This window comes from Mastigoproctus giganteus, chromosome 2, assembly GCF_048544385.1.
Source record: "Mastigoproctus giganteus isolate SK-2022 chromosome 2, ASM4854438v1, whole genome shotgun sequence".
NCBI lineage: Eukaryota > Metazoa > Arthropoda > Arachnida > Uropygi > Thelyphonidae > Mastigoproctus > Mastigoproctus giganteus.
Window position 1 is genome coordinate 81271667 of NC_143576.1, and position 455742 is coordinate 81727408.

Genomic DNA, 455742 nt, shown 5'->3' on the forward strand with positions numbered 1-455742 from the left:
GTACGTCCTTGGTTTTCTTCCGTTCTAGTTCTATCTAGGGTCCTCGGCTGTTTTCTCTTACTTCACTGCTCCATACGTTGTCCTAGAACTCCTCGATCATCTTCTGCTTCGGCGGTCTGTTTTCGTCTTTCCCGTGTTGTCCGATACTCCTGGGATAGGCTCTTCGGTTTTCATCGAAGATTCGGTTGTTTATTTTCCTTTGGGAGCTCTCTTTGTATCGGTGTAGACTCTTGCTGAGTGTGAGGAGGTTCTGCTTTAGCGTGCCTACATATTCTCCTATTATCTGATTTTTGTTCTCGTGTTTGCTATGGATGTTGTCTCTCTTGAGGATGCTCTTCACTTTTCCAAGAAATTTCTTACTCCTGTTACCCCTTTGGTACTGGGTTAATTAGCCTATCTTGACTCTTAATTCGTCTATCTTCTGCTGAAGTCTTCTTTCTCAAGCTGGGGGTTCCTTGTTTTTTTTTTTCGGTTTTTCTGCTGTTGTTTTCTCTTCCATTAATCCAGCGTTGCACAATTGTTGTCGAGGTAATGTATTATTTGCCGATTGAGGTAGTTTGTGACTGTCCATAGGACTCTATTGAGCTTCTGCTTCGGTATCACATTAGGTCTTTGTGGGGTCCATTAGGGCCATCTTCCACTCTTCTTATTATTATTATTAGTAGAGAGAGAGAGAGAGAGAGAGAGAGAGAGAGAGAGAGAGAGAGAGAGAGAGAGAGAGAGAGAGAGATTAGGAGAAAAAATTAAGTTTATAAATCGTAAAACTCTAAACAATAGCACTTAGTCCATTTTTAACATCAAATTCAATTTCAGCCCAAATATGGCAAAGAGGGTTCAGACGACAAATAAAGAAGGCCTAAAAATAAGCAAGCAGCTTCCGGCACCTTTAAATTGAAACACCCTGTATATAAACAAAGAAAGAAATATAAAATAAAAATAATCTATTTCACGAACGAATGAAATAATTTCAAACATTCTGCTAGTTAGCTTATTCTAAGCTTGAGAATTAGCAAAACCAGCAAACATTATCATTATTTTGCTGGGTTCTCATGCTTATAATAAGCTAAATTGTTGAGTCCAGGCATGATACTTTATGTTATGCTGATGATATGAAACTCCTCACAGTGATTTATCCACATGATGATTTTCTTGTGATAACAGCATCAATTAACAATTTGCAAATTTTCCTGGAATTATCAAATTATCTCAACCAGTTCGGATTAAAAATAAATCCAGAAAAAAGTCTGAATTTATGATATTCTCATTAAAGAAAACGCCTTCTTATATTTAGCCGACAATGTTTAATTCTCCTGTTCCCATCGTCAGTAAGCATACTGATCTCGGGGTTGTTTTTAATCCTAAGCTCTGCTTTGGTAACCACATGGAAAAGTTGCTCACCCAGGCAGCTCCACTCCGATGGATGGCCAAACAGAATTTACATTATATTAATGATGTCACAACTATCAGAAGATATATAAATGCCACAGTATGGGAATCTGCTGCCCCTAGCCTAGCACAATTCGACCACTTTTTTCTACTGAATTTTGTCTCTTAAAATGGGCTATAAACAAACACAAACTTCCCCCACAGCTAAGGACAACTGAAATGGCCAGTTTGATAAAAATTCACAGGCTCGCCACACTGATTAGGGTGAAACGCCTTACTACGCAGTGTAAAAATGATCACTGGCAAGATTTCAACACCATTATTCTGGGATCTGTGCTCTTGGAGAATCCCTCAGCCTTCTCGCAGAGCGACTCCAACTCTGTGCCCACATCTGAGCCGTCTCCATTTATACGACAGGTTTCTGCCTTTTCAGCTACTCTCATGTGCCCAGTCTTTGGATGCTGACCTTAATAAGTTTGCTTGTGACAGGAAATACAGACGCTGCATCCTTAAATTGTATTTCCCTGACCCTGATCCTTCTCCTTGAACCTCGCCCTAATGCCAGAAGCTAACACTACCATATGACGTGAAGATGGCTTACTAACTCTTCAGTTTTCCATCTAAATATTCTTTGTATATTGTGGTGTATATAAATGTATTATACCTTGAGTTTTGAGCTGTATTCCTTTTTATTCGTCTACATATGTATTTTCATATGTTTAATTTATCAATGTTCTTTCTCTTACATACTGTTACCCCTGGCCTTCTGGCCGTGAAGGGCAATATTGCAATATATCAAATTGTATTATTATTATTATTATTATTATTATTATTATTATTATTATTATTATTATTATTATTATTGCAATAAAGATCTCTAAATAATGGCTACTTACTCTCCGCGTGAAAAGTCTTTTATTTTCTTTCTTTTTTTTATTAGTTATAATTAGGCCTGATCTTGTTTTTAAATTAAAACGCATTCCTATATATACAAAAAGAATTTTTTTTCCTGTCAAAATCTAATGTTGAAGTTTGTAATTATATCCATTTCTTGAATTGGAAAATATTAATTGAAACGCTAATATCTGGCAATAAAGACAATATTAATATAATATTGTTTTCATTATAATAAATAATAAAATAATATAATATCTAAAAGAATCTTGGTGCTCAGTGGTTGCGAAATTCCTACGCCGTATTATCAAACACCTCGTACTCTAATCGCAAATGACTATTTAACAACCTACCTTAAATTTAACAGCTTGATTTTAGAAAGCAAATTTATTAATTGTGATGGTGGATCCCATCAAATGATAGTTTGGATATTAATTGCATAGCGTATTTAAAATTGTTTATAACACTGAAAACTACAAAATATAGTTAATTTAACATTAAAACAAAATATCACTTACTGAATTCCAGTGCACATATGAATGCAGATTATACTGAAATCTGAGCATTGCATTATCCAATTGCAGGCATTAATATGACGTAGAATTCTGAACTTGCTGGTTCTATAACATTGCATAATGTGTTCAGAATTGTGTACGGAAGTCTGCTTTATATTCCTTCGCTACTCTGTTAGCCAAGCACTTAACATTAACCTTTCATTTCTGCTACATCATGGTTTCTTTGTCATTTATCAGTCACCTTGCGTCGTACATATTTCTCTGTACTTCTACACTCGGTAGTTTAGTTGCTTAATAATTGTAGGCTTAAACAGTTCACATGACCGAGCACAGAAGTGTCCCTTTGAATGTACTTTCATTGTCACTTTTTTATATCGTGTTCTCTCAACCAAGACTTCACACCTAACGGAAAAAGTCTTGCAGTAGTTTCATTTGCAAAGTTTTTCCACCACTGTTGCATTACTCTTGGCGGTTAGCTGAGTATTTGGTCATATTGTGGCATTTCGTTAACTTAATCATGGCCATCTTGGATAATTATTCCAGAAGGCTGTGCAAAGAAACAATAAATAAATAAAATACAAAAGAGTTCGCGTGTTAGTTGTAGTCATTAAATAGTTCTGCGGAACCTTCTTATAATGACACAGTTAACCTTCTCCAACCCGACTTGCGGACTGAGACTGTTTTTCGGGGGTGGACAGTACAATGTTGATGAATTTCTCTGCCCTTATATGGCCGCCCCGGAGTATAAGCAGAAAATGTGTTTTTATTTAAATAAAAATTGCTGTAGGGAGCAATTCCCCTTCCTGGATCTGCCATGCCCCCAGCGCGATGATGTAACCTTTATTCATATCAACCGAGGTTCTAGCAGATATACCAGTTGGTTTTCACTGTGGACATAACTAACTTTGTTACTACGATGGCAGTCCAATTAAAGCACGCTCGATGCTTCACTGTTTTCAGCATGGTGGCAAAAACATACTCTAGTATACTGAAACCAACACGTCGACATGCTAGTGATAAAAAAGATCTGCTTCAGACCAAAAAGTCTCTTGAAGTTGGGAATAAAATAAATGCATAACGTTCTTGCACACGCCCACCAAACGGTTTATACACTGTACTGTATATGATAAAACAACTAATGTGGTGAGACTTGCAAAAGCTGAGTTTGAAAATCACTGGTGAAGAGGATTAAAAAGAGGGGAATAAGGAGTTATACTCATATATGAATTCAAATACCCAGAGAGTAAATTCAGTAAGTCCCTTGCAAGATCAAAGGAGTAGTACAGTCAACAACCCAGTCGAAATTTTGTAACGATCTTTATTATTGAAACCACATTGATACCATGGAAGAATATTGGAATCGAGTTGAACTGTTGTAAAATAAGTGATAAAATGATACCAGAGAAGCTCCTATCTAAAATATATTGAAGCTGAGAGAGAATAAAGTCCCGGGAGCAAATAGTGTGCATCCAGTTATACTGAAAAGGGCGGCAAGTGATCGATCCAACCATTAGTAATGTTAATGAAATCCTCAGTAGATCCAGGAATTATTCCTTTGGGCCGGAGAGATGTGAGCCTTTTCCTAGGCCATAGGGAGGAGCTAAAGGAGTGGATAATTATAGATGACTTTGACGTCTGTAGTTAGTAACATTATGGAACCTATGCAGGATCTGGAAAGAATGGTAACCTAAATGGGGCTCAGTGTACTTTCAGGAAGGGTAGATCTTGCTTGACAAATCTGGAAAATTACTATGATGAGATTAAAGCAGTTGAATGCAAGAAACAAACAACTCTGACATTATATATCTGGATTTTAGTGAAGTTTTTGATTCTATTTTGTACAATAACTTCTTATTATAATGGGAGCTTATTGTATAAATTAGAATCAAATAAGTTATAAATTAGAGCAGATCGAGATAATAAAATATACATTAGTGGATTTAGGGGTTGGTTGAAGGATAGGAGGCAGAAAATGGTCATAAATGTATTTTCGTCGAGTGGACTCGGGTAGCAGATGGGGTTCCTCAGGAATTGGTGCCCGAACGTCTCGTGTTTCTTATCTTCCTAAATTATGAGAGAATATAGGGGACGCTGTCAAAGTTTGTTGACGACTTACAGGTTGGGAGGGTAGCTTGCAATCGGAACCAGTTTTTTCTATTTCAAAAGGATTTGGATCTGTTCAAGTGTGGTCTGAAAAATGACAGCTAAAGCCTGACGCTATCAATGCAATGTACCTATGGAACAGAAACCCATGAGTAGCTTAGTAGGTTAGTAGCTTAGGAGAGAAATTAAAAGATGAGAAATATTTGGAGAGAACTGGACTATAAGATATGAAATTCAACGTCAAGTGTAAACTGGCAACAAGACGGGCACGTGATATTCTATTGTGATTTATGGGAATTTTACAAATATGTAGGAAGAATGAGGTCATTGTAACTATTTATAAGAGACCACACTTAGAATATTGTATCCAAGTCTGGAGGGCGCATCTAAAGGAAGATACAGAGTCATAGAGAAGTTGCAAAGAATGGCGACAAGGTTGCTGAAGAGCGCTAAGTATCATGCCTATGAGGAACGGCTCAGAAGATATGGTTTGAGAGCTCAGCAATTAGATAACGTAGGGCGAGATTTGATTGTAGTAATTGATATCTGGCTCCGGGTGAGGGGAGAAGATTAGGGAAGATTAAAATGAATGAGAGATGAATATTCTCACTGGTGAGTAAGACATAAACCAGAGGGCACAATTATAAAATCTTAGATAGATGCAGTAGACTTGATCTTTTGAAGTTTACATTCGGATAGCGTGTTGTGGAAAGTTGAAATAAATTGCCTGCAAGGGTGGCCGAGACGATGAGTTTGACAAAATTCAAGGAGGAACTGGATGGGTACTTTTTGTCGAGAGAGAGAATAGTTCAGGTACTAGCTGCATAACTATTTTGTCATATAGAGATAAACCGTTCATTAACTGAATTGAAATAATCATGAAACATTTCTACGGTCAACTTGAAACCCATGAAAATTTAGTATTCCGTGTAAGAGCTGTAAGAATTTATGTTATGCAAACAAAAGGACAGACATTCGAAGTTTAATAAATAACGAAATGTCTGAAACCGAAAGAAAAAAAATAATACCGAAATTAAATGATGTATTATTCGACAATTTATTGATATTTGTTTATTAGCGGCATTACTTATGAGTGAAGCAGCAGAATAAACCAACGTGCAAATCATGTTAATGCCTTACAATTCGCCTTCTTACAAAATATAAAAAAAAATACGGCCAAATATAAAAAAAAACTCATTTTACTGCGGTAAAATGTAGCCAAGTTTGGAACTTTAAAGTGCAGAAACTAAACAAAATGGCAGAATGGTAAATATCTCGTGTTCAAATTCAACTTAATATTGCTAGCGAAATCCATAAAGCAAGAACGTTTATTATTGAAGTAGATTCAACACAGTGCTTTGCGAGAGAGGTGTCGTCTAGCTGTGCGAGCATATAGTGAACAGAATTAGTGCTGTTTAGTAAAAACGGTAAAAAAAACTAGTATTTTTAATCTGTCTTTCATCGTGTTCGAAAAAAAAAAAAAAAAGACACTGTTAAGCGGAAAGTTGCTAGAACTTTATCAATTGAATTGAAGGTTAGCGAAATGTTTTCCCCAACGTTATAAGCGTTTTCTGGCCATTAGGCCTAGCTTTTATAGTTAGCTTAACAATAAAAAATTGATGAACGACTGGCCCAGACTAAGAGAATGAAAGCGAGTTCCTGGAGAGAACGTCTGTACCAACTTTTCTAGTGATGCCACACGACCACAGATTGAGCTGTCGAGGAAACTATCCCGTTCATATATATATATATATGTATGTGAAAGGCTGGAAACTATTGTTGGTTCGCGAAAATTTTAAAATGATGGTAAAATAACTCAAAACAACAATCCGAGAAATTACTGAAACTCGCCAAATATGCAAGGCTAACTGTTACAATGTACCTACACAATACTCTTCACTCGTCAAAAGGAGTAACATTAATATTAATAGTATTATTGAAGATGAGATAACAAAATAATTAAGTGATCAACTAGTTGTATAGGCAGAGATAATTGTTACAAAGAAAGATGAGGTTTTCTGCCTCTATCATTCCAACCTTCAAATACACCGGTCTTATCCCAGTGTGTCAAAACAGAATATTTAAATTGTTAAGCTCGCCCTTTTGTTCCAAACCCGATGAGATGTTATAAATGCCAACGTTTCGGCCATTGTCAAAAAAATACTTGAAGAGGAAATTCTGTCTGTCCTCAAAGTGGCTCAAAAAATATGATCAAACAAACTGCACTACAGAAGAAGACTGCCACCTTAATTGAAAAGGAAGACATCAAGCTTATTCATAAAACTGCGAAGTTTCTCTACTTTCCATTCATAAAAATGGAAAGAAGAGAGACAAATACAAAAATATAAAGTGGAAAACAAGGTAACCTATAGAAGTTCATAAAAACTGGCTACTAATACCTCACACACATGACTCGATGGTTAGGAAACAGCATTTTGTGTCGTCTTAAAGACAAGTTTCTACTTAGACTGATATCTCAGTTATGCCAAATAAGTCAATCTCTGACTAGGTAAAATTGATCCATTGCTCCTTTGCAGCAAAAAGATAGACGGATAAAGCCCAGACCAAAAATACTTTGCACACAATTAAATAATCGTATTCTCCTGCATTTTCAGGCCTGACGTAGCCGAGTGATCAAGAGCGAGAGTGTAGTAGTAGCAAGCACCCTTTGAATGGACCGGGGTTCAAGCCCGTGACTGAAAAATACGATTAATGCTTGTATTGATAATTTATTGTAAACTCCACTGATCTGGCGGTCGTGCCGGAGTATAAGCAAGAACATTTGATACATACAAAATTAAGAGATCCAGAAACTGTCATGAAGGAGCATACATACGCAGGTAATATGGACATCGATGAAAAATGACCCAGGATGAACCAATGCTAGAGATTCACGAGTAAGGTGATATGGATACAGAGCGGCCAGTATTTCTTAAAAAAGGATAACACCAAAATTAACCGTAACAAGTCAGGAAACCTGAAAAACAAGGTCCGAATCATCATATCCAACCAAATCGAAATAATGCATAATATTATACAATGAAATCACAGAGGCTTTCGCTTAAATCTTGATGATATTAGGGAATTATGTAACGACTGGAACCCTGCAGGTAGGTCTATGTTTACAGGAGACTTACTTAACCTCACAAGTTTCTCTTTCGATAAAAAAAACCAAAAAAACTGCGCACTTCTGAAGACACATGGAAACACAGAAAATGCTGCCCATGGTGTGTACTATCTTAGTAAATTGTTGAAACTGTTTTAAAAATTCCATCACAGCACATCTCTCTTCAGTCTCATATTGCAGCCATAACTGAACACCTAAATACGTGTATTAACCTCACATTTACTCTCGTGCCCTTATATCTCCCATCAAATTGTCGCTCTCGTGCGTAGCACAGTTGGTATAATCACCGTCCTCCTCCTCACAATGGATGGAAAAGACCTGAGTCTGAAGCCTGCCTTCTGAGGACTTACATAACAAGTACATGGCAATGTTTAGAAAACTTCACGAGTTTTCTCTCGGAGCACAATGGAGAGCACAATGTATATAGAAAGGATATAGTGTTACCTGGCATTGGCACCTGTGATCTTCCCCAATTCTGCATAGTATACTCTGTGTCGCTATACAAAACTTTGTAAAGGCCAGAGGAACGACAGACCACCGTGTTGGTCTATCGTTCCTCTGACCACTTAGCGGCGAGGCTCTGGAGAAGCTAAGGTCCCCCGTTTCCCGTCCTTCACCATGAGGAGGTAGGCCAGGTGTACGTAAAATCTCTGGAGCCCTAGCATCGCTGGAGCTTGCCAGGGAGAGCCCTAAAAATTTTTTTTGGAAGTTTTTATTGGAAAGGAGCTTGAGGTGATAGTTGAAGTTGGGACAAAGGTGAAGGGAGTGGATGGTAGGGCGACATCCACCAGGAAGCAGGACGTTAAGGAAACGGGCACCCCTGTAAGGGAAGATCGACCTCTGTAGAGAGAGCTGTTAAGAACACGGAATGGTTTAGGGTGATAGGGCCCACCAAGCAAAAAGTAGGGGTGGGGATGGACGGGAGTAGGTTTAGGAGGAAATAAAGTCAGTGTTAGGATGCCTTATGTGGAGGTGGGGAGATTGCCACGTAAGGCACCCTAAAAGAATACGCATCACTGCATTTGTTGTTGTTGTTATTTGGTTTTTAGAAGCATTAGCAACTAAGGCCATATTGCTCCGGGATATGCGACGATCATTCCCTGACCTTTCCGCATCCTCCGTATTTGGTGGTGTCGGGCTTGAACCCCGGTCTAATCAAGAAGCGTGGGCAACGCACTGCTGCTCCTTCCCACCTGGCTACGGAGGCGCCTCACTGCATTTAGGATTCTATTAGATAGCGTAGTATTTAAAATTAATTAATTAAATTTATTGATCTTATTAATTTTAAATATCATGCCCCAGACTAGAGCAGCAAAGCAACTGGCACAAAGTGGCAGGAGTGCTGTGACTCGGGGGAGAACTGAGGGGCGGAGATTCTCCAACGCGTCACAGCCTAAAAAAATGTGCAACTTGTGAATTGTTTGCCGAACTCTCTGGAGCAGAACATGATCTAGCCAAGGAGGATGTCTTTGTGTGTGCCAGGTGCAGAGAGTGTCTAGAAATTAGGCATCAACTCAGAGTTCTACTGGGCGTCTATGAGAACTTGAGGTGTAGGGTAGATGCCCTCGAAGAAATTAATATGAGGGGCCGTCAAGCTCTCAGCTGCCCACTCTTGGGCATCAGGCAACACAGCGGCAATCTCCAAGGCAGAATGCGCTGGTTCCAAAGGAACTAGTTATTGTTGGTGACTCTATTGTCAGGGAGACGGGGAATATATTTTGCAAAAAGGATAGGTGGATAGGACTGGGATATGTCTACCAGGGGCAAAAGGTGATGCCATTTTTAAGCAGATATCATCTTTTAAGGGCACAAAGGGTGATATTGTTGTACACGTTGGTACTAACAGCATAAAGAGTAAGAAATCTATGGACTCACTTCACAACTATAGGTCAATGTTGAAAAAAAAAGTCGTGAGTTAGAGTTAAATTTGAAAGTGTCTGCAATTCTGCCTAGACACGTTAGAAGGGAGTACATGATGAGTGCCTTGTCAATCAACTCGGCCCCTGGAGGGAATGTGCAAGGCTCAAGGGGTAGAATTTTTTTCAGCATGGAATATGTTTGTTAACAGGAGAGACTGCTTCTACAGGGATGGGATACACTTAAATAGAAAGGGTGCAAGAATATTTGCTGAGGCTATCGAGGCAGTGTTAGGTGGGTCGGAAAATTTCTAGCTTGGGGGGGGGCTTCACAGAATAAAAGGTTAAAAGTAGCCGCAGGCAGAGGTGAAGGTGATTCTTGCACAACTTCTATTAGAATAAGTAGCGACCTGGAGCGAGGGGTGCTGGAGGTTTCAGGGACTAATGGCAGTCGTCGTTAGTCCCTGAAACCTCCAGGGACTAATGGCAGTCGTCGTGAAACAGGTGGGTTATGGGATGTGTCAGGGTAATTAAGAATAACAAATGCATGTATACCAATGCTAGAAGTATAGTAAATAAATTTGATGAATTTGAAGTGTTGGTCAAGATATCAAAGGCGGATATCGTTGGGATATCAGAGACGTGGTGTCACACTGATATCACCAATGCAGAATTGGAATTTGGGGAGTATAATGTGTACAGAAAGGATAGACAGGATAGGAAGAGAGGAGGTGTCATGCTGTTAATTAAGAAAAACATAAAATCAAAAGAAGTGCATCCGGTTCATATAGATGAACAGTGCACTGTTGAGTCAGTTTGGTGTGACATAAGCACTGCGAAAGCAAAAATAAGAGTAGGAGTGTGTTATAGGCCTAATGATTCGAATGAGTACAATGAACAATTGTACAGAGAAATAGAGTGGGCTAGAAAATCAGAATGTCTGATAATGGGGGATTTTAACTTCCCAGATATTGACTGGAACTTGTGGTTGGTCACTCATACACTAGTAAGACTTTTGTAAATTTATTGGATAATTGTTTTCTGCAGCAGCATGTTCGACAGGCAACCAGAGAGGGTAATAATCTTGATCTGGTTATTAGCAGTGATCATTCGTATATTAAGAATTTGTAGATAAAGGAACCACTATGTGGCAGTGATCACAGTGTACTAATGTGGATTTAACTTAAAGATATAATTACCATCAAGGGTAAAGGGAAGGGTTTTTGCTTCCGTAAAGGTGAATACAGTGGTCTCAGACAGTTTTTAAATTCTGTAGAGTGGGATCAACTGACGATGTTACGAACAGTAAATTCTAAGTGGTATGCATTCAAGGAATTAATCGTGGATGCTACTAAAAGTTTCATACCTATTAAGAAATATTGTTCAAAGTTTATGCCTAAATGGTTATCAAATGAACTGATGAGACTCGTGACACAGAAGAAAAATGCGTGGGATGCATATAAATTATCAATCGACTCAGAAGCGTATGGCAGATATATGCTAGTCTGTAATCAGGTCACAAAAGAGGTTAGGCAGGGGAAGGCAGATCGCGAGAAATCTTTGGCAAAGGATGCTAAGAAAAACAGAAAGGATTTCTTTACTTATATAAACTCTAAAAGGAAGGGGATGAATCTGATTGGTCCACTTGATATCGATGGTTCGACTGTTGATTATCCTGCTCAGATTGCAAAAGGAACTGAATGAGTATTTTGCATCTACATTCACACATGAGGAGTTATTAAGGTTTGAAAATGGCAGAAGGTTATGAAATTGTAGCAGGGTGCTTAATGATTTTGTAATAACTGAGAGCAAAGTGAAGGAGAAATTTTTGAAGTTAAACGTAAGAAAGGCAACTGGGGTGGATGGGATCTATCCAGTTATATTAAAGGAGGCGGCAAAGCAACTAAACAAACCCTTAGCTATAATTATGAGACCATCCTTGGACTCAGAGAAGGTGCCCAGGGACTGGAGATGTGCAAATGTATCCCTAATTCACAAAGGGGAATCGAAGAATAGCACGAGTAATTACAGACCAGTTAGTTTAACTTCTGTTCCGGGTAAAACAATGGAGTCACTGGTTAAAGATGCATTGCAGGATCATCTACACAAGACTGCAGCAATAATTCAGACACAGCATGAGTTTGTTAGGGGAAAGTCTTGTCTGACAAATTCGATAGGATATTATGATGTCGTTACAAAGAAACTGGATGCAAAAAATAATTTTGATATCATATATTTGGATTTCAGGAAAGCTTTTGACACTGTTGCGCATGGAAGACTATTGTACAAATTGGAGCAGAATGGTATTAAGGGTAAGTTGCTACAATGGATAAAAGGGATGGTTGAGTGGAAGAAGACAAACGGTGGTAATCAATGGTTGCTGCTTTCCGTGGACTAATGTTATTAGTAGAGTCCCACAGGGTTCGGTTTTGGGTCCACTTTTGTTTTGTATATTTATCAATGATATTGATGAAGGTGTATCAGGCTTAGTGTCGAAGTTTGCAGATGATACAAAGGTTGGCAGGGTTGTTAATGACAGTAATGGCAGTGTGCTACTGCAACAGGATCTAGAAAATTTGGAAAGATGGGCTAAGAAGTGGCAACTGAAGTTTAAACTTGACAAATGCAAAGTACTGCATATGGGTAGAAGTAACCCCAGAGAAACGTACAAACTGTTTGGTACTACACTTAAGGTAGTAGAAAATGAAAAAGACCTAGGAATAATTGTGCAGTCAGATATGAAGTTTTCTGAGCAATGCAGACAGGCTGCCATGGCAGGTCATAGGGTTTTGTCAATGATATATAGGAATTTTGCTAGCAGCGAAAAGGAGGTGATTGTCCCTCTGTATAAGGCAGTGGTGAGGCCACTCCTTGAGTACTGCGTACAGGTCTGGAGGCCTCATTTTAGGAAGGATGTAGATTTTCTTGAGCGTGTACCGAGAAGGGCAACAAGATTTGTGAGGGGAATGAAGGGATCCTCTTACCGAGAGAGGCTTAAGTTCTGAAAATTGCAGTGGCTGGAAACTAGGCACCTGCGCGGTGATCTGATTGAGGTTTATAAGGCCTTGAATGGGTTGAGCACGCTGAATTCTGATGGGATCCTTCCACTTGTTCAGATTACGAACCTAAGGGGGCATAAATTCAAATTAAGAAAAGACAGATGTAGAATAGATGTGCGGAAATTTGCCTTCAGCCAGCAGGTATTTAATTGCTGGAACAAACTTCCATCTGTCGTCGGGGAAGTTGATAGGTTAAATAAATTTAAGGAGGAACTGGACAGGCATTTGGAGGGAATGTTGTGATTTTTTTTTTTTTTTTGGCTGATGCTGCATAAGCTCATTCACTTGCTTTCTTGCATCACATGCCACTACTACTACAATTACAGCATTTCAAATTCAACTAATTTGTTTATTATACTCCTAGCATTGGTGTACATGCAAGTATTCATGCACCTGGTCTTACTCTTAGTTACCTTAACACAACGCATATATTTACTTGCTTCATGATCCCCAGGAGTTCCTGAAATCCCCAGCTTTCTGGGATGCCTCTCATTCAGAAGAAGCGGTACAAGAATCATTTCCACTGCCTGCGACTACTGTTAACCTATTAGTCTGTGAATCCCCACGAGCTAGCAGTTTTCCGACCCACCTAACACACATAGCATCAGCAAATATTCTTGCATCCTTTCTATTTAAGTGTGTCACATCCCTGTTAACAGGAGAGATTGTTAACAGCAATCTCTCCTGTTAACAAACACAAACCACGCTCAGAAAAATTCTAACACATGAGCCCTGCACAGTGCCTCCAGGGATGAATTGATTGACAAGGCTCCCATCATATACTCCCTCATATCGTGTCTGGGCAGAATTGCAGACACTTTCAAATTTTAGCCTAACTCGCAACTTTTTTGAGCATTGACCTGTACTTGCTTAGTAAATTTGCAGATCTACACTTAATGCATTAGTGCCAACGTGTACACGATATCACCTTCTGTGTCCTTAAAAGATGATATCTGCTCTACAACGTCATCAAATTTTGCCACTGGCAGGCATACTCTGGTCCTATTCCCACCTATCCTTTTTGCACAATATATTTCCCATTTCCCTGACAATTAGCCACCAACAATAACTAGCTCCTGTGGGACCAGCGCATTCTGCCCTGAAGGTTGCCGCTGTTTTGCTTGGTGCATAAGAGTGTGCTCTGGCGTTGAGTTGGGCAGCTGAGGACTTGATGCCCCCCTCACCAAGTTTAATTCCTTCGAGGGCACCCACCTGACTCTTCAAGCTCTCATAGATACCCATCAGTACGCTGAGTTGGCACCTAATTTCTTCACATTCTCTGCACCTAGCATACAGAAAGACATCCTCCAAAGCTAAATCATGTCCGGTTCGTGAGAGTCCGCAAACATGTCTGACAAATACTGAAATACGTGCCGCCTGTGTGAATAGGATTTGTACGAAAATCGAAACTCGAAAATTTATCTTATTTGAAAAGTGCCAACAAGGAACCTATCACTTGCTTGCATGTATACCAATGCTAGAAGTATAGTAAATAAATTTGATGAATTTGAAGTGTTGGTCAAAACATCAAAGGCGGATATTGTTGGGATAGCAGAGACGTGGTGTCACAAAGATATAAGGAATGCAGAACTGGAATTTGGGGAGTACAATGTGTACAGAAAGGATAGACAGGACAGAAAGGGAGGGGGTGTTATGCTGTTAATTAAGAAAAACATAAAATCAATGGAAGTGCACCCAGTTAATATAGATGAACAGTGCTCTGTTGAGTCAGTTTGGTGTGAGATAAGCACTGCGAAAGCAAAAATAAGAGTAGGAGTGTGTTATAGGCCTAATGACTTCAATGAGTACAGTGAACAATTGTACAGAGAAATAGAGTGGGCCAGTAAATCAGAATGTCTTATAATGGGGGATTTTAACTTCCCAGATATTGACTGGAACTTGTGGGTTGGTCACTCACACACTAGTCAGACTTTTGTGGATTTATTGGATGATTGTTTTCTGCAGCAGCATGTTCTAGAGGCAACCAGAGAAAGTAACACTCTTGATCTGGTTATCAGCAGTGATCATTCGTGTATTAAGAATTTGCAGATAAAAGAACCACTAGGTGGCAGTGATCACAGTGTGCTGAAGTGGGATTTACTCAAAGAGGTAACTACCGTCAGGGGTAAAGGAAAGGGTTTTTGCTTCCGTAAAGGGGAGTACAGTGGTCTCAGACAGTTTTTATATTCTGTACAGTGGGATCAACTGACACAAATAGTAAATTCTAAGTGGGAAGCATTCAAGGAATTAATCATGGAAGCTACTAGACTCTTCATACCGATTAAGAAATATTGTTCAAATTTTAGGCCTAAATGGTTATCAAATGAACTAATGAGACTCGTGACAGAGAAGAAAAATGCATGGGATGCATATAAATTATCAGGCGACGCAGAAGCCTGTGGCAGATATAAGCTAGTCTGTAATCAGGGCACAAAGGAGGTTCGGCAGGCGAAGGCGGATTATGAGAAATCTTTGGCAAAAGATGCTAAGAAAAACAGCAAGGATTTCTTTACTTATATAAACTCTAAAAGGAAGGGGTGAATATGATTGGTCCACTTGACATCGATGGTTCGACTGTTGATGATCCTGCTCAGATAGCAAACAAACTGAATGAGTATTTTGCATCTACATTCACACGTGAGGAATTATTACAGTTTGAAAATGGAAGCAGGGTATCAAATTGTAGCAGTGTGCTTAATGATTTTGTAATAACTGAGAGCAAAGTGGAGGAGAAATTGTTGAAGTTAAACATAAGAAAGGCACCTGGGGTGGATGGGATCTATCCAGTTATTTTAAAGGAGGCGGCAAAGCAACTAAGCAAACCCTTAGCCATAATTATGAGAGCATCCTTGGACTCAGGGGAGGTTCCCACGGACTGGAGATGTGCAAATGTATCCCCAATTCACAAAGGTGGATCGAAGGGTGACACGAGTAATTACAGACCAGTTAGTTTAACTTCTGTTCCGGGTAATATAATGGAGTCACTGGTTAAAGATGCATTGCATTATCATCTAGACAAGACTGCAGCAATAATTCAGACACAGCATGGGTTTGTTAAGGGAAAGTCTTGTCTGACAAATTTGATTGGTTATTATGATGTGGTCACAAAGGAACTGGATGCAAAAAATAATTTTGATATCATATACTTGGATTTCAGGAAAGCTTTTGACACTGTTGCGCATGGAAGACTACTGTACAAATTGGAGCAGAATGGTATTAAGGGTAAGTTGCTACAATGGATAAAAGGATGGTTAAGTGGGAGAAGACAGAGGGTGGTAATCAATGGGTGCTGCTCTTCGTGGACTAATGTTATTAGTGGAGTCCCACAGGGTTCGGTGTTGGGTCCACTGTTGTTTTGTGTATTTATCAATGATATTGATGAAGGTATATCAGGCTTAATGTCGAAGTTTGCAGATGACACAAAGGTTGGCAGGGTTGTTAATGACAGTAATGGTAGTGTGCTACTGCAACAGGATCTAGATAATTTGGGCAGATGGGCTTCTTCTTCTTCTTCTTTGGTCCTTAGCTGGCAGCTGGGGGAGGCGGTTGGCCACGCAACCAGTATGCTGCTGTAGGTGCCGCAGGGTTTCGGACTTGCTCTGTGATGTTCTTCCATACCTTACGATCCATGGCTTCAGTCCTGGCCTGGTTAAGGTCGAGACGTCGGCTCTTCAAGTCATCTTCCACTTGCTTGGCCCACGTTTTCCAAGGCGCGGTCCGTTGGATGCTCCATTGGGTGGGTCGTTGTCTCCAAAGGAGTGTGGATGGTATTCTGTTCGTGCCCATTCTACATACGTGGCCAAACCATCTGAGCCTTCGCTTCTGGATTTGGTCGGCAATGGTTGGTTGCTGTTGGCATCTGGCGCGGATGGTATCATTAGTGATGCGGTGGCGAAGAGAGATGCCCAAGATCTGCCGCAGGCATCGCATTTGGAATACCTCAAGTTTGTTCAAATCTAACTTGAGACAAATCCATGTTTCCGATCCGTAAAGAAGAATGGGCAGGATCAAAGTCCGGAAGAGTCGGATTTTAGTCTTTGTGGAAATGTTGGTCCTCTTCCACAGACACCATTTGAGCGAGGCGAACGCAGTGGCCGCCTGTCCAATTCTGCTGTGAATTTCCATGGTGGATGCAACTTTCTTCTCCTGGACCAGCGACCCAAGGTATTTAAAGTTTGGAGGAGTGTGATGACTTTTCGAGGTACATGTTCAACCTCTAGTAGTTTCCATAAGGCAGGCCGGTGGACACAGTCGAAAGCAGACTTAAAGTCAATGAAAACAATGACGGTTCGCTGTCCACACCGGATCCTCTCCTCCATCAGCTGACGAATGGCAAAGATTTGATCACAGCATCCTCGCCCGGGTCTAAATCCTGCCTGTTCTTCTCGACTGGTTTGCTCGCGATGTTTTTGCAGTCTTGACTGGATAATCTTCATAAAGACCTTTCCAATGATGGAAAGGAGGCTGATGCCACGGTAGTTCTTGCAGTCCCGGTTATCACCTTTCTTGTGGATTTCTTGCAGATGGGCTAAGAAGTGGCAACAGAAGTTTAACCTTGACAAATGCAAAGTACTGCATATGGGTAGAAGTAACCCCAGAGAAACGTACCAACTGTGTGGTACTACACTTAAGGTGGTAGAAAATGAAAAAGATCTGGGAGTAATTGTGCAGTCAGATATGAAGTTTTCTGAGCAATGCAGACAGCTGCTGCTAGGGCAGGTCATGGGGTTTTGTTAAATGATATATAGGAATTTTGCTAGCAGGGAAAAGGAGGTGATTGTCCCTCTGTATAAGGCAATGGTCAGGCCACGCCTTGAGTACTGCGTACAGGTCTGGATGCCTCATTTTAGGAAGGATGTAGATTTGCTTGAGCGTGTACAGAGAAGAGCAACATAATTGGTGAGGGGAATGAAGGGATCCTCTTAACAAGAGAGGCTTAAGTTCTGCAAATTGCAGTGGCTGGAGACTAGGCACCTGCGCGGTGATCTGATTGAGGTCTATAAGGCCTTGAATGGGTTGAGCACGATGAATTCTGATGGGATCCTTCCACTTGTTCAGATTACGAACCTGCGGGGACATAAGTTCAAATTAAGAAAGGACAGATGTAGAATAGATGTGCGGAAATTTGCCTTTAGCCAGCGGGTGGTTAATTGCTGGAACAAACTTCCATCTGTCGTTGTGGAAGTTGATATGTTAAATAAATTTAAGGAGGAACTGGACAGGCATTTGGAGGGAATGGTGTGATTTTTTTTTTTTTTTTTTTTGGCTGATGCTGCATAAGCTCATACACTTGCTTTCTTGCATCACGTGCCACTACTACTACTACTACCACTACTACTTAAAAGTCACAAACCGCGCTGAGTATATTTTCTCCAAAGACTCCTGGAACACATGAGCATAGTAATTTTCCGGTTTATATGTAAGCACAATTTCTATGAATATTTTTTTAGGCGGTCTGTATAAAGGACGCAAGGCCTAAGTGGGTTAATGGAGCTATGGCTTATCAGTAAGAATGTGGTTTCCAGGTTTGGAGTAAAATAGGCCAGGGTGTGTTTGGTTACGAAGCTGACATTGGGTATGAATTTTTTGTGGCTTCGCCTTTGCTTCCGGCGGAACAGCAGGACTACCATAAGTTGGTAATTTTGGACCACAAGCACTTCTTATCCATGGTATAGTTGTCTTCAGCGTGAGTGGAAATTCCCAGGTAGTTGGTTGGTACATTGGTCCTGGCTCCATAGAGGAAGTCATAAAAGATCCAGAGGGAGGTTCCCAGAGATTACTTGGAGATCTGGAATGGAGGTGGTTCTGTAAACCGTGGTTATTCGAAGTAATAAAGTGGAAAGTTATCCTTTCCACCCTGCGGAACCAGACAGCTGCACCATAAGAAGTTATTGGAAGGAATACACCTGCATACATGAAGGTGAGGGTTCGACCTTTATCCCCCCCCACAAATCTGTCTTGGTCACCCGTGCAAGCATAGCTATGCATTTTTTGACTTTTCCTTTGTTTTAGTCCAGGTTTGGCATAAAAGTCCGTTTTTTTGTCGAATAGGGTTCCTATGGTGCTGATTTTCAGGGACTTACCCTGGATGCGGATGACAGGAGGTCTTCAGATGTCTAGATTACCCTTAATTAGGAGCGTTTTAGTTTTGTTAAAGGAGGCAGTCAGCTTGTGCGTTTCGGTCCAATTTGAGGGTGCAGTCAGGACATGATTAGCCTGCAACTCAAGGGCGGCTGAGGAGGATCCCTCAAGAAGAAAGATGAGTTCATCGGCATAATTCGCATTTGCAAATTACATCTATCGACGATGTAGAAATTTTTTGTGTGTTTAAATGTTACGTACATACTGGTTTCTAATGGGCACCCTATTACCATTCCCTGCTGGAAGTCCGTTAACTGCGTGTCCGGCAGCATCTTGCATTCACAATCGTTCTACTGTCTCCTCGAAGGTTTACGAGCATATTTTCAATAGGTGGTGCTTTGATAGGACGTGGCCAACTATCAACGGAAGGGTATTAATGGTAGGGTTGTGTATACAGCTATTGGTAGTGCATATTGTAGTAGTAGTAGTAGTAGTAGTAGTAGTAGTAGTAGTAGTAGTGGCATGTGATGAAAGAAAGCAAGTGTATGAGCTTATGCAGCATCAGCCAAAAAAAAAAAAAAAAATCACACCATTGCCTCCAAATGCCTGTCCAGTTCCTCCTTAAATTTATTCAACCTATCAACTTCCATAACGACAGATGGAAGTTTGTTCCAGCAATTAACCACCCGCTGGCTAAAGGCAAATTTCCGCACATGTATTCTACATCTGTCTTTTCTTAATTTGAATTTATGCTCCCTTAGGTTCGTAATCTGAACAAGTGGAAGGATCCCATCAGAATTCAGCGTGCTCAACCCATTCAAGGCCTTATAAACCTCAATCAGATCACCGCGCAGGTGTCTAGTCTCCAGCCACTGCAATTTGCAGAACTTAAGCCTCTCTTGGTATGAGGATCCCTTCATTCCCCTCACCAATCTTGTTGACCTTCTTCTCTGTACACGCTCAAGTAAATCTACATCCTTCCTAAAATGAGGCCTCCAGACCTGTACGCAGTACTCAAGGCGTGGCCTGACCATTGCCTTATACAGGCAATGGTCAGGAAATGTGCTAACGAGGAAATGATTTTATATTTACAAAAGTGGGTCACCTCGTTATCACGCCATGTTCCGCTTTGGTCACCAGAATCTGATTACACCATCCTGAAAGACCGTGTATGCAACTGACCAATCACGCTTCCTTGGACTACATAGATTGGCACTTCAGCGAGTATATGTTTAAGTAACTCTTACTGGTCAGTGGTTCCAAAAAATCAGAAAAACTTAACCATAAACTGCAGTAGTGTCAATATGTGTAGTGGGCGTGATTGGTCAGTTACACTTACAATACGCATAGCTTCAGACCTGGGCACGTATTTGTAACTTACAAAGGCCTTGGTTCACGACACACAAACCTGTGCCCTTACTTGGGGGTGAGCTTGGTTTCTTTCTCTTTCCCCCAAAAAAGAGATACGATCAAAACTAGAAAACAAAACAGTAATTTTCTCTAGGTAAAAGCAGCGATTCTGATCCAAACCCTTCCTCCGCACTGAAAAATCCTAGCAGTTCTACTAACCTTACCACAACGGTCGTGTCTGATTTAAGTGCGAGCCGTGGTTTGTGGCTCGCTGTTTCCTTTTTTGAGGATAAAAAGCTAAAAACTCCGATAAAATGGTTTCAGACATGTCTCTTTGTGTCTGCACAAGGGCGAGGTCTTTTTTCACACTCAGAGTAGTAAGATGTTACCACTTTGAGCGTGATATTGTCAGCGCACGATAAACATTACGATCTGATGATGATGATAATAATAATGGACCAGATCATAACAGATTGTACTAACGGATCATTATGTTCTCCCTCGTGCGCCCTCTGAGGGACTTTATGTGTATTAACTTGTCCACGTTGGAATAATTCGTCTGGGAGCGAAGTGTGTTGTTTTACTTTGCATAAAAAGGTGAGATACAATGTAAATAAATTTGTGCGTAACATTATGTGATATGATATTTTAAGGAAATTGGAAAGCATTCTGATGTTTTGCTAGATAACAGCTGCTGTTACTGAATGCACAAATAATTTTTAAGCATAAACACCGGTCTGGCAGACTTGCACATAAATATTTAAATATTTTTGTACCTTGGCAACCCCGAATCTCAATGCTTACGTGGTATTATACATGCATATAAAATTTTATAAACATGTACAACACCTGGGTATACAATTTTATATGCATGTTGTTTTTAGTATTAATTTTTTAATAAATAAGTAGTACAAAGAAGCCAGTCTTATTCAGCGCAACGGCGAATGGCAATTTACATAATCAAATTATCCCATGTGTACATCTAACATTACAACCTGTTTTGACTAGCATTACAACCTGTTTTGACTAGCATTACAACCTCTTTCAACAATATTTTTAAATGCGAACCCCTAAGCCTATATTCTCTGAAATCGTATAATATTTCTGAATTTTTATTATAAAATATTTCCACTACTACATTTTTATAAGCGACATTGCGTAATAAAAATTATTTTTAAGTATTCTTTATACTTTGTAAAGCAGTTATTAATCAGACCAAACTAGATTTCGAACAGGCGAAGAGTAGAAAACTTGCATCTTGTCCAAATGGTAGCTAAGCATTCGGGTCTTTTGCCAAAGCTATCGGCTGATTTTTGCCCATCTCTGTCAAAACCAGATGATTCTGTTGCAACATCAGCCAAAGATAAAGTCGACCTGCTAACATCCTATTTTTCTTACAACTCATGTATTGATGATCTTTGTAAATCACCTCAGGCCATTCCCAGTACACCCCATTCAATGCTTCCTGTGGTCTTCCATCAAAAGGATGTCAGAAAGATTTTGATGAATCTGATTCTATGAAAGTTCCAGGTCCTCATGGTATTTCTCCACTTGTTCTCAAAACCTGTGCCCCAGGACTTATTCCCATTTTGTGTCATCTTTTTTCACTTTCTTATTCCAAAGGTGTTTTTCCTTCTGCTTGGAAATTTGCTCATATCCAGCCAGTCATCCCATTGTGATTACTTCTCTTTCCAAAGTAATGGAGAAATCAATTAACTGCTAACTCTTAAGCTCTCTGGAAATCTTTCATCAGATCAACGATTGCCAGTATGGATTCCGTCAGTGTCGTTCAACTGGTGATATTCTGGCTTATTAGCATTAGTAGAGGCATACAATGCAAGAAAGCAAGCTTATGCACCATGAGCCAAAAAAAAAAAAAACACCCTCCCGTTTCACCCCTCCGTTTGTTCAATATGCCTGTCCAGCTCAGCCTTAAATTTATTTAGGCTATCAGCTTCCACAACAAAAGATGGAAGTGTGTTCCACCAATCAACCATCTGCTGGCTAAAGACAAATTTCCACACATCTATTCTACAACCCCAGGGGCTCACATCTAGTGAGTTTGGGCTTGGCACACCAAGGGTACTGAGCTGGATATCATCATTCTTCTCTTTCTTGGTGATTCCCTTCAATTTTTGACTCACTCTCACTGGGTAACTCAGGCATTTTTTTTTTTTTTTTTTTGGCTGGTATAGCATACGCCTCAGGCTTCCTTGCACCACATAGCTAATAATAATAAAAATAACTTCTTTCCTCAATTTGATTCTATGCCCCCTCAGGTTCTTAATCTGAGCAAGAGGAAGAATCCCATCAGCATTCAGTTTGCTCAACCCTTATTCACCTCCTAGGTGCCTACTCTCCAGGTGCTGCAATTTGCAGAACTTAAGCCTTTCTTGGTAAGAGTACCCCTTTGTTCCCCCTCACCAACCTTGTCCTTTGTACTCGTTCTAGCAACTCTGCATCCTTCCTAAAATGAGGCCGACAGACCTGTACACGGTAGTCTTAGGTGTGGCCCGACCATTGCCTTGTATAATGGGATTATGACCTCCCTGTTCCGGTTAGCAAAATTCCTATATATTACTGACAAGATGCCATGATCTGCCCTGCCTGGCAGCCCGTCTGCACTGCTCAGCAAACTTCATATTTGACTGGACAATTACCCCCAGGTCTTTTTCACTTTCCATTTCCCCCGAGTGTAGTGCCACACAGTTGGTACATTTCTTTTATTATTATTATTATTAGCCATGTGGTGCAAGGAAGCCTGAGGCTTATGCTGCACCAGCAAAAAAAAAATTTGAGTTACCCTGTGTGTGTGTGTGTGTGTGAGAGAGAGAGAGAGAGAGAGAGAGAGAGAGAGAGAGAGGTAGAAGGAAATCACCAAGAAAGGGAAGAATGATGATATCCAGCTGAGGACCCTGGGTGTGCCAAGCCCATACTCACCAGATGTGAGCCCCTGGGGTTAATGTATGGACAAATTCAGTGGAAAAGTTTGGTGAAACTCAAGCCATTGCTCTTGACATTTTAAAGGCTTTTGATCATGTTTGGTATAAAGGTCTTCTAAATAAGATTCCATTCTATGGTTTTCCAGCTGTTTTTTGTAATGGGGCATCCAGTTTTCTCTTTGACCCCTCACTGCAGGTAAGTGGTCAGAGAGAAGTTAGAAGACAGAGAGGTAGACGGCTCTCTGGCTTCTAATTTCTCCACTAATACTGGTGTTCCCCAAGGTTCAGTTCTTTCTCCCACTCTTTTCCTCTTGTATATTAATGAAAAATATAGGTTCTAAAAAAAAAAAGTACCTATTGCATAACAATAGTCCTTGAGAATGAAAAAAAATTTAGTATAGAAAACATTAATTTAACATGATATACTATAAGACAGTAAACTAATTATAAGGAACTGTCGGAGATGTGGTTTCTTTCTTTCCCAGTTCTTTACTTTTTATTTAATTTTATTTTTATTTTATTGTTTATTATTAGTTATATTTTGTAGTGTACAATAATATACCTATGTAAATTTAAGCAGACACCATTACAGAATTTTTAGTGCAGACCCCCTGGAACACTTTTGCAAACCCCTGCAAATCACCGGTTGGGAACTGCTGACTTAGAGCAATGCCTGGAGGTTGGATTGTATGCATATACAGTATAGTACACATGGGAGTACTAATATGTCTGCCACATATTTATAGTTTATTTTGTTTGCAGTGTAATAAAATGTTATAATATAAAATTTTAAAAGAAAGAGGAGAAATAATGAACTAAAAAGTACACAGTGGTTCTTAACCCTTTACTGTTGGTACTCCACATTGTAACAGATGTTGAAGGGGAACTGATAATTGCCAACTTTATTTTTAATTCTTGGAAAAAGTTTTGGGTTTTTTTAATTCTGCTTGGAGTATTCCATTATGCCATCCTAAAATAATGGATTACAATATTTTTGCATGAAATTTTTTTAATAAAAAAATTAAATATTTAAAAAATGCAGTTTTTTGTAACTTTTATAAAAACAAACATTAATACTGTTGAAAATTAAAAAAAAAAAAATGTCATAGGCATAAAATATACAGATGAAACTGTTAATCTTTCTATTTTCTAGTTTAACCCTCTACTAGTAGCATTATTTTGTGTTTTGTTACTGGTAGTGTGGAGTAATTTTTATTCCCATGGTAAAAATCCTATGAAAATCATAGTTTTATTTACAGGTTTTGGTTTAAAATTGGTCAGCAATATAGAGAACCTCAATTTTTTAATAACAAAATTAAATTAACTTAAAACTTAAATGATTAAAATATTTTACACAGTTTTTTTTTTTTTTTTTTTGCAATATGATCACTTTATAAAGTATTATTTCAAAAAAAGTACTCACTTTGCCAACATCTGCTGCAAATTTTCTTTTGGCGTTCCCCACAAAGCCGTTTTTTTGTTGTAATGAATGGAAAATGTGGTAGTGTGGCATCTTTTAGAGTAGTGGCAATACACACAATACTTTTTTTTTTTCTGGTTTTTCTCTGGTTTATTTGGTTGTTCTATCCGGAGTTTGTTCCATTCCAAGAGCAAGGGACTTACCCTGTTGACTCTTTACAAACAGTTGACCAAGAAATGGCAAGAACATTGGCTGCTGCCAATTCCAAGTTATAAGTAGAAAGGGACTTACCCTGTTTCTACTTATACTTGGAATTGACAGTCAATGTTCTTGCCATTTCTTGGTCAACTGTTTGTGAAGAGTCAACGTGAACTGGTGTCTGGATAAATGTTGCATTTGTTGATTTTTGTTATCCATGAAAAAATTATGAACATAAATAATGTATGTATTTATGGGAGTAATGTTCAGCATGTTGTAAAAAAAAAAAGCATAGTGGCCATCTTTGAGTCTTTCATTTGCACTCATTGTGTCACACATTTGGTCAAATGTGTCAACTCCATCTTTAGTTGCATTGTAAGTGGTAATTATTTCTGTTTTTTTGCATGAATTGATAGCGTAGTCAATCTTGCCTAGATGAAGCCAGAAGCACAAGTTTGTTGTTGTTGGTTTATGACATTGCTGACATTTTCTTCTATTTTCAAATTTTATCAAAATTGTTACAATGGCCAACTTAGCCAATATTCATTGTTAATATTGATATAATCATATGGGTTCTGTAAGCCTGGACAGCTCATGGGACTTTTCAGAGAACTTCATGTTGGACTGTACAGTTATGCTGTTTTTATTCCCCACTACTTTGAGTTTAGATAGTGGAGAATAAAATAACGTAACATCCAAATGGTATGTTATTCTGAGATTACTGCTACCTAAATACAGTACTTTCATTTTAGTATTATTAGTATTAATAGTGGCAGTATGATGCAAAGAAACAAAGCTTATATGGCACCACCAAAAAAAAAAAAAAAAAAATCATTTGTTCATTCAATTTGGTTAAATTATTTTTAAATTTATTCACACTACCCACTTCCACAACACTAGTTGTATTTTTTTCCCAACAATTGTGATTACCCTTTGGTTAAATGCAAATTCCCACGCAGCTATTTTGCAACCATCATTTTCCAGTTTAAATTTATTTTTCCTTGTTTGTGTCATTTGAAAAAGAGTATATTCCATCAACATTTAGTTTAATTACTCCTCTAAATCTTACACACTTCAGTTAAGTTACTACACATATGAATTCAATTAAGTTAAGTTAATTAGTTAAGTTACTAACAGGTAAAAGACCCACCCAGTGGGTCTTTTACCTGCAGATTCTTAATGTACGAAAAATCACTGTTGATAACCAGATCACGAGTATTGCTTCCTCTTGTTGCCTCTCTAACATGCTTCTGTAGAAAACATTCATCCAAACAAATCCACAAAAAGTCTTGCAAGTGTGTATGACCAACCCACAAATTCTAGTCAACATCGGGAAAGTTAAAAACCCCTATTATGAGACATTCTGATTTGTTGGCCCACTTTTTTTTTTGGTAGTTGTTGGCGCATCGGCTTGTGTGGCCATAATGCACCTCCCAAGTTTTTTTGCAGTGCTTTGATCCAAGCCCGAGGCGGGATTCAAACCCGCGACCTTTGGGTTGCCAGGCAGGCACTTTACCCACCCGGCTGGCCCACTAATCGGTATAGCTGTTTGGTATTCTCAACACAGTCATTAGGTCTATAACCACTCCTACTCTCAATTTTGTTTTTCAGTGCCTGTATCACACCAAACTGACTCAACATTGCACTCGTCACCCAAGTCAACTGAATGCACTGCTTTCTGAATCACTTTCACCTCTGCCTGTGGCCCTAGTTAAACTATGTCTGTGTATATTCCCCCCACGCTAGCAGTCTTCTGACCCACCTATCACTGCCCTGATAACATCAGCAAATATTCTTGCACCCCTTCTATTCAAGTGTATCCCATTTCTGTAAAAACAGTCCCTCCCTTTTGTTAACATGCTGAGAAAAATTCTACCCCACGAGCTTTGCACATTCTCTTCAAGGCCAAATTGATTGACAAGGCTCTCAACATATACTTCCTCCTATTGTGTCTGGGTAGAATTGCAGACACAATAGAACTGCACTTTCAAATTCAATCCTACTCACGACTTTTTGCCAACATTGCCTTGTACTTGTTAAGTAAGTCCTCAGAGATCTTACTCTTAATATCATTAGTGCCAGTGTGTACAACAGTGTCACCTTTTGTGCCCTTAAAAGATGATATCTGCTCTACAATATCATCTACTTCTTCCCCTGGCAGAAATAACCTGGTCATATTCCACTTATCCTTCTGGCACAACATATTTCCCATTTCTCTGACAATAGAATCAATAACTAGCTCCTGTAGGACCAGCACATTCTGCCTTGAAGATTGCCACTGTGCTGTCCGATGCACAAGACTACCTGTTTTGACATTCATCACATGTTGTCTGTGTATTTGTTTCTACTTTGTCTCTAACCTCTGGGCTCACATCTGCTAAGTATGGGCTTGGCACACCCATGATCCTGAGTCGGATATCATCATTCTTCTCTTTCTCGGTGATTCCTTTCTACTTCTCTCTCTTTCTCTCTCAGAACTTGGAAACTTGGAAAAATTTTTTGGCTGGTGCAGCATAAGCCTCAAGCTTCCTTGCACAATATGGCTAATAATAATTTTGTAATTGTGATTGGCAAGGAAGGTAGCCTTTACTAATGTATTTTATTTTATTTTTTTATGGTTAACCCAACAATTATTGCAGATTATTCTCATGCTATCATGGATTATTCTCGTTTATCATGGCTGTTTGTTATAGAAAATATGAAGGAATTCAAAGAATTTTTGGGAAGTTCTGATTTTAATGCAGTTTTACAATTTTAGTATAACAATAAAAAGACTGAGAAACTTTATGGTGCCAACTATATCATGATTGTTTGACAGAGGACTCAAATCAAGTCAAAAAGATAAGACTCTGTCATAAACCTGGAGAGTGGGCAGCTAGGTACACATATTACCATGCAACTGGAATGTGAGACATTGCATTTTGGACGCTGCTAAAATTGAGAATAGCCCTGAAATGCTGACATGTCTGGGAATTGTCAGTTTATTACATTTCGTTGAACAAGATGAAAATCACAACTGTTTTTAAATATTTTTCTTTTAGAGGTTTATTCAGTTTCTGTGTTTTGTGATTTAAGTAACGTTTATTAAGACATTTAAGACATAAATATAGTTTATTTTTTTAGCTTTAGCATATACTACATATGTTCTTTGCAGCTTTGAAATGCCTTGTATGTGTGTGCGCGCGTGCACGCACACACACACACACACACACACATACACACACACAGTATATGTATATTTATTTGTTTATTTGCTATTTTCTGCACTTTTTCCATTCTGCCTATCTTTTATTTTACTTAATAAACGTTGCGTGTGTACTTTTTGTTTAGAATTAATGATTATAGCATTTTTTTTTAAATAGATGTATCCACTATGTGCATTTTTCTTTCTGCTTTTTTGTGTAACTGCACAAGGAGAAGAAGAAAGTCAGGCTAGATTACTTATACACAAGCAAATTCTCAACAGATTCTTTGTAGAAGGTCGAGATTTGGTAGTTGATTATAATATTTACAATGTTGGTGGGAGGTAAGTAATTTATAGTTTGTCCTTTTAGCAACACAATTTATATAATCTTAAGGTTATTTATGTAATATGTCTACTATGACATTGTTTAGAGCGAGCCTGGCCAACCTATGTGTCACATGTGGCCCGCCACATTATTTTTTGTGGGAAATCATTCACTAGCATGATAAATATAATACTAGACCAGCTGTAATTCCCCAAATCCCCACCACTCCTTCCCTTCTTCAAACCGGAAACTTTTCAGATGGAAGGAATTGATTTACAGGGCAACAATGAATTAAAAGACATTCACGCCACAACATCAAAAATCAACTTTTACAACACATATGTGACAGCGGAAAAGTATCTCAAATTAAGATTTTTTTGCACAAGACATTGTGAGCACCTTCGGATCCACATACGTTTGTGAAACTTTCTTTTCAAAAATCAAATTTATTAAAAGTAAATCTCGAGCTTCAATAAACAGATGAAAATCTGGAAAATCAATTAAGATGTGCAACTACCAATATTTGAAGTAGATTTTAAAAAATTGAGTGATCACAAAGAAAAGCAAATATCTCATTGATGTAGATATATAATAAAAATGAATGAATAAAGTAAATTTTTATGGCATTTGATTTTTTATTTTTTAAAAGACGGTTTTATTTTATGTGTGGCTTGTGGAAATTCTAGTTTGTCAAGGTGGCCCGCAGGACAATTTGGGTTGGGCGGGCCTGGTTTAGAGCAATGCATAACTTATAACATATCTTATATTGTGAAATATTTTGAGTAGCCTTCTTCTTAAACTTGCAAAAGATTTCACAATATGAGATATCATAATAATGATGCCTAACATACAAAGTAATGATGCAATTGTTCTAAACATTTCATAGTTTTAATTCTACATAGTTTGAGACTTCTGCCCAAAAATTTTGTTAGTAATATGCCTGCATAATTCTCACTCTGTTTCTTCGTTTCAGATGTTTCCACTTATCCATGCTCTTTGTTAGGTGACTCACTATGGCCATAGTTGCCAATGTGCCTAATAAATCCCTAAACAAACAGCTCTTTGTTAGGTATAAAATACTGCATAGCCTGAGGCCAGTTAGGAAAATAGTTTTTAAGAAATTGGATCTTGTAATGATTGCATTAGCAGTGTTAGCAAAAAGCCATGGTAAATCACATGGAATTTTTATCTAATTAACTTTTCCCAGTTCCAAAACTACTACAGTTATAGTCAATTTAAGCTTTTGGGAAATTTGCTGTTGGTATTTTCCCTATTGTATTCATGTTCATTTTTCTTTAGTACTATATATTATAGTAAACATTTTTTTGTTGCAATATTTTGTCATGTGGGGATCAACTAGACCAGGGGTTCTTAATCTCTAATCTCTTGGGCTATAGGTTAAGGATGGGTGGGCAGGCTTCAGTGAGGCTGTAAACCAGGTACAAAAGAATGATTTTTTCCCTTAAATTTCCTTCCTATTATTTTGAGAATTGCCTTTGTGAAAAAAATCTTTTTTATATCAGATTTTTACCTATACTTGTTTTGATCCAAACAAGTATAGGGTGGTAAGGGATGCTGTTGTATGTGGTCAAGTAGTGTACATCTATATTGTTGTCATGTTTACAATAGTTACCCATTGAGAGGAATTAAAGAAAATGTACCGTGCCATTGTGATTATTGGCATCTGGCTTTGCTTACATCAGGTCATGGTGAGGTGAATTTTAAGATTTAAAATTAGGTTTTATTAAGTAAAATAAAAGAGAGGGAGAATGGAAGGTTTTGTATACACCTCTGGGCTACACTTATTAACTTCATTTTTCAGTATAAATCACATCATGGTGTATGTGTGCTTTTGTTGAAAAATGTCAAAGAAAAGAAAATACGAGAAGCTTATATATCCTTTGTTTTACTTTCATTGCTGAATGTGATGGAACAAAAGCTGGAGTGTTTCTTGTATGGAAAAATTCTTGCTGTGGAAGCATAAAGCCAACACAGCTAAAAGTACACCTTATGTCTGTCCATTCTGATAATACACTGGACATTGGAACCTTTTCATGAAAGGCTCGATTTGAAAAGGCTGAAATTTATCAAAATTTTGATTTGCCACAACAGTAAAGCCTTGTCTTGAAGCATTCGTCAAGGTTGCTTATCATATTGCAAAACAAAAGAAGCCACAGACCACTGGAAAAATGTTGGTGAGCCCAAGTGCCCTGGTTATTGTCAAACCTCTTGAAAAGGCATTTACAACCATAGCTGTGATGAATTGATAACTTTCATGGCAGTAGACAACACTTCTTTCATGATTGTTGGTCGAGCTGGTTTTGTGGCTTGAAGCAGAGGAAGAAAATTGAAACAGTGCTTCTGCCAAATGCCGTGATCACTGACATTTTTAATTATTTTGAAGCAAGTCATGGTGGAATTGACAGCTGTGCCATTTCCCTTAGCATGAAACTGGATAAAACTACCACTGTCTCTCTGTGCTGCTAGCTCCTGATTTTTGTCCATTATGTGCATGCAGAGATCAACAGGGAAGAATTCCTATTTTGTGAGCCCTTCCTGAAAATTACAAAGGTTGTCAACATCTTTGAAAATTACCCATTTATGGACTGATTCAGTGGAAAAGTTTGGTGAAACACAAGCAGTTGCTCTTGACATCTCAAAGGCTTTCGATCGTGTTTGGCATAAAGGTCTTCTAAACAAGCTTCCATCTTATGGTTTGCCAACTGTTTTTTGTAATTGGTTATGCTGACCGGGCTAGCTGGGTGGGTAAAGTGCCTGCCTAGCAACCCAAAGGTCGCGGGTTTGAATCCTGCCTCGGGCTTGGATCAAAGTACTGCAAAAACCTTGGGAGGTGCATTATGGCAACAGAAGCCAATACGCCAACAACTACCAAAAAAAAAAAAAAAAAGTAATTGGTTATCCAGTTTTCTCTCTGATCGCTCACTGAGGGTGATGGTAGATGGCTCTGTCTTCTAACTTCTCCACTAATGCTGGTGTCCCCCAAAGTTCGGTTATTTTCCCCACTCTTTTCCTCTTGTATATTAATGACCTTCCATTGACTGGAAATCCTATCCATAGTTTTGCCAATGATAGCACATTGCATTCCATTTTCCATTTTGAGAAACCTTGTCCTGCTCAATCAGCTTCAACTTCTCGAAAATCTGCTACCAGTTCCTTAAATGCCGACCTCCAGTGGGGAAAAGACAACTTAGTTGATTTCAGTCCTTCTAAAACTCAGTCTTGTCTTATCTCGCAAAATGGATTCTTCTGCTCCTATGCTTATCTTTAGTGACACTCCAATTTCTAGGCAAAATGATATATCTCTTTTGGGGATTACCCTGACTTCTAATCTCTCTTGGCACAAGCACATTACAAATATTGCTTCCTCTGCATCTAAAAAACTTGGTTTTCTCTTTCGCTCTCGACGTTGCTTTTCTTCCAAACAGCTGTTCACTCTTTACAAATCGCAAATCTGCCCTACCATGGAATATTGTTCCCACATCTGGGGCGGTGCCCCCAAAACCTTTCTCAGGCTTCTTGATTCCGTTCAGAAGAGGGCAGTTAGGTTAATCAATGACTCATCTCTAACAGAGTCTCTTCACTCTCTGTTTCATAGGCATACTGTTTCTGCTGTATGCCTTTTCTACAGATACTTCCACTGGCGCTGTTCTTCTGAATTGGCTTCTATAATTCTCACTCTCTTTCAAAACAGTCCGAACACATGCAGCTACCAGCCAACATCCATTTACTGTCCAACTTCAAACTCACAGAACCAACTTTTCATCTTCCTTGTTTATTCATTCAACTGCCGTTTTCTGGAACAACCTTCTTTCCTTCGTGTGTATTTCCTGAAAATTACAGTCTACAGAAGTTCAAGTCCAATGTCAACAAATATCTTCTTTCGTCTTCTCAACCTCCAACCCAAGCACGGTACTAAGTACTGTAGGTTCTAATACCTCTCGTGTTTGGGGTTTACATAAAAAAAAAAAAAAAAAAAAAAAAAAATGGTAAAAAGTTTCTTGTCAAAAAAAGAAACTTTTGCTGCTTTGATAAGGATAAAGCGCTGTGCATCATCATTTCTCTCTTGGCATGCATTGGTGTCAACTCTTCCAACAATCATGAAAGAAGTCTTGTCTACTGCTATGAAAGTCATCAGTTCATCACAGCCATGGTCTTAAATGCCTTTTTCAAGAGGTTTGACAAGAAATGGGAGCATGATATGATGTTCTTCGAAACTGCGCAGAAGTTCTCTGATTTTCGAGAGGATGGCTTGAAGATTGAACTTCAGGCAAAAGGATATTTTCGGCTACATGAATGAGGTAAAGATTTCTTTTTCAATTATTCTATTTAATAGTATTCTGCATTTGTGGTTTCATATTTAGTTTGACCTTAAAGTGAAAACAGGATCAGTGTGTTATACATGTGCTTACATAATTTTTGTTATTTTTTTATTTCAAGAATAATAATTTGGGAGTATGGCAGTTATATGCATTCATGCAAATGCAACATTTCACCAGATTCCGGTTGCAGCTAGGTGCAGAAATAAAAAAAAAAAATAATAAAAAAAATTACCACAATAAGTAGTAGTGGTAGGCATAACCAAATGATTAATCATTCTGTTATGCCCACCGAATGACCAATGAAATGATTAATCATCAGTTATTTCAGTAATTGAAGTAATTGATTATATGCAAGCAAATTAATTGATTTTGAAATCTACAACAGCTGATTATGACATTTTCATAATTTATTATATGTAAATTAGTTTATTACAAAATTAACAACAATAGTGCCCAAATGGTGATAACATATATTACTATATTATATATATTTATTTATAGTGCATGCAACTTATTGTGATCACAGATAATATTATCACTTTTATGAAGTCCCAATCAAAAAATACATTGAAAAAAACTGCTCATTATATTGTGATCAGCCTTTGATTTATGTCATTGCTTTTTTGCCTTACTGCAGTTTACCTGCATGCAGTGGAAGTGATTACATAACATCCTGATGTGTTCTTGAACTCTGGGATGTTGTACATCTGGCTACTGTTGTTGCTTCATACAGTTCATATGGTTGTTGGTGTCGTTATAACATGAAAGAAAGTACTGTATCTTTATCCTTAAGAATCTGACTGTTTTGCAGTAGTGCATTCACCCATTTCTAATTCCTTATTTTAATATTTCTTTTATTTGTTTTTAATGAATTGTATATATTTCTAGAAACATTTTTATCGATGAATTTCTTAAAAGAACAGTGAAGAGCCAAATTGAAGTATATATTGCTGTTCACTTCCACTATTTTATGTACACATTTCCTCTCTGCATCAGTAAATGCCTCCATAGCCATGTGGGCAGGAGTAGCAGTGCGTAGCACATGCTTCTTGATTAGACCGAGGTTCGAGCCTGTGACCACCAAATACGGAGGATGCTGAAAGGTCAGGGAATGACCACTGCAAAACCCCCGAGCAATATGGCCTTAGTTGTTAATGCTCCTAAAAACCAAAAAAACAAACAAAACATCTGCATCAGTAAACAGTGCTGCATTCTTGTTTCTTCAGTATTGTTATCAGTTAAGCTGTGTCCAAGGTAATTACAATAAGCTGCATCCACTGTGTGTGTGTGTAATAAAAGAATAATAGTATTAAGAAGGTAAGTAATCATAGATGGTGGAGAGTAACAGTACGAAAAGGAAGATAACATTGATTATGGATCAGGGACACTGATCCATAATCAATGTCATTAGCAAAACGTACCCTACAGCCATAGTGTGTGTGTGTGTTGAAAGTGTGAAGATTTTTTTTTAATCCTATTGAATCAACGGTATACACCAGGAGTGAATTTGACAAAATGGATAAGGAATATAGCGATATATGGTAGGATGAGGTGACCATGTAAGATATGAAAAAGAGTGAGACAGATAGTTGGCAAGATATTAAAATAAGAAATGAAAAAGCAACCAAAATAAGACTACATTGCAGTGTTTTTCACAATTTCAGTGTCTTAATCAGAGGCCATCCACCAAAATTGTGAGAAAGACTGCAATGTTCTTACTTCTGTTTCCAACATGTTCTGTATGCATGGTATGGTGCACGTGTTAAGAACGAAATTTGAAAATTTGAGGCAAGAATAAGGTCTAATAAATTGTGCCAATAAATGTAATTATATTATGTAGGGCATACAGATCATGGATGACCTTACAGAAGCAAGTAAAAAGAATTGAAAAAAACTGAAGTAATGATATCGGAATGTAGGAATAGACAAGATGAAAGGAACTTAACGTTACCTTGTAAGACTGAAAATAACCAAATGACCAAGATGGCAGCGTGCCAGTATATTTATGTATAGGTACGCTAGCGATTCCTAGTGTTAGAAAATGGTGTGAAAAAAAAATTTGCATGGTATGGTATCTGTGGGCTAGTTGGATGTATAAATTGAAATGCAATACGTGGTGATGAACGCAGTTAAATACATGGTGCCCAAAGTGCCCAGCATAGTTGAGAGATATAATAGCTTACAAAGTAGCAGTGAAAAGCAGCTAAACTTTGTTAAGGTGAAAAATAGATTGAGTAAAGTAAGAATGTAGTATCCCGCATATTGCGTTCGAAAAACTAATGGCTCACAGGACATAAGAAGTAGGGACAAGTAAAGCAGAAAGATGAATGAAGTAGAGGTGAGTAGTTGGACTCGGGTAGTTTGGGGTTGCAAAACCCCGGTTGTGGTGTCTTACAGCTTAGAAAACCTGTACCCACCAATTGGCCTAACACAGTGTATTAACCATGTATATAATTTACTTTTTAATTTTCATTTCATTATCTATCTATGATATTTTTCTTACTCACACAACTGACCTTAAATACATGATGTACTCGCTCCCAGACCTTCATTCAGGGTTCTAACTATAGGAACGGGTTTTGCAACCCCGAACTACCCGAGCCCAACTACAACCAGCGAAAATTAAAAATAGAACAGATACGAGCACTCCAATGCAAAGCCGCACCACTGACGAAAAGTAATCTTAACCAGTTTACATAGATGAATAATGAACTATGGGTGGCAGCACAGGCACAGCATTAGAAAATCTGCCCACTACTGTCATCATCATCATCAGCCATTTTTCAATCCACTGCAGGATGAGGGCCTCCAGCAACTTTCCAGTTCCTTCTGTTTTGAGCACTGGCCATCCATTTACTACCCACAAACTCATGAATTTCATCTATCCATCTCCGCATTTGTCTTCCAGGTCTTCTTCTAGCTCCTCTTGGGTACCATTCTGTTATTTTCTTAGTCCATCTGCCATCATGTCTTCGAGCTATGTGTCCTGCCTAAGACCATTTTAGTACTTTAGTTTTGATAAGAATGTCCTTTACTTGATTTTGCTGCCTAATCCATGTGTTTCTCTTCTTATCTGATTCCCAATATAATTCGTTCCATTCTTTGCTGTGTAGTTCTCAGCTTCTCTTCCATTCTTTTGGTGAGTGCCCAAGTTTCACTTTCATAAGTCATGGTGGAGAGTATACATGGTTCATTATTTTACGTTTCAGATAAACTGGGATATTGCTCTTCAGTATGTGACTATATTTCCTGAATGTTATCCATCCAAAATTTATTCTTCTCTTGACTTCCAGCCATTTATCATTATTACAGCTAATAACTTGTCCCAGATAAGTATATGACTCCACCTTTTCAATTACTGCTCCTTCAATCATTATTTCCCTTTCTGTGGCATACTTGTTCATCATTACTTTTGCTTTAGCCATATTCATCTTTAGTCCAAAATCCTTACTAACTGTGCGTAACTGATTAAGATTTTCTCTAATTCTTTGGGATCATGGCTTATGACCACAATGTCATCTGCAAATCGTAAATGGTTTAGGTACTCTCCATTCATTCACATCGACTCCTTTCTGTGACTAGTCTAATCTTCTGAAAGCTTCCTCAAGGGCAGCAGTAAACAGCTTCGGAGATATCGTGTCTCCTTATCGAACTCCTTTCTCGATTTTAAATTTCCTACTGTCTTTGTCTAGTCTAATAAAGGAGGTAGCATTCTCATATATTTTCTTCAAAATCATAATATGTGGGGTATCTATGCCTTGTCTTTCCAGTGCCCGAAACATTGCCTTATGCTGTATGGAGTCAAATGCCTTTTCATAATCCACAAATGCCAGGCATAATGGCGTTTTATATTCATTTGCTTTCTCCATTAGCTGTGATATTACTTGAAGGTGATCCATAGTTGAGAATCCTGTCCTAAAGCCAGCTTGCTCTTTCGGTTGATTCTCATCAAGTATTCTTTCTAATCTGTTAGTAATGACCCTTGTGAACAACTTGTAGATGTGGGATAACAAGCTAATTGGTCTATAATTTCCAATTTCTGATTTATCTCCTTTCTTATGCAGCAAAATTATGATTGCATTATTCCACTGCATAGGCGTCACACCTTTTCTAATGCACTTTGTGAAGAGCCTTGCCAGTTTTTGTGTTATATCTCTTCCTCCCAATTTTAACAACTCTACAGTAACTTCATCTTTCCCCGGGGCTTTCTGATTCTTCATTTTCTTCAATGCATGTTCTACCTCATCAGGAAGAATATTGGGTATGTCGTATGTGTTGCTAATTTGCAATCCATCTTCCCCACTGCTGGCATCATTCCCTCGCTCCTTGTATAATTCTCTGTAGTAGTCTTCTGCTATTTGAATTATGCCTTCTCTGCTGTTCATAAGTACACCATCTCTATTCTTCAGTTTCAGTATCATTTGTTTTTCTGTATTACTGCTGATTTAAATCCTTTGTTTTCCCTTATTGCTTTTTCTACTTTTCTTGTTAAATTTTCTTATGTCCTCTCTGAGTCTCTTTCTAATGGCTTTGCATAACTCAGTATACTTAATTTTCTTGCTCTTCATTTGTCGTCTATGGTTCATCATGACAAGTGTTTCTTGACTGATTTTCTTCTTTGGATTTCTTTTTACCTATATGTTTCTTGGGCTTTATCACTTTCAGAAAGTTGTAATATTCCTTGTCGATATCTTGGTCCTGAACAGTCTGCAGAAGCTCAAACTTGTTCTTAAGTTCCAGTACATACTGCCTTTTCTCCTCTTCTGTTATCTCAAAGACCTTTGTATTATTTACTCGAGTCAGTTTTTTTCCTTTCCTACATCTATATCAAGTGTACATCTTACCATTCTGTGATCACTTCCAACATTTACCTTATTCAGGATGGTAACATCATTCACACCACTACTGTCATGTGATATAATTATACATATATTTGAATAATGTTTGAAATAGTTGGAAACTGAATCTTTCATAATAAAAATAAAATAAGGTAAAGCAAACATTTTTAATTTTTGCTGCATCAGGACCACCGCTATTCAAGTTCTCTGTGTTGGTGGTTCGATCTGGGGATCAGGTGGCAGACTGATCTTTCGATCAACTCACTTTCGCGGCAATTTGTCTAGCGATCGAAATGCAGCGGTTCCCTGACCATTATTGGCCTTGTGGTCCTCTGTTGAGATGGGGCATAATGGTCAGTTTATTTTTGTTTTATTTTATTGTATTGGTTTACATCTCTGTTGGTGATATTTCACATAAATTTGGACCTGGTGTCCGTCAGAGGGGGTGCCGCTAAATTTCTATTTAATTGGCATTCGAAATTTAATGGATTATTATTTTATTATTTTTACATTTAGATGTCCTAAATTATCTTAGAGAGTTTCTGCTGCAATATTTTTACTCTTGTTACCCCTCTCTTCCCTCCCTGTTGGTTTGATCGTTGTTTAATTTTGACTATTTTCGCTCTTCTGTCTTGCCATGCTGCTGGCATTATTTATTATTATTATTTTTTTAATTCTTATTCTAATTTATTGTTTTGTGTGTGTGTGTGTGTGTGTGTGTGTGTGTGTGTGTGTGTGTGTGTGTGTGTGTGTGTGTGTGTGTGTGTGTGTGTGTGTGTGTTAATTAGTGCTGTTGAGCAATTAAAGATTTTAATTAATCCTTTGATTAAAAAAGTTAATCTAGAGTTAATCTTATTCAAGTCACAGATAATCCTGATGCACAATGAAAACCAAGCATTAAAAACTACTAACAGACAGAAATACACTTTATGAATTATTGCCAAAATGAAACAATCTTTATTTAAAATAAAACTAAAAATTAAATGTTTATTAGGAACTTTAGTCCTGAGAATGAAATGGAGAAAATGAAATATTATTCATTTTTTCCGTTTAGTCAGTTATTGAGACAATTTGATTTAAGTTGGTAGCACTGAGCAAAGTCTGCTTTTTATCAAGTACATATGCAGCAAAGTAAAAAAAGTCTCTAGCATGGTACAACAGTTGTGGGTGATGCCAGATATTTCAATGCAGGCTGCACAGCAACTACAGTAATCCATCACTGTAGTTGAGAATTCTGCTCAATGTCAGGATCAGATATATAAAGTTTGATTACAATGTGCATGTCAGATTCTGCCTTTTCAGTCTCTTCATCATCTGTATCGGATGAAAAATCAAATAGCAACTTGACTTTCTTTGCTGGAATTTCATTATGTAAAACATCACTTACTGAAACTTGAGCAGCTTTAAGGTCCTTAAGTTTGCTTTCAATAATTGACCATACACTTTCTCTCTTGTTTCTGCAACCACTTAACTTTTTAAATCTAGGATCTAAAGCTAAAGCAGTCTTCAGCCATTTTTGATTGTAACCTTCCAGACATTTCTCCATATCATCACAGAAAGTAATTTTAAATCTTAAGACATAAGCAGGACCATCCTCTGGTATTCCATGTTTTTTAACAAAAGCATGAAGCATAGAACTGAATACGATACATACTTGTCTTTGCCCAATATCACTGTAGCTGTTTTGCAAAGTTCTAGCAGAGATTTCAAAACACAAAGCTTTTCCCATTCACCTTCATTAGGTAATGACAAGTTCTGTTTTTGAGTACATAGTACAGCCACCATTGCATTTTTTTGCTTCAAGGACTGCTCTAGCATATTAAATGTTGAGTTCCATCAGTAGCAATTCTTGACAAAATATAAATAGAAAAAAATGTGATAACGGGGATGATCACTTTATTTATACAGTATGTTTTTACTGATAGATGATGGTGATAGAGGATCTACTGATCCTCTATCAGTAAAAGCATGCACAATAGTGCCTGTGGGAACGATTGACCCAAAGCTGTGGATATGTAAGGTTCTAACAACTCATGGTGAAGGCTATTTTGATGCCTGAAGCAGAAGGTTTTGGTACTGTTATATGCAATAACAATAGTGGAAACGAAATTTTTATGGTTGAGTAAATTGAAAAATTCAACTAAAAGATCATGAAACTGAAGTACAGTACTTTATACTGTTGTGTGGATGAATTATTTAAAGATTATTTATTGTGTATATGCTTTCTGATTAAAATACATGACCAGAAATGGAAATGGTAGTGCCTCTAAATAGAACATTTATTGGTAATCTTTATTTGCTCCAATATAATGTTTAATTTAGCAGGCATTATTGCTTTGAATATAAAAATATCAAAACCAAGATTAATCAGAGTGAAATTAACTCTTCTGCTGTTGCTTATGATTTCCACTTTTCAGAAAAAAGCATTTGATGATTCTCTGCTACATTTCAGCCCCAGATGCACCTAATGTTAGATTAATTTTAATCTTATGATTAAAAATTTTAATCATTGTTAAAACGAATGCTGTAATTACATTAGTTAAAGTGATTAATCAACAATTCTAATATAAGTATATATATTTTTTTCTCTTCTTGTCAATTTCATAATTACATTTCTCCCACCTTTTCTTTACTACTGATTATATTGTGAATTAACTAACGCACATAATTGATTATGAAATGTCATAATCAATTGATGTCGCCTATCACTAATAATTAGAACAGAGCTTTGGATGGACTGTTGACATGCATTATACTGTTCCCTGTGCTAAAATGATAGATCACTCTTGTGAAGTTCTAGGTTTATGATTTCTGTTGTTTAAGTTGCTTTTCAGCTACAAAATTTTAATTTTTTTTTGTATAATTTTTGTAATTTTTATCTATAACAAACTTATTTAATTTGATTTGAAGTTTTAAATTTTTGATAACATATAAAATAGTTTAAATTAGTTAAATTGTAATGTTTAGAGAAGATTCTCGATTTTTATAATTAATGAGAAGAAAAGCTACAGTCAAATTGAACCATAGTACACAACACATGAAACAAACACTGAACTATTGTACCACTGCAGCTACAAAATAAAAGTATCTTATAAAATGCCACTACATTTCATGTTAATCCAGTACAATTCATGCTAATTATTTAACCATTTTGTGAGTTAGTAGTATGTGCTAAAATGCTATTATGCATATGTAGTTCATGCTTAGACTAAGGCACAGAAATTAGAAGCAGAATCGGTATGGGCAAAGAGGTATTTAAGAATCTTAAGAACTTCTTCTGCGAATTTTCCAGAAAAGATATCGAATGGCCAAATGCTACACATGGAGCATCCTCCTATATGGATGTGAGAACTTGGTCATGCAGAAATCAAGAAACTGGAAGCCTTTGAGATGTGGACGCTCAGAAGAATGTTCAAAATTCCATGGATAGATCGGGTCACCAGTGAGCAGGTCCTTAAGAGGGCAAGTACAACAAGAACACTACTAACTATTGCAATGAGGAAGACTGCCTACCTAAGGCATATTATAAGAGGCCCTCATAATTAATGAGAAGAAAAGCATGCAGAAACTAACCCTGCAAGGGAAGATTAAGGGCAAAAGAGCAAAAGGAAGACAAAGAAAAAAGTGGCTTGATAACATCAAAGAATGGACAGGGTCTTTCAACACAGGAGCTATTTTGCAAAGCAAGGGATAGAGTTGATTGGAAAACATTAGTCTCTAACATTCAAATTGAGCACAGAGCCTGAAGAAGAAGAAAGAAGTTCATGCTTGTGATTTTTGTTATCTTCATTTTTTTTTTTTTTATTAACTTTTTTTGAGAAAATCGATGATAAATTGCTTTTAATGATTAAAAGGACACCTCTCTTTATTAACTAAATTGGTTTATTTTGGAAAAAACTTAGTATTAGAGATGAATCATTTCTGTATGACAATAGAAAAGTTTGGATAAATATGAAAGTTCTTGTATACATCCATTCTGAAAGCTGGTGAAAGGGCTAGCCGAGTGGGTAAAGTACCTGCCCGGCAACCCAAGGTCGCGGGTTCGATTCCCGCCTCGGGCTTGGATCAAAGTACTGCAAAAACCTTGGGAGGTGCAATATGGCCATAGAAGCCGATGCGCCAACAACTACCAAATCAAAAAAAAAAAAAAAAAAAAAAAAAAGCTGGTGAAATCCAAAGTTTGAATTTTGGGAATGTAAGAACTTTCCAGTTTATTGTAGATTCTTTGGAGTTCCAGATCCCTATATAAGTAGGACTTTAACAGCAATACAGGTATTGTTCTTGCAAAATTTTCTGTTTTTATTCACGGATAAAGGTATGCAGAGTCACAGTGAAACGACTTAAATTAATTCACCTTTAATGTTAAGTTTCAGTTAATTTCTTTCCAAAATAAACCAGTTTAACTGATGCAGAGAAGTGTCCTTTTTATTATCACTTATTATCTGTGTTCAAACCTGCCTGTCTATGGCTACATTAGAAAAATTGCCTTTAATTTAAAATATTATACATCACAGAAATTTAAAAAATTTAAAATCTCGTGACAAGAGTTAAATGAGTTAATACATTGAAATGTACAGTTAATATTCGTTATAATGAAGGGGGGAAAAAGTTTAAAATACAGTTTTTTGGATTAATAGAAATTTCCTATAAATAGAAAAATAATAGTGAGTTAACATCAGCGGGTGTAAAGTACCCATGTCTGAATGCAGTTAGTATAAAATATGATTAAGTATTTTATTTGACTTTGTTTCGAAGCTAAACATAAAGAGGGTGCCTGGTGTGGATAGGATCTATCCAGTTATTTAAGGGAGGCAGCAAAGGAGGTAACAGACCCCTTGGCTATAATTATGAGAGCATCCTTGGAGTCAGGGAATATCCCTATGGACTGGAGATGTGTGAATGTAGCCCCTTTTTAAAAAAAGGAGGATCAAAAGGTGATAATGATGAAGAATTTACTTGTTATTGTACTTAGAGTACTGACTTAAGCAGCTAATTTATCTAGTGTGCAGCATTTATCAGTCTTAAAGACAAGTACATAGTATCAAGATGGTAAGGCTTCGCATAACTGAGGTATCCGTTATATATCAAGTTAGCAGACAAACTTGCAATAAGACAAGTGTCAATAAATCCATATAGCATGCCAAATTTGTAATTTCCAAAGTATGACACAGTTTTTTTGACATGCTATACAATATAAGACTCAATTACTTAAATTGTACTGTCAAGATTATAAACAAAAAAAAAAAGTAAAAACTTAAGAATACATTGGCAGAAATTGACACACTAGCATCACTACGCTTTTTTAACTTGTGTGTGTGTGTGTGTCAGTCCACGTGAGAGAGAGAACCATGAATGAAAATAGTGGTGCATGAATTCAATATTTTGCACACCCGGTGTGTGTGTTTTTGAATAAGTAGATTTGTGTTGGTTTGGTTTGAGTTCCACTCAGTGGTCAGTTACAATAGGGTAATCACTCATATAGAAATAAATATTGAACTCAATGCATATACTTGTAGTACAGACATGATACATTCATATGTATTATGTCTGTTACATCTAATACCATGTGAGCTGAGCTGACACTGTAACCAAAGTAGTTGGATGTGTCAAAGAATTTCTCAAAGCCAACCAACTTATTGAATTGTGTAACTGCCATTAAAATACTTGTTGCCAGTATTTTATGTAGTTTTTCATCCCTTTGAATAAAAAGAGAGAATGGAACATATTGTACAGGGTTTCTCAAGCAAGAAAAGGTTAGAGACAACTGTTGTAGGAAATACTCAGATTAGAAATGAAATCATGAAACTCTCAGATTGGAAATAACCCACTGGAACGCTTCTGCAAAATTATATATAAACTACTGAAATATAAATCTTAAGGAATTACTGCAATTCTGCTTTTTAGTCCAAACTGGGATGCCACACTGGATTGTGAATTGATGAAAAAAGGTTGTACAGCATTTGCTTAAGTATTTATTTGATAGGTGGTCCATATTCTCTGTGGTCACATTCCTCATTTAGACTTTTTTAAAAAATCGCTTTGAACATTTCCTATTTAAAAAAAAAAAAAGTATGTATGGATAATTATTTATTTAATGTAGTGCTGCTCTGAATGTTCACTTAATAGAGGCTGGATTCCCTGACGATGATTTTGAAGTTATCAATGGCATGTTGAAAATGAGAATAGAACGCCTGGGACCGTATCCTTTTTTTTATGCTTTGTGTTTTACTTGTTTCATTATTGTATTTAAAAAATACTTGCTTTCCAGGAAACAGCTCCTGCCCTAAATCAAATCAAATGAAAAATATGATAATAATTATGTTACACAATAGCCCAAACTTGTTGTTGTGTTTTTTTTTTTTTTTTGTATGAGATCACTTCCGCCACAAAGGGTACATGGTGAGTAAATGAGAAAGTGTACTATATAATCTGTCCTTATGTCCTGTCTTCTTACAAAACCGCCGACTGGAAGAAGGAATTAGGTATGGCAGTTCCTATAGGTGAATTGTTTGTGTAAATGCAAAAGTAGTAGTAGTAGTGGCATATGATGCAAGAAAGCAAGTGTATGAGCTTATGCATCATCAGCCAAAAAAAAAAAAATCACACCGTTCCCTCCAAATGCCTGTCCAGTTCCTCCTTAAATTTATTCATCCTATCAACTTCCACGACAGATGGAAGTTTGTTCCAGCAATTAACCACCCACTGGCTAAAGGCAAATTTCTGCACATCTATTCTACATCTGTCTTTTCTTAATTTGAATTTATGTCCCCTTAGGTTCATAATCTGAACAAGCGGAAGGATCCCATCAGAATTCAGCGTGCTCAACCCATTCAAGGCCTTATACACCTCAATCAGATCATCGCGCAGGTGTCTAGTCTCCAGCCACTACAATTTTCAGAACTTTAGCCTCTCTTGGTAAGAGGATCCCTTCATTCCCCTCACCAATCTTCTTGCCCTTCTCTGTACATGCTCAAGCAAATCTACATCCTTCCTAATATGAAGCCTCCAGACCTGTACGCAGTACCCAAGGCGTGGCTTGACCATTGCCTTATACAGAGGGACAATCACCTCCTTTTCCCTGCTAGCAAAATTCCTATATATCATTGACTGCCCTGGCAACCTGTCTGCATTGCTCAGAAAACTTCATATCTGACTGCACAATTATTCCTAGGTCTTTTTCATTTTCTACCACCTTAAGTGTAGTACCACAGAGTTGGTACTTTTCTCTGGGGTTACTTCTACCCATATGCAGTACTTTGCATTTGTCATGGTTAAATTTCAGTTGCCACTTCTTAGCCCATCTCCCCAAATTATCTAGATCCTGTTGCAGTAGCACACTGCCATTACTGTCATTAACAATCCTGCCAACCTTTGTATCATCAGCAAACTTCGACACTAAGCCTGATATACCTTCATCAATATCATTGATAAATATACAAAACAACAGTGGACCCAACACCAAACTCTGCGGGACTCCACTAATAACATTAGTCCACGAAGAGCAGCACCCATTGATTACCACCCTCTGTCTTCTCCCACTTAACCATCCTTTTATCCATTGTAGCAACTTACCATTAATACCATTCTGCTCCAATTTGTACAATAGTCTTCCATGCGCAACAGTGTCAAAAGCTTTCCTGAAATCCAAGTATATGATATCAAAATTATTTTATGCATCCAGTTCCTTTGTAACCACATCATAATAACCAGTCAAATTGGTCAGACAAGACTTTCCCTTAACAAACCCATGCTGTGTCTGAATTATTGCTGCAGTCTTGTCTAGATGATCCTGCAATGCATCTTTCAATCAAAGTTTCAGCAGGTAAACCATATTTTTTTTTTTTTTTTTTTTTTTTTATGAAAACCTCAAACACAAGAGGTATCAGAACCTATAGTACTTAGTACCGTGCATGGATTGGAGGTTGAGAAGACGAAAGAAGATATTTGTTGACATTAGACTTGAACTTCTGTAGACTGCAATTTTCGGGAAATACGTATGGTAGGTTGTTGAATGAATAAACAAGGAAGATGAAAAGTTGGTTCTGTGAGTTTGAAGTTAGACAATAAATGGATGTTGACTGGTGGCAGCACGTGTTTGGACTGTTTTGAAAGAGACAGGGGAATTATAGAAGCCAATTCAGAAGAACAGTGCCCTTGGAAGTATCTGTAGAAAAGGAATGCAGCAGAAACAGTATGTCTATGAGACAGAGTGGAGAGACTCTATTAGAGATTAGTCATTAATTAACCTAACTTCCCTCTTCTGAATGGAATCTAGAAGCCTAAGAGAGGTTTTGCGGGCACCGCTTTGGCTGTAGGAACAATATTCCGTGGTAGGGCAGATTTGTGATTTGTACAGAGTGAACAACTGTTTGGAAGAAAAGTAACGCCGAGAGCGAAAGAGAAACCAAGTTTTTTAAATGCAGGGGAAGCAATATTTGTAATGTGCTTGTGCCAAGAGAGATTAGCAGTCAGAGTAATCCCCCAAAAGAGAGATATCACCTTGCCTAGTGTCATCAAAGAAAAGCATAGGAGCAGAAGAATCCTTTTTGCTAGATATAAGACAGGACTGCATTTTAGAAGGATTGAAATCAACTAAGTTGTCTTTTGCCCCCCTGGAGAATTACCTGGAGAGTGGCATGTAAGGAATTGGTAGCGGATATTCGAGAAATCGAAGCTGATTGAGCAGGGCAAGGTTTTTCAAACTAGAAAGTGGAATGCAATGTGCTATCATCGACAAAACTATGGATACGATTTGTAGTCAATGGAAGAAGGCCATTAATATACAAGAGGAAAAGAGTGTGGGGAAAGAACTGAGCCTTGGTGGACACCAGCATTAGTGGAAAAGTAATAAGACAGAGAGCCATCTACCATCACCCAAAGTGAGCAGTCAGAGAGAGAGAGAGAGCACTGGATAACCAATTACAAAAAATAATTGGCAAACCATAACATGGAAGCTTGTTTAGAAGACCTTTATGCCAAACACAATTGAAAGCCTTTGAGATGTCAAGAGCAACTGCTTGTGTTTCACTGAACTTTTCCATTGAATTTGTCAATAAATGTAACATAAGCCAGAATGTCACCAGTTGATCAACGCTGATGGAATCCATACTGGCAGTCATTGATCAGATGGAAGGTTTCTAGGTAGTTTAAGAGTTAGCAGTTAATTGATTTCTCCATTACTTTAGAAAGAGTAGAAGTAATTGCAATGGGACGATAATTGGATGGGAGGAATTTGTTGCCCTTTTTAAGAACTGGCTGGATATGAGCAAATTTCCAAGCAGAAGGAAAAACACCTTTCGTGAAAGAAAGTGAAAAAAATGGCAAAGAACAGGAGTAAGCTCAGGAGCACAGGTTTTGAGAACAAATGGAGGAATACAGTCAGGACCTGGAGAATTCTTAGCATCAAGATCCGTCAAAATCCTTTTGACGGAAGACTACAGGAGGCATTGAATGGTGGGAGGTGTTTTACCAAGATCATTAATACATGAGTTGGAAGAAAAATGGGATGCTAGTAGATCAGCTTTATCCTTGGCTGAAGTGACAATAGAACCATCTGGTTTTGACAGAGGTGGGAGCAGAGATGGGCAGAAGTTGCGGCCAATTGCTTTAGGAAGAGACCAGAATACTCGGCTACCATTAGGGCAAGAAGCAAGTTTTCTACTCTTAGCCTGTTCAGAATCTAGTTTGCACTGGTTAATAACTACTTTACAATTGTTGCGAGCTTTGGTGTAGGCAGAAAATGAAACTGAAGAATTGGAAACAAGCCAATTACGATATGCAACATTCTTCTCTTGTGGACAGCCTTAGCACATTTATTGGAAAACCAAGGTTTAGATAAAGGACGAGATTTTAAAGTGGAGTGTGGAATAAAGGATTCCACACTCCACTTTAAAATTCCTACAAGAATAATTTCACTGACACGATCTGAGCAAATGTTGACATCAGAAGTTTTGAAACAGTAATCCGACCAAGGAAAATAAGAAAAGAAATCTCGCAGGTCATCCCATTTTGCATTCTTGTATTGCCAAACAACACAAGGTTGGGAATAGCCATGAGATAAAGGCTCCGTTGGAGAAGAGACAATCAACAAGTTGTGATCTGAGGTGCCTCACTTCGACCGAGTACTTAGAAGGCTTGTTTGTGAGAAAAAGATCAAGCGTGTTGGCTGTATAGTTAGATTTGTCCAGTATTCTAGTAAGTAAATGAACAATCTGTGTGAGGTCATTAGTAATTGCAAAAGGCTCAGCATCTTGACCAGCTGGGTCTGTGTGACCAGAAAGTGGAAGCCAGCTGGAGTTGTGAACATTAAAATCACCAAGGAAAATTACCTCACTGTTAGGAAAGTTAGTCTGGAGAAAGTCAAGTTTCAAAAAGAGGAAGTCAAAGAGTTCCAAGTGATTAGTGGAGTTGGAAGAACGATAGAGACAACAGATGAATTTGACATAATGAGGTAGAGAGATTTTAAGCCAGGGAACATCAAAAAGAGGAGATTCCAAATTACCAAGTCTGACAGGGAATATCAGAATGGACATATGCACAAGTATCACCTTTGAGGCAAAAGGAATCATACAGTGAATAATTTGATGAGCAGTGGTTGAATATTTGAGGATCAATTGATCATGGGTGTATGGTTTTCATATGAAGTCCACAAAAATCAGTGATGACAACTAGTAATGAATTTGACATATTGTAGCCAACAGCATGGACAATCCTATGAATATTATTACAAATTAGGCTCTAAGTTTTAGTTACTACAGAGACTACTATTACAGAAGAAAAGATGCAATGTTCACACATTTTGTTTTGATCTCTTAGACTAGATTTTGAAAGGTAAATAATTCTATAAAATTTTGCATTTAGTGATAAGCCTAAAATTCCTTGCAAAATTTTTTTCACTAATTATAATTAATAAACAATAATATTCACATGCTTTTGTTTATGAGACTGCACAAAACATGTTAACTTTGGTAATGTAAGAGCAGGATGCCAGAACCAGATGGATTCTGTAGATAAATGGCATCACTGCTCCTGCCCCACTGCAATTCCTCTTTTCCATTACTTTTGTCATGATGTTTGAGCCTAGAACTGCTGAACTCACTTCTTCCCAGTGCTCCTCAGTAAGAGTTGAAGTTCATGCAGGAAATGAAATAAAGTGAGAACACTTTCTTTGAATATGGGTTGACTTAAGATTTAAAACTAGTAATTTATATTTAAATAGAAATAAGAAGGGTTGATGTTTCCTCTCTACCTGCCACTGGAATTACTCAGGGCATATCTGTAATGGCCCTTCTGTTTCATGCTATTATAGATTATCATAACCAGAGGAATTCTAGCAGCAGATCTCAGAGGAAACATTGGTTGTCCTTAATCCATTCAAAGCAAGGAAGTTATTTTAACCTATTTCAATATAATTTTCGAGCCATATTCTAACTCATTCTGTATGGAGAGAGAGTTTGCCTACTTTATTTTAATTTTCTACATGATGAACTTAATATTACTGAAGTAAACGTTTTCAATTTTCACAGATAAAGGCATGTGACCCAATACTACTTCTGCAGGACTGTAACCAAATTTACTGAATGAAAAGCTTCATAAATGTATTGTCTGTGGAGTTTCAAAATAGTATCGGTCCTTCCCTCCCCATTTATTTTATCTGAAGCCAGTGGACTTTTTTCCCAGAGTTTATTAAAGATCACATGTATTTCTCTCTCTGCCTGCCAATCCAGATCTTAAAATTTTATTCACCAAGCTCTAGCATCTTTTGCCTGAGATACCTTATGGAAAATGTGGATGGTATTAGCACTTAGGACTGATAGAATTTGGCAATAATTATGAGGGTATTCTTCGATTCATGGGAAGTACCTAGAGATTGTAGATGTAAATATCTCTTGTTTTACAAAGGGGAATCAAAGGGTGAAGAGAATACAGACATATAAGCTTGACTACTGTTCCAGGGAAAATAATGGAGTCAGTGGTTAAAGAAGTAATGTAGGATAATCTTGAGAGGAATGCAGTTAAATGGAAATCACATGTTATTGTTTGTTTTTTAGGAGCATTAGCAACTAAGGCCATATTGCTCCGGGAAATGCGGTGGTCATTCCCTGACCTTTCCACATCCTCCGTATTTGGTGGTGACGGGCTCGAACCCCGGTCTAATCAAGAAGCGTGTGCTACGCACTGTTGCTCCTTCCCACCTGGCTACGGAGGCTCCTGGAAATCACATGTAACTGCATTTCTATAGAGTGGATTTGCTATGAGGAAATCTTATGTGAACAATCTGATTAACTGCTATGATACAGTAACAAAGCAACTGGTTACAAAAAAAAATAATTTCGATGTCATATATTATTAAATTTCAGTAAAGAATGTGACACTGTTCCACATGAAAAACTGCTGTACAAATTGGAATAGTGTGGCATTCGGGACAAGTTACTACTATTATGGATAAAGAGATGGTTGAGTAGCAGGAGACAGTTGTTATCAGTGGGCACTACTCTTCTTGAGCAAATGTTATTAGTGGAGTATCCCAGGGTTTAGTGCTGGGCCCCTTACTGTTTTCAATATTTATTATGACGGCACATCAAAGTTAGCAGATACAAAGGTTGGCAGGATGGTTAATGACAGAAATCAAGTCGTAATACTGCAACAAGATGTAAGGAAAATTAGTCAGATGGGCTGAGAAGCAGCAGCTGATGTTTAACACTGATAAATGCAAGGTGCTGCATACAGGCAGCAGTAATCACGGAATAAAATATCAAGGTGGGGTGTGTTATTCTGGTGGAGAATGAAAGAGACTTAGGGTTGTTAATTGTGCACAATCCAACATGATGTTCTCTTAGCAGTGGAGATATTCGGTCTATGATATTGACAGAAGGGACAAGAAGGTGATTATACCATTGCATAAGGCAATGGTTAGGCCACATTTTGAGTACTGCATGTGGCTCTGGAAGCCCTATTTTTAGAAGGATGAGGATCTCTTGGAACAGGTGCAGAGAAGAGCAACCACATTAGTCAAGTATACAAAAGTGTACTCTTACCATAATAGACTAGTTCTGCAAATTTTAGCACTTAGAAACTAGGAATGTATGACCTCATTGAAGTATTTAAGGTAATTGATTGTTGGAATAAACTTTCATCTGGCTGTTGTGAAGGTGGATAGTTTGAATAAATTTAAGGAACACATTACAAATTATTAGAGGGGCTGGACAGATGAGTTTGGTTTTTTTTTTTTTTTTTTTTTTTTTGCCGATGCTGTACAAGCTTGCTTCCTTGCATTGTTTATCATTGCTAATACTAATTTTAGTTTGGTTATGTGGAATTAACTTGAGCTGAGTTTAGAGTTAAGTTGAGTCTGTTTATGCAAGAGATTAACCATAGAAGTAGATACACAGGAACTTCTTGTTTTGAATACTATTCTTTTAAGTTAAAGTAAATACTACTTTGCTAAGGACCTAAGTTGAAAGGTAAATTTTATTACATACCTCCACATTCAAATTGTAAAATTATAACATTCTTCAAATCATTGTTTTTTTTATGCTTTATTTTAGTTGTGTGTAATATATTCCTTTGAAGCAGCATTCTCTTCCATAAATAGCGATTTATTTTTTGGGGGAAAAAAAAGATGTTGGTTTCCCATAACTATAATCAAACATATTTCTTTTGCAACCAGTCTAAAGTGATGTCACCCTGGTTACTAGCTTGTGTGAAGGCTGTTTGACCGGCTTACAAGGGGCATTTGTAAAGTATGTGACCTGATTATGAAGAGTTTATTCTGGTAATATGTTACTTTTCAACATAGTCCCCTCCCCCTTTGGAGTCAATACACTTTTTTGCTGCTGCTGCAATGTGTTGGTTATAGTTGTGAAGTTTGGATGCCCAAGTTTTCTCTTGAGCATCCATTGCAACAATGATGTCACTATCAGCAGGTAAGAATTGACTTTCCATCAGAAGGAATTGACTTGCCCTTCTTTGAAGGGACAGAAGAGGTATATTTCCACTGTTTGGACTACTCCTTTGTCTCTGGCTGAAAGTGATGGACCCATTGTCAGAAACCTAGCAAGGAATTTTGCTGGATCTGCTTTAAAATGAAGTAAATGTTCATTTTACTTGAAAACTTGTGCACTTGCCGTCAACAATGTTGGGACCCACTGTGCTGAGATCTTTTTCATAATGAGATGCTCAGGATATTGGCAATGTCGATCACTCATCACCAGATCATGCATACTACCAACTTTTCAAGTGATGGGCGTTGCAGGCCATCCACTGTGTGTGTGTGTTATCTTCCAGACACTCCTCTCATTAAAGTTTTGCTGTCCACTTCGTAACCATAAAATAGCATTAGTAGAGGCATATGATGCAAGGAAGCAAGCTTATACAGCATCAGCCAAAAAAAAAAAAAAAAAAAAACATTCCCATTTCACCCATCCATTCACTTCAAATGTTTGTCTAGTTCTGCCTTGAATTTATTTAAGCTGTCAACTTTTACAATGACAGATGGAAGTTTGTTCCAGCAATCAACCACCTGCTGGCTAAAGGCAAATTTCTACACATCTATTCTACAACTGTCCTTCCTCAATTTGAGTTTGTTCCCTAAGGCAATTAATCTGGCAATTAATGCTCTTCATAAGAGCAACCCTTTGTTCCATTCACTAATCTTGTTGCCCTTCTCTGTACTCGTTCCAGCAGCTCTACATCCTTACTAAAATGAGATCTCCAGACCTGTATACAGTACTCAAGGTGTGGCCTGACCATGGCCTTATACAAGGGGATAATCACCTCCTTATCCCTACTAGAAAAATTCCCGTATATCATTGACAAGACACCATCTGCACTGCTCAGAAAACTTCATATCTGACTGCAAAATTACCCCCAGGTCCCTTTCATTCTCTACCACCCTGAGTGTACTTGATCCTCAGTTTATACGTTACTCTGGGGTTACTGCTACCCGTATGCAGTACTTTACATTTGTCAACGTTAAACTTCAGTTGCCACCTCTCAGCTCATCTATTCAACTTTTCTAGATCCTGTTGCAGTAGCACACTGTCATTAACAACCCTGCCAACCTTTGTATCATCTGCAAACTTCGACATTAAGCCTGATATACCTTCATCAATATCATTGATAAATATACAAAAGAACAGTGGGCCCAAAACCGAACCCTGGGGAACTGCACTAATAACATTTGTCCACGAAGAGCAGTATTCATTGATTACCACTCTGTCTTCTCCCACTCAACCATCCCTTTAAATCATAGCAGCAACTAAGGAAGTGGCATGCTCCCCAGTGGTGTAACCATATCATCGTGAATTGCCTTTGGTGTTAGTCCCTTTTTTCCGAAATATTGGATGACTGATTTTGTTCATCTTTCCTCATTGATACAACTTTGTTGACTTGAGGACCTGTAATTAAAAAAAAAAAAAAAAAAAACCATTATTGAAACTGCATGACACTTGGTGGTTGTTGTTATTTGGATTTTAGTTATTTGGTTAGCATTAGCAACTAAGGCCATATTGCTCCGGGGATATGCGGTGGTCATCCCTGACCTTTCCGTATCCTTCGTATTTGGTGGTCACGGGCTCGAACCCCGGTCTAATCAAGAAGCGTGTGCTATGCACTGCTGCTCCTTCCCACCTGGCTATGGAGGCGCCTACACTTGGTGGATTACTCTGTGAAGTGTGAGATACATTAAGTACACTTCTCTTTCATAACAGACTTTTCAAATGCCCCTTGTACATAGCTGTAAATTGCAAGAGCACCCCTTGCTAAGTTATAAAGTTCACTGAATCAGTGACAGTAGCAAAAAAAAAAAAAAAAAAAAAAAGAATACTCTCTCTGCAGGTATGTGCAATTATACATAATAAATAACATTGGGCTGTGTGATTAGCAATGACCAACAACAACAACTGAAAGATTCTTCAAATTTTAAATGAGAATTGTGAAAATTCTGTATATAGTGTATAGTATGTTCATGTGTAACGGCACCAGGGGTTTTCCCCATCATCTCTGTGTTGCTTTCATTGTGAGTGTAACAGTTCACTGTAAAGGCCAGAGATTTAAAATGTATGGATATTGTATGAATGTAGTGTTGTGTATTGTTGGAAACTTTTGTATAGTGCTAATATGACTAAAAATTTCTCTTTAATACCGATGATACTTTTTAATACTTTGAATTAATTTATTAGCCACACAATGCTGCAGCCAGTAAACACAGTACAACAATGTTCTGTTGTGGAATTAGTTTTCAGCTGCATTTATGTGCGCTTCGAAGTTATTATTCATTAACAAACTGAACAATTAACAAATGCACTTCAACTGCTGTCTGCATTTTCTGTCACATGCTGCTGTGTTTGAATGGAATTTTAAGTGATGATTTGAATATGTTTGGTTGCTCAGCAAGCAGTGCTTATCGGCAATTAATTCAATATGTTGATGGCAATTTCCTGCAACTTATAAATGATAATGAATTATTTCTGAAGTCCATCATTGCCAGGAACAAGACTTGGTATTTTCTCTGCAACCTACAAACAAAGCCCGAATCATTTACAGGCTGGCTTCGTTTTACCGTGATTAATTCGTCCCCTAAGTGCATTGTGCAGGATGGAGACGCATTAATCAAATGTAATAATCAATAGAAAAAATTATAATTGGTCTGTGACCTTCAGGAATGGCCACGACTTTTTAACTGCATGCCATGTAAAAGATAATGAAAATAATTATAAAATTAAATGTTTATTGCATAAAATACACAATGAAGAAACTATTTGTTACGGAAATATTTGAACAGTGTTGGCTTTTTTTCATCAGTCAATTTCTGGCAGTCGACAACAATTTTCTCTAAGCCCTGCAAAATAAATATCGCAGAACCTTAAACCTTTTGTTTGAGGTTCTCTGCGATTTGCAAGATTTCATCTAGTTCTTTTACCGTTATCGCCTTTGCAGTAAAATTTTCATCTGGATCATTTAAAAATTAAAAATTTTTTTTTTTTTTGCATTTAAAAATTAGAATTTTTAAATGCAAGTGCCCATGACTTTATTAGCGGAGACAAACAAATAACTCTCGTCTGCTTCCAATGGTTGTTGGAATACACTGAGCAAATGCTTGTTTATTGCCCTTCCAATGCGCGATTCAAATCTTTTTCAACTATCACATAAAAAAAAAAAAAGATCGCATTAACTGGAAATTTGCATTGTGAAAAGTGGTATAATTTGTTTCAAATAGCGGTAACTGATAAACGCATTAATCGAACTCGCGTCATGTGAGGCCTGGCTGTATTTGAAATTGCCTTGTGCTGCAACTGAAAAAAATTTCTGCAAAAGGGAATGTAATGTTAGAAGCTTCTTTTGGCCATCATGTTATTGTGCAGTAAGGATTCATTTCTCAAGATTTAAGTTCTGACAAGGCTGCATGAAAAATTCAAAGGAAGAGACCTGAATTGTGGTAGGATGGTTGGACGCTCCATCAAACAATGTTCCAGCACATAACTGCTCTGTTTGCCAGTTTCTGGCCAAAAAACAAATCCCTGTGAGTGAACATGCACCCAGTACTCACCAGACCTAGTCCCTTTTGACTTTTTTCTCTTCCTTAAACTGAAAAGTGTACTCTAAGGAAACCCATTTTCACTCCATTGACGACAGAAAAAAATGACTGAACTGTTAAAAGGGCTTAGACTTCCAGAAATGTTTCTGTATTTGGAATAAATGTATTGAACAGTGTGTGAGCCCAAGGCTCACTCACACTGTTCCATACATTTCTTACAATTCTATACATTTTGAAGGGGATAACTTTTAAGGTATAAAATATTTAATTATATTATTTTATTGCAACAGTCTTGTTATTTAATACCCACATCCTTTCCTACTCACCTGACTTTTCGCCATTTTTTTCCCTCTTTGTGTAGCAGGTCATTGCTTCTGCTCCGAACAACAGGTTATTAATGTAATAACTCAAAGTGCTGTTATTAATGTAACAATTCAAGGTGCTAGCTGTATTATCCAGCCAGAATATTTGCAGAACTGACACCAGTGATTGTACTAATGTGGCAGACGTGCATTATTGCTCAAGGAGAGCACTTTTGATAGTGGCTATATCTAGGTGTAGTTAAGTTAAATTCCAGATAATTTCTTCACTTTTGGTTAATGTAAGCCCACATCATCCCAAATCATTTTGAAAGGTTGTATGGTCCTGTTCTAATTGGAAATTATTGTTAAGTATCAAAGCATCTACTCTTAATTCTAAACACAGTTAAATAGATGATGGCACATTCCTGTAGAATTTCAAGGACAGTCTGTATATATATACAGTAAGGCGCCTCCGTAGCCAGGTGGGAAGGAGCAGCAGTGCGTAGCACACGCTTCTTGATTAGACCGGGGTTCGAGCCCGTCACCACCAACTTTTTATAATATGACCGGTATTTGGCGCATTATAGCCTCAGTTGCTGATGCGCCAATAAAACCCAAACCAACCAACCAACCAGCCCGTCACCACCAAATATGGAGAATGCGGAAAGGTCAGGGAATGACCATTGCATATCCGGGAGCAATATGGCCTTAGTTGCTAATGCTCCTAAAAACCAAATAACAAACAAACATATATACAGTAAGTGCCAGTTATAGTGATTACATTTGCTAATTGAATTTTGATTCTAATAAATGGCAATTCTAATAAGCGAAAATCAACAGATATCCGGACGGTAATAATAAAGTGCACAAATTTGCACTTTATTACCGGTTTTAAATGATGCATTAAAATTGGAAGAATATTATCTACAGGTTAGCAAAATAAAAATAAATTTATACTTACGTGCTAGCAAAGTGACATATTAAGCATAACACTTTGTAATATGATTATAAGCCGACCAGGTTGGCCGGGTGGGTAAAGTGCCTGCCTGGCAACCCAAAGGTCGCGGGTTCAAATCTTGCCTCGGGCTTGGATCAAAGTACTGCAAAAAAAAACCCTTGGGAGGTGCATTATGGCCACAGAAGCCGATGCGCCAACAACTACCCAAAAAAAAAAAAAAAAAAAAAGAAGAAGAAAAAGTAATATGATTATAATTTAAAATAGTCAGTTATTTTAGATTACTTTGAATTATCACCACAAAGTCTATTTATAGATCTTTCAATATTGTATAGCAGTCTATATTCACAATCGCTTTCACCAGTTTCTTCCAACGCTCTCCTCAGGATGGCTATAGCTTCACGAGTTTGCCGTTTTGTAACTGGAATTCGTTCGGGGTTCATCTTTATTTTCCTCCTCCTCCTCTGCAGAATTATCAGTAACAGATTAGGCAATTTCTTCATTTGTTAAAGCTGTTATTTGTTTTCTTTTTTTTTTTTAGGAGCATTAGCAACTAAGGCCATATTGCTCCGGGGCTATGCAGTGGTCATTCTCTGACCTTTCCGCATCCTCCGTATTTGGTGGTCACGGGCTTGAACCCCGTTCTAATCAAGAAGCTTGTGCTACGCACTGCTGCTCCTGCCCACCTGGCTATGGTGGCACCTGTTAAAGCTGTAGTAACTTGTAGATCACCTTTTATGTCCACCCAATCATTAAACTCCTGTTAACTTCAGGCTTTTCAACATGATCAGTATTGTGACTTAGTTGCCCATTATGAATAATTAATCCACAATTTTTGAAACAGTTGCTAATGCATGTTTTTGAAACTTCATTCCAGGCACTCATTGTCATATGAAGTGCATCTAGAACAGTTACTGCTTTGCGATATCAGATGATGTTCCCAAACCTTCATCTATAGACTGGACGATTCTTTGCCTCATATCCGATCTATAAAAGGTATTAAAGGTTTTTATTATTCTCTGGTCGAGAGGTTGAATTAGTGCTGTGGTATTCGAAGATAGAAAAACTAATTCAGCGTTTCTGAAAGTCAACTTTGTCCAAAACCAATGCAATTTTTTTGTTTTTCTTATCCAATTGCAAATCCCATTTATGAAGATAATCTTCCAATAAAGAAGCTGTCATCCAAGCATTATTGGCATATTCAGCAGGCAGCTGTTTTACTCCTTTAAAACATCCAGGCAGTTTACTCTACCCTTGCCTATAACTAACGGCTTCATCTTGATTGTTCCTGTCATGTTGCATGTTAAAAGAACTGTAATTCTGTCCTTGATCTTTCCTGCAGACGCAGAGGAATTTTTAAAAATCATGCAGTGGTAGCCCTGTAGTACAACTCTGTTTCATCTGCATTAAAAATGTCTTCAGGATTATAAGTGCTTAACAGTTTGCCAAGAGGTTTTCAACCAGGTATCAGGCTGCAGAACCATCGGAATCCTGTTTTTCTCCGTGAAGTTTTTTGTAAACAATATCATGCCTCTCCTTCCATCTTGTCAGCTGTCCATCCGTTTCCTTAAACTCTTCATGTAGTTTTTCAGCAAAATCATTAGCTTTTTGAAGAAGAATGCTACGATTGATTGGTGCATTAAATGAGCTGGCCTGTTTGAACTAAACGAACAGAGCTTCATCTACTGTTTGGCATTTCCCTTCATGCTTCCTTTTTCTGGTTTCACTAATCATATTAGTGTTTAATGTGTGACAGGATTTTAATAATTTTGATGAAAATGACTGAGGCACTCCTAATTTTACTGCCTCTTCCCTTTGAGGCACATTGCCTGAGTTTAATTTATTGTACATTTCTATAATTTGTAACTTGTCTTTTACATTCGAATTCACTCTTTCTGTTCACTGACGTTTTTTTTTTTGGTAGTAAAATTTAAAACACAGTAAAAAAGATGTGTCAATCAATAAAGCATACGACACATGCAAGTGAGACGAAGTTTAGATATAGAAATGAAGAGCAGATTTCAGTGAAGGGGAAACACATTTCACCATTATAACGTGAAAACACAGAATTCCAACTATTGATATTATCGCAAATTCAACAAGATTGAGTTTACTACCCGTTTATTGCACTAACAGAACTGCATTAGTGGAAAAACCCATTAAAACAGAAACTGCAAATGTTTTTAATGTTTTATGGTTTTGACCTTCAGAATTGTACTTTAGAAAAATATCAGAGGTGTTCACAATTGATTCTTATAACAGATGTGATTCTAATAAACAGTTCAAGTATAGTGCATTTTATTGATTTGAATCGGTTCTTTGAAATTTGATTCTATAAAGCAGCTGATTCTAAATAACCGGCACTTACTCTACAGGCATAATTTTGATACCGCATTGAAACAACCTTCATGTTCATACTCCTTTAGGTTCACACTTGGAAAAACATATATACATGCATACAAAAGGATTAAATGCATTTTTGTTTTTAAGTGTGTGCTTTGACATTTTGAGAGTAAGAAGTGTATTGACATCAGAACCTGCTTGTGTGACAAAAAAATTCAGTAAAGTATCTGTTATAGTAGATACTGTCACTATTGTAATCTTGTGATAGAAAAAATATCTGGTTAGAGAACAACCAGATATATATTTTTTTATCATAGGTTACAGTTGACAAGATGAATAAATCTAATTTGATATTGTTAATGGTTAAGGCTATGCTTAAACTAAACCAGACTAATAATAGGTAAGAATCACAGGCAGTCACATATAATGCAGATATTTCCAGTATTACACTTTTTTTTTTTTTTTTTTTATAAATTAATTCCCCATATTTATAATTCTTCAGGACTAGAATTAATACTGAAAATCATAGAAGTGGTTCATAACACTTTTTTCCAGCTATTTAATGTATATCTCATACCATATAATATTTCAGTCTTCTGTTTTACCGCAGATATGAAATTGTTCTTGTGTTGTAATCATAGTGTTATAATGTTATTTTACTACACACACCAACATAGCTGTTCACCATGTTTTATCCACCATAGCTGTACCTTCTCTGTATGTACAACTGTAACTTACTCATAAATTCTAATTAGGTTTTATTGTTATAGGCTTTCTTAAAACTACCAAGAATTTAAATAAATATTACTGATTGTAATGTTAAATGTTCTGTATCCATTTGCTTAGTGACCTCTTTATTAAATATATGTATTTAGTAGTGAATAAGTCTCCCTTTATGCCCTCAGAACAGTCTGGATTCAGCAAAGTGTAGAAAGTGTGGATCTCTACTGCAAAGAGATAGTTCCTCATCCTACAGGTGCTCAGATGGATTGAGATCTGGTGACTGTGCACTGTAGTAGGCTGAATTCACTCATGTTCCTGGAACCGGTTCTGTACAATTGTGGTCTTATGACATGCTGCATTATCCTGTTGGAAGAAGAATCCATATGTAGATGGATGTACACTGCAACAGGTTATCTGGAAATAAATTCCAGCTAACCTGTTGCATCCAGATGTTTCACTGATATTAAGGACACAATGTGCACAAAAAAAAAAACCACTCCTTGCACTATTATGCTGTCACTACCAGCCTGTATTGTGGATACCTCGTAGAATAGGTCCATGGATTCACGATGTGCCATATTCTAGTCCTCCCCTCACAGTGAAACAGCAGTAAGCAGGATTTTTGATTTGTCAGGCCAGACAACACTTCAAATTCTCCATGCGCACTGGTGTTCTTGAGCTTACTGTAACTGTACCTTTTTTTCCTTTTTTGCTGACAGAACTTGGTTTCATCATCAGCTGAGATGCATTCTTGACAAGGTACAATGAGTTGTGCATTCTGCAAGTTTTTTGGTTACCACAGTTTTACACCTCTGGTAACCAAAAAAATATTCTTGTTGTCCTTTGTTGGTATCCCACATAAACCAGTTGTTTTCAACTTCAGGACCATCATTGGTCGAATGTTATTTGGTTTATTGGATCGGTCTTAATACTCCCAAGAGACACTCGCATGTGAAAACCCTAGCAAGGTTGCAGTTTCTGAGAAACTCATACCGGAGAGTCTGGCTCTGACTACCATGCCATGTTCATAGTCACTTAAATCTTGCTAATTATGTCACTGAATTGCACACATACAGTATTCCTACATATCTGCCCACCTGCCACATGATCGTTTTATCAGTGCTCCATTTCATGAGACAGGTAGATGTATCTGTTAAAGTGGTCAGTCAGTCATACATTTCAGTGTTGTCTTCTAGTCATGTCCTTTTGTGAATGTAAAACCCCTTAGCAACCTAGCCAAGAAAGATAAATTATTTATACTTGAACTTCTTTATTTTCAAATAGTACAGAATGCTGTGTGGACAAATATGTCTTCAGTATGGGGAAAAGACAAAAATGTTTAACTTTGTTATTTAATTTATTGATACTGTCATTGGAATGGTGGTGAAATACATAAATGTTTGCTTCTGAGTACCGAGATGTTATCCTTGATTTATTATCCATTTCACAGTGGAAGTAATATTACGCATACTGTTGTTGTGAGACCAAGAAAAGCAGGCTACTATAACTTTACAGCAGCAGAAGTCACTTATTTACCATCAGAAGATGCCCAAGAAGTACAGGTATGATTCATTGTAAACTTTTATAGTGACATTTAATTTTTTGATGTCGATAACATTTTGGTTTCAAAAAATAAACAAGAATAAATGTTCCTGCTTTCTTTAAGTTATTTATTCTTTCTAAATGTCTATACTTATTATTATCCTGAATATTATACGTAGTAAATGTACACTGAGTGATCACTGAATTATGACCACCTACCTAATACTTTGTAGGTCCTCCTTTTGCCCTCAGTATAGCAGCTATTCAACGTGGCATTGATTCAACAAGATGTCGGAAGCGTTCAGAGGTATGGCCAACCAAGCTGTGTGTGTAATGCGGTATGGAGGTGATTGGTGTATCCAGGTGCCTGATATGCCTTTCCATAGTGTCCCACAAGTGCTTTATGGCATTGACATCCTGGGAGTTCGCAGGCCAGTCGATATGCTGGAAGTCAGAACTGTGTTCCACAAACCATTCCTGCACAACAAGTGCCCGATGACTCGGTGCATTGTCATCTTGGAAGACACCATCGCCATTCGGGGGAAAAGTGTAACATAGCGGGTGTACACAGTCAGCAAGCAGTTGACGATAGCGGAGACCACTGATACGTTGTTCCACATGCACCAGGGGGTCCAAGTTCCTGCTAGTGAAACATGCTCCACACCATACAATCACTTCCACCGGCCTGCACTTTTGATACCATACATGATGGATGAAGAGCCTCATGTTGTTGATGCCAAATCCATACACGACCATCCATGGTGTGGAGTAAATAATGACTCATCCGACTAGCACACCTTCTTCCAGTCTTCTAACATCCAACTTGCATGCTCTTTGCACCAGGTGAGTCTTTTACACCAGTGAACCTTGGTTAGGAGAGGATGCCGTAGAGGTTGTCTGCTGGTATAGCCCATACGTGCGACGCATGGTCATGCCAGATATTGTTCTGGGTTGGCCCATGTTGTGTTGGGTAGTCAACTCTTCAATAGTGCAGTGCTGCGCCTGTTTGCGTCGTCAGACCCAGCGCTCACCTCTAGGGTGCCTCCGTAGCCAGGTGGGCAGGAGCAGCAGTGTGTAGCACACGCTTCTTGATTAGACCAGGGTTCGAGCCTGTGCCCACCAAATATGGGAGGTTGCAGAAAGGTCAGGGAATGACCACCGCATATCCCCGGAGCAATATGGCCTTAGTTGCTAATGCTCCTAAAAACCAAATAACAAACAACAACAAGCTCACCTCTAACATCAACCTTTCACTGACCTTTGCCGTTTTGCCATCGTGTCGTTGTTTGGCCATTTTGACGCCAGTCCTGGTACACTTTAACTACGTTGGCTCTCGAACACCCCACCAGTTCAGCCAGTTGGGAAATCGAGGCACAGCTCATTGAGCACCCACAATCTGTCCTTTATCAAAATCTGATAAATCCTTTCTTTTACCCATCACGCTCGGAATTTTACTACCTACTGAACCACTGCCACCTTATCTATGCTATGTAGGTTGACTAACTCCGCACTCACGTGATCAACAGGTCGCATTCAGTTTTCATAGGGGTAGTCATAATTCAGCGATCACTCAGTGTATATGTCACTATGGTTTTGCAAATCAGTTTTGGGCTATCAACCTTTTATTCAGTTTTCCTCTGTGTTTTCCTGTTTCTTAGATCTTTAGCCCTACTCAGAATAAGCCCTCAGTTCCCCACAGCATTCAGCCACCTTCTCTTGGCCTATTATCATTCATTTTTGCTTCAGATATCCTTTTAGCTATTTCTCTTCTCTCATCCTATTTGTTATTCTGTTTTTTTTCTTTTTTCCCTTCACATTTCCTTATTTGTAATACAGTCTTACCCTGTAAAGGCTGCGGGTGGGGAACCTGCAGCCTTCTGTCTGTTTCTCTCAAATGCAAAATCTGCCTTTTATTTCATGACAACACTAAACTCAAAATATTTTTATTTTTTTATATATCATTATTCTCCTTATATAATTTAGTTTACAGTTATGCTGTACATTATATACTTGGAAGAAGAGGTAAGCCATTTAGTGATGTGGAAATCATAAAAGAATGCACTGTTGAAGTTGTGGGATGTTTAGATTCAGCTAAGGTTAATAAGTAGAAACAACTACCTCTTTCAAGGAGGACCATAACTGCTCAGCAACATGAATTAGCCCGTAATATAACAGAACAGCTTCATGAAATATGCCAAATCAAAGACATTATTCAATCACCTTGGTTGAATCCACTGGCCATTACTCAGCACGGGTGTTATTTTTTATTCGTGTTATAACTGTGGATTTTCATTGTCACAAGGAATTACTGGCTTTAAGTGCCCTTACTGCCAGGACATGAGGATTTGATATCTCACCATCTTCGAAGAAAAATGCTGTAAAGCAAAACTGAATTTATGTAATTTAGTAAGTATATGCACAGATAGTGCACTTGCAACGAGAGGGAAACATGAAGGATTGCTTGCGTTACTACAGAAAGAATTGCCAGATCCAGATACTTTGATTTCCTTTCACTGTATTCTTCATCAGCAGAATCTGTGTGCCAAATCTATTGTTTTAAGTGACACATTAAATAGTTATAGGTATTGTAAACTACGTTTGAGCAAATATACCATGACATCGCCAGTTTCGCAACATGTTTCAAGCTTGATGATGGAACATTCAGCATGGATCTGCTAAATCATTCTAAAGTGCACTAGTTGCACTTAAGACAAATACCTGTGCCAACCGGGCTAGCCGAGTGGGTAAAGTACCTGCCTGGCAACCCAAAGGTCGCGGGTTCGATTCCCGCCTCGGGCTTGGATCAAAGTACTGCAAAAACCTTGGGAGGTGCAATATGGCCACAGAAGCCGATGCGCCAACAACTACCAAATCAAAAAAAAAAAAAAAACAAATACCTGTCTAAAGTGCATAGACACTTTAGACAAATACTTGTCAAACTTTTATCTTTGCAAAAACAAATCACACTCTTTTTTGAGGAACTGAATGAATAGTGTGAATTGTCAAAAGTGGAATTCTGCAGAGATATTGCATTTTTGTGTGATATAATGTCAAAGCAAGATGATCTGAATATTTTTTTGCAAGGTAAAACCAAATCTATATATGATATGTGGCTTGAGGTCTCAGATGACAGATATTCACTTGGAGGACCAGTTAAAACAACGCTCAACTATGTTGGAACCAAATATCAGACTACTATCTGGCATTAAGCAGTCGCAAAAAAAAGTCATTAAATGGTTTGTTGTCTAAGTTCGTCCATTTTTACTTTTATCATCTTTGCTAAACAAATGTCTTCACTAATTTTTTTGTTTAAATTCCTCATTACAGCCTGTTATTGTATGAACAATAACAGGCTGTAATTAAAATTGTAAAAATATTTTAATATAAACAAAAATATAATTTTTTGTTTACATTAAATTCTCAGCATGCAGCCTAATAATTTTATATATAAATAAAATATGACCTTCAATGTAAAAAGGTTCCCCACCCCTGCTTTTACCACTGCCTCCATCTGTTAATTCCGTTTATTTATTTAAAATTCTTAATGCTGAAGATTCTAATATCTTGTCAGTTCCTTTGTTTCTTACCAGGCTTCAAGTTCAGCAGGTTAAAATGGGCTTCAAAACTGTTATAAAACTAGTTTAACACACTTTTTAAACAGATAAATTTGTCTTTTGAATAATTTCTCTTTTGCTTCAAATGAAGTGGTTTCCAGCACTTGCTTTGTTTATTTCCATGTCTAATATCCTCCTTTCCTTCACATGATTTTGTCTGTGAATTGGTGCAATAACCACTGCTGATGCATTTATGTTTAGCTTGTTTTGTTTTCAATTTGGTTTTTGGTGCAGACATTGTACACTTTAGTGAAAAAGTTTCAGCGCCGTGCTGAAAAAAGAAAACTGATTATCACCATTTTTAGATAAAATTAAAGCCATTCAGGCTGTAGAAACAGGTGACAAGAAATGTAGGTATACCTCGCTTAATGACATGGTTAGGTTCCTCGCTTAATGAATTAAGTAGACTTGCCTATTTTGCATAAATGACACAACTGCCTAGCTACATAATAGCATAATAATAAGAAAACTTTGTGCATTGTTAGTTTATCATGGCACCATCCCTATTAAGCCTATGAAAGAAAGAAACCGTAGAATAAAAAAACAATTTTTCCTCCCATCTTAGTTGGTTACAAACAATAAAGCTGGGCGCCTCTGTAGCCAGGAGCAGCAGTGTGTAGCATACGCTTCTTGATTAGACCAGGGTTCAAGGCTGTGACCACCAAATACGGAGGATACAGAATGGTCAGGGAATGATAACCGCATATCCCCGGAGCAATATGGCCTTAGTTGGTAATGCTCCTAAAAACCAAATAACAAACAAACAATAAAGCTGCTTCTGTTTTAAATGAATAAGGTTGTTTAAAATGTGTCTTTGGACATTTACATACTGTTCTTGTCTCACAGTAGCTGGTAACATTTGTATGCTTTTTATATTCCTGTTAATTCTGCTGCTCCTTTGCATGCTATCACCTTTCACAGCTGTTATATTTTGTTATTTTTGGTTTTTAGGAGCATTAGCAACTAAGGCCATATTGCTCTGGGGATATGCGGTGGTCATTCCCTGACCTTTCCGCATCCTCCGTATTTGGTGGGCATGGGCTCGAACCCCAGTCTAATCAAGAAGCGTGTGCTACGCCCTGGTGCTCCTGCCCACCTGGCTACGGAGGCGCCCCTTTCACAGCAAAGATGGCCACTGCAGTTTCTAAATAGGTAAAAGCTTCTGACATAGCCTTGGTTTTATTAATTTTCTGGGCCACAGTTTTAGCATTTTTTCATGCTTGCCTTTTATTCTTTTGTCTCTGAGTTCAAGGAGTTCTTTGGTAGTCAGATCTTTGCTGTGTCATTTGAGTATATTTGCAACATAAGCCTCCTCAATATTATTATTATCCAAGCCAGTTTTATTTATTTATTTTTTCCCCCTTCCTTTTTCCAGTCTATACTATGTTTCTTTGTGTATCACTGGGTAGCTCTCCCGGTCTAAGGTAATTTTGGATATAATAAGGCCATAGTTTTCTGTTCACATTTGATTTCTTAACTTCTCTAAGCATTCTGGGTCCTTTTTTTAAATGAAAGTGTTGTTATAATTGATGGGAAAAGTGTTGCTTACTGAATATTGTAGATAATTTTGAACTCTCATTACAATGAAATGTTAAAGCGAGGTATACCTGTAGTCTGTAAACTACTGCAGAATTTGGGAATTCTCTAATATGCTTTCAATGTATCTAACAAATAAGGATGCTATTTTTGAAAGCAGATAGAACATGTTCAAACCCTTAGCAGTAAGAAACAAATGAAGAATACAGGCTGTCCAGATATCAAGGGTTTAGTGTCAAACAACATTAACTACAAAACTGCATTTTTTTCCTTTGAGATGACTTTAGTTTTACTTTATACCAATAACAGTGCATATCATGTCATAGAACTGCATCTCTCTAGCACTTTAAAGTAAGCTTGGGCTGTAAGTGCATTTCTAGTAAAGAAAATGTCAAATGACTTTTTCTTGGCTAATTACAAAAAAGTTCAGTACAAAATGATTTTGTAGTTAACATTTTTTGACATTAAACCCTTGATATGTGCTGTGTATTTAAGCGAGTTTCTTGTTGTTGAGTAAAAAACAATCCTTCAAGCAGGACACTTATTTGTGAAAAGGCTGAACAATTTTATATATATTGTAATCATGTAGGATTTAAGACAAATAGCAGATATCCAATAAATTTGCAAAAAAAAAAAAAAAAAATTTTTTTTTTTTGGTGTAATTGAAGTAGTTTCCTTTGATTATTTTGTTGGCAGTATTGAAATTAATGGATTGTGTTTAACTAATGCAAAGCCAATTTTCCAGTTATAAACACAAGAACAAGAGGAGTAAAATGGAATATTATGATGTTGAAGAAGGAACTAATGTGCTTACCTGCCAAGGAGGGCAGTAAGTGTAGTGCAGTTCTTTGAGCTACAGATTAAGAAAATTTCTCTGTGATAAGTCACATTGAGGATGTTGTTGAACAGAAGTTGCGGGAAGAAATGCACCAGAACCTTCTCACTGAATATTTTAAATAAACAATGTGTATAAGTTTAAAAAGTTTATAAAACTCTCCCTCCCCATATTTTAGTGGTAAAACAGTATGGTAAAAATGGAAAACAACAGTAAGGCTCACTATATTTTTGCAGCTATGTTTATAGAGTAACTTATTTAAAGTATTTATAATTATTAGATTGGCTACACTACAGAACCAGGAGAAGCAGGAATTGTTCCAGTTAAGGACTTTGATAGGCGGTTTTCACCCCATGTCGTGAGTATTTTCTTTTAGTTTGTTTGTATAAGATACATTCTTTAACTGTGCATGGCATTAAGTAAAAAAAAAAAAAATTCTTAGAATTTGATTAGAAATCTGATGCCAAATCATATTCTTGTAAATATCTGATTCCATTTATGCAAATTACAAGATGGTGTTGAAGGGGAAGGGTGGGAGGCAATAAAATTGCTTTAATGTGAAGACTGCTCACTTACATGGACTTGCAACTGTTTTGGGCAGGGCTCCATACACAAATTAGTAATGTGTCCTTTACTAATTTGTGTATGGAGTTTAAAAGTGACAATTTTTTTTTGCAAATTGCAATTGTACTTTGTTTTTAATAGACTGATACTTTGTACTTTATTTAATAGACTGATAGTCCTATTTATATATTTCTAGTATGACTGTCCAATAATCCATGTAAAACTGTGGCTATTTCTGATTTGTAAGTTTTGTAGTATGTATCTCAAGAGGCTGCATAAATCAACTAGATTCATTTTGCTACATTTCATTCATATTTGCTTTGTTGTAAATATGTGCATTTGTTAGAGGCATGTATTTTAGGATAAAACCTTGGTGAACGAGACAAATCATGGGTTCCATATAAAGTTTATCTCATTTTGTTGAATAGCCGAGGCAGTGGAGTCAAGATAGGAAATATGCCTATGTGGGAAAATTAGATAACCCAGCTGATGTTGCTGATGAAGTGAATAGATACTTTGCATTGTTCTTTACTGATGAGAAGCCGTACAAGTGAGGCTGCAACACGAAATTAGAAATTTCAGAATTACACATGATAGTTTATTAGAACTTTTGAGCCCAAAGCAAGAAAGGCTCCTAGGGTTTGATGGCATATATCCATTAATTTTGAGGGAGACAGGCAGAAAATGCATTGAACCATTGAGATTAATTATAAACGTATCATTGGGCTCCATAGAGAGATTCCTATGGATTAGAGAAATGCTAGCGTATTGCCAATACATAAAAGTGGTTCTAAGAGCAATATAAGTAACTATAGACAGGTCAGTCTGATTTTACTGGTGATAAAATCTTGGAAGCAGTGATTAAGAGGGCAATCCAGGGACATTTAGATATAAATAGCATGCTGAAGGACATGACGTGGTTTTGTTAAGGGAAAATCATCTTTAACTAACCTCTTATCTATTTTGATACAGTTACTCAAGAGCTGGATGTAGGAAATAATTTCAACATAGTTTATTTGGATTTTATCAAGGCATTTGACTCAGATGGGCTGCAAGGTGGCTGTGAGGCAGAGGGTTGTGATTAATGGATATTCTTCAAATTGATATTACATCAGATGTGGAATTACGTCAGATTCTTTGACCCCAGTTGTTTCTGATTTTCATAAACGACATTGCCAAGAGGATAGAGAAAGCATGATGTCAAATTGCAGGTGATGTAAAGATTGAGTCATTGATGATCAATGCCAAGCAGCATTCCTTCGGGATGATTTTGGGCAGGCTTCAAGGATGGTCAGAAAAGTGGCAGCTATATTTTAATGCAGCAAAATATAAAGTCTTGCGCTTGGGAAATAACAACCCCAAAATAATTTATACACTTGGTGGAGTGGAGTTAAAAACAGTAAAGGAAGAAATCTGGAAGTTATAATACTGGCAGATATGAAGTTCTCTGAGTAGTGTAAACAGGTGGCCAGGCAAGCCCATGGTGTTCCTGTCATTGATTCATCGAACAATATCAATAGCCTGTAGAAACAGGGAGGCCACAATCCCCACTGTATAAGGCAGCATTTCCCACACTTTTGATCTTGCAATATATTTACTGAACACTTACGAAACACAAGTTTATGGAAGCCAAAGAACTATTTGCTAATATTTTATTACGTACGACACACTGTGCATCAGGAGCATCTTTATTTCCAACACGTGTAAAGCTGAAATTCAAATAACTTTCATTTTGGTCTTTTATTAGTTGGTTCCTGTTTTTTCACATTGGATTTTTGGGAACAAAAGGCTGCGATTGTTCATCCTCACTTTGAATTGTGAAAATATTGTGTTCATTTTCATTGAGCACAGTTGCAATAGTAGAAGTACTTGCTTATCATTTTAAAGTTCCTATTTTCAACTACAAATCCATGGTCATTTATTTTAATAATAATATTTCGAGATACTGATAATTACCAAAAAAAATTTATACAAGGAAGTGAGTTTAGTTATGATATCGGTTTGCTTCCCCCTCTCCTTCAACCTGTTGTTGTTGGTGGTATGAAAGTTTCAGGACACAAGGGCAACTGTGGCCAATATGTGTTTGTCAGTGTCATTATGTTCATTTTAATGATTTAGGATGGATATATCAGAGTGTATTTATTATTCCTAGATGTTTAAAGAGTTCACTTAGGTTTGCTTTGTCACCGAGTACATGAGAGAGAGTTAGAGGAGCTTGCAAGTTTGCTAATGATTGGAAGGATGTGGTTCGAATGGCTGAATAGGATGGACAGTCAATCAGGATGTGCCTTACTGTAAGTTGTATCTGACAGACAGACAGACAGAGCAGAGCAGGGGAATTCTCTTAGAAGTAAATGTTTGTGAGTGAGGAAGGTATGCGCAGTCTTGTTAATATAACTTCCTCCTGTCTATTTGTACGTGAGCTAGAACGCCACGAACATAGATATTTTTTTTATTCTGCGAAGTTTATTGCACGGTTGGTCCCTCCAAAGTTGTTTCCAAATGGAAGTATATTTGGACGAAATACATCCCTATAATCTGTAAATGGTACAAACTGAAAGTTATCTTGTATATTAAGATCTGGATTTTTTGCGGCTTGGTCTGCATGATTATTTCCTGGGATTCCAACATGACTGGGAATCCAACAGATAGATACTTGTTTTCTTTCTTTATGCAAAACTCCGAGTTGTTTTTTGATATGCTGAATCAAGAAATTTGAGGAATATTTGCTGTTCTGTAAAGCTGCTACTGTACTGAGGGAGTCAGTATAGATTAGAGCAGGTAGAAGTTGATGCTTGGTAATATCATCCAGTGCTAGTTTAATAACATATAATTCTGCTGTGAAAATACTGCAAACATGAGGCAAGGAGACAGATATAATATATTCCGGTAAAACTACTGCAGCACCCATTGAGTTGTTCGATTTTGAACCATCCGTGTAAATCTGATGACTTTATTTTCAAAACTGTGCAGTGCATGGAGCTTCTGTATAACGATTGGAGAGATCTTTTTTATTCCCGTTTGTAAGATGTGATATGGACAAAGGCACAGTTGGAATCCAAGGAGGTTCTGAGTTTATATCTACTGCAGAAATGTATTTCCCAAACTTGAGCTAAGTGTGTGAGACGCAGTCCTACTGGTTTATTTTCATTTGGCTGTGTACTCCAGGCTAAATTGCATACGAATGGCATATTAGACCATTATATTGCACTTTTTCGTAGATGACATTACCTCTACACATACTTTTTTATGCAAAGCATACTAAAATAAAGTGTTCCATGGTCTGTTTGATTATTAGTCTATCCCAGTATATTAATAAACAAAAAAATAAATAAATAAAGTAAAGTAATGTTAAAAATTATAATGATACAAACATGGTGTACGCTACAAATATGCAAAATTAATTTTTTTAATTATTAGTTACGAATATTTGCGGAACACTTGTTCGCATCTCACGGAACACAGTTTGGGAAACACTGGTATAAGGCATGCGTCCAAGTGCAGAGGCCTTGTGTTAAAAAGGGGGGGGGGAACCCACAGCTTCTCGAACAGGCCCAGAGATGGGCAACCCACATGGCGAAATCTGTAAAAGTGCAAACATGTGACTTTATTTGGGCTACAGAGCAACCAAGCACAGATTTTTCACTGTTATTAAGGATTTCAAAACTAGGGATTGCAATTGTGGGGGGAGGGGGAAAGATTTATACTGGATTAGAGGAAGTTGTCTTTTAACCAGCTGTTGATTACTGGAACAAGTTATCTTTGTAGGGAGTTGAGGCTGAAAAATTCAAAGGTCAACCGGATAGTTACCTAATGAGGAAGAAAGCACATAATTAGCCTATTTTTTATGTTTATATATATCTTTTATTTTTTTAAATATGAGTTAAAAATATAAATATTTTATTAAAATAAATTTAAACTCAATTCAGAGAGTATTGTATATTCAGAATGTGGAGTCTAGATAATAATCTTTTGGCAAATAAGGCAGGTGTCAATTTATCCAGCAACATGAGACATGCCACTTTTCAATTTTCTGAACAATATACATAACTGTACTGTATTGTTAGCCAATTGTACCATCGAACATCGGATGAAAATGGAAATCATGAAATTCTCTGTGTAGCTGTGTTCAGATAGCTTTAATACAGCATGCCTGTTTCACATACTAAAACATTAAACAGCTATGCAGTACATAATTAGAAAAGCAAGAGTATCACAGACAGTCATAATAAACACCTAGGTAAAGCTTGTCATGAATCATCTCAAGAAAATTTTGTTATGCAGATTTTTTATTTTCAGAGAAACCAAAATGATATGATGAGAATGTGAGGTGGAATCAACAAATGATAATCCTCACTATAGAAAGCAGTAAATATTTAAGTAATGAAATATATCAAATAAATACATGAAATAGCATTATAACTTGAGTTGCCTCAGAACAAACTTTAGTTGAAACCTCCAACATTTGAAGTTTCAAAGTCTGACATTTCAATCAAAACACTGCCCGCCCTTGTTAACAATTTAGTGAAGCTACCGGCTGTCAACAACAATTAAAGATGAGTATAGAGATATCATAAATGTTATATCAGTTAGTAAATGACAAACTGATCAAAGCACAATATTTCATGGCAGTTTTACATACAGCCATGTTTTTGTGATTTTGAAATAAATTTGGTAAATTGTGGACTTCGTTTGGTGGCTCGCAGACTTTGTATCATGCGTAATAAGACTACGGTGTGTTTGATTATGGCAATTGAAAGTGCTGGTTGCCAAAGAATAAATACATAGATATAAAACCAAAGTTGAGTATTGTTTAACTTCACTTTAATATATCAGGTTCAGAGAACCTTTTGCATCCAGTTGAAATGTCTTGGTTTGGCTTCAAGGACACACCTTAAGCAGCTTTTGGAAAACAAAATTTAATGAATCATATAAGATAACTGCCCTGGTGAACTTAAAAGCTACATAATTTTAAAATTTAGAGAGACAGGGCTGTACAGCCAAATTAGAGCCAAACCATGTTGGCCATATGTTGTGATCCACTTTTTGTAATCTGCCACTTGTGTCTGGGTTTGATTCCCATTGATAAAGGAATTTCTGTAAGCCTCTGTCTTACAGAAATGCTTTAGATAATCTCAGGTATAGGAAGTAAGTGTGAGCTATTCTAGATTTTTCAGCATGTGAACACACTTCTACATATGAATATAAGTGACTGGTGCTATTACATAACTTGAATTTTTGTGTATTGGTACATATCCTGGTTCTACTCTTCATGGGCTAAAGAAGGCAAATGGCTGTTCTTTGCTCTAGAAACTAAAAGTTGAAAATTGCTGCCAATGCCACAAAGTTGAGATGTATGCTGTTTGGTTTCAAGAGGCACCTCAGGTTAAAGGGTATCCCCTCCTCAAGCTTGTTGGCACAATTTAACAGGTGCCTTAGATTTTTGGTTTTGCATTGTTGTCACTGGGCTGTTGTATAGAGATGGCAAACTGATAGCTTAATGCATTTTTGAATAAGATGAGTTGGAGTCTTCAATTTATGCTGGAGCCTGAGTTGGCTCCAGGCCGAGGGTTCTAAAATCTCTCTCCTATGATGCTTTCTGGTTAGGATACAGGGCTGTTTGGTTTCAAATGAAATGCCCTTCATTGATACTGTGGAAAGCAACATTGCTATCGCCCACATTTCTGACTCATTATCACTGATTTAGCATCCTCAGCTTATGACAGCTGCTTGATGTAATAGTCTGGCAGTTTATGGGTTGTGGGTGTGGTTTTTTTATAGTGTACATGATTTAGTCTATGAAATTGCAGTCTCCAGGCTGCAAAGCCTGAAGACTACTTACACAGGGCAACCAACCCAGGACCTCTTCCTTACACTGCTCTTGATTTTGAAATGGTAATTTAATATGGTTTTCCAGTAGTAGCCATGGCAATAAAGAATGACAAGGAATGGGTGGGAGTTTGCTCCCCTCTCTCCATTCAAGGGGGTGAAACTTATATTGAAGAATGTTAACATAAGAATGGAAGTATCTAGTTTCCTTGCTGTGGTTTCAGATTAAGAAAATATCTGGCCAGAGCTTCTGATTAGATGTCAATAAAAACCTCAGATCTCCATGTGCAGCTCCTTCTAGTGTAGGTAAAGCTCCTTGAACTGGAAATAGGTAGGTCTATCTGGCAATTAGATCTAGGATATCTTTTTTAGAAAAAGGTGGATATGTTTTTAGTTGGAGCTTCTTTCAAGGCTAGCTTTAGCATCTGCAAAGAGAATATTGGTGAACACTGACTATCAAAGCAGCTCCATAACATGTAAAAGTGTTGTGCAGAAATATGCTTTAGCCTGCTCTTCATTCACATGCTTTGTTTTCATTGTAACAAAAAACGATTTTTTTTTTTTTTTTTTTTGTAATGCCTAATAGAAGCAGACTCTGGATATGCACAGTATATAAAGTAATTGGTCAGTGTAAGACTTATCAAAATTCTCAAATATGACCCTGACTATTTCCAAACATTTTCTATAGGTCATACAATTGCAAACAAGCATCTTCAGTCTTTCTGCAAGTCAAAGTTGTCTTAACTCCTGCTTAAGGGGAAAAGTCCATTTAATGTGTGTAAAGTCTATTAGTTCAAGGAGGGTGGGACCCAAAATGTCAGGTGAAAAGGATGCAAGATAGTTAATAATAGAATGGCTTGAAAGGTATTCAGAAGTTTTTGTATAGCAAATAGGAGCATTATTAATAGGATAAAGTGCTGTTTTTCCATATCCACATACCAGGTCTGGTCCTCCAGATTGTGTCTCTCTCAAGTATTTCTAAATACTTGGTCTTATCAGTATGACCTCCTGGCATTAAACTCATAATGAATTATGCCTTTATATTAAAATAATTCTAGTATAGCTTTAAATCTTTTTTCTCATGGCCAACATGGAGGCTTTCATTCTGAGAATTGATGTTTTGTGTGAGGGTCAGGAAGATCACCTGTCATAAATACCAGCTAAAATAAAATGCTAAGCTAGGAAAGGCCAGATAGAATTTTTAGATACCCAATGATACATTTGGTATCTAAATCCAGTTATTTCAAGATTCTGTAGCAGTAAGCTACAGAATCTTGAAATAACTGGGAGTAAAGTGGAGGAGAAACTGTTGAAGATAAACACAAGAAAGGCACCCGGGGTGGATGGGATCTATCCAGTTATATTAAAGGAGGCAGCAAAGGAAGTAAGCAAACCCTTAGCCATAGTTATGAGAGCTTCCTTGGACTCAGGGGAGGTACCCATGGACTGGAAATGTGCAAATGTGACCCCAATTCACAAAGGAGGATCAAAGGCTGAAACAAGTAATTATAGACCTGTGAGCTTAACTTCTGTTCCAGGAAAATTAATGGAGGCACTGGTTAAAGAGGCACTGCAGGATCATTTAGACAAGACTTCAGTTATAGCTCAGACACAGCATGGTTTTGTTAAGGGGAAGTCTTGCCTGACCAACTTGATTGGATACTATGATGCAGTCACAAAAGAGCTGGATGCAGGGAATAACTTTGATATTATATACTTGGATCTTAGAAAGGCTTTTGATACTGTTGCACATGGAAGACTGCTACACAAATTGGAGCAGTGTGACATTGGAGGCAAATTGCTGCTATGGATAAAGGGGTGGTTGAGGGGGAGAAGACAGAGAGTGGTAATCAATGGACACTGCTCATCGTGGACTGATGTTATTAGTGGAGTCCCTCAGGGCTCAGTGTTGGGTCCATTGTTGTTTTCTGTATTTATAAATGATATTGATGATGGTATATCAAGCTTAATGTCCAAGTTTGCAGATGATACAAAGGTTGGCAGGGTTGTCAAGGACACTACTGACACTATGCTGCTGCAACAGGATCTGGAAAGGTTGAGCAGATGGGCTGAGAGGTGGCAAATGAAGTTTAACATTGACAAATGTAAAGTACTACACATGGGAAACAGCAACCCCAGAGCAACGTATCAACTCTGTGGTACTACACTGACAGTGGTAGAGAATGAAAGGGACTTGGGGGTGATTGTGCAGGCAGATATGAAGTTCTCTGAGCAGTGCAGATGGGCTGCAAGAGTAGCTCATGGAGTATTGTCAATGATATACAGGAATTTTTCCAGCAGGGATAAGGAGGTGATTATTCCATTGTATAAGGCAATGGTCAGGCCACACCTAGAGTACTGTATACAGGTCTGGAGGCCTCATTTCAAGAAGGATGTAGAGCTGCTGGAACGAGTACAGAGAAGGGCAACAAGATTAGTGAATGGAACAAAGGGGTGCTCTTACGAAGAAAGGCTTAAGTTTTGCAAATTACAGTGTCTGGAGACTAGGCACCAGCGAGGTGATCTGATAGAGGTGTATAAAGCCTTGAATGGTTTAAGCATGCTCAATGCTGATGGGATTCTTCCTCTAGCTCAGAAAAATCACCTGAGAGGGCATAAATTCAAATTGAGGAAAGACAGATGTAGGATAGACGTGCGGAAATTTGCCTTTAGCCAGCGGGTGGTTGGTTGGTGGAACAGACTGCCATCCCTTGTGGTGGAGGTTGATAGCCTAAATAAGTTTAAGGCTCAGCTGGACAGGTATTTTGAACGAACAGAGGGGTGAAGTGGAAGTGGTTTTTTTTTTTTTTTTTGGCTGATGCTGCATAAGCTTGCTTTCTTGCATCAAATGCCTCTACTAATGCTAATTTGGTAGAAGGAACAGATGTTAAAATCTGTTCAGAAAAAATAATCAGAATTGTCACATTAAAATGTATTCTCTGAATTGCTGTTGCATTTTTCTAATTCTTTTAATATACTCTATAATTCAAACGTTAATATATTTACTTTAGCTTTTAATGATTGTTTATTCATAAACTCTTTCAGCTGGATTGGATAGCCTTTGCTGTGATGACGTTACCTTCACTAGGAATTCCTTTCTTGTTGTGGTTTAGTAGCAAGTCTAAATATGAAGCAATTTTAAAACAATCTAAGAAGCATTAACATACAAAATTTAGAATATTTAATTTCATCAGATTTGAGTGAATAAAATGTTTATTATTTTTTTCTTTTTGTGTTGAATTTATTTAATATTATTTTTTAATGTTTCTTGCAAAAAAAAAAAAAACTTTTGAAACTCTGTTCTATTTCCAACCATTAACAAATAAGGTTATATTCTTGCATCATATTTACTCAGAAATAAGATGAATAATGCAATCCAGGATATATTGTTTAGAAAGAGGTGAGGAGTAGGCAGAATACATTTTCAAGGCTTGAGGCATCTTCCAAGGCACTATGGAAAGGGGAGGATTGCTGAGCAATAGTGATGTGGGTACTTCAAGATAAGTTAAAATTTTATTGTACTATTTAAGTTGGCATGTGGAAAAAATGAGTATAATGAAATGTGTTATTTTAGTACCATTAGAAACAATATTATAATAAAGAAAATTAAATTACATGTACAAAACATTGAAATTAGTTACAAAGATGTCTCCTCCATCTGATAATCACCTGTTTCAAGGTGCAAGTTTGTAAAATGCCTTATACTACAAGAACTATCCTCTCCTCGTACAAATTCATAGTAGCTGCTAGGGTACCAAAGCATATCTGGTAATATTAGCTGGTCCTCGAATCTCTTTGATACGACCGTTATGTCTGAGAATCACAAGAATTGATCTGATTTTGCTACCCAGCTTCACATTTGCAAAAAACTGGAGATCATCCATAACACAGAAAAATGTGCCTGAAAGAATATCAAAATTAAAATTTACAGTTGACTGGAAGAAAATATTTCTACAAATAACATATTCAATATGCTCTAAATTTTTTTTCTTATATTTTAATGTACAGAAGTCTAGCTGCAAAAGCATCCAGGTCTGAAAGTAAGTGCCCTTTGGTCCTGAACACACATGAACCTTGAGTCTTTAATTAGAAAAGAGGAATTTATGAGGTCAGCTATGCATTAGTAGAACATAATGGCTAATACTTGTTTGTTGGTATGGTACAAGAATTGATCTCATTGATACTGAAACTATAAGAAAGAACCAATCTAGCATCTTTCTAGTTATATATTGCAAATCCTCTTTTATAAATGAAATGATTTATAAAGACAAAAAGGGATATTTTCTTAGGCATTGAGATAAAAATCTCCATTTTTTTTATAGGTAATTATTTGTACACTTCAATTAAAGTTTTACAAATCACTAATTCTATATTGGAATAATTAAAACACTTTCAGGAAAATATATTTGTGCTTGTTCCTTGTCTAACACCTCTTATGCCGGGAGCTAGTACTGATGTGATGTTAATGTCTGTTACTACTTGCTTAGAATAACTATAGTTGCTCACATTGCAAAAGAAAGTAAAGTTCTTACAAGTGACATGTAATAGCCAGTAGCAAGAGAGAATACTGCAGCAGTGGTGCACTTACAGATTCTTCAGCAAAGTATCTATTGCACATTAATCACTAGTTCAAGATCAGTGACTAACTGGATCTATCCCCCTCACTTATATATACAGATTTATGACTGGCAATGAAAGTGACACGTTTACTAGGAAATTGACAGATGCTGCACTACCTCTTTAGTTAATTTTTATCTCCAGCTTTGTCTAAAGTACAGATCTCATTGTATTGTCAACACTATTGTTATGGAAAGTCAGTTTATGTACATAAAATAAAATAGTTGTCTATTTATTTTACAAAACATATTACAGTATGTAAGCATTCAGGGTAATGCAGTAAGTTAGATATATATAGTAAACTCCTGTTGACACTCGCTTTTAATGCACTTTTCTTCTCTCTCCACAGCCCATCCTGTGACATGCCATATGTCTGTAGCACTGCTGTTTAATTTTTTTTTTTTTTTTTTTTTTAATATTGGGAACAGAAATCAATTAAACCTAATTCACATTTCATACGGCAAAAATTTATATATATATATATAATATGCATAGATGGAGGTGAAAATTACACAAAGTGCCAGTGACTAGGAGGGTAAGGATAGTAGTTTGTAAAAGGTGAAAGTTATTATGGGTTGAATTACAAAGCCAATAGGAGGTGAGTGAACTGTAGTGTAAAATTATTAATAATAAGGTAAAATATAATACAAATAAAATAAGAAAATAAAAAGTGGTAAAGCTTGGAATTATTTCATGTTCTTTCATCATTGGATTTAAACTAGTTCTGTATCCTTGGACTTATTTACTATTCTTTCAACATTGGGTTCTTACTACACCCTTTTACCTTTGGATTTAAGCCATTCTTTCAATTATGAAATTATTCATTTTCACAGAAAAGATCTGACATTACTTCAATATTGGTTCACTCCATTTTGGACTACATATTATAATTATTAATCTAACTTCTCTCTATCACAGAATATTAAGTGATTCTTCCTGTGCTTAGATATGTAAGCAATTACTCCCTAATTGGTAATTTTTTGATTTATATGGGATTATACAATTCTACAAGCTCTATTAAGTCCATTATGCTGCTGTAAATTGGTTCATCATGGAGCTATGTTACTAATGTGGTTGTTTTACATGCATTCATCTACTCTACTAAATATGTGTGCTATATTTCCCTGCCTTTTTCCTTCATCCTTTCCTTTTTCCTACGTATTATTTTCCCTCCAGCTTACTTCTGCTACGCAATACTTGAAAACTGCAGATATCGTTCACTTTCTTATTATATTTTTGGTTTTGTTTTCAGTTTGTTTCTTGGCATGTTTCGACTTATATTTTTTCGTCTGCTTTTTCCTTACAATACAAGCATTTGGTATTATCTCCCTTTTATACTAATGCTTACAAAGCCCTTACTATAAGGTTTTGCTTCACAACCCCAGCTAGCTCAGTGTGATTTAATAACTTTTTTTTTTTTTTGCTTTTTATCTTTCTATTTCTACCCATTCGTAAAACTATTAGTGTAGACAAGGTTGATACAAACATTCCTATTATACTCCTATCGCTATTTCCGTCTTTATCTACTTAACTTTCTAATTTCCTCTAATGCTGCTTTGCACTTTCACCTTTTACATATCCACTATACTTATTTTTCTACTATCCTTACCCCTCTAGTTACTGGCACTTTAATTTTAACCTCCATCTATGCATACTTTATCTAATATACCTATCCTCAATTTAATACCTCACCCTATACCGTGTACTTGTTCTAAATTATGTAATTCTTCTAATTTCCACTAAACTACTACATAAAACTACACCTTTTCCCTCTCTGAAAACACTTAACTATATTTTATTCTAGCGTGATCCTTATTTTTACCTTAATTGACACTGCATTGGGACTACCTTGTTCATGCTGTATAAGAATGTGCTAATTTCAATTTTTTTTTTTTTTTTTTTGCTCTTTGGCCTACTACTATAGACAAGTATAGAAATGCAGATACATGGTCAGGTGTAGTCCTCTGATGAAATACCTGACATTAATATTTACTTCAGCTGACATCAGATTCTGCATACTGTATTCTACTTTTATCTAAATATGCCCACCCATATCTGATGACAGCTTTACCACTTTTTATTCTATCTTATTTGTATTATATTTTTATCTTATTATTAATAATTTTACTTTACAGTTTACTCACCTCCTATTTGCTTTGTAATTCAGCCCATAATTTTTTAAATTCATCCTAACTTTTAGGATATTAACATTCTTTCACCTTTTACATATCCACTATACTTATTTTTCTACTATCCTTACCCCTCTGGTTACTGGCACTTTAATTTTAACCTCCATCTATGCATACTTTATTTAATATATCTATTCATACATACTTATATATACTTTTGCATCCTTTAATGCTGCTTTGCACTTTTAGGTGCATCTGTCATACCCGACTTGTTAATTTTTCATGAACTGAAACATTTATTTTAAAATTACATTTGATATATACAGTTGTGCCCCCATATCTGCTAATTCAGTTACCCGCGGAAAACAATGGGGGAAAAAATGAAAAAAAAAAAAAAAAAAAAAAAAAACGACACGTACTACTTGCATGTCCGACGCCATGACACCAACATTATAATGGTTCTTTAGAGATTTAACGGCTGCACCATTTTCAAACTTTTGAATAATTTCAAGTTTTTGTTTAATTTGAAAGCATGATTTCTAAACAAAAAAAAAATTTGTCCATTTTCCATGCAACGGAACAACAATCAATGCGAAGCACTAAATCAAACTAAACATTTGGTCTGTTTTTTTTTCTTTTGACCGGTAGGTGTGAAGACGTTGAAGAGTGGGGATTGCAAAAGAATAGGTACACTAATCTCCCAATGACAACTTATAACGCTGGTTCGTGTCGCTTATTTACGACTTGCAAAATATCTATTCTATTATTATACCTATTCTAGTTATTACTTGAATTTATGATTTCTAGTTGTTTTTTATTTTATTATTATTATTTTTTTTTTTGGAGCGTGGAAGTGGCCTGGTTAATCCAGTCGAGAGTCTGCTGTGCTTTATTATTACCATATTTAATATTGGTAATCTCTTGCTGTTGGTTTAATTGATAAATTAAACTTTATTCTATGTATGTACAAGAAAATCGCATTATATATGGGGTCAGCAGGTGTTCACTTACATCCATGGTAGGTCTTGGAATGTATCCCCCTTGGATACGGGGATCTTACTGTATGTATATATATATATACACACACACAGTAGAACCCAGATAACAAATTCCCGCATAAGACACTTTCCCCCTGTGGTTTGGTTTCTTAATTCCCAATTTCAACTCTATATATTGTAATGTATTATTTTCCCAAGCAAGAAGTTTCGCAGGTAAAAAGCTTTCCAGCATAGAGAGTACATGTAAAGAATACACAGTGTATTATTATAATGACATTTCCCTACTTAATACATTTTTTAAATATAGAAATTCTTTATTTTTTTTATTAAACAATATAAACATTTTTATATAATGGAGGTTTTATACAACCAAACACTGACAACAACTCTTGGCAAATTGCAGCAGACTTGCCTAATATGCTATCTAGATTGGATTAGCTTTGAAATAGTAGCTAATTGGAAAGCCTTTTATTTGGCAATTTCAGTTTTCTGGTGTTATTTCCACTGTTGGAATCATGCTGCAGATATTCTGATTACATCTGTTAACATTGAAAAATCTTTCCCTACTGTCAGCCTAATTCTCTATGACAAAAACGCATATCTTCACCTTTGATAATTTAAAATCTTATTTTGACTTGATTGCCAGAAATTAAAAAAATAATAATAAAATAAAAACTTGTGGTCATTTCTAATACACTATTATCTGATATATATATAATTTAATTTCAATTTCTAGATCTGAATTCAAGAGAATTATCTTTTTTCAACTCCAAATCAACAGGTATGATCTCCTACTGCCATCTATTAAAACTGTGTAATGTTAATTAGAAATACAAATAAAATATGGTGGTATATACTGGAAGATTTCAAAATAATATTATATTAGTTGAATTGTTTATGAAAAGAACACCTTGGAAAAATGTAAATTTGTATGATCCAGAACCATTATATGCAAAATGTAAATTTATCCAGAAAGGAGTAATTAGCATTGTAGGAAGGTAAAAAGAATTTTTCCATAGACAGCCCGATTCACAAAACAGTAAATTGTATGTTAAACTTTGTGACTAATCTAAGATTAAAGACATTTACAGGCAAAAGATCCAGTAATACATATTACATATAAAGCAATATAAAAAAAAGTGTTTCCTAATTTCTTTTTTACCTTGACTTTCCCTTGACTCTTGAGTCTTCATTTGTTGATATCTTCTGTAAGCATCCTGTCTGAGCTGGTTACGTGGAGTTTCAAGGAATGTGTATTTAGAATCTATAGTTTTATTAAAAGCATCTATGAAACTATTTACTGCATCAAGTGTTAATCTTCCTTTCATATATCTGAAAGAAGTCGAGAAAAACTAGTACAGCAAAAGTGAAAGCTAATGCACAATTTTGAACAATAATTTTTCAATAATATAATTTATTCCTATATTTCAGTTAACCCTATATATGTGGGACTATGGTGCAATCTGTGTTACCAGCCCATATCTCCAGTCAAACTATTGGCTGTTGTTGAGATACTGACTATACAGAGTTTCAAAATTGCATGGGAAAAATATAGTAGCATATTCTACAGCTAAAAACTTCCCATGAACATATATTTAAAAAAAAAAACTATTTTCAATCAAAATATTAATCATAAATTACAAAACATGGAAAGAAACTAGAAAAGAAAAAGCAGCTGTTCAAAGTGACCTCCATTTTGTTGGATCATTTCACCATAATGAATCACTGATTTCCCCTGGCATGTCTTATTTTGGGATTATTTTCAATGGTTTTTCAGAAGCTTTCATTGTGTGATAATATAGGTGGAATAAACCATGGATTGACCCTACGCAATATATAATTTAAGAGTGTGACAGCAAGTGATTGTAGTGCTCATTCTATGGGGCTGTTCCAACAAACAAGTCAATTGATTATACTCTGTATTTAAAAAGTCAGAATCACAGGAAAAGTGGGCTGGTGCAGTTTTGCACATAAACTGCATTCTCCACCAATTTTCAAGTGATATTCCAGTAGTTCCCATAAATCATTCCTAAAAGCATTGCTGGTAAAAAAAAAAAAAAAAAAAAAAATGAAGACCAAGAACACCATATAAAACACTAAAGTATATGTAGGCTTTATTTGGTCTAGCCAAAAGTGTTTTGAAAAGTGAGAATTCTATTTGTTGTAAAACATGAATCATCTGTAACTAGAAGATGGTTGAGAAATTGATAATCATGTATAAATTGCAATATTAGCCATGGACAATTGCTGTTCATGTAATTTCCATACACAGGCAACCTAACAAGCTTCTGGTATGAGATACTTACACAGCTAAGTATTTGTTCTTCACCATTTGCAGTTTGTCTACCTCCTAGTAGTTTCAGCATATCTTTTAAATCATGATTTAGTGCTTGTTGAGTTGCAAATTTTTTGGTATATCTGGAAACAATAGCTACAGAAGTTTTATGAACTTTACCATAAATTAAAATCTCTTAACTCAGCAAAAGTAAAGATTTGTAGCTCCCATAATATCAATTAACAAATGCTATACTGTAAACAATAGGACAATCATCAGCACACAAAACAAGTAAAAGGCAACAGACACCACTAGTAGTTTTTTAATTTATGATTAATTTTTAATATCTTGGAAATAAAGACATGAGACATGTTAACAGGATTTACCCCCCCCCCCTTATTTTCAGCTATAGAATGGTTCCTACACTTGTTATCATAAACCTGTGCAATTTTGAAATACCCTGTATATACCTGCCAAGTTCCAGAAATATGAATATGGTATTTTTAACAATAATCCATTTTTCAGTGTGAATACAGCAGAAGCATTCTGAAATGTCTCTTCCAAAATAAAAATAGCTAATTAAAAAAAGAATATAATTATCACAGAGTTAGTACATAGCTATAATGAAAGCAAACAAAGGAACAAAAGCTTGGATAAAATGTCAACACTTTACATCTCATATTGTAAATCCCTTCGTGAGTTGTCCTACATAGCAATGTAGAACTATTCTGGGAAAATGCTATTTATTTAACGTGTATGAGTAGATAACTTGTGAAGGGAATTACAGTATGAGATGTATAAATGAAGCTATTTTAAGTAAACTGTTTGATTTCTATTATAGTTACGTACTTTTTCATTTGCTCTAAACCTGCTTGGTAGTTAGTGAATGTCATAATGTAAAGGAAAAATTATGCATAACATTATGGAATGTGATAAACCATATTTTAAAGTTCTAATACAACTTTCAAACAACACAAGAACAGAAACTTAAGTCCAGATGTATATATTTGACCTAGAAATATTGATACTTAAAGGCAAAAGGGAAAAAAAATGATCATAATGTATCTCTTTTAAGCAAAAGTTGATGGTGATAGTCTGGCAGCAGAGGAAGATAGATTAGAGCAAGCATTAGAAGAAAGAGGAATTACTGTGGCTATAGCTAACCTAACAGAAAATGGATAGTATGAAGGAATTTGTACTGTAAAAGTTCTGTACATTCATTGTATGAGTATACACAGGTCACTTTAATGGCACAAATCTGGATACAGCAGATTTAGAGGAATGATAATTCTTTAAAATATATATATCCTAACATCTTTCATGATGGGGAGGCCTCCCTAAATATTAGTGCTGTGTTTTAAAAATAACCTAAAGCACAGTATCCTATTGTAAAAGTGATAATTAAAGATATGTGTGTAACATAATATAAAATAAAAAGGGAAAATTATAACATGATGTTTGAACAGCATGTTGCACAAGTTAAGCTTCTCTAAATACTTGAACACTTCACCTGTGAGTAATTGTGTTAACAAACAATTTTATTTATACATAATTGTATAAATAAAATTTATATATATTTATACTAAATAACCCAAATACTTGAAATAAAAGCACCTGTATAAAGTTTAGAATCTAAAAATCACAGTTCATGGATTTTTATCTTGTCTTCAAGTGACTGCAAGATTAAATATAATTTTACAGCCACTGAAGATGCAAATGAGAAAGCATCCATAAAATAAGATTTGTAGACTGTATTAGTAATAAATAGATTCTAAACATTACACTTATTTACATACACAATAGAAATAACTGGTTTTACCTAAGTATTATTATTATTTTTTTTATATATATTAACTTAGAGGCAAACTCAGCCCATAAAGGGAAGGGAAGAAACTAAAAATATATTTCATGTGACTAATATCAAAATACAGTAAAGTAAAATTAAAGAGAAACAAATGAAACTACAGTAATATTACTGATAAGTCCTTAAATGAAAAGAAAGTGGTGCAGTTAAAATCAAACTAAGTATATTAAACAACAATTGTTAGAAACACTGACACATTCTTGTATTTTAACCTGTCTTAAAATGCTTATAATGTAGACAGCACTAGATATTTCTTCATTGATCTTGAAGTGTTCAGAAGATTTTGTAAAATGGAAAACAAATATCAAGAAGGAAGAAAAATGTAGTAGTGGCATGTGATGCAAGAAAGCAAGTGTATGAGCTTAAACAGCATCAGCCAAAAAAAAAAAAAAAAAAAAACACCATTCCCTCCAAATGCCTGTCCAGTTCCTCCTTAAATTTATTTAACCTATCAACTTCCACGACAGAGGGAAGTTTGTTCCAGCAATTAACCACCCGCTGGCTAAAGGCTAATTTCCGCACATCTATTCTACATCTGTCTTTTCTTAATTTGAATTTATGCCCCCTTAGGTTCGTAATCTGAACAAGTGGAAGGATCCCATCAGAATTCAGCGTGCTCAACCCATTCAAGGCCTTATACACCTCAATCAGATCACCGCGCAGGTGCCTAGTCTCCAGCCACTGCAATTTGCAGAACTTAAGCCTCTCTTGGTAAGAGGATCCCTTCATTCCCCTCACCAATCTTGTTGCCCTTCTCTGTACACACTCAAGCAAATCTACATCCTTCCTAAAATGAGGCCTCCAGACCTGTACACAGTACTCAAGGCGTGGCCTGACCATTGCCTTATACAGAGGGACAATCACCTCCTTTTCCCTGCTAGCAAAATTCCTATATATCATTGACAAAACCCCATGACCTGCCCTGGCAGCATTGCTCAGAAAACTTCATATCTGACTGCACAATTACTCCCAGGTCTGTTTCATTTTCTACCACCTTAAGTGCAGTACCACACAGTTGGTACGTTTCTCTGGGTTACTTCTACTCATATGCAGTACTTTGCATTTGTTTAAACTTTGCATAAACTTCAGTTGCCACTTCTCAGCCCATCTGCCCAAATTATGTAGATCATGTTGCAGTAGCACATTGTCATTAACAACCTTGCCAATTAGTTAATCTTAGAAGAAAAGAATGATACTGGAAATTGAGTACTATCATAATTAGTGAGATAGAAAATGTAATAGAAAATATACAGGTGTAGATAAAATAAGATCTGAAATGCTGAAAGCCACAAGGAAATCAGTGTTACTGTATGTTTTCTGAAGGACCAGCTGGACCAAAATATGGCACCAAGATATGAAAAGTAAAATGAAATGTGAAAATGAAAGAAGAATTCACTGTTTAGTGGACCAGGTACAAGTTATGCAGGTATCTTAGAAAAGAGGGTTAGACACATAGTTGAATGCAACAGAGCTAAGACAAATTAGGAAAATGTCATGGGAACATAATCAGCACCTGTATTTTGATTTGGTTATCTTGAAAGTAAAATATCTAGAAATTTACTATTTCAAATTTTAAAATATGGTATGAAGAATAATCTTTAAAGGAGAATAAAAAGTTTGTATAAAAATAGCAAATCTACAGTGAATATTGAAGGAAGCAACAGAAAATGGAGTGAGGTAAGAGTGCACTCTTATTGCCCATTATAATTTTTGTGGACCATTTAACAAAAGAATTAAATTATAGAGTTTAGTGTGGAAGATATAAAATTGGATTTTTATCATATGAAGATGATATTGCATTTTTAAATAGTAGCCCACAAGATCCTCAAGCACAGCTTAATAAAATAGGTTGCAGAGATTTGGTTATGAAAATCAGCAACATCAAAACAAAGAGATGAAAGATGAGAGAGAAGAAAAATTTACATTGCAGACTAAATAACGAAAAACTGGAATGAGTGAAATTTTGTATATCTAGGAATGTTCTTTCAGGAAGATAGAAAATGAAACATAAAAAAAAAAAAAAAAGTTATTTTTAATTTATCTGCCTATAAGTTTTTCTATTTTAATCTATGGAGCTGAGATCTGGGTAAGAAATAATGGGATTGATTGATAAAAAATAAATCTTGAGAAATGAGTTTTAACAGATGAAAGCGATGGCAAGATCACATTACAAATATTAAAAAAAAAAAAAAAAAGACAGAACAAATGTCCTATCAAAGGTAATTAAAGTAAGCTGAAGCATGGGTATGTAGAAAGGTCAGGAGAAGTGATAAGCTAAACAGATACTTGAAGCTAAAATGAATAATAATAGGCCCAGAGACAGACCAAAAGGAAATGGTATCAAGTAAGAATTAGAATGATGAGGGGTTTCTTTCTCTGGCTACAGTTAAAAAATCTAACAAGAAATTGGAGAGCACAGAAGGCCAACAGTTTAGAAAATTGGGATAGTAACGTGAAATCCTAAAGTACGTGGGTTTGCACATTCTGGTACTGATGCTGGTATTTGTCTGACAATCTCCATCTTTTGTAAAGCTAGAGTTTTGTATATTTTATCAAAAAATGTGGTAAGAAAGCAGATGATTTTTTTCCAAGTCAGCCTCTGTACTTGAAATTCAATTTCACTGATATGCAGCACTCGAAACTGAAAAATCACATTGATGTACAGCATATAAAGCAAATGCTTCATGGTACTGTACATAGATGGAAAATCGTGTGAATGTTTCCTTAAATACTACTGATATATTTCTTTGGTATTTTTCTGAAACTGAAGGCACTGTTAAATCTAATTCAGCATTTACCTACATATAAAAAGGGGGGGAAAAAAAGCTGTTTAACATTGCCTTATCCAATGTAAACTAAAACTTATGTGATATGCAACTTTTCTGTAAGCTTTTTGAAAGCTCCATCATTTTTAAATATATTGGTATAGTTCAGAAAGTTGGAGGAAAACAAATTTTTCTGAAAAAGCAGGAGGCATTTTCAAGTCCATATTGCAGTATAAATTACATTTCATTGACAATATACACACATTTTATATTAGATTACATCCACAGGATTTTTACCCACAGTGTATTTTCAAGTTGATGTCTTGAAATGATGCCTGCTAGACATCAACTTATTATGATTGTTACAAAAAAAGGTATTACCGGAGACTTGGCCCTCTTCAGAAATACTGAGTTGAGGTTTTGATAAAAGCAATGGCTGTCAAGAGCATTTCCAAAGCTGTACTAGAAAGAGAAGATCACAGTTCAGCATGTTCTTCACCTGGTTGAAATTCTCTGAAATTCAGCACTGTTATGAGGAATTACTGAAATACTAAGAATGACTTAGGATAGTTTGTTACTTTCAATGGTGCACTTTCAGTTCCGCAGCCAAAGATTACTGTACATCAATTCTTTCATTATTATGAAGTAAGAACTGATAATGCAAAATATCTATTTTGTTAATGCCGTTGAAAATACTGGAAATTTTTTTCTTTTGCAAAATTGATTCATTTCAATTTAGTTATAAAAATTTGTTCACTGAATATCAGAGGATGAATTTGTTCTCCAAATATGATAATGGTTAAGATAAATAATATTTAACTTACACTTACAAAGGCAGTTGGCAACTTGCTATCTATGAATTCTGTTTTGCAATAACAGACTTTACTGCTGCAAGGAAACACTCTGGTGCCTGGAATTCATGACAAAGCCTGCTAGCTACCAAACAAAGTCCAAAATTTACCAAATTTATTCATAAAGTCATACGGCTTCTACTATGTGTGGATTAAATACTTGAAGTTGTAACACTTTATTGGATCATATCAGCACAGCCTTGATGTTGGTAAAACTGCACTAATACTTTTTTACTATATGTATAAAATACAGTAAAGTTTTCTGTGAATGTTGTGGCATACTACTGATCAGTTTCTCATCCAGCAACATGTCCTGGTGTTTAAAGTAAATCTTCCAATCTCTTAGGAATGTTCATACAAGAATATAATAAACCCTCTTGTGTGAATTGCCTGGCTGTTAATCATCCTTCGTGGCATTCTGTTAGAAGCATATTGTTTCTTTCATTTCAGAACATGCTGCAGTTGGTGAGGAGCAGGACAGAGACTTAATGAGAGCAGGGGTCACGGGATATTTGGACTTGCTGATTTTTGTGGATTTTATGATCTGTACTGCATTTATTTTCCTTTTCTGTCCTTTCCTCTCTATCTTTTCTCTTTCCTGTCCTTGCTTTCCTCTGCTTGTCCTTTTCTTCATTGTTGTTCTACATTTCTTTACACTTCTAGTGTTATGAAGATTAGTACATTCATCTGTTGGTATGAGAAATACCTGTGCTAGACAGATCTCTGGTCTGGCTCCATGTGCCAGAGATGCTAACTAGACAGAGGTGGCAGCTTGTTGCCTGCCATCTAGGTTAAGTGGCCAGTCACACAACACAAACAACATAACCCCATACTACATCACTATACTGATTGGCCTATCTGTATGGTATCTACAAAATTTACACTGCAGTGCTGCCATAGTTTGCTTAGGACTGTCACACACACACAATAAATAAAAAATATAAACTTTATTAATTTCTAAATTATCCATGAGCCATAATATACGATTTGCAATGAAAATGCTGTAGAATAAATTTTAACTTTTTTAAATGACTAACTGAACAATTATTGGAACTATTCTAGATAATATTATGGCAGAATTCATTAAAAAAAATTCACAGAATTTTTTTTTTTTTTTTTTTTAAATTCTGATTCTAATTTAGTTTCACTGTTTTGCAAAGGAGAAAAACTGTTATTGCAAAAGGATGAAACTCTTATGTTGCAATGGTGAGATGGAGAAGGGATTAAACCAAGTCAAAAATATGGATTCTCCACTGTAAACTCATTGACAGCTATGTGCATGATATAATCACTAGTTCATTTTTGCATATGATGTTGTAGATTAACAACTTCAGCAGCATAAGTCATTCTAAGGTTTGTTGCATAAATTATTCTCAGTGAAACATTTGTGAAGAAATAAAATTTTTAAATCATATTTACCCTTTTTTTTTGTTGTTCCAAATCCAGATCAGGAATCTGGATTTGGAACAACAAAATTAGTAACAAAACATTGTACTTTTTGAATTAAACTTTTTGAAACACTTTGAATTAAACTTGGCTAAAAAATTTTAAACTTTAAATTTTTGGTTAAATATAATACATACTTAGGTGTCTTCTCAAATTCCAAAGTAGAGAGTTTTTCAATCTTCCAGTATGTTTTTTTCTTTGTTTCTGATGGTGTCTCAGTTTTCTGCAGTTCTTTTTCAGATGTTTGGTCTGATTGCGATTGTGATTTTTCACACCTTGTAGAAAATGGAATTTAATTAAAATGAAAAACAGAATATTAAAGCAAAGTTCAAACACATTTAAAAATCACCGATTAAATACACACCCATCTTTGAACTATGATGGTAATATATGAGACAGGAAAAATATATAATGTATACTAAATAACCAAATTAGTAATATTGTGTATCTAATGTCTTTTATGCTTCGGTTTCTTTAAAAAATTCAACTATGTAGTAATGATGCAAATGCACTAATATCATAATTTGAGGCTTTTTTTTTGCCCTAAAATATTATTAGTCCTCAGCATGAATTGTTGAGGAGGCTTCCATCCTGCAGTGGGTTGATAATGGCTGCACTTTACTTTTATTATTAGTCTAAGAAGCACACCTTTTGGCATTTCATATTGCGTAAATAAGTCACAACTGGGTTATCACCCCTTATACCTTTGGGTACTTATCCGCTCACGTGTGAGAAATCAAACAGCTTTTAAACAGTGCTGTCTGAGTGGTGGTACCTAACGTACAAACTTCGGTTTGGTTAAAATCTTCTACTGAGTAGTAACGATACAAATACACTAACTAGTCATAACATCTACTTGACTATACCAGTTCTACAAAAAACCAAATGCCTAACAGTGACATTCAGTAGAATTCATGCTTGGCCAGCATTTTATGGTGGAAAGTGTAGAAACCATAAATACACATTATTTTAACAGATTTTAGAAGGAATTTTTAAAAGAGATTGTGAACATGGGTAGGAGGACAGGTGCCACTAGCAATGTAACTGTGGCTGTTCTACTAAAGTTACTCTACAAGGTAAGAAAAGAATGAAATGCGAATCTTTCCATCAAAGATGGACAATCCTCTCCTATCCACTGGCTAGTTGATATAAGAGACCACACCCCAACATCATGGGAAAAATTCCCTCGAATGGTTCCAGGAACTGCAACTAGTCTATTGATGATTAACAAGAGGATTTGCTGATATGATAAATCACACTGCTTTTTGCAGTATGCTAATAATAGGGTACATGTATAGCAGAAGCATCCTGAATCAGTGGATCCATGGTGCACAATGGAAACAATCCCAAACTCTGTACTATTGGTCGTATGTTTTTGGGAGTTATTTGTTATTTGGTTTTTAGGAGCATTAGCAACTAAGGCCATATTGCTCCGGGATATGCGGTGGTCATTCCCTGACCTTTCCGCATCCTCCATATTTGGTGGTGACGGGCTCGAACCCCGGTTTAATCAAGAAGCGTGTGCTACGCACTGCTGCTCCTTCCCACCTGGCTACGGAGGCGCGCGGTGTTTTTGGGAGGATCCCTGGAACACCTGATAGGTCTGTATCAAGCATATCCATTAATGGATACACCATTAATGGAAATATCATCAGCAATGGTGAATAACAAATGTTATTCACCATTGCTGATGATATTTCCACCAGAACAGTATCAAAGGGCATAAATGTGGGTTATTAGAAAGTGTTTCTAACTCATAACAAGTTCATACTATGGATTAAAACAAGCGCTTGCTGTGCATTAAACAACTAGTTATTTATTGCACTGGACATAAGGTTTATGTCCAGTGTAATAAATTTACTAATTCAGTTTACTAACTGTATTAGTAAACTGAATAATTACTAATTACACTAATAAAACATATTTGAAAGTACCAGATGTATATATCTGTTAGTCTTATTGTTAACTTTCCTCAGTGAACTACAAACCAAATAATTCGTTGTTAGTACAAGAAGGTAGGAAAAGAATTGCAAAAAAATCAATCTGTGGCTCACAAGGCATCACATGGTTTTCTTTCTTGCAGACCTGCAAGGAAGAGAAATTTCTAATTGGAATTGAAACCAATTCCACTTATATTCTTAAATTCCATTTATCAAATCAGTGATGCTGGGGAGTAGTGCCACCATTGCAGCATAGATGTTTGCCTGTTTCACTTGTGACAGGTGAGATGAGGGTCAAATTCCAGGGAGTTTGAGTTGCCAGACCTGTGAATTGGGTTTCTAGTTTGTGATGAGGAGATAAAATCTCCTCATCACAAACAAAATCTGCCCAGCACAAGGTGAGAAGATAAAATCTCCTCACCTTGTGCTGGCTGATATCTCAGAGGTTCATGGATGAAAGCAGAGCCTGTTGATGTCCTTGTTGAACAAGGAAATTCACTCCAGTTTTATGAAAAATGCTTCTGTGTACAACTTTTGGGAACTGAATGAATCAGTGAAAACAATTGAATGCCAGCAAGATTGAAGGTGTACTTTTTGGCAGTGCAGTGCTCCATTGTAACCCAATATTTTGAGAATGCTCTTGTATACATTTTCTGAAAAGCAAAATTACCAGACCAACATAGACAACACATATTAGAAGTTAATCTTTTTTTTAAATTTATTAATTTCAATAGCTATGTTATGTTATTTGGTTTTTAGGAGCATTAGCAACTAAGGCCATATTGCTCTGGGAATATGCGGTGGCCATTCTCTGACCTTTCTGCATCCTTCGTATTTGGTGGTGACGGGCTCGAACCCCGGTCTAATCAAGAAGCGTGTGCTACGCAGTGCTGCTCCTGCCCACCTGGCTACAGAGGCGCCAATTTCAATAGCATTAAGTTTTTAACATCTCTCATATCTCACTGCAATCACTGAATTAACTAGTTTTATTCAATGCAAAGCAAGTGCTTATTCTTATAAACACATAAGTTATCTTTAGAATACACTTCACTGTGTAAAAATGGGTTTTGTTGTAAAAACCATATTTCAATCCAGCTTAACTTTTATAAATTAGAATCCAGAAAATTTAAAACAGATCCATCTTCCAGTTCCAACTGGAACAGCATTCAGGAATGTTTTGTCTAATTAATGAATAGTTAATGTGCACCACATGACACAATGGGAAAATTATATGCCATTATGACATAGTTTAACACCACATAATCACATTAGATATTAAGAACATATATACAAAAGTTTTTTGAGGACTGCATTCAGATACTAAGATGCACATCATGTTACTCAAGAATTTTTTTTTGCAGTCAGCTCCACTGATAGTACAAAGGCAGTACAGCAAATTGTGATGAATGGCAACAACAGTTTCATAAATACATTGTCACCTTTTAATAGCAAATTAAAATTTTATTAACTTATTTCCATTTTCCTAACCTAATATATCAGATGCAACAGCTTCTTTAAGGTAAGGGAGGTTATGGAAAGTAAGAAACAAGGGCAAGACGTATCAAAGAAGCTATCCCTTTTATGCTAAAATCTCTACCATAGATCAGGCTTGATTAGTGTGTTATGTAGCTGATTTTAGTTTTCATTGACTTTTACTAATCATGATTGGCAGCTGTGCATCTCCCATTCCAGATCTTACCAAGAATACTACTATGAAAAGCTTTGCTGTAAGATCCCACATGATATGTTAGTCATTGTTGGTTTTCATTTATACAACTGGATATCTCCTGTTTTAGCAAATTTGAAGTCAATACTCTTCCTAAAAATTGTTTGGGGAAGGGGGGGCTTAGAATTCATTGAGTAGTACTCCTAAATCAAAAAGACATAAGATTTTGAACTCCTGCAATGAATTTGGAGGGTGGGTGGGGGAGTCCACTCACTGGCATTTAGAACACTTAGGGAATGTAAGCAGTGTGTGAAAAGTTCAATCTAAGAAATAAGAATTAAGTTCACATTCAAGTTATGAGGCATAATTGAGTTCTCCCACAGAACAGTGCCAGTGAACAAACCATCAAATATCTCCATCAAATATACTAGTTCTTATAACAGCTCACAGACTACTCTCAAAAATCCATAATCAATACCACACAATGAGGGACTACACAAAAGTGATGAGGACTTCAACCATACAAGCTACTTTCAACAATGTAAGCAGCAGCTGCAACAAAGTTGACATGGTGGAGAACCTCCAGCTGCCAGCATCTATGGATGTCCTGTGTGTGGTCAAAACACAACTGAATAAGGAGCAAGTATCCTTAGATTGTCTCACCATCACATTTAAAATAGCATGCTCATCTTGTGCAGATTAGTGGGGATGATGGGGGAGGGGAAGTAGTTTTTTTTTTTTTTTTTTTTAACACCACAAAGCACACATGGTGGCAGATTGGTCGCCTTCAATCGAAGCATGTCCAGACCCCTGAGGCATAACTCAGGGGTCCACTCTGAAATTTTGAATAAATCACAAAATCATCGGCTAGTCAATCACCTCTACACATCTCTGCAAAGCAACTTATTAATGGATATTAACTTTCTAACTGCCCTTGATCATATAAAAAGAAAACTAATCAGTAGGATATAGAATTCAACCAACTGGATTATTCTGCATGCTTCAACTGATCTGCTTGGCTGTTTTCTAAATGTTCAATAAATATATGCCGACCGGGCTAGCCGGGTGGGTAAAGTGCCTACCTAGCAACCCAAAGGTCGCGGGTTCGATTCCCGCCTCGGGCTTGGATCAAAGTACTGCAAAAACCGTGGGAGGTGCATTATGGCCACAGAAGCCTATGCGCCAACAACTACCAAAAAAAAAAAATAAATAAATAAATATATATGTATATCCAGTTCCATCACCTTATTCTTAATTGCTTTTCTTATTGTATTGTCAACCTTATCATCATTGCTATGTTGTATAAATAGAAAATGAAATTTACTGTCCCCCCCATATATTTATTGACATAATTAGTGTTTTTCTCTTAACATCCTATTTTCTATAGAACCTTAGTCTTACCGACCAGTTTTGCCAAATGTAGTACTGTTCAGGAACGTATCCTTTGTAGTTGTTGAGGGATTCAGTGGATAGGTCTTAGACCTTATCTGTGGATAGGGTCTAAGTTTTTATAATGTCTGAGTTTCTAGTTCAAAATTATCAGGTGGTTAATATAACATAACATAATGCAAAAAAAAAAAAAAAAAAAAAAAACCTATTTTGAATAACAACTACTAAGCCTCATCTTAGAAGAATCAGGTCTTGATCTTACATGTCCACCGATCTTAATAAGATGAGTTAGCACCCCTGCCACCAAGTGGACTTCTACTATCAGCAATAATTACAGAAAGCCTTCTAAAGACTGCACTTACATATTTATTAAAATAAGTGAAAAGCCTCCTTTCCATGAACATAATCCAAAGTCTCTCTTTCTCCAGAATACCAACAAACAACTCCAAGTTAAACTTAAATCAGTATATAAGTTGCATTTCAGCTGTTTCGATCCCTCAGTCCAAATTGATATAATCTATAAGACAAGCCATGGCCACTGATCAGGAAGGTAGCATATAGCCCAAACTGTAACTATGGCTTTTTACGAGTATCTATAATCTCCACATTTGGAAAAAACATGTTAAGTTTCCCTACCTTTCTCTGATTCCACCCCCCCCCCCCCAATTGGTCTGCTACATAACTTTTAACTCATTACAAATCCTTTTCCTTTCATTCTTTAGGTCTGCCCTTGTATAGACTCTTTCTTCATCAGGGCAAGATTAACTCCCATAATAGTTCGCTTAATAATCCTCTTTGTAAAGTGCAATAGGCCAAATAATAATACTTTAAATGTACAGGCATCCTACCTGATATAATCTGCGATCTCAGTTGACACAGTTCGACAAGCACGAGTAATGCTTAACAAAGCAAATCTTTGCGCATGCAATAAGTACTTTTTATAATAACTGGGTGCATCATTTTCTATACGATGCACCCAGGCTCTGGAGGCATAAGTCTCGATGCTTGTTTGTCCCGTCACGTTTGTAACGGACAAACAAGCACTCGTATAGTAAATTCAAGGTGCAGCTTTTTATGCCCCAATCCTTCCTCACAATTCTCTGGAGCTTAGCATATAATGTCCTTGTCCTAATCTTAGTTTTCAAGTACTTGACATGCTCCATAAAGTACAACTGTTCTTCTAAAATCAAACCCAGATATTTTGTGACTCTAACATATTGAACTGGGTTACCCAGAAGCCTTACAATAGGTGCCCTATTTATACTTAATCACCCTTTTAATAACATTTGGACAGTTTTGTCTCGGGATATCTGCAATTTGTAGAGCCTACTCCAGCTTTCTAATTTGATTAAAATCTCTTTGGATTTCTTTTCTATCTCAGAACGAGAATTGCCAAAAACAAGGATCATTAAATCATCAGCGCATGCAACCATTTTTATACCTTCCATTTGCTGAATCAAAAACTCATCAAGAACGATGTTTCACGCAAAGGGACCGATAACCGAACCATGAGGACAACCTTTTTGTACTTATTTCTCCACTTTAGTATACAAAGTCTTTCCTGAGGTACAGCCTTGGAAGTTCAAGGACTGAATATCTTTCTGGATCCATTCTTGGCTTTTTTTTTAGCCCTGAGTAAGGAAATGAGCAAGTCAAGTTTCTGGCCTGTTGCATATTTCAAAGTTAGTGGGTACCCATTGGTTTCACAAGACATACAGGTACTTATTTGAAGACTTGATAAACTCCAAAATAAAGCAGATTTGATACTTCATCACTGTTGGAACAAGATTGTCAGAATGGTTGAATAAATCTACATTATTTCCTCATTAGTCATTAATTACAACTGAATTCACTTGGTACCCCATAATCTGATGTCAAAATTATAAGTCCCTTCACCTTATTTATGTTCACAATTAAGCTCAACTCTTAGGTGGAGATGGGTGTCAATTACGTCTAACTGCCTTTTGTCTTCCATGTGCCACAGTGTCAAAAGCTTTCCTAAAATTCAAGTATATGATATCAAAATTATCCTTTGCATCCAGTTCCTTTGTGACCACATCCTAGTATCCAATCAAATTTTTCAGACAAGATTTCCCTTTAAGAAACCATGCTGTGTCTGAACTATAACTGCAGTCTTGTCTTGTCTGCATTGCATTAGCATTAGTAGAGGCATTTGATGCAAGAAAGCAAGTTTATGCAGCATCGGCCAAAAAAAAAAAAATAAATAAATAAAAAATAACCACTTCCACTTCACCCCTCTGTTCGTTCGAAATACCTGTCCAGCTGAGCCTTAAACTTATTCAGGCTATCAACCTCCACGACAAGGGATGGAAGTCCCTTGTAAAAGGCCAGAGTGCACGAACTGATAAACATTAGGCAAATGTCTACTGAATGTCTTTAGTTTGAGAGTTAATTTTAAGGAGGGTGGTGCTTTCTAGAGATTTAACTTAGGAACCAAGATTAACATGTTTGCTGCCTTTTATATTTGCAAGGGTCCTTTTTATATGTGCCTTGGAGTGCTGGAACAAGTAGGCACTGCTTTTTAGTAAATGGAATTCATATGTGAAGAATCACCACTCCAAGTAATGCCGGCATCTGTTATTTGTAGTGCTCTAACATCAACAGATGCATATAGCATTCTATTTCAGTATCAGATGACTTATAATAAAGAGCTGATTCAATGTTATCAACTTCAACATACTGTCCACCCCTGTTCCTCTTCAGGCCTCATGTCCCAGGCTGTGGAACTATTAAAACCCTTTAGAGTAAAACTTTATAGAAAAACACTTCTCACACAAAATTTTATCAGTACGTACATACTAAGGATGATGTTTTGTTTTTCACAAACTAAAGAATTAAAATTCGGCAAGCATCATCCTTATTATGATAAAATAAAATAACTTCAACTTTAAAATAACTTCCTTAATAAGTAAAGAACACGAAGCTGTGAACCAAGTAGCACGCTCTACACCAGCGATTCCCAAACTTTTTAAGTCACGGCACACTTTATCTCCCAACATATTTGCAGAACACTTACGAAACAAGTTTAGCAGGATCCAAAGAACTATTTTGTAATATTTTATTACATACGGCGCACTGTGCATCAGGAGCAATCTATATTTCCAACACATGTAAAGCCAAAAATCAAATAACTGTCATCATACTTTTGTTTTGGTCTTTTATTAGTTGGTTCCCATTTTTTTCACTTTGGATTTTTGGAGAACCAAAGGCTGCGATTGTTCACCCTCACTTTGAAGGTATGTTCGTGTCAGACGGCTCCTGGGATTTCTCCCATCTCCGCTCCTCACCTTGAAGTGTGACAATACTGTTTTTGTTTTCTTCAACCACAGTTGCACTACTAGAAGTATTTTGCTTCTCGTTTTAAAGTTCCTTTTTTCAACCACAGTTGCACTACTAGAAGTATTTTGCTTCTCGTTTTAAAGTTCCTTTTTTCAACCACAAATCTATGGTTACATATTTTAATAATAATATTTCAAAATACTAATAATTATCAAAAAAAAATTATACAAGGAAGCGAGTTTAGTTATGATATCGGTTCGCTTCCTCCTGTCCTTTAACCCGTGTACTCCAGGCTAAATCGCATACGAATGGCATACTAGATCACCACATTGCTACTTTTTCGTAGGTGTCATTACCTCTACGCATACTTCTCTATGCAAAAGCCCGCCAAAATAAAGTGTTCCATGGTCTATTCAATTAATTATTAGTCTATGTCAGTATATTAATAATAGAAAAAAAATTATGTTAAATATTATAATGATACAAAAGTGGTGTATGCTACAAATATGCAAAATTTATTTATTTTTTTTTTAATTATTAATTATGATTTTTCACAGAACACTTGTTCACATCTCATGGAACAAACAGTTTGAGAAACGCTGCTCTAGACAGTGCTCTTGAAATTAGGCAAAATCCCTGTAATGCAATAGCCCATGGTTCAATCTGTGTGTCAATATTGCTCAGTTGTTCATTTTGTGTGCCTTTCCTTTTACAGTGCTCATTTATTGATCGCAATCAAATGGATGCATATGTGTATATTAAGTCTGCACAAATATTGCAGTTCGTTTTAATTTCTACATTTGGGCAGTGAATGTCTTAAGCAGGTAAAGCAAAGGCATAATTTTAAGGTTTTTGATTAAAGCAGATCTAAACAATGCATAATATCATCACTCATTTGGCCAAAAATGAGGGGTTGAAGCAGGCCTTAATTAAACAATCAGCACCAGAATCTAAGCACACTGTATCTTGAATCCCTGGCTACAGAGGAATTATGCCAAGAACTGTGTGAAGTGACGAATATAGTAATTAAAACTGCAAACTACATAAAGACTGGTCCATAGAAAAGCAGATTTCTTGCACAATTATGCAAGTAAATAGGGGCACACTATCAGTTGCTCCTGTTCTACTGCAATTCTCGTTGTCAGCCAAGAGCAAATGTTGTGGCCTGCATCTACAACTTGCAAGAAATAGCACTGTTTTTAAAAGAGGAAGATCTGGTACTTCGTAATCATCATCATCAGCCATTTTCAATCCACTGCAGGATGAAGGCCTCTCCAGCAACCCAGTTCCTTCTGTTTTGGGCAATGGCCATCCATTTACTATCCACAAACTCATGAATTTCATCTGTCCATCTCCGTTGTTGTCCTCCAGGTTTTCTCTTAGCTCCTCTTGGGTACCATTCTATTATTTTCTTAGTCCATCTGTCATCATGTCTTCGAGCTGTCCTGTCCAAGACCATTTTAGTTCTTTAGTTTTGATAAGAATGTTGTAGTATGTAGTAGTAGTAGTAGTAGCATGTGATGCAAGAAAGCAAGTGTATAAGCTTATGCAGCATCAGCCAAAAAAAAAAAAAAAAAAAAAAATCACACCACTCCCTCCAAATGCCTGTCCAGTTTCTCCTTAAATTTATTTAACCTATCAACTTCCATAATGACAGATGGAAGTTTGTTCCAGAAATTAACCACCCGCTGGCTAAAGGCAAATTTCCGCACATCTACTCTACATCTGTCTTTTCTTAATTTGAATTCATGCCCCCTAATCTGAACAAGTGGAAAGATCCCGTCGTAAGAGAATCCCTTCATTCCCCTCACCAACCTTGTTGCCCTTCTCTGTATATGCTCAAGCAAATCTACATCCTTCCTAAAATGAGGCCTCCAGACCTGTACGCAGTACTCAAGGCATGGCCTGACCATTGCCTTATACAGAGGGACAATCACCTCTTCCCTGCTAACAAAATTCCTATATATCAATGACAAAACCCCATGACCTGCCCTGGCAGCCTGTCTGCATTGCTCAGAAAACTTCATATCTGACTGCACAATTACTCCCAAGTCTTTTTCATTTTCTACCACCTTAAGTGCAGTACCACACAGTTGGTACGTTTCTCTGGGGTTACTTCTACCCATATGCAGTACTTTGCATTTGTCAAGGAGGTTAAACTTCAGTTGCCATTTCTGAGCCTATCTGCCCAAATTATCTAGATCCTGTTGCAGTAGCACACTGCCATTACTATACTATAATAATTAATGATAAACACCAGCCAGGAATTAAACTAAAAATTTACTATACAATGAAATAATATACAATGAAATATGATGCAAATAAAATAAAACACTGATTAAATTATAGTTAAAATATAGTTAAAAACAATAAAATTAATTAAAATAAACTAGGTAAAAGCGATAAAACAATAAAATCTGGAGCTTTCGGAGAACTGCCGTCTCCTTCTTCAACAGCATACTACCAGTGCTAAAACACATCCTTAAGTAGCCGGTCCATGGCACTCATGCACGTGATCATCAGACACATGATCTACATTCTCCATGCGCGTATCGGAAATGGAAGTGGCTCGGGAGCGTGTCAAACAGAAACGGTCATCCCTTCTGAGGACAACTGCCTCAAACAGGGGGTGTAAACGGATCCCCCTGTCCCTATTAATAGTATTGTGTCTGGATGAACCGATTCGCAAGCTCTCGAGCCACTTGCGTTCCCAAAATCCATGGGCGCGGTCGGTAATGACCGCGTCTTCAGGGGAGATCTGATGCTGCTTTTTCCAGAAATGCTCTGCCACAGCAGACCTCGCATAGATTTTATTTGCATCATATTTCATTGTATATTATTTCATTGTATAGTAAATTTTTAGTTTAATTCCTGGCTGGTGTTTATCATTAATTATTATAGTATGGAAATTCCCAGCCCCATAGGCCTGTTTCAAGATACTGCCATTACTGTCATTAACAACCCTGCCAACCTTTGTATCACCTGCAAACTTCAACACTAATCCTGATATACCTTCATCAATATCATTGATAAATATACAAAACAACAGAGGACCCAACACTGAACCCTGTGAGACTCCACTAATAACATTAGCCACGAAGAGCAGCACCCATTAATTACCACCCTTTGTCTTCTCCCACTCAACCATCCTTTTATCCATTGTAGCAACTTATGTCCTTTACTTGAGTTTGCTGCCTAATCCATGTGTTTCTCTTCTTATCTAACAGTCTGATTTGCAATATAATTTGTTCCATTCTTCGCTGTGTAGTTCTCAGCTTCTCTTCCATTCTTTTGGTGAGTGCCCAAGTTTCACTTTCATAAGTTATGGCGGGGAGTATACATTGGTTCATTATTTTACATTTCAGACAAATGGGATATTGCTCCTCAGTATGTGACTATATTTCCTGAATGCTATCCATCCAAAATTTATTCTTCTCTTGACTTCCATCCATTTATCATTATTACAGCTAATGACTTGCTCCAGATAAATATATGACTCCACCTTTTCAATTACTGCTCCTTCAATCATTATTTCCCTTTCTGTTGCATACTTGTTCATCATTACTTTTGTTTTAGCCATATTCATCTATAGTCCAAAATCCTTACTAAACTCTGCATAACTGATTAAGATTTTCTTCTAATTCTTTGGGATCATGGCTTATGACCACAATATCATCTGCAAATTGTAAATGGTTTAGGTACTCTCCATTCACATTGACTCCTTTCTGCGAACAGTCTAATCTTCTGAAAGCTTCCTCAAGGGCAGCAGTAAACAACTTCGGAGATATGTCTCCTTGTCGAACTCCTTTCTCAATTTTAAATTTCCTACTGTCTTTGGCTAGTCTAATAAAGGAGGTAGCATTCTCATATATTTTCTTCAAAATCATAATATATGGGGTATCTATGCCTTGTCTTTCCAATGCCCGAAACATTGCTTTATGCTGTATGCAGTCAAATGCCTTTTCATAATCCACAAATGCCAGGCATAATGGTGTTTTATATTCATTTGCTTTCTCTATTAGCTGTGACATTACGTGAAGGTGATCGATAGTTGAGAATCCTGTCCTTAAGCCAGCTTGCTCTTTCGGTTGATTCTCATCAAGTATTCTTTCTAATCTGTTAGTAATGCCCCTTGTGAACAACTTGTAGATGTGGGATAACAAGCTAATTGGTCTATAATTTCCAATTTCTGATTTATCTCCTTTCTTATGCAGCAAAACTATGATTGCATTATCCCACTCCTTAGGCACCACACCTTTTCTAATGCATTTTGTGAAGTGTCTTGCCAGTTTCTGTGTCATGTCTCTTCCTCCCAATTTAATAACTCCAAAGTAACATCTTCCCCCGGAGCTTTCTGGTGCTTCATTTCTTCAACGCATGTCCTACCTCATCAGGAAGAATATCAGGTATGTTGTATGTGTTACTAATTTGCGATCCAACTTCCCCACTGCTGGCATCATTCTGTCGCTCCTTGTATAACTCTTTATAGTAGTCTTCTGCTATTTGAATTATGCCTTCTATACTATTCATAAGTACACCATCGCTATTCTTCAGTTTCAGTATCATTTGTCTTTCTGTATTTCTGCTCACGACTGCTGATTTAAATCCTTTGTTTTCCCTTAATGCTTGTTCTACTTTTCTTGTGTTAAATTTTCTTATGTCCTCTCTGAGTCTCTTTCTAATGGCTTTGCATAACTCAGTATACTTAATTTTCTCCCTGTCATTGTTTTCTTGCTCTTCATTCGTTGTCTACGGTTCATCACGATAAGCGTTTCTTGACTGATTTTCTTCTTCTTTGGATATCTTTTTACCTATAGATTTCTTGGGCTTTATCACTTTCAGAAAGTTGTGATATTCCTTGTCGATATCTTGGTCCTGAACAGTCTGCAGAAGCTCAAACATGTTCTTAAGTTCCAGTACATACTGCTTTTTCTCCTCTTCTGTTATCTCAAAGACGTTTGTATTATTTACTCGAGTCAGTTTTTTTCCTTTCTTTTCTTACATCTATATCAAGTGTGCATCTTACCATTCTGTGATCACTTCCAACATTTACCATGGTTCAAGACAGTAACATCATTCACGATATATCTTCTGTTAGTGAGGATGAAGTCGATTTCATTAGTTGTTAATCCATTTGGGCTCGTCTCTGTCCACTTTCTGTTCACCCCTTTCTTAAAAAAAAAGTGTTCATTACTGACATTCCTTAGATTCTGCAAATTCCACAAGTCTTTCACCAATTCCAAAATTTCCTATAGTTCCCCTTTCTACGCTGTTTTGTCTCTTTCCAACTTTAGCATTGAAGTCCCCCATAATGATAGTGTAGTGGGTTTTCTATTCATCTAGAAGACTCAATTTCGATGTACATTTCTTCAACCTCTTCATCATCATGGCTCAATGTTGGTGCATAAATCATTATAACCTTTAGCTTATACCTCTTAGAAATCCTGAGTAGTAGTCTTGACACCCTTTGTGATGTACTTTTGAATTCCAAAATGTTGTTTTTTATATCTTTATGGACCAGAAAGCCAACTCCACCTTCACTCCTTTCACTGTTTCCATTGGTGTACAGCATATTTCCACTTGATAAACTTATAAGTGATTCATTTCTTCTTCTTGTTTCAGCCAAACCGATGATATTCCAATTTACATTAAGATTTAGTACTTGCTGAATATTTTTGCAATGAAAATTTTCTGTTAAAGTTGGCTTGCGTAAGTGACATTTTTGAGAAGCTTGACACATTGAAAGGAGTAACACAAACTTCCTTATAGTGAAAGCATTTGTAAGTACAATGGGAAGCTGAGCTTGTGGGTCAGAGAACTAGAGGGAAAAAGTTTGAACATGTTTTCTTGTTTGAAGGATTTTGTGAAGGAAAACAGGTTGGAAACAAGTGAGACTGGAACTAAGCAGCATATTACCAAAGATCAGCTGACTGATCTACAGCACAGATTCTTTAAATATTTTCCAGAAGCAGTGAATGATAAATACAAATGGATTATAGATCAGTTCTGTGCTGATTTGCTGCCAAATAACGATTTCTCTCTACAAGAAATAGAAAACTACATTTACATGATTTCTGATACTTCTTTAAAAGTTCAGTTTCCTAAGAAGTCAGGCACAGAATTTTGAGTGGGAAATGGAGGGGAATTCCCTCACCCCAGTAAGAAAGCTGTGAACATCTTCCTTCCTTATGCATGACTGGATTTTTAGCAGTGGCCACTATTGAAACAAAGTTTCATTTTGTGATGAATCTGGAAAATCATCTTCCAGTGGCCATTTAAAAACTCCAGCCTTAGTATGATAAGTTATATTTCAAGTGGCAGCTGCAGCCATCTCATTAATCCAATTAAGAAACATTTTAATTGGATTAATTAAAATGTTCCTCAGCATGAATTGTTGAGGAGGTTTCCATCCTGCAGTGGGTTGATAATGGCTGCACTTTACCTTTTTTTTTTTTTTTTTTTTTTTCAAAAATATTTTAAGGGTAGCACAAGGTATAAAAGTTTGGGAACCCCTGAATTAAACATTTTAAACAACAATGCAACATTACTGTAGTGTGTGCGTATGTGTATTTTTAAATAATGTACTTTAAAATTATTAAATAGCAGTACTTCATACACTTAATTCAAATTTAAAAGTTTCAATTTCTTATAACAAATCTACATTTTCAAATAAGACCCATTCACAGAGAATCCAATTTCAGAGTGTGTATATATACTATATATTATAAACTATAAAAGGAAACCTCATACCTTTATGTAGGAACAGAATTCTCTCAACATGCACATTAGAAGGAGTATGCGATTATATAATTATATGAATAAATGTCCCATGTTTAATATTAAATAAATAAATACTTATTAAAAGATTATCATGCATTCAATTCTCATCCCCAACATCATCAGGAAAAGCCAGGAGAAGTCGACAGCCATCAACACCCCCAAAAACCAAACCAATACCGCATGTTAACATGAGAACTGAAAACAATTGTTGAATTTATCCTTAAGGAACATAGGTTAAAATATCTAAAATATAAAATTATCTAAACAATGTCTGGTATAAAAATTCAGCTTTTTCATCACTCACAACATACTTATATGGGATCATTAAACCTTCATGTCAGACACTAACATTTAGTATAAAGAATTCGGATATGTTGTTTAATCAGTTAAAAGAGAAAAAGTTAAATACAGATGATAAATTATTTTCTCTAGATGTAGTTTCTTTGTACACAAATGTACATGTCGAGCATACATTAGACACAACATGGGATTTAATTAATGATGATTCCGTAATTTTAAATAAGTCTAATTTACCAAAAACTGAAATATTTCATCTAATCAAGTTTCATGTTCAAGCCAATTATATTCATTTTCAATCCAAAATTTATAGACAAATATTTGGATTACTGATGGGTCCTTAGCCTGAGCGGACTAGTTGCCGAAATTTATCTTAATAAAATTGAACAGTTATATTTAAGACTGTTTCTTCCAAGTCTAACATTTTATGGTAGATACTTGGATGATATTTTAATCATTACGAAGGATGATATAGTAAATAAGATTTTGGATTTATTAAATAAGATACATACCAGACTTAAATTTTACTTTAGAAATGGAAAAGCCACAGAAAAAAGCCATAAACTTCCTAAATTTTACTTTAACTAGAGTTAATGAGAATATACATTTTAAAATTTATAGGAAACTGACAAATTCTGGTACATTCTTACACTTTTCTAGCTATCATCCATTCACATATAAACAGAGTATTATTTTTAATCAGTTTTATAACACATAAATATAGCTCTACTCAGGAGTTATTACTAGATGAACTTATGGAACATGAAAAGATTTTTAAATAGGGGTTACACATTTGGTACCATTATGAAAATAAGACAACAAGCAAAATATAAACTAGAGACTGGTGTAATGAACAATAGATCTGAACAAAAATATTTTATTAAAATTCCATATATACTGAAATATTTTATTAAAGTTCTTCAGGTGGTAGATGACTTTCATCAACCGGTGAAATACCACCACTTTGCTTATTGGCGGCTTGAAGTGGTGAAACCCATGTTTAGTCTCTAGAGCAAAGTTTCCGGCATCCCCCTCTCCCCATACTTCTCCTTCAACCCATGCATGGTACTAAGTACTATAGGTTTTGATACCTTTCGTGTTTGGGGTTTTCATAAAAAAAAAAAAAAAAAATATATATATATACAGTATTGGTACAAACAATTTGTTAATATATTTAAAAACAGAATTTAAGATAGTGGCCCAACCTATTAGTAAACTCCATGTGAACAACATAGAGTGGGGGGACTCAGTTTCAACCATGGATTCACACAATGTAGTTTGCAATATTACTTGCGGCAAATGTAATTCTGTGTATATTGGTTCGACACAGAATTATCTTTCAATGAGGATACAACATGCGGTATCGGTTAGGGCAAAAAAGGACATGTGCCTCAGAACTTGCTTTCCACACTATTCATGATAACCATCTTTTTCTTTTTAATGAAGCAAAAGTTTTAAATACACAACATGAATATATTAAATTATTGATTGCTGAAACTCTTGAAATGAGGTTAAATGCAAATTCAATAAATGTTCGTAGCCTTATACTACAGTGCATTCCGGTTAATTGGGCCACCAGTTAATCGGGGCAGCCGCTTATTTGGGGCAAATTATGAAGAACAGAAACAAAACAAATATTTAGCCTGAATTTGTTCCGCTTATTTGGGGCAATGAAGGTCTTGATTGAACAATAAACTATATTTAGATGGCGCGCACAAACATCTAAATATAGTTTATTAGGCCTGACGTAGCCCAGTGGTCAGGAGTGAGAGTGCATCGCACGCGTTCTTTGAGTGGACCGGGGTTCAAGCCTATGACTACTAAATACGATAATTGGCGATTTATTGTAAACTCTACTGACTTGGTTGTTGTGCCGGAGTATAAACAGAAAATTTTTTATTGAACAATAAACTAATTTAGATGGTTCGTAACAAAGAGATCATGTGGGCAGCAGCGGAATCAGTTATTGCAAAGTCGTGCTGTACAGTGGTTGTTTTACGTTTGTTCTGTGTTGTGGTAATCAGAGTCTGAAGAAATTTTGCTTGCAGTTGTTTACGATCACACTCGGTACATATGTATACATCTTGTGAGTTAGAATAGATTAAAAACTGTACTAAACAGTGCACTGATTTTGGTTTCCCCCTCCCCTTTTTTTCAGTACATTTAAGACCCCTGTCAAGATGCCACATAAAGATTTGTCACTTTCAGAAAAAATCTCTATTCTTGACAAGATAAAAAGTCAACCTCCTAACATCAGTCATCGTCAGCTAGCGTAGATAATAAAGGTGCCAAAATCTACAATTTCACGACTGCTACAGCAACAAGAAAAACTTAGAGAGGAGTGGACATTGCGCGTGGATTTAAAGAAAACATCTCATAAGCGAAAGAGGGAAGGCAAAGATCCAGACGTCGAAGATGCTTTGAATCAATGGTTTTCCACTGTATCTAAACGAGGAGTGCGTGTAAGCGGCCCTATGCTAAAAAACAAGTCAGAAGAGTTGGCCAAAAAGCTAGGTCATGTAAATTTCAAAGCGACGGATGGTTGGTTGTCTCGATGGAAGTGTAGACATGACATTAGTTACAAAAAAGCACATGGCGAGAAGGACAGTGCTGATGCTACGAGTGCTGAGCAATGGAAATGTGAAAAACTGCCAGAGTTGCTTAAAAAATTTAGTGGGGATGACATTTACAATGCCGATGAAACAGGTCTATATTATCGTGCTACGCCGGATGGTTCCCTCAGCTATCAACACATAACACTGTCTGGTTCAAAGAAAGCAATGGATCGTGTAACAGTGTTGTGCTGCTCAAACATGTCAGGAAATGATAAACTCAAACTTTTGGTTATTGGTAAAAGTGCCAAACCTCGTTGTTTCAAGGGGCTTACAATAAGCAGCTTGCCAGTTTCGTATTATGCCAATAAGAAGGCGTGGATGACCACATATATTTTTACGCAATGGCTAATGAACTGGGACGCGGAACTGCAACGGAAGTCCAGAAAATTCTGTTGATATTGGATAACTGCACCGCACACTCTAATGTAGCTGGTTTAAAAAATATTGAACTGGAATTTTTACCCCCTAACACCACATCCCTGATACAGCCTATGGACGCGGGAATTATAAAAAATTTGAAGACCTATTATCGCGGAAAGCTGGTTAATCACATCCTTGAAGCAATTGAGGAAAATCTGCTGACATCATCTTCGAAATCAATAGAGGTTAGTGCAAAAGTTTCAATGTTAAAAGCTGTACAATTTATCGCTGATAGTTGGAGAGTAACAAAAAGTAAAACAATTCGGAATTGTTTTGCTAAATGTGGTTTCGCGACTAATTGTGATTCAGACGCGATAAGCTGTACAGAAAATGAAATGGCTTTGGAACTGCAGCAGGTCCAAAATTGTGAAGAATTTTTAACGATTGACGATAACCTTCAATGCCACGATGAAAATGAAGATTATGAGGAAACGATTATTGAAAAAATTGCGGCAAAGCACTCAGGACACCAAAAGACCAAGAAAATGATGACGATGATATACCTAAGCGAGTGACTAATCAGGGTGCCAGGAAATGTATCGATAAATTGAGATGTTATTTCATGCAGGAAGGCAATGAAGGTAGTCCTTTATCAGCATTAGATACCTGCGCCGACTTTGTTCAATTGCAGTCCATAAAGAGGACACGTCAGGGTACACTTCATAATTTTTTCAAAGTAAGAACCCTTAAGTAATGTGTAACCTTTGCCTGACACGGACATTATTCTGTACTGTATCTTCATTTTACACATGTACATACGTACATTTTGTTTGCTTTTAGCTTTAGTTATTTTTAAATAAATGTTTGTACCAATATAACTTAAATACAGTGTGCTTTCTTTAAATACCACATTCCCTTTATTTTATTCATACCTCTTTTGCCTCCGCTAGAATGTGCTTTTCAGCTCATTAAAATTTCGCTTAATTGGACCAAAGTGATCTGTCCCGACGTGTCCCAATTAACCGGAATCGACTGTATTTCGGACTCGTGGACTTTCACGTGCATTTGTGAATGGTAATTCGCACATCGGTTTAGTAAAATAATCTCGTAACAGGTAGTCGATAGGTTTAAGTATAAAAGAAGGGTGGGCATCATTGGCAAAAAACACTTTTCTTGTGAGCACGGAGTGTATTCGAATAAGTTTGGTCCCTTATAAGAAGTTTAGATAATTTTATATTTTAGATATTTTAACCTATGTTCCTTAAGGATAAATTCAACAATTGTTTCAGTTCTCACATTAACATGCAGTATTGGTTTAGTTTTTTGGGGTGTTGATGGCTGTCGACTTCTGGCTTTTCCTGATGTATTATGTTGGGGATGAGAATTGAATGCATGACAACTTTTAATAAATATTTATTTATATAAATTTTAATGCAATTTTCGTAATTGATTTTATTTAATATTAAATATGGGACATTTATTCGTATAATTATATAATCGCATAATCCTTCTAACGTGAGTATTGAGAGAATTCTGTTCCTACATAAAGTTATGAGGTTTCCTTTTATGGTTTATAATAATAACATTAGTAGGACATATTGAGCTTTATTTCTCTTTCGATCTTAATTAATATACTATATACAGTAAACCCTCATTAAACCGGACTAATAGGGGCTGAGGTGTCCGTTTTAATGAAAGTCCGGATTATATGAAATACGCTTTGTAATGTCTAGTGTATAACGAAGTTGTACACCTGGTTCAATTGATAACCTTCCTTTTGAATAAAATCATTCAGTTGTTTCCTGAAAGGCTCACCAGCTTCAAGCTGATTGGGCTAGCTGGGTGGGTAAAGAGCCTGCCTGGCAACCCAAAAAAAAAAAAAAAACCCTTGGGAGGTGCAATATGGCTACAGAAGCCAATGCGCCAACAACTAACAAAAAAAAAAAAAAAAACCAGCTTCAAAATCAGCACTAAGAATTTCCCCACACATTTTTTTGTTTGAAATGTTATGCTAAATCTAAAAAGCCAACCTGAGCTCACTTTAAATTGTTCAATTCCTAACTATTTAGCCAGTCTCTCCACCGCTGCTTGAATTTCTATTCCTCACACAGCCAAACCAGACGAACGAAGTTGGGAAAACCATTTGTACACAGCATCATCTAGTGCTTTATCAGTAGGCATCCGCATTTGTTTAACTTTACTTTTTTCTTTCTTCATGTTAAACTTGAGAACAAAATTACGAATTTTACTTTTTTTCTTTTTAATGTCCAACAAGGTTTGTTTTGCGATGCCGTATTCAAGACAGATGCTGGACACTGAAGCTCCTTTTTCAAGTTTTTCTATCACCGATAGTTTATCGTGAAGAGAAAGCATTTTATGCTTCTGTCCTACACTGGGCTTACTTAAAGACATAGTTTAACTGCACAGCACAAACGACAAAAGATAGAAGCGCGTAACTGCGGAGCAAACGACAAACAACTGTCTGAACTGCAGCCAGGAACCAGGTTGTTTGTGTAGCGTGATTCATCACGGACCAATGACCTCTGACACAATACATATGACCTTTGAGCCCGATCGTCATTTGATTTTTACACTTTTAATTTTTTTTAGAGCTGTCCGGATTAATGAGGGTTTACTATATATACACTGTATTTCCTATTTCTAAGAAATTCTTATTCCTATTTATTATCTTATTTATAAGAAATAAGGAGCAACTCTGCTACTTAATCTTAGCTTCACACATGCGTACATAACATCATCAGAACCATGTCACACAGTCAAGGTGCTGGAAGTTGTGTTCCGTTCCATGAGCTTTGTAAAAGAGTAAGGCAACTAATTTTAGGCTGAAATGAATTGTTTATCTTTAACAGTGAACAAAAATGAATCTCCCTTTCTGATATCTGTTTCATAAATAATAAACTTTGATCAGAATAAATTATATCAACATTCAATACTGCAGTTTGTTTCAAAAAGATGCAAATATTACAAACTTCTTTCAACAAAAAAATTGCATTATCTTATTATCTGCCAATGTAAAGTTTTAATTTCAGAAGAAATTAAAACTTTGCACTGCAATCATTAGTTAAATTTTTGCTAACAGATACCCCTTGAATTCCTGTAAAATTTCACATAAGGAAAAACCAACATCTCAGAAACAATTTTACACAGAAAATAGTGCAACATGGTTGGGATTACATTCTGGATCACACTGTGGGAATATACTGCAGAAGACAATGCAGTAGCTCACTGGTCCACACTTTTGAAACCACTACTCTACTGGTTCCAATTTGAGGTATAGAGTTGGCTTCTCCCAGTGTCCATTGTGAAATTTGTTTTGAAAGACCTTACGGGAATTCTGTTATAGGATCAGAACTGTTCTTGTATGGGTTTTTTTTTTTTTTTTTTTTTACTTAATAAAAAATTCTTTATTATTATATTACAATAATATATATACTTTTTTGTTTTTATATACTTACATTTTTGGTGGTTTTTGTGGGGGTAAAGAGGATGGCAAATTACCTTCAACAAACTGGATTCTTAGATTTATTTCTTCTACTTGTCTTCTGAAATTCTTGGATTATTCCAAATAATACAATTAGTTCATAGCCTCAATGCAAACAGGTTACATAACTCTAAATAAATAAATGTTTCTTTAATAAAGTAAATAAAAACAGTATAAAACAGAATCGAAATTAAAAACATTAAGAATAACAGATGCCTGTAATGAAACATTTAGAAAACTTAATCTTGCCAATTTATTTTATTATATGCAAACTCCTTGAAATCGGAATGCACAGGCCTGAATATACACCAAACGATTTCTTACAAACTAATAATAAACCATATTTTAAAATTATTTTCTATGTTTATACATTGAAAGTGTTTATACATAAGCACTGGGAAAGGAAAAATGAGAGTAGATGTGTTATAGGCCTAATGAATAGGCCTTGTGCAGAAAAATAGTTTTTTTTTTTTTTTTTTTTTTTTTGGTAGTTGTTGGCGCATCGGCTTCTGTGGCCATATTGCACCTCCCAAGGTTTTTGCAGTACTTTGATCCAAGCCCGAGGCGGGAATCGAACCCGCGACCTTTGGGTTGCCGGGCAGGCACTTTACCCACTCGGCTAGCCCGGTCGGCGCAGAAAAATAGTGGGCAGGTAAATGCGTGTCTTATAATGGGGGATTTTAATTTCCCAGTGGTTGACTGGAATTTGTGGGTCACTCGCACACTAGCAAGGCTTTTGGGGATTTATTGGATGATTGTTTTCTACAGCAGCATGTTCGGAAAGCAACTAGAAGGAGTAATACTCCTGATCTGATTATCAGTGGTGATTCATCATGCATTAAGAATCTGCAGATAAAGGAACCACTAGATGGCAATGATCACAGTGTGCTGAAGTGGGATTTACTCAGAGGTAACTACCATCAAGGGTAAAGGAAAGGAGTTTTGCTTTCGTTAAGGTGACTATGGTGGTCTGAGACAGTATTTAAATTCTATACGGTGGGACCAACTGATGATTTTACCAACAGCAAATTCAAAATGAGAAGCATTCAAAGAATTAATCTTGGAAGCTACTAGGCTTTTCATACCAACTAAGAAATATTGTTCAAGATTTAGGCCTAAATGGATGTCAGATGAACTAATTAGACATGTGACAGAGAAGGAAAATGCATGGGATACATATAAAATGTTATTTTATATGGCAGAAGCCTAAAAGCAGGGGCTCACATATGGTGAGTATGGGCTTGGCACACCCAGGGTCCTGAGCTGGATATTGTCATTCTTCTCTTTCTTGGTGATTCCCTTCTACTTCTGACACTTGTTCTCTCTCTCTCTCTGGAATGTTTTTTTTTTTTTTTGGCTGGTGCAGCATAAGCCTCAGGCTTCCATGCACCATATGGCTAATAATAATAATAGATATAAGCTGGTCTGTAACCAAGTTACAAAAGAGGTTAGGCAGGCAAAGGCAGATTACAAGAAATCCTTGGAAAAGGATACAAAGAAAAACAACAAAGAGTTTACTTATGTAAACTCTAGAAGGAAGGAGATAACAGATTGATCCACTTCATATCAATGGTTCAACTGTTGATGATCCTGCTCAGGTAGCTAACAAACTAAATGAATATTTTGCATATACATTCGCACATGAGGAGTTATTCAGGGAGGGGAATGTCAGAGGTGTATTAAACTCTGGCAGTAAGCTGGATAATCTTGTAATAACTGAGAGAAAAGTGCAGGAGAAATTGTTGAAGATAAATATAAGAATAGGCACCTGGGGTGTATGGAATCGATCCAGTTATATTAAAGGAGGTGGCAAAGGAAGTAAGCAAACTCTTAGCCATAATTATGAGAGCTTCCCTGGACTCAGGGGAGGTACCCATGGACTGGAGCTGTGCAAATGTGACCTCAATCCACAAAAGAGGATCAAAGGGAGACACGGGTAATTACAGACCTGTTAGTTTAACTTCTGTTCCAGGGAAATTAATGGAGGCACTGGTTAAAGAAGCATTGCAGGATCATCTAGACAAGACTTCAGTTACAGCTCGGACACAGCATGGGTTGGTTTGTTAAGGGGAAGTCTTGTCCGACCAATTTGATTGGATACTATGATGCAGTCACAAAGGAACTGGATGCAAAGAATAACTTTGATATCATATATTTGGATCTTAGAAAGGCCTTTGATACTGTTGCACATGGAAGACTGCTGCACAAATTGGAGCAGTGTGGCACTACAGGCAAATTGCTGCTATGGATAAAGGGATGGTTGAGTGGGAGAAGACAGAGAATGGTAATCAATAGACACTGCTCTTCATGGACTAACATTATTAGTAGAGTCCCTCAGGGTTTAGTGTTTGGTCCATTGTTGTTTTCTGTATTTATAAATGATATTGATGATGGTATATCAGGCTTAATGTCCAAGTTTGCAGATGATATGAAGGTTGGTAGGGTTGTTAATGACACTACGCTGCTGCAACAGGATCTAGAAAAGTTGAGCAGATGGGCTGAGAGGTGGCAAATGAAGTTTAACATTGACAAATGTAAAGTACTACACATGGGAAGCAGTAACCCCAGAGTAATGTATGAACTCTGTGGTACTACACTAAAGGTGGTAGAGAATGAATAGAACCTGGGGGTAATTGTGCAAGCAGATATGAAGTTTTCTGAGCAGTGCAGACAGTCTGCAAGAGTAGCTCATGGTGTCTTGTCAATGATATACAGGAATTTTTCTAGCAGGGATAAGGAGGTGATTATCCCCTTGTATAGGGCAATGGCCAGGCCACCCCTTGAGTATTGTATACAGGTCTGGAGGCCTCATTTTAAGAATGATGTAGAGCTGTTGGAACGAGTACAGAGAAGGGCAACAAAATTAGTGATTGGAAGAAAGGGTTGCTCTTACGAAGAAAGGCTTAAGTTTTGCAAATGGCCTTGAATGGTTTGAGCATGCTCGATGCTGATGGGATTCTTCCTCTTGTTCAGAATAATTGCCTGGGAGGGCATAAATTCAAATTGGGGAACAAAGGTTGTAGGATAGATGTGTGGAAGTTTGCCTTTAGTCAGCGGGTGGTTGATTGCTGGAACAAACTTCCATCTATCGTTGTAGAATTTGATAGCTTAAATAGATTTAAGGCAGAACTTGACAAAACATCTGGAGTGAGTGGATGGGTGAAATAAGGGTTTTTTTTTTTTTTTTTTTGGCTGATGCTATATAAGCTTGCTTTCTTGCATCATGTGCCTTTGCTAATGCTAATTACAATGAATGAGTGGTTGTGCATTACTCATTTTCTGCATTATTTTCAGCTTATACCAGATGATTTGAGAATACTGACACCTTCCAGATCTTTCTACTTCTCATGTTTGAACATTGGTAGACTGTAGTGCTATATCTAGACAAGATGTCAACCACAGTTTCTGTTTTTCCTGAATATGACACCTGAACATCAAACTCTTGCATTTGTAGAGCCCACTTCAAGATGAGTCTGTTTCTGTGTTTCATCTCGTGTAAGAATAAGAGGGGAGCTTCTAACTTGTTTGATGTTCTTTGGAGATACACAGTATAAAATTGCTTCAAAACAGCCAGATTTCCAAACAGATGTTTCATCTTTTTTTTGATGCTGAAAAATTATAGCAAGTTCAGTTTGATTCAGATTCTTGCTGATGAAAAGCAATGGGTCTAAGTTCTCCTTCTACCTTTTGATGTATGACTGAAGCCATTACCATTCCTGAAGCATCTATAGAAATGTAAAAGGTCTGTTCTGGTTTATGCTCCAAAATGACCACTAGATCAGAGGAGAGTTTACAATTATTTTGTCAGTAAATATGATCATTAACTGTATTTAGCAATCAAGTGGGTTCAGTCAAATATATCTATGTTACTGCACTCTCACACTTGATCTCTCAGTTACTTCTATTTGTGGGTGCACTAATACGAGAGGGGTTGTGAGCTTCTCTTTTAAAAAGTTATACTTTAGTGTAAGGATCACACCGATTAAATTTTATACCCTCTTTGGTGAGATCAGTGAGATCCTTTGGTGAGAGGAAGCATAATTTCTGTACAATTTGGAACAAACTAATGATAAAAGTTGATCATTCCAAGAAAACTTCTAACTTGTTTGATGTTCTTTGGAGATACACAGTATAAAATTGCTTCAATATTTCTCTTAAATAGCTTTATGCCATTCTTTGTGACCAAGTGACCCAAATATGTTACTTTTCATAAAAATAAATTATAACTTAAGCACTTTATCCGCAGATTAGTTTCTGCTAACCTGTTAACTTCAGTAAGTGGTTTCTTATGTTCTTGTAATGACTTTTAATAAACCAGAAGATAATATCTTGGAAACAAACTACTCCATTTCCAAGGACTTTCATCAACTTGTTCATAAGGCTCTGAAAGCTTTCTGCATTATTCTTAGCTCCTTGTAATAAATGACAAAGGTTATTCTTAGGGCCACATTATGCTAAAGGAAAGTGTTTTCTGTGTTCCAGTTTTAGTGGTATTTGATAATAATCACTGCTGAGGTCTAACTTTGAGAATACCTTCACTCTATATAGGCAGAATAGGACCTCTTCTAAATTTATTCATGAGGAAATCCATTGATGCTGTACCCTTATTTATAGTCTGCAAATCTAGAACAAACTTCAATTCCTCATTAGAATTCTCCATCACCATAAAGGAAATTATTCCAGGGTGGGGTTGAGGGTTCCATAATCCCTACTTTTTCATAATCATCTAATAACTTCTGTAGTTTACCTTTTGTTTTTTAATCCCAGGGGTATTTTTTATTGTATATTTGTAGGTTTGTCTGTGGCAAATGTACAGTGTTCAATTCTTGTTTTCCATTTCAATGTAGTTACATTGTAGAGACCACTTCAAGATGCATTTGTTTCTGTGTTTCATCTCATGTAAGAATGAGAGGGGCTGGCAGTCAGGGCATGTGAAAACAGGCAGATTTCCAAATAGATGTTTCATCTTTTTTTTTTTTTTTTTTTTTTTTTTGAGCTGAAAAATTATAGCAAGACTGTAGTTAACCTTCAAAAAGATTTCTGGTATAAAATTAAAAACATGATGTAAGAATCCTTTTATTACTAGCTTTTCAGCTCAAAGCCTCCACTGTCTCCTCACTAGCTCAGTGAAATGTTCACTTGTTGAACATTGTTTTCTGATATATGCACAATACAAGCAAAACCTGAGGCAGCATTATAAGTGATGTGTACAAAGCAATCTATATCACACAGGATATTTGTGAGAGAGGAGATCCATAGTAATTTTTTTTTTTATCATAACTGATAATAGTGTGTGTTTATACAAAGAAGTCACCTGTGATATGTACTCTGAATGACTTACTGATTTGGATGCTGGGAAGTTCAATTTTCAAAGAGATAGCATCTGCAATCCACCCGAGTGGCACAAGAAAGTGCTTCAGTTCCATCTGATAATCAGGATATTGAGACAACAGTTGTGTTGAAATAAGAGATTTCTGGGTACCATTGTCCAGAAGTGCTACACAAAGGTTATTGTTCTTTTTTTTTTTTTTTTTCCTCCTTAAGTATGACAATAAGCTAGTGGGATCAGAACCAGAGGATATTGTATTAACCAGGGTGCTAACCCTTTATCAGTTTAGAATCAGGTAATTCACTAATTCCTTGATCCTGAGTTGTCTAACTAATACATCCTATGAAAGCACTCTCTCCCTTACAGTGGAGTACCAGGTTTCTTCTGTTCAGGAGCAGGCAGAGCCAATCTTTTGGGTTGAGTCTCTTCTTTGATTTGTTTCTGAATCAATCAGACTATGATCACAGAGTTTCTCTTCAGATGGCAATTTTTGGGGAAATGACCTGGCTTGGAAGAACAAATACAACAAACAGACCTCTATTTTTCACGGTTTACGGAAAAGTGGCCCCCTGCATTTCGCCTCCGGCACATTTCTCCCACGGAACATTTTGCCCCCAGTAGATAATGAGTAGACCCCTAAATTTAACTCTAAAGTCCAGCTACAGGACCAAAATAAATAATCGGTCCATATTTATTAAACAGTTTAGACCTTCAAAAATCTAATTTTATGCCAATCCACGTAATGGTTTCCTTACTGCCAGAGGTATGGTGTTTGAAGACAGAAGTCTTGAGCGCTCATTGTTGAGACCGCACGGTCTGAACGCTACGGTTCTGACAGTGGGGAAGATGTCCCACCTGTTTTGCAAAATTGATATAGCCATCCTCAAGAATTATTAGCGAGTTGGACTAGGAGAGTTGGAAAAGAAGCTTCCTATATCTAAAATAAAGGTAATCCCTGTTGATTTATAATATAATAGAATACAGCTAGGCCTCGCATAACACGAGTTCGATTAACCCGATATTCAGTTAACGCTATTTGAAAAAGGATACCACTTTTCACTTTACACAATGCAAATTTCCACTTAACACGATTTTTTTTAAAATGCGATAGTTGAAAAAGATTTGAATCGCGCGTTAAGCTTACTGCGAATCGTACGGTCAATAAACAAACGTTTGCCTCTGCCCGCCTCGGTGTGTTCCATCAACCATCGGAAGAAGACGTGTTTGTCTCCTGCTAATAAAGTCAATGCAGACTTGCATTTAAAAATTCAAATTTTTAAATGAACCAGATGAAAATGTTACCGTGAAGGAGATAACGGTAAAAGAATTAGATGAAATCTTTCGTATCGCATAGAACCTCAAACAAAAGGTTTGATGTTCTCTGTGATATTTATTTCACCAGGGCCTAGAGAAGATTGTTGTTGTTGGCTATCGGAAATTGATTGATGAAAAGAGAAAGTCAACACTGTTTAAATATTTCCGCAACAGTAATTCCTTCACTGTGTATTTTATGTCAAAGGTTCCCAAAGTTTCTCGGTTCACGGCACCTTTAATGTCTCAGTAATTTTTTCAAGGCGCACCCAGACCAAAAGAAATACCTAACAGTTTCGTTTAGTAGTTAGGTCCAAACAACTTAATAAGAAATGCTGAAACTGTGAACTACCTCGAGCTAGTAATTCGCGCGGTGTCCGACAGATGTCAAGTATCGCTGTGTTTCCCTCAAAAATTTAAAATATTCCGCGGCACACAGTTTAAGAACCGCTGTTTTATGCAATAAACATTTAATTCCATAATTATTTTCATTATCTTTTACATTATATACAGTTAAAAAGTTATTTAAAAAGGTATTTTTAAAATTCTTTATGGACATCCCAGAAGGTCAAGGACCAATTATAATTTTTCCTATTGGTTATGATATTCGATTAATGCGTTTCCGTTTTGCGCAACGCGCTCGCGGGACGAATTAATCGCGTTAATCAAGGCCCGCCTGTATAGGAATTATCGAGCACTTATTAGCTCTCAATTATCAAATCTATTAAACAGTTTTTAATGTATGATTCTCAGGACGAACTGCTCCCGGGTCTCATGCTTATTTTTTCCACTAGTAACAATCTTCAGTTATTGGCACGTAGCCAGAAGTGGTTTTCTGATGGAACAAGAAGTATGCTGCAATTTCTGCTAGAATCAAAAGAATAGTCCAAGATTTTCAAAATCGTAATGTGATTGATTACCTTAGAGGCATTGCATACAACTTCGAGTTTTAAACAATAATAATGTGCATTTATTCTATGATTGATTATCTTTGATTTGATTACCTTTACCTTTGATTGATTCATTCTATTAAAACAAAATAAATTAGAATTAATAAAAAATTAGGTGTATTATTTACATTTCTATAGCCTAGTCATTATCTACTGGGGACAAAATGTGCCGGGGGCAACTTTTCCAGATCCCATTTTTCACAGAGATGCAAAATTTTCTCTGTGGAAATTTCCCTTTGGAAGACCAATTAACTGAACCCAGATTGTCAAGTGATTTTCCAAGCTAATCAAATCTCACTGATTTAGTCTACTGAATTTCACTGGAGAACTGTTTTCCATTGCTGGTTTCTCTTTCAAATCAGGATTGAGAGTTGATAAGGCAAGAGGAATTATCAGAATTTTCATTTGTCTGAATTTTGAAATCAGCTTTCTTCTTTAAATTCAACTAACATCAATATCTTGATCTTCATAAGACAGAGCCTCCAATCCCTTTTATGTTCTTTGTAGATAGCTCTCCTCATATTTTCATTAATGCTTCTCACAAACTGATGAAATGTGAATCAGCTCACAAATTCTCTGCCAAGCAAATCTTTTACATTCACTAACCTGTTGTAGTAGTGTTGAACACTTTCATCAGATCACTGATTAGAAGAATCTATCTAAATGTGATGAAATTCTCAACCTCTTGAGAATTCCTCAATTACTCCCTTTTTCGAAACTCTCATATGAATTTAGTGCTTTGAGTAGGGGAGAGTTGTTCATAAAGTAACTGGCTCTTCCTTTTAATCATTTCTATGCAACTAATATCAAATATTCTTTTAGCCATCAAGTGAACACTGTTTCTTACAATTAATTGAAAAAGGTTAATTAAAATTATTGTTTAGACTATTTGTAACACCAAAGCCATCGAAGTGGAATTTTCTTTTCTTTTATGAAATATACGAGTCAAAATTTCTAGAAGTATATATATATAAAGAAAAGTCAGTACATTCAATCCTGTTGATGATAGTTGATGACATATCCAAAAGCAAGTTCTTTTTCTATTAATTAAGTAAAAAATGTAGATTGGTCTGATTTACCTGGTGAATCTTTAATCCTTAAAACATCCCAATAATATTTATAAGCAGCCATTAAAAAAAACTTTAGTCAGGGGGAAAAAAAAGCAACTGCACCCCTTTCTACTTGTATAATTCTAGAAAAGATATTTATTTCTAAAACTTGTTCCTCATTTTTGATTGTTTGTTATTTGGTTTTTAGGAGCATTAGCAACTAAGGCCATATTGCTCTGGAATATGCGGTGGTCATTCCCTAACCTTTCCGCATTCTCCGTATTTGGTGGTGACGGGCTCGAACCCCGGTCTAATCAAGAAGTGTGTACTACGCACTGCTGCTCCTTCCCACCTGGCTACTGAGGCGCCTCCTCATTTTTGAATGGTTTTAGTTTTTCCCATTTAATACACTCAGGTGTCTAGTTTCCTTGAGAAAAATATAATGCAACTGTTCTTAATAAATATTTTCATTGCAACATTTCTGATTTATGTTTACATCCAGAAGGTGCTTCTGCAGACAAAAGACTTTTTGTTGACAATTTCCTAAATTTATTTCAGAATTGAGAAATAGTATTGTGTTAAAAAAGTGGCTTATGTAATACCTTGCACACAGGTGTTTCAATTAAAAAGGCACATCTCGCTTATTTTTGGGTTTAGGCTATCTGTTGTCTGGATCTTTTATTTTTTTGTTGTTGTATTTGGTCTGAAAATTTTGAATTTGATGTTAAAATTAGACTAAGTATTAGCATTTAGATTTCATGCTTTCTAAATTAAATCTGGCCTAATCAACTGCCTTTCATAGTGGGAAAGTTCTCCATCCTCAATCTAAAATTTTGTGTGATGTTTGCTGTTCACTACATGCGTTTAAGTGTGTTGTACAAGGGTAGTAGGTGTCACGTCTCATGCTATAACCATTGCATTTAATTTCAGCCCAGATATGACCAAAAATGTCCAAACAACAAATGGCCTAAACCTAAAAATAAGTAAGACAGACGCTGGTACATTTCAGTCGAAATACCATGTATATTTGTGGTCTGCATTAAGACAAAACATTTCAGAATGTTAATAAGAGAGATGTGGGTATACACAGATGCATAATATATTGTTCCCAAAAAATAATACACTATTATTCCTTCATCAAAGAGGCACATATTCATACTTGGAATAATGGATTATTAAAATATATCTAAATACTTATAAGATATTGAGTAAAAAAAAAGTTACTACAACTTACTTTTGTCCTTTCTATATTGCTCTTGGTTTTATTAATTTCAATTTTCATCTGTCGTAAAAGGGCTTTTATATCTTGCAAAATTTCATTTGTAGTAAAAAGAACTTTGCGCACTGATGTATTCATGTTCCGAAGATCAACGGCAGTTCTAAGAATGGATACTTTTGTGCTGATATATTTGGCTATATCATCTATTCCAGGAACAGACATCATAACTGCAAGAAAGAATTGTTTTTCTAATGATTTTTATTATTCATTAGAGAATTAATTAATGAATTATTGCATTCTGAGTTAAAGAAAAGAAAAAAGATTGGCTGGTAGATCTGTTAGTAATAAAGGCCCTGATGATAATTTCCCAAAGAGGAATCAGAAACATCATCTGCAACCTAAATAGTTGAAGCATGTGAGTGTATCAGGTGTTGGTATTAAATTTTACATTGAAATTTGCGAATACTTAGCATTCAATAAACTAATTAATTTCACACAGTACAGTCAAAGTTCCTGGGCTTACATATTAAATGCAACGAAGCAAATGCTTCATTACAGGATATCAGATGGGAATAACTATAGTTGATTCACTCTATTAGTCACAAGTTAATTTCTTGTACAACCTATGGCATTTACACTTTCAGTTTCAAAGAGTACTTGGAGGATATACAGCGTAATTAAAGACTATTTCAGGCAAAGGATAGTTTGTGTATGTTCTACTTATGGTGCCATTGTGTGTAGTGTAATGAAGGGGTGTCCACAGGGCTCAGTTTTTGGAAGATCAATGGCAGTTCTAAGAATGGATACTTTTGTGCTGATATATTTGGCTATATCATCTATTCCAGGAACAGACAGACAACATAACTGCAAGAAAGAATTGTTTTTCTAATGATTTTTATTATTCATTAGTGAATTAATTAATGAATTATTGCATTCTGGGTTAAAGAGGAGAGGAGAGAAGAGAAGAAACGAAAATTTCCCAAAGAGGAATCAGAAACATCTGATTCCTCTTTGGAAAATTATGTACGTTGCTAAAAGGGTGTCATTCAACAAGTACGCTGCTAAAAGGATGTCAGGCTATAAATCGGCTACCACTAGTGGGAATTCATGCAATTAATCTGCCACCTGTAGAATAAACTGGATATCTCGGAGTTCAGTTTGACATCACATTCACTTTCTAAAGCAATAAGTCCAATATCTTTCAGGAAAATCAAAGTTCATAGCTATGATCTCAAGGATAACCTGATCAGAATGGAGTGTAAAATGTAAGAGCTTACATCTACTCTAGGAGTAAATGCTAGGTGTATTTTTCTATTTAGACATATGAGGGTTGCATTTCATTTCATTATGTGGCAAAATCAAGTTATAATAAAGAAATTATCCATATAAAGAGCTATGTTAATAAGAATTACTAGAGCCTGTAGAATGGTAATCTGCAGAAAAATTGATCTACATTTAATGTACAGAGTTAAGCGCTATTACTGTAAGGAGCAGTAAATCATAGATTTGAGGACTGAAATAGATATTACTGGTGATTTGAATTGTTGTTGTTATTTGGTTTTTAGGAGCATTAGCAACTAAGGCCATATTGCTCCGGGAATATGTGATGGTCATTTCCTGACCTTTCCGCATCCTCCGTATTTGGTGGTCATGGGCTTGAACCCCGGTCTAATCAAGAAGCGCGTGCCACGCACTGCTGCTCCTGCCCACCTGGCTACGGAGGCACTGGTGATTTGAATTAGTAGAGTACATAGGATTATCTGTTGAACAGTGGCAAGCATATTGAAATCTGTCAGCAATAGGGCAAATTACCTTACCGGAAATCTTCCCACTTGTGAAGAATGCCACTTATTTACGAGACCTATGGTTTACACTGGATGTGCATTTCACATTCCTTCTGACAGATCATGGGTCTGTTTTTGCTAAATTACATCAGCAGCTTGTTTGAACAGACCAGTTGGATCTGTGGCTCAACTGAGACTTGGAATTGCATTTTATACTATTGTGAAGAATATGTGGACCTTAGGCATGAGCCAATAATGAGTGTGCTGGCACTATGCAGTCAGAGAAGAGAATGAGCAATTATTCATTGCAAGCAAGGAAACTTATAGCATATCAAGAATTTGCAAGATGCATTTTAAAAAGATAGAACTACTATTTTACGAGGCTATTGTGAATTAACAACAATTAAATTACAAAGCTGTTAACTCAGAATGATACAAACTGGGAGTAAACATGGATATTCATTCTGTTTAACTGGTAGCCTGCTGACTCCACATACTATCACTTGAAAATCTTATGTGGTTGAGAAAAATTTCACTTCAGTTTTCCATTATTATTGAGTACAGGGGGCTGCAAACATTTGTGGTGAAACATGGCTGGAACATGTGCAGAAGCAAAGCCAGCTCCAATAATAGGAATTAAACATGCCTGACATATGTAAAGCAGCACTGATCAAAAAAAGTCACTGTTTAGAAATTTTTAAAAACAACTGTGCAAACAGAAATAAATGTTAAAATGCTAGATATTCTCTTATACCACTGGTAAAGAGCAGACACATCACTTTTTTTTTCATTGCCAGTTGGCCAGTTTTAGATTCATTCTGTATCAATAAACTGATGATACACTGATGATCAATTACGATAAGAAACCTTGTCCATAGACAACTGACTAACATGGATATTCATTCTGTTTAACTGGTAACCTGCTGACTCCACATACTATCAAGAAAATAGTGGGAGGCTGCAGGTAACAGGAAAGGAGTTTTCCTGCTACCAACAGCAACCGAGCACTGGTGTTCTTTGTTTGAATTCGTTTGCATTTTGCCATTGTGGATACTGCAATGCTGCCAACTGAATGTCTAGAGGAAAATCCAATCAGTATACAATTGAAATGTTCTTTATTTAGCAAGCGTAGCAAAAAAGCAGAGTGCCGGGGAACATTTTGTATCTCTTTCTTTGCCTTCACTGAAAATACAAAGTGTTCGAGGTTTTATGGATGAAGGTTCAAGCTAGGTAATTAAAGGATTAAGTAAGTGATATTAATATTGAAATGAGTAATATTAATACTTGATATTAAAGAAGTTAAAGGGGGATTCCGCTAAAGTATTCAGCCAAGGTTAAACAATGGAATTAAGCCCTATGCCAAGGAAGAGAAAGATATATCAAATAAAAAGAGACAGAAGTGTATCCTTAAAGTTACTCAAAACTAAGGGCTTGATTAAATATTAACTAATTCAATGATCAGGTTTGTTGGTTTCTATAGCTTCTAAGGATGCAACTTCTGGTATGGTTGACATTGTGTTCTTCTGCTGATGTGCTGACTACAGTCAGCACATCAGCAGAAGAACACACAGACTGATGTGCTGACTGTAGGATCAATTCTGGAATATTTTTGTGGATCTATGGATTTGTCTCATTTGGGATGAGATCATAGTGGACAGTGGACTGGTTCAGCTTCCACATCTTTTTTTTTTTTTTGAACATCCGTAAATTTTCAATGAGATTGTCAAAGAGTTTGATAAAAAAAAAAAGGCCCCTTTGAAGGTTCTTCTCTTGTAGTTCTGGTCATTAGCAAGAAAAGATGTATCTTTGAAGTTCCATAGGTTCTCATGTTGGAAATCTATGTTGGATCTGTCATGTCTACTATATTGAATGTTAGCATTAGTTGAGGCATATGATGTAAGAAAGCAAGCTTATACAGCAAAAAAAACCTTCCCATTTTGCCATCTGGTCACTCCAAATGTTTGTGTAGATCAGCTTTAAATTTATTATTAGCTATCAACTACCACAACAATAGATGGAAGTCTGTTCCATCAATCAATTACCCGCTGGCTAAAGGCAAAATTCCGCACATCTATTCTACAACTGTCTTTCCTCAATTTGAATCTATGCCCACTCAGAGTTTTAATATGAGCCAGAGGAAGTATCCCATCAGCATTGAACTTGCTCAAACCATTCAACTCCTTATACACCTCAATCAGATAACCTCACAGGTGCCTAGTCTCCAGATGCTGCAACCTCCAGAACTTAAGCCTTTCTTCATAAGCGCACCCCTTTGTTCCTCTCACCAATCTTGTTGCCCTTCTTTGTACTCGTTCTAGCAACTCTACATCCTTCCTAAAATGAGACTTCCAGACCTGTATGCAGTACTCAAGGTTGGCCTGACCATTGCCTTATACAGAGGGATAACCACCTCCTTGTCTCTGCTAGCAAAATTCCTATATATCATTTACAAAACTCCACGACCTCCTCTGGCAGCCCGTCTGCACTGCTCAGAGAACTTCATATCTGACTGCACAATTACCCCCAGATCTTTTTTATTCTCCACATCCCTGAATGTAGTACCACAGTTGGTATGTTTCTCTTGTGTTACTGCTACCCATATGCAGTTTTTGCATTTGTCAATGTTAAACTTCAGTTGCCACTTCTCAGCCCATCTGCCTAACTTTTCTAGATCCTGTTGCAGTAGCGTACTGTCCTTTGTGTCATTAACAACCCTGCCAACCTTCGTATTGTCTGCAAACTTGGACATTAAGCCTGATATACCTTCATCGATAAATACAGAAAACAACAATGGGCCCAGCACCGAACCCTGGGGGACTCTACTAATAACATTAGTCCACATACAGCAGTGTCCATTTATTACCACTCTCTGCTGTCTCATACTCAACTGTCCCTTTATCCATTGCACCAACTTGCCCGTTATGCCATACCGCTCCAATTTGTACAGCAGCCTTCCATGTGCAACAGTATCAAACGTTTTCCTGAAATCCAAGTATATGATATCAAAATTATTTTTTTGCATCCAGTTCTTTTGTGACCACATCGTAGTATCCAATTAAATTGGTCAGACAAGCCTTCTTCTTAACAAACCCATGCTGTCTCTGAACTATTACTGCAGTCTTGTCTAGGTGATCCTGTATCACCTCTTTAACCAGTGACTCCATTATTTTCCCTGGAACAGACTTTAAACTAATAGGTCTATAATTATTTGTGTCACTCTTTGTGAATTGGGAATACATTTGTACATCTCCAGTCCATGGGGACCTCCCCTGAATCTAAGAATACTCTTATAATTATCGCTAAGGGTTTGCTAACTTCCCTCACTGTGCCTCCTTCAATATAACTGGATAGATTCCATCCACTCAAGGTGCTTTTTTATGTTTAACTTCAACAATTTCTCCTCCACTTATGCTCTTAGTCATTACAAAATCACTTAGCTCCCTGTTAGAGTTTGATAAACTTCTGGCATTCCCCTCCTTGAATAACTCATGTGTGAATGAAGAATACTCATTCAGTTTATCAGCTACTTGAGCAGGATCATCAATAGTCGAACCATCTATGTTAAGTGGACCAATCCCATTTCATCCCCTTCCTTCCAGAGTTTACATAAGTAAAGAACTCTTTGCTGTTTTTCTTTGTATGTGTCGCCAAAGATTTCTTGTAATTTGCCTTTGCCTGCCTAACCTTCTTTGTGACTTGATTGCAGACTAGCTTATATCTGCCATAGGCTTCTGTATATCGCCTGATAATTCATATGCATTCCATGCATTTTTCTTCTCTGCCACGAGGCATCATTAATTCATCTGACATCCATTTAGGCTTGAACCTTGAACAGTATTTCTTAGTTGGTATGAGAAGCCTAGTAGCCTCCAAGAGTAAGTCCCTGAAGGCTTCCCATTTAGAATTCACTGTTGGTAACATCATCAGTTGATCCCACTGTATAGAATTTAAAAACTCTCTGAGACCATTGTAGACACCTTTACGAAAGCAAAAACCCCTCCCTTTACCCTTGATGGTAGTTACCACCCTTAACATATTCACCTATTGTGGATAGCAGTTGTTGAAAATATTTACTTGTGCAGGTATCTCCACAATTGCAACTGATATGGTATACAGGGCTTCTGGGATTTTTGTCTGGTAGTTCTAGGTGTTTTGTTTAGGAAGAAACTTCTATAAAACATTTTGTTTAGGAATTTCTTTGCTTCTTTTGCAATACTTTCATTGATGCCTAGGGTGTTATGAATGCAAGTGTGGTTGGGGGGGGGATGATTAAGCTTTTAGCTGTTGTTCAAGTCTTCTTAATTATATGAAGAGGAAATATCCTTTATAAATATCGGTTACTGCAGACAGTTCAGTTTGGAGGAGGGAGGAGTCCTCTATATATCTGAAGAGATCAGAAGACATAATTTCAGAAGTCCAATTTTTCTAATTTTTGTGGAATAGCAGTGAATAGAGTTAAACTGTATGGTGAAGCCTGTGTTGATAGGTTCCCCACATATGGATATAAGTGGTTCTTCTGTGGAGCTGTATGTAAAGGAAAGAGAAGATGCCATTTTCTTCTCTATTAATTTTGAAGTTGGTGGCTTGATGAAAGGAGTTGAGGTAACTAGATAAACTGTGTGGTTGTCAAAATTGGTATTTCAGATGATTATGATGTCATCAATGTACAGTAGACCCCCGCTTTATGATTGGTTTACTTTATAATCAAATCACTTTATGATGGACTCTCCATTCACTATATGATATGTGGTAAGCACCAGTTATTGTGATCCTGTTTGCTAATTAAATTTTAATTCTATTAAATGGTGATTCTGATAAGTGAAAATAGGAATATTATCCACGGGCTATAAAAGTAAAGATACAAAGCACACATAATGCTTTATTACCTTGCCAATTAACAAAATTAAATGATACGTGAAAATTGGAAGAATATTTTCCACTGGTTAGCAAAAATAAAAATAAATTTATGCTTATGTACATAAGCTATGTTATGCTTATGTACATAAATTTATGCTTATGTACTATTGTAATGTGTACATGCTAATTGATATTTCTGTTGACTGACTTTTTTTTTGTTGTAAAATTTAAAACAGTAAAAACGATAAGCAATCAATAATGAAGAACACAGCACACAAAAATTATACAACACAAATTGTGGCGTAACAATTTTAAGAAAATTAAAAAATAGTAATGAAAAGAAGCTTCTGAAAATTTGTTTTTCATATGATTGCAGAGAAAGTGGAAACACATTTTACAGTAATAACAACATAAAAACCCACAGAATTCCAGCTATCAGTACTAACACAAATGCAATAAGATCAAGTTTACTACCTATTTATAATCAGATTGCACTAACAGAAAAGTCCAATAAACTAGAAACTGCAAATTGTTTTTAATGTTTTATGGTCGTGACCTCCAGAAATATCATAAAGGCAATCAAAATTGATTCTCATAACCAAACATATAACAGTGAAAGTGTAGTGCATTGATTTCTGAAATTTTATTCTATAAAGCGGTTGATTCTACTGACCATGTTAAGAGGTGCCTACTAATTCCACTTTACAATGGGATGGGCTAACAATTTTCTCCGACCGGACATGTGATCCTTCCTCTCAGCCAATAGCAGCCTTTGTAAATGTGTTGGCCATATGTTTTGTTTTGCATCCTTTGAACTGATTTTTTGTGTTGTGCTTTAATCAATATATTAGTTTTAATCAATATTTTTCAACCCGACATGTACAATTTTCATAATAAAAATCACCTTTTAGAGAGATAAATAGCTTAGTTAAATAGTAAAATTTTCAACTTCCAAGACCTGGGAACAAATTACCAAAAACCAATGTGTTATTGGGTTCACATTATGATATTTTCATGATACGATGGTGTCTCTGGAACGGATTAATCATAAAGCGGGGGTCCACTGTATCTGCCACAAAATTTAGGTTCGAAATTATGATTTTCAAGAAATGAGGTTTGCAGCCAGGTCATAAAAACCTTGGGATTTCCTCATACTAAGGCCAGAAACCATATATCATCATTCCCTAACTATATTTGTAGGGATAAAATCAACATCAGTTCATTTTGTAAAAGTCCATGAAGCATGTTTTAAATGAATGAGAAACTAACACTAGGGAAAGAGGCTTAAATAACTTAAAGTGGTGCATCAGAAAAGTAAACATACAAGATCACTTTGTCTTAACTGGATCCACATTAACGTCTGGAGTAGTCAATAAAATGAGGAAATTTGAACTCATGTTTAGAATAACTGTCACTTAGACAATTGAGCTAAATTTGGTGCCATCCAGAAATAGAGGATAATAAGTTTAGCTAAATACTTATAATGTATTTTGGAAGGATATGCAGGAAAGGATGGATTGGGAATTATGCTTCTTATCAAAAGCAGCCCGAATTTTTCAGATTTGGAACTTGTACATGCCTGTATAGAACCTGTGTTGAAGCAGTCAAAAGAAAAAGTAAAATGAAAGGAGGGGTATGCTATATACAAGAAGACTGAAGAGCATGATGAGAGCCTCTAAATGCAGATGCAATGGGTCAACAAACATGAATCCCTTATTATAGATAATTTCGTCATGCTCCCTTACTGACTGGATAAGTAGGAGGGATATTCACAATAGTGTCTCCTTTCTGACTTCCCAGATGCTAAAGAACTCGAGTCCTTCTTGGTAAGAGCACCCTTTTGTGCTCTCTGAATAATCTTGGTGCTCTTCTCTACACCCCCTGTACAAAGATTCACATCCTTCCTAAAATGAGCCTTCCAAACTGTACGCATATATGTAGGGCTTACAATACCGAGATTCTGGGATACCGAATACCGGAAATTTTTTTCTGGTATACAAATCCCAGTATTGAAATATTGAAATTTTTTTCTGGTATACAAACCCCAGTATTACTGAAAAAATACCATTTTTTCAGTAATTTAAAAATAATTATCCATGATTTATTCACATAAAGGTTATAAAATCGACAACAATAAATCATTAATACTGCTGAATTTGCAAATGAGGGATTGTTATACACAGTACAAATGCAATGGAAACCTGAAAATGTCATTAAACTGTAAGGCATAAAATCTTACAAATATATATCTCTTAGTAAGTAGTGTGTGTGTGTGTGTGTGTGTGGAAGTAAAGCACTTAAGGAATAATGAAAACATCATTACAGAAATATTTCCATTAGTGGCAGTAGGCCTGGTAGTGCAATTAAGGAATATGGTGAACAATGGTATGGCGGGTGCGGAACAGTTAAAATTAAAAGCTTCTGAACAATAGTTTAATCCCTCTGTTACACTGCTACTTGAGGATGCGACACTTAGAGCATTTTGGGAAAGGGTGTTGGTATGGAGCAGTTCAGAGGTATTGTGAACAGGTGATCTTGAGGTTAAAGATGAAAGCGTTTTATTGTGTGGGAAAAATATTGTTTTTCCCACCAAAGGAAGAAGAAGAGTAAGTTTAAAGACTAACACTGTGATCGGGTCAGTTTAAATTAAAAAAGGGGGATAATAAGTAAATACATAAGCTAAATAGATAAGTAAATACATACGCTTGCATATAAAAGTACAGGGGGCAATTCTAACTTGCAATCAATTCAATAAATAAATAAATGAGAAGATAAATAAGGTGCTCGCACCAAAAGCAGGGTTTGTCGTTGTTATTCGGAGAGGTTGCAGACTTCCAGCTGTAGTTCTGGGAGTGTCCAGCAGTGAAGGGTTCTGCCAGGCATGTTCCTGTGTTAGAAGTTAATCTGGAAGTTGAATAACAAGCCAGTCAGATAGCACCCTGGCTTCTACTACTGCTGTGGTAATTTCCTTCAATATTAACAGAGAACTGTTCTCGAAATCCCAAAATAAGACAATACTGGAAGAGCTATAACAGCAGAGGTAAACTAAGCAGAGAGACATCACCGCACTCCGTGGAAGGAACCCACACAAAGGAAGCCCACCATGAAAGAAAAGGAAGGTAAGTCCTCTGAACTGTGTTATTTTGGAAATGGTACTTAGAAAAAGTGGGAGATTATTTTAGAGTAAGGAAATGTTTAGTACTGAGTTGGTTTACTGGTTGAAGTTGTAAAGAAAATTGACATTGCTAAATTAAGTGAGATTACATGGAATTGTTAGTATTAAGTTAGCGACTTATGGATTGCTGTTGTGAAGAGATTGATACTGGTGATTAAGAGAAATATGAGGAAGTGATTAAGATTGAATTAGTTTAGTGTTTGAAGCTGTAGAGAGAGTTGAGATTATTAATTGAGAGAAATTTTATGGAAATGATAGAATATATTAATAGATTAAATTAGAAAAATGAATGAATAGATTAGATGTAAATGAACACCAATTATGTATTGTAAGTAGATTGTATCATAAATGACTTTTGTTTTATATTTGTGTCATTGCTCTTGCATCCTTTGAACTGACTAATAACAGCTCACACATAATATATATACTCGTGGTGAGGAATATCCCTCAGCTCCTGGAAATTCTCATTTTTTAACGTAGTCAGGTAGCTTGTGGGGCTTAGTGCTTGAGGGAGGAGCTGCTGTACAAATATAACAATGGCCACTGATGGCGATACTAAGGTACAGGGAAATAAAAATTAATAAAATAAATAACCCCCCCCCCCACAATTTAGATTTGGTTTCCTCACCAAGCTTAACCATCAGATCCTTTCTTTTGTTAATATGGATATAGTGCCATAAAAAGTCAAAAAGGAAATATTTTTTATTTTTCATAAAAGGAAATAAGATTTTTTGAAGACGAAGGAATAAGGTGGGATTAAACTGCAACTCGTCTACTACTATGCCAGTACAAAACACCAACCATCACAGAATCTAAAAGGACGTTTTCTGCCGCTAATTAAATATGTACCAAGATTAGATACAGTTTAAACAATAACACTATTGAGTTTCTTAAGAGCTCACTTTATTCGGACAGGTAGTGTGGATGCTTATTTTTTTTGTTTTTACATAGTTAAACATGCAGTTAATAACTGTATGTTTAATAATTTTTGCTAGAATATTTATTATTGTAATAAAAGTTTGATTTAAAAGATAAATTCAAGTAATTACTTGTTTTTTCCTTACTTTATTGCACCTAATTGTCATCAAAATTTATTGCAAAAAATGTTTTTTTTTTTTTGGATTACCAGTATTAATACCGGTATCCCGGTTTCATAAATTAAAAATACTGGAATATAGGTATTAAGATTTTGACCGGTATTGTGAGCCCTACATATTAATATTATTAGCATATGGTGCAAGGAAGCTTATGCTGCACCAGCTAAAAGAAATTTCTGAATTACCCTGAGAGAGAGAGAGAGAGAGAGAGAGAGAGAGAGAGAGAGAGAGAGAGAGAGAGAGAGAGAGAGAGAGAGAGAGAGAGAGAGAGAACAAGAATCAGAAGTACAAGGGAATCACCAAGAAAAAGAATGATGATATCCAGCTGAGGACCCTGGGTGTGCCAAGCCCATACTCACCAGATGTGAGCCCCCTGGGGTAATATATGCAATACTGTACTCAAAGTGTGGCCCAACTGTTGCCTTACACAATTGGATAATCATTTTGTTTTCCCTGCTGGCAAAATTTTTCTTTGCCATTGAATGAAACCCATGAGCTGCCCTAGAACCCTGTTTGCAATGTTCAGAGAACTTCACATCAGACTGTGCAATTACCCCTATGACAATTCCTCATTCTCTACTACCTTGAGTTTGGTACCACCCAAGTGATATGTTAAGAGGGGAATAATTGTAGAACAGATGTCCAAAAATTTTCTTTTAAGCAAAGAATCAGTGTTGGAATAAATCTCTATTCTTCTAGAAGTTGGCAGTATATCCAAACTTGAGAATTGCACAAATATTTAAAGAAACAGGTAAATGAAATGATGGAATGTGACACTGCTTACTGTTTTTCTTTTCTTTTTGCTGATACCACATTTGACTGGTTTATTGCATCACTTTGTTAATACTAAGAATAGAGAATTTACCTTATTTAAATGATTTCAAACTCACCAGTATCATATCCACTTCTTTTTATGCTGGTACCATTCATCACCTAAGCTCTTTTGCTAATTATTCCCAGATAATTCAGAGTTCAGCCACTAACCTAAACTTAAGAAAACAAATAAGGGAGGAATGTAAATTAGCTGATAATATTATTTGCATCCCTGTTTCCACTTTTGTGGAAATTTATACCATTAATATAAAAAATAAATATATACTGTATATCATTAGCCATATGGTGCAAGGAAGCCTGAGGCTTATGCTACACCAGCCAAAAAAAAAAAAAAAAAAACAAAATTGAGAGAGAGAGAGAGAGAGAGAGAGAGAGAGAGAGAGAGAGAGAGAGAGAGGAGAGAGAGAGAGAGAGAGAGAGAGAGAGAGAGAGAGAGAGAGAGAGAGAGAGAATCACCAAGAAAGAGAAAAATGATGATATCCAGCTCAGGACCCTGGGTGTGCCAAGCCCATACTTATATATATATACAGGGTGTCTCAAAAATATTGGTACAAACATTTAGGGGAGGTAGGTAACATCTAAAGGAATGTGAATCGCATAGGAACCCATAACCGGAAACATCACCGTAAGTCAGTACACGGCACTGTTCATCAGTTCGCGAGAGGAAAATTTCTGGTTTACTCATTCAAGCAGTAGTCGCCGCACGAAGAGCATGCATCGATATACGAACTGTGAGTTGGCAGACATGCACTTAGTGTATGGATTAGCAGAGGGCAATGGATGAGCCGCTCAACGAATTTATGGAGAACGCTTCCCAGACAGACATGTACCGGACCGCCATTTGTTTGATCATGTTCATCAAAATTTGTGCGATTATGGGTCATTTAGAGGTAACGGGAGTAGTGCGGGCAGATCACGTTCAACGCAAACTCCCGCTATGGAAGAAAGTGTGTTGAATGCCGTCCAGAATAATTCTACCAGCACATGTGCCGTTGCCTCTGCCTTAGGAGTGTCTCGTTGCAGTGTACAGCGTGTCTGGCATGACGATTCCTTACACCCCTTTCATCTCCAAAGGGTTCAGTTACTGCTCCCCCGAGATCATCCTGCACGTGTTGCTTTTGCGCAGTGGTTTCTCCAAGATAGTGTTCAAGACTTGAATTTTCCAGCCTAGGTTTTGGTCATGGATAAGGCTTATTTCACTCGGGAAGGCTTATTCAATCAGCACAATGCTCATGTGTGGGCTCAAGACAACTCACACTGTGTGCGCCCCCATGCGGCACAACATCACTTCGCAATAAACGTATGGGGAGGTATGGTCGGTGACTGCTTAGTCGGCCCGTACCTGTTACCATCTCGCATGAACTCCGCTAAATATCGGATCTTTCTTGAACAAGTTCTACCAGGGTTACTTGACGATGTTCCAGCAATTGTGAGACACAACATTTGGTTTCAACGTGATGGGGCGCCTGCCCATTATGGAAGGTGTGTTCGTGACCATTTGAACAAGCGTTTTGGGCGTCAATGGATTGGCCGTGGTGGACCCCGTTGCCTGGCCCCCACGCTCACCTGATTTATCGAGCCTTGATTTCTTTCTGTGGGGGGGGTCCCCTAAAATCTATCATGTATGAATCGCCTGTGGAGACAGAAATGGATCTAGTGGCAAGACTCGTCTGCGCTGCTGCTACTGTCAAAGAAACTCCAGGTGTGTTCGACCGTGTCCGCCAATTCATGCTGCGTCAGTGTCACGCATGCATCGCGTCTCATGGTGGAACCTTCGAGCATCTGTTGTAACATCATGAAATGTATCCATCTTTTACTCCATTGTTAATATTATGTCAAATAAATGTTTGCCACTAATTACTGTCTTGTGTCATTTCTGCTTCTTGTGCCTCTGCTACTACTTTCCCATGACGTTTCTGGTTATGGGTTCCTATGCGATTCACATTCCTTTAGATGTTGCCTGCCTCCCCTAAACGTTTGTACCAATATTTTTGAGACACCCTGTATAACAACTCCATAAGATCTCAAAAAAAATTTAGGTGCTAACTCTAACTCACACATGGTAATATAATACATACCAACAATGTAACACCACACATAGACAAATGAAAGAAGACACAGGTGTGATGTATCTTCGTAAACTCATGCACATTCATTCCTTCCTTATGCTCACTAAGAATGCATATATGAAACTAACAATGTGGAACTAATTTTAAATTAACTTCTTTGGCTTTCTCAAATCATGACAAAGTATTGTTCATGAAAATGCATTTGATGAAACAAGTATATGCAACTCTACAGGATAATACTGTTATTTTTTTAATACTTTCACAAGTAAGTTCCACGAACACATATGCACTCATGCAGGCGAGCTCTCAGAATGCACATGAGCTATACGTAGTGAGATGCAATGGCAGTAGGTTCTGCGAAGTGAATTTCTTTGTGGAATTTTAAAGATCCGTAAAAATTAAAAAACCTTGTATATAAAACTGTAAATATTAATGTCTTCTTATTTTAATTGACTCTCCAACATTAGAATGAAATTGTCAAAAATAAAATAATTTGAAATTTTTTTAATTAATTTTAAAAAAATGTGGCAAAAAATCATGAAAAAAAAAAATAAATAAATGCATTGTCACTTTTCGTTTTTTGATGCAGTAATATCATCTATGGGATATTATGCATCAAAATTCTATTTACCTATAACTTGGATCTGTTTCAACTTTGATCAGAATTAAAAAAAAAAAAATTTATTCAATTTCAATGCCTCTAAACGGTACAAGTTTTTCTTACAATTTTCAGAGCTTAATTCTTTTGCAATAACTTGAAAACACAGATAAGATATGGTGTTATTTATTTATTTAAAGATTTCTAACAGTTTATATTAAATGGGCACATTATCTGAAATGTATACAAGTGCATACTACAAAAGAGTTAAGGAATGCTTGTTTCAAATCAAAATTAAAAGAAAATGTGAATCCCACTGGAAAGCACACTTACTGAGTGGTTTATCAATAATGGTTCAAACTGATGATGAAACATTCATTTTTCCGTGGGATTCACATTTTCTTTTAATTAATGCCTTTTATCCATTTTAGTTTCACTGCAATTTCATTTTTCCAAATCACCTCTATATCAAGCTCAATGGTTAATTAAGGTTCATTTTGTCAAATATTACAAAAAAGCAATTATATTTGAAGTTGTTACATAGATTACAAGATTTGAAACCTTAGCTAATAACAAATAATTTAGGTCTCTTTAAAATTTTATCAAAAAAATATATAAATAACATTTCTGATGTGCATTTGTGGGAGAATCAGACCTGTAACAAATTCAACAAGTGAAGGTTAATGGGCTAACAATTTGTCAAAATCTGCAAAGAAGGTGATAGAAAAGGTTGTGTTTCTTTGCCTCCAGTTGGTTGGAAGGGGAGGGGGTGGCACTTTCATCAAACCAGTTGTGTGATTTGGTCAGGGCATAACTGAGAGATGACATATTAAGGTCACCAGTAACAACTGCAGAGATATTATGCTCTAGGTGGAGCAGAACCCAGAGAGAGAGAGAGAGAGAGAGAGAGAGAGAGAGAGAGAGAGAGAGAGATGCTCTGACATGGACTGGTAGTTGTAGTTACATAGGAGATAAAGGCAAATTTGAAATGAAAGAATACTATAGTCATATGCCACACACAAGTTTCAAAGCTGAGACTGGATGAAAATAAACATGTTTAAAAAGAATATGATACTAACTCTGCCATACTTTATTTGTACTGTGTTATATTAATCAGGAGCTGAAAATGTTCACCTGGAGTAATCCACAACTGCAAGACAAATAACATGAAAATTGGCATAGGAAAAAAAATACAAAGGATTTGCAAGTGAATCAGCTTGTTAACTTTGACAAAATTAAGTCTATGTGAAGCATGTAAAGTCCTGGTATAAATACTAAGCTAGAGCCAAAGTTGTGGGGAGGGGGGGGTGTCTTCATATATATTTTGAGGAGCTGCTGTAGTTGAGTGGTCAGGCATGAGAGTACATAAGTATATGAGCTCTGAGTGACTGGGGTTCAAACCTCCATGATTACTAAGTAGTGTTCTTTCTTGTATATACAAGATATACATAGGAGCTCCTCTGGCCATGTAATTGTCTTTATTGTCCCAGAGTGTAAACAGAAAATTTATTTTTATATCAACCCCAAAGAGTATTTTATCTCACTGTGTGTCATATGTGGAGTTATCTGGGGGTCAGGTTTGGTGGGAAAAACTGTAGAACACCCTGAGGAGGCCTTCAGCCCAAGATGGAAAATTCTCTGAAAAATGAGGGGAGGAGAGACACATTTCAGGGTGAAGATAGTGAGCTGACGACTGCATTACTCACCTGATGGCTATGCAGATTTATAGCTTGGCAGCTCTGTTTGGGTGTAGGCATGTGAATGGAAATTATTGGATCTAAAAATTATTGGAACTAAAAACTGAAGCAATATTTGATTCAATATGATTATCAATAAGAAAGAAAGCAGACTGAAACGTCTGTTTGACACCTACCTTTCTCTTCTTGATCGTATGTATAGCTTAGTTTAATTTTCAGCACTCACCTCATAGTAATCCACTCAGCTGGTGGAGAGTTTTACCACATACATAGTGGTTATAGGATTCTAATAACTTACAGGGATTATGGGTTTAAAACTAAGTTATGGGCTATAAAAATTTTTCTAAGAAAGGAAAATGCACCTTCCATTCTGTGGTTGCCTAATTAAATTAAATTAAATGAAGAAAAATAGAAGCTAATAGCCGCGCACGAGCGACTTTCGAAATTCGTCCTCAGTTAGCTATAGCGGGGGAAAGAGAGCGTGCTTGTGTTATATACGGGTTGGGTTCCCGAAATGCATTTCAGTGCACGTGGAAACTTAATGCGTGCTAAATTCCAAATGGGGGAGAAATTGGCGGGAATCTTTTTGTTTAACACGTTGAGTAATGTATGGCGCTTAAACCATTCGATGACGAGGGCTTCGTTTTCAAGGATTTTGTAGCTGGAATTTAATTTAACTACTGTGATGACTGAATCGATGAGTGGGTTTTTGAGATTGGACGTGTTGTGTTAGTTCTGTACTTGCTGAATTAGTTTTGAAGCTATTAAAGTGGTAGTATGCACACGTGTTGGAAATTTTTGATGTCCCAAATTTTGCTGTTGTACTGCCTATGTAACATGCTTGGCAATCTGATTGGCATCTGATCAAATATATAACGTTGTTGTGATCTTGTGTCTCGTACTTGTGTGTTGTCTTGTATGAATTGAATTTGGAACTTAATTTGTTATAAGATGTGAATATTAATTTGATATCTGTATTTTTAAAAATCTGTTGGTTTTCTAGCGTATTGTTGACGATATGGGAGCGCGATAAGGGGTTTATGTATCTTATTCTTGTTCATGTGGTTAATAATTTTGTTTGGGTTATTATGAACTTTGGTGATGGTTTCTTTTATTAGTTGTGATGGGTATTTTCTGTCGATGAATTTTTTGGTGAGGTATTGCAATTCTACAGATAGGTCTGTTTGTGTGTGGCTATATTTTATAGCGTTGTATATCTGGTTGTATAGAACTGCTTTTTTGATGTATAGCGGATGGTGTGAGTGGTAATGTAAGAATTTACCTGTATGTGTGTTTTTTCTGTATATTTTGGTGCCTAAAGATGTGCTTATTTTGTATACAGTGAGGTTTAGAAAATTAATTTTATTATCGGTTTCTACTTCAAGGGTAAATTTGAGTCTTTCATGTGTTGTGTTAAAGGTGTTCAGTAAAGTATCAATGGTAGTTCTGTTGCCTATTAAGAGGACGTCATCTGCATACCTCATGTATAGTTTAATTCCTGGGGAAAAGGGTTGGAGAATTTTTTCTTCGATAGATGCGCGGTAGATCTCAGATAAAGGGGCAGAGATACCGAGGCCCATGGGAAGGCAGAAAATTTTCCGTAGATGTTATTTTGGAATTTAAATTGTTTGGCGTCAAGTAACAGTGATGTGAGTTCTAAAATGTCATTAATGTTTAAGTCGGTACGTTTTGTCAATGTGTCGTCTTTAATTAATAGTTCTTTAAGGGCCAGTAGCATGGATTCGATGTGCACGTTTGTGTATAAGGAGATGACGTCGAAGGACGCGAGAATATAGTTTTCAGATATGGTTATGGAAGTTATACGTTCGTGTGCTTGTTTAGTATTGTAGACCCTGAACCGAGAAAATCTCATTAAAGTGAGATTATTTTGACGAGGAATATGGATAGGTTAGCATAGGCGGACTGTTTATAGGAAACGATGGGCCTTAAAGGATAATCTTGTTTATGGAGTTTGACTATTCCAAAAATGTGTGGGAGAATGTTACTGCATATGCCTATTTGCTGGAGGGTATGTAAATTAATTTGTTTGTTGGCTCTGAGTCTTCTTAGGATCCCATCAAGTTTATTTTTAAGCTTGTTAATGTTAAACGTGTTGCAAGCTCTGTATGTTGTTGAATCTGATAAGATGTGTAACATTTTCTTTATATATGTGTTTTGTCCTTGATTGCGATGGTTTCCCCTTTGTCTGACTTTTGTATTATAATGTTCATTTAATTTAATTTAATTAGGCAACCACAGAATGGAAGGTGCACTTTCCTTACTTAGAAAATTTTTTATAGCCCATAACTTAGTTTTAAACCCATAATCCCTGTAAGTTATTAGAATCCTATAACCACTATGTATGTGGTAAAACTCTCCACCAGCTAAGCGGATTACTATGAGGTGAGTGCTGAAAATTAAGCTAAGCTAAGCTAAGGATGTAGATTTACTTGAGCGTGTACAGAGAAAGGCAACAAGATTGGTGAGGGGAATGAAGGGATCCTCTTATCAAGAGAGGCTTAAGTTCTGCAAATTGCAGTGGCTGGAAACTAGGCACCTGCGCGGTGATCTGATTGAGGTGTATAAGGCCTTGAATGGGTTCAGCACGCTGAATTCTGATGGGATCCTTCCACTTGTTCAGATTACGAACCTAAGGGGGCATAAATTCAAATTAAGAAAAGACAGATGTAGATTAGATGTGCGGAAATTTGCCTTTAGCCAGCGGGTGGTTAATTGCTGGAACAAACTTCCATCTGTCGTTGTGGAAGTTGATAGGGTGAATAAATTTAAGGAGGAACTGGACAGGCATTTGGAGGGAATGGTGTGATTTTTTTTTTTTTTTTTTTTTTGGCTGATGCTGCATAAGCTCATACATTTGCTTTCTTGCATCACATGCCACTACTACTACTACGATCTATTACATTACAGCACATAAGGACTCCTTAAAAAATCAAGAGCCTTTCTCTTCTTTTAAATACTTACTTTCTTCACATTGAAATGATGCAACAGTTTATACTTACTTTTTAAATTAACACAAAACGCGGTACACAGACAACTGTATGTGAATAAACAGACGGAGTACTTTTAAAAGAGTCAGCGAAATCCTCAAACTTCGCGCTCCATCAAATATTCGCATTATAAGCGCCCTCTCTTGCAAACGTATTGAACCCAAAATGAAGTGGCTTTTATTTTTAATTTTTTCTTAGATAACAGTTAAATCGCGGAATCCACGGGCGTTTAAGGAAGGGGGGGGGGACAAACGTTTAAAATTACTTTGATTTTTTTTTTTTTTTTTTTGCTAATATACAAAAATACGTTTATTTTAAGGCGCGAACAAATTAATTAATGTATAAATAATTCCAAAAAGTAATTTATGAAAAAAATCACTGTGCATTACGTATTTATAAAAGTGGATTTTGAACTGAACGGGCAAAAATGCACAACGGTAACGTTCCCTCTTAATGGTTAACCCGAGTTACCCTGAGAGAGAGAGAGAGAGAGAGAGAGAGAGAGAGAGAGAGAGAGAGAGAGAGAGAGAAGTAGAAACGAATCACCAAGAAAGAGAAGAATGATGATATCACTCTTCTGGGGACCCTGGGTGTGCCAAGCCCATACTCACCAGATGTGTGCTTTTGGGGTTACCTTATGGAGTACTACAAGCCCAAAAACATATTCAATGTTGAAGAAACAGGTCTATTTTTTAAATGTTTGCCGAACCAGGAAGTGATTTTTAATTCCGATAAATGTTTAGGTGATAAAAATCGTAATGAGAAAATTACAGTCTTGGTTGGTGCACATATGGCTGGTAATGAAAACCTGAAACTTTTGGCAAAAGTAAACAACACCGATGTTCAAAGGAGTACAACGGTTAGAATTGGACTACAACTACAATAAAAAATCTTAAATGATGGGAAATTTTTGAACAGTGGATTTTAAATTTCAATAGAAAGATGATGAAAGAAACAGAAAAAGCTTGTTGATTGTCGACAACTGCTCAGCCCACCTTCATTCAGTAATTTTGAAAATTATAAATGTGAATTTTTTTTCTTATCTCCGATTACCACTTCTGAACAGAAGCCAAAGGACCAAGGCATTATCAATAATTTGAAAATGCACTACAGAAGGCGCATACTGAAAAAAATTATACTGAGAATAGAACCTGACCAACCCATAGATGCCGTTGTAGATTTGCGAATGTGCATGTGGGAGTTGGCGAAAGTGTGGAGTCAAGATGTGAAGGAAACAACGAATTAGAATTGATTTGGAAAAGCAGGTTTTGCTAAAACGTCAATTAACATCAGAGGGATAAACTACTACAAGATATTGAGCAATCTTGGGAAGAACTCCAAGCGAGAGGTTTCATTAGTGGCGAAATTGCTTTATTGAATTTTTAGGAGTTGATAATGCTGTCATAGTAGCTCAATATCAGAGTGACTCCAACATTTTGGTGATTATTCAAAGAACTAGGGATAATATCGACGGTGAGTTGGATGAAAAAGAAGGCAATATTAAACATGAAACTTTTGAAACGATACACGTGGAGGACTTCAGCGTGCAGAAAATATATTTGAGTGTTTAAACAAATGTTAACCTTTTTTATGAACGATGAACAATAGAATCCAGTGTACAACAAAGTAACCAAATATTTTAAGAAATAATTCATAAAAGTGTACTAATATATTATGTGCATCATGTAAGTAGTCATTTCTTAATATGTAGGTATTAATAAATTAATTGTTTTAAAATGTTAGAAAATTTATTCAATCCCTCTAATTTTTTATTTACAGTATTTCCCATCAGGAGCAGGGCATGTCTGCCAGGGGAAAAAGTTGATGACGTTGTAGAGCAGATATAATCTTTTTAGGGCACAAAAGGTGATATAGTTGTACACGTTGGAACTAATGACATTAAGAGCAAGAGATCTGCAGATTTACTCAACAAGTACAGGTCAATGGTGAATAAAAGTCGCGAGTTAGGGGTGAATGTGAAACTGTCTGCAATTCTGCCCAGACATGATAGGATGGAGTATAGGCCCTGGAGAGATTGTGCAAGGCTCAAGGGGTAGAATTTTTCTCAGCGTGGTCTGTGCTTGTTAACAAGAGAGACTGCTTCTACAGGGATGGGATACACTTAAATAAAAAGGGAGCAAGAATATTTGCTAATGCTATCGAGGCATTATTAGGTGGGTCGGAAAACTTCTAGCGTAGGGGGATACACAGACTAAAGGTTAACAGTGGCCGTAGGCAGAGGCAAAAGTGATTCTTGCACTGCTTCCATTAGAATGGGCAGCAGACTGGAAAGCAAGGTAATCGAGATTTCCAGGACTGATGGAAGTCATATTGCAACAAATAAATACATGGGCTATGTTAGGGTAACTAAGAAAAGAAACAAGTGCATGTATACTTGCATGTACAAAGATGGTAGGAGTATAGTTAATAAATTCGATGAGCCTGAAGTGCTAGTCAAGACATCTAAGGCAGATATTGTTGGGATATCGGAGACGTCTTGTCACACAGATACAAAAAGCAGTGCAGAATTGGAATTTTTGGAGTACAAAATGTATAGGAATGATAGACAGGATAGGAAGGGAGGAGAGATTATGCTGTTAGTTAAAAACAAATAAAATCTAAGGAAGTGCATCCAATTGATGTTGGTGGACAATGCAATGTTGAGTCTGTTTGGTGTGAAATAAGCACTGAGAAAGGAAAAATTAAAGTGAGTGTGTGTTATAGGCCCAATGAATCTAATGAGTATAATTAGCAATTGTGCTGCAGAGAAATAGAGTGGGCCAGTAAATCAGAATATCTTATAATGGGAGATTTTAACTTTCCAGATATTGACTGGAACTTGTGGGTTGGTCACTTGTAGACTAGCAAGACTTTTGTGGATTTATTGGATGACTGTTTTCTACAGCAACATGGTCGAGAGGCAACTTGAAGGAGTATTACTCTTGATCTGAGTATCAGCAGTGATTCTTCATGCATTAAGCATTTGCAGATAAAGGAACCACTGGGCGACAGTGATCACAATGTATTGATGTGGGAATTATTTAAAGATGTAATTATCATCAAGGCTAAAGGGAAGGGCTTTTGCTTTCTTAAAAGTGACTACAGAGGTCTTAGACAGTTTTTAAATTCTGTACAGTGGGATCAACTGATGATGTTACCAACGGTGAATTCTAAATGGAAAGCCTTCAGCGACTTAATTTTGGAGGCTAATAGACTTTTCATTCCAACTAAGAAATACTGGAAATTCTGAAACAACTAAGAAATACGGTTCAAGGTTCAGGCCTAAATGGATGTCAGTTGAATTAATGAGGCTCGTGGCAGAGAAGAAAAATGTATGGGATGCATCTAAATGTATGGGATTCAGATTATCAGGTGACACAGAAGCTTCTGGCAGATATAAGCTTGTCCGTAATCAAGTCACAAAGAAGGATAGGCAGGCGAAAGCAGATTACGATAAATCCTTGGCAAAGGATGCCGAGAAAAACAGCAAAGGTTTCTTTACTTATCTAAACAGATTGGACCACTTAACATAGATGAGTTGACTATTGATGATAATGCTCGGGAAGCTGATAAACTGAATTAGTATTTTACATCTAAATTCACACATGAGGAGTTATTCAATGAGCGGAATGAGGGAAGTTTATCAAACTGTAACAGGGAGCCAAGTGATTTTGTAATAACTGAGAGCAAAGAGGAGTAGAAATTATTGAAGTTAAACATAAGGAAGGGACTTGGGGTGGAAGGGATCTATCCAATTATATTAAAAGAGGCAGAAAGGAAGTGCGCAAACCCTTAGCCTTAATTATGAGAGCTTCCTTTGACTCAAGGGAGGACCTCATGAACTGTAGGTGTATAAATGTATCACCAATTCATAAAGTGATTTCAAAAGGTGACAAAAGTGACTATGGACCTGTTACCTTGTGTTCCGGGTAAAATAATGGGAGTTACTGGTTAAAGAAGCTTTGCAGGATCATCTAGACAAGACTGCTGTAACAGTTTAAACACCGAATAGATTTGTTAAAGGGAGGTATTTTCTGACCAATTTGATTGGATACTATGATGTGGTCACAAAGGAACTGAATGTCAAAAACAATTTTGATATTATATTCAGTACTTGGATTTCAAGAAAGCTTTTGATACCGTTGCACATGCAAGTCTGTTCTACAAATCGGAGATATATGGCATTAAGAGTAAGTTGCTACAATGGGTAAAGGGATGGTTAAGTAAGTGTAAGTGTGTTTAGGGTCAAGCGGCACCAGGGGTTCCCCCCCATCTCGGCGTAGTTTACATTGTGGTGTGTTACAGTACGCTGTAAATGCCAGAGATTTAAAAATGTGTGGGTCTTGGATCGTTTAATGTCATGTACCGTTGTTCTTCTGGTCGTTTAGCCGCTAAACCCCAATTGGGGCCCAACGTTGCTCCACTTACGCCCCGTGGAGGCAGACCAGGAACCCAGTAGCTTATATGCACTCTGGCAGGTCCTGCCACCTAATTTCCTGAGATTTCGGTGGCTAGCAGGAATGGTTAAGTAGAGTGTGTAGAGTGTGTTTAGTGTCAAACGGCACCAGGGGTTTCCCCCATCTCCGCGTGCTATACATTGTGGGCGTGAAACAGAACACTGTCAATGCCAGAGGTTTAAAAGTATACGGATTTTGTATTTGTATAGTGTCGTGTACCGTTGTTCATCTGGTCATTTAGCCGCTGGGCCCCTAATGGGACCCAACGTTGCCCCACTCCGCCCCGTGGAGGCAGACCAGGTACACTACTTAGTTATTTACTCTGGCACGTCCTGCCACCTAATTTCCTGAGATTTCAGTGGCAAGGACCTAAAAAAAAAAAAAAAAAAAAAACACGCTATAGAATAGGGGTCAGCCAAAACAAAGGGAGTACTAGTTGGGAGATTTGATGTGGTTAAGTTTTTGGATGTTGTAGGGCTTGATTCAGACACTAGTTGTAAGTTAGAGAAGGGGAGGGAGACTGAAGACTGGAGGGAAAAGACAGAGATACGGGGTCCATAGGGAAGATGACCCCAAGTCAGTGGAGCAGGCCCATGCCCCACCAGAGTGAAAAAGAGGGGTGGCGAGGGGGGAAGACACCAGGGATGAATTCCCCCTCCCGCCAGGGAGTGGAGACAAAGGACCACGCAAGGGAGCGTGGCTAGGGAGGCCTAAAGGCAGCAGCTGAGCTGTGCTGGTGTAGGTTCTGTCACTCCTGGGACGAAGGAAGAAAGGAGTGTTTTTTTTTTTTTTTTTCCTTCTCCTGAGAGGACTGTCATATCCAGGAAGTTTCTTACTTTGATCTTCAATGGGTGGCGTTTGGATGCCTAACCCGTCTAGCAGTGAAGACAGACTGCGCAAACTCTGTAAAGGCGGCATAGCGCTGCCATTATAATCAGGTGCTCACAATTCCGGGGATTTTCTTGCATTTTAGTGGCAAACCTTAGCCGGAACTCATCATATTCATGGCAATCATACATCAGGTGATCCCACGTTTCTTCATCCCCGCAGTGACACAACGGATCTTCTTCTATGCCTAGGGATGTTAGCTTCGCTTTAAAGGGTCCGTGGCCTGTAAATAGAAATGTAGTATGGAGGCCTGGTGAGTACCAGGGAGGAGGCTTTGGACTGATGAGGTTCACAGAGGAAATGAACTTTTTGGTTATCAATCCTTTGTTGGTGGTGTCCCATGTCTCTTGCCAGGTCCTGTGCATAATTTCAGAGATTCTCTTCCTTTCCTGTTTGGGGTTGTTATCAAGGTTAAGAGTGATGCCTGCTGTTTCGGTGGGAATACTCTTCTTCAATCGTTGATATAATCCTCTTCTTATTACCTCTAGGTGTAGGAGTATACATCCAGCTAGCACCTGCAGAGCTGGGGTGCTTACTGTACGGCACGCCCTTGTTACGGCAAGGAGCATAGAACGCTGTATGGAGTCTAGTTTACGGCGACTTCGGTCGAGGGAGGCCCTAGTACACCATACTGAGGCTCCATAGCAAGCTATTGGCACAAATATGGCATTATAGATGAGGGCCAGAGCCCGGCGCTTAAGGCCCCACGGCTTACACGGATGATCATGGCAGAGTATTTTTTTATTTTCTGTGACATATATTTCAAGTGAGGATGGAAATTTAGCTTCATATCTAAGATGATTCCTAAATACTTGATTTCTGGGTATAATTTTATGGAGGTGTTGTCAATTTTGATAACCGGTGGTCTTCGTAGTTGGAGCGTTCCCTTGAGCAATATAGATTTGATTTTCTCTCGCGAGATCTTTAGTCGGTGAATGGCTGTCCAATCCTGGAGCTTAGTTAGTGCACAATTTGCTCTCTCCTCTAAATCAGCTCTTGTGTCACCATGCACCACCAAAACCAAATCGTCAGCAAACGCAAGTGGTTGAGTCATCCCCAAGTCCATCCCAAGGAACTCGTCCAGGACGATGGACCAAAAGAAAGGCCCCAGGACCGAGCCCTGGGGACAACCTCGGGAGACCTGGCTAGTGACAGACTTGTACCTGGTACTAACATGGACAGTGCGGTGTCTCAGGTACTCCTTGACACAGCTATAAAGGTTGAGTGGTGCTTTGGCTTGTCGGAGTCTTCTGAGAATACTTGGCCACCACAGCCGATCAAACGCTCCAGAAAAGTCAACTGTGATGGCTAGCACATACTTGCCTTGAGTGCTTGAAACAATAGATATTAATTTAAGAAGAGCATCTTCAGTGCTGCAACCAGCTTTGAAACCGTACTGAAGTGGAGAAATGAGGTTTTCTTTAGAGTAGCATTTTGACAACCTGCTGAGGAGAAGCCTTTCCAGAAGTTTGCCTAGGACTGGCAAGAGAGCAATTGGCCTGTAAGATTTTGGCTCTTCAGGTGGTTTGTCTGGGTTCTTCAAGATGAGTTTAAGGCATGCCTCCTTCCAGATAGCAGGAAAGTGGACTTCCATTAGGCATCTGTTGAAAGTGGCGAGCATGGTGTTAGGGAAGTAGGTTGCAAATTTCTTGATAACATCCACCTCCAGGAGGTCATTGCCAGGAGTTTTATTTTCTTTAGTTTTGTCCAGTGCAGCTTTTAGATCGTCATTTGTAAATGGTTCTTCAGTATTTTCTGTTGTATAAGAATCGCTAGCGGTAACAATCTGTAGTTGCTCTTCAGTTAGCTGTGCATCATCTGTTGGAAAGAGGGCATTTAGCATGTTATGGACAGAGTCCTCCCACGTGAAGGTGGAAGAACCATCAGGCTTTACAGTTGTACTGAAGACTTCACCTCTAGGGAGTTTGGTCACAACGATACTATAGACAACTCCCCAGGGGTTATCATTTCCTGTGATCGAGACCAGATTCTGCCATGAGGCTTTTTTGCAGCGTCTAATCATGGTAGTGTAACTGTTCCTTAAGAATCGGTAACTGTCTTTTGCGGCTTCGACCTCCAAGGATGGGAGGTGAGCACGGGCTCTCTGAAAAGTTTTACGAGCTTGGTGGACTCTCTTCCTCATATCTTGTAGTTCAGCATAGTAGACTACAGTGCGTGGTAATCAATGGACACTGCTCTTAGTGGACAAATGTTATTAGTGGAGTTCCCCAGGGTTCGGTGCTGCGCCTATTGTTGATTAGTGTATTTATCAATGGTATTGAAAGGTATATCAGGATTAATGTCCAAGTTTTCAGATGATACAGAGGTTGGCAGTGTTATTAACGACAGTAAAGACAGTAGACTACTCCAACTGGGTCTAGAAAATTTGGGCAAATGAGCTGAGAAGCGGCAACTGAAATTTAACATTGACAAATGTAAAATACTGCCCATGGGTAACGATAACACAAGAGAACGTATCAACTGTGTGGTACTACACTCAGGGAAGTAGAAAGTGAAAAAGACCTTGGGGTCTTTTTCAAATATGAAGTTTGCTGAGCAGTGCAGACGAGCTCCCAGGGCAGGTCATGGAGCCTTGTCAATGATATGTATGAATTTTGCTATCAGGTAAAGTGAGGTGGATATCCCGTTGTATAAGGCAATGGTAAGACCGCACTTAGAGTACTATGTACAGGTGTGAAGGCTTCATTTTAAGAAGGATGTAGTGTTGCTAGAACGAGTACATAGAAGGGCAACAAGATTGGTGAATGGAACAATTGGGTGTCCTTAGCAAGAAAGGCTTAAGTTCTGCAAATTGCAGTGCCTGGAGAGTAGGCACCTTTGAGGTGATCTGATTGAGGTGTATAAGGCCGTGCATGGGTTGAGCAAGCTGAATGCAATCCACCTGCTGAGATTAAGAATCTGAGGGGGCACAGTTTCAAATTGAGTAAAGACAGTTGTAGAATGTATGTGTGGTAGTTTTCTTTTAGCCAGCGGGTGGTTGATTGGTGGAACAGATTTTCATCTTTTGTTGTGGAAGTTGATAGCCTAAATACATTTAAGGCTGAGCTGGACAGGCATTTGGAATGAATCGACTGGTGAAATGTTTTTTTTTTTTTTTTTTTTTTTTTTTGGCTGATGCTGCCTAAACTTGCTTTCTTGCATCGTATGCCTCTCTACTAATGCGAATGCTAATAACTACATAACGTACATTACGGAAATTTGGCCCCCCTTTTAAGGGAATTTTCTGAGCCGATTATCCTTTGATAACGAGAATCCCCGATATATTGTATGTACTGTATTATAATAGCTCTCCGTGGAAAGTTTCGCAGTATCAAGAATTGTTTCTGTGTTTTCACATTGGTAACTGCACATTCTGTATGGTTTTAGAGCTATCTCGATGTTAGCAGTGCGATTGACTGTAGTGTGTGATTCTACAAAAAAGAAATAATAAATAAATCTTCATTAAATTATAAATTGAATTATTTTGGGCTTTTGATTTTTGATAATTCGACTGCTGTAACATTCACCAGACTACTTTTTTTTAGTCGTTTCGAAGGCGATTTTAATTGATTATACCTGTAGTTCCCGACTTTACAAGTTAATTCGTTCCTAGCGCGTGCTCTTAAAGCGGTAAATATTTCCCATAGACATAATGTTAAAATCAGGGGTTACGTTATCAACAATGAAATTAGTTAGCTAATTAGTTTATGTTTAAACAATGATTGATTTATCCAAAGAACTGAAAACGTAGTCTGTAAAGTCAAGCAAATTATAATAATAGAGAAAATATTTATGACTTACAGATGTTAAAGAATGTTTATTCTTCATCATCATCATCTACTAAATGCGCACTAATTGATCACTCATTATTGGCTCGGCACTGGTTGGTTAGTTGCACAAGGTGTCGTCTTCTTCAGAAATGCTTCAAGAGGCGTTTGTTTTCAAGATAATCTTCTCTTTTATTTCAATAGCGTGTGCGGAAGCATTTTTTTTAACGGATCGCATAAATTGGAACTAACACGATTTGCCCGGAGTAACAAGTTTACGAAGCTTTAAAAAAAAAAAAAAAAAAGGGACGAAGAGAAGATTCTGAAATTTTATTTATGTTTTTTATACGATTAAAGATTTCAGTAAAGGGGAAACACATTTCACCATAATAACGTAAAAAACCACACAATTCCAGCTATTGGTATATTCCCATCCAGTTTACTACCCGTTTATAATTGCTTGTAGTAACAGAAAAGCCCAATAAACCGAAAAGAGCAATTTGTTTTTATTGTTTTATGGTCGTAACCTCCAGAAATGTGCTTTAGAAAAATATCACCAAGGCGTTAAAAATTGGTTCTTATATTATAACATATTATAACATATCGTATGAACATATGATAACGATGAAAGTATAGCGCATTTCAATGATTTGAACTGGTAAGTAATACAATTTACACTATAAAAATTTCGCTATATAACTTTTAGAGTTATATAGCGAAAATTTCAACTTCCGAGGTTGTGGAACGAATTACAAAAAACAATGTGCTATTGGGTCCACATTACGATGGTGTGTCTGGAACGGATTAATATCGTAAAGCGGGGTACACTGTATTAGCATTAGCATTAGTAGAGGCATATAATACAAGAAAGCAAGCTTATGCAGCATCATCAGCCAAAATAAACTCCAAAAAATGCTCCCATTTCACCCCTTCTTTCATTCCAAATACCTGTCCAGCTCAGCCTTAAATTTATTTAGGCTATCAACTTCCACAACAAGGGATGGAAGTCTGTTCCACCAACCAACTACCTGCTGGCTAAAGGCAAATTTCCGCACATATATTCTACATCTGTCTTTCCTCAATCTGAATTTATGCTCTCTCAGGTGATTATTCTGAGCAATAGGAAGCATCCCATCGACATTGAGCATGCTCAAACCATTCGAGGCTTTATATACCTCTATCAGATCACCTCGCCGGTGCCTGGTCTCCAGACACTGTAATTTGCAAAACTTAAGCTCTTTCTTCGTAAGAGCACCCCTTTGTTCCATTCACTAATCTTGTTGCCCTTCTCTGTATTCGTTCCAGCAGCTCTACATCCTTCTTGAAATGAAGCCTCCAGACCTGTATATAGTACTCAAGGTGTGGCCTGACCAGTGCCTTATACAAGGGAATAATCACCTCCTTATCCCTGCTAGAAAAATTCCTGTATATCATTGACAAGACACCATGAACTACTCTTGCAGCCCGTCTGCACTGCTCAGAGAACTTCATATCTGCCTGCACAATTACCCCCAGGTCCTTTTCATTCTCTACCACTGTCAGTGTAGTACCACAGAGTGATACGTTGCTCTGGGGTTGCTGTTTCCCATATGTAGTACTTTGGTAACATACATATATATGTATGTTACTACTCTGTGATTGTATTGGCTAGCTACGCTCGTGGTTTGAAATGCAATATTTATGAATGTTTAACTTTAAATTTTTTCAATTAATGTTCTTATTTTCGATTTTGTTGATACTTGAAAAAAAAAAAAAAAACTCGTAAAGCGGGAACTACCTGTACTTTCGAAAATATATTAGCAAACAAGAGGGTATAGAAACGTAATTTTACGCTTGCATCATTGCTGAAATGAATTCGAAGTTCAGTCGTAAGATTATGTTTAGTGTCACAGAGAAGTTACTACTCTGTCTTAGTGCGTAGTCACAGATGTTAGTACTTTGTGAACGTAGTTAAGAGAGCGAAGCATGTGTACAATATGAGAATACTACAATATGCCAAATTATCCTTTTGTTATTGTGATATTAATTGATTTTATCTGAAACGTGTTGCAACTTATATAAACATCTCTAAATGCCGGAAGTAAAGTTAGTGAAAATTGAAAGACGGGTGAATGCAAAATGTCGAGGAAAGCCTATCGTTCTGGTTAGAGAACAGTACCTTCGAAATGATATCAGATGTCACAGTCCGTTCTGTAGTGAGTGTTTACATGCCCAGAAAGCCGGTATGTAAATGACAGACCCTAATATATTTTATTTGTGAATTTAATCGTCGTGTAACAGTAAAAAAAAAAAAAAAAAAAAATCATTGCTTTGATGATGGGGGGGGGGGGGAGGTGTATAGTTTTTGTTCCTACCTAGGACCGCGCCTGTATCCAGCGATTCAGACTATCGAATTTTTGTGCAAATGAGGTGGCGAGATCAGATGCCCAGATTCGGACCCATTATGATTATTATTAGCCATATGTTGCAAGGAAGCCTGAGGCTTATGTTAAACCGGCCAAAAAAAAAAAAAAAATTCTGAGTTAAACAGACAGAGAGAGAGAGAGAAGTAGAAAAGAATCACCAAGAAAGAGAAGAATGATAATATCCAGCAAAGGACTCTGGGTGTGCTAAGCCCATACCAACCAGACACAGAAGTATTATGAGGAGGTATACGTCCACATCAGAGATATATTTTTTGAAATAATTACTATCATTTCAATAATCGATGCTTTCTTGAATTAGCATTAGTAGAAGCATATGATGCAAGAAAGCAAGCTTATGCAGCATCAGCCAAAAAAAAACCCAAAAAAATGCTCCCATTTCACCCCTCCGTTAATTCCAAATACCTGTCCAGCTCAGCCTTAAATTTATTTAGGCTATCAACTTCCACAACAAAAGATGGAAGTCTGTTCCACCAACCAACTATCTGCTGGCTAAACGCAAACTTCCGCACATCTATCCTACAACTTTCTTTCCTCAATTTGAATTTATGCCCTCTCAGGTAATTATTCTCAGGAAGAGGAAGAATCCCATCAGCATTGAGCATGCTCAAACCATTCAAGGCTTTATACACCTTAATCAGATCACCTCGCAGGTGCCTAGTATCCAGACACTGTTAATTTGCAAAACTTAAGCCTTTCTTCGTAAGAGCAACCCTTTATTCCATTCACTAATCTTTTTGCCCTTCTCTGTATTTGTTCCAACAGCTCTACATCCTTCTTAAGTTGTAGTTTTCAATAATTAGTTGCACATTATTGAAAAGATTTAGATATGTATATTATAGTAGCGAATTCCAGATGATGGCCTTCTCCGGTACTTTGAGGATGTACTCATATACAGAGCCTGCTTAAGATGTTTGGTCTTTTATTAGACCCCACCCAGTTCTCTAAACATGTCTTGTGTATCAAGTTTTTATAGGTTGTTTATGGTGGTTGCTGTTTAGCTGAGTTATAAAAACATCACTGGTATATAGTATTATGTTATTTAGAGAGGGGGATATAATGAAATTCTGGAAAAATTAAAATACTTTTATTTCTCCTTTTCAATGTTAGGACCTGCCCTATCAGCCCTATTATGTCATCTGGTTCGTGGGCGATGATGAGGTCTAGAATATTCTTTTCACTAGTACTTTCCCTGACATGTTGATACAAATAGCAATCATCTAGTTGATTTAAAAATTTTGGCCCCCATGTACGAGTTTCCTTCCCATTTGCTCCAGGCGCATTATAGGCAAATTAAAATCACCCATAATAAGACATTGATGCTTACTTGCCCATTCCATTTGCATGTAATGGCCCTCATCATAATTTTCACACTCACCTGTCCTGTAAATTACTCCCGCTTTCATTATACCTTTTCTTCCATCTATCTCACACCATGCAGATTCTATACTAGCATGCGAAACGTCTGAATCTGGGAAAGCTTTTTTTGCACTCAGGCTGTTTTTGATAAGAAGCATGACCCCACCACCCCATCTGTCTTCCCTATCCTTCTTAAATACATTATATGTGTACTGAAACTCATCATCCTCTTAACTTCGTGTGCCTTTGCATTTCCGTAAGCCCTATTATATCAGCATTTCTTGTCCTAACCGGCAGTTCGAATTCACTCATTTTATTGATGACATTTCTGACATTACTGTATAAACAATTAAGACAGTGTTCTTGTATAGTTAACTACCCTTAAAATTATTTAAGCTCGCTTCCCAGGCATTAGCTACCCACTCATTTGAAATGTTTCTGCCCTCAGAACATATTGCTAATATGTTCTGTTTCGGTAACAAACAAGAACTCTTGAGGTATGTGCAAGCATTATTTTGAACAATATTATCAGATAAATGCATATCTATATTTCCCTTATGCCCCCAAACTAGCAGTTTCCCTGAACCTTTAAGGTATCCTCAATAAAACTGGCAAAAACTCTTGCACCACCTTTGTTTTAATGTATCCCATTTCTACAAAACAGATTCCTTCTACCTACAAGTGCGGCCTAAGCTGTTAGAAATTTCCCCCAAAAGCCTTGCAGAGTTCTTTAAGTCTTGAGTTAATCCACAAGGCTTTCAGCATATAATCCCTCCTATCGTGCCTGGGCAGAATTGCAGACGTAGACATTGTGAACTAATTTGTGGCATTTCTTCAGCATGGTCCTATATTTGTCTAACAAATTGTCAGATCATGTATGCATAATGTGATTAGTCCCCACATGAATAATAAAATTCTCTTTACCCCCCCCCCCCCCCCCCCTTATAATCTGATAGTCTGTTGGTGACATCATTAATAGTTGCTCCCGGCAGACATACTTTGGTATGTCCACATATCCATATTACAAAAATATATCCTGTTTCCCTGACATTGGAGTCTCCTAATAGAATTAAGTCCTTTTGAACCAAAGTAGTTTGCACTTGGTTATTCTGTTCTGTGGTCTGAATCGGGAGTGCATCACTTGGTAGATTACTAGAGTTTTGAGTCCCTGATAAGCTCCCAGTTATATTATTTTTGAGGGCAAGCACCCATTTTTTTCAGTGACACAAATTGTTCTAGAAATGCACCAAATTTTAACATAAGATTGGTACACTTCTTACAATGGTTCACTCACCTGGAAATTGCCATCAGCTATTTCTGTGTCAGTCATGGTACCCTCTGATGAAGTGTTCAATGCAGATCTTGTAACAACCATTATAAAATTTACTAAATATTAATAAAAGAAACTGTCAAAAAATTACATTTATAATATAAAAAAATCAAACTATTAGAGGAAAAAAACTTATCAAAATAAACTTTTCAATATACTAAATAACCTCCGAAATTCTGCTCTACTCCACTAATCCTGCTCTAAATCCCCTTTTATGTATACTTCTTTGCTATCATTATGAAGAGCTTAATGAGGCATGTCTGCTCGCCACGAATGGCAACAGTAGAGAGAGAGAGAGAGTCTCGACTGTTGGCATTCGTTAGATTCAGAATCCAACTGCGCAAAGTATGGCAATAAAGTTCCCAGTTTGGTGATGTTGTGGTCATGTTTGATGAGTAGTTTGAAAACAAACTGAAGTGGTATGTTGTACATCAGACTTTCTCCAAAAGATGGTGGCACAGAGATTGTCCATTAGGCTGACGGGTTGCAAGTAACAACCAGTTTCATTAGTGGTATTAACATTGTGTCACGATTTTGCAGTGGAGCAACAAATGAATATCAGATTTTGTTTAAACTGGGAAAATCTACAACAGAAATGTATAAAATTTTAAAAACTTTATAGTGACGAAACGGTAAGTCATACCAGTGCGTTTGAATGGTGTAAGCAGTTCAAAGGTAGACACGAAGATGTTCGTGATGACCCAAGAAGTTGGTGTCTGTCAACTTCTTGAAATGATAAGAGTTGCAAAAGTCTGGGAAATTGTGCGAAGAGATTGTGGTTTGACTCAGAATGACAGCTGATGATTGAATATGAATTTTGCATGAAGATTTAGGGAAAAGGAAGGTCTGTTCAAAATTTGTGCTGCTCAGCCTTGTGGATGAGCAGAAGCAACAAAGAGTGTCATCATGCATAGAATTCATCCAGGCTTGTGAAGACAATCCTAATTTTGTAGACTGTATTGTCATTAGTGGAAATTAGTGTTGGGTGTTTCATTACGATGCAGAGGTTAAACATCAGAGCATGCTTCAAAATCATCACCAAGGCCCAAAAGGTTTTGTTTACAGACGTACAGGACAGGATGATGCTGATATTTAAACAAACAGGGTGTAGTTCATAAGGAATTTTTACCTGAAGGGGAGCAAGTCAATGCTGTAGTCTATGTGCTGGGGTTTCAAAGACTATTGAAGTTAATTTCCCAGGTGAGACCATAATTTCGAGGGAAAGGCAGCTGGTTCTTGTTACACAACAATGCCCCTGCCCATTCCACACTTGTTGTGGAGACATTTCTGATGAAACACAGCATTGTACAGATCAATCATTCACTGTACTCTCCCAATCTAGTGCCATTGGACCTCTTCCTCTTTCCCAAGGTAAAAACTGCCCCCAAAGGAGAGAGATTTACGATGTCGAGGACAGAAAGAAAAATGTAACTAACTGCCAAACTGAGCATCATTGCTTTGGACACCTTTGCTGATCCCATCGTCATTTTCAATATTTACCAACGATATTGATGAAGTATATCAGGCTTAATGTCTAAATTTGCAGATGATAAAGGTTGGCAGGGTGGTTAACAATTAACAACAGTCATCAGGGTGAGCTATTGCAATAAGATCTAGGAAAATTGGGTCGATGGGTTGAGATATGGCAATTGAAGTTTAACATTGACAAATGCAAGGTATTGAACATGGTTAGCAGTGATACCAGATTAACATACCAACTGTGAGGTGCTGTTCTCATCGTAGTAGACCTGGGATAATTGTGCAGTCATGAAGTTCTCTGTGCAGTCCAGATAGACTGCTAGGAAAACTCATGGGGTTTTGTTTCTGATATACAGAAACTTTTATAGCAGGGATAAGGAGGTGATTATCCCTTTGTATAAGGCCATGGTTAGGCTGCATGTTGAGTACTTTATACAGGTCTGTAAGTGTCACTTTAGGAAGGATGTAGATCTACTGGAATGGCAACCACATTGGTGAAGGGAATAAAAGGGCGCTTTTACTTAGAAAGGCTTCAGTTCTGCAAATTGCAGCGTCTCGAGACCAGGCACCTGCGGGGAGATCTGATTGAGGTTTAAAGCCTTTGAATGGATTGCATTGAAAATGTTAATGGCATTCTTTCACTTGCTGAGACTGCACTCATGAGGGAAAAATAAATTTAAGTTGAGGAAGGATGGTTGCAAGATAGATGTGCAGAAGTTTGTCTTCAGCCAGTGGGTGGTTGATTTTTCCATTTGTTGTTGTGGAAGTGGATGGGTTGAATGAATTCAAGGGAGATCTAGACAAATTTTTGGAGGGTGTAAATGGGTGAACTGTGTTTTTTTTTTGGCCAATGCTATATAAGCTTGCTTTCTTGCATTGTTTGCTATTGCTACTATTACTATTAGAATGGTGTAATAAGTGCATTCAGTCAAGTGGCGATTACTTTTTAATAAAAAAAAAACCAAAAAAAAAACCATTTTTTCTAGATCCTTCACTTTGTGTTTTCTTTATTGCACCAGCCCGTGAACTTTATTGCCACACCTAGTATATGCTGAAGAACAACTGGTGGAGGTGGTATACTGGTCTTACAGTGGAAGTAATATTCTTGAGTTATAATAATACTCTTCCTGTTCTTGTTATAACCTACTACAATTATAGAACAAATAATGGATCCATTAATGTCATATTGATGTTTCCTTCACACTATGTTAATGGAAAATGTTTTGGCTTTCTTTTTAGCATATTTCCACAGTCTCAAACGCTCCGCACATATATAGCACACGTTATGGGAACCCAACATTTATTTTGGGTTCCCATAACGTGTTGTTATATCCTTAACAAATGATGTTATATCCTTCTTTTGTTTCACCACAACCTGGTTACTGCAAATGTAACAAAGTATATTTGGATTGTTTACATAATAGTGCCAATAGCTGGCACTATTAAAGACACAATATGAAACTCATGTTAGAAGCAGATACCAGTTAGCATGACAGCATCAGAAAACAACTGAATGTGCAGAAGAAACACTTTGCAGGTTTACGTGGTGCCTCCGTAGCAAGGTGGGCAAGAGCAGCAGTGCGTAGCACATGCTTCTTGATTAGACCGGGGTTTGAGCCCGTGACCACCAAATACGGAGGATGCGGAAAGGTCAGGGAATGACCACCACATATCCCCGGAGCAATATGGCCTTAGTTGCTAATGCTCCTAAAAAAAAACCAAATAACAGGTTTACGTAGCTACCCGGCATGCAGGTCTTAGCATGTTTAAACATATCTGGGAGCATCTGTACCTGTTAGCCACAAAGGAGTAGTTTGTTTGTTATTTGGTTTTTAGGAGCATTAGCAACTACGGCCATATTGCTCCTGGAATATGCGGTGGTCATTCCCTGACCTTTCCGCATCCTCCATATTTGGTGGTGACTGGCTCGAACCCCGGTCTAATCAAGAAGCATGTGCTATGCACTGCTGCTCCTTCCCACCTGGCTACGGAGGCACCCACAAAGGAGTAGTACACATATTTTGTATACATGCTATATAAGCTTACTTTCTTGTATCATATGTGTCCTACTAATGGTAATGGTAACATTGAATGTGCATCTAAGAAAACAGTTCTTACTGCTTGTAAAAAAAAAAAATACATGATAGGTAAAAATAGTTTGGGTTTTTAGAATTAACTCTAACAGTAAATCCAGAAACACCATGAATTTTGTAAATATCAAAATCTATGCAGCCCAATGTAATCAATGAGTAATGAACTCGAAGGTAAATTACAAACTTTTTTGAACTGCATCAGTGCTTCTGTACATTTTTGAAAATGAAATTAATAAGAATGAAACTTTATATATATATAATTACAGCAGTATGTAAGATATGTATTTAAGATAAAGAATTTTGATCTAAAATTTGGATAATTTTAGATCATTTCGACATAGCTAAACTAGCAGATAACAAACAGAAACAGATAGCCTTTGCCAATTATTGATTGAATGTATTGAATAGTGCTAGACCTCATAAATATACCATTTAATGTATCCTAATTTCAGTAATTTGCCTCATCATTTTATTTTATTTCACTTGTATTTATTTTATTTTATTATTAATTATTTGTTTATTTATAGGGTATAACACATTAAACCGACTCAAGTTATCTAAGTCTCTTGACCTCATGGCTCACTGGTATATACTTTTATACTGAATACTGAAATCTGATTCTAAAATCTTCCTTATTGGCCTAAAGGCTAACTCTGAATGCTTTTATTATGTTTAATACACTCTTATTCTATTAATTTGGCCTTAGGGATCTATGGGATAGTTTTTATTGTACATTATTGTACTTTAAACACTGTCCAAATTCTTTATCTTAAATATGTATCTTACATACTGTTGTAATTATTTTTCAGACTGATGTAATGTTTAATCAATAATTTGATGGCATTAATCTGATCTAGGACTGTTCTACTTTTCCTGCAATTCCATTCAAACATTTTCCCATTTACTTTTTATTATTTGCCTTATATATATTTAGACTTATTACAGAGAAGTCTAAATATATAATTCAGTAGAGTTTTTGTTCAATACCAAATTATCACTACTCTGGTATTTTATTTAGACAAGAAATTTATATCTAAATTAAATAAATAATATTTAGGGTAGTCAATAACTATTCTCACCTAGAAATATTTGAGTTAGGTATTTGGCGTTACGTATATATATATACTACTAAGTTTCATAAGTTAATGTATATTTGTTTTTTTTAGATCCATCAGTTACTGAACTAAAGCCATGAATATAGTGAGATGTGGTGTACTGGAGAAGGTTGGTCTGATCCTTTATAAAATTTCTTCATTTGTTATGCAAAGAAGCAAACGAAATCCACAAGATGATAAAAGCTGTGTATGGGGTGTATTGCCTATGGTATGCTACATCTGTGATGCCAATCCGGCAGTGGTCAATTCAGCGACAAAAATTATAATAAAAACATTTCTGTTAAATTTATTTCATGAATAATCAATATTTTCTTGTTATTACAATTGCAGAGGATGATTCTTTTCATTCTCTACAAAATGACCATATATGTAGTAGCTTAGGAAATGCAGCAAATGTTATACTCCAAAAAGTAAATACAGCCACACGGCTGTATTTACTTTTTGGAGTATATATATATATATATATATATATATATATATATAACATCTTGCAGACACAGCCATGGAAAACTCAGCACAAATAAGGGAAAAAGCCATTGAAGATGTTCCTGTTGCAGTGCAAGGTGTTCTTCCAAATAGTAGTGTTATGCGCATAAACATACTGAGGAGGAGAAACAAAACTTTTAGAGCACCGGCCAATCCAGAATCTCGCGACACAATAATTATACTTCTGGAATATTCCCGTTATGAGTACAGGCCGACAAATTTTTATTGTTTTCATCTAGCAGATTCAGGAAGAGGATGTGAATACTCATTATGAAAGAAACAAAATAAATTTTTTTATTTGTTCACACATAATTTAGCAAGTACTACATTTCAGTTTTTACTTCAGGACCATGTGATTTTAAAGTTTGAATAGAGGTGAATTAATTTAATTAGTCTGCTATTTGCCATCTTTGTAGATAATGCATGGTATTTAATTTTAGGTTCAAGACATTTTCTGTTACCTGAAGGATCAACTCATTATGTTATACCCTGTTTTGATATAATGCAGCACTATCTAGAAATTTTGGAAATACCTGAAATAAGTGGCATTGTTTTCTTACAGAGTATTGTTACTAAAGTAAGTGAAAAATTTTAGGAAGCTTTTAAAAGGTTTTCATATTACTATTATATTATTTCATGAACATAAACAATTAACAGTACTGAAGAGAGTAATAAAATGAATTCATTTTTTAAATATCAATATTGTTATATATTTGACATTGCAGTTTTCTTTTATATAGTAATCTTAAATTATGCAGGTCAACATTGAATAGTATTTACTATATTATATATTACTTTTTATTATATTATATTATATTATTTTATTATATTATATTTATTTATTATATTTTCTGGAACTCACTGGCTTTTTAAAGTTATGAAGAGAAGAGATTTTATATTGAATCTAGCTGAAGAACCCAGAAAAGAATATATAGATTCACAGAAAGCAGCAGCTCAAACCAGTAACAATAGCAGGCCATGGCATAATATAAATATTTATTATATTATATTATACTATATTATATTTACTATATTATATAAGTTAATTTATATAAGTCCATTATATAAGGACTATTTTTCCCAGTTCCAAATTTCCTAGCCATGCTGGTTCAAGGGGATGTCCAGGTTTCATAGTTGTTTTTGCAGAATATGTTTATTGGATTATTTTAATTTTTAGGTATATTTTTTTATGCAATCTGAAAATTATTTAAGTTTAAATGTTTTAGCTAAGCTGGTCTTGCTAAAATATCTAGATTTATAAATTTATAGGTCTGTTTATTTTAATTTTTTCACAGTACCATATATTGACGTTTGAAGCACTAAAAAATAATTTAAAATTTTAAGGTTGACTTATATGCAAAATCCTAATCTTGAATTAACACTAGAGCAAAAATACCTGAAACCGGTGTGCATAAAACAGACATTTAAGTTGTTTTCAACATTTTATTGTAAGCACTGATATAAAGTTACTGGCAACAGTACATAGTGTTGTGCTTATGGTAATATACATAAAAGTAACATTTCTGATAGCAAAAATTTGAAGATAAAACTTTTTTGTGTAGGAAATAAACTGAAGTTTAAAAATTAATTTGCACAGTTTAAACAAATGACAGTTTTTCAACTGTTCCTGTACACATACATACTTTTTACATACAGTGCACATTTCTATAGTTTTGTCTTGTATCATCTAATTTGGCATTGATGCATTTTGAGAGGTTTGCTATGGCCTGCTATTGTTACTGGTTTTAGCTGCTGCTTTCTGTGAATCTATATATTCTTTTCTGGGTTCTTCAGCTAGATTCAATATAAAATATCTCTTCTCTTCATAACTTTAAAAAGCCAGTGAGTTCCGGAATAACTGTCCTTGCAGTGTTTCAGATTTTTAAATGCATATCAGATTTGCCTGTTTAGGTGATACTATATTATTTTAAGAGTTAACAACTTGAGTGGAACTGAGATAATGGTATTTGTCCTTAAGTTGGATACAACAACAAGCTGTGACAACAAGCACGGGCTCAAACCTAGTTCTTGCATTCTATATTATTTTGTGGGAGCAGAGTTTCCTGTGATCGTGTACCTAATAAGTAATCTGCCTCGGATCTGTCAGATTTTTTTTTTTTTTTGTGTTAAAGTATCTTCTGCAGTCCTATTGTCATATTGCATAAGGTTAAAGCAGCTTTTTGTTTTATTTTTGAATTTTTAACTCTTTGAATGGGCCAGCTGCAGAGAAATATTGGGTAGTCTCAGCAGGCATGTGTGTCTTTCATCAGTGCCTTCTAAAATTATTCTCGAAATTCGATTTGTAGTGTTAAAATATGAATTCATTTCAGTTTTATAGGTAATCCATAAAGAAATTGATTGACATTTATCACTTACATTCTATTTACCTCTATAGCAAGTGGATACAATGGGTAAGTTTTTAATCCCAAACCTAAGTTGTCTGTGAATACGTTTTGTTAATTTTTAAATATTTTCATTAACATCAAAGCACTCTACATACGAAATATTGTGTTCATAATGGCAATAGTTATTAAAAAAAACTTTGTAAATTTAGTAGTTTTGCATTTTATTGATACACTTAGTAACAAACTTGGTTTGCTCTGTGCTATATACAAACCTTAGCTATGCCCTACTTATACAATAAAAACTGTTAAAATCTTAAATATATCAGTGCACATGCCTGGTTTCTGAACTTTTTAATTTAAGAAAATCGAGTGTTTCTCTTAGAAAAAATTGCTTGTATGCAGCAGTTGAATAATCAATCTTTTTTTTATCCCTATATCTACAGTCTCCAGTTTCATTCCAAGAGTCCCTAATATTCAATAAAAGCACCATAATTAACCAGTATATTAAAAAACAGGAATAATACCCGATTATCAAAATATATGAGGTGTGACAATAAAGTTCCAATCGTACACAGTGCAGTCATGCTTGATGAGTTTGAAAATAAATGGAAGTGGTATGTTGTATTTCAAACTTCCTCCAACAGGTGGTAGTATAGAGATTGTACAGTAGGCTGACATTATTATTATTAGCCATATGGTGCAAGGAAGCATGAGGCTTGTGCTGCACCAGCCAAAAAAACATTTTCTGAATTACCCCGAGAAGGAGAGAGAAGTAGAAGGGAATCACCAAGAAAAAGAATGATGATGATATCCAGCTCAAGACCCTGGGTGTGCCAAGCCCTTATTCACCAGGTGTCAGTCCCTGGGGTTAATCCAATTAACAAACAGTTTCATTAGTAGCATTAACATTGTGTCACGATTTTTAAGTGCAGCAACGAATGAATATCAAATTTTGCTTTAAATTGGGAAAATCTCAACAGAAACGTGTGAAAGTTTAAAAACTGTTTTTGATGATGAAACATTCATTTGTGTAGTGTGTTTAAATGGTGTGAGTGGTTCAAAGATGGATGTGAAGATGTTTGTGATTACCCAAGAAGTGGGTGTCCATCAACATCAGGAAATGAAAACAGTTGCAAAAGAATTGTGGTAAGAGATTGTCATTTGACCTTCAGAATGATGGTGGATGAGTTGGATATGAATAAGGAGACAAATTCTGCTTAAAGAGTTAGAGAAAAGTAAGGTCTGCAAAAATTTCTGCTGCACAGCCTCACAGATGAGAAAAAGCAGCAAAGAATGTCATTGTGTTAAGACTTCATCCAGACTTGTCAAGACAATCCTAATTTCCTTGACTGTATTGTCACTGGAGATGAATCTGGAATTACTGCTACTCATATGCAGTACTTTGTACTTGTCAGTGTTAAACTTCAACTGTCATTTCTCAGCCCATCTGCCTAATTTTTTTAGATCTTGTTGAAGTAGGTTACCGTGATTACTGTCATTAACTGCCCTGCCAACCTTTGTATCATCTGTAAATTTAGACATTAAATCTGATATACTTTCATAAATACCACTAATAAATATAGAAAGCCACAATGGGCCTAGCACTGAACCCTGGGGGACTCCACTAATATTAGTCCATGAAGAGCAATGTCCATAACAACCACTCTGTCTTCTCCCACTCAACTGTCTCTTTATCTAGAGGAGTAACTTTCCCTTAATGGCACATTGCTCCAGTTTGTATAGTATTCTTTTATGTTCAAGAGTATCAAATGCTTTCCTGAAATCCAAGTATATGATATCAAAATAATTTTATCCAATTATATATCCAGTCAGATTGGTCACACAAGGTCGCTCCATAACAAATCCATGCTGTGATTGCACTATAAGTGCATTCCTGTCTAGATAATCCTGCATCACTTCTCTAACCAAAGATTCCATTATTTTTTCCTGAACAGAAGATAAGCTAACATGTCTGTAATTACTCATGTCATACTTTAGTATTAATATTAGTAGTGGCAAATGATGCAAGAAAGAAAGCTTATAAAGCATCAGCCAAAAAAAAAAAAAGATAAATAAACAATACTACACACTTCACCCATCCACACCCACTAAGAATTTGTCTAGTTCTTCTTTGAATGTATTCAAACCACCCACTTCTACAACAGCAGATGGAAGATTGTTCCAACAATCAACCTCCCATTGACTAAAGGGAAGCTTCACGTCCTTCCTCATCTTGAATTTATGCCCCCATATGTGTGTAGTCTCAGAAAGAGGAAGACTGGCAATAACATTTAGCTTACTCAATCCACTCAAGGCCTTAAACACGTCGGTGAGATCTCCTAGCAGGTGTCTACACTCCATATGGTGCATTTTCCAGAACTGAAGCCTTGTAATGAGCACTCTTTCATGCCCTTAACTAATCTGGCTGCCCTTCTGTGCACCCATTCCAGCAGGTCTACATCCTTCATAAAGTGAGGCCTCCAGACCTGTATGCAGTACTCAAGATGCAGCCTAACCATGGCCTTGTACAATGGGATAATCCCCTCCTTATCCCTGGTAGCAAAGTTTCTGTATATTTTTGACAAAATCTCATGAATTGTCATGGCAGCTTGTCTGCACTGCTCAGAGAATTTCATATCTGTCTGCATAATTACCCCCAGGGCTTTTTCATTTTCCACTTTCTTGAGTGGCACACAGTTGGTACGTTAATCTGGGAATACTGCTACCCACGTGTAGTACCTTTCATTTGTTACTGTAAAAGTTCAATTGCCATTTCTCAGCCTATCTGCCTAATTTTTTTAGATCTTGTTGGAGTAAGTTACCCTGATTGCTGTCATTAACTACCCTGTCAATCTTTGTATCATCTGTAAATTTAAACATTAAACCTGATATGCCTTCATCACTATCATTAATAAATATTGAAAACAACAATAGATCCAGTACTGAAATCTGTGGGGGGGGGGGAACTCCACTAATAACATTAATCCATAAAGAGCTTTAATCCCCCCCCCCCCCAATTGGGGATATATTTTCACATCTCCAGTCCATAGGTACCTCTCCTGAATCCAAAGATTTATAATTATGGTTAAGGGTTTGCTCACCTGCTTTACTTATTTAATTTATATGTCCTTAATATAATTGGATAGATCCCATCCATCAAGCACCTTTTTAATATTAAGCTTCAACTATTGCTCTTCCATTTCCCTCTCAGTTACCACAAAATCATTTAACTCCCTGTTAGATTCTGATGAACTCCTGGAATTCCCCTCAATAAAGAACTCCTCCTGCGTGAATGTAGACGAAAAATGCCTATTCGGTTTGTCATCAACAGTTAAACCACTGTCATCAAGTGGACTAGTTTGACTCAATCTCTTCTTCCTTAACCTGCTAGCATAGTTTCGTATATTGTTTACAGAACCCCATGAGCTGTCATGGCAACCTGTCTGCACTGTTCTGGGAATTTTATATCTGACTGCACAATTACCCCAGATCTTTTTTATTTTCTTGTTCTCTGATTATAGTCCTCACCTGCGAATGTAAATGCAAAATATCTATTCAATTTGTCAGCAACCTGAGCAGGGTCTTTAACAGTTAACCCATTGATATCAAGTGGTCCAATGTGATTTCATCCTTTTCTTCTGTTACTATAAGCAAAGAAGTCGTTACTGCTATTCTTTGAAGTCTCATATCCTATGCCAGAGGCTTCTAGTAATGTGTTAGCTCGCCTAACCTCTTTTGTGACTTGATTGCAGGACTAATTTATAAATACCATAGGCTTCTGTATCACTTGATTATTTATATGCTTCCCATGAATTTTTCTTCTCTACCACATGTATTGTCAATTCATCTGACATCCATTTAGGTCTAAGCATTGAACAGTATTTCTTAGTTGGTATGAAAAGGCTAGTAGCTTCTATGGTTACTTCCCTGAATGCTTCCCATTTAGAATTTGCTCTTGGTATTATCATCAGTTTGTCCCACTGCATAGAATTTATAAACTGTCTGAAGCCTTTCTCTTTGACAGTAGTTTTGTGTTTATTTACTGCACTGTGATTAGTGCCACCCAGTGGGTCTTTTATCTGCAGATTCTGAATGCTTGAAGAATCGCTGCTGATAATCATATCAAGAGTATTGCTTTCCCTTGGTGCTTCTAACATGCTGCTGTACAAAAAGGTAATTCTATAGTATGAATCAGAGCTGTAATACTCAATACGTTCTACGTTGAAAAATAATAAGAGGAGTTTACTTCAATATAGTACGTAGAACACTTCAAAAGAGAAGATAAAATACAAATTATTTGCTTCACTTCTCACATAAGGTAACTATCCCGTTTACCATTGAAGTGTTCTGTGTACTATATTGAGGTAAACTCCTCTTATTATTTTACAAAAAAGGTCATTCTATAAATCTACAAAAGTCATGCTAATGTGTGAGTGACCAACCCACAAATTGTAGTCAGCATCTGGAAAATTAAAATCCCCCATTATAAGACATTCTTATTTATTGGCCCACTCTATTTCTCTGTGTAGCTGTTTGGTATACTCATTGAAGTCATTTGGCCTGTAGCACGCTCCTACTTTCATTTTTGTTTTCCCAGTTCTTATGTCGCATCAAACTGACTGAACATTGCACTAGTCATCCATGTTGACTGGATGAACTGTGTTAGATTTAATATGCTTTTTAACTAAGAGCATCCCTCCCCACCCCTCCTGTCCTGTTTGTCCTTCCTGTATTTATTGTATCCTGAAATTCAAATTCAGCATTGCTTATGTCTGGGTGACACCTTGTGTGTTTGGTTTCCCTGCAATGTCTGAATTTGATGACTTAATCAGTTCTTCTAATTCATTGAATTTATATACAATACTCCAAGCATTAGTGCACACACAAGTATAGATGCCCATGTTCTTACTCTTAGTTACCCTAACATAACCCATGTATATGTTTATTCCATGATGATCCACAGCAGGGCTGAAAATCACCAACACCTTGCTTTCCAGGCAGTTGCATGTTTCAGTATAAGCAGTGTAAGGATCACATTTCATTCTGTTACTCAACCATTAATTGTTAACCCACTAGTTAATCTATTAGTCTGTATATCTCCCTCCATGCTATTAATTTTCTGACCCACCTATCTTTGCATCAGTAGCATCAGCAAATATTCTTGCACCCCTTCTGTGTAAATGTATCTCATCCCTGTAAAAACAGTCTCTCCTGTTAACAAGCACACACCACGCTGTAAAAAATTCTACCTCATGAGCATTGCACATTCTCTCCAGTGCTGAATTGATTGATAGGGCTCTTATCATGTACTCTGTTCTATTGTGTCTGTACAGAATTGCAGATGCTTTCAAATTCAACTCTAGCGGGTGACTTTTTTTCTAACATTGCCATGTATTTGTTAAGTAGCTCCTCAGGTCTCCTGTTTTTAATATCATTAATGCCAATGTGTACAGTAGTATCATCCTTTGTTCCCTTAAAAAGATATTATCTGCTCTACAACTTTATATATATTTTTTCCTTGGCAGACATACCCTGCTCCTGTTCTACCTATCCTCCATGCACAATATATATCCCATTTCCCTGACAATAGAGTCACCGGCAATAACTATCTCTTGGCAACCAGTGTATTCTGCTTTGGGGATTGCCACTGTGTTGCCTCATGCACAAATGTGAGCTCTGGCATCGAGTTTGCAACTGAGAGCTTGATGGGCTCCCAGTTTAATTTCTTTGAGGGAATCCACCATACTCTTTAAGCTCTCATAAATGCCCATCAGAATGCTGAGTTGGTGCCTGATTTCTTTCTACTAATAATTAATTTCTACTAATTTTAAATCCAAAGTTATAAGAGACAATTTTAAATCAATAAAGTTCCACATAGCAGATCCCATGAAAGCTTCTGGTCCAGATGGCCTAATCAGCAGCTGTTTCCATTGAGCAGTTTCCACTGCTCAGCCCACGTGTGTAATTTTTTTAAGGTCTTGTTGCAGTAGTACACCCTGATTCCTGTCATTAACCACTCTGTCAACCTTCACATCAGTTGCAAACAGATTTGGACAATAAGCTTGATATGCATTCATCAGTATCGTTAATAAATATTGAAAAGAATAAGGGATTCAGCACTGAACCCTGAGGGTCTGCTCTAATAACATTATTCCAAGAAAAGTAGCACTGATTTATAATCACCCTCTGTCTTCTGCCACTCAACCATCCCTTTATCCATAGCAGTAACTTACCACTAATGCCATGTAGCTGTAATGTATATGGAAGTGTTACATGTGGAATATCATCCCTAACTTAGCTTTATTGAAATCTAAGTATGAGATATCAAAATCATTTTTTGCATCCAGTTCTTAATTTCTGTGTCATAGTAGTTAATCAGATTGTTCAGGCAAGGTTTCTACTTAACAAATCCATGATCTGATTTCATACAATTCATTCCTGTTCATATGATCCTGCAATATTTCTTTAACCACTCTTTTCATTATTTTCTCTGAAACAGAAGTTAAGCTTATGGCTTTGTGATTACTCACTTTACCTTTTGGTTTCTCCCCCCCACCTCTATTCATGAATAGAAGAGCGACTTTTTGCATCTTTACTCTTTGAGTGCTTTTGCTGAATCCAATAATGCTTTTATAATTATTTCCAAAGGCTTGCTTATCTCTTTTGCTGCTTCTTTTAATATAACTGGATAGATTTCATCAGTCTCAGGCACTCTGCTTTTAGCTTCACCAATTTCTCTTTGACTTTCTTCTCGGTTATCAAAAAATCATTTAGCTCTCAGTTGTAACTTGTTATACTGGTATTCCCAACCCTGAAAACTTCTTCAGGCATAAATGTAGATGTAAAATAGTTATTCCCTTTTCAGTAATCATTACAGGATCATGAATAGTTATGTCTTTCATATCTAGTGGTAGCTTGAATAAAAACTGATAATATTGTGGTTTGAGGTCAGGGTGGAAGGTGCAAGAGCAAAATTCGCCTATTTCATCTTATTAGACTCACTAACTCAGCATAAGAATTATATTCTATAATGTTAGAAACTGCACTTTTGTTAGCTAGAGTATATTAAGTTGACAGTTCTTTGTTAGCTAGAGTATATTAAGTTGACAGTATATTAAGTTGACAGTCCTTTAGAAGGAGTGACTATAACAGAGAAGGCATCGTCAGTATATGAGTAGAAATTTAAGTTTTGTCTAGAAGAAAGGATACAGTATAGTAAAGAACAACAAGGCTGACAGTGCTCCACCTCCTTGTGGAAGCACAGACTGACTGGTTTCACAACAGTGGATGAGTTTGTGAAAAACACCAATCACTTCTCTGTAAGTAATTTTTCAGAGGGTTAGAGAGGAAGAAGTATGTTTAACAGAAAGGAAACTTGTACATTGTCAAGCACAGTAGAAAAACAATGGTTTTGCTTTTCTGCAATGCCTTTTATACTGTTGAAACCAGATGGATTAAACAAGTGGAAGGTGAGAGATACCATATTGAATTTCTTGAAACCTGGGTGAAAAGATATGACTTGATAGATATGACTTTGCAGGCAAATTTTGTCCAGTATTTTAAGCATTAGTGAACTGATTGAGTTGGGATGGAAGTCAGTCAAGTTGGTGAGGTTAGACCATTTTTCAGATAGGTTACACATAGTAGCATTTCACAAGTCCAGGGACAAAAGTTTTGTTTAGAGAAAGATTGTAAAGTTCGAATAAGAAATGGTGGGGAATTTTTAATGTAACAAGTGATGATCATCTGGACTTTTCATCAACTTTTACTACTGGTGGTCAGATGAGAGTGTTTACTGCCTATTGTTGGAATGGCTGAGAATAGCCTTTTTAATAAAGAGGCAAAAGACACAAAAAAAACCTTTCTTTGTGTTGTGACAGCAGGAGACAACATTGAAACAGAAAGGTATTTCAAGGAGCATAAATCTCATTGTTAGGAGTAAACCAAATTTCTTCGATGGTTAAGAAATCATAAGTTTTAGTAATAGTAATGGCCATATACTGCAAGGAAGCAACAGGCTTTTGCTGCACTTGCAAAAAAAAAAAAAAAAGAGAAGAAAAAATACAAATTATTGGCTTCACTTCTCATATAAGGTAACTATCCCGTTTACCATTGAATTTATTCAAGCTGTCAGCATTAACTACCTGTGAAGGTAACCTGTTCCAACAATCGACTTGCTGGCTAAAAGAAAACTTCCTGCAATCTAGTCTAAACCTCTTTCCCTTTAATTTGAATTTATGCCCTTGAGTTCTGGAATTCTCAATTACGGTGAAAATTCCACCTTCATTCATTGTACTAACCCCTCTCAGAGCCTTATAAATCTCAGTCAGGTTACCTCTGAGGTGCTTGGTTACCAGGATCTGTAGCCCACATACGGTCACCTTTTGCCAATCTCACCATGCAAGTTGCTTGTCTTTGGGCCCTCTCAAGAAGCTCAATATGTGGTCTTACAATTGCCTTTTACAGTGGGACTATGATCTCCATATCTCTACAGGATAATGTTCAGTAAGTCATCGATTGATAGGATATCATTGGCTTTCCTGGCCGCCTGCACAGAAAACTTCATATCTGCCTGTATTATAACTCCCAGATCCCTTTTTTCCTCTGTTGTTTTTAATTCAACCTTGCCAAGCATATAATTTATTTTGGGGTTGATATTCCCTAAGTGTAAGACCTTGCATTTAGCCGCATTAAAACATAGCTGCCTCTTTTCTGACCATTCTTGCAGCCTGTTCAAGTCATCCTAAGGACTGATGCACGGTACTAATCATTAACTACTCTACCAATCTTTTTGTTGTCTGCAAATTTTGACATCAAGGTTTCTGTCCCATTGTAGATGTCTTTTATGAAAATCAGAAACAACAGTGGTCCAAGAACTAACCCCTGGGGAACCCCACTTCTGATTTACACCAAACTGAAGAATATCCATTAATCACAACCCTTTGCCTTCTGCTCTGCAGCCACCCAGAAATCCATCTTAGAATTTTTCCAGTAATCCCAACATGTTCCAGCTTATACATTAATCTCTCGTGAGGGACAGAGTCAAATGCCTTGCTAAAATCCAAATAAACTTTGTCGAAATTGTTTCCTACATCCAGCTCATTAGTAACTTTGTCAAATAGCTTACTAAGTTAGTTAAACATGATTTTCCCCATAACAAAACCATGTTGTGTGTTATTCAGAATGCCATATCTAAATGGCCTTGGATTGCACTCTTAATCATTGTTTCTATGATTTTTCCCTACCACTGAAGTCAGACTAACTGGTCTGTAGTTACCAACTTTGTTCTTGTGTATTGGTGATACATTGGCACTTCTCCAGTACAAAGGAATCTCTCTCTGAGTCCAAAGATGCCCTCATAATTAACTTCAAATGGTTGGTTCAGTACACTCCCTGCCAGCCTCTCTCAGAATTACTGGGTGTATGCCATCAACTCCAAGAGCCTTACTTGCCTTTATGCTCAAAAGCTTTTCTAATAAACAGTCATCTGTAATTTTGAAATCGCTAATTTCATATGATTCGACCTCACTTACACAGCCTCTTCTCAGCAGGGCGCCTCCGTAGCCAGGTGGGCAGGAGCAGTGCGTAGCTGCTGGTATGGAGGATGCGAAAAGGTCGCATCCTCCATACCAGCAGCTAATATGGAGGATGCGAAAAGGTCAGGGAATGACCACTGCATATCCCCAGAGCAATATGGCCTTAGTTGCTAATGCGTCTAAAAACCAAATAACAATCTTGTCAGCAGGAAGGGCCTTTCTTCGGTAAAGACAGATACCTATTCAATTCATCCACAACATCAACTGCGTTATCTGAGACTTTCCCCACATCCAGTGTACAAGGTCCAATCTGGTTTGTTTTTATTCTTCCTTGTATTCACATACATGAAAAATTCCTTGTGCCCATTCTTTGCTCTCTTAGCCAGTGCTTTCTCATATGCAGCCTTGGCCTCTCTAACCTTACCTATGATTCTATTACAAATCAACTTGTAGCTGTCATAGGCTTCAGTACTACTCATTGCTCTTTAACTGTCCCATGCTATTTTTTTCTGCTCTATTTGACTGGCCAGCTCTGCATTCTGCAATTTTTGCTTTAAAGGTATTACATAATTCTGCTGACGAGGCAGATTCAGATTCAGCAGATTCTGCAGAGTCTGCTGACGAGGCTACTAGAGACAGTCGTGTTCAAAGCCGCTAAGTGGATTTTTCTTATTTATTGTTTTGAAATTATTGTTTTTCTAAAACTTTTGATTTAAATTTAGTAGTATAACATTATTTTGTGATTTTCTGATTAATTTGGTGTATTTATTCTTTACTCGGCCTTGTAATTGCATAAAAGTATCGGTAAGGGTTTCCACGTGTTTCAACTCCGCTACCGTTCGTAAATTTCCCGCCATTGTGATACGATAGCGTTAGTTGAACTTCGTTAGCAGTTAAATTGTACGTTTAAATAAATACATATGATGACTTAGATTACAAACGTAATATAATTAATTATATTTAACATAATTAATAACATAACATAATTAATTAATAAATTAATAGAATCATGACTCAGAGCAGCAAAGCAAAAGGCTCAAGCTAATGGAAGTGCTGTGGCTCAGAGCAGAACTGAGGGGGGCAGTTGTCCTCTGACTCACAGCCTTATAAAATGCACTGTTTGCTTGATGTTTGCAGAACAATCGGGTACGGGACATGATACTGCCAAGGGGGATGTCTTTGTGTGTGCGCGATGCAAGGAGTGTATCGATATCAGGCAACAACTCGGCGTTCTTGTGGGCCTATATGAGAGCTTGAAGGACAGGGTGGATGCCCTCGAAGAAACTAAATTGAGGGGCCCATCAAGCTCTCAGCTGCCCACATCAACGCCAGAGCTTGCACTTGGGCATCGCGTAACACAGAGGCAACCCCCAAGGCAGAATGCGCTGGTCCCGAAGGAACTAGTAGTTGTTGGTGACTCTATTGTCAGGGAAATGGGGAACATGCTTTGTAAAAAAGATAGGTGGAACAGGACCAGGGTATGTCTGCCAGGGGCAAAGGTTGATGACGTTGTAGAGCGAATATCATCTTTTAAGGGCACAAAAGGTAATATAGTTGTACACGTTGGCACTAATAATATTAAGAGTAGGAGACCGGCAGAATTACTTAACAAGTACAGGTCACTGCTGAACAAAAGCTGAGAATTAGGGTTGAATTTGAAAGTGTCTGCAATTCTGCCCAGACACGATAGGAGGGAGTATATGATGAGAGCCTTGTCGGTCAATTCGGCCCTGGAAAGATTGTGCAAGGCTCAAGGGGTAGAATTTTTTTCAGCCTGGACTGTACTTGTTAACAGGAGAGATTGCTTCTGCAGGGATGGGATACACTTAAATAGAAAGGGTGCAAGAATATTTGCTGATGCTATCGAGGCAGTGTTAGGTGGGTCGGAAAACTGCTAGCTTGGGGGGAGACAAAGACCAATAGATTGACAGTAGCCACTGGTAGAGGTGAAAGAGATTCTTGCACTGCTTCTATTAGAATTAGCAGAAGCCTGAAAAACAAGATGCATGGTATTTCAGAGACTGCTGGGAGCCATTGCGGTACAAGTAAACACATGGGTTGTGTTAGGGTAGCTAAGAATAGAAACAGCTGCAGGTATACTTGTGTGTACACCAATGCTAGGAGTTTAGTAAATAAATTTGATGAATTTGAGGTATTGCTCAAAACATCAAAGGCAGATATTGTTGGGATATCAGAGACGTGGTGTCACACAGATATAAGAGATGCAGAACTGCAATTTGGGGAGTACAACGTCTACAGAAAGGATAGACAGGATAGGAAGGGGGGAGGGGTTATGCTATTAGTTAAGAAACACATAAAAACCAAGGAAGTGAAGCCAGTTGACATCGCTGGACAGTGCAGTGTTGAGTCAGTTTGGTGTGACCTAAGCATTGGGAGATCAAAATTGAGAGTAGGAGTGTGCTATAGGCCTAATGACTCTGATGAGTATAATAAGGAACTGTACAGGGAAATAGAGTGGGCCAGTAAATCAGAGAGTCTTATAATGGGAGATTTTAATTTCCCAGATATTGACTGGAATTTGGGGGCTGGTTACTCACGCACTAGCAGGGCTTTTGTGGATTTATTGGATGATTGTTTTCTACATCAGCATGTTCGGGAGGCAACTAGAGGGAGTAATACTCTTGATTTGATTATCAGCAGTGATTCTTCATGCATTAAGAATCTGCAGATAAATGAACCACTAGGTGGCAGTGATCACAGTGTGCTGAAGTGGGATTTACTCAAAGAGGTAACTACCATTAGGGGTAAAGGGAAGGGTTATTGCTTCCGTAAAGGCGACTACGATGGACTGAGACAGTATTTAAATTCTATACAGTGGGACCAAATGATGATGTTACCAACAGCAAATTCAAAATGGGAAGCATTCAAAGAACTTATCTTGGAAGCTACTAGGCTTTACATACCAACTAAGAAATATTGTTCAAGGTTTAGGCCAAAATGGATGTCAGATGAACTAATGAGGCATATGGCAGAGAAGAAAAATGCATGGGATACTTACAAATTAATACATGACAGAGAAGCCTATGATAGATACAAGTTGATATGCAACCAAGTTACAAAGGAGGTTAGGCAGGCGAAGGCAGATTACGAGAAATCCTTGGCAAGGGATGCAAAGAAAAACAGCAAAGAGTTCTTTACTTATGTAAACTCTAGAAGGAAGGGGATGAATCAGATTGGTCCACTTGATATTGATGGGTCAACTGTTGATGATCCTGCTCAGGTAGATAACAAACTAAATGAATATTTTGCATCGACATTCACACATGAGGAGTTATTCAACAAGGGGAATGCCAGAGGTGTATTCAACTCTAACAGTAAGCTAGAGAATCTTGAAATAACTGGGAATAAAGTGGAGGAGAAACTGTTGAAGATAAACACAAGAAAGGCACCCGGGGTGGATGGGATCTATCCAGTTATATTAAAGGAGGCAGCAAAGGAAGTAAGCAAACCCTTAGCCATAATTATGAGAGCTTCCTTGGACTCAGGGGAGGTACCCATAGACTGGAAATGTGCAAATGTGACCCCAATTCACAAAGGAGGATCAAAGGCTGACACAAGTAATTATAGACCTGTGAGCTTAACTTCTGTTCCAGGAAAATTAATGGAGGCACTGGTTAAAGAAGCACTGCAGGATCATTTAGACAAGACTTCAGTTATAGCTCAGACACAGCATGGTTTTGTTAAGGGGAAGTCTTGCCTGACCAACTTGATTGGATACTATGATGCAGTCACAAAAGAACTGGATGCAGGGAATAACTTTGATATTATATACTTGTATCTTAGAAAGGTTTTTGATACTGTTGCACATGGAAGACTGCTACACAAATTGGAGCAGTGTGACATTGGAGGCAAATTGCTGCTATGGATAAAGGGGTGGTTGAGGGGGAGAAGACAGAGAGTGGTAATCAATGGACACTGCTCATCGTGGACTAATGTTATTAGTGGAGTCCCTCAGGGCTCAGTGTTGGGTCTATTATTGTTTTCTGTATTTATAAATGATATTGATGATGGTATATCAAGCTTAATGTCCAAGTTTGCAGACGATACAAAGGTTGGCAGGGGTTGTCAAGGACACTACTGACACTATGCTGCTGCAACAGGATCTGGAAAGGTTGAGCAGATGGGCTGAGAGGTGGCAAATGAAGTTTAACATTGACAAATGTAAAGTACTACACATGGGAAACAGCAACCCCAGAGCAAGGTATCAACTCTGTGGTACTACACTGACAGTGGTAGAGAATGAAAGGGACTTGGGGGTGGTTGTGCAGGCAGATATGAAGTTCTCTGAGCAGTGCAGACGGGCTGCAAGAGTAGCTCATGGAGTATTGTTAATGATATACAGGAATTTTTCCAGCAGGGATAAAGAGGTGATTATTCCATTGTATAAGGCAATGGTCAGGCCACACCTAGAGTACTGTATACAGGTCTGGAGGCCTCATTTCAAGAAGGATGTAGAGCTGCTGGAACGAGTACAGAGAAGGGCAACAAGATTAGTGAATGGAACAAAGGGGTGCTCTTACGAAGAAAGGCTTAAGTTTTGCAAATTACAGTGTCTGGAGACTAGGCACCAGCGAGGTGATCTGATAGAGGTGTATAAAGCCTTGAATGGTTTAAGCATGCTCAATGCTGATGGGATTCTTCCTCTAGCTCAGAAAAATCACCTGAGAGGGCATAAATTCAAATTGAGGAAAGACAGATGTAGGATAGACGTGCGGAAATTTGCCTTTAGCCAGCGGGTGGTTGGTTGGTGGAACAGACTTCCATCCCTTGTGGTGGAGGTTGATAGCCTAAATAAGTTTAAGGCTCAGCTGGACAGGTATTTTGAACGAACAGAGGGGTGAAGTGGAAGTGGGTTTTTTTTTTTTTTTTTTTTTGGCTGATGCTGCATAAGCTTGCTTTCTTGCATCAAATGCCTCTACTAATGCTAATGCTAAAGTGTATTTGCCCTCACTCTGCAATCTGCCCAATTAATAGATGCCATATAGTGTCTTAAACTGCCAAACCCCACTCTTCTGAAATTAAAACCCATGCCTTTACCTTTAAATACTGCAACATCTTTCTTCATTTTCCAGCTGAAAACTCTGTATTCACTACCTGTCAATGGTTCTTGTATTTTAAGCCCTATGATGTCATCTAATTTGTGAGTAATGATGAGGTCAAGTATATTATATTCTCGCCCCTAGTATTATCTAGGGGTGAGATGTCTTCTATCTAGGACATGCTGGTACAAATAATAATCGTCTAATTTATTTAGAAAATTTTTATCCAAGGTGAGTTTTCTTCCCACTTACTCCAATCAGTCTGGGGCAGATTGAAGTCACCCATAATAAGACATTTGCACTTGCTTCCCCATTCCATTTGCATGTAAAGATTCTTGTCACATTCTTCACAACCTTCTGGTCTGTAGATTATTCCCACTCTTATTATACTTTTGCTGCCATCTAACTCACACCACACAGATGTTATGTTGGCACATGTAACTTCAGACTCAGCGAAAGGTCTTTTTGTGCTCAGGCTGTGACTGTAGACATTTTATTTCTGATACTCTGTACATTGGTGCTTCCGTAGCCAGGTGGGCAGGAGCAGCAGCAGTGCGTAGCACATGCTTCTTGATTAGACCAGGGTTCGAGCCCATGGGCCACCAAATACGGAGGATGCGGAAAGGTCAGGGAATGACCACTGCATATCCCCAGAGCGATATGACCTTAGTTGCTAATGCTCCTAAAAACCCAAACAACAACTCTGTACTTTGATAGAACACTACAGAGTGATTTATGCTTATCTCATCTGCAGTGATTTTTTCTGTTCAGGCTGATGATTACTTTGCTGAATGGACCTTCCTTAATTTTAATCTTTGTCGCTTAGGCCTGCTATTGCTCTCTCTCTCCTTTTTGAAATGATATCCTTAAAAATGTATACATTTGTGCCATGATTGAAACCACTCAGTCATTATCACCTTGATGATCATTCATAGAAGCACTCCTGGAAGTTATTACTTGATAAGTCTTGAACAGTGGGTGTGCACCTGTTGCACGAGATTGATATGCTACTGCTTAGCTGATGGAGTGTGGTTCTCCTGTCTTCATCTGTAATCTTCTGGGGCTTTGCAATTGCTATGGAGTGGTGGAAATTGATACTCTGAATCATCAGACACAGATTCTTGACTATCTTTAAGTGCCTGTGTCACTTGAAAATTGCAGTTTGTTTCAAATGCTTATCTCTGTAAATATCTGACATTTTTCTCACGGTTTTTGTTGCACTCATACTACGTGAAACACAAATGTTGCTATGTCAAAATTTTGCTTGTTCTTCAAATATTTCATTATATAGGTCACAAAAAATTCATACTTACAGCATGTAACTTAAAATCATTTTGCAACTACCAGACAACATGTCAGAACTTGCATGTTAACATATTCTTGGATATATATACACTGAGCGGACAGAAATCATGGGATATCTACCTAGTAATGGGTAGGCCCACCTTTTGCCCGGATAAGGGCAGTCACACAGCGAGGCATTGAGTCCACCAGTTCACAAAAAGCATTCCACAGGTTTTTCTATCCATGCTTGCTTCCACAGGTGCTTCCATCCATCCTGGGTGGAGGATCCAAAACTCGAACGGACCTTTCCACAGCATCCCAAAGATTCCTCCACAGGGTTCATGTGCAGTGAACAGGGAGGCCATTCCATGGTGGTAAAATCTGTGGAATGCTCTTTGAACCCTGTTCTAGTTACCACAGCTCTGTGGGGAGGTGCATTGTTCTGCTGGAAGAGTCCATTGCCCTGTAGGTGCACAATAACCATGAAGGGATGCTGGGCCTTTGCATCATTGCAAAGGCCCAGATGGTCTGCAAGGATGGACACATAACCTGGACCATTCATAGATGCATCTAGATGTACCAGAGGTCCCAACGTGTGCCAGTTTAACACGCCCCAAACCATTATGGACCATCCACCTGCCTGAACAGTTCCTTGTTGACATGGCTGGTGCATAGCTTCGTTTAGTTTCTGCCAGATACACACCCTCCTGTCCGCTCAAAATAACTGGAAGTGGGATGCATTTGGCCAAGAGACCCATCTCCAATTATGCAAGGTCTAATGCCGATCTTCTTTTGCTCAGTTGAGGCGTAGAGTCCTGTGTTGTGGTGTTAGCAGTGGGACTCTGGTGGGTCGGTGACTCCCATAACCTATTGCGGCTAATGATTGCCTGATGGTCTTGGTGGAGATGTTTTTGGCACCTCCCTCGTTGAAGTCGGTGGTGATTTGTGCCACTGTTGCTCTCAGGTTGGCCGAAACAATGTGAGACAGATGTCAACAGCCACGTTGATCCACCATCTTTCTCCGCCCACAGTGCCGTCCACGATTAGATGTTATTCTGGAAATGCTGTATTCCCAATACACTCTTGATACTGTCGAATGGTTATAGTGCAATTTCTGTACCACCTCCACGATAGAGTGATCCATGTGTTGGGCACCCAACATCATCCCTCTTTCAAAGTCCGTTAACTCATGACGTTTATCCACAATGACATCGAATTACCATCTACATGGATGCAGTGTACCGATATACCTGCCAAGCAGTGGGTTCATTCACTAGCTAGAGGGGGACAGTGTCACGTTGCCCAGGAACCAGGTATCCCATGAATTCTGTCCTTTCAGTGTACTCTACTGCAGTTTACTGACAGTTCATCAAAACCTTAGTGATTACAAGGTGGCATTGCCGTTCTCTACATTAAATGATCAGCCTTTGTACATTTTGTACGTGACTGGCTGGGATGCCAGAAATAGTCATTAAGGTGGGTTTGAATAAACTGACATAATGAGCTATGAGCAGTAGACAGCTGTAAGCTTCACTTGCATTTTTGACTTAGGGTACTGTCATCCATTGTTTTCTGATCACGTTTAGGATTTATCAGTAATGCGTAAAAATTGGAGTGATCTAGTTAGATTCATTCCAGTGTTTTGTAGTCAGTGTGATCATTTCATGAATGACTGTCCTAAATTATATATACAGTGGTACCTCGATATACGAGTGCCCTAATATATGAGTGTTTTGAGATACGAGCCGCCGAGCGAGCGATATTTTGCTTTGAGATGAGAGCAAGATTTGAGATACGAGGAATCGCACACTACACTGCTGCACACGACCCCAACATGCGGGGCGCATGTTGGGGTCGTGTGCAGCGTCTAACAGTTTCTCCCACCTCAGACTAGACCTCAGTCTGTGTGCTTGTTTCCCTCGTTTTCGTAGCATTTTTGATAAGTTGGGTTCGCATTTTTTGCTTTTTGTACATTTACAAAACATTATCAAATTTATTTTTATAACCATGGGTCCGAATAAGAAGATGATGTCTATTGAATTAAAGCGTGAAATCATAGAAAAACATGAGCAAGGTGTGCAAGTAATTGACTTGGCGAGGATGTACGGGCGTAGCACATCAGTGATATGTACTGTGCTTAAACAGAAGAAGTTGATAAAGGGTATAACGCCAGCCAAGGGCGTTACAATAATTTCTAAGCTCCGGACCTCTCTCCATGAGAAAATGGAGAAACTACTGATGGTGTGGGTGACAGAGAAGCAGCTTCAAGGAGGATTCTTAACACAAAGTATCATATGTGAGAAGGCACGAGCGATTTACGGTGATTTGCTGAAGCAGATCCCACACTTCCACAAACGAGGAATCGGAAGACTCGTTTAAAGCCAGTCGGGGCTGGTTTGACAATTTTAGGAAAAGGACCGGCATTCACTCCGTCGTCAGGCATGGTGAGGCAGCAAGTTCGGATGTGAAGGCAGCTGTGGTTTACATCAAAACGTTTTCCGAACTGATAGAAGCCAAAGGATACATCCCTCAGCAAGTCTTCAACTGTGTCGAGACGGGGCTTTTCTGGAAAAGGATGCCGAATAGGACTTACATAACGGCAGAGGAGAAGACGATGCCAGGTCACAAACCCATGAAGGATAGATTAACTCTAGCACTTTGCGCCAATGCGAGTGGCGACTGCAAAATCAAGCCTCTGCTAGTATACCATTCGGAAAATCCCAGAGCCTTTAAGTCACATAAGATTTTAAAAGAAAAACTACAAGTTATGTGGAGGTCAAATCCGAAGGCGTGGGTCACCAGGAAATTCTTTGTGGAGTGGATAAACCTGGTGTTTGGCCCTTCTGTTAAAAAATATCTACAGGAAAACAACCTACCTATGCAAGTCCTTCTCGTCCTCGACAATGCCCCTGCTCACCCAACAAATCTCGAAGATGATTTACTCGAAGAGTTCAAGTTTATAAAGGTTCTCTACCTACCACCCAACACCACTCCTATCCTACAGCCCATGGATCAGCAGGTGATTTCTAATTTTAAGAAGTTGTACACCAAGCACATTTTTCGGCGCTGCTTTGAAGTGACGGAGAACACAAACCTTACCCTTCGAGAGTTCTGGAAGGACCACTTTAACATCGTGATATGCCTAAGAATTATTGATCAGGCCTGGCTGGGTGTTACAACGACGACCTTAATATCTGCATGGAAGAAGCTGTGGCCTGAGGCTGTAGCTGAAAGGGCTTTTGAAGGATTGGAACCCGAAGTGTCAGTGGTAGAGGAGATTGTTTCTCTGGGAAAATCCATGGGTCTGGAGGTGGATGAGAGAGATGTGAACGAACTTGTCGAGGAACAGACTCAGGAGTTGACAACCGAGGAGTTACATGATCTACATTCGCAGCAGCATATGGTGGTTCAACGAAAAATTAGTTTTGAAGAGGAGTCAGAGATGGAGAAGGTTATCTCTACAAGAAATATAAAGGAGATCTTGGGAATGTGGGAGAAAGTTGTAGAGTTCGTGGATAAAAATCACCCCGAAAAAGTTGCAACTGGTCGTGCATCGGAGTTGTTCAACGAAACTTGCCTAACACATTTCCGCAATATCCTGAAAGGGAGGAAGAAACAAACCTCCTTGGACAGTTTTTTTTAAACGATCTGCAGGTGAAAATGAGCAAAGCGTGACAAAAAAAGCGAAGACCAATGACGAAAATTATACGCTTCCGTAAGCACTTCACCTTTTCTTTTATTATGTTTCTATAGAATATTGTATTTGTTATTTATAAATAAATGTTTCTTCTTGTAAATACATTTTTCTTATTCAAAAACACTTAACAAAAACAACTGAGGTGGTTTTTTGGGAGCTGGAATGGATTAATGGCATTTCAATTAATTTCAATGGGGAAAATTGTTTTGAGATACGAGCAATTTGACATATGAGCAAGGTTACGGAACGAATTAAACTCGTATGTCGAGGTACCACTGTATATGTATATATATAATTGTAACAGCACTATATATACATTTTTAAATTCCATAAATAGAATATTGCATATGGTTCCATTGCCTGATGACTGTCTATCCAATTTAATCATTGATCATTTATGAGTTATAATAGGACAGAAGTGGGGGGAAGAGTATGTTAGGCATTTTACCTTATTATTATTGCCTATTAGAATTAATAGCATGTTACATTTGGATGGCTTGTATATATATATAGTTGGTCATATCACTGGCTGTTATATAAGTTATATTTTATAACTGTAGAAACATTGTACCCATGCACAGATTTTAAACTTTCTTTAAACATAATTTGACCTTAACACATTTTAACAATTACAGTTGTTAAAATGTGTAACAATTTTGTCTGTTTTGCTTAGTTTTCATATTTTAATGTTCATTATCGATTATAATTTATTTGGCATAAATATTACCAGAATTACTCTGGCATCTAGGATACTGTCTGTTGCTGCAGAAAATTCCCACTCCTGAAAATGGATAAATTTTGACTTTTTTTTTACTTAATTATCGTACTAAACTCTATGTATAGAATGTCGTATACTATACACTGTGTGAATGCTCTACACCTTTTTTTTTTTTTCTCTTCTCTTTGGAAGATTATTTATTTTTAAGTTTTGTTGTCAAGGCATACATTTGTATTGTGAAGCTTAGACACAGGAATTATCTCTTCCTATCCCAAATGTGAAGTCAATTTCTAATATAGATTCATTTGCTTTATTCTAGGTTCTTCATGATATAGGGAAACGTACTTATGAAAAGATCCTAAACATAATTCACAACAGCCAGAATGGTTGTGTTATATTTTTAAATGAAATGCATCAGGACATCAATATAAACAGAAATTCAGAAATGCTGTATTATGAGTGGTTTGATATGTAAGTTTACTTTGTTTTTTGATAATTAGTTATAGTGCTTATTTCAAATTGTATTAATGTAAAAATTTGTTGACAGTTTTTAATAAATAGTTCAGTTATTTTTTTTTAAATACAGGAACTCCCTGACTTAAGTAATACTTGACTTACGGAAATTCGACTTGACATAAGTTTTAGCTAGCCGGTGCAAACTTAAAAAATTCGTGGAAACGTATTTTGCATCCCGTAGGAATAAATGTAGGTATCGTGAAAATATCGTAATGTGAACCCAATAACACGTTTTTTTTTTTTTTTTTTTTTTTTGTAATTTGTTCCAAGTCCTTTGAAGTTGAAAATTTCGCTATATTACTAAACTGTTTACTCGTATCTCTCTAAAAGGTCATATTTATAACTGAAATTACACTACGCTTTCATCGTTATCATATGTTCCTGTATAAGAATCAATTTTGAACGCCTTTGTGATATTTTCCAAAAGCATGTCTGGAGGTCACGACCAAAAAATAATAAAAACAATTTGCACTTTCCGGTTTCTTGGGCTTTTCTGCTAGTGCATCTAATTATAAATGGGTAGTAAACTTGACCTTATTGCATTTGCGATAATACTGATAACTGCAATTGTGTGGGTTTTTATGCTGTTATGGTGAAATGTGTTCCCCTTCACTGAAACCTTCAATCATATAAAAAACAAATTTTCAGGAACTTCTCTTCATTCCTATTTACGTATTACGATGATGAAGGGAAAGCGGCCAACGAAAAGTGTAAGTGTTAGCAGTGCCAGGAAACGAAACAAAATTGATTTAGAAATGAAAATGATTAAGAAGTATGAAGCAGGACAAAGTTTGTCATCTATTGCAAGGGAATTCGGTCTCACTACTTCAACAGTGAATACTATTTTAAAGGACAATGTGCTATACGAGCACTGTCAAAGGATCAATGCATTTAAGATCAGCAGTGATCACAAAACAGCATTCAGGTTCTATATCAAAGGTGGAACCAGCTGTTAATAATATGGATGGAAACTTGGATTCAGAAGCGAATATCCCTGAGTCTAATGACCATTCAAACAAAAGAAACAAGTATTTATAAAGATATTAAGGCTAAGTATGGCGAACCCCAACCCAAGTTCATGGCAAGCAACGGGTGGTTTAATAGGTTCAAGCATTGCACTGGTTTCCACAACGTTAAAGTATGCAGTGAAGTCGCCAGTGCCGATTCTGCAGCTGCAGAGAAATTTTGTGATGCATTGGAAAAAATTATTGATGAAGGCGGCTATTCAATGCAGCAAATTTTTAACGTTGTCGAGACTTCTCTCTATTGGAAAAAAATGCTGGATCAAACATACATTGTCAAAGAGGAAAATACAATGCCAAGTTTCAAGGTGTCAAAAGATAGGGCCACGTTCTTGCTTGGGGCTAATGCAGCGGGAGATTACAGATTAAAACCACTGCTTGTGTACCATTCTGGAAATCTTTGTGCATTTAAAGGCATCAATAAAGCCACCCTACCTGTGCATTTCCGATCGAACCAGAGAGCATGGATAACAATATTTCTCTTTGAGGATTGGTTTAAATGCTGCTTCATTCCCAAAATCGAAAAATATTGTAAAGGTAATGATGTTCCTTTCAAGATTTTGCTCCTCTTTTTAGATAATGCTCCTGGACATTCTATGCATCTAGATGATTTCAATTCGAATGTGAGAGTCATATTTCTACCACCAAACACGACTTCACTCATCCAACCTATGAATAGGGGTGTTATTTCGAATTTAAAAGCATACTATTTACGCATAACATTTACTCAGGCATTGTCTGCAGTAGACGAGAAAAATTTTACGTTAAGAGACTTTTGGAAATCTTACAATATTTATCCCTCTGTATAAGGCAATGGTCAGGCTACGCCTTGAGTACTGCGTACAGGTCTGGAGGCCTCATTTTAGGAAGGATGTAGATTTACTTGAGCGTGTTCAGAGAAGGGCAACAAGATTGGTGAGGGGAATGAAGGGATCCTCTTACCAAGAGAGGCTTAAGTTCTGCAAATTGCAGTGGCTGGAGACTAGGCACCTGCGCGGTGATCTGATTGAGGTATATAAGGCCTTGAATGGGTTGAGCACCCTGAATTCTGATGGGATCCTTCCACTTGTTCAGATTACGAACTTAAGGGGGCATAAATTCAAATTAAGAAAACACAGATGTAGAATAGATGTGTGGAAATTTGCCTTTAGCCAGCGCGTGGTTAATTGCTGGAACAAACTTCCATCTGTCGTTGTGGAAGTTGATAGGTTGAATAAATTTAAGGAGGAACTGGACAGGCATTTGGAGGGAATGGTGTGATTTTTTTTTTTTTTTTTGGCTGATGCTGCATAAGCTCATACATTTGCTTTCTTGCATCACATGCTGCTACTACTACTACTACTACTACTACTACTATAAGGCCTGAGCAGAAATACTAAAAGTTGTTTAAATGGCACATGAAAGAAAATATGCCCGTGGCACATGGAAGGATTTGAAAAAGACAAATCATATGAGGAGGTTACAGTTAAGATTGTAAATGCTGCAGAGCTACTTCAGTTGGAGTTTGATGCCAAAGATGTGGAGGAGTTAGAGGAAGAAGAGAAGGAATTATCTAACAGAGAGAGTTGGGTACCTGACAGGTGCCCAACTTTATTTGGGCACCTGTCTTAATTTCAATTGCCATTGATTTTGTTACACTTTGGGGTGCCGCTGCTACCTGATTAACAAATGCAAATGCTAAATAGGAAGTATTTAGGGAAGTAATCTAGATGTTACTAAGTTTTTTATACCAACCAAGGGATATTTTTCATGGTTTAGACCTAAATGGATATGATAGCAGGCTGCTAGTCTCATTGATGAACTGATGGAGGGAGAAGAACAAGTTAGGTAATATTTCTTAAGTTAATTAAATTGTTTTTCCTTTTCCCATGATTAATAGAAGTCAAAAGTAAATTTAGTTATCTTCTTATCAATTAATTACTAAGATTGTAAATTTATAAGATGCTTAATAAAACTCTGTAGTTTTACATTCTTTGAACTTTGCCATTCAGTTTAATTACAACTGTATAATATTTATTATACTTCTCCCATATACTTTTTTTTTAAGTCTCTCTTTCCACAAACAACACCATTTTCATGAATCTTATATAATAATATACACTGATGAGCCAAAACATTAGGACCACCTACCTAATGTGATGTTGGTTCTCCAAGTGCAGCCAAAACAACTCATACCCAGCGAGGCATGGGCACTACAAGATTCCTAAATCTGTCTTGTGGTATCTGGTACCAACACGTAACTAGCAGATCCTTTAACTCCTGTATGGTCTGTGATTGAGACGCCGCAGATCGGAGTTGCTGTTCCAACACAAATCACAGATGCTTGATGGGATTGATGTCTGTGGAATTTGAAAGCCAGGGCAATACCTGGAAGTCTTCTCATGTTCCGCAAACCAGTCTCGAACAATTCGGGCAGTGTGGCATGGCACATTATCCTGCTGAAAGACGGCACCGCCAGAGGGGAAGACCGTTGTGATGAAAGGGTGTACTTGGGCAGCAATGATGTTTAGGTAGGTGGTAGATATCAGAGTGCCTGGCACATGGATGACTGGACCCATGGTATCCCAGCAGAACATTGCCCAAAGCTTGACACCGCCGCCATTGGCTTGTTTTCGTCCCACGGTGCATCCAGGCGCCATCACTTCCCCAGGTAAATGACTCACATGTACCCGGTTGTACACATGGTGCAACAGGAAATGTGAATCATTGGACCAGACAACCTTCTTCCAATCACTCAAGGTCCAGTTTCGATGCTCGCGTGCCCATTGTAGGTGCTGTGGCCGGTGAACCATGGTTAGCATTGGCACTCGGAGTGGCCTGCAGCTACACAGCCCCATTTTCAGCAGGGTTCGACGTGCTGTGTGTTGTGACACATTACCCCCGTCACCAGCATTCCAATTACTGGCGAGTTGCGCCACAGTCACCCTTCTGTTGCCATGTACCATTCAGGAGAGCCTTCGCTCACCTCTAGCATCAATAAGCTATTGTCGTCCAACGCCTCACCCTTGTTTCGTGGATTCCCCTTCCTCGAACCACTTTCAGTATGTACTAACCACGACTGCATCCCACCAGCTGTGCTGTTTCAGAGATGCTCTGATCCAGTCATCTGGCCATTATAATTTGGCCTTTTTCAAACTCACTCAAGTCCACTGCCTTTCCCATCTGAAGAACAAGAGTAACACTGATTAATGGAACACAGTATCAATTGTTTTTTACTTCTGTGTCCCGTCCCGCACACGTGCCGTTGTTCAGCTGCAGTTGCTTCAATTTGCATAACGATTTGCTGGTCATAATGTTTTGGCTCATCGGTATACAAGAAGCATAAACAGACTGTCTAAAAATAATAATACTACTTTGAAGCAATGTTTAACTATGAATTTCTTTTTACCATACAAACTGTATGAAAAAAATAATAATAATTAACTGCCAGATTTCAATCCTCATTGAAAAAAATTTGTAAAAAGTGTGTTTTTTTTTTTTTTTATATTTATAACTTTAAAGTTTGCTTTTTATGACTTAAAAATTAAATATAAAATAGTAAAATAAATAAACAGTAAAATAATAAGTATTGCATATAATATAAAAGATTATAAAGTGTCTTGATGAAAATTTTTGTCTCATTTTAACTTCCACCAACTTTTTAACAGTGTTATTCAAATTTAAATTATTTGTGTAGCAATTTTTAGTAGTCATTAGCAACTTTTCTATTTTGTTTTTTCCATGGGTAAAGTCCTGAATATAAAATTTCATGAAATTTTATATTTGGTTCTTTTAGAAAGATTTTTTTATGCCATCTGAAATTTCAAAAAATCATTAATCTGGCAATTATTATTATTATTTTTTTTTTCATACATATTACATAGGCCTTTTCTTGGAATGGGCCACAATTCATTGAAAATGCATTGTGGGCCATTTGCAAGTGTGGCTCCAAAAGTTACTGGAATCAATATCTGCCTCCTTCCCCCACCAATCAGGGTACAATGTTTTTTCCAACTATGTAAAGACATCTTATGCTGATTACTTTTAATAAAAAGTTAAACAATTTTAAATTTATAAAATTTAATATAGGTTAATGAATAAATGACATTTTTATAGAATGTATACCGCTTCTTACCTGCACTAAATGAAAACTAAAAGGTAATAAATATGAGCAGGTAAATATGGCTCATGTCATGCTGAAACACAGTTCATAATTTCTCGTGATAAAAATAGAATTGTATTGAAGCTGTATGTCAGTCATTCCAAACTACTTTTTTTTTTTTGATGCCGGCATACTATGCATGTTGCAGAAATGATTTCAATTTTTACTCAGAATTCTTCAAATTGTACTTTTAAATGTTTTTCACCAACCTTATGTGGAATTAAAACAAAATGAAAACTGGAATCTTGATAACTATGTATTTATAATAAATTATATTTGCCTGTATTTACAATAAATTATATTTAACTTTACAACTAAAACATGTGAAATATACATTTAAAATATATTGGGTTAAGAACAATAAAATACATTAAAATATACTAAATTAAAAGTGATAAAACCATAGCTTTTGAAGTTTCCTGCCTTCTTCTTCAGTGGTATTTTCTTTGTTCTGCGGTGCGTCCTTAAATACCAGCAGGTTCACGGTACTCATCACGTGTTTCATTCCCACATGTTCCGTTCTCCTGTGTTATGGAATCGGAAGTGGCTCGAGAGTGAGTCATATGGAACCGTTAGCTGGTATTTAAAGACGCACCGCAGAACAAAGAAAATACTGCTGAAGAAGAAGGCAGGAACCTTCGAAAGCTATGGTTTAATAGCTTTTAATTTAGTATATTTTAATGTATTTTATTGTTCTTAACCCAGTATATTTTATATGTATATTTCATATATTTTAGTTGTAAAGTTAAATATAATTTATTGTAAATACAGGCAAATATAATTTATTATAAATACATAGTTATCAAGATTCCAGTTTTCGTTTTTGTTGTTTTATTTCTACATAAGGTTGGTGAAAAACATTTAAAACTACAATATTTTACTCAGAATTTTGTAATTATTTGACATCCCATCCTTTTTTGTTCCTTATTGTTAAGCTGATGGTAAAAAAGCAACAGTATAATTTCCTTTGTTTCTGGTCAGAAACATGTAAACGAGAGAGAGAGAGATGCATGTCACCAGGTTTGAGCTTAACTAGGGCCATTTGAAATCGACTAAGTCAATTGATCTTCAGTTATGAAGCATGTGAAGAAATAAATGTGTAAATTCACATATTAATTAATAAATGCATTTTAATCAATTATATTAATATATGTAGTGAAGGGAAATAAGAAAGTGAAAAAAAAATGCTGATGTGTTGCCGAACATGTAAAATGTTGACATAAAATGTTGTGCAGAAGCACTACAGACATTTTTGCAGTGGAGCTTGCAGTGGCTACACAGTGAATGCATTGTTAGCAAGTTACAGACAGCTACAGTGATCTACACACATTTAGCCGGTTTATTTTCATTTCATACTTAGCCAATTTTTGTAACCTAACTATACACAAAAGTGTTATTATATTAAGGTTATGTTAATGAAATTTGCATAAGGAGAAGCCTGCAATTCCGAAGTTCACCGTGTAGCCACCGCATTGTGCTACGGACATTGCTGCAGCGCAGTTTGTGGTGTATATATGTAGAATGCATCAACAATGAGTTAGACTTTGTTGCAGCACAGTTTGTTTTTCTTCTTCTAGTACTTAGCCATTTTATTATTTTTTTATAAAAATAATAATAAATTTTGTCAGTAAGTATCAAGATGAAAAATGTATATGACTATCGTACAGATATTGCATACCTCTTTTTTTTAGCTAATACAAGTAAAAGCAAAAAAAAAACCAGTTTGCATAAAGGGACATTGTTATACCCTCACTGGCCAAAAGATTGGACACCTTTATTTTTAATAGGGTCATCTTTTGCCTGAATTGTAGCACATACACATTGTGGCATGGATTTACTAAGTGGCTGAGAGAATATAGCTCCAGATTTGATCATTCTTCTATCACAGTATTATTTGTCAGCTGCTGTATTGTAGTCAGTAAAGAACTGTAAAGCTGAACTATTCTTTCTAGATTAAACCACACATTTTCAATTGAATTCAAATCTGGAGAATTAGGTTGCCAGGATAGATACTGAAAACCATGGGTATGTTCCTCGAACCATTTAGATAGAATTTTTGTATGGTGGACAGGTGAAAGAATCCATCACAATCTGGGTAAACATGAAGCTTTTCCAGATGAGGTTAGCCCATTATGACTGAAAGATATTCATTGGAGATAACACATCCTTCTAATGGTATGAGCAGACCCAGTCCATAACAACAGAACATACCCCCATACCATGATACCACTTCCAGCTTCTTGACTGGTGGACATGAGTCAGTATGGATGCATGGCTCTATAAGGTTGAGTGACAGCAGAGTGCTTAGGCTCTTTAGAAATGATTCCATTTGCCCACCTTATCAACTTGAAGTAACTAATATCATTTTTAATTAAATAACGTAACCCCTTAGCGAAGACTTTATTAATAAATCAATATCACTTTTTGTGCCCTTAAAAGACTATATTTGCTCTACAATGTCATCCAACATTTTCCCCAATCAGACATACCCTGTCCTATTCCACCTATCCTTTTTGCACAATATATTTCCTGTCTGCCTGACACTAGAGTCACTGACAATAACTGGCTTCTGTGGGGCCAGCACATTCTGCCTTGAAGATAGCTGCTGTGTTGCCTTGATGCACAAGAGAAGCTGTCAATGCTAGATTAACTAAAAATGAATTTTTAATTGCCCTGTATAATAATTAAACACAAAACGAAGAGTACCTGATTTCTGTAGCAGTAATAGCAACTGACCAGCAACAATTATATTTTACTTTATAGTAAACTGAAAGTAGCAAGAAGGTGCTAAAACTGAAAGTAGCAAGATGTCAAAAATAGTAGCCCAAGTGGTAGCATTTAGTTTCTCAGCACATTTCACTTAATTATACTGTGTAAACAATAACTTGTGAGATCTATTGGTACTAGTAGTAATAGTGGCATGTGATGCAAGAAAGCAAGCGTATGAGCTTATGCAGCATTAGCCAAAAAAAAAAAAAAAAAAAAATCACACAACCAACTGTTCCCTTTAAATGTTTCTCCAGTTCCCCCTTAAATTTATTTAACCTATCAACTTCCACAACGACAGATGGAAGTTTGTTCCAGCAATTAACCACCCGCTTGCTAAAGGCAAATTTCTGCACATCTATACTACATCTGTTTTTCCTCATTTTGAATTTATGCCCCCTTAGGTTCGTAATCTGAACAAGTGGAAGAATCCCATCAGAATTCAGTGTGCTCAACCTATTCAAGGCCTTATACACCTCAATCAGATCACCTGGCAGGTGCCTAGTTTCCAGCCACTGCAATTTGCAGAACTTAAGCCTCTCTTGGTAAGAGGATCCCTTCATTCCTCTCACCAATCTTGTTTCCCTTCTCTGTACACGCTCAAGCAAATCTACATCCTTCATAAAATGAGGCCTTCAGACCTGTACGAAGTACTCAGCCGTGAACTGACAATTGCCTTATACAGAGGGACAATCACCTCCTTTTCCCTGCTAGCAAAATTCCTGTATATAATTGACAAAACCCCATGACCCTGCCCTGGCAGCCTGTCTGCATTACTCAGAAAACTTCATATCTGACTGCACAATTACTCCCAGGTCTTTTTCATTTTCTACCACCTTAAGTGTAGTACCACACAATTGGTACGTTCCTGTGGGGTTACTTCTACCCATATGCAGTACTTTGCATATGTCAATATTAAACTTCAGTTGCCACTTCTCAGCAAATCTTCCCAAATTTTCTAGATCATGTTGCAGTAGCACACTGCCATTATTGTCATTAACAACCGTGCCAACCTTTGTATCATCTGCAAACTTCGACACTAAGCCTGATATACCTTCATCAATATCATTGATAAATATACAAAACAACAGTGGACCCAACACCAAACCCTGTGGGACTCCACTAAAAACATTAGTCCACGAAGAGCAGGGCCCATTGATTACCACCCTCTGTCTTCTCCCACTCAACCATCCTTTTATCCATTGTAGCAACTTACCCTTAATACCATTCTGCTCCAATTTGTACAGTAGTCTTCCATGCACAACAGTGTCAAAAGCTTTCTGAAATCCAAGTATATGATATCAAAATTATTTTTTTCATCCATTTCCTTTGTAACCACATCATAATATCCAATCAAATTTGTCAGACAAGACTTTCCCTTAACAAACTCATGCTGTATCTGAATTATTGCTGCAGTCTTGTATAGATGATTTTGCAATGCATCTTTAACCAGTGACTCCATTATTTTACCCGGAACAGAAGTTAAACTAACTGGTCTGTAATTACTCGTGTCCCCTTTGATCCCCCTTTGTGAATTTCCAGTCTGTGGGGACCTCCCCTGAGTCCAAGGATGATCTCATAATTGTGGCTAAGGGTTTGCTTACTTACTTCCTTTGCTGCCTTCTGTAATATAACTGTATAAATCCCATCCACCCCAGGTGGCTTTCTTCAACAATTTCTCCTCCACTTTGCTCTCAGTTATTACAAAATCATTAAGCGTCTTGCTAAATTTGATAACCTTCTGGCATTTTCAATCCTTAATAACTCCTCATGTGTGAACGTAGATGCAAAATGCTCATTCAGTTTGTTTGCTATCTGAGCAGGATCATCAACAGTCCAACCATCAATATCAAGTGGACCAATCAGATTCATCCTCTTCCTTTTAGAGTTTATAAAAGTAAAGAAATCCTTGCTGTTTTTCTTAGCATCCTTTGCCAAAGATTTCTTGTAATCTGCCTTCGCTTGCCTAACCTCCTTTGTGACTTGATTACAGACTAGCTTATATCTGCCATAGACTTGTGTCGCCCCATGAAAAGAAGAAAAATGCATCCCATGCATTTTTATTCTCTGCCACGAGTCTCATTAGTTCATTTGACAACCATTTAGGCCTAAACCTTGAACAATATTTCTTAATAGGTATGAAACTTTTAGTAGCATCCATGATTAATTCCTTGAATGCTTCCGACTTAGAATTTGCTGTTGGTAACACCATCAGGTGATCCCACTGTACACAATTTAAAAACTGTCTGAGACCACTGTAGTCACCTTTATGGAAGCAAACACCGTTTCCTTTACCTCTGATAGTAATTATATCTTTAAGTAAATCCCACATCAATACACTGTGATCACTGTCACCTAGTGGTTCCTTTATTTTCAAATTCTTAATACATGAATGATCACTGGTGATAACCAGATCAAGATTATTACCCTCTCTAGTTGCCTCTCGAACATGCCGCTGTAGAAAACAATCATCAGATAAATCCACAAAAGTCTTACTAGTGTGTGAGTGACCATTCACAAGTTCCAGTCAATATCTGGGAAGTTAAAATCCCCCATTATAAGACATTCTGATTTACTAGCCCACTCTATTTCTTTGTACAATTGTTCATTGTACTCATTTGAGTCATTAGGCCTATAAAACACTCCTACCCTTATTTTTTCTTTCACAGTGCTTATGTCACACCAAACTGACTCAACAGTGCACTGTCCATCTACATCAACTGGATGCACTTCTTTTGATATTATGTTTTTCTTAATTAACAGCGTAACCTCTCCTCCCTTCCTATCCTGTCTATCCTTTCTGTACATATTGTACTCCCCAAATTCCAATTCTGCATTACTAATATATGTGTGACACCACGTCTCTGATATCCCAACAGTATTCACCTTTGATGTCTTGACCAACACTTCAAATTCATCAAATTTATTTACTTTACTTCTAGCATTGGTATACATGCACCTATTCTTATTCTTAGTTACCCTAACACATCCCATATACCCACCTGTTTCACAATGACTGCCATCAGTTCCCGAAACCCCCAACACCCCTCGCTCCAGGCCGCTGCTTATTCTAATAGAAATAGTGCAAGAATTCCCTTCACTTTTGCCTGCGGCTACTTTTAGTCTGTGAATCCCCCCCCAAGCTAGCAGTTTTCTGACCCACCTAACACTGCCTCGATAGCATCAGCAAATATTCTTACACCCTTTCTATTTAAGTGTATCCCATCCCTGTAGATGCAGTCTCTCCTGTTAACAAGCACAGACAATGCTGAAAAAAATTCTACCCCTTGAGCCTTGCACATTCCCTCCAGGGCTGAATTGATTGACAAGGCTCTCATCATGTATTCCCTCCTATCGTGTCTGGGCAGAATTGCAGACACTTTCGAATTTAACCCTAACTCATGACTTTTTTGCAACATTGACCTGTACGTGTTAAGTAAATCTGCAGATCTCCTACTTTTAATGTCATTGGTGCCAATGTGTACAACAATATCACCCTTTGTGCCTTTAAAAGATGATATGTGCATCATAATGTCATCAACTTTTGTCCCTGGCAGACATAACCTGGTCCTATTCCATCTATCCTTTTTACACAATATATTCCCCATCTTCCTGACAATAGTCACCGACAATAACTAGTTCTTTGGGACCAGCGCATTCTGCCTTGGAGATTGCCGCTGTGTTTCCTGATGCCCAGGAGTGAGCTCTGGCATTGAGTTGGGCAGCTGAGAGCTTGAGGGGCCCCTCATTAATTTCTTCTAGGGCATCTACCCTACACCTCAAGCTCTCATAGACACCCTTTAGAATGCTGAGTTGACGCCTAATTTCTAGAAACACTCTGCACCTGGCACACACAAAGACATCCTCCTTGGCTAGATCATCTTCTGTTCCAGAGAGTTCGGCAAACATTTCACAAGTTGCACATTTTTTTAGGCTGTGATGCGCTGGAAAATTTCCCTCCTCAGTTCTCCCCCGAGTCACAGCACTCCTGCCACTTCGTGCCCATTTCTTTGCTGCTCTAGTCTGCGGCATGTTATTTTAAATTAATAAGATCAATAAATTTAATTAATTAATTGTCAATACTACTCTATCTAATAGAATCCTAAATGCAGCGATTTGTATTACGCTATATATTTTTACATTACAGCTACCTAGTTACCACAATTAAAAATTTGAATTTCCTACCATTCTATACAAAAACAATGCCTGCAAGATTTGAACAAAACAATGGTTTTACGTATATTAAATAGTAATCTACAAAAGCATTTAGTTTCTCATCACATTTCACTTAATTATTCTGAATAAACAATAACTTGTGAGATCTAATACTACTAGTAAGCGTGCACATGTCTACTCAGAATGTCTTGAACCAGCGATTAACGTTCAATAAATATTTCACTAAAGGGTCCCAGCCTTCCAAGTGCTACTGCTTCAGAGTTAAGGTCTCTGTAAAATAGGGTTTCTTTTCTACATATTGAAACACGAAAATATAAAGAATGAGGGAAATCTCTTGGTTTTGTAGAGGTGCAAAGGGAAATGATTTCTAAGCTTCTACCCTCAGCAACATTTTCATTTTGAATAATTGAAAGAATTAACATGTACATCCCCCATCCCATTGGATAGGACATGCCTCACACTTATGGTATCTGAAGAATTTAGTTCCACCTGAGAGGTATAGATCTTTATTTTTGCCAGCTTCAATTGTGAAATTAATGTTTTGTCATACTCTGCATTTTTTGTTAATATCTTTGGGGGGTTCGAGCTCGTGACCACTGAATGCAGAGGATGTGAAAAGGTCAGGGAATGACCATCGCATATCCCCAGAGCAATATGGCCTTAGTTGCTAATGCTCCTAAAAAAAAGGTGCCTCCATAGCCAGGTGGGCAGGAGCAGCAGTGCATAGCACACACTTCTTGATTAGACCGGGGTTCGTGCCTGTGACCACCAAATACGGGGGATGCGGAAAGGTCAGGGAATGACCACCGCATATCCCCGGAGCAATATGGCCTTAGTTGCTAATGCTCCTAAAAATCAAACAAACAACAAGCTCCTAAAAAACAAAACAAAACCAAAAACTAAAACTATTTTTGGGGAACACTAACACATATTCATTACATCCAAAGGCATGGTGTATCAATATTATGCTATAGTTCCTTTTATAATGATTAACTGAACAAGAATGTCTCTTAAGCTGTGTAGAACATAATGGTAAATATAGATACTCATATAGCTTTCATTATTGATGTGTCATTATCATTATTTATTTTCAGGATTACATATAGATCTGCTCTTTGGTATGCTGAACATCTGAATAATCAGATACCTATCATATTGGTCAGTGATGATAAGAAGGTAAATATATATATTTTTTCAAATTATTTCATGATTATATGCATTTTCTAAGTGATGGTTGTAAGAAAACATTCTGCAGAATGTAAATAATGCATCATTAACTTTGAAATAAAATACCAAACGTTTGGAAAGTTAGGTTACAATGTGACACACTATTTCCTGTTAATTTAAGGCTAATATTATATGGGCTGATCTGAAATTGATGCGTTTCTGAGAAACAGGATTGATAATAAAAACCTGAATCAAAGAGGTCTATTCAATTCTTTTTTGGATTTCATGTTACCAACTTTGGTAGCCCGAATTCTTGAATGTTCACCAATTTCTTAATTACTGATCTTCAGGTAATTCTCCAGCAGGGTGAAGTAAATGTAGTTAATTTCAGTTCTTCTAAAACCCTTTTCCTATCTAATTTCTTTAAAAAAAAAAATTTTTTTTAGACAAGGGCACATACCTCTGTTAGGGATTATTCTGAATTTCAGGTTCTCTCTCTTTTTTGATATAAGCACATCATAAACATTGGTTTCTCTACATCAAAACTGTGTTTTCTTTTTTGTTCTGAGCATTCATTTTATTCTAAATGATTACTTAATCTGTACAAATCTCAAATTTTCTCTGCCATGGAATATTTTTTCCATATCTGGGATGATATTCCCAAAACCTATTTTAGGCTTCTACACTCCATTTAAAAGAGGGCAGTCAGGTTAATTAATGAACCATCATGTTAATTGATGGTAATCAATGGACACTGCTCATCGTGGACTAATGTTATTAGTGGAGTCCCTCAGGGTTCAGTGTTGGGTCCATTGTTGTTTTCTGTATTTATAAATGATAATGATGATGGTATATCAAGCGTAATGTCCAAGTTTACAGAAGATACAAAGGTTGGCAGGATTGTTAAGGACATTAATGACAGTGCGCTGCTGCAACAGGATCTAGAAAAGTTGAGCAGATGGGCTGAGAGGTGGCAAATGAAGTTTAACTTGACAAATGTAAAGTACTACATATGGGAAGCAGTAACCCCAGAGTGACGTATCAACTCTGTGGTACTACACTGACAGTGGTAGAGAACAAAAAGGACCTGGGGTAATTGTGCAGGTAGATATGAAGTTTTCTGAGCAGTGCAGATGGTCTGCAAGAGTAGCTCATAGTGTCTTGTCAATGATATACAGGAATTTTTCTAGCAGGGATAAGGAGGTGATTATCCTATTGTATAAGGCAATGGTCAGGCCACACCTTGAGTACTGTATACAGGTCTGGAGGCCTCATTTTAAGAAGGATGTAGAGCTGTTAGAACGAGTACAGAGAAGGGCAACAAGATTAATGAATGGAACAAAGGGTTGCTCTTACGAAGAAAGGCTTACATTTTGCAAATTATAGTGTCTGGAGACTAGGCGCCTGTGAAGTGATCTGATTGAGGTGTATAAAGCCTTGAATGGTTTGAGCATGCTCATTGCTGATGGGATTCTTCCTCTTGCTCAGAATAATCACCTGAGAGGGCATAAATTCAAATTGAGGAAAGACAGATGTAGGATAGATGTGCGGAAGTTTGTCTTTAGTCAGCGGGTAGTTGGGTTGGTGGAACAGACTTCCATCCTTTGTTGTGGAAGTTGATAGCTGAAATAAATTTAAGGCCGAGCTGGACAGTTATTTGGAACGAACGGAGGGGTGAAATGGGAGCGGTTTTTTTTTTTTTTTTTTTTTTGTGGCTGATGCTGCATAAGCTTGCTTTCTTGCATCATATGCCTCTACTAATGCTAACCGTACCTTACAAAATCTCTCTATTCTCTGTCTCACAGATGTTCAGTTTCTGCTGCATGCCTTTTCTGTAGGCACTATTTCCATGGGCACTATTTTTATGAATTGGCATCTGTAATTCTCCCACTTTCTTCCAAGCCTGTGCCACAAGCAATCACCATCCACTCAATAGCTAGCTCTAGATGTATAGAACTAACTTTTTCCTCTTCCTCATATAACCCTTCTGCTTCTGTTTTTCTGGAACAACTTTCCTTCACATGTCCAAAAATTGCAATTTACAGAAATTCAAGTTTAATGTCACTGAGTATCTTCTGTCTTCCTAACCTTCATCCCATGCACAGTACTTAGTACTGTAGGTTCTAGTACCTTTTTGTGTTTGGGTTTTTTTGTACAAAAAAAAAAAAAAAAGATTGCTAATGACTTGATGTAGTTAAGTGGTCAGTGTAGGAGTATAATAGTACTTGTTTCAGTTTTTTTGTGATTTGAATATGTATTTTCAGTCAAAAATACTTTTAAACTTCTTTGATCTAGTGGACATGCTGGACTACAGAGAAATTTTTTTTAAAAATTGTTTAGGTCTTTTAGAATTACAGTTAACAGCATTCTTTTGAGAGGTATTAAGCAAGATATTTGAGCATTGACAAAATAGCTGGGGATGGAAGCAAAAGTCATCCCCAAGAAGATTAAAGTTACAAGGCAGAAGAGCAGTGAAAGCATATAGATGGACAGTGGCATCCAATCCCACCATGTCAATTAGTCAGTACATTTCTTCCAAACACAGAAGAAGAAATCCCACCTAGGGCCCAAGTCAGCACAGATTGTACTCTGGTTTGGCAGAATAGATCCTGCTCCAGATAGAGCCAGCAGTAGGATACAGAGCATAGCCCTAGAAAGATCTCACTCAGCAACTGCTGTGTCAGTGTTTGTTAGTTTGTAGAAGAAGAAATCCTACTTTGGGACTGAATGTCAGCACATATCCTCCCTAAGTGGTTAAGTAGAACAGATCCCACTCCAGGAGAGCCAGCAGTAGGGGCACAGAGTAGCCCTAAGATGATTGCACTCAGCAGGAGCTGAGTCAGCATTCAGGTCCAGTTGAAGTAAATTTCACCCCTGAAGGGGCCAGCCGTCATATTTGAGGTGTCAAGGAACTACAGTTGGAGTTACACAATTAAGATTAAGTAATCACTATGACACAATTGTGTCATAGTGATTACAAAGCATTAGGGGATTAGTGGAGTAGAGGAGGATTACAGGGGTTTGAATATTGCTTTTAAATAATTTATGTAGTATATTGTAAAGTTTATTTTTTTTTCCTGTAATAGTTTGATTTTTATAATATTATAAATATAATTTTTTTGAAAGTTTCTTTTATTAATATTTAATAAATTTTACAATGGTTGTTACAAGATCAGCCTCTGAACACTTAGTCAGAGGGACTAAGTGTTCCGTATTACTCATTATCATGAGTAATATGGAACTAGCCGATGGCAATTTCCGGGTGAGACATGATTTTCTACTTTGCAGAACCTGTGGCATGTATTCCAAGATCGACCAAGTGGATAATCATAGCTCACCTGGCAGTTCTTTGTCACCATTGTACAGTGTGCCGATCTTAAGTTAAAATTTGTTGCATTGCTAGAACAATTTGAGTCATTGAAAAAAGGGTACTTGCCCTCGAGAATAATGTAATTGGGAGCTCGTCAGGGACTCAAGACTCTAGTAACATACCAAGTGATTAACCCCCGATTCGGGCCGCAGAACAGAATAACCAAGTGCAAACTACTCTGGTTCAAAAGGACAGTTCTATTAGGAGACTCCATTGTCAGGGAGATGGGAAATATTTTTTGTAATAAGGATAGGTGGGCTAGAACCAGGGTATGTCTGCTGGGAGCAACTATTAATGATGTCACTCAGATTTTAAGGGGGGAGGGGTAAAGAGAATTTTATTATTCATGTGAGGACTAATGATATTAAACATACATGTTCTGATGATTTGTTAAACAAATATAGGGGCCCCGGGTGCCAAGCGAATGTGATCGAGCGTTTTCTCTGTGCTTAAAAAGTGATTATCTAAAAGCGATTTAAAGTTATATTAAGTTCCTGTCCTTAAGAAATTTATTTTTTAATATCAGCTACTGTCACAAAAAGTACTTGTACAGAGCAAGAAATAAAAGCTACCTTTCTTTATTTTTCATATTTCCTTTACTAACACTTATTACTTTACGCTTGGTCACACCGGGCACTGCTCCTGCCTCCCCGTGGCGGGGCCGGAAATCTTGGCAGAAAAGCTAATCTGCCAAGGGCTAAAAGGAGCAAACATGGATCAACATGCCTTTCCGCCTCTCAAGCTGACAAGCTCTCGGCCAGAGTTAGACAATGAGCATAACACGTCGCAACCCAAGAGGTTGAAAACCACTTCCTCAGCGACAAATTGTCCTGCATTTCTAACAATGCACTCTCTTGGAGATCAGCCTCTCAGTAAGCTCTCTCTGTTTGTTATCCAAAAACACCTGGAAAGTCTGGCAGGATCGCCTAAGACAGTCAAGAAACTGCAATCAGGCAAACTACTAGTGGCAGAAAAGCTAACAATAAACCATGGACATTCGCAGAAGCTACTAAACCTTGCCAACTTTGCTGGAATTCCAGGAAAGGTTTCTCCCCATGCAACCCTAAATACATCCAAAGGGGTTATATCCAGCTGGGATCTTTTGAATGTCACGGAGGAGGAGATAATGCAAGAACTTCAAGACCAAAATGTCATTACAGTCAAAAGGATTATGACTAAAAAAGACAATACACTTACACCTACAAGGAACATTATTCTCACTTTCAATACGCCAAATCTACCAACATCGATAAAACCTGGCTATCTACTTTGTCGCATTAGGCCCTACATTCCTAATCCATTGAGATGTTTTAAGTGCCAAAAGTATGGCCACTCTCAAACGGCATGCAGAGGAAATCAAGTTTGCCCCAATTGTGGGTCCTCTGAACACACTCAGTGATTGCTCAGCAAAAGAAATGGCCTGCCCCAACTGTAAAGGCAACCATCCTGCTTATTCCAGGTCATGCGAAAAATGGAAAACTGAAAAGAAAATTGTGACATATAAGATTGAAAATAAAGTAAGTTTTCAAGAAGCAAAAAAAGTAATTGCTCCCAGTATGACAAAGCGTACATACGCCAGTATTGCGCAAAAGTATCAATCAGTGGGCACCCAAACCGATGTTACAGTACCTTCAGACACTTCAATCTCTGACTAGGCTCGGGCTGTTCTCTCCCAGCAACAGTCCAATACCCCTAAGCAGTTGAACCAGGCAAATAATACTGCAATTACAGTACCAGCAACATCTTCTTCTCCTCCCACAGTGATTGCTTCTACATCGAACAATCGGAGCTCGCATTTAAAAAAGAATATCCAAGAAACATCTATGGATACATTCGACTCATCTAGACAAGAACCTATCTTAGAAATACATGTGGAAGAAGAAATGGACACCGGTCGACCATTCTTCTCCAAAAAAGACAAACCAAAGCCTGAATGGTCACAAGCCAGCCACATTAAAAAAACATTCAGATACAGTTTCTTCTACTAAACACCAGTAATGCCTTATATTCTACAATGGAATTGCAGATGATTTCGTAGCAACCTTAATGATATTCAAGTCCTAATTCACCGCTATTCTCCAGTTGGTTTCTGTCTACAGGAAACCTATTTAACTTCACAAATTTCCACCAACATAAAGAACTATGCCATCTATCGACAAGATTGTAATACTTCAAATGCTGCCCGTGGAGGTGTGGCCATCTTCATCAGCTCAAAGATCCCGACCAAACAAATTGTTTTGCAAGCTGATATTGAAGTTGTTGCTCTACGTTTGATAACCCAGATTGTGTTAACACTAGCATCAGTCTATCTCCCACCAAGTCATACCTTCTCTTACCAAGATCGTGAAAACCTGCTAATGCAATTACCACCCCCTGTCTGTCTGTTGGGTGATTTCAATAGCCACCATCCCTTATAGGGATCAACAAAAGTAGATACACATGGCTGCCTAATCGAAACTTTTCTAGACAAGCAAAACCTTACTGTTCTTAATACTGGTGCACCCACTCACATACAATTACCAACTGGACAAACTTCTGCAATTGATCTATCAATATGTTCCCAATCATAGAATGGTCTGTTTTAGATGACCCCTTGGGCAGTGATCATTTTTTGATTATTTGTGATCTGCTCACTGCACAACCACCATTAGTCAAACCCTGCAGGAAATGGAAGTTCTCTCAAGCCAGCTGGGTCAAATTTCAATCTTTTGTCATCCTGGATGAGCAATATATACATACACAGTCGATAGATGAAGCCACAGATTATATCACTTCACACCTACTATCTGCAGCTAAGTGTTCAATTCCATTGTCGAATCCTTGGTCCCGACGGCATCTTAACTATTGGTGGAATGAAGACTGCACAAAAGCAAAGAAGTTAAAAAATAAAGCATGGAATTTATTTCGTAGATCACCAACCACGGCTAATCTTATCAATTACAAGAAGCTAAGAGCGAAAGCATGTCTCATTCAAAGGCAAGCCAAGAAGAATTCTTGGATTCGTTTTGCATCTACCATAAACAGAAACACTAACTCCAGGTTAATATGGAAGAAAATCAGACAGGTTTCTGGAAAATTCCCTACAACCCCTTCACCAATTCTTTCATGGAATGGGCAGGAACTCTCTGCTCCTGAGGACATAGCAAATGCTTTGGGCAAAACGTTTGCTAAAGTTTCAGCAGCCTCAACTTATTCTGCGGATTTTCAGAAAATAAAGACCAAGACCGAAGAACGAGCCATAAACTTTCGAACCTCAGTTTTCCTTCCGTATAACCAGCCTCTTCAATATCACGAACTTCTACATGCCATGAAAACGACACACAACGGTGCTGCTGGACCAGATGGAATATCTTATATCATGTTACAAAACCTTGGTGACAAAAATTTACAAATACTACTGGTCTACTATAACAGAATATTTATGGAAAACATTTATCCCAGCTCTTGGCATCATGCCACAGTTCTTGCCGTTTTGAAACCTGGAAAAGACCCTACAAGGCCATACAATTACCGACCAATTTCCCTCTCCAGTTGCCTCGGTAAATTACTTGAAAAAATTATTCATAATCGACTTGTTTGGACCATCGGAACACAACACCTAATGAGTAATAATCAGAATGGCTTTCGTAAGAACAGGTCCTCCTTAGATCTCATGATCAAGGCAGAGTGTGCAATTCGCAATGCCTTCGTAAAAAATGAACATCTCGTTTTGGTTTCTATAGACATAGAGAAGGCATTTGACACTACCTGGCATCATGGCATTCTCCGCGACCTCCATGCCCTTGGTCTACGAGGCAACCTTCCTATATTCATCAGAAACTTTCTTCAGAATTGTTCGTTCCAAGTTCAATACCTCAACTCGCTTTCTATGACATTTTTACAGGAAGAAGGAGTGCCACCCTCTTTGCCCTTAAAATTGATTCTATAACAAAAGAACTTCCAAATACAGTTGAGACCTATCTTTATGCGGATGATCTCTCCATTTCTTGCCATTCTCAGAATATGAGATCCATTGAACGGCAACTGCAGTTATCCTTGAATAAGGTCCAAAGGTGGGCAGAACTCAATGGCTATCGTCTATCTCAGCAGAAAACTGTTGCAGTCCACTTTTGTAATCAACGAAAAATGCATACAGATCCTGAACTTCAGATGTCAAATTTTACCATTCCAGTGACCAACAATATCAGATTCTTGGGATTAAATTTCTTTGAGCACATTAAATCGCTGCGTACTTCCTGCCTCAAAAAAACTGAACATGCTCAGAGCTTTATCTGCAATGTCTTGGGGAGCAGGCTGTACATCTTTGCTTCTGCTATATAGAGCATTGATCAGATCCCGTTTGGATTATGGTGCTCCAATCTACGATTCTGCCCGAAAGAGTACACTACGCTTGTTGGACCGTATACAGCATAGTGCATTGCGGATTGCCCTTGGCGCATTCAGGACATCTCCTACCCATAGTTTATATATTGAAGCACACGAGCCCCCTCTTTGTCTCCGCAGGAAAACACTACTTCTCAAGTATGCAGCCCGAATACAAAGTTGCTGTCAGCATCCTATTGGGCCATATCTCTTTAATCCACCACTGCAAAACCTTTATAGAAATAAACCCAGTAAAATAAGACTGGCAGGCTTACGCCTAATTGAAATAACACAGAGTTGGAATATTCCTAATGTCGACAGGCTAGATGTAGTGAACTGCTCTCACCCGCCTTGGACACCTCCTCCACAATTAACTTGTGATACTTATCTTCAAAAATGGGGAAAGAATCTTCTACCGTCACTAAACGTGAAACAACTCCATGCAAGCCATATTCAGAAATATTCTAGTTTATTGCCAATATATACCGATGGCTCCAAATCACATTCAGCCATCGGAGCAGCAGCAGTATTTCCCTCTACAATCATTTCTGCTTCCCTTCCACCTGAGCATAGCAGCTTCTCTGCAAAACTTCATGCAATAAAGTTAGCTTTAGAAAACCTGAATCTCTACCCATCTCTAAAATATATTGTATACACTGATTCTCTAAGTTCAATAACAGCAATACAAAATTTTTCTTACAAGGTTCATCCTATTTTAAACCAAATCAGAAGCCTCTTATTGAAAATTGAGGAACGTCATCAATCAGTGACCTTTTGCTGGATCCCAGCTCATTCGGGGATAAAAGGGAATGAACTGGCTGACAAAACTGCCAAAAATCCATCAACTTATGATTTAATGCTTGCTCCTATTCCAATCTATGATTATAATCATATCATACAAACAACATGTCTTGCACTGTGGAAAGAGTTATGGCACACCCAAACCAGTAATAAATTTTATCAGTTGAAACAGGATCCACAGCTTTGGTGCTCTAGCACCAAAACAGTAAGAAGAGAAGAAGTAGTGCTTGCACGCACATGGATAGGACATACATATCTGACTCACCTTTATATCATTTTCCTATGAATAGGCGCACTATAGCCCCAGCAGCTTGTGCGTCATTAAACCCCCATCACTCACTCACAAATATAGGACCATGCAAAGGAAGAAATGCCTTGGGTTAGGTCACAATTTCTATGTGTCTGCAATTTTGAACGGGCATGATAGGAGGGATTATATGCTGAAAGCCTTGTGGATTAACTCAAGACTTGAAGGACTCTGCAAGGCTTTTGGGGGGAAATTTCTAACTGTTTAGGCTGCATTTGTAGGTAGAAGGAATGTGTTTTGTAGAGACTGGATACATTTAAACAAAAGTGATGCAAGAGTTTTTGCCAGTATTATTGAGGATACCTTAAAAGTTCAGGGAAACTGCTAGTTTGGGGGGACAAGGGTAATATAGATATGCATTTATCTGATAATATTGGTAAAAGTAATGCTTGCACATACCTCAAGTTCTTGTTTGTTACTGCAACTGTAAAAGAACATATTAGCCAGATATTCCGACGGCAGAAATGTTTCAAATGGGTGGGTAGCTAATGTCAGCGAAGCGAGCTGAAATAAATTTAAGAGGTGCATCAGGGTAGTTAACTATACATTAACACTTGAGCGATGTTTATACAGTATCGCTCAAGAGCTGGATTTAGGCAATAATTTTGATATTGTTTATTTGGATTTCAGCAAAGCCTTTGACTTAGTCCCACATGAGTGTTTACTTTATGAGTTGGAACAGGTTGGAATCGCAGGGAAAATCCTTAGATGGATAGCAGGACGGCTTCAGGGCAGGAGGCAGACTGTTGTGATAAATGGTTATTCCTCGATTGGGTTGATGTAAGAAGTGGAGTTTCCCAAGGATCAGTATTAGGACCATTGTTTTTGATTTTCATAAATGACATCGATGAAGGGGTAGAAGGTGTGATGTATAAATTTGTAGATAATGTAAAGTTTGGTAGAGTAGTTAATAATCACCTTCTGAAGTCTAATAATCAGTTCCTGAAGTCTATCTAGGTCACTCCTTCAGAGTGACCTAGATAGACTTCAGGAATTGTCAGAAAGATGGCGGCTGTGCTTTAATCCAGCAAAGTGTAAGGTATTACACCTGGGGAACAGTAACTCCAAAATAACTTATACACTTGGTGGAGTTGAACTAAAGCTACTATTGGAGGAAAGGGACTTGGGTGTTACGATACGCGGTCAGACATGAAGTTCTCCTAGCATTGTAGACAGGTTGCAAGGAAAGCCCATGGTGCCCTATCGATGATTTATCAAACATTTGCTAGTAGAGATAAGGAAGTCATAATCCCATTATATAAGGCTATTGTTAGACCACACTTGGAATACTGTGTTCAAGTATGGAGACCACATCTAAAGAGACATTGAGCTTCTTGAAAGGAATAATTTCGAAAGGGTCCAAAGATGGGTAACTTGCCTGGTGAGATTGGCAAAAGGGCATCCATATGAGGAAAGACTTTGAATATGTGGGTTGCAAGCTTGGAAACTAGGCACCTAAGAGGAGACTTGATTGAGGTTTTTAAGGCTCTGAGAGACATAAGTAAAATGAATGAAGATGAAATTTTCATCATTATAAATGAATCTAGAACTATGGGCCATAAATTTAAGTTATGAGATGTTTAGACTGGATTGCTGAAAGTTTTATTTTAGCCAGTGAGCTAATAAATTACTGGAATAAGTTACCTACATGGGTGGTAGAGGCTGACAGTTTGGGGAAATTCAAAGGTCACCTACAGGAGGAGGGAAATGCATAAGTTGTCTGTTTCCTTTTCTTTTATTAATTATTATTTTTTTTAAATTTACTTCTTATTATTATTTTATTCTTTTTTTTTTCTTTTTTTTTTTCTGGCTGGCACAGCATAAGCTTCTTTGCCATTGCTGACACTAAAGAATCCCACCCTCAGGAGGGTCAGCATTCACAATAGGGAGTCCAGTCCAGGAAAGTCTCTACCACAAGAGAGAGTCATATAAGAGTTACAGCTTGTCAAGTCCAAGCACTAGTGTTGAGTGACTGCATTTTGAGTGCAGGGCTCAGCACTCTAGGGCAGTGAAATCACTTGTGTTCTCTTCTTCTAAACACTTTGTGTGCAAAGTTTGAAATACAAGGATGTTTTCTTTGGTATTAATTAGGAGTGGCACCAAATCACATGAGGTTGCTCCATATAGGTGTTGCGACTCATGTTTGTTTGTTTGTTTGTTATTTGGTTTTTAGGAGCATTAGCAACTAAGGCCATATTGCTCCGGGGATATGCGGCGGTTATTCCGTGACCTTTCCGCATCCTCCGTATTTGGTGGACACGGGCTCGAACCCTGGTCTAATCAAGAAACGTGTGCTATGCACTGCTGCTCCTGCCCACCTGGCTACAGAGGCACCTTGCGACGCATTGCTGAGATCCTGGTAGTGCTGACAGACAAAGATGATGTGTAGTGTTATTTCATGTTCATCACACTGACAGAGTAGAGTCAGAGAAAGTCCAAGGCATGAAGCTTGGCATTTAGGCTGCCATGCCCCAAAAGCAGGAATGTTGCATGTAGGCTAGGCATGAACCATCTTAGCTGGAGTTTGTTACTTTCTTTAACTATTGGCAGAGGTTGATTTTTTTCAGGTTAAGTGTGATACCACTGATGGTGCAGGGGAGATTCTTCCTAGGATGATATTTTATTATATGGAAGATGACTTTCAAGTCCAGTGGAAGTTTTCCACAGAGAACCTGCATGGTCATGGTTGAGACCATCCTGTAGGCTCTAGAAATCTTGAAAAGGATTAGTCTGTGTTTGGTCAAGTTTTCAGTGCCTTGTTTACAATGCGTCGACTCAAAGCACCACCACCACCATAAGTCACAATTGGAAGAAATATACAGACATAATATAACTTGAGAGTGTGTTCCCTGAGTCCCCAATCTTTCCAGGTGACCTTGATCACTTTACTTGTATATTTTTTTATTTTTTCTTTGATAAATTTTGAATGTTGGATGAAAGAGAGCTTGTAGTCCATAAGTACCTCTAGATATCTGTAGATGCTTTCATATTTGATCGTTTGATTTCTTTTATGTGATTCGTGGTGTCTTGAGGTGTTTAAGCTTTCCTTAAAGAGCATATATATAGTTTGGAGGTGGAAATAGTGAGCTTATTGGTTGCACACTACTGAGAAAGATTCCCCCCTCCCCGATGATTATTCTCACTTAAGAAATCTGAAGAAAACACCTGTATGGGTTTTGATTTTTTAAGTGACAACAACAGAAAAAGATTAGCTGTGCCATTTTTCTGTTATTGGGGGTAGATAACTTTTTGAGTAACTACCATACAACAAAATTAGTCTGTGTCAAAAATCCTCAAAACATAACATTGAATTTTTAAAATAGTTGATGCTATTTGGACTTTTTAAAAATAATGAAAAGTAAGACTTCCTTATCTTCTCATGTGTTTTTGTATTTGATAGAGTGTACATTGCATAGTTAATGTAATTGCGCACGATAAAACAAATCTAATCTTACTACTTGTTGCCTTCATATTGCACTTCTTTTAAGCAAATGATATCTCTTAATTGGTTTAAAAGATGAGATGATGTTACTTGGAAGTTTTCTTCCGTACAGCACTTGGCTATCATTCATTTTGATTTAATATTCTATTCACCACTTTCACATAAAGTTGCTAACTGAGACCATCTGCAATCTGATGAAAGACCAGGAAGTCTTGAAATGCACTGTAATGGCAGTGTTTCAGTTTTTATTATTATTATTATTATTTTTTATTGAATAAAGGATTTGCCTCTTTGGTCATGCTTTTCAAATTAAAAACAAAATTAAAATTAGTAATTTAATCTGACTTATGGATAACAACAAAGTTGATTCTAAAGTCAGTCCAAGCTTAAGCCTGTGGCCACCAGTAGAGGGAACAAAACAGAGTAGCATTTATTAACATATTATTTTAATTCCTATGTTGAAATAAAATCCCAAAGTTTACTAATTTGCAATAGTTGATTTTCAAAATCCTTAGTTGGCGATAGATAAAGGATGATGAATGCTAAGGATATATATATCATCGGATTTTATAAACTTATATTTCCATTCCTTGACTCAGTTTGCAAATGGTTAGTACTTATCTTTGGGCATGTGTTTCCAACTTTAAAATGCATCATCTCATGTGGGTTGCTGAATCCATCATTATGAATGATGAACTATAATTTATCACTTCATCTTCAAGTTCCAGAAACTTTCAGTTTTCAGACCTTGAATGCTTTTTTGAATTGTTTATTTGTTACAGTTCAACCTTTGGTTTTTGCCACTGGTGCATATTGATGTCTGATATGAGAATCTCCTACTTTTAGTCCTTATGTTATGGTTTTCAGCATATTAATAACTTTCACATTAAATGCGATTGTGTTGCTAGAATATTTTGATATACTATAGGTACTGTAGTTACTATACTTATAGGTAGTGTTTTTCACAGGTAACTTATATTTGTGATAGAAAAAAAAAAAAAAAAAAAGGTAAACTGCAGCCATTATCAACCCACTGCAGGGTAGAAGCCTCCTCAACAATTCATGTTGAGGGAAATGGACCATAATCTGCCACGCTGGTCCAGTGCAGGTTGACAGATAGACTGTATTCAGCAGTCAGGGGCTTGAACCCCGGTATATTCAAGGAGCGTGTGCTACTGCACTAGTCAGTAATACAGGTCGAAATGCACTCTTTTTTGTTTGTTTTAAATGATAATCACAAACACAAAAGTTTATTGGAACCTAGAGTGTTCTAGTACCATATATGAGACTCAAGTTTGGAAGACTGAAGATACTTATTGATATTGGAGTGTACATAAGGAAATACATAAGAAGCTTGGTGATAGGTCTCAAGCGATTTATGCTGCAATATAAATTAGGAGCTTTAAGTTTTATGAATGTGCTTTGAGTTACTTATTGAATGAGAATTATTTACCACAGTATTCCAAGTTGAGCATCTAATAATAATGATTAAATAGTCATGAAAATTATTTTTTACCACATTTTTAATAATTTTCTTTTATTATGTAGTTTGTTGAGAAGTATAAAGATTTTCACTCTCATGTCATCATCTTGCCCTTCAGAATATACTTAGAAACTTATTGGGCTACAGTTAAATTTGCTCAAGAACTGTATGATTCAATCACTTCAAGTATTACTACCTGTCAAGATGCAGGTAAGTTTTTTTTTTTTTTAGCATTAAGTCACAAGCATTAGGAAATAAACTCGCTTTCCACATCCACTTTCCAAGAAAATCTTTTCTCATCTCACCAAATTAATTGCATTCAGCCCTTTTATTAAATCTGATCATTGTGGATTGTTAAGCAACAAGCTAACTTGTTGCTTTTCATTTATTTGGCCCTAAAAGTGATTATTCTCTTTTCTTTATATCAAAATATGCTTTGGAATAAAAAAAAAAAAAGTTAGCATTTATAGAGTAGAACATGTAAAAGTGCCTTCCTTCTTTTTGTTAATATGAGATAAACTTTTGTTGTTCTAGTAGTGTGACTTATGAATGAGTTACCATGTAGCATAGTTCTCGGTGGTAAAGGCATAACCCATATTTACAAAAAGAGAAGTAGGCACTCTTGACTTCAGACTTTTGTTCCCATTAGTCACAAGAGATGGCATACATTTTTTTTTTGTTTTTGTTATTTTTTCTGAGTTGTACTTTACTTAGTTTAACAAGAACTTTTTTTTTTTTATGTAACAGTGCATGATGGAATAAAGGTAGTGCATTTAAGAACTAATCAATACAGTTGTCATTTCCCCACTAACTCAGTTTTTGTTCTTTATCTAAATATGGCTAACATTAATTCCAAATTAGAGACAAAGGCCACTACTCAGATCTTATGTTTTTTCTCTCCTAGGAAATTATTTTGCTGACTTGTAGACATGTAACATCACTTACCATTAATTAATTCATCTCTATAATATAAATATTATATAAATATGTGCATATGTTAATTTATCACATTTAACCTGACAGTAGTGGCTGGGTAACCTGAAAGGCGACTCTCAAAAATAACATTCCCGTGTTAATCAGTGATTAAAAACCTCAGATATTTTCTAACTTTCTGAATATAAATAACTTCCTATATTTAGGAAGTTAGATATTTTCTCCAGATGGATGCTACATTGCACAAAGAAAGATAAATTGCCAGCTTGGGGAGATTCACAGACTAATAAATTAACAGTAGCCACTGGGAGAGGTGGAAATGATTCTTGCACTTCTTCTATTAGAATGAGCAGCAGCCTGGAAAGCAAGGTGTTGGGGATTATAGGAATTGCTGGGAGTCATGAAACAAGTAAATACATGGGCTATGTTAGAGTAACTAAGAGTACAAACAGGTGCATGTATACTTGCATGTACACCAATGCTAAGAGTATAGTAAATAAATTTGATGAATTTGAAGTGTTGGTCAAGACATCAAAGGTGGATATTGTTGGGATATCAGAAGCTTGATGTCACACAGATATAAGGAGTGCAGAATTGGAATTTGGGGAGTACAATGTGTACAGAAAGGATAGACAGAATATGAAGGGAGGAGGAATTATGCTGTTGGTTAAGAAACACATAAAATCTAAGGAAGTGCATCCAGTTGACATAGATGGACAGTGCAATGTTGAGTCAGTTTGGTGTGACATAAGCACTGGGAAAGCAAAAATGAGGGTAGGAGTTTGATATAGCCTAATGGTGAGTACAATGAACAATTATATAGAGAAATAGTGTGGGCCAGTAAATTAACAATTCGCCATAAAAAATCAAATCAAATCAAACCAGTAAATTAAAGTGTCTTATAATGGGGATTTTAACTTCCCAGATATTGACTGGAACTTGTGGGTTGGTCACTCGCTCACTAGCGAGGCTTTTGTGGATTTATTGGATGATTGTTTTCTACAGCAGCAAGTTAAAGAGAGACAACAAGAGGGAGTAACGCTCTTGATCTGATTATCAACAGTGATTATTCGTGCATTAAGAGTTTACTATGAAACAACAGGGATTACCTTTATTTTAGATATAGGAAGCTTCTTTTCCAACCAACTCTCCTAGTCCAACGTGCTAATAATTCTTTGGGAAGGCAATATCAATTTTAGAAAACATGTAGGACATCTTCCCCACTGTCAGAACCGTAGTGTGCAAACCCCTCGGTCTCAACATTGAGCGCTAAGACTTCTGTCTTCAAACACCATACCTCTGGCAGCAAGGAAACCATTACATGGGTTGACATAAAATTAAATTTTGAAGGTCTAAACTGCTTAATAAATATGGACTGGTTATTTTCTTCGGTCCTGTAGCTTGACATTACAGTTAAATTTAGGGGTCTAAAAAGTTTTTTAGACCCCTAAATTTAATTCTAATGTCAAGCTACAGGACCGAAGAAAATAATCAGTCAACAGCAAATTCTAAATGGGAAGTATTCAAGGAAGTAATCTTGGAAGCCACTAGGCTTTTTACTCCTACTAAAATGTACTGTGCTAGGTTTAGGCTCAAATTGATGGCAGATGAACTAACGAGACTCGTGGCAGAGAAGAAAAATGCATGCGATGCATATAAATTATCAGGATACACAGAAGCCTATGGTAGATACAAGCTAGTCTGTTATCAAGTGGTGCCTCCATAGCCAGGTGGGTAGGAGCAGCAGTGCGTAGCACACGCTTCTTGATTAGACCGGGGTTCGAGCCCATGACCACCAAATACGGAGGATGCGGAAAGTCAGGGAATGACCACCGCATATCTCCGGAGCAATATGACGTTAGTTGCTAATGCTCCTAAAAAACCATCGCAAAGCAGGTTAGGCAAGGTAAGGCAGATTATGAAAAATCAGTGGCAAAGGATGCAACGAAAAACAGCAAAGACTTCTTTACTTATATAAACTCTAAAAGAAAGTGGATGAACCCGATTGGTCCACTTGATATCAATGGTTTGACTATGGATGATCATTCTCAGATAGCTGCCGAACTAAATGAGTATTTTCATCTACATTCACACATGAGGAGTTATTCGAGGAGGAGGAGGAGAGGGCCAGATGTTTAACAAACTCTAACAGGAAGTTAAATGATTTTGTAATAATTGAGAGAAAATTAGAGGAGAAATTGTTGAAGTTAAACATAAGAAAGGCACCTGGGGTGGATGGGATCTATCCAGTTATATTAAACGAGGCAGCAAAGGAAGTAAGAAAACCCTTAGCAATAATTATGAGAGCATCCTTGGATTGGGGGGAAGTCCCCACGGAGGGAGATGTGCAAATGTATCTCCGGTTCACAAAGTGGGAGCAAAGGGTGACACAAGTAATTACAGACCTGTTAGTTTGAATTCTGTTCTAGAGAAAATAATCGAGTCACTGGTTAAAGAAGCATTGCAGGATAATTTAGACAAGACAGCAGCAGTAATTCAGACACAGCATGGGTTTGTCAAGAGGAAGTCTTGTCTGACCAATTTGATTGGATACTATGATGTGGTCACAAAGGAACTGGATGCAAAAAATAATTTTACTATCATATACTTGTATTTCGGGAAAGCTTTTAATTCTGTTACACATGGGAGACTACTGTACAAATTGGAGCAATATGGCATTAAGGGCAAGTTGCTACAATGGATAAAAGTATGGTTCAGTGGGAGAAGACAGAGTGGTAATCAATGGATACTGCTCTTCCTGGAATAATGTTATTAGTGGTGTCCCCCTCAGGGTTTGGTGTTGGGTCCATTGTTGTTTTGTATATTTATAAATGTTGTTGATGAAGGTATAAACAGCTTAAAGTCAAATTTTGCAGATGATACAAAAGTTGAGAGGGTTGTTAATAACAGTATGCTGCTGCAACAGGATCTGGAAAAGTTGGGCAGATGGACTGAGAAGTGGCAACTGAAGTTTAACTTTGACAAATGCAAAGTACTACATATGGGTTGCAGTAACCCCAGAAAAATGTACCAACTGGTTGGTGTTACACTCGGGGAATGCTTTATAAGCTTTCTTTTTTGATTCATTTACCATTGTTAATGCCAATGTTAATGCCTTATTTTGCAGTCAGATATGAAGTTTTCTGAGCAGTGCAGACAGGCTGCGAGAGTAGGTCATGGGGTCTTGTCAGTGATATACAGGAACTTTACTAGCAGGGATGAGGAGGTCATTATCCCCTTGTAAAAGATGATGATCAGGCCAGGCCACACCTTGAGTACTGCATACAGGTCTGGAAGCCTCATTTTAAAAGGATGTAGAAGTTGCTGGAACGAGTACAGAGAAGGGCAACAAGACTGGTGAAGGCACCAAAGGGGTGCTCTTACGAAGAAATGAAGTTCTGCAATTTGCAGCATCCAGAGACTCGGTACCTGCAAGGTGATCTGATTGAGGTGTATAAGGCCTTAAATGGTTTGAGCAGGCTCACTGCTGATGAGATTCTTCCTCTTTCTCAGATTACAAACCTGAGCGGGCATACACTGAAATTGATGAAAGACAGTTGTCAAATATATGTGCTGAAATTTTGCTTTAGCCAGCGGGTAGTTGATTCGTGGAACAAACTTCCATCTGTCGTTGTGGAAGTTTGTAGCTTAAATAAATTCAAGGCAGAACTTGACAGGCATTTGGAATGAACGGATGGGTGAAATGGGAAGGTTTTTTTTTTTTTTTTTTTTTTTTGGCTGATGCTGTATAAGCCTGCTTTCGTGTATCATATGCCTCTGCTAATGCCAAAATGACAGTTGAGTGGGAGAAGACAGAGTCATAATCAGTGGACACTGCGCTTCATGGACTAATGTTAGTGAATCCCCTGCCAAGGTTTGGTGTTATTCCCATTGTTGTTTTCTATAATTATCAATGATATTGATGAAGGCATATCAGGCTTAATATCCAAGTTTGCAGATGATACAGAGGTTGGCAGGGTGGTTAATGACAGTATGCTACTGTAATGGGATATAGAAAAAATGGGCAGATGGGCTGAGAAATGGCAGTTGAAGTTGAGTGTGAAGGGCATTTATAAAATGCAAAGTACTGCATATCGGTCGCAGTAACCCCAGATTTATGTACTAACTATTGGTACTACACCTAGGGTGGTGAAAAATGAGAAAAATCTGGCATAATTGTGCAATCAGTTTTCTGAGTAATGCATACAAGCTGTCAGGACAGCTCATGGGGTTTCATCAATGATGTACAGGAATTTTTCTAGCAAGGATAAGGAGGTGATTATCCTATTGTATAAGCAATAGTGAGGCCAGATCTTGAGTACTTGTGTACAGGTATGGAGACCTCATTTTTGGAAGGATGTGGAGCAACTTGAACAAGTATGGTGAAGGGCAGCGAGATTGGTGAGAGGAAAGAAGGGTGTGCTCTTACCAAGGAAGGCTACAGTTCTGTAGATTGCATTGTCTGGAGGTTAGGCACCTCTGAGGTAATCTGATTGAAGTGTTTAAGCCTGAATGGATTGGGCTAGCTCAATGCTGATGAGATTCTTCCTCTTGCTCAGACCACACACGAGGGTGCATAAATTCAAATCGAGTTAGGATGGTTGCAGATTAGATGTTTGGAAGTTTGCCTTTAGCCAATGGGTGGTTAATTGTTGGAACAAATTTTGATCTGTTGTGTAGTGGAAGTTGATAGTTTAAATAAATTCAAGGAAGAACTAGACAAACTTTTGGAGGGAGTGAATAGGTGCAATGGGAGTTTTTTTTTTTTTTGGCTGATGCTTTATAAGCTTTCTTTTTTGATTCATTTACCATTGTTAATGCCAATGTTAATATCTCCCCCATTTTTATATGTAATATTTCATAATGTCTATATATATATATATATATTTTTTTTTTTGATATCTAAATAGGCCATCATAGCCGAGTGGTCAGCCTGTTGTTATTTGGTTTTTAGGAGCATTAGCAACTAAGGCCATATTTCTCCGGGGATATGCGGTGGTCATTCCCTGACTTTTCCGCATCCTCCATATTTGGTGGCTCATGGGCTTGAACCCTGGTCTAATCAAGAAGCGTGTGCTATGCACTGCTGCTCCTGCCCACCTGGCTACAGAGGCTCCAGTGGTCAGGCATAAGGGTGCATAAGTACACATGCCTTGAGTGACCAGGGTTCAAGCCCGTGACTGCTAAATATGGTGTTCTTTATTGTATTCTCTCTATCTTGTAAACTCCTCTGACCATGTGGTTGTCCCAGAGTATAAACAGAAAATTTTAATTATTATTATTTTTTTTTTTTGTAAAATGTAAGTGCTAATAGACGTCAAAGGAATTTCATTTGTGTGACTGAAACTGCTGCTTATCATTTTTAATTAGAACCCATGCATTACTTCTATATTTTTTTATTACCTTCAATGTGACATTGTACATTCTTAAAAGCTTCTTTTAATTAACCCATTTGTTCTGTTATATCCTTATAATTTATATTCTGTGTCCTTTTTAATTTCTGGTATTCTGATTCATAAATATTTAAAGTCTGTCACTGTTTTTACCTTTGTGGTCTTATTTCCATGCATTACCATTGTTTTTGATTTTGATGTTTAGCTTATATTCTGTTGGAATGAGATTAAAGTGATATGGCAATCTCTGCAGCTCATCTTCTGATTTCATAAGTAGCACCTGATTGTCAGTGTATAATATAGTGTTTAGGTATATTAAGTGATTATTAAAAGCTGGTGCAATGGGTGCTGTAAAACATTATTGTAAGTGGTGGCTATATTTATGTTTCTTATGTGGCATTGAGCAAACTAAATTTGCTACTAAGTGCACTGTTTTCATATTGTGGAGCACCTTTGCGACAAGTTGCCTTTGGATTGCAATATTCTAATTAAAATGCTCCAGTGTGTAGCTTTGACCACCACTTCCAGTAATTTTTTTATAGCAATTGTAGCATTGGCTTTTGCCAATCACTTAATTTATCTAATTTTATTTTTGTGTTCTTTCTTGCATCTCATATATTTTACGTACTTCAAACTTGAATCTGAGTAGTGGCAGACACTCTAAAATAGCAATATAATTATTTAATGGAATAGTGCATTTTATTTAGAGATTTTGTTTAGAGCAATACCGTGGCAACTTGCGGTAAAGGTCCCTCCACAATATGAGATCACCACAACTTAGTTTGTTGAATGCTAAGAAACATGGCTTTGGCCACCACTTAAAATAAGATTCATTTAGGCTAAACCTCCATGAATTGTACCTGTTATTTTCTTTTTCCATATCCCTGTAACTTCTTTAATAAAGATGTTAAAAAATGTCAGTGATAGTCCATATTCCTGTCTGACTCTATTTGTTGTGTATGGATTCTATTTTACCGTTCATATAACCTTTTATCTATCATTGTTATTTTTTTAAGTGCTTTTAATTGTATCTATAAGTTGAGACAGTATATCATCTTTGTTTTTGACATTATCCAAAGAATTTCTTCACTTAAGTTGTCATAGTTAATAAATTAATAATAATAAATAAATAAATAAATAAAAGGTATATTGTTAAGTTTTGTTCTAATTTTTTTTCAGTTATTTTTTTGAAGTTTGCAAACTGCATTTGTATACAGGCACACCCTGACTTACATAATAATTTTTATTATTTTTAATCTCTCTATACATTAAAAAAGTTTTCCTCCTAGTGATATTTATTCAAGCCAATTGGAGAAGAGGGATGTGGGTGACATGGTACAAGTGGGCAGGGCAATTATATCATTACAAATGTGCAGGTAAATAATTGCATAGGTGATTTCCTGATTAGATTTTGATCGGTGCATTATAATTTTAGTGTATTAGTATAATTATGAGAGAGGTGTGAAAGATTTGACTTACTCCATCATACCTCTACATTTTACAGGGGACAAAATGGGAAATTAATGGTGTTGACGTAAAAATATGTGTAAAGTGGTCACTCGGTTGAATAGCTTCTCACTGCAAGATGTCAAGAGGTTTCATTTGAAATTATTATTACGTGAAGCGAAACGTCTAAGGTGTTTTGAAGACGTGAGAACTGTGATTGGAGTAGTGTACAAGACTTTTCAAGAAGCTGTTCGAGCGGCAGGTGTAAGCAAATTGGTTGATCTTGTGAAGGAAACTCTTTCCCAAGCGGCTTCAGTAATGATGCTGAGCAGGTTAAGACATTTTTTTGTATATTTGATATTGGCTGAGGGTTGACGAGTGAAGCGAGCAGGGGTGGAGCCCCCCCCTAGTAATATATTATTTTTGAATTTCTGTACATCATTAAACAGCATAATCTTTCTTTTAATAAGTTCCCACCATATTTAACGAACTGAATGCTTATACTGTCCATACAGTGTCTCTACTTTTGGCTTTCATCAAAGCTTTGGTCTCCTAATTGTATCACAGACATCATCTCAGGTATGAAAAGGTATTGTTTGGTATCTGGAAGTCTAAAGTGCTGATGGAACTGCTATTTAGGTGAAACTTCCGAGTCAAATGGACTGAATTTTGGTGAAGTCTGGTTATTCTGTGACAACCAAATCTTCTTCTTGCACCTTGACAATGGTGGGACTGTAAGTAACCCTGTGTGTACCACCAGTTTGTAAGTCTTGAAACACCACCTAGTGTACTGGACGTGACCATCCAGGAGTAAACCCATGTAATCAGGAATTGAGGTGTGGTAGCAACACACACAGAGAAATTCCGTCCCTCTGTGTCACTAGGCAATACTATGTGGTGGATGACTCCCATCAGCTGGTACAATACCACAACTTTGGAAGATTAAAGTGTGGTAACTATGTTTAGGCTCTACAGTAAAACTCTACAACCCCAATCACTTCCATCATGCAGTATCATATCCTTTGAGGTTATGATAGGCATCATGGTGAGATCCAGTCTTCCTTACATTTCAAGGGAATGGCTCTAAAATAGTTTTTGTAGGCTGGCCACCAGATGGTCCACCAGACTAAATCTCTTGGTAATTCTCTAAGCGCTATCCAGATCATCTAGTGAATAATTGTGCTGCCTTTACTTTGCCAGCTAGTGTCTGGAGGGAGTAATGCATGTGGGGCCATTTTCAAAGCCACATTATGTCAAGAAGTTGGTATATTCTTGTTATGTGTATTGTCATAATCCAAAAATATCATTACTTCATACATTCTCCCCCCCCCCCACAACTTTTACTTTATCCACTGAATACATCATGAATAGCCAAGCTAATAGAATAAACTTATCTGTGAAAGGATCCAAACATACAAAAAATTTCCTAAATTTCCTTATTCATTCCACAGACCCTGCTTAATTATTGTAGTTCTAATTATTTGTAAAAATAATTGCAATAAATAATAGTAGCAGTGTAAAAATAGTAGCAATGCAAGAATCACTTTCAGATGAGTAGATGCCTATTTTTCTTTTTTGAAGTGTTGTTGCCACTTTTAGCATTAGCATTAGTAGGGGCATGCAATGCAAGAAAGCAAGCTTATGCAGCATCAGCCAAAAAAAAAAAGAAGCTCCCATTTTACCCCTCCATTCGTTCCAAATGCCTGTCCAGCTCAGCCTTAAATTTATTTAGGCTATTAGCTTCCACAACAAAAAATGGAAGCCTGTTCCACCATGCAAATTTTAATATGTAATGTTCAGTATTTATTTGATTGATATCTTTTGAAGGACCTTAACCTAAAAGGCCAAACATTGAAGTATTAAACTTATATTATGAAGTATTCTTTTCAGTATTTAAAGCATAGTATAAACTTTTTGTTTTTTATTATCTAGATAACTCCAAGAGCTATATACCATATTTGTCTCAGGATACCTTACAAACCGGTATTAAAGATGGTCATTTTGTTAAAGGACTTCTCAGAGTTAACAAACACCATGCTCAAGAAGAAGCTTTTGTTACTTCATACATGTAAGTATGTATTTTTAAACCTAGTTTGGATGAAATAATCTTATTTTACTTGAACTTTCCATGCATAATCTTGATTGATCTTTTGTTAGAAAACAAAAATATGCTGCACACTTTATACAGAAATTTATTTTTCCTTGAAAATAGTATCTCCCACTACACTCCACATATACAGGGTGTCTCAAAAATATTGGTACAAACGTTTAGGGGAGGTAGGTAACATCTAAAGGAATGTGTATCGTATAGGAACTCATAACCGGAAACATCATCGTAAGTCGGTAGACGGCGCTGTTCATCAGTTCATGAGAGGGGAAATTTCTGGTTTGCTAATTCAAGCAGTAGTCGCCGCACGAAGAGCATGCATCGATATACGAACTGTGAGCTGGCAGACATGCACCTAGTGTATGGATTAGCAGAGGGCAATGGACGAGCCACTCAATGAATTTATGGAGAACTCTTCTCAGACAGACATGCGGGCAGACCACGTTCGACGCGAACTTCCGCCATGGAAGAAAGTGTGTTGAATGCCGCCCAGAATAATCCTACTACCAGCACACATGCCATTGCTTCTGCCTTAGGAGTGTCTCGTTGAAGCATACAGCGTGTCTGGCACGCTGTATGCTTCAATGAGACACGCTGTATGCATACAGAGTGTCTGGCACGACGATTTCCTTTCATTTCCAAAGGGTTCAGTTACTGCTCCCCCCAAGATCATCCTGCATGTGTGGCTTTTGTGCAGTGGTTTCTCCAAGAAAGTGTTCAAGACTTGAATTTTCCAGCCTATGTTTTGTTAATGGATGAGGTTTATTTCACTCGGGAAGGCTTATTCAATCAGCACAATGCTCATATGTGGGCTCACAACAACCCACACGGTGTGCGCCCCCATGCGGCACAACATCGCTTCGCAATAAATGTGTCGGCAGGTATGGTTGGTGACTGCATAGTCAGCCTATACCTGTTACCATCCCGCATGAACTCCACTAAATATCGGATCTTTCTTGAACAAGTTCTACCAGGGTTACTTGATGATGTTCCAGCAAATGTGAGATGCAACATTTGGTTTCAACATGACGGGGCGCCTGCCCATTATGGAAGGTGTGTTCGTGACCATTTGAACAGGCGTTTTGGGCGTCGATGGATTGGCTGTGGTGGACCCATTGCTTGGCTCTCACGCTCACCTGATTTATTGAGCCTTGATTTCTTTCTGTGGGGGGCCCTCAAATCTATCGTGTTTGAATCGCCTGTGGAGATGGAAATGGATCTGGTGGCCAGACTCGTCTGCACTGCTGCTACTGTCAAAGAAACTCCAGGTGTGTTCGACTGTGTCCACCAATCCATGCTGCGTCAGTGTCACACATGCATCACGTCTCATGGTGGAACCTTCGAGCATTTGTTGTAACATCATGAAATGCATCCATCTCGTACGCCATTGTTAATATTATGTCAAATAAATGTTTGCCGCTAATTACTGTCTTGTGTCATTTCTGCTTCTTGTGCCTCTGCTACTGCTTTCCCGTGACGTTTCCGGTTATGGGTTCCTATGCGATTCACGTTCCTTTAGATGTTACCTACCTCCCCTAAACGTTTGTACCAATATTTTTGACACACCCTATATATGTTTACACATACAATTTATCCTGATGTTTTTCCATATTGTGCAAATTTTTCACCAGAAAATTTTATGGTTAAAATTTTTTCTCACAGTATTTTAACCTTTTCCAGAATACTTATGCAAATTTGTTTTGTGGGCTGTATGGAGCATAAATTTATGTTTTTCAAGGTGGCTTCAAATAGTGTATCTGTTAAAATACAAATTATTTTGAAATCTTCCAATAGTTTCTGCCATATCTTATTTGCTTTTCCAACTAATAGCAAACAGTTTTAATAAATGGAAGCACAAAAATAGCTTGAATAATCAAAGAAGGAGAATATTTTAGGATTGCACAGATATTGATTTGATGGGAGAGTTCATTGCCAGAAATTGTTACTTAATTTTAGTTTAATTCTCTGGAATTCAGATATAAATTAAATGCCATCCTCAAGAAGAAACTTTTGTTACTTCATACATGCAAGTATGTTATTTGTAAACCTAGATTGATGAAATAGGGTTATTTTACTTGAACTTGCTCTGCACAATCTTGTATGATTGGCCTTTTGTTAGAAAACAAAAATATGCTGCACGCTTTATATAGAAATTTATTTTTCAGCGAAAATTATGAAATTGAATTATGTGATAAATAGGTATAAAAGATATTATGGCATTTAAAAATAATAATAACCACAACTTTTTTTTTTACAGATTTTTATGGTTTTTTTTAATATATTTAAAAATATACAGGGTGTCTCAAAAATACATGGCTTAATTTCAGGAATGAGTTCCTCATATGTAGACAATAAAAATATTTTATATCAACATCGTTCCAGAAATGCTTGGTTCCCGAGTTATTAACCGGAATGTCTTATCTCCTGTAGGTGATTTCCTTCATCAAAACGTACTGACAGAATCTGGTAGTTTTCCATTCCGACCATGTACTCAAATCAGGAGCAAGCGGATATGCACTTTATGTACGGTTTGGTGGACGGCAATGCTCTGGACACTTGTTGTTTGTACCACAAAAGGTTCCCAGAATGAAGATGTCCAGTCAGGAAAACATTTGAAGGTATCCATTGCCACCTTTGTGAACATGGGACCTTTACACCTTGTGCTGCCGACAGAGGACGACCAAGATCTAAGACTCCTGAAGTAGAGGGTGGACCAACTGCCTGGCCTCCACTCTCACTGATTTAAACCCACTAGATTTCTTCTTGTGGTGCCATTTAAAGTCTAGTGTATTCGACTCCAGTAGCTGATGTGGAAACTCTCCTCAATCAAATTGTGGGAGGTTGTGAGACAATACGAAACATGACAGGAATTTGGAATCGTCTTCGCAAGTCCATGAGATGTCAATGTGAGGCCTGTATTCAGGCAGAAGGTGGACATTTTGAACAATTACTATAAGGTGATGTGAACAGTTAAATGTCATAGACAGACCTTCAAAACTCGGAAACCAAGCATTTCCGGAATTATGTTGATATAAAAGATTTTTATTGTCTACATACAAGGAACTCATTCCTGAAGTTATCCTGTATATTTTTGAGACATCCTGTATATTTTTGAAATTTTTATGACATTTTTAAAAATATCTGATTTTATTTTTGGCAGTGATTTCATTCTAATGTAAGAAGAAAGTAATATTTAAAATAATTTAGGTATAACATTTTCACCTTGAAGTTTTTTCGAAATTCCATGAAAAAAATTAATTTCACAGAATGGGATGCTAGTGGAATGTCTCTAACCGAGCTCCATATGCATTCAACAAACTGACTAATGAAAGGGTTAATTATATCTTAGTGCATAAATTCTTCCAGAAATTAACATCTTTCAGCCTCTTGTAAACTATTAACAGTTTAGATAACCCTGATCTATAAATTGAAACTTATTTATTTTTATTTCTTAAATTAAAATATATATAATCTATATGTACATTGTATTATTTAACATGAATATAAATCTAAAATTTTGCTGTCACATCTGGTTTTTGTGAAATGTAACATTTTTTTATTTTACTAGTTTATTAACAAATCATTTAACAAGGCTTTACAAAAAATGAATTTTTGCGAGAATAAAATGTTTTTAGTATTAATTTCTGCTCCACTGGCTTCCTTTATAAGTGTCTAGCAGTTATTATTAATCATGTTGCACCACTTGCCCTCATACCAATTTGTGTGCAAGAAATGTCTCAAAAAAACCTTTTCCCATGTTCATTGCTGATATCATCCGAGTTTTGGGAGGGTAGGGGAGAAATTAAGGTGTGAGTGTAGATTACTATGAGTAAAATTCTATGAGTAGAAAATGAGTTCTACTCACTTGTATTACAATTTGGTTCTTTGTATACTTGTAGGAGTTGGTCAAAAGCTCTTCATAGATTGCTGAAGAGTTTCTGCAGCATGGTATGAAGACCTATCATGCTTTTTTGTGCACATTGAGAATGTCATAAAAAGAACTGGTTTTCATTAACATCTTGGTTTGTGAACAAGCAAATATTCCCTTTTTTTATTTTCATGTCTCTGAGTCCTTTGCCCATCACTCATGAAGTTTTTCATTAAAGCTAATGTGACAGGAAGAGGGGATAATGACAAAACTCTTTTTCCTATGTGTGGAGGATGATGAATATTCTTCTGTCCTGGAATGCACACTGTTAAGATGACTAATTCTTCTTGATAGTATAATGGAATCCTTTGCTCTGCTTCTCATTCACACAATAAATAGCAAACTTTTTTGAACCAAGTTGCATACATAGTAAAAGTGCAGTCACTTTCACATCATAATCACAACATATTTTCCAGTTATGTCTTGTGTAATTAGTTTTTTGAGGAGGTATTCCATATTTTTGTAGGTTTCCTTCAGAAGGATAGCACGTTCAATTGGTATGGATGGATATGTATTTTTATTATGACACAAGAGCACAGCTTTTAAACTATATTTTAAAATTTTGTTTATTATCTTCACAGGATGACATATCTTCTTCATCTAAAGTCTCTCTCAGGTTAGTGTATATTCTTCATTGTTCGGTTAGGTTTCACTAGGTGACATATCTTCAACTGAAGTGTTTGAGGAGGTTTTAGGAATTGCTGGCCCTGGGTACCAAGTGATTCAAAACAATCTCAATGTGTGCAAAGCCAATAGATTCTTTGATGTTTTAAATAGTTTTCCTTATTTAGTTGTATAGCATAGCTCTATAAGCAAAAAGGCCTATGTGCTGTGGATTCATATTAATATTAATAAATTATTGTGCCACAGAGCAAAAACGAAAAGAAAATGGCAGGTTGCAGTTAAAAAATACATTTAATTTTACATAAAAATACTTGTTGTTCACAAGAACAAAAACACAAGTAAAAATAATACAGGAAAGTAAAGTGTTTTTGTTTATGTGAAAGTCATGTATTTTTACGTAACATTAAACATATTTTTAACTGCAACCTGTCATTTTCTTTCTGTTTTTGCTCTATGGCACAATAATTTATTAATATTAATAGCATAGCTCTTTTGCTCTATGGCAGAGTTCTAGAAGGGAAAATTTACCTTTCTGTTTCGTATTAATGGTACTAACCAAACTAACTTATCTGCTTGGTTACCCTTGTGGCACTGGTCCTGCCTGCCCATAGTGGAGCTGGAAGCCTAGGAAGTAAAGTCATCATCTTTCCAGGGCCAAAATGAAAAAAATGATCTCCCCAAAACCTACAGGATATAAGGATCCTAACATGACCATGCATGAGATAGAAGACTCTCATGCAGTGCTGAATGTAAAAAAAATTGACACTGTTAAAACAAGACCTTCTTGTTTTAATAGTGCATCTTGTGTTAAACTCTACAACTCTACTCAAGAACAGTCTCCAAGTAGGCTCTCACTTTTTAAAATTCATAAATACTTAGAACACCCCATAGGACCTCCAAAAGCCAAGTATGTGGGATCTGATGACTTGCCTGTTGAGGTCTCAGATGAATGTCAATCTGAACAGCTCTAAAAATCACATCCTTTGGAGGATTATCCATTACTATTTTCCTCATGCTACTATAAAAATCTCTGTTAGTGCGATAATTGAATGAGATATCTTAAACCTCCCAGAAGAAGAGAACTAGATGCTCTAGTTCCAGCCCAGAACATAATCCTAACATTTAGTCAGAGTTAGTTGGAAGCAAAGGAACGATGAGAGTGGGAGTAATCTACGGACCAGAAGATTGTGAAGAGTATGACTAGTCTTAACATGCAGATGGAATGGGCAAGCAAGTGTGAATGTCTTATTATGAGTGACTTTAATCTGCCCCAGATTGATTGGAATAAGTGGGAGGGAAACTCATGCTGGGGAAAAACTTTTTAAAATAAACTAGATTATTATTTGTACCAGCATGTTAGAGAAAGTACTAGGGATGAGAATATTCTTGAGCTCATCATTATGATTCATATGACATCACAGGGCTTAAAGTACAGAAACCACTGTCAGGAAGTGATAATACAATCATCAGCTGGAAGATGAAGAAAGATGTTGCAGTAGTTAAATGTAAAGGTTTTAATTTCAGAAGAGGGAACTTTGAACAGTTTAAGGCACTACATGGCATCTGTGAACTGGGTGGATTGCCGAGGGATGGCAAATACATTTGAATTATGGAATACTTTTAAAGCAGAAATCGCAGAAGCCACGAATGCATACATACCTTTAAGAAAATATTGCAGAAGGAGGATGCCGGAATGCATGAATGTGGAGCTGGCTTATCAAATAGAGCAGAAAAAGATAGCATGGGACAATTACAGAGCGATGAAAGTTGATTTATAATAGTACCACAAATAAGGTCAGGGAGGTCAAGGCTGTGTACGAGAAAGCATCGGTTAAGAGAGTAAAGAACGGGGACAAGAAATTTTCCATGTATGCAAATACAAGGAATTAAAAATCTGAATCAGATTGGACCCTTGTGCACTGGGTGTGAGAAAGTCTTAGACAACCCAGCTGATATTGCAGATGAATTGAACAGGTACTTTGCATCTGTCTCTACTGACAAAAGACCCTTCATGCTGAGTAGAGGCTGGGTGAGTAAGGCTGAGCTATATGAAATTAGTGATGTTGTATTACAGATAATTGTTTATTAGAAAAACTTTTGAGCATAAAGGCAAGTAAGGCTCCCAGAGTTGATAGCATGTATCCTGTAGTTTTGAGGTAGAACACAAGGGAGTGTATTGAACTATTGAGGTTAATTATGAGAGCATCTTTGGACTCAGGGAAGATTTCTTTGGATTGGAGAAATGCCAGTGTATCGACAGTACATAAAAGCAGTTCTAAGAATGAAGTTGGTAACTACAGACCGGTTAGTATGACTTCAGTGGTAGGAAGAATCTTGAAGGCAGTGATTAAGAGTGCAGTCCAGATATGGCATTTTGAAGGACACACCCAGATATGGCATTCTGAAGGATACACAACATGGCTTTGTTAAGGGTAAATCATGCTTAACTAACCTAGTAGGCTATTTTGACACAGCTATTCATGAGCTGGATTTAGGGAATAATTTTGACATAGTTTATTTGGATTTTAGCAAAGCATTTGATTCAGTCCCTCATGAAAGATTATTGTATCAGCTTGAACAGGTTGGGATTACTAGTAAGATTCTAAGGTGAATTGCTGGGTGGCTGCAGGGCAGAAGGCACAGGGTTGTGATTAATGGATATTCTTGAGATTTGTTTAACGTCAGGAGTGAGATTCCTCAAGGATTGGTTCTTGGACAACTGTTTTTTCTCATTTTCATAAATGACATGGATGAAGGGATAGAAGGCGTGATGTAAAGATTGACAGAGTTGTTAATGATCAGTGCCAAGTAGTGCTCCTTCAGGATGACTTGAACGGACTTCAGTGACAGTTGATTTCAAAGAGAAGTGGTAGCTATGTTTTAATGCTGCTAAATGCAAGATCTTACACTTGGGGAATCATCATCATCATCATCAGCCATTTTCAATCCACTGCAGGATGAAGGCCTCTCCAGCAACTTTCCAGTTCCTTCTGTTTTGAGCACTGGCCATCCATTTACTACTCAGAAACTCATGAATTTCATCTATCCATCTCCGCCTTTGTCTTCCAGGTTTTCTTCTAGCTCCTCTTGGGTACCATTCTGTTATTTTCTTAGTCCATCTGTCATCATGTCTTCGAGCTATGTGTCCTGCCCAAGACCATTTTAGTTCTTTAGTTTTGATAAGAATGTCCTTTACTTGAGTTTGCTGCCTAATCCATGTGTTTCTCTTCTTATCTAACAGTCTGATTCCCAATATAATTCGTTCCATTCTTCGCTGTGTAGTTCTTAGCTTCTCTTCCATTCTTTTGGTGAGTGCCCAAGTTTCACTTCCATAAGTCATGGTGGGGAGTATACATTGGTTCATTATTTTACGTTTCAGACAAACTGGGATATTGCTCTTCAGTATGTGACTATATTTCCTGAATGCTATCCATCCACAATTTATTCTTCTCTTGACTTCCAGCCATTTCTCATTATTACAGCTAATAACTTGTCCCAGATAAGTATATGACTCGACCTTTTCAATTACTGCTCCTTCAATCATTATTTCCCTTTCCGTGGCATACTTGTTCATCATTACTTTTGTTTTAGCCATATTCATCTTTAGTCCAAAATCCTTACTAACTGTGCATAACTGATTAAGATTTTCCTCTAATTCTTTGGGATCGTGGCTTATGACCACAATGTCATCTGCAAATCGTAAATGGTTTAGGTACTCTCCGTTCACATTGACTCCTTTCTGCGACCAGTCTAATCTTCTGAAAGCTTCCTCAAGGGCAGCAGTAAACAGCTTCGGAGATATTGCGTCTCCTTGTCGAACTCCTTTCTCGATTTTAAATTTGCTACTGTCTTTGTCTAGTCTAATAAAGGATGTAGCACTCTCATATATTTTCTTCAAAATCATAATATATGGAGTATCTATGCCTTGTCTTTCCAGTGCCCGAAACATTGCCTTATGCTGTATGGAGTCAAATGCCTTTTCATAATCCACAAATGCCAGGCATAATGGTATTTTATATTCATTTGCTTTCTCCATTAGCTGTGACATTACGTGAAGGTGATCCATAGTTGAGAATCCTGTCCTAAAGCCAGCTTGTTCTTTCGGTTGATTCTCATCAAGTATTCTTTCTAATCTGTTAGTAATGACCCTTGTGAACAACTTGTAGATATGGGATAACAAGCTAATTGGTCTATAATTTCCAATTTCTGATTTATCTCCTTTCTTATGCAGCAAAACTATGATTGCATTATTCCACTGTTTAGGCATCACACCTTTTCTAATGCACTTTGTGAAGAGCCTTGCCAGTTTTTGTGTTATGTCTCTTCCTCCCAATTTTAACAACTCTACAGTAACTTCATCTTCCCCCGGGGCTTTCCGATTCTTCATTTTCTTCAATGCATGTTCTACCTCATCAGGAAGAATATCGGGTATGTCGTATGTGTTGCTACTTTGCAATCCATGTTCCCCACTGCTGGTGTCATTCCCTCGCTCCTTGTATAATTCTCTATAGTAGTCTTCTGCTATTTGAATTATGCCTTCTCTGCTGTTTATAGGTACACCATCGCTATTCTTCAGTTTCAGTATCATTTGTCTTTCTGTATTACTGCTCATGGCTGCTGATTTAAATCCTTTGTTTTCCCTTAATGCTTGTTCTACTTTTCTTGTGTTAAATCTTCTTATGTCCTCTCTGAGTCTCTTTCTAATGGCTTTTCATAACTCAGTATATTCAATTTTCTCCCTGTCAGTGTTTTTCTTGCTCTTCATTTGTCGTCTTTGGTTCATCATGACAAGTGTTTCTTGACTAATTTTTTCTTCTTTGGATTTCTGTTTCCCTATAGGTTTCTTGGGCTTTATCGCTTTCAGAAAGTTGTAATATTCCTCATCGATATCTTGGTCCTGAGCAGTCTGCAGAAGCTCAAACTTGTTCTTAAGTTCCAGTACATACTGCTTTTTCTCCTCCTCTGTTATTTCAAAGACCTTTGTAATATTTACTCGAGTCAGTTTTTTCCTTTCCTTTCCTACATCTATATCAAGTGTACATCTTACCATTCTGTGATCACTTCCAACATTTACCTTATTCAGGACGGTAACATCATTCACAATATATCTTCTGTTAGTGAGGATGAAGTCGATTTCATTAGTTGTTAATCCATTTGGACTCTTCCATGTCCACTTTCTGTTCACCCTTTTCTTGAAAAAAGTGTTCATTACTGACAGTCCTTGAGATTCTGCAAATTCCACAAGTCTTTCACCTCTTTTATTTCTTTCACCAATTCCAAAATTTCCTATAGTTCCTCTTTCTGCACTGTTTTGCCTTTTTCCAACCTTAGCATTGAAGTCCCCCATAATAATAGTGTAGTGGGTTTTCTGCTCATCTAGAAGACTCTCAATTTCAGTGTACGTTTCTTCAACCTCTTCATAATCATGGCTCGACGTTGGTGCATAAATCATTATAATCTGTAGCTTGTACCTCTTAGAAATCTTGAGTATTAGTCTTGACACCCTTGGTGATGTACTTTTGAATTCCAAAATGTTGTTTTTAAAATCTTTATGGACCAGAAACCCAACTCCACCTTCACTCCTTTCACTGTTTCCATTGGTGTACAGCAGATTTCCACTTGATAAACTTATAAGTGATTCATTTCTTCTTCTTGTTTCAGCCAAACCGATGATATTCTAATTCACATTTTCTAATTCCTTTTCCAGCTCTAATATCCTGTCTTCACCGATGAGTGATCGACTTGGGGAATAGTAACCCGCAAATAAATTATACAAATGGTGGGATTGAATTAAAAACAGTGGAGGAGGAGAGGGATCTGGGAGTTACAATACTGGCAGATATGAAGTTTTCTGAATAGTGTAAATAGGCATAGCCAGGAAAGCCTGTGGTGTCCTATCAATGATTTATCGAATGTTATTAGCATTAGCATTAATAGAGGCATTTGATGCAAGAAAGCAAGCTTATGCAGCATCAGCCAAAAAAAAAAAAAAAAAAACCACTCCCACTTCACCCCTCTGTTCGTTCAAAATACCTGTCCAGCTGAGCCTTAAACTTATTTAGGCTATCAACTTCCATGACAAGGGATGGAAGTCTGTTCCACCAACCAACCACTCGCTGGCTAAAGGCAAATTTCCGCACGTCTATCCTACATCTGTCTTTCCTCAATTTGAATTTATGCCCTCTCAGGTGATTTTTCTGAGCGAGAGGAAGAATCCCATCAGCATTGAGCATGCTCAAACCATTCAATGCTTTATACACCTCTATCAGATCACCTCGCTGGTGCCTAGTCTCCAGACACTGTAATTTGCAAATCTTAAGCCTTTCTTCGTAAGAGCACCCCTTTGTTCCATTCACTAATCTTGTTGCCCTTCTCTGTACTCGTTCCAGCAGCTCTACATCCTTCTTGAAATGAGGCCTCCAGGCCTGTATACAGTACTCTAGGTGTGGCCTGACCATTGCCTTATACAAGGGAATAATCACCTCCTTATCCCTGCTAGAAAAATTCCTATATATCATTGACAATACACCATGAGCTACTCTTGCAGCCCATCTGCACTGCTCAGAGAACTTCATATCTGCCTGCACAACCACCCCCAGGTCCCTTTCATTCTCTACCACTGTCAGTGCAATACCACAGAGTTGATACGTTGCTCTGGGGTTGCTGTTTCCCATGTGTAGTACTTTACATTTGTCAATGTTAAACTTCATTTGCCACCTCTCAGCCCATCTGCTCAACCTTTCCAGATCCTGTTGCAGCAGCATAGTGTCAGTAGTGTCCTTGACAACCCTGCCTACCTTTGTATCGTCTGCAAACTTCGACATTAAGCTTGATATACCATCATCAATATCATTTATGAATACAGAAAACAATAATGGACCCAACACTGAGCCCTGAGGGACTCCACTAATAACATTAGTCCACGACGAGCAGTGTCCATTGATTACCACTCTGTCTTCTCCCCCTCAGCCACCCCTTTACACACAGCAGCAATTTACCTCCAATGTTACACTGCTCCAATTTGTGCAGCAGTCTTCCATGTGCAACAGTATCAAAAGCCTTTCTAAGATCCAAGTATATAATATCAAAGTTATTCCCTGCATCCAGTTCCTTTGTGACTGCATCATAGTATCCAATCAAATTGGTCAGGCAAGACTTCCCCTTAACAAAACCATGCTGTGTCCGAGCTATAACTGAAGTCTTGTCTAAATGATCCTGCAGTGCTTCTTTAACTAGTGCCTCCATTAATTTTCCTGGAACAGAAGTTAAACTCACAGGTCTATAATTGCTTGTGTCAGCTTTTGATCCTCCTTTGTGAATTGGGGTCACATTTGCACATCTCCAGTCTATGGGTACCTCCCCTGAGTCCAAGGAAGCTCTCATAATTATGGCTAAGGGTTTGCTTACTTCCTTTGCTGCCTCCTTTAATATAACTGGATAGATCCCATCCACCCCAGGTGCCTTTCTTGTGTTTATCTTCAACAATTTCTCCTCCACTTTACTCTCAGTTATTACAAGATTCTCTAGCTTACTGCTAGAGTTGAATACACCTCTGGCTTTCCCCTCGCTAAATAACTCCTCATGTGTGAATGTCGATGCAAAATATTCATTTAGTTTGTTAGCTACCTGAGCAGGATCATCAACAGTTGATCCATCGATATCAAGTGGACCAATCTGATTCATCCCCTTCCTTCTAGAGTTTACATAAGTAAAGAACTCTTTGCTGTTTTTCTTTGCATCCCTTGCCAAAGATTTCTCGTAATCTGCCTTTGCCTGCCTAACCTCCTTTGTAACTTGGTTACAGATCAACTTGTATCTATCATAGGCTTCTGTGTCATGTGTTAATTTGTATGTATCCCATGCACGTTTCTTCTCTGCCATATGCCTCATCAGTTCATCTGACATCCATTTAGGCCTAAACCTTGAACAATATTTCTTAGTTGGTATGTAAAGTCTAGTAGCTTCCAAGATAAGTTCTTTGAATGCTTCCCATTTTGCATTTACTGTTGGTAACATCATCAGTTGGTCCCACTGTATAGAATTTAAATTCTGTCTCAGTCCATCGTTTTTTTCGTAAAGTCGCCTTTACGAAAGCAATAACCCTTTCCTTTACCCCTAATGGTAGTTACCTCTTTGAGTAAATCCCACTTCAGCACACTGTGATCACTGCCACCTAGTGGTTCATTTATCTGCAGATTCTTAATGCATGAAGAATCACTGCTGATAATCAAATCAAGAGTATTCCTCCCTCTAGTTGCCTCCCGAACATGCTGATGTAGAAAACAATCATCCAATAAATCCACAAAAGCCTTGCTAGTGTGTGAGTGACCAGCTCACAAATTCCAGTCAATATCTGGGAAATTAAAATCTCCCAATATAAGACTCTCTGATTTACTGGCCCACTCTATTTCCCTGTACAGTTTCTTATTATACTCATCAGAGTCATTAGGCCTATAGCACACTCCTACTCTCAATTTTGATCTCCCAATGCTTATGTCACACCAAACTGACTCAACACTGCACTGTCCAGCTATGTCCACTGGCTTCACTTCCTTGGATTTTATGTATTTCTTAACTAATAGCATAACCCCTCCTCCCTTCCTATCCAATCTATCTTTTCTGTAGACATTGTACTCCCCAAATTCCAGTTCTGCATTCTTTATATCTGTGTGACACCAAGTCTCTGATATCCCAACAATATCTGCCTTTGATGTTTTGAGCAATACCTCAAATTCATCAACCTATTCATTATCCTATAGAGGGTAATTCATTATCCTATAGAGATAGGGAATCATAATCCCACTGTACACGACAATTGTAAAACCACATTTGGAATACAGTGTTCAGGTATGGAGACCTCATCTGAAAAAAAAAATAAAAAGATAAGCTTCTTGAAAGGGTCCAAAGACAAGTAACTCGAATAGTGAGATTTACAGAAGGAAACCATATGAGGAAAGACTCCGATTATTCTGGCTACAGAGCTTGGATACCAGACAGCTCACCTGATTGAGTTTTATAATGCTCTGAGAGGGTTTGGTAAAATGAATGAAAGTGGAATTCTCACTGTTATAAAGAATTCATAAATTCAAATTTCAGTGCTTGAGGTTTAGATTAGATAGTAGCAAGTTTTCTTTTAGCTAGTGAGTCGTTGATAGCTGGAACAAGTTGCCCTTTTAAGTAGTTGAGGCTGACAGCTCCACGTTTCAAAACATGAAACGTGGAGCAGTGCTTTCTGAATACTTTGTATAAGTATTAGTATCAGTTATTTGTTTTTTTTTTTTTTTTCTTTAGGAGCATTAGCAACTAAGACCATATTGCTCCGGGGATATGCGGTGGTCATTCCCTGACCTTTCCGCATCCTCCATATTTGGCAGTCATCGGCTTGAACCCCAGTCTAATGAAGAAGCATGTGCTTCGCATTGCTGCTCCTGCCCACCTGGCTATGGAGGCACCATTTTAATCAGTATTGGTGTATTAATAGCCTTGTTTATCTTAGCTGCTCTACTATGAATAGGTCACACACTCCTTGCTCGCTTATCTTCTTTCCTCCTTAAATCTCCAAACTGTCATACTCAACTCACCATCCAACATATCATAGTTGACTGCCCTCTCTGTAATACAGTATGGTAATATGCAAGGCATATAGCCCAAATCACGTCTGCTTTGAAATAAATTTTAGATGACAGATCTGATATCAATGCAGTTTTCATTTTCCTGAAAAAGATAAAATGCTATTACAGAATTTGTGATGTTAAATCCCGTATGATCTATATATTTCATCATTAATGTTAATGCATCTGTTACTTTCTACGATTGTGTGGCCTTTAACTGCTGTTGCTATAAAACCTCCAATAACAACAACAATAATTAGGAATTGGTATAGCCTCAGAATGAGGCTACATTATTATTGTTGTTGTTGTTGTTCGAGGTTTTATGGCTTTGTACTTTTAGATGAAAAGCCCACAGTCTCAGTTAAACAAAAATACAATCCCTCAAAATGGTCTTTTTGTTCCTGCCATATCATCAGCACTCATTTAATTTTTCCATTCAACCATTCTCAGAGTATCACAACACAACTTATACAACAGAAATATGGGGTCCAAGGTTTACCTTGAGCCCTATTTGTGCTGTTCAGTTACATACTTGCCATAAGCATAACAGAAACTGTTGAGCTAATTAACATGCTGATGCTACACTTCAGGTCTCACACAATAAGATTCATTTTCATACAGTGAATTATAGAAAACACCAAAACAACTTACCTTACGTTATATATTAAAATTAAGTTCATGTGTAGTATTTAATGTAGTACTGTGCCACTTTCCAGCTTACTGTTATTTATATTATAATGTAACATAACTGGTAAGAACATGTCACTGTATGCTGTATCCTATCACAAAGTAATGAATGTCACCTAGAGTCATTAACTCTTAATGATTTAAGCCCAATAGGTGTTATAAGCCTTCAGGAAAATGAAGTTTTCAAATGCAGTTGTAATTTATTTCCAACTATCATATACACCGAGTTAGCTTTGCATTAGGAATACTCCTGTTGTGTAGGAATGGACTGGTGAAGGTTCAAAGTTGGAACAGCTGATTTAAGACCTAGTTCACATATGGGACTGACCAGTTTTTGACTGCCTGTGAGGAAGAATGGGTTGGCATTGAGATCTTACCGCCTTCAAATGTGGAATAATTGTATGGGCAAGGCATGCAGGTGCCAGTATCTTAACAACATCCAACATAGTTAAGTGTTCCCATTCTGTGGTATCATGAGTCTACCATGACTGTCTCAACAGTGGTCAAACAACCAGCCAAAGGTCATATGTGGGGATAGCCACGTGTGGTCAGTCTGTGGCCAACATTATGTGTCTCATCTCACAACACCGCAGCAACGGCGCACCATAGCCGTAGTTGCTAGTGCGCCAAAAAATCCAAATAAACCAAACCAAACCAAACCGCAGCAACACAGCGGCTTGGCTAACCAGCCATACAACCTAGGAATAGCAAGACCAATATCAACGTGGCCTATGCACTGGACAATAGCTTGTATAGGTTATGACATTCATTATATATAATGGGTACCCATACTCACTGCAAGGTGCAAGAAACTGTCTTACATGAGCACGTCAGCAACAACACTGGAACACTGACTTCTGGAAATCTATTGCCTGGTCTGATGAATCCTGTTTCCAACTTTGTCATGCTGATGGGTATATCTGCACATGGAGAACGCAATGTGAGGCTATGGCACCTGGATGTGCTATTTGTGTTCAGCAGGCTGGAGATGATGTTATGGTTTGGGAACTATTTTCGTGGCATGCCCTGGTCCTCTGATCACTATTAACCAACAGCTTTGATGGGAATGCCTAGTTTTCTATCATCACTGATCGAGTACACTCCTTCATGATGACAGTGTATCCAGACAACTCCAGCAATTATCAACAAGATATTGCACTGTGGTACAAGGCTGGCCTGCTTGCTAACTGGTTTCAGGAACATGACAGTGAATTCTTCATCCTCCCATGGCCACCCAGCTCATCTGAACCCAACCCAGTTTGGGCATGTTTGGGTCCTACAGGAAAAGGGCATTCAGTGTGATGACCACCTTACTGAACATGCTGTGCAACACATGGGTAGTACTGCCACAGGACACCCTGCAACTCTTAGTTGAGTCTATGTCAAACGTATATGGGTTGTATTGTAGGCAAAAGGTGGTGGCCCCACAAGGTATCAAGTAGGTGTTGCTAAAGCAAAGCCACCTCAGTGTACATGCAGCTTTTAATATGAGGAATCAAATTTTTCAAAAATTTACATGATAAGAATATTTTGAAGTAATTTGCCTAATCAGGAAGAAAAAGTTAAAAAAAGAAAGTCCCGTTTAACCAAAAAACAATATTGTTTTTGGATGCAGTTTTACATGCATTAATAACATTTTGTCTCCTCTAATTAATTGGGCTAATTTCCAGTTTACTGAGGGAGAAATGGAATTTTTCAGAATAATTTCATTCTTGATCACTTATCTATAAATATTGCTAATCATTGTCTTAAAGTCTTTTCTTTAATTTTATTTTTGAATGCCTTATGCCTTAATTTCATATTTGAGCTACCTTTTATTGTACTGCAGTTAACTCTGCTGTAAATGAATTTCACATGAGTGTTGATGGGAATGCAGCTTTCATTCTTCATACATGAAGACAGTGAAGCCTTGCTGATAACAAATAATTATCTGCAGATTCTTTGTATAAATTGTATCAATGATATCAGAAATTGTGATTATTATTATTATTACCATATTTGCCCAAATATATAAGTTGCCCTTGAACAGGGCCGTTCCTGACTCCTTGGCCGCCTGCATGCAGCAAGTATTTGGCACCTCTTTACGTCATATTTTTAAAAGGAAAAAACATTTCCAAAAAACTTACTTTTTACTAGTAATATGAACACAATGACACAAATTTAAATAAAATTTTTATTGAAATTGATACACAAAACTACATAATAATCCTGTCCTATGCATAATTCTTAAAGTGTCCTTTCACTAGTCTGTCCCCTGTTCTATTTTAAAAATCATTTGACTTGCAAAAATATGGTAAACTTTGTTTCTGCTCACTAGTAGGTCCCAGGAAACTATTCTCATTTTCGACCCAAGAAGAAAATTATGTGCTTCCAAAATAATGTGTAAAATTCAATTTTTCAACTTGCAGCATCACTTTCTTTTGTAGAATTAAATTATTATTTATTAACTAACTGCAGTGGGACATGCATCATTTTAAAGAAAATTCCATAAATATTTGTAGTGATTTTTACAGATTTCATTCCATATTCATGACTTAGAATCATGAGATACCATATTAAGACATCAAATGAAGATTTTACGTAATAATTATTATATAATATATTTTCGTGCTGCTTAATGGACATTTTCTTAATTCTCCAAAAATATAATTTTGATTAAAATTATATTTGCCAAAATTTTAATAATTTCAATCTTTCATTTGGAATATTTTCCTTTAATTTTTCCCACTGTATGAGGAGGAAGAGAAGAAAGTGTATCGAAAAATTGAACAATTTCAAAAGTGACTTTTGTTGCATCATTGATTACTAAATTTAAAGTATGAGAATTGCATGGTACAAACATTGCGTGACTATTTGCATCTTTGATAAGTTTTTGAAGGCCACTATATTTTCCATTCATATTTGAACCATTGTCGCAACCCTGATCCCCTCGTGTTATTTAGTTTTAAGTTATATTTTGGAAATAAATCATTTAATGCTAATGTATATATCCCCTTACTTGTTGTGTCATTAATTTGATGAAATCCCAAAAAATTTTCCCTTATTTCTACGTCATTGCCGGAATATACAACAAAATGTATGATAAATGTTAATTGTTCAACCTTGCTACTGTCAATCTAAAGTAATTGACAAATACTGCTATTTTCGACTTTATCTATTTCTTTCCTTATTTTTGTTGGCAATTAAAGAAATAAGTTCATTCTGAAATTTACTTCCCAGGTTATGTGGCATATTTGTAATATTTTTTTTAATATTGGAAAGGTGAAGCCACTGAATTGCTTCCAAAAAATTACCATTATTGGGAATGTACAATTCACTTGAGGAACCTTGAAATGCAAGAAACTGGCCAGCTAAATATTGAACAACAGCAAAAATATGTTTCAAAATTTCAGTCCACTGATTTTTCTCTAGTTCATACAAGTAGCATTGTTCTTTATCTGCAGTTCTTTGTTTTGTTAACATGGATTTCATTGTAAAGTATTTATTGTAATTAGAAATATGAGTAGAAGATATTTCATGTTGTTGCAAATTAATACTAGTATGCTTCCAATTCGAAAAGCTAGTTAAACATAATTGAATATTTGCAGTTGCAAATATTTTACAACAAAAATAATATATACTATTTGTGGAAAGTGAATACATTAACCAGTCACGAGTTACCTTTCGTTTTTTGCTAATGTCCTTGTATAATATACACTTGAAAATTGTCCTTTTTCATTCAAAGGAAATGAAACATTATTCACTTGTTTAGGTCTATTTTCCAACAACGTGCCTATCCACTTTTTTGATAAAATGTTGGGCCAATGACCAGGATCCTTGATGGCTTCTATGGAAATGTTTTCATCCACTGCTTCTGATTTTTCACCTCCAATAGAAGCATAATTTTCTTGCTCCATTATAGGTTGTCCCATTACTTTATCATCATCAGAAATTTGCTGATTGCAAATTTCTTTTTCTGCATGTGCAATAGTTGTAGTACTTTTGCAATACTTTAACATACTTCCTTATTTTTTTGTTTCTTCTTGTTTTTCTATTCTGTTCCACTTAATTTTTCCCTCAGAAACATCTTACCTGGGTAATGAATCCAATAATTTTTTAATGATTTTAAAAATTAATATTTAGTGAATTTTATTAATATTTTGCTCTAAGATATTTGAGTAATTTTAACTGACTCTTTCATTTAATGAGTTAAAAACACTTCTTATTTGCGCTAATCATAAAATTTTACTACTATTAAATTAATAAAAAGGTCAGTGATAGAAATGCTCTTCTAAGTGATAATATTCTGTCCACTCATATGCTGTGTCTACGCATCTCTTAGTTTAGTCCTGATTGAATCCTCCTCTTGCACAAATACATGAGTACATTGTCTGTGACTTGGTGCCACAATCATTTAATAAAAATTCCACACAAAGTATACATGTAACACTCAGATTCAACATAATACTTGGATTCTAATGCTCAGATTTGATGTCTTTCAGTAGTTCCATAAATTTAAATGTTCCCTCATCTCTGCGTTGTATTCTTTGTAAGTGACACAGAATACTGTGGAGGCCAGAGATTTTAAAAGTGTGTGGGGAGTGGCTTGTTGTGTAGTGTTATGTTCTGTTGTTTCTCTGACCATTTAGTTGTTGGGCCCCTATTGGGACCCACCGTTACCCACACTTTGCCACGAGGAGGCAGGTCAAGCGCCCAGTAGATTATTGAAGTACTCTGGCAGACTCCACCACTTAATTTCCAAGGATTTCAGTGGCAAGACATATATATATACACACAACTACATAAAAAAAAGGGGGGGGGGGGAGATGAACACTAGAATTTGGAAAGAGGTTTACGAGAAAGCAGTTGTTTTTGACTGTGATTTGAATTTGGCGGCATTGTTAGGGGGCGTACTCGGTCGATTTAGTTAGAGTGGGGGAGACCGGGGGAAACAGGTAGAAGGATGGGGATGATAGAGTAGACATCCCCAAAGAGGTCAGTGGGGACAAGCCCCACCAGGGGAAGTATGGGGGAGGCATGGAGAGGAGGAGACAGAGACCCGTCTCCTCTGCCTGGGGATGAGGTTTTAAAGGAAACCGGGTTAGAGTATCCAGTTCAGATCACCAAATGGTGTGTTGGCAGCAAAGCTACAGTATGTCTTCGTCAGTGATGGTTGTCAAGTCCATGTCTTGTCGAATCTGGTATGAAGGTCAAACTGCCCATCCTGCTCTGGGGATGGAATATGATAGCTGGCAGTAGGGAACCCACCAGGTGAGGGGGTGGAAGAGACACTCTTTACTTCATTCATAATCCTCATTTTCACTCTACTTGCATTCTATTTTTATACTTTTTTTTTATAGTTTAGAATATATATATATATATATATTTTTTTTTTTGTTATATATATATATATATATATATATATAACAAATATATATTTTATATACAGGAAACCCTTGATTAGTGCGGTTAATGAATCCTTGAAATATACCGCACATATTAAAACCGCACTAATCAAACTTAAGAAACAATGGGAATAATTATAATGAATCCTTGAAAATTATGAAATTGTAAAAATATATTTTTTCTTACTCAATACGTACCTATAATGCACTGCATAGTTCTTAAATTATTAAGGAATAAATTTAAAAAAAGATAGTATGATTTAAATTTTATTTTTTGCAAAAAAACTTATCTAACTTCAATTGAACAGTGGTAGCTTTCTTCCTTTCCTCCATGATCTTGCGATAACAATCAATTTGCTTATCTAACCCTCAACGAACGTTCATGCTTCTCTCTGCATCTGGATCAATCTCTAGTATGAGTTCTTTTGCTTTTTAAAGTGTATTAAATAGTTCAAGTTTTTTGAATGAAATTTCTTTGGGAGCAAATTGCTTTTCTTCTGCTTCATTTTCGTCTTCTTCCTCGTATGCATGTTGATGCTCAATTTCAAGAAGATCGTCGTTACTTAAGTCTTTTGAATGCGATTCCAATAATTCTCTAACGTTTTCTGAATCTACTTCCTCAAAGCCGAGGTCTTTTCCACTTGTAGTAATTTCATCAATAACTTTGTTGACAGGATTAATGAAACCGCAAAAATCATTTGCGCATTCAGGCAAAAGATTCTGCCAGACAGCTCTCATGCAGCTGTTCGTCATTTCTTCCCACGATTTGTGTATGTTCTCAACTGCTTCTTTAATATCATAATATTAAAGAAGTTTAATATTAATAATAAAAGAATAAAAGAATATGAGTTACCAGAGCAAATTTCAATTTCAGAGTGGTATGGGGTGCTGCTGTCGAGCATTTTGGAGTCGATTCCCATTCATTTAAGTTAGAAGACCCTGGTGAGTGCGTATCACGTATTTGCCGCTTTAGGCGCCGTTGTGATTGCCAAGCACCGCAAGAAAAAAAACAGCGCACTAATCAAATTTGATAACGCATATATTAAGGGGATAGTATCAAAAAAATTTTGCGCACTAATTAAAACCGCATTGTTCAAAACCGCATTAATCAAGGGTTTCCTGTATTATATATATATATATATATATTTATTTTTTTTTCTCTCATTCATCTCTTTCTCCCACACCAGGGAAATGAAAAGCTCTGTGATTTGTTAAATTCTTTTGTTTCGTTTCACAAGTTACTCCTTCAAGTAACTACAACAAATTTTCCCACCACAAACGAAAACAGAACAGATACACATAAAAACGTTATAAAATGTATTATTTCATGGCCAGCGAAAAAGTTCAAATCTTGTTGACTGTATAGAAAGAAAGCAATAGACAGTAGAATGTTGTTTTGAAAATGGCAAATTAACTTCAAAACCATAAATTTAATGAAACTTCATGCTTTGGAGTGACTGAAATAGACCTCTATTCTGCCTGGTCATTGTTTATTCCACTCTCTGAACCCTGCGGGATAAACACTAATTACAGGAATGGTTCCTCCCAGTGATGCCCTGGTTAGTTTCAGAACGTCAGATGTGAGAATCAAAGGATCCGCAATTTAGATGTGTTGCTGGTTAGCATAGCAATATCTGATTCCTAGTCCTTGTGGTTTACAACAAGTGAGGTAACGCCACTGGTTTTCAATTTTTACTGTATTTGCCACTCTTTCCATTTTGCCGTCTGTGTGTTGATCATTCACTCCCTGTGCTTCTGAGCAGCTCTGCCCTTGAATGTAATTTGTGTGCCTAAAATTATATAGTCTTGAAATGAAAATAATATCTTGTGCACTTGCATCATTTTTGACATCAAATAATATGATACTTGCAAAACTAATCCCATTTTCACTTTAAGGTCCTGCTAATTGTGAACTATGAATGTAGAATACTGATACCATATGGAATATTTGAATGTAGGATACTTGAAAAATAAATTAGTTTAAAGGTAAAGAATTATGATTTAAATGTGACTGTATGGCAGAGACACTATTTTGCTATAATTTTATTATGGTTGCCTCTTGAACTAATGACATGTTATGACTTCATTTACTAAAGGGAATTAACCTCTGGCACAGAAAGACAACCTTAAGTACTGTAAATATGAGGAGCAATACTTTTTAACATTGAGCACTTGCATATGCAAAATGGATTTTCTTACACCCCTAACAGATGAAGTGATTTATAGTCTAAGAATTGAGGATTGTTCCTCCCACGATGCCCTGGTTAGTTTCAGAACGTCAGAATCAAAGGATCCTTTGATCCATTGCATTCTTTCAGTGGGAATTCAGGTGTCTGTTTAAATTCTATGTCACACATAGAATTGAAGGCATTGCACCTAGTAGATGTGGATAGCCATTGTAATGTTGAGTCAGTTTGGTGCAACATAAGTACTGGGAAAACAAACATGAAAGTAGGAGTATATTATAGGCCAAAATGACAGTAATCAATATGATGAAGCTATTCCAACAAATATAGTGTGCTGATAAATCAGAATGTCTTATTATAATGGAGGGGATTTTGGCGTCCTGGATATTGACTGGAAATTTTAATATTAACTGAAACATTTGACGATAGATAGGCCACCCTTTACAATGCCCACATTATGTCTGGCTATTTAGTAGCATTGCATTCGCATGCTCTCATCATAATTTTTCAAATTCAAAATTATTTTTTGACTTTCCTTGCTCATATAAGGAAATTAGTGTCTTTTGTGTGTTTAGGTGTTCAACATCACATCATAAATTTCAGCAGTGACATTATTATTATTAAACTACTAAGGGGCATTGTGAGGTTTGAAATAAGATACATATTTCAATGATACAATATTCTAGCAAAGATACAATATTCTAGCAATTATTGCCTGCTGGATGGGGGGATTGAAATCAGAAAAATTTTAATGAAATTTTAAGGAGATAAATAAAGTCTGCCCTTGTATAAAGGGAATGAAGCAGTTGAAGAAAGTAGGCTAACTATAAAATGTAAGGTAGTTGGTAAGTCTCCTTTCAGATATGAATTAACCTAAATAAAATAACATAGCTGACTAGAAGAGAATATCTGAAATAAAGAACTCTGGGAAACCAGTGAGATTATATCTCTCTCCTTTACTGGATTAAAGCTCTCACAAACTGAAATGAATTTTGAAAATAAATAATCTAATAGAGTGGAACAGAGGCTGTGCAACCTATATAAAGAAAGGATGGAAAAAGTATTTCTGAGAGATTGAAGAAGAAAATATGGCTGCTGATGCCCCATCTCTTCAGTGAAACTACCAAGTATTCCAATGGGTGAAGGAAGAATGTAGTGTTTCAATAACTCCTTCAACCCAGAAACATATGAGATGAGTGGTTTAGCCCCTGCACTATGACAACTCATAAGCAAACACCTTCCTGATCAGGGAAGCTGTAAAATAAACTAAATACAAATGAATATACTCATATAGATATCCACAGGCAGTGCCTCTTGTGGTGATAGAGTATCTTATAATATTGTTTTGGTTAATTTATATTTTCATTGTCGGAGAAAATCTTTTATATTTGAAGTTTTAAATAAAATTATTGGTTGTTCTCTTTCCACAAGAGGCACTGTTTGTAGCATTCTTGGTCAAGAAGATGTTTGCTTATGGGTTGCAGTAGTGTAGGGCTACAGCTGCTCATCTCAGATGTTTCTTGGATAAGCGGTTAGTGAAACACTATGTGCTCTCTTTGCTCACTGAGTACCTTGTACTACAAGGTACTCAGTGAGCAAAGAGAGTCCCCCCCCTAAGAGATGGGATGTCATCAATCATATTTTATTGTGTATTTTCTCAGGTATATTTTTCCATCCTTTCCTAATATTAGTTGCAAAACCTCTGATTTCACTCCATTATGTTATTTCTTTTCAAAATTCATTTCAGTTTGAGAGAGCTTTTCCAGTAAAGAAAACATATTGCCTTGCTGGTTTTCCAAAATTTTTCACTTTAGATATTCTCCTCTAATCAGTTATGTAATTTACTTAGGATAATTTGTGTCTGAAAGGAGACTTATTGTCTTGCTTGCATTTTATAGTTATTGTTCTCTCTCTAACCATTTCATTTACTTTACACAAGGGCAGACTTTATCTCATTAAAATTTTTCAGATTTCCCTCCTCCCATACTGTCAATGATTGCTAGAATATTATATGTAGAACTATTTTTATGTTAATACTACATTTATCATGTTTATACAATAATACTTAAGATATGGTTAATTTAATAAAATGTTTTATTAAATGAAAAATATAAGAAAATTTATAAAAAGATTTTAATAACATTTTTTAAAAAATTTTTCTTTTAAAGTAAAAAGGTTGAAGATGCACAAAAAGCAATCATACTGCATTGTGTGCAGGTTTTCAACTTAAATGTAAAGAGTTTATTTTGTATTATAATATGTATACGTCTGTAACATAAAATAACATACAAAAACCATTAAGTTATAATTATAGATTATTGATAAAATTTTTTCCTTATTTGACTGTTTCTAATGTGCATCTTGTTTTGTTTTTTTTTTCATTTGATTATTTGTTTTTTCTTATAAAATAGCCACCATCATCATCATTTACATATTAAAAGCTATACATAAAAGTTTACTAATATAAACCATAATATAGGTCTTTAAATGACAAAGCTTATAAAATTATGAATGGCCTAAAACCATCAGAAAATCACCATCATACTCTACCATTAAAAAAATATTGGAGACCCTGATATAAGTTATCAATTTTTTTTATTGTTTGTATTATTTTTTAATGTTATGTAAAAGAAACATTTCTAATTAGGTCCTCAAGTGGAGAAATGGAGGATATACTCATACCTGGAATGAAATACCGAAATCGAGCTGTACAATTAGATGAGGTAGTGGTTCAGCTACTCCCAAAATTGGAATGGAAGAACAGAATCCTGTCTTTGAATACTAGCAGTGAAAGTAATTATATATTTTTTGTTTTTCATTTGTTCCCTTTTTATGATTTGAATTAGTAACTACTTTGGTTATTCATTTGAAAATGCTAAGCTGTGCATTCCGCTAGTGAACTTCGGGAATGCAAACATTAAGCCAGCTTAATCAGGTTCCTGGATAAGCTTGAATATAGAAATTTCTAATTTCAACTGAACTGAACTAAACTAAGGTAAACATTTGCTTTTTGTCAGGTGTCATGAATATACTTCCTAATTCCTTTAAAAAGTATTCTAATTTTAGCATTTGTTTTAATTTTTAAAGCATTCTTCTGAGTCATCAGTGGCTTTTATGGCTTGGCAAAGATTTTGTCAGCTAAATAGAAAGGTGTAGGTTTGAATACTTTCAGTGATTGGAGGAATATATTTTAAGTTTTTCAATCATTTTCATTTGCAACTTTGGGGTATCTTGTTGGTAGACTGTAGAGTTTTTCACAGGAACACTATTTTATTTTTTTTATCATGCATAACAAACATCTTTAGAAGATAGTGTTTATATGGCACAGTACATGTAGTAAGTGTATTATGGCCTGAGTTTATATTAACTGAGTGCAACCTATGTAATCATACATTGAGAATGCAACAAAGTAACTATATATCTTATAAATAAGACATATAGTTACTTTGTTGATATACTGGGATCGAGGCTACAGCATCTGGCTGTGTATTTCTGAAACTCCAAACTCTTCATTGCAGGTTAGTTTTTGATATGATTTTGAGGGTTTTCTTTTCTATTTTAATATAATAAACTGTAGTTAATATATAGTTTGAATTTCTGTGGTCACGTAAGTTAGTTTATTTTTGTATTTAGATAAGTATTTGGAAAGGTACAGCTTAACATTCAGATAGCCTTTGCTATCAATATTTTGGCAGGAAATTTGTAACTTTTGTTGGGTAGCTTAAATTTAATTTCACTGATGGTTAAAAGTTTTGTCAGTAGTATAATATCTGTAATACTTTGTTAATTTAAATTCTGTAGTATATTGTAAGTTTAAATTTGCAAAGTATTTGCAAAGCTACAGCTTGATATTCAGATAGCCTTTGTTATCAATATTTTGGCAGGAATTTCATAACTTTCATTCGGTAGCTTAAATTTAATTTCTCTAGTGATTAGTTTTGTCATCAGTTTCAATATCTGCAATATCTTGTTAACGTAAATTCTGTAATATATTGTAAATTTAAATTTCATAATCTTTCTAAAGTTCATATTTTACTTAAATCATGGTTGCTACAAGATCCACTTACAATACAAAATCCAGAGACATCGGGACTCAAATGGAAATGCCTGCAGGCATGTCCAATATGAATTGTGACTTTGTTTGTATAGCCTGTGGCATGTATTCTAAGGCTGGTCTAGTAGACAGACCTAGCTCATCTGGCAATTTTTTTCCTTTCCAACTGATGTAAGGAGTGTACTGATCTCAAATTATAACTGTGTGTGTTACAAGAATAATTTGAGTCACTAAAGAAACAAGTGCTTGCCCTAGAAACAGATGAAATTGGGAGCTCGACAGGGACTCAAGTATCTCCTGACTTTCCAAGTGATGCACCCTATATAACTATTCTTTTCTTTGACCTGATTTGGGTCAAAGAAAAGAATAGTCAAGTACAGACTGCTCTGGTCAAAGGTGATCTAGTTTTATTGGGAGATTCTATTGTCAGGAAAACAGGTAACATATTTTGTAATAAAGATAGGCAGTCCAGAACCAGGATGTGTTTGCCAGGGGATGATGTTACCAACAGATTGTGAGGTTTTAAAGGAGGTAGTGCCTTAAAGAGAGAACTTTTATTCTCTCTTTAAGAAGAGAGAATTATTATTCATGTATATTATATGTAGATATTAAACATATACGAATTAAACTAACGATATTAAACATATACGAATTGACCATCTGTTGAATAAATATGGGACTATATTTATTCTGAAAAATACCACGAGTTAGGTCAGAATGTGCTTGTGTCTGCAATTCTGCCCAGGCATGACAGGAGGAATTATATGCTGAAAGCCTTGTGTATTAACCCGAGACTTGAGGGAATCTGGGGGGGGGGATTTTTATCAGCATGGCCCACATTTGTAGGTAGAAGGAATCTGCTTTGTAGAGATGGTATCCATTTGAAGAAAGGTGTGTGGATTTTTGCCGGTATCATTGAGGATCCCTTAAGGGTTCAGGGAAACTGTTAGTTAGCATTAGAATTAGCATTAGTAGTGGCATATGTTAAAAGTTCATATGACCTAGCATACTCTGAACTGGTACATTGACTATTCACTATGACATTTACTGTGACTTTGTACACATCTGATTTCTTTTTATTCTTACTCTGAAATCCAGTTCAGTATTACGCATACAACAGAACTATAATAAGTCGGCAGAAGTCATGTTAGCATCGTCTGCTTCACAAGAAAAAAAGAAGCTGTTGTTGTTTCACATGATCTGATTGATTATGAGAAAGTGGAGATCTCCTATGTGTGCCATGAATTTTTAATTTTTTTTGCTTTATATTAGAACATGTAAATCCATTTACTTAAGAAATCTAGTAATACATAAAAAGGTTTTTTTTATAGTCAGACTTATGTAAACTGCTTTGTAGTGGATGAGAGATCTCTGACACATTTCTTTGAGAGTGGTTTAACAATAAAACAGAGACAGCACTAAAGTATACTGACATTGTCAGTAGCAATTGTCACAATGTTGACTTGATTTTAAACATACAAAATTACATCTGGTTTCTTCTTGATTTAAAATTTCTTTCTTTGTAAAGTAATAGTCTGATCAGCCACATGAACTTGAGGGGTAACCCCTTTAGGTTCCATTAACTAGTAAAATAGTATATATATTAAAAGCAGCTGTTTTAGACTTCGTCATTGTCAAGGTCAAAATGGTAATCTTTACTGTTAAAGATAACCATTTTGGGAGCCTATGTCAAAACGTTTAGAACAGTTATAAGTGGATATATGTTATCTGTGGCTACTATGAAGAAAACACCATCAGGCATCATGAATGTTTTTTAATGTGCAAAATTACATCTGGTTTTTTCTTCTTGACTAAAAATGCCTTTGTAGATCATCTGCATAGGAAAGGATAGAAGTGTGTTGGAACTGCTTCATTTAACCATTCATCAAGAACCACATTCCAGGCCACAGGTCCCAGATGCTGCCTTGAGGATATTCCCTCATAATTTTCTTGGTAATACAATGGTAGTTTGTTTTTATAGAGATTTCTGTGCTCAAAGTAGTTGGTGAAACACCTGTACAAACCAATTCGCACTATTGAAATTGACAAAAATAGCAATCACATAAGTAGATTGTGATGACCCAACAATATGAAATGTTTAAAAGAGCATTTACGGTAGACCAACCTGGCTTGAACTCATTGATTTGGAGCATTCATCTGTTTTCTGTCATAGAAGAATCATAGCCTAGTAATTGGCACATTATAGCCTTAGTTGCTAATGCGCCAATAAAACCCAAACCAAACCCAGCCTAGTAAGCAGGAGTGGCTCAAAAACTTTGCCTAAGATGGGAAGCAGGGCAATTGGACGGTAGGATTTGGAAAGCTGTGAAGGATTTGCACTGTTCTTTGGGATTATATGAATGTTGGAATGTTTCCATCTGGTGGGGAAGATACCATCCCGAAGACTGTTATACAGTTAGATTAGCAAGTTACGTTATTAGCCCACAGACGTTGAACAGCCTCACCCTCAATGAGATAAAGGCCTGGGGCTTTGCCAGGTTTGATTTTGGAAATGGCAGTATCAATTTCAGCATGTAAGAAGTCTTCATCCATAAGTGAGGAGAAGTAACTGTCATTCTGATTGATGATGTTTTTTTGGTCTTCAGCATTAAGGTCCGGTGACCTTGAATACTAGGGCATCAAGGACCTTATCCATGGTAGCAGCCCAGGTAGTGGTTTCAAGAGACCCTTGAGTCGTTATAGATTCAGTGATATCCACAGTAGAGATATTGTTACGGATGATATTATAAATAATACCCCAGGGATTGGTGTTCCCATCCTTTTGGACTAGATTCTCCCAAGCATTTTACTTTTTATGGTAGACCAGGTTTGTGTATTGTCTGTGCAGTGTCTTGAAGTGGTCAAGAATGCTGTCCACCAGATGCTGTGGGCCAGCCCTCCTCCTTTTCTTTAGATCCTTCTGTGCCTTTATAAGGACTGACCTGAGTGTGGCAATTTTCTGTGTCCATCAAGGAACACTCTTTGGGTGACGTGAGTGCTTCCTCATAGAAGCATTGGAAGTACACAGGAGGGGCGTTTGAATGTATTCTGTTTTTTGTTTTCCACTCGTAAGTTGATAGTGCTCAGGTGAATTTGCATTAATCATATCAAGAAGAGTGTGGTCAAAGGCATCCCACTTGGCATGCTTTATTGTGTATCTGATCATGTCGTCGTTGGTTCCCCGAATATAAGAATTGTTTTTTGCAAGGTCAAAGTAGAAAAGGTGATGATCACTAGTAGTAGCATATTCATGAACATGCCAGTTGGAAATAACATCACTGAGGGAAGATGTGATGTGGGTAACATCAATGTTTGTTTTGCTGGCAGTAGAGCAATAAGAAAAAGGTTGATCAAGTAGGTTCATAATCTCCGGGATATGTCCTCTGAAGTCTGTATAGGGGTGAAACCAGGAATCTGACTTGGCATTTGAGCCAATGGCAATAAGGACTCTTCTGCCCACAAGGAGATCAAGTGCATGCTCGATTTCTGCAACATGTGGCTTGGTATCATGGGAGTATTGGAAGTAGGCAGTAATAACTGAGATGCATCCGAAGTCACCTTCCAAAGTAGCTGCAGCCAAGTGTGTGGTACAAAGAGATTGGATTTGAGTGACAACAATGTCTGGGTTTCTGATGATGATGATGGCCACAAAACAGGTGGGTCTCCAGGTTTGTATTTTTTGATATGAAATTGGATATCCTAGAACTTTCCACAAATGCAGTACGGCTCTTGAAGGAAAAGGACATCAATATCCTGTTCTTTGAGATGTTGGTGCAGCTGACTGGTGACTAAAATAGCTTTTGTGCATTAATTTGTACAAATTTCAGTCTGTACTTATTATTATTGGGTTTATGATCCATAGTTGGTTTTGTTTCTGAGATTAGCAACTGCTCGTTGGTAGACTGGACAAGCCCATCATGGATAGTATGGTCAGCAAGCTTCAAGATGCTGAGGGTTTTGCAATTACTAATGACCTTGCACAGATTGTTCATTTACCTATCAGAATACCAGCCAGTCCTAACCATGCTGCCAACACACTTGATCTTTTTTTTCACAAACAACCCTTTTAAGTAGACTGTAGAGATTAGTCATTCTCTAGGCACCTCTATTACAACTTGATGATGGTCTCTTCTCCAATAGAACCTTTCTTCCATGGCCATTCTCAGCCTCTTGTTTGCCATTACAAGAATGCAAAATGAGATGATTTGCAAGATTCCTTTTCTTTTTTTACCTTGGTTGGATTACTGTTTCAAATGTTCTGATGTCAGCGTTTGCTCAGATCATGTCAGTGAAATTATTCTTGGAAACCATTTGTTTTCCAATAAATGTGCTAAGACTGTTCAAGATAAGAATGTTGCATATCGCAATTGGCTTATATTCAAATCTCCAGGTTAATTTTCTGCAAAAATTTTTCTCCAAAGCTTACTACAATTGTAAAGCAGTTATTAATCAGCCCAAACTAGATTTTGAACAGGTTAAGAGTACAAAACTTGCTTCTTGTTCAAATAGTAGTTGAGCGTTGTGGTCTCTTGCCAAAGCTATTTGCTGCACCTTTTGCCCATGTCTATTTTCACCTCTGTCAAAACCAGATAGTTCTATTGCCTCTTCAGCCAAAGATAAAGCTGACCTGCTAGCATCCTACTTTTCTTCTATTTCTGGTATTGATGATCTTGGTAAACCACCTCTTACCAATATACTCCATTCATTGGCTCCTGTGGTCTTCAATCAAAAGGATGTTAGAAGAAGAATTTTGAACAATCTTAATTCTAAAAAAGCTCCAGGTCCTGATTGTATTTCTCCACTTGTTTTCAAAACCTGTGCTCCTGAACTTACTCCTGTTCTGTGTCACCTTTTTTCACTTTCTTATTCCAGGGGTGTTTTCCTTTCTGTTAGAAATTTACTCATATCCAGTTCCTAAAAAGGATGACAAATCTCTGCCATCCAAATAGCATCCTATTGCACTTACTTCTACTCTTTTTAAAGTAATGGAGAAATCAGTTAACCACCAGCTTTTAAAATATCTTGAAACCTTCCATCTAATCAACTTTTGTCGGTATGGATTCTGTCTTTGTTGATCCACTGATGATATTCTCACCTGTGTTACCCATCTCTGGACAAATTCAATGGAAAAGTTTGTTGAAACTCAAGCAGTTGCTTTTGACATTTCGAAGGCCTTAAATAAATTTCTATCTTATGGTTTGCTAACTGTTTTTTGTAATTGGGTATCCAGTTTTCTCTCGGACTTCTCACTGCAGATGATGGAAGATGGCTCTCTGTCATTCTAATGCTCTGCTCTCTGTCGTACTAATGCTGATGTCCCTCAAGGTTAAGTTCTTACTCCCACTCTTTTCCTCTTGTATATTAATGACCTTCTTCCATTGACCAGAAATCTTATTCATAGTTCTGCTGACGATAGCACATTGCATTTCATTTTCCAGTTTGGGAAACCTTGCTCCGCACAAACAGCTTCAACTTCTCAAATATCCTCTTCCAATTCCTTAAATGCTGATCTCCAGGTATTTCTTCAGTGGGGCAAAGATAACTTAGTTGATTTCAATTCTTCTGAAACTCAGTTCTGTCTTATATCTCGAAAAAAGGATTCTTCTGCTCCTATGTTTTTCTTCAATGACACTAATTTTTAGACAAGATCATATAGCTCTATTGAGGATTACCCTGACTTCTAATCTCTCTTGGCATAAGTGCATTACAAATAGTGCTTCCTCTGCATCAGAGCAGTTAGTTTAATTAATGACTCATCTCTAACAGAGGCTCTCCACTCTCTGTCTCATAGACTTTTCTGTTTCTGCTACATGCTTTTTCTATAGATGCTTTCATGGCACTGTTCTTCTGAATTGGCTTCTATAATTCCCGCTCTTTCTTCCAAACTAGTCCGAACACGTGCCACAACCGGTTGGCATCCTTTTACTGCCCATCTCATCTTCAAACTCACAGAACCAACTTTTTCTTTTTCCTTCTTTATTCATTCAATTTCTGTTTTCTGGAATAACCTTCATATGCATTTCCTGAAAATTACTCTCTGCAGAAATTCAAATCTAATGTCAACAAGTAATCTTCTTTCATCTTCTCAAACGTTGAGCCCATGCACAGTACTAAGCACTATAGTAGGTTCTAATACCTCTTTTGTTTGGGGTTTTATTAAAAAAAAAAAAAAAAAAAACCAATTGAAATGGGGGGCCAGTGCAATGTTGAGTCAGTTTTGTGTTACATAAGCACTGGGAAAGGAAAAATGAGAGTAGGAGAGTGTTATAGGCCTAATGGCTCTGGTGAATACAATAATTGACTGTACAGAGAAATAGAGCAGGCCAGTAAATCAGAATATCTTAAAATAGGGGATATTAACTTTCCAAATATTGACTGGAACTTGTGAGTTAGTCACTTATACATACTACCAAGAATTTTGTGGATTTATTGGACGACTGCTTTCTACAGCAGCATGTTAGAGAGACAACAAAAGAGAGAGTTCTCGTGATCTGATTATCCTGCTGTGATTATTCATGTATTAAGAATCTGCAGATAAAAGTACCACAAGGTGGTAGTGATTATAGTGTATTGATGAGGAATTTACTTAAAGATGTAACTAACATTAAGGATATAATGAACGATTTTTGCTTTTGTAAAGGTGACTATGGTGGTCTCAAACCGTTTTTAAATTCTATACAGTGGAACTGACTGATGATGTGTTGAGATCTGCAGATTTACTCAACAAGTACAGGTCAATGTTGAAAAAAAAGTTGCAAGTTAAGGTTGAATGTGAAAGTGTCTGTAATTCTGCCCAGACACGATAGGAGGGAGTATATGATGACAGCCTTGTCGATCAATTCGGCCCTGGACAGATTGTGCAAGGCTGAACAGGTAGAATTTTTTTTCAGCCTGGTCTGTGCTTGTTGACAGGAGGACTGCTTCTACAGGGATGGGGCACACTTAAATAGAAAGAGAGCAAGGATATTTGCTAATGCTATCGAAGCAGTGTTAGGTGGGTCGGAAAACTGCTAGCTTGGGGAGATACACAGACTAAAAGGTTAACAGTGGCCGTAGGCATAGGCAAAAGTCCTTGCACTGCTTTTATTAGAATGAGCAGCAGCATGGAAAGCAAGGCAATGGAGATTTCCAGGACTGTTGGAAGTCATATTGCAACAAATAAATACATGGACTCTGTTAGGGTAACTAAAAAAAGAAACAGGTGCATGTATACTTGCATGTACTCCAATGCTAGGAGTATAGTTAATAAATTCGATGAGCCTGAAGTGCTAGTCAAGACATCAAAGGCAGATATTGTTGGGATATCAGAGACATTGTGTCACAGAGATATAAGCAGTGCAGAATTGGAATTTTTGGAGTACAATGTGTACAGAAAGGATAGACAGGACAGGAAAGGAGGAGGGATTATGCTGTTAGTTAAGAAACACGTAAAAGCTAAGGAAGTGCATCCAATTGATGTTGGTGGACAATGCAGTGTTGAGTCTGTTTGGTGTAACATAAGCACCGGGAAATTAAAAATGAGAGGTGTGTGTTATAGGCCCAATGAATCTGATGAGTATACTGAGCAGTTGTGCAGAGAAATAGAATGGGCCAGTAAATTAGAATGTCTTATAATGGGGGATTTCAACTTTCCAGTTATTGAGTGGAACTTGTGAGTTAGTCACTTGCACACTAGCAAGACTTTTTTTGGATTTATTGGATGACTGTTTTCTACAGCAGCATGTTCGAGGGGCAACCAGAGGGAGTAATACTCTTGATCTGATTATCAGCAGTGATTATTCATGCAATAAGACTTTGCAGATAAAGGAACCACTGGGTGACAGTGATCACAATGTACTGATATGGGAATTACTTAAAGAATTACTTAAACTACCATCTAGCCTAAAGGGAAGGGCTTTTGCTTTTGTAAAGGTGACTACAGGGGTCTCAGACAGTTTTTAAATTCTGTAGTAGGATCAACTGATGATGTTACCAACATTGAATTCTAAATGGGAAGCCTTTAGGGACTTAATCTTGGAGGCTACTAGACTTTTCATTCTAACTAAGAAATACTATTCAAGGTTTAGGCCTAAATGGATGTTAGATGAATAAACGAGGCTCGTGGCAGAGAAGAAAAATGTATGGATAGACAGGACAGGATGCGTATAAATTAAAAGGTGAAACAGAAGCCTGTGGAAAATGTAAGCATGTCTGTAATCATCACAAAGGAGGTTAGGTAGGCAAATGCAGATTATGAGAAATCTTTGGCAAAGGATGCAAAGATAGACAACAAAGAGTTCTTTACTTATGTAAACTCTAGAAGGAAAAGGATGAATCAGATTGGACCACTTAACATAGATGGGTTGACTATTGATGATCATGCTGAGGTAGCTGATAAAGGGAATGAGTATTTTGTATCTACATTCACACATGAGGAATTATTCAATGAGGGGAATGCCAGAAGTTTATCAAACTCTAACAGGGAGCTAAGTGATTTTGTAATAACTGAGAGCAAAGTGGAGGAGAAATTGTTGAAGTTAAAAAAAAAAAAAAAAAAAAAAGGCCATAAGGAAGGCACCTGGGGTGAACGGATCTCTCAAGTTTTACTAAAGGAGGCAGCAAAGGAAGTAAGCAAATCCTTACCCATAATTATGAGAGCTTCCTTGGACTCAGGAGAGGTCCCCCATGGACTGGAGGTCCTCCCCTTGTGTCACCTTTTGAATCCCCATTCACAAAGGGGTTTCAAAAGGTGACACAAGTAACTATAGACCTGTTAGTTTAATTTGTGTTCTAGGGAAAATATGGAGTAATTGGTTAAAGAAGCATTGCAGAATCATCTATACAAGACTGCAGTAATAGTTAAGACACAGCATGGATTTGTTAAAGGGAGGTCTTGTCTGACCAATTTGATTGGATACTATGATGTGGTTACAAAGGAACTGAATGTCAAAAAAATTTTGATATCATATACTTGGATTTCAGGAAAGCTTTTGATACTGTTGCACATGGAAGACTGCTATACAAATTGGAGAGGTATGGCATTAAGGATAAGTTGCTACAAGGGATAAAGGGATGGTTGAGTGGGAGACGACAGAGAGTGGTAATCAATGGACATAGCTCTTCCTGGACAAATGTTATTAGTGGAGTCCCATGGGGTTCAGGGCTGGATGCATTGTTGTTTTGTGTATTCATCAGTGATATTGATGAATTGATGAAGGTTTATCAGGATTAATGTCCCAGTTTGCAGATGATACAAAGGTTGGCAGGGTTGTTAACAACAATAAAGACAGTATGCTACTCCAACTGGGTCTAGATAAGTTGGGCAAATGGGCTTGAGAAGTGGCAACTGAAGTTTAACTTTGACAAATGCAAAGTACTGCATATAAGTAGTAATAACTGAAGAGAAATGTACCAATTGTGTGGTACTACACTCAGGGAAGTGGAAAGTGAAAAAGACCTGGGGGTAATTGTGCAGTCAAATATGAAGTTCACTGAGCTGTGCAGACGGGCTGCCAGAGCAGGCCATGGAGTCTTGTCAATGATATATAGGAATTTTGCTAGCAGGGACAGAGATGTGATTATCCCGTTGTACAAGGCAGTGGTCAGGCCACACCTAGAGTACTGTGTACAGGTGTGGAGGCCTCATTTTAGGAAGGATGTAGAGTTGTTAGAACGAGTACAAAGAAGGGCAACAAGATTGGGGAGGGGGAAAAAGGGGTGCTCTTGCCAAGAAAGGCTTAAGTTCTGCAAATTGTAGCACCTGGAGAGTAGGCACCAGTGAGGTGATATGATTGAGGTGTATAAGCCTTTGAATGGGTTGAGCATGCTGAATGCTGATGGGATTCTTCCTTATGCTCAGATTAAGAATCTGAGGGCACATAGATTCAAATCGAGGAAAGACAGTTGTAGAATAGATGTGCAGAAATTTTCCTTTAGTCAGAGGGTAGTTTATTGATGGAACAGGCTTCCATCTTTTGTTGTGGAAGTTGATAGCCTAAACAAATTTAAGGCTGAACTGGAATGAATGGAGCCCTCATGGGGGTGAAATGAGAGGGTTTTTTTTTTTTTTTTTTGGTTGATGCTGCATAAGCTTGCTTTCTACTAATGCTATCATCAGCAAATTCTAAATGGGAATCATTCAAGGAAATAATCATAGATGCTACTAGGCTTTTCGTGCAACATAGAAGTATCGTTAAAGGCTTAGACCTAAATGGATGTCAGATGAACTAATGAGACTCATTGCAAACAAAAAAAATGCATGGGATGCATAAATTATCATTATCAAACGATACAGAAGCCTATAGATATAAATTAGTCTGCAACATAGTTGTATCGGATGTTAGGAAAGTATGGCAGAGTGTGAGAAAACGTTGGCAAGGGATGTAATGAAAAATTGCAAAGACTTATATAAACACTAAAAGGAAGGGGATGAATCACGTAGGTCAACTTGATATTGATGGTTCAAATGTTATGATCCTGCTCAGGTTGCTGACAAGTTGAATAAGTATTTTGCATCAACATTAATATACAAGAAATTCTTTAGGGGAATGGGTGCCAGAAGTTAATCCAATTCTACTGGGGAACTAAATTATTTTGTAATAACTGTGAGGAAAGTGGAAAAGGGCGTTTTTCGAAATCAGTTCCGGCTGCTGATGGCCTTCTTTTCCTTAGATCTTATGTGAACAAACAAAAATGAAGTTATCTTGGCGTTTTTTTTTTTTTTTTTTCTTTTCTGTTTCATTATGAGTTATCGTTGCTTTGTTCATAATTGACAGGATTCAAACCCAGCGACTACGATCGTCTCTTTTCCAAAGTGTAGACAGAGGATGATCGTAGTCACTGTGAACTGTGAAAGCCATGAAAAAAGTGTCGCTTTGTAAATTTTCATATATGCAGCATCTCCTGTTTATAAATTTTATAAAAAAATTCTCCTGTATATTTGAGCCATATATTCTGAATCAGCAACTACACAGTAAATTGGAATTACGTGATCAGGTGAAAATATCAGTGTCCGCCATGTTTGTTAACATTAATTTAATGTAATGCCAACTTACCAAAGCAGCTGATAGCAGTCAACCTCATGACACGCCGAGAAATTGGACGGCCCCTTTATAATTAAACGGACTGAAAGCTTTAGGTACAAAATTATATAACTAAGTAAATTTTAAAATCTCTTAAAAATATTTTCTTGAATAACTTTTGATATCCAATCATAACAGGGGCTCACATCTGGTGAGTATGAGCTTGGCATACCCAGGGTCCCGAGCTGGATATCATCATTCTTTCTTGGTGATTCGCTTCTACTCTCTCTCTCTCTCTCTCTCTCACTCTCAGGGTGACTCAGAAATTTTTTTTTTTTTGCTAGTGCAGCATAAGCCTCAGGCTTCATTGCACCATATGGCTCCTAATAATAATAAAAAGAGAAATTGTTGAAGTTGAATGTAAGAAAGGCACCTGGGGTAGATGAATCTATCCAATTATATTAAAAGAGGCAACGAAGGAGGTAAGCCAGCCCTTAGCCATAATTACAAGAGCATCCTTGCATTCAGAGAAAGTCCCCATGGACTGAAGATATACTAATGTATCCCCAATTGACAAAAGCGGATCAAAGAGTGACACAAGTAATTACAGATCTGTTAGCTTAACATCTGTTTCAGAGAAAATAATGGAGTCACTGGCTAAAGAAGTAATGCAGAACGATTTGGACAGGAGTGCAGTTATACTTCAGTCAAAGCATGGGTTTGTCAATCTTCTCTGATCAATTTGATTGGATACTGTGATGCAGTAACAAAAAAACATTCAAGAATAATTTCGATATCATCTACTTGGATTTCAGGGAAGCTTTTGATACTGTCGCATATAATAGACTGCTGTACAAATTGGAGCATATTGGCATTTAGGGCAAGTTACTGCTATGGATAAAGGGGATGGTTGAGTGGGAGAAGGCAGTGAGTTATTATTAATGGACACTGCTCTTTGTGGACTAATGTTATCAGTGGAGCCCCCACTGTTTGGTGCTTTGCCCATTGTTGTTTTCTGTATTTATTAATGATATTGATGAAGATATATCAGGCTGAATATCTGGTGACAGTTCAAGTTTAATATTCAGAAATGCAAAGTACTGCATATGGGTAGCTGTAATCCCAGATTAATGTACCAGCTCTGTGGTACCACAGTGGAAAAAAACCTGGGATAATTGTTCACTCATATATGAAGCTCTCTGAGCATTACAGACAGTCTGCCAGGACAGCATGTAGAGTTTTGTCATTGATATTCAAGAATTTTGCTAGCCGAGATAAGGTGTTTATTCCATTGTTTAAGGCAATCATTAGGCTGCATAGAGGTCTGGAGACCTCATTTTAGGAAGGATGCAGAGCTTCTGCTGGAGTTGGTACAGAGAAGGATTAACAAGATTGTTGTGGGGAACTCTTACCAAGTTCTACAAATTGTAGCATCTGGAGACTTAGGCACCTGTGAGGTGATCTGATTGTGAAGTGTTATGACTTTTAATGGACTGAGCAAGCTCAATGCTGATGGGATTCTACCTCTTGCTGAGACTATGCACACGAGAGGGTGTAATTTCAAATTGAGGAAGGATGGTTGCAGAATAGATGTGCAGAAGTTTGCCATTAGCACGTGTGGTTGATTGCTGGAACACACACTTCCATCTGATGTTGTGGAAGTGGATGGCTTGAATAACTTCAAGGAAGGACTAGACGAACTGTTGGAGGGGATGGATAGGTAAAATGGGAAGTTTTTTTTTTTTTTTTGGCAGATGCTATTTAAACTTGTTTTCTTGCATTGTTTGCCAATACTAATACATTTGTGGCTTTGAGGATAAATCTCTTGAATATTTCCCATAGCATCTTTGTCCCTGACATCATTCCGTACTCTTTTCAGTTACTAGAGCAGAAGAAATATATTCTGTTATAGTCACCTCTCTTGAAATTGAAGCTCTCATCATTAACTTTGACCATATAGGCTTCTTTAGATAGAACTTACTTTTTGGAATTATGATCACTGGTTCCACCCTCTCAAGTTTTTGATATTTTGATACAATTAGGCCCTTTAGTGAGAACTAGATCCAGGATATTAATTTTCTTCTATTCTCTCTTGGATATGCTAGGGTAAATATAAATCATCTATTTTAAAACTGTTACCATGTAGCAAATGTTCAGTCCACATATTTTGGTTTATAAGAGGTAATTTGAAGTCATCTCACAATGAGATGATTTTAACTGAAATGAAGTTTAATTGGCCCATGCAATCTGTTTAAAGAAATATTTGTCATTCTCCTTTGAGTCACTTTAACATATGTTACAGGCCATATGTTAAAGTGACATACCATATGTTGGTATGTAACATACCAACACTATCATCTTCCCTTTACTGCAAGCTATTTCATACCGCACTGACTTAACATCCCCGTTACCTTGATCTGACTTGGAGGAACATCCTTACCATTTATATGCAGTTTTTTTTTTTTTATCCAATTTTTTTTTTTTTTTATTCTAAGCTTCCACATCCCTCCTGAACAGTATTCACAGAAATTAAATTCTTCATCTCGTATCTCTGAGTGGCACCATGTCTCAGTAAGCCAAACTACTTCAGCATTAAGTGAATTCATCAAAAGCTCCAATTCATTTAATTTGTTTATAATACTCCTGACATTACTGTATAGATAAATGAAGTTTTGTACTTTATTGCTTTTGACAATTCTGATACACACCTTATATGTAGTTAAAATTTTTTTTTTTTTTTTTTTTTTTTCTTGTGGTCATTGGTTGTTTATTTGTCAATTTCCTTTTATCAGTCATTAGATTAATTCGTGGTTGTACCCAATAACACTGAGAGTCAGCAGCTGGAATTTTCTTCCCTGCCCCTGACCCCATTTGAACATGTGCTAACTTCCCTAACTGTCTGAACTAGCAGTTTCCACAAACCTTTAATGTCTCCTCAGTGACATTAACAAAACTTTTTTAAGTGAATACTGCCTATACAAAATAAATTCTATCTACCAACTAAGGATGGCCAGCTGAGAAAAATTTCCTCCCATAATCTATGCATAGGCCTTCAAGCCTAGAGTTAATCCACAAGAATTTCATCATGAAATCTCTCTTGCCATATCTATGCATAATGGCAGACATAAGAACATTTCATCCTATCTCATAACATTTTTTTCAACATGATCTTATATTTCATAACCAGTTCATCAATCTTTAAATCATTAGTCCTTGCATGTATTCCCTGCACCCACCAGTGCCATTACAAACTGATAAATTATTTGTTACATCGTCAATTCTTGCATTTGATAGACATACTCTGTTTCTGTGCCATTTGTCTTTCTTACTTAATATATTCCCTGTCTCCCTTAAAATTGAGTTGTCAGTTAAGACTGTCTCCTGTGGAACCAAAGCATTTTGATCCATTTGTTTGGTAATAGGTCACCTGGCATAACATCAGTCACTTGAGTCTCCAATGAGCCCCAGATTGAATTTGGACTGACTTACTCAGAGACTCAGTCACATCTAACAGTATATTGAGTTTTGATTTCAGTCTATCACACTTCTGAAGTTTGCACAATGAAGTGACTCTCCATCAGCTAGTGAAGCTTAACATACTTACAGTAAATGAATGTAAGCAAAAAGATCATAACTCACTGGAGAATCATCACTGGAAATTCTGTCATCAGCAACATTGGCTTTAAATGTTGAACACTAATATTTAGTGGGGGGGGGGGATATGTGTCAAATTCAGGTTATTTTTAGAAAGATTTAACTGGTATTCACTGCGTGCAGATGTGGTAAACCACAGGTGATACCTGACCTTAACACTATGCACCTATGGTATTCACTGCCAATGTAATAGTATAAAATAAAATTGTAAATGTCAAATACATTTTGTGTGGAATATGATTTTAATTATAATTTTGATATATTAGTTATTGATTCTCTAACTGGAAATAACAATAGCAACTTATAATCACAAAAGGGTAATGTAAGTGACTTTTACATTCGAAGTTATTTCCTGATTTACCGCTTGTTTTCTCATTTAAATTCAGTACATCCATTCACTGTTCAATACAAAGTTGCTGATACAGGCTATCTACTATCTAATGGTGGAACCAAACAGTTCCAAAACCAGTCACAACAGTGCCTAGAAGCTTTTAATGGATAATGGATTTGCCTACTGGGTGAAGTTATCCAATTAAAAGCAATATTAGTTACATTTGGTTGACTATGTAAACAGATTTAGTTATTTCTAAAGAGCTTAAGCACAAGTGCTGTCACTCTCACCGGTTGGACAACAGTGTCCTCAAACAGTCAGCAGTAATTTATAAGTAATCTGCATTGAAATATAAATTCCTGCTTCCTTAAGTAGATCAAAATATTTTTATATTATTATTATTTTTTGCAGCACAGAATTTATGAAAATAACCTTTAAATTAATAGATATGAGTCATTCTAATACTATGTCTTCTTAACCCTCTAATTGTGTAGGAATCAGAGCCCATGACTATAAGACCATTTCCAATGTCATTGGGGAAGAAATTGTTGATGCTGAACTATTCCTTATGAATGTTATTCATGGTCAGATGACACTTATGATCCTTTTCTGCATGTGCGCTCATATGAAAATCAGTTTATGTATAGAGTTCCCTCTAAGCTGCATGCCTACACTGTCACAGATTGGTTTTCGAAGTGCTGTGCACAAAATTCTTTTAGTGCACACTACATTCTGGAATGCAGCTGAACATGGCTACACCTAAGTCTCAGCCTGACAGGAACTACTTCTCATGAAGAGTATACATATTTATAATACTGGAATACAATTTTTTTTATATATCTGTTAGAAAAAATATGTGCAGGAAAACTTGAAAGAACTACAACATCAACAATTCAAAGAATTTTTTTTTAGCAAAATGTACCCCCTAACACCCACTGATAAGAGGTCACATTGACTTACTATTGGTAAAGGATGTATTGGGCATATAAGGATTATTTTCTGAATTTTTACTTTGTAGTTTATAAAATTCTTTAAACTGTCAAGAATGGTTTCATGAAGTTAACTTTATATTTGTAAAATCTATTTAAACTAATAGTTTTTGCCTGTTATTGAATTGTTTATTTTTCAGTTTGTCTTAAAATCACACATTAATTGATTTTGAAAATTGGCTTTTAATGATTATAATCATTAGTTATTTTTGTTTGGCATTATGGTGGGAGATAAGTGCACAAAATGATATTTATTCCATGTACAGGGAAAAAAATTAGAGGGAACTATGGTTGCGCATATATTTCTGTTTTATTCAACATTATGATTTCTAAGCATAAGCCTAACCTTAATAGTATTTTAAGAAGCCTTTGTAATTTTTGAGCAAGTTTCTAATCATTAGTATTTATATAATTGTATTTATTGTCTCATTTTTGATACAGCAGTAGTGACAACATATTAAAGGAGCATATATATAACATTATGTAGTACACTGTATTTTGTTACTAATAACCAAATGCATTCTTTGATGAATTAAATCTTTTGATTATTATTTTTCATCTTAAATGTTGACATGACGAGTGTGATTTATAAATGTATTCATTGAATGTTAGATTTTATGAAACATTTCTCTCTTACTACTGTTATTAGATAAGTATTACTGTTTTACAATAGGTAGCACTTCTGATGGAAAAGTTGATTCATTTGAAAAGGTCATGCCAACTGGTAGGGTTGTTGGAATTTTACAGCGAAGATGGCGAGATTATGTGGCAACCCTGCCTGATGATGAGGTACAAATCTTATTTTTATTTGTATTTCACTACTGGATTATCCTATTAATTAATTTTGGTTGTAAACATCTCTCTCTCTTACATATGGCCATATATATTTTTTTTAAATCAGAGAAGGTTAGTACAGTAAGTCCTCATATAGCACAATAGTTGTGTTCCTAGAAACCCTTGTGCAATGCAAAATTGTGCAATATAAACAACAGGCCCTATGGGAAAAATGGGGTTAGGTGCTGACCACCCAAGATTAAACACACATTTGTAACGAAAACATTACCAAACACAATAAATAATCGTAATAAAATAATTAAGTATTTTATTACGACTATTACATAATAAAATATTGCTACTACTTTTGCTTCTATCATAAGCAAACTTGTTTTTTGTTTGATTTTCTATCCAAACAGATGACAGCCGTTCCATCTCTTCCAATTCTTTGTGTCTTAATCTAATGGATTTTAATTACACTTTGAGTTGTTCCTGCTATGAAAGTTGTTTTTATTTTCTCTGCATTCTTTGTAATTCTCGGCGTTGCCTCATTTAGGCCTGTAGCACGTGCAATATCACATGGTCTTTCATTTTGCTCAAAGCATTTCACAATTTCATATTTTTTCTCTATCGACAGAGGCGGACTGGCCATAAGCCTTGCCGGGGAAACCCCGGGTGGGCCGGAGGCCGGTGTGATTTTGGCCATAAACGCTAATATGAGGCCACTACAAATTTTCCAGGGGAAGAATTTTTGACCCAGCCTGCCTCTGTTTATCAATATTGCTTTTCTTTTTCTCTCTGAATCTGTAGCATCTTCACCATTAGGAAATAAAGCACAATTACAAAACGAGGAGGCACGCTTGATACACATAAACAAAGCTGCACAATTGTAGCAACTGAATAAACAACACCGAAGGCAGAGACACACACACACTATGAACACCTCACTAGCTCACATTTTACTAAAGCACATTTCTGGGTGTTACTACCATAAAACAATAAAAACAATTTCCAGTTGTGTTTCTGCTAGTGGAATCTGTTATAAACTGGTAGTAAACTCGATCTAATTGCATTTGCGATAATACCGATAGCTGGAATTGTGTGGGTTTTTACGCTATTATGGTGAAATGTGTTTCCCCTTCACTGATATAAAAAACATAAATACATTTTCAGAATCTTCTCTTCATTCCTATTGTGTTGTGTTCAGTTGGGGTGATTCCGCGTTCGACTGCCATTTCTTGTAAACACAAAGGTGAATCATGCATAAGCGAATTCGGTTCGTGTTACATACGATATCGTTCCCCTATTTATAAATAGTGTATGATCGAATTCGTGTAGTGTAAACACGTGTTATACGAGGACTGACTGTATATTATTTTAATCTCTCTAGTGGGTATGTCAAAAAAAAAAGTTATGGTAATTATGGTGCATTGGTGTACTGATTTTATGATCAGGTTTATTTGGACAAAATGGTAAGAAATAGTTAAAAATGGAAAATTTAAAAAATTTATACTTAATTCTGACATTATATTGGATAATAAGAGCAAAAAATATTTTTGAAAAAAACAGTCCTCTTATTAAAAAAAAAAAAAAAAAAATTGTCTGACTGCCTTAAGGTTAGAGTTTGGTTTAAAAGCAAGCAAAAACAAAGCTGAAATGAAACTTGGAAAATTAACATAGTGGATCTGCTTTTACTCCAAAGTGGAGCCTTAAAGAATTTACAGTTACAGTATATCTCTCTAATGAAAACATAATGATGCAGTTTGGGAATGGGGTGGGAATTACCATATTTGAGAAATATTAAAATTTTCAAATTTTTTTAAAAATTTGCACAAAATCCACAAAAATTTGTTTTTTGTGGATGATTTTCACTACACCTGCTTGAAGTTTAATTATATGGTATGTAATTAAATATATAATATAAAATAATATATTCTGCTATAAAATAATATTATTTACTCCTCTGCATATGTATAGCATGCTGCTAGAGTGCATGCAATATAGTAAGTTTGTGATCTCATGCTGTTGATGTTAGCTGATTGCAGTCAGCTAGCAGATCCAGTATAAAGATGCATCCAGTAGTATTTCCACGTGTATGTAGGAGTCCATGCATACCGTCATCAGACCCATACAGTTCAGTTGGATTGCAAGAACATCTACAACTCACTGGTTCAACGAATGCTTTATTAGACATGTTGCATTTTGTTGTGCCTTTGCATGGATAAGTCACTTGTAACGATTATAGCAACTTTATCAGTATAGTTTATAATTATAAAATTTTTAAAAATTTATAAAAAAAAAGTTGTAATTTGTATATGGATAAATAGTAATTTCAGCTCTACAATTTGCTCACAATCAACATCATATCTGTTTAATACTTAACCAAAGTCCCTGAAAATTTAATAATTTATTCTTCTAATCATTCTTAGCATTAAATTAACTTTGGTCAAAATCAGATTGCTCTTTTATTAATTTTTTTCAGTCTATATACAATAAAATAACTTTTGTGTGTATGTGTCAATTGGCTCCATTTTTCTAAGACTAGGATAACAAAAAAACCTGAAACTTTGATTGCATATTAAGGGAAACCTAGAGTTGCACACCTAAATGTTACTTTTTTTTAAAAATTTTTTTAATAAATTTATAAGAGGACTTCATTATCAAGACCGTTGCCATGGAAGGGTAGAACTGGAAGCTAAATGATTTTGTAATAACAGGGAACAAAAGTGGAGAAGAAATTGAAGTTAAACATAAGAAAGGCATCTGGGGCAGATGTGATCTATCAAGTTATATTGAAGGAGGTTGCAGAGGAAGTACACTGATGAACCAAAACATTATGACCACCTACCTAATATGATGTTGGTCCTTCATGTGCTGCCAAAACAGCTCATATCCGGTGAGGCATAGAAGCTACAAGATAGATGCTGCTAATGGGATTGATGTCTGTGGAATTTGGAGGCCAGGGCAATACCTGGAATTCTTCCTCATGTTCTGCGAATCAGACTTGAACAATCCAGGCAGTATGGCATGAAGCATTATCCTGCTGAAAGATGGCACCGCCAGAGGGTAAGACCATTGCCATGAAAGGGTGTACCTGGTCAGCAACGATGTTTAGGTAGGTGGTAGACATTAGAGTGCCTGGCACGTGGATGACTGGACCCAGGGTATTCCACCAAAACATCACCCAAAACATGACACCTCCACCACCGGCTTGTTTTCATCCCACAGTGCATCCAGGCGACATCACTTCCCCAGGTAAATGACACACATGTACCCGGCCGTCCATATGGTGCAACAGGAAACGTGATTCATTGGACCAGACTACCTTCTTCCAATCACTCAAGGTCCAGTTTCGATGCTCGCGTGCCCAATGTAGGTGCTGAAGCTGGTGAACCATGGTTAGCATGGGCAGTTTTAGTGGCCTCCGGCTATGCAGCCCCATTTTCATCAGGGTTTGGTGTACTGTATGTTGTGACACATTTCTCCTGTCACCAGCATTCCAATTACTGGTGAGTTGGGCCACAGTTGGTACATGGGAAGACTCTCCCATGTACCAACCGGTAGAGTCTTCTGTCACCACGAGCATCGAAGAGCCGTGGTGGTCCAACACCTCCTCCTCCTCTTCCTCGGACCAATTTTGGTAGGTACTCAAAAAACTTCAAATGGTTACACACTACTTACAGACCTGTTAGTTCAACTTCCGTTCCAGGGAAAATAATGGATTCACTGGTTAAAGAAGCTTTCAGGATCATTTAGACAAGACTGCAGTAATAATTCAGACACACCATGGGTTTGTTACAGAGAAGTCTTGTCTGACCAATTTGATTGGATACTATGATGTGGTCACAAAGGAACTGAATGTCAAAAATAATTTTGATATAATATACTCGGATTTTGGGAAAGCTTTTGATACTGTTGCACATGGAAGACTGCTATACGAATTGGAGCAGTATGACATTAAGGACAAATTGCTGCTATGGATAAAGGGATGGTTGAGTGGAAGAAGACAGAGTGTGAGAATCAATGGACACTACTCTTTGTGGACTAATGTTATTAGTGGATTTTCCCCAGGGTTTGGTGTTGTTTCAATTGTTGTTTTCTGTATTTATTAATGATATTGATGAATGTAAATCAGACTTAATGTCCAAGTTTGCAGACGATACAAAGGTTGGCAGGGATTTTTGGGCAACAAGAATGTTAATGACATTATGCTACTGCAACAGGATCTAGAAAAGTTGGGCAGATGGGCTGAGAAGTGGCAACTGAAGTTTAACATTGACAAATGCAAAGTACTGCATGTGGGTAGCAGTAATCCTAGAGAAATTTATCAACTGTGTAGTACTACATTCAGGGTAGTGGAGAATGAAAAAAACGTGGGGATAATTGTGCAGTCAGGTTTTCTGAGCAGTCCAGACAGGTTGTAAGAATAGCTCATGGTGTCTTGTCAATGATATATAGGAATCTTGCTAGAAGGGATAAGGAGGTGATTGTCCCCCTTGTTTAATGCGGTGGTCAAGCCACACCTTGAGTACTGAGTACAAGTCTGGAGGCCTCATTTTAGGAAGGATGTAGAGTTGCTAGAATGAATACAGAGAAGAGCAACAAGGCTTGTGAGGGGAACAAAGGGGTGCTCTTACGAAGAAAGGTTTAAGTTCTGCAAATGCAAATTGCAGCATCTGGAGACTAGGCACCTACAAAGTGATCTGATTGAGGTGTATAAGGTCTTGAATGGTTTGAACAGTCTCAGTGCTGATGGGATTCTTCCTCTTGTTTGGAGGAGGAGGAGGTGACATTACTTTGAAACAATTGTTTTTAAATATATCAAGAAAAGCTTGTGTTACACATTATTGTTGCTTGTCTAGTTAATATAAACATTATTAGAAAACCGTGAGTTTGAGAAGAGAAAGAAATTAACTTGTAAAGATAAAAATGTTTTCTAGAAATATTTTATTAATTTTTTTTGTTCAATTTCAATCTGTAAAAGTAAAAAAATATATATAATTACAAAAAATTAATAGTTAATTTTAAATTAACTATTCAGTTTCATTAATTTACTGAGATTATTTATCACAATGTGGTAAAACTTCTTTAAAAATGTAAAAAAAAAAAAAAAAAAAACCATGTTAGATAGAACTCTTGCTGGGCACTGGTTAAACATTATGTTGCATTTTCATACTGTTTTATTAATATTCAGTTTTTTGTGATTTTATTTAACATAAAGAAAATTTTTACTCTGAATATTTGTGACATATCGTCATTTATTATTAAATTGTGATCATTATTCATATATATTTAATAAGTTTGTTATTGCATTAATTTTGTAAATTACTTAAAAATGATGAATGCTAGGATTTCGGTTCAACAGTGAGAAAAAGTGGAGATAGAATTCTTGTAATTCCATATGACTGCCGTATACCTAGGATAAGAATTGTTACCAAGCAAGCAGATAAGTTGCAGAATCAGAGGTAAGAATTTTTGTCATATATATATATATATATATAAATAATATAATAAATAACAGTAGATACAAAAATAAATATTTTATGTAATAGAAATCTTTTTGATCTTCATAAGTCTTACAAGTGTTGCCTCTGATATTCCCCAGAGCTTTTGGCAGAAAATTTTTTTTATGAGATAATCTATCCAATAGTAGTTAAGCCACCAAGCCATTTGGGTTGCAATCCTCTGCTCCAATGCTAATTAGTGTTTGAAAGTTACCTATTATTATTATTATTATTATTATTATTATTTTTTGCTATTTGTATGTTTCGATTTGGTTGAGATCAGCAGTTTCTTTCTAAAAATGCAATGCAACATATTTAAGTTAAAAATAAACATTTAATTTTGCAAACACAGTAAAAATTTAATAATCATAATAATGTGCATCCAAAATATGAGCTAAGTACAAGAATATTAGATAATGTGCATTTTATGAATGTGATTTCTTCACAATCTTCATATTCAGCGTTGAATGTTCATTGATTAACTTTATCAAAATCAGTTAATCTTCACTGCCAAATTTTTGCCAAGCATATATTAACACTTTTTTGTATTAAAGGAGCACAAAACCAGATTGAAGGAGCAGTAAAGTTCATAAACTAAAGATTGCATTTTCATGGTGAAAACTCAAATAGTTAATATAGTTTCTGCTTCTTTTTCATTAATACTTTTGAATCAGTTGCTATTTTTATAATTGTAATTTTACATTCTGAAGGTATACATATCCAATTTTTGAATATATTTGGTTGTTTTAATGAAGTTTTTTGCATTTCTAACCTGCCAAGACTTGATCAAGGGAAGAATTCTGTCTTCAGTCAAATCCTAAGAATGTATTAATGTCAAGTATTAATGATGTTAATGATGAATGTATTAATGATAAAATTAAGTATTAATATCCATTAATAGTTAGTTTTATCAGAGGAACTTGTATCTGGGGAAAAAAGAGTGTTCTTTTCAGTTTCCTTTATAATTTACAACCCAAATTTGCAACCCCCCCCCATTTGTTGGAAGCAAATAAAAATCTTCTTTGCTAATTTTCCAAAAAAAAGTAGTATGAATCTGTATTATTAGTATTAGTAATGGCCACATGGTACAAGAAAGCCTATGGCTTATGCTGCACCAGCCAGAAAAAAAAAAATAATAATAAATAAAAATAATAAATAAAAAAAAAATAATAAATAATAATAATTAGTAAAAGAAAAGGAAATTAAACCTATCATCCTATGCGATTCCCTGATCCGAAGGTACTATCCAGATGACCTTTGAATTTCCCCAAACTGTCAGCAGCTACCACCCATGTAGGCAACTTATTCCAGTAATTTATAACTCGCTGGCTAAAATAAAACTTCCTGCAGTCCAATCTAAACATTTCACCCTGTAACTTGAATTTATGTCCTCTAGTTCTAGTATCATTTATAATCTTGAAAGTTTCGTCCTCATTCATTTTACTGATGCCTCTCGTTTATGAAAATTGAAAACAGCAGTGGTCCTAATACTGATCCTTGGGGAACCCCACTTCTTACATCAACCCAATCTGAGGAATAGCCATTTATCATAACCCTCCTGCCCTGAAGCCATCCTGCATCCATCTAAGGATTTTCCCAGTGATTCCAACCTGTTCCAGCTTATAAAGCAACCGCTCATGTGGGAATGAGTCAAAAGCTTTGGCTTTGCTGAAATCTAAATAAACAATGTTGAAATTATTCCCTAAATCCAGCTCGTGAGTGACCCTTTCAAAATAGCGAACCAGATTTGTTAAACATGATTTTCCCTTCACAAAACCATGCTGAGTATCCTTGAGAATTTCAATTTGATCCAGATGATCCTGAATTCCACCCTTGATCATTGCCTCCATGATTTTCCCTACCACTGAAGTCAGACTGATAGGTCGATAATTTCCCACTTCACTCTTAGAGCCACCCTTATGTATGGGAGATACATTGGCACTTTTCCAATCCAAGGGAATCTCCCCAGAGTCTAGTGATGCTCGCATAATTAGCCTCAATAGTTCAATACACTCACTTGCCGCATCCCTTAAGATTATAGGGTATATTCCATCAACTCCAGGAGCCTTACTGGCCTGTAGGCTCGAAAGTTTTTTCATTAAATAATCTTGCGAAATTTCAATATCATTAATTACATATTTTTCAACTTCGCTCCCACAATTTCCCATTGCCACAAAAGGTTTTTAAATATCGAAGCAAAATAACTGCTGATTTCATCTGCAACGGTAGCTGGTGTATTTAATACTATCCCCTTTCCCTTACGTAAAGGTCCGATCTGGTTTGTCCAACTCTTCTTGGCATTTATATATGTAAAGAATTCCTTATCCCCCTCCCCCTTTGCTATGTTTGCTAGTGATTTCTTATAAACTGCCTTTGCCTGTCGAACCTTTTCTGTGGCCATATTTACAGATCACCTTGACTGTTATAGGCTTCAGTACTTTTTATTGCTCTGTAACTTTTCCATGCCACCTTTTTCTGCTCAAGTAATGTGGCAACTTCACTATTCATACAACTTGGAACCTTCCTCGTGGAGTTTTTTTTTTTTTTAATGGTATATACGCATTCAAGGCATCTGTGATTAATGTTTTAAAAGCATACCACAGTTCAAATGTATTCATTCTCTGTGTGATATCTACCCAGTTAATAGAGGCCATGTAGTACCTTAAGGCATGATAATTTCCTTTTCTGAAATTAAAACCGATTCCTTTGCCTTTTAATGCTGCTACCTCTCTCATCATCATCCACCATAGAACTGCGTGATCACTTCCTGCTACTGGTTTCTCTACTGTCAGCCCTGTTATGTCATCTGATTCATGGGTGATAATGAGGTCTAGGATATTCTTTTCTCTGGTACTTTCCCTGACATGTTGATACAAATAACAGTCAACTAGTTGATTTAAAAATTTTGTTCCCCATGTCGAGTTTCTTTCCCATTTACTCCAATCAATTAGAGGCAAATTGAAATCACCCATAATAAAACATTGACGCTTACTTGTTCCATTTGCATGTACAGGCTTTCGTCATAATCTTCACAATCACCTGGTCTGTAGATTACTCCTACTTGCATTATACCTTTGTTTCCAGCTATCTCACACCATACAGATTCTATACTAGCATGTGAAACGTCTGAATCCGGGAAAGCTATCGTCACATTCAGGCTGCTTCTAATAAGAAGCATTACCCCAACACCCCTTCTATTAACCCTATCCTTCCTAAATACATTATACAAGCCGTACTGAAATTCATCATCCCCAATTTCTGGGTGGCACCCCGTCTCCATAAGCCCTATTATGTCCGCGTTACTTGTTTTAATCAGCAGTTCGAATTCGCTCATTTTATTGATACTTCTAACATTACTGTATAAACAATTAAGACTTACTGTTCTTATATATTTAACAACCCTTGAAGTTTTTTAGGCTCTGTTCCCTGGCATTAGCTACCCACTCACTTAAACGTTTCTGTCCCCAGAACATCTAGATAATATGTCCATTTGGGGTAACAGATAAGAACTCTTGAGGTATGTGCAAGAGTTATTTTGACCAATATTATCAGATAAACATGTCAGTATTACCCACATCCCCCCCCCCTAACTAGCAGTTTCCCTGAACCTTTAAGGTATCCTCAATAATACTGGGAAAAACTTTTGCACCAACTTTGTATCCCGTCTCTACAAAACAAATTCCTTCTTTCTACCTACAAGTGTGGGCCAAGCTGATAGAAATTTTCCCCCTAAAGCCTTGCAGAGTCCTTCAAGTCTTGAGTTAATCTGCAAGGCTTTTAACATATAATCCCTCCTGTCATGTCTGGGCAGAATTGCAGACACATAAACATTGTGACCTAGCTTGCGGCATTTCCTCAGCATGGTCCTGTATTTTTCCAACAAATCGTCAGATTGTGTACGTTTAATATCATTAGTCCCCACATGAATAATAATATTCTCTTTACCCCCCCCCCCTTAAAATCTGACAATCTGCTGGTGACATCATTAATAGTTACTCCCGGCAGACATACCCTGGTTCTACTCCACTTATCCTTATTACAAAAAATATTCCCTGTTTCCCTGACAATGGAGTCTCCTAATAAAACAATGTCTGCCCAGACACGATAGGAGGGAGTATATGATGAGAGCCTTGTCGATCAATTCGGCCCTGGAAAGATTGTGCAAGGCTGAAGGGGTAGAATTTTTTTCAGCCTGGACTGTACTTGTTAACAGGAGAGATTGCTTCTACAGGGATGGGATACACTTAAATAGAAAGGGTGCAAGAATATTTGCTGATGCTATCGAGGCAGTGTTAGGTGGGTCGGAAAACTGCTAGCTTGGGGGTAGACAAAGACTAATGGATTAACAGTAGCCACTGGCAGAGGTGAAAGAGATTCTTGCACTGCTTCTATTGGAATGAGCAGAAGCCTGAAAAACAAGATGCAGGATATTTCAGAGACTGCTGGAAGTCATTGCGGTACAAGTAAACACATGGGTTGTGTTAGGGTAGCTAAGAATAGAAACAGGTGCATGTATACTTGCGTGTACACTAATGCTAGGAGTTTAGTAAATAAATTTGATGAATTTGAGGTATTACTCAAAACATCAAAGGCAGATATTGTTGGGATATCAGAGACGTGGTGTCACACAGATATAAGGAATGCAGAACTGGAATTTGGGGAGTACAACGTCTACAGAAAGGATAGACAGGATAGGAAGGGAGGAGGGGTTATGCTATTAGTTAAAAAACACATAAAATCCAAGGAAGTGAAGCCAGTTGACATCGCTGGACAGTGCAGTGTTGAGTCAGTTTGGTGTGACATAAGCATAGGTAAATCAAAATTGAGAGTAGGAGTGTGCTATAGGCCTAATGACTCTGATGAGTATAATAAGACACTGTACAGGGAAATAGAATGGGCCAGTAAATCAGAGAGTCTTATAATGGGGGATTTTAATTTCCCAGATATTGACTGGAATTTGTGGGTTGGTCACTCACACACTAGCAAGGCTTTTGTGGATTTATTGGATGATTGTTTTCTACACCAGCATGTTCGTGAGGCAACAAGAGGGAGCAATACTCTTGATCTGATTATCAGTAGTGATTCTTCATGCATTAGGAATCTGCAGATAAATGAACCACTGGGTGGCAGTGATCACAGTGTGCTGAAGTGGGATTTACTCAAGGAGGTAACTACCATCAGAGGTAAAGGGAAGGGTTTTTGCTTTCGTAAAGGCGACTATGATGGTCTGAGACAGTATTTAAATTCTATACAGTGGGACCAACTGATGATGTTACCAACAGCAAATTCAAAATGGGAAGCATTCAAGGAACTAATCTTGGAAGCTACCAGGCTTTACATACCAACCAAGAAATATTGTTCAAGGTTCAGGCCTAAATGGTTGTCAGATGAACTAATGAGACATATGGCAGAGAAGAAAAATGCATGGGATACATACAAATTAATGGGTGACGTGGAAGCCTATGATAGATATAAGTTGGTCTGTAACCAAGTCACAAAGGAAATTAGGCAGGCAAAGGCAGATTATGAGAAATTCTTGGCAAAGGATGCAAAGAAAAACAGAAAAGAGTTCTTTACCTATTTAAACTCAAGAAGGAAAGGGATGAATCAGATTGGTCCACTGGATGTTGATGGTTCAACAGTTGAGGATCCAGCTCAGGTGGCTAACAATCTAAACGAGTATTTTGCATCTACATTCACACATGAGGAGTTATTCAGGAAGGGGAATGTCGTACGTGAAGTAAACATTGGCAGTGAGCTAGATGATTTTCTAATAACTGAGAGGAAAGTGGAGGAGAAATTGTTGAGGATAAACATAAAAAAGGCACCCGGGGTGGATGGGATCTATCCAGTTATATTAAAGGAGGCAGCAAAGGAAGTAAGCAAACCCCTAGCCATAATTATGAGAGCTTCTTTGGACTCAGGGGAGGTACCCATGGACTGGAGATGTGCAAATGTAACCCCAATTCACAAAGGAGGATCAAAGGCTGACACAAGTAATTATAGACCTGTTAGTTTAACTTCGGTTCCAGGAAAATTAATGGAGGCACTGGTTAAAGAAGCACTGCAGGATCATCTGGACAAGAATTCAGTTATAGCTCAGACACAGCATGGGTTTGTTAAGGGCAGGTCTTGTCTGACCAATTTGATTGGATACTCTGATGTAGTCACAAAAGAACTGGATGCAGGGAATAACTTTGATATTATATATTTGGATCTTAGAAAGGCTTTTGATACTGTTGCGCATGGAAGACTGCTGCACAAATTGGAGAAGTGTGGCATTCGAGACAAATTGCTGCTATGGTTAAAGGGATGGTTGAGTGGCAGAAGACAGAGAGTGGTAATCAATGGACACTGCTCAACGTGGACTAATGTTATTAGTGGAGTTCCTCAGGGTTCAGTGTTGGGTCCATTGTTGTTTTCTGTATTTATAAATGATATTGATGATGGTGTATCAGGCTTAATGTCCAAGTTTGCAGACGATACAAAGGTTGGCAGGGTTGTTAAGGACACTACTGATACTATGCTGCTGCAACAGGATCTGGAAAGGTTGAGCAGATGGGCTGAGAGGTGGCAAATGAAGTTTAACATTGACAAATGTAAAGTACTACATATGGGAAACAGTAACCCCAGATCAATGTATCAACTCTGTGGTACTACGCTGACAGTGGTAGAGAATGAAAAGGACCTGGGGGTAATTGTGCAGGCAGATATGAAGTTCTCTGAGCAGTGCAGACGAGCTGCAAGGGTAGCTCATGGTGTCTTGTCAATGATATACAGGAATTTTTCTAGCAGGGACAGGGATGTGATTATTCCCTTGTATAAGGCATTGGTCAGGCCACACCTTGAGTACTGTATACAGGTCTGGAGGCCTCATTTCAAGAAGGATGTAGAGCTGATGGAACGAGTACAGAGAAGGGCAACAAGATTAGTGAATGGAACAAAGGGTTGCTCTTACGAAGAAAGGCTTAAGTTTTGCAAATTACAGAGCCTGGAGACTAGGCATCGCCGAGGTGATCTGATAGAGGTGTACAAGGCTTTGAATGGCTTGAGCATGCTCAATGCCGATGGGATTCTTCCTCTTGCTCAGAATAATCACCTGAGAGGGCATAAATTCAAATTGAGGAAGGACGGATGTCGGATAGATGTGCGGAAATTCGCCTTTAGCCAGCGGGCAGTTGGTTTGTGGAAGAGATTTCCATCGCTTGTTGTTGAAGTTGATAGCCTAAACAAATTTAAGGCTCAGCTGGACAGGTATTTCGAACGAATTGAGGGGTGAAATGGGAGTAGTGGTTGTTTTTTTTTTTTTTTTTTTTTTTTTGGCTGATGCTGAATAAGCTTGCTTTCTTGCATCATATGCCTCTACTAATGCTAATGTCCTTTTTAACCAGAGTAGTTTGCACTTGGTTTTTCTGTTTTGAGGCCCGAATCGGGTGTGCATCACTTGGTAGATTGCTGGAGTCTTGAGTCCCGGATGAGCTCCCAGATGCATTATTCTCGAGGGCAAGCACATGTTTTTTCAGGGATTCAAATTTTTCCATCAGTGCACCAAATTGTAATTTAAGATTACAATAAGGTGCACTCGTTACATTGATCACAAAGAAAAGAATCCCCAGGTGAGCTATGATTTTTCACCAGGTCGACCTTGGAAAACATTCCACAGGTTCCGCAACAGATTAAATCATGACTCACCCGTAAATCGCCATCAGCTATTTCCATGTGAGTCACGATACCCTGTGACGTGTTTAAGGCAGATCTCGTAACTACCATTATAAAATTAGCTAAATATCAATGAAAATTAACTTTAAAAAATTATACCCACTACTAAAATCAAACTGTTACAGGAAAACCTATAACAAAATAATCCAACAATATCTAAATAAATCAAATATTTAAAAGCATTAATCAACAATCCACTTAACTGAGGAGCCCTGACGAAGTGCGTCCCTCACCTCGAATGCCAACACTGATAATACATCCCATTCTAATTATATATTAGAATGGGATGTATTATTGAGAAGGCTTAAAGTTCTTCCAGAAGTTAAGACCCCTCGACGTGGGCACCTGTACGTGGTGAGGGGACCTTCCAGTGATGCTGCTGGTTTTCCAGATTAGCATCACTGGGATCTGACACCCATACCTTGGTTCCAGGGTTACATCGTTGGAATCCGGCGTGTGCAGCCGTGCACCACGATCCGTGAAATTCAGAAAGGGGGATACTGGTGGTTGAGGGGATCAGCCTTAATACACCACTTTGGCCCCTGCTTCGACAAGACGGGTGGTCCCTGACCGGCCCGAATGGGATCAATCGGCGGGTGGTTCTTACTGCTAGGGTCAACTGTGTTCCAATAAGTCTCCCTCCCTTTGGCCCTGGGACAGGATCAAAGCTTATTGGAAATGTGGGTACGGTGCCTCTAAGCTAACTTGGCGTCCCATTCGTGTATGCAGTACCTGCTAGTTCACGAGTGGGCGTCCCCTCATAGGGCTCCGTGGTGGGTGAGGTACTTAGGGCATCTGAAATTTTTATCTTACTTATATGAGTAATTTAAATTCTACTTCTTCTGGGCCCCTAACAAGACTTCTACCTAACCGAGATGATAACACTGACAACACCCCTGTCAAAAGAGCCAGAACTAAGGATAAAACACCATCTGTAACACCACTTTTCCTCATTCTCCATTCGACCGGAGAGCAGTCAACTGGGAAGATGTCACCCTTCTTTATCCAGAAAGGATTAGAAGGGTTGGCAGGATCACCCAAATCTGTAAAACGACTGTGTTCTGGCGACCTTTTGGTCGAAGCTATAAGTATAAAACAGGCGGAAAAAATCCTGAAAGCCACATCAATAGGGGGAATACCTATCATCGTAACCCCCCCACAAAACTTTGAACCCTTCACGAGTTGTCATTTCAGAGTGGGACCTTCTTCATGTTTCTGAAGAAGAGATCTGCTCTGAATTGAAAGAACAAGGAGCGATGGCTGTCAAAAGAATATCAGTGAGAAAGGATGGGGATCTCGTCTCTATCAGAGTTCTCATCCTAACATTTAACACCCCATGGCCTCCAAGTTCCATCAAGGCAGGCTGTCTAAATTGCCCAGTGAGGATTTATATCCCAAACCCACTGCAGTGTTTTAGATGCCAAAAATACGGCCACTCACAAACATCTTGTCGTGGTAACCCTGCCTGTGCTCGATGTGGTGTTAAAGACCACGAGAGCAAGGAATGTTCAGCTCCAAAACCGATCTGTGTCAATTGCCAAGAAGAGCACCCCGCCTACTCTAGAGCATGCCAGCAGTGGAAGGATGAAAAAGAGATCCAAAAGTTAAAAACAGAGCTGAATATCTCCTACCCAGAGGCCAGAAAACGTATCCAACCAATAAATAGCAGGAAACCTTCATATGACCAGAAGGTTTCTGCTAAGTGCACTATCGGGACACAAACTGAGATGACTATACCACCAAGAGAGTCATTCACTCCGATTGCACGCTATTTATTGAGTTCACAAAAGCCCACCAAAAAAACACAGTCAGCTGTCACTCCTATATCCGTACCTCCTAGTGCTCCACCACTACCAAAACCAAGTGGTAAAGAGCCTCCAGTAGTAACAGAAACAATGGATGTAGAGAACAAGGAGGTACCAGATGAATCAGTCTTGGAACTCTTTGTGGAGGAAGAAATGGACATGGGACAGCGTCCATTCTTCCAAAAAAGATAAATCCAAGACTGATAAAAGTAAGAAGCCGCCTCAGAAGCCGCCTGATGGACTCACTAAGCCAAAATAATGGCTAAATTCCTACAATGGAATTGTCGTGGATTCCAGCGAAATACTGATGACACCAAGGCCCTCCTGCAAAAGCACGAGCCAGTTTACTTTTGCTTGCAGGAGACTTATCTAAAGGCAAATGATGATCCCACCATGCATAACATCAGAATTTTTCGTAAGGATAGAATTGTGGATGGTCCTGCTCATGGAGGAGTGGCTATCCCTGTGTGGGCAACCAATCCCCAGTTCAGCCCTTGCTACTTACAACCAGCATAGAGGCTGTTGCAATTCGCCTTACAGTGCGATTTTTATTAACCGTGTGCTCTATTTATTTGCCACCTGGGACTGACATCTCCCAGGAAGGCCTTGTGATCTTATAATGCAGTTAACTTCCCCTTTCTTACTTCTCGGGGATATGAATGGACATAACACCCTGTGGGGGTAGTGCTAACATCAGTGGAAGGGGACGAGTCATAGAGCGTATGCTAAATGACATGACCTTTCCCTTCTAAATACTGGAACAAACACCTTCCACATGCCTACCCATACTTTTTCTGCCATTGATCTCTCTCTATCTGCTCCCCTTTTCTACCCCCTTCACTCACTTGGGAAGTGGAGGAGAACCCATACGGAAGTGATCACTTCCCTGTGATAACCTCGTTACACAGTGGGAGACCATGTCTTAATTTCAGGTTACCACGGTGGAAGATTGATCAGCCTGACTGGGACTGCCTTCCAACATCAGGCAAATTTTGACCTAAGTACTGTCAGTCAGGAGCCTATCAATGATTCAGTAACGTACATCACACAAATTATTGTCCAAGCAGCTGAGAATGCTGTTCCAAAAACATCTGCCCGGTTTCCACCATTTCCCAAACATTGGTGGAATTCACAATGCACAGCAGCAAAAAAGGCTCAAAACAAAGCGTGGGGGATATTCCGCCGATATCCTACCATGACTAACCTTATAGCCTTTAAACGCGCACGAGCCAAAGCATGCTACATCCACCGTCAGAGTCAAAAGGAATCGTGGATCCGTTTTACTCAGTCCACTAGTACTAAGTTGGTCTGGGATAAAATCCGGAAAATGAAGGGAAAATATACATCCCACCCTTCTTCAGTCCTAGATTTTAACGGATGCACTGTTGCAGATCCAACTGCAATAGCCAATTCTCCTGGGGAAACATTCTCTAACATCTCTGCAACATCTTCGTATTCCCCAGAGTTCCTGGTCCTGAAACATAAAATTGAAAAACAGGCACTTAATTTTAAGTCTAAGAGCCTTATCCCTACAACGGGGCATTCACTATAGAGGAACTGGAAAGAGTCCTCACTCTTTCCAAAGCAAGTGCTGTTGGACCAGATGGCATACATTATGAAATGATTAAGCATCTTTCACCAAAATCTGTGGGTCATCTGCTCCTTCTATATAACAGAATCTTTATTGAAGGGCAGTTTCCGGATTCCTGGTGCAAGGCAATCGTTCTTGCCTTTGCTGCCAGGAAAGGATCCAAAAGTGACTACTAATTATTGTCCTATTGCTCTGACTAGCTGTCTGTGCAAAATCCTGGAGAGAATGGTTAATTTTCGTTTAATATGGTATTTAGAATCAAATGACCTTCTCTCCAACATCCAGTGTGGCTTCCGAAGGAACCGGTCCACTTTGGAACATTTTATTAGACTGGAAACATCCATCTGGGATGCTTTCCTAAAACGCAGACACTTGGTGTCAGTGTTCTTTGACATGGAGAAAGCGTATGACAGAACTTGGAGATTTGGCATCTTAAAAGATTTGCATAGCCTTGGTCTTAGAGGGCATCTACCAATTTTTATTAAAAACTTTCTAGCCAATCGATCCTTCCAAGTTCGTGTGGGATACTCACTCTCTCGTTCCTTTAGCCAAGAGGAGGGATCAGTTTTAAGTGTCACGCTTTTTGCCATCAAAGTAAATTCCATCACAGAACAACTTCCTCCAACTGTAAACAGTGACCTCTATGTTGATGACTTTAGCATATTTTGTCAGTCATGCAACATGAGAGTTATTGAAAGACAGCTGCAAAAAGCCATTGATCGCCTTAATTCCTGGGCACTTGCTAATGGCTTCAGGTTCTCACTGGAGAAGACTGTTTGCATACATTTTTGTCGTAAGCGTAATCTTCATCCTGAACCTGAATTAAGGCTCGGACAAAATGCTATTCCAGTAGCGGCGGACACAAAATTCTTGGGACTCGTATTTGATAAAAAGCTGACCTTTCTGGATCACATCCGTGAATTCCGCACAAAGTGCACAAGAGGCCTGAATATTCTGTGCTCTCTTTCCTCTACATCTTGGGGTGCGGATCGATGCATCCTGCTATGCATCTACCATGCACTTGTACAATCCAGACTAGATTACGGGTCCCTGGTATACAATTCGGCCAGAGACAGTGTACTTCGATGGCTGGATCCCATCCATCATCAGGCTCTCCGTATCGCTATTGGAGCATATCGAACATCTCTTGTCCAGAGCTTATACGTCGAAGCAAACGAACCGCCGTTATCACTTCGACATAAACAGTTGTCTCTAATGTATGTTTTAAAACTGAAATCCCTGCCAGACCATCCTACGTGGCCATTCGTTTTTGAGCCATGATGGGAAAATTTGTACAACACCTGTAAGACTGCCAATAGTCCTTTTGGTATTCGTCTCCAAGAGCTACTCAATGAACTTAATATGAAGGTAGACAAGGTTGCCCAAATACCAAAGCAACCCCTTCCACCCTGGCATGTTCATGTCCTGGCATGTGACTTGGCCCTTAGAAATTGGGGAAAGTCGGACACTCCATCATCTGTCTACCTGCAGCTTTATTCAGCACACCAAGCTGAACGTTCTGACTTCGCTCGCGCCAGTTTACACAGACGGTTCGAAGTCGGAATCATATGTGGGATCTGCTGCTGTCTTTACAGATACCAATACATCGGAGCAGATTCCCTCTGAATGCAGCATATTTACTGCAGAGCTGTACGCTATAGAGTTAGCCTTGGATCACATTAGTGAATGCCAATACCAATGGTTCATTTTATATTCCGACTCTCTCAGCGTCTTACAGGCTTCTAATATCTATGAGATATAATCCTCATCCTGTTCTGTCTTGCATTCAGCAGAAGATTCACTTCCTCCATGAACGTGAATATGATATCCGCTTGTGCTGGATTCCTAGCCACATTGGGATTAGGGGAAATGATTTGGCTGACACCGCAGCCAAATCAGCAATTGCCAATAATAATCACTGCCTGTCAGTCCCCTATACAGACTACAGGTAAATAATACACTCCCAGTGGCAGGATTTGTGGAATAGACAGACTACGAATAAATTATATCGTATAAAGCCTGTAATTGAACTTTGGCAGTCTAGTCTGCCCAGGAATTGTAAGGAGGAAGTTGTTCTTGCCCGGACCCGCATATAGGACATAGTCATTTGACTCATTCATATTTGCTGAGGGCTGATGATCCTCCTTTGTGTGAGTCCTGTGGCACAATTTTATCAATCAGACACATTTTAATTGATTGTCCAGATTTTAGCAATATCTGTTTTACTGCTTTTAATCATTTGACTGAGCCTTATACACTGTCAGATTTTATCCGACAATGACAATGTGTCTGCTGTTTTTAGCTATTTTAAATCAATAAAGGTTTTTACTTGTGTTTAAAATTTACATGTTATTGTTATTTCTTTATTGATTTATCTTTTTTACATTTTATACCGTTGTTATTTTATATCTTGACATAGTGTTAGGGTCAGGCGCCACCTGTGATTTCTCACATCTGCGCCATATGTATGCTGCGAAGAAATACAGAACTACTGTAAATGCCAGAAAAGTGTTGTCTGTTGTATATGGGCACCTTCGTAGCTGGGTGGGCAGGAGCAGCAGTGCACACGCTTCTTGATTAGACTGGGGTTCAAGCCCGTGACCACCAAATACGGAGGATGCGGAAAGGTCAGGGAATGACCACCACATATCCCTGGAGCAATATGGCCTTAGTTGCTAATGCTCCTAAAAATCAAATAACAACTGTTGTATATGACATATTGCGTTAGGTTCTGTTGGGTGTCCTGGCATTTGGCCGCAGGGCCCCTGGTGGGACCTCACGTTGCCCGCACACACACACCGCTAGGAGGTAGCCAGGCCGCCCTTTATTCTCTGGCTGGTCTCCACCAGGGTCGCCTGAGCATCCTGGACGAAGACCAAGTTAAAAAAAAAAAGAGGAAGAGAAGAGAAGGCCTGGGGAACAAGAGGAAGGGGGGGTCTGAATGTGAGGAACAAGCTAAAGTGGACAGATAGAGAAGACAGTCCACCCGAGTAAGGAGAAATAGGGGATCGGTAGAGGGATCAAAAGTCACAGGGGCAGGCGCCACTGTGTGAGTGCCAAAGGCCAAGCACATCTTGACATGGTGACCTAAGTAATTAGGTCAATGAAATTAAAATTTTTATATATCACCTGGTTTTGGCACATTATAGCCTTAGTTGCTAATGCGCCAATAAAACCCAACAACCAACCAACCATCCAGAAGTTAAGAAGTCATGTAATATTTAGTTCTGCTTTGATCAGCATTCCAAATTCATTTTAGTTCAACTTTATTTTCTGTAAGCAGTTAATTAATTTCATTTATTTGAATTCCTTCTTCACCCACAATCTCTTTTGGAAACAAATTTGATTATCTTTTAAAGAGATATATAGTCTTTATTTGAATCTTTCCATGAAATTTCTACTATATTTGAAATTGTATCAAATTCTTTTGCTGCTGTTAAAAACACAATTTTTCAAATGCCTGGTATTAATTTGAGACAGATGAAAAGGTGGACGCATCATTTTTTAAATTTTCTGAATTTTTTCATGTGTTAAGGTTTTCTGTTGTTTCAACCACATCAGCAGTATGGATTTCTTTGCTGCTTGTTGGCATCTATGTTTTTTTTTTAACCTCCTTTATGTTAATTATATATTTTGTCATTCTCCCCTGCATGAATTTATCAATAATAAACTCTTACCAGGATTGAGGCCTTTTTCTCTGGAGCTGGTACACCCTATGAGGGCATTTGAAAATTTTATGGCCCGAGTATGAAAGAGTAGTGGTACAGTGTTAAAAATTTCTGTACTTAATGTGCAACGCTTCAAATAGTAACCCACTAAGTTTCATGCAGTTTCAATAATGTCTTTTTTAAATTACAGGTCCTAAAGTCCACAAAGTTTGTGAGTGGAGAAAGGTGAACAAAATCAGCCACTGTGCAGTCATTCAGTGTTTGGGAAAAAAGGGACTAGTGCCTAAAGCAATTCCCTTTGATATTTTTGCACCATAAAAACCAAAAATCATCATTGCCTAAGGCAATTCATTAGGATATGGGTACAGCACTGGGGGAGGATGCCCATTCCTATTTATGGTTAAGAATTGGGCAGCAGAATTTAAACAAGGGTGGTAGAGCCTGGGAGATGACCCATGCTAGAAGACCTACAACTTTCATCACTCCAGAAGTGTTTACAGTGTGCATGATCTGATGAGTGACGGTTCAAGTAGATTACCTTCAAACAAGTTCAAGTAGTGACGGGGTAAGTAGATTACCTTCAAACAGGCCAGACAGTAACAGGAGCAATTATGCAGAACTTGTAAAGCATTTGGATGAAAATGTCAAAAGACAAATGTGATGAAAACTCAGAAAAGGAGTCTTGTTCCTCCAGGACAACATACCTGACCACAAGTCTGTCATTGCCATTGCTGCATTTTGTGAGTTTGGCTTTGAAATCTTGGAGACTTTCACCTATTTCCTACATTGAAAAAATACCTGACTGGCATCAATTTTTCTGCTGACACTGATATTATTGCTGCAGTGGATGTATTATTGGAGGCGCAGGAGAAAACTTTCTTTGCACCATTGATGGCAAAAGTGTATTGACCCCAAAGGGGGACTATGTTGAAAAGTGATTTGTAAAATAATAAGAGAAGTTTACCTCAATATAATAGTAAAATATTATTATTAAAACTATTTACTGTTGAAAAGTAATATATTACCAGATTCTTAAATAAACCCTTCATACTCAGGGCATAAACTTCTCAAATGTCCCTCATATAACTGTAAGCTAAATGATATTATCATAACTGAGAGAAAAGTAGAAGAGATACTGTTGAGGCTAAAAGTAAATAAGGCTCAAACTGATGGAATCTATCCAATTATATTAAAAGGGGTAAGTAAACACTTAGCCTTAATGAACCTGTTGTGATTGCTGTATAACTGTAGTTCTGTGGTTTGGATATGTGCTACTGTCGCCCCTATTCATAAAGAGGATCAGAGGAAGAAGTGAGGACTGGACATATAACTCTGACTTTTGTTCTCTGGAACAGAAGTCAGAGTTACAGAAGTCTGTTGGCATCCTTACTCTTTCTTGGACAACACACATAAGAGGACATAAATTGAAAAAAAAGTATAGGTGTAAGATAGATGTGTGAAAATTTGCTTTTAACCAGAGAATGATTGATTGCTAATGTCAGTATTGTTAAAGTCCTGGTTAGTTGTCCATAATGTCCTGGTTTACCCATTATCACATGACAAACCTGCTATTTATGTTATATTGTGGTCATAGAAGTAATGCAGGATCATCTTGACAGGAATGCGGTTATACGGCAATCACAAAACAGGTTCTTTTCTGACCAATGTGATTAACTACTATGATACAGTAACAAAGGAACTGGATGCAAAAATTAATTTTTCCACCATATATTTAGGTTTCAACAAAACTTTTGATACTGTTCCACATGAAACACTACTGTACTATGGATAAAGGGATGACTGAGTGGGAGAAGATAGGGCATTATAAAAGGAGGGACCTCTTCTCTTCTTGGACTAATGTTATTAGTGGAATTCTCAGGGTTCAGTGTTGGCTGTTTAAAATTTTCATTATTTATTGATGATACTGATGAAGACATTATCAAGTTTCATAGAAAAGTTTTCAGAAGATAAAAAAGTTGGCAGTGTGGTTAGCAACAAAAATCATTGTATGATGCTGCATCAAGACCTGGAAAAATTAGGCAGATTTGGCTAAGAGGTAGTAATGTTTAACATTAAAAATGCAAGGGGGAAATATATGGGGAGGAGTTCTAATTCCAGAATAATATACTATTGGGTGGTATTGCATTCGAGGTAGTGGAGAAAGAAATGACATGGAGGATAGTATACAGTCGTCTGACATGAGGTTCTCTGAGTAGTGCAGGCACACTGCTAGGACAGCTTATGGGATTCTGTCAATGATATACAACAATTTTTTTTCAGCAGGGACAAGGAGATGAAACCTCATTTTAAAAGGGATGTGAATCTGTTAGATTGAGTGCAGAGAAGAGCAACAAGATTAGTCCAGGACACAAAAGGATACCCTTACCAAGAAAGACTATTTGTAATTCTGCAAATTGTGGCATCTGGAAACTAGGCACATGCAGGGAGATCTGATTGGCACAATTAAGACCTTGAATGGATTGAATAAAATAAATGTGCTGTTGGCACTCTTACTCTTGTACAACACACATAAGAGGACAGGTGCCTCCATAGCCAGGTGGGAAGGAGCAGAAGCATGTGCATAGCACATGCTTCTTGATTAGACCAGGGTTCGAGCCCGTCACCACCAAATACGGAGGATGTGGAAAGGTCAGGGAATGACCACCGCATATCCCGGAGCAATATGGCCTTAGTTGCTAATGCTCCTAAAAAAAAAAAATAAAATAAGAGGACATAAATTGAAAAAAGTATAGATGCAAGATAGATTTGTGGAAATTTGCTTTTAGCTAGAGAATGATTGATTGCTAATATCAGTATTGTTCAAGTCCTGATTAGTTGTTTTTTTTAAGCACAATCATGTCCCGATTTACCCATTATCACATGACAAACCTGCTATTTATGTTATATTGTACCTTGCATTAGTTTAGTTGACAAAGGTGCACTGCCTTGAAAGCTATTAATTTATGTTTGTGATTTTATCTGCTCTTATGTTCTGTGATTTCGATTCATTTTATTCTGTATGTTTTTATCACTTTTAGTATATTGTTTGTCATTCTTGATTTATTTTTAATTTATTTTTACATATTTTTGTGTGCTTATTTGAATAAAGTTTAGTCAGTTGTGTCAAGTAATTTTAATTTTGATATGATCCCTGATCATGCACAAGGCTTTTTCCCTATTGATTGTTGGAACAATCTTCCATCTGGTGTTATTGAGGTGAATCATTTGAATAAATTAAGGAATAATTAGAATGGATGGACAGATGGGGTGGGGATATTTTCTTTTTTTGTCTGATGATGTATAAGTTTACTTCCTTACATCATTTGTCACTACTAATAATCACTGGAAGAACTATTAGCTGCTTTTTCTGAACTTTCTTTTTGCTGATTTCTCATTTGCAATTATTTCACTTCATGTATTTTTGTTTTATTTTATCGAATAAGAAATATACAAACTTGTTATCCTCTTTTTCATTGTGTCTTGAATATTTGAAACAGTTTCAACTTTTCTAATTTTGCATATATATATATATTTTCAGGATTAATTATTTATTTCATTTTTAAATTAGAATTATATTGTGAGGAGTTTGGAGGATGATCTGGCCTTGTGTGTTTTGCTGCAATCGCAGAATTTAATCTGCTTAGATAATTGAATGGTCTTAATGCTCACATCAGAACGAACTTTGCTCTGGTATTTGTCTGGTACAGTGACACCATCAGTCTTTCAAACTGATGGTGTCACTGAATGGTTAATTGTCATTTGTTTAAAGCCTGTTTGGAGAATTGAGACCATTGCATATGCTGCTTGACAAATTAACAGAACAAAATGTTTTTCACAAATATTTTGTGAGCAGTGTTGCTAAAGGTGAATATTTAATATAATAGGCATCCTGGCATGCAAATTAAGAACTGCACATTATACAAATTATTCATGCCTATGAAAACATGGGTTGCGACCACATCACTTTATTCCTGTGTTTTGGCTTGCTCAGTGGGATAGCCTCATTTCCAGTATTCAGAATGGCAAGTAATCATCATTTAGATCAGCGTTTCCCAAACTGGGGTCTGTATACCAGTTCCGGGGGGGGGGAGGGTCTGCAAAAAGAACCTTCTGAAACTGGTAAAATTATTCATTCTATATATAGCAAATTGATGATAAATAAAGTTATTATATATAGTTATGTAAAAAAAGAATAAAGTTGAGTTGTAAACATAAAACTTTGAATTTTCTTTTCAGAAAAAACCCTAATGCAGGTTTTACAATAAATCATTAGAGTTTATATATATAATGTGGACCCCTCTATACAGGGTGATTCAGTAGGAATCTGGTGAGTATGGGCTTGGCACACCTAGGGTCCTGAGCTGGATATCTTCATTCTTCTCTTCCTTTCTACTCTCTCTCTCTCTCTCTCTCTCTCTCTCTCTCTCTCTCTCTCTCTCTCTCTCTCTCTCTCTCTCTCTGGGTATTAAAGAATTTTTTTTTTTTGGCTTGTGCAGCATAAGCCTCAGGCTTCCTTGCACCATATAGCTAATAATAATAATAAATATTTTGGTATTTTGGGAGGTTATAGTATTGATTATTCTGAGTAAAAAAGTACACAGAAACATGTGTCCAATTCTCAATGTATACGGAGATACAGCTATTTGAAACTGGTGCATACAAAGCCATTATGAGAGGTATTAAAGAACCATAAATGACTTATTGTTTGTACAGTATTTATTACTTTTTGAATAATGCAAAACGCAAATAATTGACAAATTTTTTACAATTCACAATAAATGTTCAAAAATCCCACCATCAACCTCAGTGCACTTTGCAACTCTTGTGGTAATGTGATGTGTTGTTCTTCTGAGGTCAGCTTGGTGTTCCTTTATGAGGACTGTAGTATCCAAAATACGAGCAAGCAATCTGTATCTTGTATTTGCCTTTTCTTTGTATACTGCACTTTTCATCCATCCCCACAAACAAAAATCTAACAGAGTGAGGTCTGGAGACCTTGGTGGCCAATGAACGGGACCACTGCAGCTGATCCATCGTTCAGGGAAAGTTCAATTTAGATATTGTATCATCAGACTGGCATAATGTGCAGGAACTCTGTCATGCTGAAAGTACATACCAATCCTTGTAGCCAAGGGAGCAGACTCCAATATTAGTGGAAGTTCGGTCTGCAGAAATGTAAAATCTAAGTAAATGGGCCGTGTAAGACGATTTTGTAACACAACAGGCACAATCAACTGATTGTCGATGATACCGCACCACATGTTTACAGAGAGGCGATGTTGAAAATTTTTCTCCAGCGGCATGTGGATTTTCGTCTGACCACATATTAGAGTTATGGGTGTTGTTGATACTGTCATGGGTGAAAGTAGCTTCATTGCTTCTTAATCATATCTGATTAAGGGAGCTGTGTGTGCCAGTTTCAAATAGCTGAATTGGACACATGTTTATATGAACTTTTTTTTACTCAGAATAATCGATACTGTAACCTCCCAAAATATTTACTATTCCTCCTGATTCACCCTGTATATATAGGGGTCCACAAACTTTTTTTGATTTTTGAAGGGGTCCATAGATATCAGTAGTTTGGGAACCACTGATTTAGATGATTCTTTGAGATGGCAGGCCATTGGATGGCTTGAAGCCAGGCAGAGGTGGCACATTGGTTTAATGTGTCATGCAGTGTCATCTTGGGAAACGGGAACCATTACAAATAAGCTGGCTAAGGTCACCCGATGGCTACGTCAACCAGAATAGACAGCTATCTGGTGCTAACAGGAAGATGGAACCTGTCATTACCTGTCTGTTGAAGTTTCTGTGGCCACAGGTGAAAACATTTCAAACTGAACTGTATTAAGAAGGATCAATTCAAGTGGACTGTATGCAAGGAAGCCAGTGGTTTATATCCCGTTAATCCAAAACCACAACAGAGCTTGTCAAAACTGGTGCCATGAACATGTGACTTGGAGCCCCTGACAAATGGGGTACAGTTCTGTTCTCTAATGAGTCCTGTTTTAGCCTAAAAACAGATTCTAGATATTATTTCATCTGGAGACAACTAGGAATCTGTCCAACATCGGAGAAAGGGACACTTACAGTGGAGGTGGTGTGGGGCAGAATAATGATCAATTCTCGTGTGGGGCAGAATAATGATTAATGGCTGCACTCCCTTCATGTTTTTGATAGGGTACTGCAACGGTGCAGAGGTACTGAGAACAGATCCTTGAAGCATATGTGTGACTTTTTTAGGGGATGCAGTTGGCCCAGATTTTCTTTTCATGATGCACCACAATGCCACTGCACATAGAGCTCAAGTGGTGGAGAAATATCTTGAAGCTGAAGATATCCATTGACTGCCATGACCAGCATAATTGCCAGACATAAATCAAATCAAACACAGTAGTAATGCCCATGGGCATCACATTGCACACTGACAGCCAGCTCCTTGGTCACCTGTTAAGCTAAAGTCTGTGCTGGTGGAAGAATGGGATTTGTTGGCACAGAATCCTATAGACACCCTTTTATGAAGCGTGCTTCACCACTGTCAGGCCTGTTTAGCTGTTGGAGGGGGATCATATATCGTACTGATGTCACATGACCATATTTTCAAGCATCTTGTATCTGCTTCTTAAATGTGACCTTTTTAGTAATTCATTCTTATACCTATCTGAAGTTTCTTGCTTTCTCCTCATTTCATTGTTATTCTATACACACCATCCAAAATTTTGCCCTGCTGCAAGCTGCACGAGTTACACCATGTTTTCTATGTGTTCTTTTAATTTTGTTGAGCAGTGTATGAGCACTTTAAAACCTGTTAGCCACAAAAAAACACATGAAAGAACAAACAGTCCTGTAAACTTTTTAAAATTTCTGAGGCCATATTAGCATTAACTATATTATAACTTTAGAGCTCTGACTTCATATGCTTCGTAGTAGTACATAAAACAACTTCTTTACAACAGTTTTTCTGAATATTGTTGCTAGACAACACCTGCTATCCGATGAAGAATTAGTGAGTCCTAAAACAGACTGTCATAACAGTATTTCATTTCTTAAAGAAATGGCCAGATAACCTTCCAGCATGGCTGTCTCTTTGAAAGTAGTGCAATACTAAAGAAACTCATAAAGGCAAAATTTGTTTTGCTGAACACATTAAGATCATTCCATTATCTAAGCAGTTTAAATCCATCCAGCACTGAAAAAAACACATGAAAGGACAGATGACCCTGCAAACTGCTTACAATTTCTCTAAGACTATTTAGTGCTGGCTATAAAATTTTATTCAATAAATTTACGAATTCAAAAGAAGGGACAAATTTGAAAAAGCCGATGTTTGCCTTCGTGATCAACAGTAGAGGGCAATACCATAATTACATTTTATGTGTTGTCAAAATAACGAAGAATTACCTTTTAAAATAAGAGAATTGCCACAAAAAAAAAAAAAAAAAATTGTAATTCTTAAAATTGCTTCATTAACCATAAACCATAGGAAATGATTTCTTGCTTTTGACAATCAGTGTGAAATTGTAGCTGTTTGTATTGCATTTTGTATTGCGCACATTCTCAACACGGTATAACATTATCGAACGAATGGTTGGATATTCAAATAACACATTTTGGTTAAGGTAAAAAGCAACAAATTACAGCATTGTGAAAAAAAATCCATGATCATAAAAATAGCTTAGCTCATAAATCAGCTGAAAATATATTGTGCAATGAGAAAAAAAAACATTAGAAAATGTTTGTTGAAAAGCTTTTATTAATTAGTCAATTTTGAGAGCAAAACAGACATACAAGAGCTAAATGATGTTAATATGGGATCCTGCATTAACAGTCAGTCACACACTGCGAGAAATGAAAAAACTCTCTTACAAAACATTATTGACAGCCAATGCGAAATTTCTTTGCTTAATGATGAAATCACAACAAATCACATATCCACCTTGATTGTCTACGTACACACTGTTTTCTTTAAAACAAATCCTGAACCAGTAAACATTTTTCTTTATCTCTTAGAACAAACTTGTTAGAACTAAAAAAACATGACAGCTGAAGGAATATTCCAAACACTTTTGCAGTACCTCAGCATTTCTGGTTTCACAGATTATTTCCTGAGAGAAAATTTTATCATTTCAGCTTGTGATGGGGCAGCTGTCATTAGGTCAGCAAAATTGCATTTTTTATTATTTTTCACTTAATTTTATTATTTGTTTGTGGTAAATCAAATCATAATCAAAATCTTTTGATTTTGATTAAGAGTTTTTTTTTTTCCCCCTTTCTTAAAGGAACATTACTGTTATTTAATGTTGTTTGCGCTGAGGTGGCTGCTGCTGTGTTTTGGGTAAGGAGGCCCTACACATTAACAGCTCGATGGTTGCAATAAATTGGCTCTGAGTATATACACTGAATGATCACTGAATTTGACCACCCCAATGAAAACTGAATGCATTGACCACGTGAGGTATGAGAGTGAGGAGTTAGTGAAGGCAAGTTAGTGTTAGGGAAGGATTTATCGGAATTTGATAAAGGACAGATTGTGGGTGCTTGATGAGCTGGTGCCTCAATTTCCAAAAACTGAACAGGTTGGGTGTTTGAGAGCCGCCGTAGTTAGTGTGTACCAGTACTGCCATCAAAATGGTCAAAAAACGACTCGATGGCAAAACTGCAAAGGTCAGCAAAAGGTTGGTGTTAGAGGTGAGCACTGGGTCTGACGACTCGTACAGGCAAACAGGTGCGGCACTGTTGTGAAGCGTTGACTACCCAATACAACATGGGCCAACCCGGTGGCTGCTGCTGGCATGACCATGCGTCACATGTTCGCATGTATGGGCTATACCAGCAGACGACACCCACGACATCCTCTCCTAACCAAGGTTCATCAGCGTAAAAGACTCGCCTGGTATAAAGAGCATGCAAGTTGTACGTTAGAAGACTGGAAGAAAGTGTGCTGGTTGGATGAGTCATGTTATTTACTCCACACCATGGATGGTCGTGTACAGATTTGGCATCAACAACACGAGGCTCTTGATTCATCATGCATGGTATCAAAAGTGCAGGCTGGTGGAGATGGTTGTATGGTGTGGAGCATGTTTCACTGGCAGGAACTTGGACCTCTGGTGCATGGGGAACAACATATCAGTGGTCTCTGCTATCGTCAACTGCTTGCTGACTGTGTACACCCTGCTATGTTACACTTTTTCTTGAATGGCAATGGTGTCTTCCAAGATGACAATGTGCCGAGCCATCGGGCATTCGATGTGCAGAAATGGTTTGAGGAACACAGTTCTGACTTTCAGCATATCGATTGGCTTCCAAACATTCCCCGATATCAATTCCATAGAGCACTTGAGGGACACTATGGAATGGCATATCAGCCATCTGGATACATCACTCACCTCCATACCTGCATTGCTAGCTGCATTACACACAGCTTTGGTTGGCCGTACCTTCCAAATGCTTCTGACATCATGTTGAATCAATGCCATGTCGGATTGCTGCTGTACTGAAGGCAAAAGGAGGACCTACGGAGTATTAGGTAGGTGGTCATAATTCAGTGATCACTCAGTGTATATCATACACATTTATCAGTTAAGTTGATAAGTAGCTTATCAGTTATTAATAAAAATATAAAGTTGATGATAAAAATATAAAGGATAATTTAAAGTAGAATGTAAAGAATTATTATTTTTTTTTTTTTTCTGGGCAGGATAATAGTAAGAATAGATAATTGGGATGTAGATTCACAGTATCCTAATGGTCACTTTGTAAAATCCCTTGGGGAAATTGGCCTTTTGGAGACTGAAATATCAACTCTTCTTGTTGAGCATGGGGTGAAAACATCATTATTTTCAAAAAATCTGGTATGTTGTTTTCTTTTTATCTCTTATAAAGAAATCTTAAAAGTAATAAATTCTTTTATTGTATTCATTTTTCAACAAATAAAAGATACATATTTAGATAAATATTTCTGAATTATACATGGATGAGTGTGAAATATGCTAGGATGAATCAAATGTGTGCCGAGTGGTTGGACTCAGAGTAGATGAATCTCATAGCTTTAGTATCCAAGTATATTACATTATAAATAATTAGAGGTGTATGTAAAGAATTCAGTCAATTAATTTTTACTTTTGCTTTAATTTTAGCAATTTCTGACCTTATTTTCTGTGATAATTTGTATATTTAATTCTTACTTTTTGGAAAGCTAATTCTGGTAAGCTGCATTCTTTATGGTATCGGGTAAGTTTAAATTCTTAAATTCTGTAAAGTTGATAATTTTTATCAGCTTGAATATTATATCTGTAATTATTAGTATGTCCTTAAATTACTGTAATATTTTTTAATTTAATTATTGTAATATTTTGTTAATTTAATTATTGTAATATTTTGTTAATTTAATTATTGTAATATTTTGTTAATTTAATTATTGTAATATTTTGTTAATTTAATTATTGTAATATTTTAATTTAATTCTGTAATATTTTGTAAATTAAATAAAATGGTTGCTATGAGATCCACTTCGAATACTTTATCCAAGGACATCATGACTCAGACAGGAATGGCCATAGGATTCATGTGTAATACTCATTGCTTGTATAGCCTGTGACATATACTCCAAAGTAAATTTAGTAGGTAATCCTAGCCCATCTAGTTATTCTTTTTTTTTTTTTTTTTTGTTTCTAATGTAAGAATGTACTGATCTTAAATTCAACTTGGTGCATTTCTAGATGAAATTCAGTCACTGAAGAAATAGGTGGATGCTCTAGCGGCAAATAAAATTGGGGTGTTGTCAAGACTAAAGTGTCTGGTGAATCAGGTGATGCATTCCTGATAATCTTCAGAGCAGAACAGTCAACTGAACTGTGTATTGCTTTGATTGAAGATTGAGAGATTCCATTGTCAGGGAAACAAGTAAAATTTTTTGTAATAAGGATAGGTGGACCAAGGCATAATTTTCCAGGAGTAACTGATGATTTAACTAAAAGATTTTCATCTTTTAAGGGGTGGTGGTAAAGAGAGCATTATTAGTCATGAGCAGAAAAGTGATATTAAGCACACAAACTGATGATTTGTTAGATAAATCATTAAATAAATAGAGCCATACTGAAAAAAAAAATGCCATAAGTTAGGTCCAAATGTGTGCGTGTGTCTGCAGTCCTGACACAAGGTGAGGGAGTGCATACTATGAAAGCCTTCTGGATTAATTCAAGACTTGAGGGACTCTACATGTCTTTTAGGGGGTTATTTTTATTAGCATTCCTGAGCTTGTAGGTAGAAGGAACCTATTTTGTATATTCCTTTTATCTATTAGCTGGAATGTATCCTCTGCCAGTATCTTGTTGTCGGTAAAATGAGTGAATCTTGTTGTCAATAAAATGAGTGATTTCAAATGCATGGTTAATAACACTGACATAATAGAGCTAATAGGCATGTGGTCACTCAGAAATTTAAATTAATACAGTTTAATTCATACCATTAATAATGGTAACAGGGATGATGAGTTTCTCTGTGTCTATATAATGTGTGTAGAAAGGATAGGGAAGATGAAAGTGGTAATTGGATAACACTTCTTATCAAGAGCAGTCTGAGCATGACAAAAACATTCACAGATTCAGAAGTTATGCATGTTGGTGCAGAATCTGTGGGAGTTATTGGAAGCAAAGATATAATGAGAATGGTAGTAATCTTCAGATGATGTGATTGTGAAAATTATGATGAGCACTTTTGCAGATGGAATGTACAAGCAAGGGTGAATGAGTGATTTTTGCTCCAGATTGATAAAGGTGGATATCTTATTATGAATAATTTCAGTTTGCTCCAAAATGGAGCAAGTGGTAGGGAAACTCACCACGAGGAACAAAATTTTAAAATCAACATCAACTTGATTATTATTTGAATGTTAAAGGGGAGTTACAGCATGGGACCCCATATTCAGAGTCCCTTACAGCCTTACAGAGAGACCCTTGATATTGTTTTGTTTTTGATTTCTTTCATTAAAAAAACAGTTCCAACCCTCTAAATAGTAGATACATATATATTCATATATAAGATGAATATATATGTATTTAAACCCCTGAAAATTTCTAGCACTATGTTTTTATGGACACCTGAATTTTTTTACAGACTTTATTCACTTGTCCAATTTTAACTTTTTTATGAGCTGTTTCTAAATTTATGGAGTTGTTAACTCTAGTATGTGGGCTAGAGAAAATCCTCATATGACACGGAAGAACCACTAGCTTGCTGAGTTATGGTTATCGGTGATGTGACCAGGGGTGTGCTGGTAAATTTTTAGCAACCAGCTCTCTAAAAGAAAGTAGGGGTACTGGTGATTTGAACCGATTTTAATTGTGGTCTCTGCCGCTAGGTGGTGCCACCTGTCTCCCATGATCCTTCGAGTGGATGATGCCATGCGACGTGATTTGCCTCTCCCGGGCTCTGGTGTGTTTTCACTGCCAGGGGGAGCTGGTTAGAAATTATTAGAAAAAATTTTTCTAACATTTCAAAACAATTTATTAATACATAACATATTAAGTATGATTTTTTTTTTCATACATATATGATGCACACAATATTAAGAATCATTTTGAAAAATATTTGGGTATCTTTTATTGTACACTGGATTTTAGCATATATCGATCATTAACAAAGTATCCATATTTGTTTTAATATACTTTGTATTTTCAAGAACATTTTGTTCACACTGCAGGCATCGACGAAGTTTCAAAAACTGCCAACATTTCATGTTTAGAAGGTTTAATATCTTCATTGTCCTCATTTTCTTCTCTCATCATCGATATTTTCACTAGTTCTTAAATTAGAATTTTTTTTTTACAACTGTCCACAAAATGTCAGTCATTCAGATATTCAGGTACTGACCATGTAAACAGAGATAGGGAAAATTTACGGAAAGTGTGGATGACACACTTCTGCGAAACAAGAGATGGTTATTTGTCGAGGTCTAAGGAAATCACTCTCTGCTAATTCTCTAATAGGGCACTTACAGTAGCTCCTGTTAGAGAATTTGGGAATACCCCTTGACCTGTTCACCAGCGCAACTTCTCGGTATGGCACAATTGGTCAGATAAGTTTTACGAGTACCACTAAGTTGTAGAATGGTAATCCCTTTAGCTCTTGTAATTCGTGCTTAGCAGCAGCACTAATTGCCTGAAGGCCAGAAGTGCAAACAGTGCGTACCCTTAAGTCTCTTGTAATCCATTCGTTATATGAAAATTGTCTCCGCTCAATGGAAACTATTTTAAATGTAATTACTAAGAGGAATTCAAAAAAATTTGCTAAATAGAAAAATTATACATAAAGGAGTCCTTTAAACAGAGGTCCAGTTGAGTAATTTAAAATTCTAAAAATGGTTATAAAGTTTTATATAGCAAAAATCTTAACAATATACATCAAAAAATGCAAATTTAGTTAAATAACTATAAGCACATAGTTTTTGGTTCGGTTTGGTTTTGGTTTTTTTTGGTGCATGAGCAGCTGGGGCTATATTGTGCCAAATCCAGCACATAGTTAAATAGCTATGTGAAAAACATTTACTGAATATTACAAATTTTGAAATGTACTGCATCCAAGTATCACACATGACTGTTGATAAAGGTTCCCATACACTGTACCGTCCCAAAAAAAGCAAGCATTGACTGTATCTATTGCTGTGATATAATTGTAGTTAGTGAAAACCTAACTGTCCTAACAGTACAATAAATAAGAAAAGATATTTTGTATTTGGAGTAGAGAGAAAGCAGAAACTTGATATTGAATGTTAAATGTACAAAGCATATTTTATTAACGGCATGGTGCTTATGGCAAGTGCCTTAGTTGCACACCCCTAGAATATATATATATATATATATATATATATATATATTCTAGCCCCTTCAATATATATATATATATATATATATATCAAGGCTGCCGTAGCCTAGTGGTCAGGCGCGTGGGTGCCTAAGTACATATACCTTGAGTGACCGGGGTTCAAGCCCGTGACTACTGAATACGGTGCTGTTTCTCGTATTCAATCTATCATGCGAACTCCTCTGACCGTTTGGTCGTCGCGGAGTATAAACAGAAAATTTATTTATTTATTTATTTATTTATATAGCACATACATATAAATACAAATACTATATAGGTTTTTATATTTATATTGTGATTAATAATTCCTTGTTAAATTGTAAGATAAGAGGACAAAAATGTTTTAATATTAAAACAAACATGTTTTAATATAAATTTTTAACTTATTTATTGTACAATAAAAAGGCATAAGAATAAAATTTAAACACTTAACAAGTTAAGTTTAAGTATGCTTTTATATTACACATTTTCTTGGTTTACTGTTATTATTAGAAATTTTTATCACTACTTTAGAAAATATTTACACTGAAAATGAGGCCTCCGGCCATGGCCAATTTGGCTAGTGTTAACGCTGCCCTTTTTCCACTACCCACACCGTAATGGATTACTTTCCGTGCAATAAAATAATCCCGTTATACAAGGCAATGGTCAGGCCACACTTAGAGTACTGTGTACAGGTCTGGAGGCCTCATTTTAGGAAGGATGTAGAGTTGCTAGAACGAGTACAAAGAAGGGCAACAAGATTGGTGAGGGGAACAAAGGGGTGCTCTTACCAAGAAAGGCTTAAGTTCTGCAAATTGCAGCACCTGGAGAGTAGGCACCTAGGAGGTGATCTGACTGAGATGTATAAGGGTTGAGCAAGCTGAATGCTGATGGGATTCTTCCTCTTGCTCAGACTAAGAACCTGAGGGGGCACAGTTTCAAATTGAGGAAAGATAGTTGTAGAATAGATGTGCGGAAATTTTGCCTTTAGCCAGCGGGTAGTTGATTGGTGGCACAGGCTTCCATCTTTTGTTGCGGAAGGTAATAGCCTAAATAAATTTAAGGCTGAGCTGGACAGGCATTTAGAACAAATGGAGGGATGAAATGGGAGGGTTTTTTTTTTTTTTTGGCTGATGCTGCATAAGTTTGCTTTCTTGCATCGTATACCTCTACTAATGCTAAAGGATTACTACTGTTCAGTGGCATAGCCAGAGTTAGGTCAGCAGGTGCATTGTACCCTCCTGATACTGGAATCTGGTATTATGGCACATTTTTAGAAAATTAATACCGCGATATACATTGTACAACTTAAGTATTTATTCAATGTTTTTAAAAATATTAACTTTTCTATCTATAATTCATCATTTATGTATTATTTTTGCAGTTCATTTTGTTTCACATGTTTTTCTTTTCATATTTGTATAGTTCTGCTTATATTTTATACAACATATCATATATATGTAACAAATAAAAAAAAATGTCCTAAATATATTAATAAAGTGAAGTTTTCTGAGCAGTGCAGACGGTCTGCAAGAGTAGCTCATGGTGTCTCGTCAAAGATAACAGGAATTTTTCTTGCAGAGATAAGGAGGTGATTATCCCCTTGTATAAGGCAATGGTCATGCCACACCTTGAGTACTGTATATAGGTCTGGAGGCCTCATTTTAGGAAGGATGTAGAGCTGCCGGAATGAGTACAGAGAAGGGCAACAACATTAGTGAATGGAACAAAGGGTTGCTGTTATGAAGAAAGGCTTATATGCAAATTACAGTGTCTGGAGACTAGGCACCTGCGAGGTGATCTGATTGAGTGTATAAGGCCTTGAATGGTTTGAGCAAGCTCAATGCTGATAGGATTCTTCCTCTTGCCCAGATTAATCACCTGAGGGGACATAAATTAAAATTGGAAAAAGACAATTGTAGAATAGATGTGTGCCGTCAGCCAGCTGATGGTTGATTTCTTCCATCTGTCATTGTAGAAGTGGACAGCTTAAATAAATTCAAGGCAGAACTAGACAAACATTTGGAGCCAATGGATGGGGATGAAATGGGAAGGTTTTTTTTTTTTTTGGTTGATTCTGTATAAGCTTGCTTTCTTGCATCATATGTCTCTACTAATGCCAAAATAATCATTTATAAACGATTATTTTGGCACCCTTTGTGCTTCCGTGTTTCATATAATGTTTTTGTTATACAGACATGTACAGGTATTCAGGCACCTTATTTAAAACCTAAAATAAAAAAGATAGATGAGCATTAGGCAATTGGCACTGTTTTTGTGAATGTCTGACAAAAAATCCTGGTTATGCCATTGTTTGATTTTACGAATGTTCATGTGAAGTTCCTTCAATAGCAGTTTTCGAAGTTTATAATGCAGCTATCGATAGAAATATTTTCTGGACATTTCGTTAGAAGAAAAAATATACATCCATAAAATGTGCTGTGCTGATTGATATTGTACCTTAAAAACAATTACAATAAAACACCCTTTCTTTTATTAAATGCACATTTGAGTGTTATCAGTTTTACACCATTTTTTTCTATTTCCAGTGTGACTTCTGATAGATGAATTTCCTTGATTTTGTGTGTTAGTAGATACAATACACATTGAAGAAAGGAAGTGTGTTCTTTTCTTTTCAAAAACAATTCCTTGCAATTCTTTCGGTTATGTTTCTTATGCTAAGAAACAGTTGCGTGAATGTTTTTTTCCTGTATCACACTCGTGAGTTATGGGGCCTTCTGCCTCACTCACTGCTCTATGTAACCTATAATTCACTTTAGTCAGTGGTGGAGCACACGCGTGGGAAATTCAAACAGATATTCAGTGACACGTTCTATAATCAAAGTCAATGCTTGATTGTTTTTCTCGGGAATAATTAAAAAAATGTAAATGCATAGTTAAATGTACATTTTTGCTGTTTTGGCATTAATTAATAGATTTTTCTGAATTTTAAACTTGGGGACATTAAAGAAAACACTTCTGGTTATGTATATTGAGAGTTTAAATTTTGTAGATAGAATAGAAATAATTAGTTAATTTCACTTGATAATTTTCATAGCAGCGGACTAACTTCGCTTGAAAATGGAATGGGACTGAAGCAGGGTGTTTGTTGGAAATAATATTCCTGTAAAATTGCTAGCCAAGATAATCCCTACACATGCTGCTGCATAGGGAAGGGGTGGGAGAAAGGAAGCACAAAGGGTGCCGAAATAAGTGCGCCACAGCTGATTTTCCATATAAGCTTAAATGCTGCTAGCCATTTTGGATTGAAGTGCGTGCTGCTCTAGTTTATAGCCATTGTCGGTTTAACAACTGGCTCAGAAAATTCTTGAAAATTTAACAACCGACTCTCAAAATCCTTGAAAATTTAGCAACTGGCTCGTGCAAGCCAGCTCCAGCTCACCATTGGATGTGACTCTATATCAGCCTTTATTATTGCACCCTTTTTCATTGCAGGTGGCTGTTTGGAGAACGGGCAAAATAGTGGATACTGATATCTCAGTTATTTACAGCCTGTGATTATCCCTGCATTAAGCAGATATGTTCCTCCTTATAATATTTTTACAGAAATGGTGCTACCATATTGAAAACAGTGTGAAACAACATAGTCTGATTGGATGATGTAATGAGGTATACTAATCAGGTAAACAGCTAGAAGCTGTTCTGTCTCAGTGGAGGGAGGTGGAGGAAAGAGAACCATCTGTCTGGTACCTCTTTTCAGCAAGCTTGAATCTTTGGAGTGTTCCAGATTGTGTGATGGCTGGGAGCTGCTTGTGTCCTCTTCCTCCTGAGGGAAGTTGGCAGGGGGAGGGGAGTTCTTTCAGCAGCACCTGTCTGGACAAAAATATCGAATGGGAATAAAGTGCACGTAGCAAGAAAAGCCAGGGAAAGGGTTTGACCTTCCCCCATGTTCCTACTGATTCTAGTCTAGTGATAGAATGGGTGGGCATCTGACATAGAAGATGATTTTCATTTATGGAACAGAATGCTTTTTCTCTCCCTCATGTTCCTCTCCCTATTGTCACTGGCATAGCCTTCAATCCTGATCTGAAGCCTGTGACTGCCCAGTGTGGTATAGACCTTTCCTCCTGTGCTACAAGTACAAGATTGCAGAGTCTTTCTGCATAATGAAAGAAGTGACATAGTGTTCCACTTTATGAATGAAAACCATAAGTTCCACATATTCTAGCCATAAACCACAACTGTGTGGTCTGTGCTTGTTTAAAGGAGAGACTGCTTCTACAGGGATAGGATACACTTTAATAGAAAGGGTGCAAGAATATTTGCTGATGCCGTCAAGGCAGTGTTAGGTAGTTTGGAAAACTGCTTGCTTGAAGGGGATACACAGACTAATAGATTAACAATAGTTGCAGGCAGAGGTAAAAATGATTCTTCCATGTGCAACATGGAAGACTGCTGTACGAATTGGAGCAATGTGGCATTTTGGGACAGTTGCTGCTATGGATAATGGGATAGTTGATTGGGAGAAGACCTTGACTAATGTTAGACAAATGTTATTAGTTGGAGTCCACCAGGTTTTAGTGTTGGGTCCATTGTTGTTTTCTATATTTATCATTGATATTCATAAAGATATATCAGGCTTAATGTCCAACCTTGCAGAAGATACAAAGGTTGGAGGGGTTATTAATGGCAGTAATGACTGCATGCTACTGCAACAGGATCTAGAAATGTTAGGCAGATTGACTGAGAAGTCGCAGCTGAAGTTTAAATTTGACAAATGGAAAGTACTGCATATGGGTAGCAGTAACCCTAGAGTTATGTACCAAGTGTGTGGTATTAGACTCAGGGTAGGAGAGAATTAAAAACACCTGGGGGTATACACCACAGGCTGCCAGGACAGCTTGTGGGTTTTTGTAAATGATACACAGGAATTTTGCTAGCAGGGATAAGGAGATTACTATCCATTTATTCCTGTATATGGCAATGGTCAGGCCACTTCTTGCATGCAGGTGTGGCAACCTCATTTTAGGAAGGATGTACAGCTGCTGGATTGAGCACAAAGAATTGCAATGAGATTTGTGAGGGGAACAAAGGAAGTGCTCTTACCAAGAAAGGCTTCAGTTCTGCAAATTGCAGCATTTGCAGACTAGATGCTTGTGGAGTGATCTGTTTGAGGTGTTTAAAGCTTTGAATGGCTTGAGCAAGCTCAGTACTGTTGGTATTCTTCCTCTTGCTCAGATTATGTACTTCAGGGGGCATAAATTAAACTTGAGGATAGATGTGCAGGAAATTGCCTTTAGCCAACAAGTTGTTGATTGCTGGAACAAACTTCCATCTGTCATTGTGTAAGTTGATAACTTAAATTCAAAGAAGAACTAGAGAGAATTTTGGAGGGAATGGTTTGGTGAAATGGGACGTTGTTTTTTTTTTTGTTTTTTTTTTGCTGATGCTATATAAGCTTGCTTTCTTGCATCAAATGTCACTACTAATGCTAACTGCTAGAGGAAGAGAAAATTTAAGGAAGCACTGGCCATTCAGCATAGCCCAAGGAGCATTATAAGCCAGAACAAGGAGAGAGTATCCCCCTTCCCTCAGTTTCCTTGTTGTGGCAAAGCACCCTAGGGAGGAGTTGGCAGAGGCAGAAATGGACTGTTTATTCCTCCAGCCTTTACACAACCTAGGTCCCTCCAGAAATCTGCCAGGCTTGCTGCAAAGAGATGCTATATAGATGTTTAAACTGGCCCACCTTCTCACTTCTCTCTCTCTCTCTCTCTCTCTCTCTCTCTCTCTCTCCCCATTGATGGACTAAGATGGACTATTTTTTTATTTATGTACAGTAAGCGGTGGTTATAGTGATCACTGGTGGTTAGAATCAGCTGCTTTAGAGAATCAAATTTCAAAGAACCAATTGAAATCAGTAAAATGCACTACACTTTCATCATTTATTAGAATTACATCTTCCGTTATAAGAATCAATTTTGAATGACTCTGTGATATTTTTCTAAAGCACATTTCTGATGGTCACATTTCTAGAGGTTACAATCATAAAACAATTTGGAGTTTTTGGTTTATTGGGCCTTTTTGTTTGTACGATCTGTTATAAATGGGGTTACTACAGTTTTAACAGAAGAAGAAATTTCACAGTCTGTTACTGATAATTTCACCAAGGAGAAGGAAAATGAAGATGAGCCCAAACGAATTCCAGTTACAAAACGGCAAACTCGTGAAGCTGTCTCCATTCTGAGGAGAGCGTTGGAAGAAACTGGTGCAAGTGATTGTGAATATAGAGTTATACAATATTGAAAAATCTATAGACTTTGTAGTGATAATTTAAAGCAATCTAAAATAAGTGACTATATAAAATTATAATCATATTACAAAGTGTTTAGTTAATATCTATATTAATTAAGCTTTGTAAAATGAAAATAAAAATTTATTTTTATTTTACTAAACTATGGATAATATTCTTCCAATTTTCACGCATCATTTAATTGGTAATAAAGTATAAATTTGTGCTTTATATCTTTATTTTTATAGCCTGTGGATAATATTCATTGATTTTCACTTATAAGAATCACCGTTTATTAGAATCAAAATAATTCAATTTGCAAACGTGATCACTATAACTGGCGATTATTGCATTTATTTTTTGTTAAAGGAAAATGCACGTACCTCATTTATCTTTGTGACCCATTAAAAAAATCATGCAATGTTGAAAAGGCTTGTTAACATTTATATTCCTAAATATTATGTACCATTTAAACTTCACAGGCATTAATAGTTAACAGATTTCACATAGCAAATTAGCTCACAGAAATGGCCAGATAAATCCATTGGCAACCTTGTGGATCTGTTACAAAATACTAGATTCATCATGTTCTTATTTTATTCCTTTTGTGGCATTACACAGGAATTTTGCCAGCAGGGACAAATAGGTGATTATCCTATTGTTTAAGTCAATGGTTAGGCCACATCAAGTGTCATTTTAAGAAGTATGTGTATCTCTTTGAATGAATGCAGAATGGATTAGTCATGAACACAAAATGTACTCTTACCACAAAAAGACTTCAGTCTTGCAATTTCCAGCACTCGACATGCTTTATTTCCATCAACAAACTGTTGGCAAAAGCTCTTTCCACTTGCTACTTAACTGTTGCACATCATGTCAACGATCAATTGTATTTTTAATCCTGTATATTGGTAGCCATTGCTCTAACATAAACAAAGCATAAATCACAGTGCAAGAACAGAAACTTTCATGGCGGACAGTGAAGTCGGACACGAAATTCTCTGAGCAGTGCTGCCAGAACAGCTCGTGGGGTTTTGTCAATGATATACAGAAAATTTGCTAGCAGGGATAAGGAGGTAATTTTCACTTTGTACAAGGACATGGTTAGGCCACATCTTGAGTATTGTATAAATACTCAAGATAATTACATCCTTCACTTTAAGAAGGATGTAAATCTGCTGGAATGGATTCAGAGAGGACAACCAGATTGGTGAAGGGAGCAAAAGGGTGCTCTTACTTAGAAAGTTTTAATTTCTGCAGATTGCAGCTTCTGGTACTAGGCACCTGCAGGGTGATCTGATTGAGGTGTTTTAAGGCCTTGAATGAATTGAATAAGCTAAATATGAATGGCATTCTTCCTCTTGCAAGTATACGCATGTGAGGGAGCATAAATTTAAGTTGAGGAAGGATGGTTGTAGGATAGATGTGTGGAAGTTTGTTTTCAGCCTCTGGGCAGTTGATTGTTGGAACCAGCTTCCACCTGTTGCGGGAGTGGATGGTTTGAATAAATTCAAGGCAGAACTAGACAAATTCTTGGAGAGTATGGATGGGCGAAGTGGGTATTTTTTTTTTTGACTGATTCTATATAAGCTTGCTTTCTTGCATCATTTGCCACTACTCCTATTACTACTGCTACCACTTCCCTATAAAAAAAACAATTATGTTAAATAACATACTTCATTCAGTTTGCAACACAAATAATTATTGATTTCAACATATATTAACAAGTAAGTCTTTTCTTTTTATCTGTTTATTATACAAAGCTCTTTGTAGCAATCTTTAAATTTAGCAATATATGGTGTATGATAGTGTGAGTTTCTAATAATATGCTTGGCAAAATGGACAAATAATTCATTTTATGTTACAATTCAAATTATAATTAATTTAAATTTTGAATAAAAACTTACAGCTCACTCTTTTGAGACAGGTATTTGGTGATTATTATATCTAAATAACTGAGAAAATTTTTCAATATACAGTGATGCTATCGTTGTATATAATTATATATAATCATAGGAAACTGCTGTAACTTCAAGAAATAGTGTTTATCGATGGGAATAAAACTGATGTATATCTCCTATTGGTCACTTCTAATTGATGAACAGTTACTGTTATTTAAAGTGTACTTTATGTAAACTTGAAAATGTGTAGTTATTGTTATAATAATATTTATAATTATAATAATAATTATTATTATGATTATTTTGGAATGTGATGCTGGAAATTGCACAATGAAGCAATATTTTCTTGGTCATGAACTTGGCAGTTTAGTATGTTGTTAGAGAGAGAGAGATTATGTTATGTTCCACTTCTTTGGAACATAGCATAATCTTTCTAAGTGGTTGATGATTTGTGCACATTTTTGTTGGCTGAGTATATTGAAAGATTTCTTAGGTTTCAGAAATTGTGAAGTTTTAAAAATCTGTCAAGTGTTATGGCTTTGAAGTTCTGAAGTACTGTTGTATATTTTTTAGAAGATATCTACTGTATAAGTATTAAACTTTTTAGGGAAGAGAATATTTTGAGAATTAATATTTTGTTTCAGCTTGCCGAACTTCCTGCTGACACCAGTGATAACCCATGGAAAGTAGATGAAGAAGAAGTTGCTAATAGAAGAGACCTTCGAAGTACTCATTTAGTATTTAGCATTGATCCAAAAGGATGCACAGATGTAGATGATGCATTTTCTCTTATGTAATTTATTTCTGATAATTTTATTATTACCATCACTAGACTCATTGAGAATTCAACTTATTATCAAAGATTAATTTTAATACTCTTCTATCTTTTCTTCAGTTGTATGTTAAATGTGTAGTGTGTAGTCTTTAGTGTAGCCCTGACCCATTCTGTGATGGAGGTATCATGAGGGATTGGAACATCAGTTCGAGTAGCTGTCATTTGACTTGTATGCTGCATTTGTGCATAGGTACACTTTGGTATGGATTGCATGACATATTAATTTTTTTCTTGTTAGGTTACTCTCTGTTCTGTTTTGTACTTCTGTATTTGCTTTCCTATTTTTTGTAGATCACAGTTTTTTGAGTAAGCTGGGTGATTGCTTTGCAATTTGGATAAAAGATAAGGTGGTTGCTGTTGACTTGATTGTGCTCAGATGAACCACAATTTCAGCATTTTGTGGCGTCTCAGCATGTTACTTGGGAGTGCCCATATTTCTGGAATTTGTAGCATCTGATGAGATTTGATATGTATGGACATATGCAGCAATTTAAATAACCAGCTTTCACTGTTACTGGTAGGTTTAGGGTATTGAAAGTAATTGTTATGTTTTGTATGGGTACTAATTCTCTTATCTTTCTGAATTAGCATTCTTTTTGCATACATGACTTTGATTGGTCAGTTCTTTTAACTATTTCTTTCTCTGAGATGTTCATGAGTCCCAATTTGCTATGTTAGTAACAGTAGAGGCAAAATGATGTAAGGAAGCAAACTTATGCAGCATCAGCAAAAAAAAAAAAAAAAAAACACTATCTACTTATCCTCTGTAAATTAATATGTCCAATACTTTTTTAAAATTTATTTAAAATATTCACGTTTACCACTATACCCACATTGGAGGTATTCAGGGTGGCATGTGGTAGTACTTTGACAGGAATTCCACCAAAAGTGGTTAGTCATTAATGATTCTGAGTGTTTTGATTTTGTTGTTTCATCTATCAGATCTCCAGGCTGCAGTTGCTGTATCATCTTGGGTGATCCCGAAGCATTTCCAAACATTTCTGAATAAAAAATGAGATAACTTGTTCACAAGAATATCCAACAATGAATGAAGTTAAGAAAGCCTGATGATATGCTATTGACCCGGATCCCTTTTTTGCCTTTTACCTTGAGAAGAGTCATAATCAGGTTGGTCGGTGACAGTAAAAGAGTAGTGGAGGCAGGAATAATGCCTCCATTGCTCTTTTGCTCAGGATTGGCCAAGCTGTGTGTGTTGGGTTAGGTTGCTCTAAATAAAAAATAAAAGAGAAAGGTCTTTTCTTTCCTGATTTGGCTTACTACTTATAAAAAAGAAGTCTGTTGCTTTACATAAACTTAAAAGAACTAATTCTCAAACTAAAAAGAAAATTGGTTCCTTTAAAGGTGAACACTTTGGAGACTGCTTAGAAATTGCTTGGCCATAGAAATGCTTGGCACGTGGAGCATCTGATGCGGGTATAGTGGTAAACGTGAATATTTTAAATAAATTTTAAAAAAGTATTGGACATATTAATTTACAGAGGATAAGTAGATAGTGTTTTTTTTTTTTTTTTTTTTTGCTGATGCTGCATAAGTTTGCTTCCTTACATCATTTTGCCTCTACTGTTACTAACATGAATAGTAATTTGCCTGGTGGACCACCAGTCTCATTGAGTCTGATTTACATTGAGTCTGACTATTTGTACTCATGACTATTTGTACTCATTGTACTTGATGAATTCAAACTGATTTCATCAAGGTATATGCTGCTGCTCATATATGTGTGGTCTGGGGTATCTTACAAAGCCAGTCTTCTTTTCTTATTAGCCACTCCTATAGCTTTGTATCCTGGTTATTTTTGCTTCTAACTCATATCATATTTGATCATTTGCATATATAATCCTTTCCAGGGTAAGGCTATTTTTTGATACTGAATACATTTCTTTTAAATAATCATATGTCTAAGAATGTCTCCATCCAGGTAAAAAAATAATAAAATTGGAGAAGGAATTCATAAAACAATATTTTTTTTTAACTATTTTTATACCTGAAGATAATTTTTTAAAAATATACATACATACCATATATACATACTTACACTTACTGTTTATCATAAAATATCTGATTTAAAATATTTTAATTTTTCTCCTATATTTTCTTTTTATATTTTTAATCTTTTGAAAGTGGGAATGCTGTTAAGTGAGAATATAATTGTTGTGAATGTAACTGTTGTAATGAGTGCAGAGAGGAACAAAACACTGCTCTTACCAGGACAGGCTTCAGTCCTGCAAATTGCAGCATCTAGAGATTAGGTGCCTATGAGAGATTTGATTGAGATGTTTAAGGATTTTAATGGATTGAGTAAGCTAAATACTGATGGTATCCTTCCTCTTTCTGAATCAATATGCATGAGGGGACATGAGTACAAATTAAGCATGGATGGTTACAGGATAGATGTGTGGAAATTTGCCTTCAGCCAGCAGGTAGTTAAACATTGGAATAAACCTCCATCTGGTATTGTGGAAGTGAATAGTTTGAATAAATTCAAGGGAAAAACTAGACAAACTGTTAGAGGGATGGACAGGTGATATGGGAAGTGTTTTTTTTATTTTTTTGTTTGCTGATGCTGTGTAATGTAAGCTTGTTTTCTTCCATCATTTGCCATTCTAATACTATAATGTAGTAATAGTGGCAAATGTTATACATCTGTTATTTTATTTTCAGTAATGTGCATTTTGTATATGGTAGGATTAAAAAGGTCTGACAGATGTTGATGTAAGGTTATACTAGAATTATATTTTGACTAAAGGCATAATTCATTTTGAATTTATATCAGGAATCCTTACTGTTAATAAGATGAGATATTTAAAAATCATTAAGCAGTTGAGAGACCTGATCTATGGACAAGGAAGAATTGAAATTACTTTGTGGTAATTTGACTGCTCATTGTGCAACAGTAATTTCTGAATACCTTTCCATACACCACATCTTATTCACCTGATCTTGCAACTTTTGATATTTATTTTTTTCCCAAAGAAAAGAACTTGACGAAGGGGCAATGATTTTTCCAGTATAGCAAAAGTTATGGTAGTTATGACAAACACAAGAAACTTTCAAAAATGGACTTGAAGAAGCTTTTTTTGCTATTATATAGACAATGCAAACAAACAAACATGTAAATGGCTCAAATCATTATTTTGAAAAGTTTACTGTGTAATTATTAATTCTAAATATAAAAATCCAGTCCTGGAGCTTTTTTTATTCTATCTTTTATATGAAATAAATAAATATATATATATTTCAATTTTTTTTTCAAAACTGAAATCATTTTTTTATTCTTTGACATTAATTCAAGAATGAGACAAGATTGAGTCATTACTTCTTTTGATTTTTCTTTAGTACCCGGATTTTTATGGTTTCAGTTAAAAGAGATAATTGTTTTCTTTTTGTTGCAGATGTCTTGATAATGGTGATATAGAATTAGGGGTACACATTGCTGATGTAACTCATTTTGTGGTACCTTTTTCACTAACTGACCAGGAAGCAAGGACTAGATTGACATCAGTTTATTTACCCGATCGTCGGTTTGACATGCTTCCCCATACTTTGAGTTCTAACCTATGCTCCTTATTAGCAGGAAAAGACAGGTTAATACTTGAATATTTAAAATGACTTATAGTATTTTCAAGGTGACTTATATTTTCATATTATTTAAACAGTTTGATTCATGAATACTGTTGGTCATAATAAACTTGAGATTTGGTGCTATTTGAAACATAAGACCACAAAGCAGATATGAATATAGTTTACATTTTGTTTAGACATATATAGTTTTAATTGTGCTAGTGTTCTATTTTATCAAATATCAGTTGAAGTTGTTTGTTGAGATAAAAGTCCAGTAACTGGCATTTCAAAGGAAGTAAAATCCAGTAACTGGTATTTCAATATGTAGTAGAATACATTGAATAAGGTAGAGACATATTGCTTTACAAAGTTTTATGATAAATCACTTGATCCTTTGAATAATTTCTAAATTATTTTATAGTTACAAAATTTTAGGTAGTGTTGTGTTCTTTAACAGGCATTATGTAGGAAACCAACTGAAGGATATGAAAGGGCACTTACATATATGTTGTTAATAATGCTGCTAGTTTATTGCTGGCCATATTACAGATCATGCACAAACAAAAGGTAAATGCCAGAAATAACTGCATTAAAATTAACCGAGATAATTCTTCAACTCAGAAGCAATACCGATTTACTTCAGTGACAGAATCATTTAAACTTTAAAAAACATTTAAGTTTAACAGTTAACTTACAGCTTTTAAATGTTTTTTAAGGCTTGTGTTTTTTTCACTTATGAAATAAACCACTTATTTTTGAGTTTAAAAAATATCTGATCTGTTGACTTCAATACAGTTATTTTAGAATTTATCTTTTATTTGTGTGGCATCTACAACAGACATGCCTAAAGTTCAGTGTAATTGGCTAGCAGTGAGACAACATTTCAAACCTTCAAAAATCTTTATAAAATATTTTTAACATTTTGGGACATTATTGTTCATCTTTGCAGTAATTTAATTGCTTCTTTTCTCCTTCCTGGTGCTAACACTGTTGAACACAGTATACTGTTGTACTGTTTATATGATTTTTGATTTTAAAATGCTCTTTTATTCAAAAAGCATATAACTCAAATGCTGACATAGTTAATCGTTACGTCATTTGTTTAAGCTGTAAAATTTAACATAAATTACTAAATGCATGCACACATACATACACATATGCATGCACGTATAAGAAATTAACCTGTTTTCTTTAGCAAACCATTTATTGCTTGCATGATTTTGATTTAAACATCTCAAAATGTTAATTACCAGCTGTAGTGGTAGAAAAAAATGTAGGACTGAGATGATCAAGGTAAATACATGAAATTTTTAATGATTTTCATTAAGTGGTCTGTTTAGTGGAATTGGTCATTGTTGTAACAGTAACAAAAATTAAGAACTGACAAATACTCTAGTGTAACAAAGGATTATTTTCGTTTGTTGGCAGACCAAAAAAAGGTTATGGTCATTAAGCATTTTAAACTTATATAATCTATGTATGCTAATCTGCCTTATCTGCCTTAAACTTATATAATCACTAATTTGCCTTATCAGGAATTGCTGTTATCTTGCTATACTAAGATAAATATTGGAGGTGTATAATATTGATTACATAATCTAATATTTATATCTAAATCCTTTCAGTTCATGTACCTGTTGTCATTGAGTATATTTATGTATTTTAACCAAGAGAAGATTACATTATGTATCAACTTCTTATATGGTCAGAAGACATCAAATGGAGATAAATTCTCAGAAATTTTCCTCTACCCTGAGTGTAGTACCTCACAGTTGGTATGTTAATCTGGGATTGCTGTTATCCTTATGCAGTACCTTGCATTTATCAAAGTTAAACTTCAGCTGCCATTTCTCAGCCCATCTGCTTCATTTTTCTAGATATTGTTGCAGTAGCTTATGCTGATTACTGTCATTAACCACCCTGCCAACCTTTGTGTTATCTGAAAACTTAGACATTAAGCCTGATACACCTTCATGAGTATTATTAATAAATATAGAAAAAAACAATGGGCCCAGCACTGAACCCTGGGGGAGGGACTCCACTAATAACATTAGTCCATGAAGAGCAGTATTCATTAATAACAACTCTCTGTTTTCTCCCACTCAACCATCTTTTATCCAGAGCAGTAACTTGCCTTTATTGTTTCTCATATTATCTTTGTTGCAGCAAGCATTATGATCGCTGTCCTTTAGTACCATGTGGAAAAGGTTGGGGTTCGAATTTCATTGAGATGGCAGGAATTTTTATGGTTTTTTTCACTCTGTAACAGTTCCTTTTGCTTTTTAATATCATACAAAGTGGGAGAAGAACCAACAGTTCAGTCTTGATAACATTGATTTTCAGCATTGGTGTACAACTTTGGTTTTAGAGGAGTTACAAACTTCCAACATCATGCATATGACAGAACTCTATGAGATGAACATTTTTAATGCTGTGATGCTTTTTTATTTTCCTGTGGTTATATACAAATTTTTAAAAATTGCTGTATTGATGTGCTTACGAACAGACAATTGAAATGCATTATGTTAGCCCAATGCATCATTGAACTATGGAACTGAGATACTCTTTAGAGTTCACTGCCACTAATTTTCTCCATGAAGAGAACAGACAGTCTTTTAACCAGCTTTCTCCATGTCAAGAGTTAATTACAGAAAGTAATACATACCTTTATTTTAAGACCGTTATGTATTATTTGCCCAGTCAATTGAACTTGGTCTATATGGGCATGTTCAGAATTTCATGTATATTCCCTCCGGTTTAAGTAACATTTCATGAAACAAATATTTTACATATTATTAAGAGTATTATTACTTACAGTGGCATTATTGCAAACATTCCAGATATGCTGTGAGTATTATGTGGACACTTAATGATCATTATGAAGTAAAAGATACCTGGATTGGCCGAACAGTAATATGTTCTAGCTATAAGTTGTCTTATGAGGTAAGCTTCTTTTATTTTTAATTCATATGGTTTATATATATTACTTTTATTGCTTTCAATTCAGAATAGGAAGATGCAGTGTTTATTATAACAATAAGTCTTTTTGTGACTTTGATGTGTTTGCAGTTACAATTGAATATTATCCCTTTTCACAATGGTGAAAAATGAACCATCACAGTGTAATGAAAGATTAATTTTTGCTGCTGGTGGTACATACACATGCCATCATGTGTAGTATTTGTGAATCAGTAATTTCATCAACTTTGGAGGAGGAGGAGGAAGGATAGGCTACTTGCCCTGCAATTTATTTAAAATTGTATACCTGTTGGGTTATTCCAGTATTGTAAGGTTATACACAGATTGACAAAGCAATGCCAAGATAACTAGCCATGGAAAAGGGGGGGAAGAGAGAGAGAGAGAGAGAGAGATGTGTAGTGTGATGAATCAACTCATGGTATGAGTGTTTTTAATTTGAGGTTTCATGAAGTGGTTATACCATATTTCATTTTAATTTATCTGCATGCTGCAAAAGGTAAGTGCAGAAAAATAACATCAGCTGCTAGACCTAATATGCATGTTTCAGGCTAGTGACAGTGGTGTTTTAGTTGGGTTAATGTTTTATTGAATATCTTTAGGTCCTATGGTGCAGCTGTAGATCATCTAGACTTCAGTCTCTTCCTCTCTTTTTCCAAAAAATTTTCTTGATCCCAATCTCACGTAACTTCTATGGGATAAGGTTAATAGGTTGTGTGATATTTGGACCTACCACTAGTCGCTGTGGTAAATCCAAATTTCACACAGCCTACTGTTGGTGTTCTACAATGCAGTTAACAGAGTAAACCATATCTCCAAATGTCTTTCATAATCTATTTCATCCAAGCAGTTAACAGTCCGGGAATGCTCAACATGTTCATTAGTTGGTTGGTTATATTTCAGTGATTACTGAGTATAATGTATGAGATATGATCAAAAAGTTTAGGGAATGAACTAATATTTGGAAATGATGAAAATCTGGTATAAGTAGAAGCAAGTGATGCAAGAAAGCAACCAAATTATTAGTTTTTCTTTGAATTTATTCAAAACTCACTTCCGCTACACCAGATGGAAGTTTCAATAATCAGCTACCTTCTGGCTGGTGGAAAATTTCTACATATCTGTACTGCAACCACCCTTCCTTAGTTTGAATTTATACCTCTTTATGTGGTGTTGGCTGAGCAAGAGGAAGGATGCCATCAACATTTAGCTTACTCAATCCATTCAGATCCTTAAACACCTCAGTTAGATTTCCTTGTAGGTGCCTAGTTTCCAGATGCTGCAATTTGTAGAACTGTGAAGGCTTCCTTAATAAGAGTACCCATTTGTTCCCCTCACTAATCTCATTGCCCTTCTTTAAACTTGTTCCAATGGATCCACATGAGGCTGCCAGATTTATGCAGTACTCAAGATCTTGCCTAACTGTTAGCATTAGCATTTGTAGAGGCATACAATGCAAAAAAGCAAGCTTATGCAGCATCAGCCAAAAAAAAAAAAAAAAAAAAAAAACCCTCCCATTTCACCCCTCCATTCATTCCAAATGCCTGTCCAGCTTAGCCTTAAATTTATTTAGGCTATTAGTCTAAACAATCCCATCAGCATTCACCTTGGTCAACCCATTCAAGGCCTTATACACCTCAATCAGATCACCTTGCAGGTGCCTACTCTCCAGGTGCTGCAATTTGCAGAACTTAAGCCTTTCTTGGTAAAAGCACCCCTTTGTTCCCCTCACCAATCTTTTTACTCGTTCTAGCAACTGTACATCCTTCCTAAAATTAGGCCTCCAGACCTGTACACAATACTGTAGGTGTGGCATGACCATTGCCTTGTATAATGGGATAATCACTTCCCTGTCCCTGCAAGCAAAATTCCTATATATCATTGACAAAACTCCATGACCTGCCCTGGCAGCCCATCTGTACTGCTCAGCGAACTTCATATTTGACTGCACAATTACCCCCATGTCTTTTTCACTTTCCACTTCCCTGAGTGTAGTACCACACAGTTGGTATGTTTCTCTTCGGTTATTGCTACCCATATGCAGTACTTTGCATTTGTCAATGTTAAACTTCAGTTGCCACTTCTCAGCCCATTTTCCCAACTTATCTAGATCCAGTTGGAGTAGCATACTGTCTTTACTATCGTTAACAACCCTGCAAACCTTTATCATCTGCAAACTTGAATATTAAATCCGATACACATTCATCAATATCATTGATAAATATACAAAATAACAATGGGCGCAACACCGAACCTTGGGGATCTCCACTAATAACATTTGTCCACGAAGAGCAGTGTTCATTGATTACTCTCTGTCGTCTCCCACCCAACCATCCTTACAAGATAGTACAATTCAAAGACGACACCCCTTGGGTCACAGTCGTGGTCAGAAATCCAGATATTACCGTGACCACAGCTATGGGGGCATTTTATGTTATTGCCCTCTACTGTCGCCCGGGCGAAGACATCACCTTCACCACAAGATACCTCCAACTGGCTGCTGACACCCTTCCCAACGCTAAAATTATAGTCGTTGCAGATGTGAACTGCCAATAGCCAATGTGGCATAGTCACATGCCAGACAGACATGGCACCAGAAACGGAACTATATTGGAAGAGTTCCTTGCAAATTCAGCATTTTTTCTCTGACTTTTCAAACCAGTCCTCTGCCTAATGCCTGAATGCGAGTGACTTTATCCTGCACCACACTTGATGCAGTATGATTATTACTTCTCTTTGACATCATCATTCATCTATGGAAGTGGACCTGTTTAGCTTCATCTTACATCCAATGGTAGTGTTAGTTCTTTGAAGCAACACCAGATGGCATCACTTCGAACTTGAGTGAGGTAGGTCCACTGAAGCGACTTTTGTGATGTTTATTATTATTATTTTAATTTATTACTATCATTATCGTTACACTGGTCTTCCAGTGTGATGGAGACACATTTGCTTCTGCCAAACCTGGGTCTATCTACTATTATTATTATTGTTTTTGCTGTTATATTATTTCTCCTTGATTGGGAAGTTCTAACCCATGACGGTTATTGCTACCAAGTAGACAGGGTGGTTGTTATGTCTGGTGTTATGGTTGTTCGAGGAACTCTGACTATCCTACAGGGTGTTCAGGATTGCGACTTTCTGGAATTCTTTGTAGGTGTTAGCTGGGAGAGCTGTTGCTGCTAGGCTGTTATGTATGGTCTTTGGCACCATACTGGTGGTTGACACGATGATTGAGATGGTAGTTACTTGTTGCATATGCCACATCTCTTTGATCCCCAGTCTTAGGTTCATGTACTTCCTGATTTTCTCCTTATGGGTTTTCTGGAGGTTGCCAGCTTTGGGCACTGCTTATGTCAATCAGATAGGTAGCCTTTACCTTCTTGTCGACAAGGGTTATGTCTGGTCTGTTATGTGGGATTGCCTTCTCTGTTATTATGGTGCGGTTCCAGTACAGCTTGTGGGTTGGAGTCTCTAGTATTGCCTGGGGTTTGTACTTGTAATACGGTTCACTTTCTTTGATCAACTGGTATTTCCCTGCTAGTTTCTGATGTATTACCCTTACCTGGTCATGTCTACGAGTGTACTCAGTCTGGGTGATTACCTTGTATCCTGTAGTAATACGTTGGACCGTTTCTGAGGCCAGGTGGCATTGTCAACTTGTGTCATCTGACACTTGGCTCCTTGGCAGTGTATTCTCTATAGTTTCTGGTGTTGATTACCTGGTCTTGGATGGCGAGCAGGAATCCTTCAGTCTCGGGGAAGAATGTTCCACTCGTGAGCCATGCTTCGGAAGCCATTTTTTTATCTATGTGATCTTGATGGAGATCATTGTAGTGTCTGCCATGGAGAATCTTCTCTGCCCATTTTTCTAGCTTCTTGTCTATCTTCCTTATGGCCTGCTGGAGTGCTGCTGTGCATTTCTGGAAGTAATCCTTCAGGTTAACTATCACTGTCTTCTGTTGCTCAGTGAGGTCTATCAGGGCCCTTCCTCCCTCTTTCTGAGCTATTGTCAGTCTCTCCATGGCTGACTTCGGTGCCTGCAGCTCTTGGTCATCGTTGTCCTTGTCTTTCTGATGATATCCTCCATCTCAGCGTTTGTCCAATCTGTGATCCCGAAGGAGTATGTTAACACTGGGACTACATAGGTGTTTATCGCTTTAACTGCGTTCCCTCCATTCAGCTTTGCTTTCAGCAGGCTTCTGAGTCTGAAGTAAATTACAGTAAACTCAGTCTCTGAAGTAAATTACAGTAAACTCCCATTTTAACACTCCCATGTATAGCACTATCTCACTTTTAATGCTCTTTTCTTCTGGTCCAGTAGTCAATCCTCTGAAGTACCTTGCATTTTTACTCTCTTTTAAGCACTTTCCCATTTATATTGCTTTTTTTTAAAGGTTCCAATTCTTGATACTAAATTCTAGGAATTGTTAATAATAAGCTCAGCTGTTTTCAGAACAAAAGGAAGTGTGAATTAATATATCATTGGTTATAAATGAGTGATTTTAGGGGGAAGTGGATGTATTTTTTGAATCTCATTGTAACTACCAGTAAGGCACACAGTCTGTTGCTTAACTCCTGAAAGCATATATTATAGTGTGCAATGAAAACTCACACATTGGTCATGAATTAAAAAATAGGATTGTATAATAAATGCTAGTGATTGCTTTGATTTTCTAAAAAAAAAAAAAAAAAAAAAAAAAAAAAAAAAAAGACCTAAATTTAAGAAAAGTTTTAATAGATACTTGGATGGAGCCAAATTATTTATTTATTTTTTAAGGCTAACACAGAATACTCCTGGTTTCCTTGCATCAGTTTGCTTAATATTAATTAATATATCAGTTATGAATGGCTAAAATGCCACTCATACTGATATATTATATGGAGGAAATAAATAATGTGCATAATACAGAAAACCAGGAAATCTGAGTTCTTGAAAAATAGGAATATTTACAGAATGTAGAAGGTTGGCAATGCTGTGGCTGCCTCAGTTTACTTGTGAAGTAGCCATATGTTTGAAATTTGAGTAATTCCATTAGCTATGTAATTTTTACACAGTTAGTTTGTGATATAAAATTCCACATGGTCTCTATGTATATTGTAAAGTAGTTTTTCATATTACAAGTAATCTTTGTAGATTTGCAGTCTCTTAAAATTGGGATACTGTGTTCTGTATTTATCGAATGAAAAACAGAAATTGTATAAGCACTTAAAACAGTGTGAGTGTGGAATACTTATTTATTTAATAACAAATTTTTTTGTTTAATTTCAGGATGCCCAAAAATTATTAAATGAAGATTGCGTTGATGAGATAGATGAGTCATTTCTGGAGTTGCATCAATGCCAAGCTAAAGCTTCTAATTCAGAGTTAGTAAATTTGTTTTGTAATTAAAGAATTTGCAGTTGAATAGAAGTATGCAATTAAAAAGTATAAAATATCAGTTCTTTACGTCTCATTCTCTGTGAAGAAATATTCATATTAAGCCATTGATCTAGTTATTGGTTATGATAGTACACTATATTCCATTTTCCAGTTTGACAAATCCTATTGTGCATAGTGCCTACACCTTCTCCGACATTCACCACCATTTCCTTAATAGCAGATGCATAGCCAAAAGTCAAGCTTATGCATGCATTTGTCCTCAGTGAGCCATGGAAATGTTTGGAATAAAGGCAGTCAGTAATTTAAAAATTGATCACTTATTAATATATTCATTATCTTGACAGTATAATGAATATAAGAAGAAATTATATATATATATATATATATATATATATATATATATATATATATATATATATATATATATAATTATTAATTTATTTATTATAAATTAACATTAAATAAGATTAAAAATCATCACAACAGCTAGAAGATATTTTTATGAACGTAAAAAGTGCACAGGATATCCTATGGAATATATTTTAGTATATATGGAAAACATTTTTAAAGGTTTTAAAATAAGTTTTAAAATAAAAGTCTTGTAATGGGTTTTTCATTATATGCTTTGTTTTAAAAAATATTTACAAAAACTTAAAGAATTTTTTTAAAAATGTAAATAATTTGAGAGCCAGATTTTCTCCCCCTACTTTTCTGCATTTGATTGAATTTTTCTGATCAAGTACATAATATATGTCTGAAACAGACTGCAAATAAAAATGATCAGCCTGCAAATGAAATTGATAGTCTTAGCTGCATTCAGAATTGAAGTGCTGATGTATTCAGAAATTTCATACCATATCAACATCCCCATTAGCAACTGCTGTATTTTGCATTCCAGGCTTTGCTAGCTTAATACTAGTACTGAAAAAGTGGCAAGAAGACCTTTTACAAAAGTTAAAACAAGAATTTCACTTAAATGATCAGTTGTGCAGAATGTAATCCATAACAATAGTCTTATCATTAATCAAAACTTTTAATCGAAATTGCATTATCCACCAGGAAATTATAATTCAACTAACACACTCCAGACCGAGACAGTGACATGTAAGATAATGAAATCCAAACAAAAAATAAAGGTTAGGAGCTTACTTCCCTCTACAACACTGTATTTTTTCAGTTACTAAAATTGCTGTTGTTATGTCCTCAACATATGCAACTGTGCCTGTGTTGCAATGTGTGCAGCATGGCACAGTTAGTGTATGCAGAATGTCAAATGCTTAGATCTGATTTTTTATGGACATCCTTCTCAGATTCAAACAAAATTGGAGGTATAGACCAGAAGCCAAAAATATGCTGAAGAAGTATTAAAATCCATATTTATATCACTTTGATAGTTACTTCAAATTACCCTCCCCCCCCTCAGGTACATGCCATATGCCATTGCGACTGTTGTTGGTTTAAATACCAATTTCCAGGTATTTCTCCATTTGGTAGAAGAGAACTTGGTTGTTAACTATATCCTTTTAAAACTTATTTCTGTCTTATTTCTTGCATAAAAGAATCTGCTGTTCCCATAGTAATCTTTAACGTGTGGATTTCTAGACAAGATCGCATATCTTTACTGAGGAAACTATGATTTCCGAACTTTCTTAGCACAAGCATATCACACACCGATTTTCTGCTTTAGAAAAACTAGGCCTTCCCCCTTCTCTCTCTATGGCAGTTCAAGTCCAACATAAACAAGTATCTTTTTGCTCCTCAACCCATACATGATACTATAGATTCCAACATATTTTGTTTGCTATTACAATAAAAAAAAAGCTGTTGCAATGAAAGTGCTAAAAATAGTAGCACAGAATGGTTCCTTGGATTGTTTTTGTCAGCTTTATAGTCATCAGCAAAAAGTGCATTTTTCTTTTAGTATGCATACAACATGTATTCATATCTATGAATAATTTTGAATATTTTTAAATGAATATCTTTATGAATAATTTTTAACAAACTTTTGTATTATTAATCATAATATTGACTTTTCTTGACAGTGATTATTTATTTTAATTTACTTAATTATTTCCTTTATTTTTTTATACCTTTTAGAATCATTGAACTTAAGCAAGCCATTGTTAAACTGACTGACATAGCTCGGACATTAAGGCGAAATAGACAGGAAGTTGGCTGTTTAGAGATAGATACAGTTGATCCCGAGTTTGAATTTGAAAGTTCAGCTTCAAGATGCTATATCAAAAATATGTGGCTTAAACAGGTAAATTAAGAATGAATTTTTAATCTAATGCATAGAATAATTTTTGTATAATATACCTAATCTTTGTTTCTGTATATTTTTTTCAGTTAAGAAAATTGCTATTGTAATATCTTGGAAAGTTGGAAAGAAAAGAAATGACTAAATGGATAGACATTATTTTCCCATAGCTTTTAGGAAATTCTCATTTTGTGTGACTCCAAATATTACTGGCTTTACCTCTAAACCTTAAATTCTAAGTATTATTCAACATCCACTTACTTTTGTATGGTATTATTTATTGACCTTTTGATGTTGATGTGAACTGAATGATGCTGTCTTTAGTAGATATATTTTTTTCATTTATTTTGTAATATATTTTGCTATAATTATATTTTCTTAATTTTAGTATTTTTATTTAATAAAAATTATGTACAGAGTGGTACAGAAGTCTTTGACATTTGAAAAAGCTGTATTTTCAACCCGAAATAAGTCAGTGTAAACAGCATGTTTTTCTGATTTTCCAACTGAAATTTTTTTTTTGTTTCCCATAGACTATGAGATGAATTCTATATGTTATTTTTCTGTTGAGACTGTAATAAAATTCTGTTTCCTTGTGTCCTTTAGAAATGGAGTTGTTTACATTGGAGCAGAATGGTATTAAGGGTAAGTTGCTAGAATGGATTAAAGGATGGTTAAGTGGGAGAAGACAGAGGGTGGTAATCAGTGAGTGCTGCTCTTCGTGGACTAATGTTATTAGTGGAGTCCCACAGTGTTCGGTGTTGGGTCCACTGTTGTTTTGTATATTTATCAATGATATTGATGAAGGTATATCAGGCTTAGTGTCGAAGTTTGCAGATGATACAAAGGTTGGCAAGGTTGTTAATGACAATAATGGCAGTGTGCTACTGCAACAGGATCTAGATAATTTGGGCAGATGGGCTAAGAAGTGGCAACTGAAGTTTAACCTTGACAAATGCAAAGTACTGCATATGGGTAGAAGTAACCCCAGAGAAACGTACCAACTGTGTGGTACAACACTTAAGGTGGTAGAAAATGAAAAAGACCTGGGAGTAATTGTACAGTCAGATATGAAGTTTTCTGAGTAATGCAGACAGACTGCCAGGGCAGGTCATAGGGTTTTGTCAATGATATATAGGAATCTTGCTAGTAGGGAAAAGGAGGTGATTGTCCCTCTGTATAAGGCAATGGTCAGGCCACGCCTTGAGTACTGCATACAGGTCTGGAGGCCTCATTTTAGGAAGGATGTAGATTTACTTGAATGTGTACAGAGAAGGGCAACAAGATTGGTGAGGGGAATGAAGGGATTCTCTTCATTTTGGGTCCTCACCCTTGTGTTATATCTTTTGAAAAAAAATATGAAATGGTATATAGTACTTTTGAATTATTTTCTGAAATATCCTTTTAGTATATTATCCCTTAGGAATTTCACCAGCTTCACTAAATTGAATGGTGTCTACTCTTCTGTTTACCCATGTAACAATAATTTCCTTCATTATTTTCCAAAACAAAACATGGACATTGCTATCTAGTGACCTCTTAACTTGAAGATTTTTTATGGTCGTTGAGTCTTGAGAAATGACAGTCAAGAATATTAATCCTTCCGGTGGTATGGCGCGCGCGCGCACACGCGCGCGCGCGCACACACACACACACACACACACACACACACACACACACACACACACAGAGAGAGAGAGAGAGAGAGAGAGAGAGAGAGAGAGAGAGAGAGAGAGAGAGAGAGAGAGAGAGAGAGAGAGAGAGAGAGAGAGAGAGAGAGAGGGGGGGGGGATCTTTTATTGCACCGCCTTCAATTTTGTAACAGTTACAAGATTGGATAGTGTTGCAATGTCCCTTCACGGCTAAAAACCCAGGGATTGACTCTTATACAGATGATAACCAGATATATTACAAAAATAAATAAATTGACATTAAGTGATATAGGACATTAAACAATTAAATGAAATAACATAAAATGACATAAGACATTAAATGAAATAAGATGATACAATGACATACATAATGGCATTAGGTTACATAAAATATTAAGATGACATTAAACAAAATTACATTAAATAAAACTGGTGTAGCTGACATTAAAATTAATAAACCAAATGACACTCGATACACTTGAAAGTTCTGATTTTTGTCTTAGCAGTTTGTGTGAGAGAATAGCATAAACATAGGCATTTGATGCACATACCACTGGCTCCTTCCCTGGTATGCTCAGTAATTAACCGGAGCATTAGTGGTGAATGCAAGGCGTGTTGGCTTGGATGCGATGAAGAGAAGGCTATTTGTTATGCAGACTGTCCGGACCTTCATTGACTATTCCTTACTGGAGAGAATTGGGTGAATTTGAATGTGACCAGATGGTTTTGATGACGCCCTCTGTCTGTGCTGAGTGATTGGAGGGTGTGGGATGTGTGGGGTCCAGAATCCTGTATATAGCATCGGTTAACAGCAAATTTCTCTAGGTCGGCATCCATATTCTGGATTTGTCTGAGCATCTGGTAGGGTAGGAAGTGATCTGATAAGTGGGTAATTCTGCCCAGACACGATAGGAGTGAGTATATGATGAGAGCCTTGTCGATCAATTCGGCCCTGGAAAGATTGTGCAAGGCTCAAGGGGTAGAATTTTTTTCAGCCTGGTCTGTACTTATTAACAGGAGAGAACTGCTTCTACAGGGATGGAATACACTTAAATAGAAAAGGTGCAAGAATATTTGCTGATGCTATCAATGCAGTGTTAGGTGAGTTGGAAAACTGGTAGCTTGGGGGGATACAAAAACTAATAGATTAACAGTAGCCACTGGCAGAGGTGAAAGTGATTATTGCAATGCATCTATTGGAATGAGCAGCAGCCTGGAAAACAAGATGCAGGATATTTCAGAGACTGCTGGTCATTGCGGTACAAGTAAACACATGGGTTGTGTTAGGGTAGCTAAGAATAGGAACAGATGCATGTATACTTGCGTGTACACCAATGCTACGAGTTTGGTAAATAAATTTGATGAATTTGAGGTATTGCTGGAAACATCAAAGGCAGATTGGAATATCAGACACGTGGTGTCACACAGATATAAGGAATGCAGAACTGGAATTTGGGGAGTACAATGTGTACCGACAGGATAGACTGTGCAGCATCGAGTCAGTTTGGTGTGACCTAATCATTGGGAGATCAAAATTGAGAGTAGGAGTGTGCTATAGGCCTAATGCCTCTGATGAGTATAATAAGAAACTGTACAGGAGTGGGCCAGTAAATCAGAGTCTTATAATGGGGGATTTTAATTTCCCAGATATTGACTGGAATTTGTGGGTTGGTCACTCACACACTAGCAAGGCTTTTGTGGATTTATTGGATATTTCTATTGTTTTCTATATCAGCATGTTCAGGAGGCAACTAGAGGAAGTAATACTCTTGATCTGATTATCAGTAGTGATTCTTCATGCATTAAGAATCTGCAGATAAATGAACCACTAGGTGGCAGTGATCACAGTGTGCTGAAGTGGGATTGACTCAAAGAGGTAACTACCATCAGGGGTAAGGGAAGGGTTTTTGCTTTCATAAAGGACCCAGTATTTAAATTCTATACAGTGGGACCAACTGATGATGCTACACAAATTGGAGCAGTGTGACATTGGAGGCAAATTGCTGCTATGGATAAAGGGGTGGTTGAGGGGGGAGAAGACAGAGAGTGGTAATCAATGGACACTGCTCATCGTGGACTGATGTTATTAGTGGAGTCCCTCAGGGCTCAGTGTTGGGTCCATTATTGTTTTCTGTATTTATAAATGATATTGATGATGGTATATCGGGCTTAATGTCCAAGTTTGCAGACGATACAAAGGTTGGCAGGGTTGTCAAGGACACTACTGACACTATGCTGCTGTAACAGGATCTGGAAAGGTTGAGCAGATGGGCTGAGAGGTGGCAAATGAAGTTTAACATTGACAAATGTAAAGTACTACACATGGGAAACAGCAACCCCAGTGCAACGTATCAACTCTGTGGTACTACACTGACAGTGGTAGAGAATGAAAGGGACTTGGGGGTGGTTGTGCAGGCAGATATGAAGTTCTCTGAGCAGTGCAGACGGGCTGCAAGAGTAGCTCATGGAGTATTGTCAATGATATACAGGAATTTTTCCAGCAGGGATAAGGAGGTGATTATTCCATTGTATAAGGCGATGGTCAGGCCACACCTAGAGTACTGTATACATGTCTGGAGGCCTCATTTCAAGAAGGATGTAGAGCTGCTGGAACGAGTACAGAGAAGGGCAACAAGATTAGTGAATGGAACAAAGGGGTGCTCTTACGAAGAAAGGCTTAAGTTTTGCAAATTACAGTGTCTGGAGACTAGGCACCAGCGAGGTGATCTGATAGAGGTGTATAAAATCTTGAATGGTTTTAGCATGCTCAATGCTGATGGAATTCTTCCTCTTGCTGAGAATAATCATTTGAGAGGACATAAATTCAAATTGAGGAAAGACAGATGTAGGATAGACGTGCGGAAATTTGCCTTTAGCCAGCGGGTGGTTGGTTGGTGGAACAGACTTCCATCCCTTGTGGTGGAGGTTGATAGCCTAAATAAGTTTAAGGCTCAGCTGGACAGGTATTTTGAACGAATAGAGGGGTGAAGTGGAAGTGGGTTTTTTTTTTTTTTGGGCTGATGCTGCATAAGCTTGCTTTCTTGCATCAAATGCCTCTACTAATGCTAATGTTATCAACAGCAAATTCTAAATGGGAAGCATTCAAAGAACTTATCTTGGAAGCTACTAGGCTTTACATACCACTAAGAAATATTGTTCACTGTTTAGGCCTAAATGGATGTCAGATGAACTAATAAGACATATGGCAGAGAAGAAAAATGCATGGGATACATATAAATTAATGGGTGACAGAGAAGCCTATGATAGATATAAGCTGATCTGTAACCAAGTTACAAAGGAGGTTAGGCAGGCGAAGGCAGATTACAAGAAATCTTTGGCAAAGGATGCAAAAAAAAAAAACAGCAAAGAGTTCTTTACTTATGTAAACTCTAGAAGGAAGGGGATGAATCAGATTGGTCCACGTGATATCGATGGTTCAACTGTTGATGATCCGGCTCAAGTAGCTAACAAACTAAATAAATATTTTGCATCAACATTCATACATGAGGAGTTATTCAGGGAGGGGAATGCCAGAGGTGTATTCAACTCTGGCAATAAGCTAGATAATCTTGTAATAACTGAGAGTAAAGTGGAGGAGAAATTGTTGAAGATAAACACAAGAAAGGCACTTGGGGTGGATGGAATCTATCGAGTTATATTAAAGAAGGCAGCAAAGGAAGTAAGCAGACCCTTAGCCATAATTGTGAGAACTTCCTTGGACTCAGGGGTGGTACCCATAGACTGGAGATGTGCAAGTGTGACCCCAATTCACAAAGGAGGATCAAAGGCTGACACAAGTTTAACTTTAGTTTGAGTTTAACTTCTGTTCCAGGAAAATTAATGGAGGCACTGGTTAAAGAAGCACTGTAGGATCATCTAGACAAGACTTCAGTTATAGCTCGGACACAGCATGGTTTTGTTAAGGGAAAGTTTTGCCTGACCAATTTGATTGGATACTATGATGCAGTCACAAAGGAACTGGATGCAGGGAATAACTTTGATATTATATATTTGGATCTTAGAAAGGCTTTTGATACTGTTGCACATGGAAGACTGCTGCACAAATTGGAGCAGTGTGGCATTGGAGGCAAATTGCTGCTATAGATAAAGGGATGGTTGAGGGGGAGATGACAGAGAGTGGTAATCAATGGACACTGCCCATCATGGACTAATGTCATTAGTGGAGTCCCTCAGGGTTCAGAGTTGGGTCCATTATTGTTTTCTGTATTTATAAATGATATTGATGATGGTATATCAAGCTTAATGTCCAAGTTTGCAGACGATACAAAGGTTGGCAGGGTTGTTAAGGACACTACTGATGCTATGCTGCTGCAACAGGATCTGGAAAGGTTGAGCAGATGGCTGAGAGGTGGCAAATGAAGTTTAACATTGACAAATGTAAAGTACTACATATGGGGAAACAGCAACCCCAGAGCAATGTATCAACTCTGTGGTACTCACTGACAGTGGTAGAGAATGAAAAGTACCTGGGGGTAATTGTGCAGGCAGATATGAAGTTCTCTGAGCAGTGCAGATGGGCTGCAAGACTAGCTCATTGTGTGTTGTCAATGATATACAGGAATTTTTCTAGCAGGAATAAGGAGGTGATTATTCCCTTGTATAAGGCAATGGTCAGGCCACACTTAGAGTACTGTATACAGGTCTGGAGGCCTCATTTCAAGAAGGATGTAGAGCTGCTGGAATGAGTACAGAGAAGGGAAACAAGATTAGTGAATGGAACAAAGGGTTGCTCTTATGAAGAAAGGCTTAAGTTTTGCAAATTACAGTGTCTGGAGACTAGGCACCGGCGAGGTGATCTGATAGAGGTGTATAAAGCCTTGAATGGTTTGAGCATGCTCAATGCCGAGGGGATTGTTCCCCTTGCTCAGAATAATCACCTGAGGGCATAAATTCAGATCGAGGAAAGATAGATGTGCAGAAATTTGCCTTTAGCCAGCGGGTGGAACAGACTTCCATCCCTTGTTGAGGAAGTTGATGGCCTAAATAAATTTAAGGCTCAGCTGGACAGGTATTTTAAACTAATGGAGAGGTGAAATGGAAGTGTTTTTTTTTTTTTGGCCGATGTTGCATAAGCTTGCTTTCTTGCATCATACGCCTCTGCTAATGCTAAAGTGGAGGTGTGAGTGAAGAGGGCAAATTGTTGGGGTGGTGAGCTGGACATGTGGAATCCTCCTACCACAGAAATCCCAGAACGAAGGAGATGTGATGAGACTGGTTAGTATCTTTATCCTGATTATCAGTCTTCTTTCTTCAATGAGAGAGGGCAGCCTGGGAATTCCCAGGGTCGTTTCAGTCTTATGGGCTTTGCGTGGTATTTTGTGTTTGTAGGTTACCCACTTAAGGATCCAGTACTCTGCTGCCCAGATGGGTTTTGTGTTCTTGGGTGCTGCCAAAGCCCAGATTTCTGCTGCATAAAATAGCAGGGGGGTATATGATGGTCCTGACTATTGATGATGGTCTGAGACGTAATGCAGGTGCTGTTTTGCATTTCAGGTGCGTCGCCTGCCTGATGAGTTTGTCAATGTGATGGTTAAATCTCAGCTTTGTGTCAAAAACCACCCTGAAATCTAAATGATATGAAACAGGAGGTATGGGTACTCCGTTGATCTTTGGTGAGATAGTTGTGGGCTCTTTCTTCAAGGAGTAGAGCATGCATCTATGAGGTGCCACCCAAAAGTTCCTGAAATGTATTTATAAAATAAATTAGACTCACCCTGGGTCTTATTTGCCACTGTCACCTTCAAAATAGTCTCCTTGAGAGTGTAAACACTGATCCCAGCGCTTCTCTCATGATTTGGATGTCCCAAAAGTCTTTCTTCGTCATAGTGTTGAGCACTGCCTGCAATTCAATTTGGATATCCTCTATGCTGTCAAATCTTTCACTCTTCAGCTTGATTTTCATTCTTGAAGAGGAAGAAGTTGCAGGGGGCTAAGTCTGGTGAATAAGGGGGCAGGGACGATTGTCATGTTATTGGATGCCAAAAACTGCACCACAGTGAGAGATGTGTGGGCCGGTGCGTTGTCACAATGAATGACCCAGTTCTTTGTGTGCCACTTCTCTGGACATTTCCTCTGACTGCTTCCCTTAACTGCCTCAGGATGTCACAGTAGAACTTTGCGTTGATGCTCTGGCCAGGAGGGAAGAATTCCTTATGGACTTCACATTGCTCCTCACTTGTCGGGTTTTCTTCGGTTGGGGCGAAGATGGGCTCTTCCGTTGGGATGATTGTTGCTTGGTTTCTGGGTCATACCCATATACCCAACTCTCGTCGCCAGTGAGGACCATAGAAAGGAAGTTTTGGTCACTCCTGGCCTGTTCTTGAAAATCTCTGCTAACTTCCATGCGAAGCTGCTTTTGGTCTTCACTCAGTAACCATGGCACGAACTTGGCCGCAATCGTTCTCACGTTCAACTTGTCTGGCAAAATCCATTGACATGTGCCATATGATAGTCCTACAATGCCATATTTTGCAATACTTTTGCAACATTTTCCAGGGTGGTGATCGATGATGGATGCCCAGAGTGATCGTCGTCATCAACCGACATTCAACTGTTTTTAAAACGGTTAAACCAGTAGTAGGCCTGCGTCTGGCCTAAAGCATTGTCACCAAAAGCTTGTTTCAACTTCTAATGGGTTTCTGCTGTTGTTATTGTTAAGAAGAAAACAAAACTTAATGCAAGCATGTTATTCTCTCACATCAGCAGTTGCAAACTACGCGAAACACACTGCCAAAGAACTGTGCATAAATATTCAATGACTCTATCCAGCCTGACGCCTCGTGGCACACTGATTCACAAATGAAGCATGCAGTGTTATCTATTGCCACAAGTTCATACTAGACATAGTTCCCGCTCAACATTCAAATTTCAGGAACATTTGGGTAGCACCTCATATAAGAACAAATTAACATATATAAGAACAGAGAGGCAGTTTCTTTGTGTAAATATAAAAATAAAAAGTTTGTGTCGACGTTGAAGATTATTTTTCACTGCTTCTGTTATTACCCTATCTTTCTTTCTGTGTGATTTTCATCACTATGCTAAACAAAACCCAACAGTAAAATTATAACAACAATAATGATTGATTTGTGATTAATGAAATATGCTTAATAAATCTTATGAATGACTATATTATAATTTTCTTTGGATATCTTTCAGGAATTAGAGATGTATAAGTTAGTAGCTGAATTGATGATATTTGCAAACCACTGTGTTGCTAAGAAGATAGCTGAAGCATTTCCTTGTCAAGCTATAGTAAGATTACTTAAACTTTTATTTATTTATTTGATTCTTTATTTTTTTTATGCAAGTTTGGGGCACTATTTGTTTTTCTGAATGTATACTCAATTTAGCAAGGATAAGGAGGTGATTAGCACTTTGTTTATGGCATTGATCAGGCTACACCTTGAGTACTGCATACAGGTGTGAAGGCCTTATTTTAGGAAGGATACATAGCTGCTGGAACAAGTACAGAGAAGGGCAATTAGATTGTTGATAAAAAAGGAGTGCTCTTATCAAGAAAGGCTTAAGTTCTGCAAATTGCAGTGTCTAGAGACTAGGCACCTGCAAGGTGGTCTGATTGAGGTGTATAAGGCTTTGAATGGTTTGAGCAAGCTCGATGCTGATGAGATTCTTCTTCTTGCTCACTCACTTGAGTGGGCATAAATTCAAATTGAGGAAAGACAGTTGTAGAATAGATGTACAGAAATTTGCCTTTATCTAGCGAGTAGTTGATTGCTGGGACAAACTTCCATCTGTCATTGTGGAAGTTTATAGCTTAAATAAATTCAAGGAAGAATTGGAAAAACTTTTGGAGTGAATGGATAGTTGAATGGGAGGTGTTTTCCTTTTTTTTTTGACTGATGCTTATATAAGCTTGATTTCTTGCATTATATGCCACTACTAATGCTAACATTTCAGATAAAAGTATCTGAAAATTTACTAGAAACATTTGCAATGGTAGAAATACTGATGTGTTTAACATTTCTAATAGTTGTAAAGTGGAATCAGATTATTATTCTCTTTTCAAGTATCTATTACTGAATATTTTTACCCAAAGTTAGACATGACTCTTTCAACACTGTTTTTGAGGTCTGGTTAACCTGTGCACCAAGAGGGACATTTTAAATATCCTACTTGATAGGAGGAGTTATTCAGCAAGGGGAATGCCAGAGGTGTATTCAACTCTAGCAGTAAGCTAGAGAATCTTGAAATAACTGGGAGTAAAGTGGAGGAGAAACTGTTGAAGATAAACACAAGAAAGGCACCCGGGGTGGATGGGATCTATCCAGTTATATTAAAGGAGGCAGCAAAGGAAGTAAGCAAACCCTTAGCCATAATTATGAGAGCTTCCTTGGACTCAGGGGAGGTACCCATAGACTGGAAATGTGCAAATGTGACCCCAATTCACAAAGGAGGATCAAAGGCTGACACAAGTAATTATAGACCTGTGAGCTTAACTTCTGTCCCAGGAAAATTAATGGAGGCACTGGTTAAAGAAGCACTGCAGGATCATTTAGACAAGACTTCAGTTATAGCTCAGACACAGCATGGTTTTGTTAAGGGGAAGTCTTGCCTGACCAACTTGATTGGATATTATGATGCAGTCACAAAAGAACTGGATGCAGGGAATAACTTTGATATTATATACTTGGATCTTAGAAAGGCTTTTGATACTGTTGCACATGGAAGACTGCTACACAAATTGGAGCAGTGTGACATTGGAGGCAAATTGCTGCTATGGATAAAGGGGTGGTTGAGGGGGAGAAGACAGAGAGTGGTAATCAATGGACACTGCTCATCGTGGACTAATGTTATTAGTGGAGTCCCTCAGGGCTCAGTGTTGGGTCCATTATTGTTTTCTGTATTTATAAAATGATATTGATGATGGTATATCAAGCTTAATGTCCAAGTTTGCAGATGATACAAAGGTTGGCAGGGTTGTCAAGGACACTACTGACACTATGCTGCTGCAACAGGATCTGGAAAGGTTGAGCAGATGGGCTGAGAGGTGGCAAATGAAGTTTAACATTGACAAATGTAAAGTACTACACATGATAAACAGCAACCCCAGAGCAAGGTATCAACTCTGTGGTACTACACTGACAGTGGTAGAGAATGAAAGGGACTTGGGGGTGGTTGTGCAGGCAGATATGAAGTTCTCTGAGCAGTGCAGACGGGCTGCAAGAGTAGCTCATGGAGTATTGTCAATGATATACAGGAATTTTTCCAGCAGGGATAAGGAGGTGATTATTCCATTGTATAAGGCAATGGTCAGGCCACACCTAGAGTACTGTATACAGGTCTGGAGGCCTCATTTCAAGAAGGATGTAGAGCTGCTGGAACGAGTACAGAGAAGGGCAACAAGATTAGTGAATGGAACAAAGGGGTGCTCTTATGAAGAAAGGCTTAAGTTTTGCAAATTACAGTGTCTGGAGACTAGGCACCAGCGAGGTGATCTGATAGAGGTGTATAAAGCCTTGAATGGTTTAAGCATGCTCAATGCTGATGGGATTCTTCCTCTAGCTCAGAAAAATCACCTGAGAGGGCATAAATTCAAATTGAGGAAAGACAGATGTAGGATAGACGTGAGGAAATTTGCCTTTAGCCAGCGGGTGGTTGGTTGGTGGAACAGACTTCCATCCCTTGTGGTGGAGGTTGATAGCCTAAATAAGTTTAAGGCTCAGCTGGACAGGTATTTTGAACGAACAGAGGGGTGAAGTGGAAGTGGGTTTTTTTTTTTTTTTTTTGGCTGATGCTGCATAAGCTTGCTTTCTTGCATCAAATGCCTCTACTAATGCTAATGCTAAAGAGGCGAAGGATTATTGCACATGCACTGAAAAGACTAGAAGTCCCAAGTTAAATATGGATGTCAAATGTCAATTGAATCATGATGCAACTTCATTTGTAAAGTTTCAGAAATGAAAAGTCTTTGGTATAATTATGCTGATTCTGTCAAAAGCAAATTTGTGTTCCATAGAAAATGTGTGTGATGTGCCAACTCAGATGGTCCTTTGCAATTAGAAGATAATGGAACTTCAGGAAAAAAAATTTAGAGACTCTTCATATTCTTCACAATCTTCTGGTCTGTGGATTACTACTCACTCTCATTATAACTTTGCTTCCAACTAACTCACACCACACAGATTCTATGCTGGTAATTTCAGACTCAGCAAAAGCTCTTTTTGCATTCAGGCTGCTTGAAAAGAAGCATGACGCCACCACCACCCCTTCTACCTTCCCTGTCTTTCCTAAATACATTATACATACTGTAGTGGAACTCATCACCAGTTTCCTGGTGGCACCACGTTTCTATTAATCCTGTTATGTCATCATTAGTTGTCCTAACCAGGAGTTCATTCAGCCATTTTATTGACAACACTCCTGACATTACTGTAGACACAGTTAAGGCCAAGTATTCTTCTATAACTTACAACCCCGATGCATCCCTTGAAGTTATTTAGGCTTGTTTCCCTAGCTTTACCTTCTTGCTCATATGAAATGTTGTTATCCTCAGAACATCATACCAACATTGTTGGTATGATGGTCTGAGGATAACCTGTGTTGGCATTCGTGGTGAGCGGACGCGCTTCGTCAGGGCTCCTCAGTTAAGTGGATTGTTGATTAGTGCTTTTAAATATTTGATTTATTTAGATATTATTGGATTATTTTGTTATAGGTTTTCCTGTAACAGTTTGATTTTAATAATATTATAGATATAATTTTTTAAAGTTAATTTTCATTGATATTTAGCTAATTTTATGATGGTAGTTACAAGATCTGCCTTAAACACGTCACGGAAATAGCCGATGGCAATTTACCTGTGAGTCATGATTTAATCCGTTGAGGAACCTGTGCAATGTTTCCCAAGGTCGACCTGGTGACTAATCATAGATCACCTGGGGATTCTTTTCTTTGTGATTGATGTAACGAGTGCACAGATCTTAAATTACAATTTGGTGCACTGATGGAACAATTTGAGTCCCTGAGAAAACGGTTGCTTGCCCTCGAGAATAATGCATCTGGGAGCTCATCGGGGACTCAAGACTCCAGCAATCTACCAAGTGATGCACACCTGATTAGGGCCTGAAAACAGAAAAACCAAGTGCAAACTACTCTGGTTAAGAAGGACATTGTTTTATTAGGAGACTCCATTGTCAGGGAAACGGGGAATATTTTTTGTAATAAGAATAGGTGGAGTAGAAGCAGGGTATGTCTGCCGGGAGCAACTATTAATGATGTCACCAACAGATTGTCAGATTTTTAGGGGGGTAAAGAGAATATTATTATTCATGTGGGGACTGATGATATTAAACGTACATGATCTGACGATTTGTTGGAAAAAAACAGGACCATGCTGAGGAAATGCCGCCAGCTAGGCCACAATGTCTATGTGTCTGCAATTCTGCCCAGACACGATAGGAGGGATTATATATTAAAAGCCTTGTGGATTAACTCAAGACTTGAAAGATTCTGCAAAGCTTTAGGGAGGAAATTTCTATCAGCTTGGCCCATACTTGTAGGTAGAAAGAAGGAATTTGTTTTGTAGAGATGGGATACACTTAAACAAAGGTGGTGCAAAAGTTTTCCCCAGTATTATTGAGGATACCTTAAAGGTTCAGGGAAACTGCTAGTTAGGGGGGATGTGGGTATTACTGACACGTGTTTATCTGATAATACTGGTCAAAGTAACTCTTGCGCATACCTCAAGAGTTCTTATCTGTTACCCCAAATGGACATATTATCTAGATGTTCTGGGGACAGAAACATTTGAGGTGAGAGGGTAGCTAATGCCAGGGAAGAGAGTCTAGAAATCTTCAAGGGTTGTGTTAGGGATGTTAAATATACAAGAACAGTAAGTCTTAATTGTTTATACAGTAATGTTAGAAGTGTCGTCAATAAAATGAGCGAATTCGAACTGCTGGTAAAAACAAGTAACGCGGACATAATAGGGCTTACGGAAACGTGGTGCCACCCGGAAATAGGGGATGATGAGTTTCAGTACAGCTTGTATAATATATTTAGGAAGGATAGGGTAGATAGAAGGGGTGGTGGGGTAATGCTTCTTATCAGAAGCAGCCTGAGTGTGAAGATAACTTTCCTGGACTCAGACGTTTCACATGCTAGTATAGAATCTGTATGGTGTGAGATAGTTGGAAACAAAGTTATAATGCGAGTAGGAGTAATCTACAGACCGGGTGATTGTGAAGATTATGATGAAAGCCTCTGCATGAAAATGGAATGGGCAAGTAAGCGTCAATGTCTTATTATGGGTGATTTCAATTTGCCTCTAATTGATTTGAGTAAATGGGAAGGAAACTCGACATGGGGAACAAAATTTTTAAATCAACTAGATGACTGTTATTTGTATCAACATGTCAGGGAAAGTACCAGAGAAAAGAATATCCTAGACCTCATCATCACCCATGAATCAGATGACATAACAGGGCTGACAGTAGAGGAACCAGTAGCAGGAAGTGATCACGCAGTTCTACGGTGGATGATGATGAGAGAGGTAGCAGCAGTAAAAGGCAAAGGAATGGGTTTTAATTTCAGAAAAGGAAATTACGATACCTTAAGGTACTACATGGCCTCTGTTAACTGGGTAGATATCGCACAGAGAATGAATACATTTGAACTGTGGTATGCTTTTAAAACATTAATCACAGGTGCTTTGAATGCGTATATACCATTAAAAAAAAATACTCCACGAGGAGGGTTCCAAGTTGTATGAATAGTGAAGTTGCAACATTACTTGAACAGAAAAAGGTGGCATGGAAAAGTTACAGAGCAATAAAAAGTAGTGAAGCTTATAACAGCCAAGGTGATCTGTAATATGGCCACAGAAAAGGTTCGACAGGCAAAGGCAGTTTATGAGAAATCACTAGCAAACAGAGCAAAGGGGAGGAGGGGGATAAGGAATTCTTTACATATATAAATGCCAAGATGAGTAGGACAAACCAGATCGGACCTTTACGTAAGGGAAAGGGGATAGTATTAAATACACCAGCTGCTGTTGCAGATGAACTCAGCAGTTATTTTGCATTGATATTTACAAATGAAAAACCTTTTGTGGCAATGGAAAAATTGTGGGTGCGAAGTTTAAAAATATGTCATTAATGATATTGAAATTTCGCAAGATTATTTAATGAAAAAACTTATGAGCCTACAGGCCAGTAAGGCTCCTGGAGTTGATGGAATATACCCTATAATCTTAAGGGAGGCGGCAGTTGAGTGCATTGAACCATTGAGGCTAATTATGCGAGAATCACTAGACTCTGGGGAGATTCCGTTGGATTGGAAAAGTGCCAATGTATTTCCAATACATAAGGGTGGCCCTAAGAGTGAAGTGGGAAATTATCGACCTGTCAGTCTGACTTCAGTGGTGGGGAAGATCATGGAGGCAATGATCAAGGGTGGAATTCAGGATCATTTGGATCGAATTGAAATTCTCAAGGATACTCAGCATGGTTTTGTGAAGGGAAAATCATGTTTAACAAATCTGGTTCGCTATTTTGAAAGGGTCACTCACGAGCTGGATTTAGGGAATAATTTCGACATTGTTTATTTAGATTTCAGCAAAGCTTTTGACTCAGTCCCACATGAGCGGTTGCTTTATAAGCTGGAATAGATTGGAATCACTGGGAAAATCCTTAGATGGATAGCAGGATGGCTTCAGGGCAGGAGGCATAGGGTTGTGATAAATGGCTATTCCTCAGATTGGGTTGATGTATGAAGTGGGGTTCCCCAAGGATCAGTATTAGGACCACTGTTGTTTTTAATTTTCATAAACGACATCAATGAAGGGATAGAGGGCGTGCTGTCTAAATTTGCAGATGATGTTAAAATTGCTGGAATAGTTAATGATCACTGTCAAGCTGAGCTTCTTCAGAGAGACCTAGATAGACTTCAGGAATGGTCAGAAAAATGGCAGCTATGCTTTAATCCAACAAAGTGTAAAGTATTACACCTGGGAAACAGTAATCCCAAAATAACTTATTCACTTGGTGGAGTTCAACTAAACCCAGTACTGGAGGAAAGGGACTTGGGTGTTACGATACGGTCAGATATGAAATTCTCTGAGCATTGAAAACAGGTTACAAGGAAGACCCATGGTATCCTATCGATGATCTATCGAACTTTTGCAAGTAGAGATAGGGATGTGATAATATAAAGGCTTTTGTTAGACTACACTTGGAATACTGTGTTCAAGTATGGAGACTGCACCTAAAGAAAGACATCAGACTTCTTGAAAGGGTGCAAAGACGAGTAACTCGCCTGGTGAGATCGGCAAAAGGGTGTCCATATGAAGAAAGACTTCGAATATGTGGGTTGCAGAGTTTGGAAACTAGAAACCTTAGAGGAGATTTGATTGAATTGTTTAAGGCTCTGAGAGGCATCAGTAAAATGAATGAGGACAGAATTTTCAAGGTTATAAATGATGCAGAACTAGGGGACATAAATTCAAGTTACGGGGGAAATGTTTAGATTGGACTACAGGAAGTTTTATTTTAACCAACGAGTTATAAATTACTAGAATAAGTTGCCTACATGGATGGTAGAGGCTGACAGTTTGAGGAAATTCAAATGTCATCTGGATATTACCTTCGGGTCAGGGAAGCGCATAGGATGATAGGTTTAATTTCCTTTTCTTTTACTAATTATTATTGTTTATTTATTTTATTTTATTATTTTTTTTTATCATTGTTTTATTCGGTTTTTTTTTTTTTTTTTTTTTTTTTTTTGGCCAGTGCAGCATAAACCATAGGCTTTCTTGCACCCTGCTGCCATCAGCTGTGGCAACAAACAAGAATTCTTGAGATCAGTGCATGCATTACTTTGACCCATATCATCAGATAAATTTGGATCAATATTACCCTTCTCCCCTAACTAGCAGTTTCCCTGAACCTTTAAGTTATCCCTGTGATACTGGCAAAAATCCTTGCCCCACCCTTGTTCAAATGAATACCATCTCTACAAAAGAGATTCCTTTTACCTACAAGTGCGGGCCACACTGATAAAAATTTCCCCTCCAGAGCCTTGCAGATTCCCTCAAGCCTTTGAGTTAATCCACAAGGTGTTTGTCATGTAATTCCTTCTGTGGTGTCTGAGAATTACAGACATATACACTTACTGACTTAAATCAAGGCATTTTTTTCAGTATGGTCCTGTATTTATCCAACGAATGGTCAGATCATGTTTCATTTAATATCGTTAGACCCCCACATAAACATGAATAATAATGCTGTCTTTACCCCTTTAAACTCTGAAAATCTTGGTTATACCATCAGTTATTGCTTCCAGTAAACATGCCCTGGTTCTGGTCTGCTTATCTTTATTAAAAAAAATGTCACTCATTTTGCTGAAAATAAAGTCTCCAGTAAAACTAGATCACCTTCAACCAGCACAGTTTGCACTTGACTATTCTTTTCTGGAACTCGAATTGGGTGTGCATCACTTGGCAGGTCACAAGGAACGAGTACATTGATGAGCAACGAGATTCGTTAGAGGAACAAAGGGTTGCTCTTACCAAGAAAGGCTTAAGTTCTGCAATTTGGTGTTTGGAGACTAGGCATGTGTGAGGTGATCTGATTGAGGTGTATAAGGTCTTGAATGGGTTGAGCAAGTTCAGTGCTGATGGAATTCTTCCTCCTGCTCAGATTATGCACCCGAGGGGCATAAATTCAAATTGAGTAAAGACAGTTGTAGAATAGCAAAAATGTCTTTAGCGAGCAGGTGGTTGGTTGCTGGAACAAACTTCCATCTGTTGTTGTGGAAGTTGATAACTTAAATAAATTCAGGGAAGAACTGGACAAACTTTTGGAGTGAATGGATGGGTGAAATGGGAAGTTTTTTTTTTTTTTTTTTTTTTTTTTTTTTGCAGATGTATAAGCTTGCTTTCTTGCATCATATGCCTCTACTAATGCTAACATTCTGTTCTCTTACTGAGTGAAGAAGTACTTTATGGCTTCATGTGACTACTTGGTGTACAATTCCCATTTAAAGATGATGTTCTTATAAATTCTGAGGTAAAACAAGTTTCATCAATTGGCATTGCATCAATTTGAAATTTGAACTGTCTGGGATGTATTAAGGAGATGAAATTTAGCCCTTTGTACATTAATATTTATTCATATAATAACTCTCACAATAATAAAATCTTATAAGAATAGCATTCTTCCACAAAAATTATATCAATTTTTGTGGGTGCATGCATATTTATTTTATTGATATTTCAGATTTTAGTGTCGTAACTTTACTTTTGGATATCAGTGTATTATGTAAAAATTTTGAAATAGAGGCATTTTATATACCAGGTTCTTTCAGAAAGTTCCCATAAATAATATAATAATAATTATCTTGTTGGGGGGTGGTATTTAGATGAAATGCATATCATCATCATATTGACTACACTTATTTAGGAATATTTATAGTTCTCGATATATACCCACTGCAGGATGGAAACCTCCTCAACATGAATTGTTGAGGTTTCCATCCTGCAGTGGGTTGATAATGGCTGCACTTTACTTATAGTTCTTGATAGCTAGCAATTGAAAAATGTATTTATGTGTTAAAGGCAATGCAGCACTTTCTATATGATGGTTTTCATGCATGGTAACAGCAAAATGTTGGTAATTGACCAGCACATCAGATTTGTTTGCTACCTCCCATCATTTACTAATACTAATCTTGAAAGCAAAGTGAAGTTGGAAGTTCTTTTGATGGCAAGGGCATAACTACTTTTGGTCCATATTAGAAGTCCAAACTGTAATTATAAAGCTCTGTGCTGAAGTGCCATTCAGAGAAAAAAGAGAAAGTGATGTAATCCTAAGTAAAAGAGTGGGAAAATGGGGACCTAAAGATGAACTGGATTCTAGGTTGAGTCTACCATCATTAAGCTGTACACAGATCCATTATGATTAAATGATACCTTACTATTGCTACTGTGATGAAAATGATAAAGATTGCATAGAATAGTGCTTGAGAATTAAGATGGTCTTTCCAACAGATTGGCAATCACTCACAAAAATAAGTTCTTCTCAAAAGCAGTCTTCTGAAGGAAATGCTTCTGATTAGTAGTAGAATTTTATTTACAGCTTATTTTTAAAAACGCAAAAAAACATTCCAGGAATATATTACCATTAATCAATAATTAACCATTAATTAATAGTAGCAAGATATGCCACTATTGATTAATGATAATATTCATGCTGTTTTATTTTGGAATAGTTTAAACATTTTTCTTTCTGTTTTCTAAAAAACAATTAAAATGTTTTTCTTCCAATTTCACAAATATGATTAATAGTTGAAGAATTTATTTTTATAGCAGATGAAATTATTTTTTAGCTGCGTAACCATCCTGCACCCAAAGATAAAAAGTTGGAAGAGCTGATAATGTTAGGCAGATCAAAAAATATTGTTATGAAGACAAATTCTGCCAAAGAATTATCTGAATCACTGAATCATGCCATTGATCCAGAAGACCCAGCTGTCAATCAGGTTTGCATATTTTCATTATTATATGCTTATATTGATATGTATTATAAAAGTCTTATCATTCATTCATGTTATGAAGATCTGACAGCTACTGTTATTGGGACTTTGTGTTATAGTGGCTTTATCACTTGCCTCCTGTTTGGATGTGTCTGGGTTTGAAACCTATCACTATGGAATTTCTTAAAGGCTAAACTTGGAACTATTAGCTAGTTACTCCCAAGTTGAAATGCAGCATTACTCCCATAAATTCCTTGTCTTTACTTCTCATAAAATATGCAGACCAGCCAATGAACATACACTACCAACAAACATACATATCACCTAGTGCATACCTGTGGCACTATGCTCTCATTTTGGAAACCAAATGTTAATTCCCCTTTCTGACCAGTATTTCCTAGTCATTATTTATACAAAATTAAATAATTTGTTTATAATAAAAGCTACTCACAAAGTGTAATCTTTATTCCCCAATACATTTTTGTACATCTTGATGTTATACGTGGTGGTAAGTAAAGTCAAGTCCAAGTCCTGGAGGGAATCTTGGGGGAACTGCAGTGCTGCTGGTGTTAGATATTCTGCTGAGTGTAAGATATATATATATATAGTAAAACATCTGTAAGTTACTTCATAAGCTGAATTGCAGGGCCTCCAGTGATATCTTGGAGGTCTGCAGCATGAACTCTTAACTATGATAGATTGTACCAAAAAAGTCAGTTGCAGAATTGAAGAGTGATAGTACTATAGTAGAAAATTGCAAATATTATTCCTACAATAGGACTATTGATGGAAAAAGGTTGAAGAATTCTCAACTTTTGCAGTAGTTACATCAGATGTGTTGGCATTCATGGCTGACCTAACTCATGCTGATACTGGACTTTTTTTTCTTTGAGGCTACTTGTAATCCAGGGTGCATGCTGTACCCTTACTCTATATGTAAGGTTTCAAAGAGTGTGTGTGCGCGCGCACGCACGCACGCGCGCGCGCGCGCGCGCGCACACACACACACACACACACACACACACACACACACACACACACACACACACACACACACAGGGTCTCCAATAGGTCACTTTACAAAGGAGCAAATTAAACTTCAGAATACACAACAACAGTATAATACACATAATTCACAACACACACAACACAACAGTTAGTATAATAATAAGAGGAGTTTACCTCAATATAGTGCGTAGAACACTTCTGTATGATACCCTCCAGAAATTAAAACGGAAAAAGCGAAAAAATCGACAACTTACCAGTACATTAGAGTAAAATATAAATAATTAAATCAATTTAACACAATCAAATCAAAACAATTAAAAATCAAATTAACGCAATTAAAAGAATCTAACGAAAATATTCAAAACTATTTTCCTTCCTGAAGCTGACAACGCTTTTTGACCGTACGTCGTGATCACAGGAATGAAAATTTTCCTTCCTGAAGCGTTGTCAGCTTCAGGAAGGAAAATAGTTTTGAATATTTTCGTTAGATTCTTTTAATTGCGTTAATTTGATTTTTAATTGTTTTGATTTGATTGTGTTAAATTGATTATTTAATTATTTATATTTTACTCTAATGTACCGGTAAGTTGTCGATTTTTTTCCGTTTTAATTTCTGGAGGGTATCATACGGAAGTGTTCTACGCACTATATTGAGGTAAACTCCTCTTATTATTATACTAATATTATTATCAACGTAGAACATATTGAGTAGTACAGCTCTGACTCATACTATACAACACAACAGTATAATACACATAATTCACAATAATCATAATATACAATAACAAACAGAATTCATATATAAAGAAAGCCAACACAGTAGACCTGACTCAACTTTTTACTTTTGGCATGATGGTCATAGATGGAATTTTCAAGAAAATTCCATTCTCACAAAAGATAGGTTCATCAAAGATAGGTGCCTCAACAAAGAAACAAAATTTCAGAATAAATAACACCAATCACATACACATTTTCAAGAACTCTTTTCTTGAAAATGTGATAGTAAAACATATTTACTGGAACAGTGTTCTAGTAAATGAGCTCAAGTTCTCTGGAATCAGCTAAAACAAGAGATAATTGGCCAACTAACAAACTACTCCCACCTATAGCTACTAACTTATTTGTTATTATTCTTATTTATTTATTTTTTAATTCTTTTTATTCCCACCTCTAACTGAATCATTAATACACACTATATTCCGGCCAGTGCTATCCTGTTTAACACATTAACTGTATGTTGATGCATATTGAATATTTTGCATCTACATTCACACATGAGGAGTTAATAAGGTTTGAAAATGGCAGAAGGTTATCAAATTACAGCAGGGTGCTTAATGATTTTGTAATAACTGAGAGCAAAGTGGAGGAGAAATTGTTGGAGTAAAACATAAGAAAGGCACCTGGGGTGGATGGGATCTATCCAGTTATATTAAAGGAGGTGGCAAAGCAACTAAGCAAACCCTTAGCCATAATTATGAGAGCATCATTGGACACAGGGGAGGTCCCCATGGACTGGAGATGTGCAAATGTATCCCCAATTCACAAAGGGGAATTGAAGGGTGACACGAGTAATTACAGACCAATTAGTTTAACTTCTGTTCCGGGTAAAATAATAGAGTCAGTGGTTAAAGATGCATTGCAGGATCATCTAGACAAGACTGCAGCATTAATTCAGACACAGCATGGGTTTGTTAAGGGAAAGTCTTGTCTGACAAATTTGATAAGATATTATGTGGTTACAAAGGAACTGGATGCAAAAAATAATTTTGATATCATATATCTGGATTTCAGGAAAGCTTTTGACACTGTTGCGCATGGAAGACTACTGTACAAATTAGAGCAGAATGGTATTAAGGGCAAGTTAATACAATGGATAAAAGGATGGTTGAGTTGGAGAAGACAGAGGATGGTAATCAATGGGTGCTGCTCTTTGTGGACTAATGTTATTAGTGGAGTCCCACAGAGTTCGGTGTTGGGTTCACTGTTGTTTTGTATATTTATCAATGATATTGATAAAGGTATATCAGGCTTAGTGTCGAAGGTTGGCAGGGTTGTTAATGGCAGTGTGCTACTGCAAGAGGATCTAGGAAATTTGGGCAGATGGGCTGAGAGGTGGCAACTGAAGTTTAATCTTGACAAATGCAAAGTACTGCAAATGGGAAGAAGTAACCCCAGAGAAACGTACCAACTGTGTCGTACTACACTTAAGGTGGTAGAAAATGAAAAAGACCTGGGAGTAATTGTGCAGTCAGATATGAAGTTTTCTGAGCAATGCAGACAGGCTGCCAGGGCAGGTCGTGGGGTTTTGTCAATGATATACAGGAATTTTGCTAGCAGGGAAAAGGAGGTGATTGTCCCTTTGTATAAAACAATGGTCAGGCCATGCCTTGAGTACTGCGTACAGGTCTGGAGGCCTCATTTTCGGATGTAGATTTGCTTGAGCGTGTACAGAGAAGGGCAACAAGATTGGTGAGGGGAGTGAAGGGATCCTCTTACCAAGAGAGGCTTAAGTTCTGCAAATTGCTGCAGCTGGAGACTAGGTACCTGTGCGGTGATCTGATTGAGGTGTATAAGGCCTTGAATGGGTTGAGCATGCTGAATTCTTTCACTTGTTCAGATTACGAACCTAAGGGGGCATAAATTCAAATTAAGGAAAGACAGATGCAGAATAGGTGTTTGGAAATTTAACTTTAGCCAGCTGGTGGTTAATTGCTGGAACAAACTTCCGTCTATCATTGTGGAAGTTGATAGTTTAAATAAAATTAAGAAGGAATTGGACAAACATTTAGAGGGAATGGTTGTGTTTTTTTTTTTTTTTTTTTTTTTTTTTTTGGCTGATGCTGCATAAGCTCATACACTTGCTTTCTTGCATCACATGCAAGAAAGCAAAAAAATTGACTCAATCCCATAATTTTTAAATTGAATTCATTAACGTTGTAGGGCAAGCAAGCAGCAGACATAATTCCCAGATAATTCCAGTGACTAGCTCCCTTTAACCCAGAACTAAGGATCTTATCTTAAACCTCATTTTGAAACTATTGATTAGTGCATCTCTTTCCCCCCCCCCAGGTAATTGTTATGATTTATCAGCTTTAAGCTCTAGAGCTAAGCAAACTGAACCTAAGATTGTTTAAAAACTAATGTTTGCTGGGATATTATTGTAGTATTGTGCAAGTTATTGAACAGTAATTGTAAATACCTTATGCATGTCTTATTTTTTGCCCAGCTCTCATGGCATTGCTGTCTTAAGACAATTTTATTCATTTTTAATGCTAATTTTACTTTTTTTAGTTTTCAATTAAATTTATTTTCCACAGCCTATAATAACATCATACAACTTGGCTTTCAGTACACTCTGGGGAAGGAGTTTTGAATTATACCATGAAACACCTGTAGTGACTGTAGATTATCAGGTTTTTTTTTCTTCTTTGATATTAAAAAAGTGTATGACACAACTTGAGATTTCATATTTTAAAAGAGGTATGTGATGTTGGACTAAGAGGTCACCTTCCCATTTTTATTAAAAAAACTTTTTATCCCATCATTCTTTCTAAGTTTGTGTTGGATCCATCCACTCTCAGCTCTTTTGCCAAGAGGGAGAATATCACAAGGATCTGTTTAAGTGTTACACTTCTTTTGTGATTAAAGTAAACTTTATTACTAAACAGCTTCCTCAAACTGCAGACTGTGCCTTCTCTGTCGATGATGTAGCATATTTTCTCAGTAATGCAACACGTGATTTATTGAGAGACAGCTAAAATAAACCATTGTGATCACTTCTGTTCCCAGATAGTGGGCAATGGTTTCTGGTTTTCTCTTCACAGAAAATCTTTGCATACATTTTTATTGCAAAAATACTTCACCCTGAACCTGAATTTGAGGCTTGGACAAAGCACTGTTCCAGTAGTACCAGAGACAAAATTCTTGTGGCTCATAACTCCAGGGGCTCATATCTGGTGAGTATGGTCTTAGCACACCCAGGGTCCTGAGCTGGATATTATTCTTCTGTTTCTTGGTGATCTCTCTCTCTCTCTCTCTCTCTCTCTCTCAGGGTAACTTGGAAATTTTTTTTTTTTTGGCTGGTGCAAGATAAGCCTCAGGCTTCCTTGCACCATATGGCTAATAATAATATTTGACAAAAACTTGACATTTCTTCAACATATTCGTCATCTACACACAAAGTGCATGAGAGGGTTGAACATCCTCCATGCTCTCTTCTACTTCATGGGTGCGGATTGATGCACTTGACTATTTGTATCATACACTTGTGAGATCAAAATTAGATTTGGAAAGAAATAAACCATCTTTGTTGCTTTGACGGAAACAGTTGTTTCTTCAGTATGCTTTTAAGCTGAAATCGCTCCCGGAGCACATTACATGAATGTCCATTTTTGAGCCACTCTGAGAAATTCATTACGATATCTTCCAACTGCCAACCATCTATTTGATACTCACATTCAAGAGCTATTCTGAGACCTACATCTTAGAGTAGACAAGTTTGCTTGATCACCAAGGCAACTCCTTTCATCCTTGGATGCTCATGAACCAGCATGCAGCTTCTTTAAGAACTGATTGAAGTGTGATTCTCCATCTTCTGTCTAACTCATGTATTAAGTATACAGAGCTAACAATCTGACTTCTTGCCAATTTACACAGATAATAGTTCAGAGTTGGAATTGAGCTTTACAATTGCCACTGTAGCCTCAAATTTGTTATACACTGATGTAAAATGATTATGCATTTTAGTGATAAGAAAACAAATTAAAGAGAAACTATTTAGACATATCAATTTGCAAACAATCATAGAAATACACTGCAGGTCATATGAATCCCTTTTCATTGTGACCAGTATTTGAAATTAACATTATGTAATAAGATGGAAAAAATTATACCAACAGCAAACTACAATTGTGATACCATTAGGTCTTCTGTAAAAGATATTAATAGTCTGTATTTTGTTGGCTCACCACAAGCTGTAAATACTGTACCTTTTAGTGTGCATCAGATTCTTGATATAATTGTTGTTTTGTTCATGGTACCAGATATGAATAATGTTTTCTTCCTTGATGGCTTTCTGTTCCATAATACTCCAGCAGGTTTCAATTCGGTTCAAATCAGGACTATTTTCTGGCCAATAAGGATTGGATATTGCAATCTTGCATGAACTTCTTCACATAAAGTGCTGCTCCTTCCCACCTGGCGCCTCCGTAGCCAGGTGGGAAGGAGCAGCAGTGCGTAGCACACGCTTCTTGATTAGACCGGGGTTCGAGCCCGTCACCACCAAATACGGAGGATGCGGAAAGGTTAAGGAATGACCACCGCATATCCTGGAGCAATATGGCCTTAGTTGCTAATGCTCCTAAAAACCAAACAACAACCTTAGTTGCTAATGCTCCTAAAAGCCAAATAACAACAACAACAACTTCACCTTAAAAAAAAAAAAAAAAATTGATTAAACAGTCAGTGTTTGAAATTAGTATACTAGAAATTGTCTTAAATAATTGTGTGATATTCTACTAACCTTACATGCAGTGTGGCAAGGCACAGTGTCATGTTGGAAAACATTATTTTCTGTTCCTTGAAAAATGTCTCTGATCATGGGCAGAAGAGTCTGCTTTAAAATTTTTGTGTAGTAGTAGTAGTCACCATTAACAGTACCATTTCCAAAATGTATTCTGCTCACTCCTTTGCATTGTGCAAGTTCTGCAGACCTAAAATCCACAGTTGTGGATTTTAGGTCTGCAGAACTTGCACAATGATCATGGAGGCATAGCCACTTCAAAACTCTGTCCTGTGCTGCAGTACTTTTTTCCATTTCAGTCTAGTTTCTTTTCACGACTCTGGTCTCATGTTTTGTTTTTAAGTAACTTTGACACAGTAGACTGTTAGCCAACTTTTGCAGCTATATGTTAACTAGAAAAGTCCCTATCCATCAAGCGAAATAATTCTGCTTTACTTCCCTGGAATTAACCGAGTATACCATACTTAGTTAACTTGGAGTATACAGTACTATACTTGGAGTTCCTTGGAGTATACCATATTACAGTTAGCAGCAATATGGTATACGCATGCCATATTGCTGCTGAATAGGAAGTGAAAATGAATGAGAGCTTTTATAAAAAGATGATGGATGCTTTTATAAAAAATATAATGCAATACCACTCTAACATTACAGAATGATGATGCAATACCACTCTAATATTACAGAATGATGATGCAATACCACACTAGTTTTACAGGATGATGTAATGTCTTGAGATCATATAATTTTACCTATAGAGGGAGGTATTAAGGAAATGTTAAACTTTAAGGTGGTGATACAATTTATGTGGCTGCCATTGTACACTCTAGAGCTACATGCTATAGAGTTAGCCTTGGATCGCATAATAACTTGCCAATACTAATGGTTTATTGGTTAAACCATTTATATTTATATACACAGTTTCTTTGAGTGTATTACAGGCTTTCTCAGTGATAGGATATGTTACTGTTCTGGGTCCAGCAGAATGATAGACTGTCTCTCTCTCTCTCTCTCTCTCTCTCTCTCTCTCTCTCTCTCTCTCTCTCTCTCTCTCTCTCTCTCTCTCTCAAGGTGGATTTGGCATGTGTGCTGGATTCTAAGCCACATCAGGATTAGCAAAAACAATTTGGCTGATTCCGCAGCCACACAGCAGCTCCCAGAAATATAATAGCCTTAGCCTGTCAGTCCATTATACAGACTACAGGCGAATAATGCATAATAATAATATATATTCACACTGGCAAGATTCATGTTTAGCTCCACGTATGATATAGTCATCCAACATATTTATTTCTGCTGAGGGCTGATGACCATCCTGTTTGTGACTACAGCAAGGTTTATGATGGTTTGTTTTGCAATGATTCACAATAAGAACAGTTTTGAAACCAGAAAGCCAAAAATATCAAAAAACTATAAAAAAAAATTCAAAAAATGCTTGTCTAAATACCAGATATGATGTAAAGAAACAGCACAGCCAATCAAAGATGAGAGCTATTCCCATCTACCATCTAAGCCAATCGAGGATGAGGTGGCTGGAGATAAGAGGAGAGGAACACTCAGTTCGCTTGATGGTGTACTATTGTTGGGCCACTATTCTACAGTGTTAATTTGTGAGTTTTAATTAAAAACCATTGATTAAATTAATAAAATAAGAGCCACCATGTCTAGTAAGAGAAGTGCAGTGAAGCCAAGTGAATGTGAAAATGTCACTAAAAAGTCACATAGATCTATCATGGTGGAAAAAAAGATGGAGGTCATTCGTTGAAGGGAAGATGGTCAACATGTCCTAATGTGTGTAGAAGGGCCTAAACGCCAGTCTACTGGAAATGGAATAGCAAGGCTTGGGTTACACAAGAAATCTTTGTTTTTTTTTTTGAAATTATGACTTTTGTTTTGGTGCATTGTTTTTGTATCAATCTAGCATGAATGCAATCTAGGCTACTTCAGCCTTCTTTCTATATTTAGAAAAGAATAAATATTAATTTTAAAAATCTGCAGGATCAAGTGCTTATTTAATTTTTCTTCTTAAATAATACAGTTAAAATAATGACTTTGAAACACAGAAAATGAAAACAGCAGAAGGATGTTCATATTTAAAGTTATCATCACAGAGGTGATGATAATTTTAAATATATTGGAGAAAAACTGTGGACATATATTATTACAACCTCTCATGATGTAGAATACACTAGTACAGGAGGAGAAGAAGAAGAACAGATGGTGGCAATAGTGGGCTATGGATTGACTAGTGACTGCTGTACAGAACTGGTTTTTGTTACCTGTGGAAATATAAGTTCAAGAAATTTGCCAGCAAAACTGGCAAAGCTAACATATTTTTTTTTTTTTTTTTTTTTTTGCAGATTCAAATGTATGATTCTTTTTTGAATAAAACTTGTTTCTGAATAAAACTGGGATTTTTTGAGAATGGACATTACAGAACATTAACCAAATAGTGAGCTGCTATCTGTGATATTATTTCCCACTGAAAATGGGATGAGCCAGAATGCCCTGAAGATGTGCCTTTGTTTCTATAGTATACTTCAAATAGTTAAAAGGGCTTGTTTTGAAATTTTTTTTTTTGACTTTCCTATCTGCAAGGAGAAATCCTCATCCATAGGGTAATAGGCACCGCCATCTTGGCGGAGAGCTTATAAATGTAGGAAATAGCTGTGTGGCAGTTGAAAACAACTGTTTTGGTTTCTTCTGATTGCTTTGGAAATGTGACTGGATTGGCCTTTGCAGATGCTAAGTTTATTTATTTACAGGAGTTCAAAGATGCTTGAATTCAAAAAGGTAGTAGTCATTGAGTATTATTATAAGAATAAGATTCAGTGAAGTAATCTTTATTGAGGATCAGTAAAAAAAAAAGAGAAATAAAAAAAATGCAAAACTTTTATCCCTTTTATCACACTTTTCCTCACTACCAGAAGATAGTTGGTTGCCCCTTAAATTTCACCAGACTGTTAACTTCAACCACCCAGGAAGGCAGTTTCCAGTGGTCAGCAACACACTGACCAAATGTAAACTTTAAACTTCTTAAAGTACATTCTGTTAGTTTTCTTCAATTCTTTATACCTTGTGGTGTGTGTATTTCATTTCATTGTGAAAATTCCAGTCACTGAATTTGCGTCTCCCATTCCTTATACATTGCAATCAGATTCCTTCTGAGTTATCTTGTTTATGAGTGCTGTAATTCACACTTTTGTAATTGCTACTCATATGTATGAGTAGCAATTCTTTTGACTCTTTCAAGAAACTCAAACCTTTTTCCCAACACTCTTCTTAAATATAGCCTCCAAACTTGTACACAGTATCCCAAATGCAAACTTCCTTCTCCTCACATGCAAAGATACACAAAAAAGAGATTTTCCTTTTATGCCCTTCAGTTCTACTCTATTGAGTGCATACATTACTCATAGGTTACTGTTCACCAAATGTAGTACCTTACATTTGGCAGCATTAAAATATAAATACCATTTCTCCAACCATCCACAAAGCCTGTCTAAATCATTCTAAAGAAGGGAAGCAGAGCCTGATTGGCATTGTTAATCACTCTTCTGAACTTTATATCATTTGCTATATCAATGTTGTGCTTTTTATTTCCTTGCCTGTATCGTTCAAAAAGAATAATATTATCAAGGGATATATTTGGTACAAAATGCTGTGGGGCTTTGGCATGTTCTAACACAATCACTGCTTCAATCACAGATGACTTAAAAAAAGTTGCACAATCTAAACTCAGATGTATTTGGAGTAGTTTGAATTATCCCTTCAGTGAATACTGGCAAATTAGTTTTGATATCCACTGCTATACTTTAATCTTTGTAGATCAGATTGAAGACCTAGATATTCACAGGAGACAGATGTACAGACTTTTTTAATAGATAAGCTGTGCAATAGAAAATTAGTTTTCTCTGCCAAATTGTCTTAAACTGCTTGTGTGTTTAAGTATTAGCATTAGTAAAGGCACATGATGCAACAAAGCAAGTTTATATAGCATCAGCCAAAAAGGAAAAAAAAAAAAAAAAAAAACCTTTCTCATTTCACCCATTTGCCCATTCCAAATGTTTGTCTAATTCTGCCTTGAATCTATTTAAGCTATCAACTTCTACAACGACAGATGGAAGTTTGTTCCAGCAATCAACCACCCGTTATCTAAAGGCAAAGTTCTGCACATAGTGGAAACAAAGTGCAACACTTTGTTTCCATTATTGACAGTTCTAAATCTTCCAATTCTAGGTGCCCAAAGGACAGATTCTTAGGTTTTGAATTTGTTCAGTTGCTCAGTTATTTATGTGGAAAATTATAATTTTTACATATTCATGTTCAACAAACAGTGATTTGTAAATAATTTAATGCAATTTGCTTTTTTATTAACGTTTTCACAACCTTACCCATTGTTAATTATTACTTTTGCATAATGCACCCTTAACCCTGAATAGCTGGTTGTCTGGTTACTCAATAGAACCATGACTTTTTATCTTGGGTACTTCTGTCATGTTGTCTAATGTTCATAAAAAATGTGTATACTTTTTTTTTTTTTTTTTGTTGAGGGGGATGGTTTCATGCACTACGTTCTATAGAGATAATGAAATGTATATTCAAAAACAAGATTTCATAAGTGTTTTCCAGTTACAGACAGAGATTAGGGTTGTTTATCAAAGAAAAGGAAAAAGTTAATGGAAAGTACTATATGAGAACTCACTGGAGACATGTTTAGCAATGAAAATAATGTTCCATATTTTATTTAGATAGTATGAACCAGAGCTCTAATGCTCAATACGTTCTATGTTGATATCAATATTTGTCAAAGAATAAGAGAAGTTCACCTCAATATGATACATAGAACACTTCTGTATAATACTCTCCAGAAATTAAAACAAAAACAATTAAAAAATCGCAAAACTTACATTACAATCAAAAATAATTAAAAATCAATTGCACACAATTAAAAATCAATATAAACAAAATTAAAAATCAAGTAAAAAATTAATTTAACGAAAAAATTATAAAACTATTTTCCTTCATGGAACTGAAAACGTATTTCGACCATATGCTGTGATCACAGGAGTGAAAATTACCGAATAGGGGTGAGCATTAAACTTAAATAGGGATTATTTGTCTTTGCACATGAGTGTAAAAGACCATGAATCAGAGATTAGATATAGCTGGCAAACATTAACAGAATTCTCATGTAATTTAATTTCAATGGTTTCTGCAATGGTCTTGTGTAATTACGTTGGACACTTAAGTATTTTGGCCTCGTTAAATAAAAAAGTATGTTTTTCATTAATGGCATGAAAGGCTAATTCTGACGCTGCTGAACGAGAAGCATGAACAAAGGCTGCATGTTGATTAACCTTGATAAGATGAGTCACAATCGCTGCAATAAATGTTGTATACCAGGTCATTTATTTGAATTACGAACGAGGAAAGGACTGAGCGATTTTTCAGTATAGTGTGTAATTTGGCCCTTGAGGATGTCACAGACATTCTCTCAGATATGCCAGACAAGCTGTACTGGCTACCTGGAGTCTAAAACACTGATGGAACTGATATTCGGGTGACATTCAAGTCAAGTAGACCCAATTTCGCTGAATTCCGGACGGGCTGTGACAGCCAAACCCTTTGCTTGCACCTTCTCGATGGTGGGACTGTTAATAATCCTGGGTATAACCGCCATGCACAAGCACACTGTGGGTGACCATCCAGGTATGAACCAACATAAGCAGGGGTCGAGGTGTGGTGCCCACACCACATGGAGGAATGCCGCCCCCTCTGTGGCTTTGGGCACAGAAATACAAATATTAACAAGCAGATTCTTAAACAGGGGTTACTCCTTACTACAATAAACTGAATTAGGGTACAAGCTAAGGGTGGGATACAAAACACTACACCAACCAATGATAGTAATATCAAAAAATACTTTATTTCTGTCCCATATGTTGAACAGTGGCACAAACAGCTTAACAGATTCTTTAAAGATACCCAATTTAAAATTGTGGCCAGGCCAATATGGAAATTACACACTATACTGAAAAATCGCTCGGTCCTTTCCTTGTTTGCAACACAAATAAATGACTTGGTATACAACATTTATTGCAGCAATTGTGACTCATCTTATCAAGGTTCTACATGGTTTCCTTTTAATTTTCGTGTTAATCAACATGCGGCCTCTGTTCGTGCTTCTCGTTCAGCAGCGTCAGAATTAACCTTTCATGCCATTAATGAAAAACATACTTTTTTATTTAACGAGGCCAAAATACTTAGTGTCCAACATAATTATATGAGACTATTAATTGCAGAAACCATTGAAATTAAATTACATGAAAATCCTGTTAATGTTTGCTGGCCATATCTAATCTCCAATTCATGGTCTTTTATGCGCATGCGCGAAGACAAATAATCCCTGTTTAAGTTTCATGCTCACCCCTATTCGGTAATTTTCATTCCTGTGATCACGACATACATACATACAGAAAAGCATTGTCAGCTTCTGGAAGGAAAATCATTTTGCAATTAATTTTTTACTTGATTTTTAAATTTTTAGTTGTGTTCAATTGATTTTTTAATTATTTTTGACTGTAATGTAAGTTTTTCGACTTTTTAATGTTCTTGTTAATTTCTGGAGAGAACCATACAGAAGTGTTCTACGTGTCATATTGAGGTAAACTTCTTTTATTTTTTTACAAATATCCATATTTTATTATATCCATGAAATAAACATTTTGGTAGATGATATAGGATGATAATTTCAAAAATCTGTTTTTAGTAGTATTTTTCTTCTTTATATACTGTTTAGTTTTTTTTTTTTTTTTTTTTTTTCCTGTTAGGTATTTCGTTTAGTAACTGTCAGAGCTATGTTTCGAGCAGCATATTTTTGCACTGCTGCTTCGTTGCCAGACAGTTTTCATCATTTTGGTCTTGGATTGGACAGATACACACATTTCACCTCTCCCATTAGAAGGTATGCTGATATACTGGTAAGTTTTTATTCTACTTACAAAGATGAAATATTTGTGGAAGTATTTTTAATAAGATCATTAATCATGATATGAAGTTTGTCATATTTTTTAGGTTCACAGGATTCTCTTAGCCGCTGTTGGTGAAGAAAGCATTAATAACTTATCTGCTAGTGAAGCAGAAACTCTCTGCAATTTGATGAATGAAAAACACTTGGTATGTATAATAAAAAGTTATTTGGCTGGCTTTGCTGAAAGGCAGCTGTGGCTATTTTTATCTGTTTTATATGTTTTTTTTGTTTTTTTTTTTTTTTTCAAAATTATAAACAAGTTGCCTAATCAAAATTCTACAACTGCTTTCAATACTAGGTGAAAAACTGTAGAAGTTTTCTTCAGTTATCAGAAAATATTCAGACATTCACCTTTTTGATTGTAACAGGACAATTGCTTTGCCACTCACTGCTCATTTGGAGAAGTCTGAGTTCAAATTCTGTTGGAAACGAGAAATTTTTAAAGGCCTCTTTAATCAGGACTTTAATTAGCAGATCTCAGGCAGGAGTATGGTTCCCTCCACCCATGAATTATTCCAGGTTTTTTCTGTGTGCACAATGTGCATATTGGCCCATGAGCATGAACTAACACAGAATAATACACACAGTGCAATATGTCTGTAGATACTAATATGCTGTATAAATAATAATAACACCTCACCTTTAAAGAACTTTAAAAAAAGTTTAAGATCATTGTAATGACCATTGCTAAAACAAAACAAAATTGCTTCTCTTTACTTCTGATAATAGTTATTCCTTTGAATAAATCCCACATCAACACACTAATCACTGCCATCCACTGGTTCCTTTACTTGAAGATTCTTAATACACAATGAATCACTGCTGATAATCATATCAAAAATAGTACTTTCTCTTGTCTCTGTAACATGTATTTATATAGAAAGTGGTAATTCAGCAAATCAGAAACATTCTGCTATTAGACATAATTTGTCCAGTCTTTTTTATATTTATTCATACTATTTACTTCCACAACATCAAGCAGAAGTTTATTCCAGTAATAAATTACTCTCTGGCCAAAGGCAAATTTCTGCACATCCAAAGCAAGATACATAAGTGTTAAATTTTATGTGCTGTGAGGTACACAAGATTTGAAATAAATTTTGAAATAAACCTGAAAGCAGAAGTAAAATATAGTATTTTACATAAAAACATGTATATAACATGTTTTTTAATAATATTTATATACATTATAAGAAGAAATAGATGTTCATGCATGTGTTTAAAATTTCATGTGCTTTCATATTAAAGTTCAAAATAGAAAAGAATAAGGGATGCTTTTGTTTTATGTCTAAAACTATATTTTTTTGTAATTTTCAGCAGAATTAATATTTTCTTTTTGTTTTTTTCTTTGAAAATGAAAGGTCTAAAACACAGCATGTTTTAAAAATGTTGATTTTTTTTTATTAAAACTTAAAGTAGTACATACAATTAGTACTGTAATTCTTTAAGAAAAGGTGAAATATTGGTATTGTTTAAATACTATTACAAAAAACTGCCTGTATGCACGAAAGATGTTTTTTGTGTAAACATCTTTGATGAAAATCAGAACCATTTTTTAAAATCGAACAGCTAGAACCAAAATCATGAACAATGTAATGTTTTATGCTCATGCCCGCTACTTACTCTTGAAATCAATTTTAGTGACATTAGCATCATGTTAGCATCATACTTCAGTCCAAAATATTTAGTATGAACGATGTAATGTTTTATTCACATGCCTGCTGCTTACTCTACCGAATAAATCAAATGGGTAATTAGGCTAATAGCCTAATTACCCATTTGATTGTAGCTGCTTGTTGAATAGTATGATTGCAACATTACAAGTATTTGTTTTGTTACAATATGCATTTTCATTACATTCCATTGTTAGGTGCTTAGATGTTTTCATATCAATAATTTTCTGAGTGGTGAAAGAGACTGAATGCCATACTGCTGTAACCTTTGTGTGCAGTGTTACCATCTCACGCTTGTACGTACTCAACAAGAACAAGACGGATCGAGGGATCGGCATTTTGCAGCAACAGATCATTATGATTATGAATGAGCACCCAGAGTTCAACATTGTCGAAATCACAAAAAAACTATCCATCAACATGCTCAACGGTGTCGAGATCACGAGTCAAGAAGCTGCCTAGTACTTACTATGTCAGCCCATGTCGGAGAGCGCTGCGGTGGTAGTTTACATTCCCACTGTTGGGCCAATTGAGCGACAGAGAGTGAAGAAGTCCCATGAAGAGATGAATGAAGAGAACCTTCCAGAGGATTCGTGTGACACGTGGAAAGAGAATCGGTTTGACAAATACAAGAAGGGACCACACCACTTGGATCATGTTATTCTGTCGTGCTTTATCGCAAATTACACATACTGCGCTAAAGAGATCTGTAAGAAACGATAGTATCCATGCATAATATGCTATCGAAACTATGACTTGGCTCAGAATCTTAACAAGTACAAGCACAAGATAGTAACACTGCACATTCCATTTCGCAGTGAGGAAACAGAGGTACTATCACAGATGACGTATGTCAAGATCTACGACGACAATGAAGTGCTCATACTAGAACAGCATAAATTGTATGAGTCGGACTTGGTCAAGACAACGACAATGGTGACCCTGATGAAGCATGCAGTAGTGGCATGTAATGCAAGAAAGCAAATGTATGAGCTTATGCAGCATCAGCCAAAAAAAAAAAAAAAAAAACACACCATTCCCTCCAAATGCCTGTCCAGTTCCTCCTTAAATTTATTTAACCTATCAACTTCCACAACGACAGATGGAAGTTTGTTCCAGCAATTAACCACCTGCTGGCTAAAGGCAAATTTCAGCATATCTATTCTACATCTGTCCTTTCTTAATTTGAATTTATGCCCCCTTAGGTTCATAATCTGAACAAGTGGAAGGATCCCATCAGAATTCAGCGTGCTGAACCCATTCAAGGCCTTATACACCTCAATCAGATCACCGCGCAGGTGCCTAGTCTCCAGCCACTGCAATTTGCAGAACTTAAGCCTCTCTTGATAAGAGGATCCCTTCATTCCCCTCACCAATCTTGTTGCCCTTCTCTGTACACGCTCAAGTAAATCTACATCCTTCCTAAAATGAGGCCTCCAGTACTGTACACAGTACTCAAGGCGTGGCCTGACCATTGCCTTATACAGAGGGATAATCACCTCCTTTTCCCTGCTAGCAAAATTCCTATATATCATTGACAAAACCCCATGACCTGCCCTGGCAGCCTGTCTGCATTGCTCAGAAAACTTCATATCTGACTGCACAATTACTCCCAGGTCTTTTTCATTTTCTACCACCTTAAGTGTAGTACCACACAGTTAGTACATTTCTCTGGCGTTACTTCTACCCACATGTAGTACTTTGCATTTGTCAAGGTTAAACTTCAGTTGCCACTTCTTAGCCCATCTGCCCAAATTATCTAGATCCTGTTGCAGTAGCACACTGCCATTACTGTCATTAACAACCCTGCCAACCTTTGTATCATCTGCAAACTTCGACACTAAGCCTGATATACCTTCATCAATATCATTGATAAATATACAAAACAACAGTGGACCCAACACCGAACCCTGTGGGACTCCACTAATAACATTAGTCCAAGTAATGACCTGCGTAGCCTTGAAGCACGACTGTGAGAAGACCCCTTTCGAAACTTTACAGTCATCCAAACAGCGAGATGAATGAGGATCTAAAGCTTGTCATGCTCAACCGACTCAGTGCAATTACAAAGAAATGTGTAAACATGATGACTAACGAGGACTTCTGCAACTTAATGAGAATGGCCAGTGACAAGCAAAAGATTCTACTTTTGCATGTAATATGGAGTCTGTTATCTCCCAATTGTGAACTGATTCAAATATTCTTGACCGGCCCAGCTGGTTGCGGAAAAATGTTTATGATTTGCCTCTTGATGGAAATATACAACTACCAGTTTGTATTACACAAACTGGTACTGTAATGCCTACATTACATGTACTTCAACTGGTAAAGCTGCTGTTGTGATAGACAGAACTACTGTACACACTGACCTCAAGATACCCATTGTGAGAAATCTGCCTCTATCGGTGGATGTTGCACAACAATAAAAATTGCTATTTAAGTACATCAAAGCGTTAATAATTGATGAAGTCAGTATCATCGGTGCTGAGCTGTTTTCGCAAAGGAGCTACAGTGGGTAGGACATATTCCTAACCGGGGACTTACGTCAGCTACTTCCAGTTCAAGCGACCCCGGTCTATAAACAGATAAAGCAGCGTATCGCCGGCCCCACTCTCTGGTGTGGCATCAAATACTACGAACTTGATCAAGTTATGCAGCAATCAAACGTTCTAATCTGTGTTAACCAAAATCGGTAACAAAGCTAAAAATTAGATCAGAATGAGCAAGAACTTATTGAGCTGTGTTTCTTCGCTGGAGAGGAAGCCAATCACCTCTGCCCAAACAGTATTGACTCTACTTGTGAAATAATTCTGTCAACGAGTACAACCACGCAATACTCAGGGCCACAGAGGAGAAAGTGGAATAAGTCGTGCAAGACATCTTCTTGGGTTGCATGAATGCAGCGCAAGAAGCACATGTTCACCAGAAACTCTATAAAATGTCAATTATTGACACTGGCAGATTACCCTACGAGCTCCCACTGGTCATCTAAAAGCCGTATATCGTCACCACCAATGCAGGATGAGCTGCGAGTATATCGTTGAACAACAACCGCACAATCTGTGCCAAAAGAAATCACTTTCCTCCCGTATCAGCTCGTGCAATGACAGTACATTAGTCACAAGGCAGCACATTCGATACAGTGGTTTACGAGAATGAAACGGCATGAACAGCAGCTGGTTTATGTTGCTCTGTCATGCATAACTGACATCAGTGGACTTTACATTGTCTTGCTGACCAGTAACAAGAGATTCTACTACGGCCTGAGAAATGGTACATCTGCCATCGATCTACAAAATGAGTTTACCAGGCTTGCGATTAATCGGCTACAAACGAGACAGGACAGCTTGCTTGAATTCATCAACAATAGGAAGGAACTCTCAGTTCTCTCACTCAACTGGCAAAGTCTACAGGTGAACCACACCGACACTGTTATACGGCAGTGCCAAATCTTGCTGCTATCTGAGACTTGGTTAGAAAACAATGAGTGTCAGCACCCTGAACTTTAGCATTAGCAGAGGCATTTGATGCAAGAAAGCAAGCTTATGCAGCATCAGCCAAAAAAAAAAAAAAAAAACCACTTCCACTTCACCCCTCTGTTCGTTCAAAATTCCTAACCATTCAATGCTTTATACACCTCTATCAAATCACCTCGCTAGTGCCTAGTCTCCAGACACTGTAATTTGCAAAACTTAAGCCTTTCTTTGTAAGAGCACCCCTTTGTTCCATTCACTAATCTTGTTGCCCTTCTCTGTACTCGTTCCAGCAGCTCTACATCCTTCTTGAAATGAGGCCTCCAGACCTGTATACAGTACTCCAGGTGTGGCCTGACCATTGCCCTATACAAGGGAATAATCACCTCTTTATCCCTGCTAGAAAAATTCCTATATATCATTGACAATACACCATGAGCTACTCTTGCAGCCCGTCTGCACTGCTTAGAGAACTTCATATCTGCCTGCACAACCACTCCCAGGTCCCTTTCATTCTCTACCACTGTCAGTGTAGTACCACAGAGTTGATACGTTGCTCTGGGGTTGCTGTTTCCCATGTGTAGTATTTAACATTTGTCAATGTTAAACTTCATTTGCCACCTCTCAGCCCATCTGCTCAACCTTTCCAGATCCTGTTGCAGCAGCATAGTGTCAGTAGTGTCCTTGACAACCCTGCCTACCTTCGTCTGCAAACTTCGACATTAAACAATAATGGACCCAACACTGAGCCCTGAGGGACTCCACTAATAACATTAGTCCACGACGAGCAGTGTCCATTGATTATCACTCTCTGTCTTCTCCCCCTCAGCCACCCCTTTATCCACAGCAGCAATTTGCCTCCAATGTCACACTGCTCCAATTTGTGCAGCAGTCTTCCATGTGCAACAGTATCAAAAGCCTTTCTAAGATCCAAGTATATAATATCAAAGTTATTCCCTGCATCCAGTTCCTTTGTGACTGCATCATAGTATCCAATCAAATTGGTCAGGCAAGACTTCCCCTTAACAAAACCATGCTGTGTCCGAGCTATAACTGAAGTCTTGTCTAAATGATCCTGCTGTGCTTCTTTAACTAGTGCCTCCATTAATTTTCCTGGAACAGAAGTTAAACTCACAGGTCTATAATTACTTTTGTCAGCCTTTGATCCTCCTTTGTGAATTGGGGTCACATTTGCACATCTCCAGTCTGTGGGTACCTCCCCTGAGTCCAAGGAAGCTCTCATAATTATGGCTAAGGGTTTGCTTACCTCCTCTGCTGCCTCCTTTACTATAACCGGATAGATCCCATCCACCCCGGGTGCCTTTCTTGTGTTTATCTTCAACAATTTCTCCTCCATTTTACTCTCAGTTATTACAAGATTCTCTAGCTTACTGCTAGAGTTGAATACACCTCTGGCTTTCCCCTCGCTAAATAACTCCTCATGTGTGAATGTCGATGCAAAATATTTATTTAGTTTGTTAGCCACCTGAGCAGGATCATCAACAGTTGATCCATCGATATCAAGTGGACCAATCTGATTCATCCCCTTCCCTCTAGAGTTTACATAAGTAAAGAACTCTTTGCTGTTTTTCTTTGCATCCCTTGCCAAAGATTTCTCGTAATCTGCCTTCGCCTGCCTAACCTCCTTTGTAACTTGGTTACAGATCAACTTGTATCTCTCATAGGCTTCTGTGTCATGTGTTAATTTGTATGTATCCCATTCATATTTCTTCTCTGCCATATGCCTCATCAGTTCATCTGACATCCATTTAGGCCTAAACCTTGAACAATATTTCTTAGTTGCTTTGTAAAGCCTAGTAGCTTCCAAGATAAGTTCTTTGAATGCTTCCCATTTTGCATTTGCTGTTGGTAACATCATCAGTTGGTCCCACTGTATAGAATTTAAATACTGTCTCAGTCCATTGTAGTCGCCTTTACGAAAGCAATAACCCTTCCCTTTACCCCTAATGGTAGTTACCTCTTTGAGTAAATCCCACTTCAGCACACTGTGATCACTGCCACCTAGTGGTTCATTTATCTGCAGATTCTTAATGCATGAAGAATCACTGCTGATAATCAAATCAAGAGTATTCCTCCCTCTAGTTGCCTCCCGAACATGCTGATGTAGAAAACAATCATCCAATAAATCCACAAAAGCCTTGCTAGTGTGTGAGTGACCAGCCCCCAAATTCCAATCAATATCTGGGAAATTAAAATCTCCCATTATAAGACTCTCTGATTTACTGGCCCACTCTATTTCCCTATACAGTTTCTTATTATACTCATCAGAGTCATTAGGCCTATAGCACACTTCGATTGCATGGTTTAGTGCAAGCATGAAACCAAACAGACAGCTGGAGTTGCAATATACCACAACAAGAAGGACGAGGGACACATTGTTATGCCATACTTAGAAGTCATCTATCAACAAATGACTGGTCCAACAGTCACTATTCGGCCCGTTGGTGATATATCCACAGCAGAGTGCTTTTTACCCAACGTCTAAGTGATATAGCGGTTGTGTGTATTTCTCCTAACAATGATATACAGGATATAATTGACTTCATTCATTTTGCTTTGCTGCCATATTCAATCCAAGGTGCAGCACTGTCAAAGAAAGATTTACATAAAATACCCATGATCATGAGCAGCGATTTCAATGTTAACTTCAGATTGGAAGAGACGTTTGATCTCACAATGAACACTAATCCTTCAATATCAACTACAAGATTGGGTACATCGATCAACGCTGTTTTTAAGAGGTTTTTAGATATGTTGCAGTTGAAAGTATACGTCCCTTACTTCAGTTATCATAAATCCATTGTATCTTGTCTTCTGCTGAAATTATTGAAATTTTGTCAATGATCAATAAAATATTCACAGTACAATAGCTCTTTTATTTCGTAATCAATATACACTTTCCGGAAATAATGTCATTGACGTCACTTCCGGAAAGTAACTGATGCCAAATTACTGGCCACTTTTGTATATTTTCATGAAGACATATTAAAAAGTGTGTATTTTTAATTTATTGCATTAAACAATATCTAGATGAAATAAATACATATAAAAATAAGCTAGATACTTCTTTATAAGGGTAATGCTACATGAGCATTCAAAATGTGTGTAACATGCATGATCAGTGTGAAAGCACTGTAAATCTAAACTACATGGGCATTTTTGTCAGTCTAAAATGGATTTCGTTCTGATTGTTTGCATGTCAGTATCCTGCATCTATTTAAAAATAAAATCATGGAAGATAAATTGTTTCTGATAGGTTCATCAGTGCTTAGCAGCATTCTAAGTACTTGCTAAGTACTTTTTTCCCATATAAATTTCAATAAATAAAAAGTATCCAGAAAAATTCTTTTCATATTACCATGCGTCAGTACATAGCTTTGAGGTTCTGACTGTTAAAATTGTGAAAACAGATGTCATTGTTTTGTTTACTGACTTCTGTAATCATAATTCTTTTTTTGTTATGCTAGCAGTATTTAAACTGCCTAGTTAGTGCATCTAAAACCAAAACATCTTGCAACAAGTTGCCCTGTTATTGTACTGCTTTCAAACAAATTGCATGATGAAATGTTTTTTTTTAATCTGTTTTTTAGCCATTTATTTAAAGGAGACGACATACTGCCTGATGAGAGATCAGAAAGTCTTGAAAGAGGCTGTCATAACAGTGTTCCATATTTTTAATAAATGGTAGATTAGCCATTTGTTTGAAAGTAGCACAATATCAGGGCAACTTGTTTCAAAGATATTATTGTTATGGCTTTAGATGCATCTGCAACTTAGTATCATATTGCACCAGTGTGTGTATAGACATAATATACAGATCCTTCTGCATGTTGTTTGGGCTAAGAAACTCAAAATAAATCACAGGGGAAAAAACTCTACCTTCTATGGTCAAAATCAGCTAATCACAACCTCAGTCGATGAGACCTTTTAGTAATTTCTCCAGTCTATGATGTGATTCGAATCCAGACTTCTCCAAATGTGTGACAAGTGGCAAAGCCACTATTTTATATTATCATGAAGACACATTAAAAAGTATGTATTTTTAATTTATTGCATTAAACAATATCTAGATGAAACATAAAATAAATAGTATAACAGAAAAGCAAATAACAAAAATTTTGGATTTCTTAATAAATTCTTTAGTATCAGTAAATTGATAAGAGGAGTTTACCTCAATATAGTACGTGGAACACTTCCGTATGATACCCTCCAGAAATTAAAACGGAAAAAACGAAAAAATCGACAACTTACCGGTACATTAAAGTAAAATATAAATAATTAAAGTGAAATATAAATAATTAAATAATCAATTTAACACAATTCAAAATCAATTCAAAACAATTAAAATTCAAATTAACGCAATTAAAAGAATCTAACGAAAATATTCAAAACGATTTTCCTTCCTGAAGCTGACAATGCTTTTCGACCGACTGTCGTGATCACAGGAATGAAAATTATCGAATCAGGCTAAACCTGCAACTTAAATAGTGATTATGTGTCTTCGCGCATGCGCGTGAAGGTCCACGCATCGGAGATCAAATATGGCCGCCGAACATTAACAGAATTCTCGTGTAATTTAATTTCAACGGTTTCTGCAATTAATAGTCGCGTATAATTACGTTGAACGTTAAGTATTTTGGCCTCGTTAAATAAAAAAGTATGTTTTTCGTTAATGGCATGAAAGGCTAATTCTGACGCTGCTGAACGAGAAGCACGAACAGAGGCTTCGTGTTGATTTACACGGATATTAAGAGAAAACCGCGTGGAACCCTGATAAGACGAGTCGCAATCACCGCAAGAAATGTTGTATACAAGATCATTAATTTGTGTTGCGAACGCCGAAAGAACCGAGCGATTGTTCAGTATAGTGTGTAACTTCCGTATAGGCCTAGCTATAATTTTAAATTCGGTATCTTTAAAGAATCTGTTAAGCTGTTTGTGCCACTGTTCAACATATGGGACAGAAATAAAGTATTTTTTGATATTACTATTGTTGATTGGTGCAGTATTTTGTATCCTATCCTTAGCTTGTACCATAATTCGATTTATTGTGTTAATGGGATAACCCCTGTTCAAGAATCTGCTAGTTAATATTTGTATTTCTGAGTCTAAAGCAGAATCCGTCGTTGAATATTTATAGGCATTTAGAAATTGATTAAAGATAATCGATCTTTTGTAGGTGAACGGGTGGTAGCTATTATAATGTAGAAGCATACCGGTGTTAGTGGGTTTTCGATAGATGCTAAATTGTATTTTGTTCGAGTCCCGGGTAAGCGTGAAATTTAGAAAGTTTAATGACTTAGTATCCGTATCTTCCCTTTCCAATGTAAATTTGAGTCTAGAATGAATATTGTTAAACGAATGTAAAATATCTTGGATAGTACTACTATCGGTAATAACTAGAACATCGTCTAAATACCTCCCATAGTATGTGATACGGGGACGAAAAGGTGTCAAATGTATCTGCTCAATCGTTGAGAGATAGATCTCTGACATTAAGCCACTCAGGTTCAAACCCATTGGTAATCCAAAAATTTGTTTATACACCTTGTCTCGAAAGGTGATGTAGTTAGCCTCAACTAATAGTTTAATTAAGTGAAAAATCTCCTTTATAGGCAGCTTCGTATAATTAATCGGTGTCGAGTTTTTATTTAACATATCCCAAATAATATCTAATGTGTATTCAACGTTTACATTCGTATATAATGATGTAACATCTAATGAGAATAAATTGTCATTGTCGCCGAGTTTACAGTCTTTAAGATTATTAAATAATGTATCGTAATTCTTAATCCCAAATTGTATAACCTGTCTAAAAGGTTTTATAATGTTATATACATGTGTGGCTAAGGCTGAAAATGCCGAGTTCCTGTAGGAAACAATAGGTCGAATCGGAAATCCAGGCTTGTGTAATTTTACCTGACCAAAAAGTGCAGGAATATTGTATGTTCTGGACTTCAATTCCTTCAACTGAACCATAGTAATGTAGTCGTTTTTACGATATGTGGTTAACGTTTTATTGTATTGATTTACCAAATTGGTAAACAGTGTCGGGTCCACTTCACAATAAGTGGAGGTATCAGATACAACTGAATCTAACTTATTAATATAATCATGTTTATCTAGTATTACCACTGTATCTCCTTTATCTGCCCTCTGTATAATAATGTCCTTATTTTCTCGAAGTTCTCGTAAAGCTGAACTGTCATGTGTATTCAATTTAGGAAGTCGTGTTTCTTTTATGTTATTCACTACTTGGTTAACTTGTTGAATAAATACATCTTTTTGTGGAACACTACGAAGTCCAAATTCAAAATCAATTACGCATTGTTTTTTTGGCAGCTTTCGAGGTGGTAAATTATAATTTAATCCTTTGGATAAAAGTGAAATCTGGTCCTGCGATAGTGTACACGAGGAAAGATTTGTAACCTGTTTATATGTCGGTTCGTTGGATACTGGGTGAGGGGGTGTTCGTGAACTAGCCGACATATTCTGTGGTAGTGCGTTATGTGTCTGTGGGGGGGATGTCACCCAACTCGTGTGAACTTGGTCGCAGGCTCGCGACAATGTGTTAGAATTCGTATGAACGTGTCTAGAACTATTCGATAATGTTTGCAACTTATTAACGTGTCTGTTTTTTATTTCTGAGGCTTGTGCTTCCCGTCGCAAATCTATGGAGGTCTTCAATACAGACCAATCGTTCGGATGTAGATAATTTTTTAATTTATCGCGAAGCTTCCTAACCTGGGAAAGGTATTTTTGTTTATCCGAATATCGAGATTTTAAGGCAAGCTTAATAATATTACGTGATGTCGCCAGTGATAGTTGTTTTATGCCTGAAATTTTTTGATTTAAATTCACCCTGGCAAACTTCGGAACGATGTTGTTTTGAAGGCAATATTTTAGGAAAGAAATATGGTAACTTTGGGCCGAGTACCTTAGTGTAGATTTAATGTAACTTTGTACCAAGCCATTCAAAAAATCTCCCATAATTGTGTGTATCGATTGTATACTACTGGAGAGACAGGAAGTGAATGAAATAGTCAATAAGAGTATGAAAATTAATTAGATAGTATGAATCAGAGCTGTAATACTCAATATGTTCTACGTTGGTAATAATATTAGTAAATTGATAAGAGGAGTTTACCTCAATATAGTACGTGGAACACTTCCGTATGATACCCTCCAGAAATTAAAACGGAAAAAACGAAAAAATCGACAACTTACCGGTACATTAAAGTAAAATATAAATAATTAAAGTGAAATATAAATAATTAAATAATCAATTTAACACAATTCAAAATCAATTCAAAACAATTAAAATTCAAATTAACGCAATTAAAAGAATCTAACGAAAATATTCAAAACGATTTTCCTTCCTGAAGCTGACAATGCTTTTCGACCGACTGTCGTGATCACAGGAATGAAAATTATCGAATCAGGCTAAACCTGCAACTTAAATAGTGATTATGTGTCTTCGCGCATGCGCGTGAAGGTCCACGCATCGGAGATCAAATATGGCCGCCGAACATTAACAGAATTCTCGTGTAATTTAATTTCAACGGTTTCTGCAATTAATAGTCGCGTATAATTACGTTGAACGTTAAGTATTTTGGCCTCGTTAAATAAAAAAGTATGTTTTTCGTTAATGGCATGAAAGGCTAATTCTGACGCTGCTGAACGAGAAGCACGAACAGAGGCTTCGTGTTGATTTACACGGATATTAAGAGAAAACCGCGTGGAACCCTGATAAGACGAGTCGCAATCACCGCAAGAAATGTTGTATACAAGATCATTAATTTGTGTTGCGAACGCCGAAAGAACCGAGCGATTGTTCAGTATAGTGTGTAACTTCCGTATAGGCCTAGCTATAATTTTAAATTCGGTATCTTTAAAGAATCTGTTAAGCTGTTTGTGCCACTGTTCAACATATGGGACAGAAATAAAGTATTTTTTGATATTACTATTGTTGATTGGTGCAGTATTTTGTATCCTATCCTTAGCTTGTACCATAATTCGATTTATTGTGTTAATGGGATAACCCCTGTTCAAGAATCTGCTAGTTAATATTTGTATTTCTGAGTCTAAAGCAGAATCCGTCGTTGAATATTTATAGGCATTTAGAAATTGATTAAAGATAATCGATCTTTTGTAGGTGAACGGGTGGTAGCTATTATAATGTAGAAGCATACCGGTGTTAGTGGGTTTTCGATAGATGCTAAATTGTATTTTGTTCGAGTCCCGGGTAAGCGTGAAATTTAGAAAGTTTAATGACTTAGTATCCGTATCTTCCCTTTCCAATGTAAATTTGAGTCTAGAATGAATATTGTTAAACGAATGTAAAATATCTTGGATAGTACTACTATCGGTAATAACTAGAACATCGTCTAAATACCTCCCATAGTATGTGATACGGGGACGAAAAGGTGTCAAATGTATCTGCTCAATCGTTGAGAGATAGATCTCTGACATTAAGCCACTCAGGTTCAAACCCATTGGTAATCCAAAAATTTGTTTATACACCTTGTCTCGAAAGGTGATGTAGTTAGCCTCAACTAATAGTTTAATTAAGTGAAAAATCTCCTTTATAGGCAGCTTCGTATAATTAATCGGTGTCGAGTTTTTATTTAACATATCCCAAATAATATCTAATGTGTATTCAACGTTTACATTCGTATATAATGATGTAACATCTAATGAGAATAAATTGTCATTGTCGCCGAGTTTACAGTCTTTAAGATTATTAAATAATGTATCGTAATTCTTAATCCCAAATTGTATAACCTGTCTAAAAGGTTTTATAATGTTATATACATGTGTGGCTAAGGCTGAAAATGCCGAGTTCCTGTAGGAAACAATAGGTCGAATCGGAAATCCAGGCTTGTGTAATTTTACCTGACCAAAAAGTGCAGGAATATTGTATGTTCTGGACTTCAATTCCTTCAACTGAACCATAGTAATGTAGTCGTTTTTACGATATGTGGTTAACGTTTTATTGTATTGATTTACCAAATTGGTAAACAGTGTCGGGTCCACTTCACAATAAGTGGAGGTATCAGATACAACTGAATCTAACTTATTAATATAATCATGTTTATCTAGTATTACCACTGTATCTCCTTTATCTGCCCTCTGTATAATAATGTCCTTATTTTCTCGAAGTTCTCGTAAAGCTGAACTGTCATGTGTATTCAATTTAGGAAGTCGTGTTTCTTTTATGTTATTCACTACTTGGTTAACTTGTTGAATAAATACATCTTTTTGTGGAACACTACGAAGTCCAAATTCAAAATCAATTACGCATTGTTTTTTTGGCAGCTTTCGAGGTGGTAAATTATAATTTAATCCTTTGGATAAAAGTGAAATCTGGTCCTGCGATAGTGTACACGAGGAAAGATTTGTAACCTGTTTATATGTCGGTTCGTTGGATACTGGGTGAGGGGGTGTTCGTGAACTAGCCGACATATTCTGTGGTAGTGCGTTATGTGTCTGTGGGGGGGATGTCACCCAACTCGTGTGAACTTGGTCGCAGGCTCGCGACAATGTGTTAGAATTCGTATGAACGTGTCTAGAACTATTCGATAATGTTTGCAACTTATTAACGTGTCTGTTTTTTATTTCTGAGGCTTGTGCTTCCCGTCGCAAATCTATGGAGGTCTTCAATACAGACCAATCGTTCGGATGTAGATAATTTTTTAATTTATCGCGAAGCTTCCTAACCTGGGAAAGGTATTTTTGTTTATCCGAATATCGAGATTTTAAGGCAAGCTTAACAATATTACGTGATGTCGCCAGTGATAGTTGTTTTATGCCTGAAATTTTTTGATTTAAATTCACCCTGGCAAACTTCGGAACGATGTTGTTTTGAAGGCAATATTTTAGGAAAGAAATATGGTAACTTTGGGCCGAGTACCTTAGTGTAGATTTAATGTAACTTTGTACCAAGCCATTCAAAAAATCTCCCATAATTGTGTGTATCGATTGTATACTACTGGAGAGACAGGAAGTGAATGAAATAGTCAATAAGAGTATGAAAATTAATTAGATAGTATGAATCAGAGCTGTAATACTCAATATGTTCTACGTTGGTAATAATATTAGTAAATTGATAAGAGGAGTTTACCTCAATATAGTACGTGGAACACTTCCGTATGATACCCTCCAGAAATTAAAACGGAAAAAACGAAAAAATCGACAACTTACCGGTACATTAAAGTAAAATATAAATAATTAAAGTGAAATATAAATAATTAAATAATCAATTTAACACAATTCAAAATCAATTCAAAACAATTAAAATTCAAATTAACGCAATTAAAAGAATCTAACGAAAATATTCAAAACGATTTTCCTTCCTGAAGCTGACAATGCTTTTCGACCGACTGTCGTGATCACAGGAATGAAAATTATCGAATCAGGCTAAACCTGCAACTTAAATAGTGATTATGTGTCTTCGCGCATGCGCGTGAAGGTCCACGCATCGGAGATCAAATATGGCCGCCGAACATTAACAGAATTCTCGTGTAATTTAATTTCAACGGTTTCTGCAATTAATAGTCGCGTATAATTACGTTGAACGTTAAGTATTTTGGCCTCGTTAAATAAAAAAGTATGTTTTTCGTTAATGGCATGAAAGGCTAATTCTGACGCTGCTGAACGAGAAGCACGAACAGAGGCTTCGTGTTGATTTACACGGATATTAAGAGAAAACCGCGTGGAACCCTGATAAGACGAGTCGCAATCACCGCAAGAAATGTTGTATACAAGATCATTAATTTGTGTTGCGAACGCCGAAAGAACCGAGCGATTGTTCAGTATAGTGTGTAACTTCCGTATAGGCCTAGCTATAATTTTAAATTCGGTATCTTTAAAGAATCTGTTAAGCTGTTTGTGCCACTGTTCAACATATGGGACAGAAATAAAGTATTTTTTGATATTACTATTGTTGATTGGTGCAGTATTTTGTATCCTATCCTTAGCTTGTACCATAATTCGATTTATTGTGTTAATGGGATAACCCCTGTTCAAGAATCTGCTAGTTAATATTTGTATTTCTGAGTCTAAAGCAGAATCCGTCGTTGAATATTTATAGGCATTTAGAAATTGATTAAAGATAATCGATCTTTTGTAGGTGAACGGGTGGTAGCTATTATAATGTAGAAGCATACCGGTGTTAGTGGGTTTTCGATAGATGCTAAATTGTATTTTGTTCGAGTCCCGGGTAAGCGTGAAATTTAGAAAGTTTAATGACTTAGTATCCGTATCTTCCCTTTCCAATGTAAATTTGAGTCTAGAATGAATATTGTTAAACGAATGTAAAATATCTTGGATAGTACTACTATCGGTAATAACTAGAACATCGTCTAAATACCTCCCATAGTATGTGATACGGGGACGAAAAGGTGTCAAATGTATCTGCTCAATCGTTGAGAGATAGATCTCTGACATTAAGCCACTCAGGTTCAAACCCATTGGTAATCCAAAAATTTGTTTATACACCTTGTCTCGAAAGGTGATGTAGTTAGCCTCAACTAATAGTTTAATTAAGTGAAAAATCTCCTTTATAGGCAGCTTCGTATAATTAATCGGTGTCGAGTTTTTATTTAACATATCCCAAATAATATCTAATGTGTATTCAACGTTTACATTCGTATATAATGATGTAACATCTAATGAGAATAAATTGTCATTGTCGCCGAGTTTACAGTCTTTAAGATTATTAAATAATGTATCGTAATTCTTAATCCCAAATTGTATAACCTGTCTAAAAGGTTTTATAATGTTATATACATGTGTGGCTAAGGCTGAAAATGCCGAGTTCCTGTAGGAAACAATAGGTCGAATCGGAAATCCAGGCTTGTGTAATTTTACCTGACCAAAAAGTGCAGGAATATTGTATGTTCTGGACTTCAATTCCTTCAACTGAACCATAGTAATGTAGTCGTTTTTACGATATGTGGTTAACGTTTTATTGTATTGATTTACCAAATTGGTAAACAGTGTCGGGTCCACTTCACAATAAGTGGAGGTATCAGATACAACTGAATCTAACTTATTAATATAATCATGTTTATCTAGTATTACCACTGTATCTCCTTTATCTGCCCTCTGTATAATAATGTCCTTATTTTCTCGAAGTTCTCGTAAAGCTGAACTGTCATGTGTATTCAATTTAGGAAGTCGTGTTTCTTTTATGTTATTCACTACTTGGTTAACTTGTTGAATAAATACATCTTTTTGTGGAACACTACGAAGTCCAAATTCAAAATCAATTACGCATTGTTTTTTTGGCAGCTTTCGAGGTGGTAAATTATAATTTAATCCTTTGGATAAAAGTGAAATCTGGTCCTGCGATAGTGTACACGAGGAAAGATTTGTAACCTGTTTATATGTCGGTTCGTTGGATACTGGGTGAGGGGGTGTTCGTGAACTAGCCGACATATTCTGTGGTAGTGCGTTATGTGTCTGTGGGGGGGATGTCACCCAACTCGTGTGAACTTGGTCGCAGGCTCGCGACAATGTGTTAGAATTCGTATGAACGTGTCTAGAACCATTCGATAATGTTTGCAACTTATTAACGTGTCTGTTTTTTATTTCTGAGGCTTGTGCTTCCCGTCGCAAATCTATGGAGGTCTTCAATACAGACCAATCGTTCGGATGTAGATAATTTTTTTTTTTTTTTTTTTAATTTATCGCGAAGCTTCCTAAGGTATTTTTGTTTATCCGAATATCGAGATTTTAAGGCAAGCTTAACAATATTACGTGATGTCGCCAGTGATAGTTGTTTTATGCCTGAAATTTTTTGATTTAAATTCACCCTGGCAAACTTCGGAACGATGTTGTTTTGAAGGCAATATTTTAGGAAAGAAATATGGTAACTTTGGGCCGAGTACCTTAGTGTAGATTTAATGTAACTTTGTACCAAGCCATTCAAAAAATCTCCCATAATTGTGTGTATCGATTGTATACTACTGGAGAGACAGGAAGTGAATGAAATAGTCAATAAGAGTATGAAAATTAATTAGATAGTATGAATCAGAGCTGTAATACTCAATATGTTCTACGTTGGTAATAATATTAGTAAATTGATAAGAGGAGTTTACCTCAATATAGTACGTGGAACACTTCCGTATGATACCCTCCAGAAATTAAAACGGAAAAAACGAAAAAATCGACAACTTACCGGTACATTAAAGTAAAATATAAATAATTAAAGTGAAATATAAATAATTAAATAATCAATTTAACACAATTCAAAATCAATTCAAAACAATTAAAATTCAAATTAACGCAATTAAAAGAATCTAACGAAAATATTCAAAACGATTTTCCTTCCTGAAGCTGACAATGCTTTTCGACCGACTGTCGTGATCACAGGAATGAAAATTATCGAATCAGGCTAAACCTGCAACTTAAATAGTGATTATGTGTCTTCGCGCATGCGCGTGAAGGTCCACGCATCGGAGATCAAATATGGCCGCCGAACATTAACAGAATTCTCGTGTAATTTAATTTCAACGGTTTCTGCAATTAATAGTCGCGTATAATTACGTTGAACGTTAAGTATTTTGGCCTCGTTAAATAAAAAAGTATGTTTTTCGTTAATGGCATGAAAGGCTAATTCTGACGCTGCTGAACGAGAAGCACGAACAGAGGCTTCGTGTTGATTTACACGGATATTAAGAGAAAACCGCGTGGAACCCTGATAAGACGAGTCGCAATCACCGCAAGAAATGTTGTATACAAGATCATTAATTTGTGTTGCGAACGCCGAAAGAACCGAGCGATTGTTCAGTATAGTGTGTAACTTCCGTATAGGCCTAGCTATAATTTTAAATTCGGTATCTTTAATTTTCATTCCTGTGATCACGACAGTCGGTCGAAAAGCATTGTCAGCTTCAGGAAGGAAAATCGTTTTGAATATTTTCGTTAGATTCTTTTAATTGCGTTAATTTGAATTTTAATTGTTTTGAATTGATTTTGAATTGTGTTAAATTGATTATTTAATTATTTATATTTCACTTTAATTATTTATATTTTACTTTAATGTACCGGTAAGTTGTCGATTTTTTCCGTTTTAATTTCTGGAGGGTATCATACGGAAGTGTTCCACGTACTATATTGAGGTAAACTCCTCTTATCAATTTACTAATATTATTACCAACGTAGAACATATTGAGTATTACAGCTCTGATTCATACTATCTAATTAATTTTCATACTCTTATTGACTATTTCATTCACTTCCTGTCTCTCCAGTAGTATACAATCGATACACACAATTATGGGAGATTTTTTGAATGGCTTGGTACAAAGTTACATTAAATCTACACTAAGGTACTCGGCCCAAAGTTACCATATTTCTTTCCTAAAATATTGCCTTCAAAACAACATCGTTCCGAAGTTTGCCAGGGTGAATTTAAATCAAAAAATTTCAGGCATAAAACAACTATCACTGGCGACATCACGTAATATTGTTAAGCTTGCCTTAAAATCTCGATATTCGGATAAACAAAAATACCTTTCCCAGGTTAGGAAGCTTCGCGATAAATTAAAAAATTATCTACATCCGAACGATTGGTCTGTATTGAAGACCTCCATAGATTTGCGACGGGAAGCACAAGCCTCAGAAATAAAAAACAGACACGTTAATAAGTTGCAAACATTATCGAATTGTTCTAGACACGTTCATACGAATTCTAACACATTGTCGCGAGCCTGCGACCAAGTTCACACGAGTTGGGTGACATCCCCCCCACAGACACATAACGCACTACCACAGAATATGTCGGCTAGTTCACGAACACCCCCTCACCCAGTATCCAACGAACCGACATATAAACAGGTTACAAACCTTTCCTCGTGTACACTATCGCAGGACCAGATTTCACTTTTATCCAAAGGATTAAATTATAATTTACCACCTCGAAAGCTGCCAAAAAAACAATGCGTAATTGATTTTGAATTTGGACTTCGTAGTGTTCCACAAAAAGATGTATTTATTCAACAAGTTAACCAAGTAGTGAATAACATAAAAGAAACACGACTTCCTAAATTGAATACACATGACAGTTCAGCTTTACGAGAACTTCGAGAAAATAAGGACATTATTATACAGAGGGCAGATAAAGGAGATACAGTGGTAATACTAGATAAACATGATTATATTAATAAGTTAGATTCAGTTGTATCTGATACCTCCACTTATTGTGAAGTGGACCCGACACTGTTTACCAATTTGGTAAATCAATACAATAAAACGTTAACCACATATCGTAAAAACGACTACATTACTATGGTTCAGTTGAAGGAATTGAAGTCCAGAACATACAATATTCCTGCACTTTTTGGTCAGGTAAAATTACACAAGCCTGGATTTCCGATTCGACCTATTGTTTCCTACAGGAACTCGGCATTTTCAGCCTTAGCCACACATGTATATAACATTATAAAACCTTTTAGACAGGTTATACAATTTGGGATTAAGAATTACGATACATTATTTAATAATCTTAAAGACTGTAAACTCGGCGACAATGACAATTTATTCTCATTAGATGTTACATCATTATATACGAATGTAAACGTTGAATACACATTAGATATTATTTGGGATATGTTAAATAAAAACTCGACACCGATTAATTATACGAAGCTGCCTATAAAGGAGATTTTTCACTTAATTAAACTATTAGTTGAGGCTAACTACATCACCTTTCGAGACAAGGTGTATAAACAAATTTTTGGATTACCAATGGGTTTGAACCTGAGTGGCTTAATGTCAGAGATCTATCTCTCAACGATTGAGCAGATACATTTGACACCTTTTCGTCCCCGTATCACATACTATGGGAGGTATTTAGACGATGTTCTAGTTATTACCGATAGTAGTACTATCCAAGATATTTTACATTCGTTTAACAATATTCATTCTAGACTCAAATTTACATTGGAAAGGGAAGATACGGATACTAAGTCATTAAACTTTCTAAATTTCACGCTTACCCGGGACTCGAACAAAATACAATTTAGCATCTATCGAAAACCCACTAACACCGGTATGCTTCTACATTATAATAGCTACCACCCGTTCACCTACAAAAGATCGATTATCTTTAATCAATTTCTAAATGCCTATAAATATTCAACGACGGATTCTGCTTTAGACTCAGAAATACAAATATTAACTAGCAGATTCTTGAACAGGGGTTATCCCATTAACACAATAAATCGAATTATGGTACAAGCTAAGGATAGGATACAAAATACTGCACCAATCAACAATAGTAATATCAAAAAATACTTTATTTCTGTCCCATATGTTGAACAGTGGCACAAACAGCTTAACAGATTCTTTAAAGATACCGAATTTAAAATTATAGCTAGGCCTATACGGAAGTTACACACTATACTGAACAATCGCTCGGTTCTTTCGGCGTTCGCAACACAAATTAATGATCTTGTATACAACATTTCTTGCGGTGATTGCGACTCGTCTTATCAGGGTTCCACGCGGTTTTCTCTTAATATCCGTGTAAATCAACACGAAGCCTCTGTTCGTGCTTCTCGTTCAGCAGCGTCAGAATTAGCCTTTCATGCCATTAACGAAAAACATACTTTTTTATTTAACGAGGCCAAAATACTTAACGTTCAACGTAATTATACGCGACTATTAATTGCAGAAACCGTTGAAATTAAATTACACGAGAATTCTGTTAATGTTCGGCGGCCATATTTGATCTCCGATGCGTGGACCTTCACGCGCATGCGCGAAGACACATAATCACTATTTAAGTTGCAGGTTTAGCCTGATTCGATAATTTTCATTCCTGTGATCACGACAGTCGGTCGAAAAGCATTGTCAGCTTCAGGAAGGAAAATCGTTTTGAATATTTTCGTTAGATTCTTTTAATTGCGTTAATTTGAATTTTAATTGTTTTGAATTGATTTTGAATTGTGTTAAATTGATTATTTAATTATTTATATTTCACTTTAATTATTTATATTTTACTTTAATGTACCGGTAAGTTGTCGATTTTTTCGTTTTTTCCGTTTTAATTTCTGGAGGGTATCATACGGAAGTGTTCCACGTACTATATTGAGGTAAACTCCTCTTATCAATTTACTAATATTATTACCAACGTAGAACATATTGAGTATTACAGCTCTGATTCATACTATCTAATTAATTTTCATACTCTTATTGACTATTTCATTCACTTCCTGTCTCTCCAGTAGTATACAATCGATACACACAATTATGGGAGATTTTTTGAATGGCTTGGTACAAAGTTACATTAAATCTACACTAAGGTACTCGGCCCAAAGTTACCATATTTCTTTCCTAAAATATTGCCTTCAAAACAACATCGTTCCGAAGTTTGCCAGGGTGAATTTAAATCAAAAAATTTCAGGCATAAAACAACTATCACTGGCGACATCACGTAATATTGTTAAGCTTGCCTTAAAATCTCGATATTCGGATAAACAAAAATACCTTTCCCAGGTTAGGAAGCTTCGCGATAAATTAAAAAATTATCTACATCCGAACGATTGGTCTGTATTGAAGACCTCCATAGATTTGCGACGGGAAGCACAAGCCTCAGAAATAAAAAACAGACACGTTAATAAGTTGCAAACATTATCGAATAGTTCTAGACACGTTCATACGAATTCTAACACATTGTCGCGAGCCTGCGACCAAGTTCACACGAGTTGGGTGACATCCCCCCCACAGACACATAACGCACTACCACAGAATATGTCGGCTAGTTCACGAACACCCCCTCACCCAGTATCCAACGAACCGACATATAAACAGGTTACAAATCTTTCCTCGTGTACACTATCGCAGGACCAGATTTCACTTTTATCCAAAGGATTAAATTATAATTTACCACCTCGAAAGCTGCCAAAAAAACAATGCGTAATTGATTTTGAATTTGGACTTCGTAGTGTTCCACAAAAAGATGTATTTATTCAACAAGTTAACCAAGTAGTGAATAACATAAAAGAAACACGACTTCCTAAATTGAATACACATGACAGTTCAGCTTTACGAGAACTTCGAGAAAATAAGGACATTATTATACAGAGGGCAGATAAAGGAGATACAGTGGTAATACTAGATAAACATGATTATATTAATAAGTTAGATTCAGTTGTATCTGATACCTCCACTTATTGTGAAGTGGACCCGACACTGTTTACCAATTTGGTAAATCAATACAATAAAACGTTAACCACATATCGTAAAAACGACTACATTACTATGGTTCAGTTGAAGGAATTGAAGTCCAGAACATACAATATTCCTGCACTTTTTGGTCAGGTAAAATTACACAAGCCTGGATTTCCGATTCGACCTATTGTTTCCTACAGGAACTCGGCATTTTCAGCCTTAGCCACACATGTATATAACATTATAAAACCTTTTAGACAGGTTATACAATTTGGGATTAAGAATTACGATACATTATTTAATAATCTTAAAGACTGTAAACTCGGCGACAATGACAATTTATTCTCATTAGATGTTACATCATTATATACGAATGTAAACGTTGAATACACATTAGATATTATTTGGGATATGTTAAATAAAAACTCGACACCGATTAATTATACGAAGCTGCCTATAAAGGAGATTTTTCACTTAATTAAACTATTAGTTGAGGCTAACTACATCACCTTTCGAGACAAGGTGTATAAACAAATTTTTGGATTACCAATGGGTTTGAACCTGAGTGGCTTAATGTCAGAGATCTATCTCTCAACGATTGAGCAGATACATTTGACACCTTTTCGTCCCCGTATCACATACTATGGGAGGTATTTAGACGATGTTCTAGTTATTACCGATAGTAGTACTATCCAAGATATTTTACATTCGTTTAACAATATTCATTCTAGACTCAAATTTACATTGGAAAGGGAAGATACGGATACTAAGTCATTAAACTTTCTAAATTTCACGCTTACCCGGGACTCGAACAAAATACAATTTAGCATCTATCGAAAACCCACTAACACCGGTATGCTTCTACATTATAATAGCTACCACCCGTTCACCTACAAAAGATCGATTATCTTTAATCAATTTCTAAATGCCTATAAATATTCAACGACGGATTCTGCTTTAGACTCAGAAATACAAATATTAACTAGCAGATTCTTGAACAGGGGTTATCCCATTAACACAATAAATCGAATTATGGTACAAGCTAAGGATAGGATACAAAATACTGCACCAATCAACAATAGTAATATCAAAAAATACTTTATTTCTGTCCCATATGTTGAACAGTGGCACAAACAGCTTAACAGATTCTTTAAAGATACCGAATTTAAAATTATAGCTAGGCCTATACGGAAGTTACACACTATACTGAACAATCGCTCGGTTCTTTCGGCGTTCGCAACACAAATTAATGATCTTGTATACAACATTTCTTGCGGTGATTGCGACTCGTCTTATCAGGGTTCCACGCGGTTTTCTCTTAATATCCGTGTAAATCAACACGAAGCCTCTGTTCGTGCTTCTCGTTCAGCAGCGTCAGAATTAGCCTTTCATGCCATTAACGAAAAACATACTTTTTTATTTAACGAGGCCAAAATACTTAACGTTCAACGTAATTATACGCGACTATTAATTGCAGAAACCGTTGAAATTAAATTACACGAGAATTCTGTTAATGTTCGGCGGCCATATTTGATCTCCGATGCGTGGACCTTCACGCGCATGCGCGAAGACACATAATCACTATTTAAGTTGCAGGTTTAGCCTGATTCGATAATTTTCATTCCTGTGATCACGACAGTCGGTCGAAAAGCATTGTCAGCTTCAGGAAGGAAAATCGTTTTGAATATTTTCGTTAGATTCTTTTAATTGCGTTAATTTGAATTTTAATTGTTTTGAATTGATTTTGAATTGTGTTAAATTGATTATTTAATTATTTATATTTCACTTTAATTATTTATATTTTACTTTAATGTACCGGTAAGTTGTCGATTTTTTCGTTTTTTCCGTTTTAATTTCTGGAGGGTATCATACGGAAGTGTTCCACGTACTATATTGAGGTAAACTCCTCTTATCAATTTACTAATATTATTACCAACGTAGAACATATTGAGTATTACAGCTCTGATTCATACTATCTAATTAATTTTCATACTCTTATTGACTATTTCATTCACTTCCTGTCTCTCCAGTAGTATACAATCGATACACACAATTATGGGAGATTTTTTGAATGGCTTGGTACAAAGTTACATTAAATCTACACTAAGGTACTCGGCCCAAAGTTACCATATTTCTTTCCTAAAATATTGCCTTCAAAACAACATCGTTCCGAAGTTTGCCAGGGTGAATTTAAATCAAAAAATTTCAGGCATAAAACAACTATCACTGGCGACATCACGTAATATTGTTAAGCTTGCCTTAAAATCTCGATATTCGGATAAACAAAAATACCTTTCCCAGGTTAGGAAGCTTCGCGATAAATTAAAAAATTATCTACATCCGAACGATTGGTCTGTATTGAAGACCTCCATAGATTTGCGACGGGAAGCACAAGCCTCAGAAATAAAAAACAGACACGTTAATAAGTTGCAAACATTATCGAATAGTTCTAGACACGTTCATACGAATTCTAACACATTGTCGCGAGCCTGCGACCAAGTTCACACGAGTTGGGTGACATCCCCCCCACAGACACATAACGCACTACCACAGAATATGTCGGCTAGTTCACGAACACCCCCTCACCCAGTATCCAACGAACCGACATATAAACAGGTTACAAATCTTTCCTCGTGTACACTATCGCAGGACCAGATTTCACTTTTATCCAAAGGATTAAATTATAATTTACCACCTCGAAAGCTGCCAAAAAAACAATGCGTAATTGATTTTGAATTTGGACTTCGTAGTGTTCCACAAAAAGATGTATTTATTCAACAAGTTAACCAAGTAGTGAATAACATAAAAGAAACACGACTTCCTAAATTGAATACACATGACAGTTCAGCTTTACGAGAACTTCGAGAAAATAAGGACATTATTATACAGAGGGCAGATAAAGGAGATACAGTGGTAATACCAGATAAACATGATTATATTAATAAGTTAGATTCAGTTGTATCTGATACCTCCACTTATTGTGAAGTGGACCCGACACTGTTTACCAATTTGGTAAATCAATACAATAAAACGTTAACCACATATCGTAAAAACGACTACATTACTATGGTTCAGTTGAAGGAATTGAAGTCCAGAACATACAATATTCCTGCACTTTTTGGTCAGGTAAAATTACACAAGCCTGGATTTCCGATTCGACCTATTGTTTCCTACAGGAACTCGGCATTTTCAGCCTTAGCCACACATGTATATAACATTATAAAACCTTTTAGACAGGTTATACAATTTGGGATTAAGAATTACGATACATTATTTAATAATCTTAAAGACTGTAAACTCGGCGACAATGACAATTTATTCTCATTAGATGTTACATCATTATATACGAATGTAAACGTTGAATACACATTAGATATTATTTGGGATATGTTAAATAAAAACTCGACACCGATTAATTATACGAAGCTGCCTATAAAGGAGATTTTTCACTTAATTAAACTATTAGTTGAGGCTAACTACATCACCTTTCGAGACAAGGTGTATAAACAAATTTTTGGATTACCAATGGGTTTGAACCTGAGTGGCTTAATGTCAGAGATCTATCTCTCAACGATTGAGCAGATACATTTGACACCTTTTCGTCCCCGTATCACATACTATGGGAGGTATTTAGACGATGTTCTAGTTATTACCGATAGTAGTACTATCCAAGATATTTTACATTCGTTTAACAATATTCATTCTAGACTCAAATTTACATTGGAAAGGGAAGATACGGATACTAAGTCATTAAACTTTCTAAATTTCACGCTTACCCGGGACTCGAACAAAATACAATTTAGCATCTATCGAAAACCCACTAACACCGGTATGCTTCTACATTATAATAGCTACCACCCGTTCACCTACAAAAGATCGATTATCTTTAATCAATTTCTAAATGCCTATAAATATTCAACGACGGATTCTGCTTTAGACTCAGAAATACAAATATTAACTAGCAGATTCTTGAACAGGGGTTATCCCATTAACACAATAAATCGAATTATGGTACAAGCTAAGGATAGGATACAAAATACTGCACCAATCAACAATAGTAATATCAAAAAATACTTTATTTCTGTCCCATATGTTGAACAGTGGCACAAACAGCTTAACAGATTCTTTAAAGATACCGAATTTAAAATTATAGCTAGGCCTATACGGAAGTTACACACTATACTGAACAATCGCTCGGTTCTTTCGGCGTTCGCAACACAAATTAATGATCTTGTATACAACATTTCTTGCGGTGATTGCGACTCGTCTTATCAGGGTTCCACGCGGTTTTCTCTTAATATCCGTGTAAATCAACACGAAGCCTCTGTTCGTGCTTCTCGTTCAGCAGCGTCAGAATTAGCCTTTCATGCCATTAACGAAAAACATACTTTTTTATTTAACGAGGCCAAAATACTTAACGTTCAACGTAATTATACGCGACTATTAATTGCAGAAACCGTTGAAATTAAATTACACGAGAATTCTGTTAATGTTCGGCGGCCATATTTGATCTCCGATGCGTGGACCTTCACGCGCATGCGCGAAGACACATAATCACTATTTAAGTTGCAGGTTTAGCCTGATTCGATAATTTTCATTCCTGTGATCACGACAGTCGGTCGAAAAGCATTGTCAGCTTCAGGAAGGAAAATCGTTTTGAATATTTTCGTTAGATTCTTTTAATTGCGTTAATTTGAATTTTAATTGTTTTGAATTGATTTTGAATTGTGTTAAATTGATTATTTAATTATTTATATTTCACTTTAATTATTTATATTTTACTTTAATGTACCGGTAAGTTGTCGATTTTTTCGTTTTTTCCGTTTTAATTTCTGGAGGGTATCATACGGAAGTGTTCCACGTACTATATTGAGGTAAACTCCTCTTATCAATTTACTAATATTATTACCAACGTAGAACATATTGAGTATTACAGCTCTGATTCATACTATTCTTTAGTATCAGACATTGTTTCTAGTTGATGCAGCAGCACTCTGCTATTCAGTTGAGAAAGTGTGCTGACTGCTCGCCTAGTTTCAGTAATGTAGCAGTATGTGCAAGCAAAATGTCACATGTGGCATTCTAAAATGCACATGCTAAAATGAATGCTGTCCGACACATTTTGAGTGTTCATTTACACTGCCGCATAGAAACTAACTGATTACATTCCAGCATTTGAGACGTTACATGTGATGTTTTGAATGCTCACGTTAACATTACCCTAAAGTTAACTGACCCCTTTGGATCCGTTTATTTAAATTCTATAAGGAAAATTTAAAATTTTGAGTGATTACAAGTGCAGACATTATATAAACCAAATGACAAATGCAAGCATTGAGTTTTGTTTTAACTTTCAACAGAAAGTGGCAGAGGATGATATGGCAGCATAGCTTGATTTCAGTGGTAAAGCCACTTTTGGCTTGAATGTTAAAGGCAGTCATCATAACATTAGGGTTTGGAACATTGAAATAATTTATTATATTATGCTTTTCTACACTGTAAAAAAAAGAAGTAGACAGTCATTGTATATTTTATTTGTACATAACCCCTATTTAAAGGGTTATATTCAAATTTTCCTCAAGTAGAGATACAAAAATCTTACCTTCTCCCTCAGATAAACATTAAATTGAGGTTTTTCTATTTTATCCTTCTCATAAAAACAGAAAGAACAGGATGAAAAGACAGTAACTTTCCCCTTCATAATAAAGAATCTGTGAACAGTTCCAAAGTTTATTAATCTGAGTAATATACAGTCATTGTTTGAACTACAGCCCTCTTGATTGTGTTGGAGATACACTGTGAGACTTGATATAATGTGGCTCAGTATAACATGGATTCACTTATAACATGGTTAAAAGTCAGATCCCAATTCCATCACCCACCCCCTATTTTTCATGTACGAGGGTGATTCAATAAAGAATCGCCCTCACCTACTTCCATATATCGCAGAGACATGATATTTTGTGTGTAGCATCATACATATCTCTGTACTAAAGGTGTAAAATTTCATCCGTGTGTCTTAATTTGTTTTTCTCTTACAGAGCTGAACATGTAACGAAGTAGCGTGATGGACAAAGTTGAAGCCAGAGCTGTAATCTGGTATCTATTCTTGAAGGGAAATCTCCTAAAGAATCCACAAGGAGATGACTGCTGTATATAAGATTGCAGCCCCTTCCTATGGCATTGTGAAGCACTGGCACAGACAGTTTAGGTGTGGTCGGACATCGGTAGAATCTGAGCCAATTCCAGGTCGTCCCCATTCAGCCATTGATGACAGCACGGTCAGAAAAGTGTAGTCATTAATCATGGAAGATCGCCAGATATCTGTGTGTGAATTGTCCCAGGAGGTGAAGATTAGTGTGGGCTCTGTTGAAACAGTCCTTTGTGATCGACTCCATTTATGGAAATTGAGTGCAAGATGGATTCCCTGATTATTGACTGGTTTCCAGAAGGCTGATCAGCAACAGAAATCACAAGAGTTGTTAGCCCTGTGCCAAAAAAAAAGGGGGGGGGGGAAGACTTTTTCTCGTCTAATCACTCAGGATGAAAGTTGGATATACCATTTTGACCCTGAAAGTTAAAAGCAGTCCATGGAATGGCGACATCATGGTTCCCCATGAAGGCAAGGGTCCAAGCATCAGCAGGAAAGGTCTTGCTAACAGTGTTTTGGGATGAGAATATCATAATAATGATTGATTACCTGCCAAAAGGTAGAACAATTACAGGTGCCTATTATGCCAACTTACTCTCAAAATTACGGGAGAAAATCAAAACATGTAAGCGTGGCATGCTGTCCAAAGGTGTGAGAATGCTTAAGACAATGCCCCAGTTCGCACTTCTGAAATTGAAACAACACAAGCGGCCACTTGTGGATATGAAATACTGCCCCATCCAGCCTACTCACCCGATCTTGCACCATTGGACTTCTTGTTTCCTTCCCTCAAATCATTTCTTCGGGGGACCCACTTCCCTGACGACGAGACACTCTGTTTTTTTTTAGCATTAGTAGAGGCATATGATGCAAGAAAGCAAGCTTATGCAGCATCAACCAAAAAAAAAAAAAAAAAAAACCCCCACTCCCATTTCACCCCTCCGTTCATTCAAAATACTTGTCCAGCTGAGCCTTAAATTTATTTAGATCAACTTCCACAACAAGGGATGGAAGTCTGTTCCACCAACCAATTACCTGCTGGCTAAAGGCAAATTTCCACACATCTATCCTACATCTGTCTTTCCTCAATTTGAATTTATGCCCTCTCAGGTGATTATTCTGAGCAAGATTATTCTGATCCCATCAGCATTGAGCATGCTCAAACCATTCAAAGCGCTTTATACACAAATTGTAGCAGAATGGTATTAAGGGTACAATGGATAAAACAATGGATGCAAATTGCTACAATGGATAAAAGGATGGTTAAGTGGGAGAAGACAGAGGGTGGTAATCAATGGGTGCAACTCTTCGTGGACTAATGTTATTAGTGGAGTCCCACGGGGTTTGTTTTGTATATTTATCAATGATATTGATGAATGTATATCAGGCTTAGTGTCGAAGTTTGCAGATGATACAAAGGTTGGCAGGGTTGTTAATGGCAGTGTGCTACTGCAACAGGATCTAGATAATTTGGGCAGATGGGCTAAACAGTGGCAACTGAAGTTTAACCTTGACAAATGCAAAGTACTGCATATGGGTAGAAGTAACCCAAGAGAAAAGTACCAACTGTGTGGTACTACACTTAAGGTGGTAGAAAATGAAAAAGACCTGAGAGTAATTGTGCAGGCAGATATGAAGTTTTCTGAGCAATGCAGACAGGCTCCCAGGGCAGGTCATGGGGTTTTGTCAATGATATATATAGAAATTTTGCTAGTAGGGAAAAGGAGGTGATTGTCCCTCTGTATAAGGCAATGGTCAGGCCACAGCTTGAGTACTGCGTACAGTTCTGGAGGCCTCATTTTAGGAAGGATGTAGATTTGCTTGAGCGTGTACAGAGAAGGGCAACAAGATTGGTGAGGAGAATGAAGGGATCCTCTTACCAAGAGAGGCTTAAATTCTGCAAATTGCGGTGGCTGGAGACTAGGCACCTTCGTGGTGATCTGATTCAGGTGCATAAGGCCTTGAATGGGTTGAGCATGCTGAATTCTGATGGGATCCTTCCACTTGTTCAGATTACGAACCTAAGGGGGCATAAATTCAAATTAAGAAAGGACAGATGGGGAATAGATGTGCGGAAATTTGCCTTTAGCCAGCGGGTGGTTAATTGCTGGAACAAACTTCCATCTGTCGTCAGGGAAGTTGATAGGTTAAATAAATTTAAGGAGGAACTGGACGGGGATTTGGAGGGAATGGTGTGATTTTTTTTTTTTTTTTTTGGCTGATGCTGCATAAGCTCATACACTTGCTTTCTTGCATCACATGCCACTACTACTACACCTCTGTCAGATCACCTCACCAGTGCCTAGTCTCCAGACACTGTAATTTGCAAAACTTAAGCCTTTCTTCATAAGAGCAACCCTTTGTACCATTCACTAATCTTGTTGCCCTTCTCTGTACTCGTTCCAGCAACTCTACATCCTTCTTGAAATGAGGCCTGCAGACCTGTATACACTACTCAAGGTGTGGCCTGACCATTGCCTTATACGAGGGAATAATCACCTCCTTATCCCTGCTAGAAAAATTCATGTATATCATTGATAAGACACCATGAGCTACTCTTGCAGCCCGTCTGCACTGCCCAGAAAACTTCATCTCTGCCTGCACAATTACTCCCAGGTCCTTTTCATTCTTTACCACTGTCAGTGTAGTACAACAGAGTTGATACATTGCTCTGGGGTTACTCTTTCCCATATGTAATACTTTACATTTGTCAATGTTAAACTTCATTTGCCACCTCTCAGCTCATCTGCTCAACCTTTCCAGATCCTGTTTCAGCAGCATAGTGTCAGTAGTGTCCTTAACAACCCTGCAAACCTTTGTATCGTCTGCAAATTTGGATATTAAGCTTGATAAACCATCATCAATATCATTTATAAATACAGAAAACAACAATGGACCAAACACTGAACCCTGAGGGATCCACTAATAACATTAGTCCACAATGAGCAGTGTCCATTGATTACCACTCTCTGTCTTCTCCCCTTCAACCATCCCTTTATCCATAGCAGCAATTTGCCTCCAATGCCACACTGCTCCAATTTGTGCAGCAGTCTTCCATGTGTCAAAATCCTTTTTAAGATCCAAATATATAATACCAAAGTGATTCCCTGCATCCAGTTCTTTTGTGACTGCATCATAGTATCCAATCAAATTGGTCATGAAAAACTTCCCCTTAACAAAACCATGCTGTGTCCGAGCTATAACTGAAGTCTTGTCTAGATGATCCTGCAGTGCTTCTTTAACCAGTACCTCCATTAATTTTCCTGGAACAGAAGTTAAACTCACAGGTCTATAATTACTTGTGGAAGTAAGCAAACCCTTATGGCTAAGGGTTTGTTTACTTCCTTTGCTGCCTCCTTTAATATAACTGGATAGATCCCATCCACCCTGGGTGCCTTTTTTATGTTTATTCTCAACAATTTCTCCTCCACTTTCCTCTCAATTATTACAAAATCATCTTGCTCACTGCCAGAGTTTACTTCACCTCTGGCATTCCCCTTCCTGAATTACTCCTCATGAGTGAATGTAGATGAAAAATACTCATTTAGTTTGTTAGCCACCTGAGCAGGATCATCAACAGTTGAACCATCAATATCCAGTGGACCAATGTGATTCATCCCTTTCCTTCTAGAGTTTACGTAGGTAAAGAACTCTTTTCTGGTTTTCTTTGCATCCTTTGCCAAGGATTTCTCATAGTCTGCCTTTGCCTGCCAATCTCCTTTGTGACTTGGTTAGAGACCAGCTTATATCTGTCATTGGCTTCCATGTCACTCATTAATTTATATGTATCCCATGCATTTTTCTTCTCTGCCATATGTCTCATTAGTTCATCTGACATCCATTTAGGCCTAAACCTTGAACAATATTTCTTAGTTGGTATGTAAAGCCTAGTAGCTTCCAAGATAAATTCTTTGAATGCTTCGCATTTTGAATTTGCTGGTGGTAACATCATCAGCTGGTCCCACTGTATAGAATTTAAATACTGTCTCAGACTATCGTAGTCACCTTTACAAAAGCAAAAACCCTTCCCTTTTACCCTGATTGTAGTTACCTCTTTGAGTAAATCCCACTTCAGCATACTGTGATCACTGCCACTCAGTGGTTCCTTTATCTGCAGATTCTTAATGCATGAAGAATCACTACTGATAATCAGATCAAGAGTATTACTCCCTCTAGTTGCCTCCCGAACATGCTGATGTAGAAAACAATCATCCAATAAATCCACAAAAACCTTGCTATGTGAGAGCGACCAACCCACAAATTCCAGTCAATATCTGGGAAATTAAAATCCCCCATTATAAGACTTTCTGATTTACTGGCCCACTTCATTTCCCTGTACAGTTTCTTATTATACTCATCAGAGGCATTAGGCCTATAGCACACTCCTACTCTCAATTTTGATCTCCCAATGCTTATGTCACACCAAACTGAGAGACACTGCACTATCCAGTGATGTTGACTGGCTTCACTTCCTTGGATTTTATGTGTTTCTTAACTAAGAGCATAACCTCTCCTCCCTTCCTATCCTTTCTGTGCACAATGTACTCTCCAAATTCCAGTTCTGCATTCCTTATATCTGTGTGACACCACGTCTCTGATATCCCAACAATATCTGCCTTTGATGTTTTGAGCAATATCTCAAATTCATCAAATTTATTTACCAAACTCCTAGCATTGGTGTACACGCAAGTATACGTGCACCTGTTCCTATTCTTAGCTACCCTAACACTGCAACAGAGTCATGGTTCAAAGACCAGCCTCACCACTTCTACAAAAACTGTATCTGTAGCCTCATCCTTCAATGGGAAAAATGTGTAAATCTGCATGGTGTAAATCAGAGAAGGACTTGGCACATGACCTGTGCCAAGAATCAACAGGCTATCACCTCTGTAGCTAGGTCAGGGCGATTCTTTATTGAACTACCCTCGTACTTCAAATTTGATCGATTTATGATTTGTTCTAGTACATTTACTGGTTCAGTGAATATTTATAGTTGTTGATTTTTTACAGGCTTCATAGAGCAATTAGCACAATTGCTATCTGTAAACATGTTCTACGAATAAACTTTATACCACTTTTAATTTATTTTGTTGTTTTAATCTTCTTAATGCTTCATTTGCTTTTGTATTTGGCAAATACAGCTTGGGTCGGAGGCACCCATAACTAATTTACAAAGACAGTCAAATAATAATTCTCCATTGTTTTTTTTTTTGCTTTATTTTTATTTATTTATATTTTTCTTACTTTATTTTTTTGTCTTTATTTTATTTTATTTTATTTGTTTCTCTTTATTTTATTTTATTTTATTTGTTTCTCTTTATTTTACTTTATTTATTGAATCATGGCTTTAGAAGATAAGTTTAATGATGTGAATAAATTCAAAGTGGTCAATAAAATCACAAAAAAATTGAGTGAAATCTTTATTTCTACCACCAAAAAAAAATGTATATGATTACTGCATCTTTTTTTTATCTATTTTTGCTCATTCGTGTTCAATGAATTATTTGTAATAATTACATCCTTTAGGTTGGTGGTGTTGAACCACCAATAAAATGTGGACCCACTTATAACATGGTCCAAAATTTTGGACCTGATTGCCTGTGTTATATCGGGTCTACAGTGCTTTCTAATATTAGGCAGCATTATTGAACATATATTTAGTGAATTGATATTTACTGTTGGAAGCTAATTTGATGTGTAATGTTGCATAGTATTTTCAGTCCCAACCTGTATATCTAATGTGTTTTGTAATAAATTCTGTGTGCATGTCATGTCACTTCCATTTATTCTCTTTCATTATCTCTCCCTGTTGTGCTTTGTATCACTTGCTTATTTCTTTCCAAAGAGTTGATTTATGATTGAGCATAATTTATTTTGTTCTTTTTTAGGCATCTGTATATTGTGAAAAAGAGAGCACAGAATTGTTCCAGGCATTTTACTTTCGGAGCAAGGGATCTGAAAAAGTTATAGCTGATGCAATTATTTACTGCCTTCGAGCAAATGGAATGCTGGTCTTTGTATCCAAGTATGCTGTTAAAGGTGCAGTCTGTCTTTGTAATAGAGAGCAGAAAGTAACTGTGGTTACAAGCAATGGTATTCAGTGGATGGAAGGACATTTAAAACAGTCAGAAAATGAGTTGTTGGTAGTGACGCCAAACTACTCACAGAGGTACAGACTCCTTGATCATATCACTGTAAGTGGATTTTATTGTTATTTTTTAAAATTTGAATTATGAACATTGCATTATATGTCATGCTTACCTTCACAATAACATTTAAATTTCATGAATTTGAAAATTGTATTATAAGAAAGTTTAATTTGACTGAAAGTTGTTCAAGGTGAGGGAAACCACTGATGAAAAAAAAAATTTACTTTATTATATCATGTTCTTAATAGTACTGAATTATATGTAAATGTAAGCTGGTCCAACCTAGTACTGTCCATTACCTGGTTAGTAGTGTAGGACATTGCACTTTTGTGCTCACCAAGAGTACTCATGTGTGAACTCTGATTACCTTATGCACAGAAAAAGACATTGAAATAGCTGCAAAACACATGAGCATGGTAGGGTTATTGTAAATTCTACTAGCACAGTAGGATTATTGTAAATTTTACCAGCACAGTATGGTTATTGTAAATAAATCAAGTGAATTGGAGCTTTTGATCATCTTAGGTAATGCTGATATTGTAGGATTAACTGAGATATGGTGCCTCCATAGCCAGGTGGGCAGGAGCAGCAGTGCATAGCACATGCTTCTTGATTAGACCGGGATTCAAGCCCGTGACTACCAAATACGGAGGATGCGGAAAGGTCAGGGAATGACCACCGCATATCCCCGGAGCAATATGGCCTTAGTTGCTAATGCTCCTAAAAAAAACCAAACAACAACAACTGAGATATGATGCCATCCAGAGGTAAGGGATATTATGAATACATTATGTTTAGCAGGAATAGGGAGGATCGAGGGGGTGGGTCATGCTTCTTATTAAAAGTTCCCTCAAAGCATCCACACTGCACTCAGAATCAGATCTGCTTCAAATGGATATTTGATGTTAAATGATGAGCAATAAAAGGAAGATAATAGTTGCAATCTGTCACAGGCCAAACAATTTTGAGAGGGACAACAAAAAAATCATTAAGTAGATCATTAAATCATTAAGTGTGAAAGGGCAAGCAACTGCAATTGTCATATTATGAGTGACTTTGTCACTCATAATATGACATAAATTGAAAATTGTGGACTGCGAATGTGCTATATGAAAACAGATTTTTAAACCATCTGAATAGTTTATATTTATTCCAACATGGAAAAAAAAGCACTGTGGGAGGAGTTCTAATGTCTTTGTCCTGGTTCTTATCTGAAATCCAAGACCTGACAGTACAGGTACCAATAGTGGGTATTGACCACAATATTATAAAATGGTTGATGTTCAAAGAAAAAGGTGAGGAGCAATTTCAGTGTGTATTTGGGGGAGGAACAATTGCAGGAAACTGGGGCACATGGGCTCAATTAAGGACTGACAACTATATGCTGTCTAGTTCATTATGAGAAGTATTAAAGAGATTTATGCTGGAAGCAATAAATGGAATGGTTCCAATGGTTGCAAAGTTCCACAAAAGGAAGATGCAGAGTTGAAGGCAAAAGAAATTTAAGGTTTAATTAAACAAAAGAAAAAACATGGAAGTTACACACTGTGATAACTCCAGTTAATAAGTATAAGCATAAATGCAACAAAACTACTATTAGGCAAAAGCTGAGAAAGAGAAATCTCTAACAAAGGGAGCTAAGAATGGTGACAAGGAATTCTACTTGTGCCTCAATAAAAAAAAATAAAAAAATAAAAAAGTACACAAATACAAAAAAAGAAGAGAATGAATCAAGTAGGCTCTTTACTTGAAGTAGAAAAGGCATAGAAAGCCCAGCAGAAGTGGCAGATAAGTTGAATAGGTATTTTGCAATTGTATTTACAGTTGAAAGATTGTTTGAACCATAGAGAAACAGTGACAAGGAGTTGGATTGCTATAAAATGTGTGACACAGCAATTTTGGATAAAAGTCTGTTGAAAAGCTCCAGAAGCACTTATATTTCCCCAGTTTATTTATTTTTCTTTTTATTTATTATTATTAGTCATATGGTGCAAGGAAGCCTAAGGCTTTTGCTGCACCAGCCAAAAAAAAAAAAAAAATTCTGAGTTACCCCTGAGAGAGAGAGAGAGAGACAGAGTCAGAAATAGAAGGAAATCACCAAGAAAGAGAAGAATGATGATATCCAGCTCAGGACACTGGGTGTGCCAAGCCCATACTCACCAGATGTGAGCCCCTGGGGGTCACCAAGGAGGTAAAAAAGATGATGTGCAACTATATGCTGGGAGGTTTTTATTCGGTAATGGGCATGATCATGGAGGCTATAGTTAGGGATACAATTCAGAACCATCTCAATAAAGAATGGTATCCTTAATGAATTTCAGTATATGTTTATGAAGGGGTAGTCTTGCCTGACCAGTCTGGTTAATTACTATTAAAAAACTATTTCATGAAATCGGCATTAAACCATAATAGTGATAATAGATCACTATTAGTGATCACTATTAATAGATAATGATAATAGATTAGTGCTCAGTCCCCTCTCTCGTTTCTACCTGCCTTGATCCTTTCAAGAGTGAGTTTGTGAATATATAGTAATGAACATATATATAATAATAATATACATATATAAAATACATGTATTATTATTGTTGCTCTTATATTATTTCTCCCTGACTGGGAGGTTCTACCCTGTGACAAGTACTGCTACCGAGTACACATGGTGGTTGTTATGTCTGGTGTTATCATTGGTCGAGGAATGCTCTGACTATTCTACAGGTGTTCGGGATTGCGGCTTTCTGGAGTTCCTTGTAGGTGTTCTCTGGGAGGACCTATTGCTGATAGGCTATGTAGGGTCTTTGACACCATACCAGTGGTGGACACGATGATTAGGATAGTTGTTACTTGTTGCGTATTCCACATTTCTTTTATCTCCTGTCTTAGGTCTGTGTACTTCCTGATCTTTTCCTCATGGGTTTTTCTGGAGGTTACCAGTGTTGGACATCGTTAAGCCATTCGGAGAGGTAGCCTTTTCCTTCTTGTTGACAAGGGTTATGTCCAGTCAGTTGTGCAGGATTGTCTGGTCCGTTATTATGGTATTATTATTATTATTATATTTTATGCAGTAATGTCTTATACAGCGGACTCTCGATTTACTGGGATGGGATTACCGGAACACTTCAAAACTTCAAATTAAAAATAAAAAAATCAACCAAAAATCATAAAATTCAAGTATTAACTAGAATAGGTATAAAACAGATATTTTGCAAGTCGTAAATAAACGACAAGAAGCTGCGTTATAAGTCGTCATTGGGAAATTAATGTACCTATTATCTTGCAACCCCTGCTGCTGGGAAAAAAAAAAAAAAGAAAGAAAGAGAGACCAAATTGTTTAGTTTGTTTTAGTGTGTCGCGTTGATTGTTGTGTTCCGTTGCACCGCAAAGAGACAAATTTTGTTTTGTTATTTATGTCAGGATGTCAATTTTTTTTTATAGTTAATTTTTTTTTTTGTTAAGAAATCGCAAAAACGATGGGTAAACGCAAAAGAGTTGTGCTTTCAGTTAAACAAAAACAGGGAATTATTCAAAAGTTCGAAAACGGTGCATCCGTTAAATCGTTAAGGAACCATCATAATCTTGGTGACCATTGATAAATATACAAAACAACAGTGGACCCAAAACCGAACCCTGTGGGACTCCACTAATAACATTAGTCCACAAAGAGCGGCACCCATTAATTCCTACCCTCTTTCTTCTCCCACTCAACCATCCTTTTATCCATTGTAGCAACTTAGCCTTAATACCATTCTGTTCCAATTTGTACAATAGTCTTCCCTGTGCAACAGTGTCAAAAGCTTTCCTGAAATCCAAATATATGATATCAAAATTATTTTTTGCAACCAGTTCCTTTGTAACCACATCATAATATCCTATCAAATTTGTCAGACAAGACTTTCCCTTAACAAACCCATGTTGTGTCTGAATTATTGCTGCAGTCTTGTCTAGATGATCCTGCAATGCATCTTTAACCAGTGGCTCCATTATTTTATCCGAAACAGAAGTTAAACTAACTGGTCTGTAATTACTCGTGTCATCCTTAGATTCCCTTTGTGAATTGGGGATACATTTGCACATCTCCAGTCCGTGGGGACTCCCCTGAGTCTAAGGATGCTCTCATAATTATGGCTAAGGGTTTGCTTAGTTGCTTTGCCACCTCCTTTAATATAACTGGATAGATCCCATCCACTCCAGGCGCCTTTCTTATGTTTAACTTCAACAATTTCTCCTCCACTTTGCTCTCAGTTATTACAAAATCATTAAGCACCCTGTTACAATTTGATAACCTTCTGCCATTTTCAAACCTTAATTCCTCATGTGTGAATGTAGATGCAAAATACTCATTCAGTTTGTTTGCTATCTGAGCAGGATCATCAACAGTCAAACCATCGATGTCAAATGGACCAATCAGATTCATTCCCTTCCTTTTAGAGTTTTTATATAAGTAAAGAAATCCTTGCTGTTTTTTCTAGCATCTTTTGCCAAGGATTTCTCGTAATCTGCCTTCGCCTGCTTAACCTCCTTTGTGACCTGATTACAGACTAGCTTATATCTGCCATAGGCTTCTGAGTCTCTTGAAAATGCATCCCATGCATTTTTCTTCTCTGTTACGAGTCTCATTAGTTCATTTGATAACCATTTAGGCCTAAACCTTGAACAATATTTCTTAATAGGTATGAAACTTTTAGTAGCATCCATGATTAATTCCTTGACTGCTTCCCACTTAGAATTTACTGTTGGTAACATCGTCAATTGATCCTACTGTACAGAATTTAAAAACTTCCTGAGAGTACTGTACTCACCTTTATGGAAGCAAAAGCGCTTTCCTTTACTCCTGATGGTAATTAAATCTTTAAGTAAATCCCACATCAGTACACTGTGATCACTGCCACCTAGTGGTTCCTTTATCTGCAAATTCTTAATACACGAATGATCACTGCTGATAATCAGATCAAGAGTATTACTCTCTCTGGTTGCCTCTCGAACATGCTGCTATAGAAAATAATCATCCAACAAAAGTCTGACTAGTGTGTGAGTGACCAACCCACAAGTTCCAGTCAATATCTGGGAAGTTAAAATCCCCCATTATAAGACATTCTGATTTACTAGCCCACTCTATTTCTCTGTACAATTGTTCATTGTACTCATTCGAGTCATTAGGCCTATAATGCACTTCTACTCTTATTTTTGCTTTCGCAGTGCTTATGTCACACCAAACTGACTCAACAGTGCACTGGGTGCACTTCTTTCGATTTTATGTTTTTCTTAATTAACAGCATAACACCTCCTTCCTATCCTGTCTATCCTTTCTGTACACATTGTACTCCCAAAATTCCAGTTCTGCATTCCTTATATCTGTGTGACACCACGTCTCTGCTATCCCAACAATATCCGCCTTTGATGTCTTGACCAACACTTCAAATTCATCCAATTTATTTACTATACTTCTAGCATTGGTATATATGCACCTATTCCTATTCACCCTAACACATTCCATATACCCACCTATTCGACGATGACTGCCATCCATCCCTGAAACTCCCAACACCCCTCACTCCAGGTCGCTACTTATTCTAATAGAAGTTGTGCAAGAATCACCTTCACCTCTGCCTGCAGCTACCATTAACCTTGTATCCCCCCAAGCTAGCAGTTTTCTTACCCAACTAACACTGCCTCGATAGCATCAGCAAATATTCTTGCACCCTTTCTATTTAAGTGTATCCCATCCCTGTAGAAGCAGTCTCTCCTGTTAACAAGTACAGACTAGGCTGAAAAAAATTCTACCCCTTGAGCCTTGCACATTCCCTCCAGGGCTGAATTGATTGACAAGGCTCTCATCATATACTCCCGTCTATCGTGTCTGGGCAGAATTGCAGACACTTTCAAATTCAATCCTAATTTCTAGCTTTTTTTCAACAGTGACCTGTACTTGTTAAGTAATTCTGCCGGTCTCCTACTCTTAATATTAGTGCCAACGTGTACTACAATATCACCTTTTGTGCCCTTAAAAGATTATAGCCTTAGTTGCTGATGCGCCAATAAACGCCCTTAAAAGATGATATCTGCTCATCAACCTTTGCCCCTGGCAGACATACCCTGGTCCTGTTCCACCTATCCTTTTTACAAAGCATGTTCCCTGTTTCCCTGATAATAGTCACCAACAACTACTAGTTCCTGTGGGACAAGCACATTCTGCCTTGGGGGTTGCTGCTGTGTCGCACGATGACCAAGTGCAAGCTCTGGTGTTGATGTGGGCAGCTGAGAGCTTGATGGGCCCTCAATTTAGATCCTTCGAGGGCATCCACTCTGTCCTTCAAGCTGTCATATAGGCCCATAGCAACCCTGAGTTTTTGCCTGATTTCCTTACACTCCTTACATCGTGCACACACAGACATCCCCCATGGCAATATCATGTTCTGTTCCAGTGAGTTCAGCAAACATTTCACAAGTTGCACATTATTTTAGGCTGTGATGTGTTGGAGAATCGCCCCCCCTCTGTTCTTCCCCGAGTCACAGCACTGCTGTCACTTTGTGCCCGTTGCTTTGCTGCTCTAGTTTGGGGCATGATATATCAAGCTTAGATGAAGGTATATCAGGCTTAGTGTCGAAGTTTGCAGATGATACAAAGTTGGCAGTGTTGTTAATGACAGTAATGACAGTGTTCTACTGCAACAGGATCTAGATAATTTGGGCAGATGGGCTAAGAAGTGGCAACTGAAGTTTAACCTTGACAAATGCAAAGTACTGCATATGGGTAGAAGTAACCTGAGAGAAAAGTACCAACTGTGTGGTACTACACTTAAGGTGGTAGAAAATGAAAAAAGACCTGGGAGTAATTGTGCAGTCAGATATGAAGTTTTCTGAGAAATGCAGACAGGCTGCCAGGGCAGGTCATTGGGTTTTGTCAATGATATATAGGAATTTTGCTAGCAGGGAAGAGAGGTGATTGTCCCTCTGTATAAGGCAATGGTCAGGCCATGCCTTGAGTACTGCGTGCAGGTCTGGAGGCCTCATTTTAGGAAGGATGTAGATTTACTTGATCGTGTACAGAGAAGGGCAAAAAGATTGGTGAGGGAAATGAAGGGATTCTCTTACCAACAGAGGCTTAAGTTCTGCAAATTGCAGTGTCTGGAGACTAGGCACCTGCGCGGTGATCTGATTGAGGTTATAAGGCGTTGAATGGGTTCAGCACGCTGAATTCTGATGGGATCCTTCCACTTGTTCAGATTACGAACCTAAGGGGGCATAAATTCAAATTAAGAAAGGAGAGATGTAGAATAGATGTGCGGAAATTTGCCAGCGGGGTGGTTAATTGCTGGAACAAACTTCCGTCTGTCTTTGTGTAAGTTGATAGGTTGAATAAATTTAAGGAGGAACTGGACAGGCATTTGGAGAGGGAATGGTGTGTTTTTTTTTTTTTTTTTTTTGGCTGATGCTGCATAAGCTCATACACTTGCTTTCTTGCATCACGTGCTACTACTACTACTACCACCAAACCATATGCAACATCGTAAAAAATGAAAGGAAGCTATCAGATTTAAAATCGACATCACAAAAAATAAATGGAAGCATTGTATTGGACACTCGAGTAGTATGTGGTAAGTTTTTTCATTTTTTATCTATTGCCATATTTTTTACGTAGGTTGCTGAACATTTTTTGATACAGTAAGTCACCGACTTACGCAACTAAATTTTTTTCGCTCAATTTTTTTTTTTTTTTTAGTTTTGTAAAATTTAAAACAAAAAAAAAAATAATGAGCAATCAATAACAATGATCATGGCACACACAAATTGCACAAGTGAGATTTGGAGTAACAAGCAAAAAAAATAGGAAAGAAGAAGATTTTTGCAATTTATTTATGATTTTTTTTTAAATTTCATTTTGACCGTTATCATGGTGCCGACTAATAGAATAAGTCACAGCGGTACTAGTAAATCTACCAAGAAAAGGAAAACGATCGATTTGGATCAGAAAATTAAACTAATAAGAATGTATGAAAATGGTCAAACATTAAAAAGTATCACGCTAAATTCAGATTTGTCAATAATAATATAGTAGCAATATATTATTAGTCATTCCCGAGTTACGCAAAACTCGACAAAGTAGAAGTCCTGGAACGTATCTCGGGGACTTCTGTATTTTTGGATTATTCAGGATTTGTTTTTTACCTTCTATCCTGGAAAATCGAGAGTCTACTGTATATCTATTTATTTATTTCTTAATTCAACTTCTGGATCTCAATTCCAGAGAATTTCAGCTTTTTAAATCCAAATATCAGACAACAGTAACAGGTGTAATTTCCTCCTTTGATTTTCATTATGATATTTTTGCTGCACTCTATTAAAACTGTGTTTACTCTTAGTTGAAAACACATATAGGAGATGGTAGAATATACTTTAAGATTTCAAGACAGTTTGTATGTTAATGGAGACTTTGTTTGAAATGACCCAAGAACATAAATAAATATATTTATATATAACCCCCTCCCCACATCCAGAGCTTATACATGAAAAAGATAATTTTCATATAAAAAATTTTGAAGGTACATCTCCAGAACAAGGCAGTATAGGAAAAGCTGTAAAAGGTTTCTGATGATTTGATCGTAGATACATGGATGGGTTCTGGTTCTTGCAACCAGAACCATCACCGGCTCATGTTACTTCAAAATGACTTTAATTGGTGTTACAGTTATAGTCTGAAAAATGGAAATTGGAAGATATGGTCTAGGAAAATGATTTAATGCTGGGAATGAAAGTGGTTTTGCATCTGGAGAGCACAAATCAAGGAGTTAATTATAAGCTTGGGATGAGAGTGAGTGAGGGATTGAGAATGAAAGAGACTTAAGAATTGTGATATCATATATGAAATAATTTTTCATTTAGGCAGATAGGAAGGCCATAGTGTCTTGCCTATGATTTATTGCGCCTCTGTAACTCGGTAAAGTATGTTATTGTACCTCTGTATAAAAATATGATAAAACTGCATTTGGAATATTGTATTCAGGTGGTAGCTGCACTTCAAAAAAAGATATCCTCTAGAGAGGATTCAAAAATGGGTGACCAGATTGGTGAGGAATCGTAATCAATGTCTAGATGAAGAACAGCTTACAAGGTGTGGACTGCAAAGCTTGGTAGCTAGACATCTTAGGGGAACCTGATTGAAATAATTTTCTATTTAGGCAAACAAATGAATGAGGGAGAAGTTATATTCTTGCAAGAAAGAAATATATACGGGTTGTTTCATAACACACACACATGCTACGCTTTCAGTGCGCCTCCGTAGCCAGGTGGGAAGGAGCAGCAGTGCATAGCACACGCTTCTTGATTAGACCGGGGTTCGAGCCCGTCACCACCAAATACGGAGAATGCGGAAAGGTCAGGGAATGACCACCGCATATCCCGGAGCAATATGGCCTTAGTTGCTAATGCTCCTAAAAACCAAATAACAAACAAGCTACGCTTTCAGAATCGATTCAGGACCTGAAAACAGTGAAAAAGTTAATGTAAGCATGTTTCCAGTTCTGAAAAGTTATGGGGCCTATGGCTGTTTGAATTTTAAACAAGTTAGGTAATGTTTGTGGTATGTTACATTCCAGGCATGCTTGATTTTTTTAATTGACTTTTCATTTTCTGTGATTAATAAAAGTGAAAAGTAAATAATTAACTTGTTGCTGTTTAATTATTAATTAAATAATAGGTCTAGGAAACAACTACTGATATATAAAAGTAGTTGTTTTCACTGCACACAGCTGAACATAAATAATTTACAAAAAGAACGTTTTGTATTGTACTTTATTTATTTCCTTCTGAATTTTAATAAAAATTGAAATATTTCACATATTTCCTGTTCTATGATTTCATAAATTTAACAAAAAGCAACACATGATTCAGATCCCAGAATGCTGTCTATGCCTTTCGTAATGTATTTTACTTATTTCTTTCTGGATTTTAATAACAGCTGAGATATAACATGTTTATTACATTTAATTATATTTAATATATCACATTTTTACTGTGATTAATATAATAAGCAAATAGTAATAGTTCATAATTTATGTATATAGTAAACTGATAGCAAAAAAATAAGCTCCTCAAAAAGCAATCAGACTTTTGTGCATTAACTGAGAACATTTCCTTTCTGCATGAACACTTGTTGTAGTATATTAGATTGATACGGAATAGCGTAACATATATCTCAAACTTGATAGCTTAAGTAAAACTAGATAGTATAATATGTAGCACTGTATTAGGAATCTGTTAGCTTAGTGTAGTAATGTCACTTAAAGTATAATCAATTAAATTTATAAATTTTATTAATTTTCGTTGTTAAGTAAATTGTATTTAAATGGAAATCATGCCCCACACTAGAGTAGCAAAGCAATGTGCACGAATTAGTGGGAGTGCTGTGGCACGGGGAAGAACTAAAGAGGACAATTCTCCAGAATGTGAAATGTTCACTGGCTTTCTGGAACAGGACATGATCTAGCAAAGGATGTCTTTGTGAAGAAAGTAGATGCCAACTCATCGTTCTGATGAGTATTTATGAGAGTTTAAGGTGTAGGATAGTTGCCCTCGAAAGAATTAAATTGGGGGCCCATCAAGCTCTTAGTTGCCCAACTTGACGGCAGAACTCATGCTTATGCATCAGGCAACATAGTGGCAATATTTGGGAATACGAGAAATATATTGCGCAAAAAGGATAGGTGGAATAGAACCAGGGTATGTCTGCTAGGGGCAAAAGTTTATGAATCTGTAGACAAGATATCATCTTTTAAGGGCACAAAAGGTAATATTGTTGTACACGTTGACACTAATGATATAAGTGTAGAAGATCTGCGGACTTAACAAGTACAGGTCAATGTTGAAAAAACAGTCACGAGTTAGGGTTAAATTTGAAAGTATCTGCAATTTTGCCCAGACATGATAGGAGGGAGTATATGATGAGAGCCCTGGAGAGATTGTGCAAGACTCATGGGGTAGAATTTTTTTTTCAGTGTCGTCTGTGCTTATTAACGGGAGAGATTTCTTCTACAGGGATTGGGATACACTTAAATAGAAAAGGTGCAAGAATATTAGCTGATGCTATCGAGGCAATGTTAGATGTTTCAGAAAACTGCTAGCTTGGGGGGGGGGATTCACAGACTAATAGATTAACAGTAGCCACAGGCAGAGGTGGAAGTGATTCTTGCACTGCTTCTATTGGAATGAGCAGCAGCCTGGAGAGCAAGATTCTGGGGATTTTGGGAAGTGCTGGGAGTCATCATGAAACAAGTAAATACATGGACTGTGTTAGGGTAACTAAGGGTAAGAACAGGTGTATGTACACCAATGCTACAAAGGGTAAGAGCAGGTGCAATGTACACCAGTGTTAGGAGTATAATAAATAAATTTGATGAATTTGAAGTGCTGATCAAGATATCAATGGTGTATATTGTTGGGCTATCAGAGATGTAGTGTCACAGAGATATAATGAATGCAGAATAGGAATTTGGGGGGTACAATGTGCACAAAAAGGATAGACAGGATAGGAAGGGAGGAGAGGTTATGCTGTTAGTTAAACACAAAATCTAAGGCAGTGCATCCAGTTGACATGGGTGGACTCTGCAACGTTGAGTCAGTTTGGTGTGATATAAGCACTGGGAAAGCAAAAATGAGATTTGGGGATTAACAGTAGCCAGTGGCAGAGGTGGAAGTGATTCTTGCACTGCTTCTATTGAAATGAGCAGAAGTCTGAAAAACAGGATGCAGGATATTTCAGAGACTGCTGGGAGTCATTGCGGTACAAGTAAACACATGGGTTGTGTTAGGGTAGCTAAGAATAGAAACAGGTGCATGTATACCTGCGTGTACACCAATGCTAGGAGTTTGGTAAATAAATTTGATGAATTTGAGGTATTGCTCAAAACATCAAAGGCAGATATTGTTGGGATATCAGAGACGTGGTGTCACACAGATATAAGTAATGCGGAACTGGAATTTGGGGAATACAATGTGTATAGAAAGGATAGACAGGACAGGAGGGGAGGAGGGGTTATGCTATTAATTAAGAAACACATAAAGTCCAAGGAAGTGAAGCCAGTCGACATCGATGGACAGGGCAGCGTCGAGTCAGTTTGGTGTGACATAAGCATAGGGAAATCAAAATTGAGAGTAGGAGTGTGCTATAGGCCTAATGACTCTGATGAGTATAATAAGATATTGTACAGGGAAATAGAGTGGGCCAGTAAATCAGAGAGTCTTATAATGGGGGATTTTAATTTCCCAGATATTGACTGGAATTTGTGGGTTGGTCACTCGCACACTAGCAAGGCTTTTGTGGATTTATTGGATGATTGTTTTCTACATCAGCATGTTCGTGAGGCAACGAGAGGGAGCAATACTCTTGATCTGATTATCAGTAGTGATTCCTCATGCATTAAGAACCTGCAGATAAATGAACCACTAGGTGGCAGTGATCACAGTGTGTTGAAGTGGGATTTACTCAAGGAGGTAACTACCATCAGAGGTAAAGGGAAGGGTTTTTGTTTTCGTAAAGGCGACTATGATGGTCTGAGACAGTATTTAAATTCTATACAGTGGGACCAACTGATGATGTTACCAACAGCAAACTCAAAATGGGAAGCATTCAAGGAACTAATCTTGGAGGCTACCAGGCTTTACATACCAACTAAGAAATATTGTTCAAGGTTTAGGCCTAAATGGTTGTCAGATGAACTAATGAGACATGTGGCAGAGAAGAAAAATGCATGGGATACATACAAATTAATGGGTGACATGGAAGCCTATGATAGATATAAGTTGGTCTGTAACCAAGTCACAAAGGAGATTAGGCAGGCAAAGGCAGACTATGAAAAATCCTTGGCAAAGGATGCAAAGAAAAACAGAAAAGAGTTCTTTACATACTTGAACTCGAAAAGGAAAGGGATGAATCAGATTGGTCCACTGGATATTGATGGTTCAACAGTTGAGGATCCTGCTCAGGTGGCTAACAATCTAAACGAGTATTTTGCATCTACATTCACGCATGAGGAGTTATTCAGGAAGGAGAATGATGTAGGTAAAGTAAACATTGGCAGTGAGCTGGATGATTTTGTAATAACTGAGAGGAAAGTGGAGGAGAGATTGTTGGGGATAAACATAAAAAAGGCACCTGGGGTGGATGGGATCTATCCAGTTATATTAAAGGAGGCAGCAAAGGAAGTAAGCAAACCCTTAGCCATAATTATGAGAGCTTCCTTGGACTCAGGGGAGGTACCTATGGACTGGAGATGTGCAAATGTGACCCCAATTCACAAAGGAGGTTCAAAGGCTGACACAAGTAATTATAGACCTGTTAGTTTAACTTCTGTTCCAGGTAAATTAATGGAGGCACTGGTTAAAGAAGCACTGCAGGATCATCTAGACAAGAATTCAGTTATAGCTCAGACGCAGCATGGTTTTGTTAAGGGCAGGTCTTGCCTGACCAATTTGATTGGATACTATGATGTAGTCACAAAAGAACTGGATGCAGGGAATAACTTTGATATTATATATTTGGATCTTAGAAAGGCTTTTGATACTGTTGCACATGGAAGACTGCTGCACAAATTGGAGCAGTGTGGCATTGGAGGCAAATTGCTGCTATGGATAAGGGGATGGTTGAGTGGCAGAAGACAGAGAGTGGTAATCAATGGACACTGCTCAACGTGGACTAATGTTATTAGTGGAGTTCCTCAAGGTTCAGTGTTGGGTCCGTTGTTGTTTTCGGTGTTTATGAATGATATTGATGATGGGATATCAAGTTTAATGTCCAAGTTTGCAGATGATACAAAGGTTGGCAGGGTCGTTAAGGACAATACTGACGCTATGCTGCTGCAACAGGATCTGGACAGGTTGAACAGATGGGCTGAGAGGTGGCAAATGAGGTTTAACATCGACAAATGTAAAGTGCTGCATATGGGAAACAGTAACCCCAGAGCAACGTATCAACTCTGCGGTACTACACTGACAGTGGTGGAGAATGAAAAGGACCTGGGGGTAATTGTGCAGGCAGATATGAAGTTCTCTGAGCAGTGCAGACGAGCTGCAAGAGTAGCTCATGGTGTCTTGTCAATGATATACAGGAATTTTTCTAGCAGGGATAAGGAGGTGATTATTCCATTGTATAAGGCAATGGTAAGGCCACATCTTGAGTACTGTATACAGGTCTGGAGGCCTCATTTCAAGAAGGATGTAGAGCTGCTGGAACGGGTACAGAGAAGGGCAACAAGATTAGTAAATGGAACAAAGGGTTGGTCTTACGAAGAAAGGCTTAAGTTTTGCAAATTACAGAGTCTGGAGACTAGGCACCGGCGAGGTGATCTGATAGAGGTGTATAAGGCTTTGAATGGTTTGAGCATGCTCAATGCCAATGGGATTCTTCATCTTTCTCAGAATAATCACCTCAGAGGGCATAAATTCAAATTGAGGAAGGACGGATGTCGGATAGATGTGCGGAAATTTGCCTTTGGCCAGCGGGTGGTTGGTTGGTGGAACCGACTTCCATCACTGGTTGTTGAAGTTGATAGCCTAAACAAATTTAAAGCTCAACTGGACAGGTATTTCGAACGAACGGATGGGTGAAATGGGAGTGGGTTTTTTTTTTTTTTTTTTTTTGTTTTTTTTGGCTGATGCTGAATAAGCTTACTTTCTTGCATCATATGCCTCTGCTAATGCTAATGCTAATGCTAATGCAATGTGCACAAAAAGGATAGACAGGATAGGAAGGGAGGAGAGGTTATGCTGTTAGTTAAACACAAAATCTAAGGCAGTGCATCCAGTTGACATGGGTGGACTCTGCAACGTTGAGTCAGTTTGGTGTGATATAAGCACTGGGAAAGCAAAAATGAGATTAGGCGTACGTTGTAGGCCTAATGAGTCATTGAACAACTGTACAGAGAAATAGAGAGGGCCAGTAATCAGAATGTCTTATAACAGGAGATTTTAACTTACCAGATATTGACTGGAACTTGTGGGTTTATTTGTAGATTTATTGGATGATTATTTTCAAACAGCAGCGTGTTTGAGAGGCAACCAGAGGAAGTATTACTCTTGATCTGGTTATCAGGAGTGATTATTTGTGCATTAAGAATATGCAGATAAAGGAACCACTAGGTGGTAGTTATCACAATGTACCAATGTGGGATTCACTTAAATATGTAACTACCATCGAGGCTAAAGGGAAGGGCTTTTTCTTTTGTAAAGGTGCGTACATGGGTCTCAGAAAATTTTTAAATTCTATCCATTGGGACCAACTGATGTTACCAACAGCAAATTCTAAATGGGAAGTATTCAAAAAATTAATCTTGGAAGCTACTAGGCTTTTCATACCAAGTAAGAAATACTGTTGAAGGTTTAGGCCCAAATGGATGTCAGATGAACTAAAGAGACTCATGGCAGAGAAGAAAAATGCATGGAATACATAAATTATCAGACAACACAGAAGCCTATGGTAGATACAATCTACCATGGGCTGTAATCAAGTCACAAAGGAGGTTAGGCAAGCGAAGGCAGATTACGAGAAATCTTTAGCAAAGGATACAAAGAAAAACAGCAAAGAGTTCTTTACTTATGTAAACTCTAGAAGGAAGGGGATGAATCAGATTGGTCCACTTGATATCGATTGTTTGACTGTTGACCCTGCTCAGATAGCTGAAAACCGAATGAGTATTTTGCATCTACATTCACACACGAGGAATTCTGAAGGGAAGTGGAGAACTGAAGCTTCTTAAACTCTAACAGGGTGCTAAATGATTTTGTAATAACTGAGAGCAAAGTGGAGGAGAAATTGTTGAAGTTAAACATAAGAAATGCACCTGGGTTGGATGGGATCTATCCAGTTTTATTAAACGAGGCATCAAAGGAAGTAAGGAAACCAGTAGGCATAATTATGATAACATCCTTGGACTCAGGGGAAGTCCCCATAGACTGGAGATGCGCAAATGTATCCCCAATTCACAACGGGGGATCAAAGGGTGACATTAGTAATTACAAATCAATTAGTTTAACTTCTGTTCCAGGGAAAATAATGGAATCACTGGTTAAAGAAGCATTGTAGGATCATGGGTCCAGATGATCCAAACTTTAAGAGAAGCGGGCCACATATGAATTTTTGGAATGTTTGGCGGACTGGTGAAAATTCCTAATTACTGAAAAACTACATTCCCTGTATATCTTTAGTGTTATGCAGAGAAACAAATTTTATACTTATATCTACAGATTCAAAAATAAATCGATGGATATGTAATATATAAAATATAACTGTTTATATCAAATTTTAATTACTTATTTATTGTACTAATCACACAGAAGTACAGTCAGTAATACAACAAAATTAATTATTACTTATTTATTGTACTAATCACAAAAATACAGCTAGTAATACAACAAAATTTTAATTAATGCAATGAATGTGGTTGTAGAGTGTGACTAAGTTTCCTAATATCAGATTTTAAAGTACTAGTTCCAATTCTTAAAAAGTTATGTAAATGTGAGTCAGTTAGATGTGTTCATATTTTTGATTTTTTCATGTATTCTTTCTTGCAAGATTTTTAATTTTTGGATAATCAGACTCAGAAAATGTTAAATAAAATTGAATTAGATTTTCATTTTTAAATATTGTCTTCAGTGCATCATTAGATTGAAGATCTACCAAACTCTAGAAGATCTATCAACACCATTGATGGGTACATCAAACAGATTTTGAAAAAGTTCAAACGTCTTTGAATTATTTTTAAAATCAGAAAATCTAGCCAAAAAATTTTCCCACAATAAACTTTGAACAAAATTTTCAGTGGAAAAATTACAGCTAGGCATATTTTTAGATAAATTATTTCGAAACATGGAAAATGTGAAAATTATTCCGAAGTGCTGACTTTTAAATAACTCCAGTTTTGTTTCAAATGCTTTGGCATAATACTATTCATTGACAAGTTTGTCTTGTCCTTGTAGTTTCTTATTAAGAAAATTCAAGTGTTCACATATATCTGCTAAAAAGGCAAGGTTCCACAACCATTTGTGATCTGACAGTTCGGGAACAAGTTTCAGTTTTGCTTTCATAAATAGATCCATTTTGATCCTAAGTTCAAAAAAATTGCTTCAACACATTGCAGCGACTCAATCATCATACTTCAGTGTGGCCCAACAAATGACTGTATCAGCCTCAATAGTTTCAAGAAAGTTTTTGAATTGCCAATGATTCAGACCAGTCTTGTGAATAAAATTTTCTGTTGATATTACAGTTGACATGAGTGAATCTACGTCCAAACATTTTCCACACAAAGACGGCTGGTGAATTATACAATAAAATTACATTGTTTTTTTAATATTTTTACTCTCAAGATATTTTTGAAGCTGACCCATGAACCCAGTTTTAGTACCGACCATATTTTTAGCACCATCTGTCGTAACTGCTGATAGCAAATCCCAATTGAATTTGAGGCTGTCAATTGCTTTTGACAACTCAAAAACATATTTTCATCCGTTGATGTATCTTTCAAGCTTATTAATGCAACTAGCTCTTCAGTTACTGCAAAATTTTGATTTACACCTCAGATATAAATTAGTAATTGAACTGTATGGCTTGTATCTTTACTCTCATCGTTTGCTATTGAAAAATGTGTGTATTCACAAACTTTTTCTACAAGTTGATTTCAAACATCGACTCCTAAATCTTCAATTCTTCTCGTAAAAGTTGATGAAGATAAACTTACAGACGCAAAATTCTTTACTTTCTCAGAACATACTTCTGCAATTGCCATATAAATTCTCCATCCATAAAGGCCCTTCCTTCTTCGGCAATTATTTGGGAGGTTTGAAAACTAGCTCTAACTGCAGATAAATTTTGATGAGTAAAAGTTCTAATCTTCTGTTGTTGACTTTGAAAAGTTTGGGTTAATTTTTAGAGTTTTTTTTCTGCCACAAAGCTCCTTGAAATTTATTGTAATTTGAGGCATGTTTTGTGGTGTAGTGACGTTTCACATTACATTCCTTGAACACCGACAAGGCTACATTGCAAATAAGACACATGCAAATATCATCGAGCAGTGCAAAAAAGTAATTAATTGGCCACTGCTCATTAAAAATTCAACACTCAGCATTGACTTTTCTTTTTTTTTCGACATCATCTATGACATGATTTTTTTTGGGGTCACAGGAACAAAAAAAAAATACTCACCAATATTGAAGTAATCAAGCACTGATGTGTCAAAATTTTATGAAATATTTTAACATAAAAGTTATTATTATATTCATATCACTCTTATATCACATGAAAGTAATAATATAGTTTAACAAGGTGACGTTTCGGGTATCTTACTTATAGCCATCATCAGACCATGCTGTGGGGGCGAACAGAAAGGGCCACAAATTTGAATATTTTAGGATATTACAGTTCAATTACCAATAATGCAGTTACCAATATTACAATTCTGAAGTATTAAGTTTTGAATTGCTTTTACAATAGAAAACAGGAAATGTAAGGTAATACAAAGAGATTAAATTCATACCTGCTGATGCTACCAGAAACTTTATGTACATACAGGCTGCCAGCAGTTAATTTATAGTAGAGGGATTAACTCCGTTAACTAATAGGATAGTGTCATGTTTTTATCCTAGATCTGGGGTTCTCATATAGTAGAAACCATGGGTGACCTTTGCTCCCATACTCTGAACATCAGGGTTCATGTACAGGCTGGTTCAGGATCTTACCGATACCAATCATAAGACCATGCAGCTGGTGCCAGGTTTATCGTGGATCGCCAATTCTTGTGTAGTGGAAGCCTAGGGTGACATTTGCTCCCATACTCTGAACATCGGGGTTGGTGTTGCAGGCTTGCAAAGGATTAGGAAATTATCTCTAACCCCTATTGCTATTTAATGACAGGGTCAAGATTAACAGATTATTTTAATAATGTTTCAAAGAATAGCTTTGAGTGGAAATAACAGAATTAATATCTAACACGGCTAAGCGGATGACACAGAAGCGTCAATACTATTAATCAACCGACAAATGATAAAATAATTTGTAAAATGTGTTTTTCATAAATTTTATTGTGATCTAATAGAAACATTAATTTTTACGATCTAATTGAAATATCTGCGGGCCAGATCCAGCCCACAGACTGTAGTTGGGGAATCCCTGATCTAGACACGACTGCAGTAATAATTCAGACACAGCATGGGTTTGTTAAGGGGCAGTCTTGTCTAACCAGTTTGATTAAATACTGTGATATGGTCACAAAGGAACTGAATGCAAAAAATAATTTTGATGTCATATACAGTAGATTCCAGTTATTTGGGACACTTTGGGACTCGTGCATTTTGGCCTGATTAAGCAGCTGTCCCAATTATGGGAAGTTTCATGTAGTTAAAAATACAGTGGACTCCCGCTTTACGATTGATTCTCTGTACAATTAAATCACATTGGACTCACCATAGCTAATTACCGTTCACTATACGATATGTAGTAAGCGCCGGTCATTGTGATCATGTTTGCAAATTGAATTTTAAATCTATCAAACAGCGATTCTAATTAGCAAAAATAGGAGGAATATTATCCACAGACTATAAAAGTAAAGATATTTTAAGCACAAATTTACAGTTTATTACCTTACCAATTAAAAATTAAATGATAGATGAAAATCGGAAGAATATTTTCCACAGGTTAACAAAATAAAAATAAATTTACGCTTACGTGCATAGCTTAATTAATATGTACTGTGATATGTACATACTAACTACAGTAGTTGATATTTCTGTTCACTGACATTTGGGGGAGGTGTTAAAATTTAAAACAGATTGAGTTTAATATCCATTTATAATAGGTTGCACCAACAGAAAAGCCCAATAAACAAGAGGACTGCTAATTGTTTTTATTGTTTTATGGTTGTGACCTCCGGAAATTTGACTGAAGCACATGGTATAGTCGGAGACAATCATAGGGTAATCTCAAGTGCTGTGGTCTCCTGCCCCGATTAAATGGCATGTCACAATTAAGTGAAGTAAACCCTGGCTATTTTCTCGATTGGGTTCTGTTCTTTAAGGTTTGTCCCAAATAAACGGCTGCCCCAATAAACCAGTGGCCCAGATAACCAGAATCCACTGTATTTGGATTTCAGGAAAGCTTTTAATACTGTTGCACATGGAAGATTACTGTACAAATTGGAACAGAATAGCTTTAAGAGCAAGTTGCTACAATGGATAAAAGGATGGTTGAGTGGAAGAAGACAGAGAGTGGTAATCAGTGGACACTGCTCTTCATGGACTATAATGTTGAAATTTGCAGATAATACAAAGGTTAGCAGGGTTAGTAATGACAGTATGCTACTGCAACAGGATCTAGAAAAGTTGGGCAGATGGGCTGAGAAGTGGCAACTGAAGTTTAACATTGACAAATGCAAATTACTGCATATGGGTAGCAGTAACCCAAGAGAAATGTAGCAATTGTGTGGTACTATCCTCAGGGTAGTGGAGAATGAAAAAGACCTGGGGGTAATAGTGCAGTCAGATATGAAGTTTTCTGAACAGTGCAGACAGGCTGCCAGAACTGGTAATGGGATCATATCAGTGATATACAGGAATTTTTGCTAGCAGGGATAAGGAGGTGATTATTCCCTTGTATAAGGTAGTTGTCAGGCCACATGTTGAATATTGTGTACAGGTCTGGAGCCCTCATTTCAGGAACGATGTAAAGATGTGCAGAAATTGCCTACAGCCAGCGAGTAGTTGATTGCTGGAACAAAGTTCTGTCTGACACATTGTGCTTTGGTAAGATGTGACCAACTATCAGCAGAGGGGTGCCCAGATATTAGTGGTAGGCCAGTGTGAGTTGTTCTGAATTTCTCCATTTTATATGATAAAGTTTTCTTAATGGTTTTAGTGGAGCATTGAAATTAATACAAGGTATGGCTATTAACTAACGAGACTGTGTGTGCAGCCACTACACATCAAATGCCACCTGTGAGACAAAAGCACATCAGTTGACCTTGAACCTTTCTCTAGTTGTCTACCAAGTCACATTCCAACATGTTTATTTGCTTTGCAGTGAGACAGGTTTTCATTTTGTGTTTTTGCAGTTTGCTGGAAAGTTTACAGACAAAATAATTGAACCAAGAATCAACCTCAATTTTAACAAAAAAAAATAAAGAAAACACCACCTGAAAGTTATGAGTTATGTCAAGTTTATGTGGGTAGATATGTCAAGAGCTCACGTGTTTGAATGGCATAAAAGTTTTTAGAAGGAAGAGAGATTGTGGAAGATGATGAACAACCAGGTCATCATTCATGAAAAATGATGAAAATGTGGATCGGTTAAAAACATTAATTAGAAGTGATCATCGTTTATGCATTAGAATTGTTGTATTAGAACTTAGTGTTGACAGAGAAACAATTAGACAAAATATAACTGAAAATTAATAGGCATGAGAAAAGTATACACCAAAAATTTTGAATGAAATCAAAGAATGATAAATCTCCATGGTTCTGAAGATGTTTTTAAAAAAATTAAACATGATACAGGCTGTCTGACTATTGTAATTACTTTCACTGTAAGCTGGCTGTTTCAGTATGACCCAGAAACTAACAGACAGTCAATTCAGTGGAGGACAACAATCCCCCAGATCAGAAATGAAAACAAACCATGCTTCTTTGTTTTATTTGGTATCGAAGGAATTATTGTGGTTGAATACATCTCGCCAAATCAAATTGTCAATAAAAAATACTACATTGAAGTTCTGACAAGGCTGTGTGAAAAAATTTGAAGAAAGAGGGATCTGAATTGTGGAAAGATGGTTGGAGACGACATCTTTCCACAAGATGGTTCAAGACAACACTCCAAGATGTGCTCTCTCTCTTCACCAGTTTCTGGCCAAAAACAAATCCCTGTGTGAGAACATGCACTCCCTACTTGCCAGACCTAGTTCCTTAAAATGTAGTAGTAGTAGTAGTAGAGGCATATGATCATTTGGCATCAGCCAAAAAAAAAAAACATTTCACACATCCATTCCCTCTAAAAGTTTCTCCAGTTCCTCCTTGAATTTATTTAAGCTATCAGCTTCCACAACAGCAGATGGAAGTTTGTTCTAGCAGTTAACTACCCGCTGGCTAAAGACAAATTTCTGCACATCTATTCTACAACTGTCTTTCCTCAGTTTGAATTTATGCTCCCTCAGGTTTGTAATCTGAGCAAGAGAAAGAATCCCATCAGAATTGAGCATTCAAGGCCTTATACACCTCAGTCAGAACACCTTGTCGGTTCCTAGTCTCCAGATGCTGCAGTTTGCTGAACTTAAGCCTTTCTTGGTAAGAGGACTCCTTCGTTCCCCTCACCAACCTTGTTGCCCTTCTCTGTACTTGCTCAAGCAACTTTACATCCTTCCTAAAATGAGGCCTCCAGTACTGTACACAGTACTCAAGGCTTGGTTTGACCTTTGCCTTATACAAAGGGATAATCATGTCCTTTTCCCTACTAGCAAAATTCCTGTATATCAATGCCCCATGACCTGCTCTGGCAGCCTGTCTGCACTGCTCAGAAAACTTCATATCTGACTGCACAATTACCCCCAGGTCTTTTTCATTCTCTACCACCCTAAGTGTAGTACCACACAATTGGTACATTTCTCTGGGGTTACTTCTATCCATATACAGTACTTTGCATTTGTCAATGTTAAACTTCAGTTGCCACTTCTCAGCCCATCTGCCCAACTTTTCTAGATCCTGTTGCAGTAGCACACTGCCATTACTGTCATTATCAACCCTGCCAACCTTTGTGTCATCTGCAAACTTGGACATTAAGCCTGATATACCTTCATCAATATCATTGATAAATACACAAAACAACAGTGGACCCAACACCGAACCCTAGCGGAATCCACTAATAATATTAGTCCATGAAGAGCAACATCCACTGATTACCACTCTGTCTTCTGCAACTCAATCAACTTTTTATCCATTGTAGCAACTGCCTTTAATACCATACTGCTCCAATTTGTCTTCCATGCTCAACAGTATCAGAAGCTTATTTGCTGGAAATAAGCTTTACTGAAATCAAAGTATATGATATCAAAATTATTTTTTGCATCCAGTTCCTTTGTGACCAGATCATAGTATCCAATCATATTGCTCAGACATGACTTCCCCTTAACAAACCCATGCTGCGTCTGAACCATTACTGCAGTCTTGTTTAGATGATCCTGCAGTTCTGCTTTAACCAGTGACTCCATTATTTTTTCCAGAAGAGAATTAAACTAACAGGTCTGTAATTACTCGTGTCACCCTTTGATTTCCCTTTGTAAACTGGGGATACATTTCCAGATCTCCAGCCTGTGGGGACTTACCCTGAGTCCACGGAGCTCTCATAATAAGTATACTCAAGGGAACCCATTTTCAGTCAATTAAAGATGTTCAGAAAAAAAATGACTGATATGTTAAAATGGTTTAAAGAAGATGGCGTTCAGAAATGTTTTTGTACTTGGAAGAAATGTATTGTACAGTGTGGTGTGGTGTCCAGGCTCAAAAACCTTCACATTTTTTACAGTGCTGTCTAAAACTGGCACCAAAAATTTGTCACAACAAATTTAAGCAAGACTTAAAAAGAAAGTCAACTTTGAAATAAAACCTTTGGTACCTTCTTCTTTGGACATTCCACTTACCAACTGCATAAATTCAGCCTAACTAAATATCAGCTCTTATTCTTGTTTTCTGGCTGAGATATTTTCTTTCAAATATTGATTCAAAATTTGAAAGTCAAATTTGACCTATCTTAAGGGGCAAATATCTTAATGTGGGACACCTTCAATTCTCTTGTTTTTGCCACCACTGGAAAGAACAGTTTCAGCTACAAGGATCATGGTTTATCTGTTTTGTGTCTTTGCACTTAAGGCCTTAAAATTAAGTCTAATTGCATCAAGTAGTTTTATGTGCCATATTGTTATTTTGTAAATCTTTTTTGTTGCAGAACACTTCCTTAATCCTGCCTAATGTTTAGAATAATCTAGAAATAGAGTATATTCTAGAATTGTGGAATATTCTAGAAGAATATCCAAGAATTATAGAATATTCTAGAATTCCAAACAAACTGAACATTATAGAACATTCTAGAACTCTGGAATATTCTAGAATCATACAAAAAAAGTATAAATAGCTGATAATTGAACCATGCTGTTATTAATGTGTTTTATCTTCATGATGAACAGTTTGTTTATTTTGTTCCTCTATTTTTTATTGTTTGACTGTAATAAAGTTAATTAAGTTTTCATTGCTTGCAGAAACATTCACTTATTAGTCAGCACGAATGCCATGGAATCAGAAGATTTTGCTGGAAATAAGCTGGACTCATGCACCATCAGTCCTGTGGATAATTCTAAATGTCATGTGCTATCCTATACATGCAAAACTGGGTTAAAATTATTTAAAGAATTTGAATTTGAAGAACAACAGCTGATAGGCCGACATTGTGGATTAAAATTGGGTGAAGAAGACGCAATTTGTCTACCTCATGAAGCTTTGCTTTTGACAAAATTGGAATTTTTGCAGTGTTCATGTTGCAATCCTTTCCAGAAGAAAAATCATATGGTGAAAAAAGTTTACAACCAATTGATTTGTCAATGGCAGACTACCTGAAAGACCTAACAATGATAGACATAAAACCAGGCCAGAAGCTGTGCCCATCATGCTGAAAAGAGTAACAGCCGAAAAGCAGCAACAGGAACATCAGCTTCATCTGGATCAGACCATGATGACAAAATGCATGTGACTGAAAGCTTGAACACAAGTTTGATGGCTATTGGTATTTCTCCTCTGAAATTTCAGTGAATGGCTAAGAGAGACTCACAAGGCTATGCCAAAAGGAAGGCAAGTACAAGATGTAATTGCCAGTAAAATTGCATCTGTTGGTGGCTTGGATCCAAATTACATCATGGAGCCAAGTGGAAGTCATCAGTGTGGAAATTGCTTAGATTACAATGAGCTGCTGAAAGAATTGAAAGAAAAGTTGATGGTATCAAGTCATTCAGAAATACTTCAAATATTAACACTAGCTCCAATTAATTGGTACATAAAGAAAACAATGGAGGAGTTTAGTGTCTCAGAAAGAATGGCCAAGAAAGCTAGAAAACTTAAAGCAGAAGAAGGAATCATGGCCATACCTGGAAAAAAACAAGGAAAAAAGCTTTCTGAGCAAGTAAAGCAAAAGGTGATGGAATTTTTTGAAGATGATGAATTTAGTCGGATATGCTCTAGAAAGAAAGATTACATTTCCATTAGAAATGCAGATGGAATAAAAATTCAATTGCAAAAGTGACTACTACTCAGCAACTTGAAGGAAATGTTTATAACTTATTGAGATAGAAATGGCTCTGACATTGGATTTTCTAAATTTTGTGAACTTCGACCCAAGTGGTGTGTCACAGTTGGTGCACCAGGAACACATTTTGTATGTGTATGCACAATCCATCAAAATGTCAAGTTAATGCTAGCAGCAAGTTCTGTTGAATGCGATTACAAGGTTCTCATTGATGACTGCCTTCGACGTGACACAATTGCAGTACATGTTTTTCTAATCAACTTAATTGAATATTTGAAGAGTTTCATGACAGAAATCAGGCACATTTACTACTTCAATGATGGTTCTGCAGCTCAATACAAGAATTTCAAGAATTTTATTAACTTGTGTTACCATCAGAAGGATTTTGATATCAGTTCTGAATGGAATTTCTTTGGCACTAGCCATGGCAAGTCACCATGTGATAGTGGTGGAACAATAAAATGATTGGTAGCATGTGCAAGTCTCCAACGCCCAATGAAAACCAAATCCTGACACCAAAAAACATATTTTAATTTTGACAAGCATGTGACTGGAATAAAATTCTGTTTTGTTTCTAAAGAGGAAATTGAGCAAGTAAGGCCATTTCAAGAGAAAAGATTCATAGACGGTCATACTATTGCTGGAACAAGAGAAAATCATCACTTCGTTCCTATTGATGCAAGACAGATTCGTGTTTGCAGAGTATCAAATGACACACCATCATCATTTGTAGCTCATGTAGATCAGACTAGTGAAACAAATATTCAATATGTGCCAATTGTTAATTTACAACCTGGCCAATACATTGCCTGTATTTATGACAATAATTGGTGGATTGGAAATATTTGTGAAATTTCATTTGAAGAACATGATGTATTTGTGAAATTTCATGCATCCTCATGGAGCAGCTCACTCATTTCACTGGCCTGCTAGAAAAGACATCTGCTGGATTTCTGAACAACAAATTATTGCCAATCTTACAGCTCCAAAAACAATGGGACGACAATATAGCTTGCCTGAAGTAGTAATATCAACCATCAATGAAAAATTCCAGTCCATTACGAAGCAGTGATTCAATATCTTCACACTCACTTGCTTATTTCAAATTGTATTGTGTTTTCAATAAATTTTGTTGCGGTTATAACTTCTTTCAAGCTTAGAAACCAATAGAACATCATCTTTATGCTTGGAATCCTGAATAAAGATCGCTTTTCATGCTTGGGAACTTGCCCTAAAGAAACCCATGCAATTTCTTTTCTTGCCATTTGCATCCCCATTGTAAAAAATACAGATCTTTTTGTGCATTGGCAATATGTCCTTTCTCCTTAAACCAAAGGCCAGAGTAATTGCAAAAAATTTCTCTCTTGTAAATGCTATAGTTCTGTCCTAATTGAGATGTGAAACTTCACCATCAAATAAGTATGCAAATATTATGTGGAAAATATAAAATGTTTAAGGCCATTTTTTAGGTCTTAAGTAGCAAGACACAAAACTAAAAAACAATGATTCTTATTGCTTAAAACCTGCTCTTTCCAATGGTGGCAAAAAAGAGAGAATTGACAGTGTCCTACATTAAGATATTTGCCCCTAAAGATAGGTCAAATTTTAACTTTCAAATTTTGAGTCTATCTTTGAAGGAAAATATCTCAGCCAGCAAACAAGTATAAGAGCTCATATTTCTTATACTTGTTTGCAATATATCCTTTAGGCTGAATTCATGCAGATGTTAAATGGAATGCCCAAAGAAGAAGGTACCAAAGGTTTTTATTTCAAAGTTATGACTTTCAAAAGTCTTGCTTAAATTTGTTGCGACAAATTTTTGGTGCCAGTTTTAGACCACATTGTAAAAAATATGAAGGTTTTTGAGTCTGGACACCAAACGTTTTGCATTCTCTGCCAAAAGTTAACTAGGTATACCAAGTTTCAGAACACTACCTCTCAATATTGTGCAACAGTAACACTTAAAACTTTGAAAATTTTTTTGTGATTTTCTCTGCGTAACACAAGTGACCTCCACAAAAAAGGTGCTGGTGCCTCAAGCATACTATATTTTGAACTGAATTTTTGCACAGCTTCTTTGGAAACCGGTTTAAACATCTACACCAAGTTTCAATAAAATTGAAGATGGTCGAGCAGGGACCATCTTCAAAATGAGTCCACTTGACATGGAATCACCCTTTAGTATGCTGAAGTCTAGTGTGTTTATCTTTTTAAAGTCCTTAAAATGCAGCAGTATCATTCATAACATTTCATTTCACTATTGTTGATTTTATTGATTATAATTTACGAATCTGATAAATTTAAGAAAGAAAAGAGAAATATATACAGTAATACCCCGAAGTTACGCGATAGGTGGGTCCGACGAAAATCGCGTAAGTCGGGGTACAACTTTGCATATAAATACATATAAATTTTGCTTAATTGGACCAAGGACTAACAAAAACACTAGTTTAGAAGAAAAATATTAATAAAATTGCAGTTCTTTATACATATTAATACAAAATATGTATTAAAAAAACAAATGACTTACGTTAAAAAGTTATTTCGATGTCGATGGCTTCATAAAATCTAACAAATTCGTCTGACGACACAGCGCCTTCTTTTTTTCACGCAGAATTTCTTCGTAGCAAGCTAATAATTTTTTTATTCCTTGCTTTGTAGCTATAACGCGTTCTTCGTTGGAGTCTATGTTTTCTAAAATTTTTAAGCCCTTTACAATTGAGCCCTTTTCAATTTTCAACCTGTCAAGTTTGCAATTGTTATGTGCTTTCCGCCGTTGCTTCATTTAGGCCTGTAGCACGTGCAATATCGCATGGTCTTTCATTTCGCTCAAAGCGTTTCACAATTTCATATTTTTTCTCTATCGACAGAGGCGGACTGGCCATAAGCCTTACCGGGGAAACCCCAGTGGGCCAGTGTGATTTTGGCCATAAACCATAGCATGAGGCCACTATAAATTTTCCCGGGTAAGAATTTTTGACCCAGTCCGCCTCTGTTTATCGATAATTGCTTTTCTTTTTCTCTATGAATCTGCAGTGTCTTCACCAGGACGCTTCCTTTTCACTCCTTTTAATTAAGTATTTTACTCATTTTTAGGGAATAAAGCACAATTACAAAACGAGGAGGCACGCTTGATACGCATAAACAAAGCTGCGCGCATGTAGCAACTGAATAAACAACACCATAAAGGCAGAGATACGCTATTAACACCTCACATTTCTAGGGGTTACTACCATAAAACAATAAAAATCCAGTTGGTTTCTGCTAGTGAAATCTGTTATAAACTGGTAGTAAACTCGATCTAATTGCATTTGCGATTATACCGATAGCTAGAATTGTGTTGGTTTATACGTTATTATGGTGAAATGTGTTTCCCCTTCACTGATATAAAAAACATAAAAGCAGCAAAGCTGAATTTTGTTCATCTTTCGCTCTCATTCTCCGCCGTCGCACCGTATATCGATAACATATGAAAAACGACCTTGAAGATAGTGGGCGGCAGCGTTGCTAAACGAAAAAATCAAGAACCGCGTAACTCCGAGTTCGCGTAAGTCGGGGTATTACTGTATATTAATTCTTAAATTTTTCATGGAAAGAGAAAGATTGACTTTTTGACTAGCCATGTCTTATTGCTGCAGTCTGCAGAACTCTGTGGGTGCTATGCTAGTTGACTCTTGTTTGACCGCCTTGGTCCAGTTCTTGTTACCAGAGTGGTATGATATAGATCTCTTACTGGCAGTACGAACATTTAATACATTTTTGAAGTGCCGTCTGAGTAAGTTGATATTAGGTGTAGCGATTTTTCATCCTACAAAGTAGACAGACCAATCATGAAATTAATATAATTTATGGATATAATATATTGATTCCTAGCGACTTCAGTTGTCTTGTCATTTGTCCATATCAACCCATCATAGCCCATCTCTGGTCAACTGAAATTGTGGTCAAAATTTAGGTACTGTTTGAAGCTGTTTTAATAAAATTTCTAAGATAATCTAGCATGACTGTGCATGTGTGTCTCTCTTTTTTTCTACAGTTGATCGTACACAGCTTTGTTGTTTAATTTTTTTTAATATACAGTCGAACTTGGGTTGTAATGAGCATCGAGGGACTGTCAAAATTTCCTCATTGTAACCATTACTCATTATATCAGTGATGAGTTAAATCTACCTCTTATTTTTCTAAATTCTCAATAACTTGATAAAAAGATAGATTCAAAAAACAGAAGAAATATTAGAGAGAAAAAAATAATATAAGTATATATCTACATATTATTTGTATTACTATGCTTGTATAAACTGCAAAACACTTAATATTAAACACAATTTATTTGTCCGTAATTAAAAACAATACTAATTAATAAAAAACAATTTTAATTAGTCTTTTTGTTTATGAAAATTTGTTTTTAACCTCGCACTTTCAAAATTTTTTTTTTTTTTTTTTTCCGGTTATGTTCTTTTTTCAGTGCAGATATGTAAACATTTATTCTTTCACAATGTTGATACTGTTGAAGAGGACAAAGAAAACGTTTTAAACACTTTGACATTTTTTGCACCAAGTTCTAACTCATGAATAATTCTGACTTTCTTGCAAATTGAGAGACACTTTCTTTTGTTAGTAGACACATTTCCGAAGGAAGGGTTTGTTTCTAACTGATTTTACTTTAAAATGACAGTAAACTGCTCTGCATACAAACAATTATTGTCTCCAAAATTCTTAGAAGTCCTGAAATAAATTTATGGTTCAATGAATACAAGAAAATCTGTAAATAGGGTAATGTGACCATAGAATTTACATGCGGAACACCAATGCACTGTTGTATAGCCCCCATCCCAAAATAACAAGGTTAGGTCATAAACTGACCCCTAATCCAATGTGGGTGGTCATAAAAGTTGTCGCCCCTTTCATTTTTGTCTATTCCAAGAATTGGGTTTTTTCCGACTACCCGAGTAATTAAGAATGTTTGCATAGTTACCAAACTTTGTATGGTATATCCGTGTAGTACTTATATCCTCGTTATAAGTGAGCGATCTTATGGAAATACATATAATTAAATCATTATGGCTTTTTGCTCATTACAACTGTGATCTCCTTATTTCTGTGCTTGTTATAACCAAGTTCAACTGTATTTTGAATTAATTTGATACTGAAATATGAACACATTCTTATTTTCTAAAACTGATATAATCTCTGTTTTCAGATGAACCTATTTTTTTACAAACACTGTTTGTAAAAATTTAGTATGTACTATATATAAAAATTTTGCATTCATTCTCTGATGCATAAATGGGATATCATTTTGTTTTTCAGTTATTTTAATCATAATGTTTTCACAGGTATCAAGAAGTTGAGATAGTTATAGGATATATACAGAGTGGCCACTTCATTAGGTACACACCTGCCCTTTTCATGAAATCGAGCACTCCTTCAATAAAAACATCACATGTCCATACTATGCAATAAGAAACGGGTCTTATTATGATGCATGAATAATAACACCAAGATAAGAGTTATAAGTGACATTGAACAATATGGTAGTTAGCACCAGATGTGTCAGTATGAGTATTTTGGTCTTGTCTGACCAAACTGATTGGATGCTGTGATGCAGAAACAAAGGAACTAGATTCAAAAAATAATTTTGACATCATATACTTAGATTTCAGAAAAGCTTTTGTTACTGTTGCACATAAAAGATTGCTATACAAATTGAAGCACTGTGGCATTAAGAGCAAGTTACAGCTATGGATAAAGGGATGGTCGAGTGGGAGAAGACAGTAGTAATCAATGGGCATTGCTCTTCTTTTATTAATGTGTGGAGTCTTGTAGGATTTAATGCTGGGCCCATTGTTGTTTTCATTATTTATTGATGATATTGATAAAAACATATAGTCTTAAGGTTAGCAGAGTGGTGGTTCTTGACAGTAGTCTGGATATGCTACTGCAACAAGATATAGAAAAATTATGTAGACACGCTGAGAAGTGGCAATTGAAGTTTAACATTGACAAATGCAGGATACTTTGTATGGGTAGCAGCAATCCCAGATTAATGTACCAATTGTGGCAGTGGAGAATGAAAAAGACCTGGGGAGAATTGTGCAGTCAGATATAAAGTTTTCTGAGCAGTGCAGGTGGGATGCCAGAACAGCCCATGAGGTTTTGTTGATGTTATGCAGTAATTTGGCCAGTAGGTATAAGGAGGTGATTATCCCTTGTTCTTAGGCAATGGTCAGGATGCATCTTGAATATTGTATACAGTTCTGGAAGCTTTATTTGTGGAAGGATGTGGATCTTTTGGAATGGTTTCAGAGAAGAGCAACAAGATTAGTGAGGGCAACAAAAGGGTACTCGTACTAGGAAAGGCGTCAGTTCTGTAAATTGCAACACCTGGAGACTCGACATCTGTGAAGAACTCTGATTGAGGTGTTTAAAGCTTTGAATGGTTTGAGTAAACTCACTGCTGTTGAAATCCTTTATCTTGCAGGAAGAATGGTTGCAGGATAGATGTGCAGAAATTTGCTTAACCAGCAGGTAGTTGATTGTAAACTTCCATCTGGTATTGTAGAGGTGGGTAGTTTGAATAATTTCAAGAAAGAACTAGAAAAATTGTTAGAGGGGTGGACAAAGTGGTATAGGAAGTTTTTTTTTTTTTTTTGTTGATGTTGGGCAAGCTTGCTTTCTTGCATTATTTGCCACTAATACATTATTAGCCAACACTGATCCAGCCAACAGCAAATCTGTGGTTAGAAATGGCTTGTTGATGTAAGAAGCTAATAGAGTAAAAACACTTGTGCAGGGCAGCAGAAAGGCCACATTCAAATGATTAATAACCCAGTACAACAGTGGTAGTGGCGCCTCCGTAGCCAGGTGGGAAGGAGCAGCAGTGCATAGCACATGCTTCTTGATTAGACCGGGGTTCGAGCCCGTCACCACCAAATACGGAGGATGCAGAAAGGTCAGGAATGACCACCGCATATCCCGGAGCAATATGGCCTTAGTTGCTAATGCTTCTAAAAACCAAATAACAAACAAACAACAGTGGTAGTCAAAGAGACATTTCAGGATGCACAACTCATTTTACATTTTTACAAGTGGAGTATTACAGCCAACAGAGAAACAAATTTCCACTCCTGTCAACAAAAAACAATGTACATTTGCAGGGAGCTCAGAAACCCTATTGTTGACAATGTAGGATTAGAAAAGCATTTCCTGGTCTCTGATGAATCTTGGCTCCTGCTGTTTTATGCTGATGGGAGGACTAGAATATGTCAAAAACGTAAGTCCATGGCCCATCCATCCAGGTACCAAAAATACAGGCAGAAAATTTCCTAATGGGTACACCCCATATCCATCTGCAAATGGGTTCTTTCAACAGCATAATGCACCATGTTATGAGGATAATTGAACAGAACTGGTTTCTCCAGTTTCCTAATATCAATCCAGTTGAGCACCCTTGGGATGAGGTGAACAGGCTCTTCAGAGTAGCGATCCACAACCACCCACTTTGTAATAACTGTGGTGGCACACTTTTGACGCCATTCCATTGAGCCAATGCATGACAAATCCAGGATGTTTGGCGGGGGGGGGGGAGAGAACCTACTCCCCATTAGATCGGTGTACCTAATAAATTGGTCACTCAGTGTATCATTTAACCATATAGAAAACCCATGATGTTTATGTACATTTGATTTCACTTTTTATATTATACTACAGAACTTGTATACTTTACATATGCAACTATATTGATATAAACAAATTGGTTGACAGGTCTGCATTAGATTTCAACAGTCTCGTACTCATGGGCCACATCTGGTTCTTGATCTTGTGGATAACAAAAGTGCTTTGTCACATTCTGGAACTTCTGATTCAGCACCTTCAGAAATGGTATTCTGCAAATATAACTATAGTTTATAAAATATTTATATAACATATTCGTAATGTGCAGATTTAATTATACTGTATATGCATATTATGTGCTATGCAAACATAACATGATTAATTCAAGACATCAGGATAAATAACAGCATAAAATTGTAGTGGGGGGATGACTCCCACAAATAACACCCTTGAAATGGAAGGAATCAAAGAATAATGTAATTTAGGGCATGTAAGAACAGAGTCCAATCATGAATGTGCTTCAGCACATTCACAGTTGATCCTCATGACTGAGTAGTGATTTTACCAATTTCACTGATACAAAGAGGTGCAGATCCAAAAATACTGTAAAAGGTGGGATGAATTTTTAAGGACCTCTTCATTTGGAGCTGTAGCTAAGCATTCTCAGGTAGAAGGAGTCGGTTTCCTGTCTGTGAATTATTCTTGGTTTTCAGCTCACACAACATGCAAGTTGACCTATGAACAAATACTTATATAGATATATAAGTATACTAGTTCCTATGATAAAGCAATTACAGATATCATAGGAACTGGCACAATATGATCAGTGTAGTTAGTGCACGAAATGACAACAATCTCCCTCTCTCTAAAAAAAAGATTGTTTACTGTTAGATTTTGTGTCCAAGAGAACATCTTTCTTGTATTATCTCTATCTTGTGAACTCCTCTGACTTATACTCATCCTGGAGTATATGTAGAAAATTTATTATCTTTCCATTTCAGTTCCTATGACAAAGTGATTACAGATATAGGAACTGGCACAATATGATCAGTGTAGTCAGTGCACAAAATGACAACAAGCACCCCCCCCCTAAAAAAAAAAAGTTTGTTTACTATTAGATTTTGCATCCAAGGGAACATGTTTCTTGTATTATCTCTATCTTGTGAACTCCTCTGACTTATACTCATCCTGGAGTATAAGCAGAAAATGTATTATATTTCCATTTGAAACTTCATTAAAAGACTACATTCTTCATGTAGTCTGATTTTTCTAATAGTCAGGTCCTTTCCCATGGTGACTACAATGTTGAAAATTAGTACCTTATAACACCCAAGTATAGTTAATATTTGATGTCCTTCAGGGACTTGTGACAATGGCCACAAGGGTGGCTATTGTCACCCTTGTGTTGCTTGGTATCACATAGTACAAAATGGAATGAGCTGTATGATTTCTGATTCTTTTTAGTATTAGCATTAATAAGGCCAAATGACGCAAGGAATGAGAATTTTTCTGCATCAGAAAAAAATATAATAAATAAAATAATAATAAAAGTAAAATGAAATATAATCATACTATTTTCATTCCCACAAAGTAATCATTGAGTTCTGCTTTGAACTGAATGATTACTTTGAATGAGAACAAGACTATAGGCATGAAGATGTAGACTTCTGAAGCTGCTGTAAACGGATAAGTATTCTTAGAAAATCTTATCGTATTTTGATTAGTTAATGTATTAATTTGTGTTTTACAAATAGGTTAAATAGGCTTAGTAGCATTCATTAGCTTATTTTTAAAATTTAGCTAGGGAGGATTATTAAGGGAGGATTTTGTAAGTTACAACTTGCTACTCATACCGCTGTTGTATCGGTGTTTTGGCGGGAATATTGTAGAAGCGCAGAAGAATAGTAGGGTTTTAATTTTAATAAATAACTATTTTGAAAGTTTTAATCACTTTTTGGGAATATATCTTTTGTATTCAGCTAAGGATATAACTAATTTAACATTGATCGTTACAGTATAGAATAACTTGATAGTGTATATCTCGAACCTGATAGCTAAGGTATAATGTAAAACTGTATAGTGGAATACATATCACTGCATTAGCTTAGTATAGTATTGTATAATCAAGTATAGTATAGTCAAATAATCAATTAAATTTATTAACCTTATTAATTTTCATTGTTAATTAATTGCATTGTATTTAAATGGAAATCATGCCCAAGACTACAGCAGCAAAGCAATGTGCACAAAGTAGTGGGAAAGCTGTGGCTTGGGGAAGAACCAAAAGGGGTGATTCTCCAGTGCATAACAGCCTAAAAAAAATGTGCAATTTATGAAATGTTTACAGACCTTTCTGGAACAGGACATGATCTAGCCAAGGAGAATGTCTTTGTGTGCTAGGTGCGGAGCGTGAAGAAATTTGGTGCGAACTCAGAGTTCTGATGGGTGCCTATGAGAGTTTGAAGAGTAGCGTAATGCCCTCGAAGGAATTAAAATGGGAGGGACCCATCAAGCTCTCAGCTGCCCAACTTAACACCGGAGCTCACTCTTTTGCATCAGGCAACACAGCGGCAATCTTCAGGGCAGAATGCACTGGTCCCACAGCAGCTAGTTATTGTTGGTGACTCTATTGGCACGGAGATGGGAAATATATTATGCAAAAAGGATAGGTGGAATAGTACCAGGGGCAAAAGTTGAGGACATTGTAGAGCAGATATCACCTTTTAAGGGCACAAAGGATGATGTTGTTGTACCTGTTGGCACTAATGACATTAAGAGTAGGAGATATGCAGATTTACTTAACAAGTACAGGTCAGTGTTGAAAAAAAGTCACGAGTTAGGGTTAAATTTGAAAGTGTCTGCAATTCTGCCCAGACTTGATAGGAGGGAATATATGATGAGAACCTTGTTAATCAATTCGGCCCTGGAGAGATTGTGCAAGACTCATGGGGTAGAATTTTTCTCAGAATCATCTGTGCTTGTTAACAGGTGAGACTGTTTCTACAGGGAAGAGATACACTTAAATAGAAATGGTGTAAGAATATTTGCTGATGTCATTGAGGCAGTTTTAGGTGGGTTGGAAAACTTCTAGCTTGGGGGGGGATTCACAGTCTAATAAATTAACAATAGCTACAGGCAGAGGCAAAAGTGATCCTTGCACTGCTTCTATTGGAAGGAGCAGCAGCCCGGAAAGCGAGGTTTTGGGGATTTGAAAGGCTGCTGGGAGCCATCGTGGATTAAATAAATACATAGGCTGTGTTAGGGTAACTAAAAATAAGAACAGGTGCTGTATACTTGCATTTACACCAATTCTAGGAGTATAGTAAATAAATTTGATGAATTTGAAGTGCTAGTCAAGATATCAAAGGCGTGTATAGTTGGGATATCAGAGACTTGTATCACACAGATATAAGCAGTGCAGAATTGGAATTTGGGGAGTACATTGTGTACAGAAAGGATGGAGAGGATAGGAAGGGAGGAGGGGCTAAAGAATATTAACTTCATTCACTCTAAATATCTTATTTTATTTCTTACAAAAGAAGGGTCTGCTGATCCCATTTTTATCTTTTATAACACAGATTTATGGAAAGGATCTCATATCTTTATTGGAATACCCCTGACTTTTAACCACTGTTCACAGAACATGTTAAAAATATTTTTTCCTTTGCACCAGAAAAGTGAGTTTTCTTTTTTTGCTCTCTTTTCTTTTAAAACTACAGACTCTGTACAACTATCATATTGGGGTGCCTCCGTAGCCAGGCGCGAAGGAGCAACAGTGTGTAGCACACGCTTCTTGATTAGACTGGGGTTCGAGCCCGTCACCACCAAATACAGAGGATTCAGAAAGGTCAAGGAATGACCACCGCGTATTCCCGGAGCAATATGGCCTTAGTTGCTAATGCTCCTAAAAACCAAACAACTCTCATATCTCTCCTACTATGCTTTATTGCTCCCACACAACATTTTTTGATTCCAGTCCAAGTTTCTTTTTCAACTGTAGTCATCATTCCTTCAAATTGGTCTTTTGAAGTTAACTTTCTTATCTGTGGTCAAACCAAAATGCTTTCTTTAAATTTTGCATCTGTCTTGGACATTATTCACAAAGATGCTTAGTGCAGTTATCATTTTTGTCTAAAGTGTTTACAAATTGCTCCATTAATCCTAATTTTAAATGAAGTGAAAGCAAAAGGACTTTAATTAGGTTTAACATTTTTTGAACCCAGTAAAATGCTGTCTCTGCATAGTTACTGCATTACTTGTTTAATGCAGACTTTGTGCTTTGTTGTCCCATTCATATATTAAACATGGCATTTCAGTGTAACCTGATTGCTGGTCCAATTTGCATAGCACCTTCAAGTCTCCACAAAGCAGCTAATTATATCCTTCATATATAGTAGCCAGGTAGGTAGGAGCAGCAGTGCGTAGCACACGCTTCTTGATTAGACCGGGGTTTGAGCCCGTGACCACCAAATACAGAGGATGCGGAAAGGTCAAGGAATGACCACCGCATATCCCTGGAGCAATATGGCCTTAGTTGCTAATGCTCCTAAAAACCAAATAACAAACAAACAACAAACCTTCATATATAATTTTATTAAGAAGGTTGAGATTTTTGTACGTCTTCTTTATGTGACCTGAATATGAAATTGTGACAGAAGTATTAATGTTTCCTTTGTACAGTATATGAATAATGAATCAGTAGGCAGAAATTAATTCATAAATATTACTGAAATATACAGGAATCTTTCTAAGAAAAGTTTGGCATGAACTCTTCGTGGCATGTGCACAATGTGTCTCTGATGAGCTATATTTTTAGCTTGGAATTTTGATCTCTTGATCTCTGCAGAAGAATTTGGAAGATCTGCATCTCTCATTAAATCATTTAGCTCATTGTGTTCAGGTATATTTTCATGCTGGAAACAGTCATGTCACACATTACATCCAGAATTGAATTATGAAATTGTATTGCAAATTTGTGTTGAAGATATAGGTAGATCAGATCCACATATCTTATAACAGGCTGTAGATTTTGATACAGAGTTCTCTCTATTTCTAATATTTATATAATATTGTTGTGTAGATACACCATAAACAACTCTTAAGAAACTACAAAGTAGTTGTAGGCATCATTTGCTCTTTCTCATATTGTGCTCTGCCTTCACGACAAGTTGCCATGAAATTGCACTACCTCGAATAAGTAACGCTTCATTAATAGAGAAGACTATTGTTACTTATTCTCAGTGAGTACCACCACCCAGACATGTTTCAAGGCTATTGGCCTATCATCAGTGGGTGGGCAGGTAGGTACCCTGGTATTGCAGACATGACGACCCAGTTGTGAAAATAATCACACAATATGAGAGATGCCAAAAGGTGTATATGACAATATTTAAAATAACTAAATGCACAAGGCATAATACATTAAGAGTTTAATATCTATATAATATCGGTGTGTAGACACACCATAGACAACTCTTAAGAAACTACAAAGTAGTAGTTGTAGGCATCATTTGCTCTTTCTCATATTGTGCTCTGCTTTCACGTATTGCAGACAAGTCATGTCTGCAATACCAGGGTACCTGCCCACCCACTGATGATAGGCCAATAGCCTTGAAACATGTCTGGGTGGTGGTACTCACTGAGAATAAGTAATAATAGTCTTCTCTATTAATAAGTGAAGCGTTACTTATTCGAGGTAGTGCAATATCACGGCAACTCGTCGTGAAGGCAGAGCACAATATGAGAAAGAGCAAATGATGCCTACAACTACTTTGTAGTTTCTTAAGAGTTGTCTATGGTGTATCTACACACTGATATTATATAGATATTAAACTCTTAATGTATTATGCCTTGTGCATTTAGTTATTTTAAATATTTCTAATATTATATCCTTGCACTTTAGATTGGCAGAAATAGCAATAACAGTCTCTTGATGCTAGATCCTGAGGGTAGCAAAGGACAGATATATTTACTTACCTTGACTCTATTTGCTCAACTGTTGAACACAAGTTTTATCTTGGTTACCAACTTTCATCTCAAAATATGCACAATATGCCTTTCTTTACAAAATTTCTGACAAAGAGATGATTAAGGAGAATAGTTGGGTGATAGTGAAAGCAACCCTGAAAGATTTTTAAAAAACATACACTTAGATTACTTTCTAACTGAAATATTAGCATTAGCAGGGCATATGATTCAAGAAAGCAAGCTTATATAGCATCAGCCAAAAGAAAAAAAACCTTCCCATTTTGCCCATCCGTTCACTCCAAATGTTTGTCTAGTTCTGCCTCAACTTATTTAAGTTGCTGACCTCCACTACAACAAATGGAAGTTTGTTCCGACTATCGGAACAAATCGATATCAGAAGAAAGGCGAATTTCTGCACATCTATTCTACAATTGTCTTTCCTCGATTTGAATTTATGCTCCCTCATGTGAGTAATCTGAGCAAGTGGAAGAATCCCATCAGCATTGAGCATGCTCAAACCATTCAAGGCTTTATTCACCTCAATCAGATCAACTCTCAGGTGACTAGTTTCCAGAAGCTGCAATTGTCTTTCTTGGTAACAGCAGCCCTTTGTTCCACTCACCAATCTTGTTGCCGTCCTCTGTACTTGCTCCAGAAGATCTACATCCTTCCTAAAATGAGGCCTCCAGACCTGTATACAGTACTCAAGGTGTGGCCTGACCTTTGCCTTATACAAGGGGATAATCACCTCCTTATTCCTGCTAGAAAAATTCCTGTATATCATTGACAAGACACCACAAGTTACTTTTTGCAGCCTTTTTGCACTGGATCAGAAAATTTCATATCTGACTGCACAATTACCCCCAGGTCCATTTCATTCTCCACTACCCTGAGTGTAGTACCACCCAGTTGATATGTTACTCTGGGGTTACTGCTACCCATATGCAGTATTTTACATTTGTCTATGCAGTATTTTGCATTTGTCAGTGTTAAACTTCAGTTTCCACCTTTCAGCCCATCTGCTCAACTTTTCCAGATCTACCAGCAGCGTACCATCATTACTGTCATTAACAACCCTGCCAACCCTCGTATTGTCTGTAGACTTAGACATTAAGCCTAATATAGCTTCATCAATATCATTGATAAATACCGAACCCTGGGGGACTCCACTAATAACATTAGTCCATGAAGAGCAGTGTCCATTGATAACCACTCTCTATCTTCTCCCACTCAACCATCCTTTTATCTGTTGTAGTAACTTGCCCTTAATGCCATACTGCTCCCATGCTGTGTCTGAACTATAACTGCAGTCTTGTTTCGATGATCGTGCATCGCTTCCTTAACCAGTGACTCCTGGAACAGAAGTTAGACTAACAGATCTGTAATTAACCATGCTACCCTTTGATCCCCTTTGTGAATTGGGGACACATTTGCGCATCTTCAGGCTATTGGGACCGCCCCTGAGTCCAAGGAAGCTTTCATAATTATGGCTAAGGGTTTGCTTACTTCCTTTGCTGCCTCCTTTAATATAACTGGATAGATCCCATCCACCCAAGGTGCCTTCCTTATGTTTAACTTCAACAATTTCTGCTCCACTTTGCTCTCAGTTATTAAAAAAATCACATAGCTCCCTGTTAGTTTGATAAACATCTGGCCCTCTCCTCCTTGAATAACTCCTCATATGTGAATGTAGATGCAAAATACTCATTTAGTTTGGCAGCTGTCTGTGAATGATCATCTACAGTCAAATGATTGATATTAAATGGACCAATCTGATTTCATGCCCTTCCTTTTAAAGTTTATATAAGTAAAGGACTCTTTGCTGTTTTTCTTTGTATCCTTTGCCAAAGATTTCCTGTAATCTGTCTTCGTCTGCCTAACCTCCTTTGTGACTTGATTACAGATTTGCTTATATCTGCCATAGGCATCTATATTGCCTGATAATTTATATGCATCCCATGCATTTTTCTTCTCACTCATGAGCCACATTAATTCACCTGATATCCATTTAGGCCTAAACCTTGAACAGTATTTCTTAGTCAGTATGAAAAGCCTAGTATCCTCCAAGATTAAGCCCCTGAAGGCTTCCCATTTAGAATTCACCATTGATAACATCATCAGTTGATCCCACTGTATAGAATTTAAAAACTCTGAGACCACTGTAGTCACCTTTACTAAAACAAAACCCTTCCCCTTGATGGTATTACTCCCTCTGGTTGCGTTTAGAACATGTTGCTATAGAAAACAGTCATCCAATAAATCCACAAAAGTCTTGCTAGTGTGCGAGTGACCAACCACAAATTCCAGTCAATATCTGGAAAGTTAAAATCTCTCATTATAAGGCATTCTGATTTACTGGCCCACTCTATTTCTCTTCACAATTGCTCATTATACTCATCAGCTTCATTAGGCCTATAACAAATGCCTACTCTAATTTTTCCTTTAATTTGATGTGTCATTTATTAATAAAAAAAATAACATATTCGAAGTAGTGCAATATCATGGCAACTCGTGAAGGTATTTATAATGTGAGATTTAACTAAAATGTTGCCGTTTTAGCTAATTCAGAGTTTGCTGTGTACTAATATGATGCATTTGCACTAACTTGCACGTTGTAAAAAAAATAATTAAAAAGAGTTTTGTGATAACTATTTACTTGTGTAAATTTCTGATTTCCTGTTTACATCCTTATTAATGCCACAGTTTAAAAACATGGGTCAGCAAAAGAAGTAAAATATAATATAATTTTCTGGAAGATCCTAGTGGCAGAAATCTTAATTATTTACCTTATTTAATTTTTGAGTTAACTTTATTTTTTTTTTTTTTTTGTACCTATATAAATAGGTACAAAAAAAAAATTAAATTGAATTTAGAGAAAATCAAATGTTATTTTTTTTATTAATAAATGACATTCATCAAATTAAAGGAAAACTGAAATAGGCATGTGTTTTTATGTTTTATACATGGTTTTTTTTATAATAAAATAAATTGCATTAATTTTGTCACTAGCATATTTATTTTATTTAAATTATAAATAAATCTGTAAAAAATTGTGATCAATGATCCCATTATCTTGTTTAAGCTAAAAGGTTGGGAAGGGCTGGCAACTGGTGTAAATATTGCGGTAAGTTATACAAATAGTTTCATAAGTTTCCCTCTTATATACATTCTAAAAACACAAAAAATAATATGTAATAAAGTCATGTTCCCCTCAAAATGGATGGAAATTTTAATTTTTCCTTGTTGATCTATTATCTAGAGGAATTTCAAAAAACCTACAACCCAGATACTCCAGGTCACACAACACACACAGAGAGAGAGAGAGAGAGAGAGAGAGAGAGAGAGAGAGAGAGAGAAGTAACTACTCTATTTATTCTGTATTGTACTTTAGTCAAAACAATTGAGTATTGTAAAGAGCATTTCCTACAGAGGTTCAAAATTCATTTTTGGTAACAGGTAAAAAACTTAGCACCATATTCTTAAGATGTTTCCATTTAAGATAATTCAAACATTTAATCCTTTCAGAAAATTTTTAAAAGTGTTTCAGTGTGTGTGTGTGTACACACGCATTTGTTTATGCGTACATGAACACTTTTATAAAGTGAGAAGAAATTTACAATTTTTTTTTTCAGGAAACTGTTCTTTTTAAAGAGAGCAGAAATTTGCAGTTTGTTATATATTTTTTATTTTTTTTTACAGAAAACTGCTTGTTTTACTTCTGAAGACTGTGATGATGTGGTCAACATTCGTAAAGTAGATTATGAAGAGTCTGAATCTCATAGTTGTGAAACTAAACCTGTATTAGGAAATGACCTTATAAAAGATGGCCATCTTGAAACTCCAGAGCTCTATGATTTTATACAAAACATTTGGGAATTATCTCTTCGACTACCGCTTTCAGTACCGAATTCTTGATATATAAATTGCATTTCTAATATAGAATATGCTGTAATTTACAATGTAAATAAACAGTGTTGTACATATATCAAAACAGTATTTAGAATTATTCTTAAAAATTTTTCTCTTTATGTATAAATAGCCTTTGCACATAAAGAAAAATGAGGAACATATATGCATGTTCCAGAATTTTGTTTTTTATTATACTTTTGATTATTACATACTCGTTTTTAGCCCCATAAACATAGGCAAAAATGCAGAAAGATGTTTTAAGGAAGTGGGCTAAAAATGCATGTTCAATATAATTACTAAATTTAATTGCTTTGTCCACCACTCACATCAACTAATTACTTGCACACACTAGTTCAAAATTTGTGGTTTACTCTTGACTATGAGTATTAATTTGGAACTTGGATATCTCGTAATTTAATTATGTATGCCCTTCTGTCATTATAGTTAATTTGAGATTAATAGCAGAGGACTGCACTTCCTTTCTTCTACCAGTGTAGCCTTTAATTCAAGAATGCAAATGATGTTAGTGTGGGCTCTGACACTGTGACTAATATAACAGTTTTCAGCCTTTTACTTTTTCCCTTTTTAAAACCTTTTAGAATGAAGTTCAAATACATTCAAAGAGCATTATAATGATAATTGCAATCATTTGAAAAATTCTCATTGTAGAAGATTGTCATTATAGCTAAATTAATGATTAAAAAGTATATGAATTCCAGATAAGCATCAGTTGTTAAAATCTGTTATGTTTGCTTCCTACCTTCATCCGTCATATTACTATTCTGCACATTAGCAGTAACTTCTAATGTGGTCCATGCATATGAATGCTACAAAAAGGAGAAGTTGCATCAGCATTGATTAATTGCTAGTATAAAAATAAACAAAAATGGAGAGAGCAGTTCTGTTGATGAAGATGAAATTAATCCTGTGCAAAAAATCAGATGAAGAAGAAATAAATCCTGGGTAAATTCTGTTAAAGAAGAAATTAATGTTGTGCAGATGCTGACGAATAAGAAATTAATCCTATGCAAAATTATTGCGAGCGCTGGAGGTAATTATTATCTTCTTACTGTTCTCTATTATAGTGTTGTAGTCTCATTACTTGTCATTCATTTAGTCTTGGTTTAAATCCCATTGGAGATGAGCAATTATAAAAAGCATTTTCAGTATGGGCTAGAGTTAACCAATTTTATTCAGGGACTAGGGGGACCCCCCACACACACACACACACCCTGTGAGTTAGTCTGAGTTTGCCAGCTTGCACAACATGCAGGTTGGATGCTGATGTGCTGTGAAACCAATAACATCTTTATTTTACTGACTTCTGGAGGTGGAAAGATATAATGTTATGGCTGCATCAATTCAAGGCAATTGCACATGACCAGCAATTTCAGATACTCTTCCTCAAAGTATGGAGGAAAAAATGAAAGAAGCCTAGAGTTATACTTCAAGTAGCCTGTAAGCAGTAACACTAAAACAGATTCATAAGAATATATCACTTTGCTCATTTATCTTTATGATAAAAAAAAAAAAAAAAGGAGCCATGTATTTGTTAAAACATATAAAAGGAAATCGTGATCAGCAGTTTAAAGCACATCTGCTTAGTTCATTTATTATTACCTTAGAATTTAATATGTCTTGTATTTAATGTTATTAAATTTATGAGAATTAATCTATTGTTGGTTCTGGAATGGGACTACTCCACCTTCTTTTTTTTTTTTTTTTTTTTTTTTTTACTATTTTGCTTACAGTTTTTACAAAAAACTGTTCACTGAGGAGAAACTCACAGTGCTTCTCAAGCTAATTTTTTGCCAAAATTTTTCAATTAAATATTCATGAAATCTGTCAAATTATGATGAATAATTTCCATCTGCATCCACTTTTGTTTTTGCTGCTACACTGAATGCCTGCCAGTCATGCTTACTGTTGCCACATCTATACACAGGCTAATGCAGTTTTTGCAGTACACGAATTTACTTTAATTATACCTTTTTTATTGCCATGAATATTTTTAACCTGGTTGTTTTAGGTTTCAAATGCTGAGGAGGATATGATTATGCTATTCTTTGAATCACAGAGACTGTTGCTGCGCTATTTCATGTGCACAGATGAATCAATTTACTAACAAAACAATGCACAAATTTTGAAAGTTTATCTGTGATGTGCCTTCAAAAGCATGAGACCTAGAAGTCATTTTGTCACATTTTCACTACCAACTCAACTCTATGTTATGGCAACCATCCAGAAACTGCACAGGGAAGTGAGTGAACTTCTCTTTTACCCTTGCAACTTTCATGTCTTCGGAGAATGAAAAGTGAATCTGCATAGTGTTGATTCCACACGAATGAATGAATGAATGAAATGAAAAAAAGCCATTAAACAGTGGTTTCAGTGGTAACCAAAAGATGAACAGATACACAGTTCTGACTTACATAAGAGTTTGGATCTGTAATCCTGTTATATAAGCAGGGAATACACAATTATGTAAAGTAAACATTGATACATTAGCATGTTGGCTCATTAAGTCAGTGCATTTTTTACATAAATATGGAATACATAAAATATTAGTATTAATTTGTAAAACAGTTTTACATTGAACACACTTCAATTCCTAGTGCTGTCTTGATCACAAATGGATCGTGTTGGTACATTGGTTAATCAATAATGGGTAACATGGAAGGTAATGAAACAGTCTTTAGGATGCAAAAGGTTTTGGTAGTCATTTAATTTTTTTATTTTAGGATTTCATTTTATTTTAAGAGTTGCCTACACAACAGCTTTTTTTTTTTTCTCAGCACAGATGACCCTGTAACAAGACAGGTCATAGATATCTCTGTTGATCACAAACCCGATAACATTGGGATTTATCCTCCAAAGGAATGGCAATGTCCTTGAATGCTTAAACTATTTTCTTTGTTGTGAAGTAATTTCACGATTCTACATGTCTCTCCACAACCTTCAGGGTTTCTAGCTCTGTTAACTCCTTGTTTTCCAACTTTTCACCATGTGAATCAGGATTTCCAATCTTCAGCATCACTCTCAAAGTGCAGTTGCCTTTAGTGGACTCTTTCCCAACTGACGTGGTCGCCTGGCAACCACCTCAGAAAAACCACATTACTATCTGTTTCACGTATCTGTGGCTTCTGGTTTTTACAGTGGCATCAATTATTTCAAAGTAGATAGGCTTATTGGATAGTTTCCATAAAATTACAAGACACAGACACGAAAAATGTTTTGCATTAAAAAAAAAAAAATTGAGGAGAGGTATACTCCCACCTAAAAGTTTGGAATCACAGTATATGACAACAGTTTCATTAATTTTTTTGAAATTAGCTGACAGTGTAAGGTTTGATATATCAAAAACAACACACTACAAAAATATTTTTAGATTTTTTTTATTAAATATTGAAAAATTAACAGCAAAAATATTGAAATGATTAATATTAATAATTATAATGATATTTTCATCAAAATATCTTCCACAAGATTTTATTGCTGCCATACACAGACATGGCATTCTGGAGATTAATTTTATAATAGTGCCTTGGCCAATATTATTCCAAGTGATCTGCAAGGTTTCCCATAAATTTTGTCAAATGGGCATACCTCATGAACTCAATGGTCTAGATCAATAGTTTATAAACTGGGTGTTGCGTATAACAGCATATGGGGTGTCACAAAGTTGCTGATCTAAAAAAAAAAAATTTTTAAAAGTTGGTAAATAATAAAATAGGATGGAGAGAGTGTATATGGACCAAATTCCACCAACAGTTAGTTATTCATAGTAATTTTTATTTTCATTGTGGTTACACTGGAATGAATAAATCTGCAGCAACAGCTGCAGATTTATTCATGATTAAGTCTGGTTTGTTGGTTCTGACACTTGTGGTGCTACTCTACTATTGAGTAATTGCATGTGCTAGTGTAGCTGTTTTGCTGTTCAGTATTATATTAGTTTTATGCTGTTGCATAATAGTTTCATATTTTCTAAATGACTTAAAATGGTCAATGTTTGCAGCATTTTTAAAAATTTTTAAAAGTGACTGTTTAGTATTACCCTAGTTATGGATAAATTTATTGTGGGAAAGAGAAATATCTCTGATGTTGAGAAAGATCACTTAACAGACTCAAAAGCAATTAGTGCTGCTGAAACGGATGTCCAAGCTTCAACAAGTAAAACAGTATTTGTCCTCATTGGTCTATACCAGTATTAAACTTACAAAAGGTAAAGTATGTTTATACAGTGAGCAGTATTTGACAATGGGCTTTATGTGGTGTGGTGATGAGGGCAGAAAAACTGGCTAATGCCAGGATGGTGCCAAATAAGTTTTCAACATTTTTCTGCTAAACACAACCATTTAACAAGAAAAATTGTGAATTATTTCAGAGATATCCTGATAGACACTGCTTAAAAAATTAGGTGAACAAAATATTTTTCATGAATATTTTATTGTTAACAGTGTTGCCGAAGGAAAATATTTGATATAATAGGCATCCTTGTGTGCAAATTATGAGTATCCAATAGAAATCGTTATGCAAATTATTCATTCCTATAAAAACACGAGTTGTAACCACATCATTCCCATTTTTTGGTTGTCAGTGGAATAGCCAGGATGGCAGGTCATCGTCGCTTAAATGATTCTTTAAGATAGCAGGCCATTGGATGACTTGAAGCCAGGCAGTTACAGGAAGAGGTGGCACTTTGATTTAATGTGGCACTTTCAGGAGAGAGGAACCATTAAAAGAAAAGCTGGCCAAGATCACCTGAGGGCTATGTTAACCAGAACAGACTGCTATCCAGCTCTAACAGGAAGATGGAGCCCTACAATGTCCTGTCATCAACTGTCTCTTGAGTTTGCTGTGGCCACAGGTGAAAATATTTCCAAACAGACTGTGTTAAGAAGGCTCAGTTCAAGTGGACTCTACGCAAGGAAGCCAGTGGTTTGTATTCTGTTAAACCCCAAACCACCACAGACCTTGTCAAAATGTGTGACTTGGAGCCCCGACAAATGGGGTACAGTTCTCTTCTCTGATGAGTCCTTTAACCTACAAACAGATTTTAGACATTATTTCATCTGGACACACAGGAATGTGGTAACATTCCTTCAACATCAGAGAAAGGGACACTTACAGTGGAAGTGGTGTTCTCGTGTGGGGCTGAATAATGATCAACGGCCGCATCCCTCTTCAAGTTTTTGATGGGGAGTACCATAACTGCGCAGAGGTACCGAAAACAGATCCTCAAATCATATGTGAGACTTTTTAGAGGTACAATTGGCCCAGATTTTCTTTCATGCACGACAACACATAGAGCTTAAGTGGTGAAGGAATATCTTGAAATTGAAAGCATCCAATGATTGCTGTGGCCAGCACGATCATCAGACTTAAATCCGATTGAACATGTGTGGGATTGCATTGCATGCCAACAGCCAACTCCTTTGCCACTTGGTGAGCTAAGATCAGCACTTGTAGAATGGGATTTGTTGCCACAGTATCTTATAGACGCCCTTATATTGAGCGGGTTCACTGCTGTCAGGCCTATTTAGCTGTCGGAAGAGATTATATGCTGTACTGATGTGATCATATTTTCGAGCAGCTTGTACGACTTTTGTAATGTGACCTTTTTGGCAATTCTTATACAACCCCAATAAATGTCTGTTATACTTGTGTGAAGTTTCTCACTGTCTCCTCATTTCATCATTATTCTATGGTACACAATCATACCAAATTTTGTCCCGCTTCATTGCAAGCTGCATGAGTTATACCATGTTCTCTATGTGTTCTATTAATTTTGTCAAGCAGCGTAATACTGTCATTAATAATGTTACTTCTGAAGCATCACATCAAAAGTAACTGTATGCTTGTGATAATCTTCAGGATCTTCATAATTTATGCGATGGAATGTATTCAAGATTATGCAGTTATAATCTTTTTGAATTTTATGTTAAAATTTGATTAAGTATTACCACTTACATTTTATGATTTCTGTATTTAAAATTTGCCAATCAGTTGCTTTTTTCTCAATGGGAAAGTTATTTCTCTTCCTCCATTTAGTCTAAATATTGTTATACTTCTGAAACGAATGTAAACTGATTGTGTGAAAGGGAATGTAAACTGATTTTATCTAAAGAGGAAAAATACAATGGTTGTAGCATGAGGGGATGTGGCAGTTGCAGTGGTACAGTAGATGCAGCTAAACGTGCGTATTGAAAAGTGAAGAACCCATACAATGTTATTTTTTTATCTATATATTTTAAATAAAATTGGCTAACATTCATTTTAGAAATACATATTTATACTAAACCGAGGAAAGGGGATGTAGTTTTCATGCTGAGATAATAAAGCAAGTTGATTAGGCATAAATTAAGGGTAAATGGTAACACTTATTTCAAATTTAACATCAGATTCAAAAGTGTCAGGCCAAGTATGACAAAAAAGGTTCTGGTGACAAGTGGCCTAAACTTAAAAATAAGAGAGTAGACCCCAGTGCCTTTTAATTGAAATACCCTGTATAATGCATGGATTCGATTAGTAAAGTAGTGATGTATTTGATTATACAGGTTGCTATCTCAAATGCAGTTGATGTGGATCTATAGAATTTTACTTGCTCTGAAGACACTGCATGATATCACCAGCCTTCTTTACATTTGACAAGTTTAGGCTTGAATTGTAATATAGATTTTCAGTATTTCATCTGAAATACTTGACATAGTGATATTGTGTTTTTTGTCTGGCGGCACAGGGGTTTCCACCAAATCCATGTTTTTGTATAGAATACAATAGTCTATATAAGGCCAGTGTGTGTTTGGTGAGGTATTAGTGTGGGTTGTGTTGTTCTTTTGGCTACTTAGCCTGTGGCGAGCCACAAACACCCTCAGTTTCCATCACTGCCTTTGGGAGGCAGACCTAGGACACGTTAGAAGAGAATAGTTCTGGTGGGGCAAACCCTGGGGTAATCTTGGTATCCAAGGAGAGCCCAGAGAGAGAGAAAAAAAATTATTGGAAAGGAAATTAGGCAAGATAGAGGTGGGTTTGAAAGGAGATAGGAAGAGAGTAGGATAAAAGGGGTAGAGAACAGAGTAGGGCAGTAGTTGAAGCACCCGCTTGATTTGAAAGGGGAAGAGAGTAAGGAAACCCCTGGTACAGGATGCCTATCCTGGCCCAGAGGTTGGGAGTTGAAAGTGGGTGGTTATCCAGGGTGAGGGAAAAGGGGTTTGGGGAAAGATACCCAACCAGGTGTTAGGAATAAAAGAACATAGGGAAAGAGACTCCTATGGTGGAGCGTGCTTTATGCACCTCTGTCCCACATTGGCCTGGAGTTACCCCATTGTCAGCATCCCACACCATGCCGACTAGGAAAAACTATGCATGGTGTCAGCTTGGTTAACCATGAGGGCCTGCATGGCAATCAGTCTGTCTGGTCAACATTCACGCAATTTTGCTTTTTAGTTTTTTTTTTTTTTTTTTGTTACAATTTAAATTTTTAAAATTTTCCTTACATTTCAGGTTTTGTAATTTTTTCTTACATTTTATAGACAACACATTTTATATTTTTACCCTTTTACTTTTAATTTTTTTTGGTTTGTTTGTTCATCCATCTTCTCTTTCACACCAGGGGAGGAGGGATTTGCAGTCAATGTGGTAAATGTAATATATCAATAACTAAAGACTTTTAATCTAGCCTATATGAGAGAATAATTAAAGTAATTGGTCAACATAATAGACATTCACACTTTATGTGACCTTAAGATATGAGATAAAAGTCCCTTTTATGCCATATATTATTATTATTACTACTTGAGCGCAGTTGTCCATTTCTGAATGCATATAAAGATTCTCATAGTCAAGTTGACTGCTAATGACGATAGCCAAGGTTCATAACATCGTATAAGCTGGACCATTCCTGCACATCGCAGTGTGATAAGTTTGACAAATGTGATATGTGGTAGAAAACTTTCGTGTAGGTGAAGCACTACTAAGGTTGACTTCGGTGTAATGTGAAAAGCATTTTAAATGGGATGGCCTATTACAATAAAATACTGACAATTGAATAATAAAATACAAAAATGGTTGCAGTTTTCAAGTATCTCGGATATATTGAAACCATTCTGGGTTTTCTCACTTACTACTATGTCTTGGTTGTATTGAGAATGGGCTGATAAAAAATAACATATAGCCAATGGTGATTCTGTGATCGGAAATAGCCTCATTGATGTGAGGAGCTCAAGGAGACCGACAAGAATTGTACAGGATAACAGTTAATCTACAGCCTGTTAAATAACAAGGCAGTACAACAGTGGTAACCAAACAGGCAATTGTAGTAACTAAATATGCAATGTTGCTGGGTGTACCTGAACTGCAAACAGTAATGAAATATTGTCTGGCATTACTGTGCCTTTGAGAATTTGGATACCAAAGATAATCTCTAAATTTTTTCAGATCATGTGCAGCCTCTCATGGCTGTAGTGTAGCCACCTGTGGGGCAGATTCATCTAACAGAATCATGTGCCATGTCATAGGGCCAGAATTCTAAAGAACTACTTTCACGAATGTGAGAGTGAATTCAGCATACTGTAGTGGGAGAGTGACATTATAGTAAGCAATATTCAAGTGCAGTGGGATAGATATGGAGATGTTTCAACTATCTATGAATTAGTGACTAAATTAAAGAAACAGATTGTAGACTACACTACTAATGAAGGAAATAGGATAATGAAGGCTGCCTCCAATTATGTCTTAGACAAGTGGGTTGACATGGAGGTCATCACCACTGCTTTAATTATAGACAATGAATGGTTGAAGGCTAAGTTAGAAGAAATAGTTACATGCAACTTTATTTAATGACATAGTTAAGTGGCTGCCTTTCCCAATGGGGACATGGAGCAACCACTTACATATGCGGATAAGGTGAAAGGATTCCAGGTTTATTATTATTATTAATAGCCATATGGTGCAAGGAAGCCTGAGGCTTATGCTACACCAGGAAAAAAAAAAGAAGTTCCCTGAGAGAGAGAGAGAGAGAGAGAGAGAGAGAGAGAGACACAAAAGTAGAAGGGAATCACCAAGAAAGAGAAGAATGATAATATCCAGCTCAGGACCCTGGGTGTGCCAAGCCCATACTCACCAGATGTGAGCCCCCGGGGTTATAGAGATGAAGATGAAGCTAGTGTTAGAATGCCAAAGTATTGGGAGAAATTTGCTGATTACGATAGAAAGAAAGGGGAGGAGGCATTACAAAGAATAGGCAAATGAACAAAGTTATTTTGAGGGCTGCAGAAGTCGTACAAGTTAACTCTAGTCAGGAGATGAAGGAAATAGTTGTTAATATGTTGAGACAGGACTTTACTGATATTAAAATTAGGAAATTTAAGAACAATTAGAAATAAGGGAGTAATTATACAGAAGGTCTGAAGATTTAGAAAAAAATTATAACTTCTGAATCTTTAGTTAACAAAGGGATTAAGTATAATAAGCCAAAGTTAAATAATCCCTCAATTTTGATGACATTGATAAGGATATGTCAAGGCAAGATTTTATTAAGGGCATGTATAATAAAAAATTAGTTTTAGTACAAGTTAGCAGTCACAGTTATCTAATTGGGTGGTAGGTGTAACACCTAAGTTGTTGCATATATTGATGAACTGTTACAGAATATTTTTAGGATATAATTCACATAAATTCAGGAGATTTACTGTTGTGGTAAAGTGCATCAAATGTCTTGAGTGTGGTCATTCCTCACACGTGTTCACATGAGACAGTTTCTTGTGGTCACTATGCTGAGATAGCCATGTGTTTTCAGAATGCAAGAATAAGGACAAGCCATTGTTTTGTGTAAATTGTAGGAGAAAGTGGCGGGCCTTTGACCGTTCAGTGGGAGACATCAGCTGCCCTGAAAATAAAAGGGCATTAGAATTATCAAGGGTGCGAGAAAATGATGAATTATTTTAATATGCAGCAAGGTGTTAGAGTTAATAATGAACTTTGTTTGAAGGTATTGCAACCGAATTGTCAAAGGTCTTGCTCTGTCCTGGATCAAATAAGTGTTCTTTCCTTGCAGGTGCAGTTTGATATCCTCTGCCTGCAGGAGTCATATTTCAGGCTACATGTAGGTCAGCATGTGGTAATTGGCTTTCCTGTAGGAAGCTGGGTTCATGATAAAAGTAGTAAACCAAAACCTGCAATAATAGATCTGAATAACTGTTTAAATGTCACAGGAGTGTCAGGTTTTTGTACACAAAATGCTACATATCACCACACAGTATTTCATTTTATGTTGTGTCAGTTTATTGTTTCCCCTATGATAACATAGAGGTAGAATTACAATATCTAGATTTTGTAATTCTACATTTGTAGTTGGAGGAAAGTATTATCATTGCAATGGATGCTAATCCCAGATCACACTTGTGGCATTCAAATTCCACTGACACTAGAGATATGAGCCTTGAAGAATTTATTTTTATGCATGATTTAATTGTGACTAATATATGTGGGTGCAAGTCACACATATATAATATATATGTGTGACTAATATGTGGATATACTTCTGTTATGAAGACAGAAGTATATCCATACTTTTTGGTAAACACATTTAATGAATGCTATCTTGCAGGACTTTTTCTTGGGTTTTGGAAAGTAGCCCTGGTAAAATTGTTGTGTAAGCTTGGAAAAGAGTTAAGTGACCTAAGGAGTTATGGGCCAATATATTTGTTGCCTAACATAGAAAAAATCTGAGAGGTTGTTGTTAAGATTAACTGATTGGTTAAAGGAAATTGGTTTTCAGCTGCAATGTCAGTATAGCTTTTAAGAAGCAATGTTCAGCTGAGGATGATGTCAAAGATCTGGTGGATTACATAAATCAGCCAGCCAGCTGGTAGGTTCTTGTGCTGTATACTGATTTTGAGGGTGCATTCGACAGTGTATGGCATGAGAGCATACTCTGCTCTCTGCGACAGTTTTCATGTTCTGATCTTCTATATAGAGTTATGGCCAGTTATTTAAAAAGGAGAGAAGAGGTCTTAGCATATGGTATTTTCCAAAATGATAAGTTGCGGGTGCCCCTGGAGCTCAGTTCTGGGACCCATCTTCTGGAATCTAGTGTTAAATTTGTGGACGAAGGAGGATATTGGTAACTGTCATCGTGTTGCTTATGCTGATGATCTTGTGGTTTGTGCACCTGGAAGGTGCAGAAGGGATATGCAGGAGACAGCCACGACAGCAATGAATAGTTTATCTATGTGAGCCAAATAGCACAAACTTAAAATATATACCAAGAAAACAGACATGATGCTGTTCAAAGGTAAATTAGATATAGAAATAGTATTTCTAGATGGTAAACGTATAACAATGGTTGCTCATAAAACATTTGGGTATAGTAATTAACAATAACTTGTCACTTAAGCTACATCTACAACATTCAAGTCAAAAAATTAATTTTTCCTCAGCTGTTATGCAGATAGCTAGAACTAATTGGAGGTTGAGGAGGAGGATCGTGGTGTTATATTACAAGGCTGTCTTCCTGCCTGTTGTAACATGTAGTTCTAATGTTTGGTGTGTTAGAGTTGTAAATGGTATATTTAAAGAGAAACTTCTTTCAATTCAGAGACAAGTGATCCTTTCATTGTACAGCAGTGTTCCACCAATGCTATGCAGGTTCTGTCAGGTTTTCTGCCGCTTGGCTTGTATATGGCTTATAGAGCTTTTATTTATAATCTAAGGAAGGGTTTGTCATTAGAATTCATAGGATTAAAAGGGGATATAATGATGGAATATGGAAAGCCAAAAAATTAATTATGAGTCAACTGCTGGAAACAGCAGCAAAGATGGGAGGAGAGTGATACTGCATGTGTCACCAAACTCTTCATACCTAGGCTATCTTTTACTATAGATAAAAGAGTTAATATATGGTTTTTTCCCAAAATGAAAACATCTTACTTTCTAACTGGTCATGGATCTTTTAATTTTAAATTGCTTTATTTTGGACTAGCTGCAGATCCAAGATGGTTTTGCTTATGTGAAGAGTCTTGGCTGCATGTTCTGTATGACTGCTTTATATATGGACAATTCAGAATTAAACTTAGGCAAGTAGTACTAGAATTAAGTAGTGGTAATGAGATTTAGGGGCCTAGAGGGGAACAGGCATTCTGTGTGTTATCAGATATGCAATCTAAAACACTGATGGATCGAATATCTTTCTATTTCATTAGAGCTGAAAAAGGAATGGCTATTATTATTAGGCATATGGTGCTAGGAAGCCTGAGGCTTATGTTGCACCAAGCAAAAAAAAAAAAAAAAAAAAATTCTGAATTACCCCGAGTAAGAGAGAGAGAAGTAGAAGGGAATCATCAAGAAAAAGAAGAATGATGATATCCAGCTCAGGACCGTGGGTGAGCCAAGCCCATACTCACCAGATGTGAGCCCATGGGGTTTGGCTGAAACAAGAAGAAATGAATCACTTATAGTTTATCAAGTGGAAATCTGCTGTACACCAATGGAAACAGTGAAAGGAGCGAAGGTGGAGTTGGCTTTCTGGTCCATAAAGATATAAAAAACAACATTTTAGAATTCAAAAGTAAATCATCAAGGGTGACAAGACTACTCAGAATTTCTAAGAAGTACAAGCTAAAGGTTATAATGATTTATGTACCAACATCGAATCATGGTGAAGAAGAGGTTGAAGAAATGTACACCGAAATTGAGTCTTCTAGATGAGCAGAAAGCCCACTACACTATCATTATGGGGGACTTCAATGCTAAGGGTGGAAAGAGACAAAACAGTGCAGAAAGGCGAACTATAGGAAACTATATAACCTTTAGGAACTATTTTGGAATTGGTAAAAGAAATGAAAGAGGTGAAAGACTTGTGGAATTTGCAGAATCTCGAGGAATATCAGTAATCAACACTTTTTTCAAGAAAAGGGTGAACAGAAAGTGGACATGGAAGAGCCCAAATGGATTAACAACTAATGAAATCGGCTTCATCCTCACTAACAGGAGATATATCGGGAATGATGTTACTGTCCTGAACAAGGTAAATGTTGGAAATGATCACAGAATGGTAAGATGCACACTTCATATAGATGTAAGAAAAGAAAGGGAAAAACTGACTCGAGTAAATAATACGAAGGCCTTTGAGATAACAGAAGAGTAGAAAAAGCAGTATGTACTGGAACTTAAGAACAACTTTGAGCTTCTGCAGACTGCTCAGGACCAAGAAATCGATGAGGAACATTACAACTTTCTGAAAGTGATAAAGCCCAAGAAACCTATAGGTAAAAAGAAATCCAAAGAATAAAAAATTAGCCAAGAAACACTTGTCATGAACCGAAGACGACAACCACTGACAAGGAGAAAATTGAGTATACTGAGTTATGCAAAGCCATTAGAAAGAGACTTAGAGAGGACATAAGAAGATTTAACACAAGAAAAGTAGAACAAGCATTAAGGGAAAAACAAAGGACTTAAATCAGCAGCTATGAGCAGTAATACAGAAAGACAAATGATACTGAAACTGAAGAATAGCGATGGTGTAGTTATAAATAGCAGAGAAGGCATAATTCAAATAGCAGAACACTACTATAGAGAATTATACAAGGAGCGAGGGAATGATGCCAGCAGTGGGGAAGATGGATCGCAAATTAGTAACACATACGACCTACCCGATTACCTTCCTGATGATGTAGAACATGCGTTGAAGAAAATTAAGAATTCTAACCCCTGTTGGAAGATGAAGTTACTGTAGAGTTGTTAAAATTGGGAGGAAGAGACATGACACAAAAACTTGCGACTCTTCAAAAAATGCTTTAGAAAAGGTGTGACTCTTAAGAAGTGGAATAATGCAATTATAGTTTTGCTGCATAAGAAAGGAGATAAATCAGAAATTGGAAATTATAGACCAATTAGATTGTTATCCCACATCTACACAAGGGTCATTACTAACAAATTAGAAAGAATACTTGATGAGAATCAACCGAAAGAGCAAGCTGGCTTTAGGACAGGATTCTCAAATGTAGATCACCTTCACGTAATATCACAGCTAATGGAGAAAGCATAGGACTATAAAACGCCATTATGCCTGGAATTTGTGGATTATGAAAAATTGTAGATCTCTTAAAGTACCATTTATAACTGACACAATATAATAGCGTAGCTTAATTTAATTTATTATGATACTCACCTTTTTATAATCTGCATTGATGTTGGAATAAATTGGACGATAATTTTAAATTTAAGTTAGCATGAATAAGTTAGGATTTAAAAACAGAATTAAAATGTGCGCAAGGAAGTAGAAGTGCACGACTTCGTCCTTGGTTGTCAATGTTGAAATTTGAAACGATTTTAGTTATAAGGTTGGAAACAGAAGGCCAATAGCCATAACAAGTATGAATGAATTTACTCATTAACTAATTAACTCATGAATTTATTCCCACGTGTATCCAGGAGCATCACGGGAACCTAGTCTTCTTAAATACATGCGTTTACTCTCATTCTACCATTGCCAACTGAAGACGTGTAAAACGAAAGCCACTTGTTATGGCTATTGGCCTTCTGTTTCCAACCGTATAACTAAAATCGTTTCAAATTTCAACATTGACAACCAAGGACGAAGACGTGCACTTCTACTTCCTTGCGCACATTTTAATTCTGTTTTTAAATCCTAACTTATTCATGCTAACTTAAATTTAAAATTATCATCCAATTTATTCCAACATCAATGCAGATTATAAAAAGGTGAGTATCATAATAAATTAAATTAAGCTACGCTATTATATTGTGTCACTAATAAAGGAAATAATGGAATAAATTTTATTGGGAATCAGACTGTTAGATAAGAAGAGAAACACGTGGATTAGGCAGCAAACTCAAGTAAAGGACATTTTTATCAAAACTAAAGAACTAAAATGGTCTTGGGCAGGACACATAGCTCGAAGACATGATGATAGATGGACTAAGAAAATAACAGAATAGTATCCAAGAGGAGCTAGAAGAAAACCTGGAAAGCAACGACGGAGATGGACAGATGAAATTCATGAGTTTGTGGATGGCCATTGCACAAAACAGAAGGAACTGGAAAGTTGCTGGAGAGGCCTTCATGCTGCAGTGGATTGAAAATAACTGATGATGATGAACAAGATCTATTGCCTGATGAGTAGGGAAAGATTTAATGCATTGCAGGATTTTACTAGATCTGTTTTTCATGAGCACAGGCGGATGTTTATGTTTATAATGTTTGCTTAGTGGTTTTCAACCTTTTTTTTTCTTAATAACGGCACCCCTAAGTAATTTATTTTATTTTGTGGCACCCCTACCACGCAATTTTCTTCCCTTTAGATCAGATTCTCTCTCTGTATATATATTTATATATATACACATTTTTATATCCACTGTTTTTACTCATTGGTACTATATTTGTTATTATATATATATATATATGTGTGTGTGTGTGTGTGTGTGTGTGTGTGTGTGCAGGGCCGGCGGAAGCGAGCCTGCATTGCAGGCTGGCGCCCATTTCAGCTTTGCAGGCGGGTGACGTCCAGCCTAGCGCGCGCCCTGTGTGTGTGTGTGTGTGTGTGTGTGTGTGTGTGTGTGTGTGTGTGTGTGTGTGTGTATGTGTGTGTTATATGATAGTTATTACAATAATATAGCTATAAACAAAATTACAATTCATAATACAAATTATACATATACTGTATATATATATAAATTTATTCTTTATAAAGAGGTACTAAATAAACATCAATTATAGATCACCACAAAATTAAAAAGATACCGTACACCTTTTTATAATGAAATAAATATATAAATAAAAAAAATAAGTTTAAGTAACTTAAACCCAAATTACGTGGCGCCCCTGGAATATTGTTGCGGCATCCTAAGGTGCCGCGGCACCCCGGCTGAAAACCACTGGCTTAGAGTATCTCCTGTGCAATTAATATATATTTTTTAATTTAATTTTTTTTGTCTACTGGAAGCCATTTTTTATTTTTGGGGTACGGGATTATTAACCCAGTTCAATGTAAGGGATATTTACCTTAAGGGCTAAGAGACTTTGTTGCCGTTAAAGGCAATTTTTTTTTTTGGCTCCCAGGTTGGGCTGCCTGGGAGCCAGAAGAGAGTTGACACCCACTGGTATTGCACTACCTTCATTGGGTGCGGAAATGGTGCTGCACGGATAGTGAGTAGATTCAGGACCGGCACCAGATAGCATACCCTTCCCTTGGTGGAGCCTGCTCCCTGGTGGTGAAGGCGCTTTTTTTTTTTTTTTTTTACACCGCAAACACACTAATACACATTTGACACTACAGGCTCATTCGTAGAAGTTCTACTTGAATATGAAATATACAGGTGGAGATGAACATTTGTTCGGGTGCCGCCTCAGACATGAAACCATACATACATACTGTGGTGGGCCACCACAGTCATCAAAGCTCAGTCCGATTGAGTACTGGGACAAAGCGGAATGAGTTCTTTGAAGTAAAGATTGGTAATCATACAATTTGCAACTGTGGGAAGCAAACGTGTCGACATGAACCGTCCTTGTCACACGCTCAAAACTTCGTTGAGTCCATGCCATGACGAATTTTAATTAAAACTGAATTTCATTATAATTAAATAATTAAAACTGACGTTCATTATAATTAAAGTGCGTCACTTTTTCTGCTTGTAAATGGCAAAATATTAACCGCCCAGAGATGAAATTTAGAAATACAGTATCTGCACCATGTGTTGATACTGCAATACCAGTGGGTGCCATAGTGGACACCAGGGTGCTGTTAGAGGTATATCCAGCCAAAAAAAAAAAAACAATGCAATTTTGGCACGTAGTACAATATGAGGAAATACGGCTGTGGAAATAAAATTGCTCGATGTACTAGCCATTCATAATTTCTAATAGGAATTCACCATGCTGAATGGTGAATTCCTGTTAGAAATTATTAATTGCTAGTACACACACTGTTCCAATTTGTCTTTAATGCCACATTGTTCCAATTTGTACAGCAGTCTTTTTATGTGCAACAGTATCAAAAGCTTTCCTGAAATCCAAGTATATGATATCAAAATTATTATTTACATCCAGTTCTGTTGTAATAATTTAGATTCAACATAGGTTTGTTAAGGGGGTCTTGTCTGACAAATTTTATTGGATAATAGTATCCAATAAAATTTATCAGACAAGACCCCCCCTTAACAAACCTATGCTGGGTCTAAATTATTACTGCAGTCTTGTCTAGATGATACTGCATTACTTCTTTAACCAGTGACTCCATTGTGTTCCCTGTAGCACAAGCTAAACTAACAGGTCTGTGGCGCCTCCGTAGCCAGGTGGGAAGGAGCAGCAGTGCGTAGCACACGCTTCTTGATTAGACCGGGGTTCGAGCCCGTCACCACCAAATACGGAAGATGCGGAAAGGTCAGGAAATGACCACCGCATATCCCGGAGCAATATGGCCTTAGTTGCTAATGCTCCTAAAAACCAAAATAACAACAACAACAGGTCTGTAATTACTCGTGTCACCCTTTGATCCACCGTTGTGAATTGGGGATACATGCACACAACTCTAGTCCGCAGGGACCTCCCCGGAATCCAAGGATACTCTCATAATTATGGCTAATGCTTTGCTTTTACTTTGCTGCCTCCCTTAATATAGTTGGATAGATCCCATCCATGCCATGTGCCTTTCTTATGTGTTAACTTCAACAATTTCTTGTTGAAGTTAACACCAACTATGGGACCAGTGCATTCTGCCTCGACGATTACTGTTGTGTTGCCTGATTTACAATTGTGAGCTCTGGCACTGAGTTGGGCAGCTGAGTGCTTGATGACCCCCCCCCAGGCGTTTGAGTTTGAAGGGTATGGTAGATACGCTACTCTTCAAACTCAAGTTGAAGTTTTGAGAAGTAGTTCCCTACTCATCAAACTTAAACGCCCATCAGAACGCTGTGTTTGTATATAATTTTTTCACACTCGCTGCACCGACACACACAAAGACAACCCCAAGGGGGTTGTCTTTGTGTGTGTGTGTGTGTGTGTGTGTTTGGCTAATAAAAATAACAAAGCTAATAGATTCCTAAATGCAGTGATACGTGTTACGCTATCAAGTTTTACTTTATACCATGGCAGTGTGCTACCGCAACAGGATCTAGAAAATTTGGGCAAATGGGCTGCGAAATGGCAACTGAAGTTTAACATTGACAAATGCAAAGTACTGCATATGGGTAGAAGTAACCCCAAAGAAATGTACCAACTGTGTGGTACTACACTTAAGGTGGTAGAAAATGAAAAAGACCTGGGAGTAATTGTGCAGTCAGATATGAAGTTTTCTGAGCAATGCAGACAGGCTGCCAGGGCAGGTCATGGGGTTTTGTCAATGATGTACAGGAATTTTGCTAGCAGGGAAAGGGAGGTGGTTGTCCCTCTGTATAAGGCAATGGTCAGGCCATGCCTTGAGTACTGTGTACAGGTCTAGAGACCTCATGTTAGGAAGGATGTAGATTTGCTTGAGGGTGTACACAGAAGGGCAACAAGATTGGTGAGGGGAATGAAGGGATCTTCTTACCAAGAGAGGCTTAAATTCTGCAAATTTCAGCCACTGGATACTAAGCACCTGCGAGGTGATCTGATTGAGGTGTATAAGGCCTTGAATGGGTTGAGCACGCTGAATTCTGATGGGATTCTTCCACTTGCTCAGATTACGAACCTAAGGGTACCATAAATTCAAATTGAGGAAAAATAGATGTGCGGAAATTTGCCTTTAGCCAGCGGGTGGTTAATTGCTAGAACAAACTTCCATCTGTCGTTGTGGAAGTTGATAGGTTAAATAAATTTAAGGAGGAACTGGACAAACATTTAGAGGGAATTGTTTTGTAAATTTTTTTGGATGATGCTGCATAAGCTCATACACTTGCTTTCTTGCATCACATGCCACTACTATTACTACCACCAAGTTAAGGATATACAGTACCTGTACCGTCACGATTGCAGTTTTCAATCAGTTATATCCTTAATAAAAAAAATTAAGTTTCTTAGCTAGTAACGAAACAATATATATATACAGTATATATATATATATATATATATATATATATTGTTTCGTTTTTGGTCAAGCTAAGAAATGGGCTCTTAGAAAGTGCATTTGTATTCAGTATTATTAGTGTAGAGTGGCAAATATAGCAAAAAATTGTTTTGGTTTTAAAAAGATTGCCAGTTTTGTACAGAATTTCAATCACACATTAGCATTAATTGAGACATATGATGGAAGAAAGTAAGCTTATACAGCGTCAGCCAAAAAAAAAAAAAAAAAAAAAAACCCTTCCCAATTAACCCATCCAGCCACTCAAAATGTTAGTAGAGCTTTAAATTTATTTAAGCCATCAACTTCCACAACAACAGATGGAAATCTGTTCCTGTTCCAGATGGAAGTCAATTACCTGCTGGCTAAAGGCAAATTTCGGCACATCTATTCTACAACTGTCTTTCCTCAATTTGAATCTGTGCCACCTCAGTTTTGTAATCTGAGCAAGCAGAAGAATCTCATCAGCATTGAGCCTGTTCAACCCATCCAAGGCCTTATACTAGTATTAGTATTAGTAATGGCCGCATGGTGCAAGAAAGCCTATGGCTTATGCTGCACCAGCCAAAAAAAAAAAAAAAAAAAAACAAATAAAACAATGATAAAAAAATAAATAATAATAATAATAATAATAATTAATAAAAGAAAAGGAAATTAAACCTATCATTCTATCCGTTTCCCTCACCCGAAGATACTATTCAGATGACCTTTGAATTTTCCCAAACTATCAGCCTTTACCACCCATGTAGGCAACTTATTCCAGTAATTTATAACTCGCTGGCTAAAATAAAACTTCCTGCAGTCCAATCTAAACATTTCCCCCCGTAACTTGAATTTATGTCCCCTAGTTCTAGCGTCATTTATAATCTTAAAAATTTCGTCCTCATTCATTTTACTGATGCCTCTCAGAGCCTTAAACACCTCAATCAAATCTCCTCTAAGGTGTCTAGTTTCCAAACTCTGCAACCCACATATTCGAAGTCTTTCTTCATAAGGACGCCCTTTTGCCGATCTCATCAGGGGAGTTACCTGTCTTTGCACCCTTTCAAGAAGCTATACCTCCATACTTGAACACAATATTCCAAGTGTGATCTAACAAAAGCCTTATATAATGGGATTATCACGTCCCTATCTCTACTTGCAAAAGTTCGATAGATCATCGATAGGACACCATGGGCCTTCCTTGTAACCTGTTTACAATGCTCAGAGAATTTCATATCTGACTGTATCGTAATACCCAAGTCCCTTTCCTCCAGTACTGGGTTTAGTTGAACTCCACCAAGTGAATAAGTTATTTTGGGATTACTGTTTCCCAGGTGTAATACTTTACACTTTGTTGGATTAAAGCATAGCTGCCATTTTTCTGATCATTCCTGAAGTATATCTAGGTCTCTCTGAAGAAGCTTAGCTTGACAGTGATCATTAACTACTCTACCAATTTTAACATCATCTGCAAATTTAGACATCACGCCCTCTATCCCTTCATCGATGTCGTTTAAGAAAATTAAAAAGAACAGTGGTCCTAATACTGATCCTAGGGAACCCCACTTCTTACATCAATCCAATCTGAGGAATAGCCATGAATCACAACCCTCTGCCTTCCTGTCCCGAAGCCAGCCTGCTATCCATCTAAGGATTTTCCCAGTGATTCCAACCTGTTCCACCTTATAAAGCAACCGCTCATGTGGGACTGAGTCAAAGGTTTTGCTGAAATCTAAATAAATAATGTCGAATTATTCCCTAAATCCAGCTCGTGAGTGACCCTTTCAAAATAGCGAACCAGTTTTGTTAAACATGATTTTACCTTTACAAAACCATGATGAGTATCCTTGAGAATTTCCAAATGATCCTGAATTCCACCCTTTATCATTGCCCCCATGATTTTCCCTACCACTGAAGTCAGACTGACAGGTCGACAATTTCCCACTTCACTCTTAGAGCCACCCTTATGTATGGGAGATACATTGGCACTTTTCCAATCCAACGGAATCTCCTCAGAGTCTAGTGATGCTCGCATAATTAACCTCAATGGTTCAATGCACTCACTTGCCGCCTCCCTTAAGATTATAGGGTATATTCTATCAACTCCAGGAGTCTTACTGGCCTGTAGGCTCGAAAGTTTTTTCATTAAATAATCTTGCGAAATTTCAATATCATTAATTACATATTTTTTAACTTCGCTCCCACAATTTCCCATTGACACAAAAGGTTTTTCATTTGTAAATATCGATGCAAAATAAATGTTGAGTTCATCTGCAACGGCAGCTGGTGTATTTAATACTATACCCTTTCCCTTAAGTAAAGGTCCGATCTGGTTTGTCCTGCTCTTCTTGGCATTTATATATGTGAAGAGTTCCTTATCCCCCCTCTTTGCTCTGTTTGCTAGTGATTTCTCATAAACTGCCTTTGCCTGTCGAACCTTTTCTGTGTCTCTATTACAGATCATCTTGTAGCTGTTATAGGCTTCAGTACTTTTTATTGCTCTGTAACCTTTCCATGCACCCTTTTCTGCTCAAGTAATGTGGCAACTTCACTATTCATCCAACTTGGAACCCTCCTCGTGGAGTATTTTTTTAATAGTAAATGCGCATTCAAGACGTCTGTGATTAATGTTTTAAAAGCATGCCACAGTTCAATTGTATCCATTGTCTGTGCGATATCTACCCAGTCAATAGAGGCGTGTAGTACCTTAAGGCATCATAATTTCCTTTTCTGAAATTAAAACCCATTCCTTTGCCTTTTACTACTGCTGTCTCTCTCATCATCATCCACCGTTGAACTCCATAATCACTTCCTGCTACTGGTTCCTCTACTGTCAGCCCTGTTATGTCACCTGATTCATGGGTGGTGATGAGGTCTAGGATATTCTTTTCTCTAGTACTTTCCTTGACATGATATACACCTCGATCAGATCACCTCGCAGGTGCATAGTGTTCAGACGCTGAAACTTGCAGAACTTAAGCCTCTCTCTTGGTAAAAGCACTCCCCTTTTTTCCTCTCACCATCTTGTTGCTCTTCTTTGTACTCGTTCTAGCAACTCTGCATCCTTCGTAAAATAAGCTCTCCAAACCTGTAAGCACTTCTCTGAGTGTAGTACCACACGGTCGGTATGTTTCACTTAGGTTACTGCTTCCCACATGCAGTACTTTGCATTTTTCAGCAATTGCAATTATTGACATTGGTTGTTCTTTCATTAAGCCACAGAATTATATGCCGAACAAGTGCTTAGTCCCTTCGAGCTACTTTTTTTTTTTCAAAGTTTTTTTTTTATCAATTAAAACCCGACCAATCCACTGCACTAGTTACGTGCTACGATATTCGCGCCAAAACACCCATACAATAGGCAACGAATAAGTGATAACTTAGTATTAGCATTAGTAGAGGCACATGGTACAAGAAAGAAAGCTTATACAGCATCAGCCAAAAAAAAAAAAAAAAAAAAATCACTGATCCATTCATAAATATTTGTATAGTTCTGCCTTTAATTTATTTCAGCTGTCAACTTCCACAACAACAAATGGAAGTTGATAACTTAAATAAATTCAAGGCAGAACTAGACAAGCATTTGGAATGAATGGATCAGTAAAGGGTTGTTTTTTTTTTTCAACCCTTATTCGCGATAACACAACTTACACAATAGTGGTACGAATAAGTGGTTAGCTTATTTAAAAGTAAGCTATCGAATGTAACTAAAAGCTACTGAACTTTGTCAAACACAATTTAACACATTAATTAATGAAAAAGCCAGTAAAATTTTACAAAAAACTTATCCGTTCTCACAAACTCAAAATACTTCTACTCTCTTCCTCAGTCCAAATGATCTTTAATTAAAATTTTAATGGTGTATGTAAATTAAAAATAAATAAAAAGTGGTCTTTCCTACCTTAAACAAACGGCTAGTTTTTCTCTTGGTGTAATTGCCTCACAAAATTTGGTGTTGGGCTTCCTTAAGTCGCCTTCTATTTTTAAAAGATAACAGAACTTCAAATTTATTTCTGCATATCCGAAAGTACTGGTAGAATTTGGTTTCATCGTCAATTAATTGAGGAACAGAGTAAAAAATTCCCCTTCCTGTTTCCTTCCAGTCAAAGTAGGATGCACCCATCTTCTCCGCCTCTTTTCTGTTTCTTCATCTTCATCTAGCAACAGTGCGATCAGTGGCGGATCCAGAAAAAAAAATGACAGGAAGGGCACCATTTGTGACAGGGGGTCACCGTTTTGTGCACATAAATAGATAAAATCTTATGTTAATAATGAACCAAAAATTTTTTTTAGCAAAAGGGAATTTAAACGATTGATGTATACTCTTCGAAAAAC

At 36.8% G+C, this 455742-nt stretch overlaps 3 protein-coding genes across 3 annotated transcripts; 2 read left to right on the forward strand and 1 right to left on the reverse strand.

The window, feature by feature from the left end:
- Positions 1-20897: 20897 nt before the first annotated feature.
- Positions 20898-76622, forward strand: SsRbeta (signal sequence receptor beta). Its single transcript, XM_090368547.1, has 6 exons — positions 20898-20968; positions 28294-28457; positions 43719-43817; positions 60928-61039; positions 67285-67362; positions 76443-76622. The coding sequence occupies exons 2-6, from the start codon at positions 28294-28296 to the stop codon at positions 76557-76559; spliced, it is 570 nt and encodes a 189-aa protein (XP_090224673.1). The 5' UTR covers positions 20898-20968; the 3' UTR covers positions 76560-76622.
- Positions 76623-77052: 430 nt separating this feature from the next.
- LOC150089364 (uncharacterized) lies at positions 77053-141288 on the reverse strand. Its single transcript, XM_090368548.1, has 7 exons — positions 141181-141288; positions 133853-133951; positions 122065-122276; positions 112166-112260; positions 90480-90617; positions 82304-82473; positions 77053-77298 (listed from the first exon to the last, which is right to left on the reverse strand). Exons 2-7 carry the CDS (start codon positions 133890-133892, stop codon positions 77144-77146), a joined length of 810 nt encoding a protein of 269 aa, XP_090224674.1. The 5' UTR covers positions 133893-133951; positions 141181-141288; the 3' UTR covers positions 77053-77143.
- Positions 141289-152178: 10890 nt separating this feature from the next.
- Positions 152179-432364, forward strand: LOC150089365 (DIS3-like exonuclease 1). Its single transcript, XM_090389957.1, has 22 exons — positions 152179-152502; positions 161006-161142; positions 183525-183676; positions 196921-197002; positions 210824-210968; positions 220463-220598; positions 245705-245850; positions 263759-263874; positions 269209-269324; positions 293850-294003; positions 306790-306938; positions 310394-310585; positions 313403-313505; positions 318811-318905; positions 321019-321184; positions 330013-330108; positions 340201-340353; positions 353710-353859; positions 353954-354055; positions 389296-389601; positions 422633-422749; positions 432149-432364. The coding sequence occupies exons 1-22, from the start codon at positions 152352-152354 to the stop codon at positions 432362-432364; spliced, it is 3180 nt and encodes a 1059-aa protein (XP_090246083.1). The 5' UTR covers positions 152179-152351.
- The last annotated feature ends 23378 nt before the right edge of the window (positions 432365-455742 follow it).

Bases quoted from the DNA above. Each gene is read 5' to 3' on its own strand.
- LOC150089365 (XM_090389957.1), top strand. From the start codon at position 152,352: ATGCCGGAAGTAAAGTTAGTGAAAATTGAAAGACGGGTGAATGCAAAA. The intron at 220,599-245,704 runs GTAAGTATGTAT...ATTTCTAATTAG, and splicing joins GCTTTTGTTACTTCATACAT to GTCCTCAAGTGGAGAAATGG. The intron at 321,185-330,012 runs GTAAATTAAGAA...GATATCTTTCAG, and splicing joins AAAATATGTGGCTTAAACAG to GAATTAGAGATGTATAAGTT.
- SsRbeta (XM_090368547.1), top strand. From the start codon at position 28,294: ATGTATCCACTATGTGCATTTTTCTTTCTGCTTTTTTGTGTAACTGCA. The intron at 61,040-67,284 runs GTATGATTCATT...TATAATTATTAG, and splicing joins AAGATGCCCAAGAAGTACAG to ATTGGCTACACTACAGAACC. The intron at 67,363-76,442 runs GTGAGTATTTTC...AAACTCTTTCAG, and splicing joins GGCGGTTTTCACCCCATGTC to CTGGATTGGATAGCCTTTGC.
- LOC150089364 (XM_090368548.1), bottom strand. From the start codon at position 133,892: ATGAATGGTACCAGCATAAAAAGAAGTGGATATGATACTG. The intron at 122,277-133,852 runs GTGAGTTTGAAA...TCTTTCTTGCAG, and splicing joins AAGAAGTGGATATGATACTG to TTATGATGTCTGTTCCTGGA. The intron at 82,474-90,479 runs GTATGTATTATA...GACTTCTTTCAG, and splicing joins GAATTTGAGAAGACACCTAA to ATATATGAAAGGAAGATTAA.